The sequence below is a fragment of the Euleptes europaea genome, chromosome 1 (genome assembly GCF_029931775.1).
Source record: "Euleptes europaea isolate rEulEur1 chromosome 1, rEulEur1.hap1, whole genome shotgun sequence".
Lineage (NCBI taxonomy): Eukaryota > Metazoa > Chordata > Lepidosauria > Squamata > Sphaerodactylidae > Euleptes > Euleptes europaea.
Window position 1 is genome coordinate 174,067,155 of NC_079312.1, and position 409,182 is coordinate 174,476,336.

General features: G+C 48.8%; 8 protein-coding genes, 6 non-coding genes and 1 pseudogene across 17 annotated transcripts; 13 read left to right on the top strand and 2 right to left on the bottom strand.

Moving 5' to 3' along the window:
* Nucleotides 1-9,318: 9,318 nt before the first annotated feature.
* NDUFB11 (NADH:ubiquinone oxidoreductase subunit B11) lies at nt 9,319-62,568 on the top strand. Its single transcript, XM_056867347.1, has 3 exons — nt 9,319-9,517; nt 45,949-46,079; nt 62,439-62,568. The coding sequence occupies exons 1-3, from the start codon at nt 9,326-9,328 to the stop codon at nt 62,566-62,568; spliced, it is 453 nt and encodes a 150-aa protein (XP_056723325.1). The 5' UTR covers nt 9,319-9,325.
* Nucleotides 34,116-34,184, top strand: TRNAP-GGG (transfer RNA proline (anticodon GGG)). The gene has a single exon. It is a non-coding gene; the product is annotated as a tRNA-Pro (tRNA).
* A 10,621-nt stretch (nt 62,569-73,189) lies between the features above and the next one.
* LOC130477825 (caM kinase-like vesicle-associated protein) lies at nt 73,190-121,348 on the top strand (annotated as a pseudogene).
* TRNAT-CGU (transfer RNA threonine (anticodon CGU)) lies at nt 115,688-115,759 on the top strand. The gene has a single exon. It is a non-coding gene; the product is annotated as a tRNA-Thr (tRNA).
* A 4,036-nt stretch (nt 121,349-125,384) lies between the features above and the next one.
* Nucleotides 125,385-188,752, top strand: UBA1 (ubiquitin like modifier activating enzyme 1). 2 transcript variants are annotated; one of them, XM_056856359.1, is made up of 26 exons: nt 125,385-125,505; nt 163,435-163,551; nt 165,626-165,684; nt 165,878-166,046; nt 166,157-166,291; nt 167,794-167,900; nt 168,542-168,632; nt 169,082-169,214; nt 170,643-170,740; nt 171,270-171,416; nt 173,072-173,248; nt 174,183-174,293; nt 174,469-174,549; nt 174,659-174,814; nt 175,943-176,108; nt 177,322-177,518; nt 178,349-178,413; nt 179,330-179,525; nt 181,081-181,155; nt 182,672-182,861; nt 183,968-184,056; nt 184,612-184,704; nt 185,307-185,498; nt 187,331-187,432; nt 187,539-187,639; nt 188,472-188,752. In XM_056856359.1, exons 2-26 carry the CDS (start codon nt 163,435-163,437, stop codon nt 188,605-188,607), a joined length of 3,183 nt encoding a protein of 1,060 aa, XP_056712337.1. In that variant the 5' UTR covers nt 125,385-125,505; the 3' UTR covers nt 188,608-188,752. The 2 variants fall into 2 exon arrangements, with proteins under 2 accessions (XP_056712337.1, XP_056712328.1); XM_056856350.1 differs by lacking the exon at nt 125,385-125,505 and adding an exon at nt 144,070-144,206.
* On the top strand, nt 150,016-150,087 carry TRNAV-GAC (transfer RNA valine (anticodon GAC)). The gene has a single exon. It is a non-coding gene; the product is annotated as a tRNA-Val (tRNA).
* On the top strand, nt 188,211-188,282 carry TRNAA-GGC (transfer RNA alanine (anticodon GGC)). Its single transcript has one exon. It is a non-coding gene; the product is annotated as a tRNA-Ala (tRNA).
* A 3,599-nt stretch (nt 188,753-192,351) lies between the features above and the next one.
* Nucleotides 192,352-204,301, top strand: LOC130483586 (transforming protein RhoA-like). Of its 2 annotated transcripts, none has more exons than XM_056856384.1 (5): nt 192,352-192,435; nt 199,264-199,424; nt 202,868-202,988; nt 203,511-203,641; nt 204,111-204,301. In XM_056856384.1, the coding sequence occupies exons 2-5, from the start codon at nt 199,269-199,271 to the stop codon at nt 204,282-204,284; spliced, it is 582 nt and encodes a 193-aa protein (XP_056712362.1). In that variant the 5' UTR covers nt 192,352-192,435; nt 199,264-199,268; the 3' UTR covers nt 204,285-204,301. The 2 variants fall into 2 exon arrangements, with proteins under 2 accessions (XP_056712362.1, XP_056712370.1); XM_056856392.1 differs by having other exon boundaries at nt 192,377-192,435; nt 199,267-199,424.
* An 8,092-nt stretch (nt 204,302-212,393) lies between these two features.
* LOC130477835 (uncharacterized) lies at nt 212,394-260,295 on the bottom strand. Its single transcript, XM_056849914.1, has 22 exons — nt 260,068-260,295; nt 245,467-245,564; nt 240,515-240,573; nt 238,643-238,735; nt 237,488-237,615; nt 236,523-236,669; nt 235,353-235,436; nt 234,788-234,955; nt 233,809-233,905; nt 232,777-233,000; nt 232,249-232,402; nt 230,569-230,780; nt 229,151-229,268; nt 227,815-228,020; nt 226,239-226,356; nt 224,659-224,828; nt 221,710-221,783; nt 219,144-219,271; nt 217,685-217,874; nt 216,450-216,588; nt 215,771-215,867; nt 212,394-212,477 (listed from the first exon to the last, which is right to left on the bottom strand). Exons 1-22 carry the CDS (start codon nt 260,293-260,295, stop codon nt 212,395-212,397), a joined length of 3,015 nt encoding a protein of 1,004 aa, XP_056705892.1. The 3' UTR covers nt 212,394.
* On the top strand, nt 242,938-243,009 carry TRNAE-UUC (transfer RNA glutamic acid (anticodon UUC)). Its single transcript has one exon. It is a non-coding gene; the product is annotated as a tRNA-Glu (tRNA).
* On the top strand, nt 260,247-338,231 carry CDK16 (cyclin dependent kinase 16). 2 transcript variants are annotated; one of them, XM_056859168.1, is made up of 17 exons: nt 260,247-260,340; nt 308,210-308,349; nt 312,429-312,569; nt 314,561-314,694; nt 316,659-316,784; nt 316,921-316,977; nt 318,205-318,319; nt 320,164-320,258; nt 321,377-321,439; nt 322,824-322,947; nt 324,323-324,443; nt 325,820-325,917; nt 327,803-327,908; nt 329,612-329,654; nt 331,143-331,233; nt 335,200-335,277; nt 337,950-338,231. In XM_056859168.1, exons 2-17 carry the CDS (start codon nt 308,232-308,234, stop codon nt 337,985-337,987), a joined length of 1,548 nt encoding a protein of 515 aa, XP_056715146.1. In that variant the 5' UTR covers nt 260,247-260,340; nt 308,210-308,231; the 3' UTR covers nt 337,988-338,231. The 2 variants fall into 2 exon arrangements, with proteins under 2 accessions (XP_056715146.1, XP_056715154.1); XM_056859176.1 differs by lacking the exon at nt 312,429-312,569 and having other exon boundaries at nt 337,950-338,228.
* TRNAV-GAC (transfer RNA valine (anticodon GAC)) lies at nt 333,895-333,966 on the top strand. The gene has a single exon. It is a non-coding gene; the product is annotated as a tRNA-Val (tRNA).
* A 12,452-nt stretch (nt 338,232-350,683) lies between the features above and the next one.
* On the top strand, nt 350,684-382,238 carry USP11 (ubiquitin specific peptidase 11). The gene is made up of 21 exons (XM_056849923.1): nt 350,684-350,793; nt 359,364-359,473; nt 360,013-360,143; nt 362,328-362,445; nt 362,565-362,710; nt 365,015-365,076; nt 365,606-365,705; nt 366,653-366,826; nt 367,901-368,059; nt 369,203-369,427; nt 370,649-370,732; nt 370,830-370,924; nt 372,808-373,014; nt 374,028-374,128; nt 374,225-374,572; nt 376,248-376,318; nt 376,433-376,545; nt 377,901-378,050; nt 378,809-378,924; nt 381,201-381,289; nt 382,068-382,238. The coding sequence occupies exons 1-21, from the start codon at nt 350,684-350,686 to the stop codon at nt 382,236-382,238; spliced, it is 2,880 nt and encodes a 959-aa protein (XP_056705901.1).
* A 4,129-nt stretch (nt 382,239-386,367) lies between these two features.
* LOC130487838 (ER membrane protein complex subunit 3-like) lies at nt 386,368-397,148 on the bottom strand. Its single transcript, XM_056861385.1, has 8 exons — nt 396,991-397,148; nt 393,379-393,436; nt 391,816-391,909; nt 390,622-390,726; nt 389,474-389,555; nt 389,242-389,321; nt 388,291-388,376; nt 386,368-386,478 (listed from the first exon to the last, which is right to left on the bottom strand). The coding sequence occupies exons 1-8, from the start codon at nt 397,146-397,148 to the stop codon at nt 386,368-386,370; spliced, it is 774 nt and encodes a 257-aa protein (XP_056717363.1).
* Nucleotides 397,149-398,954: 1,806 nt separating this feature from the next.
* Nucleotides 398,955-408,196, top strand: UXT (ubiquitously expressed prefoldin like chaperone). The gene is made up of 6 exons (XM_056867288.1): nt 398,955-399,040; nt 400,005-400,086; nt 401,847-401,914; nt 406,942-407,049; nt 407,562-407,625; nt 408,131-408,196. The coding sequence occupies exons 1-6, from the start codon at nt 398,955-398,957 to the stop codon at nt 408,194-408,196; spliced, it is 474 nt and encodes a 157-aa protein (XP_056723266.1).
* Nucleotides 408,197-409,182: the final 986 nt, after the last annotated feature.

Sequence of the window (409,182 nt, forward strand, 5' to 3'; positions counted from 1 at the left end):
GGCATGTATGCCAACTGCCTAACACCAATTACTGCTTGAAGTGACTTAACCCAGTTTTTATTCAAACGAGAAGCTACATCACAATTTTCAGTTCAGCAACCTTCCCCCCACCCCCCGAAATGTTTTTTTGCTTCACTGCAAAGGCTTTGAGTTTAAAAAGTGGCGTCCTGAGAAAATGGAAGAATTCCTCCAATTTGTCTGGGCGTTTTAGCATCCAATTTGTGCCTCTTCATTTCTTATGCACAGCCTGACCCATTTGTCCCGTGTAAATTGATGAGCCTTGCTGGGAGCTGATATGCTGCGATCAAGACATACAGGTAAAGGAGCATTTGATGATCTGGCAGATTAAATTCTGCCCATAAATAAATACGGAGATAGGCTATTTAACCTTTCTGTCCATCAATACATACGGATATAGGCCATTTACCCTTTCTTAAAGTTATCAAAAAAAGGTTCATACTTATTGTTAATTATTTGATAATTATAATTGTTATAATTATTTATTGTGAATTCCTAGGTACATCTAAACTGATAAGGCACAGTCTGAGATCAACTGTCAAACTAAATTAGAAAGCATGACTTGAAGTGAGTTTGCAAATCATGGTCATGTTAACTGTGGTTTGGCAGTAATTATGACTGGACAAAGCATAATTGTGGCCATTGCCCCAACTCCAAAGGCATGTTCCAATGAAGACAAAGGAATATAATTTTAAAAGCCGGCTGGCAAAAAGCTTTACGAAGTAAACTGAACTTCAACCTTTCAGAAACCCCGCTTAGTGTGCAAATAATCCATTCTTTGCTTTTTTTGAATAATGGGTTTTCTCAGCTAAACCGTCAAGTTATTTCAAGCATTTTGCTACGATCTGAAGGCTGAATGCAACATATTGTATAACATGTTACCATGCACTGGATTATGAACAGATTTTTTTTTGTCCCCAACAGGTGTTCTGGGAATTTTCAACTAATGCAAAGCGATCTCTTCTTGGAAGAGAAAACCAGGCACAACCATGACATGGACGAGGTGAAGAAGAGACCAGCACCAAACCAAGGAAAGCTAGCAAAGGTTTGCAAATGGATTCCAGTAGGGCAGGGACACTCATACACCCTATCAAGCAAACAGCTAAGCTGCTTGAGTAGTCATTTTTCATGAGGCAAACCTCATGCACACATTAGAAGAAGAGTTGGTTTTTTATATGCCGACCTTCTCTAGCACTTAAGGAAGAATCGAACCAGCTGACAATCACCTTCCCTTTTCCACAGCAGACCCCCTGTGAGGTAGGTGGGGCTGAGAGAGCTGTGACAAGCCCAAGGTCACCCAGCTGGCTTCATGTGGAGGAGTGGGGAAACCAAACCGATTTCTCCAGATCAGAGCCCACCACTCCAAACCACCGCTCTTAATCAACTACACCACGCTGGTCAAGCCCAACAGCTTTTCCTGATGATCTCTTCCTTTTTAGTAGGATGGTTAGCCGCAGTGAGGGACTGGCACTGCTATCCTACGAAGAGCTCCTCCAGTCTAAGCCCATAGACTCCAATGGGCTTAGACTATAGTAGGTCTGTTCAGGATTGCATTGTTAGAGATTGGGCTTTTTCTACAGCTTCCGCCCCGCCCCCCCAACTAGGGAACAGCTTATAAAAACAATACAAATCCTAACCTCCTTGGCCTTCAGAAAACCTGTTAAATCCTAGTCATAGAATCATAGAGTTGGAAGGGACCACCAGGGTTATCTAGTCCAACTCCCTGCACAATGCAGGAAATTCACAAGTACCTTCCCCCACACACACACCCAGTGACCCCTACTCCATGCCCAGCCTATTAAGGCTATTCAAGAGAGCCCTATGCTTACTGCCATTGGATGGTGAATGGCCCATTACATGTACGAGTGGTAAAATGGGGACATTTTTGAGTTTCACACATAGTGACGGTTTTAAATGTACTTACTTAATTAATTTTCCTGCTGCCTTCAACTTTCCCTAGCATGATTATCTTTTCCAGTGACTCTTGTCTTCTCATAATGTGACCAAAGTACGATAGACTCAGTGTAGTCATTTTAGCTTCTAGGGTCAGTTCAGGCTCGATTTGATCTATAACCCACTGATTTGGGTTTTTTGGCGGTCCAGGGTATCCGTAACACTCTCCTCCAACACCACATTTCAAAGGAATCTACTTTCTTCCTATCAGCTTTTTTCATTGTCCAGCTTTCATACCCATACATAGTAATAGGGAATACGGCGGCATGAATTAACTTGATCTTGGTTGCCAGTTATAGGGGGTTTTTTAATATTGAATTGCAGTTTTAAAAATTTATGTTAGCTAGAGAACAGCTGCTGGCCAGAGCCCAAAAAACCAGACTTGGACAGACCAAGTATAAGGCAGCTTCATGTGTACGTCTGATAGAGAGCATTCCAGTCCACAAATCTGATTTTAAGCTACAAAGGACTCTGTGCTGTTTTATCTCCGACCAGTTCTGAGTTTTGTACACAAAAACATTTGAGACTTATTGGCCTTCCTGCACTTCCTAACCTTCTGACGCTACTGTTTTTCTGTGTACATAGATACATATCTATACTGAAAATAACTATACACAACAAGAGAGTCAGGGTGGTTTTTTCTGGCACCGTAAAGGCCCTATCGTGGCACCAAAAAATGGACTAACGCTCAAAGCATTGGCATTCCCACAACTGAAAATACATGGCCCCTGGTTACCACCCCATCATGTCATAAACTAATTGGGCCTAAGATATTAAACTCTGTTAGACGGCAGGTTGATACAGGGAAAGACAGTACTTCAACGCACCTAAACAGTCTAGACAGAAATGAAACTCTTTGTTATTCTGACCAATTGTTAGTAATTATTCTGTTTCGCTATTCTGTAGAAGGTCCAGCATAACATCTCATGGCTTTTTATTAGCCCTCCTGCTTATTTTCTTCTGTAATAGTGCATGTGTAAATTATCTGCCATTTTAAAAGAGCATTTCATTCAGGGGGTGGCTCAGCAATAGCACACCTGCTTTAGATGCAGAAGATCACAGATTCAATCCCAGCCATCTCCACTTAAAAGGGATGAGGTAGTAGCTGATGTGGCAGATTTTACTTGATACCTTGGAGAAGAGCTGTCAGTCAGAGCCGACAAAACAGACCTGGACAGATCAAGCATAAGGTAGCTCCATGTGCATAAGGTAGCTCCATGTGACAAAGATGTATGCCACCTCAACTAATTTTTAAACTGCAAAGAACTCTGTTTTGTTTTACCCCCTATCAGTTTGAATTTTGTATACAAACATTATAGACTTGCTGGCTGGCCCTGCTGCATTGCCTGACTTTTTGATGCAACTATCAACAGGTTGTTTTTCGCACTGTGCACATACATATTATCTGCCAGCTGAGGACAACATTGTGCATCAGTTCGTTTTGTTTGTTTTTGGTCCCTCAATAAAGCCTTTCAGATGCAAAAAAAACCCCCACCTCTGTCTGTCTTGTAATTGTTCTTTCCAGCACAGACAGGTCACAGCCCTACTACATAGCCTTAGGCCCTAATGTTGTTTGGACCACCCCACCCCTCTACAGTAGGGTTGTCGACCACCAGACGAGCCCTGGAGTCCTCCCAGAATTACAACTTCATCTCCAACTACAGAGATCTCCAACTACGGAGAAATGACACCTTTGGACAGCAGACACTATGCACCCATTGAGGTCACTGTCCCTCCCCACCCCCCAACTCTAAGAACATAAGAAAGGCCATGCTGGATCGGACCAAGGCCCATCAGCTCTGTTCACACAGTGGCCAACCAGGTACCTGTAGATACCACACAAGCAAGACGACTGCAGAAGCATTCTCCTAAAGCACCTAATATAATAGGCATGCTCCTCTGATCCTGGAGAGAATAGGTATGCATCATGGCTAGCATCCATTTGGACTAGTAGCCATGGATAGCCCTATCATAAGAACATAAGAAAAGCCATGCTGGGTCAGACCAAGGCCCATCAAGTCCAGCAGTCTGTTCATCCAGTGGCCAACCAGGTGCCTCTAGGAAGGCCACAAGCAAGACAACTTCAGCAGCATTATTCCTGCTTGTGTTCCACAGCACATAATAATAGGCACTCTCCTCTGATACTGGAGAATAGGTATGCGTCATGACTAGTAGCCACAGATAGCCCTCTCCTCCATGAACATGTATGTCCACTCCCCTCTGTGGTAATGTTTAGGCTTTCTTCCTGGGAACCGCTTATCTTCCTGGGAACCGCTTATCTCGGGGTTGCTTAGCAATGTTTACCTTTTCAGTCCGTAGTGTTTTAAGCATGTAACCTGCCTGTGTTCCCCATTACTGGCCTCACCTGCCTGTAGGCAGTCAGCACTTTAATCTGTCTTTTTGCTCCTAATAAAGTATTACTGCTTCAGAGCTACCTGCCTGGATGAGTTTGCTTATGGGATGCTAGGGACAGATGCCTGAATCTGACACCTTCCAAGTTAATTCACAGTGGGTAGCCGTGTTAGTCTGTCTGCAGTAGTAGAAAAGGGCAAGAGTCCAGTAGCACCTTAAAGACTAACAAAAATATTTTCTGGTAGGGTATGAGCTTCAGATGAGTAGGGTATCTGAAGAAGTGAGCTGTGGCTCACGAAAGCTCACACCCTACCAGAAAATTTTTGTGTTAGTCTTTAAGGTGTTACTGGACTCTTGCCCTTTTCTACTACCTTCCAAGTTGGCAGCCATCACCGCATCCTGGAGCAGGGAGTTCCACAATTTAACTGAACGGGGGATTGTCATGTAAAGCCCCTTAACACATTTCGCTGTGCAAGTGTCGTCGGGGGTGGGGGACGGACTATAAAAACACCCTGCAGCAGGGAGTTCCACACTTCAGCTGTGCCCTACTCGGGCTCCACCGACCAATCTCCAGGGATTTCCCAACCCTTCGTCTTCCTGAAAAAGTGGCTCTCTAGCAACTCTTCTCCCCGCCTTCAGAGCGCCACAAGGGACTCTGCTTTTTTTTTAATTTATTATTATTTTTCAAACTAGTTCACATTCTATTGTATCATTCCATTCACACAGTGTATAAACATTTTCTCACTTTTCACTAAACAAATATATATAATTCACAGTGGGTAGCCGTGTTAGTCTGTTTGCAGTAGTCAAAAAGGGCAAGAGTCCAGTAGCACCTTAAAGACTAACAAAAATATTTTCTGGTAGGGTATGAGCTTTCGTGAGCCACAGCTCACTTCTTCAGATACAGCTAGAATGTGAATCCATCGGTCTTTAAGTAGAGGAACAGTATGTAAATGTGAATAGCAGGCTTGATGGGATTAGGTGTGATATGCAGAAGAGTCTGTGATGTCCAGGGGAGAGATGGGTGTGGAGAAATCAGCATTGGTAATGGGCCATGAATGCAAGGTCTTTATTCAGCCCAGGTAAATGCATTGACTTTAGTTTGAATATCAACTGTAATTCACATTCTAGCTGTATCTGAAGAAGTGAGCTGTGGCTCACGAAAGCTCATACCCTACCAGAAAATATTTTTGTTAGTCTTTAAGGTGCTACTGGACTCTTGCCCTTTTTGACAAATATATATAGTTGACTTCCCCTCTCCCCTCCTCTGACCATTTGACATCCTTACTACTCTCTTTGTATTTAATGTCTAATTCATTATAATAAACCACTGCTAACATTTTCTTAAAACCTAATCTTTTAACTTTGGAATCTTAACGGCTCCAAAAAGTTTGAACGAGATCAAAACATACCCCTTAACGTTCCCTAAATGGAATTCATTTACGCAGCATGCCGCCCACGCCTCCCACTCCCCCACAACTTCGGGGTTTTGTTTTTGATTTATTACTGCGGTAAGTTTTGCCGCTTCAGCCAGTTCCGTCGTTTTACCTATCCAAGCGGTCTTATCTGGTATTTCAGATGTTTTCCATTTCATTGCATAGAGTCATAGACCAGCCTTGCAGCAACAGTGGCATGGAACCACAAGGGACTCTCCTGAGGCTTTCGCAGCCGTGCCGGGGAGCCCAGCGCGGCCCACCCTGCCCAGGCCCGGCCCAAGAAGGAGCCCCCGGCCCGGCCTTCACACCTTCCCTAGGCCGTCCCCCTCGGCCCTCGTCTCCCCAGGCCGCCGCCAATCCCCCGCCGCCTTCGCTCACCTGGCCGAGCGGGCGGCGGGACGACGAGGCGACTCGCCCGACGCTCCCCCGGGGCCGCCTTCAGCGGGACCCGCCTGGCAAGATGGCGGCGGCGGCTGCGCAGCGCCCTCCCGTCGTCCCCTCCGTCTTGAAGGCCGTCGGCGACAACCGGGCCGCCCGGCTTCCTCTGCGCCTGCGCCGGCCCGCCCGCCGCGAGACGCCATTGGCTCGGGCCGCCCCGCAGCGCCCGCCCCGCTCTGCGACGCCATTGGAGGGAAGCCCGTCCGCGCGCGCCCTCGGACCAATCCGCGTCGGCCGGCTCGCCGTGGCGAGAGGCTCGTGCGCGCGCCGGCGGTTTAAAGCGAGCCGGCTGAATGAAAACAAACAAAAAACACACAAACAAACACACAAACGGGGCGTGGAAGCAACGGGGAGAGTGCCGGCATGGCTCCAGCTGAAGCTGGAGGGTGAGAGATTCCAAACACATAAAAGGATCACACAACGCATCGTTCAGTGGTGGAACTCCCTGCCGCAGGATGGGGTGACGGCTGCCAACATGGAAGGCTTGAAGAGGGGAGTGGGCATGTTCATGGAGGATGGGGCCATCCATGGCTACTCGTCCAAATGGATATCATCATGATGCATACCTATTCTCCCCAGGATCAGAGGAGCATGCCTATTATATTGTCGAAGGCTTTCACGGAAAGAGTTCATTGGTTCTTGTAGGTTGTCCGGGCTGTGTGACTGTGGTCTTGGTATTTTCTTTCCTGGCGTTTCGCCAGCAGCTGTGGCTGGCATCTTCAGAGGAGTAACACTGAAGGACAGTGTCTCTCAGTGTCAAGCGTGTAGGAAGAGTAATATATAGTCAGAAAGGGTTGGGTTTGAGCTGAATCATTGTCCTGCAAAAAGTATCAAAGGTAATGTGCTAATCATTGTCCTGTAAGTATCAAGATAATGTGCTAATGAGGGTGTGGTATGTTAATATGGAACCATTGTATCCTGAACTGATCCGTTAATGTGTGAAATCCAAAGCTAATCTGCATGGCTATTGTGGACTGTAGCCTTTGTTAGTCTGGAGGTTTTCAGGACAGGAAGCCAAGCCTTATTCATTATTGTCCTGAAAACCTCCAGACTAACAAAGATTACAGTCCACAATAGCCATGCAGATTAGCTTTGGATTTCACACATTAACGGATCACTTCAGGATACAATGGTTCCATATTAACATACCATACCCTCATTAGCACATTATCTTGATACTTACAGGACAATGATTAGCACATTGATACTTTTTGCAGGACAATGATTCAGCTCAAACCCAACCCCTTTCTGACTATATATTACTCTTCCTACACGCTTGACATTGAGAGACACTGTCCTTCAGTGTTACTCCTCTGAAGATGCCTGCCACAGCTGCTGGCGAAACGTCAGGAAAGAAAATACCAAGACCACGGTCACACAGCCCGGATAACCTACAAGAACCATGCCTATTATGTTAGGGGCCGTAGAACAAAGGCAGGGTAATGCTGCTGCAGTCATCTTGCTTGTGGGCTTCCTAGAGGCACCTGGTTGGCCACTGTGTGAATACACTGCTGGACTTGATGGACCTTCGTCTGATCCAGCATGGCCGTTCTTATGATAGGGTTAACCCTAATTCCTATTGCATTGTCTATTGAATATCCCGTCCTGTTGATTGTATTGACTCACTCTGCAATCCATCTTGAGTCCCAGGGAGAAAGGTGGACTATATATAATGTAAATAAAGAATCTTTCCAATAATTTGTGTGTCTCTGACCTGCATCCCAAATCTTGAATTAATAATATGCTGAAGCTCAGGAGAACGTACTTTGACTCGCTTCGATGAAGGAACTCAGTTCTCCCCCTGCCTGCCAAGGATTATCTGCTTAATTGTGGAAGGCATTGTTTACTAGTCCAAGAATCCAATGGCTCATGTAAATCCAAGAATCCAATGGCTCATGTAAATTTATGCTGGAATGCACCCAGCATAACTTTACATGAACCAGAGCTCCTCTCATCAGATGCTTGCAAAGGCCTATGAATTTATATTAAAGTCTGCAAACAACAGAAGGAGTAGATCACAACGGGTAGCCTCTGCATTGGACAAACAGGCCAGTCCCTGCGACAAAGATTGAATGGACATACTGGTAAATCTGACATTAAAAACCACCACATTCAGAAACCAGTGGGGGGACATTTTAACCCAGAAAATTCAGTTGCTGATTTAAGAGTTGCAGTTCTCTTACAAAGGGAAATTTCAAAGGGAGATTAGAAAGAATTACAATCTGCTGAATTACAACTAATAATGAAGCTCAAGACTATGCATTCTCCAGGATTTAATAGCGATCTGAGATTCCTGTCTCATTACCAAAGCTGATTTCACCACACCTACCACCTCTCTGCATATTACACCTAATCCATTCATGTTTGCTAATGTCATTTACTTGCTTTTAACATTTATTTGCTTTTAACATCTAGGAAAAGTTGAGGGCAGCAGGAGAAGTGGAAGACCCAACAAGAGATGGATTGACTCAATAAAGGAAGCCACAGCCTTCAGTTTGCAAGATCTGAACAAGGCTGTCAAAGATAGGACATTTTTTGGAGGACTTTCATTCATAGGGTCGCCATGAGTCGGAAGTGACTTGACGGCACTTAACACACACACCATTTACATTGCCATTGTGTGTCTAATTCATTCGGCTCGATTTAAGGATAGATGGGATCACATTCTAGCTGTATCTGATCTGTGGCTCAAGAAAGCTCGTACCCTGCCAGAAAATGTTGTTAAGTCTTTAAGGTGCTACTGGACTCTGGCTCTTCTCTATTGCTAGTAACAGACGGAGGGGGGAACTTTACAAAGGGAGACCAGTTTTAAATAACAGCGAACCAGAATTATAATTCACTTTTCTGGCGCGTTACCGGCTTAAACAGCAATTAATGGCCTGTTAACCCGTGTTGCATCGTAACGCGCCGTCTCTCCATTCTTTCTAGCGGAGGAAGGAGAATGGAATTTTACCCTTTAAATTGTTTTTTTTTAAGTCGGAGGGCATTAATTTTCCTTTTTTTTTCCCCTTCCCTTTAAGGTCAGAGCCTTTCCTGGCGCCGTTACGAGTAGCGGAGTCTTTTTTCCCCCCGCCCTTTCCGGTGAAGGGGTTGATTTCCGCTTCCGGTGGGAGGGGGGTTTGTTGACCATGGCGGCCTGGAGGGGTATAGCGGGCGTGCAGAGGTTGCTGGGGTTACCGAGGCTGGCGGCCCGCGCGGCCTCCTCCGGCTCTGCCGCCGGCTCTGCCGCCCTCCAGGTGCCCCCGGGGGCCAGCCGGACGCGGGCGGCGCCGGCGCACGCTGATGACGACGACGAGGAGGAGGTCCCCGTTTACTTTAAGGTGAGAAGGGGCGGCGCTGGTGGGGCTCACCTGGGCGGAGGAAGGCCAGGTAAGTGGCAGCTAAGGGTAGGGCGTCTGCTCCTGTGGAGACACTAGTAATTTTTGAAAAGGGGGGAAAAAATTGTGCTGCTTTTATTCTTTTTAAAGAGAAGCCTGGAATCTGTGACTGACCAGCATCTCTTCTCACTCAACGTGCTAGGCTGGTGATCCCCAGCGTGGTGCCTGTGGGGTACCGTTGATAAGCCTGTATTATTGTATCTATTCCCAATGATAATAAACACAGTAGGAGGTTGAGAGTTCAAAGCAGTTTGTTTATTAGGCCCAATATACACACCCGGGTGAAAATTGCCCCAAATGCGCAGGACAATTCACACACACATCAAAGGAGTGCAAGCACGGATATAATCTTTGGTAGTGGGAGGTACAAAAGACGGAATACATGGCGTCAACACATAGAACCAATAATAGATATTTAAGGATTTGAATACCCTATTAGAGATTCAGAGGCGTTACATAGAAATGGTGATCTCATTCTCACTAATGAGCAGTGAAGACCCATATTCCCAAGTGCTTCTCTATTACTGCAGTTCTTCTTATCTTGGACCCTGGCAGCTGCCAAGGCTAACTAAGAGGGTTCCTAGCTGGTTCTTATCTCTGGAAAACCAGCTTATGTAAGCATACTAAGGCCATTTATGGATTCTTTAATTAGCTTCTAACTAAGGAGCAACAGTGGGCCTCTTATACTTGAGGCCTGTAACATATGCAAGTGCTTGGTGTAACTATACAAGCCACCTCTGATATGCTGAGTGTGGCATGTTCATGAGTGCAGATATACTTTATTGAGTACAAAGAATATATTTCAAATCAAAGAATACATTTCCAATACATTTCCCATAGCATATAATGATTTCAGGCATTACACCATGGGGCGTACTATTAGAAGAAGAGTTGGTTTTTATATGCCGATTTTCCTCTACCACTTAAGGAAGAATCAGACCGGCTTTCAATCACCTTCCCTTCTCCTCTCCGCAACAGCCATCCTGTGAGGGAGGTGAAGCTAAGAGAGCTGTGACTACCCAGTGGCGGACTGGCCAGGGTGTCAGCTTGCCCGATGGCAACACCCCCCCCCCCAATCATTAGACAATATGTTAAAAATGTTAATGAACTTTTAGTAGTTTGAAAATATAATAGGTTTATTTAAAAAATTAAAAATTCTGTTGTAACAATCTGTATTTACAATTAGTATCTACTTTATACTGTCAGTAATATGTACAATATGTGTGTGTGTAAAGTGCCTTCAAGTTGCAGCCGACTTACTGTAATTATTAAAAATATAATTTTTTTGCAAAAAAATTAATTGTACTTTTTTCCCACTTATATATTTTTTGAAAATTTTCATTCATTTGAAAATAGAGAGCCAGCATGGTGTAGTGCAGGGGTGTCTAACTCAATTGTTACAAGGGCCGGATATGACATAAATGTCAGTTAGTCGGACCTGGCCATGCCTCGCCAGCCCATATCGAGAGTGGGGAGGGTGGCTGCCCTAGCTGGCTCGCGGGCCAGATAAAAGCTCTTAAGGGGCCGGATCCGCCCCCTGGGCCTTATGTTTGACACCCCTGGTATAGTGGTTAAAGGCGGGGGTTTGGAGCAGTGGAGTCTGATCTGGAGAAGCGGGTTTTTTTCCCCACTCCTCCACATGAGCACCTGCTTGGCCACTGTGTGAACAGACAGCTGGACTTGATGGGCCTTGGTCTGATTCAGCATGGCTTTTCTTATGTTCTTGTGTATATCTCCCCTTAGAGCTTCATGTATTTACCACTGAAAGCACCAGTAGACTACTCGTATACCTCAGGTACAGAGTGCCTGAATTTTGATAGGGATGGGAAAATCCTAGGTTCTAGGGCACCTAAAATTTAACAGCTAGGCAATGGTTTTCTGTCTAGGTTCAGGACTGAACTAGTATTGGTTCTCATGTGTTTCAGTCCAAAGCTGATCTGAGGTGTGTGTGTCTTTAACTTGCTTTTGCACATCTTTAAAAGGGAAGTAGCCCTATCCTCCATGACTTGTTTCTGACAGCTATTAGGCATGGTGAAATGCAGAATGTTCAGAAGCAAGTACACCTTTAAGGAGGCTAAGGATAAATAAAGGGGTTGTAGATGGTTCTGCAGATTGTTCTTGGGAAGTCTCTATTTAACCAGAAAGGTAAGCAGGATGTCAAAAGGTTATGAGTAGGCTATGGGTTAGGAAATACCTGGAGATTTTTGGGGCGGAGCATGAATCGGGTGGGGTTTGGGGAGGGTCTTCAATGTATAATGCCATAGAATCCACCTTCCAAAGCTGCCATTTTTTCCAGTTGAATTGTTCTCTATTGGCTGGAGATCAGTTGTAATCCCAGGAAATCTCCAGCTACTACCTGGAAGTTGGCAACCCTAGTTATGAGATATGGTGGGCTGATCAGTACTAGTCTAGCGGATGCCCTGTAAGCTACCTTGAACCACAGGGACTGGAATGTTTGTATATGTAGAACCCTCAGTTTGGGGATTCTCTTATTTGTTCTCATACAGATATTGGTTATTTAGAAATTGCTATATAATTGGAATATAAATACAATTTTGTTTCAAAACGCTATAGATTTGGTCTATAACATGGTTCTTTAAGTGGATTTCTTTAGCCACAGTGTTATGGTTTGGTTGTCAACTACCTGGAGGTTGGCAATCCTAGTTATGAGGTATGGTGGGCTGATCAATACTAGTCTAGCGGTTGCCTCGTAAGCCACCTTGAATCACAAGGAACATCTCATAAATGTTTTGATGAATAAATTAAAACCGTGGCAGAGAATGAAGCAGGGCAATCCTAAATGCAATTACAGCCTTCTAAGACCATTGTGGGCTTAGAAGGGTGTGATTGTTTAGGATTGCACTGGAATTCTAGCCTAAGTGTAATGCAGGGGGGTCAGCTTGTTAAGTATGAGTGCGGATGCTTTGGCTTGTCCCATTCAGGGCCTCTGCCAGTAGGTTTTGTGCAGGAGAGCATAACATCAATGATGGCCATCTAGGTGGACGGGAAACCCCATAGATGTGGGGGAGGGGGCTAAATGCTAGAAACTGCAAGCTATGCCTATGGAGACTCCACAGCTGATTCAGGCTTCTTGTGTGGTTTTCGTGGTGGTCAGATTGTCTTATTGTACAAAGAACAGATAGGATAGGCAAGGCTAAAGCGCTGTGGTCTTTTTAGTTCAGAGAAAAAGGTGACTGAAGGTTAACATGACTGAGGTTGGCAACATCATGCATGGTGGGGAGAAAGTGGCTTTAAAGGGGGTCTAAATAGATTCATGGAGTTTGTGTGTGTGGTTAAGTATCATCAAATTGCTTCTTACTCATGGCGACCCTATGAATCAGTGTCCTCCAAAACATCCTACCTTTAACAGCCTTGCTCAGGTCTTGCAAACTGAGGGACGTGGCTTCTTTTATAGAGTAAATCCATCTCTTGTTGGGTCTTCCTCTTTTCCTGCTGCCTTCAACTTTTCCTAGCATGATTGTCTTTTCCAGTGACTCTTTTCCAGTGACTCGTGGAGTTTAGGTCCATCAATTGCTGGTAACAAAGAGAAATAAAAGGGCTGCACCAGTAACAGGAGATAAAAATAAGGCCAAGGGCAGTGGTGCAAAATAGGTTAAAGTAGTCCTTCAAATGAGCATAAATTCTCAATGCTCATTTGAAGGACTACTGTAATAACTACAGATCCCCCTGAAGAAGCTCTCGGGCGAAACGCGTAGGGAAATTCTATTGTGAGAAATCAAGAAATGTTTTTACCTATTTTGCCCCATTGGTCTCAGCCTTATGTTTATCGCCCATCAATTGCTGCTAGCCATGGTGAGTAAAAGGAACCTCCATATTCAGAGGCAGTAAACCTCTGAGACCCTGTGTTGGGAGGCAGCATTGGGGGGAAGGCCTTGGCTGCTTTGTCCTGTTGGCCCTCTGCTGTGTGCCACAGGATGCTGGACTAGATGGGGCAGTGCTCCGATCCAGCAGAGCTCTTCTTACGTTCTTAAGTGGACAGAGAGGTTTCTCTCCCATAATAGCAGAACTCAGGGGCACCCTATGTAACTGGTTGGCTGTAGATTCAAGATAAACCACCACACCATGCTGGCTGTCCCATAAGATAGGGGAGGGGGCATGGCTCAGTGGTAGAGCATCTTCTTGGCAGGCAGTGGCTCAGTAGTAGAGCATCTGCTTGGCAGGCAGAAGGTCCCAGGTTCAATCCCCGGGATCTCCAGTTAAAGGGACTAGGCAAGTAGGTGAAAGACCTCTGCCTGAGACCCTGGAGAGCTGCTGCCGGTCTGAGTAGACAATACTGACTTTGATGGACCAAGGGTCTGATTCAATAGAAGGCAGCTTCATGTTTTAATGTGTTCTACCAAAGGGAATACTACAGTGCGCAAGGAGTACTTGTGCGGTAGAACTTCCACTAGACTTAGTTTTTAAAGGGGGTTTTTTTTTTTTTTTTTGCCAAACTTCTGGAAAATAGGTCAGCCACTGGCTTTTAGTCATAGACACAGCATGGGACCTCTTGGGTCTGAGTCAGAATGCTTTTGAATGTCAGGTGCAGGAGGGGGGCAGCCGGCAGAGGAGAGCTTATTGGTAGAGGGCCTTGCTTATGGGCTTCCCTGGGGCATTCGACTGACCATGCTGGGAACAGAATGCTGGTTTAGATGGACCCACTGGCTGTTAAGAGAGCTCCTCCTCCTGAGCCTGTCTTTCTGTTCCCTGTACTTGCCCTGCCATGACCTGAATGGGCAAGGCTACTCAGATCTCGGAAGCTAAGCGGGGTTGGCCCAGGTTAATACTGGGATGGGAGACCACCAGGGAAGTTCAGGGTTGTTACTCAGAGGCAGGCAGTGGCAAACCACCTATTCCCTTGAAAACATGAGGGGTCGCCATAAGTCAACTGAGGTTTGACTGTGCTTTCCACCACCTACTTGCACTGTTCCCCCAGATGTAGTGTTCTCTGGTATATGTTTAGTTCTTCTTGTGCTGAACAAACTTATGGGAGAGCCAGCATGGTGTAGTGGTTAAGAGTGGTGGTTTGGAGCATTGGACTCTAATCTGGAGAACCAGGTTTGATTCCCCACTCCTCCACATGAGTGGCGGATGCTAATCTGGTGAACTGGATTGGTTTCCCCACTCCTACACATGAAGCCAGCTGGGTGACCTTGGGCTAGACACAGCTCTCTTAGAGCTCTCTCAGCCCCACCTACCTCACAAGGTGTCTGTTGTGGGAAGGTGAAGGTGATTGTAAGCTGGTTTGATTCTCAAGTGGTAGAGAAAGCCGGCATATAAAAACCAACTCTTCTTCTTCTACCATCAACTGTTTCTGATCCTCCACTATCTCTTCCCGTGGGAGGATTTCCAGATCTTTCAAAATTACCGCTTTTGTCAAAGCGCCCTCTCAGAAGGCTCACACGAGTCCTTAAGGTGGGTTTCGGCCTCTGCGTTGTGGCTGCTTGGATATCCCACGTGGCCGCTTGGTGGTGCTGTAGATCCATATTGGCAAAGAGACAGATGGGCTTTCTCCACAGCTGCAGCCTGCCTTTATTGCCGGTCCTGGCCCCTCCGTAGCTGTGGTGCCTCAGGGAAATGTTAAATATCAGGGCAACAGTGCTGGTGTTACTCACATTTACCACCGTGAGTTTCGTTGCAGTGCTCAGTTTGATGCCACTTCAATGACTTAAGTGAGGCCGAGGCTGTTGGATTCTCTTTATGCCTGTTGCGTCTTGGTAGGACAGCTGCTGTTTGCTGTGGAGAGAAATCAAAACATCCCACTTTTATTAGGAAGGCAGAGAATATTGCATTCATATTTCATAGATTTGGAAGGGGCCACCAGGGCCATCTAGTCCAACCCCCTGCACAATGCAGGAAATTCACAACTATCTCCCCACACACACACCCCAGTGACCCCCTACTCCACGCCCAGAAGATGGCCAGGATGCCCTCCCTCTCATGATCTGCCTAAGGTCATAGAATCAGCATTGCTGACAGATGGCCATCTAGACTCAGCTTAAAAACCTCCAGGGAAGGAGAGCTCCCCACCTCCCAAGGAAGCCTGTTCCACTGAGGAACCGCTCTAACTGTTAGGAAATTCTTCCTAATGTCTTCTCCCCTGCAGTAATTTCAACATTATCCGTGCACATAGGGCATTCATGCACAATATAGCATCCTCTCTCATAGAGTCCTGTTGGAATTTAACTATTCCTGGATTTTTTCCCCTGGTGATGCCTAGTGGAGTCTTACGGTTCTTCTTCCTTTGCAGGGGATTAGGGGTCACGTTGCCACACCTCAAAACTCAATTGACGTTTTTTATTTTCTTTCAAAGGCAAGGATGGTTCTACTCGCTCTCTGGCAAAATCACTTTAAAGAGGACCCGTATTTTTGTCTCGAGGGCGGGCTGGTAGCACACACCCTGCCCACTCACATGAACACATGAAGCTGTCTTATACTGAATCAGACCCTTGGTCCGTCAGTCAGTATTGTCTACTCAGACTGGCAGCGGCTCTCCAGGGTCTCAGGCAGGGGTCTTTCGCATCACCTACTTTCCTGGTCCCTTTAACTGGAGATGCCGGGGATTGAACCTGGGACCTTCTGCATGCCAAGCAGAGGCTCTATTGCTGAGCCGCAGCCCCTCCCCGGGCAACAGGGCTCCCTCGTCCCCTCCCTACATCATCCCAGTGGCCCTGCTGGAGTTTGGTTCCTAAACGTCTGAATCCTTTGTTCCTCTGCACAAGCCGAGATGTGAGCGAATGGCAGAGAATGGCTCAGGTGCCATCACTAGAGGCTTTGGGCAAGCTCTCCTCTTGGGTTATGGCACGGGTGTCAAACATAAGGCCCGCGGGCCGGATCCGGCCCCTTGGGAGCTCTTATCCGGCCTGTGAGCCAGCCGAGGCAGCCACCCCCCCCCCCCACACACACACACACTCTCGATCTGGGCTGGTGAGGCAGGGCCCAGCCTTACCAAGTGACATTTATGTCACATCCGCCCTCGTAACAATGGCGGGGTCTGGAGACCAAGTCCTATGACAAAAGGTTGAAGGAGCTGGGTATGTTTAGCTTGGAGAGGAGAGGACTGAGGAGTGATATAACCTTCAAGTACTTGAAAGGCTGTCATAGAGAGGAGGGTGCCGAGTTGCTTTCTGTTGCCCCAGAAGGTTGGACCAGAACCAAAGGGTTGAAATTAAATCAAAAGAGTTTCCATTTGGACATTAGGAAGAACTTTCTAACAGAGCAGTTCCTCAGTGGAACAGGCTTCCTCGGGAGGTCGCAGGCTCTCCTTCCCTGGAGGTTTTTAAGTAGAAGCTTGATGGCCATCTGTCAGCAATGCTGATTCTATGACCTTAGGCAGATGATGAGAGGGAGGGCACCTTGGCCATCTTTTGGGCATGGAGTAGGGGTCACTGTGTGTGTGTGTGGGGAGGGAGGTAGCTGTGAATTTCCTGCATTGTGCAGAGGGTTGGACTAGATGACCCTTGTGGTCCCTTCCAACTCTATGATTCTATGAGTTCGACACCCCTAGGTTATGGCATGAGGCGGGGGGCTTTGCTCGTCTCTTGTAGAGTGCAGCAGAGAGACGCAATAAGGCGGAAAGTTCTGCTGAAGTTTCTGCAGCTGTTCTCATTGGAAGCGGCAGGGCATAATGACCCTTTGGCCTCGGCAGGGCATAATGACCCTTTGGCCTCGTTCCCCGGCTCGAACAGAGGAGGGCAGCTTAAAGGGGCTGATTGGCTTTTGGGGCTATGCTTGGGGCCAGGTGGATAGTTTTCTGCTGCCAGTGGCCTGCCCCCGTACCAAATGCCAGAAGATATCCATGCTCGTCCCTTTAATGGGCGCTGGCATCTCTGAGGTGCACTGATTCCCGTGGCCATAGATTCCTCCATTGGTAGCGATCTCCTTCTAGCCACTGGCTTGAGCAAGAAGAGCGAGACACTTGAGTAGATTTTGGGGCTGGCCTTTCCCATACGTTGGCATGAAGCAGCGCGCTTCAGGCACACTATCATCCTGCCTCCAGCATTCATCTCTCCGTGTCATTAATAAAAACGAGGCCCAGAGCGGGGAGAAAGACTTATGTGTGTAGGAAGGATCGTTTTGATTTTACGCTTCAGCTGTGATAAATGCTCGAGGATGACAGTATGGATATTGCGGTCTGTGATGGAGTGCCTGGGCAAACGCAAGCAAAGCAGAGCACAGTTTTCTCCCCCAGAATCCGGCAAGGTAGCTTCTTGTTTATATCAAATGAGTCATTTACTTTTATTTCAGCAGAGGCAGCCCGGCTGTAAGACAAATCGAAGGGGCTGCCTGTAGGTTTTATGCCTCAGGTCCCTCGATGGCTCGGGCAGTTCAGCCCGAGACGTCTTGTTTGGGAAATCCAGCCAGTCATTTGTCTCAGTCCCATCTTTCCCCCCTTCTCCTGCAATTATTCTTGACCCGATTTTAGTTCCCTCTTTCTTTTCCTTTTTAAACGTCGTCGCTAGTTGACAGGAGTCTGCATCTAGAGCTGCAAATTTCATTAGAGTGTGAAGTATCTGAAGATGGAGCTGGGTAGATGCGGCGAAGAGGAGGAGTTCGGCCTGTGTGCAAGTCTTCCAGCTTGGTTTCATTACTGGGGTATATGTGAGAACATAAGAAAGGCCATGCTGGATCAGACCAAGGCCCATGAAGTCCAGCAGTCTCTCCACACAGTGGCCAACCAGGTGCCTCTAGGAAGCCCCCAAACAAGACGACTGCAGCAGCATTATCCTGCCTATATTTCACAGCACCTAATATATTAGGCATGTTCCTCTGATCCTGAATAGGTATGCATCATGACTAGTATCCATTTTAACTAATAGCCAGGGATAGCCCCATCCTCCATAAGAACATAAGGAAAGCCCTGCTGGATCAGACCCAGGCCCATCAAGTCCAGCAGTCTGTTCACACAGCGGCCAACCAGGTGCCTCTAGGAAGCCCACAAGTAAGATGACTGCAGCAGCAGCATCCTGCCTGTGTTCCACAGCATCTAATATGATAGGCACGCTCCTCTGATCCTGGAGAGAACAGGTATGCCTCATGGCTAGAAAATGGATAGAGAGAACATTAGAAGAGCCCAGTGGTCCACCCAGCCCAGGATCCTGCTTCAGAGAGTGGCCTTCCAGGTGCCCTCGAAAGCCCACACACAGGGCAAAGAGGCCCAAGGCCCAGACGTTCTCTCCCAGCAGCTGGGATTCAGAGGTTTACTGACTCCAAATATGTATGAGAGAGATGAAACACGGAGATCTGTTGATTTCAGCCCATCTTGTTTGTTTTTTAAAACCCTAATTACATCCAACCTTCAATTTCAAGGGGAGTGGTTGAACACACATGAAGCTGCCTTCTACTGAATCAGACCCTTGGTCCATCAAAGTCAGGGTTGTCTACTCAGACCAGCAGCAGCTCTCCAGGGTCTCAGGCAGAGGTCTTTCACATCACCTACTTGCCTGGTCCCTTTAACTGGAGATGCCGGGGATTGAACCTGGGACCTTCTGCATGCTAAGCAGATGCTCTGTTACTGAGCCACAGCCCCGCCCCTCCAGAAGAACCACAGGTTGCACATTAGAGAGTCACATGTGGCTCCTGAGCCACTGGGTATCACTGTTGCTCACAGCTGAAGGCCACCCCATAGATCAGGGGTGTCAAACGTAAGGGGTGTCAAACACACAGGCTCTTGCCCAGATTCTCTTGCCTTTCTAAGGAAGGGAAGGTAGTAAATTGGTAGGGGAGCAGCAGTAGACTCCTAACGGGTGGAGAGCCCAAAGCGGAATGTCCAGGTGTAGAGAGCCAGCATGGTGTAGGGGTTAAGAGCGGTAGTTTGGAGCAGTGGGTTCTGATCCGGAGAACCAGGTTTGATTCCCCACTTCTCCACATGAGCAGCAGATGCTAATCTAGTGAACCGGATTGGTTTCCCCACTCCTACACATGAAGCCAGCTGGGTGACCTGGGGAGGGGCTGTGGCTCAGTGGTAGAGCCTCTGCTTGGCATGCAGAAGGTCCCAGGTTCAATCCCCAGCATCTCCAGTTAAAGGAAGTAGACAAGTAGGTGATGGGAAAGACCCCTGCCTGAGACCCTGGAGAGCTGCTGCCAGTCTGAGTAGACAGTACTGACTTTGATGGACCAAGGGTCTGATTCGGTATAAGGCAGCTTTATGTGTATTATCCGGACCTTGGGCTAGTCACAGCTCTGTCAGAGCTCTCTCAGCCCCACCTACCTCACATGGTGTCTGTTGTGGGGAGGGGAAGGGAAGGTGGTTGTAAGCCGGTTTCATTCATCCTTAAGTGGTAGAGAAAGTCGGCATATAAAAACCAACTCTTCTTGTTTGTGGGCTTTCTAGAGGCACCTGGTTGGCCACTGTGTGAACAGACTGCTGGACTTGTTGGACCTTGGTCTGATCCAGCAGGGCCTTTCTTATGTTCTTCTGTCAGCAAGGGCTTCGAGGCGAATTGGACTGTGAGCGGTCCTGTCCTTGTTGCCTCTCTTGTCGCCTGTCAGCCCTCTTCCCTTCCCATTCATCATCCTATAAATCTGAGCAGAGCACCAGCTGCAACTGCTGACGCCCCTGGTCCAGTTTCCTTTTTTGGAACCTGTTTCCTAATCCCGGCACGGCGTTCTCGCGGGTCAGCGGGAATGTGGCGCGGTTGCAGACGCTTTTTTTTGCCTCGGCTAAATCAGGCAGTCCCTTTCCTCGCACTTGTTGGCAGATGGCTTCTCGAGGCATTATAGGGGTGCCACAGTGTGCCCGCTTGCTAATACTTCCCACCATCACCCGCACGAGAACAACTGGGGCCAGAGGCTGCGGACCAGATGAGCCAAATCCTGGCCTCTGGCGGTGTGGAGCAGCTGTGGTTGTGCAGGGCGTAAGGACTTCAATTTTGGCTTTGGCAGATCTGTGTGCGCTCCCTGGTGGGCTGGGCTCGCAGCCAGCAGATGGGGTGGATAGATGGCCGGGATATTAGTCCCAAAGAGAAACAAAAGGGCCGCACCAGTTCAGGCTTGATTTGATCTAGAACTCCCTTATTTTGGTTTTTTTTGGGGGGGGGTCAGATGCTGCCTCGTATTCAGAAATCCATGCATGAAGAGAAAGGAGCACATGGTGAAAAAAGGATCTAACCTAGTCCTCTCGTAGATGGCAGGGAATTGTATGTGGCTTAGGTGGTCACAAGAGAGCAAATGAAGCTGCCTTACACTGAATCGGAACATTGGTCCATCAAAGATAGTACTGCCTACTCAGACTGGCAGTGGCTCTCCGGGGTCTCAGGTAGAGGTCTTTCACATCACCTACTGCCTGGTCCTTTTAAAGTGGAGGTGCCGGGAACTGAACCTGGAACCTTCTGCGTGCAAAATTCAGGCTCTTCCACTGAACCGCAGCCCCTCCCCCAAAGAGAGACTGACTCCCCCCACCCCACCCCCGTTCAGATTTCGTCTCTGCTGTGAATTTCTCGGGCAGCCTTAGACAATCGCCTCTCCCTTGGCTTCACCCCCAGCCAATTTGGGGATAACAATATTGACTTTGTGGTATTGCTGTGAGGTCTGCAAGAAGAAATTTGATGTGAAGCATTCAGCACAATCTGAAGCACTATAGAAGTGCTGCATGGTGTAGTGGTTAAGAGCGGTGGTCTGGAGCGGTGGACTCTGATCTGGAGAACCGGGTTTCATTCCCCACTCCTCCACATGAGCGGCGGAGGCTAATCTGGTGAACTGGATTTGTTTCCCCACTCCTCCACGAGAAGCCAGCTGGGTGACCTTGGGCTAGTCACAGTTCTGTCAGAGCTCTCTCAGCCCCACCTACCTCACAGGGTGTCTGTTGTGGGGAGGGGAAGGTAAGGTGATTGTAAGTCGGTTTGAGTCTCCCTTAAGTGGTAGAGAAAGTCGGCATTTAGAAACCAACTCGTCTTCTAATTTGTGGTCTGAAGTAGTACAATCCCAGAAGGACTGCCCTGTGCCGGTTTCCCGCCCCCCCTTTTTTTGGGGGTGTTTTGTTTTTTTGCTGAATGTGCACCACAGCCTGTTTTATATTCTTTGATTCTAGTACACCTCAGGGCTGGAGTGCATGCTTGCCCATGGAGATTAATGGTAGGCTGCATATTTGGCATGGGGGGTCACAGATCAGACCTTTTGGGACGCAGATGGGCCATTAGTGGCTTGCTATTGCAGCTGCCAAGCTGTAGCTAGAGTGAAGAAGAGTTGGTTTTTATATGCTGACTTTCTCTAGCTTTTAAGGACAATCAAAGCAGCTTACAATCTTCCCTTCCTGTCCCCACAGCAGGCACCTTGTGAGGTAGGTGGGGCTGAGAGAGTTCGGAGAGACTGGTGACTAGTACAAGGTCACCCAGCAGGCTTCATGTGTAGGAGCAGGAAAACCAACCTGCTTCACCAGATTAGAGTCTGCCGCTCATGGGGAGGAGTAGGGAATTGAACCTGGTTCACCAGACTAGAGTCCACCGCTCCTAACCACTACACCACACTGGCTAATATGAACTAGTATTTGGAGGGGGAGGTGTCTTCCAGGAAATACCACAAATAGCTTACTCGGTTCTTCTTTGCACAGTCTCTCCCAATTAGCACTTGACTCCCAGGTTTCCTCAAGTGAAAGACAGGACCTTGTTAAATAGTTCCTGACAATGTCCTTGTTTTAGGTTTGGACATATGCAAACCAGTGACCCTCATCCCAGCTGTTGTCTTTTATGTTCTATTACTAACCTTCACCATTTAAAAAAGACCTATTTCCAGTGGACTTCATACATATCCAATCCACCTTTATTTATCCTTTAAGCAGCTCACCAACTCCTTCTGATTTCTTGGAGGGGGGGTTCTGTTTTTGCATAGTGCTGACTGCTTCATAGACCCACAGACAAACTCAAGATTCTTTCCCCCTTACTGCATATAAAACCTACTGGTTTGCAGCTCTATTTGCATATATTTAGCACATTTTTAAAGAAAAACGGAACACTATAACCCCAAAAGGAGTAAGTGTGTGTGCATGCTAGATATATAGAACAAGAGGGCATCACAGAGGCAACGAGAGATAGACCAGAACAGCTTAACCTCCTGTTAACAGAGGTACTCTGGCCTGAGCGTACCCTTTTCACCCAGCCTGTAGCAGTAAATGTGTGTATGTGGCAGGGAGCCAAGGCCATTTACTTGCATGATAGGGTATTAAGCACATTGCTTGCGCTTATCTGCCAAAAATTGCAATGCATGAGCCAACTTTAGAATTGCACATTTATATTGGGTGAGATTCTGGCCTTCAAATTGCTTTTTTCCCCTGTTGTTGTAAGAGAGACCTAGTGGTGCTGGAGAAAGATCTGTAGCAGTCAGGCTTGGGACTAACGTGGATACCCACTGATCAAATTAGCATTATAACCTCTTCAGGGCACGACCTGTTTAGAGGGGTTTTTTGTTTGAGTCATTGCAAAGTTCCATGCACAATAATGCACTCTATATCTAGGGATCCGGAACATACAAAGGAATAGTTTCATCAGTGGATCAGAACTTAGAAGGGCAAAAACCCATAACACCTTTGGGAAGAGGGCATCGTTTCAGTCCTTGAGACCCCGCAGTCTGAGTAGACAGCACAGAACTTGATGGACCAGTGGTCTGATTCCGTGGAAGGCAGCTTGATGTATCCAGAGTATCTGAAGATCTATGTGTGCCCCCGCCCCAGCAACATGCTTTGAGGTCAAGGCATGGAGCCGTTCTGAAGGAATAGACCTTTCCTGAAATTAAGTTAGTTGGGAGCTGCTGGAGAGCCTTCCAGCTGCAACCCCAAAACACTGGAATCTCCTCCTCTCCAGAGGCGAATGGCACGATCCCTGCAGGCCTTCTGGACTAAACTGAAGATATATGTGTAGCCTAGAAGGCCGTTAGAGTTGAACAGGTTGATTTGTGGAATGTGGCCTGCCGATTTCTGTTGTGCCGCATATTTTAGGTTGATGTTTTTCATGCAATTATTTTTTCTTGTTAGAGTTTTATGTTTGAACATAAGAACATAAGAAAGGCCTTGCTGGATCAGACGAAGGCCCATCAAGTCCAGCAGTCTGTTCACACAGTGGCCACCCAGGTGCCTCAAGGTAAAGGTCCCCTTTGCAAGCACTGGGTCATTCCTGACCCATGGGGTGACGTCACATCCCAATGTTTCCAAGGCAGACTTTGTTTACGGGGTGGTTTGCCCGTGCCTTCCCCAGTCATCTTCCCTTTACCCCCAGCAAGCTGGGTACTCATTTCACCTACCTTGGAAGGATGGAAGGCTGAGTCAACCTTGAGCCGGCTACCTGAAACCGACTTCTGTCGGGATCGAACTCAGGTCGTGAGCAGAGCTTTTGACTGCAGTACTGCAGCTTAACACTCTGCGCCACGGGTAGGAAGCCACAAACAAGACGACTGCAGCAGCACCATCCTGCCTGTGTTCTACAGCACCTAATATAATAGGCATGCTCCTCTGATACTAGAGTATAGGTATGCATCATGACTAGTATCCATTTTAACTAATAGTAGCCATGAATACCTCTTTCCTCCATGAATATGTCCACTCCCTTCTTAAAGCCTTCCAAATTGGCAGCCATCACCACATCCTGGGGCAGGGAGTTCCACAAGTTAATTATGTGTTGTGTGAAAAAATACTTCCTTTTATGTTTTGACTCTGTCACCCTCCAGCTTCAACAGATGACCTCGCTTTCTAGTATTATGGGAGAGGGAGAAAAACTCCCTGTCCATTCTCTCCAAACCATGCATAATTTTATAGACCTCTATCATGTCTCCCCTTAGTCGCCTTCTTTCCAAGCTAAACAGCCCTAAGCGTCTTAACCGCTCCCTATAGGACAGTTGCTCTAGTCTCCTAATCATTTTGGTTGCTCTTTTCTGTACCTTCTCAAGCTCTGTAATATCCTTTTTTAGGTGTGGTGACCAGAAATGTACACAGTATTCCAAGTGTGGTCTCACCAGAGATTTGTACAAGGACAGTATGATATCAGCAGTTTTATTCTCTATTCCTCGTCTAATTATGGCCAGCATGGAATTTGCCTTTTTTACAGCAGCCGCACACTGGGTTGACATCTTCATTGAGCTATCCACTACCACCCCAAGATCCCTTTCTTGGTCTGTTGCTGCCAGCACAGATCCCATTAGTGTATATGTGAAGTTTGGAACTGCCTTGGGGCCCTTTTCAGGCCAAAAGGTAGCGTACAGGTTGAGTATCCCTTATCCGGACATCCAATATCAAGACCGACTCGAAAACCAGACTTTTTGCACCGACACCCAGGCGTTACTCACAGGCCCTCAGCAGCACGCCGTGTGCTTTCTGATGGTTCGATGTACACAACTATTAAAAATATTGTTTAAAATCACATTCAGGCTGTATGGATAAAGTGTATATAAAACATAAACAAATTTCGTGTTTAGACTTGGGACCCATCCCCAAGGTATCTCATTATGTATATGCAAATGTTCCAGAATATGGAAAGATCTGAAATACGGACCTCTTCTGGTCCCATGCATTCCGGATGAGGGATACTCCTGTATAAACCTCCTAAAATAAACAAGCAGGGGACCTGCAAGGACTCAGGGGGAGGTATCGTCGCCCCACCCTGTTGGCCTCTGATCCCCCAGTCTTGTTCACGTTCTTCTTGGTCTTTCTTCCACCTTTTAAAAATTATTATGACCCCAGTTGCTGTGTACTTCTTCCCTGTGTCCTGGCCATTTACCCCACTGTCTTTTTTCTTTCCCTCATAAGAACATAACATAAGAAAGGCCCTGCTGGATCAGACCAAGGCCCATCAAGTCCAGCAGTCTGTTCACACAGTGGCCAACTCATAGCCCCAGCAGTTCTTATTTCTCCCCCTTCCCATCATCTCAGCGTTCCTATTTTTATTCTTACCCCTCAGTTACTGCCTTCCCCTTGTCCAGGCACAAAACAGTTTTTTCTGTCCTTGAAGACTGCACATAAGTAGACATGACTTTCTGCTTTGGGGCTTTTTAAACCCCTTCCCTCTCGTTAAAAAATCCCAGGTGTAGGTTTTTCCTGAGGTTTGCAGGAGCATCTACCTTAGCTCATGATGGTCCCATTGTGGGGAGTTTTTCATTCGCATGGTGAAGGAATTGAATGTGCTAGTAAATAAGCCATGGTTAGGAGATAAGAGCTGCGGACTCTAACCTGGAGAATCTGGTTTGATTCCCTGCTCCTCCACATGAGTGGCAGACTTTAATCTAGAGATTCAGGTTTGATTCCCCACTCCTCCACATGAGCAGCAGTCTCTAATCTGGAGAACTGGGTTTGATTCCCCATTCCGCATGAAGCACGCTGGGTGACCTTGGGCCAGTCACAGTTCTCTCTGAACTCTCTCATCCCCACCTACCTCACAAGGTGTCTGTTGTGGGGAGAGGAAGGGAAGGAGATTGTAAGCCAGGTAGAGTCTCCTTAAAAGTAGAGAAAATGGGGGTATAAAAACTAACTCTTCTTTTTCTTCTAAGTCTCCAGTGGGTAAGGGAATGCCTCCCTTCATGGAACTGGTGGGATGGGATCACGGCCTGCTTCCCCCAAAAAATGAACAGTTAAGAAGCTCTTTTTTTATATATAATATTTTTATTATTTTTTCAAGTATATAAACAGTTCAACAATTGATAAAAGTCGTCAAAAAGAAGTAAAAAGCAATGAGTTATTGTTGAAAATACAAATATATTAAAATAAAACAGTTAAGAAGCTCTTAAGGAGCCCCGTGGCGCAGAGTGGTAAACTGCAGGCCTACAGTCCAACGCTCTGCTCACAACCTGAGTTTGATCCTACAGAAGTCGGTTTCAGGTAGCCGGCTCAAGATTGACTCAGCCTTCCATCCTTTCCAAGGTCGGTAAAATGAGTACCCAGCTTGCTGGGGGTAAAGGGAAGATGACTGGGGAAGGCACGGGCAAACCACCCGTAAAACAAAGTCTGCCTTGGAAACGTCGGGATGTGACATCACCCCATGGGTGCTTGCACATGGTGCTTGCACATGGGACCTTTACCTTTTAAGAAGCTCTTGCTGTAGGGGGAAGAAATAAGATTCCCCGACTTGGCTGTACCGCTGCCATAAATCTCCTGCCAGGTTCGCTTTCACAACCGTTCTCTCATCATACCCCCTGAAGTGACGTTAACCAGGAGCCAGAACAGACTTGTACCCTTCGCGCTAGATGGAAATGTGACAAGACGCCCGAGCATCTTGGGAGCAATTTTGAACCTGGCTCCATAATTAGCGCTCAGCACTGCGCGGGCTGGGGGGGGGGAGGCGGGGGCGCCCGCGCCTGTCTGTTAAAAGAGGCACATCGATTGCCGCTGCGTCTTTTAGGCAGGAGTTGGTTTTCGTCGCTTCGGGCGATGTTTTACACAGGGCTCTGTGTGACAGCGTTGATGCCACGCGGGGAAGGCAGCCGGCTGTGGAGCCCTGGGGGTAGCCATCTATTAGGCCCAGGGGAAATTAACTGTAGCGACTGCCACGTTTCTGATGGCTCAGGAGGGGCCATGGGGGAAGGGGGGGGGAATAAATTTGTGCTTGAGAAATTTTCCACCGAGGAATAGGTAGTTTGTGAGGTGAGGAAAATGCCTCTGCTGGTGGGACAGTCGTCAGGGCGGATTACCTGTCCGTATCTCTGGAGGGTGATAACTCGTTTTAAATGGCGCCTCATCATGTCTGCGGTCATACTTTTCCTGTTCCAGCTGCTTTTATTTATCTATTTACTTAGTTTATATCCCTCTTTTCTCCCCAAATGGGGACCCAAAGTAGCTTACAACATTCTCTCCTTCTCCGTTTTACCTTCGCAAAACCCCTAAGTGGTAGGTTAGGCCGGGAGGAAGAAGAGTTGGTCTTTATATGCCAACTTTCTCTACCACTTAAGAAGAAGAGTTTGTTTTTATATGCCGCTTAAGGGAGACCCAAACCAGCTTACAATCACCTTCCCTTCCCCTCCTCACAATGGACACCCTGTGAGATAGGTGAGGCTGAGAGAGCCCGAAGAGAGCTGTGACTAGCCCAAGGTCACCCAGCTGGCTTCGTGTGGAGGAGCAGGGAAACCAATCCAGTTCACCAGGTTAGCCTCCGCCACTCATGTGGAGGAGTGGGGGAATCAAACCCGGTCCTCCAGATCAGAGTCCACCGCTCCAAAACACTGCTCTTGACCACTATACCATGCTGGCTGTCCCATCTGTCTCTCCCCCAAAGGGAGATTTATTTATTCTACAATTTCAGAAGATCCCCACAATTATGTGTGTGTGGGGGGAAGAGCCGAGGATAGAAGCCTTCAAAGAGAGGATGGTAAAAGCCATGGGGCAATTTCAGGAGGCAACGGCCAGATTTTTTCCCCTGGAAGACTTAGTGGTTGTTTGGACTGGCCTTGAAAGATATTCCACATGAGCTTAACGAAGGCTATTTAATCTGTGTTTGTATGAAAGCTCTGCCATGTCCACACACAAAGCTGCCTTATCCAGAGTCAGACCCCTGGTCCATCAAGCTCAGTCTTCCGCTCTGCCTGGCAGCAGCTCTCTATTGTCTCTGGTGGAGGTCTTTCATCCACCTGATCATTTTTAACTGGGGAAGCCAGGGATCGAACCTGGGACTTTTTGCGTGCAAAGCAGAGGCACTTCCACTGAGCCACCCCTCATTTCTTTCTTCAAGGTTTTTACTCTTCCCAAACCTAGCGTGCGGTAGGTTAGAAATGCAGACTCCGCTCTGCTTCTGAATGGCCTGTGGGTTGTAATACTGACTGAACCGAACTGAACGCTGCTCGACAGTATGAAGAGAACATCCCACAATACTTAGCCCTTTCTCTTCCTCCTGTATCATGGCAACTTTTTTTCCCATTCCCTGATGGGCTGGGAAAGAATATCCAGCCTTTCTCGCTTAGGCTGTATTACCTCCTAGCGTGAGATCTTGCCATGTGTCAGATTGAATCCACCCAGATTTCCCGCTGCCGAAAAAGGGGGTCCTTCTTACCACCCTGGAGGATCGCGGGACTTGTGTGTACAAAAGCCACACGGGTTGGGTGGGGGCTGTAGGAAGGAGTGGATCTGGGTGGGGATAAATGAAAAAAGTTGCCTGGGTCGATCCCAAAGTCTTCCCCCCACCCCGCAACCTCCAAGTCCTTTTTCTCTTTGCTGTCTTGTATCTTCCTGGATGGTCAATCCAGATTTCAGCTCCTGGAAACAGTTGGTCCTTTCTGTTTTTACACAGAAGCTTGGGGGGGGGGCATTTTTACTAGGCGGTGGAAGGGTCAGTAGTAGCTGCCTCATCTGGTTGTATTAGTGCCGCGCTAGTCTCAGTAGTCTGGGAGAGGCTGCTTATCCTGTTCTAGTACTGTTATTTGATGGATGTGCAACACAAAAGGATAAAGAAGAAAGCTGTTCTTTTTTTATTCCCCCCCAAGCCCTTGCTGTGTGGGAAAGAACATAGTGTGTCGGCAGCGGGGCTGCCAATAATTTAAAGAATTTCATTTGATTCATCAGCAGCGTTTTGAAACCCGCCATTGATCAGTTAAACACTGTAGATTTCCCAAACCTCTGTAACGGGTGCTGACTTGAAATCCCAAAGGGAAGGGTGAATTAAGGTAGAATTTACTAAAGAAGCACATTTCTGCTTAATATTTTGGAGGGAAGGGCTGCCTTCCAAGGTTTTCTCTCGTTCATTCCCTGTTGAAGTAACACACCGGGACCAAAGTAGTCTTAGGAACAATTAGTGGAACAAACAGTTCACAGCCTTGCTGATCTGAAATTGTTTTCCCGCCAATTAAGGTTGGAGGACAATTGGCAGTCTAAAGTTGGCACCCTGGGGTTATTCTTTCAGTCATGAACACACATGAAGCTGCCTTATACTTAATCAGACCCTTGGTCCATCAGGTCGGTATTGTCTACTCAGACCGGCAGCGGCTCTCCAGGGTCTCAGGCAGGGGTCTTTCACATCACCTACTTGCCTAGTCCATTTAACTGGAGATGCCGGGGATTGAACCTAGGACCTTCTGCATGCCAAACAGAGGCTCTACCACTGAGCACAGCACCTCCCCTAATATCCGGGGGTGGAGCCAGGGGAAGGGACCTCCTGTGCCCAAAGCGTCCCCGGCAGAAGCTTGTCCAACCTCTTGGTAACGTTCAAGAGAAAGGGGTTTCTTGATCACCTCTGGCGAATTAGAATGTCTTCAGTTCAAGCATCCTTGGAATTTTGCTTTATGTTCTATTTATATTGTAAGCACCCTTGAGTTCCGTAAGGTAGAAAGGTGGCCCGTGAACGTTTTAAATAAATAAATGTAAATGTGGTCGTGCTTATGGGGATGAAGCTCACTTTAATCTTTGGCCTCAGATCTCTTTGGTGGGCCTCCTTAAGCAGTAAATTGGTCCCCCAGTTTACTGTCTTGAACTGTTTGGGTGTGAAACAGTTTTCCAGGTTGCTGCAGAAAGCCTGAGTTCCAAGTGGATCTGTTCCTCCCACCCTCTAACAGCAAGGACCTGTTTTCCTCCATAAGCGAAAGCGGGCATACCGGCTCCTATATCTATATCCCTTTTGTGCCAGTTCTTCTATTTAACAGCATGAGAACCAGAAGGAGCTGCCCCCCCCAAGAGCTCCCCTGTTGACATCAGAGGAGCGAAACTGTGGACAAAGGAAAAGAGACACAGAGAAAGACTAGTTTAAAAGCACAGAGAGATACCCTTAGAATTGGATGGAGTGTTTCTGAGGTGTAGCAGCAGGGGTTAAGAACATTAGAAAAGCCCTGCTGGATCAGACCCAGGCCCATCAAGTCCAGCAGTCTGTTTACACAGTGGCCAACCAGGAGCCTCTAGGAAGCCCACCAGCAAGATTACTGCAGCATTGTCCTGCCTGTGTTCCACAGCACCTAATATAATAGATGTGCTCCTCTGATCTTGGAGAGAATAGGTATGCATCATGACTTGCAGTCATTTTGACTAGTAGGCATGGATACCCTTATCTTCCACAAGAATATAAGGAAAACCCAGCTGAATCAAATCAAGGCCCATCAAGTCCAGCAGTCTGTTCACACAGCAGCCAACCTGGTGCCTCTAGGAAGCCCACAAGCAAGACAAGCGCAGCAGCATTATCCTGCCTGTGTTCCAAAGCACCCAATATAATAAGCAAGCTCCTCTGATATTGTATAGAATAGGTATGCATCATGACTAGCATTCATTTTGACTAGTAGCCATGGATACCCCTCTTCTTTACGAACACGTCCACTCCCCTCTTGAAGTCTTCCAAGCTGGCAGCCATCACCATGTCTCTATGCTGTGCGTTAAAAAGAAAAATGCGTAAAGCTTGGCGCTAAGAAAATTCAAACTCCATATGCAAATTTTGAAGAACAGTCGAAGGAGACAGCCCCGGGCATCCTTGGCGAGGCGGGTACAGGTGGCAGCATCAGTTGTTGTTGCTGGGTGCCTCGGCCCTCTTCAGGGTAACAAATTCTACTGTAAGTGGCTGATTGGAAGTGATTTCTCTAGCCGTGCAAGTCTGAGTAAGGCTTGAGGCCGTGGGTCTGTTGTCTTGCAGAGGGGTGGGGGAGAAAGGCTTTCTACAGAGGTCTCGATTCCTCCAGGATGGGCGGCGGAGTTCATTAGCAGCTGGGCCCTGCAGTGCCATGGGAGGATTTATCGATCGAGCCCATAGGAAGAATCGCTCGTTCTATTTCTGACTCGACTGCAGCGGAGGCGCGTACATTTGCTATTGCTGCCCGAGAAGATGACAACTTGCAGATGGGGGTCACGACTCCGCGCACTCGAGCGTGAAAAATCTTGCGCGCACAGTTGGGGTTTTTCGGGTTTCCTGCCTTTTGAACCCCACCCCCTTCCAAAGGGCTGGGTCTTTTTAAACCCTTCGCTGTTGTAGCGAGAGTATTTCAGAGGGTAGCCATGATGGTCTACAGTGGAACAGCTATATTCAAGTCCAGTAACACCTTAGAGAGAGACAAGATTTTCAGCATATGAGCTTTCAAGAATGTTTTTAGTTCTGTCAGTCTATATTAATGTTGTATTAATTACTATTTTAATTGTCTGTCTATAATTCGGGCTGGGGGTTGGATTTTTACAGTTGCAGAACTTTTTCGGAGAGCCCAGGCTTGGGTTTGAGGAGATGCCTCCCCTAATGGTTGCCTGAAAAGAACAAGGGGGAGAGGCTGGCTCAGTTTGGCCCCCAGCCGCTGAGAAAATGCATCAATTTCTGGGGTAGCTTAGGAGAAGAGTTGGTTTTTATATGCCAACTTTCTCTACCTTTTAAGGAGAATCAAACCGGCTTACAATCTCATAAGAGCATAAGAAAAGCCATGCTGGATCAGACCAAGGCCCATCAGGTCCAGCAGTCTACCTCCCCCACATACACATGCACCCAGTGACCCCTACTCCATGCCCAGAAGGTGGCCAAGATGCCCTCCCTCTCATCATCTGCTTAAGGTCATAGAATCACCATTGCTGATAGATGGCCATCTAACCTCTTAAAAACCTCCAGGGAAGGAGAACTCACCACCTCCCCAGGAAGCCTGTTCCACTGAGGAACCGCTCTGTTAGAAAATTCTTCCTAATGTCTAGATGGAAGCTCTTTTGATTTAATTTCAACCCGTTGGTTCTGGCCCGAACCTCTGGGGGAACAGAAGACAACTCAGCACCCTCCTCTATATGACAGCCCTTCAAGAACTGGAAGATGGTTATCATATCACCTCTCAGTGGTCTCCTCTTCAGGCTAAACATACCTGTGTCACGGGCTGGAAGGAGAGAGCAGGTAGGGAAAGGGTCTGTTGTGTTGCAAGAAATTCGGGCTCATCTCCTGCCTGAAATAATTTTTTTAATTAATCTGCTTTAATGGCGTTGGTCTGAATAAATGCGCACTACGCCAAGAACCTCAGTACAGGCAATCTTTTTGAGATATGGAAGGAAGATTAGAGAAGTGAAAATTTAATAAATGAAAATGCGTTGTCAGAAGGGAAAGCTGACTTCTAGTGGTTTTTTTCCCTGCTCCCCATTACAGTAATGCCAGGCCCAGAATAGCTTCCAAAAAACAAGAATGCTCTTTATCTGAGCCTCACCAGTTTGAAATTGGCTTTCAGTGATTAATTGACTCGTTCTCTAGGTTTGCGAGCAAATTGGAGCTTAAACCTAAAGTGCTGGGAGCCAAGTTGGCTGGGTTTTATTTCTAGGGTGGACTGACAAAACACATCTTCACATTGTGAAGGGGCCTCAGGGATTGTATGTATTCTGCACCTGAGAAATCCGGATTCGGTACCAAGAAGACACAGGTTTGGACATCCTGATTCGTTGTGCAGATAAAGAACATTTTATAGATCTTGACCTCTTATAATTTACTTGCCTTCTAAAGGTTCATTCTAACAACTTTTTCTTTCTTCTTTTTTCTTTCTTTTTTGATGTGGCAAGAACATATTAAATCAAACCTTCAACCTGGTCTCTGAGCCAATATCTGACTGATGTAGTTGACTAGCTAAGAGTGACTAAGCTGAATCTGAACCCTGACAAGATAGAGCTCATGTTGATTGGGAAGGCTGAGGCTCTGAAGGACAGGGGGCTTCCCACTTTCAGTGGGGTCCAACTGTCACTCGATGAAGAAGAGTTGGTTTTTATACCCCGATTTTCTCTGCCTTCAAGGGGTCTCCAGCTGGCTTACAATCACCTTCCCTTCCCCTCCCCTCAGCCAGACACCTTGTGAGGTAGGTGGGGCTGAGAGGGTTCGGAGAGAGCTGTGACTAGCCCAAGATCTCCCAGCTGGCTTCATGTAGAGGAGCGGGGAATCGAACCTGGTTCTCCAGATTAGAGTCCGCCGCTCATGTGGAGGAGCAGGGAGTCAAACCCGATTCTCCAGATTAGAGTCCACCGGTCATGTGGAGGAGTGGGGAATCAAACCTGGTTCTCCAGATTAGCCTCTGCCGCTCATGTGTAGGGAATCAAATCCTGTTCTCCAGATTAGAGTCTACCGTTCTTAACCACTACGCCACGCTGGCTCCCAAGACATTGTATAGGACATTGGGAATACCCCCAGCCATCCTGACAATTTCCAAACGGGAACGGATCGAGATGAAGAAAAGCTTTTGAGCCCGGGACAGGGGGGTCTATTCTTTCTTCCTGAATTGTTCTAGTCTCCTGATCCATCCACAAGGAGACTCCTCCTAGCACAGCTTTTTCCCCCGCCAGCTCCTCGGCCTGAAGAGTTTGTGTGTCGAACAGCTTGGCGGCCCCCACTGGAATACCTTTAGACAGTTCAAAGAGCACCTCCTTCCCAAACAGTCTCCAGCAAGGGCGGGAGGGGAGGTTCTCGCTGTCAGCCTCGATCCAAGCACGAAGTAGGGATCGCTGCCACCGCAGTGGTAGCGCACTCGGCACTGGGCGGGGGGGAGGGAAGCACACCTCCTCTCAGCAAAGGGGGGTAGGTGGGTCAGGTGTCACAGGAGATTTCCCCATAATGGAATAATCAGCCCTTACTGACAGCTTGTCATGGCTGACACCCCCGCCTCCTAGCCTGCCAAGTTGATGCCTGCCTGACACAAAGTTGGGCTGGGGAGGGGGGCGAAGCGAGTCTGGGGAGGAGCCGTGGCTCAGTGGTAGAGCATCTGCTTGGGATGCAGAAAGTCCCAGGTTCAATCCCCGGCAGAGCCAGCGTGGTGTAGTGGTTTGGAGTGGTGGAGTCTGATCTGGAGAACCGGGTTTGATTCCCCACTCCTCCATGTGAGCTGCGGATGCTAATCTGGTGAACTGGATTTGTTTCACCACTCCTCCACATGAGGCCAGCTGGGTGACCTTGGGCTAGTCACAGTTCTCTCAGCCCCAACTACCTCATAGGGTGTATGTTGTGGGGAGGGGAAGGGAAGGTGATTGTAAGCTGGTTTGATTCTTCCTTAAGTGGTAAAGTTGGCATATAAAAACCAACTCTTCCTCTTCTTCGGCGAGGAACCCTTGGCAGCTGACTCCAGAGAAGGTGCTGTTGTTCGTTGCAGTAGTGTCTAAGGGTAAGGGCCCCACCGTACATCACCAGAGATCCCCCCCCCCATGGTACCTTTTAAGACCACGATCAAATTGTTTCCTTCTGTTTATTGGTCGTGGATACCCTGTGCAAACCTACCATGGTTATTGAAGTTGGCGCAGGCTGTTGCTATGGGAGAGGTCTGAATATCCAACATTTCCATGTTCCCGTAGCTACATCGGTGTTGGTTTGGTCGGGGGGGGGGGTGAGCCTCTCCCAGCCTTGTTTTTGCAGCAAAGCCCGCCCGCTCGACAGAGAGGAGGGAAGCTTTATTTGCTGCTTCCAATTCCTGTTCGATAATAAAAGTGTGCGTGGAGGTGCGGTCTTTAATACGTCTCTATCCCACCACGATGGGATGACATTTGCAGCTTCATTTCATAGGATTTTAAATCAGCTCAGCCCCAGAGCCCGGAGTGCGTTTTACAGTATTAAGAATGCGCATAAAAATATCCCATAAAACTGTGCGAGCGGCATCAGGAAAAACTCGCACCCACAAAAATCCTAAGCCTTGGTCTTACGGCACTTGTTGAAATGGTTGAGAATTCTGTTTATTGGGGGGGGGGGGAGAATTGTTGTCCAGTAAACATTCTACGTAGTTCTACGGCCTTGTACTATTTTATATCCTGCCTTTCCTACAAAAAAAACCTCAGACTGTCGTGAGGCTAAAATCCGGGAAAGAGGTTTACCCAGTATTGGCCTGCAGACTTTGGGGAAGGGCCGTAGCTCAGTGGTAGAGTCTCTGCTTGGCATGCAGAAGGCCCCAGGTTCAATGCCCGGCATCTCCAGTTAAAGGGACCAGGCAGGTAGGTAATGTGAAAGACCCCTGCCTGAGACCCTGGAGAGCCGCTGCTGGTCTGAGTAGACAATACTGACTTTGATGGTCCAAGGGTCTGATTCAGTATTCAGTATAAGGCAGCTTCATGTGTTCATGTGTTCCAGGATGAGCCAGGGGGTGTTGAAGCGGAAATTCCCCACCCCAAGTCTGGCTTTCTGTTGCCTACTTTAAATGGCTTTGAGTCATCAGAGGAAAGAAATTTTAGCGCTGTTTGGTTGCCATGTGCCCTTCCTGCCTAGACATGTTGGGCACGTCTGAATGCCACCAGAATAGTCAAGAGGGCACCCAACGAAGAGCCCGCTATGTAACTTAGGGCTGTTAAGGGGAGACATGATAGAGGTCTATAAAATTATGCATGGTGTCATCTGCTGAAGCTGGAGGGTGAGAGATTCCAAACCGATCAAAGGAAGTATTTCTTCACACAACACATAGTGTAATTGTGGAACACCCTGCCCCAAGATGTGGTGATGGTTGCCAGCTTGGAAGGCTTGAAGAGGGGAGTGGACATGTTCATGGAAGAGAGGAATTTCACGGCTACTAGTCAAAATGGCTACTAGTCATGATGCATACCTATTATCTCCAGGATCAGAGCAGCATGCCTATTCTATTAGGGGCTGTGGAACACAGGCAGGATGCTGCTGCAGTCTTTTTTGTGGGCTTCCTCGAGGCACCTTGAACAGACAGTTGGACTTGATATGCCTTGGACTGATCTAGCATGGCTTTTCTTATGTTCTTATATCTTTGTGTGTTCTGAACACACCAGCCCTATATTGCGGCTTGGCCGGTGTTTCTGAACCCGCCTCCCCATTCTTGCGCTTCTGGCAGCAAAAGCCAAAGGCCTTCCTGAGCCCCCTAGAGGACTGTCCTACATAGCTGGGGAGGCAGCCTTCAGCTTGGCAGGTCACAAAACTGTGCAGTTCTCGTGGGATCCAGACGTGAGTGATCTTGGCGATCCGGGCGGAGGCCGTGCACTGTTAGAAGCCAGGCTTGTGCACAACTGAGCCAAAAGGGCATCGACCTTTGAAGGCAGGAGATGGCAAGGGTGGCGGAGAGTTGGAGAAGAGTGGCAGAAGCAGCTGCTGGGAACAGTGTGGGGGGGTGATTGTCGATCCCTCCCTATCCGCCCCCTTATCGATCCCGGCTGTGGGGCTGGGCGAGCCATGCCTTTCGCAGCACCTGCTATTTCTCTCTCTGGGCGGGCACGTGCGTGCTTTCCCCACTCTCTCTGCACAAAGGCTCTTTAAATATTTAAGCAGCGGCAAAGCCGCTCAAGCTCTTTAATAAATCATAGTGACCTGAAATTGCTGCCTGGCCCGAGGGGGACGCCTGAGCAGGGCGCCGGGGTCAAGGCGGGGAGCTGGGTCCGGAAAGGGAGGGGAGGGAGACCAAACCCTGCGAGGAAAGGCTGAGGGAGTTGGGAACGTTGAGTCTGCAGAAGAGGAGGTTGAGGGAGGACGTGATGGCTCTCTTGAAGTATTTGAAGGGCTATCACTCAGAGGAAGGCAGGGAGCTGTTCCTGTTGGCAGCAGAGGGCAGGACTCCCAACAATGGGTATAAATTGCAGGCGGAAAGGTACCGGCTGGATATTAGGGCAATTATTTTTACAGTAACAGTTGTTCTACAGTGGCATGGACTACCTAGGGAGGTGGTGAGCTCCCCCTTCACTGGCAGTCTTTAAGCAGAGGCTGGACAAGCACTTCTCAGGGATGCCCTAGGCCGATCCTGCATTAAGCAGGGGGTTGGACTAGAGGGCCTGTGTGGCCCCTTCCAACTCTATGATTCTATGGTGCCAGCCTCCAGATGGGGCCTGGAGATTTCCTGGAATGACAACCGAGCTCCAGACGAGCCCCAAGAGAAAATGGCTGCTTTGGAGGGTGGACTCTATGGCATTATACCTCGCAGAGGACCCTGCTCTCCACCCACCCACCCAAATTGCCAGGGATTTCCCAACCTAGTGTTGGCAGCCTTAAGTGCAGGGGAAAGCATGTGTTGAGAGCAGTTGGAAGGAGTTCCCTGAAACAACGGGCACCCACTGGCTTGGTGCACCCTTTACTCCTTGCCCGGGCCCACAAGTCTCAGTCAACAGGTATGGCCGGCTCATCTTCTCCTTCCTAAAATGTATGGCTTCATGCCCTTTAGGAAGCCTGCGTGGTATAGTGGTTAAGAGCGGTGGTTTGGAGCAGTAGACTCTAATCTGGAGGACCGGGTTTGATTCCCCACTCCTCCACATGAGCGGTGGAGGCTAATCTGGTGAACCAGGTTGGTTTCCCCACTCCTACACATAAGGCCAGCTGAATGACCTTGGGCTAGTCACAGCTCTCTCAGCCCTACCTACCTCACAAGGGTATCTGTTGTGGGGAGGGGAAGGGAAGATGACTGTAAACCGGTTTGATTCTCCCTTAAGTGGAAGAGAAAGTCGGCAGATAAAAACCAACTCTTCATCTTCATGAACACATGAAGCTGCCTTATACTGAATCAGACCACTTGGTCCATCAAAGTCAGTATTGTCTACTCACACCGGCAGCGGCTGTCCAGGGTCTCAGGCAGAGGTCTTTCCCATCACCTACTTACCTAGTCCCTTTAACTGGAGATGCCGGGGATTGAACCTTGGACCTTCTGCATACCAAGCCGATGCTCTACAAACTGAGCCACAGCCCCTCCCCATCATCTTCATCATCATCGTCTTCAGCAGCAACAGCAGCAGCAGCCTAAAGTCTCCAGTCATTGTACGGTGCCCCCCTGCCGGTGACTCAGGAACCTATTCTGGCATAAAGGGCCTCTGAACCTGCGCTCCACCCCCCTCCTCTGCACTCAGCCCACACCTTCCCATGAACGAAGAAGCAGAGCTTGTAGGTCCAGGGGGCTAAGTTTGGGGCTAGCTTGCCTCCCAGTGTCCCAACGGAATGCCTACAAGGTATTGGCGATACCTGTCTACATTAGCAATGAGGGTTTGGAGTTGGACTTGCAGCCAGGCGGTCCCAGATTCAGAGAGGAGGGAAGCGTGCACAAGGCTCGCGATCCAGCTGCATGAAAAGTCGTTGCAAGCGCTCCTTAAGAGGAAGAAGAAGAAGAAGCTGGTTTTTATATGCCGACTTTCTCTACCGCTTAAGGGAGACTCAAACCGGCTTACAATCACCTTCCCTTCCTTTGCCCACAACAGACACCCTGTGAGGTGGGTGGGGCTGAGAGAGCTCTAAGAGAACTGTGACTTGCCCAAGGTCACCCAGCTGGCTTTGTGTGCAGGAGTGGGGAAAACAAATCCAGTTCACCAGATTAGCCTCCGCCGCTCATGTGGAGGAGTGGGGAATCAAACCCGGTTCTCCAGATCAGAGTCCACCGCTCCAAACCACCACTCGTAACCACTACACCACGCTGGCCGTGGTCTTGTTTCTCCCTCCCCCCCCCCAAATGCACTGTGTTGCTCCTGCAGGAGAATCAGTGCCTGCCGGCATACTTGTGAGCTAATTTACTGGCGCTCTCTCTCTCCCTTCTCTTTCCTTCTTTCCTCCACAGTTATGACACCTCCAAAGCACAGGGTCCGGTGGGTGTTTCTTTCCCCCTGCTTGTCAAACCACAGCGCCGGAAGAGGTGGCGAGAACCCGAGCGCATGCCGCTCCGCCACCGGAATAGGGAGGGACGGTGCTGGGCGCCGCTTGGAAAAGATGCCACAGTCCAAGCCTCGGCGACGCTGTCAGTGCGTCTCTCTTCCCGCTGCGAGACGAGGAAGCTGCCCTTGCGCATCTTACCTTGGAGCGGTGGACTCTGATCTGGAGAGCCGGGTTTGATTCCCCCACTCCTCCACATGAGCGGTGGAGGCTAATCTGGTGAACTGGTTTGGTTTCCCCACTCCTATACGCGAAGCCAGCTGGGTGACCTTGGGCTAGTCACAGCTCTCTTAGAGCTCTCTCAGCCCCACCTACCTCACAAGGTCTGTTGTGGGAAGGGGAAGGTGATTGTAAGCTGGTTTGATTCTCAAGTGGTAGAGAAAGCCAGCTGGGTGATCTTGGGCTAGTCACTGCTCTCTTAGCCCCACCTACCTCATAGGGTGTCTGTTGTGGGGAAGGGAAGGGGATTGTAAGCTGGTTTGATTCTTCCTTAAGTGGTAAAGAAAGTCAGCATATAAAAACCAGCTCCTCTTCTTCGTCCTCTTCTTCCTTTCTTCCTCTTCCTCCTTTTCCTTGCCCTATACCTCCCCTGTCAATAGCATACGTACATTTTAACCGAGTAGTCCCAGGTCTGCTAGGAGGGTGGGAGAGGCGCGCGCGTGTCCATTGCAGAATATAGCTCCCTGGATATGAAAAGGAGGAGGGGCGCGTGTACTCAGGAGCCGACTGTGACTCAGCCTCAACGAGTTAAGTAGGCGAAGGAATAATGAACCCTACTGTGCAAGGAAGGGGTGGGAGGAGAGGGTGGCAGTGTGGGTAGGCAGGCTCACTGCCTGCAGCCCTGACACAGCCAAACTGGTCTTCTGACCCCGCTCTCTTCTCCTCTCCCTCACCCCCCAAACACTAAACTCTGGACCGTTCTGTGGGTCACGAGGCCAGAAGGGGCTGTGGCTCAGTGGTAGAGCATCTGCTCAGCATGCAGAAGGTCCCAGGTTCAATCCCCGGGATCTCCCGGGACTAGGTGAGTAGGAGATGAGAGACCTCTGCCTGAGACCCTGGAGAGCCGCTGCCAGTCAGAGTAGGCAATACTGACTTTGATGGACCAAGGGTCTGATTCAGTATAAGGCAGCTTTGTGTGTTTGGGGAGGGGGCTGTGGCTCAGTTTGTAGAGCATCTGCTTGGCATGCAGAAGGTCCCAGGTTCAATCCCCGGCATCTCCAGCTAAAGGAGCCAGGCAAGTAGGTGATGTGAAAGACCTCAGCCTGAGACCCTGGAGAGCCGCTGCCAGTCTGAGTAGATAATACTGACTCTGATGGACCAAAGGTCTGATTCAGTATAAGGCAGCTTCCTGTGTTCAAAGGCTGCAGATCTGCGCACAAGGAGGCAATAAAAGGGATGTTTGCATGTGCGTGTGACCAGCTGGAGCTGCTGGAGAATCCACTCCTCGGAGACTGCTGTCTCTCACCCGAGCTAGCTGTCCTTCGCAACCCCAGCGCTGGGCACCAGGGGTATCCAAGCAACAGCCTAATGAGATCCCATCTCTGCTGTTTTGTTAACGCCCTGAAATTTCCTTACGCTGCAAGCTTTCCCTGTTTTGTCTCTTGGTTGTTCCAAGGGGGTGGGGGGCTGAACCCAGAACTTCAGTGCTTGGGTATTCCGTCAACATGGCAAGAGAAACTCTCTTTTTTCTGCCCGAGCAGAGTGAAAACGCTGGTGTGCCCGCGCAAGGGGGCCTCCGCCTTAACCCAGAAAGTCCCCTGGTCGTGTGTGTTGGGGAGGGGGGGTCTGTTTCTGATCACTCGGAAGGAGGGACATGCTGCTTACACACAGCCAAAAATGGGGAGCGTGAGCTTTTCCCTAAATTGGAAATTGTGCACAGTCTCTGGTTTGAAGCATCTTTCTCAAACTTTCCCGGTTTTACATTCCTCCTCTGCTCAGAACTCAAGTCAGTGGCCTTAGGCGAGCCGTTAATTTGGCATCCGTGCCCCCCACCCGTCATAACAGTGGGTAATATTGACCTATTTTACAAAGTTGCTGTGCAGATTACTGAGAGAGAGCTTTATTTAGATGTTAACTTATTACCATCTCCTATTTACTACTCCGTAGCAGGGCGTCAGAGTGGGCTAAGAGAATCTGTGGCAGCGGTAAATTCTCTGCTGTCCCTATTCTGACTCTCTAAAAAAAACAAATGCATAATGTGGAGGACTTAATTTCGGCCTGAGCTGACCCCAAGGCCTGCTTTCAGTGTCTAGGCTTAGCAATCTCTTGCATTAGTCTGTGCTGTGGCTGGAAAGTTCCAAGTGCCCCAAACTGGAATTGTGTGTGTGTGTGTGCATAGTGCCGTCAAGCCACTTCTGACTCACGGCATCCCTATTAGGAAGAACCTTCTAACAGTTCGAGCGGTTCCTCAGTGGAACAGGCTTCCTCGGGAGGTGGTGAGCTCTCCTTCCCTGGAGGTTTTTAAGCAGAGGCTAGATGGCCATCTGTCAGCAATGCTGATTCTATGACCTTAGGCAGATCATGAGAGGGAGGGCACTTTGGCCCTGTTCTGGGCAGGAAGTATGGGTCACTGGGGGTGTGGGGAGGAGGCAGTTTGGAATTTCCTGCATTGTGCAGGGGGTTGGACTAGATGACCCTGGTGATCCCTTCCAACTCTATGATTTTATGAATGAATGACCTCCAAAATGTCCTATCGTTAACAGCCTTGCCCAGGTCTTGCAAACTGAGGGCTGTGGCTTCCTTTACAGAGTTGACCTTCTGTCTATGTTGGATCTATCTTGTCTTTACCGAGAGAATTGATATGGGACTGGTTGTAAATTTTCAAAATGGTTTCAAAATCATAGTCGAATCTAAGGGGGGTCTTCTGCCTTACCTTGTTTAGGTGAGGGGGGGTGTAAGATCATCCAAAGGACAATTGCGCTTACGATTCGTAATAAAATTCTAACCTTTCATTTTAGTGGTAGCTAAAAAGGCAAATGCGATCTTGGGCTGTATCAACAGAAGTATAGCGTCCAGATAACGTGAAGTGATGGTATCACTTTACTCTGCTCTGGCTAGACCTCACCTAGAGTATTGTGTTCAGTTTTGGGCACCGCAAATTAAGAAAGAGGTAGACAAGCTGGAGCGTAGTCCAGAGGATGGCAACAAAGATGGTGAGGGGTCTGGAGACCAAGTCATATGAGGAAAGGTTGAAGGAGCTGGGTATATTTTGCCTGAAGAGGAGGACTGAGAGGTGATATGATAACCATCTTCAAGTACTTGAAGGGCTGTCATGAGGATGGCCCCTTCCAACTCTGATCTATGATTCTATGAATTTCAAGTCCCATAAACAATTGAATATTTTAAAATACATTAAAATTATCTACTTCCGAATCTATTCCCTAATGGTACAATGCTAGGGGCTTATAAAGGTTTATAACCCTAAAATCTTAATCCTTGGCAGGAGAGTTAAAGTCTGCCTACCGAGTGGTTAAAAACCCACTATCAATATGGAGGCAGGCAGATGAAACTGAATAAATGAAGTATCAAAATAACAAGATAAAACAGAAGAATGGTAAGACAGAAAGTGAAACTAAATAAAATACTGCTTTCTCAAATTGGATATGTGCAAAGCAGAGCAAAGTTAACAGCAGTTTTCTCAAGGCTTCCCTGCCACCGTCTTTGTCTAACTTGTCTTTGCACATGCACTTTGGTTGGGAAAGCTTTCATCTGAGCGTTAGCAGAATACTTCCCCCCCCCTTTCTGTGGAGGCGCCGCAGTAATCGTTCACACACTTGGGCTAAGAAGCTACAGGGATGAGAGGAGAACTTCTTTTTTTAAGCAGGAGCCCCTGCATCGCTTAATAGAAGTGAGCCCTGCCGTCCAGATCTGGGCGAGCTCCCCAACTGTTCTCTTTGCAGGGCCTCTTGAACGGTGCTTTGTTGCCTGGCTTTGGCACTATGCGCTTCTGCGGAGTGTCGGCTGCCTCTCACTCTGCAGCTGGAGAAACAGCTGGAGGCATGCCTGCTCCCAGAAGCATTGTCTTCACCTGTCTTTGGGCGAACAATACCAGGCTGATCTCCGGCGTTCGTCTTGGAGGATGAGGCTTGGACGCAGCCGGAGCCCGATTGTCAGGGAGAGATGGCCAAGTTCGTGTCTGGGGGGCCAGGGAGGACACCCCGTGGGCTGCCAAGTCGAGAAGCAGCCACAGTAAACAACTGGGAAGCCAGGCGTCCTGCTTTGGGATGAGCTTGTAAGAGAATGTGTCACGCTCCCGCCGGACAAAGGGAGCGGCTGAATTCCCTTCTTTACCCCCTGCCCTCTTCACAATCAGCCTCTATTATGTATATTTTACATAAAATCAGTGTAATTGTCCTGTCTTTCCCCTTGCACGGGTTAGGCTTTCTGGAAGAGTTGATTATCTCTCTCTCCCCAACACACCCTTAATTTTTCCCTGGCTCCGTCAAGCGGGCCGGGGACTTGTTGGGGCGATTGATTCCCCCGGTGCCTCTAGCCTGAAACCGTTCCGTGCGCAAGTTAATTGCACAGTGGACTTCTTCCTCGCCGTATTGCTTGCCTGCTTATTTTTTGAGATGGAACAGGCGCTGGGCTAAAAGAGTTCTTGTCATGCTGAGTATGTATCTTCATCCCTCTCCCCGTCCTTTTACAAAGGGGGTGGAAATAACCCGAGAGACAGAGAGATGGGGGGGGAGTGTCACTCCACAGCTGACCTCCGCGGCCTTCCCCTTAATCTCTCGGCCTGTTCTGCTACTCAGAGGCTTCACGTCTGACCCTCTCACCTGCTTGGTCTTTATTTCCTTCAGCTGCACCCCACCTTTCTCTCCAACGGGGACCCAAAGCAGCTTGCGTGATCCTCCTCTCCTTCATACAAATGGGTGTACCAAGGTAAGGGAAGGTTACCGCTGCGAACTGTATAATCCGCTCAGTGGGGACAAGAAAAGATGAGGGCAGAGGGGGATCATACGAACAAGCCTCCTTTATGGCCGGGAACGGCACAGTGCTCTGTCAGGAGCATCTGTCATCCCTCAAGATGATGAAGAAGAAGAGTTGGTTTTTATATGGCGACTTTCTTTACCACTTAAGGAAGAATCAAACTGCTTACAATACCCTTCCCCTCCCCACAACAGACCCACCCTGGGAGGTTGGTGGGGCTGAGAGAGCCCTAGGAAAGCTGTAACTGGCCCAAGGTCACCCAGCTGGCTTCATGTGGAGGAGTGGGTGAAACAAATCCAGTTCACCAGATACGCCTCCGCCACTCATTTGGAAGAGTGGGGAGTCAAACCCGGTTCTCCATATCAGAGTCCACCGCTCCAAACCACCGCTCTTAACCACTACACCACGCAGATGGACATTTTGTGCTTGCTATATAGTTCTGCATTTACAACAGGGAATGAGGGTGGTTCCCGAAGAGGAGGGTGTCCGTAATGCTTCAGCTGACCGAGTTCTCAAAGGATGCAAAGAGCCAGCAGGTTTGGGCTTTGGGAGACCTGTAAGTTCCAGGTTTGGGCTTTGGGAGACCTGTAAGACGGAGTTATTCCACCAGGCCTACAATTGAGGGCAGCCGCAGGTTGTCATCCGTGCTGGCCTCTCTACTCCCCCCACTCGCTACCCCCCACTCTTAGTTTTATCAATTATGTGGGGGCACTGAGTGCTTGGGGAGCCCCGTGGCACAGAGTGGTCAGCTGCAGTACTGCAGTCAAAAGCTGTGCTCACTACCTGGGTTCGATCCCGACGGACGTCGGTTTCAGGTAGCCGGCTCAAGGTTGACTCAGCCTTCCATCCTTCCGAGGTCGGTCAAATGAGTACCCAGCTTGCTGGGGGGTAAAGGGAAGTTGACTGGGGAAGGCACTGGCAAACCATCCCGTAAACAAGGTCTGCCTAGGAAAAGTTGGGATGTGACGTCAGGAATGCCCCATGGATCAGGAATGCCCCGGTGCTTGCACAGGGGACCTTTACCTTTTATTTACTGAGTGCTCTGCCGGACCCTCAGCCGTTTCTATGTTTGGCTAGGCGCCATCTTGTTCTCTTTATTAATATTGTTATGTGGTTTTAATCGTTTTAGCGGAAGGTGGTTTTTATGGTTTGATTGTACTTGCTGTTCTTGGTTTGTTGTTACCCGGCCTGAGCCCAGCCTTGGCCGTGGACTGAGGGCGGGATACAAGTCTAAATAAATAGTTTTAACTGCCTGCACTGCCAGAAAGCTCCCTGGATGACCTTGGTCCGGTCACAGTCTCCGTCTAATCTACCTGGTTGAAGTATCAAGACTGAGTCCCAGTCTTGTACTAGTAGAGTAACCAGGTCACTGGGTTAGGCCACTGACTCAACAACCTCAAAGGTCTAAGAAGCTTTATTAATAAGAGAAATTTCAAAAGCAAACTAAAATTCAAGTTACATAGTCAAATACGCAGAACTGGCAAAGAAAACAATAAATCTAGCTGGCTGCATTATACCTACTAAGATGTTACGTAATTGCTGGTCTTAATAGCTATGAGGAGGTTGTTTCAAGTGACAGAGTGACCTGCTGAAATTGAGATATAGAGGAAGAGTGACCATCATAAGGGGAGGGGCTGTGGCTCAGCTGTAGAGCCTCCACTTGGCTCGCAGAAGTACCCAGGTTCAATCCCCAGCATCTCCAGTTAAAGGGACTAGGCAAGTAGGTGATGGGAAAGACCTCCACCTGAGACCCTGGAGAGCTGCCAGTCAGAGTAGACAATATTGACTTTGTATAAGGCAGCTTCATGTGTTCATGTGCTAGAGGATGAAATGGGGAAGGAAGAGACGGTTGCTCTGAGCTCCAGGGAAGAAGGGTGGGATGAAAAAGGAATGGAAAATGGAATAAAACGGTGCGCAGAAGTTGAACTTGAATTGATGTCCGGGGCTTTTGACGGTGTGGTTAGTGTGTCCCGAAATAAAGGGTCTGGTCTTTGATGACTGTAGGCTAACTCCACCTTTTCCTTCCAGAATCCAGATTACCATGGCTTTCATGATGATCCTGTTGTCGATCTGTGGAACATGCGACTGGCTTTCTTTTTCGGCATATCCCTTACCATTGTTGTGGGCACCGCCTTTGTACACTACCTGCCGGACCGAGGGTAAGATCTGTTTGTGAGGCTCCTCTCCCTGTCGTACAGTTCTTTTCAGGCCTTCCGTCTCTCATGTAGTAACTCTCGGCCCGGCTGCCGTGGACTGAGCAATTTCTCCAGCTCAGCAGTTCTGTACTTCCCCACCCGAACATCTCCCAAAGCTAATTTCCCCCATTTCTCCCTTCTGTCTCGCATTCTGAATCCTGTTGTCTCATTTCCCACCTCCAAGCTATTTAGAATAATAGAATCATAGAGTTGGAAGGGACCACTAGGGCCATCTAGTCCAACCCCCTGCACAATGCTTGAAATTCACAACTACCTACACACACACACACACAGTGACCCTGACTCCATGTCCACAAGATGGCCAAGATGTCCTCCCTCTCATGATCTGCCTAAGGTCATAGAATCAGCATTGCTGACAGATGGACATCTAGCCTCTGCTTAAAAACCTCCAGGGAAGGAGAGCTCAGAAGCCTGCTCCACTGCGGAACAGCTCTAACTGCTAGAAAGTTCTTTCTACTATTTAGACGGAATTTTGAATTAATTTCAACCCGTTGGTTCTGGTCCGACCTTCTGGGGCAACAGAAAACAACTCAGCACCATCCCCTATATGGCAGCCCTTCAAGAACTTGAAGGTGGTTATCATATCATTTCTCAGTCTTCTCCTCTCCAGGCTAAACATACCCAGCTCCTTCAACCTTTCTTCATAGGACTTGGTCTCCAGACCCCTCACCATCTTTGTTGCCATCCTCTGGACATGCTCCAGCTTGTCTACATCCTTCTTAAATTGTGGTGCCCAAAACTGAACACAGTGAGGTCTAACCGGAACAGAGTAAAGCAATACCATCACTTTGCGTGATCTGGACACTATACTTCTGTTGATACAGCCCAAGATCACATTTTAGCTACCGCATCACACTGCTGCTTACTCCTGTCCTGCTGCCTCATGAAACTATAGTCTCTGTCTGTCTGTCTCTCTCCCCTGTGCTGAAACCTCTGTTGCTCTCTGTTCTTAAGGGTGACTAAACTCCCCCCCTTCCTAATAATCTGTTGTCTTGGGAGCAGCAAATGCCTTCTCTGGAGGCAAGAATCCTGCAAGAATCTTCATTTGCCCTTTGCATCCTCAAAGGCTAGGGCAAAAGCGCTTCTGAGCCTGAAACAGCCCCCTTGCCACCTCCCGCCCTTCGCCAGGACCATATTTCCTCTGAAAACTTCAGACGCTTTTGGTATTCCGGTTTGCCGACGAGTTTTCTCGATCGTGCTGAACTTCAAGCACAGTGCTCCCTTCTCTTCTGCCAGGGGGCAGGTGCACAGTGCAAAGGCGTATTGGATAACAAGGACCGTAATTATCTCCCACTCCATCTTGAATTATACGGACTCGCTCCTAGTAAGCTTAGGGTATGGGGTGGGGGGCCCTGACCTGGATGGCCCAGGCTAGCCTGATCTCGTCAGATCTCAGAAGCTAAGCAGGGTCAGCCATGGTTAGTATTTGGATGGGAGACCACCAAGGAATACCAGGGTTGCTGTGCAGAGGAAGGCACTGGCAAACCACCTCTGTTAGTCTCTTGCCATGAAAACCCTAACAGGGGTCGCCATAAGTCAGCTGCGACTTGGCGGCACTTCTCTCTCTCTCTCTCTCTCTCTCTCTCTCTCTCTCTCTCTCTCTCTCACACACACACACACACACACACACACACACACACACACACACACGGGGTGGGGGAGGAGCCCCGTGGCGCAGAGTGGTAAATTGCAGTACTGCAGTCTAAGCTCTGCTCACAACCTGAGTTCGATCCCAACGGAAGTTGGTTTCAGGTAGCGGGCTCAAGGTTGACTCAGCTTTCCATCCTCCGAGGTCGGTAAAATGAGGACCCAGCTTGCTGGGGGTAAAGGGAAAATGACTGGGGAAGGCACTGGCAAACCACCCCGTAAACAAAAAAAGTCTGCCTAGAAAACGTCGGGATGTGATGTCACCTCATGGGTCAGGAATGCCCCGGTACTTGCACAGGAGACCTTTTGCGGGGGGGGGGGGGGGGGGAAGCACGCACATGTGCATAGGCACATGCTTTTTATGGGAATGCAAATCAGAGCTTTAAAGGTTCACAGAAGATTTACCGTCAATGCTTGCCAGGCTTTGCAGCCTTTCTTCAAGGGAATATCTTGTAAGGAAAAAGATAAATATCCTCATTAGAACTATAATGGGAATGTTGCCACATAACACGCTTCTTGGAAAAGGAGGGGGGAGCATTTCAATATTCTTTGAGAGGTTGCTCTTTCTCTCTGTAGCGAGCTATGATTGCTGTTGTGTTTTTTTTCCCTTGTCTATATATTGTTACTCTTGTCAGACATTCAGATTTTTTAAAGTTGCCTTCTTAATGTTTTTTTAGCGTCCCCAGACGCGTCAGGAAACAGGGTTTTCATAAATGCGTGCAAGACGGAGCTTTATAACTACCGCCGCGCTTTCCAAAACGTGCATCCAGCCAGTCTCCCGTAACAACTTGAATGGAGGTTTTAATTTCCCCAAGACTTTCCCCCAAAGGAAGTCTAAATACCCCACAAGGCATTGGGGATTTTGAGCATTTGTGTGATTCACTGAGTCCCCGCTCCCCGTGCACATCCAAAGCCCGCTTTGTATCAGTGTGCGGTTGTCACACACACCCTTTGTTTTATGGTGCAGCACGCTTCCTGCTTCGAGGTGATCAGAGAGAAAGGCTTAGCAAAGGGAGAAAAGCGGTTGGGGGGAAATAATCAAAGGCCCCTGAATCCACTGCTTGCAGTAACTCTAAGATCCTTTGGAGGTAGGGGGTGGATTTGACCAGCCAGGTTGTCAACGCAGCCTCCCCTCTGACCCAGAGAGGTGCAGAAACCCTGGCTCCAGGTCAAAACCCCAATCTGCTGCATTCGATAGGCCTACAAGGAAAGGCGGAGGGAGTTGGGAATGTTCAGTCTGGAGAAGAGGAGGTTGAGGGGGGACAGGATTGCTCTCTTTAAGTATTTGAAGGGCTGTCACTTAGAGGAGGGCAGGCAGAAGAATCATAGAGTTGGAAGAGACCACCAGGGTCATCAAGTCCAACCCCCTGCACAATGCAGAAAATTAACTACCTCCCCCCCCACATCCCCAGTGACCCCAACCCTCCCCCCGCCATGCAGGATCCCACAATCAAAGCACTCCCGACAGATGGCCATCCAGCCTCTGCTTAAAGACCTCCAAAGACGGGGACTCCACCACCCTCCAAGAAGAAGAAGAGCTGGTTTTTATATGCCAACTTTCTCTACCACTTAAGGAAGAATCAAACCGGCTTACAATCGCCTTCCCTTCCCCTCCCCACAACAGACACCCTGCTAAGTAGGTGGGGCTGAGAGAGCTGTGACTAGCCCAAGGCCACCCAGCTGGCTTTGTGTGTAGGAGCAGGGAAACAAATCCAGTTCACCAGATTAGCCTCCACTGCTCTTAACCGCTGCACCACGCTGGCTCTTTTATGAGGAAAGAAGGCAAGGGGAATAGAATGGATGGCATTGTGTGTGTGTGTGTGTGTGTGTGCGTGCGGCACAAGCAGAAGAATCGCACCCTTCCCCCCTGACGCTCTGTTCAGCCTTTGCCAGGCAGCGTTCTACACTTCACACATTTTCCTCTGCGACCCGAGGGCTATAAAAATTCTTCCGCTCTCTCTCTCTCTTTCTTTCTGTCTCTCGCTCATTCCTTCTAAAGGAAGCCGAGTTTCTCCAGATTCCAAACGGGGATGAATAATGGACTCTAATTATTTGTGGTAGCTCTGAAGGTATAGACAGCCTTGCTTATTTGGGGGTGGGGGCAGGAAAACTGTACAGAGGCATCTCAGCAGTCTGGCCAGAATACCTGGCTGTACCGAAACAGGGACAGGTGGTCCAGCATCTGCCTCCGGCCTTCCCCACCTCCACCTTTTCTCCTGTGTTACAGAGCCAGCATGGTGTAGTGGTTAAGAGCAGTGGTTTGGAGCAGTGGACTCTGATCTGGAGAACTGGGTTTGATTCCCCTCTCCTCCATATGAGCAGCGGAGGCTAATCTGGTGAGCTGGATTTGTTTCCCCGCTCCTGCACACGAAGCCAGCTGGGTGACCTTGGGCCAGTCACAGCTCTCTCAGCCCCACCTACCTCACAGGGTGTCTGTTGTGGGGAGGGGAAGGGGAGGCGATTGTAAGCCGGTTTGAGTCTTCCTTAAGTGGTAGAGAAAGTCGGCATATAAAAACCAACTCTTCTTCCTATAGCAGTGCGCTGTACAAAAGCATCCCTCCCCCCAAATAAAAAACCCAAAAGGCTGTTTCGTCCTATGGAGCTAATGAAAGGACTCATTTTCAGAAAAGGTAGACTCATGGAGGGGGGAGAAGAGCGCGAATTGTGGAAATTCACTGCAGTTTAGAGCCGCTGCGAGTTATTTTTGGGGTGCGCCAGCTGGTGCTAGGTGTATGTGGTGTATATATATATAGCCAGTGGGATATAGATAGACCGAGGCCAGGAGCTGAGATCTGTGCTGTTTTGGCTGGCAGGGAGGGGGGCAGGTTACAGGCTTTTCCGCTGCTGACGCACACAGAACCTTCTGATCGGGAGCGGCTTGCGCAGCTCCTGTTCCCGTCCGTTCAGAGCCTGCGATAGACCCTGCTGAAGCGCATCACTAATGAATGAGCCTTTGCCCCCCCCTTTTTTGGGGAGGGAAAAGAACCCAGGAGTCCTAGCCCGTCCGTCTCTGATCCTCTCGTCTTGCGGGCCTTGGTTCCTTCCTAGAGCAAAGGCCAGAGCCTGTTTCTTGCCGCTGGGAAGAAGGAAGAAGAAGAGGAGTTGGTTTTTATATGCCAACTTTCGCTACCACTTAAGGGAGAATCAAACCGGCTTACAATCACCTTCCCCTCCCCACATCAGACACCCTGTGAGGTAGGTGGGGTTGAGAGAGCTCTAAGAGAGCTGTGACTAGCCCAAGGTCACCCAGCAGGTGGCATGTGGAGGAGTGGGGAAACCAACCCAGTTCACCAGATTAGCCTCCGCCGCTCACGCGGAGGAGTGGGGGATCAAACCCGGTTCTCCCGATCAGAGTCCACCGCTCCAAGCCACTGCTGTTAACCATGACACCATGCTGGCTTAGCTTTTCCTCCTGTACGTTGCAGAGGAACGGGGTCTTGTGAATGGGCCCAGGTGAGTTGAGAGGCAGAATGTGTCTGTGGAGGCAGCGGGTATGAGAGCAGTAGACAATCGCCAGAGACTTCCGGCCATCCTCAGACCAGGATGTACTCATTATACCTCCCAAGCGCAGAAATCTTGGGTGCGGAATTCTGCACTTGAGAATCTCTTGACTTTCCCTTTTTTAGAAAACCCAAGTTTCTAGGATGTTGACAATAGGCTTAAAGGTGTCTCTGCCCTCAGAAATCAAAGCGGGAGCTGACAACCTTCCTAGTAGGTGGAGGGATGGAATCTCAGTGCTCTGCGTAGCTCTAGACCCCTGCCTTTCAATGGATTCCAACAGCAAAACGTGTTATGTAGAAGAAGAGTTGGTTTTTATATGCTGACTTTCTCTACCACTTAAGGGAGACTCAAACCGGCTTACAGTCACCTTCCCTTCCCCTCCCCACAACAGAAACACGGTGAGGTAGGTGGGGCTGAGAGAGTGTGACTAGCCCAAGGTCACCCAGCTGGCTTCAGGTGTAGGAGTGAGGAAACCAACTTGGTTCACCAGATTAGCCTCCACCGCTCATGTGGAGGAGCGGGGAATCGAACCCGGTTCTCCAAAGTCCACCAAACCACCGCTCTTAACCACTACACCACGCTGGTACGTTGCCGAGCTGATCTTTCCTTGCTACAGGGTTTGGTCTACCTTGATCGAGAATTCAGATGCACATAGATCTTCTGCGAGTCCAGGTACACAGAAGAACTGCGGTACCGATCCTACGCAATTGAATTGACTCGGGGAGGGTCAAAGGCCCAGCGGTAGAACATCTGCTTGCTTCGTGAGCCAAAGGTCCCGGGTTCAAACTCCGGCATCTCCAATTCCAAGAATCAGGTAATCGCCAATGGGGAAGACCGCTGCCTGTGTCCCCAGAGAGCTGCTGCCAGTCAGAGTAAGCAATACCAACCTCACTAGAGCAAGGGTCTGACTCAGCATAAGGCAGCTTCATGTGTTCTTGTCCGGCTTGTCCCTTTTTTTCTCAGTTTGGATGACTTGCACCCTGCACAGGTTCACCCATAGCTTCCCATGAACACATGAAGCTGCCTTCTACTAAATCAGACTGTCGGTCCGTCAGAGTCAGTATTGTCTACTCAGACTGGCAGCGGCTCTCCAAGGTCTCAGGCAGGGGTCTTTCACATCACCTACTACCTGATCCTTTTAACAAGATGCCAGGGATTGAACCTGCATGCCAAGCAGAGGCTCTGCATCTGAGCCACAGCCCCTCAACTTCTCATACTCTCTCCCGCCACCTTGCCTCCTGATCGTGAGTATGCCCCCATCCTCACCACGCACCAGGTGTCCTTCCTTCCTTAGGACCCCCATCCTTTGAAAAGAGCCTTTCTTGAACCAAGCCGTTTTCACTTCTTCCCTGACTTTCCTGGTCCCTGATTCGCTCCCAATGTCTGTATGTGTAGAGCACCCGTGTCGCTTTTCTGCCTTTATCTACAGCAGCAGGCATGCAGGTAGTGAGGCGGACCATATTCCACGTCCACTGCGTCTCCTTTCAGTCATGTGCAATGACTACAGTCTCTGGGGGTTGTCGCCCACCACTGACAGCTTCCCAATGAACAGAGCCTGGAGAGGCGGGGCAGGGCGTTCCTTGGCACGCGGCCCTGGCTTTCCCACTCCATCTTTGTCACCAGCACGCGAAGTAGTGGTGTGAATTAGTAGCATCTGTAGGGAAAGAACAGTGGGAGGCCCTGCTGTTGCTTCCTCTGGGTGTCTGTTTTGTTTTGTTTTTTTCTTACCTTTGCTTTTGAACACACGAAGCTTCCTTCTACTGAATCAGCCCCTCGGTCCATCAAAGACAGTATTGTCTACACAGACCAGGCAGCCGCTCTCCAGGGTCTCAGGCAGGGGTCTTTCACATAGCCTACTTGCCCAGTCCCTTTTACTGGAGATGCTGAGGATTGAACCTGGGATCTTCTGCATGCCAAGCAGGTGCTCCACCACTGAGCCACAGCCCCTCCCCTAAGATACAGTTAGAATTGAACACATGAGGCTGCCTTATACTGAATCAGACCCTCAGTCCATCAAAGTCAGTATTGTCTTCTCAGACTGGCAGCGGCCCTTCAGGGTCTCAGGCTGAGGTCATCCACATCACCTACCTGCTTAGTCCCCTTTAACTGGAGATGCCGGGGATTGAACCTGGGACTGTGTGCATGCCAAGCAGATGCTCTACCACTGAGGCACAGCTTTGGCCAGACTGGCAAAGAGCTGATGGAGATGCAGAGCAAGCTTTGGTCCCCAGGGATGGACAGGAGCTCCTTTTCATTGCAGAGTCTTTCTCAGATGCCCGTTAATCCTGTATAGTTTTTAATGCAAATTCTGCCTTTGTTTTTGTTTAACAATGAGGATTAGAAACTTGTTGTTTTATAGATAGATTGCAGATGATGGATGGATTGATGGATGGATAGACTAGATATGAGAGCCGGTGTGGTGTTTTGGTTAACAGCCACGGACTGTAATCTGGAGAACCTGGGTTCGATTGAAGGAGCTGGGTATGTTTAGCCTGAAAAGGAGAAGACTGAGAGGGGATATGATAACCATCTTCAAGTACTTGAAGGGCTGTCATATAGAGGATGGCGCTGAGTTGTTTTCTGTTGCCTCGGAAGGTCGGACCAGAACCAGTGGGTTGAAATTAAATCAGAAGAGTTTCCATGTAGACATTAGGAAGAATTTTCTAACAGAGCAGTTCCTCAGTGGAACAGGCTTTCTCGGGAGGTGGTGGGCTCTCCTTCCCTGGAGGTTTTTAAGAAGAGGCTAGATGGCCATCTGTCAGCAATGCTGATTCTATGACCTTAGGCTGTTCATGAGAGGGAGGGCATCTTGGCCATCTTCTGGGCACTGGGGGTGTATGGGGGAGGTAGTTGTGAATTTCCTGCATTGTGCAGGGGATTGGACTAGATGACCCTGGTGGTCCCTTCCAACTCTATGATTCACTTCTCCACATGAAGCCTGCTGGGTGACCTTGGGCCAGTCACAGTTCTCTCCGAACTCTCTCAGCTCACACAGAGGCGGGCTGTGGCAAACCACCTCTGAACGTCTCTTGCCTTGAAAACAGGATTGCCATAAGTCAGCTTGGTGGGGCTGTAAGAGAGCTGTGACTAGCCCAAGGTCACCCAGTTGGCTTCATGTGGAGGAGCGGGGAATCAAACCCGGTTCTTCAGATTAAAGTCCACCGCTCGTAACCAGGACACCACGCTGGCTCTCAAACAGCAGGTCTCTACACTCACAGGGTCAGTGTACAAAATTACACAGTTGCTTTGCGTCCTCGTTGGGAAGCATCTTTTAACTGGTTTCTTGGAAACACTGGGACCGAGATATCAGACCAGTAGCCTGGTTCGCCGCCACTCTTCCCCCCCTGTGCGGGAGTGGTCCTTGGGGGAAAGTCTGGGGTCCGTCTCTCCTTCCTGAGGGCGCCGTCGGTGGTGCGAAGCCAGCTGCCTCAGTTCGGCGTTCCAGAGAGGCGCCCGATTGCAAGACATAACTCTTCTCTAATTGATGGGGGGTCTCATTAAGCAGGTCTTCGGGGAGCTGCTAATGAACTTTGCCGTTGCAGCAGGAGCCGCTGATTGCCGGAGTTACAGAGACAGGGGAGGGGGCCGGGCCCTTGGGGAGCTGGGCCGGCTACGTTTTAGTAGCCGGGGACGGGAGAGGATGAATGCATGCTGGAGCAAGCAGAGCTGGGGGTGGGGGGAGAGGATGAATGCACATTGGAACAAGGATACCTGCTGCTTGAATGAAAAAGATGAAGACAAAGAAGAAGAAGATGAAGAAGAGTTGGTTTTTATATGCGGGCTTTCTCTACCACTTAAGGAAGAATCAGGCTGGCTTACAATCACTTTCCCTTCCCCTCCCCACAGCAGACACCCTGTGAGGTAGGTGGGGGCTGAGAGAGCTCTAAGAGAGCTGTGACTAGCCCAAGGTCACCCAGCTGGCTTTGTGTGTAGAAGAGTTGGTTTTTATATGTCGACTTCCTCTACCACTTAAGGAAGAATCAAACCAGCTTACAATCATCTTCCCTTCCCCTCCCCACAACAGACACCCTGTGAGGTAGGTGGGACTGAGAGCTCTAAGAGAGCTGTGACAAGCCCAAGGTCACCCAGCTGGCTTCATGTGTAGGAGAGGGGACACCAACCCAGTTCACCAGATTAGCATCCGATGCTCATGTGGAGGAGTGGGGAATCAAACTCGGTTCTCCAGATTAGAGTCCACCACTCCAATCCACCACTTAACCACTACACCACGCTGGTTATCCAGATGAAAACAATCAAACACAACTTTTTTTAGAGAGCCGGTGTGGTATAGTGGTTAAGAGTGGCAGACTAGTATCTGGGAGACCCGGGTTTGAATCCCCACGTCCCATGGAAGCTCCCCACGTGCCTGGGCCAGTCACCCTCTCTAAGCCTAACCTACCTCACAGGGTTGTTATGGTGATAAAATGGAGGAGAGGAGAATTACGTAAGTCGCTTTTGGGTCTTCAATGGGAAGAAAGGAGAGGTACAAATGAAGTAAACAAATACACTTTTGTCTCTGTAGGATTGCTCAGTCACTTTTCCTGTTTTATAAATGTGGAAGGGGGGTAGGTAGAGGGTGAGCTGACCTGACCGAAGTTTCCTTGTGATCTGTAGCCAGGGTTGGGATACCGAGAAAAAAGCAGCGATCAGCCATACTGATCCACGCAAAATCCAAAAACAAAAATCCATGTTAATACCTTTTTATTCAGGCCTATCCAAGTAACACAAACCATTATGCAAGCTTACAAGCTTACCAGAACTCTTCCTCTGGCTTGATGTTACAAAATGCAAAGAGATGGCGGGGGAGCAGATTTTTTTTCCAGGTCATGGGTCGTAAGGCACTCTGAACAAAATCTGTTGTCCCCTCCTCTGTCTTTTTATATTGTCACATGTGGGTCTGAAGAAGAGTTCTGATGAGGATGAATTCTTGCACGTTTGGTGTTAAACTGGGTTTGTCTTAATCGAAGGCAGTACATGGATTTTGTTCTTTTGGGATAGGGTGACCCTTGGACAGTTCCTCGGTGGTATTAGATCTTGAGTCAGTGGGGCCTCATCCTCGTTTTGTTCTGCGTATTTTTTCGGGCTCCCTATCACCACCTGTTTCCCTGACTGTGGGGCAATACTGCCCATCTGTACTTGGTACCTTTTAAGGTGCATAACTTGGGATCTCTTTACCATACAGAGATCTAGTATCTGCAGGATTTTTTTTTCTAAGGAGCGCCAGCGTGGTGTCGTGGCTTGGAGCGGTGGGCTCTGATCTGGAGAACCGGGTTCGATTCCCCCACTCCTCCACATGAGCAACGGAGGCTAATCTGGTGAACCGGGTTGGTTTCCCCACTCCGCCACACGAAGCCAGCTGGGTGACCCTTGGGCCAGTCACAGTTCTCTTTGAACTCTCTCCGCCCCACCTACCTCACAAGGTGCCTGTTGTGGGGAGAGGAAGGGAAGGAGATTGTAAGCCGGTTTGATTTTCCTTAAAAGGTAGAGAAAGTGGCCCTATAAAAACCAACTCTTCTTCTTCTAAGGTGCACTGGACTGAGAAGAGTATTTCCCCCCCCCCCCATTGATCTCTGTTTTGAAAGAGTCTTATAACTAGATTTCTCACCCTCTGGAAGCCTAGGGCTATGTGCAATCAATCCCCCCCATTCTTTCCTTCTTTTACTGCCAGTGTGTATCCCATGTGGTGGTGGTGGGGTCACCTCTTTGGCTTCTCTTCTAAGCCTGCCCCCCCCCCACTTGAGGAATCGCCGCAATCCCATTTGTCAACCAGATGAAAGCCTGCTGCCAGCCCGTTTATATTCCACTTTATATTCCACTTAATGAGCTGGGGAGGCAGATCGCATCCTCTCCAGTGGGGGGGGGATGGGGGGAGAGAAGGGTGTGAAAAATTAAACTTCCCCTGGGGGCCGGCGTCTGTCTTGGTCGTGAGCTTAACGGTGCTGGAGAAATGAGTCGGGGAGAACTTTCTGACTTGCTCAGGTGGTTCTGTTGGGGAGGGGAGGATTATCTGCTAAGGGTGGTTCAGTACTGAAGGGGAGGGAAGAGGGACATGGTGATTAAAATTATGGATAATTGATAGGCTTTATCCTGCATTTGTAATTTGTGTAAGTCTCTACAGGAGAATTACACAACTTTAAGGTTGACAATGAGGAAATTGAAATTGTTGAAGACTTTCTATTCCTTGGCTCCATCGTCAACCAAAAGGGAGACGGCAGCCAAGAAATCAGAAGGAGATTGAGACTGGGAAGGGCAACCATGAAGGAGCTAGAAAAGATTCTGAAGTGTAAGGATCTGGCCACCAAGATTAAGGGCACTTTCACACAGCCCAAATAATGCACTTTCAATCCACTTACAGTGCACCTTAACGATTGTTTGCAAGTGGATTTTGCTAGTTCACACAGTGAAATCTACCATCAAAGTGCATTGAAAATGGATTAAAAGTGCATTATTTGGGCTGTGTGAAAGTGTCTTAAGTTAATTCATGCCATTGCATTCCCTATTACTATGTATGGGTGTGAGAGCTGGACAATGAAGAAAGCTGATAGGAAGAAAGTAGATTCCTTTGAAATGTGGTGTTGGAGGAGAGTGTTACGGATACCATGGACTGCCAAAAAACCAAATCAGTAGGTTATACATCAAATCAAGCCTGAACTGACCCTAGAAGCTAAAATGACTAAACTTCTCATATTTTGGTCATATGAGAAGGCAAGAGTCACTGGAAAAGACCATCATGCTAGGAAAAGTTGAAGGCAGCAGGAAAAGAGGAAGACCCAACAAGAGATGGATTGATTCAATAAAGGAAGCCACAGCCCTCAATTTGCAAGATCTGAGCAAGGCTGTTAAGGATAGGACACTTTGGAGGACATTGATTCATAGGGTCGCCATGAGTCGGAAGCAACTTGACGGCACTTAACACACACATCCTGCATTTGAGAGAGCCAGCATGGTGTAGTGGTTAAGAGCCCGGCCCTGGTACAAATTGAATGAAATAAATAAATATAAATAAATAAATAGTAAGCTGAAGTGAGCCTAATTGTTCCGCTGCTACCTCTCCGGCTGCCGAATTTAGGTTTTATCGGGCAGGATTCTCTCCCCTGCTCCCCAGTCCATCAGGCTGCATGCAAGCGGTCTGCCCTATGAGGAGCGGTTAAAACAGGTATGGCTGTTTAGCTTGGAAAGAAGGCTGTTCAAAGGAGACATGGTAGAGGTCTATAAAATTATGTGTGATATGGAGAGAGTGGACAGGGAGAAGCTTTTCTCTCGTAATACTAGAACGCGAGGTCATCTGCTGAAGCTGGAGGGTGAGAAATTCAAAACAGATAAAAGGAAGTATTTCTTCACATGACGCATAGTTAAATTGTGGAACTCCCTGCCCCAGGATGTGGTGATGGCTGCCAACTTGGAAGGCTTTAAGAGGGAGGTGGGCATGTTTATGGAGGAGAGGGGTATTCATAGCTACTAGTATAACTGGATACTAGTCATGATGCATACCTATTCTCTCCAGGATCAGAGAAGCTTGCCTATTCTATTAGGTGCTGTGGACCATAGGATAATGCTGCTGCAGTTGTCTTGTTTGTGGGCTTCCTAGAGGCCCCTTGTTGGCCACTGTGTGAACAGACTGTTGGACTTGCTGGGCCTTGGTCTGATCCAGCATGGCCTTTTGTATGTTCTCTCACCAGGAGCGCTGGGGATAATTCTAGCTGTACATCCGACTCCCCCAGTGCGCCATTGAACGTTCATTTGTTAACGTCATTCATACCCCACTTTTCTCCCCAACAGTGAAAACTGCAGTTGCAGCTAGGGCGCAAGCCAAACCAAGCCCTTCTGGCGAGCGCCCAGCAATCGGCTGGTGGGCCGCTTCTTTCCAGATGGCCGTGCCTCGGATGCCCTTTTCCCCAAAGCTTCTCCGTCCTGCCAAGACTGGGCTGTCGCAAAACGAGAGCTTTAATCAGTGGTTTCAAACTATGGCATGGACCACCAACACCCCTGGCTTCCTCCAGGGGGGGGGGCGGGCACGAGACAGCTGGAGGGGGACACGGAGTTCCAGGGAGAGAGAAGAGCCGGCGGCAACACCAAGGGCATTTTCCTCTCAGGAGCACAGGCTGTGATACCTCTGACTAATACGGCTCACGTCCACGATTTCTGTATTTTATTAATGAGTTTAATCTGTTTGTGCGGTCCTTCTTGATTTTTCATTCCAACAATTTGAACCTCTTCCCCCCCCCTTTTTTTTTTTTTTGCAATGGTCTTTGGCTCCAGCAATAAAGCGTGATCTATTGAACAACGGAAGCCGCCGAGAGGCAGGTAGCCCATGCCAGCTTCTGGCCACTGCGGGTTTTCTTCCTCCCCTTGCCTGTTTCCTCTGCTGGCTGGTTTTAAGAGGGGTGCCCTTAGCTAGACCTCAGAAGGGGCCCGATCCGGAATTACATGCCCCAGCAGGTGTGCTCATGGGAGGGTGCACGAGAATCACATGTGCTCCTTTGCCCGAGGAAGCAAATTTATAGAAGGGGGGCCCCGTCCCTGTCCCTGTTCGAAGTCCGAGAAACACCGGCTTAGACAGGGCTTACTCATACCAGCAGAAGAGGGCAGTGCGGTCTTCTCGTTCCTGAGCTCCATTCTGGGATCAGAGGAGCATTATATTAGGTGCTGTGAAACACAGGCAGGATGCTGCTGCTGCAGTCGTCTTGCTTGTGGGCTTCCTAGAGGCACCTTGTTGGCCACTGTGTGAACAAACCACTGGACCTGATGGGCCTTGGCCTGATCCAGCATCGCCTTTCTTACGTTCTTATGAGAGCCGGAAGAGTCTAAAGAGCCCTCTTTCTCCTTCCCTGTGTTGAGACTCGCCTGACTTCATGCTGCCCCTTTGATGGGGAGATGGAAATATCAGCCGGGGGGGGGGGGGGGCTGCAATCTAGGCCAGGCCCCGTGGCTGCTCTCTGAACCACCAAAGCAGCTGGCAGCCTGGCTCTTTGTAACTTTTAAAATCTCTCTCTATATAAAACCGTGTCTCAACCCAGCCGCTTCTGCCTTTTTGGCTCCCCCTTTGCCAGAAGCATTTGCGAAGCCCTCAAGCGGAGCTCACGTCTCATCGAGTGTCCGCAGGCCCAGCTGCGACTGGGTGTGGGTGACGCTTGGCAGGATTGGACCCTGGCCGCTTAGAGGTTGGGCTCGAAACCTAGGCGAGGGGCTGTGGCTCAATGGCAGCGCATCTGCTCGGCATGCAGAAGGGTCCCAGGTTCAATCCCCGGCATCTCCGGTTAAAGGGGCTAGGCGGGTAGGTGATGTGAAAGCCCTCTGCCTGAGACCCTGGAGAGCGGCTGCCGGTCTGAGTAGACAATACTGACTCTGATGGACCGAGGGTCTGATTCAGTATAAGGCAGCTTCATGTGTTCAACCTCTCCTTCAAAGCTGCTCCGCTGTCGTTATGACAAGCCCTGACGAGAGACACACACACACCCCGAACTGGAAGCAGAACGGAGCTGGGCGAAAAGGGGGAGTTGTGTGTCTCGCTGGCGGTGGGCTGGTGACTCCTTAACGAAGCACTAATTAAGGCAAGCGGCTTGGCACTTCATCTCGGCACGCTGTAATTAACGCCGCCGCTCTGATTGGGTTCGCACTCCGACTCCCTCCGCCAAGGGGACGTCAAGCCAGTGGCAGGCGAGCAGCTGGGAGTGCACTCGTTTGCCGGCACTGCCGCGACGTGCGGCTAGAGGGCGCTGTGCTGGGCAGTGCCGCGTAGGAAGGAAGTGGGGTTTCCACACGGCAGGGGTGTATGCTGTAGAGAGCCAGCGTGGCGTAGTGGTTAAGAGCGGTGGTTTGGAGCGGTGGACTCTGATCTGGAGAACTGGGTTTGATTCCCCCCACTCCTCCACATGAGCGGCGGAGGCTAATGGTGAACTGGATTTGTTTCCTCACTCCTCCACGTGAAGCCAGCTGGGTGACCTAGGGCTAGTCGCAGCTCTTTCAGCCCCACCTACCTCACAGGGGGTCTGCTGTGGGGAAGGGAAGGTGATTGTAAGCCGGTTTGATTCTTCCTTAAGAGGTAAAGAAAGTCGGCATATAAAAACCAGCTCTTCTTCCTCCTCCTCCTCCCCTTCTCCTTCTTCTCACTTTACACACACACACCTTTCCTTTCTCTAGGAAATCTGGACTCTGGGGGTCATAAACCCCTCCCCTAGAAGAAATTGAAATTGTTCAAGACTTTCTATTCCTTGGCTCCACCATCAACCAAAAGGGAGACTGCAGCCAAGAAATCAGAAGGAGATTGAGACTGGGAAGGGCAGCCATGAAGGAGCTAGCAAAGATTCTTAAATGTAAGGATGTGTCACTGGCCACCAAGACTAGATTAAATTATGCCATCGTATTCCCTATTACTGTGGATGGGTGTGAAAGCTGGACAGTGAAGAAAACTGATAGGAAGAAAATAGATTCCTTTGAAATGTGGTATTGGAGGAGAGTGTGACGGATTCCGCGGACTGCCAACAAAACAAATCAGTGGGTTATAGATCAAGCCTGAACTGACCCTAGAAGCTAAAATGACTAAACTGAGGCTGTCATATTTTGGTCATGTCATGAGACGACAAGAGTCACTGGAAAAGACAGTCATGCTAGGAAAAATTGAGGGCAGCAGGAAAAGAGGAAGACCCAACAAGAGATGGACTGACTCAATAAAGGAAGCCACAGCCTTCAATTTGCAAGATCTGAACAAGGCTGTCAAGGATAGGACATTTTGGAGGACTTTCATTCATAGGGTCGCCATGAGTCGGAAGCGACTTGACGGCACTTAACACACACACACACAGAAGAAATACCTTGTTCAGGGTCCATCATCAGAGCCAGTGGCTGAAAAATACCATGGCTAGAAAGGTTGCTTTCCTTGGGGTGAAATCTGGGTTTTCCGTTTGGAGCTCTGGCCTAGATTTCCAGTTGCTTGCTTCAAAAAAAGTAACAATAATTGCTGGGCTTTGGCTGGCCTCCTCACTCATCTCTCCGCAGCCTGCTCTTCACCTGTCCTTTCTGACCACTCCGTGGTAAGAGCCAGGCCCCCGTTTGAGTCTATGTCCTCGTTCTCCTCTGTATTTCTAGGGCAGCAGGGCTGATATTTTTCCAACCACTCTTTCCGTTTTCTTGTCTCTCTCTCTTCTCCCCCTACAGGCTGCAGGAGTGGTCCCAGCGGGAAGCCGAACGAAAGATAAAAGAGCGGGAGGCACGTGGACTGCCCCTCCTCGACCCCAACTACTACGACCCCAGCACGATCGTGCTACCCCCGGAGGACGAGGAATGAGCCTGTTTGTACGCTGAGAATAAACTTTCCAGATTATCTGTGCCTTGCTGCCGTCTTCTTTCTTTTTGGGTGCTAGGAGAAGAGTTGGTTTTTATATGCCGACTTTTTCTGCCTTTTAAGGAGAATCAAGCCGGCTGACAATCCTCCTTCCCTTCCTTTCCCCACAACGGGCACCTTGTGAAATAAGTGGGGCTGAGAGAGTTCAGAGAGAACTGTGACTAGCCCAAGGTCACCCGGCTGGCTTCATACATAGGAGTGGGGAAACCAACCCGGCTCACCAGATTAGAGTCCGCCACTCATGTGGAGGAGTAGGGAATCGAACCCGGTTCTCCAGATTAGAGTCTGCCACTCCTAAACACTACACCACTCTGACACAGCTATATCAAAATATACATACGCGATTCATCAGTCAGACGCTGCTGGAGGGATAAGAAACACAAGAAAACCGCAAGAAGAAGAGTTGGTTTTTTATATGCCGACTTTCTCTACCACATAAGGAAGAATCAGACCGGCTTTCAATCACCTTCCCCTCCCCGCAACAGACACCCTGTGAGGTAGGTGGGTCTGAGAGAGCTCCAAGAGAGCTGTGACTAGCCCAAGGTCACCCAGCAGGCTTCATGTGGAGGAGTGGGGAAACCAAACCCGGTTCACCAGATTAGAGTCCACTGCTCCTAACCACTACACCAAGCTGGCTAGGAGAAAACCAAAACACAAAGCTGCCTGGAAGGAATGTAATTTATGGTGCCCCCCCCGCCCCCCCACACCCAGGGCATTGCCTTTCCCACATTCCAGCTGCCACAGTAGAAGAAGAAGAGCTGGTTTTTATATGCCGACTTTCTCTACCACTTAAGGAAAAATCAAACCGGCTTACAATCCCCTTCCCTTCCCCTCCCCACAACAGTAGCAGCTAGTGCCCCAGTTGCTGCATTTAGTTGATAACTGTGCATGCGTGGTATCAAAAGGGGAGCGTAGTGGTGAGCGTTCAGCCATGGCCCACAGCCAGGAGAGAACCTGCAGACTCTCTTTGAGGACCGGTTCCTTTTCCTCTTGCATTCATAGCATTGAAACGGCTTCATTGGTGGAACTCGAGGCTTTTCCTATTGGGGGAGGAACTAGGAGGTATTAAGTACCCTAAGGTCAAGAGACAACATGCACAAGGGGCCAAAATGAAAACTAAGTATTAATGATCTTATGGAAATGAACACATGAAGCTGCCTCATACTGAATCAGAGCCTCGGTCCATCAAAGTCAGTATTGTCTACTCAGACCAGCAGCGGCTCTCCAGGGTCTCAGGCAAGGGTCTTTCACATCACCTACCTGCCTAGTCCCTTTAACTGGAGATGCCGGGGATTGAACCTGGGACCTTCTGCATGCCAAGCACATGCTCTACAAACTAAGCCACAGCCCCTCCCCATTTATATATTTATTTATTACAGTAAAAATCAACAACTTCTCTAAGGCCCTAACATAGCCTCTGTATTTCTGTTGTCCATATGAACATATAACACAAATAGACACAAAGTAACAACCAAACATTCAGATCAAAAGTGTGACCACATGCGTTTCGGCCATGTGGCCTTCTTCAGTGGTCTACATGCATACGATACAGAATGCAATTACATAAAAATATGTGTCAGTATAACCAATCTTTATGACTGAGTTTAAAATGGAGTTTATCAAATATACAGTAAAAGTGCAGGTTATGCTTGTTCAATTATAGGCTTCAATAAGTCAGAAAATTTAATTTCTTTTGCAAAAACCTCTTGAATTGGGAGGTATTGAATTCCTTGCCTTTAATTTTGCAATAATCAAAGTATCCCAGTCATAAAGATGTCCTCAAATCTGAATACATTCAACCGTATATTTATAGAGGCTATATTAGGGCCTTAGAGAAGTTGTTGATTTTTACTGTAATATATTAGATAACGTTTTCATAAGATCGTTTATACTTAGTTTTCATTTTGGCTCCTTGTGCATGTTGTCTCTTGACCTTAGGGTACTTAAGTCTTCTGTTTTTAGGGTTAAGTTGTTGTTTTTTTCCCCCTTTTTGTTGTGGGCAGAGAAACGGGGAGGTTTTGGAATTCTGCAACCGACTTACAGCGGCCCGGCAAGGGGCTTTTGAGGCGAGCGGGAGGCAGAGGGAGCTCGCCTTTGCCTTCCTCTGCAGAGTCTACCTTGGTGGTCTCCCATCCAAGTACCGACCCTACTTAGCTTCCGAGATCTGAACAAACAGGTCTACATACCCAGCCTTCCCTCCTGCAACGTTCTGTGCTCCCTGGATATTGTAGTATTTGGCGACACTACGCAGGGCTGGTCCAAACCAGGCCCTGAGCAGATGGCACTGCCCTGCGCTGTGCGGTGGAGCGCTATATTTAGCTCCGTGTTGCTGCCCATCCTGTGTCCCCTTCATGGAGCATCAAATTGGCGCCTGCGTAGCCTGGTATTGTCGCATGCCTGGTGTTGGCTCTGGGAGCCCAGTTCTCTGGATCCAGGGCTGGGTCCTTTACTAGGGTTCTTCTATAAAGAAGTTGGTTTTTATACTCTGGTTTTCCCTACCCTTAAGGAGTCTCAAACCGGCGAAGAAGAAGAAGAGTTGGGTTTTATACTCCGATTTTCTCTATCCTTAAGGAGTCTCAAACCGGCTAAGAAGAAAAAGAGTTGGTTTTTATATGCCAACTTTCTCTGCCACAAGGGATAATCCAGTCGGCTTACAATCATCTTCCCTTTCCCTCCCCACAACAGATACCCTGAGAGGTAGGTGGGGCTGAGAGAGTGTGACTAGCCCAAGGTCACCCAGCTGGCTTCGTGTGTAGGAACGGGGAAACAAATCCAGTTCCCCAGATTAGCCTCTGCCGCTCGTGTGGAGGAGTGGGAAATCAAACCCAGTTCTCCAGATCAGACTCCACCGCTCCAAACCACCGCTCTTATCCACTACACCATGCTGGCTCTCAAACACTTCACAATCTCCTTCTCTTCCTCTCCCCACAACAGACACCTTGTGAGGTTGGTGGGGCTGAGAGAGTTCAGAGAGTGACTGGCCCAAGGTCACCCAGCATGAGGTGGGTACGTAGCCCAGTTTTTTCAGATCTCGGAAGCTAAGTACGGTCTGTACTTGGATGGGAGACCACCAAGCAAGGCTCTGCAGAGGAAGGCAATGGCTGAGAGAGTTCAGAGAGTGACTGGCCCAAGGTCACCCAGCATGCTTCATGTGAAGGAGCGGGGAAACATGGGGATCAAACCCGGTTCTCCAGATTAGAGTCCGCCGCTCATGTGGCGGAGAAGGGAATCAAACCTGAATCTCCAAGTTAGAGTCCGCCGCTGATGTGGAAGAGTGGGGAAACCAACCCGGTTCACCAGATTAGAGTCCGCCCCTCGTGTGGAAGAGAGGAATCAAACCTGGTTCTCCAAGTTAGAGTCCGCCGCTCATTTGGAGGATTGGGGAATCAAACCCGATTCTTCAGATTAGAGTCCTCCGCTCTTAGCCACTACACCACGCTGTGCCACATGCGGGAAGGGGAGTGCAATAAGTGCCCCCCTTTCTCTTGAACATCTGTGCATTCGAAAGCAGCGATTGTTATACATGCATCCTCAGGGGGTCAAAAGAGACAAACGCTAAGCCAGAAGAATAGTTTCCAAGCAGGGCTCTCGGATCTTTAGCAGCCTTGTGAAATCTACCCAATGAAAGTTTTTTTCCCCCCGTCACTTATCCTTTGTGCCGAGGAACAAGAGCCTGACTTCTTCCGTTTCTATCCTGCAGCTTTCAGTAAGCGCAGCGGCCCTGATTTTTTTTGGGGGGGGGGAGCGGCTTTAGTAAAAGGCTTCTGAGCAGACAATCGAGAAAGGCCTCTTGGCCACAAATATAACAACTCACCCCGAGATCTTTTTTTAAATGGGGGAAGCTGCTAGATGAACACGGACCTTCTCCTGCCAGTAGGATTGTGCTCACTCATGGTTTTGGACATGGAGACGGCACTGGTAGGCTGGAATGGGTGGTTCAGAAGGTTTTTTTAAAAAAATAATAATAAAGAAGCAGAGGTTTTATACCCTGCTTTTTCTCTACCTTTAAGGAGTCTCAAACCGGCTTACAATCGCCTTCCCCTCCCCACAACAGACACTTTGTGAGATAGGTGGGGCTGAGAGAGTTCGGAGAGAACTGTGACTCGCCCAGCAGGCTTAATGTTTAAGAGAAACTTAAGAGTCCACTGCTCCTAACCACTATGCCACACGGTCTCTCAAACAAAAAAACAATCCTGTCAATAGAGGCAGGGTTGGTTTTTATATGCCGATTTTCTCTACCTTTTTAAAGGAGACTCAAACCGGCTCACAATCTCCTTCCCTTTCCCTCCCCACAACAGACACCCTGTGAGGTAGGTGGGTCTGAGAGAGCTCTAAGAGAGCTGTGACTAGCCCAGCATCACCCAGCTAGCTTCATGTGGAGGAGTGGGGAAACAAACCTGTTTCACCAAATTAGATTCCACCGCTCATGTGGCGGAGTGGGGAATCAAAGCCGGATAAGAGCCAGCTTGGTGCGCTGGTTTGGAGCTGTGGACTCTAATCTGGAGAACCGGGTTGGTTTCCCCACTCCTCCACATAAAGCCAGCTTGGTGACCTTGGGCTAGTCACAGCTCTCAGCCCCACCTACCTCTCAGGGTGTCTGTTGTGGGGAGGGGAAGGGAAGGTGATTGTCTCTTATTTTGGGCAGAGGCTGTTGAACACATGAAGCTGCCTAATACTGAATCAGATCCTTGGTCCATCCAAGTCAGTATTGTCTGCTCAGCCTGGCAGCGGCTCTCCAGGGTCTCAGGCAGGGGTCTTTCACATCACCTACTTGCCTAGTCCCTTTAACGGGAGATGCCAGGGATTGAACCTGGGACCTTCTGCAGGCCAAGCAGATGCTCTACCGCTGAGCCACAGCCCCTCTCCATAGCTCTCCAGGGTCTCAGGCAGAGGTCTTTCACATCACCTACTTGCCTAGTCCCTTTAACGGGAGATACCAGGGATTGAACCTGGGACCTTCTGCAGGCCAAGCAGATGCTCTACCGCTGAGCCACAGCCCCTCCCCTCGGTTTTGATTTTCCTCAGTTGGTTTTCTTCAGTTGCTGCAAAGAGCTTTGTTCGGCCTCCTTTTTACCCACTCCCAACAATGCCTCCATGCCTGTGGCTGGATCCTTCCCTGAGCTGCGCATCTCCTCTGGAGGGAGGGGGGGAGAGAACCGGAGTCTCGGAGTGCAAATGTGACTCACCCTCATGCGCGCATGCCAGGCAGGCGGGTGGGGTGGTCACTGGCAGAGCACTCTGGGGCACCCCACTACCCCCTTGTTTCCTTCCCTGAGCCAAGCCTGTAACTTAACGCTCCCAGCTCTTTCCCACCGTCTCCGAGCCAGCGTGGTGTCGTGGTTCAGAGCGGTGGTTTGGAGTGGTGGACTCTGATCTGGAGAACTGGGTTTGATTCCCCACTCCTCCACATGGACAGCGGAGGCTAATCTGGAGAACTGGATTTGTTTCCTCACTCCTACACAGGAAGCCAGCTGGGTGACCCTGGGCTAGGCACACTCTCTCAGCTCCACCTACCCCACAGGGTGCCCATTATGGGGAGGAGAAGGGAAGGAGATTGTGAACCGGTTTGATTCTCCCTTAAGTGGTAGAGAAAGTCAGCATATAAAAAACAACTCTTCTTCTTCTTGTCTTCCAGCCTTGGCTCCGATCTGCCTTTGCCTTCCTGAGCGGCTCCGCTGCCGTCTCTCCCTGGGAATCGCAGCTCCTAAATCGGGCACAGCTGTTCCCATTCAGCAAAGGGTGCTAATCTCCATTCACAGCCCTGCTGGAGCTGTGAAAGGCGTCTCTTTGCCAGCGCGACGAAGCCGGCCCCGTGGCTGCTGTTCTCTTCCCAGGCTGGCCCCAGAGGTGGCTGCATCCTGGGTTTGCATGCAGAGGTGCGAAAAAAGACACGGGCAGATGGAGGAGGAAAAGGAAGAAACGGGGGGGGGGGTTGTATAGGTTTTTGCATCCCCGGTTACGCATTGCTTGAGCACATGAAGCTGCCTTCTACTGAACCAGACCCTCGGTCCGTCAAAGTCTGCTCAAAACACAGAGATGCATCTTCAGCCGTAGGCCTCACTCCGCCCCCCCTGCCCCGTCCTCCCAAACAAAAATACATGATATCATTCAATTCCCCCTTTCCGTCTCACCTTTCTTCCAAGGCGACGAAGTAAAAACCTGAAATAAAAGAGAGGAAGGAAGGTACTTGAAAGAAAACAAACTTGTGTTTCTGTCGGTGGTTGGAATGGTGCCCACAGATACGACTTTTGGGACCCCAGAGTTAGATTGCCATGGCCCAGTTCTGGAGCTTGGTCCTTTATTTTTGGCAGAGGCTGTTGAACACATGAAGCTGCCTTATACTGAATCCAACCCTGGGTCCATCAAAGTCAGTATTGTCTACTCAGACTGGCAGCTGCTCTCCAGGGTCTCAGGCAGAGGACTTTCACATCACCCACTTGCCTCATCCCTTTAACTGGAGATGCCGGGGATTGAACCTGGGACCTTCTGCATGCCAAGCAGATGCTGTACCACTGAGCCACAGCCCCTGCTTGTTGGGAGGGGGCACATTCTGGAGAGGACAGAAGAAGAAGACTTGGGTTTTATACCCCACTTTTGTCTACCGTAAGAAGTCACAAAGTGGGTTACATTCGCCTTCCCTTCCACCCCCCGCAACAGAAACCTTGTGAGGTAGGTGGGGCCGAGAGAGTTTGGAGAGAACTGTGACTAGCCCAAGGTCACCCAGCAGGCTGCATATGGAGGAGCGGGGAAACCAACCTGATTCACCAGAGAAGAGTCCACCGCCCATGTGGAGGTGTCAGGAAAACAAAGCTCTTCAAGCCTTCCAAGTTGGCAGCCATCACCACATCCTGGGGCAGGGAGTCCCACAATTTAACAAAAGGGCCTTGCGTGAGTGGGGAATTTCGTCTGGATCCAACCCCTTCTGCCCCTGTTCCCCCCCCCATAACCAGAAGTGACACAGTTCAGCAAAAGAACAACTCGATTCGAGCCCAGTAGTGCCTTAGAGGTCAACAAGACCCTCACTGATAACCTTTAAGCAGAGGCTGGACAAACACTTGTCAGGAATCCTCTAGGCTGATCTAGGCATTAAGCAGGGAGTTGGACTAGGTGGCCTGTATGGCCCCTTCCAACTCTGTGGTTCTAAGATTTTGGGTGCGGGGTGAGCTTTCAAGAGTCAAAGCTCTCTTCATCAGACACAAGCAGGAATGGAGACCCCTCCGTCCTTCTATCCCAGTCTGAAGGAGGGAGGAATGCAGCAAAGATGGGAGTCAGGATGTAGAGGAGAAGAAGAAGAGTTGGTATTCCTGGTTTTATATCCCAGCACTCGCCGTCTCACATGAAGACATGAAGCTGCCTTCTACTGAATCAGACCCTTGGTCCATCAAAGTCAGTATTGTCTACTCAGACTGGCAGGGGCTCTCCAGGGTCTCTGGTAGAGAGGTCTTTCACAACACCTACTTGCCTAGTCCCTTTAACTGGAGAAGCCGGGGATTGAACCTGGGACCTTGTGCATGCCAAGCAGATGCTCTACCACTGAGCCACAGCCCCTCCCCTAAAAAAGCAACACCTTGAATTGGGCGTGGGAGTGGATTGATAGCCAGCGTAATTGTTGTGATATCGAAGTCACAAGCTCACATGAACACATGAAGCTGCCTTCTGCTGAATCAGACCCTCGGTCCATCAAAGTCAGTATTGTCTACTCAGGCCGGCAGCGGCTCTCCAGGGTCTGAGGTGGAGGTCTTTCGCATCACCTACCAGCCCAGTCCCTTTAACTCAGTCATGTCAAACTTATTTGTTACAAGGGCTGGATATAAATGTCACTTGGGTGGGCCGGGCCATGCCTTGCCAGCCAGGACTGAGAGCGCAGGGGGGGGGGAATAGCTGCCTCGACCGGCTCGCGGGCCGGATAAGAGCTCTCAGGGGGGTGGATCCGGCCCATGGGCCTTACGTTTGACACCCCTGTTTTAACTGGAGATGCCGGGCAGCCTTCTAGGAACGAGTCTCTCCCCCCCCCCCCACCGTCCTTCCTGTCTGACTTGAAGCCTAGAGAATCCGAGAGCCCTGCCTGCCTCCCCTCCACCTTGCGAGAGGGGCCCGGCGGTGTATCTCACACCCGCTGAGAAGCCTGCTGTACAAATAGATCTGCGGATGACACATTCGCAGAGACGGAGCCCCGCGCCAAGCCACTGTGCGCAGGGGGACACGCGGCGCTTCCGCAGAAAGGTCTGCACACCCCTTAGGAAATGTGTGGTAGATGCAAAGCCCCTTTCTCTGAGGAGCAACCTGACAGACAGGCTGAAATGTCTACTCAACCTGACTTGTTTATCAGTGTAGAGATGTATACATAAGGAGGGGCTGTGGCTCAATGTTAGAGCATCTGCTTGGCATGCGCAAGGTCCCAGGCATCTCCAGTTAAAGGGACTAGGCAAGGAGGTGATGTGAAAGACCCCTGCCTGAGACCCTGGAGAGCCGCTGCCGGTCTGAGTAGACAAGACTGACTTGGATAGACCAAGGGTCTGATTCAGTAGAAGGCAGCTTCATGCGTTCATGTATTCATGTGAGGCTCATATAAATGCACACACTGGGTGGGCATCAGCTAGGCATGCCCCCCAGAGGGCATGCATTCTGCTCTACAAGAACCCAGCATTGTGGTCTTCTCACAGGCCACCGGCGAAGTAAAAGGCCCAGCGGTTTATGGCAAGAATGGTATGCTAGCGAGGATGCTCGTAAGCACCCCAGAGTCTACACACACAAACAGGGAACCACACAGGATTCCTGTTACATGTGAGCGGCCTTGTGGGAAACCGCTGCTCTGCCTTTCCTGACTCCAGTTCTTGCCCCTGGTCCATCCATTCCTGCATCCCGACTCCCAGCATCTCATGCTCTCGCCGCTAATGCCTGATCCATCCATTTCGACAGCCAAACTTCCTCTCTCTGGTTGTTTTCCCTCCTGCCTTTACTTTATCCCTGCAGGGGATTGAGCAAAGGGGCTTTCTATTTTCTTCCCAGCATTAGGATTCTGTGAAAGCATCCGTCAGGTGTCATGTTGACATCCAGGGCCACTCGCACAGCAAGAGGGAATGAGGTGCATCCAAGCTGGTGTGCGTGTGTGTGTGTGCTCGCGCATGCGCCACTGTAGCTCGGTGGTAGAGCATCTGCTTGGCATGCAGAAGGTCCCAGGTTCAATCCCCGGCATCTCCAGTTAAAGGGACCAGGCAGGTAGGTGGTGTGAAAGACCTCTGCCTGAGACCCTGGAGAGCCGCTGCCGGTCTGAGTAGACAATGCTGACTTTGATGGACCGAGGGTCTGATTCAGTATAAGGCAGCTTCATGTGTTCGAGGGAAGCTATGGGTGAACCTGTACAGGATGCAGGTCATCCAAACTAAGAAGAAGAAGAAAAGGATAAAAACACACAAAGCTGCCTTATGCTGAATCAGATCCTTGCTCTAGTGAGGTTGGTATTGCCTACTCTGACTGGCAGCAGCTCTTGGGGGATGCAGGCAGAGGTCTTTTCCATCGCCCACTACCCGATCCTTTGAATTGGAGAGGCCGGGGTTTGAACCCGGGACCAGTGTGTGCCACTGTAGCTCAGCGGTAGAGCATCTTCTTGGCATGCAGAAGGTTCCAGGTACAATCCCTGGCATCTCCAGTTAAAGGGACCTGGCAAGTAGGTGATGCAAAAGACCCCTGCCTGAGACCCTGGACAGCCGAGGCTGGTCTGAGTAGACAGTACTGACTTTGATGGACCAAGGGTCTGATTCAGTATAAGGCAGCTTCATGTATTCATGTGTGTAGCCAACCCTACAGCCAGTTGCTAGTCTGATCTGCAAAGCGGGGCGGAGGGAATGCCTGATGCCAAAGTCAGAAAGCCACCCCTGAGCATGAAGAGAAGACTGAGAGGGGATATGATAACCATCTTCAAGTACTTGAAGGGCTGCCATATAGAGGAGGATGCCAAGTTGTTTTCTGTTGCCCCAAAAGGTAGGACCAGAACCAACTGGTTGAAATTACATCAAAAGCGTTTCCGACTAGACATTAGGAAGAACTTTCTCACAGTTAGAGCGGTTCTTCAGTGGAACAGGCTTCCTTGGGAGGTGGTGGGCTCTCCTTCCCAGGAGGTTTTTAAGCAGAGGCCAGATGGCCATCTGTCAGCAATGCTGATTCTATGACCTTAGGCAGATCATGAGAGGGAGGGCACCTTGGTAGGGTTGCCATCCTCCAGGTAATAGCTGGTAATCTCCTGCTATTACAACTTATCTCCAGCTGATAGAGATCAGTTCACCTGGAGAAAATGGCCACTTTGGCAATTGGTCTCTATGGCACTGAAGTCCCTCCCCTCTCCAAACCCTGCCCTCCACAGGCTCTGCCCCCAAAACCTCCCACTGGTTGCCAAGAGGTACCTGGCAACCCTCCACCTTGGCCATCTTCTGGGCATGGAGTAGGGGTCACTGGGGGTGGGGGGGGAAGGTAGTTGTGAATCTCCTGCATTGTGCAGGGGGTTGGACTAGATGACCCTGGTGGTCCCTTCCAACTCTATGAATCTGATCTATCCAGCCTCCCCGAAATGGACAGTTGGCAGAGGCGCAAGCACGCCCATGCCCAGAACTTGCCCATAATTTTGGCAGCCCTTTGCTGCTCCAAAGGAAGGCAAGCCTCCTTCCAGTTCCCAGCCAGGCTTCTCCAGGCTCCCAGCCCTTCCTTCGAGGGGCCGCCGCACGCCCCCCACTTCCAGGCAGGCGCGCCAGTGCGCGCCGATGCGCCCAACGCGCCTTGACTCACAAGCACGCCAGCCACGAGTCGTCTCCCACAGCTGCAGCGGGCGGGGGGGGGGGAGGAAGCTTCGCCCCAGCTGTGCAAAGACACAACACACACACGCATACTCCACGCCGAGCGCCAGATGTGCAGATGCCACAGAGACGCCTGCGGGCGCCCAGCCCCGGCGCGATGCTCCGGCGCGATGCTCCAGAGCATTGCCCAACCCCGGTGCAATGCTCCGGTGCAATGCTCCAGTACAATGCCCAACCCCGGTGCAATGCTCCGGTGCAATGCCCAACCCCGGTGCAATGCTCCGGTGCAATGGTCCAGTACAATGCCCAACCCCGGTGCAATGCTCCGGTGCAATGCCCAACCCCGGTGCAATGCTCCGGTGCAATGCTCCAGTACAATGCTCACTCCTGGTGCTTTGCAAAAAAAAACCACACATGCCCGTTTTCATGCCTTCTTCTTCTCTCCCCCCCCCCCGCCCCAGAATCACATGTCCTCCGCCCTGGGCTCTCCGTGTGTTTCTGGGTCCCTCCACCCTCTCTGCGCCCCCCCACCCACCCCACCAGCCGCTCCCGCCCCTGTCTTCCGCCACTTGGGCTCCCCGCCAGGGCAGGCAGCGCTCAGACGCTCTGCCGGGAAGCGCAGAGGCAGGCGGTTGCCGTGCCATGGCCGCGCCGTCCCGAGCTGCCCACCCCCTGCCCCGCCGCCAGCTGTAACGTGAAGACTCGGCCGGCCAGCCCCAGGCGGGGGAGGGACACCCAGCGCCCCCCCAGGTAGGATGCGGCTGGGGTGGGGAAGAGCGAGGGGTCGGAGGGATGGAGGAGTTCGCCTGCCCGGGAGGGATGGAGAGCGAACTGCAGGGATGGAGGGAGACGGGAGAACGGGATGCAGGAATGGATGGACCACGGGCTGGGATGGAGGGCTGGGCGGGTCGGGACGCTTGCCGCGAAAGGGGAGGGGACGCTCTGGCCAGGTGGACCACCGCTCAGAGGACTCTTCGCCCTGGGGGGGACTGGAAACTTTGGGGAGGATCTTTGGGAGAGAGGGCAGAAGTAGGACCATGTGGGGAAGGCTGAGCTGTTCTGTCTGAATTGGGGGGGGGGGATGGCATGGGGAGACGAAACCGAACAGGTGTGCTTCTGGTTTGTGCGAGAGGGAACAAAAGGAGCCACGGGCTAGGGGATGGCACCCAAATTCACTTTTGCACGTGCTTACAAACAGGGGGAAAGCAGTTTTATACCTCATCCAGTATGAGTAATGCAATTAAAAACCAGGGTTTTGTGCAAGCTAACTCCCCTATATGGGGGGGGGGGCGATTGTCAGACACACGAAGGCACGCAAAGCTAGAGATCGACTACAATACAGCTAGGCTTGTTGGCGTGGGCATGAGCGAGTGCATAATGTGTGCGTGTTTATAATATCCACCCATTAAATCCTCGAGTCTCTGTGTTGTGAAATGCCCAGGCCAGTGGGTGCATGCGAGCGCATTCCTGTGAGCTAATATAGACATATTTGTTTATTGTGCACCTTTGTTGTCTGTGGGTATGTGTATCTTTGGACAGGTGGGGTATGAATCCATGGGCACGCGTCTGGAGTGGCGCTCGTGTGTTTTACCTATGTGCTCATGCACACCCCGGGTTTAGGTGGCTCTTTGTGTCTTGCTCATGCCAGTTCTAGGAGCCTTTCCATCCCCTTTGCACAAACTCTCCAGGTTTACAAATGTGTGCTTGGTTGCAGGGTACAGTCTGTGTGCCTCTGACTGGATTGTGTGTCCACAGACCCACATGTGGACAGGTAATACTCTCCCAGGCTTCTTTCCTTACCCCCAAACCACACATTCTTTTATTGCAAATCATTGAATCGAGAATAACCATGGCTGACTGCAGAGACATGCTCACAAAAGCACGACTGGGGGATCAGCTGGGTTCCAAGATGGTATTCAGGTAATCCACTAGACTTCTGAGATGGGCTGGTCATTTTAATTGGGTGCCTCTAGAGCTGAGTGTGTGCGTTGAGAGCCAGTGTGGTGTCGTGGTTAAGAGCGGTGGTTTGGAGCGGTGGACTGAACCGGGTTTGATTCCCCCACTCCTCCACATGAGCAGCGGACTCTAATTTGGAGAACTGGGTTTGATTCCCCACTCCTCCACATGAAGCCAGCTGGGTGATCTTGGGCTAGTTGCAGCTCTCTCAGCCCCACCTACCTCACAGGGTGTCTGCTGTGGGGAGGGGGAGGGAAGGTGATTGTAAGCCAGTTTGATTCTTCCTTAAGTGGTCGAGAAAGTCGGCATATAAAAGCCAATTCTTCTTCTTCCCCTTCTTCTTCCCCTTCTTCCCCTTCTTCTCTGTGGAACGACACTTTAGAAGACCTGGGGAGGGGGGAAGCGACAGGTAGAGAGTCTTTCCCCATGTAACTCCCGTTCCCCTCCATCCAGTTCCGTTCTTATCTAACTGATTTTCTCTCTCGAGAAGCTATTACCATTTCCGCTCCATGAGACTAGCGCAGCGCAAGTCGATTTATTAGATGGAATGGCATCTACGTTATCTGGGAGAGGGAAACAGCATGGTGTATTCTGGTGCTTGGGATTTAACTTCCTTGGTTGCTGAATTGGGACATGCAGTCCTACGCAGGGCCATCTTAACAGCATTACAGGGGGGGGCGGCGGCAAAGCAGTGCGCTGGGGCCCCTACCCACACGACCACTCACAGGAATAAACATGTAAATGGTTGATAAAATTGAAGATATTACTTCAAAAAAGATGTGGACAGAATCGAGCGGGTGCAGAGGAGAGCGACGAGGATGATGGGGGGCCTGGAGACCAAGCCCTCAGGGAACGTTTAGTCTGGAGAAGAGGCGGTTGAGGTGGAGACAGGATTGCTCTCTTTAGGTATTTGAAGGGCTGTCACTTAGAGGAGGGCAGGGAGTTGTTCCCGTCAGCAGCAGAATACAGGACTCGCAATAATGGGTTTAAATTGTGGGCGGAAAGGTACAGGATGGATATTAGGATTTTTTTTTTTTTTGCAGTAAGAGTTGTTACAACAGGGGAATCAGCTACCTAGGGAGGTGGTGAGCTCCCCCTTTACTGGAAGTCTTTAAGCAGAGGCTGGACAAGCAATTGTCAGGGATACTCTAGCCTGATCCTGCTAAATTAAGCAGGGGGTTGGACTAGATGGCCTGTATGGCCCCTTCCAACTCTATGATTCTGTATATTTATTAGTGCTTCCATAATGAACAAGTCCTATCTTACATTATATTTCAGTATTTATTCTTAATCCAAACCCAAATTAACATTAATATTGTTCATTGTCTTTAGTAAAACACATGTTAAATATGCATTTTCCAATAACAAATATTTATAGTTTATGTGTTATGTGTGTGTGTGTGAGTTAAGTGCCGTCAAGTCGCTTCTGACTCATGGCGACCCTATGAATCAATGTCCTCCAAAACATCCTATCTAACAGTCTCAGATCTTGCAAATTGAGGGCTGTGGCTTCCTTTATTGAGTCAATCCATCTCTTGTTGGGTCTTCTTCTTTTCCTGCTGCCCTCAACTTTTCCTAGCATGACTGTCTTTTCCAGTGACTCTTATCTTCTCATCATGTGACCAAAATACCATAGCCTCAGTTTAGTCATTTTAGCTTCTAGGGTTTAGTATAGTATTTATTTATTCATTGACAGCAAGTCGCAACATACATAGATTAGCATGGGCCCCCTATGCTCATGTGGCCTCCGGGCAAGTGCCCAGCATGCCCATGGGTTAAGACGGCCCTGATCCTATGCAGGGTTGCTCCAGTCTATGTCCACTGAAGGCTAGGGTCTCAGAGCAGAGCAATTCTGCTCAGGCATGCACCGATCGAGCCACACCACAGGTAAATGTGCATCGAGAGCACCGGGGAGGAGGGGGAATCTCAACTGCTCATCCAGCGAGCACTCTCTTAAAGTGTCTGGAAGGGTGATAAGGGCAACCACAACTCCACACTAAGAGCTCTGGAAAGTGTGCGCGCCCCAGGTGACTCCAAATCGTGGGCGGATGCTGAAAGCTGGCGGATCATAACGGACTTGGCTCTGGAAGAGGATGAGATCACCGGACGTTTTAGCAGGAGCTGGCCTGACGCTCCAGGTCTAGCAACACAGCTTTTAGGAGGCGGCAGAATTGGGCTTCGCCCAGGCAGAGCAGCTTTTTAGACCCCCTTCCCTTGCGGACTCAGACAAAACCTTTCTGTTCTGCCCCCTGAAGGTTATTTCCTTTGGGATTCTTTCGTTCTTTACATGTCCATCACTATAGATGTAGTGAATGGAGGAAATTTCCTGCAGGTCGCATACCTTAAATCTAGGGTTGCAGAATATGAATGGACTCCTCCTGGAACTTGGGGGATCAGGGTCCACCCCTACCCAGCCATTCCATACATCCCTCTGTGTGTGTGTGTGTGTGTGTGTGCAAAGTGCCATCAAGTCGCAGCTGACTTTTGGCAACCCAGTAGGGATTTCAAGGCAAGAGACTAACAGAGGTGGTTTGCCATTGCCTGCCTCTGCGCAGTGACCCTGGACTTCCTTGGTGGTCTCCCATCCAAGTATTAACCAGGACTGGCCCTGCTCAGCTTCCAAGATCTGATGAGTTTGGGCCAGCCTGGGCCATCCAGGTCAAGGCAAGAGACTAACAGAGGTGGTGTGCCATTGCCTGCCTCTGTGTAGCGACCTTGGACTTCCTTGGTGGTCTCCCTTGGTGGTCTTCCTTGGTGGCATCCAGGGCTGCTGACAAGTTGCAGCTGACTTATGGCAACCCAGTAGGGATTTCAAGGCAAGAGATTAACAGCGGTGGCTTGTCATTGCCTGCCTCTGCATAGCGACCCTGGACTTCCTTGGTGGTCTTCCATCCAAGTACTAACCAGGGCTGACTTTGCTTATCTGATGAGATCAGGCTAGCCTGGGCCATCAAGGTCAGCATAAGATAGAATGACATGCCCTCTTATTGGGGTGCAAACGTTAGATTTATCCACGTTTAGTGAGCTATGAGCTTGTTCACACCTGGGGGACAGCCTGAATTATTTGTTCATAGAATAGAATCATAGAGTTGGAGGGGGCCATACAGGTTACCTAGTCCAACCCCCTGCTGAATGCAGAATCAGCCTTCAGCATCCCTGACAAGTGCTTGTCCAGCCTCTGCTTAAAGGCTGCCAGTGAGGTGGAGCTCTCCACTTCCCTAGGTAGCCGATTCCACTCTCGAACAACCCTTACTGTAAAAAAGTTTTTTCCTAATCTCCAGCTGGTACCTTTCTGCCTGCAATGTGAACCCGGGTCAGCCCGGGTTAGTAAGAAGAAGAAGAACTGTTTTTTATACGCTGATTTTCTCTACCTTTTAAGGAGAATCAAACCGGCTTACAATCTCCTTCCCTTCCTCTCCCCACAACGGACACCCTGTGAGGTAGGTGGGGCTGAGAGAGTTCGGAAAGAACTGTGACTGACCCAAGGTCACCCAGCTGGCTTCACGTGGAGGAGTGGGGAAACAAACCTAGTTCTCCAGATTCGAGTCCGCCGCTCTTAACCACCACACTACACTGGCTTTCTTGGATGGGAGACCAACAAGCAAGCCCCGGGTTGCTATGCAGAGGCAGGCAATGGCAAACCACCCTGGCTTGTCGCTCGCAAACCCTACAGGGTCACAATAACTGGATGAAACTTGACAGCAGTTTCCACCACTGTTGAACTTCCTGCTCCACACATATTGTGGACCCTGCTTTCTTTTACCTCCGTGACAAAGCGAACTCCGCTCTTGAAGAGCTCGAGATTAACCAGCAGTCGCCCTATGGCAACTGTGTAAACACTTCAGCTGGGAATGAGTGGAGCAGCGGGAGAACGCCGGGCGGTTCAACAAGCCGTCGCCGTGACTAGCAAAATGAACATGTCAAACTGAGTCAGACCGTTGGTCCGACCGGCTCGCCGCCGCTTGCTCGGGCTGGCAGCCGCTGTCCCAGAGGTCAGGCAGAGACGGGTGTTTTGCTGCACTTACTACTTGAGAGCCTTCTAAGTGGATATGCCGGGGATTGAACCGAGGACCTTTACATGTAATACATCAGATAGAGAGCGTGGGGAATTATCTTCCTTACGAGGAAAGGCTTAAGAATGTGGGGCTTTTTAGGACAGGGAAATCACAGCCATTTATAAACATTAGGAACAGTATTGAGTGAATCCATTATTCTGGCTCTTCCCCCCCCCCTTCCTCTCTCTCACTCACTCATTCACTCACCCAAAACACCAGCAGCCAATTAACATGGTCATGCCAGCGTGGTGTAGCCAGCATGGTGTAGTGGTTTGGAGCGGTGGACTATAATCTGGGAGAAAGTTGGCATATAAAAACAAACTCTTCTCCTCCTCCTCCTCCTCCCCCCCCATGGATGCAATATCAAGGGTTGACTGGTGCGTGTGTAAATGGGCTGTTCCAAATCTAAGACCATGAGGCCATGGCTCAGTGGTAGAGCATCCGCTTTGCAGGGAGGAAGTCCCCGATTCAATCCCCTTTAAGATCAGGAGGTAGGTGAGGCGGGAGACCTCCACCTGGGACCCCCAAAAGCCGCTGCCAGCCAGAGCAGGCCATACTGACCTTGACTGACCAAGGGTCTGATTCTGCGGAAGGCAGCATTGTGTGTTCACCCAGTCCTAGGATCAGCCAATGAAATTAATCAACCATAGGTTTAGGACCCACCAAAAGGAAGCCCTCTTTCCTGCAGTGTTTTGTTAACTTGAGGAATTCCTCGCCGCAAGATGTTGTGATGGCTTCTAGGTTAGATGACTTGATATTTGTTAAAGGCAAGGAAATGGAGGCTAGGTCTAGGGCTATTAGCCTTGAGAGCCAAGATTGGACTCTCCACGGGCTGAGTTATTATACTTCTGATTGCCAGATGGTGGAAAAGACCTGGGATGATCCGTCAGCCAGTCTGCACGATTGTTAGGGTTGCCAGCTCCAGGTTGGGAATCACCTGGAGATTTTGGGGGCGGAGCCTGAGGAGGGCGGGGTTTGGAGAGGGAAGGGACTTCGATGCCATGGAGTCCAGTGGGCAAAGGGGCCATTTTCTCCAAGGGGACTGATTTCTATCGCCTGGAGATCAGCTGTAATAGTGGGAGAGCTTCAGCCACCACCTGGAGGCTGGCCGCCCTGACGATTGTAAGTTTCTTAGGAGTATCTTGAGTTGGCTACTCTTTGCAGGCCTGTGTGGATCTTTGATCTGATCCAGTGAGGCCGTTTTTGTGCCATGACTAATCCGTATCGGTAACCAACCCGACAGTCTGGTAGCGGCAAGCCTGAGATCTGCCTACCAACCATTTTGTATATTGGTAGGGTGCCAGGTCCCTCTTCACTACCAGTGGGATGTTTTGGGGGCGGAGACTGAGGAGGGCGGGGTTTGGGGAGGGACTTCAATGCCATAGAGTCCAATGGCCAAAGCGGCAATTTTCTCCAGGGGAACTGATTTCTATCAGCTGGAGGTCAGCTGTAATAGCAGGAGATCTCCAGCTAGTACCTGGAGGTTGGCAACCCTATACTGGCATCCTGTGAAGTACTGGCTTTCATTCCAACCCTTTGGCCTCGGTCATCCCTCAACCCCACCCTCTAGATCTTCCACTCTCCCACAGCCCATCTCTTCTCCTTTCCATCCCATTACCAGATCTTGTCTTAATTTCCTCTCTACCTTCTAGGCCAGGGGTTGCCAGCTCCGGGTTGGGAAATACCTGGAGGTTTTTGGAGTGGAGCCTGAGGAGGGTGAGGTTTGGAGAGGGGAGGGACTTCAATGTCATAGAGTCCAGTTGCCAAAGAAGCCGTTTTCTCCAGGGGAACTGATCTTTATCTGCCGGAGATCAGCTATAATAGCAGGAGATCTCCAGCTAGTACCTGGAGGTTGGCAACCCTACCTGTGCCTGCTCTCTAGGGTTGCCAGCTCCAGGTTGGAAAATACCTGGAGATTTTGGGGGTGGAGCCTGAGGAGGGCGGGGTTTAGAGAGGGGAGGGACGTCACTGTCATAGAGTCCAATGGCCAAAGCGACCGTTTTCTCCAGGGGAACTGATCTCTGTTGCCTGGAGATCAGTTGTAATAGTGGGAGATCTCCAGCCACCACCTGGAGGTTGGTAACCCTATCCAGAGCCCTGGCCAGGGCATGCCCCCCCCCACACACCTGGAGCACCAGTTTGTCCTTCCTAAGATTTTTTTTGGGGGGAAACAGGCTATTAAGGCTATGACATCATAGTTTCATTTCAATAATGTATTTAGAACAGCAACATTTCTGCTGGCAACTGATGCCCAGTCCCTCAAATAGAAGAGCGCCAAAGTCTGCCCATCTGACCCACCCAGTTCTGCCCACCTAAGGGACTCCCTGCTCAGGGTGGCATTTTCTCGATCGTAGCTAGTAGGGTTGCCAACTGTCCTAGAGAAAAGCAGCCTGTCCTTTTAACAGAGGCTTCGCTTGTGGGAATGGGCAATTGAACCCTTTCACAGACGAAGGTTCAGTTCCCCTGAAGAAAATGGCCGCTTTGGCCATCGGACTCTACGGCATTGAAGTCCCTCCCCTCCCCAAACCCCACCCTCCTCAGGCTCCACCCCAAAAACCTCCCACCGGTGGCAAAAAGGGCCCTGGCAACTTCATTCTCCAGGACATATGGCAACCCTAGTTGTAATGCTAAAGCGGATCCTGAAAAAAAATCCTGCCTTAGCTACGAGCCTGACCAGGTTCTCAAAAAGGACAAGTGTTAAGGAAGGCATTATTTAAATGTATAAATAGTTGCACGTCTTTATCTTAGGCTAGAGGACGTTCTTACAGTCTGAGGAGACTTCATCCAAATTACGTGGCTCTTCTACTGGGAGAAGAGACACGATCTGGGGAGGGGTGGGGAGGCTTTAATTTTTGCTCAGCGGAGTAGTATGTCATTTCTTATTACGTTTATTCTAATAATTCATAGTCATTAAATTAAGGACACGGCGGCACTTGGCCCAGGCAAGAGCGTCAGAGCAGTTCCTTCGGAGGAAATCACCGTTCTCGCCTCTAAAGCCTCATTTGGAAATGGGTCAGCCCTACCGACACAAGACCGCTAGCCAGGCTAGGGATGCCAACCTCCAGGTGGGACCTGGAGCTTCCCCCTTGGAAATTCAGAGGGGAGGGGAGGGAGAATCTGGCCCAATCTCGGCGTGAATTGTCTTTCCCCCCACTTTAACAGATTTGCCTATCAGGACGGGTATGTAGAATCCGGGAAAGCTGAGACATCCAGTGCTCAGAGGTCTATTGTGCCTGTCCATGCTCCAAATTCCTCTTTGATTCCCCCTGCCATGGAATCTGTATGTGTGCTGCTGTCGATGTCAGAGAATCCAGGAACCTCAAGGGCTGTGACTTGACCTAGCGAACTATTCCTGACTTGATAAGCTGGTTCTGGTATTTAAGTGTGCAGGACTGAATGCACCTATCTTTTCAGGGAATCCTGTAAAGACGAGCAGGACCCTGATGGGAATTTTTCAGAGACTCAGCACAAAGGAGCACAAAGGGAGGGGCCGTGGCTCAGTGGTGGAGCATCTGCGTGGCATGCAGAAGGTCCCAGGTTCAATCCCCGGCATCTCCAGTTAAAGGGACCAGGCAGGTAGGTGATGTGAAAGACCCCTGCCTGAGACCCTGGAGAGCCAATGCCGGTCTGAGTAGACAATACTGACTTTGATATATTGGGGAGGGGCCTTGGCTCAGTGGTAGAGCATCTGCGTGGCATGCAGAAGGTCCCAGGTTCAATCCCCAGCATCTCCAGTGAAAGGGACCAGGCAAGTAGGTGATGTGAAAGACCCCTGTCTGAGTCTCTGGAGAGCCACTGCTGGTCTGAGTAGACAATACTGACTTTGATGGACCAAGGGTCTGATTCAGTAGAAGGCAGCTTCATGTGTTCATGTGTTCAGATGTGACTTGATTGCAATAATAATAATAATAATAATTTGGGTTGGAGGGCCAACAACAGGGCCCCGACCTGGATAGCCCAGGCTGGCTTGATCTCATCAGATCTCAAAAGCTAAGCAAGGTCAACCCTGGCAAGTATTTGGAGGGGAGACCACCAAGGAATACCAGGGGCATGATGCGGAGGCAGGCAATGGCAAAACACCTCTGAACGTCTCTTGCCTTAGATAGATAGTTTATTTGCGGCCCTTGGCCAGATAAAACAAGATACATGGACTAAAATGGTCTTACCGACAAAGGTTTACAGTCCGAGTCTTAAGTCACTTAAAAAAATTATTTAAAAATATCCAAGTTACATCTGCCATTTGGACTAAGTCTAAGAGACTACTCTGTGGCAACGAATTTTCATGGCAGCCGTACAAAATTTTGCTACCTGAGAGGTGATTGAGGGATTATCTCCTTGTAGGAGCTTTTCTATCTTTTCTCTTTCCCTGACGGGTCCCATTCTCAGTATGAGGGGCTCAATAAACTTAGAACGGGGTATAGTGTAAAATGTTACAGTTCAAGAGAACATGTTCAGTGGTTTCTAAATCCCCGGATTTGCAGGGGCATAGTCTCTCTGCCCTGGGTATCTTCTTGAATTTCCCCTCTAACATAGCAGAGGGTAAGGCTGCGCACCCAGCCAAGGTAAAAGCCCTCCTATATTTGTTTATCTCTAAGTAACAGAGATAGGCTGCCGGTGCAAGGATAAATTTGGAGTGGGGGGAGCCATAAATAGGGGCACTCTTGCTAGATCTACTTGTCGCTCGATATCTTTAACCCTTTGGTTTATAGTTGATTTAGCTTGATCCCACCCTAACTGAAGTAGAGCTATGGGGGTAAAACCCAGGTTATTCAATGGCTTCAATGGCTATTATCCGCTTTGACCTAAAGGTATCACAAAGAATCAGTGGAAGAAGACCCTTGGGGTTGAAATTAATTTTCAGCCAGAGATAAAGTGAGGACAAGACAACCCTTGCCTCCACCTTCATCATGCCAGTTTCTAAATGGATCATAGCATTAGATACACATCTTGGCAGTTGCAGGGCAGCTCTAAGAAACTTGGATTGCACTCGTTCCATGGGAATAAGACATGAGGGTGGAGAGTCAAGTTGTGTTCCCTATAACATTTGTGCTAGAGTTTTCGCCTGAAAAAGTTTAAGGGTGGCTGGAATATAGTGGGCCCCTTTGGTCCGGAGAAAATGTATTATTGAACGGGCTGATCTTTCCCCTAAATTGGCAAACATAGGTATAATGGGCCAGCTTGGAGCCAGATGCCTGGATTGTCGTTCCAAGATATTTGAATTGGGTTACTTGTTCCAACCTATGGCCATTTATGCTCCACCTCCTATAATTAGGGCGATTACCAAAAGCCATTACTTTTGTCATAATTAATAGTCAGGCGTTCCTTCTCACAGAACGTTCCCACTCTCACTAGCGCCCTCCTTAGGCCAACTGGGGTTCTTGAAAGAAGTACCGCATCATCGGCATAGAGCAGAATATGAATATGCCTGTCCGCTAGTTTAGGTGGATGTAAATCCGGTGCGTTCAAGGAACTATGTTATTTATATAATAGCCAATAGCGGGGGGGGGGGGGGGCGAGTAAACAGCCCTGCCTAACTCCTCTATAGGTGTTTATGGGGACGGTAAGATGTCCTCTTCTATTGCACCTGACTCTCAGCGCTGTCCCTTCATGTAGGGCTTGCAGCATCAACAGGAGCCTTTTATCTACATTTGAGGCTTCAAGCTTGTCCCAGAGTAAAGGTCCGGAAATCGAATCAAATGCTGCACTAAAATCAATGAATGCCGCATATAAAGAGGGTTGTCCCTTATTACAATATTTCTCTGCTAGATGTTGCAGGACAAGGCAGTGCTCTATCGTTGCTCTCCCTTCCCTAAAGCCTGCCTGCTCTATTGCCAAAATATCCTCTTGATTGAGCCAAAGGGTTAATTTATCTAGCAGGTGGCTTGCGTATAATTTGCTGATGACAGTCATGAGACTAATGTCCTATAGTTGGAAGGGTCCTTTCTACTTCCTTTTTTTTATATATAAAAGGGGACGACTATTGCCAGCCCCCAGTCTTTAGGGATTCTTCCAGTGGAGTCTATGTAGGTAAACAGTGCGGATAGAAAGGGAGCCCACCAATCTATGTTCTCCTTGATAAACTCTGGGGGGATACCATCATATCCAGGAGCTTTACCCCGTCTTAGCTGGTGAATATGGGATTTGACCTCATTTAACGAGACAGGTGGCCAGGAGGGAATATTTGACAGGTCAGGACTATAAGGAGCCAAAGGATGCACGTCATCATGAAGGCTCTGAAAGAATATGACCCACCTATCCACGGCCACATGTGAGTCTAAAGGTGAGTTCTCCTTGCAATTGCTACCAGTAACTAGCCTCCAGAATACAGATGAATTTTTAGCCTTGAAAACCCCATCAGGGGTCGCCATGAGTCAGATGTGACGTAGCGGCAAAATAAAATCTCTGGGACGTGAAAATAATGTCTTCCAGTGGGTCTAATTTGAAGGACTTTCTCTCTCCGCGTGCGTGCGTGTGTGTGTTCCCATGTGCCAGTTGCAACCTCTGACTGCCTCCTTCTGGTTGTTCCTGCACCGGCGGGAGGTTTTGGGGGTGGGGCCCGGGGAGGGCGGGGTTTGGGGAGGGGAGGGACTTCAATGCCATAGAGTCCAGTTGCCAAAGCGGCTATTTTCTCCTGGGGAACTGATCTCTATCGGCTGGAGATCAGTCGTAATAGCAGGAGATCTCCAGCTAGTACCTTGAGGCTGGCAACCCTACATCAACTAGAGACCGTGACTTGTCCAGAATGCGCCACACCTTGTGGAATGGGTTCCCTGGAAGTTTTAAGGCAGCACTGCAAGGTTGTTGTATTTGTTTGGGCTTTTACGGGGCTTTGAACCGCAGGCCTTTTCTTGCAGCGAAGGTAGTCCCGGGGTTTTCTTGGCTCGTGAATGGTTTTAATTGGGCATCGTCAGGAGAACTGGGTTTGTTAAACTATGTGTTTAATATCTTTGGAAAAATTTAACTTTTAAAGAACACTTTTTGATCTAATTCCATATTTACGTTTTTTATTAATTTTATATTAGGTATTGATCTAATAATGTTCGATAGGACAAGATTATATTAACTAAAATATACTTTGTACTAATTTTATATTAGGTATTGATTTAATAATGTTAGATAGGATAAGAACAGGTTAATTAAAATAATATTGGGATTAGTTCCATTAGCAAAAGTTTATACAATTTATTTTTAGATGGAAGAGGGAGAGGGGGAAGTCATTTTATTGTCAAATTAATGATGTTATTTGTTTTTTTTATTATTATTATTAGTATTGGATATTGTTTTTATGTTGATATGTTAGAAGAAAATAAAATATATATATTTTTTAAAAAAAGTAAGGAGAACTGGGTTTGATTCCCCACTCCTTTCCTGTTTTTTCCTAAGCCCACAAATCTCTACTTCCGAGTAATGGGATCCCCTAATGGCCTCTTATTGAGAGCCAGCGTGGTGTAGTGGTTAAGAGCGGCAGACTCTAATCTGGGGAACCGGGTTCAATTCCCCACTCCTCCACATGAAGCCTGTTGGGTGACCTTGGGCCGGTCACCGTTCTCTCTGAACTCTCTCAGCCCACGCGGAGGAAGGCAATGGCAAACCACCCCCAGACATCTCTTGCCTTGAAAAACCTACAAGGCCGCCATAATTCAGCTGTGACTTTGCCGGCACTTTCTACTGCCACCAAGCCGCCCTGAGCCATGAAGGACAAATGGGGTATAAATGGGAGGGGACGTGGTTCAGTGGTGGAGCATCTGCTTTGTGTGCAGAAGGTCCCATGCTCAATCCCCGAGATGGATCAGACCAGTGGTCCATCTAGTCCAGGGGTCGGCAAACTCATTAGTCAAAAGAGCCAAATATCAACAGTACAACGATTGAGATTTCTTTTGAGAGCCAAATTTCTTAAACTTAAACTATATAGGTAGGTACACTGTTTATTAACTTAATAAACTTTAATTAAAGTTTTAAGTCTTAATTAAACTATAGGTACACTGAATAAAACTTGATATCATACTGAATAGTGATCTTATTTATTGATAAAAATTACATTGTAAGTCCCTGCCATTTCCCCCTCCCCGTCCGGAGTCCTCGTCTGGAGGCCTGGTCTACCGCCATAAAAGCCTGTTGGTAGACCTGGCCTCCGGCTGAGTCCCATTGGGAGGCCAGGTCTACCCATTGGCTTTCTTGGCAGTAGACCTTGCCTCCGGAGGCCCATAGAAGCCAATTGGTAGACCTGGCCTCTGAAGGGGGACTTTTTCCCCTCCTCGGAGTCCAGGTGTACCGCCAAGAGAGCCAGTGGGTAGACATGGCCTCCCAATGGGACTCAGCTGGAGGCCAGGTCTACCAAAGGAAGCCCGCCCCGCCCAACAGCTGATAGGCGTGGGGGCCCAGGAACCGCCGAGCTGCCCGCCCAGCAATCGCGCGGCTAGAGGGGAGGGGAGGCTTTAGCCTCCCAACCATTGAGGGAAAGGGAAAGGGGGACCCGGCCATTCTCCACGGTGTGTGTGGGGGGGAGACAGTGCGCCCGCTCTCTCAGGCGTGCCGGCTCCGCAGCCCGGCTGCCGGCACGAGCGGGCGCAAGAGCAGGGGCTCTGAACCAAGTTCGGAGAGCCGCACTCAACGGGCCAAAGAGCCGCATGTGGCTCTGGAGCCGCAGTTTTGAGACCCCTGATCTAGTCCCACATCTTGTCTCACACAGTGACCGACAAGTTATTCTGGAGGGCCAACTACAGGGCATAGAGGCTGAGGCCTTCCCATGCTGCTGCTTCCTGGCACTAGTATTCAGAGGTTAACTGCCTCTGGATGTGGAGGTTCCCTTTAATCACCATTCTCTGATCTGGAGAACTGGGTTTGATTCCCCCACTCCTCCATATGAGCGGCGGAGGCTAATCTGGTGAACTGGATTTGTTTCCCCGTTCCTACACAAGAAGCCAGCTGGGTGACCTTGGGCTAGTCACAACTCTTAGAGCTCTTTCAGCCCCACCTACCTCACAGGGTGTCTGTTGTGGGGAGGGGGAGGGAAGGTGATTGTAAGCCGGTTTGAGTCTTCCTTAAGTGGTGGAGAAAGGTGGCATATAAAAATGAACTCTTCTTCTTCTCCTTCCCCTTCTTCTTCTTCTTCTTCTTCTTCTTCTCCTTCATTGCTAGTAGCCATGAGTACATCTCTGCTTTTAGGACTGTATAGAATTGGGGAGGGGCTGTGGTTCAGTGGTAGAGCATCTGCTTTGTGTGCAGAAGGCCCCATGCTCAGTCCCCAAGATGGATCAGGCCAGTGGTCCATCTAGTCCCGCATCTTGTCTCACACAACAACCAACGAGTTATTCTGGCGGTATTTCAGTTCAACAATTACTTTGATAAAATACATATTTTGTTATGTGCAAATGGCTTTAGATACCTATTAGGTCCATAAATTACCATATAGCATATATTCAACACAAAAAACAGTGACAATGTGTTGTTGACAAAGGACACCTGGACATATAAAGGGCCCCATTACCTTCAATAGCTTAGGGCCTCATCAAACCTAAATCCGGCCCTGGGTAGAGCATCTGCTTGCCATGCAGAAGGTCCCAGCTTCGATTTCCGGCACCTCCAGTTAAAAGGACCAGGCAGGAGGTGATGTGAAAGGCCTCCACCTGAGACCCCTGGAGAGCCACTGCCGGTCTGAATAGACCACGCTGACCCTTGATGGACCAAGGGTCTGATTCAGTGTAAGGCAAATTCATGTGTTCTCGTGTTCAAACGCACAAATAACATGCATCATAAGAACAGGTTGAAATTAAATCAGAAGAGTTTCCACCTAGACATTAGGAAGATTTTCTGACAGAGCAGTTCCTCAATGGAAAAGGCTTCCTCGGGAGGGTGGTGTGCTCTCCTTCCCTGGAGGTTTTTAAGCAGAGGCTAGATGGCCATCTGTCAGCAATGCTGATTCTGTGACCTTAGGCAGATGATGAGAGGGAGGGCATCTGGGCCATCTTCTGGGCATGGAGTAGGGGCCACTGGTGTGTGTGGGGGGGAGGTAGTTGTTAATTTCCTCCATTGTGCCGGGGGTTGGACTAGATGACCCTGGTGGTCCCTTCCAACTCTATGATTCTAAGAACGCTCACTCGGTGTGTTCACAGACGATATATGCTTTTTTGGTTCGGCATGTTTGTGGTTCATCCTCTGGTTCAGGTGGGGGTTATGTGCATCTCAGCCGGTGTGTCTGTTGACGTGTGGCCGCTGTGTTCCCGACTGACGACGCCTCTGTGCACGCGAGTGGCGCCGAAGCGCCTGGCCTCGTATGTTTGTGCAGCTGAGCATGTTTGTTTATGGCTGGGCCCGCATGCAAATGTCCGCATGCCAACGAGCTGCCGATGCAGCTGCGCACGACGGCCTCAGCGGTGCACATACACCCAAGCAAAAAAATTCATGTGGGTGTGGAGCCTTGCCACGGACACGTGCCCCGGGGGGGGGGGGCAGCTGCGCACGGCTATGCGCTCGGGAGCTTCCGTACCTTGACATTTGCATGATTTGCTGTTGCTACTCGGTTACCTTCTTGCGCATCTACCGTGCCACCGGGGAGTGTGCGTCTCCTGCAGCGTACAGTTACAGAGTGGTGTGCCGTGTGCACATCTCCTTCCTTACATGTGTCTGCCTCTGTTTGCATGTGTTTGTGCGTGTGCCACACACGCTCTCTCTTTGGCTGGGTGCGGGCTGGGCCTGCCATCCATCCTTGCCCGTTAAGGTATCCGACACTAACGTTGCTAATGTGTTGCTGCGTTGCTGTGGTAACGCCTGGCTTCTTGGCGGGGGGGCTTGTTGCGGCACCAATAACAGGGTTATAGGAACTTCCCACGGGCTCTTTTCTGCCAGCAACAGGTTCTAAGCATCCTGGGCTCTGCATAGAAGACTATGCGTTGAGGACAGCCATAATACGATAACAGAGAAGGGGGAAAGGCGGGGAGCTGTGTCCTAAAGGAGAGAGTGCGGTTGCACAATTTTGTGTTGCATCTAAAGAGAGTGCCCCACTCCCAGTAGCCTAAGCAGGCTTTGGGTGTCGGGGGGGATTGCCACATCAAAAAACCCCTCTGATCTCCTTGCTGTGATCTCTCTTTCCCCCCTCTTCTCCTCCCCCCTCCGGCAAATCCGCCCCAGCAGCATCGCCTTCATGGTTTTTTTTTGAAGCGCGGCAATAAATTTTTCACCTGCTCGCCTGCTTGCCAACTCCAGATGCTCACCTGCACACAAACACACACCATCCCTCAATCCCAAACCACAATGCTGAGATTCTACACATACATCCCCCCCCCCCATTAAAACCTTCAACTGGGATTAGACAGAGGTTTGGTTGTACATGGGCACCCCCTAGTGGTGCAAGAGGGGCTGAACACACAGGCCAAACCCCCCCCCCCAAACTTTGTAGAGAGGAGAGCTTGTATAATAATCTATGTGGCTGCAGAGAGATGAAAGCAGAGAAGCAGATTTCTGCTCCGGGGTCCCAAATTCGAGGAAGTGTGCGAAAAACATCTGGCACACGTGATCGCGGAGGTTGTGTAACGTCTCTCTAGAAAGCGGCGGAGGAGAAACTAGGCCAGGTTCTGGCGGAAAGCAGGGGGGTCCGCATCCTCGCAAGGGTCCCGAATCGTATCCGTACCAAAACTTTGAAACCATTGCTACTCGTTGTTCTCGATTTCCACCATTTGCTTCGCGAGCTTTGTCTGCATCACAGCGTCCGAAGGCACGCGCAGTCTCTTGGGCGCCCACCAAAGTAACAGTGGGATGTATTCCAAACACGTATTATTATTATTTTTAATTAAAGATTTAAAAAAAGAAAGAAAAGAAAAACACATATAACATACTCAATCATACACATGCATACAGTATAATCAATCTTCCAGGGCTTGCAGCTTATCTAGGTATTGCCGTAATAATAAAATCATTCATTCAATCTTCCAGGGAGTTCATTTTGAGTTAATCGTTCATATCATACTGGATATTTGTTTAATTTAATTAATAATCTAAGTCCTTTATAATATTTCCACTGCTCTTCAAGCTGTCTATCAATGCAGTACTTAATACAATTCATATTACCCCCATTCTATGCTTTATTTTTATTCTTCATCTGCTGCTCTAATCTAGATTATTTCATATACACTATCAATCTACTGCCTTTAATATTCCAAACACTGTTTGTTTGTTTCCTGAAACTGCTTTTTCCCATTGTTAAAAACCTGCCGTGCTTCAGAATACATTTCCCCAGAAATGATGCAAGACATTTGCAGCATAATCCAACAAGTTATTCTGCTGGGCCAATAACAGGGCATAGAAGATGAGGCCTTCCCATGATGCTGCTTCCTGGCACTGGTATTCAGAGGTTGACTGCCTTTGGATGTGGAGGTTCCCTTTAGTCACCATCTCTAGTAGCCATGGGTCCATCTCTGCTTTTAGGAGGGCCTAGGACTAGGGAGAGGCTGTGTTTCAGTGGTAGAGCATCTGCTTGGCATGCACAAGGTCCCAGATTCGATCCCCGGCATCTCCAGTTAAAGGGACTAGGCAAGTAGGGTATGTGGAAGACCTCTACCTGAGACCCTGGAGAGCCGCTGCCCGTCTGAGTAAACAATACTGACTTTGATGGACCAAGGGTCCGATTCAGTATAAGGCAGCTCCATGTGTTCATATGTCTTCCACTTAATCTGCTGCCTTATCCTTTAACTGGAGATGCCGGGGATTGAACCTGGGACCTTCTGCATGCCAAGCAGATGCTCCACCATTGAGCCACGGCCCTTCCCCATTCCTTCTGCAGGAAGAAGCCGACACGGTTTCCCCAAAGCTTGTTGGCCACTCTACCTGTTCTGTAGCCAGTGCAATTCAGTAGAAGGCAACTTCATGGGTATTTGGGGAAGCATGGCTCAGTGGTAGAGCATCTGCTTGGCATGCAGGAGGTCCCAGGTTCAATCCCCGGCATCACCAGTTAAAGGGACTAGGCAAGTAGGTGATGTGAAAGACCTCTGCCTAAGACTCTGGAGAGCCGCTGCCAGTCTGGGTAGACAATACTGTCCTCGATGGACCAAGGGTCTGGTTCAGTAGAAGGCAGCTTCATGTGCGTTCATGTGCGCACTGCTGGACAACACAGAAAGGTAATCCAAATGGCTTTTCCCTGCCTTCCTGCCTGCCACCTTGCAGTTAAAAAAAAAATCATAAAATCATAGAATTGGAAGGTACCTCCAGGGTCATCTAGTCCAACCCCCTGCACAATGCAGGAAATTCACAACTACCTCACCCCCAAACCCCCAGTGACCTACTCCATGCCCAGAAGATGGCCAAGGTGAAGCGGGTGAGAATTTGCTGCCTATCAAGATGCCCCAAATCTGCCACTTGCGGTCCCTGCCACACACTGCCTCATAGGGCAACCGGCCCGGATGGCTGGCATCACCTTTCCCCTCCCCTTCCTGGCAGACTGCCTGTCCCTTTAACAGATTGGACAGATGATGTTTCTTTCGCTGTTACCTGCTCAGGAGTTCTGCTTATCATACAGCTATTAAAGGCAAGCAGCCCTGCCAGAAAAGGGTGAAGGAAAGAGTCAAAAGCCCTATAAACTAGGGTTGCCAGGTCCCTCTTCGCCCTAAAAATCTCCCGCCAGTGGCGAAGAGGGACCTGGCAACCCTATGACCCACTGAGGGACTACCTACTGTCCATAGATTCCATTTCCCTTTGTGTCTTCCCGAGTTCAAGGCCATCAGACATGCGCTGCAAATTTATTAAGCCTTCACACACAAAGAGAGGGGGGGGGAAGAGAGAGAGAGAGTTTTCCCAATGAAACCATGTAGGGCTGCCAGGTCTAGATTGGGAAATTCCTGCAGATTTTAGGGGTGGAGCCTGGGGAGGGGAGAGACCTCAGTAGGGTATAATACCATAGAGACCACCTTCTAAAGCAGCCATTTTCTCCAGGGGAACTGATCTCTACAACCTGGAGACCAGTTGTCATTCCAGTAGCTCTCCAGCCACCACCTGGAGGTTGGCAACTGGCGTGTGTTTGTGTTCTATTGCTCCGGTTAAAGAAATAACGTGTGTGGATGGACTGTGCATATAAGCTTCCCAATGACCCCCCCCCCCCGATTCCATTTCAGGTTGGAAAAATGGGGGGGGACGCTTAAACCTGCTAATTGGTACAAATCAAATTTGAAACTGCATTGGAAAAAAACACATCGCTTTGATCTTCGCTTTGAAATATCAGTAACAGCTGCTCATCAAAGCCCTTCCCCTGTCCAATCCATAGCATCTGCACAGAGGAGGGGGAGGAAAGCAGGGAGCAGCCCTTTGCTTTGAGGAAAGAGATGCTCTTAGCAGGGTTGCCAATCTACAGGTGTGGCCTGGAGATCTCCCAGAATTCCACCTGATCCCCAGTCTACAGAGATCTGTCCCTAGGGTTGTCAGGTCCCTCTTCGCCACTGGCAGGAGTTTTTTTGGGCGGAGCCTGAGGAGGGTGGGGTTTGGGGAGGGGAGGGACTTCAATGCCATAGAGTCCAATTGCCAAAGCGGCCATTTTCTCCAGGGGAACTGATCTCTGTCACCTGGAGATCAGTTGTAATAGCGGGAGATCTCCAGCTAGTACCTGGAGGTTGAGCAAACCAAGTTAGCCTGCTGTAAAGTAGATTAGTAACCAAAGATACAGCAGTACATAAATTTACACAACAATGTCAAAAACATTAGCAATGTGCGTATCAAAATCTTGTATTGTGTGACCTAGATAACAATATGATCACCATATATACAGAAACCATAATAATTACAATCCAAAACCAACATGTGCAGAAAAATGTCCACAATGAAATAATTGTTAATTAGAGTCCAATCTGAGTCTTGTGGTGCTCCTTGAGATCAAATATATCCCATGTAGTATGATCTCCCCAGAGTCTAAGACAGAATATTGGTTCAGTGAACCGTGGATAAGAGTACCTGGAGGTTAGCAACCCTATCTGTCCCCCTGGAGAAAATAGCAGCTATGAAGGTTTCAGATAAGAAAAAATAAAAGCCTTTTGGAAGGAGGAGGGAAGGAGGGGTGAAAAATCCAGTTAGTATTACCTTAATTAACAATATAACCGGAAGTTTTTTTTTATTTTAAAAATATTGAAATTACATGTTTACCTCTTATTCTGTGTGGCTTTGTGTGAAATATAGTTAGTCCATGTGTCTTACAACACGGCTTTCTTCTTTCAAAAGGCGTTTATTTTTTCTTGAACAATGTTTGTGTATACGGCAGGATGTGTATTGTGAAATTGTGTATGATCACTGAGGAAGGCCTCTAAAAGGCCGAAACACGTCTTTGGGCCATCTTGCCTTTGGGTTCCCCATTCCCTATCACCTGCACCTAGGGTTGCCAGGTCCCTTTTCACCACCGGCGGAAGGTTTTTGGGGCAGAGCCGGAGGAGGGCGGGGTTTGGGGAGGGGAGGGACTTCAATGCCATAGAGTCCAATTGCCAAAGTGGCCATTTTCTCCAGGTGAACGAATCTCTGTTGCCTGGAGATCAGTTGTAATAGCAGGAGATCTCCAGCTACTACCTGGAGGTTGGCAACCTTAGGCCTGGCACCCGAGTTGCTACTTTTGATTATGGATCATGTGCCCCTGCATTTGATGATATGATATTACACATTGAGCTTTGCATTGGTGTGCATGTGCCAGCGCTGAACACAGCTTGTGATGTGTGCAAATTCAACAGCGACTGAAGAAACCTTGATGTGAAATAGGTCATTTACCGGCTGCCTGTTTCGCCTTGCCCTTTGCATTCTTTATGCTTAAGCGCTGTGCTGTGAATGCCTAATGTTTGATCCTTTGTATTGCTAATATGGTAATGTGTATTGATACAAGAAACCTATATTTTTGAAGTCTTCATTAAGAATTGCGATAATAGAAGTCTTCATTCAGAACTGACAGCCCATGGACTCTCTAATGTGTAATAGACAACAAAATTGGGACTAGTATTTGTATTGGGATAATTCTATGTAATATTATTTAGCCACAGTGCTACAGGTTTGCTCTAGTTAGTACCTGGAGGCTGGCAACCCTACCTGCACCATTCAGCTTCCTAACCTTCCATCTCCTCTACCTGTCGACGCAGTAGCACACAGCTCCTTCTTCCGAGCCTTATGCCATTTTTCACAGCTGAACTATCGTTCCCCACCAAAAACGGCAGTGTTTATAAACAGTTGCCATGTCAACTGTTTCCCCCGTCTAGTCAGAATGTTGTGGAACGTTCCGTAACACTACAATAGCAAGCTGAGAGCCGAGGGGATGAGAAACATGCAAATACTCAGGGAGTAGGCATTTTAAACTCTATTTGATAAACAGTCTTTGTACGAGAACTAATTCTGATTATTTAAGATGACTGTCTCACTCGTATCTCTTAAGAGGAAAAAGAACACCATCATGACCTCTCTTCAACTTTCTCACTCAAAAGAAACAAACCATGGTTAGGGTTGCCAACCTCCAGGTACTAGCTGGAGACCTCCTGCTATTACAACTGAGCTCCAGCCTATAGAGATCAGTTCACCTGGAGAAAACGGCCTCTTTGGCCATTGGACTCTAGGGCATTGAAGTCCCTCCCCTCCTCAAACCCCGCCCTCCTGAGGCTCCACCCCAAAAATTGGTTCCCAGTTAGTTCCCTATTCCCAGTAGGGTTGCCAACCTCCAGGTACTAGCTGGAGATCTCCTGCTATTACAACTGATCTCCAGCCGACAGAGATCAGTTCCCCTGGAGAAAATGGCTGCTTTGGCAATTGGACTCTATGGCATTGAAGTCCCTCCCCTCCCCAAACCCCACCCTCCTCAGGCTCCACCCCCAAAACCTCCAGCTGGTGGCGAAGAAGGACCCGGCCACCCTAACCATGGTCCAGGTATCTAGTATTTATTTATTTAATACATTTTTATTTTGTCCTTACTCCAAGGAGCTCAAAATGTCATAAATTGGTTTTAGGGTTGCCATCTCCAGGTTGGGAAATACCTGGAGATTTTGGGGGCGGAGCCTGAGGAGGGTGGGGTTTGGAGAAGGGTGGGGCTTCAATGCCATAGAGTCCAATTGCCAGATCAGCCATTTTCTCTGGGGGAACTGATCTGTCGCCTGGCGATCAGTTGTAATAGCAGGAGATCTCCAGCCGCCACCTGGAGGCTGGCAACCCTCCTGGGTCTCCCTTCCCCCAGTTTACTCACACAACACCCCTGTGAGGTCAATTAGGCTGAAAGTGACTGGTATAGTGGAGATTTGAACCTGGGTCACCAAAATCCTCATGCAACACTTTCACCACTACAGTAAGTAGCAACTGGCAGCTAAAAAATAATAATCTTGTCTGGATGATTAGCGGCAGCGATGCTGGGGAGATCTGGAAGCAAATCTCTTATCTGATTCCTAGAAAATCTCTCTTCCTTAAGGATGACAAACATTTTTGTACCTGCAGATATAACCCTGTGTCACTTCTTCCATGACGTTTAGCGCGGTAGTTATATATATATAAAAAAAGATCCATTGAAAAGAACGGGCAGCGGGTCAAGAAAACAAGCCTCAGGCACTGCTCAGTCGGTGTGTGTCAGGAGCGGAAAACACGCGAGCTCTATAAAGGCTGAGACGTTTTACTCTGGGGTAAAATACAACTGCCTCATTTGGGATGCTGAAGTGCCGTTTGGAGCCAAAACGGTATGGATCTGTTCCTGAGATGACTCACTCAGAGCTGGCAACGCTAACGCAGTCCCAGATTTCTATGTTGCTTCGAGCAAGGAGGGAAAGGAGGGGGAGAGAGAAAGATCACCTCGGCGCCTCTCTGCTGCTTGGATGGGAAGCAGCTTCTTTCTCCAGGTGATCTGATCTCTATTGGCTGGAGATCAGTTGTAATAGCGGGAGATCTCCTGCCACTACCTGGAGGTTCACCAAAATGGAAAAAAAGGCTAAGTGTTGTAGAGTTGAGGCAACAGGAAAAAACAGCACCAAAATGACAATATAGTATTGAATATAGACATAAATTGTAATAAATCACTTGGGCAAATATACAGATGCAGAGCAACAAGAACAAAACAAAAATGAACAAACCAACACCTACAAGAAAGAAATATACATGCCCAAAAAGCTAGGGGGGGAAAATCCCTTTGTTCCAAACCTGATGAGATAAACAATGAAACTACTCAATAAATAGTAAGTTAATACACAAAGTCCGTAATAGACGTCCATAAATAAATGGAAATACTGAATGTCGTTGCGCTATTTTGTTGCTGTGCTCTTGCACGGATTGCAGGAAAAAAAACCTTTTTTTCTTCAGGTTCAGAAACATACAGAAGATCGGTTCATGTTGCTCCTACTACCTGGAGGTTGGCAACCCTACCTTGAAGTCCCTCCCCTCCCCAAACCCTTCCCTCCTCAGGCTGCGCCCCAAAAATTTCCAGGTATTTCCCAACCCGGAGCTGGCAACCCTAGCCACAAAGAGGGGAGGGGGTCCACCCAGCTGTTCCGGGCCTGGGGACCCACCAGTATCATCCCTGTGTTCCCACGCAGTGTTACTTATCGTGGGATGCTCGGCTCTCCCTTTCGCCTCAGGTGAGACCTGGGGCTTAGGGGGTCAGAGCGGAAGGTGCAACTTGGGGGGCAGGAGGTGGGGGGGGCAGGCCTGGAGGGTTCTGCCCCTCCCCGGGCCCGAAAGGAGATTGCTCGCTCTTCCGCTCGAGCGCCTCTCTGCCTCTGAAGTGTGAAGGCCGCGCTAATGAGGCATGAAGGGAATTCTGACAGGCGGAGAGGGTCGTGCATGCGATGAATCCCCAGCACGATGGTCCCATCCTCTCCCTTCTGAAGGGTGTCAGTTCTGCTTAAGGACCACTTTGAGGGCTCAGTGTGGGGCATTGTATTGCTTCGCAAGGAGACAAGGCTAAAAAGATGGATGGCCAAGAGACAAAGAGGGGCCCACCCACAACTACGAGGCTATCATTTAAATTTTTTTTTTATAAGAAATGATTTCCCCCCCAAAAAGTACATAAGTGAAAAAAAGGTACAATTACAATTTTCGCTAAATAAATGCATATTTTTAGTAATTACAGTGTGCATGTATTTGTTCACATTACCGGCAGTATGCAGTAGAGACTAAATGTAGATACAGATTGTTATAACTGAGTTTTTAAAAATAAATAAATAAATAATTTTTAAATAAATCTATTATATTTTCACATTACTAAAAGGTCATTAACATTTTAAATATATTGTTTAATGTTTAAGGGGCCCCCACTTCATCAGGGGCCCGCTTGCTACCGGGCAAGCTGACATGTAGGGTTGCCAACCACCAGGTTGTAGCTGGAGATCTCCTGCTATTTCAACCGATCTCCAGCCGATAGAGATCACTTCCCTTGGAGAACATGGCGGCTTTGGCAGTTGGACTCTATGGCATTCAAGTCTCTCCCCTCCCCAAACCCCACCCTCCTCAGTCTCCACCCTAAAAAACCTCCTGCCGGTTGCAAAGAGGGACTTGGCAACCCTACTGACACGCTGGCCAGTCGTCACTGGCTGGTATAGGTGTTCTTGTAAGAATGTGAGGGGGAGCAAACCTAAAAGCTGACTCTCCTCCACTATTGCCCTCACCCCTCCAACTTGGATACCAGGAGGAGGGGTTCACAGTTTTCCCCAAGGACTGACCTCTTGTATACAAGGGGGGAGGCATCCACCTGGCTCTCATGGACTTGTGTGTGGGGAGGTGATTTCAAAAACCATGTGTTCTGCTAGAGAACCTCAATTGTTGAGATTCTCCCGTAGGGTGTCCAACTTCCAGGTACCAGCTGGAGATCTCCCGCTATTACAACTGCTCTCCAGCCGATAGAGATCAGTTCCCCTGGAGAAAATGGGCGCTTTGGCAATTGGACTCTATGGCATTGAAGTCCCTCCCCTCCCAAATCCCGCCCTCCTCAGGCTCTGCCCCAAAAATCACCTGCCGGTTGCAAAGAGGGACCTGGCAACCCTATTCTCCCACCTTCTACATTTTATATATATGTTGAAATCGCTGGATCCCCCCCTTGTTTTTTAGCCGTTGGTTTTCGCATTTTGTTTAAAACTCACTGTTTTAATTTGTGTACCATCATTTATTTCTTAGGTTGTTGTGATTAGATTTTTGTTGCTTGTTGTTGCATTAATTCCTGCTTTGCTTTGCAGTTAGATATTGCCATTAGACTTTTTTAGACACTTGGTTGTAATGAGATAGCTCGTTTCTTGCTGTATTTATTAGCATTTAGTCCTTTATTTGGATTACGCATTTACTTGCCCCAAATAGTTTCCCAGTTAACCATTTGTATTCCTTTTTTTGGTTTAACAAATAACGTTGTTGTTTTTAAAGAAAAGAAATATGGAATCTTTCATGAGAAGGAAGTATGTTAAAAGTAGGGTTGCCAACTCCCGGTTGGAAAATTCCTGGAGATTTGGGAGTGTAGTCTGGGGAGGGGGATTTGAGGAAGGAAGGGACCTCAGTAGGGTTCCCCACTGCCCAGTTGTGGCGGGCAGTTGCCTGCCAATCAACCGGGCTGCCCGCCGACCAGCTGATGCTTGGTGGGCGGAAGCAGGAAGGGTAGAGTGATCGCCGCACGTGTGCTCCCAGCGCAATACCGTCACTTCTGGGTTTTACCCCAGAAGTGCCAACATCGTGTGGGATGCTCTAGCTATTTCCTCCAAAAACTGTATGGAAACCATAGAATTTTTGGAGGAAATGGTTAGAGCGTCCCGCGCAATGCCGGCACTTCCGGGTAAACCCAGAAGTGATGGTATGGTGCACAAATCGCTCGCCCCAGCTCTGCCCAAAAGAAACTCCTGTTGTGGGGATGAAGGGACCTGGCAACCCTACACCACACTAGGACACAATGCCGTAGAATCTACCCACCAAAGCAGCCATTTTCTTCAGGGGAACTAGTCTGAAGATCAGTTGTCATTTGGAGCGATCTCAAAGACACCAACCGGGGGTTGACAACCGTAAATTGGAGCGATCTCAAAGACACCAACCGGGGGTTGACAACCGTAAATTGGTGCATTAAACACACATCTCCAAATTCTGTCCACAGGAAACCCTCGGCAAAATCTGCTAAGCACAGCAATTTGCGCAACGTTGCCTGCTTTGTTTTGGTTGTCCATTAATACCCACTGTGTGGAATCCATTATTTGGGGTTCCACATAGGACTGCCAACCTCCAGGTGGTGGTTGGAGATTTCCCCGCTATTACATCTGATCTCCAGCCAATACAGATCAGTTCCCCTGAAGAAAATGGCCGCTTTGACAATTGGACTCTATGGCATTAAAATCCCTCCCCTCTCCAACCCCCCTTCCTCAGGCTCCGCCCCCAAATCTCCAGATATTTCCCAACCCAGAGCTGGCAACCCTAGTTCCACATATAAACATGCACAGCCATGCGGCTGCTCTAAAAATTAACGATTATGAAGCGCGTAAGCTTAGATCTTGTAATGCATTAAGAGGCTTCATGCAGAAATGTACACATCCCTGACCCATAACCTCAGAAAGCGGAGAAAAGGAGCTCTGGAAAGTTAGGCGAGGAATAATTTCCGCCCGCTTTCCTTGTTCCCAGGATGCCGTTTGGCTGCATCGGACTGCGAGATGAAAAGAGCTACAACAGCCTTTCTGACATCACGGACAAGTATGAGATCGGGCAGCTGCTGCGGGCGTAAGTAGGCAGCATACTTTTAACTACCGTCCTAGTTCCCGGGGCCACTCCTAGGAGGCCATGCATATTTAAGCAGCCAAGGAACACAACCTCTTGAGAGGTGTGTGGTTACGGGTATGGGTCTTCCCTTCTCCTGCAGTTTGAAACACATGAAAAAAATTGCCCCCCACCACACTAAAAAAACAATTCCTGCGTTCCTCTCATACAACCCTCCCAACTGTCAGGATCAGGCGTCTGTCCCTAGCAGCCCATAAGCAAACTCATCCAGGCAGGTATTCCTGAAGCAGTAATACTTCATTAGGAGCAAAAGGACAGATTAAAGGACTGACTGCCTAGAGGCAGGTGAGGCTAGCAATGAGGAAACATAGGCAGGTTACACATGTTTAAAGGCAATACAGGCTGTGAAAGTAAACATGGCCAAGCAGCCCTGCGATAAGCGGTTCCCAGGATGGGAGACTAAACATCAGCACAGCTGTGGAGAATAGGACGAGCGAGACTGTACACAGATGCTAACAGGCATGAGAACCAGGACTTGACATGTAGCCTAACTCACGTCAAGAGCCTTTACTCCTGCAGGAGGGAGCAAGGCCTGACACCAACTCTCTTGTGGCAAAATTATACAGTTGTGGGGTCAGCGGGGTGTAGTAGAGTGGTAGACTCTAATCGGGGGGAACCAGGTTGGTTTCCCCACTCCTCCGCATGAAGCCTGCGGGGTGACTGTGATGACCTCGCCCCTTACTCACTGGTAACTGGGGGCTTCCTGAGGTCGTCGTCTCCATAAACACCTAGATGCCACTTCCTATTACTATAAAGTCTTGACTTCCAAGTATAAGCCTTTAATTAGCAAATCTAGAAAAAAGGTTTTACAAAATAAAAACTTACAAAACAACAATGTGCCGCCTCTGCAAGATATTGGCAAAACAAGTCTCCTCAGCCTTGAAGTAAAATTCCTTGCCTTGTTTAGTCCAGAAGGTAATTCTTCCAACTCCTCTGGTTCTCCAGGCCTCTTTCTGGATAATCACACCAAGTGTGGTCCCAGCCAGCATCCAAGCTAAGCCAAGACCAAGCTCTCTCTTTCTGTTGTGATCCTACTCTTTATATACACCTGGCCGTATTGTTAATTACCCACTAATTACTTAATTACTTTCTTAATAAGTTGACAAGCTTAGGCCAACCTTCAATCTAGATCACCAACGGTCAAACATTTATTACCACTGACACCATGTAGATCTTCTCCTGTCAAAGTCACATTCTGACAGTTCCCAGCTGAATTACATGAGGCTAGAACTAACCTCATACAGATACAGGTGCATAATTATGCTTCACAAGGACAGATCCTGAGACACTTACATACAGGATTTTAACTCAAAATCACAATATAATCTCTTGACAGTGACCTTGGGCCAGTCACAGTTCTCTCTGAACTCTCTCAGCCCCACCTACCTCTCAAGGTATCTGTTGTGGGGAGAGGAAGGGAAGGCGATTGTAAGCCAGTTTGATTCTCCTTCAAAGGTAGAGAAAGTCGGCATATAAAAACCAACTCTTCTTCTTCATCGTCGTCTTCTTGCATGGCTGTGCCACCAGAAGGATTGTGCCACCATCCTTCCCATGTCTGAACCTAAATAGCAGGGCTTTCTAAATGGGACAGAGCTCTGCTCTTTGTACGCTTCACCCATGACTGTGTTCACTCTCTGTCTGGGCATGGATCTCCATCCCCTTCCATTGCCAGCCTCTGCTCTGTCACCCGCTGTGGTTTTCAACACCTACCACACAGCACATTGTTGTAGTGGCTACTGTGCTGGTTGTTCTCATTTCGGCCGATGGCAGGTCAGCCACTTGGCCAGGAGCGAGAGAGGAAGGAAATAGCCTTGCATTTGCAAAGCAGGCAGGCTGGGAATGAGGCACTCCTGGCTGTTGCGAGAGATGACAGAAGGTTGGTGTCTATCCCCTTCCAGGCTGCACCCTTGACCAGTGTCTCGGTGGTCCATTCGATAGGGCAGCCCAGCCAACATTCTTCACCCAACACAATCGCTTCTCAAGCTTGTACCAGGAAGAAGAAGAGTTGGTTTTTATATGCCGACTTTCTCCACCTCTTAAGGAAGAATCAAACCAGCTTACAATGAACTTTCCCTTCCCCACACCCTGGGAGGTAGGTGGGGCTGAGAGAGTGTGACTTGCCCAAGGCCACCCAGCTGGCTTCATGTGGAGGAGCAGGGAAACAAATCCAGTTCGCCAGATTAGCCTCCGCCGCTCATGTGGAGGAGTGGGGAATCAAACCCGGTTCCACCGCTCCTAGCCACCGCTCTTAACCACCACACCACGCTGGCTCTTGCTGGCTTTGCTTCCTTAGACCACAAACCCAGGCATGGAGTATCCCGCTGTTAATGGCTATTTGCTGTGATAGCTTAATGGAACCTCCATGTTTAAGGGCAGTATACCCTCTGGGGACAAATAATAAGCAGTACTGTGATCTTCCCAAAAAAACACCTGGCTGGCCACTGTAGGCAATAGGATATTAGCCTAGATGGGTTTTTGGCCCGACTCAGCAGTGGATCATGTGGTTTTTTTTGTATCTTCCGCTCTCCCGCAGGAAGGAGTTCTGCGAGATCTGTGTGGCCCGCGAACGCCAGACGGAAAGACTGTACATCTGCAAGAAGTTTCTTAAGAAAGACGGGCGCAAGGTGCGACGGGCGGCCAAGAACGAAATCCTCATCTTGAAGATGTAGGTGCCTGCCGTAGGCGTGCGTGCCAGCGTGCGCCGGCCTGCCCACCTTCGCGGGGCGTGCGTCACGTCCGCGGGAGCTCCTTCGGCCCCAGTCAACGCAAGAACCTGGCGTGCGTTTCTCCGTTCTGCCGAGGCACCGGGCAGCGCTGCCGTAAATAATGGCCCTCTCTGCAGCTTGTTTTGAGCAGCTGCCAAGCAGATAAGATGCTTAATGAGCTAATGGTCACAGTTAAGCTCCTGGGTAAATGTTCAGCAACAGAAGACAGGAGGGGCCGGAGGAAAATGGGAGACATTCAGGGGAGCGAATCTGGCAAGGAGATAAAATCGCCACCTGCTTCCCACACATCCCCTCCCCAGAAAGTCTCTTGTGCCTTTACCAATTGCACAGTAGGCGGAAATGCCACTGGTAAAGCTTTCCCCAGCACTGCACCATAGGGTTGCCAAACTCCTGGTGAGAGCTGGAGCTCCCCCAGAATTATAACCGACTACATAGATAATTTATTTCTTTTGAACATATATTCCACTTCTCCTGGAGAAAATGGCTGCTTTGGAGGATGGGCATCATACACTGCTATGGTCCCTCCCCCCCTAAGGTTGCCAGGTCACTCTTCGCCACCGGCAGGAGGTTTTTGGGGCACAGCCTGAGGAGGGCAGGGTTTGGGGAGGGGAGGGACTTCAATGCCATAGAGTCCAATTACCAAAGCGCCAATTTTCTCCAGGGGAACTGTTCTCTATTGGCTTGAGGTCAGTTGTAATACCAGGAGATCTCCAGCTAGTACCTGGAGGTTGAGCAAACCAAAATCAACACCTCTGCACTAATATCAAGGATAAGGAAAGTAGTGCAGGAATCTTAGGCTATAGTTACTACAACACAAATGAGTGAGACATCAAAGTGTAATCAATGCATACAATAGTGGAAAGGGACAAACATACAACTATATACAATGGTATTTCAATAATCCACAAAGGTATGTATAAATGTGTTTTTTTCAATAGTCCATAAGGGTACATAGATCCAAGAAGATTCAAATAGTTGGTCACAAGACCTCAGCAGATGTGTAAAAGACTATTATGAAAGGAAGACGATCGTTTCATTCTTCATCAGTTCCATTCAATTCATGCAATTCAAAAGGTATACAAGGTTCAAAAATTCATTTCTTCCCCTTAGGGATAAATCTTATAACTATATCCATTGGCAAATGTAATAGTCCATATGGCTTAAAATCTATAGAGGATATAGTTGGAATAAACAGAAGTCATTGCAAATGTAACAGTTCCACAAGGGATACCTTGTGTATCCCTTGTGGAACTGTTACATTTGCAATGACTTCTGTTTATTCCAACTATATCCTCTATAGATTTTAAGCCATATGGACTATTACATTTGCCAATGGATATAGTTATAAGATTTATCCCTAAGGGGAAGAAATTAATTTTTGAACCTTGTATACCTTTTGAATTGCATGAATTGAATGGAACTGATGAAGAATGAAACGATCGTCTTCCTTTCATAATAGTCTTTTACACATCTGCTGAGGTCTTGTGACCAACAATTTGAATCTTCTTGGATCTATGTACCCTTATGGACTATTGAAAAAAACACATTTATACATACCTTTGTGGATTATTGAAATACCATTGTATATAGTTGTATGTTTGTCCCTTTCCACTATTGTATGCATTGATTACACTTTGATGTCTCACTCATTTGTGTTGTAGTAACTATAGCCTAAGATTCCTGCAGTACCTGGAGGTTGGCAACTCTAGGCCTGGCACCTGAGTTGCCACTTTTGATTATTCCATAGTGATAAAATTCATACTTCCTGAAGATGGAAGGTTAACAGGATAACAATAGCAAGGTCATCCAGTGTCATCAGTTATCTAAAGTAGTGTGTTTTTGCTAAATAAAGACCTTTTATGCATGACTTGTTCCTGTCACCGTCACTCTCCAACTACTTCGGGGCTTTGTTTTCATTATGTATGTATTTTCTGACCTTTGGAAGTCGCCTCGCTCTCCCCTCGCGTTTTCCCTGTGTTTTCAGGATGCTGTTTTACCCCGAGTTTAAAGTCTGCCTCGATCCCAAATCGAAAGTGGGTCGGGTGCATACTTGTCACTTTGGGGTTTTCTCCCAACGACCATTCTCGCTTCTCCCTCCCACTTGTCTGACCCCCTCATCCAACCTCTCCTCTCGAAGGCACTATCAAGTGCACTAGAGAGAGAATAATGCAGGAATACCATGAGGCTGCTTATTTGGTCAGTTTCACAGCGAGTGTGGGTCAGTTTCAGATCGAACAGTTGAGAGAACGCTGGCGGGGCGGGGGCTAGTGACATATTTCAAAAAGGATACACTACAGCCAATTACAAAGCAGCGTTTTCAAGGGGGAGGGAGTCACACGTGGTTCGGAAGCTCAGCATTTTCACTGGTGATGCATAATTGATCACAAGGTACTTCTGGAATTTCTTCAGGGGGGGAAGCCACTGCGCATAGTGTTTTGAGAATTCGGCTGCAAATACTGTGCCGTTAGAGAGCAGCAGATCCTGTGGAAACAGACTGTGCACAAATGGCCTAACTTTGTTCTTTTTAATTTTGTAAACCATCTTAGAATCATAGAGTGGAAGGGACCACCAGGGTCATCTAGTCCAATCCCCTGCACAATGCAGGAAATTCACAACTACCTCCCCCCCACACTCCCAGTGACCCCTACTCCATGCCCAGAAGATGGCCAAGATGCCCTCCCTCTCGTGATCTGCCTAAGGTCACAGAATCAGCACTGCTGACAGATGGCCTCTGCTTCAAAACCTCCAGAGAAGGAGAGCTTACCACCTCCTGAGGAAGCCTGTTCCACCGAGGAACCGCTCTAACTGTTAGAAAATTCTTCCTGGTGTCTAGACGGAAACTCTTTTGATTTAATTTCAACCCGTTGGTTCTGGTCCGACCTTCTTGGGCAACAGAAAACAACTTGGCACCCTCCTCTCTATGACAGCCCTTCAAGTACATGAAGATGGTTATCATATCCCCTCTCAGTCTTCTCCGCTTCAGGCTAAACATACCCAGCTCCTTCAACCTTTCCTCATAGGACTTGGTTTCCAGCCCCCTCACCATCTTTGTTGCCCTCCTCTGGGCATGTTCCAGCTTGTCTCCATCCTTCTTAAACTGCGGTGCCTACATTTTGTGCCGGTCAGTTTTACCTTAGTGATGGTTCCCGCTTGGGTGGATTTATACCCAGGCCTAGATCATGCTCTCTAGACCCCAGTTTATATTCTTTTAAATTTCCTGCTGGGAAAAACTGGTGCGGTGGGGTAGGCAGGACACTGAAATCGTGACGGGAGGGGGGGAAACCCTGTGTGGCCTGGTGGCTAGCCCCTCAGGAACTCCACCCCACTGGTTTTCTCTAAACAAATTGTCTGGCGCCGTCCTTATGCTGCTATAACTCACCCAGCCATCAGATCTGTATTTACAAAGGAACAATAGTTTGGCTTGAAAGGAAGGTTAGCCAACGTTTCGGTGAGTCAGGCGGCTATCGGGGGCAGTGAAGATGAAACAGGCGGGGGACCCTCGTCTTAAATTGCGGTCAGCCATCAAGGCCGGGCACCTTCTCCCCCCACACCAGCCCTACACCATAAGAGCCATTTTTATCTTCTTTAAAGGCTGAAAGGCCAGGTGTGAATTATTGATAAGACCTCAGGGGCAGGCTGGGATTTCTGCTGACTTTGGTCTTTGTCGGAGGCAAACAAAAGAACCGGACCAGCGGGGAACGGGCAACGCAGAAAGGTCTTGGCAAATGGGGGTTGCCTGTCTTGAGGACCGCACAGGTCTTGAGGACCGCACAGAACCTCAGAAAAAATGAGGTTTATAATTGTCTGGCGGAGGGGGGAGGGATGTAGCTGGGGGGGAACGGGACGCTAATGAATGCCTGTGCTCTGCTTCCAGGGTGAGTCACCCGAACATCTTGCAGTTGATTGACACCTTTGAGACACGGAAAGAGTTCTACATCATCCAAGAACTGTGAGTTTTCCCACAAGGTGCAGAGGAACAATCTCGGGCTCCAAGAAACAGCACCACGGGGGCCCCCAACCTTTTCTAGCCTTCTGGCACCTTTGGAATTTTAAGAGGTGGTGGTTGCCAACTCCGGGTTGGGAAGTACCTGGAGATTTTGGGGGGGGGGAGCCTGGGGAGGGCAGAGTTTGGGGAGGGGAGGGACCTCGGCAGGGTGTAATGCCGCACGGCCCATCTGCCGGAGGGGCCAGTTTCTCCAGCGGAACTGATCTCTGTCGTCTGGAGATCGGTTGCCATACCAGGAGAGCTCCAGGCCCCACCTGGAGGTTGGCAGCCCTACACTGGTGAACGCTAGTCCAAAGTTGTGGAACTCCCTGCCCCAGGATGTGGTGATGGCTGCCAACTTGGAAGGCTTGAAGAGGGGGATGGACGTGTTCATGGAGGAGAGGGCTATTCATGGCAACTAGTAAAAATGGATACTAGTCACGATGCATACCTATTCTCTCCAGGATCAGAGGAGCAGGCCTATTATATTAGGTGCTGTGGAACACAGGCAGGATGGTGCTGCTGCAGTCGTCTTGTTTGTGGGCTTCCTAGAGGCATCTGGTTGGCCCCTGAGGCCAAAGCAGCCATTTTCTCCAGGGGAACTGATCTCTATCGGCTGGAGATCAGTTGTAATAGCAGGAGATCTCCAGCCACCACCTGGAGGTTGGTAAGCCTACCTTGACCGGTGCCAGGGGAAGTTCTGGTGAGCACCATGTTGGGGAAACCTGCAGCTGCAGGAAGAGGGTGAATTGTGGGGCTGCCCAGGGAGAGAGCTGGACCGGGGCACCCATGAAGCTGACTTACACTGACTCCGACCCTTGTTCTCTCAAGGTTTAGCAAGGAGAAATGGACACTGAAAGAGCGTTTTCTCAATTTGTTCCTCATCTCAAGCCTGTTCTCTGTGTTCCTCGCAGCGCCACTGGCGGAGACGTGTTTGACTGGATCCTGGATCAGGGCTACTACACGGAAAAGGACGCTAGCAACGTCATCCGGCAGGTGCTGGAAGCGTTGGCCTATTTACATAACCTGCACATTGTTCACCGCAACCTTAAGGTAAGGAGAGAACCAGGGAGTCCTTCTCAGGGAACCCCTGAAATCTAGCGGTCTTGGGTGAGACAGCTCAGACGGAAAGTGTGTGTATGTGTTAAATGCCGTCAAGTCGCTTCCGACTCATGGTGACCCTGTGAATCAGTGTCCTCCGAAACGTCCTATCCTTAACAGCCATGCTCAGGTCTTGCAAACTGAGGGCCGTGGCTTCTTTTATAGAGCCGATCCCATCTCTTCTTGGGTCTTCCTCTTTTCCTGCTGCCTTCAACTTTTCCTAGCATGTTTGCCTTTTCCAGTGACTCTTGCCTTCTCATAATGTGACCCAAGTACGACAGCCTCAGTTGAGCCAGCGTGGTGTAGTGGTTAAGTGCGGCGGTTTGGAGTGGTGAACCCGGTTTGATTCCCCACTCCTCCACATGAGCGGTGGACGCTAATCTGGTAAACTGGATTCGTTTCCCCACTCCTACACATGAAGCCAGCTGGGTGACCTTGGGCAAGTTACAGCTCTGTTAGAGCTCTCTCAGCCCCACCTACCTCACAGGGTGTCTGTTGTGGGGAGGGGAAGGGAAGGTGATTGTAAGCCGGTTTGAGTCTCCCTTAAGTGGTAGAGAAAGTTGGCGTATAAAAACCAACTCTTCTTCTTCTTTCACTTCTAGGGTCAGTTCAGGCTTGATTTGATCTATAACCCCCACTGATTTGGGGTTTTTTGGCAGTCCATGGTATCTGTAACACTCTCCTCCAACACCACATTTCAAAGGAACCTGCTTTCTTCCTATCTGCTTTCTTCATTTTCCAGCTTTCACGCCCATACATAGTAATAGGGAACACGGTGGCATGAATTAACTTGATCTTGGCGGCCAGTGACACATCCTTACATTTAAGAATCTTTGCTAGCTCCTTCATGGCTGCCCTTCCCAGTCTCAGTCTCCTTCTGAGAAAGCTCACACCCTGCCAGATATCCTGTTAGTCTTTAAAGCGCTACTGGACTCTTGCTCTTTTCTACTGATGTTGACAGACTAACGCAGATACCCATTGTGAACATTTATTTCCATATGAGCTGTCGTGAGTCACCTCTCACTTCATCAGACAGATATCGCCACGACTATCTGACTAAGTGAGCTGTGACTCACAGGCGCTCGTATGGAAATAAACGCTGTTAGTCTTTAGGATTGGAAAGAGGAAACACAGATTTGTTGACGTCTGGTGGCAAAGTAAAATGTTACAGCCATCTAACGCAAGGTTATTAACTCTGGGTTTTCTCTCCCCCTCCACATGTCTTCGCTTCCTTCAGTTGGAGAATCTCATGTACTACAACCAAAATAACCGTTCCAAGGTGGTGTTGCGGGATTTTTATCTCTCACGCTTTGAGAATGGGGCCATCACAGAGCCATGCGGGACTCCCGAATACTTGGGTATGTACATTCCTTCGTCTTCCCAGGGTTTTTCCTCTTCCCTGTATCAGCTTCATGCCACGTCCACTAGGAGCTGTGTAGAGCTGCCATATTTTGTTCTTGGCATCCCCTAGGCTTTTACGAATTGCCTGGCAGGGGGATTCCAACAGGTGCAGCTTTTCTCCTGTCGTGGAGCTATGGCAGGGGAAAGTACCTGTTGGATTTCTGCCTCTCTCATGTAACTGAAAAGAGATTCAAAACAGATAAAAGGAAGTATTTCTTCACACGATGCATAGTTCAGTTGTGGAACTCCCTGCCCCAGGATGTGGGGATGGCTGCCAACTTGGAAGGTTTGAAGAGGGGAGTGGACATGCTCGTGGAGGAGAGGGCTATTCATGGCTACTAGTAAAAATGGACGCTAGTCATGACGCATACCGATTTGTACCAGGATCAGAGGAGCATGTCTATTAAATTAGGTGAATTGGCACACAGGCAGGACAATGCTGCTGCAGTCGTCTTGCTTGTGGGCTTCCTAGAGGTGCCTGGTTGGCCACTGCGTGAACAGACTGCTGGACTTGCTGGGCCTTGGTCTGATCCAGCAGGGCTTTCCTTATGTTCTTATGGAAGATGGGGCTATCCATGGCTTCTAGTCCAAATGGATACTGGTTATGATGCATATCTATTCTCTCAAGGATCAGAGGAGCATGCCTATTCTATTAGGTGCTGTGGAACGCAGGCAGAACAATGCTGCTGCAGTCGTCTTGTTTGTGGCTTCCTAGAGGCACCTGGTTGGCCACCGTATGAACAGACTGCAGGACTTGATGGTCCTTGGTCTGATCCAGCAGGGCTTTCCTTTTGTTCTTATGGAGGATGGAGCTATCCATGGCTACTAGTCCAAATGGCTACTAGTCATGATGCATACCTATTCTCTCCAGGACCAAAGGAGCATGCCTATTCTATTACATGTTGTGGAACACAGGCAGGAGGATCATGCTGCTGCAGTCGTCTTGCTTGTGGGCTTCCTAGAGGCACCTGGTTGACCACTATGTGAACAGACTGCTGGACTTGATGGACCTTGGTCTGATCCAGCATGGCCTTTCTTATGTTCTTATGCCGGGTCTCTGTCTTGGGGGGAAGAAAAATGTGACGCTGCCTCCCAGCTCTGCGGATTGTGTTTTGCCTGTAACTTTTCTCTTAACTTCCCTATGACCCCTGTGTCTTTCCCCACACAGCGCCCGAGGTGGTTGCCCGGCAGCGCTATGGACGTCCTGTGGACTGCTGGGCTGTGGGGGTTATTATGTTCATTCTGTAAGTTCCACCGTGGTCCGAATGTATGTGGCTGAGTTGGGGAGAGGGAAATTAAATTGGGAATAAAGCGAGGTGGAACGCGAAGGATTAGAATGAACTGACAGGAACCGTCACAGTCGTTCTTAGTTCCTCTGCATTCGTCAAAATCCTGTTTGCTGTTATCTCAGTGTTTGATATGAACATTCGAAGACTATCAGAGATTCTAGGGCAGGGGACCCTAACATGATGCCTGTGGGTACCATGGCTCCTGCCAAGCGTTTTTAGAAAGTGGGGCGGGGGATTCCTGCCCAGCAAGGCCATTGGACATCGGTGCAGGTTAAAATAGCATTTTGATGGCACCTCCCGCTTAGGGAGTTAGGGTTGCCAACCTCCAGGTGGTGGCTGGAGATCTCCCACTATTGCAACCCGCGACCATTTTCTCCAGGCGGACTGATCTCTGTCGCCTGGAGATCTCCTGCTACAACAGATCTCCAGGCGACAGAGATCAGTTCGCCTGGAGAAAATGGTCGCCGTGGAAGGTGGACTCTGTGGCATTGTACCCATTAGGGTTGCTAACCTCCAGATATTAGCTGGAGATCGCCTGCTATTACAATTGATCTCCAGCCGATAGAGATCAATTCACCTGGAGAAAATGGCTGCTTTGGCGATTGGACTCTATGGCATTGCCGTCCCTCCCCTCCCCAAACCTCACCCTCCTCAGGCTCCACCCCAAAAACATCCCACCGGTGATGAAGAGGGACCTGGCAACCCTAGTACCCATTGAAACCCCACCCTTCCCCAAACCCCACCCTCCTCAGGCTCCAGGTATTTCTCAGCCCAAAGCTGGCAACCCTAGATACAATGTTGGCTTTATTCTCTTCCTCTTTCCCAGGGTCCTTGGGCTTCTTTCTCTCTCTCTCTCTGTAGCTCCATCTTCCACCGTGGCCATTTTGGGGTTGCCGACAGGCTCAAAAAGGTTGGAGACCCCTGTTCTAGGGGATTGTGAGGTTATGGAGGGAAGACCTTAGTAATCCAGAGATTACACACGGTGCCGTGTAGAGTGAAAAATGTAGGGTTGGGAAAAAAGCAATTAAAGAAATATGTTGGCTGTAAAATATCCAGGAGGAGACAACTTATTTTGTTGCATTTGTGCAGTGTTGAGTTAGTGTATTATGATGGCCAAGGCAGCGGATTAAAAAACAAACAAAAAAACACCCATTCAAATCTCGCCTCTTTTACGAACTATCTAGGAGGCCTTCGACCACTTTCTCTCAGCCCTCTCTCCCAGTTGGTGATATGGGGGCAATATGTGTTTAGGCCATCGATGCCCTGCCACGCCAGATTTGTGCTTAAGGTAGCTAACAGAAGAAAATCTGACAATAAAAGATACACATTTAAAACAACGCACGAATACAGTTGTGTAAAGACAATCCAATAAAATCCATCTTCCAGTAGTAAAACTGTCCCGATCTATGTTTGAAATCAGTAGCCAGTCAATAAAACCAGCAGTGTAAAACAACCACAGATTAATAGCCGGCCATAAAAGCATTTTCAGGAATGGCATTCCTAAGGTCGCCAGCTCTGGGTTGGGAAATGCTTGGAGATTTTTGGGGTGAAGCCTGGGGAGGGCGGGGGTTTGGGGAGGAGAGGGACCTCAGCAGGGTACAAGGCCATAGAATCCAGCCTCCAAAGCAGCCTCTTTCTCCAGGGGAACGGATCGGGGCCATCTGGACATCAATTTGTAATAGCAGGAGATCTCCAGGTGCCACCTGGAGGTTGGCGAACATAGGCATTCCCCAATCAGGGTGCCACCACTGAGAAAGCCCCATCTATAGTTGTTCCCCCCCCCCCAGATCCACAGGTGGGGAGACAGAAAGAAGGCCTTAAGATGAAATGCTTATCTGCTGAGCTGGGCAGATTCCAAGCTTTAAGACTTCGTATTCGGCCCAGTAAAATCTATCTTTCAGCACAGGAGTGATTCAATCCCTATATCCCGCGTATATAGGGTTGCCAAATTCAGGTTGGGAAATACCTGGAGATTTTGGGGGTGGAGCCTGAGGAGGACGGGGTTTGGGGAGGGACTTCGATGCCATAGAATCCAATTGCCAAAGCGGCCATTTTCTCCAGGGGAACTGATCTCTGTCGGCTGGAGATCAGTTGTAATAGCGGGAGATCTCCAGCCACCACCTGGAGGTTATGCAAAAACAATCCACACAAGGCTCACTTCTAACATATATTCAAAAGGAGATAGTCAATACAAAACGAAGTGCAAGCAGTATCTATAGGTGAGCGACGGTCAAACAAGAGAACATTATACAAAAATATCAAAAGACAAGTCAAAGAACAATATATACAACAAATCTATGTCTAATGTTTCTCTTTGAGTCTTAGACTTTCCAGTACAATTTCAGTCTTTGTAAGAGCTGGTCCCGAAAGTAGAAAGAATTCCTACAGATTTTCCAAGAGTCCAAGTGGGAAATCAGACTTTTATATCCACTGGCTATGTGCAGCAGGTGTTTCAAAAGGAGACCAAGCTGGCACTTATAGTAGAATGGAAACGTCTTCCAGGTAATAGACGTTTCACCAATGATGGCTTCTTCAGCCTTGTTGTTTTCTTAATGCCACATAGTAGTCTGGTGGTTGAAGTTTGCCTGTGTAGTGGTAGCTTACGCTTTTCTGAGTAACACAACCACCAGGAGGTTGGCAACCCTACACATACAGACCTTATCCTCACCTGCCTTACAGGGTTGCGTCACGGTGTACAGCAAGATCATCCATGTGAAGTGCTTCTCTCTTAAGTCTTGTTTAAATAGGAAGGTCTGTTACGCCTGGCTGTTTCACTCGCCGTCACCCCTCCGACTGCTTCGGGTCTTTGCTTTGATTTTGCATTCCGTTTCCTACCGTGGGAGGTCATTTTGCTCTCCCCCTGCATATCCCCACATTTTGCCTGCGTTTTCAAATTCAAGATAAAACAGGTCCCTGAAAACCCAGGCAAAATGCGAGGAAATGCAGGTGGAGACCGAGGCGACCTCTGACAGTCGGAAACGGCATGCATAATCCAACCAAAGACTGGAAGTCATCGGTGGGGTGACGGCGAGGGAAACAGCCGTGCATAAAAGCCCCTAGTATTACAGTAGTATTATATTCTCCAGCCTTAGGCACCAGATTGCAACCCCTTAACTGTGGATCAGATCTTCTGGAATTGAGTGTTTGTCTGTAGTCCCATGCCACCTTAGAAACAAACCGGATGCTTGTGAGCTGGGTTTGCAAGGGGGAACGGCTAGCGTGATGTAGTGGTTAAGAAAGATGGTTTGGAGCGGTGGACTCTGATCTGGAGAACCGGGTTTGATTCCCCACTCGTCCATGTGAGCGGCAGAGGCTAATCTGGTGAACTGGATTTGTTTCCCCAGTCCTACACACGAAGCCAGCTGGGTTGTCTTGGGTTAGTCACACTCTCTCAGCCTCACCTACCTCACAGGGTGTCTGTTGTGGGGAGGGGAAGGGACGTTGATTGTAAGCCGGTTTGATTCTTCTTTAAGTGGTAGAGAAAGTCGGCATATAAAAACCAACTCTTCTTCTTCTTCTACTTTGCACATGCGTAAAGTGAGAATGTGGGGTCCAGGATGCTAGGTCTTGCTGGACTGGGAGTGCTTTTGGGGGAGGGGTATGGCCAAGTGTGTTCAGCTCCAAACAGCCATGTGCTGCCCCCAGTAATGACTTCTCCATCCCCAACAGCCTGTCCGGGAACCCCCCTTTCTACGACGACACAGACGACGAGAACACCGACAGCCACAACCGCCGCATCTTCCGCAAAATTCTGGCTGCGGAATATGACTTCGACTCCCCTTACTGGGATGACATCTCTCTCGCTGGTAAGTGAGAACGCTCCAGGCAGACTGCACAACCACTTGAGTTAACAGGTTCACCCATGGGTCAGAGCCTCCTCCGCCGTAGAAGACGTGGAGTCGAATCGTCTTCTGCTCTTGCGAAGCTACTACCTGGTCCACGAATGCAACTGAACGAGAGGCGGTAGAAGAATCCTTCAGGCGAGATGTGGAAAACACCCTTACAAATTATACCCCACGGGGCGGGGGGGATTGAAACCAGCTCCCTAGAGGGAGGGGCTGTGGCTCAGTGGTAGAGCATCTGCCTCGTTTGCAGAAGGTCCCAAGTTCAATCCCCGGCATCTCCAGTTAAAGGGACCAGGCAGCAGGTGACGTGGAAGACCTCTGCCTGAGACCCTGGAGAGCTATGGAGAGGAGCTGTGGCTCAGTGGTAGAGCATCTGCTCGGCATGCAGAAGGGCCCAGGTTCAATCCCTGGCATCTCCAGTTAAAGGGACCAGGCAAGTAGGTGATGTGAAAGACCCCTGCCTGAGACCCTGGAGAGCCGCTGCCGGTCTGAGTAGACAAGACTGACTTTGATGGACCAGTGGTCTGATCCAGTATAAGTAGGGTAGCCACCAACACCTTTCCTGGCACTTGTCAAGTGTTTTTAGAAAGTGGGCAGGGCCAGATGGGGCTTTTGCGCTTTGAACTGGAGAGCCAGTGTGATGTAGTGGTTAAGAGTGGTGGCCTTTAATCTGGAGAGCTGGGTTCGATTTCCCCACTCCTCCACATGAGCGGCGGACTCTGATCCGAATAACCGGGTTTGCTTTCCCCACTCCTCCACATGAGCGGCGGACTCTGATCCGAATAACCGGGTTTGCTTTCCCCACTCCTCCACATGAGCATCAGACTCTAATCTGGAGAGCCGGGTTCGATTTCCCCACGCCTCCATATGAAGCCAGCTGGGTGACCTTGGGCTAGTCACAGTTCTCTCCGAACTCTCTCAGCCCCGCCTACCTCACGTCTGTTGTGTGGAGAGGAAGAGAAGGGGATTGTAAGCGGGCTTGAATGTCCTTTTAAAAAAGGTGGAGAAAATCGGAATATAAAAACCAGCTCTTCTTCTCCTAATTGGCCACTGGAGATTAGATTGGCGGTGCAGATTTTAACAAAACGTTGCTTTATCAGCAGCTGCTGAAACAGCACAAGGATCTTCATTGTTTTTTTGGCCGTGTCCACCAAGCTGTGCCAGAATTTCAAAGGTGCTCACAGGCTCAAGAAGGTTGGGGACCCCTGTTCTGTCACACGTGTACCCCAGGCTAAAGTTTGGGCCGCAAAGCAGTCATTAATTTCCCCGAACATTTCTGGCATCCTAATATATATTTTTTCTTACTGCTAAACTTACTGCATTAGTAACTCAAAAGGAGAATACGGAATTTGTGGGAGAATGGGAGGCATGGACGACATACTGTGTAAATGAATTAAACATGGGAGACATCAAAGGATATGCATTGCTTTAATTCAGTTGTTTAAAGTAGTAACAGTAAAATTTATGTTTTAAGATAGCTGAATGTTTATTTAAATTTACAATTAAAATATTATAATGAATTAGAAATTAAATACAAAGGGGAGAATAGATATAATAAACAGAGGAGGGGAGAGGGGAAGTTTATATAGTTAGAATTATTTACTTTGATTGAAAAGATAAAGTTTATGTTACAAATCTATGATATTTGAATGATTGAAATGAAATGAAAATGATGTAACTAGAAAATAATAATATATATATATTTTTTAAAAACTAATACGTATTTTTTCTCGGCAGCCAAAAAGCTGGTGACACGGCTCATGGAGGTTGACCAGGACCAGCGAATCACAGCCCAAGAGGCATTGGGGCACATTTGGTGAGAAGGGGGTTCTAGGGTGGGGCAAACCGTACCACTTGCGGGACCCTCCGTATGCCCATGGGTAGCTGGCCAATTAGACTCTGCGACATCTTATCAGATACGCGAGACAAAACCATACCAATGATTGCATTTGGAAACGTGGCCCTAGTTGTTTGCATCATTCTCATCTTTTCTCCCCCTTGCCTGTCAGTCAGAAGCCCCTCCCAGCGTGTTGTAGTGGTTAAGAGCGGTGGTTTGGAGCGGTGGACTCTGATCTGGAGAACCGGGTTTGATTCCCCACTCCTCCACATGAGCGGCGGAGGCTAATCTGGTAAACTGGATTTGTTTCCCCACTCCTACACATGAAGCCAGCTGGGTGACCTTGGGCTAGTCACAGGGTGTCTGTCATGGGGAGGGAAGGTGATTGTAAGCCAGTTTGATTCTTCCTTAAGTGGTAGAGAAAGTCGGCATATAAAAACCAACTCTTCTTCTGCAGTCAATGTGGTATTAATGCAGCAATTCTCCATCTGGGGTCCACAAAGTTACTCCACGAATTCTTTGGGCAAGCCTGCCTCCCTTACCCATCTGGCTAACGTGAAAACTTGTTCACCTCTTCCTCTCTAGATCTATATCATTCCTCCTCCTTCCCTTCATACCGGCTCACCCCTGCCCCACAATTCTGTTTTGTCCTCTCTCTCCTGGCAGGATATCTGGCAACATCGCCTCCGAAAAGAACCTCAAGGAAGGAGTCTGCGCGCAGATCGAGAAGAACTTTGCCAAGGCCAAGTGGAGGGTGAGTCTGGGGGCGCCCAACAGCATTGTGGTGCAGGGTACGTGGGAGGCAACACGTTACTGGAGTTAAGCTGGTGGGAAGGATACTATGCCCTAGGACAGTGGTTTTCAAAGGAACCCTTTCCCCATCGACTTATCTGCTGCTGAAACCCTTGCCCGTCTGCCACAGAAACTTTGTTCCGTAGGGCTATGTGGATCAATGCATACTTTAAGGCTACACCAGCATGGTGTATCGGTTAAGAGCGGTGGACTCTATCTGGAGAACCTAGTTTGATTCCCCACTCCTCTGCATGAGCGGTGGACTCTAATCTGGTGAACCGGGTTGGTTTCCCCCACTCCTCCACACAAAGCCTCCTGGGTGACCTTGGGCCAGTCACAGGTCTCTTAGAGCTCTCTCAGCCCCACCTCCCTCACAGGGTGTCGGTTGTGGGGAGGGGAAGGGAAGGTGATTGTAAGCCGGTTTGATTCTTCCTTAAGTGGTAGAGAAAGTCGGCATATAAAAACCAACTCTTCTTAAAACCCATCAGCTGAATGGGCCAATTTTAGAGGAAAGTGCCCCAATTATTTTTAATGAGATGACCAAAAGGTCCTTTACATCAAAGTGATAACAGAAAACATCTGCTTAGGACAATATCATCTGAATGTGGGAACAGGCAAAGCTGAGTTTTGCATTCCTCCCCCTGGTATTCTCCCCCCCCCCATCTATTTTGTATATTGCTTCCAGCAAGTCAGCTTCTCTTAGATGAGTTCAATCCCACACTTAATTATACATGTTCATTCCCCCCTTCCCAAGACAATTCATGCGAGGAAGAGACCGCCATAGAGGCAGTGAAACCACCAGATAAACTTATCTTAACTCTTCATGATCGCATGAACACATGAAGCTGCCTTGTATTGAATCAGACCCTTGGTCCATCAAAGTCATATTGTCTACTCAGACTGGCAGCGGCTCTCCAGGGTCTCAGGCAGAGATCTTTCACATCATCTACTTGCCCAGTCCCTTTAACTGGAGATGTCGGGGATTGAACCTGGAACCTTCTGCATGCCACACAGATACTCTGCCACTGAGCCACAGCTCCTCCCGAGGTCACCCAGCTGGTTTCATGTGTAGGAGCGGGGAAACCAACCCGGTTCACCAGATTAGCATCCGCTGCTCATGTGGAAGAGTGGGGAATCAAACCTGCTTCTCCAGATTAGAGTCCACCACTCCAAACCACCGCTCTTAACCACTACACCAGTATGCCTCTTAACCACTACACCAGTATGCCTCTTTATATTAGTTGCTGGGAAGCCCAGGTGGGAAGATGCTATTGCAGTCATCTTGCTTGTGGGCTTCGTGGCGGAAGCAGGTGCAAACAGAATGCTGGACTAGATGGGCCTTTGGCCTGACCCAGCATGGATCTTCTTATGCTCTTATGTTAACATGCTCTTGTGTCAGTGTTGTGTGCGGGAAATTACCGCTAAGGCTAGCCCAAGAAAAACATGCGTTCTGCAGGCACAGACGATCCCGGGATGCTCAGGCAACTCTTCAGTCATTTCCCCCAAGCTTTGGAAAATGTTTAAGAAGAAGAAGAGTTGGTTTTTATATGCTGACTTTCTCTGCCACTTAAGGAAGAATCAAACCGGCTTACAATCACCTTCCCTTCCCCTCCCCACCGCAGACACCCTGTGAGGTAGGTGAGGCTGACAGAGTGTGACTAGCCCAAGGTCACCCAGCTGGCTTCTTGTGGAGGTGTTGGGAAACAAATCCAGTTCACCAGATTAGCGTCTGCCGCTCATGTGGAGGAGTGGTGAATCAAACCCTGTTCTCCAGATCAGAGTCCACAGCTCCAAACCATTACACCACGCTGGCTCTTACTATTTAATGTGTGATATCCCCACATGAATGTCGGGGCCTCTTCCTGATAAAGCTAAACCTATACAGTGCATTCCACTTCCAGCCATCTGAAAAAGGAACACACTCCAGTTAAAGGAACATCTGATAATGGAACACGCTTCACCAAAAGGAACGATTAATAAAGAAATGCACCGCATTTAAAGGAATGCTTTTTGCCAAAGAAAGAGTGTTTTTTTGAAATGGCTGCACATAAGAGAATGCTCAGTTTGATTAAAGACAACACAGTCTGGTTATTTTAGCTCTCTTCTCTATCTCAGCATGTCCACTATATACAATCTTAAGGACTTTCTAGACCAGAGGTTTTACCTGGTAGCTGGAGAGCTGGGTCCTGCGGCTTACTTTAAAAATGTATTTATGTAAAAATAACCCTCTTCCTTTTCCCCTAACAGGCAGCTTGCAAACGTTAGGTTACCTCCTTGCTTATAGCAGCGCAAACTGCAAATGTGTTTACCTAACATAGCCCTTTCAGTTGGCACCAGTGCCCGGAAACAAGTCAGATGGCTAGGGTTGCCAGGTCCCTCTTCGCCACCGGTGGGAGGTTTATGGGGTAGAGTCTGAGGAGGGTGGGGTTTGGGGAGGGACTTCAATGCCATAGAGTCCAATGGCCAAAGCGGCCATTTTCTATAGGTGAACTGATCTCTATCAGCAGGAGATCAGTTGTAATAGCAGGAGACCTCCAGCTAGCACCTGGAGTAGGTTTGCCAGGTCCCTCTTCACCCCTGGCAGGAGGTTTTTGGGGTGGAGCCTGAGGAGGGTGGGGTCTGGGGACGGGAAGGACTTCAATGCCATAGAGTCCAATGACCAAAGTGCCCATTTTTTCCAGGTGAACTGATATCTTATCGGCTAGAGATCAGTTGTAATAACAGGAGATCTGCAGCTAGTACCTGGAGGTTGGCAACCCTATAGATGGCTCAGCAGCATAGAATCAGCAGTTTGGAAACAAGGAGTTTGGTTTGCCAGCTCCAGGTTCAGAAATACCTGGAGATTTTGGGGGTGGAGCCTGAGGAGGGCGGGGTTTGGAGAGGGGAGGGACTTCAATGCCATAGAGTCCAATTGCCAGGGGAACTGATCTCTATCGCCTGGAGACCAGTTGTAATAGCGGGAGACCCCCAGCCACCACCTAGAGGACGGCCACTCTACCCGGGGCCCAGGTCTTGACGGCTGTACATCTCTTTGCAGAAAGCCATCCGGGTTACTACTTTCATGCAACGTCTCCGGGCTTCGGATGTCGGCGGCCGCCTCCCCGTCACCCCCCGGTCCTCCATGAGCGTCGCCCACGAAGTCACCATCGAGGCCCCTAGACTGGCGGAACATCTGGAGGCCCCGTGCCCACTGGAGGAGCCAAAGAACAAGACAGAAGGAGCTGCAGAGAAGAGGGAATAACAGCTCCCGCTTTCCCCACCCCATATTCCAGGGACTTCTTTGCTAAATCCACACATGCCCCCTCTCTCCTGCCCTCGGAGGGGGCTCCGAGGGACGGCGGCACCGAGGCGAGGAAATGGGAGGGGGGGTCCCCGAGCAGTGTTACCTCCTCCCCCAAACCCTGCTTTTGAGTCAGGTGCCGAAGCACTTTGGTTAGGACGGCCAGGCGGCCAACGGGAAGGCCTGATCGACCACACGGCGATAAGGGACTCGAGAGCTGGAGACGTGGTGGTGCTGGTGGTTGTTGACAGCTCCCCAAAGAAGGCCTCTGGCTCCGTGGCAGGAGCGCAGGACCCCTTCCTAGCCATTTCCCAGTAGCCGGACTAGGGTTGCCTGGTCCCTCTTCGCCACCGGAGGGAGGTTTTGGGGGCGGAGCCTGAGGAGGGCGTGGTTTGGGGAGGGGCTTCAATGCCGTAGAGTCCAATGGCCAAAGCGGCCATTTTCTCCAGGGGAACTGATCTCTATCGGCTGGAGAACAGTTGTAATAGCAGATCTCCAGCTAGTACCTGGAGGTTGGCAACCCTATTTAGGTAGGGAAATACCTGGAGATTTGGAGGCGGAGTTTGAGGAGGGAACTCAGCAAGCGTTATATAGCCATAGAGCCCGCCCTCCAAACCTGCCCTTTCTCCAGGGGAATGGATCTCTGTAATCTGGAGATCAGTTGCAATTCCAGGAGAACCCCAGCCCCCACCGGGAGGTTGGCAACCCTAGCCACATCTGGGGTTGCAAACTCTGCATTGGGAAATTCCTGGAGATTTTGGAGGTGCACCCTGGGGATGGTGGAGTTTAAGGAGGGGAGGGACCTCAGCCGGGTATTATGCTAGACTGCGCTCTCAAAAGCATTCATTTTCTCCAGGGGAACTGATCTCTGTGATCTGGAGATCAGCTGTAATTCCAGGAGAACTCCAGCGCCCGCCTGGAGGCCGGCAACCCTAGCCAACAACGTCTTCTCAAGCTCACTTGACCAACAGCCCAGCAGGCCCTCTCTGTCCCTCCTTCTGTGAATTCGCAGGGACGTTAAGAGGAGGGGTTGGCCCACCAAAATTACCTTCTCTTGCAAACAGGCTACGGGACAAGTTTGGAAAGCAAGAAGGGGGAAATGCTTCAACTCCTCTTGGAGTTGCTGGTAGCCATTCTTAGACTAGAGCCCATGGGTACCTTCAGGGGAGAAAGGAAGGAGCAATTCCAAGGCGATGAAACAAGAATCAGAGGAGAGTCCATTCTAGCGGCAAAGGGATCCACTTCTCAGCCTTTCCCTCTCCCCACACACACACACACACACACCCCACTTCATTTTGTAAAAATGGCAGGAGCCGTTCGGAAAGCGCGTCCTGGATTTTACTGCCTTGCTGGTTTGGTTCCGAACCCCAGCTGGACCATGGAGGGAGGGATGCATGTCCGAGCCAGCTGCATGTTTTATTGAAGATGCTATTTTAATACGGAAACCTCCCGGCTGCCCCTTTCCCTGGTGCTGTCTGCCCATTCCCCTGGGGCAGTTCTGGGAAATAAAATAAACAGAGTCTTTCTCTGGTGTCTGTCTATCTTGGTGTGTCTATGTCGGTGGTGATCTTATTCTGGTACTTTGTACAAGGGGGGGGGGGGAAGGGGGGGTGCACCAAAGCAAAACAAAGGCAAAGAAACCATTGTGCAAGGGATTTCACACGATGCATAGTTCAATTGGTTAAACTGAAACAATTGGTGCAAGGGAATTCACACAGTGCATAGTTAAATTGTGGCACTCCCTGCCCCAGGATGTGGTGATGGCTGCCAACTTGGAAGGCTTTAAGAGGGGAGTGGACATGTCCATGGAGGAGAGGGATATCCATGGCAACTAGTAAAAATGGGCCAGTCACACACACAAGTAGTTGATGCGAAAGACATCTGCCTGAGACCCTGAAGCACCGTTGCTGGTCTGAGTAGACAATACTGACTTTGATGGACTAAGGGACTGATTCAGTAGAAGGCAGCTTCATGTGTTCACGTGAACTTGTGGCCCTGATATTACAACAATGACATTGGCTATCAGTCCAATCCCAATTCAAGGTGCTGGTTTTTTAGGGGAGGGGCTATGGCTCAGTGGTAGAGCATCTGCTTGGCATGCAGAAGGTCCCAGGTTCAATCCTCAGCATCTCCAGTTAAAGGGACTAGGCAAGTAGTGATGTGAAAGACCTCCGCCTGAGACCCTGGAGAGTCGCTGCCGGTCTGAGTAGACAGTACTGACTTTGATGGACCAAGGGTCTGATTCAGTAGAAGGCAGCTTCATGTGTTAATGTGTTTGGATACATTCCTTTGTGTCTCTAAAATCAAACACTTTCCCACCCAGGATCATAATGCTGTGTGGCACCTTTCTCTACATGCATTTCCCCAGATCAAGCAAAGGAGATTCTGAAAAGTCCTTTCTGCTAAAATGAACGTAAAAGTAGCCTGTACTTGTTTTGTCCTGGATGTCTTTTCTTTCAGCCCTAAGTAGGCCAGGGCTGTCTAATAAATACTCCGCGTATAATCAGAGGTACCCTCTTCATTTGGTTCATGTTTTCAGGGAAGACACCTGTCACTTAAAATGGGTTACAGATAAATCCTGGTTGAGATGAAGCTCAGTCTTTTGCTTGAGCGCCGCAAGTCTCTCCCTGAAAATTTAATTTGTCTAAAGGGATGGTCAGGATGAGCCAGAGCTAAAGGCCTCTCAGTCCAGATGCATGGACAAGGAGGCTGGCCATGGTTGCTCAAACAAACAGCCTTCTGCACCTCTCTAGAGGTACTAGTTTAATTTCCCGAACCTTGATCTTGCAAACAAAGACAGCTTTGCTTTCAGGTGCTCCAGTTTAGCGCCAGCTGCACCCGCCTCTCTCTCTTGTCTTCCAACCTCATTGTTAACGCCACGGCATTTTGCACATGTTCAGAGATATTCTTCTAATTTTCCAAAGCTCTCCCTCCCGGACTCTGCCCCTTTCCCCTCCTAAACTGCATTTTTAATGCCCCCCCCCAATAGGGTTGGAGATCAGTTGTAATAGCAGGAGATTTCCAGCTACTACCTGGAGGTTGAAACAAATTATGACACAGGAGGGCTCACACAAACCACGATTATATAATCAAAAAGCTAATACAACCATAGGTTACAAGAATATACACATCAAAGAATGTACATAATGAAATACACAATAATCTATTAATAACCAATGCACTTCATCTGCGGAACATACAACCATGCAGCAGTAAGTAGTCCACTATTAGGTTCCACATGCGTGCAAAAAAGTGTCCCAATTGATGGTTTGAGTTTTTCTTATTCTTCGGGAACTGCATGCTTCAGGAAAGCATCTGTGCAACCTGGGAAAGAATAACTCAAACCATCAATACATGGTTGTATGTTCCCCAGATTAACTGCATTCCTGTGGTTATGAATAGATTCTTTATAGTGTATTTCATTGCGTGGATTCTTTGATGGGTATATTCTTGTACTGCTGTTTGTACATATTTTTGCTAAGCGTCTGGAGGGTGGCAACCCCATCCCCCAAGGGGTTTGTTTCTTCACGCGCACCCCCCTGCGTCCCTATTGCCATTGGGAATTAATACAGTAACACAGGCATTTCAGTCCCTTTCCCCGCATGCGCTTGTCTTCACGTCTGACCCCAATCGATCCCCCCAGCTATTAATCCCCGTCCGCCTTAACTCCCCACCCCCCACCCCTTTCTGCCTTTCTTCGCCCGTCCGCCTGTCCCTTCCTCCCTCTCCCCAAACCACGTGCTCCCTAACCCATCTCGCCGCTTCGGAACTACATTTCCCAGGCGGCGCCGCGCCCGCTCGAGCGGAACCATCCTCACCACCGGGGGGGGAGGCGAACTCACGATTTCGCTTATTTCGTCTCTGGGGACCCTTTCCTAAAAAGGGGCTGGGGGTCGAGGGTTTGGAAAAGAGGCACCACAATACGGGGAAGGTTTCTGCGCCCGGCGGGGCGGCCGGTCGCTTTCCTTTGGGGAGGGGTCAGGCGCCGGGCCCCCCTCTCCGCCGAGTGGTCCGGCCCGACCCTCTCCTCGCAGCAGGCGGTGGCTGGGGCCCGCAAGGCATCAGCAGCGGCGGGAGCAGAAGCCGGAGTCGTAACTCAGGCGGTGCACAGTGGGGGGGTGAGATCCGGATCGGGGGTAGGGGGCGAAAAGCAGACCCCCCTCCCCTTAATTGCATTTTTTTTTGGGGGGGAGGGGGTGGTGGAAGGAAGAATAATGATGATCAGCAGGGGGTGATGGGAGGGGTCTAATAGAAATGGGGGGGGAGTGCATCTTGTTAATGGGAGGGGGTGTCAGGGTCCCGGGAAGGGGGGGTGGAATTATGTGTGGGGAGGGTAAGGAAAGTTCACAACCTGCCTATTTAGCCTTAAAATGTACATGCATATAGGGCAGGGGGACATAAAGGACCCCCCTCCCCCAATATCTCAGCTGGTGTGCAAAGCTTGGCATATTGCCCAGGGTCAAAACAGGCTCCCTGCCTATTTAGCCTTAAAATGTACATGCATATAGGGGAGGGGGACATAAAGGACCCCCTCCCCCAATATCTCAGGTGGTGTGCAAAGCTTGGCATATTGCCCAGGGTCAAAACAGGCTCCCTGCCTATTTAGCCTTAAAATGTACATGCATATAGGGGAGGGGGACATAAAGGACCCCCTCCCCCAATATCTCAGGTGGTGTGCAAAGCTTGGCATATTGCCCAGGGTCAAAACAGGCTCCCTGCCTATTTAGCCTTAAAATGTACATGCATATAGGGGAGGGGGACATAAAGGACCCCCTCCCCCAATATCTCAGCTGGTGTGCAAAGCTTGGCATATTGCCCAGGGTCAAAACAGGCTCCTTGCCAATTTAGCCTTAAAATGTACATGCATATAGGGGAGGGGGGGCATAAAGGGGCCCCCTCCCCCCATATCTCAGGTGGTGTGCAAAGCTTGGCATATTGCCCAGGGTCAAAACAGGCTCCCTGCCTATTTAGCCTTAAAATGTACATGCATATAGGGGAGGGGGACATAAAGGACCCCCTCCCCCAATATCTCAGGTGGGGTGCAAAGCTTGACATATTGCCCAGGGTCAAAACAGGCTCCCTGCCTATTTAGCCTTAAAATGTACATGCATATAGGGGAGGGGGACATAAAGGACCCCCCTCCCCCAATGTCTCAGGTGGTGTGCAAAGCTTAGCATATTTCCCAGGGTCAAAACAGGCTCCTGACCTGTTCAGGGGCTCTTTCTGCCCCCTTCCCCCCCTGGTTTGGTTCCCCCCCCCCATGCATCGCCAGGGGTGAAATCCATGCTGTGCAAATGGACCCTATAGGCCACATGCACCAAACCGTGCGCTGCGCACCTAGGAAGCCGCCATCTGGTTCGGTGGTGGCCACTCTGGCTCGTGCTCTGAGTTAAGGCAGTCCAAAATAGCCGTGAAATCACGTATGCGGCCCCGAGGGTGCTCGCCGCACGCCCCCAGCGAAAAGAAAACGCGTGCCACTGCCCAGAAGGAGCTTATTGCTTAAGCAGTGCGCTGCTATGTGGAGTTCCTTCAGTCCAAGCCTCTGGCAATCGACGGAGTAAGTCTGCATAGGATTGCACTGTGACTCTGTAGTGGAAAAGGTAACTTGGGGACCACAGCAACTACCACATGCTATAACCTTTTAACGCGCATTAGAATCCACACTTCTCTACTTTTATCCCTTTTTAACTCCTCTACGGATGAGTACGACGGGTGTAAAAAGGGTTCACCGACTCATCTGCGTACATCCGTGCTCATTTTCAGATGCCCTTTCTCTCCCACTTTGAGTCTAAAAACTAGCTGTACAGAAGAAGTGGTGGCTGGCATTAAACTTGCTACAGAACATTTGGCAGCTCGCAGCCCCTGAACACCGGTCTCTTCTCGCAACTGCCCTACGAGGAATGGTTACAACGCTTAGGGCTTAGCTTAGAAAGAAGGCGGTTAAGGGGAGACGTGATAGAGGCCTATAAAATTATGGACAGGGAGAAGCTTTTCTCCCTCTCTCGTAATACCAGAACGCGGGGTCATCTGCTGAAGCTGGAGGGTGAGAGATTCAAAACAGATCAAAGGAAGCATTTCTTCACGCAACGCCTAGTTAAATTGTGGAACTCCCTGCCCCAGGATGTGGTGATGGCTGCCAACTTGGAAGGCTTGAAGAGGGGGGTGGACATGTTCATGGCGGAGAGGGGTATTCATGGCTACTAGTAAAAATGGATACTAGTCATGATGCATACCTATTCTCTTCAGTATCAGAGGAGCATGCCTAATATATTAGGTGCTGTGGGACACAGGCAGGATGGTGCTGCTGCAGTCGTCTTGTTTGTGGGCTTCCTAGAGCCACCTGGTTGGCCACTGTGTGAACAGACTGCTGGACTTGATGGACCTTGGTCTGATCCAGCATGGCCTTTCTTGTGTTCTGATGTACAGAGGTGGCACCAAACGGTCAGGAGCGGAAAGGTCCTGACTTAATCTGAGCTAGCATTTGTGTTGAATGCCAGAAACATATGCCATAATATTGGTGTCAGAGCATGTGCAGACTGCACTTGAAAATGCGTGAGGGAGCTGTGGTTCAGTGGTAGAGCATCTGCTTGGCATGAGGAAGGTCCTAGATTCGATCCCCAGTGTCTCCAGTTTAAAGCAACAGCTAGCAGGTAATGTTAAAGACCTCTTCTTGAGACCCTGGAGAGCTGCTGTCAGTCTCAGTTGACAATACTGAACCTGATGGACCAATTGTCTGATTCAGCATACGGCAGCTGCATGTGTTGTTTTCCTCACCCCTACTTTTTTTTGGATCAGTGAGTCAGAGAGTATGCCCAGTGAAGGAGACAGTGGCTTTTCCGTGGATGAGAAACCCATATGCTTGTGCTGGTTTTCTCTTTGGTCTGCTAAGTGGGAATGAGCGGAAAAGCCATGATGGAGGGTTGGTCCTCCAGGCGTGCCATAGATACCTGCCACGATGTACCATTTGTGGTCCATGTGCTGGAAGCGAGACACCCATGAGCTACAGTCACTCCCACATTTCTGGGATCAAGCAACATAAATGGTCTTCTCTGTCCAAAAGCATGCAGACTTGGTCTTCGCTATTTTCCATCGTAGGCATTAAGCTGTGTTCTATTCCCAAGTTTGGGAGGAAAATGGGACTTTGGTAGCTTGTGTGAGCCAAGTGTACGGACTGCGTGAGGTTCCCCCTTTCTTTGGTCCCTGTTTCTGTGAGGTAGACTGGGAGAAGGAGAAAGACCTAATCTCAAGGGACCGTTGAGGACTTCACCAAGGATGGATTGAAGGGATATGATATCTGTAAGCGGGCACGTGTTAATGCAAGCTCTGTATGTATTTGTTATCCAATGTCTTTCCTTCCAGGGTGACGGTGCTGGGGCTAAAGCTTGGGTTCATAGTTTATTTTAGTTGCTTTTTTACCCTCTCTGAGGATGATAAACTGGGGCTTGGAAGAACAAAGACCGCGTCTTGGCTCCCGCATTTTGAATCTTTTTCCTTTAAACCAATTAAGGTTGCCTGCTAATTAAATCTGCCCAGTACAATTGATTTGTTTAAAACAAGGTTCCCTAGCTTTGTGTAACCTGTAGGTACCTTTGAAATGATGAGAACGGGTAGTGGACGCTACAGCAAAATGGCTGCTGTGGGAACTGGGACCAGTCACAAAAGGTTTTTTTTGGGGTCGGGGGGCTTTCCACAGAATGTTAGGAGGTTCTAAGCCAGATATTATTCTACAATAAAGGTAGTGGTTTTCCCAAATGGGTATTCATTGCAGACCCAAAAGCATCTTGGTTCTTCTGAAGCCCCTACTGCTCTAGTGTGGTAGAAGAAAGCTAAGGTTGGCTCTTGGCTTTGGGAAAGAGATGCTTTGGGAGAGAAGCAAGCGGGAGCCAGGAAACATGTCGGCAGGTGCTATGGCGCCCACAGAGATGCCATACATTTTAATCCGGCCTGTCCTCCAAGGAATATACAGTGACGTACGTGGCCCTCTTTTCAGCGCTTTGTCCTCACAACAGCCCTGTGAGGGAGGTTAGGGTCAGAGGCGGTGATTGGCCCAAGGTCCCTCGGCAAGCTTTCCTGGCTGGGGGGAAATTTGAACCTGGATCTCCCCACTCTTATCTGACACTTGAATCACTACGCCACACTTTCTGCAATTAACGATCGGTAGAAAAGAGTCCAGTAGCACCTTAAAGGCTAACACAATTTCTGGCAGGGTAATAGCTTGATCTGAAGAAGTGAGCTGTGGCTCACAAAAGCTTATACCCTGCGAAATGTTGTTAGTCTTCAAGGTGCTACTGGACTCTTGCTCTTTTCTACTGCTAGCGACAGAGTAACACGGCTACCCGTCGTGCAGTTAGCGATGGTTTTAATCATTTAACGTTTGTGTTTTAGACATTAGAAGTGTTGTAGTTATCTGGTTAGCCGTGCTCCTGTACCGAGGTTTTGTATGTGCGTAAAAATGCCATCAAGTCGGTGCTGAAGTTTTAGTCATGTGAAAAATGAAGTTGCGGATTAACTTTTAATATCACTTAAAACATCAGTATAATGGCATTGCTAAGTAAACGCGAGAGCGTGCCGTTTTCTAAACGGAGATGTTGCTCCTTGTTAGATTGCCAGCCCATCCTTAAAATGTTTTCTTTTTTATTCTCTTACCGTAATAACAGTATTTCTCGAACACTTGCAATGCGTTTCAAGTATTATCTCGGTAATCCTCCAAAGAACTCTGCGGAGTAAGCCAGTATTAATCCCAAATTGTAGGGGCGGCGGGGGGGGGGAGGGGAAGGACCCGAGGCGGAGAGGAGGAGGGACTCGTCGGAGGCCATTTGGGGAGCTTGCGCTGCGATGAAATTTGAACCGGGGGGCTTCCCGAACAAAATCAAAATAGCTTCAGGAGAACAAGCGTGCCCTTCCGCGGCCAAATTTCCCATATCGATTTAGCAACTGAAACCGCAGTCCGCCGATTTCTCCTGGGAAATCAAATAAAAGTTTGCGTCTGGAATAAAAATGCGGTGGGGTAGGAAGTTCTCGTGGTTACCAAGGCCAGGCTTCTTCGGAAGCTCTTAGCCGGCGACAGGTTCTGCTGCAACGCATCTGTGAATCAGGAAAGTGTGGCCGTGCATGCATGCCCAGTTAAAGAGGGCTTTTCTTTGGCGGAGGGGCGTCGTAGCCGAATCTGGAACCGTCTCCTGCTGCTTTTGTTCCTCTGGATCTTTTTTGTGCTCTCCAAGGTTATCCTCCGCCGGCGAAGACGAAGGCCGCCCTCCGCGCGGACAGCTCCGCTGTCCTCATTGCGGCCTGTCACGCAACTGCCAAAATATGCTGAAATGCTTCAAAATGCCACTTGTTCTTTCAGTATGGTCAGGAACACCGTGTCCGAGGCCTGAAGCGTCAAGGTCGGCAACGTCCGGCAGGCTAAATCTGCCTTCTTGGGAGTTGCCATCTTAGACACAAAAGAAAGGAAGAGAAAATGGAGCAGCAGGAACTGACCGACAGGCTGTTTTAGGGGGCTGAGGGCTATAGTAATGGGCTGTCATCCCATCCTTCTCTTTTCCAACAGACCCGCTAGGAAAACTAGCTGCTAAGTAAGGCTTTAGAGCCAGCGTGGTGGAGTGGATAAGAGCGGTGGTTTGGAGCAATGGACTCTGATCTGGAGAGCCGGGTTTGATTCCCCACTCCTCCACGTGAGCGGCGGAGGCTAATCTGGGGAACTGGATTTGTTTCCCCACTCCTACACACGAAGCCAGGTGGGTGACCTTAGGCTAGTCACAGCTCTCTCGGCCCCACCTGCCTCACAGGGTGTCTATTGTAGGGAAGGGAAGGTGACTGTAAGCCGGTTTGATTCTCCCTTAAGTGGCAGAGAAAGCTGGCATATAAAAACCAACTCTTCTTCTTCCCCAACCCACCCATATGAATTCCCTGACTGAGGTAGGATTTGAACCCGCCCCAAACACAATCCAAGCTCGGTTAACCGCAAGACTTAAAAGGATCTTTCAGGGGTGAATAGCCAGGTCAATCCAGTTCTTTTTACATCCTACAAATCTGTGATTCTGTTATAAACTTTCTTTTAAAAATTTTTTTGAGTCAGAACTGTTCGCCCAAGCCTTAAGGATAAGCCTGTTATTTTCTTATGCCCGCCCCCCAGCAACATTTTGTCGGCTTCCTGGGAAATTTATCTCAAAATCACGTAAGCTCATAAGGGAAGAATCCTTAGCAAATTCCATCAACTCGGTCTTAATTGAGACACTGGAAATTGTTTGACAACGATTTTGCACGCACTGTCTCCTTTTCTAATGAGCAAACAGCTGAAAGAAATGCCAGGGATAAATCCCCCATCCCCAGTTGCAAATATGAATGATCCCGAGTTCTGTTAGAAATTTAAGTTTTTTAAAAAATTATATATATATATATATATATATATATATATATATATATATATATATATATATATATATATATATATATATATATATATATATATATATATATATATGCTTATTGGCTACTGCATAGTTACTCCACTAAACCCATTGGTTTCAATGAATGGAGACTGTAGTGACTCTGCCCAGGATTATAGTGCTGATTTCTTGCTTGTCATAAATACCTGACTGTTCCTTGTTGGGGGGAGAGCAAAACAAGTCCAGCTAAGTCCGTATTTGCTTGTTTATTTGCTAAAACGTTTTTCCCTGTCCTTTCTACTTGATCCAGGCCTCCATTCTTTGTTTGATTTTTAATATACCATGTAAATAACCTTGAAGGCATTACAGTAAAAGCAGAGTAATTTTTTTTTAAGCATCTGATAAAAAGAATGATAAAACGAACATCAGGAGGCCTGGGTGAATTAAAAACTGTCTCAGAAGCTTCTGAAAGGGAACAGAATAAGCCCTTGACTAACGGGGTTGAGGAGGACGGATGTTACATAGACCGGCCCCACCACAGAAAAATCCCTGTTGCTGATAACCACCACGTCCCCATTCGAGGGCGGGGGCACCTAGAGCTGGTTTGCAGTACCAGGTCTTAAAGCAGGTTTGTATGGAAGCAGGCAGTGGACTCTGATCTGGAGAGCCGGGTTTGATTCCCCACTCCTCCACACGAAGCCAGCTGGGTGACCTTGGGCTAGTCACACTCTCTCAGCCCCACCTACCTCACAGGGTGTCTGTTGTGGGGAGGGGAAGGGAAGGTAATTGTAAGCCGGTTTGATTCTTCCTTATGTAGTGGAGAAAGTCAGCATATGAAAACCAACTCTTCTTCTTCTTTTAGCGTTAGATTTTGAGTGGTGTCCCCAGAGGTGGCAGTACCAGGAGGTGGGAAGATAGCGGGTTCGAGGTGGCAGTTTCTGGGTACAGTATGCATGGCATAATGGGAGGCAGAACATTCCAGCCACTGAACAGAATCCACCCAAGAGATCTCCTGAGCAAGTCTCACTGAGATCAATGGGAACTGTTAAAGACTATTCCCGTGCTTCCGTTTTAATTAGTAGAAGGGAGGTCCTATTTGCATCCCCCCCCTTGGGTACCAAAGCATCTTGAGCAGTCCCTGGGTGTCCCTCTACCCTCCGGTGAATAGTTGCTTCCGTTCAGCAGTCCTCATTCTTTAAGATGACCCTGAGTTTTCCAGAATTGTCCAATTATTTCACCGGTGCTTGCAGTAGGAAGAAAGAGAAATATTGCTGTGTCGGGTTAGATCCTGCCAGCTTTTCTGCTGGTTGCAAGAGGAAGTGGGGGGGGGCAGGTTTTGAACCCTGACTAGGCAGGGGATCTGACTAGGCTATTTAGGATTAAGGCTGCAGTGAGGAGAGGAATTGGGTGAGGTTCCTCCTCTTGTGCCAGCCTGTGATGTTTACAGCATCAAAATACTTTAAAAAATGAGCACTAAAACAATACTTAGGTGTTTTTAAAAAACTTCCTGGATGCCATTATCAAGGATTGGGGAGGGGCCGTGGCTCAGTGGTAGAGCCTCTTCTTGGCATGCAGAAGGTCCCAGGTTCAATCCCCGGCATCTCCAGTTAAAGGGACTGGGCAAGTAGGTGATGTGAAAGACCTCTGCCTGAGACCCTGGAGAGCCGCTGCCGGCCTGAGTAGACAATACTGACTTTGATGGATCGGGGGTCTGATTCGGTATAAGGCAGCTTCATGTGTTCACTTCCAGAAAGGTTGCCATTGCCTGCCTCTGCTTAGCAACCCTGGACTTCCTTGGTGGTCTCCCATCCCAGAACTTCCTTGGTGGTCTCCCATCCCAGAACTAACCAGGGCTGACCATGCTTATCTTCCAAGATTTGACGGGATTGGGCTAGCCTGAACCACCCGGATCAGGGCAGGTACGTCACTAGTATCCCCACAGTGGAGATGGGGAAGGGAGAACTGAGAGAGAATAGTTTGCCTGAGGCCACCGAGCGAGTTCATGCCAGACATGAGAGTGGAACCAAAAGCTTCCGGATTCTTAGTTCAGTCTCTTAGCAACCCTTAGTGCAGAAGAGAAACTCTTACCCAATAGTAGTGGGGGGGAACCCTTGCCACGAAATGCTTGTCCAAATGTAAAGGGCTCGTGTTACTTCCAAGAAGTACCCGGGCAAACTCCAGGGGACCTTTAAAAAGTTGCCGAACTGGAAAGCACCTACCAAGAACATTTACTTGGGACCTGATTCACGTATTTATTTCTTGACTTACATCCTTTATACCCTGCCTTTCTCCCCAAGGGGGAACCAACGTAGCGTACACAATTCTCCTTGCCTCCATTTTTTCCCCTCACAACAACCCTGCGAGATTGGTTAGGCTGCAAGTGTGTGGCTGACCCTGTGAGCTTCTCATGGCAGGGTGGGGATTCGAACCTGGATCTCCTAGTCCAACACTCTACGCACTACGTGTGGAGGTTGATCCTTCCCACTTCTGGCAGTTTCAGTGATGCTGAGCTGACGCTGTGGTTATCATGTGAGAAGAAGAAGAGTTGGTTTTTATACGCCGACTTTCTCTACCACTTAAGGAAGAATCAAACCGGCTTACAATCTCCTTTCCTTTCCCTCCCCACAACAGACACCCTGTGAGGTAGGTGGGGCTGAGAGATCTGTGACTATCCCACTGTCACTCAGCTGGCTTCTTGTGGAGGAGTGGGGAAACAAATCCAGTTCACCAGGTTAGCCTCCGCCGCTCATGTGGAGTTGGGAATCAAACCCAGTTCTCTAGATCAGAGTCTACCGCTCCAAACCACTGCTCTTAACCACTACACCACACTGGTGCGACCAAGGTGGCTGATGCCACGGAGTACTCGCTTTGCCCAAATTCCTGTAAAGTCTTCATAGTTTAGTGGCACAACCAGGTGCCTCTAGGAAGCCCCCAAACAAGACGACTGCAGCAGCACCACCCTGCCTGTGTTCCACAGCACCTAAAATAATAGGCATGCTCCTCACATCCCGGAGATAATAGCCAGCTGGGTGACCTTGGGCTAGTCACAGCTCTCTCAGCCCCACCTCACAGGGTGTCGGTTGTGGGGAGGGGAAGGGAAGGTGACTGTAAGCCGGTTTGATTCTTCCTGAAGTGGCAGAGAAAGTCGGCATATAAAAACCAACTATTCTTATTCCTCCTCCTCCTTTTCAGGGTCTGAGGACCCCAAAATCCAGCTGTCTGCTCTTGTAAACAAAACGTTGGATCAAAGCAACCTTTGCTTTCATCCAGAGGGGCTCTTCTTATTTTCTTCAACCGTGTTCTTTACCAAGCTGCCTCACCTTGGTTGTGTTTCAAGCAGCCCCATGGGGGTGATTTTTCCTGAAAAATCAGAACTGGAAAACTTTCAGGAGAAATTATCCGATGCTCCAAAATGGAGCTCGATCTGATTTGCACATTTCTTTTTCACTTATATTTAATAACCAAAATTTCAAAGGTATTTCATGTTAATTTCATGTCCCAGTGTCACAGATACTGAGATATTTGATGAGGGGGGATCGTGATTTAAGTATCACGTTCCAACACATTCAAAGCGTTATGTTGAAATTGTTTTTAGTGGAAATATTACTTGTAAAATAGGTTAAGACAGTCTAGCATGTACTTCTACATAGTTTAAATTTGGGAGGGGGGAATGCACAATCTCTCCCCCCCCCCATTTGGATTATTATATTTGTTTCTAGTTTTGACTCTCCCCTCCAGTTCAAAAATCTACAAAAACTGTGGGTTCTTTCTCACTCAGTTCCTAGAGAAAATTAATATTTTCAGGTATGCCTGGGGCTTCCCTGAGAGGCATTCCCCCCAGTTAAGCATTGCTCTCCAATCCTATTGTCCTGAGTTTGTAATCCTCACCTGGGCCAGACTTGTACAGGATACAAGCTAGGAGTCTGTGAGGGATTGAGAGAGGGAGATTTTGGAAGACACCCCCCCCCCAAAGAAAGTTCCTTTCCAGAATTATCTAAGCTCTGAAGAAGGATGGATTCTCCTCCTCCCCTTTTTTCTTCTAAATGTCATTCTCAGCTGCTCTCAACATGCCCCTCCCTTCTTGACCACAATTTAAGAAGGATGTAGACAAGCTGGAGCGTGTCCAGAGGAGGGCAACGAAGCTGGCGAGGGGTCTGGAGACCAAGTCCTAGGAGGAAAGGTTGAAGGAGCTGGGTATGTTTAGCCTGAAGAGGAGAAGACTGAGAGGGGACATGATAACCATCTTCAAGTCCTTGAAGGGCTGTCATAGAGAGGAGGGTGCCGAGTTGTTTTCTGTTGCCCCACAAGGTTGGACCAGAACCAACAGGTTGAAATTAAATCAAAAGAGTTTCTGTCTAGACATTAGGAAGAAGTTTCTAACAGTTAGAGCAGTGGAACAGGCTTCCTGGGGAGGTGGTGAGCTCTCCTTCCCTGGAGGTTTTAAGCAGAGGCTAGACGGCCATCTGTCAGCAAGGCTGATTCTATGACCTTAAGCCGATGATGAGAGGGAGGGCATCTTGGCCATCTTCTGGGCATGGAGTAGGGGTCACTGGGGTGTGTGTGGGGAAGGTAGTTGTGAATTTCCTGCATTGTGCAGGGGGTTGGACTAGATGACCCTAGAGGTTCCTTCCAACTCTATGATTCTAGTGTATATCCAGTCCTCAACAGACTGTACTTAAAAGGTGTTTTTCCCTTTTGGTTAATTTGCAAAGTCGTATTTTTCTTCATATATGAGTATTTAGGAACTCCCGTATTCTCGTTATAACAAGGATGTATGCCTAAATGAGAGCCAGCGAGGTGTAGTAGTTGAGGTGTCGGACTAGGTTTCCGGGAAACCCAGGATCAAATCCCCACTCTGCCTTGGAAACTTGATCAACAAGAAAACAATAGATGAATTTGTGATGAAACGGCAATTGTTTTATGATTACTATTCACTTGATAGATGAATTACTTTATACATTAAGATACCAATGGCTTATAAGAACATGTTTAGTGAGATTCAGGAGGTTTTAAGTGTTTAGTTTAAACAATAGAAGTTAGGGTACCCGTTTCCTTCTAGATCAAATAATGTTGAGAGCCGAGGGAGATATTGTGTTTTAGTGAGTTTTAAGAAGCTTTAACGTTTTCGATGAAAGTTAGAGCTTTGATATTAGTTTTAATTTTTTTTCCTGTTAAGCCTGGATCAAGTCGGGGCCTGGACGATAAAATACACTTTACCCCTCTTCCCCGTCCCTCCTTTTTTCTTTCTGTATCCTTTAATACAAAAAATTATAAAATTAAAAATGAAAGAAACTTGGCCCACATACTCTCAGCCTCAACCCTGGCTAGTGTTTGGGCGGGAGACCTCCAAGGAATATTAAGGGCATGACGTGGTGGCAGGCCATGGCAAACCACCTCTGAACATCTCTTGCCTTGAAAACCTTATGGGGTCACATAAGTCAGCCATGACTTGACTACAAAAAATAAATTCTTATCCAATACTCAGTCTGGCACTAGGGGACATTGTGCTATATAGAGCTGACTATAACGTTTATAATGGGCAATCGGTATTCCAAGAGACTTGTTTTAATGTTTTTACCGTTTGCTGCCTGTGGTTACCCTAAGTTGGGTGGAAAGGAGGCTTATAAATGTGTTAAATAAATAAAAAGATGCACCCAGATAGTCTACCCTCCTGCTGCAACTTGGGTATCTGTTCCCCTTTCCCTTGTAGTTCGCATCTTCTTCCATAAATTTTCTGGGTCACCTCAGCGAGGCTGAATTCTCTTGAGAAACTGCATGCATTTTCTTTTGTGGAAATTTTTGTACTCTAGCCATAGGGAAGACCAAGGAGCTATACAAGGGACGCTTAAAGGTCTGCTCGGTTTTGTGCTGGCGCTTTTTAATCAAAAATTGAACATATATGGAGGGAAGGGACGTGCCTTACTAGCCGCGCACGGATGCTTTGCTTGTGGAAAGTCCCAGTTTGAATGCCTGGCATCTCTTTGAAATAACTTAAAAGGTTCGAGGTAGAAGAAGAAGAAGAGTTGGTGTTTATATGCTGACTTTCTCTTAAGGGAGACTCAAGGAAGACTTTCACTTAAGGGAGGCTCAAACTGGCTTGCAATCACCTTTCCCTCCCCACAACAGGTAGGTGGGGCTGAGAGTGTGTGACTAGCCCAAGGTCACCCAGCTGGCTTCATGTGTAGGAGTGGGGAAACAAATTCAGTTCACCAGATTAGTTTCCGCTGCTCAGGTGGAGGAGTGGGGAATCAAACCCGCTTCTCCAGATCAGAGTCCACCACTCCAAACCACCGCTGTTGACCCTGCACCATGCTGACTCCCTTTAAGGTAACATGTTTACCTGAAAGACAGCCCCGAACGCGAGCTTATCCCTTTAAAAAAGTGAGCTGTGGCTTATGAAAGCTCATACTCTGCCGGAAATTTTGTTAGTCTTTAAGGTGCTACTGGACTCTTGGTCTTTTCTACTGCTAGTGACGGACTAACACAGCTACCCATCATGATCTACCTTTAAAAAATTCCATACACCAACACTCAAAATGCATTACTCTACAGTGACTAACTTGTATGTGAATTTAAGATGGCCCTCTCTTTTTCTGAACAACACATCCAGATGGGGAAACTACAGGGGCCGTAGCTCACTGGTAGGTCCTCTGCTTGGCATGCAGAAGGTCCCAGGTTCAATCCCTGGCATCTCCAGTTAAAGGGACTTGGCAAGTAGGTGATGTGAAAGACCCCTGTTTGAGACCCTGGAGAGCCACTGCCGGTCTGAGTAGACAATACTGATGGACCAATGGTCTGATTCAGTATAAGGCAGCTTCATGTGTTCATTTTAGGGGAGGGGCTGTGGCTCAGTGGTAGAGCATCTGTTTGGCATGCAGAAGGTCCCAGGTTCAATCCCCTGCATCTCCAGTTAAAGGGACTAGGCAGGTAGGTGATGTGAAATACCTCTGCCTGAGACCCTGGAGCGCCGCTGCTGGTCAGAGTAGACAGTACTGACTTTGCTGGACCAAGGGTCTGATTCAGTAGAAGGCAGCTTCATATGTTCACTTCCAGAAAGGTTCTGGTAAATAGGGTTTTGGCTTCCGCACCTACTGTCAACTTTCATACTTCTGCAAGGCAGTTGCAGAATGTATACAGGCTTGGATGGTTGCACATGGGGGTTTAGGGCCTCTAGAATCAGATCTTGGTGGTGCTAGAGTTCTGTTCCAACTTGTCACAAGGGATTATGACAGAACCATTGAGAGGGTATATGGGACTGGAGGAACAGAATTCTGAGACCTCGGGTCACCTCGGTAGCCAGGACTGATGTTGCTATAAATTCAGTAGCCCCTTAATTGGGGGGGGAGGGTAAGTATAACCTTGCTCCGATCACTGTCCTAATCTAACCCACCTTACTGGGTTGTTGTGAGGATAAAAGAGTGTGGGGGACCATATGCACTGTCCTATGCTCCTTTGGAGGAAGGGTGAGAAACAAGTACAAGGAATTGGATGGATAAAAAACAAATTATTGTGTACACAGAGAAAGTAGAAGAATTGGTTTTTACATGCCGACTTTCTCAACCGCTTAAGGGAGACTCAAACCGGCTTACAATCACCTCCCCTTCCCCTCCCCACAACAGACACCCTGTGAGGTAGGTGGGGCTGAGAGAGCTCTAACAGAGGTGTAACTTGCCCAAGGTCACCCAGCTGGCTTCATGCGTGGGAGAGGGGAAACAAAACCAGTTCACCAGATTAGCCTCCGCCGCTCATTTGGAGGAGTGGGGAATCAAACCCGGTTCTCCAGATCAGAGTCCACTGCTCCAAACCACCACTTTTAACCACTACACCACAGTGGCTCTCATTATTGGCTTCTTCATGCGAACAGCAAGTTGTGTGACTTTTCATTCACTGTTTGGGTTGCGTCTGGGGGGGGGCTAGTTAATTATTATCGGGGGGGGGGGCCCACAGTGACCGTCCTGAGCACATACAAGTAGTTTTTGTGTATTTCAGACTAGATCTTTGCTAGTTTGGGGTCCTTTTACTAGACTGTTCCTTGCGATGTGTAGACATCTGCGGCATAAAACAGGTTCACTCACAACGTCCTCTCCTTCCGTTGCTGCATACTGAAATCTCGATGAGGTGAGATGAATGAAGGTTGGTGGCCCTGGAGTGTCGCGTTTTCAGGCACAGGTATAGATTGGATTCCTTCCAGAATTTTGCACGGGTTTCCGGGAGCGTATCAAGAAGGATATGCCTTTGGCCATGACGGGCACAAAGTCAAAGTCATGTGGTAGGAGCGGGCATAGTCGTACAGTCTAGGGTGGCCTGTTGTGATGTCGGGTTTGGCCGTCACTATCGATCGGCGTTGTGGACAGAGCTGGCTGTCTCAGTCCTAGGGAACAGTGATCCGTACCGGTGTGTTGCGTTTTCTTTTTGCTAGGCCTTGAATTCATATCTTGAGCATGGAGTTGAGATGAATCCTAAAGTTTCAAGTTGTGTTGCATATGTGTTATGAAATCTTGGAATGACATTGTTTGTGCTTACAAGGGGATGGTGGCTGCTGAATTGTGCTGGGCCGAATGGCTTAGCTTGACAAATATGTTTTACCTGATTGTAGCCAGATAACGGCTGCTCTAGGGAAAACTGATGGAGAAACTTAAGGCTCTTGCAGTGAACTGTTGGTGACTGGGCTCGGTGAATACCATGGGTGTGCCTGATGTCTGAGCCATGATTCACTTAGGTGGGTGGGGATTTGATCGGTCCCTTGAATGATCAAATGTGTCAGAATAGGTTCTGAAGGCCGTATAGATGACTCTATGGCATTGAAGTCCCTCCCCTCCCCAAACCCTTAATACACATAGGGTTGCCAACCTCCGGGTACTAGCTGGAGACCTCCTGCTATTACAACTGATCTCCAGCCGATAGAGAACCGGTTCACCTTGAGAAAATGTCCGCTTTGCCAATTGGACTCTGGCATTGAAGTCCCTCCCCAAACCCTGCCCTCCTTAGGCTCTGTCCCAAAACTCCTGCTGGTGGCAAAGAGGGACCTGGCAACTCTAACACACATAGGGTTGCCAACCTCCAGGTACTAGCTGGAGATCTGCTATTACAACTGATCTCCAACCAATAGAGATCAGTCCATCTGGAGAAAATGGCTACTTTGGCAATTGGACTCTATGGCATCGAAGTCCCTCCCCTCCCTAAACCCCGCCCTCCTCAGGCTCTGCCCCCAAAACCTCCTGCCGGTGGTGAAGAGGGACTTGGCAACCCTAGCAGGAGCAAACATAAGTTGCACACCAAACATTTATGGCATTTAAAGGGGACACTTTAAATGCCATAAATGTTTGGCGTGCAATTTATGTTTGAAGGTAAAGGAATTTACACGCACGGATACAAAATTTACATTTAAGCTGTTTAATTTCACAAATTGCAATACTAAGAATTCTGTTTATTGCCTTTTATGTCCATGCGGATTTTTGTACATTGGCTCAAGTATTAGACCTATAAAAAATAGGATATTAGAACATCGTGCACGCATATGCGCTAAGATTGTCAGTGCCCCGGTAGTTGATCATTTTCTGGAAGCGCTCCACTCCGAGAATGATCTTTGGTACTTTATAATTTGGAGTCTAAAAGGAAAACATTGGTTCTTGTAGGTTATTCGGGCTGTGTAACCGTGGTCTTGGAATTTTCTTTCCTGATGTTTCGCCAGCAACTGTGGCAGGCATCTTCAGAGTAGTAACACTGAAGGACAGTGTCTCTCAGTGTTACTACTCAGTGTTCAGTGTTACTACTCTGAAGATGCCTGCCACAGTTGTTGGCGAAACGTCAGGAAAGAAAATTCCAAGACCACGGATACACAGCCCGGATAACCTACAAGAACCAATGAACTCTGACCGTGAAAGCCTTTGACAATATTTTTAAAAGGAAAACAGTTTGACAAGAGAAATACAGGAAGGATTTTAAGACAAAAAGAGGCTTTTTTTATACATCTGTTTGATTCTGTAAAACCTAAAGGCTTAAATCTTGAAAATGATCTTTCCTGTTTTATATAATTTAAGATATACGGTAGCTAGCCTGTGAGAAGACACCATCTAGTGGCTTGACTTAATACGGTAGTTTGGAAGTGGGTAATTAAGTTAGACACCTGCTAACACCTGTTCATGATTATAAATGGAAGGTTTAGAATGTAACTAAAAATCACACTGAATTGTATCCCTTGAGGAACTATGAACCTGACTTGAGATGGTATTGGATCAACGATTAATGACAAACTACCAGATTTTAGATTTTATAATGGAATTTGTAAGTATGAAATTTTTAAGTAAATAGTATACTTTTGTGATAGGATTTATTAGCAATATTTACATTGTATATTTGAATATAGGATTGAACATGGGGCTGAAGAAAACATCTTGAAACGGCCGTCCCGTTTCTTTTTGGCTTATACCAATAATTGGATATCCTACTTGAATTGGACTTTTTCAACCATACTATAAAGATAAATTGCATATTTGCATCTATAACACAAAGAATAATTGTACACCTGAATGGTTGACATCAAGTGAATCTTATGTATCATAGTAGTAGGATAAGTATTTGTTGTATAGCACTTGTTGTAATTTGTCCTAATCACTAATAATAATTTGTGCTGAGTACCTGGAGGTTGGCAACCCTAACTCCTGCACCTTTAATAGTTGAGTAGAAGAGGGAATTTTAGGAGTTGCTGCTTTTTGCACCCATTTTATAGCATGCTTATGTGATATATATTTTTCCTCCATTGTTGTTTCACACTATTGTTATCACACTTGTTGTATTATACCACTATTACTGCATCTTTTTGTTGCTTCTTTTGTTGTCTTTTTGTATACCTGTTGCCCATTGATGCATAGGCCTTTTCTATTGCGATCAGTGGTTTACTAAATATTGCTTGCTCACATTCAGAGCCTATTACTGTTCTTTCATATAGCCCCTATCTACAGTATTGGTGAGTCCTTTGTATCTCAGTACGCGGAGGTTGGCAACGCTAACTCCTGCGCCTTTAATAGTTGAGTAGAAGAGGGAATTTTAGGAGTTGCTGCTTTTTGCACCCATTTTATAGCATGCTTGTGTGATATATATTTTTCCTCCATTGTTGTTTCACACTATTGTTATCACACTTGTTGTATTATACCACTATTACTGCATCTTTTTGTTGCTTCTTTTGTTGTCTTTTTGTATACCTGTTGCCCATTGATGCATAGGCCTTTTCTATTGCGATCAGTGGTTTACTAAATATTGCTTGCTCACATTCAGAGCCTATTACTGTTCTTTCATATAGCCCCTATCTACAGTATTAGTGAGTCCTTTGTATCTCAGTACCCGGAGGTTGGCAACGCTAACTCCTGCGCCTTTAATAGTTGAGTAGAAGAGGGAATTTTAGGATATTGTCGAAGGCTTTCACGGTCAGAGTTCATTGGTTCTTGTAGGTTATCCGGGCTGTGTAACCGTGGTCTTGGAATTTTCTTTCCTAACGTTTCGCCAGCAACTGTGGCAGGCATCTTCAGAGTAGTAACACATCTTCAGAGAGACACTGTCCTTCAGTGTTACTACTCTGAAGATGCCTGCCACAGTTGCTGGCGAAACGTCAGGAAAGAAAATTCCAAGACCACGGTTACACAGCCCGGATAACCTACAAGAACCAAGGAATTTTAGGAGTTGCTGCTTTTTTTGCACCCAGTGTGATAAAGCTGCTGTGGCCCAAATGTCTCTTTTCGGTTGCAAATATTAAAGATAAAAAGGAGCCCTGTGATTTTTATGCATGAAACGGCTCAGAAAGCTGGTGGGAAACGCGTTCGTCTTCTTTGACTCACACAGTTACTTCCTCAAGGTGTTGTAGGACACGTGTCATTCCGCCTCTGCCTGAAACTACAGGGGGCGGGGCCTCGAAACTACAGGCCCCGCCCCCTTGCAGAAACTTACGCCGGGGGCGTGGCTTCCCCGCATCTGCTCTTCCTCCTCATACAGGAGGGGGGACGGTCCTCGGGTCAGTGGGCGCGGCCTGATCACGCTCTCTTTAGTTTTTTTCTAACCGTCTCAGCCTATCAGGGCCCGCGTATCCGTGACTGACGTCGCTCGAGTCCAATGGGGGTTGTTAGGTCGGGTCAGTGGGCGGGGCCTGATCACGCTCGCGTTATTTTTTCCCCCAACCGCCTCAGCCTATCAGGGCCCGCGTATCCGTGACTGGCGTCGCTCGAGTCCAACGGGGGTTGTTAGGTCGGCGGAGGGCGGGCCTTGCGGCTGCCCCGTTGCGGGGGTTGGGGGAGCGCGGCGGCGTCGGGAAGGTTTTTGTTCCGGGCCTGGCCGCCGCCATCTTGCGTCAGTGCGGGACGGAGGAGGAAGCGGCAGCGGGCGAGCGGAGCGGTGACTCGGCAGCAGCAGCGGCCGCGGCGGGGCCTGACACAGCCTCATTGGTAACCTTTTTTGGGGGGGGGGGCGGCCTTCCCCAGTTCCCCGGTCTCCATAGCAACAGGGGTCCCTGCCCCAGGATGCCGGTCTCCATAGAAACGAGTCGGAACCCCCCCCCCCCCGCCTCTCAAGGCCTAGGCCTGGCCTCTCCCGCGGTCCCTCGGCCTTGTTGGTAACGACGACGACGCCCCTCCCTCGGCCTCTTTGTCTGCTTAACGGCCCGGGCTGCCCACGCTGTTCCGTGGAAGCGACCTTCCCCCGGGGTGGGGGGCTGGAAGACCCTTCTGCCCCCCCCCCCGTAGGAGCCATTTCCCCCCCCTCGCCGGTTTCATTTTGCATTTGGCTCCTAAGGTTTGCCCAACCCCCGTCTGTTTCTCTCACTCACCCCCACCCGACGTGCTACCTTTCCCTCTTTTCCCTGTCATTCCCATTCCCCGGGACTGTGGCGTCTGTTTCTCCATCCTTCAAAGCCTTTCCACATGAAGCTGCCTTATACCGAATCAGACCCTCGGCGGCGCTCCAGGGTCTCAGGCAGAGGTATTTCACATCACCTACCTGCCTAGTCCCTTTAACTGGAGATGCAGAGGATTGAACCTGGGACCTTCTGCATGCCAAACAGATGCTCTACCACTGAGCCACGGCCCCTCCCCTAAAATGAACACATGAAGCTGCCTTATACTGAATCAGACCATTGGTCCATCAGTATTGTCTACTCAGACCGGCATCGGCTCTCCAGGGACTCAGGCAGAGGTCTTTCCCATCACCCATCTGCCTGGTCCCTTTAACTGGAGACGCCGGGGATTGAACCTGGGACCTTCTGCATGCCAAGCAGTGGCTCTACCACTGAGCCAAGGCCCCTCCCCACTATATCAAAGTCAGTATTGTCTACTCGACCGGCAGCGGCTCTCCAGGGTCTCAGGCAGGGGTCTTTAAACATCACCTACTCGCCTAGTCCCTTTAACTGGAGACGCCGGGGATTGAACCTGGGACCTTCTGCATGCCAAGCAGATGCTCTACCACTGAGCCACGGCCCCTCCCCAACACATGAAGCTGCCGTATACTGAATCAGACCCTTGGTCCATCAAAGTATTGTCAACTAAGACCGGCAGCGGCTCTCCAGAGTCTCCGGCAGGGGTCTTTCACATCACCTACTTGGCTGGTCCCTTTAACTCAGTGGTTCCCAACCTTTTCAAGTTTGAGAACCCCTTCTTAACCTTTTGCAGACCCCCATACGATAGTGACTGTCCTGTTAGAATCTGCTGATGGAGAAAATACATAATGAGAAAAAAGATCAAAATGACACTGCTTTGTGCACATCTGGTTTCGTGGACCACTTGCAATAATTCTGCACACGCACACCCCAGCGGTCCCCAGATCCCAGGTTGGGAACCTCTGCTTTAACTAGACAAACACTGGGGATTGAACCTGGGACCTTCTGCGTGCCAAGCAGAGGCTCTAACCCTGAGCCATGGCCCCTCCCCACAATATCAAAGTCAGTATTGTCTACTCAGATCGGCAGCGGCTCTCCAGGGTCTCAGGCAGGGGTCTTTAAACATCACCCACCTCCCTGGTCCCTTTAACTGGAGACACTGGGGATTGAACCTGGGACCTTCTGCATGCCAAGCAGAGGCTGTACCCCTGAGCCATGGCCCCTCCCCACAATATCAAAGTCAGTATTGTCTACTCAGACCGGCAGCGGCTCTCCAGAGTCTCAGGCAGGGGTCTTTCACATCACCTATCTGCCTGGTCCCTTTAACTGGAGTCGCTGGGGATTGAACCTGCATGCTGAGCAGATGCTCTAGCCCTGAGCCACAGCCCCTCCCCAGGCCCTTCCCATCACCCCAGTCAGTTTCCTAGGGTGAAAACCTGCTGCCTTTAGTTTCTGTCTCTCCCCCCCCCCCAAAAAAAATAGAGAATATAAGAAAGGCCATGCTGGATCAGATCAAGTCCAGCAGTCTGTTCACACGGTGGCCAAACAAATTCTTATTTTTTCAGGGAAAAAGGGATTTCAAAAGCTAGAATAAAAAGGCCCCAGTTCCCAGGGGAGAGGGAGTCAGTGAACTGGAGTAGTTCCCCCAGCTAGGGCAGGTAGTACTGGGGGAGGGTGTGTGTGACAGTTCCAAGGGAGAAAGCCTGTTGCCTTTAGTTGCTGTCTCTCTCTCCCCCCCCCAAATAAGAATGTAAGAAAGGCCATGCTGGATCAGGCCAAGGTCCATCAAGTCCAGCAGTCTGATCACACTGTGACCAACCAAATTCTTATTTTTGCCTCTCTCCTCAAGACAAGAAGGACTTCAGTGAGAAGCTAGAATTAAAAAACCCTGTTCCCAGGGGAGAGGGAGTCAGTTAACTGGAGTGTTCCCCCCCCCCAACCAGCGCAGGTAGTACTGGGAGAGGGGGGGCAACAGGCAGTTTCCTGGGGTGAAAGCCTGTTGCCTTTAGTTGTTGTGCCCCCCCCCCCAATTCTTATTTTTGCTTCTTTCCTCAGGACGAGAAGGATTTCAGAGAGAAGCTAGAATAAAAAGCCCCCATTCCCAGGGGACGGGGAGTCAGTGAATTGGAGTGATTCCCCCAGCCAGGGCAGGTAGTACTGGGGGAGGGGTGACAGTTTCCTAGGGTGAAAGCCTGTTGCCTTTCATTGCTGTCCCTCCCCCCCAAATTAAGAACATAAGAAAGGCCATGCTGGATCAGACCAAGGTCCATCAAGTCCAGCAATCTGTTCACACAGTGGCCAACCAAATTCTTATTTCTGCCTCTTTCCTCAGGATAAGAAGGATATCAGAGAAGCTAAAATAAAAAGCCCCTATTCCCAGGGGAGAGGGAGTCAGTGAAATTGAGTAATTCCCCCCCCCCCAACCAGGGCAGATAATACTGAGAGAAGGTGGGGCAACAGGCACTTTCCTGGAGTGAAAGCCTGTTGCCATTAGTTGCTGTGCCCCCCCCCCAATTCTTATTTCTGCCTCTTTCCTCAGGACGAGGGGGATTTCAGAGATAAGCTAGAATAAAAAGCCCCCATTCCCAGGGGAGCTTGAGTCAGTGAGCTGGAGTGCTTCCACACACACAGCAGACAGGGCAGGTAGTACTAGGGGAGGGGGGTGACAGTCATGCAGTGGGGTGGTCATCTTGGGGGAAGGGTCTCTCACTGTGTTGGGCCCTGCAGAAAGGGCTCATTTCCCCATCCTATAAATAATGGGGGCTGGTTCTTGTGATAAACCCTATTGTGGAGTTGCCCTGACTGGGTACCCCAAGCTAGCCAGATCTCGGAAGCTAAGCAGGGCCGGCCCTGGCTAGTATTTGGATGGGAGACCACCAGAGAATATCAGTGTTACTATGCAGAGGCAGGCAATGGCAAACTACCTCTGAATGTCTCTCACCATGAAAAATTCTATGGGGTTGCCATAAGTCAGCTGCCACTTGATGACAAAAAAAAATGTGGAGATACCCAGCATAGTTTGTGAGGCAAAAAGAGATCAGCTGGTCCTTGTGTGGGTAGTTTGTATTTCCTAGAAGGGTGATTTGGGGTGGCAGTCTGGGAGCCACAGCTGTTAATACTGCCTTGATCCACACCCGGGGACCAATCTTGTTGGCTAAGGATGCATGGGGTTCATATTGCAGACTCCTGGGGTCCTTGGTTGAAGTAGGCGGTGAGGTTGCTGCAGCTCTTGCCTAAGCGTTTCCTGTATTCAAAGCATACAGGTTTCCGAAAACCTGACGAGCAACTTCTTTTGCTCAGGTGTCCCAATCTTGTATAAAACCTGGGACCTGTGTAAACTGTTTGTTTTTGTTTGTTTTTTTCCTTCAGATCAGAAACTCTGACAAAGTCTGTGATTCTGTCTAGACATTAGGAAGACCTTTCTAACTGAGCGGTTCCTCAGTGGAACAGGCTTCCTTGGGAGGTGGTGAGCTCTCCTTCCCTGGAGGTTTTTAAGCAGAGGCTAGATGGCCTTCTGTCAGCAATGCTGATTCGATGACCTTAGGCAGATGATGAGAGAGAGGGCATCTTGGTCATCTTCTGGGCATGGAGTAGGGGGGTCATTGGGGTGCGGGGGGGGAGGTAGTTGTGAATTTCCTGCATTGTGCAAGGGGTTGGACTAGATGACCCTGGTTGTCCCTTCCAACTCTATGATTCTATGACTGGTCATATACTAAAGTTTTGGAAACTCCTGTTCCCTCTTAAGTGTTTGTGGTAGTCTCCTTTGGTTGGAAAGTGTGGGGCAAGAAGAATCCAGGAGTTGCTAGTCCCTTGTGTGCTTCAGGAAAATAGATTAGATCTGTGTGTGTGTGTCAAGTCGCAGCCGACTTATGGCGACCCCTTTTGGGGTTTTCATGGCAAGAGACTAACAGAGGTGGTTTGCCAGTGCCTTCCTCTGCACAGCAACCCTGGACTTCCTTGGTGGTCTCCCATCCAAATACTAACCAGGGCTGAACCTGCTTAGCTTCTGAGATCTGACAAGATCAGGCTAGCCTGGGCCATCCAGGTCATGGTAGATTAGATCTGGTTCACCCTTTAAGCAGCAAATTAGTACGAGAAGTCTTTAGAATTTCTCCTGAAATGAAGTTAGGAGTCAATTTGGGGGTTTCATCCTCCGGGAAATAATGGAAGCATTTTTTGATAAAAGTCAGAAGAGCTGAACACATGGAGCTGCCTTATACTGAATGAGACCCTTCGTCCATTAAAGTCAGTATTGTCTACTCAGACCGGCAGCAGCTCTCCAGGGTCTCAGGCAGGGGTATTTCACATCACCTACTTTCCCGGTCCCTTTAGCTGGAGATGCTGGGGATTGAAGCTGGGACCTTCTGCTTGCCAAGCAGATGCTCTACCACTGAGCCACTGCCCCTCCCTTTGTGCTCCTTTGTGCTGAGTCTCTGAAAACTTCCCATCAGTGTCCTGCTCGTCTTTACAGGACTACCTGAAAAGATAGGTGCATTCAGTCCTGCACACTTAAATACAAGAACCAGCTTATCAAGCCACGTATATCTCTGAATCTTGGAGGAGATTGCATGCGAGCCGGGCAGTCTTCTGCCTGGAAGAAATTGTGATTAGCCATGGGCAAGAATCTACTAGAAGACTGCCTTAGTTAGTGTAAGCGTATTTGGGAGCCTCTTGGAATGCATGCAGGATGATAGCTGCTGGCCGGACGGGGTTTATGCATCCAATATTTAGAGATCATCAAAAGCCAAAGAGAAGTTGCGATACTGTCTTCCTTTATAGTTGAATTTGCGTGGTAACTGATCTGATTCTACAGCTTATCTTTTTGAATCAGTTCATCTGGCTAGCCTTAAGGTTGCCTCTGGGTGTACGGGGAGACTCGGAAGCCAAAGACCTTAGCTTCATTCTTGGCTCTTGAGCCAATTTAGAGCTGGAAAGCTGGAAAATGAGTAGAATTGAATCTGTGCTTATTAGTTTCATCTCGGGATTGCCCCATCCCTGTTGGGGTTAGAGACTGATTCTCATTTGCACTTTATCTTGGTGATCAGTGGTGTGATTCAGGTATGTCACAAGTGTTAGGAACCAGGTCTCCTAGCGCTGCTAGGCCTTGGAAGAGGAAATACACAGGACTCCTGGATCCTGTACTGACTTTTACATAAATCCCATAGCGCATGTGCTTCCCTGCTCTCATTTTCCTGCTTGTAAAGTTCAGCATAGGATTAATGAAAATATTAGTACAGGCACAAGTGCTACATCGTTTGTGGCTTTGATCCTGTTGCCTAAATTAAACTGCTAAACGTTATTTAAAGGAACTGTCTCCAAAAGTGACACTGTTGGGTTTGTCAAAGGAGAGCAATAGGATTGCAGAAATTGCTCCTGCTGGGGTAGGGGCTGTGGCTCAGTGGTAGAGCATCTGCTTGACATGTAGAAGGTCCCAGGTTCAATCCCTGGCATCTCCATTTAAGGGGACTAGGCAGGTAGGTGATGTGAAAGACCTCCGCCTGAGACCCTGGAGAGCCGCTGCTGGTCTGAGTAGACAATACTGACTTTGATGGGCCGAGGGTCTGATTCAGTATAAGGCAGCTTCATGTGTTCAATTCCTTTCTTTCCATGCCACATTCTGATGTATTTTATTTGTTTGTTTGATTTATATCCCACCCCTCCCCTGCAATGCCAGGGAGGGGTGGATTACAACATACTGCACAAATTAAAGCATGCACTTCCAGTTGAAAATTCTCCACATCTTAACATTTCTAATGGGCGCCCTTCGTCATTCCAGTGGCGGGTGCTGTAGGAGTAGGGATAAGAAAGGGGTCTCAGAGGGGAGGGATCAAGGTTAGGGTAGGCATGACTAATAAAATAACTAGGTAGGCAGGATAAAAAGAGCCCCGTGGTGCAGAGCGGTAAGCTGCAGTACTGCAGTCCAAGCTCTGCTCACGACCTGAGTTTAGTCCCAACGGAAGTTGGTTTCAGGTAGCCGGCTCAAGGTTGACTCAGCCTTCCATCCTTCCGAGGTCAGTAAAAGGAGTACTCAGCTTGCTGGGGGTAAAGGGAGCATGACTGGGGAAGGCACTGGCAAACAACCCCGTAAACAAAAGTCTGCCTTGGAAACGACGGGATGTGACGTTAGGAATGGGTTAGGAATGACCCGGTGCTTGCACAGGGGACCTTTAACTTTTTAGGAAGGCAGGATAGGAAAGGAAAGCCAGCTAAGATGGAAGCCGTCGCTGTCCTCAGCCATAGGCCTGGTGGAACACCTCAGTTTTGCAAGCCCTGCGGAATTGCATTAGATGCTGCAGGGCCCTGGTCTCATTAGAGAGGGAGTTCCACTGGGCCGGAGCCAAAAAGGCTCTGGCCGAGGACAGCTGGACACTCTTTGGGCCAGGGACCCACTTAATATTACATCACAAATACAAAACTTAATATCTGTATATATTGGGTGTCTTGTGTATGGTAAAGCTGTCTCTCTCTCTCTCTCCTGCTCCAGTGCAATAACAGAATGGTCTGAACGAAGCATCTATTTTGTATTAATGGGCTGCTTGAGAGAGTACAGCCAGACCATATTAAAATGTCTCTTGTTGCTTTGTTCTTCATCTAACCATCCTTCTTGAGCCGCTGAAGTTGTTAGGTGCCGGTGATGTGGAGCAGAAAAATTTTCCACAATGGGAAATTTCCCAATGCCATATTTTTCCATGGAAAAGGTTGTTTTTTTTACCCTGCATGTGTAAATGTAGGCTGTTTTATCTGTAGCTGTCAGGGCTGTTGTCCTGTAAATCAATCATCTTAGATGGTCCGAAGGTGGGATATGAAGCGTAGTCAAACCCCAGTGCTTGTGCATGGTGTATCTGCCACCTTTTGCGACCACGATTTAAGTTTTGCTAATACAATTTAAAACATTTTAAATCACTTCAATTTGAGTTGGAAAGTTGTCCTATTACAATTTTCCCGGAAAGCCCACATCACTGCCAGGCCTCGAACCCAACAATTCATGTTCCTCAGTCCCGTAATGTTGCAAGGCCAAGAGATATGGAATTCTCAGCCCGTCTCCTCTGCCATTCAAATTGCAGGACCTGGGTTATAACCTAATCCTAACAACAAAAGGTTAAGCTTGGTTTGTCCCTTTGTAAAAACCCAGTAATCCTGACTAACTTTATTCCAGAGTTTCAGGCAAGGCCATCTATCCAATAGAGTTCCCTCCATATTTTGTTCCTTGACTACTAGCCCTGGCTTCCAGCTCTTTCTCTCTCATTGGTTGGCATACTTATTCATTTTGACCAGTCTTGGTCTGACAGTGAGCTACGTGCCTCAACTTGCAAAGTCCTGGTTTGATTCACAGAAACGTTCAGCCTGGTGGGCCCCTAGGCATGGCCACTTCTGTGGGAGGGAATCTCTTGTCAGTGCAGCATGGGAATATCTGCCTGCACATGTAAGCTGGAGTTTGTCTTTTATTGACTGTCTTTCGGAAATGCTTGCCAGGGTGTGACTCAATTATAACAAGGAAAATGCCTGTTTGCAGCCTTCCTAAGGTAGCATCTGCCACCTGGTGTGCCTGGCCATTCTTCCCAGAATACGTTTATGGTTTATTATTATTTTTTTGGCCAGAGCCAAATTGAGTGTCTACACCAGGGGTGTCGAACTCATTGGTTACGAGGGCCGGATATGACATAAATGTCACTTGGTTAAGCCGGGCCATGCCTCACCATTCCAGATCAAGCTCAGGGAGGTGGCTACCTCAGCTGGCGAGTCCTCAGCAGGAAGGTGATTGTAAGCCAGCTTGATTCTGCCTTAAGTAGTAGAGAAAGTCGGCATATAAAAACCAACTCTTCTACGCATGAAGCTGCCTTCTACTGAATCAGACCCTAGGTCCATCGAAGTCAGTCTTGTCTACTCAGACTGGCAGCGACTTTCCAGGGTCTCGGGCAGAGGTCTTTCACATCACCTTGCCTAGTCCCTTTAACTGGAGATGACGGGGATTGAACCTGGGACCTTCTGCATGCCAAGCAGATGCTCTACCACTGAGCCACGGCCCCTCCCTGGGGGGAAGATCCCTTATGCATCCCTGTTTGTGCAGTTTGTTGTTCCTTTCCGGTTGCTTCTGCTGGCCTTTTGTTGCCGTGCTGGAAATGTCCTTACACTTCAGAGGGGGCCGCTGATCAAATGGATGCTCCTCTATGGACTCTCAGACAAAGGATCACATCGTTTAGTAGCCTTTTAATTCAATTGCATGTAGCCAGCCAAGCTAGCTTTTTCGTTGGAAATGCGCCTTCTTAAACAATGGCTGCACTAAAAATTGCTGAGCCCCTGCTTACCTGCTTTTATTAGCTGGAGAGCTGACAGCTGTAGTTTTCCTTAGCTGCCACCCACCCCGCACACACACAAAGGATGGATTAACTCTTGACGAGTTAACGGCCTCTGTCCTTGCCACAAACTCTTCCTCATTGTAACCCCAGATGAATGAAGGATTGGGGAACTGAGCAGAGAGAAACTTACTGCATCAAACAGACATTGTTCAGCATCTGTTGTAGAGCATAAAGGGGAGGGTGGTATTGTTTTAAGAAAGAACAACAAACCTCTTGAGTGGTTTTTTGTACTGAAAGCTATTTATTGCGCCTAATTATTGCGCTACACCTGCCAGTGAGGTGTAGCGGTTAAGAGCTTTGTGGATTCCCTACTCCCCCACCTGAGTGGCGGACTCTAATCTGGTGAACTGGGTTGGTTTCCCCACTCCTCCTCCATGAAGCCAACTGGGCGACCTTGGGATAGTCACAGTTCTTTCCAAACTCAGCCCCACCTACCTCACAAGGTGTCTGTTGTGGGGAGAGGAAGGAAAGGAGATTGTAGGCCGCTTTGATTCTACTTAAAATGTAGAGAAAGTTGGCATATAAAAACCAATTCTTTATGTGGCACATAAAGATTTGTGGCGCCACTGCTGGTGTTGGGGCCTGAGAGAGCCACTGTAGTGTAGTGGTTAAGAGTGGTGGTTTGGAGCGGTGGACTCTGATCTGGAGAACTGCCTTTGATTTCCCACTCATCCACATGAGCAGTGGAGGCTAATCTGGTGAACCTGGTTGGTTTCCCCACTCTTACACATAAAGCCAGCTGGGTGACCTTGGGCTAGTCACAGCTCTGTTAGAGCTCTCTCAGCCCCACCTACCTCACAGGGTGTCTGTTGTGAGAGTAGGGGAAGGGAAGGTGATTGTAAGCTGGTTTGATTCTCCCTTAAGCGGTAGAGAAAGTTGGCATACCAACTCTTCTTCTAATTCTCTTCTGTGCGTTGTCAAGGCATGTAGTTCAGTAGCACAAAATGGGGCCTGTTCTCTTTCCGTATGTTACCATTATCTTCAGGGGGAAGTACAAGGAGCCTTTTGCAAAAACATGGTGTGTGCGCGTGCACACGTGGCATCTACGCACACATTTCTTCTCACTGCTGTAGCTACATGTCCCAGATGTGTGAGCTGAGTTTCTCTACTTTATGTAAACAAGCCTGTGCCTTTCCGCTCTCTTTATATCTCAAATGTACTGCTAAAAGCTCATAATTTTAGCAGTAAAATGTCTGCTAGTGTTTGACTTAATCTGACCATACACCTCTTAAACTAGCCAGTAGATCAGGTCAAACTCCGTGTAGAAAGGCAGTCTCTGTAAAATCAGATACTTCCTTCTGAGAGCGAGCGAGCAATATTACTAGTATCAAGGTTCTTTTCCTTGCCAAAACTGGAGGGTTCCTCTTCATTTTGATTTCCTTTATTTATATCTCCTTTCTATAAAGTGCTTAGGTTAGCCTAAAAGCTTAAAATGATAAAATAGAAATAAAAAATACCCACAAAAACTAAAAGCAACAGACCCAAAACTAAAGGCCCTTCATAAAACTAGCAGTAATTAAAAGGCATAGGTATAAGCTACTTTAAATTTCAAATACCTTTATTGGCATAGGTACTACTTATGGGGAACTGCCACCCTTAAAATGGCAGTATTAAAATATGAGCAAAGGAACCTGGAAACAAAGTCGGATTCAATCCGGGGTTCAGTCTTAAAGGGAAAGAATGACTTACCAACTCTGGTAGGCCAATGGTGAAAGGACTAACTTGGCCTCTTGAGGCAGGGAGTTCCGAAGTTCACTATATCTACTGCTGAAAATTTTCACTCCCAAGTGCCCTCTCTTAAGGCAGGCACATGTAAAAGTACACCATCAGCAGATCTTAGGCTACAGGACATTTAGTACTTTAAAGGTTAAGAACAGCACGAAGAATTTTGACCCAGAAACAAATGTAAAAATTGGGGCAGTATGTTCCCCACAGCATGTCACTATTATCATCTTCTGCCCCTTTTGACAGCCCCGAAGTTCCCAGACCATCTTGCCGTCTCATGCAGTCAAACCTGAACGTTACCAAGTCATCTTTACTGAACCCAGGTCCACTATATCCAGGAATGGTCACAACTGGTAACCAGCTGAGGCTGGAAAAGGCATCCCAGGCAACCCCCACTATCTGGTTTTGAGGTGGTGGTTTTTTTACAGCAGCAGAGTAGTGTCTGCGATCATCCCCAAACTGCAGATGGGCTCCCTTGGTGGGGAGGGAATCCAGCCCATTTCAGAACAGACAGTTAACTATTCCCTCATATAGAGGAGGGTGCCGAGTTGTTTTCTGTTGCCCCAGAAGGTCGGACCAGAACCAGCGGGTCGAAATTAAATCAAAAGAGTTTCCGTCTAGACATTAGGAAGAATTTTCTAACAGAGTGATTCCTCAGTGGAACAGGCTTCCTCGGGAGGTGGTAAGCTCTCCTTCCCTGGAGGTTTTTAAGCAGAGGCTAGGTGGCCATCTGTCAGCAATGATGATTCTATGACCTTAGGCAGATTATGGGAGGGAGGGCATCTTGGCCATCTTCTGGGCATGGAATAGGGGTCCCTGGGGTGTGTGGCGGGGAGGTAGTTGTGAATTTCCTGCATTGTGCTGGGGTTTGGACTAGATGTTCCTGGTGGTCCCTTCCAACGCTATGATTCTGGTTTTTACGAGACGATACTTCTTTGTTGAGTTGCCGGCATCCAGCCATTCGCTTCAGAGACCGGTTCATGGTCTCCGCTGCCTCCCTGGGTTTAGGTGGAAAGAAGAGAATTGTTATCTCATCTGCATGAAAATAGCATTTTGTTTTTCTAAAGAAGAAACAGGCTTTGGAATCTAGCACTTGATGTGCTCGATATGTGTGCGCACAATGCAAACTCCCCCCCTCCCAAAGCCTTGGATTTGATATATACAATGGAATGTTGAATCTGAGCTTTTTACAATCCCTTGTCTTCTGATTGGTCTAATCTGGATGTCTGAAAAGAAAGGGATACCTTGGATTTCTGAGGTCAGCCCCTGTTCTTGGGGGCTGGTTTTCCTCACCAGGCAAAAAAGCTTGTGAACTTAAGAAAAAGCCATGCTGGATCAGACCAAGTTCCATCAAGTCCAGCAGTCTGTTCACACAGTGGCCAACTAGGCCTCTAGGAAGCCCACAAACAAGACAATTGCAGCAGCATTATCCTGCCTGTGTTCCAGAGCACCTAACGTAATAAGCATGCTCCTCTGATCCTGGAGAGAATAGGTATGCATCATGTCTAGTATCCATTTTTACTAGTAGCCATGAATAGCCCTCTCCTCCATGAACATGTCCACTCCCCTCTTAAAGCCTTCCAAGTTGGCAGCCGTCACCACATCCTGGGGCAGGGAGTTTCACAATTTAAACTATGTGTTGTGTGAAGAAATAATTTCTCTCATCTGTTTTGAATCTCTCACCATCCATCTTCAGCAGGTGACCCCATGTTCTAGCATTATATGAGAGGGAGAAAAGCTTCTCCCTGTCCACTCCATACCATGCATAATTTTATAGACCTCTATCATGTCTCTCCTTAACCGCCTTCTTTCCAGGCTAAACAGCCCTAAGCATTTGAACCGCTCCTCATAGGGCAGTTGATCTAGCCCACCACCCCCCCCGATCATTTTGGTTGCTCTTTTCTGCACCTTCTCATACCTCCTTGGTCAGGGAAGCTAAGGCAGGCACTCGCATGCTGATGCAAGCTGTCCTTAGCTGACACTCCATTTCCTTGCTGGATGACGAAGGCCTTCTGTTTCCAAGCCAGCAGGCAGCTGCACTTAGCAGAAAGCAGAGTGGTGTATAATAGGGATGGGAACATTTGCTTGAACATACGGTAGCTGCTGCTGCCTTCACGCTGTTCTTTGAATGAGCGAGGAACCTTTCCCCCCCCCCGTCTCTGAAGGCCGCTTCAGACTTTCTTCCTAATAGGCGCTCACAAAGTGAACGCACAATGCACCCTCTAGGCTGTAATGTGTGTGCAGCAGTCGCATTATTTGAGATAGGTATGCATTTTGGTTTCAGCTCCCTGACAGGTGGACATATGGTGGTAATAAACATGCATTGGTCTCCCAGTGACATGAGAAGCCACCCTGAATTTACAATCATTTATAAGCCTTTTTTTAACCAGTCGTTATGTATTGTGTTCATGATTTAATTCAGATTAGCTGAATCGAATCAGGTTTTCGGTCATGTAGAATGAACTTTTTGGGGTGCTTCGTACTCTTTTTAAAGTTGATTGTTCTGCATCTCTCGCTCTATACTGCTGAAATTGTTCTGATCCCCTGGCATTAATTGTGGTGCATTCCCGGAGGTACTGCTGCCTTAGGAAATCACAACAGATGGTGCTTTGGTAGAAGTACTTATAGAAGTCCACTCCTGCACATGAAGCCTGCTGGGTAACCTTGGGCTAGCCACAGTTCTCTCTGAACTCTCGGCCCCACCTACCTCACAGGGTGTCTGTTGTTGGGAGAGGAAGGGAAGGATATTGTAAGCCGGTTTGATTCTCCTTAAAAGGTAAGAGAAAGTCGGCATATAAAAACCAACTCTTCCTTCTCTGAACTTGTATGTTGTTGTTTTTGGTAACTATCTGATCTTGGTGCCCACCAAAATGTATGGGGTAGCTTCTGGGGGGCAAGAAGCCTTGGGCTAATAAAAAAAAAAGGTGTATAAATATTTGAAGGAAAGAAAAATAGAGAGAAATTGATCGTTGTACTTCTAAAGCTTCAAATCCTTAGTGTAAAAGCATGTGGTATGTATCTTACAACTTTCTTTTTTTGGGGGGGGGGAACTTTGGTTGGAAATAAGTAAAGGGGCAGTTTCTCAAAGTTCAGCTTTTCTAGATTTAGATACCTGAAATTAAGGTACTGCCCAACTTGTTGGCAGCTCCTGCTCTTTGAGCAGCTGCCAAAGACCTTTGCGGTTGGTCACTCCTAGAGCGGCTTAAATCTGCCACGTCTCCGTGAGCGAGCTGTTGAGATGTCTTCTTGCCTGTTATGCCATATCTTGCCCCGAAGGGGTTTCCAATGTCTTGAAAGTGGGCAACAACTGAGGGGAAATAAAATCTGTGATGAATTGAGGGAAATAAACCCGTGATGAATGCTGATTTGTAGGGGCAGTGGGTGGTGGTGTCTAAAGGAATCATACCATCTTGTAGTTTAGTATTGTAAAGACGGATGTATGGGATTGGAAAATAGTAGAAAGCTGTCCTTTAGTGGTCATGATTCTCAGTTGTTATTTAATGTACTTTTGAGAGATCCTCAGAACACTATCTTAGCAATCCTTAGGAAAGTTTCAGAATCAGATAACCTTTATTGGCATAATATTGATGGTCACAAGGTCAGAGATAAACAGATAATACATATCTAGATTAAAATTAAGTTTAAACTTAGGAAAGTTCTGTAAGGTGGTCAGTATTATGCCTGTAATACAGGTGCAGAGGCCCAAGGTGAGAGAATAGTGGTTTAATGCAATCCCGAAGAGGGGGACGGAAAGGGGTTTGGAGGCGATGTGACCCCTGCGGCAATGTAAGTGCCACTTGCACTGTCGAAATGGGCCCTGATGCCAGTGTTGGGGAACCGCGAGGCACAGCCGCAGCAGCAGCGTTTCTCCGGCGCAAGGGCTTGCGCTGGCATTGAAGGAGGCGTTCCCGGGGAGGGGGGCTGATAGCTCCCTGAGCCCTTTCGCCCTGGGAACACCCCCTTTTGCCGGCGCGAACTCCCTGAGCCCTTTCGCCCTGGGAACACCCCCTTTTGCCGGCGCGAACTTGCAGGCAGTTTCGCGGGGTTTGCAGTAAATTGCATTTTTGGCTTGCGGTGCCAGGCCAGCTAGCTGATCAGGAGGCAGCTCAGCTGTTCCGTTCCCGGGACCGCTGCAACTACCCCCTCCCCTTAGGATTGTGCTGTCCATTAGTTTTAAGACTAAGGTGAGGTTGTACTCTGGATATCCTCGCTTAGAGCTCACATTCCTGCTCGCTATGCTACACTCTTTCATGACTTTACCCTGGTCCCTGTGGGGCACAGAGCTTTCATTGTTGTGCCAAAGCCTATTTTAAGCTGCCTTGTTTTCCCTAAGCTTCCCCATATTGTGAGGGGTACACCCAGATCCTCTTCTTCTCACCACCCCTTCCAGCAGCCCTTCAGATACAGATATTCTTTCCTCCCACCCACCCCCTTTCCCATCATACACAGATTTAACAGATGGCCTTGCCTGCTAAAAGGCAGCCGGCGCCTGGGCCTCCAGCTTGCACCTTGCAGACACGCCTTTCGTTTCCTCCAAGTGGAGGAAAATGCAGTCACTTGTCACCAGCTTGCTGTGTCACCGTTGGCCGGCTGCGTCGGGAACAGAGATGCTAGTTACTTCTGAGCTTGGCATACGGCAAAGCAGCCAGGCACTGTTAGAAGGGGACGGATGCGCCCGGTGAGGGAAGGGGGTGTGCAATAGCCCTGCAGGAAAGCAGGTTCTGTGAGGGTGAAAGGAGAAGGGCAGGCTTGCTGCTGGGGGTGCAGGAAGCCAGGCTGTTCTCCCAGCTGTCTCAGTCCCCAAGAATAAACACATGAACAAATCTAGGAAGCCTGTGGGTAATTTTTAACTTGGCTTTAGGGTGGAGGTGGGGTTTTAATGTCTACAACAGGGTGTGGGGGTTGACCTCCGGGTGATGTTTCCCTCACTGTGCAGAGTCATTAAAAAACAGTGGGAAGAAAGGATTTTTCCCCATGGTAACTTTTTGGTGGTTAAATTAGGAGTGAGCAGGAGTTAGGCCACAGTGTTGAAACAGGCCCTACGGGCTTCTTGATTTGCGATGGGGGATTTGAATGTAATTCAGCTGGCCTAGGTTCCAAGCCAGAAGACCCTAATAAGGAGTGCATTCTCCAGCTTTATTCCACTACACTCCTACACAATAATTCCTTCTTGTCCCTGGCAGCTGTTTAAGACTTTGATATATGCTTGCCTAGTCATCTGTATCTATCTGGGTGCCAGCTCCCCGCCCGTGATGGGGTCCAGCGGGTGCCAACCTCCTCTGGCAGGAGTTTTGGGGTGACATGGGATGCTTTCCCTTTCATTGGAGGCCCAAGTTACGAATACGGCCTAGTCGGCATTTTTCCATCTCCACCGAGTCCGTCAGCTGATTCCCTATCTGTTCCGTTTTGAGCTGGCCATAGTGATCCATGCAACTCTAGATTAGACTTCTGCAATTCGCTCTGCGCAGGGCTACCCTTGAGACTGCTCCAGAAACTTCAACTGGTCCAGAATGTGGCAGTGCGAGCCCTTATGGGAACTCTCATTAAGGGCACGCATACAACCAGTGCTCTGCCAGCTGCCCCGGCTCCAGATTGAGTACCAGATCGGGTTCGGTACTAACCTTCAAAGCCCTAAACCATCTGGGACCATCGTATCTGCTGGACCGCTTTAGATTTGTAATTTTAACATAGTATGTCTTTTATCAATGTATTTAGAATTGTATATTATATTGGAAACTGCCCAGAGCCCAGCGTTGGCCGGGAAGGGTGGGGTAATAAACTTAATAAATAATAATAAAAAATATTTATCTTTAAAGAGCGCTGTCTTTAATTAAGAACCCGTTTTCTTGCTCCAAATTATCATGGAGTTAAGGGGAGCCCAGTAGTTTGTGACGGATCATTTAGCACCTGCTGGAATATTTTGGAAAGACTGCTGGGTGAAGCTGCTTTGATCTGGGCAGGAACTTCTTAAGCAAGAGCGCCTCCTTGGAACAGTTTAACACAGATTATGCGTTCACAGTTCAGGGGCCTTAATCATGCGCTGTTGTGTTGTGAATTTAACGTGCATTAGTATACCACAGGCATTCTAGTGTGCAGGACGTGTACATGTTTTTAACCAGAATATGCAAGGTTTTTAACCAGAATATGCAATCAGCCCACCCTGACATGAGGTAACTTGAATGAAATCTGCCCATTTTGGATGCATTCCACGCATTACCGAAGGCAGTGGGTTTTCTCGGTTTAGTTCTTTCAGTATACAAGTTGCAACTTCATAGAACTTCAGGAGAGTTTCTTTACCATTTAGGCTGGAGCCGTAATTGTGTTTAAGGAATCGAGTCCCACTGAATTCAGTAGGACGGACTTCTGAGTAGAAATACAGTCAACTTTCAACTCTCAGTTGTCAAAATAGTTACCTGAGTAACCCTAAAGACCATCACTTTGGTCTTGGCATAGTTGATACTCAAGGCCTCTTCTTCACAGTAGTCACCAAGTTTGCGCAACAACCTTCTTAGGCCTACACATGTAAGGGAGACCAGAGCCATGTCGTCACTGTATAAGAGGACGGATATTTTCTGAGAGCCTAAAGAGGGAGAAACAAACTCAGAGCCAGACAGCTTTGGGATGATATCATTTAGAAATTTATTACTAGCTTCTTGGGGGTCAGACTGTTTTAAAGTTATTTTAATCTTACATTAATGTTGTTTTAATGTTTTGTATGGTAGATTGTGATGGCCTTTGGCCACAAACAATAAACTTTATCAAGACTCAAGAACTGAGTAACCCAGTGGGAACCAGCCTTGACTTTGCACTTCAGTTTTCTTTGTGAGCTGCCGATGCTCTTCTTCCTTCAGAGATCCTCTAGAATCTCCTCCTTGAGAGCTGTTAGGAGAATCCCCTAAACTCCCCCCCTCCCAAGAGGAGATCCGATTACATCATGTTAATAGCCATTGCTGGGAAGTGCCTTCTGACCTAACCTCTGCCAGCTACAGACTGGTTGTTTCCCAGCTGACTCATTTCCAGCCCCTCCCTGGCCAGCCCTGTCTGCATAGCTTTCGGTTCTTTCTGGAGAATACTGCCAGGAGGGGGCAGCCAGCTTCAGTGACGGTCTTGCGGTGGCATGGGGGTGCAGTAGCTTCACAGAGCAGGTTAGCGTTCTGTGAAGAAGGGAATTCCTTTTCTGGAAACCATAGATCGGGTGGGGAACCTTTTTCCTGCCAAGGGCCATTTGTACATTTAGAACATCATTTGGGGGCCATACTAGGTGTAGATCTCCCGGTGTGTGGGGAGAGGCTAGATTTGCCAGGTCTCCGGCCACCACCTGGAGGTTGGCAACCCCAGGGGAGGCCACACAGAGAAGGCCTGGAGGGTGCCCCCGCTCCCCCGGTCCTCCCCCCCAGGCAGGAGGGCAGCCAGCAGTGGGCCCGAGCAAACGAGGCGCCAGGGGGGCGCAGCACGTGGTCGATCAGCAAGGGAGGAAGGAAGGAAAACAGAGAAAAAGGAAAAGGGAGAGAGGAAGAAAGAAATGGAAAGAGGGGGGAAAAGAAAATGACCGAGACAGACAAAGAAAGAGACAGAGAGGGAGAGAAAAGCCTTTCCCCACACACACACACATACACGCCGGCCCCACACAACCTGGCCCCGGGCTCCATGCCCTCCCCCCCAGAGTCCACAAAAGGCCCCCAAAGCCCGATTGGCTCCTGCACACATGCTCTGCCGCTGGGAGCCGTGGGCCTCTTCCCCCCTCTTGCTGCTCAACAGCCGACAGGCAGCGAAAGGGGCTTACAGAGTGCCCTGGCGTTCCTGCACGCTGCGGCTATAGGGGGCAGCCTTGGGGGAAGCGTCCTTCCTCCTCCTTTCGCCAACCAACAGCTGTCAGTTGGTGAGAGGAGGTCCAAAGGGTGCCGCAGTGCCTCTGCAAGTCGTGGCCCCAGGAACACCCTCAGGGAGGGCTGCCCTGCCTCGCCCCTCTGGGCAGGGCCCCGGAGCCCCCGAGGGCCACAAAAAAGGGCCTGAAGTTCCCCATCCCTGCCATAGATAGTGAAAGCAGTTGAGACAGCCTCCGTTTCATTCTTGCACTAAAATCCTTGATTGCCAAGAGGCTATCAGACCGTTGCATTTCTGCTGCTGTTACATGAGCACATGAAGCTGCCTTATACTGGATCAGATCCTCAGTCCATGGTCCATCAAAGTCAGTATTGTCTACTCAGACCGGCAGAGGCTCTCCAGGGTCTCAGGCAGAGGTATTTCATATCACCTACTCGCCTAGCCCGTCTAACTGGAGATGCCGGGGATTGAACCTGGGATCTTCTGCATGCCGAGCAGATGCTCTACCACTGAGCCACGGCCCTCCCCCCCTTCTGCTGCAGATTCCCACTTTGCCTCCTTTGCTGTTTCTGGCGTCCCGTGCGCCTGAAGGAACACAGTTTGGAGGGGTGGCATGCAAGGCCGCTGTGAGAAGGGGGAAAAGCGAAGAAATCGTTGTCCTCTAATGTCATTCTGCTCACTTTCTTTAGGATCCAGGCCACTTCTTACTGTGCTCCATCTCTTGCAGCATCTGTGTGTCTCCCCATTCCTGTTTTCCATACAGCACGGCAGCCCATGTATTGAGTCTTTCCCAGAGTCCTGCACAACGCAAGTCCGTCAGTCGGGGTGTGTCTTGTAGACTGTAGACCAAGCGTTGTTATTCTTGACAGCTGTTTCTTTTTGCTTGCTCATATTCAGATGTCCAGCTCGCCGTTGTCCAAGAAGCGTCGCTTGTCTGAATCTGAGACGAAGACAGGTTCAAACTGCTCCTCTGGCAAATCGGTACCGACTGATCTACGTGAAGCGCCTGCCAACGTAAGAAGATGGGGTGGGTTGGTTGGTTGGGGGGGTGTCCTACTGCGACCTGCTCTGCTTCTTATATGGGGGTGCAAGTCAGTTTTATGGGGAAGCTAACCAAGGCCTAGTAGCCTTTATTTTCTTTTTATTAAAAGATATGCTGACTAAACTGAGGTTTTCATACTTTGGTCACATTATGAGAAGGCAATAGTCACTGGAAAAGACAATCATGCTAGGAAAAGTTGAAGGCAGCAGGAAAAGAGGAAGACCCAACAAGAGATGGATTGACTCTATAAAGGAAGCCACGGCCCTCAGTTTGCAAGACCTGAGCAAGGCTGTTAAGGATAGGACACTTTGGAGGACATTGATTCATAGGGTCACCATGAATCAGAAGCGACTTGACGGCACTTAACACACACATGCTGTCATGATGGGTTAGATGGAGTGAGGTTCTGTACATGACAAGAATTCTGTATGTTTGAGCAGTATGTCCAGCTACTTTTCAGTAGCATCTGGACTGTACCCAAGTGCAGTACTTTTCCACACAGGCATGGTTGGCAACCGTTTGCACATGTGGAAAAGAGTGAAAGGGTGCATTTGGCGTTAACGTTCCCTTTGACTTTTGCTTCCAACCCCTTCACAGTCGCATTGGTTGCAGCCCTTTTTTACTTTCCTACATAGAACCCCAGCTAGCTTCCAACTGCAAACAAATGTTCAAAATAGCAGACATCAAATCAATGCAATAAATCATGCTCTCTTAAATATCTGCTGCAGCGGTTGGCTGGCAATTGGCAGTTTCTGTATATGTAGGAAAACCAGTATTAACCATCTGCTAAACTTCTCATGCAGAGCCTGCTAACTGTTTGGGCCTTCGTTTAGGCTCAAAGCAACAAGTCTGTGTAGGCCAGCATGGAAGAAGTGCTAGAAGTAGCAGGATAATCCTATTTCCTCACGAAGTCATTCATGTAGAAATTAAAAGTGCCATCTATGTGATGAGTTAGGGTTCCTTTTGTTTCTGACTTGGGTCTCCTTTTTGTATTAGCGACTGAAAAAGATGTGACAAAGGTAAATGGGATTTTACGCTGGAAAAGCCTCCAATTATACGGGCAGAAAGGGAACAAATCTTGTGTTTGGAACGCAGTTTAAAGGCTTAGACGTATTTCCTTTGGGGTGCCGATAGAACACTTTGACCTCATTTGCAGAATGGAAGATTCGTTGGGTGTTTGGAAGCAGTTGCTTGCATAGTAGCGGAGGCATCTAAAGGGTGTGAGGGTGGGCACGGTCAGGAATGGAGGGAAGCATCGTTACATCCTAACCTTGGCCCCTGCAAAAAATGGCTGTAGTGATTTGTGATCTCTCTTCCCCCCCCCCCCCCGCCATGATTCCTGATTTTTGACACGTGCTTTGATACATTTTAGAAATGAAAATGCATATGTCTATGTCAGATGTGGTCTGTATGTTGTGTGTTTTGTTACTGTTATGTAGAACCTTAAAGTAAAAATATTCAGACGGGGGGAAAAAGAAATGAAATTGCTGATATGCAAAACAGTAGACATTTTCGGGCCACTGCCCCCTTGGTTCTACAAACTCAACCCCAGCGCCCCCCTACCCTATCTTACAAAAAGCATTATTCAAAATAGGGGTTTGCATGACACACTAAAGAAGATAAGAACAATAAAATTTCAAAACAGTAACAATTAATTGCACATCTATTCAAAATCGTATTAAAACTTTTTAGTTGAAATTTATTCAACAAAACTGATGAACTTGATCCAGTGGTACCAGCTCTTCAATTTGTAGAAAAAAAATTCTGATAGTTTCCACCAAATTTGCCAGCATGGTGCCACAGCTTGATCTATTGTAAATTAGCGAACAACACAGTTGAAGGAGCCCACCTCTAGCACCCCCCTGTTGCCCCCTTGCCTCTTAGTGCCCCCCTAGGTAATCCTACCGCCCTCCAGGGGGTGGTACTGCCCACTTTGGGAACCACTGAGCTACAGCATCAGTAGCTCAGTTGCAGCCTTAAGAAATAGCTCTTCCTGGGTTGCTCTGGATTCTATCAGTGACGCCCTTCTCCTTTCCTCGTTTCCAGGGTATGGCCAAGAATGGAAGCGAAGCAGATATTGATGAGGGTCTGTACTCAAGGCAGCTGTAAGTATCAGAAGAGTGTCAACACAAAAGGCGGTCGGTCCAGGACCTGTATGGCGGTTGGGGGCAAAGACGAGCAGAGGGTCAGCAGTTTGTCAGGGGCTGAGACATGGTTGCCGCCAGTGTGAGAGATCCCAGCTTCTAACCCAAGGTTAATCCTTGTTGTTGTTTTCTTCCACCCACCTATCCTGGATAGGTACGTGCTGGGCCATGAGGCCATGAAACGGATGCAGAATGCCAACATCCTGGTCTCTGGGCTGCGGGGACTGGGTGTGGAGATTGCCAAGAACATCATCTTGGGTGGAGTTAAATCTGTCACTGTCCATGACCAGGGGGTGGCCGAGTGGTCCGACCTTTCCTCCCAGGTAGGATCCTTTTCCATCCGCTCAAAACGCCAAGGTGTACATGACTCCCCTGACACCCGTACTTCTTGGCATGCTCACCATCGCACCCCCACACCTCTCTCCTCTTTCAGTTCTATTTACGTGAGGGGGACCTGGGGAAGAATCGGGCTGAAGTGTCCCAACCGCGGCTGGCGGAGCTGAACTCGTACGTCCCGGTTACGGCTTACACTGGACCCCTGAGTGAAGACTTCCTGGGCACCTTTCAGGTATTGCTGAAGTCGCCTGGCGGCCGATTGAGAGCTGGGTGGGTGGCCGTGGCTCAGGGGTAGAGCGCCTTCTTGACACGCAGAAGATCACAGATTCAATCCCTGGCACCTCCAGTTGAAAAGATCGGGTGGGGAGATTTGAAAGAACTCCACCTGAGATCTTGGGAGAGCTGCTGCCGGTCAGAGTAGGCAATACTGACTTTGATGGACCAAGAGTGATTCAGTATAAGGCAGCTTGATATGATATGATATACAATATGATATATACATGTTCCTTTATATAGGGGAAGAAAAGTCTTGATGTTTAGAGGAAGGGTGGAAATCTGGGCATAGCATTTGATCCAGATGAAGGATCCCCCTAGTCTCCAAGTAGCCAGCAGCCGGCCGGCCAGATCCTTCTGGAAGCATAAAGAAAAACTTTGTGACAGTGGTCCTGCCTTGTTAGAATACAGGAGATCAAGCAATGCAGAATCCTAGAATCATAGAGTTGGAAGGCACCACCAGGGTTATCTAGTCCAGCCCCCTGCACAATGCAGGAAATTCACAACTACCCCCCCACACACACACCCAGTGACCCCTACTCCATGCCCAGAAGGTGGCCAAGATGCCCTCCCTCTCATGAACTGCCTCAGATCATAGAATCAGCATTGCTGACAGATGGCCATCTAGCCTCTGCTTAAAAACCTCCAGGGAAGGAGAGCTTACCACCTCCCGAGGAAGCCTGTTCCATTGCAGAATCATAGAGTTGGAAGGGACCACCAGGGTCATCTAGTCCAACCCCCTGCCCAATGCAGGAAACTAACAATTACCTCCCCCCCCCACATCCCCAGTGACCCCAACCCTCCCCCCACCATGCAGGATCCCACAATCAAAGCACTCCTGACAGATGGCCATCCAGCCTCTGCTTAAAGACCTCCAAAGACAGGGACTCCACCACCCTCCGAGGCAGTGCATTCCACCATCGAACCGCCCTCACCGTCAGGAAGTTCTTCCTAATGTTTAGGTGGAACCGTTCTAACTGTTAGAAAGTTCTTCCTAATGTCTAGACGGAAACTCTTTTGATTTAATTTTAACCCATTGGTTCTATTCCGACCTTCTGGGGCAACAGAAAACAACTCAGCGCCATCCTCTCTACGACAGCCCTTCAAGTACTCGAAGACTGTTATCATATCACCCCTCAGTCTTCTCCTCTTCAGGCTAAACATACCCAGCTCCTTCAGCCTTTCCTCATAGGACTTGGTCTTCATGACGATGGCCCTGTTAAAATATAGGAGTTCAAGCAAGGTGTATTGCCCCTGTACATTCTACTTGGCTATCGTGGCTTGCAGCTTAAATGGCTTTTGAGAAGGATTAGGCACGTTTACGGAAGGGTACCTGTCAGCGCCATTCTATCACCGTGACTTGTGAAGAATTTCCTAAGAGATGGAGATATTTGAGTGAGTGGCCCAGCAGAGATTGGATACCAGGCGATGGTGTGGTGCTTAGGAGTGCTTCTCTTTCAGGTGGTCGTGCTCACCAATTGCTCCCTGGAAGAGCAGCTGCGCATTAGTGATTTCTGTCACAGCCGAGACATTAAACTGGTAGTGGCGGATACCAAGGGACTGTTTTGGTAAGACACGGTCCCATCTTTGTTTCCTCATCTGCTGCAATAGCCCTTAACCCAGGGATGTCGCACTCAATTGTTACAAGGCCCGGATATGACACAAATGTCACTTGATCAGGCCGGGCCAGGCCTCGCCAGCTCAGATTGAGAGCTGGATAAGAGTTCTCAAGGGTCCGGATCCAGCCCTCAGGCCTTATGTTTTCCATCTCTGTCGTGACCCTTTCTCCTTGGCTGGGTACTTCCCTTGGTCCACCCTTGTACACACCCCAGTTTGACTCTCTAGTAGGGGCTGCTTTGGGGACCCCACCCTTTGTCCCATAAAGCTGTATACCCCCAAATCCCAGCAAATGTTGTAGAAGAAGAGTTGGCTTTTCTATGCCAACTTTCTCTACCACTTAAGGCAGAATCAAACCGGCTTACAATCACCTTCCCCTCCCCACAACAGACACCCTATGTGGTAGGTGGGGCTGAGAGAGCTCAAAAAGAGCTGTGACTAGCTCTTAACCACTATACCACGCTGGCTCTCGGCCTCTGAGCACATTACTGCATTGGCATTAGTGACATCTCTTCCTGGCCAGAAGTTGCAGCGGAGGCCGTCTCCTGTGTGAATGTACAGGTCCCTCACCATCTTCCTCTTGCCCCTACAGCCAGTTGTTCTGTGACTTTGGCGATGAGATGGTTGTGACAGACACCAACGGGGAGCAGCCGCTCAGCGCTATGGTCTCCATGGTCACCAAGGTAATTCCTTCCTGAAGATGGAAGCCAGGAGTCCCTGTGAGATCCCCTTGTTTCTTTTCCACAATACACCCTTACGCAGCGGCATTGAACTCAACTTGTTACGAGGGCCGGATATGACATAAATGTCACTTGGTCGGGCCGGGCCATTCCTCACCGGCCCTGATTGGGACTGGGGGGTCGGGGTGGGTGGCTGCCTTGGCTGGCTCCCTTGTTTCTTTTCCAAGATACACCCTAACTCAGGGATGTCAAACTCATTTGTTACGAGGGCCGGATATGACGTAAATGTCACTCCGTCGGGCTGGTCCATTCCTTACCAGACCAGATCGGGACTGGGGGGTTGGTGGTGGCTGGCTTGCAGGCCGAATCTGGCCCGTGGGCCATTTGTGTGACCCCCCCCCCCACGCCCTAACTCTTCCCTGGCTTGCACTTATCCCCTTCTTCCCGTACAGGGGTGCCCCGGAGAAGTAACCTGCCTGGATGAAGCTCGGCACGGCTTTGAGAGCGGGGACTTTGTTTCCTTCACTGAAGTGGAGGGCATGATGGAACTAAACAGCAGCGAACCCATGGAAATCAAAGTGCTCGGTGAGCCCTCCATTGGTGCCTTAGCTCAATAGGACAGGGCTTCGTTTTTGTCAAAATAGGGTGTTTGTTGGGGATGCAGCTTTTCACTGTGTCCGGCAGGGCTGCTCAGGTTGACAGTAATGCTTCTACGGGGTGTTCTGGGGATCTGCGTGGATCTGTCCTGTATGATGCTTGTGTTCCTTAATATGGATTGCCCAGTCCCAGAGTGTCTGAGTAGGTTACAGTGGATTTCATGGTGGAAAGTGCCGTCAAGTCGCAGCTGATTTATGGCGATCCCGTAGGGCTTTCAAGGCAAGAGACGTTCAGAGGTGGTTTGCCATTGCCTGCCTCTGCGTGGGCTGAGAGAGTTCTGAGAGAATTGTGACTGGCCCAAGGTCACCCAGCAGGCTTCATGTGGAGGAGGAGGAGGAAGAGTTGGTTTTTATATGTCGACTTTCTCCGCCACTTAAGGCAGAATCAAACCTGCTTACAATCACCTTCCCTTCCCACAACAGACACCCAGTGAGGTAGGTGGGGCCGAGATAGCTCTTAATAGAACTGTGACTAGGCCAAGGTCACCCAGCTGGCTTCATGTGGTGGAGTGGGGAAACAAATCCAGTTCACCAGATTAACCTCCGCCGCTCATGTGAAGGAGTGGGGGAATCGAACCCGGTTCTCCAGATCAGAGTCCACCACTCCAGACCACCGCTCTTAACCACTACACCATGCTGGCATGCACCACTCTTAATCACTACACCATGCTGGAGTGGGGAATCATACTCGATTCTCCAGATTAAATTCTGCTGCTCTTAACCACTACACCTGCTCTTAATCACCGCACCATGCTGGCTCTCACAGTAGATTGACACATGTCAGAGTCTAAAATTAGACAGGTGAGCCTTACTCTCATACCACCTCCTTTTTCCTCTTGCTTCCATGTCTCTTGGTTCAGAAGCCTCTTCCCTGATAACCGACTCGGGCTTTGCCTATCAATTCCTTTAACGAGTCTCTTCCCTTTCACCAACATTGCAACTGCAAAATGCCAGAGCCATTTAAATCCCCTTTCGTGCTTACTCTACACCCGAGGGAGCTCTGTTCTTGTTCCAATTAATTGCAGCTGTATTGAAAAAGAAATGTTTTGTTTTCCTCCTCCGTTATATTGCATTGGGATGGGGGCATGCCATCCCTGAGTCAACCCTGTTCAATTCTACTAATTGAATTCTACTACAGTTCAATTCTGCTAATGCCAAAGATGTATCAAAATACTCCCATTTGTTTGTGCCCTTTTACCTGTAACTAGAGCGCTGCCCCGGGTTGTGATGGATTGAGGTGATTGCTGGGCAACGAGGCCAGGACGGTGCTGTAGTTCTGACCCTACTCTGTGTGTTTTTTTCTAGTTCTAATCCTTACATATAACAAAGTTCATATGTGCACTCTTCTCTTTTCCAGGCCCCTACACATTCAGCATTGGGGATACCTCCAGCTTTTCAGACTATGTACGCGGTGGCATCGTCACCCAGGTTAAGATGCCAAAGAAGATTAGCTTTGTAAGTGCCTTTCCTCAGCAGGCTGTGCACACTTTAACGTCTCTGGACAGGGCACATCCTCAGGGTGATGCCCTTGCCTTGGAACGTCCTGGACCTCTTTCAAGGCTTCTGGGATGTAACACTTGGAGATTACATAAGAACATAAGAAAGGCCCTGCTGGATCAGACTAAGGTCCATCAAGTCCAGCAGTCTGTTCACACAGTGGCCAACCAGGTGCCTCCAGGAAGCCCACAAACAAGACAACTGCAGCAGCATTGTCCTGCCTGTGTTCCACAGCACCTAGTATAATAGGCATGCTCCTCGGATCCTGGAGAGAATAGGTATGCATCATGACTAGTATCCATTTTTACTAGTTGCCATGAATACCTCTCTCTTCCATGAACATTTCCACTCCCCTCTTAAAGCCTTCCAAGTTGGCAGCCATCGCCCCATCCTGGGGCAGGGAGTTCCACAATTTAACTATGCTCTGCATAGATTGAGAGATTGAAGAAAGTGAGGGGCTCATGATCCCATTTTCCTCTTTTTCCAGAAATCTCTGCGCTGTTCCCTGCAAGAACCGGAATTCATACTCACCGACTTCGGCAAGTTTGATCGGCCAGCCCAGCTGCACCTGGGATTCCAGGCTTTACACGAGTTCCACAAGAAGCGTGGCCATTACCCCAAGCCCCGCAACCAGGTAGGCAATGCTTGCCAAGTCTGCTGTTCCCAGGTTACTTTAAAATGCCTGCCGGCTACACCTACCTGTAGGGTTGCCAGGTCCTTCTTCGCCACCGGCGGGAGGTTTTTGGGGCCGGGCCTGAGGAGGGTGGGGTTTGGGGAGGGGAGGGGACTTCAATGCTATAGAGTCCAATGGCCAAAGTGGCCATTTTCTCCAGGGGAACTGATCTCTATCGGCTGGAGATCAGTTGTAATAGCAGGAGATCTACCACAAGCTGAAGAAGGCTCTTCTGAAACGCAACTGGATCAACCTTGCGTCCTTGTTGGGTCCACCCTTTGATTGGTCTACTCCGCTTTCCTTGTTTAATTCACCTTTATACTTGTACTCAAAACTTTGGCTTCTATAGTCCTGTATATACCGGCTGTGTCGTGTTTTCTGATTTGCACGTATGCTCTATTTCGTTTCTAGAACCAGCGTGGATGCTGGTGGTTCTTTATGGTACCAGAAACTTATTTTCCGGCTCATTTTTTCAACTTTTTCCAACTAATGTCTGTTTAGACGGTTAGTCTGCCTTTTTGTTTAGACGATTTGTCAGCTAAGGGTATTGTGTGCTAAGACATGAAGTTAATGCCTTCTTTGTTAATTTCCTTTTCCCGTTTAATTTATTCTTGACCATCAGTAAATTTAGAACGATTTTTCTGGTGTTTAATTTGAGCCTTCGTGCTCTATATTTTTTTATAACCACCTGGAGGTTGGCAGCTCAGCCTACCTGGCTGTTAGGCTTTTGTTCTGAAGAGTTGAAGCACTGTCCTATAGCTTTTATTGGGAAAGATTTTATTGGTATGCTGATTTATTTGTTTTGTTCTTGAGGTTACCTGAAGCCAGGGCTATTTATACTAGCCCCAGAATCCCGGGTTCTATAACAAGCCAAATTCGTTCTGGAAATAATGCTGCTATCTTCTATGTAAATTATGCCCGTCTTCCTGCTTTGCTTTATTTTGAATAATACTTCCATTTTTCAACAGTTGCCTTTCATTTGCTGTGGGGAAAACAGACAGATGTTAACAACTGGCCCTAGTCACATATGGGAAGGGAAAGCAAGAGCAGGCATATGCTACAGATGTTTCAAAGTTCTGCGTCCATGCAATCCAAATTCTGGTCCCAGCAGAGCAAAATTCTGCAACCTGTATAACTAAGCAGAGCAAAGTTCTGCAACCTGTATAACTAAGCAGAGCAAAACTCTGCAACCTGTATAACTAAACAAATTGAGCATATCCCAGTATGCTATTGTTTTTGCACAATTCTTAATTTTTAAAGCTTGTTTTCAAGATTCTGTTTTGCTAGTCATGAGGAGAGACACTAGAACAGTGATACCCAGTGGCCTGGGAGCTGAGAGAGCCCTAAGAGCTGTGACAAGCCCAAGGTCACCCAGCTGGCTTCAGGTGTAGGAGTGGGGAAACAAATCCAGTTCACCAGATCAGCCTCCGCCGCTCATGTGGCGGGGTGGGGAATCAAACCCGGTTCTCCAGACCAGAGTCCACTGCTCCAAACCACCACTCTTAACCACTATTTTTGGTTGTGTTTTTGGTTGTGAGCCCGACTTTGGTCTGGAAAGGGCGGTATATAGAAATGAAATGGAATGGAACGTCTGATTTCCCTCCCTTCCTCCTTAGGCAGACGCTGCCGAGGTGCTGGCATTGACCAAGGAGCTGAACGAGCAGGCGGCGCCCCCTCTTAAGCAAGAGCAGCTGAACGAGGACGTCATCAAGGAACTGGCCTTCCAGGCAACTGGGGATCTGGCTCCCGTCAACGCCTTCATTGGGGGACTGGCGGCGCAGGAAGTCATGAAGGTGACCCCAGACTCCCAGGAAATACCGTTAGAAAGCCCCATGGCTGTGGGGCTCGGGGCAGTCCCCTGGGTTCGGGGTAGTCCCCTGGGTTCTGCTTCAAGGCCTTCCGTCGCTCGGGGCCTTCCGTCCCTTCACAGAGTACAACTGTATTTAAAAACACAGGCTCTAAAATAAGGCTTCCTAAAAAGCACAGAAATGTTTACAGATATTACCAACACAGTCAAACAGAGAAGCCTGCCCATGTGGAAAGGCCAAGACAGAAACACTTACCCATTTTTTAATTGGCTGTGATCTATGTTCTTTTATTAGATCTGCTCTTAGCAGGCAGGGGAGGGGCCGTGGCTCAGTGGTAGAGCATCTGCTTGGCATGCAGAAGGTCCCAGGTTCAATCCCCGGCATCTCCAGTTAAAAGGGACTAGGCAAGTAGGTGATGTGAAAGATCCCTGCCTGAGACCCTGGAGAGCTGCTGCCAGTCTGAGTAGACAATACTGACTTTGATGAACCAAGGGTCTGATTCAGTATAAGGCAGTTTCATGTGTGCTCCACTGATTTCACACTTTCCATTTCGTTCTCATGACTGTCGTTTAATCTGTCTCCTGTCTGGTAAAGAGAAAGCCATTACTCTATCCGGAGTTTATTATTTAAAGGCCACTTTAACTGGAAGTTATAAGCAAGTTTCGCCTTAAATGCTTATTTGCATACAGGCGCTCTTTTCGTACTGGAACTGTTTGTCCCTTCAACCAGGAGCCCTGGATTTGGCAGCTGGCGGAAGTGGTGGGGAAGGGGTTAAGGGCTGGCCCGAGTGGGCTTAGCATGCATATCCCACCCCAGCTGTTTTAACAGGAGATTGGCCTGGTGTAGATCAAGCTGAATTATGGGGCACCTGCACACGTGTTGTGACTTTTTCCCCCCTTCCTTTTCGCTTCTGCTTCAGGCCTGCTCAGGCAAATTCATGCCCATCACTCAGTGGCTGTATTTCGATGCCCTGGAGTGCCTGCCAGAGGAAAACAAAGATGGCCTACTGACGGAGGAGAACTGCAGCCCTGTAAGTAATCGGGGTAGAGTTTGAGACAGTGGTTGGGAAAAGGAGCGTTGGTTGCTGCTCAGGGTTTATGGAAGCTAGGAGGCTTACAGAGGTTCTGGGCTTTAATTTAGGAATAGAAACAGGCCTGGGAGAATGGAGTTCTTGGGTAAAAGATGCCTGTGTTCTGTTTTGATAGAAACAATGTCGATACGACGGGCAGATTGCTGTCTTTGGCAGCGACTTGCAGGCTAAGCTGGGCCAGCAGAAGTACTTCCTGGTAAGTCCTCGCAGCGGTCTCTTCTGTAAGTCCTCGCAATGGTCTCTTCTGTTTCCTGGTATCTCCAGCCCAGCATCCTGCTAACACTCTTGCCTCTCGTGCTGTTTAGGTTGGTGCCGGTGCCATTGGCTGTGAGCTGCTGAAGAACTTCGCCATGATTGGTCTGGGCTGCAGTGAAGGCGGGGAAGTAGTTGTGACTGACATGGACACCATTGAGAAATCCAACCTTAACAGGCAGTTTCTGTTCCGGCCTTGGGATGTGACGGTTAGTTCTGTTCGCTGCTGCTTTAAAAAAAAAATACCCGTGCCTAAACGTAACAGTGCTGTTGAGTTGGCAACAGGAAAGAGAGCTCTAGATATATGCAAGTGATGGAGCCATAGTGGCAGGACAAGGCTGCTGGTTTTTCTCTTTTATTTGGGGCCAGGGTTTGAGATTTGTATGCGCACATGTAGTCTTTTGATTTGGAGAGCCAGCATGGCGTAGTGGTTTGGAACGGTGGACTCTGATCTGGAGAACCGGGTTTGATTCCCCGCTCCTCCACATGAGCGGCGGAGGCTAATCTGGTGAACTGGGTTTGTTTCCCTGCTTCTCCACACAAAGCCAGCTGGGTGACCTGGGGCCAGTCACACACTATCAGCCTCACCTACCTCACAGGGTGTCTGTTGTGGAGAGGGGAAGGTGATTGGAAGAAGAAGAGTTGGTTTTTATATGTTGACTTTCTCTACCACTTAAGGAAGAATCAAACTGGCTTACAATCACCTTCCCTTCCCCTCCCCACATCAGACACCCTATGAATTAGGTGGAGCTGAGAGAGCTCTAAGAGAGCTGTGACTAGCCCAAGGTCACCCAGCTGGCTTCATGTGGTTCTAGTAGTATTTGTTTATTTGTTTAGCCATAGGCCATTACAAAACTTCCTTACATAAACTTAAAATGATATCAAAAAAAGATAAAATTACAACGGTATGCAATTCCCTGGTAAAATCAGTTACATATGCAATCTCTGTTAAAACATTATTTGGATTCCTGTGCAGAATTTTTCTTAATAACTTCAAGAGCTCTAATCTTCCTGGTTGCAATAGCAAATTGTGATATTCTAAAGGTTACATGCGAATCAAGTTCACACAGCTGGCATCATGTCTAGGAGTGGGGAAATCTGGTGAAACCCGGTTCACCAGATTGGCATCCTCCGCTCGTGTGGGGGAGTGGGGAATCAAACCCGGTTCACCAGATCAGAGTCCACCGCTCCAAGCCACCACTCTTAACCACTACACCATGCTGGCTTCTTCCTTAAGTGGTAGAGAAAGTCAGCATTTAAAAACAGAGTCTTTTTCTTCTTCTGGCTCTTTTTTTTGCCCCCTATTGAGAGTGACTCCTGTTTCCCCATCTGCCCAGAAAATGAAATCCGATACAGCGGCTGCTGCCGTGAAGGAAATGAACCCCAACATCCACATCGTGAGCCACCAAGACCGTGTGGGCCCTGACACCGAGCGTGTTTACGACGACGACTTCTTTGAGAACCTTGACGGAGTGGCGAACGCGTTGGACAACGTGGATGCTCGTGCGTACCGGCCAGTAGCTGGTTTTTCTGTTCTGGGCCCCCAGGACTTTTGTTTGGGCGGCCGCTGCGAGCCCAGCCCTGTATAATCTAGCTTCACTTTCAGTTCTGCTTTTAATTTGGCACACAGCAGATTGCTCGTGTTGCCAGAAGCAGATGAGCTCGCTGGGGGACATGACTGATGAGTGAGGCAATCCCAAGGAAAGGAAAAATCCCTTGCTGTCTGGCCTCCTGTAACCCTGCTCGTTATCAGAGATGGATTCCATGATCTCTAAGGTTTAAAAAGAGCATCTTAAGAATTAGGGTAGCCAGGTTGCTGGAACCAGCGGGCAGTTGCCTGCCAATCCAGCAGGCTGCTCATAGAATCATAGAGTTGGAAGGGACCACCAGGATCATCTAGTCCAACTCCCTGAACAATGCAGGAAATTCACCACTATCTCCCCCCCACGCACCCCCAGTGACCCCCTACTCCATGCCCAGAAGATGGCCAAGATGCCCTCCCTCTCAAGATCCACCTAAGGTCATAGAACCAGCATCGCTGACAGATGGCCATCTAGCCTCTGCTTCAAAACCTCCAGGGAAGGAGAGCTCACCACCTCCCGAGGAAGCCTGTTCCACTGACTAACCATTCTAACTGTTAGAAATTTTTTCCTAATGTCTAGACAGAAACTCTTTTGATTTAATTTTAACCCGTTGGTTCTGGTCCGACCTTCTGGGCAATAGAAAACAACTCGGCACCATGCTCTATATGACAGCCCTTCAAATACTTGGAGATGGTTATCATATCACCTCTGTCTTCTCGTCTTCAGTGACGTGCTTCAGGCACTGCTGGGTTTACTCCTGGCAGCGCTGCATTGCTACGGGCTGCTTTACCACTCGAACCCCCCAAAACAGGTTTGAGTGGTAAAGCGCCCTGTCGTGATGCGATGCTTCCGGGAGTAAACCTGGTGGTGATGCAAGCACCTCGCGTGTGGCCACACAACCCTGCCCCCCAAAACACCCCCACTGGTGGAGAGAGAGGACCTGGCAACTGTCTGCTTATCCTAATAATGGTAATATTTTCTGTGAGATTATTTTTTAGAGGGGAAGAGTTGAGAACTCAGGAGCAGGATATGCCCAGAACCTGATCCCGATGGAAAACATTTGTTTCCTGCCCTGCCCGACAAACTTCAGCTAGTCTTTTGTGTGACTCCTCTTTTCCTATCCCTCGCACCAGGGATGTACATGGACCGTCGCTGCGTCTACTACCGCAAGCCCCTGCTGGAGTCGGGGACATTGGGGACCAAAGGGAACATCCAGGTGGTGATCCCCTTCCTAACAGAATCCTACAGCTCCAGCCAGGACCCGCCCGAAAAATCCATCCCCATCTGCACCCTGAAGAATTTTCCCAACGCCATTGAGCACACCCTGCAGGTCAGTGTTGGGTCGCTGCTCCAGTTTCAAGGTCACACGGGGTAAGGGCTGGTGGGCGTCTGCTGGATTCCTGGATGAAGGAACTTTCCTGTTGACAGCAAGAGAAGGATGGGTGTTTTTTTGAGGGGGGGATCTCGCCCATCTCTAATTACGGCTTCCCGCCTAATAAACAACAGGCCTGATCCTTCTCTGCTTTTTCAGGTAGTCGGTAAGAGTAGGAGTCCAGTACCACCTTAAGGACTAACAAAATTTCTGGCAGGGTACGAGCTTTCTGAAGAAGTGAGCGATGGCTCACAAAAGCTCATCCCATGTCAGAAATTTTGTTAGTCTTTAAGGTGCTACCGGACTGCTCTTTTCTGCTGCTAGTGGCAGACTTAACACAGCTACCCATTGTGATCTACCTTTTCAGGTGCCAATCCTATATCTTTCTTTTGAGTCTGTTTTTAGCTGCCTTAAACCCCTTCTTGGAGAAAAGTGGGATAGGTAAGGTAAAGGTCCCCTGTGCAAGCACCAGGTCATTCCTGACCCATGGGGTGATGTCACATCCCAACGTTTCCTAGGCAGACTTCGTTTACAGGGTGGTTTGCCAGTGCCTTCCCCAGTCGTCTTCCCTTTACGCCCAGCAAGCTGGGTACTCATTTCTTTTGAGTCTGTTTTTAGCTGCCTTAATCCCCTTCTCGGAGAGATAGCCATACTTAAATAAACGAACGCAATGCATTGGCCAAGCTGCTGGTGTGTAATATAAAAACTCTGGTCTGTCTGCCATCTTTGTTGATAACTGAAACTTGTCCTTTTTAAATGTATTTTTAATCTTTTTTATTTTAAACCAGTGGGCCCGTGATGAATTTGAAGGTCTTTTCAAGCAGCCTGCGGAAAACGTCAACCAGTACATCACGTGAGTAAAACCTTCTGCTGTGGATTTGGTCCCGGGGCACTGCTGGCCGGGGTCCCGGTTGAACTCCATGATACTCCGCTTTACTCTGCTCTGGTTAGACCTCACATAAAGTATTGTGCTCAGTTTTGGGTACCTCAATTTAAGAAGGATGTAGACAAGCTGGAACACGTCCAGAGGAGAGCAACAAAGGTGGTGAGGGGTCTGGAGGAGAAGGTCCTGTGAGGAAAGGTTGAAGGAGCTGGGTATGTTCAGCCTGAAGAGGAGAAGGCTGAGAGGGGATATGATAACCATCTTCAAGTACTTGAAGGGCTGTCATATAGAGGAGGGTGTGAGCTGTTTTCTGTTGCCCCAGAAGGTGGGACCAGAACCAACGGGTTGAATTTAAATCCAAAGGGTCTAAATAGTAGAAAGAACTTTCTAGCAGTTAGAGCGGTTCTTCAGTGGAACAGGCTTCCTTCAGGAGGTGGTGAGTTCTCCTTCCCTGGAGGTTTTTAAGCAGAGGCTGGATGGCCGTCTGTGAGCAATGCTGATTCTATGACCTTATGCAGATCATGAGAGGGAGGGCATCTTGTCCATCTTCTGGGCATGGAGTAGGGGTCACTGGGGGTGTGGCGGGGGGGAGGTAGTTGTGAATTTCCTGCATTGTTCAGGGGGTTGGACTAGATGTCCCTGGTGGTCACTTCCAACTCTTATGATAGAAGCCAAAGCCGTGTTCTGCACATCAGTAGAAGATTAAATGGATTTGGCACCGGTATAATGATGTCTCACGCCAGCCTGAAAGAGCACTCATAAAGCACAGGCTGCTGGGGGAGCAAACAGCTAGGGCAGGACTTCGCCGTTTCTGCCAGTTCCAAGATCATCCAGAAGGTCAAATGAACGGGAAGATTGCTGACTCAAAGCTCCCGTCTTCTTCCAGAGACGCCAAGTTCATGGAGCGGACCCAGAAGCTGCCTGGCACCCAGCCTCTGGAGGTGTTAGAAGCCGTCTACAAGAGCTTGGTGACTGATCGGCCCAAGACGTGGGCTGACTGTGTCACCTGGGCGTGCAATCACTGGCACACCCAATATTGCAACAATATCCGTCAGCTGCTGCACAATTTCCCCCCAAACCAGGTGAGTTAGTGAGGATTTCAGGGCCTCCACCATGACTATAGTCCCAGCCCCTCCTTTTATCAGTTTTTATTTATTGAGGTTATTTATAGACTGCCTTTCTCCCTGAGACTCTAAGTGGATTGCGTAGTGTACTTTAGTGGTCCTCACCTTGGTACCCACATGGAGCCCGCTGGCACCTTTCCTGGCCCTGTGGTGCAGAGTGGTAAGCTGCAATACTGCAGTCTAAGCTCTGCTCACAATCTGAGTTCGATCCCGACGGAAGTCGGTTTCAGGTAGCCAGCTCGAGGTCGACGCAGCCTTCCATCCTTCCCAGGTCGGTAAAAAGATTACCCATCTTGCTAGGGGTAAAGGGAAGACAACTGGGGAAGGCACTGGCGAACCGCCCCATAAACATAGTCTGCCTAGTAAACGTTGGGATGTGACGTCACCCCATAGGTCAGGAATGACCCAGTGCTTGCACAGGGGACTGCCTTTACCATGTGTTTTTAGAAAGTGGGCAGGGCTAGGTGGGTTTTTTTGCCCAGGAAGGCCTCTGATCGGCCACTGGAGATCTGCTTGGCTCTGCAGATTTTTTAAAATTGCTTTGTCAGCAGCTGCCACCACAGCACAAGGGATCTTCATTGTGTGACTGAGGGTAAGCCGCAGCAACCGTTTTAGGGCTGGCTCTGCCTCTTGTGGCAGTCATTTTGGGGCTGCACCTCCTGCGCTGTGTCAGAATTCCAGAGGTGCCCACAGGGTCAAAGATTGGGGACCTCTAGTGTAAGTTGAGCACAGTCAGAAGAAGGAGGGGGACATTCAATGAACAGTACAACAGGGTTTGGACTACAGAATTGGGAAAACAAACCGAAATCTAAAAACGTAAGAAAAGCCCTGCTGAATCAGACTGGCACCTTTCCTGGCCCATTAAGTCCAGCAGTCTGTTCACACAGTGGCCAACCAGGTGCCTCTAGGAAGCCCACAAACAAGATGACTGCAGCAGCATTATCCTGCCTGTGTTCCACAGCACCTAGTATAAAGGGCATGCTCCTCTGATCCTGGAGAGAATAGGTATGCATCATGACCAGTATCCATTTTTACTAGTAGCCATGAACAGCCCTCTCCTCCATGAACGTGTCCACTCTCCTCTTAAAGCCTTCCAAGTTGGCAGCCATCACCACATCCTGGGGCAAGGAGTTCCACAATTTAGCTGTGCATTGTGTGAAGAAGCACAACGCATAGTCTAAAACAGAGCAGAAACGAACCTGAAACAGCATATGCCAGGGGTGTCAAACATAAGGCCCACGGGCCGCATCCAACCCCTCGAGAGCTGTTACCCAGCCCGCCATCCAGCTGAGGCAGCCACCCCCTCCGGCCCAACCAAGTGACATTTATGTCATATCTGGCCCTCATAGCAAATGGGTTCGACACCCCTGGCATAAGCCTTTCAACGAGACGCGTTCAATGGTGTAGAAAGTACCTACATTGGAGCATCCTTGCAGCGACAGGCAGCAGCGTAGGCCGCAGTCCTGTTCTCGTTGCAGTCCTCACCAATGCCTCTTTTGCTGCTCTCTTTCAGAAAACCAACTCGGGAACCCTCTTCTGGTCAGGTCCCAAGCGATGCCCTCACTCGCTCACCTTCGATAACAGCAACGTAAGGGTTTCGTGGTGGGGCAAAAGAAAACAAGATGGGCGGGAGGGCTGGCAACGGCTGACCTAATGTTGCGATTGTGAGGAAGCAGTGGGAGGGGCTGATTCTTGGCCGCCGCCCCCCTTCCTAGTGTTGTGGGCAAACAGCTTTCTAACTGTGCTGTTGCCGCATTCAGTCTTGCCCATCCCTCCCTGCAGATATAGCAGTTATATGTCATAAGGCAAGCGTGTAGGATCCATGCGAGTTGACCAGAAGGGAGGGTAGCTTGACTTGCAGGGAGTCTTCAAAACCTCGGGTGGAAAGCAGAGAAAGCCGATTTTTCTTCTCTCGGAGGCTGGCTTGCTCGTTTCCTACTGAGTGTCGTAGTTTGCTTCGGCGGCCCAGAAAATGTGGGCAAAAATTGTATCTGAAGGGTAAAATGTTTTAACCAGATAAGCACTCTCAGAACCTTGGGGCTTTAGTTTGGAAGAAGGTGCTCAGCCTACTGCATGTATGCAAGGGGGAAACGGTAGGGAAGGCTCTTAAAGCTGGGCAAAGTGTAATAGAAACCATTACAAAACATTATTGATCATGACTTAGTCTGGAGAAGAGGAGGTTGAGGGGGGACAGGGTCCTGGAGACCAAGCCCTATGAGGAAAGGTTAAGGGACTTGGGAATGTTTAGTCTGGAGAAGAGGAAGTTGGGAAATGATTGTTCTTTTTAAGTATTTGAAGGGCTGTCGCTTAGAGGAGGGCAGGGAGCTGTTCCTGTTGGCAGCAGAGGATAGGACTTGCAATAATGGGTTTGAATTGTGGGCGGCAAGGTACCAGCTAGATATTAGGGGAAATTTTTTTTTACAGTAAGAGTTTGACAGTGGAATCAGCTACCTAGGGAGGTGGTGAGCTCCCCCTCACTGGCAGTCTTTAAGCAGTGGCTGGACAAGCATTTAAGCAGGGGGTTATGGCCTTTATGGCCCTTTCCAACTCTATGATTCTATGACTACTTATCTGAGAAGGAGCTGATTATCATGGACATTTGCTAAATGGCCAAGATGATTAATTGTGGGGAGAGGACTGATGAATGTCCTCTATTTCATGTTCAAGTTCTAGTGCCATATTGAGGATTGGGGAAAACATTATACCAGGACTAGTTTTTATGGGAAGGGGGGCTGCCCTCCAAACTGTAGGTTAGGCTACTTGCTTGTGAACTGTTAGGATCATTGAACTAAACTGGCTCTTGAATCAGGCCAAGGTTCCTTGACATTTGTAGCACCCTGTTGGGGAAACTCAGTGGTGTTAAACCTGAAGAGGAGAGGTGTGCAGGTGGGGCTAGGTGTGGGCAGGTGGGAGGAGAGAGCTGTCCGCATCCCTTCTACGTCTCCTCTTAAGCTGGGGGATTCCAAACCATGGAGAGAAGAGCGGTTGAGGGGCAGATCTTTGTCCAGTCGAGAGGGGGAGGGGAGCATCCTTTCAGACGGGATGTGTTCCCAGAGGAAACCGCCTGCCTTCCTCATCGCCCATGTCTCTCTCCCCTCCCACAGCCCTTGCACATGGATTACGTGTTGGCCGCTGCAAATTTGTTTGCACAGACCTACGGCATCGCGGGCACCAGGGACAGGGCGGCCGTCACGGAGCTCCTGCGCCAGGTCCGGGTCCCGGAATTCACTCCCAAGTCGGGCGTCCGCATCCACATCTCCGACCAAGAGCTGCAGAATGCAAACGCTTCCGTTGGTGAGACCTGCTGGAACGGGAACGAGAGCCGCAGCAGCTGGAGAGCCCTGCCTTCCTAGGGCAGCAGGGGGAGACGCTGTTATCTCCGCGGGGGGTGGTGGTCTCCTTGTGGCTTAGGTTTAAGGCTGAGGCGGATTCCTGCTGGAATTATTGCCTGTTTAAAGGAGCTCTCTCCAAGCCCTTTGCAAATGGTGGTACCGGAATTAGCTGCATACACTAGTACTTTTTCTCCCTTTGCATTTTCTGCCTTCTGTTCTTCCTCCTATCCCCCTTTATTTTCCCCTCCCCCCCTTTTCGTATGGCAGGAGGGGGTGATGCCTTTATATCTCCAGGCTCTTTGGAAAATCAAGGCATCAGAATTAGCTGCATACACAAGTATTTTTCTCACTTTCCCCCTTCCTTTCCTCCTCTTTTTCCCTCCTCCCTTTCCCCTTCCACCCCTTTCCCCCTCCCTTCCCTTTTTTTTTCATTTCCCCTTTTGTTTCCCTCTGTGTCCATCCCATCGGAGTAGTGAGATCGCGGCTGGCTGGTGATTGCCCGTTATCATCTGGGCCTGCCACCATGTGGGAATACATGAAGCTGCCTTATACTGAATCAGAGGTCCATCAAAGTCAGTATTGTCTACTCAGACTGGCAGTGACTCTCCAGGATCTCAGGCAGGGGTCTTTCACATCACCTACCTGCCTAGTTCCTTTTAACTGGAGATGCCGGGGATTGAACCTGGGACCTTCTGGCATATCAAGCAGATGCTCTACCACTGAGCCACAGCCCCTGCTAGTCCCCTCCTATTCCTTCCTTTAGTCAGTAAGGTAATAGAGCACATTTTAAGGCACCCTCGATATACTCGGTAGGTCTTGTATTTATTAGTTTAGATTAGGTTTTATGGTTTTAATTGTGTATTATATTAAATTTATCTATGTCTGTATTTATAATTTGCTAGCCGCCCTGAGCTTTGCCAGGAAAGGGCGGGGTACAAATAAAATCAAATAAATAGAGGTCTACAGCCTCTGCGCAGTGGGTCAGACAGTGGGTCCCATGGGCTGCCTGGGGGAATGTGGCGTAGGTTTATGTGTCCTTTCTGAGGTTCATCTGCTCTCCCTCCCCAGATGACAGCCGGTTGGAGGAACTGAAATCTTCACTCCCAAGTCCCCAGCAACTGCACGAGTTCCGGATGTTCCCTGTCGATTTTGAAAAGGTAATTTTATTTTATTTGTTTCATTTCGTTTCTACCCTGCCCTCCCCCAACCGGAGGCCAGGTTCAGGGCGGCTCACAAACCCAGAATTAATAAAAAAGATAAAAAAACGTTAAAACTACAGTTAAAACAGCCCGGTGCAATTTAAAAAAACAAGGACAAAAATGTCCAGTAGTGTAAAAAATCCAAATATCTGGCTGCAACCAGGCGAGCAGGTGGATAAGCCCCAACGGTGGTATCAGCAAGAGGGCAGAAGCAGCCGCGGGATGGTGAGAGGTCAGGGAGGCCGGTGTTTAGAGTTGAAACCGTAGCTGTAAGGATCCGGTTAATCTACCCAGCTCCCCAGCTGTTCTTTGGAAGCTCAGCCTGACCTCTAAACAGGCAGCCGAGTTCCTATTTTGTCTCCCTTGACAAACCTCTTCCAGGCCCCTTTGTAGCTTTCATTGTGCTGCTCCGGAGGTGTCTGTGCTCCAGAAGCGGTTCCCCGTGGGGGGGAATTCGGGTGTAGTGGCAATAGCACCAGGCACGGTTGTCGTTTGACTCACATTACATTTCAGGACGATGACACGAACTTCCACATGGATTTCATTGTGGCCGCGTCCAACCTGCGAGCAGAGAACTACGATATTCCTCCTGCTGACCGGCATAAGGTGGGTTTGCCTTGGGCGCTTCGAGGGGGAGAAAGATCATGAGTGGCGGGAAGGAGGTACATGCAGCGAATTCCATTCCATTTATTTACTGCTCAAAGACCAACAGGTCACAAGCAAAAAGGAGGATAAAATACATATAAAACAGCAAAATATCTAAAGTCATATAACATTAATTTCCGTGTTCACATTTCAAATAACTAAGACAAGAATTTTGCAACCGCCAAGGACACTTTTGGATCAGTATCTGCTAGTAGCTTAACTACAAGCTCTCGCTTGGTATCAGGGCTCCATTTTTGAATATATCTATGGATCCATTTCTCACTGGCCAAACTATGTTTGTTAAAATCGATGAAAATATGCCCAATGGGGTCTAGGTCTCCTGTGTTACGATCACAGAATCGACACGAGAAGGGGGGATCCCTTGACGTCTACCTGTTAGTTCCCCTAATGGCATAGCATTTAATCTCGCCCAGGAGACTAATATTCTGTATTTAGGAACAGTTAAGAACTTACCATATGCAGGTAGTGGCTTCGGGACTGGGAGTACTCGCAGGGAAGGTTTTCCACCTAGGCTGAGGGCCGATGTGCTTTTGCCTCTTCAGAGCAAGCTGATTGCTGGGAAGATTATACCAGCGATCGCCACGACAACAGCGGCGGTAGTAGGCTTGGTGTGCCTGGAACTCTACAAGGTGATACAGGGCCACCGGCAGCTTGAGTCCTACAAGAACGGCTTCCTCAACTTGGCTTTGCCCTTCTTTGCTTTCTCGGATCCCGTCTCTTGCCCCAAGAACAAGGTGAGTGCGGCGGCTTCCCAGGCGCGCTTCCTGCTTGTTTTAGGATCACGGGACAGGAGAGCCAGCGTGGCGTAGCGGTTAAGAGCGGTGGTTGGGAGCGGTGGACTCAGATCTGGAGAACCGGGTTTGATTCCCCACTCCTCCACATGAGCGACGGAGGCTAATCTGGTGAACCAGGTTGGCTTCCCCGCTCCTACACATGCCAGCTGTGTGATCTTGGGCTAGTCACAGTCCTTTTAAGAGCTCTCTCAGCCCCACCTACCTCACAGGGTGTCTGTTGTGGGGAGGGGAAGCTAAGGTGATTGCAAGCCGATTTGGTTCTGCCTTAAGTGGTAGAGAAAGTCAGCATATAAAAACCAGCTCTTCTTCTAAAGGGAGCCTACATCGTTGCAGATCACTGCTGGAGCAATGATGCTTGTATTAATGAAGGCTTGGGAAGGTTTCTTTTTCTGCTGCGGTAGATGTGACAGCACCCACTACCTGGCAGTAACCAGGGTGGGAGGGGGAAATGAATGACAGCAGCTGCCTCTCGCTCCCCGGGGGAATTTCCCACTCCTCTGAGAAACAATCGGGCGCTTGGCTACTTCCTAAAGTACAGGAGCTTTCTAGGTTTTTTTTTTTTTTGTACCTGGTCCTTTTCAGTTTTTGGCTTAGTTTTCATTTCTCTCGTACAAATGGCTGCGGTACTTGGGTTGGATCCAACGCAGCGGTTCGCAGAATTGAGGACTTCTGCCCACAGAGCATGACTTTTGCGACTCCCCCCTCCCCAAGCAGCCTGAAACGACTCCCCCCAAATCCACTCCCAGGAACAAGATTTGGAGCAGGGGGGACATCATGCTGCTGCAAGAGAGGAGGTTGTGCTCTCTGGTGGAAGTCCTTGCTTCCACAGAAATACTGCACCGGATCCAACCCTTTCTCTGTTCCATCTAGTGGGCAGGGAAACAATCCTATCCTAACCTCGTCTTGTACGTTAGGCCAAGGGTGACAAACATAAGGCCCACGGGCCGGATTTGGCCCCTTGAGAGCTCTTACCCAGCCCGCCAAGGCAGCCACCCCCCCTCCAGTCCCAATCTGTGCTGGCGAGGCCAGGCCTGACCAAGTGACATTTATGTCATATCCGGCCCTGGTAACAGTTGAATTCAACCGCCGTGCATTAGAGTCTTAGAGGAAGGGTTGAGAAGGGGGTGTGGGCACCTGGATCGGGCCCTCCCACTTGTTTGATCTGTTTTTCTCTCTGTGTGCAGAAGTAGTAATTCTAGAGGGGGGCCCTGTCACTGGGCTGTGAGTTGGGACTCCACTGAAGAAACTGGATCCCTAGCTCCGGGTTGGGAAATTCCTGCAGACTCAGAGGATGGAGCCTGGGGAGGGCAGACTTTACGGAGGGGAGGGACCTCAGCAGGGATGTAGTGCTTCAGAGTCCACCCTTCTGGGCGGCCATTTCCTCCAGGAGAGGTGGTCTGTTGTCGCCTGGAGATCCATTGTAATTCCAAGAGATCTCCAGGCCCCACCTTGGAAGGTTGGCAACCCTAAGTCATGACCATGGAAGGCAAGGTGCATATAATTTGGGGAGGGGCCGTGGCTCAGTGGTAGAGCATCTGCTTGGCATGCAGGTCCCAGGTTCAGTCCCTGGCATCTCCAGTTAAAGGAACCAGGCAAGTAGGTGATGTGAAAGACCCCTGCCTGAGACGCTGGAGAGTGGGCTGCCGGTCTGAGTAGACAATACTGACTTTGATAGACCAAGGGTCTGATTCAGTAGATGGCAGCTTCATGCGTTCATGTGGAGCCTGGTGGCTGCCAAACATGTCACCAGCATCTCCTTCTCCTCCCCACAGTATTATAACACTGAATGGACTTTGTGGGACCGCTTCGAAGTGCAGGGCATCCAGCCCGACGGGCAGGAGATGACGCTGCGTGAGTTCCTGGCCTACTTCAAGGTAAGGGCTGGGAAGATCTGCCCAGGAGGTTGGATGGGCGATTGATCGGGGAAGCGGGGACGGTGTTAACGGCACACGCACAACGCCGCCTTTTCTCCGTGCACAGAAAGAGCACAAGTTGGAGATCACGATGCTGTCTCAGGGCGTCTCCATGCTGTACTCGTTCTTCATGCAGCCGGCTAAGCTGAAGGAGCGCCACGACCAGCCGTATGTATTTCCTTTGGCCGCTTGGGGAAGAGATGGGGAGGTCTCTTAGCGAACGCGGTCCTTGGGGACAGGGCCGTAGCTCCGATGTAGAGCATCTGCTTGGCATGCAGAAGGTGCCAGGTTCAATCCCCGGCATCTCCAGTTAAAGCAATGGTTCCCAAACCTTTCTGGCCACCGCCCCCTTGGTTCCACAAACTCAACCCCAGCACCCCCTACCCTATCCAACAACACAGTTGAAGGGGCCCATCTCTAGCGCCCCCCTGCTGCCCCCTTGCCTCTTAGTACCCCCCTCGGTAATCCCACCATCCCACGAGGAGGTGGTACTGCCCACTTTGGGAACCACTGCGTTAAAGGGACCAGGCAAGTAGGTGATGTGAAAGACCTCTGCCTGAGACGCTGGAGAGCTGCTGCCAGTCTGAGTAGAGAATGCTGACCTTGATGGACCAAGGGTCTGATTCAGTAGAAGGCAGCTCCATGTGTTCATGTGAGCTTGTGACCCCAATATCACAACTATTACACTGGCTATCAACCCACCCCCAAGCCCAATTCCAGGTGTTGGTTTTTTAGGGGAGGGGATGTGGCTCAGTGGTAGAGCATCTGCTTGGCATGCAGAAGGTCCCAGGTTCAATCCCTGGCATCTCCAGTTAAAGGGACCAGGGAAGTAGGTGATGTGAAAGACCTCTCTGCCTCAGACCCTGGAGAGCCGGTACCAGTCTGAGTAGACAATACTGACTTTGATGGACCACGGGTCCGATTCAGTAGAAGGCAGCTCCGTGTGTTCATGTGTCCTGACTCCCCGTCCCTCTTTCCCCCCCCCCCCGCACACCCCCAGGATGACTGAGATTGTCACCCGAGTCTCCAAGAAGAAGATTGGCCGCCACGTGAAGGCCTTGGTCTTCGAGCTGTGCTGCAACGACGACAGCGGGGATGACACGGAGGTGCCCTACGTGCGCTACACCATCCGCTAGGGGGCGCCTCTCCCCCCCTCGCCAGCGCCGCCCGCCTGCCTGCCACAGACTGTTAGTGCGGGGGAGGGCCCGCCTCCCTCCCCCACCCTTCTTCACGGTTAAAGTGACTCAAAACATGAAATAACTTTTGTTTACCCGTCTAGGATTTTATCATTTTTCGAGGTTATTTTTTCGGTTCTTGTCTCATCGGGGCCCGGGAAACCCACCCCTCCCGTGCCCCCCCACTCGCCCATCACCCTTGCAGTTATGTCATGTTCTTGAGGCGCCTTAACCCCCCACCCTGTCCCTTCCCCGTTAATGTTAGTCGTGTTGTGTTTTTGGCTCCTGTACCACCGACCTCCCCACCCTTCTCTTTCTCTCCTCTCCCTTCCTCTCCAGCCGGGAGAGGGGTTCTCTCTCTTGCCCCCTGCTGGGGAAGGAGGGTCACAACAGGAAACGCCCCTGCAAAGCTCTGGGAGGCCTCTCCTTGTTGAGCTTTGGGGTGGCTTGGGGGGGAAGAGACGTGAGTGGGTTGGGAGAGAGCGTAGGTCAGAACTGGTAAGAGAAGTAAATGAGTCAATAAACGTTTGCAAAAGCCAGCGTTCCTTTATTGTACGACCGACGGGCCCAGCGGCACGGGGAGAGCACATGGGTGTCTAATCTGGAACTTTTGCTGGTGTCTTAAGGCTGTGAGTTCTCAGGTTGCTGCTGAGGGTTGCTCTTGATTAAGCATGACTTCTATGGGGAAAAGTTCCTTTCTGCTGGTTTCTGGGGTGCTGCAGTCGAGACTGAACAAGAAGAGGAGTTGGTTTTTAAATGCCGACTTTCTCTACCACTTAAGCGAGACTCAAACAAGCTTACAATCACTTTCCCTTCCCCTCCCCACAACAGACACCCTGTGAGGTAGGTGGGGCTGAGAGAGCTGTAAGACAGCTGTGACTAGCCCAGGGTCATCCAGCTGGCTTCACGTGTAGGAGCGAGGAAACAAATCCAGTTCACCAGATTAGAGTCCGCCGCTCATGTGGAGGAGTGGGGAATCAAACCCGGTTCTCCAGATCAGACTCCACCACTCCCAACCACCGCTCTTACCCACTACACCACACTGGCTCTCTGCTTGGAGACACTCCTTTTCCCGGGACACAGGCATGGTTACAGAGTCCTAAGGTTGTGCGTTCTCAGGTTGCGGCCGAGGGGGGCTCTTGATTAAGTATGGCTTCGATGGGAAAGTTCCTTTCCGCTGGTTTCTGGGCTTCTGCAGTCAAGACTGCTGGGAGACACACCTCCCAGGACACAGACATGGTCATGAGCTTTCAGTTTGGCCCTCTCCAGCATGCAGATGGGACGTTGCAAACCTGCTGTGCTTGACCCATCTGCACTCCTTCAAAGATTCTGGCATCACAGCCCTGTGCACCTAAACCCTGCTTGCATTTTCATGAGTCACACCTTGCCACTCCATGCCTCCGTAGTTTGTGGCAAGGAGGGTAGCATAGCTGTGTGGCAGAAGTACAGCTTAAAACTTTCTGTAAATCCTGAGTCTCATACTGCAATCCACAGGGTTGCATTGCTTACAATGAAAAGTTTCACTTTCTTCAACAGGGATCGTATTGCAGGTGAGAGTGTATAGGTGTACAGCCTCAGTGCCCCTTCTTTCTAGAGAGCAAACGGGAACTGTGATGTGGTAGAGCATCTGCTTGGCACGCAGAAGGTCCCAGGTTCAATCCCCGGCATCTGCAGTTAAAGGGACTAGGCAAGTAGGTGATGTGAAAGACCTCGTTCTGAGACCCCAGAGAGCTGCTGCCGGTCTGAGTAGACAATACTGACTTTGATGGACGAAGGGTCTGGTTCAGTATAAGGCAGCTTCATGGTTCTATGATATTTTTATTGCCATAAACAAGTGGCTGGGGTCCCAGAGGTAGCATCTTTGCTAATACTCTGAGTAAAAGCCTCACCTGTAGTCCAGCACTGCTGCCGGCCAACTCAACACTACGATTTTGCAACAAACAATTTGTTTGCTGCTAGTCTAAATAGTGTGGTTCTCCTGTGTCTCATGGGGAATGGTATTTTTGCTTCAACTTAGTATTTCTAGAAGGCACAAACTCAAAAGTATTGCAAAGGATAGGACCCAGGTGCATTAAGGAAAACAAAAAAGACAGTTGCTAAGTACTTACAATCCACCTTACATCTGATCTTGGTAGTTGCAACTCTTTTTCATATAATTCCTCCCCTGTCACCATGGTAAAATCCCGGCTCCAAAGAGTTTCCAAAACAAAGCCCCAAACAAAGAATCAGCTCCCTTATGCAAATCCCACCCTACGTGTGTGCCCCGGGGTCTCAGCCAATCTGGATGCCAAGTCTTGGGACTCCAGCCCACCAAACATGAAAGGGCTAGTTTGTTGCCCTCTCCCCGTTGGAAAGGGATGCTCAGTATCCGGCAAAATGCATGGCCTCCCCTTCGTCCTAGCCTCAGAGGGCCTGGACAGCTTTCATTCACTATAACTATGACGTCTCTTGTCCCCTGCCCCTCATCACACTGGGGTTGCCATAAATTGTTCATACATACCACCTTCTGTACTAGTATTCCTTTGCCATGTTTTTACTCTACTGGTTTAAAGATAAGTTTCTCTGATATCAACAGTTCATAGTTGACCTTAGTCAATTGCAGTATGTGAACTGGGTGGTATGGTAGTGGGATATGCTTAAGTGTTCAGGGCATACCTTGACAGCAGACAGGATATGCCCACTGCCACCTCTTCTAGAGCCTCTGTGGGACAAGCCAGGCCTAAATTGTGACTGGTAAAAGCGGAGATCATGATTTACTGGGGATGGACTACAGAAAACAGAGACAACTACCGTTTTTATGTATTTATTCACTTCATATATAGCCTGCCTTTCTCCCCAGACCCAAAGGGGCTTACATCATTCTTTTCGATTTTATCCTCACAACAACCCTGTGAGGTGGTTAGACTGAGAGAATGACTGGGCCAAAGTCATCCAATGAGCTTTGATAGCAGAGTGGGGATTTGAACCTGTGTCTTCCAGATACTAGTCTAACACTTCACCACCACACCACACTAGCACAGTTTCAGGGTTAAGTTTGCTAGGTCTGGGTTAGAAAATTTTGGGAGTGGAGCCTGGGGAGGGTGGTTTTGGGGAAGGAACAATCCTCTATAGGAGGATTGCCAGTGACTGAAATCCTGCCCCAGTCATAGTAGAAAACACCCAGTTTCTCCAAGGGAATGGCTCTCTGTAGTCTGAAGATCAATTGCAATTTTGGGAGATCTCCAGGCCCCACCTGGAGGTTGGCAACGGTTTCTCAAAGCTACCCCTTCCTCCACCTGTAGAACAATGTTTTGGTGTACAAGGAAAGATCAAGCTTAGGGGGCGGTCCGCCCTCTCCTATACCCCCCCAATGGGTACTACAGGTGCCAATCACAGGCAATCCCTATGACGGAGTACTCCCGCCTTCCATGTGGAATTGGACAGATGTTCGCAGACAGTGTGATTGGTCAGCTCTATCCACCAATCCGGTTGTTCTACGAGCGGCTGGTGATTGGTCTAGCGTCCCGGAATCAGGCAGCGCCCGATGACGCGAGACAATCTCAAGTCCGGGCAGAATGGCGCTTTCCGATTGGCTGCGGCTTCCCGTCAATCTGCCGGGAGGCCGTCCCAAATGTGCTAACGGCCCCCCGTTATACGACGGCGCCGTGCTGAGGCGTTTGCGTGAAATTGTACAATAGGGCGGCGGCTCCTGTCAATCATGAGGTGGGTGGGGTCTCTGAGGGGGCAGCGGTGGAGAGTCCGGGCGGTGGCGGCGGGCGAAGCGGCAGTGGAGGCTGCCAACTGAACCCGGTAAGATTATGGCGTTTGCGGTGCCGGGGTGTTTTGTTGGGCAAGAAGCAGGTACTTTGGTCGTGAGCGCGAGGGAGACTGAGGGACGAAGTCCTTGTCGCTGAGCCGACGGTTTACGGGCGTGTTTTTTTAAAAAGGCCGTTAGTGAAAAGTTGGCCGGGAAGGGGGGGGAGGGAGATGAGAGAGCGACGCGACTTGCTGTGCGCATGCGCGAAAGGGGCAGTTGGCGCCAGGGTGGGTCGCGCGCACTCTGGCGGTTGAAGGTAAAAAAGGAGGGTGAGACGGCGTTGATTGGATGGAATCTTCCGAGTTGGGGTTTAGGAACGGGCGGGGCGGGGGTTGTGTTAGCGCTGCTTTGCACATGCGCGGCGCAGTACGATAGTTTGAGCGCAGACCTGGGGAAACGGGCAGATTCCACATGAGAAGAGGAAGCGCCCTTCAGACGCGTAAGGGGGGAAGTGACTTAAGAACATCAGAAAGGCCCTGCTGGATCAGACCGAGACCCATCAAGTCCAGCAGTCTGTTCGCACAGGGGCCAACCAGGGTGCCTCTAAGAAGCCCCCCAAACAAGACGACTGCAGCATTATCCTCCTGCCTGTGTTCCACAGCACCTAATATAATAGGCATGCTCCTCTGATCCTGGAGAGAATAGGTTTGCATCATGACTGGTGTCAGTTTTGACTAGTAGCCATGGATAGCCCTATCCTCCATGAACATGTCCACTCTCTTAAACCCTTCCAAGTTTCAGACTGAAGCTGGTGGGATGTGTGTGTAAAGCGGCATCAAGTCACAGCTGATTTGTGGTGGCCCCGTAGGGTTTTCAAGGCAAGTAATGAAGCAGAGGTGGTTGACCGTTGCCTGCTTCTGCAGAGCCTTCCTTAGTGGCCTCCCAGCTGAGTTACTGACCCTGCTTAGCTTTCAAGACCTGATGAAATCAGGCTGTGCTGTACCACTCCAGGTCTCCGGTGTGTGTGTGTGTGGGGAAACAGAAGGTCATGAGAAAGCTGGCCTTAGCTCGTGGGTCATACTAAGGGGGTAAAATGCTGGATTTGCTGACATTAATAACAGGTGGTTCTCTATTATGACTGGATGCTGCTGCAGTTGTCCTGTTCATGGGCTTCCTAGAGGCACCTGGTTGGCCACTGGGTGAACAGACTGCTGGACTTGATGAGCCTTGGTCTGATCCAGCATGGTTTTTCTTATGTTCTTATGACTGGAACAGAGCTGAACTATTGGTGAGTTTTAGTAGCAGAGTAGCTGTTTGCCTGTGGCCAGTCTGCTAAACCCAAACTAGCCCAATCTTGTCAGAGCAAGGAAGCTAAGCAGGGTCAGTAGTTGGATGAGAGACCATCAAGGAAGACAGGGGCTGCAAGGAAGAGGAAGGTGGTGGTAAACTGCCTCTGGTCATCTCTTGCCTGGAAAACCCCATGGAGTGGAACTTCATGGAGTTGTCATGAGTGGCTTGCTTCCCCCTGTGGTGGTAAGCACCGTAAAGTTGCAGAGGTCAACTCTGTGGGGTTTTCAAGGCAAGAGATGTACAGAGGTGGTTTGCTGTCGCCGGCCTCTGCATGGCAACCTTCACTTCCTTAGTGGTCTCCCATCCAACTACTAACCAGGGCCGACCCTACCCAGAACTCCTTGGAGGCAGAGTGGGATTAAAAAATACCAGGTAGATCTACTGGCTTCCTTGAAGAAAGGATGTGATAGGAAAAAAACTGGTAGTAATAAACATCAGACTGATGAACTCCTGCTCATCAACGGAAGGTGATGGTATTTTTCCTGTTCTTTGGTCAGAGTTCCAATGATGTTGATTTTCCCATTGAAACTGGCAAAAAAAAAGAAACAATATTCTTAAGGCTTATATCTTTAGGACTAGCAACCATTTATTTCTTATTGGAGTGGGACTAAAGCTGAAGAACATGTAAGATCAGACATTCTTGTGTATGGGTGATTCAGTACGATACATGTCGATGGGTTCTTCGATTTATAATAGGTGCATTTAGTCCTTTTATTAATGAAAAAAGAAGAAGTAGCTGGAGACTATTTAGCCTTGAAGACCCCTATCCTCACAGAAGAGTTTTTTGTGCCAGCAGTGGTTATGCATAGCAGCATGAGTCTGTGGTGAGGGTGATGGAGATGGGAAAAGACACATGCCCGTTTGATTTGCGGGTCTGTTTTATACTGTTTGAATTGTAAAATTTTATTTATCTTTGGACTTGTAACCTGCCATCTGTTCAGGCCAAAGCCGGGCACAGAGCAGTTGGCATCAGGTAAAAACAATACATACAATAAAATATACAGGAAAAGTGCAGTCCTAGTTGAAATCACTAATTTCTAAAGTTAAAACAGTAGGCTCTCAACTGTCTGCACACAGGACCTAAAACCAGCCCCGGGGGAAGCAATCAGCAGAACTCATCTGCATTAAGTTGGGCGCTGGTTTAGCAAGGGGTGACGGGGTGGCAGTTTTAAATAGGTCAGCCTTTGCCGCAGTGTGTGTGGCGGCGCCTTGTGATTTCTACCTGTGGGCTGCTGTCCTTTGCGCTCCTGTCTGATTTCAGCATCATCACGTGACATAGTCAGGCGACTTTGATAAAGTTGGCTAAATCAGTTCATATGAAGGCGCTCTGTATCCTGTGCAATTCTATTTTGCGTGTGTGTGTGTGGTCCAGTGGAGAGCTGATTCTGATTATCTTGCTGATAAATATTGTGTAGAAGACTGTTCTACAGTCTTAATTAAGGAGTTGCTGTAACCTAACCATGTACCTACCAGTTTAAAACAGCAGGCCATGCTCATATATGTTGCACCAATTTCCACCAGCCCCCCTCTCCTTCCTCTGCAGATCCCCACTAGGCTGTTCCTAAGGATCCACTCTTTTTCTTGGCCTGAGTGGGGCAGCACAGCACACAAGGATCAAGAGTTGAGAGCCAGTGTGGTGTAGTGGTTAAGAGCGGTGAACTCTAAGCTAGAGAACTGGGTTTGATTCCCCACTCCTCCACATAAGTGGCGGAGTCTAATCTGGTGAACTGGATTTGTTTCCCCGTTCCTACACAGGAAGCCAGCTGGGTGACTTTGGGCCAGTCACAGCTCTCTCAGCCCCACCTACCTCACAGGGTGTCTGTTGTGGGGAGGGTGATTGTAAGCCAGTTTGGTTCTCCCTTAAGTGGTAGAGAAAGTCGGCATATAAAAACCAACTCTTCTTCTTGGGAGAGCCCCCCCCCAAAAAAGTGCCAGTTCTCAGTACCAGTTCGTGCCGTCACAAAGAAGCCGTGCTCTTCTCTTGAACATTACTGTCCCTGTACCAGTATGGGGCTCTTGATAGAGGACTCAACTACATCACAGGGCTGTCCTAACATTCACATCTTCCCCTGTAGATTATGGACTCTATGTGGCAGGGCGGCTTTAAACCACTTTACTACCCCCACTCTTCATGTGCATAACATGTCAGAGTTCTATCTCCAATATGGTAAAAGGTAAATGTAGTCCCCTGTGCAAGCACCGCATCATTCCTGACCCATGGGGTGACGTCACATCCCGACATTTACTAGGCAGACTGTGTTTACGGGGTGGTTTGCCATTGCCTTCCAAAGTTGTCTACACTTTACCCCCAGCAAGATGGGTACGCCAGTATGGAGGACACCAATATTCAATGCTTTCTTCCTCCTTAGTGCAGGAAGTGTTTGAAGGGCAATTCTTAAACTTTTTTTTAAAAAATCACATTTTTCTCTTACAAGGTGACACCTGTGTGAAAGAGCATGACCTTAGTCTTTTTGGAGTGCACAGGGAAGCAACAGTGGTGTTCTGGATTTCTACGTTGCCTCTCATGGTGAGCTGTCACTCTGGCTTTTCTAACAAGAGAAAGCAATGGAGAAAAAGTAACCAGGAAATCCGGTCTGCAGACAAAAAACCCCCGATAGTTTAGTATTTCCTTGGGCCTTTGAGGTGTGGTGGCCGCCTCCTTTCCTTTCAACTGAAAGGAAAAATGATCTGAATCCATACTGCACATTATGTAGAGAGCTTAACAAGGAGTGTGTTCTGATTAATGTTTTTCTCTTTTTAATGGTAGGGAGGGCCCAGTGTTTTGTGCTGGAACCTGAGCAGGGGGTGCGGAGGAGCCAAGTTCTGAGTTAGTACTAGAGCATGGGTTCTCAACAACAAGGGAATTCCCCCCCCCCCCGGGGGGGAATGTTAGGGTTCTTGGGGTGGAATTGGGACCTCTATTCAGCAAAGTGTGATGTCCTATAGATTATGCACAATCTGTAAAAGTGTAGTTTGTTTTTAATTTTATTTGCGACATTCCATAAAGTTCATGACTATTTGGGAAGGGAGGAATTATATTCTGAACAATGGTGAAAGGGGGGAATGGAGCCAAAAAGGTTGAGAGCCACTGTTAATTAGAGGGTTCTTTGTACCAGTATTTGAGGACTACTTTTGATAACCAGCAGATAAAGTTTCATTTAGATTTTTTGCTGTACATTTGTCTCTTCCCCCACTTATTAACAGGAAGACTAGTTTGCTGACTCACTGGAGGATGCTGACCCTTATCATGTGTTAGGTTAAAATTAATTGTTTCATAGATTGTAAGTGTCTGGCAGGGTTTTTATTATTATTATTGTAGTTAGGTCTTCTGTTTCACAAGTATGCGCTTAGGGGAGGTTACCCTGAAGCCAAGTGCGGTTTTTTGGGGGGAATTACAGAACCTGTCCCTAATGTTATAATTAGTGGCCCTTCCCCATCGGAAGTCTTCCCAGCTACAGAAGGTACAAAAGTGTCTTGATGTGAACACTGTAGAGCTGTACTAGAGGATACTGAAGCAATGAAAACAAAAATCTCTGCCAAGGATTGCTCTGGTGTTTAATTTGGAAACTTAATTCCTGGCCTTAAAACCCTGCTAAGAAAGCAGACAATATAAATCTTGGCCGAGCGGATTGAAACTTGGTTGCTTTTGAAGTGTGAGAGACAGTTGTTCAGAGCTCCAGATATGGGTGTAACTTTGACTAGCTTTAAATATATTTTGGGTGCACATCCAAGGCAGTTAGTCACCAGGCTGCTCCGCTCCTCCCATCCTAACTCCAAACCTTGGCAACAGGAGTCTTCTGGCCTTAAAAGCGCCATGCAGACTTTCAGCTAAGTTAGGCTTGGCCATGAATCCCCAGTACCAGGTTTCAAGACCGGGCAGTTTTGGTGTTTTTTTCCTAGAGAAAAACACTTCTGTTCTGCATGTGGTGAGTCAGACTGGAAGAAGTGCCAACTGTGGCTCATTTGGTCCCTTTTCATCAGTGGTCTCGGTGTGGTGTTTGCCAATATAGTGAGTGGGCTGAAAGTTATGGCTTAGAGCTGGTGGATCTTTGTAGGGCCTGATGTTGGATAGGATCGTATGCAGCCACCATTACTTAGATAAAAATGGACTGTAAAAAAAAAAAGAGGTAAAGAAATGACGTTTCAGCCTCTGTACCTTAGAACAGAAGGTGCAAGTTACCAAACTGAAATAGGCTATTTAACAAGAATGGTACAGGGTTTCCTACACACCCCAACCTAAAGCAATACCCTTGCTGTACTTTCGTGTCATGGGTTTATTGGATAGGTCTAAAGTTCAGGCCTCTGGACAGGCAGCGTGTAAATTCATTTAATGAATAAAGTTCATTTTTATTCTCGGCTTGACTCAACCAACAAATATTAATTAATATGTCGAAGTGAAAGCACATCTCCTGCTATGCCGGAAACCTTTGGATGAAAAGATTGCATTGGAAGGCCCTTCATCAGTACTTCTCCTGTGGGATCAATCGAAAACATAGGGTTGAAGGTGTGCTGGAACGTTTTGGCTGTGTAGTTCTGTCTGCCGCAGGCGGAAGTGCCGGCGTCCTCCCCTACTGGTTTGGCTTCCCACAGTAAAAGATGGCTTTTGAGGTTCAAGGCAGGGGCATGATTTGGATGAAGTGTAAGAATCAGCACAAAGGTGGAAATGCCAGCATAACTCATGCTTCCTGTCTCCTGCTCTGATGTGATTTCTTCCTGATCCTCCTGCTAGGTGGAGCTGGGCCCTGCTCCCTGTGGTATACAAAAGTAAAAGGTGGCACAATATAGTGGGTGGGCCAGCCACGATTGGTGGCGTGTACCATAAGCTTGGTAGCACAAGGTCAAGTTGCCCACTTTGTGACTAACATTGCTGACATGATTGCTACCCAGATTGCTTCCTTGTCCCTGATTTCTTGCAACCAAATTCTGCCTCCATGGTACAGTAGGGTCCAGCCACAAAGAAGCACTCACCACACTGATAATTCCTGAATCAGACTCGGTGATAACTAGCCTGCTTTACAGATTGGCTTCTCTCATATGCCTCTTTCCCTCCAGAACAGCTTATGTTCAGGAGCATTCTACTTTTCTAGAATAAGGAAATCTGTGCAGATATGGGAGGCTAGCAAATACTCAGTTCCTTCAGGGGAGGGAGGTGTTGTGAAGGGATTTTCATATTTAATAAGAGGCAGCTATATGTAGAGGTTTTCTGTGGGTAATGAGAAATGAGGCATGGGGAGGGAATAGTGTGAAGAGAGAAGCATGCCCGTGTGTGCACAAAAACATGCTGTGATGTTCTGCAGGACAGTGAAATGGATTTGGTTCCTTGCTCCTACACATGAAGCCAGCTGGGTGACCTTGGGCCGGTCACGCTCTCTCAGCCTCACCTACCTCCCAGGATGTCTGTTGTGGGGAGGGGAAGGTGATTTTAAGCCAGTTTGAGTCTCCCTTATGTGGTAAAGAAAGTCGGCATATAAAAACCAACTCTTCTTCTTCTTCTGTGTCAGTCTTGATAAAGAAAGCTCTTTTCCTTTCAGAAGAGATGGCTGCCATACGCAAGAAACTGGTCATCGTGGGAGACGGCGCGTGTGGGAAGACCTGCCTCCTTATTGTCTTCAGCAAGGACCAGTTCCCGGAGGTATATGTCCCCACCGTCTTCGAGAACTATGTGGCTGACATCGAGGTCGATGGAAAGCAGGTAATGCTGAACCTCGAAGCCGGATGGGTGCTCCTAGTCATGGGGGCAGAGTCAGCGTAGTCTAGAAGTGGAGTGTAATCTGGAGAACCGGGTTTGATTCCCCGCTCCTCCACATGAAGCTACTGGGGTGACCTTGGGCTGGTCACAGTTTTCTCCAAACTCTCTCAGCCCCACCTACCTCCCAAGGTGTCTGTTGTGGGGAGAGGAAGGGAAGGTGATTGTAAACTGGATTGAAACTCCTTCAAGGTAGAGAAAAGTGGGGTATAAAAACCAACTCTTCTTCTATGCAGAGGAGGAGTCTGCGACTTTTTACAGTTGTTTGGTTGCATGGCAAATATGCATGATGTTCGTGTGATTGCTCATTGATATGTAAACCTTAATTTCCACCATTCACTGATGACAGATAAATTCATTTCTTAACCAGTTGCTTTTGTACCAACTCACATATTCATTTAGTCCCTTTTCTTCCCCAAGCTAATGGATTTATTGCAAGTATTTAATAATATAACTGATTATAAAATTAATCTAACCAAGTTCTTGATGGAAATTAGCATCTCAAACTTGCAAAAGGCCAGCATCATGGCTCTGTCAGGCTCACGGTGAGAAGCCGTGAGTATAAATTAGAAATCCAAGTATCTATACACAGATAATGTGGTGGCAGTTAACCTCTGGGTTCTACTATCAAATGTAGAAAAAGGAGTAAAGGAGATGGGCAAAATTCAGAATCTCCTGATTTGAGGTTGATCACAGCCCTTAAAATGGCAATTCTTCCTAAGTTCCTTATTTTATTTTTGACTGCATCTTTTAATTGTCCGCAGGTACCTTCTCATACAGCAGCTCATATAGAGACATTATTTATGCGTCAAGACTTGTAGCCCTGTCATGCATGTCGGGAGGACATTTCAGATAGCTTGCGATATAGGGCCGTTGAGTAGGGTTGCCAGCCTCCAGGTGGCGGCTGGAGATCTCCCACTATTACGACTGATCTCCAGGCAATAGAAATCAGTTCCCCGGGACAAAATGGCCGCTCTGGCAATTGGACTCTATGGCATTGAAGTCCCTCCCCTCTCCAAACTGTGCCGTCTTCAGACTGCCCCCCCCAAATCTCCAGGTATTTCCCAACCCTGAGCTGGCAAACCTACCGGTGGAGCTTGAGACACCTTCGTCAGCTTGGATATGGTACCTTTATAATGGATCAGAAGAAGAAGAGTTGGTTTTTATATGCTGACTTTCTCTACCAATTAAGGAAGAATCAAACCAGCTAACAATCACCTTCACTTTCCCTTCCCACAACAGACACCGTATGAGGTAGGTGGGGCTGGGAGAGTGTGACTAGCCCATGGTCACCCAGCTGGCTTCATGCGGAGGAGTGGGAAAACCAACCCGGTTCACCAGATCAGAGTCCACTGCTCCAAACCACCATTCTTAACCACTACACCAAGCTGGCTTCCAACGTTTTTACTGCATTGTCTTCACTTTGTAATCCACTTTCTATATTTTTTACATTATACCTTATTCTTAGATAGTTTATTGACTTTATTCTCTAATTCTGTAGTTTTATTCCTGTCGCATTGCTTATTGGTTGCCTTGCGCTGTTTGATTGCCCTGTTTTATATCCTGTAGTCTGCCCTGGGTCTCAAGGAGAAAGGTTGATTACAAATAAATTAATTAATGAAAAAAGATAGGAAAGAAACCATCCTTAACATGGTATGCTTAGAGTTCATAAAGGTTTGGGTCAAGCAGAAATCTAAAACTGCACCTGATCCATCCCCACACAAGCGTCAGTTGTTTTCGACAGGCAGACTGGGAATTTCAACCATTAGTAAAGGCATGGATTTTTAAAAAATTATCAAAAAGCCAGCAATTGTTGCATATGCCATTGTAAAAGAGGGAATGGCACCAGATTATACTAATGCTGAAATTCTCAGCACAGGAAGGGCTGTTAGGGAAATCATATCAGGCAATAGGACAACAAGAAACTGTTTCTAGCATACACCGTCTGCAGTGAAAAACAATACTCTTTAAAAGCAATAATGGAATTATGGGAAGTCAGAGTTATAGGTTACTTTTTTGCTGTGATGACAACAGGGATAGTCACATTCTATGACACTTTGGTAACTGAATTAATAAAACTCTTAGATACTGTAAAAAGACACCAGGATACACTTTTGTGGTAGCGATAACTACAAAACAGTACAATAAAACATGATGTGCTGAAGGTTGAAATACAGGCACTCAAGATGGCCCAGGAAAATAGCTAGTTTCAATGTTGTGTCAACTGCGTGCTTGGCATGCAGAAGGTCCCAGGTTCAATCCCCGGCATCTCCAGTTAAAGGGACCAGGCGAGTAGGTGATGTGAGAGACCTCAGCCTGAGACCCCGGAGAGCCACTGCCGGTCTGAGTAGACAATACTGACTTTGAGGGACCAAGGGTCTGATTCAGTATAAGGCAGCTTCATGTGTCTGTGTATGTGAAAGCCTGAGAAGGTAGATTTGAAGAACATAAACACTCCCTTCCCCTTCCTGGCCTCCATCCGTACAAAGATGAAGCCCTACTGTGAAACTTCAGACGCAGCTGACAGAAAGGAACGATGCAGTGGCAAATATGGAGGAAAGAGGAGAAAAAAGGAAGAACTGTCCTTTATTGGCCTCTTGTGAATTATTCATTCTGAGGCGGAATGTAATTCTCAATATAAAAGCATATGTTTTGGCAGCGTTTGCAGTGCAGAACACGCTGCCTTTGATATACCACCCGTTGGCCTCCCAGTGCATGTGCCTGGGGAGAATGATACTTGTGCCTTCGCTTCTTAGGTCTGACCAGCATAATGTGTGAGGCAGCCTGAGAGCCGGCATGGTGTAGTGGATAAGAGCAGTGGTTTGGAGTGGTGGAGTCTGATCTAGAGAACCGGTTTGATTCCCCACTCCTCCACATGAGCGGTGTAGGCTAATCTGGTGAACTGGATTTGTTTCCCCACCCCTACACACAAAGCCAGCTGGGTGACCTTGGGCTAGTCACGCTCTCAGACTCACCTACCTCGCGGGGTGGCTGTTGGGAGGGGAAGGGAAGGTGATTGTAGGCCGGTTTGATGCTTCCTTAAGTGGTAGAGAAAGTCGGCATGTAAAAACCAACTTTTCTTCTACATTTTCCACGTCTCCAAAGCCCAGAAAAAGCCATCTATATGGAGGCAGGGGGGAATGAGCAGTGGGAAAAAAAAGATGGTTCCCTTGGGACTGCTTTTCTTTTGGAGCATGGAGAAAAAAGCATGGAAGCGCACCTCTGTGGCCGAATTCAAACTCTGCCAACATCCCGCTGCATCTGCTCCAATTGGCTTAATTGAAGCACGTTCAGGTTCTAGTGGGGTGTGCCGCTGGCATCCAGTAGATCTTGCAGTTGAACCAGTGAGGACACATTAGGAATAAATTGCTGCATTTCCACTTGTACAGGTCGAACTCGCCCTGTGGGATACTGCGGGCCAAGAGGATTACGACCGCCTGAGACCCCTCTCTTACCCTGACACGGATGTCATCCTCATGTGCTTCTCCATTGACAGCCCTGACAGTTTAGGTGAGTCTTTAACCCCTTCTTCTGCAGTTCGACAGCTGGGGAGGGGCTGTGGCTCAGTGGTAGAGCTTATGTTTGGCATGCAGAAGGACCCAGGTTCAATCCCCGGCATCTCCAGTTAAAGGGACCAGGCAACTAGGTGATGTGAAAGACCTCTGCCTGAGACCCTGGAGAGCCGCTGCTGGTCTGAGTAGACAATACTGACTTCGATGGACCAAGGGTCTGATTCAGTAGAAGGCAGCTTCATGTGTTCATGACATCTCAGCAATGATCTTTGAGCTATTCCCAAGCTATCTTTCATAATGGAGAGGTACAATATTCTGTGTCAGTATGCTTGGTGCAGAGGTTGGGCTCTGTAAATTCCTTCTGGCGACTATCTGGAGGTCACCGAACTAGCCTGTGAATATTTCCCAGTTGTCTGCCGAAAGACGCAGCACAGCATCTCCTGGTGATGTTGAGCTCTGATGGCAAAAGGGCCCCTTTTAGCCTTGTGCTTATGGGACTGAGTCTTTTGTGCCCTTGCAGAGAACATCCCCGAGAAGTGGACTCCAGAGGTGAAGCACTTCTGTCCCAACGTGCCTATCATCCTGGTGGGGAACAAGAAGGATCTACGTAATGATGAGCACACACGCCGGGAGCTGGCTAAGATGAAACAGGTGAGACTAAATACTTGACATCCATGGCTTCGGGCTCGATGATATTGTTGGGAGGGTTAGAAGAAGAAGAGGAGTTCGTTTTTATATGCCGACTTCTCTGATCTGGAGAACCGGGTTTGATTCCTCACTCCTCCACATGAGCGGTGGAGGCTAATCTAGTGAACTGGATTTGTTTCCCCACTCCTCCACATGAAGCCAGCTAGGTGACCTTGGGCTAGTCACAACTCTTAGAGTTCTCTCAGCCCCACCTACCTCACAGGGTGCCTGTTGTGGGGAGAGGAAGGTGATTGTAAGCTGGTTCGATTCTTCTTTAAGTGGTAGAGAAAGTCAGCATATAAAAACCAACTCCTCCTCTTCCTCCTCCTCCTCTTCTTCTTCCTCCTCCTCCTCTTCCTCCTCCTCCAGCTTCAGGGCAACTTTCCTCAACCAGGATCAGGCTGTCTGACCCGGTTGCCTCTTTCCCCTTCAGGAGCCGGTGAAGCCGGAGGAGGGCCGGGACATGGCCAACAGGATTAGCGCTTTCGGGTACCTGGAATGCTCTGCCAAGACGAAGGACGGCGTGCGGGAGGTGTTTGAGATGGCCACCCGGGCTGCCTTGCAAGCCAAGCGTGGGCGTAAGAAGAACTTGTGCCAGTTGCTGTAACCATCCCCCAGCCTGCCCTTCCCCTGCCTGCCAGCCAAGCCGGCGAGCTGTCAGCTTCCAGGCCTTTGCCTCCTACCTGATACTCCACAGGGGGGCAGGACTGGCACGGCCTTTCAGAGGGCAAGCCTGCCAGAGCTGGGCTTGGGGCGGGGGGGGGGACTTCTGAAGCATGGCAACTAACTATGGGGTGGGGTTCCCAGTCTGCCTCGGGCTTCTCCCGTCACTGTGCAGGGGTGGCGTTTTTCCCTTCGGCCCTCCCACCAAAGGTGAGAAGGGACTGGCCCCTGATGGGTCAAGGGGAGTTCCTGGGCCTTCTGCTGGCTCGCTCACTCGCTCGCGTTGGTCTCAATGCTCTCGTTGGCAGCACGTGGCTCTGCTCTGCCCGCGGCTGTTCTTTTGTCAAAGGCTCGCCTTGCCAAAGCGTGGAAGCCCTTTCACTTCACGGTCTGAGCCTTGGATCAGGGCCTCCTGCCCCAGGGTGTCCCCCTTGCCCCCCGGAAAGGGCTGCCGATTCATTAAAAAGTGTCACTCGTTCGGGGCAGGAGGAAAATCCAGTCCTCCGGCACGGTGGGCAAGCAAACCTCCTTGGCCTCTCATCCTGGGTCCCTTAGCTGGCTTTCTCTACTAATCGGCTCCCTGACCTCTGGGGTGCGGCAGAACCACTCAGGGTCGTCCGGGAGCACGCCGCCCAGCCCAAAGGCCACCTCATATCAGCTTTTCCCCGGGGGCTGCCTCAGTAAAACGGCATCAGGTTCTCTCCTCCCAAACAGAATTTTTCTCCACTTCAGTATTTATCTCCTGATAGCAGAGCGGGGAGTTGCCTTTCCATCAGACTGGCCCGGGAGACTGGCCCATGAAGCCTGGCCCCTTATCTAGCAAAATATCTATATTTGTAAGCAGAGGTGCTATCGGGCCAGTTTGTTGCTGTCGGGCGGCTCTCTGAACCTCCTGTGGCTGAAAGAACCACTCCGCAGCTCCGGGCATAAAGGACCGACTCAGCCTCTGTCTCTTTCTCTCTGCTTCCCTTCACTCCCTTGCTTATTCCCTGTTCCCCTGCCCTGTGTACTCACCGCATTGCCACCTGGGGTGTATGGTTTTTTTGTGTTTAATTTGTATTCACATGTTTAAAAAAAGAAAAAGTTGTTGTTACTTTTCAAAATGTACTTGAAAAAACAAATCTGTAATAAATTTGTAGCGATGTTTAGTACATGGCAGGTTTTGCTGCTTGCCTTTTCTAAAAAAATAAATAAATCTAGAACTGGGAGGGAACCTGTCGCTTCTGCCAGCGCTGAGAAAAGGTGACTGTTTGTAGACTGGCGTATCAGGTATGCTTTACGAGATAATTTAGCAGCTGAACCAAGGAATCAGTCATGTGCCTTGAAAGCACTACACATGTTCACATGCCTTGGGTTGCCTTCAGAAGGCAATGCAGATATTGTGCTGCCTCCAGCAAAGTAGAAGTCAAGGAGGGGTAGGAAAGAAGGATGGACCAATAAAGAGGAAGGCTGTTTATTAGTTCTGAGAGCCAGCGTGGTGTAGTGGTTAAGAGCGGTGGACTTTAATCTGGAGAACCGGGTTTGATCCCTCACATGAGCGGTGGACTCTGATCTGGTGAACTGGGTTGGTTTCCCCACTCCTCCACATGAAGCCAGCTGGGTGACCCTGGGCCAGTCGCAGTTCTCTCAGAACTCTCTCAGCCCCACCTACCTCACAAGGTGTCCGTTGTGGGGAGAGGAAGGGAAGGAGATTGTAAGCCACTTTGATTCTCCTTAAAAGGTAGAGAAAATGCAGGGCATAAAAGCCAACTCTTCCTCTTCTGCTTAAAAAACCCCTTGGGAGCCTGCTTAGAAGTCCCAATGCATTCTTCAGCTGTTGCTTTCTGTCACGGTTTGGTTGGTAATATGTTGGATTCTTTAAGAAGGCATGTACAGATCCCTGCAGAGCTGTAAAGCTTACTTTGTAGCTTTGGCCATCGCTCAAGATCTTGGCCTGACCTACTTAATGGGGTAATTTTGAGAATAAAATGGGCAACAAAAAACTGGGTGTGGCACCTTGAGTGTCTTGCATGGATAACGAAGAGATTTTTCAAACTTTGATCTATTAGACAGCAGGAAAAGTTCAGGAGGTCAGATTCTGTGCTCAATAATACCATCCTGAAAAGTATGGGATAATGCACAAACATAAGGGGAGAGTCACTGAATTTTGGTGAAAGGCCTTGATTGGTTGGTTTTTAGGATCTCCTGTTTCAAATGGCTAGGCTCTCCAGATCCTAACGACACCCTCTGTTATTGGGAGCAGGTAGTAAACAGCTTGGGGAGGGCTGGATTCTTGTATTGTTGAGAGGGGAGAATCACCTGTAGTATTCGTGATGCTGGTTATTCCCCACCGCAGTGCCAGGGCTGGGCATACTCTGCTGAGCCGAATTCCATCAACCAGGCCATTTGTGTGATTTTTCTCCTGATACAATTCTACAAAGGGTTTTATCCCTCAGTCTGTGGGAAACAGGATTACAGACCTTTTCTCCCATCCCCTGGACTAGTGTGGGGCCTGTGAGGTCTAACAGCCCCACAGCCTGGGAGGTTGCAAAATCACTCCCTTCCTCTTTGGTCAGTGGGGCTGTGCTCCTGCAAGAGACAGGGTGGTAAAGATCTGTGATCAGTGCGTCATGCTAATGGATTCTTGGGATCCAACCCTGTGTGCACAATTTTGCAGACAGTTGCAGTGGTCAAACTATTCTGCTCTGTTAATGATGGGGACTGATTGCAAAGAGCTATGCAAAACTCAGGAAGCCTTGGTAAGTAAGGTTTGACCACTGGAAATCTTAATCAGTGCCTTCTTTTTCTTCTGCAATATTGCTGGATTAAAAGCGTCTTTTCTTACATGAGGACAATCTCTTTTTTTTTAATGAGATACAGGAATCTTGTTTGTAAAACCACATGGTACTGATAAGGAAGGAGCCCCGTTGCGCAGAGTGGTAAGCTGAGGTACTGCAGTCCAAGCTCTGCTCACCTGAGTTCGATCCCGACGGAAGTCGGTTTCAGGTAGCCGGCTCAAGGTTGACTCAGCCTTCCATCCTTCCGAGGTCGGTCAAATGAGTACCCAGCTTGCTGGGGGTAAAGGGAAGACGACTGGGGAAGGCACTGGCAAACCACCCCATAAACATAGTCTGCCTAGGAAACGTCAGGATGTGACATCACCCCATGGGTCAGGAATGACCCAGCGCTCGCACAGGGGACCTTTACCTACTGATAAGGAATGGTAACGGGTGGTCCTTTCCTGTTTCTATTTTACAAAGATTTTATTTTTTATAAATATAAACAACAGAAAAGAAAAGTTAAAGACCATATCATGACAACAACGGCAATTACATCAAAGGACAAAGAAAGAAAAAAGTATAATAAATAATGATAAATGAACAATAGACAATGAAAGATTATGGCAATTGTGAACTCTAAATAGTGATATAATAATGGGCATTCAACGGTAATTATCCTAATAATCATAAGATGCTCTATACCATACTTGATAAATGTACTAATGTTAGACATTATATAGTGCATTATAAAATTGATAAGAAATAACTTAAAATATTAATTGCTATTATCTATTTCTAAAAATACTTCCAAAATATTAAAAGTTAAGTTCACCTACTATTATTATCCCTGATATATTTAAATGTCCCCACCCCTTTTGGCACATTTTCAGTACAATGTATCAAGAGGATTATTAATAATTCATATAATTTCAACAACCTCCTCTGCTCTCATTTTTTAAAGAGTAATATAAGTAGTATATTTTCCATTTATCTTGAAATTCTTTAATTGGTCTTTTATTCAGATAGTGTACTTTCCCAGTCCTCTTGGCATGGACATTCTCTTGCTTTCCATTTTGCAGCAAATGTAACCCTGACCGTTGTTACCATATATCTAAACAATTCTTCCAAAAATTTTGGAATATTTTTTGGCAAAACACCTAATAGCATATTCTGAGCTTCCATAGTAAATTTAATTATTAAAATTGTCTGGATTTTAGCAAGTATTTCTTTCCAATATTTTTTATCTTTTTACATATCCACCACCTATGATAAAAAGTACTGTCCACTTCTTTATGTTTTCAACATTTCCCTTTATAGTTCTTATCCATCTTCTCAATCCCCTTTGGAGTAATATACCACTGATAAAACATCTACCAGTTTTATCTTAATGTTGGACTGACTGTAAATTTTATATCTTTTGTCCATAAGGATTCCCACTGTTGGAAAGATATTTCTTCAACATTTCGCATTCATCTAACCATACATGGCTCAACCTGTTTTGTTTCTATGTCAAATTGAAACAATAGCTTATAAATTAATCCTAATAAATGTTCTTTTTGCTGCGTTATCACCTTTTCAGATTCAGTCAGCTCACTTATTACTTCCTGTGAATATCTTTTTAATCTTGAAACTAGTTGAAAATATAATAACCATTGTACGTTTTTGCCTTCATCTTTGGCAAGATTTCTTGAGTTTATCATATCTCCATATAAAGTTATTTTTTCTCACATTCTTATCATAATATGCCTCTGTAGGAGACATTAACGGGGATATTGGAGAATTAATTCTTCTTTGGGAAGATTCCCAAATTCTGAGTAGTTTGTCTCTTATAATATGGCTTCTATTTTGCATTGTATTTTTAAACTGGTTTTTTATTCCATTGATCATTTTGTAGGCCTTCTTCCACATCTGCCATTTATAATTTTATTACTCTTTGATTTGGATTTTTAATCCAATCCACAATCCAAACCGAGCCATATATAGTTTGATATTAGGTACTGCACAACCTCTCTTTTTCTCATCTTGTAAAACTTTAAATCTGACTTTTGGCTTTTTGCCGTTCCATATGAACTTATTTATCTGTTTCTGCCATTCTTTCAAGGGTTTCCCCCCCCCCCCCCTTGTATATAGATTGGTAACATCTGAAATAAAAAGTTTAATTTTGGCAGTACATTCTTTTTTTCATTGTAGAGATTCTTCCTAGCCGTGAAATTTCTGTTTCTATTTTGCTTAAAGTATATTTTCCCATATGTGCTGCACCCCCCAAATCTCCAGGAATTTACCAATCAGGAGTTAGCAACCATATCCCTGAGGCCCGTTCCTGAGGATTAAATCAGTGAACTGAGCCCCACACGTTCTTGCCCCAGCCTAACAGGGCTCAGACATACTTGCGACGAACATTCTGACTAGGGGGGTGTTTGGTCAATATAGCAGAGTTTTGCCCAGTCATGGAAGCATGATGTTGAGCGCAGTAAATCAGTCCTTCCAAGAAGTAAATTGCAAAAAAGTAAACCGTGCATTTGTTCAAGTAGATTCTTGTCAGGTTCTTCACTAAACGCAAGATCCAGATGGGCTCTTGACATGAGTTCTGGCCTCAAGTCAAGTCCTTGGTTCCCAGGGCTTGGAAGCTCCTGTGTATACTTCGTTAGTGCCTGTTATCACAGCTGTGGCGTGTTGTCTCTTCATTCATGGGAAATGCCTATCTCGCTGTTGCCTAGCAATGTTTATCTTACTCTCTTGTCCTAATGTTTTTAAGCAGGTAGCCTGTACTTGCTTTCCATTGCTATCCTCGCCTGCCTGTGTGTAGTTAGTTCTTTTAATTGGCTTTTTAGTTCCTAATAAAGTTTTACTGCTTCAGATCTACCTGGCTGGATGAGTATGCTTGAGGGATGCTAGAGGCAAACGCCTGAGACTGACAATTCTGCTCTGGGCTTGAATCTAGCTCCTCTGCTGGTGTTTCTCAGTCAGCATTTGTTGATCAGACATCTTTGAGTAGAAAGACGTCCAACTGCCTGATGTCAACTTTTTGAATGGTAAATTCTGGACAGCAAGGGTCAGCCTTGCAATCTGAACCCCCATACACACTGTGGTATAATGGTTTGAAGCGGTGGACTCTAATCTGGAGAACCAGGTTCGATTCCCCACTCCTCCGCATGAGCGGCGGAGGCTAATCCAGTGAACTGGATTTGTTTCCCCACTCCTCCACATGAAGCCAGCTGGGTGACCTTGGGCTAGTCACACTCTCTCAGCCCCACCTACCTCACAGGGTGTCTGTTGTGGGGAAGGGAAGGCGACTGTAAGCCGGTTTGATTCTTCCTGAATTGGTAGAGAAAGTCGGCATATAAAAACCAACTGTTTTCCTCCTCCTTATTTATTGCCATCAAGTCACAGCTGGTATCTCCATAGGGTTTTCAAGGCAAGAGACGTTCAGAGGTGGTTTGCTATGGCCTGCCTCCATGTTGCGCCTATGGTATTCCTTGGAGGTCTCCCATCCAAATATTTGCCAGGGTCGAGAGTGTTTGACTGGTCCAAGGTCATCCCAGCAAGTTCCCATGGCAGAATGGGGATACAAATGTGAGTTTCCTAAATCCTAGTCGGCCACCTTAACCACTGGCTCTCATACACAGTAATACCATTAAATAAAGAGTTTGCAAAAGTTAAATTTTCTTAAACACAGAGAGCACTTTGCTTGTGAATCCTCTATTGCCTCATTATCCCCTTCCCAGCTCTGGATATTTAGAGACCACTGGTTGGCACCATTTAAATGGCAGTGTAATCATTCATTCCAGAAGAAAACATCCTGGGATTTCGGCAGTTTATTACAGCAGTGGAGACAGCTCCATTCTAGTAGAACAAGCAGCTCTAACCGTGTGGGAAGCTCATCAGGGCCAAAGTATCCCTTGTTATTTTTCTAGGTCATTGATATTTCAAAATTCCCCAACGGGCTGTTTGGATGCAGGAACTGCAGTGACTACTTTTATAGTGTAAACAAAACTTTAAGTTTGAGCATAGATCAATGACACTTCCCACGGGCCTAGAGCTTTATCATTTACAGCTGCCTCCATCCTCTTCTAAACCCCCTCCCTTTCATCCATACAGCTTATTCCCTCACCTAATTAGGCATGACTCATTAGCTGAGCAAGCAGTAGACGAGGTCAAAAGCCAAGCCCAGGACACTAATGTGAGCGTTACTACTACTCTGGGACTTCTAACTAGGACGTTAGAGCTGCAATTTTAACAGCTGCGAGTTTATCATAAGAGCAGATTATTCAAAAGGACTCCCCTCTCACAAAGGTTCTGTCCCTGCAACAGTGCTGAACCAGAAATGCTGGTTTCTGAGGTGCAGTTACTTTGAGGATAGGGAGAAGATTTTTGGCCCTCTTGATAAAGAGTACTGGTTATCCTTTAATCTGTTAGAATTAACATCTTTAAGGATGAATTTTCTCAGGTAACAAAGTTGGTGGCCAGGTTTTGTAGAATAGTATTTAATTTTTGGAAATCTAAATAGACCTGAAAAGTTGTTGATGGGATTGTTTAAATTTATATTGTTGACCAGTTTTTAACCATTTTAAAGAGAGATATTTTTGTATAGTGTTTTAACCAAAATGTGTTTTTATACTGCCGGATGGGTAAGGCAATGCAACTGGAAAAATTTTATGCCGAACGACTAATAAATCTACATACATAAGAGCAGATTGGCAACAGTTCTGATCTATTAGAACATAAGGAAAGCCCTGCTGGATCAGACCAAGGCCCATCAAGTCCAGCAGTCTGTTCGCACAGTGGCCAACCAGGTGCCTCTAGGAAGCCCCCAAACAAGACGACTGCAGCAACATCCTGCCTGTGTTTCACAGCACCTAATATAAAAGACATACTCCTCTGATCCTGGAGAGAATATGCATGCATCATGCCTAGTATTCATTTTCTGATCTATACTTTTATGTCTTACCGTTTGCAATGTTCTCCTCTCTGAGATGAGAATTATGTTCTTACAGTAGACACTCAATCTTCCTAGTTCATATAAATTTATATTTTATTTACTTCATCTATAGCCCACTTTTCTCCCCAACGGGGCACTGTGCAATCCCTAACCATTAGGCAAATCCATCTGAAGTGGCTCTCCTAGTCTTCTGGCAAGAGTCGGCCTGCCACTTATCCTTCCCTATAGAAGATTTATACACTAATAAGCACAAGATCAGAGTTCTGAATATTGTGGTAGGTTTTTATTGCACAAGACGTCAACAGACGTTTTCCAGTTAGTACTTAAGTACCACTAGCAGTCAAATCTTAAGATGCTTAAGCATGGTTTCTCCTTCCAAGGACAATTGCTCCAGATGAGACATACCCATGTAGATCACTGGGGGAATCAACACTACGGCCTAGTGGAAGAAGAGCACAAGTGTTATATGGGTCACTGTAAGCCTAATGCCCAGCAGTCAGATTTGAGTCTCAGTATACATCAGCATTGACAAAAGACAAATTAGTGGGTTCTAGATCAAATCAAGGCCGCATTCTCCCTAGAAGCTAAAGTGACAGAACTGAAACTCTCATACTTTGGTCATACCATGAGAAGACAAGACTTGCTGGAAAAGACCACATTGCAAGGAGAAGCTGAAGGCAGTAAAAAACAGGAAGACCCAACATGAGATGGATTGACTCTATAAAGGAAGCCATGGCCTTCAGTTTGCAAGACCTGAGCAAGGCTGTTAAGGATAGGATGTTCTGGAGGTCATTAATTCACAGGGTTACCATAAGTTGGAAATGACTTGATGGCACATAACACACACAATCAGCATACATTGCTAGCGGAATCCCTCCTTTGTAATCAGGACAGTAAATATATTGAGGACCTGTTAGCACTTGCAAAGATTCGAGAATCTAATAAGGTGTAAGAAGACTAGAGATTAATCCCATTTTTGTGTTTTATTTGAGGGCCGGGGGGGGAGTGGTTTTCCTTTTTTTGCCCAAAGATTTTCTTTATTTGCCATTGGTGAAACTGGGAAATTTGGGAGAAACGCCTGAAAGCTCCTATGAAGTATTCTCTTTTGGAATGAGTGAAATGCATTATAATAAGTATGAAAATGTTTTTGAAAGATGGACAGAATTATAGTACTAATTCCTGCATATAATGCGAAGATAAGCAACATTTAAGGGTAACGAGGTTTATTCTTTAAATAGAAGCCATTATTACACTACATTGAGTAAGACTGGCCTTTTTAAGAGGTCAGTGTTTATGCTGGTAGTCCTATTTTTCCTGTATGAGACTGTTCAAATACTTTTGCTTACTACAAAATTTGTTTTCCAATTTTTTTTTTTTTTTTACCTCTCAAGTGGCAAGACTTGGGCACTTTTACACATGCCAAAGAATGCACTTGCAATCCAATTTCAATCCACTTTGAAGCTGGATTTTACTGTGTGAAATGGCAACATCCGCTTGCAAACGATCGTTAAAGGGCATTGAAAGTGCATTCTTCGGCATGTGGAAAAGTGCCCCCAAGGTGTGGTAAGATAGCAGCTGGATGGTTCAGGCTAGCCGAATCTCATCAGATTTTGGAAGCTAAGGAGGGTCGGCCCTGGTTAGCACTTGGATGGGAGACCACCAAGGTAGTCTAGGGCTGCTACGCTGAGACAGGCAATGGCAAACCACCTCTGTTCGTCTCTGGCCTTCAAAACCCTAAGTTAGCTGCAACATGATAGCACTTTCCACCACCAAGGTAGCATGAGGTACAGGATGCTCTTTCAAGAACTGGGTTTATTTGAAATTTTGCTTGCAAAAAATTAAGGCGCTTACAAATCCCATCCGTACACCAGACTGTATACTTTTTATACGCCAAGTTATGTGATGAGTTTCACATTGTTAAAACCTGTATTACAAAGTTTAAATGGGATCAGAAAATACTGAATGTACATCAGTATTTCTGGGCAACCTAATAAAGAGAAGCCATTTGGGAATAAGGTGGTAGAAAATTGCTGGAACCCAGCCCATGCCACATCGGACACACGCCAGCTTGCAAATCCAGTTCCTTTACTGCCCATCCTACTGGAGACAGCCCGATCCCTCAGGACGATCAGCCATCTATGGTTACTGTCAGCCTGCCATTTTCTCAAAATATGCATCTTGGGTAGTCCCCTGTAGATGCTTTCGTAAGTGGGGCCTTTTATCTTAAAAGGTTTGGGCTTTAATGTGGTTAATGCTTGCTATAGGGCAGGAGGCAGACCCATGTGCTGCAACTAGGCTCGCAGGAGTCGTTTCCATAGCGCTTAAAGAGCCAGCTGCCTCTCTCTGAGTCTCCTGATCATTGCCCTCTAGTGTAAGAGGCAATGCCTAAGTGCAAACCCTACAATATCCAGTAAATGTTGGTCATCTCAGTATCTGCACAGTCTGTGTAAAAACTATGTTGTGTTCTATACAAGATACTTCCATGCAATTCAGGAAGCTGTATTTAACATTTTGGTCATAGAATCAGAATTGGAAGGGACCACCAGGGTCATCTAATTCAGTCCCTTGCACAATGCAGGAAATTCACAACTACCTCCCCCCCCACACCCCAGTGACCCCTACTCCAGGCTCATAAAATGGCCAAGATGCCCTCCCTCTCATCATCTGCTTAAGGTCATAGAATCAGCATTGCTGACAGATGGCCATCTAAACACTTCTTCAAAACCTCCTGGGAAGGAGAGCTTACCACCTCCCGAGGAAGCCTGTTCCACTAAGGAACCGCTCCATTAGAAAATTCTTCCTGATGTCTAGATGGAAACTCTTTTGATTTGATTTCAACCTGTTGGTTCTGGTCCGACCTTCTGGGGCAACAGAGAACAACTCAGCACCCTCCTCTATATGACAGCCCTTCAAGTACTTGAAGATGGTTATCATATCACCTCTCAGTCTTCTCCTCTTCAGGCTAAACATACCCAGCTCCTTCAATCTTTCCTCGTAGGACTTGGTCTCCAGATCCCCCTCACCATCTTTGTTGCCCTCCTCTGGACACGTTCCAGCTTGTCTACATCTTTCTTAAATTGCGGTGCCCAAAACTGAACACAATACTCTAGGTGAGGTCTAACCAGAGTAAAGTGATACCATCACTTTGTGGGATCTGGACACTATACGTCTGTATACTTCTATTGATACAGAAGTATAGTCCTCCAGAGGCCTTTGGTTTCCCAAAACCTTTCTTTCCAGCTCCCTTGACCAAAGGTCTTGAGCAGTAAAAGGGGAGCCTTTATTTCTTTAAGGAAAATACGGTGGATAGATACTTGGTTACTGCCAATGTTGCTCTTGGGTTTCTATCTGCTGGGGAAAAAATGGACTTTTATCTTTTGTTACAGTGACAGGTAATTTGATTAAGATATCGTTAATCCATTGATTGCGATAGGAATTATTTTGGGGGCATTCCAACACATCATATGGGATAATGAATCCACTCTCTTCAGATCACATGGACAAAGCCTGTCTGAATAAGGTAAGCTGCCAAATCTTCCATTTAACATTTAAGGGGTGGCATTCAAGTGAGCAAGCATGAATGCTAAGGTAACGAGGAACTATTAAATTGCTAAAATAAGCTGGAGTTCACAAAGATGGAAGGATAAACCGATTTCCCAAAACCCAGAAACTTCAACCTTGCATGCTTTCCCCACTTGGGCAGAACGGCATTCCACCTCCAACGCCACTTACCTACTCTCTGCCTTCTGGGAATGCAGCGCCTAGCACACAGGGCATCCGATGAGGGCCAGGTGGAGTCGCAGATAACTGCGCTGCAGTGGAAATAGACCTGAAGACGGCGAGAGAACACAGATCATGAACAGCAAAGGAGGATGAGCAAGCAAGTTCAGGATAGCACAACGCTAATACTTCACTGCCCCTATGTTGACGGATACCATGGACTGCCAAAAAAACAAATCAGTGGGTTATAGATCAAATCAAGCCTGAGCTGACCCTAGAAGCTAAAATGACTAAACTGAGGCAATCGTATTTTGGTCACATGATGAGAAGACAAGAGTCACTGGAAAAGACAGGCATGCTAGGAAAAGTGGAGGGCAGCAGGAAAAGAGGAAGACCCAACAAGAGATGGATTGACTCAATCAAGGAAGCCACAGCCCTCAGTTTGCAAGATCTGAGCAAGGCTGTCAAAGATAGGACATTTTGGAGGACATGGATTCATAGGGTCACCATCAGTTGGAAGTGACTTGACAGCACTTAACACAAACACATGTCGACTTGAGGAGAAAAGGTCGGTGCTGGGATGAACGAAGCCAAACCGAGAGTTCGGCTTCAGGTCATGGTAAGGGAATCTCTTGCAGGAGAACCAAGCTCAGTGTGGCAAAGTACAGAGAGACACCTCCCCCCCACTTACCTGTCCCTGTAGAGCTTGGTCATCCGCCATGAACGTGAACATTTTAACTTCAAATCGCTTCATGTGTGTAGGGAGGGGGACGGAACCATGGGGGACTCTGTGGAAGATGGTCTGATGGGAGTCCTCTGTATTCTCACAACTTTAACACAAAAAAGCAAGCATGAGATTCAACCGACGTTAGAAGAACTGCACAAATCATGATAAAATCCCTCTGGGTTACCTCTAGTATCCTATGCCAATAGCTTTTCTTTGCCCCAGCTGTGCCTCCAAGAAAAAAAAAATTATATGGCCCATTTTGGTTCTGCATATGGACTCTTCTTTGGATCAGCCCTTAGCAGAACGAACTGCGGGTTTTTGTATTCTCAGAGCTAGAGCAACCATTGCCAAAAATGTCTCCAAAGATAATTAAAGAGTTTTTCACCAAGTACAGGTCTGCTTGACATCTTAAATTACAGACTGCAAAATTGGGATTATATCCAGCAATACATTAGTCTTTAAAAAAAACCTTAGCGTTCCACCTGATGAAGTGTCTGCCAAGACCAACTCAAGTCAAAAAAAGTGTACAAGCTTTCATGCTGAGAAACCTAGAACACAACTTCATGTACTAATCTGGTTACTACTGATTTTGTACTGTTTATTCTCTGCTAGACCTCCCAATCACAGAGAGTTCACAGAATCATAGAGTTGGAAGGGACCACCAGGGTCAACTAGTCCGACCCCCTGCACAACGCAGGAAATTCACAACTACCTCCCCCCCCACTCCATGCCCAGAAGATGGCCAAGATGCCCTCCCTCTCATCATCTGCTTAAGGTCATAGAATCAGCATTGCTGACAGATGGCCATCTAATCTCTTCTGAAAAACCTCCAGGGAAGGAGAGCTTACCACCTCCCAAGGAAGCCTGTTCCACTGAGGAACTGCTCTGTTAGAAACTTCTTCCTAATGTCTAGACAGAAACTCTTTTGATTTCTAGTTCTGCTAGAAATGCCCCTCTGTTTTCAGGGTCAAGCAATATTGGTTGCATGAAGAACAGACACACTGCCCCAGGTACCAAATACCATCTTCTCCATAGATCTTTGCAATGCCTTCAGCCCCAAACATGACCCTAACCCAGCTACCCAAAAGGAGAGCCATTTCATTCCGACATAAGCGTGGCTTCCTCACTTCTGGCACTGCTATTTCCAGTTCAGGGGACGAGCAGCCTTCCCCACTCCGCCTGTGGAACACCAGTTCTACCTGTCTGTCACAATGTTCCACTGTGGAGAACTCGTCCTGTCCGATGAGGCCGTGGCCCAGCAGTCTTCCAGAAACAGTTCCAGCTGGGGGTCCTGACTCTGCAGCAGCTCCACCTGGAAGTGGAGGGGCTCCCTGAGGTACCGAGTCACTGGGTACTCCGCATCCTGGTAGAAGTCCCGATAGGACTGGTCTGGAGATGGAAAGGCACGTTAGAATTGCCACCACAGTCTAGTTGAGGCCATGAGATGCATTTTACCGGAAACATTGGTTGCTTGCTATGCATCACCACAAAGTGGTGCCAAATCCAGCCCTAGGTTGAACACACAAAACCTCTTAGACCAATTCAGATCTTGGGTCTAGTGGACTCTAATCTGGAGAATGGGGTGTGATTCCCCACTCCTCCACATGAACGGCAGATGCTAACCTGGTGAACTGGGTTGGTTTCCCCACTCCTACACATGAAGCCAACTGGGTGACCTTGGGCTAGTCACAGTTCTCAGCCCCACCTACCTCACAGGGGAAGGGTGGGGTGATTGTAAGCTGGTTCAATTTTCCTTTTAAAAAGGTAGAGAAAGTCGGCATATAAAAACCAACTCTTCTATTAGGAAGAATTTTCTAACAGAGCGGTTCCTCAGTGGAACAGGCTTCCTTGGGAGATGGTAAGCTCTCCTTCCCTCTCTTTTTAAATAAGAGGTTAGATGGCCATCTGTCAGCAATGCTGATTCTATGACCTTAGGCAGATGATGAGAGGGAGGGCATCTTGGCCATCTTCTAGGCATGGAGTAGGGGTCACTGGGTATGTGGGGGGAGGTAGTTGTGAATTTCCTGCATTGTGCAGGGGGTTGGACTAGATGACCCTGGTGGTCCCTTCCAACTCTATGATTCTATTGTCTACTCTGACTGACAGTGGCTCTCGATAGCCTCAGGCAAAGGTCTTTCCAAATACCCCCCCTCTTTATCTGGAGCTGCCCAAGATTTAACCTGGGACGTTCAACATGATAAGCAGAAGTTCTATCACCACGTCAAGTCCCTCGCCCCCCAATTGACGTTTCATATCTTTCAACTAGGCTTCGCTTATCAGCACAAGATGGAGCCTTGGAGATCCCCTTCTTGCATTGCTAGGGTTGTCAGCCTTCGGTTGGAGCCAGGAGATCTCCTGGAATTACAAGTGATCTCCAGACAACAGAGATCAGCACCCCTGGAGAAAATGGCAGCTTTGGAGGATGGACTCTATGGCACTATACACTGCTGGGGTCCCTCCCTTCCCCAGGCTCCACCCCCAAATCTCCAGGAATTTCCCAACTCGGAGTTGGCAACCCTAGTAAACACAGGGTTAACGCAGGGTTGTAGTTCCCTCTTCAGCGTGCTTTTGGTCCATTCTTGGCTACAAGTCTCTCCGCTCCCCCGTTATAGAAAGGCGCACACATGACCAGCAGCTGCCCCACCCCCTGGGCCTTACCTCTGGCTAGCTTCAGGGCAAGAGACAGCGGACCGACTCCTGGCAGGATGCTCGGCGACGGAGCTTCAGCGGGGCTGTACCGAAGCAACAGGGCATCGCCGATCATGTACTGGCAAGCACATTTCAACCTGGAAGACCAGAAGGCGCCAGTGAGAGAAGTCTGTCCCTCCTGTGCCCAAGCTCACAATGGTTAGAGGGGCATGCCACATTTTTCTGGGACTCCGGGCCTTCGGGAGAAGTCACAGGAACCAGCGCTAGAGCTGGCCCACAGAGCAAGGTTTTTGGCACTAGGCAAGCTGTCTCTGACCTGGATGGCCCCAGGCTAGCCTGATCTCATCAGATTTCAGAAGCTAAGCAGGGTCAGCCCTGGTTAACATTTGGATGGGAGACCTCCAAGGGAGTCCAGGGTTGCTATGCAGAGGCAGGTAAATGGCAAACCACCTCTGTGTGTTTCTGCCCTGACCTGGATGTCCCAGGCTAGCCCGATCTCATCAGATCTCAGAAGCTAAGCAGGGCTGGCCCTGATTAGTAGTAGAAGAAGAAGAGTTGGTTTTTATATGATGACTTTCTCTACCTGTTCAGGAGAATCAAAGAGGCTTACAATCACCTTCCCTTCTTCTCCCTACAACAGACACCTTGTGAGGTAGGTGAGGCTGAGGGAGTTCAGAGAGAACTGCAACTAGCCCAAGGACACACAGCTGGCTTCATGTGGAGGAGTGGGAAAACCAACCCAGTTCACCAGATTAGAGTCCACCACTCTTTAGCACTACATTACGCTGTCTCTTAGTACTTCGATGGGAGACCACCAAGAAAATCGAGGATTGCCACCCAGAGGCAGGCAATGGCAAACCACCTCTGAAAGTCTCTGGCCTTGACCTGGGTAGCCCAGACTAGCCTGATTTCATCAGATCTCAGAAGCTAAGCAGGGCCAGCCCTGGTCAGTACTTTGATGGGATGCCACCAAGGAAGTCCAGGGTCGTTACACAAAGGCAGGCAATGGCAAACTACCTTTGTTCCTCTCTTACTGCAAAAACCGCATGGGGTCACCAAAAATGAGGTATGACATGATGGCACATTATATTCCACCAGGCAAACTGACTTGGGTGCCACCCCGTTCAATGGAGAGAAAAGCGAGAAGCCTAAAATGAACATTTTACTCACAGACCATTCAAAACGAACAATGTAAAAAATGTTTACAAAAGACAAGCTCTTCAAAAGCCCTCCATGTTCCATCACAACAGGTACAGAAGACCAGGGTCAGCAGGTAGGGAAATTCTAGAGGCCAGTTAACACCAAACTCCCCTTCATGCCAAGACAGGAGGTTCCTCTCACCTTTTTAAGCACCCTCGAGATCTGCTACCTTTGACATTGCCTCGATTTGCCTAGTGGTAGGGCTGGCTCTGCTGGTTCAGTTACTGCTACAAGTTGAGTATCCCTTATCTGGGCATCCAACATCTGGACTGATCTGAAAACCAGACCTTTTGAGCCAGCATATAGGCATTACTCACAGGCCCTCAGTAGTGCCACTGATGGTACACAAAATTATAAAAAATATTGTTTAAAATTACATTCCGGAGCCCCGTGTCGCAGAGTGGTAACCTGCAGTACTGCAGTCCAAGCTCTGCTCATGACCTGAGTTTGATCCCAACGGAAGTTGGTTTCAGGTAGCCAGCTCAAGGTTGACTCAGCCTTCCATCCTTCCGAGGTCGGTCAAATGAGTACCCAGCTTGCTGGGGGTAATGGGAAGACGACTGGGGAAGGCACTGGCAAACCACCCCGCAAACAAAGTCAGCATAGTAAAAGTCGGGATGTGACATCACCCCATGGGTCAGGAATGACCTGGTGCTTGCACAGGGGACCTTTACCTTTATGTGTATGAAGTACCGTATTTTTCGCTCCATAGCACGCACCTGACCATAACACACACACCCCACTGGCCATCGGGGCGGGGAAAGCCGGCTCGCGCTGGAACGACGCCAGCCGGCTCTGTGCGCCCCGCCCGCTTCCCAGCTGGGAGGCAGGCGGGGGAAGCCGACTGGCTGTTCCAGCGCACCCACCAGCTCTGTGCGTCCCGCCCGCCTCCCACCTGGGAGGCGGGTGGTGAAAGCCGGTTCGCGTCGTTCCAGCGTGCCCAGCCGGCTCTGTGCGCACATTTGCTCCATAACACGCACAGACATTTCCCCTCACTTTTGAGGAGGAAAAATGCGTGTTATGGAGCAAAAAATACGGTATATAAAACATAAATGAATTTCGTGTTTCGACTTGGGTCCCGTCCCCAAGATATCTTATTATATATATGCAAAAATTCCAAAATATGGAAAGACCACTTCTGGTCCCAAGCAGTACGGATAAGGGATACTCAACCTGTATTGGGGAAACCGATATGTCAGCAGGACACCCACCGCTTTACCTTCTCAGCCCCATTCCGGCTGGGCATGGCTTTCCCTGGTTTGGATATCAATATTTCAGGCCAGCTGCATCAACAATTCAAGCGCCAAGCACTGGCTAGTCCTCACCAAAGCACTATTCTAAGCTTCTCCTCTCCCACTGACTCGCAAGTACTTACTGATAGACTGGTGCCGCTTGACCTGGGGGGACATACAGGACTTCATTCTCATATGTCATGGTGGCATTCTCGAACTGCAAGCAGATTTTGAAGGGGGGAAAAAAGAATTGTTATGATTATACCCGCTTATGACAGGCAGGGCGCAGATATGCACTCCAACCAGAGCAGTAAAGCAGCCAATATGAGCAATACTCGGTAAGTTAAGATCTGACAGAAGAAGCTAGGTTTTGAGGGTTAGTCCAACTTCTTCCACCTTGTGTTAAAAACCTAGGAGGAGTGGGGATTAAAGATCTGGGGGAGTGTCAGATCTTTGGTCCCCTTGGCCGGGGACCTGAGAAATGCTACAGTAAGCCCTCAGGGTCTTGCTGGGCCTGGGGTACAATGTAGTAGCAGCAGACTGCTGTGCTTCCATTCACCCACCCAGGGTGGAGAAGTACTAGATCCCATTTCCCCTCCCTGAAGAACTGTAAAAAAAGAAGAACATGGCTTCCACAATGTTTTAGGAATTTCCCCCTAGTCTCTATGGTAAAAACCATAGAGACTAGGAAAAATTCCTGAAGCATTGTGGAATTTCTAAAGCATTATGGAATTCCTAAAGCATTGTGGTAGAAACCATAGACACTAGGGAGCAGCCTGGAGTGTCACCAGCTCCAAGTTGGGTAACACCTGGAGATTTTGGGGAGTCTGAGGAGGGTGGGGTTTGGAGAGGGGAGGGACTTCAATGCCATAGAGTCCAATTGCCAAAGTGGCCATTTTCTCCAGGTGAAGTGATCGCTATCGCCTGGAGATCAGTCGTAATGGCAGGAAATCTCCAGCCACCACCTGGAGGTTGGCAATCCTTAGCAGCACCCGTAAGTGACATCATATCTTCTCCTGACTCCACCCTCCTCAGACACCACCCCCAGATCTCCCAGCATTTGCCGAGGTAGCGTTGGGAACCCCAGCCAACATGTTATAAGCCTGATGGAGTGTTTTCCTGAGGCACATATAGGGTTGCCAGCTCTGGGCTGGGAAATACCTGGAGATTGTGGGGGTGGAAACTGAGGAAGGGGAGGTTTGGGGAGGGGGGAATCTCTGTGTAACAACCCAGCAGCGATTTTGCCGCCTGCTTCCCCCCCATAAAGCCATCCATGGAAGTTGTACTTGAATCTCCCCAGATACCCTCTATTGCAGGGGTCCCTGACACGGTGCCCGTGACTACTGGAGATGTGATTGGCTGTGCAGATTTTGCAAAATGTTGCTTTGGCAGCAGCTGCCACCACAGCACAAGGATCTGCACTGTTACCGAAGTTAAGCTGTGGCAATCGTTTTGTGGCTGGCTCCGCCTCCTCTGGCAATCATTTTGTTGCTGTGCCCCCCATGCCAAGTCAGAAATCCAAATGTGCCCGCAGGCTCAAAAAGGTTGGGGACCCCTGCTCGACTGCAAGCATGAACAGGCTTCCTGATGGCCAGATAACCTGGGAAACTCAGTAGCCTGCATTTTCATTGCACTGGGTTGAAAGACTAAAACCCAATTGTCTAGGGTTGAAAGTCTAAAACCCAATTGTCCTATTTAACACCGTCTACGACGACAGAGATTCTTCCAGGAGAGACTGCCATAAACCCCAAAGGGCAGGATTTTATGTGCCATGGAAAGGCACCATGGACAGATCATCTACCTGCCTCCGTGTAAACAAGTCTCTAGTCCTTAAGGCTGTTGGAGAACCTGGGCTAGCGTTCGCCCTAGAGTCAGCTCCCACCCAAAGCTGCAGAGATTTCCAGAATCCAATAAACTACTTCCGTGCTGCTGCCTCTTTACCCAAAGCAGTTTAGACGCAATTACAGTGCATCCCAAGAAATTCAGTAATCCTGCTTTAAAACCCCCAGCATAACCCCCTCAGCTGTCTTTAAAACAGCAGACAAAATAGAACCCAGCCATCTGGTTAGTTTAAATTAAGAGACTTCTTTATACAGAACCATTTTGCGTAGTCAGGGCAAGGGGGAGTGGCCTTGGGCCCCCTCCACGCGCCCGGAGCCCATTCCAGAGCAAGGCTGCCAACCTTCAGGTGGCACCTGAAGATCTCCGGCTATTACAATTGATCTCCAGGTGACAGAGATCAGTCCACCGGGAGAAAATGGCCGCTTTGGCAATTAGACTCTATGGTGTTGAAGTCCCTCCCCAAACTCTACCCTCCTCAGGCTCTACCTCCAAAATCTCCAGGTATTTCCCAACCCAGAGCTGGCAACCCTATTCCAGAGTCATCTTTATAACAGGCTGCCATGATCCATGCTCTCACAGGAGGGAAAACGTAGAGCACATACAGTGATCACACTGTCCTTCAGGCATGTGGGTCCCAAGCCATGCATGTCTTAGCCAACACTTTAAAGTGGGGCTGGGTACAAAGAAGGATTATGCATGGTATGGGGACAGTGGACAGGGAGGAGCTTTTTTCCCTCTCTCATAATACAAGGACACGGGTCATCTGCTGAAGCTGGAGGGGGATGCTCTACAAACTGAGCCACAGCCCCTCCCTCCCTCTCAAACTTTTCACAGAGTCCCCTAGTTATAAGGTTACCCCATCCAGCGCCAGCAGTGCAACTCCCTATAGAGTACCGGCCTTCCCAACCATCATCACTTTCCTCTATCTGGATTTGGTTTCTTGCTCCCTCTTAGCCAGCTGACCACAGCAACCAGGCCGTGGCCGAAGGAAAAGATAGCCGCTCGGTTAACAAGTCAAGAGCTGGTGGCTTCAACATGCTGACACCACCCAACCTTTAAGCTACAATTTCAATGGGTCCAGCACCTATTAGACAGCATCAGTTAGAAGACCAAGCCCTCAGGGGGCCTGTCGACTTAACAATGCTAAGTCAATCCAGTCGCTTGAGACATTAACTCAAATGCCCTTGTACCAAAGCAGGAAAATGAAGAGGTCTTCATAGCCTCCAGCAGAAAATTTGGGCCATTCTTACCTTACGGGTAGTCCCACATGCGTTCACATTAAAGATGAATGTTGCTCCTTCCTCTGTCACCAAAGCCGGCCTGCAGAGTCTGTCCCTCAGCACAAGATTGGCGGGCTTCATGTCCGGGATACCGACTAGCTTCAAGGCAGAGACCACCATTGTGCCATTGGGGAAGCAGTCTGCAAGAGATACCTACTGCTGCATAAAGTTACCCATGACCACAGGAGACCACTTCCTCTATAGGATTGTCAACCACAGCCTGAAATTAAGCCACACTAGTGGCACTGGGGTATCGATCAGAGACCTTATTTCCATTACGGAGGTAAATCGATCATTGCTTCTCCTAAAACAGCTTGAGAATTGGAAGTTTGACAAGGATGCTGAAAACTCTTAATGAGATAATTGGTGGTTTGCTGTGTATGGAACATACTACCAAGGATCTCTGCGAAGAATAATTGATAGATATCCTCCTCCGGTAAGAAGGCATAGAATAAGGACACAAATCCCCATGTGGCAGGCTTCGTTGAATAGGTTCCACCATCTGAAGTTGAGGAGGAAGAAGAAGAGTTGGTTTTTAATATGCCGATTTTCTCTATCTTTTAAGGAGAATCAAACCGCCTTACAATCTCCTTCCTTTCCTCTCCCCACAACAGACATCTTGTGAGGTAGGTGGGGCAGAGAGAGCTCTATGAGAACAATGACTAACTCAAGGTCACCCAGCTGGCTTCATGTGTAGGAGTGGGAAACCAACCCGGTTCACCAGATTAGAGTCCACCGCTCTTAACCACTACACCACGCTGGCTCTCAGGACTATTGCTCAACTGCAGTAGTTCCCATTCTTTTTGGTATGGTGACCCACAAGTACAAATTTACTTGGTAAGGGCATCCATCCAGGGCCAGCCCAGGGTTCTCTGGCACTCCAGGGAAACTATGACTTTGTCCCTCATCTAGTCCAGCGTTCTATTTTCCACAGTGGCCAACTGGATGTTGTTGGGAAGCCCAGAAACATTGTCACAAAGGGTGTGGCTGCCCCCAAGCAAGTGGCATTCCATTTCCCCCTCCTTCCAGCTGCTACCATAAAGTTACTAGTTGCTGGACACATTTTCCCTCCTCATTGTCACAGTTGGAAGGTGAGAATGTGAGATGTTAACATGGAGGACGAGAAGAGAAAGACCAATGCAAAGGGCAGGAGCGGCCATTAGTGAGGGCTGGCCCGCGATCCACTTTCCAAGCCTTCACAACCCAGCATGGTGTAGTGGGTAAGAGCAGCGGACTCTAATCTGGAGAACTTGGTTCGATTCCCTCCTCCTCCACATGAAGCCTGCTGGGTGACCTTGGGCTAGTCACAGTTCTCTCTGAACTCTCCCTCCTTGCGGGAGGGAGGGAAGGAAAGGTGATTGTAAGCCGCTTTGAGATTACTTTTGGTAGAGAAAAGGGGCGTATAAAAACCAACTCTTCTTCACTTTTGGATCCTAACCCACAGGCTGGAAAACAATGCTCTACTGGACTTTGAGTGTCCAGTATGTCATTTGGAAGGGTACTATTAGAACAAAGTGCCCTTTGTGGTTTGGGAAAGGAGGAGCGTGTACCAATGAGATGTTTAGGAGAGAAGCTGCAGGCAAGGGAGAAGTCCATCATCTCTGCTTGAGTGACAGGGTCCTTCAGCAGCAGCTGGAAGCTCACCACAATCCCATAAGAGTGGACTTCCTAGAGGCAGAAGGGACCAGATAAGGTGACATGCATTTCCCAAGGATAAAAACTATGCCGTGCTACCCAAACCTATGGCTAACAGAGACTCCTTAGCCCAAGGTGGATATTTCCAGGCGATATTCACTCTTGCCCAGAAGTGGTCAAAAGCTAAGCAGAAATATGAAGTACCTTTCATTGAAAGGAGTACCCAATGGTCAAGCACTAGTCACTGGCAGAATTACAAGCTTACCAAGAACAGGGCCTCTTTAGGGCCATCCGGATTGGAGAACCCCACTAATTTTGATATGGAGAAGAGTCTCCCCCTTGAGGCAGAGTGCCCAAGCTGCATTCTGTAAGTGCTTCCACACATGCCAAATAATGCACTTTCAATGTACTTTGCAGATGGATTTTTCTGTGTGAAGCGGCAGAATCCACTTGCAAACCATCATTGAAGTGCATTAAAAAGTGGATTGAAAGTGCATTATTTGGCATATGCGGAAGCGCCCTGTATGTTTGTGTAATCTCCTCCTCCATATATGTTCAGAAACACTTATCACACGAAGCTGCCTTATATCAAGCCTATCAATCAGTCTACCATTCTCCATCACATCTACTATATCGCCTGCTACCTGGTACTTTTAGCTGCAGATAGAACCTGGGACCATCTGTATGCAAGGCAACTGCTCTGCTACTGAATTAGGGTCCGTGGTTTATGGATGGCATAACTTACAGGCGGAAGGAATGGCCCTGATGGTAGCTAGGGCTCAGCCCCAAGTATCAAACACTGACAGCTTCTAGCAGTTGTGAGGAGACGAGGTGCATTTCCAGTTCTCACAACTGCAACACCTAGCGAGCTGTAAGGGCATGTTCTTGTATGTTTTGAAGGTTGAAAACTAGTCGTTTTGACCATTGCCTGACCTTTCCTTTAGCTTCCAAATGTAGCCACAAAGAATGAGATTTAGAGGGGTTTTCGATTTTTGAGATGCACAACCAATACCAAAGCATATTCGTTGCTAACCACAAGCTGGCCCGATATCTAGATTGTTCAGGGAGCAACCATGTGTTACCAGGATCATCGAATCATAGAGTTGGAAGAGACCACCAGGGTTATCTAGTCCAACCCACTGCACAATGCAGGAAATTCACAACTACCTCCCCCCACATCCCCAGTAACCATGCCCAGAAGATGGCCAAGATGCTCTTCCTCTCATGATCTGCCTAAGGTCATAGAATCAGCATTGCTGGCAGATGGCCATCTAGCCTCTCCTTAAAAACCTCCAGGGAAGGAGAGCTTACCACCTCCCGAGGAAGCCTGTTCCACTGAGGAACCGCTCGAACGGTTAGAAAATTCTTCCTATTGTCTAGACAGGAACTCATGAGGGGAGAGAGACTGAAGCTTCCTTCCCCTACAGGGCTCATTGTAGTATCTTCCAGTACTGCAACCAACTCTTCTTTGACAATTGGGGTTCCTCTTACCTCATAAGCCACATGGGCAGCATGATGGGGCACCCTCAGGGCTAGGTGGGTCCCATTGTCACGGAAGCTGTACCCAAGCTGTTGAGCTGTCTCCTGCGTCAAGAACGCGTCCCCCACGAAGGGCAGCCAGCCCTCGTCCATGTTGCCCCGTCTTATCGCCAAGTAGAGGGCTTCATCGTCACAGGAGCCGGTAGCCTGAGGTAACACTAGAGGACAGGAGGCAGTATCTCAAAAAAGGCAGGAACACTGCCTACACAACATCGGGGCGCCACTGCTTATATCCTTTCTCCCCATTGCTTCTGTTCCTTCATTTAATTGTAGCTGCTCCTTCCTTCAATTAGTAGGGGAGAGAGAGAGAGTCAGTGGTGCTTTAAATTTGACAGTGTCAGACACTTGAGGTCCCAGGCTTTGTTTGAGACCTCCTAATAATCACATGCAGTCAAGTTGAACCAACTCATGGAGACCCTTAGGGCAGGGGTGTCAAAGAAGGCCCAGGGGGTGAATTAGGCCCCTTGAGAGCGCTTCTCTGGCCTGCATAGGGTTGCCAGCCTCTAGGTGGTAAGTAATCAAAAAAGTGGCTACTAGTGCTTAAACAGGGAGGGTGAATTCAAAACCAAGCACAAGTAAAAACAAGCCAATAAGAAGGCAATTACATATCACAACTGGATTATGCTGATAGAAAATATATTATGAGGGGAAAACCTCAGAGAGACAACCGCAATTGATGAGAACAAAAGGACAAAAGTCCAAAATGTACAATAAAGAACGCAAAGCGTTACGTACAAAAGGCGTTGGAATGCTCACAAGCCATAAAAGTCCATACATGGAACAAAAAGCAACAGAGCAAGAATATCGTGCAATGGGCTTCCGATAAATTCCCATTTCATAGATATTTTTACAAGCTTTAAATTCTTCCGTGTGCTTGTAGCTTCATTCAGAAGTTAAAGGAGTGTACCTTCCTAATAAGTACGGGCGGCTGGATAAGACGTCTTATCCAGCCACCCACACATATTAGGAAGGTACACTTCTGAATGAAGCTACAAGCACACGGAAGAATTTAAAGCTTGAAAAAATATCTATGAAATGGGAATTTACCGGAAGCCTCTAGGTGGTGGCTGGAGACCCTGCTACAAAACTTTCCAGAGTCAAATAAGACAACATCTTCCTACCTCAGGATAAGAATAAGGTAGGGCTTAGAGCATTGCGATAGCAGCTTGGCATCCGTTCATCCCCCTGATATTAGAACCGCCACCTACCATCTCATGACTTCATTCTGTTGCAATATGCCGTCCGTTGCAAAGGCATCAAACCGAGTACCATTCCTAGCCGAACTCACCTGCATCCTCAACTAGGACCACAAGCGTGACTGGGACGTCAAAGGGGTCTGCGTGGGGGCTCACGCTGAATCCAAACGTGACATTTAAGGTGTAGTTTCTGATAGCTCCCGACACATACTGGAAAAAGAATGGGGGATTTCGGTTAGCCGACATGAAATTTCAGTTACTGGTTGGCCCCCACCAAAAGATTACAAGTACTCAAGGGAGATGCTCTAGATCAGAGGTTCCCAAACTGCAAAACATCTCCTAGTGCTCCGTGAAGAGACTGGAAAGAAAAATACTACTGTAATTCGGTTTAGTATCTAGGTGTTAGGCGAAAATTAGTGCTCCGTGACAAATTTCTCTCCTGAAAAGTGCTCCATGACTCAAAAAGTTTGGGAACTACTGCTCTACATGTACAACTCCATTCTGAACTGTAGCTCATGAGCTGGGTGGTTTGTCCAATTAGATACTCAAAAGCTCCTGCTTTTTATTTGAAGAAGTAGTAAGCAAGTCGTAAGGAAGGTGGAAGGAGTTTAGAGCACCAACAGGCATGAATGTCCATTGTCCCCTCCTACCAAGACCTTGCCGAACACATCTCAAGTCATTATCTTGAGCTCTAACGGACTCTAACCTCCTTTCCTGCCTTCCACATAGAGTTGCCCATTTAAGTCAGCCTGGGGAACGTTTGCGAAGAAGAGTTGGTTTTTATATGCCGACTTTCTCTATCTCTTAAGGGAGACTCAAACCGGCTTACAATCACTTTGCCTTCCCCTCCCCACAACAGGCACTCTGTGAGGTAGGTGGGGCTGAGAAAGCCCTAAGACAGCTGTGACTAGCCCAAGGTCACCCAGCTGGCTTCGTGTGGAGGAGTGGGGAGACTAACCCAGTTCACCAGATTAACCTCCACCGCTCATGTGGAGGAGTGGGGAATTAAACCCGGTTCTCCAGATCAGAGTCCGCCATTCCAAACCACCGCTTCAAACCACAGCTCTTAACCACCACACCACTACACCACGCTCTTAACCACTACACCATGCTGGTAGCGTGCCCAGGGGACATTTAAGTCGGCCTGGGGGACATTTAAGACCGGGTTGGTTCCTGGTTCAAATGAGCCAAGGCTGTATGGTTAAAATATCACAACGCTGGAACTGGCTGACTTCTGATTTCAATCAGGCAAGGGACGGGGTGCGCGCGTGCACTGAAGCACAGAGGTATCTAGGTCACGCAGCCTGAAGTAGTTGCTAAAAAGGGTCAGATCTCCCAAGTGGCACTCTATTTAAAGCCTTAAAGAGTGAAACTTCCATACCAGCCAGCTTGCACATCGGGAACTATTCAAAACAGAGACACCACCCAACAGCATTCAAGTTGACCAGTGGCCATCATGTGTCCAGGTACCCCATGCATCTTCTAGGTCTAAACTAGAGGCAGGACTCACCTGCTTCTTGACTCCAGGTGTGTCAAAAGGGATCTGCAGCAAGAAGTCCCGGCTGCTATTGGGATGCTTGTTTCCAACGACCTTACAGCCCTGCTTCTCAGCTTCCGGTAGGGACCAGGGTCCCAAACCGTCCACTTCCACATTGACCAACTCCACATCTGGCAGGAAGGTCCCAACAGACACGTTGAACAGCTGGAGGGGGATGTTGGTGCCTGCAGGATAAAAGGTAACTATCAGACAGGGCAACTTCCCTTGCAAGCTCGAAGGCCATTTCTCAAAGGGCAAAAACGCATGGTCTCTTTAGCCTCCTTTATTCCGTTTCAGCCAGGATTCAGCCAGGATCGAATGCACGCTTGGCGAAAACGCATGTGTTCGATCCTGGCTGAAACAGGGAATAAAGGAGGCTAAAGAGACCATGCGTTTTCACCCAAAGTCTCCCAGCTGCTCAGCCAGCAAAGATGGATCCTTTTTACTTCCTGAAGAAGAGCTGGTTTTTAATATGCCAACTTTATCCACCTTTTAAGGAGAATCAAACTGGCTTACAATCTCCTTCCCTTTCTCCCCACAACAGACACCTTGTGAGGAAGGTGAGGCTGAGAGAGTTCAGAGAGATCTGTGACTAGCCCAAGGCCACACAGCAGGCTTCATGTGGAGGAGTGGGGAAACCAACCCGGTTCACCAGATTAGAGTCTGCTGCCCACTTGGAGAAGTGGGGAATCAAACCCAGTACTCCAGATCAGAGTCCACCACCCATGTAAAGGAGTAGGGAATCAAACCCAATTCTCCAGATTAGAATCCACCACTCTTAACCACTGCACCATGCTGGAAAGGAACATCTCCTTCGCTCCTAAGCTCTGTCTCACAAGGGGGCACCTTCTTGCCAGCCTTTTCTGTTACCACAACAAGCCAAGCCATTATCCTCTTGAGGAAGGGTCTTTCCTTCCTGCAGATCTTCACCTCCTCTTGAGTCACGGGTCTATTCCTTCTGCTTCCAGTCCATCTGAAAGGCTGCTGACCTAGATGGTCAGTTCAAGGTAGGCTTATGCATATTGATAAACCTGAACTGAAAATAAACCTGAAAAAAGCAATTTCGGTAAATCTCGGGTTCAGGTTTACCAAATGCCAAAGCCTGGGGAGAAAGCAAAAGCCAAATTTACAAACGCAGAAAAGAAAATGGGAAATTATTCAGCATTTCCGGGTTCGGCTTTTCCCAGGCTTTGCAAAGCTCCTGGAGGGAGGTATTTTTTGAGGTAGAGCCCCCAAATTTGCAGCAATCATGCAAGGGACTCTCCTTGCATGAACCCCCCCCCCCCGTTTGGTGAAGATTGGGTCCGGGGGTCCAGAAGGGGGTCTGGAAGGGGTTGCCCCCATCCAGAGTAAAATAGTGAAGTGACAGCAGTCAGATTCTCTATTGCGAACTTCGCGATGTATCTCTAGGGAGGAGCCTAGCCAACTTCCCCACCATTGAAAGCAATGGGCCATTGAAAGCAACGCTACGGGGGTGGTATTTATCCATGCCATAATTAAGAGGGCTGAACTCACCTGGATTCATGCAGTCAAATCCAAGACTGTTCAAGTTGGCCTTTGCCCCATAGCAAGCATGTGGCCCCAGACCCCAACATCTAGACGGGCAGGGTTCATCCCAATTTTGCTGCCTTCATTCACAATGGATTTATTTACCTTCTGTAACTGTGATTGGGGAAGGCTGCAGAGGGGTGCTGATCTCTTTCAGGATGGTATGCTTCGTAATGCCCCTCCGGTCGTCTTCCCACAGATGCTCTACAAAGGGGTTGATTTTGTAGGAGGTTACCAGTTGCCCAGCAGCTACGTAGCTCTACAGGAAGAAAGCAACAACCGACCAGTGGTTAGGAGGCCCAGCGCTCTGACATACGGGCAGAAAGCTTTCACTTTTCCTAGCACATCCACCCAGTTGTAATTGAGAGTCAGTGCAGTGTAGTGGTTAGAGTGTCAGAGTAAGATCTGGGATACCCAGGTTTGAGTCCTCGCTCTGCCATGGAAGTAGGGTTGGGAATGGAGTCTGAAGAGGGTGGGGTTTGGAGAGGGGAGGGACTTCAATGCCATAGGGTCCAATGGCCAAAGCTGCCATTTTCTCCAGGGGAACCTATTTCCATCGGCTGGAGATCAGTTGCAATAGCGGGAGAATATCCAGCCACCACAGGGAGGTTGGCAACCCTATATCAGACTCACCTTGTAAGTACCGTCCGGGGCACCAATGGGTATCTGCACTGTGATAACATCCTTATCACTGGCCAGCAGGTATCCTCGACTGGCGATGTCTTGAGCGGGCAGCTTGGACAGGTTGATACCCATCTCCACCTGTAGCTCTTTGACATTGCTCACTCCCACCATGAGAGGAGACATGCTTTTTGGGATAGTCCAGACGATGGTCTCTTTTGTGTACTTCACTCCATCTATGGGGAAAAATAGGTCATTGCTTGTCCCCACGAGCCAGCCACACACACCCCCCACTCTCGATCGGGGCTGGCGAGGCATAGCCTGGCCCGACCCAACCAAGTGACGTTTGTGTCATATCTGTAGGGTTGCCAGCTCCGGGTTGGCAAAAACTGGAGATTTTGGGGGCGGAGCCTGAGGAAGGCAGGGTTTGGAGAGGGGAGGGACTTCAATGCCATGGTGAACTCCAAAGCGGCCCTTTTCTCCAGGAGAACTGATCTCTATCAGCTGGAGATCAGTTGTAATAGCGGGAGATCTCCAGCCACCACTTGGAGACTGGCAACACTATTAGTGCAGGGGTGTCAAACATAAGGCCCGCAGGCTGGATCCGGCTCGAGAGCTCTTATCTGGCCCAGCCAGCCAAGATAGCCACCACCACCCCATCTGGGCTGGCGAGGCATGGCCCGGCTCAACCAAGTGACATCTAATGTCATATCCGGCCCCCATAACAATTGGGTTCAACACCCCTGCTCTATGGGTTTAAAATGAAGCTTCTACCAAGGACACTGTGGGTTGTGGGAGGGGCTGTGGTAGAGCATCTGCTTGGCGTGCAGAAGGTCCCAGGTTCAATCCCCGGCCGGCATCTGCAGTTAAAGGGACTAGGCATGTAAGTGATGTGAAAGACCTCCACCTGAGACCCTGGAGAGCCGCTGCCGGTCTGAGTAGACAATACTGACTTTGATGGACCAAGGGTCTGATTGAGTAGAAGGCAGCTTCATGTGTTTAAGGGCCCCCAAAACTGGAGTAATCATCTCCTGTTCTTCCTACCTATGGGACAGGCCACAGCGGTATCCACCATCAGGAGCATCCAGCGCTGCTTGTAAAAAGTACTGGACCTCACTGCAGAGAAGGGGACACCATGGACCTAAAAAAAAACAAGTTAGCCAGCAACTTATTGCCATTAGAAAGTAGACCAAGAACATGACCACTGGCAGGTTCTGCTAAGGACCTGTGCATTTTGCAGGACATAAGAGGCTGCATCTAATTTGCAAGCTGCAGAATTCTGTACTTTTGAACATCTATACTTTTGAGAGCATCGTTAAATTGGGTAACTCCCTCCCCCGGGATGTTGTGATGATGGCTGCCAACTTGAAAGGCTTTAAGAAGGGAGTGGACATGTTCATGGAGGAGAGGGCTATCCGTGGCTTCTAGTCCAAATGGATACTGGTCATGATGCATACCTATTCTCTGCAGGATCCGAGGAGCAGGCCTATTATATTGGGTGCGGTGGAACACAGGCAGGATGGTGCTGCTGCAGTTGTCTTGTTTGTGGGCTTTCTAGAGGTACCTAGTTGGCAGCTGTGCGAACAGACTGCTGGACCTGATGGGCCTTGGTCTGATCCAGCAGGGCTTTCCTGATGTTATTATGGAGGACAGGGCTGTCCATGACTACTAATAAAGATGAATACTAGTCATGATGCATTCCCATTCTCTCAGGACCAGTGGAGCATGCCTATTATATTAGGGGCTGTGGAACACAGGCAGGACAATGCTGCTGCAGTTGTCTGGTTTGTGGGCTTCCTAGAGGTACCTGGTTGGCCACTGTGTGAATAGACTGCCAGACTTGGTGGCCCTTGATCTGATCCAGCAGAGCTTTTCTCATGCTCTCATCTGTCCCAAGGGTCTGGGGAAGGAGTTTGCCATCAGTTGATCATGGGCAAGATGGCGTATGCTGCAACTGCCCCGAGTTCCAGTTCACCTCCAGATTCCTACGTTTGACAGGTACACCCATCCATGGAAAACCCACCTCCATCTCCTGAGCTTCTGTTGCATTGTAGGGAGCCCTTAACACGATCCTCGAGTCTGTGGTGTTGACTCCATAGCCAACAGCATGAGCTCGCTCAACCATCATTGCCTTCCTCTGGGTGTCCGTGTGGAAGACGATTTGCCAGAGAGATGGTGGTCCTGCTTTGGCCTATACCGAGAGGAGGAAGAGTTGGTTTTTGTATGCCGACTTTCTCTACCGCTTAAGGGAGAATCAAATCGGCTTACAATCACCTTCCCCTCTTCACAACAGACACCCTTTGAGGTAGGTGGGGCTGAGAGAGTGTGACTCGCCCAAGGTCACCCAGCTGTCTTCATGTGGAGGAGTGGGGAAACAAATCCAGTTGACCAGATTAGCCTCCACCGCTCACGTGGAGGAGTGGGGAACCAAACCCGGCTCTCCAGATCAGAGTCCACCGCTCTTAACCACTACACCATGCTGGCTCTCAAGGAGACACGTAAGAATCTCTGTACACTCCGTCATGATAGTAACCGCCCCCCCAGGCCAGCTACCCAGCCTCCTGAGCTAGGGTATGGGAGGGAGTTACCTCTGGGAAGGCAGCTGCCCAGTCTTCCGGCTGATCTTGAAGATAGCCATCAGGGATGGGTGGTACGTTCCTTCTTACAGAAACCTGGAGGTGTGGAAGAACATAACTGAGAAGCTCTGGAGAGTCCGTCACCTCTGAATGCTGCCTACTACTTCCAGCAGAGGTTGCCAACTTACCTGAGAAGTCAACTGTAGGGCTCTACTTTGGACCTGTCCTGGTCCCAACCCCAACCAGGTACTAGTATTTTTATTTATGTCAAGAGCAAACAAGTTCACTCACAATGAATATGGATATGAGTAGTTTCTTGTGTCTGATGGGGAAAACAGCACAATTGCAAAACTTTGGTGAAGAGCTAGTCAGTTACTCTTTTCATATGTTGATGACCCCAAGGGGCTAGACCTGGCAACAATCAGCATAACAAAGGAGAATTGCCTGCCTTTCCAAATATGAGGATTTTTAAAAGGTTTGTGGAAGGAATCATGGTATTCCTATCCAGCGTTACTCATGCTCTTAAAAAAAGAAAACAGAATCCCCTATGGCTCAGCCTACCTTTTGGGGAGTGGATCATCAGAGGTTTCTGTAAATATGTGGAGGTTTTTAAAAGTATTGTGTTAATTGTATGCAGCACTGCATTACCCATATTCCTCAAAATATTTTTTTAAAAATAAAATAGGGTGAGTGGAGAATCCTGAGGGTCACGTGAGAACACAGCAACAGGGGAGGGTTGCCCTCACAAGTCTAGTAAGTTACAGCTTCATGGCTCCTGAGTTGGACTTGAAGAAGAAGAGTTGGTTTTTATATGCCAACTTTCCCTACCACTTAAGAATCAAACCGGCTTACAATCTCCTTCCCTTCCCCTCCCCACAACACCCAGTGAGGTAGGTGGGTCTGAGAGAGCTCCAAGAGAGCTGTGACTAGCCCAAGGTCACCCAGCTGGCTTCATGTGGAGGAGTGGGGAAACCAACCCGGTTCACCAGATCAGAGTCCGCCGCTCATGAGGAGGAGTGGAAAATCAAACCCTTAGAGCCCAGAGTAGAGTCCACTGCTCCAGACCACCGCTCTTAACCACTACTCCACACTGGCACAGGAACTCTGAGCCTCCCATTCCGCTTTCCTCGTGTACTTAAAAGCTGCTATTTAGCCTCCTTAAAAAAAAAAAACCAAACTCACTTCCATGTAGTTTGCCTCACAGACTATTTCCCGCGGCTGCCATGGGCCATAGGAACACGTCACGGGGACCACCAGCGCAGCGGCATCACGCATCTCTGGGCCTGCAGCTGCCAGGATTTGGAACGTCAGACTGAACTGCTCATCACCCTGAGGAAGAACGCGCTTCTTAATCAAATCATTCATGCTGTAACATGTTGCGGCAAAGCCTCCAACAGCGATCGGATCAGCAGGCACGGAATGTTTATGAACACTCCAACTGCTGGGGATCGAAGCTAAGGACTAGGATAAGGCCCCAGAAGGTTAGGGATGCAATGGGACAAGTCTAGAGGTTAGGGGGCTGCAGGACAGAGACAAGCAGGAACCTGGCAGAAGGGTAGGGGGAAGGAGATCTGAGACTGGGTGGGGCTTTGTTAGTAGGGAAACAGAATATCCGGGCAAGTGGGTGCTTGGGGTACTTCAGAATGCAGGATGGAGCTGGTGGGGTCTAGATCAGGGGTGTCAAACATAAGGCCTGCAGGCCAGATTCGGCCCCATGAGAGCTCTTATCCGGCCCGCCAGCCAGCTGAGGCAGCCACCCCCCCCCCCACTCTTGATTTAGGCTGGCGAGGCATGGCCCAGCCTGACTTAAGTGACATTTATGTTATACCCAGCCCCCGTCACAAATGAGTTCGACACCCCTGGTCTAGATGGTCACCACCAAACAGGGCTGTTGCACCTTTAAGCAATTCTCCGCGCAAAGCTGCCGCTTCTGTCACTGGAGTCCCAAAAACTCTTAAGGGGTCAGGGAGGGTTGGACTCATTGAGGGTGGGATGGGGATGAACTAGACATGTAGTTAGCTGATTAGGACTAATTCCTGGGCTGCAGATTTCTAGTTTCAAGTATAAGTTGGTTGGGGCTGCCTGAACTGAATCAGTGCGGGGCTCCTTCTTATATAATCTAGAAGTTTGGCTCATGTCTTACATACCACCATCTGAGCATAGCAGCTGACCAAGGAGGCATGGAATTCGAGGTTTCCCCAGACGTCCTGGAGGATGGTGTATCCACATTGTGCAGCCAGGGTCTGGTTTATTGGCCAAGACCTACCAAACTTGTCTAGAAAGACAGAGAATTAGACCATTTTAGAAATAGTGAATTGCTCCACAGCACGATCTGTCCTATCCTGGTAAAACACTCCGATGAAGAGGAGGTTTTTATATCCTGCTATTCTCTACTTTGACGAGTCTCAAAGCAGCTTACAATCACCTTCCCTGCCTCTCCCTATAACAGGCACCTTACGAGGTAGGTGAGGCTAAAAGAGTTCTGAGAGAACTGCGACTGGCCCAAGGTCACCCAGCAGGCTTCATGTGGAGGAGGGGGGAAACCAAACCAGTTCACCAGATGAGAGTCTGCCGCTCTTCACCACCACACCACGTTGGTTCTCTCAATGCAAGACTGAACCCCAACTAGAACTATGTACCAGCATGTATCCAAAATACTGTACTGCCCCAAAAGGAAGACAACCCTGCCGAAGAAAAGTTGCACACACTTTTTTAATTACTGTACAAAACCCCAGCTTGTCTGCAAATTAAGCAGTCCCTTTTTTATTGATGACACACGTGAGGAAAAACAACCTTCCTTCAAGGTAAAAAGTTTGTTCGGCAGAGCCTGTTCTGGGTTTCTGAGCCCTTATTTTGGGGTAATGTAGCCGTAAGGTTGTACTTCCATTGTTGGAGACATCCCCTCACTTTCCAAGGACCTGGCCAAATACAACACACAGTGTACAGCCAACCGCTATCCTGAGCCAGTTGGTCTCAGAAGCCATACATGCTGAAGATGGCCTCAAATCTCTGAGCAAGACGTGGGCCTCAGCAAGTTGTATTATGTCATGCAGAATTTTTGGCGGCAGCAAAAGGCATTGAGCACCAATAAAACTATTCTACACCCCTTGGGGAGGAAAGCTCATGGCCATTAAGAAAGTTATTTTAAGCAAAGAAGGCAAGACAGAGATCTGGCCGCTCTCTAGAACCTGGGAAGCGTGGTTCGTCACCCCTCAATTGAAAGAAGGAAAGTTGTACACAGTGTGGGTCTCATATTCCACCCTGATCAGCACCAGGAACGGGAGGAGGAGATAAAGACTCACCAACAGCAGCAAAAGTGACATATTTGTTCTGGAAATAGCGCGGATTCAGTTTGAGCCGGGCAAGGCTCCCCAGGCACTCCACAGCAACACGATCTGGAGGACAGAAAGAAAGTTCGGGAACGGACGCTCAATGCCCCAGCAGCTTCTTCAACCCAAGATGCAAACCGCAGCAACGCAGGTGATAGCTCACATGGTCAAGGCTCAGTAGCCGTTTATCTTGTGCGCGAGATAAGGAATTGCACCAGGGCTGGACAGTCTTCCCAGTTAAAATCACCACCTTCACCCCCAGCCCTGTGAATTTTAACAGTTTAAGGGCCATAATATTCCACATTACTATGTAGGGGTGTGAAAGCTGGACAATGAAGAAAGTTGACAGGAAGAAAATCGATTCCTTTGAAATGTGGTGCTGGAGGAGTGTTACGGATGCCGTGGACCCCCAAAAAGACAAACCAGTGGTTCTAGATCAAATCAAGCCTGAACTGTCCCTAGAAGCGCATAAGAACATTAGAAAGGGCATGCTGGATCACACAGTGATCCACACAGTGGCCAACCAGGCGCCTCTAGGAAGCCCCCAAACAAGACGACTGCCGCAGCATTATCCTGCCTGGGTTCCACAGCACCTAATATAATAGGCATGCTCCTCTGATCCTGGAGAGAATAGGGATGCATCATGACTAGCATTCATTTTGACTAGTAGCCATGAATACCCCTCTCCTTCATGAGTAGTATTCAATTGACTAAACTGAGACTATTGTGCTTTGGTTACATTATGAGAAGACAAGAGTCACTGGAAAAGACAATCATGCTAGGAGAAGTGGAAGGCAGCAGGAAAAGAGGAAGACCCAACAAGAGATGGATTGACTCCCTAAGGTCTTTGATGCATGGCTATTTCACTTGCTGTCACCCCTCCGAAGACTTCGGGTCTTCGTTCTGATTATGCGTGCCGTTTCCAACTGTCAGATGTCTGCCTCGCTCTCCCCCCGCGTTTCCCTGCGTTTCGCTCACGTTTTCAAATTCGAGATAAAACAGGTCTCTGAATACGTGGGCAAAAAGCGGAGAGAGGCAGGGGGAGAGCGAGGTGTGCTCTGGCAGTCGGAAACGGCCATGCATAACCAAAGACCTGGCGATGTCAGAGGGGTGACAGCGAGCAAAACAGCCATGTGTAAAAGACCAACAGGAACGCACGGCCCTCATTTTGCAAGACTTGAGCAAAGCTGTGAATGATAGGACGTTTCGGGGGTCATTAATTCATCAGGTCGCCATGAGTCAGAAGCGGTTTGACAGCACTTAGAAACAGCACAGGGAGATATTTTTTTTAATGAGGAAAGAGGGGCAGAGTCAACCCCAGGATTGCCAGGTCCCCCTTGGCCGTGGCAGGGGATAGAGGGTAATGGTGGCCAGATCCAGGTCGGGAAACTCCTGGAGATTTGGGGATGGAGCCTGGGGAGGACAGGGACCTCCGAAGGGTACAATGCCATGGAGTCCATTCTCCAAAGCATCCACTTTCTCCAGGGAAACTAATCTCGTGAAGCTGCCTTATACTGAATCAGACCCTTGGTCCATGAAAATCAGTATTGTCTACTCAGACCAACCAGCAGCGGCTCTCTCAGGCCAAGCAGATGCTCTACTGCTGAGCCACAGCCCCTCTCTCTTTAGTCTGGAGGCCGTCCAGGAGATTCCCAACCCGGATCCGGCATCCTGACACTCCCATTCCCTGCCAGTAGCCAGGGGGCACCTGGCAACCCTACTTTGCGAACAAGAAGGACGACGCTTTGTTCCTCTTTGAACAGACCCAGAGCTGGAATAGAAGGAAACCGCTATGCGCACTTCGGTTCCAGCGAACACATCCTGCAAGCGCGTAACCAGAGGTACCTGTAGCCGGAGCCAACTGAAGCAAGCCGCCGGGGGCCAGAAGGCCAGCAAGGAACAATCTGGAAAAGACAGGGGGAGATGACGACAGTGGGTTATGGCTGCCAACTCCGGGTTGGGGAATTCCTGGAGATTTGGAGGCACACCCTGGGGAGGGCCACGTCTGGGGAGAGACCTCAGCAGGGTATCATGCCACCTGCCAAAGCTGCCATTTTCTGTGCAGAAATTAATCTCTGAAACCTGGAGCACAACAGTAATTCAGGGAGAACTCCCGCTCCTGCCTGGAGATTGGCAACCCCAGTAATGGTGCCCCAAGAAACCAGGCCAGTCCTGGGAAAAAGTACTCAAAAGTCCCGATCGCCTAACCGATTCCTCTCTACTCCACGAGGAAGGCTTCTGCTAACCAATATAGCCAGGTAGGTCTCAGGTATCTCCTTAGTGATTAACTCAGCACACCTGCTAAATAAAGGTGGAGCAGATCAGCATATGAGCCATTGTTAGGGTTGCCAGCTCCGGGTTGGGAAATTCCTGGAGATTTGGGGGGCAGAGACTGAGGAGGGTGGGGTTTGTGGTTAAGAGCTGTGGAGTCGGATCTGGAGAACGGGGTTTGATTCCCCACTCCTTCACATGAGCAGCGGAAACTAATCTGGTGAGCTGGATTCGTTTCCCCACTCCTACACACGAAACCAGCTGGGTGACCTTGGACAAGTTACAGTTCTGTTCGTTCTCTCAGCCCCACCTACCTTACTGGGTGTCTGTTGTGGGGAGGGGAAGGTGATTGTAAGCCGGTTTGAGTCTCCCTTAAGTGGTAGAGAAAGTCGGCATATAAAAACCAACTCCTCTTCTTCTTCTTCAATGCCATAGAGTCCAATTGCCAAAATGCCCGTTTTCTCCAGGTGAACTGATCACTGTCGTCTGGAGATCAATCGTAATAGCAGGAGATCTCCAGTCACCCCCTGGAGGCTGGCAACCCTAGCCAGTGTGGTGTAGTGGTTGGAGTGTTGGCTAGGAATTGGGTAGGGTTGCCAACCTCCAGGGGGTGACCGGAGTTCTCCTGCTATTACAACTGAATGGAGATCAGTTCACCTAGAGAAAACAGCTGCTTTGGAAGGTGGACTCTATAACCTACACCCCATTGAAGTCCCTCCCCCAAACCCCACCCTCCTCAGGCTCCACCCCCAAAATCTCCTTCCCAACCTGGAGCAGGCAACCCTAGATTTGGGAGACCCAGATTCAAATCCCGTCTTTGCCCTGGAAGTTCTCTGGGTGACTCAACCTAACCTACCTCACAGGGCTGTTGTGAGGACAAAATGGAGAAGAGGAAAATGATGTATGCTGCTTTGGGTTCCCAATGGGGGGGGAAGGGAGTGTATAAATGAAGCAAATAAATCATAAATCAAATTAAGCTAAAAAATCAAATTAAGCTAATAACTCCATCCCTTGTGGGCGCAGCAAGGCTGATTTGGAGCCACTCCCAATTCACCTACCAGCCCCAAAGGGTCTGCCGCCTTCCCACCTTTGCTAATATTGAACTGACATTAATATTCATGAATACATTAGGAGCCTTGAATATAATTCTGTACCAGAGGCTGGGTACCAGTTGATATATTGTTCCTCTTGTACATTTAGTACCTGACTCCCCACCAGGCAGGCTTTCCCCTTCCACCCCCAGAAGCCATGAGATAAGACATGTTCTCTCCCCCCCTCCCAATTGCATTAGGCAAACACGTGCAAGGATGCACTATATTCCCACATGCAAGGATGCACCATCCTCGCAAGACTCCAGAAACTCTTCCACCACTTGGAACTCACCTAACTGCAAGCCGCCACCCCATTTTTACTAGCAGATCAACGGGACCGAGGAAGATCTTACAGGCTAAGGGGAGCCAGGCCGCCTTTAAAGCGGGCCAGCCATTAATCCCACCCAGGTGCAAACCATTAATCCCAGCCTGCATCCTCCCCCCACCATAAATGGGAGGATCCGGGTGGGAATCCCCGGTTGCAGTCCATTAAAGCTGCAATCCCAAGGCACGTTGAACGGGGAACGAGACTTTCCCCACGTTGGATTCCGAGCCGAGCTGCATAGGATCGGGCTGCGCGCAGATAATAAAAAAAGCTAAGTATTTCTCTTAGGATGAATCGGAATGCCCCCCTCCCCAACCCGAACGGATCTGAGCCCTATTTGCTCGAAAGCAAGCAAGCAACCCGGTGGTCAGTTGGATTTACTCCCGAGTAAACGTGGTTAATTCAGGACCGGAAAGGCAATGGTCCAAATGCACCTGGTTTGTTGCTTTCAGAACTTTCTCCATTGACCATAAAGTTCGGGTTGCACTTGCATTTCCCACCAGCAGGTGGCAGTCCCGCACTTTCCCGTCTTACCTTTTTTCGTCTTGACCCTAGTGGCGGAAACCTAACTTTCACCGCTTTCCCATATGGTCTAGCGGTTAGGATTCCTGGTTTTCACCCAGGCGGCCCGGGTTCGACTCCCGGTATGGGAAAGAATTGTTTTTGCAGAATAGGTTTAGCAGAAATGTGGGTGCCTTATAAAGCATACTGTGCCTAAAGGAGACCGAGAGGATGGTGTTTGGCTTAAAAATATGTTGCATTAAAAATGTCCGTTTATTAGCTGGGTCTTCTGTGCCCATCTTTTATCTTAACTAGCCATTTAAAAGCTCTGATCTGGATGGCCCAGGCTAGCTTGATCTCGGCTGCTACGGGTTAGTATTGGGATGGGAGTCCACCCAGGAATACCAGGGTTGCTATGCAGAGGCAGGCAATGGCCAACCACCTCTGTTAGTCTCTTGCCTTGGAAATCCTAGGTGGTTGCTATAAATCAGCTGTGAAAATAAATACAAAATTACCTTGAACTTAGTAGCCTTGGTTAGCCTGATCTCATCAGATCTCAGAAGCTAAGCAGGGTTGGCTTTGGTTAGTACTTGGATGGGAGACCACCAAGGAAGTCCAGGGTTGCTGTGCAGAGGAAGGCAATAGCAAACCACCTCTGTTAGTCTCTTGCCTTGAAAACCCTAGAAGTTCCCAAGCCCGGGCATTATACTCTGCAAACCCCCCGCCCTCAAAACCCTGCCCTCCCTCCAGAATCTCCAGGAATTTCCCAAGCAGGAGTTGGCAACCTTAGCTCTGCTAAACCATCCTCCATTGGTGCTGGGTTCCTTTTGGCTGGATATGGGGTGGAAGAAGAAGAAGAGTTGGTTTTTATATGCCAACTTTCTCTACCACTTAAGGGAGACTCAAACCGGCTTGCGATCACCTTCCCTTCCCCTCCCCACATAGGTGGGGCTGAGAGAGCTGTGACTGGCCCAAGGTCACCCAGCTGGCTTCATGTGGAGGAGTGGGGAATCAAACCCGGTTCACCAGCAGCAGAAAAGAAGTCTGATTAAAACCCACCATTCTTAACCGCTATACCACGTTGGTGGAGGACATACAAAAATGCCAGGCGGGGTATACACGAATCAATCTTTTTAAGGCCCAAAGGTGCCATGCGTTGTAAGGACAGGAGCGAGGGGGGCCAAGATGCTGGAATTGACCGAGATGGCGAAGCTTACAGCTTTGATAAATCAGAATGATAATGAACAATTTTTGGGGGAATGGGAGGCTTGGAGAATGTACTGTGAAAGTTATTTTTTAGCGGGACCATGTAAAGGATACTCATTGATCTAATCCCTTATTCATACTTTGTATTAATTTTTATATTAGGTATTGATTGGGACAGGGTAAAAGCCGTAACGGGCATTAAACAAATCATACCGCCACAAAAAGCAGTGGCATGCCTTGCAGGGGCTCCAGAACAATATTTTAGAAATCAAAACACGGAGAGACAGATCACGATGGGTAGCCGTGTTAGTCTGTCACCAGCAGTAGAAAAGAGCAAGAGTCCAGTAGCATCTTAAAGACTAACAACATTTCCAGAAGGGTATGATCTTTTGTGAGCCACGGCTCACTTCCTCAGATAAAGAAGAAGTGAGCTATGGCTCACGAAAGCTCACACCCTGCTAGAAATTTTGTTAGTCTTTAAGGTGCTACTAGACTCGTGCTCTTTTCTTCTTCGATGGGGCAGCTATTTCCAAATGGGCGCTCCCTGCAGACCCAAAGGTGATGCTTCCCAGAGAGCCAGATTAATTAAAATAATATTGGGATTAGTTCCGTTAGCAAAAGATTATACATTGGTTCTTGTAGGTTATCCGGGCTGTGTAACCGTGGTCTTGGTATTTTGTTTCCTGACGTTTCGCCAGCAGCTGTGGCAGGCATCTTCAGAGGAGTAACACTGAAGGACAGTGTCTCTCAGTGTCAAGTGTGTAGGAAGAGTAATATATAGTCAGAAAGGGGTTGGGTTTGAGCTGAGTACTGTCCTGCAAAAGTAATGTGCTAATCATTGTCCTGTAAGTATCAAGATAATGTGCTAATGAGGGTGTGGTATGTTAATATGGAAAAAGATTATACAATTTAATTTTAGACGGGAGAGGGAGAGGGGGAAGTCATTTGATTGTTAAATTAGAAATGCTATTTGTTTTTTCTCTTGTTATTATTACATTATTTTTATGGATATATTAAATGAACAAAAATAAACAAAAAATAAAAAAAGAGCGAGGGGGGCCACGGGCGGAAGAGGTCATCCATTCGGGCCGGGGCCTCGCCACTGCCCCCTAGTGGCTGAGCGGCGCCTTCTCGCCCCCTGCGGTCTGCGCGCGCCGCCTCTTCCAGGAACTCTTTGAAGTCGACCCCACGCGGCGATCAAAGGCCCCGGGGAGTTCTGGCGGGTTATTTTCGCCTCCTGTTAAATATTCAACGGGCGATGTAGGTCACAGCCAGCCGGGCCGGAAGCGCCAGTGCGGAGCCAGCGGAGCCGCCGGGGCTTAATTAGGGCTGGGAAACCAGCTTCCCCATCCATCCATCCATCCATCCATCCCTCCCTCCATCCATCCATCCATCCCTGCAACTTTGCAAAGGTCGCCGGGGCCCAGGAGAGGAGCACGGCTGCAGGCGCCAGGTTGCTACTCTTCCCGATGGCATTGCAGGGGCCTTCGGAGCCGGGCACCTGGGCAAGAGCAGAGCAGGAGAGCCCCGGTGTCTTTAGGTGGGGTTGCCAGCCTCCAGGTACTGGGGGAGAAACAAGCACCTCTATACTAATACCAAAGGTTAGGAAAATACTATAGGAGCGAAGAACATTTACAGACAAGGCGCTATTTATATCAGCTACTGAGATACCTATATACATACAATGTACAAACACAAGTAACCACACTATAACCAACACACAGTACATACAAAATATACAATCAAAGGGCAAAAAGTCTTTCAAAGGTCTCAGCAGAGTACCAAGTAAGTAATGAGTTCAAGTTCAATATTCAAGAGGAATGAGAAGCCACAATCTTCAATAGGATATGGCCGTTTCAAATTCACAATAATATAGAATCCTCCTTCAGTCCTTCAGAGAATTGCTTCTAAAGAGTGTATAGTCATACACAATCATTTTCATATCCCACACAGGGTAAGTATAAATCAGGTTACTATAAGACGTCCAAAAGGTACTTCACATCATGCAGCCTCCCAGGACTAGCTGGAGATCTTCTATTACAACTGATCTCCAGCTGGGTTGCCAGGTCCCTCTTTGCCACCGGCGGGAGGTTTTTGGGGCAGAGCCTGAGGGGGGAGGGGAGGGACTTCCATGCCATAGAGTCCAATTGTCAAAGGGGCCCTTTTCTCCTGGTGAACTGATCTCTATCGGCTGGAGATCAGTTGAAATAGCAGGAGATCTGCTACCACCTGGAGGTTGGCAACCCTATCTCCAGCTGATAGAGTTCCGTTCACCTGGAGAAAAAGGGGCCGCTTTTGCAATGGAACACATGAAGCTGCTTTCTACTCAATCAGACCCTCGGTCCATCAGAGTCAGTATTGTCTACTCAGACTGGCAGCTGCTCTCCAGGGTCTCAGGCAAAGGTCTTTCGCATCACCTACTTGCCCAGTCCCTTTAAGTGGAGATGCCGGGGATTGAATAATGTACTTTCTGCATGCCAAGCAGATGGTCTACCACTGAGCACGGCCCCTCTATGGCATTAAAGTCCCTCCCCAAACCCTGCCCTCCTCAGGCTCTACCCCCAAAACCTCCCGCCAGTGGTGAAGAGGGATCTGCCAACCCTATCTTTAGGAGACCCTGAACCTGCCCTTAAAGTAGGGTTACCAGGTCCCTCCTGGCCACCAGTGGGGAATGGGGTGAGAGGTTTGGGACACACCTGGAGATTTGGGGGTGTAGCCTGGGGAGGACAGTGGGGTATAATGGAGGATTGCCAACCTCCAGGTGGTGGCTGGTGATTGCTCGCAGCCGATCTCCAGGCGACAGAGATCAGTTCATGGCCGCTTTGGAAGGTGGACTCTCTAGCATTATATTCCATTGGTGTCCCTCCCCAAACCCTGTGCTCCTCAGTCGCCAACCCAAAAATCTCCAGGTATTTCCCAACCCGGAGTTGGCAACCCTAGTATAATGCCATAGAGTCCACCTTCCAAAGCATCCATTTGCTCCAGGGGGAACTGATCTCTGTAGTCTGGAGATGAGCTGTAATTCTGGGGGATCTTCAGGTCCCACCTGGAGGCTGGCATCCCTACCCTAAAGGCAGTATGGGAATTGCCAGCTGGCTGGGAGAAAAACGCCCTGCCCCTTTAATAGAGGCTTAAGGGGTGGGGATGGGCAGCTGAAACTTTGAATGGGCTGGATATAAAGGACATCGCCTGGTAAATAAGGTTCCATTAAGCCTCCGTTAAAGGGGCAAGGCATTTTTCTCCATTCTTGTTGGTAACCCTCTAAGAACATAAGAAAAGCCAATGCTGCTTCAGACCAAGGCCCATCAAGTCCAGCAGTTTGTTCACATAGTGGCCAACCAGGTGCCTCTAGGAAGCCCACAAACAAGATGACTGGAGCAGCATTGTCCTGCCTGCGCTCCACAGCACTTAATATAAAGAGGCATACTCCCTCTGGTACTGGAGAGAATAGGTATGCATCATGACTGGTATTCATTTGGACCAGAAGCCATGGATAGCCCTCTCCTCCATGAACATGCCCACTCCCCTCTTCAAGCCTTCCAAGTTGGCAGCCTTCACCACATCCTGGGGCAGGGAGTTCCACAATTGAACTCTGCGTTGTGTGAAGAATTACTTCCTTTTATCAGTTTTGAATCTCTCACCCTCCAGCTTCAGCTGATGACCCCACATTCTCTACTGTTGGTCCTGTTGTTAAGAGCAGAGAGATTTGTAGAGAGCTGGCAAACATATCTTCTCCCATTTGTCTCCAGATATGGAGGAGTGGGGAATCAAACCCGGTTCTCCAGATTAAAGTCCGCCGCTCTTAACCACTACCTCACGCTGGTGGGGGTATACATGAATACCAGGCGGGGTATACATGAATTATTTTTTTCAAGGCACAAGATCACACCAAATCAGTTTTTTGAGGGTCAGTTGGCCATCCTTTTCTGCTTCCATCCACCAATGGCCTGCCCAATTGCCTTCATTTAAATTCTGAAATGCAGGCATTTATCTCCCTGCGGTTTCTTGGCATGTGCGGGTGGTCGGATCTCCACCACTTCCCAATTTCATGGCAGCTCTAATGCTCATTAGGGTGACGGGCAGAACCCTGGCAGGCCCACGCTTGAGTTCGCCTAACCGGATCTGACAGAGGAATGTCCGAGCTGACAGCCGAGAGGGGAACGCAATCCTCCGGCCGCTCCGGGCAGGAAAAACAGAAAGAAAGTCAGATTGTTGTTTAATTGGACGGGGCGAGTGGGCGCGCGGATGCTTGTGAAGAGTGTCTTTTGCTCAGAAAGGCTGTTTTGGGGGCCTGGGAACAAGGCGTTCCGTAGAATGGGAGTTCAGGCCTTTTCAGCTCCATTCTCAGTCGCCTGTAAACAAGATGTGGGAACTAGGATTGCAAAATCCCCCACCCACCCCGGCCACTGGTGGAGGATGGGGGGCAGGGTTGCCAGATCCAGGTTGGGAAATTCCTGCAGATGTGGGGATGGAGCATGGAGAGGACAGGGACCTCAGTGGGGTACAACGCCATGGAGTTCACTTTCCAAAGCAGCCGTTTTCTCCAGGGAAACTAATCTCTTTAGTCTGGAGAGGAGCTGTAATTAGGGTTGCCAGCTCCGGGTTAGGAAATACCTGGAGGTTTTGGGGGTGGAGCCTGAGGAGGGCGGGGTTTGGAGAGGGGAGGGACTTCCATGCGTACAGTCCAATGGCCAAAGCGGCCATTTTCTCCAAGGGAGCTGATCTCTGGAGATTAGTTGTAATAGCCGCAGATCTCCAGCCACCACCTGGAGTTTGGCAACCCTGGCTTTCATTCCGGGGGATCTGCAGGTCCCACCTGGAGGCTGGCTTCTCTAGTGGGAAACTGCTTCTCCCAGACATGTTAGGTCTAGGCCAGACTGAATAATTTGTTTTGGGAAGGCGAGGAGGTACTCAACTGCGGTATGTTTGCCTGTTCAACCGCTGGGGGAAACTAAATGGAACTGGCTCCATTTCCTTGTTATATTCTTCCCCAAATCCCTGTTTTGTAGCTTCAGCTACCCTTTCTTATTAATCTGTAACATGCAGGACACATGAAGCTGCCTTATATTGAATCAGACCCTTGGTCCATCAGTCAGTATTGTTTACTCAGACTGGCAGCAGCTCTCCAGGTTCTCAGGTGGAGGTCTTTCACATCCCCTACTTGCCTAGTCCCATTAACTGGAGATTGAACCTGGGACCTTCTGCATGCCAAGCAGATGCTCTACAAACTGAGCCACAGTCCCTCCCCTAAACTGGCTGGCTATAAAGCTAGCTGTGCCATCCTGGGCAGAGCTGAACCCTCCTAGCGCCAGTGTAGTCAATGGGGTTGGATCTTGGGGAGTTGTAGGTTTGTTGATGTTTTCTTATAGTATTGGACAGTTATTTTAACAAGATCCCTTAAGGGACAAGCCTTTGCTTTAGGTTCTCTTTTTGCTTGCTATCTTGGTTGCTGGCTGTGGCCGGTTATGGCCCAGACAAGACCTTGCCTATGTTTTAAGAACATTCTGTTCTCTTTTGGTACCGGCTGCTGCCGAGCTGTTACAAATGGTGTAACTCGGCCATGGAAACTTTGCTAGATGACCTTGGTAGGGGGGGTGTAGGGTTGCCAGCTCCGGATTGGGAAATACCTGGAGACTTTTGGGGCGGAGCTTGAGGAAGGTGGGGTTTGGTGAGGAGAGGGACTGCAATGCCATAGAGTCCAATTGCCAAAGCGGCCTTTTTTCTCCATGTGAACTGATCTCAGTCGCTTGGAGATCAGTTGTAATAGCAGGAGATGTCCCGCTAGGAGATTGGCAACCTTAGCGGGATTTGGAGAGGGGAGGGACTTCAATGCCATAAAGTCCAATTGCCAAAGCGGCCATTTTCTCCAGGGGAACTGATTTCTGTCGCTTCGGGATCAGTTGTAATAGTGAGAGATCTCCAGCCACCACCTGGAGGCTAGCAACCCTATAGGGATGCCAGCCTCCAGGTGGGACCTGGGGATTTTCTGGAATAACAGCTCATCTCCAGACTATAGAGATCAGTTCCCCCTGGAGAAAATTGATGCTTTGGAGGGTGAACTCTATGGCACTGTGCCCCGCTGAGATCCCTGTCCTCCCCTGGCTCCACCCCCAATCTCCAGGAGCTGGTAACCCTACCCCCCATACCTTGCCAGTGGCTAGGGAGGAACCGAGCAACCCTAAGGGGGATCGAACCTGGGACCTTCTGCATGCAAAGCAGATGTCCTACCACTGAGCCTCAGTTCCTCAATTAAGCCTACTGAGGAGCACCTAGGGGGGAGGTGGCACAGGCATGCTCCTCGCCAGCTCTCCTGCAATGGCATGTGGAATGGTTTGCTGTGCCTGTACTCAACCTCCCCTTTCCTTATTGCACATGTGTGGGCTCCATAGTGTAAGCATGTGCACTAAGGAGGCACATGGGTGTGGGCAGATTGTTTTATTCAAAGCATTCTAGCAGTCAGCTCCAAATTCTAGCTTTTGCACATAAGAATTCTGGCAACTGCCCTAGACTCTAGCATGTCTCCTAGATTACAGGAGTGAGTTACTTGCACATGATGCTGCTTTATACTGAGCAGACCATCGGTCCGTCATGGTCAGTTTTGTCTACTCAGACTGGCAGCAGCACTCCAGGGTCTCCAGTTGAGGTCTTTCACATCACCTGCTACCTGATTTTTTTTGTATGTGGGGGAGATGCCAGGGATTGAATCTGAGACCTTCTGCATGCCAAGCAGATGCTCTACCACTAAGCCATGGCCCCACCCCTCTACTTAGAACATAAGAACATCAGAAAAGTCATGCTGGATCAGACCCAGGCCCATCAAGTCCAGCAGTCTGTTCCCACAGTGGCCAACCAGGGGCCTCTAGGAAGCCCACAAACAACTGCAGCAGCATTATCCTGCCTGCGTTCCACAGCATCTAATAAAACAGGCATACTCCTCTGATACTGGAGAGAATAGATATGCATCATGACTAATATCCAGTTTTACTTGTAGACACAAATAGCCCTCTCCTCCATTAACATGTCCACTCCCCTCTTAAAGCCTTCCAAGTTGGCAGCCGTCACCACATCCTGGGGCAGGGAGTTCCACAATTGAACTATGCGTTAAATGGTGAACTCCCTGCCCCGGGGAGTGGACATCTTGTAAACAACTTCTTGCCCTCTCGCCTACGGCGAGGAAGAATGGGTAACTGAACAAGATGTACCCAGTTGGTCAGTACGCAGTGTTATACCTCAGATGGAAATTACCCTGCCTTGTATCTGATGCCAGCCTGAGAATAGCAAGCTCTACTTCCCGTTCAACTCACAATTTGGCATAATTTTCCCGATGCACAGATAAAAAACAATGGGAGGGCTAGTTATGTTTAATTTAGTAGCATTTCTGATTAATATCTTAAGATGCAGATCTGGGATTGTGGATTTGGGTGATTCACAGTACTTAAAGACTTTGCAAGAGACTAGGTACTAGGGATGCCAGCTCTGGCTTGGGAAATACCTGAAGATTTTTGGGATGGAGCCTGAGGAGGGCGGAGTTTGGAGAGGGACTTCAATGTAGGGTTGCCAGGTCCCTCTTCACCGCCGGCAGGAGGTTTTTCGGGTGGAGCCTGAGGAGGGCAGGGTTTGGGGATTGCCATAGTGCTCAATTGCCAAAGCAGCCATTTTCTCCAGGTGATCTGATCTCTATTGGCTGGAGATCAGTTGTAACAGCAGGAGATCTCCAGCTAGTACCTGGAGGTTACCACAAAATAACAGCACAAAGGCTCATAGATGTAACACTACTATTGTACTATATTAATAGAAATAAACTCCAGTTACATTCACAACTGGTGTTGCAAAGGCTATTCGTGAAACTGTTACAGTAATTGTTAACATCACATTCCTTACAGTTTAAAATAATAACATCGCCCACCGGCAAGGACAAATAATGAACCAAAAAACACAAAACAAATATCGAATTCCAAGACATCTCTTCCTTGAAGTTCAGCAGGAAGCGTTGTGGTAGAGAAAGTCACAATTCTGCAAAAATAATAAAGGTAAAATATACTTTACAAAACTTATTGAACACCAACGAGCGTTCTTGACTGGGTCCCAATCCAACGGGAACGTAACAACGGAACTGAGAAGATCTCTAGGTAAGCGTAACAAGCAGGTTGGCAACCCTACTTCAATGCCTTAGAGTCCAATTGCCAAAGCGGCCATTTTCTCCAGGGGAACTGATCCCTATTGGCTGGAGATCAGTTGTCATAGCAGGAGATCTCCAGCTAGTACCTGGAGGTTGGGAACCCTACTAGGCACCTTCCTGGGGAGGGAAGGGAGCATGGTCTAGCCTTATCTCATCAGATCACAGTAGCTAAGCAGGATCAGGGCTTAGAAGAGAGACTTCCAAGGCAGACTTTGCAGAAGACGGCAATGGCAAACCCCTAGGGTTGCCAGGTCTCTCTTCACCACCGGCGGGAGGTTTTGGGGGCGGAGCCTAAGGATGGTGGGGTTTGGGGAGGGGAGGGACTTCAATGCCATAGAGTCCAATTGCCAAAGCGGCCATTTTCTCCAGGGGAACTGTTCTCTACCAGCTGGAGATCAGTTGTAATAGCAGGAGATCTCCAGCTAGTACCTGGAGGTTGGCACCCCTACAGACCCCCTCTGCTCCTCACTGGCCTTGGAAGCCCCTTGCTGGCAAATAGATTGCAGCGGCTGGGTTTTAACCCTAATGAGGCGTACGAGATGAATGAAATTAAATCTAGGGTGACATCTCGATCTTAGCAGTATGCGGGAAAGAGCTCAGCAAATCTGCTCTGTGGCCACTCCCGGTTTAATCCCCTCTAAATCCATTCTACAGTATGTCTTTAATTTAACGGTATATCAATACAGAAGAGCGTTTATGTTGGCTAGGCTGGACGCGTTTCCGTCTCTGGTTACCGAAGGACACTTTTCAGGCATTCCCTATTCAGATAGAAGTTGCGTATGTGGGGGTGGCCATATAGAGACCCTGGGACATATTTTGCTATACTGCTGTTGGGATGATTTGAGGCAGAAATATTTAGGACAACTTTACTTTTATAAATTTGATCTTTCCCCGCAAAGCTTAATTCAATGGTTCCTATTTGGCACAGATAAAAGAAATACATTGTTAGTGGCTAAATTTTTGCAGTCGGTAATTATATGTAGTATTGTGTGCAGTTCTGGATGTGGACTGAATCGAGCTGGTGCAGAGGAGAGCGACAAGGAGGATCAGGGGCCTGGACTGGAGACCAAGCCCTACGAGGAAAGGCTGAGCGGGTGTTGGGGATGTTTAGCCTGGAGAAGAGGAGGTTGAGGGGGGACATGATTGCTCTCTTTAAGTATTTGAAGGGCTGTCACTTAGAGGAGGGCAGGGAGCTGTTCCTGTTGGCAGCAGAGGAGAGGAATCGCAATAAGGGGTTTAAATTGGGGGCAGAAAGGTACCAGCTGGATATTATTGGGGGGGGGAGATTTACAGTAAGAGTTGAGTTGTTCGGCAGTGGAATGGGCTCCCTAGGGAGGTGGTGAGCTCCCCCTCACTGGCAGTCTTTAAGCAGAGGCTGGACAAGCACTTGTCAGGGATGCTCTGTTCCCAAAGTGGGCAGTACCACCCCCTGGGGGGGATTACCTAGGAGGGCACTAAGAGGCAATGGGGCAGCAGGAGGGTGCTAGAGGTGGGCCCCTTCAACTGTGTTGTTCACTGATTTACAATAGATCAAGCTATAGCACCATGCTGGCAAATTTGGTGGAAACTATCATCTTTTTCCAGACTTCGAAGAGCTGGTACCACTGGATCATCAGTTTTGTTGAATAAATTTCAACTGAAAAGTTTTAATTTGATTTTGAATAGAGGTGCAATTGATTGTCACTGTTTTGAAATTTTATTGTTATCTTCTTTAGTGAGTCATGCAAACCCCTGTTTTGAATAATGTTTTTTATAGGATAGGGTAGGTGGCATTGGGGTTGAGTTTGTGGAACCAAGGGGGCGGTGGCCCGAAAAGTTTGGGAACCTCTGCTGTAGTCTGATCCTGCATTGAGCAGGGGGTTGGACTAGATGGCCTGTATGGCCCCTTCCAAATCTATGATTCTGTGATTCTGTAAGAAGGGTTAATATTGGGGATTATATGTTATGCTGCTTGTGGCCTTTTGGCTGTTTAAGCAATATAATTTAAGTAAGGAGTTCCTTGCTGGGGTCACCATAACTCGGCTGCGACTTGATGGCACATAACACACATCTAGGCACCTTTCTATAAACTCTGTGTCGCACGAGGCTGGAGGATAGGAAGGACGGCAGCCCCAAGGCCTATCAAATTCCCAAATGCCCGCCCAGAGGCTCTGCGCTTGTAGCGACGGTGCCCCAGCCTGACCTCCAACGTGAGAACCCTTGATGCGATCGACACGTGCTAGCCACGGCATGGAGTCACGATGCCATAGGAAGCCTTTTTTTTAACACTCGACCAGCGCTGCACTATTTACAGCTGAGAAACTTGGCATGGGACTCATTCGAGGGTGGTTGTTACCGGGAAAAATACACACGCACTTCCATTCCTATTGCCATCTGTTCCCATATCCTTGCTTTGAGTATTCCGGGCGGTGCCGGTATCCAGGCGGAATTGGGTTATTTTGCCAGGGCTTAGAGCTGGCTGGCTGCGAGAAAGCATCCTTGGTCGATGGATTGTTAAACAGAGGTCCCAGATTGGGAATTCCTGGAGATATTCCAGGATTCCTGGCAGACACAGGTTGTCTATTGTGGGGAGGGGAAGGTGATTGTAAGATGGTTTGATTCTTCCTTAAGTGGTAGAGAAAGCTGGCATATAAAAACCTCCTCTTCCTCCTCCTCCACTGGATTTACTCAACACAACAACAACAACCCTGTGAGGTTGGTAAGACTGAGAGAGCGATTGGCCCAAGGTTATTCACCAAGCTTCCATGGCAGAGAGGGGATTCAAACCAGATGCTGGCCAGACACTCGAACTGCTACATCACGCTGGCTCTCGATCCCTAGTCTGTTTAGGATTGCACTCTATATTTGACGTCTCTCAACCAAATTGGTACTTCACTGCAGCGTTCCGTTCAACAGACTTAAATACAGCAAGCAGTTCATTCATTCCTTTATTCAAGGAAGTCTATATAGCACATAGGCTTTTAGACAAAAAAAGGAACATTCGTCACTTTGGGAAGGGGGAAATTAAATACATATTTAAGACAGAAAATTTAAATTACCGTTGAAATAGCCACAGCAAGCAGTTAAAACAATAGATACCTCAGAATATGCAAAATTTAAGGTGTAATACAGTAAAGTAGAAGTTAGTAAATATTAGTATTTAGATGCAAGTAACAGGTATATCCTAAATGGTATAAGCTGAGATGATTTGATAACTGATTTCATATGTAATAAAAAGTAGATATAAAAGGGTGCAGCAAAGCCAGAGGGGGAATAAGCTTAATTAAGAATAGCTATAATAAATATTGTATAATCTTTATTTGGAGAATGGGAAAGTAGTTGGATTAGTCATGAATGCAATTGTAACTAAAGGTTATAGAGCAGTATATTAAGATTAACTTCTTGTTAATGCGAATTTTTGAAATGGCAATTATTTGCCGGAACCCCCAGAAGGGTGAAAAAAGACTGTGTGAATGCTTATGTTTGTTATTGTCTTGTTTGTTTTATAAACTGTATAATAGAATATGTTTTAAAATACCCCAATAAAAAACCCTCTTTACCAAGCTGAATCATAGAGACATCCCTTTTCCACCAATGTGTTGGTCCGGACTGAGAGACAGGGTCTCTCCATCGCAGCTCTTATTGCCACTTCTGATATTGGGTTCCATTTTTGCCATTCTAGTGCAAAGCAGAGAGAGCTTTTGCCCACGACATGCCAGGGATAGAACTTAGCAGTCAGGTAGCTCTTGCATTACTACCACAGGCAGGTATCCCCGACTGCTTGAGCCCCACTGCTCTTTCGTATCACCTTTTTGGCAGAGAATGTCAGAAGCCAAGAGGTCACCCCTGTTTCCTGGTGACCTCTTGAGCTTTTCCTTTTCTTAAGCTTTCCTTCCACCACCACCCCTCCGGGTTTTCTTTCTTCTCTCTCAGCGTGTCTTCTTCAACTTGGGATTCTCGTTCTCCTGCTGCAGGCCGGCTTCCCATCTCTGGTGCCTGCAGCTTTCTAAACATTACTCTGCTTTACTCTTCTGAGACAAATGCTATGAGGAAATGCCTGATGAAGGTATGGAAATGCCTAAGAGGAAATGCCTGATGAAGGTATGGAAATGCCTAAGAAGGTATGGAGGCGGGGTGCTTGATAAGGCAACCGTTCCGACTGGTTAGGAGCTGGCAGCATCAGGTATCCAGAGTTTTGCCCCAGACTGGAAAACGACATTGTCTTTAGCCTTATGTACATGTGTGGGTAGGGTTGCCAACCTCTAGATAGTTATGTATTCAACTACTATTCTTTATATATACATTTAAACTTGTATCCAGATACAAATTAACTGAAGTGCATAACAGCAAAATAACCTCATGTCAATTGCTTGTCAGTTTCACCATTCAAACAAAAGAGTCCAACAGTTCTCAATAGATACTTGTAGAATAGTAGTTGAATACATAACAACTTTGATTGGAGCCTTGTTTAGTGTATTATATCAATAGGTTAGCATCTTTAGCCATAGCAGCTGCAATTTGTATAGTGGTTTCAGAAGGGCAGCTCAAGTTTTGGTTTTTCTTTGCAACCTCCAGGTGGTGGCTGGAGATCTCCCACTATTACAACAGATCTCCAGGCAACAGAGATCAGTTCACCTGGAGAAATTTGTCCGCTTTGGCAATTGGACTCTATGGCATTGAAGTCCCTCCCCTCTCCAAACCCTGCCCTCCTCAGTCTCCACCCCCCAAAATCTCCAGGTATTTCTCAACCTGGAGCTGGCAACCCTATGTGTGGGGCAGGTTGGTTCCAAATAGGGTTGCCCATTCTGGGTAGGGAAATTCCTGGAGGTATAGGGGCGGATCCTGCTGAGGGACCTCAGTGGGCTATAACGTTATAGAGTCCGACTCCACCCTCCAAAGCAGCCATTTTCTCAAGGAAAACTGATCTTGGTTGTCTGGAGATCAGTTGCAATTCTGGAAGATCTCCAGGTAGGGTTGCTAGGTCCCTCTTTGCCACCAGCGGGGGTTTTTGGGGTTTGGGGAGGGACTTCAATGTCATAGAGTCCAATTGCCAAAGTGGCCATTTTCTCCAGGGGAACTGATCTCTATCGGCTGGAGATCAGTTGTAATAGCGGGAGATCTCCAGCTACTACCTGGAGGTTAACAATTTATCAACTGAAAGGGGTCGCCATAAGTCGGCTGCGACTTGAAGGCACTTTATACACACACACACACACACACACACACACACACACACACCAAATTTATGGTATGAAATTATATATTGGGTAAAGGTAAACACACACACCAAATTTATGGTATGAAATTATATATTGGGTAAAGGTAAAGGTCCCCTGTGCAAGCACCGAGTCATTCCTGACCCATGGGGTGACGTCACATCCTGACGTTGATAAATTGTTTGTCTTGCACATTTCGTACCTGACTCCCCCCCATTATTATTATTCAGTACCTGGAGGTTGGCAACCCTGTCTCCAGGCCACGCCTGGAAGTTGGCAACCTTCCAAGTGAGATTTGAACTGCAGCCTTATTTCCAAGGAGTTGGCATAGGGACTAGCGCCTTAGAATTTAGAAAACTTTCCCTCCCCCACTCCAAAACAAAGAAGATCTCACAAAGAAGAGAGCAGGGGAAATCTACACTGGTGTCTTTGAATTTTTTAAATAATGATATCAGTGAAGGAGGAACGACAGGGGAATAGAGGCCACCACCGGCACGGGCAGTATTAGTTCCAAAGCTGGAAACAAAAACAGTTCGTTTCCCCATGTTTGTTTACTCATTTGGTTCCACAAAACGATTTACATATGATTTCTAGGAAGTTTGCTAAGCAGGAAGGCAGTTGACAGGACTGGACCTGCTTAGCTTAACAATGGATCTGTATCAGTACAAATTTGACTGAACCAGAAATTCACTTCTTCCTAATGATAGGGTTGACATTTTTTTTTAAACAAGTGATGCCTTCAATGGCACCTCTAATTGCTGCACAAGGACCTGTTATTAAAAGGTGATAAGTCATTGTTAAGTCTGCAGTCCTAAGAACACTTTCCTGGAAGTAATAGTGTATACAATGGGACTACGTAGTTCCAAGTAGGCCTGCTTCAGATCTCTCCCTAGATCACCTTAGGCAAATCACTTTCTCTTTCTCCAGTCCCTGCTCTTCAACAAGGGAATCAATAAAGCAGGCCTGCCTTGCAAGACTGTTGTATCGATTAGTGTGCTGATGAACGTGAAGCTCTTTGCCAAACCTGAAAGTGCTATGCAAAGAAATAATGGTTGTTGTATGTGAGTTTTTATCATGCACCAATACAAGATTTTAGTCCTCCCAAAGAATTCAAAAATTAGGGACAGGCCAGCAGATTTGTGAGATGCAGCTTCAAGTGTCCACATCAGGGCTCCTATTTCAATTATTTCACAAAGTATCCTGGGGGGGGGGGAAATATTTTTAAATCGATTGCAAAGTGCGCTTTGAAAACTAAAAAATGCAAAAGAAAGGTTCAATTTTGTACAAATCCTGATTGTTTAAAACTACAGGAATAACACGTGGCTCCAATTTGGTGGCAGAAGATGGAAATGAACAGGGGAAATCTACCTGAGTCAGGGACTCAGTCATTTATAAAGTACTGCAAACTGGAAGGGGGGGGGAATCTAACCCTCCCTCTATTCTTGAGATATGGTCGGAGCCAAAGATTGGCGTGTATGAGAGCCAAACCATTGTCAATTTATAGAGGGGGAACACACACACATTATTCTCATCCCTCAAAACTTCCTCTTTTTATTTACTGACGGCATTTCACAAAAGATCCTCGCATTAAAAAATAAAAGATCCGTAGTGCTGATCTTTTTTTTAATACATCTATTAAATATGTGAATATATAGATACAAAATATATCTTCCTCCCTTTTGCTCTGTGGTATCGTCCCACAGCCCTTGGCTGGGTGGATCAAACCATTACAACGCCTGTGGAGGAGACAAAACGTGGACCTTTCCCCTCGCCAGTTATTCTCCGCAAACTAATTGTTTTTAACGAATAGAGCGCGTTTTCTTGGACTCCTACTCGATTTTTGAAACGAGCACGTCAAACTTTTATGGTGCCACACTTTTCTATTTGTTTATTAATGGTATCGCCCGCCATGCTTCTCCTGATAAAGCCGCTCGGGCGAGCCCATTTGGGGTTTTCGGAAGGGAACGGCGACCGAGATCGCCGCGCTTTCCCAAAAGCCATTTTTGAGCCTTGTGAAAGACTCAAAGTTGCCACGTTGCCAGTTGCTTTATTGCCAGTTGTTTTATTGCCGCATTGTCTAACGTCTGGCTGACGAGACAAAACTGCTGACGCACCCCCCTAAAAATCAACATGGTATCGCCTAAGCCAGGCCTGGCGCGCGCGCGCGCCTGGCGGCAGTTACGAAGGACGATTAGTTGAGCTAAGGGGAGGGAGGGAGAGACGGAGTGGGATGTACCATTATAGAACTAGGGGAGGAGAATAGGCCACCTTTACAATATTTACTGAATATTTACTGAACGTCTCCGGTGATACCAGTCAACCCTTAGTTCAAAAAGATCCGTACATGGTCAACTTTTAGTTAAATACGGGGGAAGGCGTTAAGAAATCCCCATCGACGGATTGTCCCCGTCCCCCCCCCATTTCAGGAAAATAGTAACGCTGGGGTGCTACCAAGTGAAACGAAAGAGGGGAGGCCCTTTGCGGTCCTCTCACCGAGGAAGAAAGCTAAATCTTTGAGAAAGTGAGCGAAAGGTTTCCTCCCCCTCTTTACCGCCCCCGTTGTTTCCTCAGCCGCCTAATGGCGCCTTTAGAAAAGCTTTTAGAAAAGGTTCAGGCTTCGGCCCACGCACCCCCCCCCGTGCCGTGCGGGGAATGGTACGCCCCGAGGGGGAGGGCTGAGTGAAGCCCTGCCCGGAGGTGGGCTTTGGCCAGTCGCAGGGTGGGAGGCGGCCAGGCAAGGGGGAGGGGGCTCTGCGCAGCTGGGAGGGCGGAGCCGAGCGGACCCCGAGCTTGTGGGGCGGCCGACCATGGGCGGCTGAGGGGAGCCGCGTCCAGAGGCGGCCCGTGGGGGCGGCCATGGCCGAGGATTACTGGGACTCGCCATAGCAGAAGCCGCTGCCAAGGTAAGAAGAGACGCCCCCTTCGTTTAGCCATGGGGGGGGGGGAGACACACACATAGGATCCACTACGACCTTTGAACCCGGCCAGGAGCCACTTTTGCACTGGGCCGCCTGCCTTGATCCTGCAGGAGCTCCGCTTTGACCTCTCCTTAACCCTCCTCCTGGCTTTGGCTCTTTCCACTTAGGGCAGGATTCGCCTCCAGTCCCTGCTTCGCTCTCCTGGCTGCAATGGATCTCCCCCCTCCCCATTAACAATTAAAAAGGGGGTGCTTCAAACCCCCCTCTTTTTCCTTTCCCCTCTTCTTACCCTCTTTCCCCATGAAGAACCCATGAAGCTGCCTTATGCAGAATCAGACCCTGGGTCCATCAAAGTCAGTATCATCTACTCAGACCAGCAGCGGCTCTCCAGGGTCTCAGGTGGAGGTCTTTCACATCACCTACCTGCCTGGTCCCTTTACCTGGAGATGCCTGGGATTAAAATAAATTCTGCATCAGAACACACAAAGATGCTGAATCAGACCCTCGGTCCATCCAAGTCGGTATCGTCTACTCAAGCCGGCAGCGGCTCTCCAGGGTCTCAGGCAGGGGTCTTTCCCATCACCTACCTGCCTGGTCCCTTTACCTGGAGATTAAAATAAATTCTGCAGAAGAAAACATGAAGCTGTCTTACGGTGAATCAGAACCTTGGGTCCGTCAAAGTCAGTATTGTCTGCTCAGATTGGCAGCAGCTCTCTCAGGGGTCTTTCGCATCACCTACCTGCCTGGTCCCTTTACCTGGAGATGCCAGGGATTAAAATAAATTCTGCATCAGAACACACGAAGATGCTGAATCAGACCCTCGGTCCATCCAAGTCGGTATCGTCTACTCAAGCCGGCAGCGGCTCTCCAAGGTCTCAGGCAGGGGTCTTTCACATGACCTACTTGCCTAGGGTCTCAGGCAGGGGTCTTTCACATCACCTACCTGCCTGGTCCCTTTACTTGGAGATGCCGGGGATTAAAATAAATTCTGCATCAGAACACGAAGATGCAGAATCAGACCCTCGGTCCATCAAAGTCAGTATCGTCTACTCGGGCCGGCAGCGGCTCTCCAGGGTCTCAGGTAGGGGTCTTTCACATGACCTACTTGCCCAGTCCCTTTAACTGGAGATTAAAATAAATTCTGCAGAAGAACACATGAAGCTGTCTTACGGTGAATCAGAACCTTGGGTCCATCAAAGTCAGTATTGTCTACTCAGATTGGCAGCAGCTCTCCAGGGTCGCAGGCAGAGGTCTTTCACATCACCGACTTGCCCTAGTCCCTTTAACTGGAGATGCCGGGGATTGAACCTGGGACCTTCTGTATGCCAAGCAGATGCTCTACCGCTGAGCCACAGCCCCTCCCCATTCCCTCCTTTCTCTCCCCCCCCCTCGAAAGGAGAGGCATTAGCTTGGGGGGCAAACACTGGCGATCTCTTGTAGCTTCTTAATCCATTGGTGATCTAGGCTTCCTTGGTTTCCTCCTTGCAGCGACCCTCCCACTCTGCCGGTGTTTCAAAGCCGGGCTGCATCCTTGCAGCTGAAAAGGGGAGAGTGGTGTTGTACTTTCAGATCCTGGGATCCCCGTCGTTCTCCCCTCGGCCATAAATCCAGTTTGTAGAGCTGAGTTTATTAGGATTTAGCTGCTGCTGCACCCGAGAGGCTCCCCTCCCTGTCTGGCCTTTCTTCTTGCCCCAGGCGGTTCACGGGCTTTTGACCTGGGAAGGACCTTAAGGCCCAGTGGTTCTCCTTTTGCCACATGGCTGCCTGCCTGGCACAGCCCTCTCTGTGTTGTTTTTTTTTGGGGGGGGGGCTGCAAATATCCCTCTGGTTGGTTTAGGTGGGGTTGGCAACCTTTCCTTTCATGTGTGATCTTGGGCGCTGGGTTCCTTTGCTTTTGTGCTCAGCCTCTGACTGGCTCTCCACGGACCCCCGCAGATGGGGTGCTTCCTTTGGGGGGCGGATCTGTTGGCCTTTCCCCTCCCGATCTATTATCTACCCCAGGCCCAGGTAAGTGGGTCCGGAGCTAGGAGCGATCCTCTGGTGGGTGAACCTGAGCAATCGCTTGTTTAACATGGGGGTATTTTTTGAGAGAGAAAGGGTCTGATCCTCCTCCTCTCCCATTTCTTTGTAAAGGGGAGTGGGGTTAGGGGGTGGGCAGAGGGTACGACATGGGTCCAGTGTGCTCTGGGAGGGCACCTAGGATTAAGGGGAAGGAAAGAGGCTGAGCTGGACGAGAAACCGCAGTGAGCCTCCGTGGGGGATTCTTGGCATCTCTGTTCAGGAATTCCAGCTGCTGATCCCTTTTTTCCCCCCATCCCATGGGGGAAAAGGAGAGTTCATCAGCTCACTTTCTGCCCCAGACTCGGTGCCATCACCTGCCTCCTCGCCAACCTGATGATGTAATGGGGGGGGATCTTCCTCCCCCTCCCCCCCGTCACACATCGCTGCGTCTGTGTGCGACCAAGAATGCACCGGTAGGCAAATGGCTCCGGTGACGGAGCTGGGAGGTTGGCACAGGTTCAGGGCGGCCTCGCGCAGGATTGGTGTGGGGGGCAGCTGTGAGCAGGATTAGCCCCCCCCCGTGGGTTGGTGCAGAGCCCTGCCAGCGGGGATGGGGAAGGCAGGATCTTTTCTCGGTTCTCCCCTGTGTACCTAACCAAAAGTTCCTGGCTTTGCTTCTGAACCGGTAGAAGCTGACGGCTTGGCAGCCCCCATGCCCGAACGCCTGTCCTCGTTTGCCCGCCGAACCTTTGCTGATCCCTGGGGAGGGGGGAGTGAACATGTTCGTTTGAGGCCACAAAATACATGCTATGTAGATTTGAGCTCGGGTGGCATCTTTCCTGGTCGCCCTGGGTCCCTTTGGCCAGCTTTTGGCACTTTGTGAAGTTGGCACCGGTGCCCAGTCCCTGCAGAGAAAACGGCATTAACATCTTAGCGGAGAGCAGGCAGGACTTGGCTGCAGTTGACGTTAATTTTTCTTTCTCCCTCCCTCCCATGTCTCTGTGTTAAAATTATCTGACTTCTTCTTGGATCTCAAGTCAACGGAGAAGGTTTTATTATCGTCTTTTTTGTGACTCTTCTGGCCTTTGGGATCAGGTTGCTCTAGATATCGGACTGCTTGTAATTTGCCCCAGTGCTGAAACTGCTTTAAGAGGAGTCAGGCCAAAAACCATTTAGTGCCCCCCTAGACCTAGAGTCAGAACCATCCGTTCCTTCCTTCAACTCACAGTATCCAGAAAACCAAATGCAGCAGGCAGAAAGTAAATGAACTTGAACACATGGACACATGAAGCTGCCTGCTACTGAATCGGACCTTTGGTCCATCAAGGTCAGTATTGTCTACTCAGACCGGCAGCAGCTCTTCAGGTTCTCAGTCAGGGGTCTTTCACATCACCTACTTGCCTAGTCCCTTTAACTGGAGATGCCAGGGATTGAACCTGGGACCTTCTGCATGCCGAGAAGATGCTCTCCCACTTAGCCATGGCCCCTCCCCGTAAATACTAACAAACTTTTTTCAAGCATGACTATTTGCAAATCAGAGCTCACTTCTTCAGATGCAAGGGGAAGAAAGAAAATAATTTCATAGAAAATTACAGAAGGGGAGGCGGAAAGCAGTTGAACTTCAGAATCCGTGCTCATGCCTCACGACCAGAGGGCTACAGATAACTTGAGCAAGTGAGCCAAGTTGCATACTTTTAGAGGAATTCACAGAAAGGGAGGGGTATGGAGGGAAAGGTGATTTTTGTAGTACTTTTTGATCGACGGAGTGCTTTATGATACCTGGATTGCTTATCTGCCTTGTGATGTAAACTAGGTGACAGGATAGTTGATTGATTCTCTAAGGCGGCAGCTAAGTGAGGGTCTGAGCCCAAATTTTCCGTGTCTCATACCAAACAATTTATTGGCTGAAGATGTTCTCTTTCTTCAGTTCGGGGTGTCAAACGTAAGGCCCGAGGGGCAGATCTGTCCCCTTGAGAGTTCTTATCCGGACCCCGAGGCAGCCCCCCACCCCCATTCTCCATCTGGGCTGGCGAGGCATGGCCCGGCCCGACCAAGTGACATTTATGTCATATCTGGCTCTCATAACCATTGAGTTCTTCACTCCCTGCTTTAATTACTTTGATGCTCCAAGTGTGTTGTGATGTTTTCCATTGGCTTTTGCTGTAATCATGTGAGATTCCTTATTTCCTTTGGATACAGAGAGCTAATAGAACTAAAGTGTCGGACTAGGATCTGGGAGACCTGGGTTTGAATCCTCGCTCTGCTGCTGAAGCTTGCTTTGTGACCTTGAACTGGTCACACACTCTGAGCCTAACCTACTTCGCAGGGTTATTGTGGGGATAAAATGGAGAAGGGGAGAATGTTGTCAGCCACTTTGGATCCCCGCTGGGGACAAAGGCAGAATATAAACAAAGTAAATTCCAAAATAAATTTCAGAGGAATGGGGTTCAGAGAATCATGTACTCTGCTTTGAGATTCCCGGAGGAACGGTGGGGTGGAAACGTACTAGATCGGAGGTCTTCTAGCTTATTGAACCTGTGGGCAGTTTTGGCAGTTTGAGAAAGGGGGGGTGGGCCGAACACCACCACAAAGTGGTTGCCGTTGGAGGCGGGACCGATTACAGAATGGCTGCCATGGGGGGGGATTATAAAATGTTGGCAGGTTTTGGGCCAAATACTCTTTTGTAATGGAGACAGATCACGATGGGTAGCCGTGTTAGTATGTCACTGGCAGTAGAAAAGAGCAAGAGTCCAGTAGCATCTTAAAGACTAACAACATTTCAGCAGGGTATGATCTTTTGTGGACCATGGCTCACTTCCTCAGATAAAGAAGAAGTGAGCTATGGCTCACGAAAGCTCACACCCTGCTAGAAATTTTGTTAGTCTTTAAGGTGCTACTAGACTCTTGCTCTTTTCTTCTTTGATGGGGCAGCTATTTCCAAATGGGCGCTCCCTGCAGACCCAAAGGTGATGCTTCCCAGAGAGCCAGTGTGGTATAGTGGTTAAGAGCAGTAGTTTGGAGCGGTGGACTCTAATCTGGAGAACTGGGTTTGATTCCCCACTCTTCCACATCAGCGGCGGACACTAATCTGATGAACTGGATTTGTTTCCCCACTCCTACGCATGAAGCCTGCTGGGTGACCTTGGGCTGGTCACAGGTCTTTTAGAGCCCCACCTGCCTCACAGGGTGTCTGTTGTGGGGAGGGGAGGGGAAGGTGATTGTAAGCCGGTTTGATTCTTCCTTAAGTGGTAGAGAAAGTTGGCATATAAAAACCAACTCCTTCTTCTTCCCGCTGGCTTCTGAAGCACCTCTTACGGCCATGTCGTGGAGGAAATCTAGGATCAACAATTTGCTTTGGGGAGGAAGCCAGCGGGTGCCAGGAAACACTCTGGTGGGCACCATGATGCCCACAAGTACCGGGGTTAGGAATCACTGCACTGGATAATATCCCATTATTCTATTGCTTTGCCAGGCTTGTCCCCTTCATAGATTTTTGAATCCTGAATCAGACCTAGTATCACATTCTAACTGACCCTAGAAGCTAAAATGACTAAACTGAGGCTGTCATACTTTGGTCACATTTTGAGAAGACAAGAGTCACTGGAAAAGACAATCATGCTAGGAAAAGTTGAGGGCAGCAGGAAAAGAGGAAGACCCAACAAGAGATGGATGGACTCAATAAAGGAAGCCACAGCCCTCAGTTTGCAAGACCTGAGCAAGGCTGTCAAAGATAGGACATTTTGGAGGACATTGATTCATAGGGTCGCCGTGAGTCGGAAGCGACCTGACGGCACTTAACACACACATCACATACATGAGTTCTTTTGCTCCACGGTAACAACCGTAGAATAACAGTGTCTCCTTCCATGCACGTACACACTCCAAGTTCCATGTTCTCCTTTAGAATCTCCACCATTGATAAGGACTGGAGCCTATTCTTTGTTCATTGATTGTGGCTATCATGGAGAGGTAAGGCGCTGATGTTCTCTTTGCGCCTGTTTTGGAGAAAGTCCTATCAAACTCATTGGAATTCTAATTCAGACAGAGTTCGAACTGGGGTGTAATCCATTCTGTGTGGCTGTATTTACCCTTCTGCTCTGGGGAATGCTTGTTCTCGCCTTTCATGGTTTATGTTCTGGTTTATATTCTGCAGATTTTAGTATCCTGAGTATACCAACTTGTATTTTTTAAAGTTTTCAGAGTGAAGAATCAAGTTTCTAGTCCTTGTTACAGGAAAGATAGATTTGAAAGTGTGTAGGTAATGCCCTGACCTCCTGGAGGCAGGCAATGGCAAACCACCTCCGAACATCTCTTGCCTTGAAAAGTTTAGAAGAAGAACAAGAGTTGGTTTTGATATGCTGACTTGCTCTACCACTCAAGGAAGAATAAAACTGGCTTACAATCACCTTCCCTTCCCCTCCCCACAACAGACCCACCCTGGGAGGTAGGTGGGGCTGAGAGAGCACTAAGAGAGCTGTGACTAGCCCAAGGTCACCCAGCAGGCTTCGTGTGGAGGAGTGGGGAAACAAATCCAGTTCACCAGATTAGCCTCCGCCGCTCATGTGAAGGAGTGGGGAATCAAACCCGGTTCTCCAGATCAGAGTCCACCGCTCCAAACCACTGCTTTTAACCACTACATCACGCTGGCTCTTGTCGGCTGTGTCTTGACGGCCCTTTTTACCACCATTGCCTGGCAAAATCTTATAAAAGTGAATGGCCTCAGTAGGATTTTGCGAGGTCCGAAGGAGGGGATGTGAGATTCTGTATAGCTTCTTGGCGATCCCCTGGATTAGCGGAATCAGGATCCAGTTATGTTAAATAAGCAAAATACAGGCAGAATTGCTAAATTTCCACAACATATGGAGGCTTCGGTTTTTCTTGGCACAGATTCTGGGACACCTTGGTGTGCAAGATTGATATTATTTTTAGCACAAACAGCTCTGGTTATAATAGGATCTTTGTTTTATGGAATAGTGACTGTCTCTCTGTTGGCGGCTGGGACCCCACACGAGCCTCCTGCTGTTTAATATTTGCTTGGGGGGGGGCAGCAATGGGGCACGGATATGACTGAAAAAGGGTTTTTTGTGTTATCACCGGGGTTGCCAACTCCTGTATTCTCATGGAAGGGAATAAAATTTTAAAAGTCCATTGCCCCCTGAATGGCGAACATTTCTTTCAATATGAAATTTTGCAAGTCACAGATTCACTTCTTCAGTTATGCAAAAGGACGATCATGCTGGGAAGATTTATGGGGAAGATGACGAAGGGGTGTGTGAAGCTGAGGCAGAGAAGTTCTGGTGTGAATTCTGTCAGGAATTTTTCAAGTGTAAATTCTCTGTGTAAAGGAAAAAGGGAGGAGATGGGGTAGAAAGGAGCTGAGGTAGGATCCCGTCATAAATCAACAAGAGTTAGCAGTTAAGCATAATGGATGATGAGAGAGGTCAGAAATTCAGGCAGACAAGGGATGAAGGTGGCTAATTAGGATAAATAAAAACTAGTTGGAGAGGAGAAGTCTAGTTAAAGTGAAAATGAACAGATCCTGGTAAAGGGTTGTAGTCTCATAGAGGGGGACACCCAATTCTCTAGGCATTCAGAGTTCTCTGAGAAACTCTGTAATGTAAGGCCATCTTCCATTACCCGTTGGTAAAGACTTTACATAGAAACATAGAGCTGGAAGGGGCCTCAAGGGCCATCTAGTCCAACCCCCTGCACAGCACAGGAAATTGACAATCACCACCCCCACTCCCCCAGTGACCCCGGCCCAGAGGAAGGCAAAAAAACCCTCCAGAATCCCTGGCCAGCGTGGTGTAGTGGTTAAGAGAGGTGGAGTTTAATTTGGAGAACCGGGTTTGATTCCCCACTCCTCCACACGAGCAGCGGATGCTAATCTGGTGAACCAGGTTGGTTTCCCCACTCCTCCACATGAAGCCAACTGGGTGACCATGGGCTAGTCACAGCTCTCTTAGAGCTCTCTCAGCCCCACCTACCTCACAGGGTGTCTGTTGTGGGGAAGTGAAGGGAAGGTGATTGTAAGCCGGTTTGATCCTCCCTTAAGGGGTAGAGAAAGTCAGCATATAAAAACCAACATCGTTGTCTTCTTCAATCTGGCCTGGAGGAAAATTCTTTCCTGACCCTGAAGTGGCAACTGGCATTACCCTGGGCATGTAAGAAACGGCCACGAGAACCGAGCCCTGGCTCATCCCTCTGCTTACACTGAATCGGACCCTTGGTCCTTCAAAATCAGTATTGTCTATTCAGGCCGGCAGCGGCTCTCCTGGGTCTCAGGCAGAGGTCTTTTCACATCACCTACTTGCCCGGTCCCTTTAACTGGAGATGCCGGGGATTGAACCTGGGACCTTCTGCCTGCCAAGCAGGGGCTCTACCACTGAGCCACGGCCCCTCCCCTAATGTTGGCATCCCTAGTTGGAAGCAGCTGCCATTCTAGAAAAATAATATCCATTCGATATTATTTTTTTACAGGAGAAACTGAACGCACTTTTTAAAACCACGTATTGATTAAAACTTGGTAGAGTTGATGGAGGCCGAATCTGACCATTCGTTAACTGGCGAGAGTGGGCAGAACAGAGATGGAGGAAGAGGGCCTGAGAGACAACCCTGTCCATTTATTTTAGTTCCATTTCTATCCCTCCCTTTCCTAAGGACAGAGGGTGGGTGGTAGTTTAAAAAATGCATGAAAAAGTACTGTGTCCGATTTGAGTCGTTAACCTCTTAATCATGGCTATTGAACGCCACCCCCAGAGAGGAGGCTTTTCCTGCTTGTGTGAACTGCTCAGACTTTAACCGATTTCTAAGAAAAGGGCGAAGGGGGAGCCGTTGAGAATTATTCTTATTATTTTATTAATCTTCTACCCTGCCCTTCCCAGCCAATGCAGAGGCACGTGTTAGGCTGTTGCAGCAAAACTAAACAGAAGTCTGGTGGCGCCTTAATGGTTTTTTTTTTTTTTGCTGTCACGTTGCAGCCATTGTATGGTGACCCTGTAGGGTTCTCAAGGCAAGAGGTGTTCAGAGGTGGTTTGCTGTTGCTTGCCAGGCAGCAAACCTGGTGTTCTTCCTTGATGGTCTCCCATGTAAATGCTAACCAGAGCCGACCGTGCTTAGCTTCCGAGATCTGACAAGATCAGGCTAGCCTGGGCGATCCAGGTCAAGGCTTTAAAGACTTAACGTTTGTTCCATCCTGAGCTTTTGTGAGTCAGAGCTCACTTCTTCAGATGTGTGAAGAGGAAAGAAGTTGCTGTTAAGGTGCTGCAATTGGACTCCTGTTTTATTTTGCCATCAAGAGGGACTTTCTAGTTGTTGTCCCCCCCCCCCCCACACACACACAAACTCGGCATGTTTGACCTAAACGGTCTGAGACCTTCATACATATGGGACCGCCTCTTCCTCATATTTAACTAACGGGCTCATATTTAACTTACAGTCCACCCGTAAGTTAAATATTTAACTGTAAGTTAAATATGAGCAGCCAGTGTGATGCAGCGACAAAAAAAGCTAATGCAATCTTGGGATGCGTCAACAGAAGCATAACATCCAAAGCACAAGATGTCATAGCTCTGCTGTACACTGCATCGGTCAGGCCACACCTGGAGTATTGGTGCAGTTCTGGAGGCCTCACTTCAAAAAGGATGTGGACAGGATCGAGAGGGTGCAGAGGAGACAGGCAAGGATGATCAGGGAGGAGGAAAGTCTGAGGAAGTTGGGAATGTTTCGTCTGGAGAAGAGGAGGTTGAGGGGGGACAGGATTGCTCTTTTAAGTATTTGAAGGGCTGTCACTTAGAGGAGCTGTTCCTGTTGGCAGCAGAGGATAGGACTCGCAATAATGGGTTTAAATTGCGAGCAGAAAGATACCGGCTGGATATTAGGATTTATTTATTTTTACTGTAGGAGTTGTTCGATAGTGGAATCGGCTGCCTAGGGAGCTGGTGAGCTCCCCTTCACTGGCGGTCTTTAGGCAGAGGCTGGACAAACACTTGTCAGGGACACTCTAGGCCAGGGGTGTCAAACATAAGGCCCGGGGGCCGAATCCGGCCCCTTGAGGGCTCTTATCTGGCTGCAGCCCCCACCACTCTCAATCTGGGCTGGCGAGGCATGGCCCGGCCCCACCAAGTGACATTTATATCATATCCGGCCCTCGTAACAATTGAGTTCGACACCCCTGCTCTGGGCTGATCCTGCATTAAGCAGGGGGTTGGACTAGATGACCTGTATGGCCCCTTCCAACTCTATGATTCTGTGTAAAGATAAAGGTAAAGGTCCCCTGTGCAACCACTGGGTCATTCCTGACCCATGGGGTGACGTCACATCCCGACGTTTCCAAGGAAGACTTTGTTTACGGGGTGGTTTGCCAGTGCCTTCTGTGTATCCCCCCCATAAACCCTTTGTTCTTAATCATGTGGACAGCTGGCGGTGCCTGGCCCATGGGTGGCTTGACTGACCTCCATGAGGGCCAGAGCTTTTTTTGATAGTGGCCCCTACCTGGTGGAACTCGCTGTCAGACGACATGCGGGGCCCTGCGGGATCTTTCTAGTTTCTGTAGGGCCTGTCAAACGGAGTTATTCTGCCAGGCGTACCATTGAGGATGGCTGTGGCCGTCTTTCTGCCATCTATTAGCAGTGTCGCCTGTTTTTGACAGCTGTCTGGGATGTTGGTTGTCGGGTGCCAAATGATGATGTTTTATTCTGATATGCTAGGATATTATCTTACGGATTGTATTTTAAGGTTTTGTAGGTTTTATCTCTGTTGATAGATTGTTTATTGAAAGTTGTGAGCCGCCCTGGGTCAAGCCCTGTGATCTGGGGGAAGGGAAGGCTGTAAGTCTAAAATAAATACAATGGGGATAGGACAGTGAAGAAGAAGCTCCGTTGAGCCAGCGTGGTGTAGCGGTTAAGAGAGGTGGTTTGGTGTGGTGGGCTGTGATTTGGCGAACCGGGTTTGATTCCCTACTCCTACACATGAAGCCAGCTGGGTGACCTTGGGCTTGTCACAGCTATCTCAGCCCCACCTCCCTCACAGGGTGTCTGTTGTGGGGAGGGGAGGGGAAAGGTGATTGTAAGCTGGTTTGACTGTTCCTTAAGTGGTAGAGAAAGTTGGCATATAAAAACCAACTCTTCTTCTTGATGGTCGTGGTGCGTATAATGGAGAGAAGGTGTTCTCTGAGATGTTTAGAGGTTTTTTGAGTGCTGGAGAACTCAAAACCAACACCGTGGTTGACTGTAGATGAGATGGGTGGGTTATTGCTAGTTTAAAGGTGTAGCAAAGATGGGGTGAAGGTGACCCACGGAAGGCTTTGAGGAAGGAGTGGGTTAGGAGAAGAGAAGGCAAGGTCTAGGAACTGCCTTTCCAAGCTCAGAAGGTTTTAGAAGGCTGGCTTGTAGATCTGTAATTCACAAATTGGGTCTTTCTAAAGGAGGCCCATGGGGCAGTGGGTAAAGGCTACTGGAATTCCTTTCTGATCCTTATTGCAGTCCCCTTTAGGTATCCTGTCTGGGCCAGCCAGTAGGGATGCTGAGTCAGTTCCACACCAGAATCTGCACGCCTCCCGGTTTGTAGTAATGCAGCATTTGTATAGCACTACAGAGTATTCTGGGGGCTGCCCTTAACACAACCTTACGGCAATCCATACATCAACCCTGTAAAGTAGAATTATGAGCACATGAAGCTGCCTTCCACTGAAATGCCCTTGGTCCATCAAAGTCAGTATTGTCTACTCAGACCGGCAGCGGCCCTCCAGGGTCTCAGGGAGGGGTCTTTCACATCACCTTCTTGCCTAGTCCCTTTAACTGGAGATGTCGGGGATTGAACCTGAGACCTTCCGCATGCCAGTATGCTACCACGGGTGGCTTGGTGGTAGGGGGTGTATTGAGACGGAGAGAGAGACAAGTGAGCCAATCCAATGGGTTCAGGGCAGAGGGAAGATTTCAAAGAAGAAAGTTGTGGTTATGCACAGAGACAGACTGGGGCAGAGACGCGAGCCAACGTCTGTTTCATTGGCGGCTAACCTCTATACCAGTGGTTCCCAAAGTGGGCACTGCCACCCCCTGGGGGGTGTTGGGATTACCTAGGGGGGCACTAAGAGGCAAGAGGACAGCAGGGGGACGCTAGAGGCGGTCCCTTCAACTGTGTTGTTCACTAATTTACAATAGATCAGGCTATGGCCCCATGCTGGCAAATTTGGTGGAAAATATCAGACTTTGAAGAGCTGGTACCACTGGATCCAGTTCATCAGTTTTGTCGAATGAATTTCAACTAAAAAGTTTTAATTTGATTTTGAGCAGATGTGCAATTAATTTTTACTGTTTTGAAATGTTATTGTTATTATCTTCTTTAGTGTGTCTTTCAAACCCCTATTTTGACGGATGCTTTTTATAGGGTAGGGTAGGGGGCGCTGGGGTCGAGTTTGTGGAACCAAGAGGGCGGTGGGCCGAAAAGTGTGGAAACCACTGCTCTGTACCCTCGAGGGCCATTCTGCTCAGAGAGGGGGTCGGGGTAGCCTGCGTGGGCATCTGGCCGCTCGTCTGCCCGCTTAACGGGCGATCAGGCTCTGTAGGAGCCTCAGCCGCCTCGCAGAAGGAAAGGTTTTCCGCTCCTGCAGTGCATGCGCTCCGCGGCATAGCCGGGGCATTGCGTGCAGCCGAACGGGGGACGTCCGCTGCAAGCGTGGAATTTTAATCTCATTCTTTCAGGCTTCCACCTTCCCCTCCCCAGAAGAAATGTCTTCTCCTTGCAAGTAGCTCATGGGTGGTGGTGGGGGGAGCATTTCTTTTTTTTAAAAAACCAAGCGGGGCCGAGTAAGATTGCTTTGACCAGAAAGCTGCCCGGGCCTCAGGGTCAGCTGCCGGGCGCCTTTCAAGGACGCCGTAGCTCTAAGCGAGCTGCAGCCTGACAGTGTTCCTGCCTCCTCCTGTCTCTCCCTGTTCAGCCCCCCCCCCCTTAATGGTACCGGCTCTGTGCCATGTTCAGACAGCAAGGACACATGGAGAAGATGTCCCTGGCTGATGCCGCCTCCCCCCCTCCTGTTGCAGTTACGGAACTCTCTCCCACTGGAAACGTGCCAAAGACACTTTTTGGCAAATACCGGCGCAACGTATCTGTTCTGGCCGGCTCGGGAGGAATTAGGTTTAAGGCTCAGAGCGGTGCGGATTCTGCTTCTAAATTATGCATTCGTCCTGAGCTGGCGGGGTAGGCCGGTAATCTGCCTCGGGTTTTTATGGGCATCTCTTTCCAATATCTAGATTTTTGCAGTATGTTGGGTGGCGGGTGGTGGTGGGGGTTTGAATAGTGAAATTGAGGACAGGGAAAAGAAAGAGGGAGGAGCAGTGGAATTTGAAGGGAAAGAGGAGAACGTATTTATTTATTATTCATTTGTTTATTTTGCACATTTTATTAGCTGCCTTTCTGCCCTGTGTAACTCAAGGCTGCTTACAATGTAAACAAAGCAACAATGATTTAAAAAACACACATAAAAGACTGCAATTTTAGAAGAAGAAGAAGTGTTGGTTTTTATATGCCAACTTTCTCTACCACTTAAGGAAGAATCAAACTGGCTTACAATCACCTTCTCTTCCCCTCCCCATAACAGACACCCTGTGAGATAGCTGGGGCTGAGAGAGCTGTGACTAGCCCAAGGTCACCCAGCTGGTTTCATGTGTAGGAGAGGAGAAACCAATCCTGTTCACCAGATTAGGCTGTGGAAGGTGCCACACGCAAGGGATCGTGGGCAGCAGAACTCTTCTGGGTTTAGAAGAAGAGGAGGAAGAAGAAGAGTTGGTTTTTATATGCCGACTTTCTCCACTGGTTTACAATCCCCTTCCCTTCCCCACAATAGACACCCTGTGAGGTAGGTGGGGCTGAGAGTGTGTGACTGGTCCCAAGTCACCCAGCTGGTTTCATGTGTAGGAGAGGAGAAACCAATCAAGTTCACCAGATTAGCGTCCGCTGCTCATGTGGAGGAGTGGGGAATCAAACCTGGTTCTCCAGATTATAGTCCACCTCTCCAAAACCCCGTTCTTAACCACACTGATTTTAAAATCTCAATTAGGACTGCCAATAAGGTGGTCTGCCATTGCCTGCCTCTGCACAGCGACCTGGATCCGGCCCGTGGGCCTTATGTTTTACACCCCTGTTACAGATGGAAGGCACGCAGACAACTTAGCTAGTTGGAGGTGTCAAGAGCTTTGGGTCGGAGCAGGTGAAGAAGAAGAGTTATTTTTTATATGCCGAATTTTTCTACCACATAAGGAAGACTCAAACCGGCTTACAATCACCTTCCCCTCCCCACAAAAGACACCTTGTGAGGTAGGTGGGGCTGAGAGAGTTCAGAGAGAACTGTGACTAGCCCAAGATCACCCAGCTGGCTTCATCTGGAGGAGTGGGGAAACCAACCCAGTTCACCAGATTAGCCTCCGCCGCTCATGTGGAGCATAAGAACATAAGAAAGGCCCTGCTGGATCAGACCAAAGCCCATCAAGTCCAGCAGTCTGTTCACACAGGGGCCAACCAGGTGCCTCTAGGAAGCCACAAACAAGACGAGTGCAGCAGCACCATCCTGCCTGTGTTCCTCCGCACCCAAAATAATAGGCATGCTCCTCTGATACTAGAGAGAATAGTTATGCAGCATGACCAGTATCCATTCTAACTAATAACCATGAATACCCCTCTCCTCCATGAATCTGTCCACTCCCCTCTTAAAGCCCTCCAAGCTGGCAGCCATCACCACATCCTGGGGCAGGGAGTTCCACAATTTAACTATGCGTTGTGTGAAAAAATATTTCCTTTTATCTGTTTTAAATCTCTCGCTCTCCAGCTTTAGCAGATGACCCCGTGTTCTAGTATTATGGGAGAGGGAGAAAATTTTCTCCCTGTCCACTCTCTCCAAACCATGCATAATTTTATAGACCTCTATCATGTCTCCCCTTAGCCGCCTTTTTTCCAAGCTAAACAGCCCTAAGCGTCCTAACCGCTCCCCATAGGACAGTTGCTCTAGTCCCTTAATCATTTTGGTTGCTCTTTTCTGCACCTTCTCAAGCTCTGTAATATCCTTTTTTAGGTGTGGTGACCAGAACTGTACACAGTATTCCAAGTGTGGTCTCACCATAGATTTGTACAAGGGCAGTATGATATCAGCAGTTTTATTCTCTATTCCTCGTCTAATTATAGCCAGCATGGAATTTGCCTTGCTTACAGCAGCCGCACACTGGGTTGACATCTTCATTGAGCTATCCACTACCACCCCAAGATCCCTTTCTTGGTCTGTTGCTGCCAGCACAGATCCCATCAGTGTATATGTGAAGTTTGGATTTTTTGCCCCAATATGCATCACTTTACACTTGCTCACATGGAGGAGTGGGGGAATCAAACCTGGTTCTCCGGATGAGAGTCCACCGCTCCCAACAACCGCTCTTAACCACCACACCACGCTGGCTCCCAGAGGGGCATGGGGCTAGGACGCTGTGCAGAGGCAGGCAATGGCAAACCACCTCTGATCCTTTCTTGCCTTGGAAACCCTGCCAGGTTTGCCGTGGGGCGGCTGCGACTTGACAGCCCTTTCCACCGCCACATCTTGGGCGGAGGTTAAAAAAAAAATCAACTTGCAGACAGCGCATTCCAGGATCTACCCTATTAGGATTGCTTTGGAGGTAACTTTCAGCTAAGCGAATGGTGGGGCGTGTCGGAGGCGGGTATGAAATGTAGAGCAGCTACACATTCAGACTGTAGGTTATCCGGGCTGTGTGACCGTGGTCTTGGTATTTTGTTTCCTGACGTTTCGCCAGCAGCTGTGGCAGGCATCTTCAGAGGAGTAACACTGAAGGACAGTGTCTCTCAGTGTCAAGTGTGTAGGAAGAGTAATATATAGTCAGAAAGGGGTTGGGTTTGAGCTGAATCATTGTCCTGCAAAAAGTATCAAAGGTAAGATGCTAATCAGGACAATGATTTTGCAGGAAAATGATTCAGCTCAAACCCAACCCCCTTCTGACTATATATTACTCTTCCTACACACTTGACACTGAGAGACACTGTCCTTCAGTGTTACTCCTCTGAAGATGCCTGTCACAGCTGCTGGCGAAACGTCAGGAAAGAAAATACCAAGACCACGGTCACACAGCCCGGATAGCCTACAAGAACCAATGAACTCTGACCGTGAAAGCCTTCGACAATATTCAGACTGTTACCACGCTGTTTGCACGTGAGGAACAATAATACAATGGATCCTGTCTTTTTGGGGAAAGAAACAGCCAGAATGACCCACCTTCTTATTCAGCTATCTTTTCATTCATAAGCACATAAGAAAGGCCTTGCTGGATCAGACCAAGGCCCGTCAAGTCCAGCAGTCTGTTCACACAGGGGCCAACCAGGTGCCTCTAGGAAGCCCACAAACAAGATAACTTCAGCAGTGTTATCCTGCCTGTGTTCCACAGCACCTAATATAATAGGCATTCTCCTCTGATCTGAACAGAATAGGTATGCATCATGACTGGTATCCATTTTGACTAGTAGCCATGAGTAGCCCTCTCCTCCATGAACATGTCCACTCCTCTCTTCAAGCCTTCCAAGTTGGCAGCCATCACCACATCCTGGGGCAGGGAGTTCCACAATTTAACTATGCGTTAACTATTCACTCGGTCTCTCTGGGAGGGTTTGGTCACTGTTGGCCCTAGGGGACCTAATCTGCCGGGCTGGGGAGTGTCAGCAGGCCCCTTGGTTGCCCGTATGGGGGCAAGAAGGGTATATGGAAGGAGCGGAGGGTATGTGTATTGCAGTTGGATGTGGTTCATTTTAAGGAAGGGCTGGAACAGAGGGGAGAGGGCTGCATCTCTCCAGTAAAACCAGTTCAGTCTCTAGAGGAATGGACTCCACCCACCTGAGGGCATCCTGCTATTGTTGACATGATCACTTAATCCAGAGTGAAACCCAGGAATGTGAGCCAAAATCACGTAATGCTGGAGGGAACCCCAGCAGCTGATTTAACTTTATATTTACTCAGATGCGTGGCTAGTTTTATTTTTCTCCAGGTGTGCCTCAAGAGAAAGAGGTGGTCATCTTAACGTTTTCATACAAATTACAGTTATGTCCACTAATTACAAAAAAATACACATGAAACTGCCTTATACTGAATCAGACCCTCGGTCCATCGAAGTCAGTATTGTCTACTCAGACTGGGAGGAGCTCTCCAGGGTCTCTAGACAGAGATCTTTCACATCACCTACTTGCCTAGTCCCTTTAATTGGAGATGCCGGGGATTGAACCCAGGACCCTTCGGCATGCCAATCAGAGGCTCTACCTCTGAGCCATGCCCCCTACCCTGTTATATATAACGTAATATATAACGTTTTTTAGAGGGGTCGTCTTACATTCTGGTGGTTTTTTCTCCCTTTTAGAGTAAATACAGTGCCTACTGGATATACTCCCTTTATTATTAAAGCCCATCAGAGAGCAGTGCGGTGTAGTAGTTGGTGTTAGGCTAGTATCTAGGAGGCCTGAGTTCAAATCCCCACTCTGCCACTGAAGCTCATTGCATGACCTGGGGGTCAACCCCACACTCTCAGCCTAACCGTCCTCCGAGGATTGAGAATAAAATGGAGAACAATCTGAAGCTATTTTGGATCTCTACTGGAGAGAAAGGCATGGTGGTAGTTCTGTATTATTATTTTTTTGTGACAGTGGGGCTGGAAATGTGTTGTCTTTGAGAGTGGGGTGGGATGTAACCCTCCCCACAACATTGTCCTTGAGTTCTGCTTGGCATTTTCTCTATAGGGATGAATGGAAGCTAGGGTTGCCAGGTCCCCCCCTGGCCACCAGCAGGGGATGGGAGTGGGAGGGGTACCAGATCCAGGTTGGGAAACTCCTGGAGATTTGGGGGTGGAGCCTGGGGAGGACAGGGACCTCAGTGGGGTACAATGCCATAGAGTCCACCCTCCAAAGCATCCATTTTCTCCAGGGGAACTGATCTCTGTAGTTTGGAGATGAGCTGTAATTCCGGGGTATCCCCAGGTCCCATCTGGAGGCTGGCAACCCTAATGGAAGGCATTCATTTGTATGGGAGAAATTAAAGGCAGTGGCTTGCCACTGGGTGACGACTAAACTTGGCCATGGTGATCCTAGCGCTGGGCGCAAGACCTTGGTTTTCTCTGCTGTTTGCCATTTTGCACCCTTTTTACTTTCTCCCATGGAACTTCTATGGGATTGAGTGGAAGGACTGAGAACCAAGCCAGTCCTTGCATAGCTGTGCCCTGAGTTCTAGTTCCTAGATGTGCTGGAATGTTGCAGAATATTTTTTTTGGGGGGGGGAGAGAAGCCAGCATCTCATAGAAACAAAATAGAATTTCCTAGTCATCAGCTGTAAATCGGGGTAGCTATGCGTATAGAACCGCAGTCGGAACGTGGACAGATTTCTTTTGGACTGATACTATTAATGGATCGCACAGCACTCTTGCCTAGCAGAAAGTGCTAAAAGCGTGCTGCCCCTGCAGCCTAAATCTGGCGTAGCTTAGAGAGGAATGACCCTCCTTTCCATGGAGAGATGGGTTTGTGATCCCAAAAACTTTTAAATCGTCTGTATTCCGGGGAGAGAGCCTGAAAACCTTCTCTCTCCTATCTCTCTCTCCCCCCCCCCCCATTTAACCAGCTCTTGGCTGTTTGCTGTCGGACTCCACAGGGTTACTTCTCTCCCTATGCATGGGCCAAGTTATTCTCCCAAGTATTAATAGAATGATGAGTGCCGTCTCTTGCATACCGGATGGAAGCGAGGCGTCCTCCGGCCCCGAACCTCTTACTGGGGTAGGATCCTTTTCCTCCTTTTAATCTGTCCCTTTAAGACTTGCGGTGAGGGGAGACAACTGATAGTTATCGGGGAAGGGGGAGTTTTGCACAACCCCTGGGAGGATTCGCTGGTGTGTCCAGCTCCCCGTGCAAAATGCATGGCAGCAGCTTCTTCTCCCCTGCCCGGGTTTTTTTTCCGCTAGAACGCTTTCCTTTTTGAAGCATTACATGGGAAGGGGGCAAAGGCCTCCCCTCGTGTTTGAAGGCTCGAATGGAGAGACTTGACCAGAGCCGAGGCCTAGCTGGGGGAGGGCAGCCCGGACAGACCCACGTGAGCGGCTTTCCCACCTAGTGAATCACCATCTATGAATGGAAACCCGGGTCCAGAGACCGGGCCTTCGGCAACTGCTCGCTGTCACTAGCAAACAAACAAACTAGCATTTGCGACTCTAGGAACCAGATGGATTTAGACCTGGCCAGATCAGTGAATCCCAACCCCATTCTGTCTCTGAGAAAAGTCTGGGGTTTCATTAAGGGAATTAAGGAAAGAGGGTGCAGGAAGGGAAGGGTTGTCCCCACGGCCAGCGTGGTGTGGTGGTTAAGAGCGGTGGACTCTGATCTGGAGAACCGGGTTTGATTCCCCCACTCCAACACATGAGCGGCGGAGGCGAATCTGGTGAACCGGGTTGGTTTCCCCACTCCTACGCATGAAGCCAGCTGGGTGACCTTGGGCCAGTCACAGCTCTCTCAGCCCTACCTACCTCACAGGGTGTCTGTTGTGGGGAGGGGAAGGTGATTGTAAGCCGGTTTGATTCTCCCTTAAGTGGTAGAGAAAGACGGCATATAAAAACCAACTCTTCCTCCTCCTCAGGATTGGCGTTGAGGACTGAGCATGGGGTTTGAAGCTAGCCAGGTCTTGGCCCCAAAGATTTTGCAGGCTCTGTTCGTGTCTGGGATATTACTTAAAATGATAGTGCCTGTGAGCATGCACAAAGTGTTTTTCTCTTACTGCTGTCTAACCATAGTAAAAAACAAACAAAAAACCCGCCTGAACGCCTCTTAAGGAAACAGGGCTTGCTAGCCAGAGGAAGTGGTTTCCTTGCAGGTTTGACCCCCCTCCCGGCACCTACTTTTAGCAATTATCTGTGGGGGAAGGCCAACAGTCTCCTCCTCCCCCCCCTTGCAGAAGAGAATGCAGATGGGATAGATTTTCTCTCTCCATTCGGCTTTCTCTGAAAACCATTGTTTCAGCTTGGGTCAGGAACAAATCCTGTCCAAAGAAAGGTGACGTGGTTCTACTTGTCAGCAAGGGCCGGAGTTCAGCGGCTGAGCCATGAAATATATTGTTGCTGTCCTCTAGCACGTAAGCACGGTTTCCTTGTTCAGGCTTTTAACGGACAGCTAAACATAGGTCTTTAATTATGTCGGTATCTGTCTTTGTTAGATGGGCTGGCTCGTGTGGTTTGTTTTATTTTAAAAGGTTGGTTGGTTTGAAACGCAGATGGAGGTCTGCCGTTGAAGCTTGGACTGGCGCCTGTACATTTATTCATTTATTTTATTGAGGTTATTTATACGCCTCCTTTCTCATTTGGATTTAAGGCAGATTACGCAGAGTGTGCAGGGGACATTCAATAAACAGTGAAATTAGGAGGATTAAGGTTGTAGAAGGGGAGGGGCTGTGGCTCAGTGGCAGAGCCTCTGCTTGGCATGCAGAAGGTCCCAGGTTCAATCCCTGGCATCTCCAGTTAAAGGGACTAGGCAAGTAGGTGATGTGAAAGACCCCTGCCTGAGACCCTGGAGAGCCATGAAGAGGGGCTGTGGCTAAGTGGTAGAGCATCTGCTTGGCATGCAGAATGTCCCGGGTTCAATCCCTGGCATCTCCAGTTAAAGGGACTAGGCAAGTAGGTGATGTGAAAAACCTCTGCCGGAGACCCTGGAGAGCCGCTGCCGGTCTGAGTGGGCAATACTGACTTTGATGGACCGAGGGTCTGATTCGGTATAAGGCAGCTTAATGTCTGGAACCAACCAAAAACCAGAACTGAAGCCGGCGTCAGTATTAACACGACACGTGAAACAATGCCAAATTTCATAGTGGGATCCTACTTACAAGCGATACGCAGTAGAATAGACCAGAGCTTCTTAAACTTTTTCCACTCGCGACGCCTTTTGGCCCGAGAAGTTTTTATGCGACCCTGGTATATAGGTATATAAAATAGGTATACAAATCAAATGTTTACTGAAAATAAATAATAAATTTATTTTAAAACAATTTAAAACAGAAACCTTAAAACAGAAAATTTTTCACGACCCCCACATTCAGTTACGCGACCCCATATGGGGCAGGGAGTTCCACAATTTAACTATGCGTTGTGTGAAAAAATACTTCCTTTGATCTGTTTTGAATCTCTCACCCTCCAGCTATCTGACCCCACGTTCCAGTATTAGGAGAGAGGGAGAAAAGCATCTCCCTGTCCACTCTCTTCAAACCATGCATAATTTTATAGACCTCTATCATGTCTCCACTCAGCCGCCTTCTTTCCAAGGGGTTAAGGGGTTAGATTTTTGCTACAGCGACGAAAACCAGGGCTATTCCTGTGTTTGTTCATACACCATAATTTTTTTTAGAACTTTACTAAAATTACAAGAAACGGTGAAGGAGCAATTATTAGGTTTCATGGTAGCAGTAATCTGAAAATATGGAACTTAAGATATGAAACTTTGAATACTGAAAAACGAGTCTGGCTCCTAGTCCCAAAGCAAATTTGTTAAGGCCTGGCTTAGTGACCATAAGAAGAGCCCTGCTGGATCAGACTAGTGATCTAGTCCAGCATCCTGTTTCACACAGTGGCCAACCGGTTACTCTGAAGGGCTAACAGGGCGTAGAGGTCAGGGCCTTCTCCTGATGTTGCCTCCTGGCACTGACATTCTAAGGTATACTGCCTCTGAATGTGGAGGTTCCCTTTAGTCGCCGTGGCTAGTATCCACTGTTAGACCTCTCCTCCTTGAATCTGTCTAATCTTCTTTTCAAGCCGTAGGTGTCCGATTCTCTCCACGCGCGTGCAGAGGCCCTGAAGAAGAGTGCTTATCTCACAGGCTAATCTGTAGGCGTATGTACTGCCAGCGTCTCCCTAAGCGAGGGTCAAATGGCCACAAAATGCAGGAATTACAGAGTGAAATGTAATTAGGCAAAATCCAAATCAGATCAGGAACAATCAGAGACCTTTCTCTAGCTGTGCTGACTTAGTTAACACCTGTAGTGGGTGAGTAGCAGGTTTGTTAAGCCGGTCACGGTTATAAATCACACAGGAATGTGCTGTAACGCTTAACTTCAGATGACAGATTCTCCCACTCTTGTTCTTGTACGAAAGAGCATGCTTCGGTGCATTGTGTTTGATTGATGCTCATGAGTCAGTTTTGAGGTTTTAAGCATAGGCGTGAACGTATTCGTTGTTAAAGATGCATTCTATAAGGTAAAGCGTGAAGAGCCAGCGTGGTGGAGTGGTTAAGAGCCGTGGACTCTAATCTGGAGATCCGGGTTTGATTCCCCGCTCCTCCACACAAAGCTAGCTGGGTGAGCGTGGGCTAGTTACAGTTCTCTCTGAACTCTCGCAGCCCCACCTACCTCACAAGGTAAGCTGGAGACTTTTTAAAAATAGAAAATCTGGGTATGAAAACCAACTCTTCTTCTAAAATTTAAAAATTGAACACATGAAGCTGCCTTCTACTGAATATTACCTTTGGTCCATCAAAATAAGTATTGTCCACTCAGGCCGGCAACGACTCTCCAGGGTCTCAGGCAGAGGTCTTTCCCATACCCTATGACTCAGGTTAGCCTGATCTCGTCAGATCTCAGAAGCTAAGCAGGGTCAGCCATGGTTAGTATTTGGATGGGAGACCACCAAGGAATACCAGGGTTGCTGTGCAGAGGAAGGCACTGGCAAACCACCTCTGTTAGTCTCTTGCCATGAAAACCCCAAAAGGGGTCGCCATAAGTCGGCTGCGACTTGACGGCATTTTACACACACATTTGCCTAGTTCCTTTAACTGGAGATGCCGGGGATTGAACCTGGGGTCTTCTGCATGTCGAGCAGATGCTCTACAACTGAGCCACAGTTCCTCCCCGATTAAAATCTGATTTATTAATTTTTTTCGTATTCACTAATTGATCTTGCATAACATCGCATAACAATGTATCCCAAATTTCCCCCTCACCCTTCTTTCCCACCAGGTTTTTAGTCCCTTTAAAATGTGGACTGTGCCATTAAGTCACAGCCAACATATGGCAACCCTGTAGGGCAGGGGTTTCGAACTCAATTAAATTGCATAGTTAAACTTTGGAACTCTCTGCCCCAGGATGCAGTGATGGCTGCCAACTTGGAAGGCTTTAAGAGGGGAGCGGACATGTCCATGGAGGAGAGGGCTATTCCCCCCACGAACCCTGGGTTTCCGCAACATTCTGAACAGACTGCTGGACTTGATGGACCTTGGTCTGATCCAGCAGGGCTTTCCTTATGTTCTCATGGAGGATGGGGCTATCCATGGCTGCTAGTCAAAATGGATACTAGTCATGAAGCATACCTATTCCCTCCAGGATCAGAGGAGCATGCCTATTATCTTAGGTGCTGTGGAACGCAGGCAGGACAAGGCTCCTGCTGTAGTCTTGTTTGTGGGCTTCCCAGAGGCACCCGGTTGGCCACTGTGTGAACAGACTGCTGGACTTGATGGACCTTGGTCTGATCCAGCAGGGCCTTTCTTATGTTCTTTATTGTTACGAGGGCTGGGTATGACATAAATGTCACTTGGTCAGATCGGGCCATGCCTTGCCAGCCCAGATCAGGGGTGGGGGTGGCTGCCTCGGCTGGTTCACAGGCCAGATAAGAGCTCTCAGGGAGCCAGACAGGGCCCACGGGCCTTATGTTTGACACCCCTGTGGTAGGGTTTTCAAGGCAAGAGACATTCAGAGGTGGTTTGCCATTGCCTGCCTCAGCGTAGCAATCCTGGACTTCCTTGGAGTGTCTCCCATCCAAGTACTGACCAGGGCCGACCCTGCTTCTCTTCCGAGATCCGCCAAGATCAAGCTACTCTGGGCCATCCAGGTCAGGGCTAAATACAGGACTAGAATATAGTAACAGGGGAGTCCACACAATTTCTTCCAATTGCAAAATGATTTCCGATTGTAATTGTTCAAAAGTGCAAAATTTTCACCCTACGTTCTCCTCCAGCATGGTGTAGTGGTTAAGAGTGGTGGTTTGGAGTGGTGGACTCTGATCTGAAGAACCGGGTTTGGTCCCCCACTCCTCCACATGAGGGTGGACGCTAATCTGTTGAACTGGATTTGTTTCCCCATTTCTCTACATGAAGCCAGCTGGGTGACCTTGGGCTATTCACAGCTCTCTTCGAGCTCTCTCAGCCCCACCTACCCCGCAGGGTGATTGTTAGCCCGTTTGAGTCTTCCTTAAGTGGTAGCAGAAGTTGGCATATAAAAACCAACTCTTCTTCTGATGGTTCTCCTCTTCCCCCGAGGCCAGGGACTGGCTTGGTCTTCTGGCCCAGCTGATCAAAGGCAAGAGTTTTGTCTATTGAGCCAGCTAGCTGAGGGTTCCTCGGTTAGAGGAAAGCACACGGTTGACCAGTTAGTGCTCACTTTCTCCAGGAGGCAGCGGGTAGCGGATGGGGGCCTTTGTGTCCGGCTGCGGCTCTGAAGACTTGGCTTCCATTCAGGGCTTCTGCTACGGACGGAAATAGAAATTCATAGGACTGGGAGGGCCCGAAGCTGACCTCCTTTCTCTGTCAGATTGTCCTCTGCAGCTGGCTCACCTTCCTCCTGAACACCACCAAGAAAGAACCGTTCCAGACTCCTTGAAGGTGTTCACGGATAACCTCTTCAGCTAAATTAAGTTCTTTTTCCTGAAGAGCTTTGCCACCTTTCTGAAGCTTGGAGTTTAAAGCTTTTCTTGACCTCTCCTCAACGGACGGAGCAAACAGTCATTCCCTTTCGAACGTCAGGAATGCCATTTGGAGGGCCGACCTCGGTCTTTCAGCCCTCATGGGATTTGTATTTATTTATTTGCTGCTCTTCTCCGCAAGGGAACCAAAGCAGCTTATAATGAACACAACAGGAAAAAATACAATTTGAATAAAACAAACGGAAAGTAACCAACTATAACTTGGGGTGGTCTTGAGGTGGATGGTTGGCTAATTCAAGGGCATGAGCCAAGGGCTGAGAGCCCTTTTGCTGTTGCCCTTTGGCTCATGCTCAAGGGCTTGAACCTCTGGCCGTGCCAAAGCTTGTACCTGGGGACAGAAAGAGTGCCGGGGGGGAGGCGGGCGGGGGAGATAGCTCAGGTGTTTTAGCTGGCAGCACCAATGTTCCTCCAGCGTTGTGCTCCATGCTGGGGGAGAATTCATCAGGAGTGCCTGAATCTGGTCAGCTGTCTGGTGTGATACACCGAACGATTATTGTTCTCAATAAATGGGCAAGGCCATATTTGCCTGCAAGGAAGATGAGGCTGAATGTAAGACAGCCCACTCTAAAAAGAGATTATACGTACAAAGTTTAGTTCCATACATAACTGTAACTTGTGTGCAAATTTAACACCATCTCCTATATTTCTTTGACGGCATTCCTGGGGGGGGAAAACCCCTACTCTTGCTTTCAGGTAAATAGGGGTACATTGGGTTTGCATGCCTAAGAATCAAATTCCATTGTTCAGAAGGGTGCAGAAACGGGTGACGGGCCTATGTTGATACAGTTCTTACCCGAGACTAAAAAGAAGCTCTTAGAATACTTTCCCCTTTTTCTTGAGTACATCCAAAGCTTTTGAACTTTGCTGTAAGTTTTGCTTCTCTCCCCCACCGAAGTCCAAAACGGTGTCGTCTTCTCTCCTTTTAAAATAGCTGAGAATGGATTTTTAGAGAAAAGTTTATACCTGCCTTTCCGTCCGAATTGGGGTCTGCTGGTTGGCTCCCGGCAAGCTTGAAACCATACAAAAACGCAACCCAAGAACATCCTATAGTGTATACTCCCTTAACCCTGTTTTCTCTGTCTGTTTATTAAGGGATTTGTGTCCCGCCCTTCCTGCACTCAGGGTGTGGCTCACAAAAAAAATTAGAGACTCCATTTGGTGAACAATACTACTAATGAAAATGACATAAAAGCCGTGCTAGAACTTACAGTCATGTCATCGATTAATAATAAAATGCGCAGCTCAGATCGCAAATGCTGTGCTATAAATGCATCCCCGTCCCAGTTTCACGTTAAAAGCTGTTTTTTTTTTTAAAAAAAAAAGTTTTGCAGCCTCAGTTCAACCTGGCCAAAGACATTGCCTTTCTTGTACATAGAGGTAAGATCTGAATGGTAATATGTTTTTAAACATAGCTGGTTCTTTCAGCTTGACATCCTGGTATTTGCCATCAGCGCCCATGAACTCAGGACTCTCACAGAATCATAGGGTTGGAAGGGGCCATACAGGCCATCTAGTCCAACCCCCTTCTCAATGCAAGATCAGCCTAGAGCATCCCTGACAAGTATTTGTCCAGCCTCTGTTGAAGACTGCCAGTGAGGGGGAGCTCACCCCCTCCCTAGGTAGCTCATTCCACTGTCAATCTCTTACTGTAAAAAATTTCCCCCCAAATATCCAGCCGGTACCTTTCCTCCCGTGGCGCAGAGTGGTAAAGCTGCAGTACTGCAGTCCAAGCTCTGCTCACGACCTGAGTTCGATCCCAACGGAAGTTGGTTTCAGGTTGACTCAGCCTTCCATCCTTCCGAGGTCGGTAAAATGAGGACCCAGCTTGCTGGGGGTAAAGGGGAGATGACTGGGGAAGGCCCTGGCAAACCACCCCGTAAAACAAAGTTTGCCTAGTAAACGTCGGGATGTGACGTCACCCCATGGGTCAGGAATGACCCGGTGCTTGCACAGGGGACCTTTACCTTTACCTTTCATCCCGCAATTTAAACCCATTATTGCGAGTCCTCTGCTGCCAACAGGAATAGCTCCCTGCCCTCCTCTAAATGACAGCCCTTCAAATACTTCAAGAGAGCAATCCTGTCCCCCCTCAACCTCCTCTTCTCCAGACTGAACTTTCCCAGCTCCCTCAGCCTTTCCTTGTAGGGCTTGGTCCCTGACCACTACACCACGCTGGCTCTCAAATATTGAAGGGTCGAGTCTTCTGATGACATCAGGAGGAAGGGTATGGCTAGAAAGGCATGTCTGGGCAGCCATTTGTGACTTGGTCACCAAATCTCACATGCCCGCTAAGTTTGGGGCTCTCTGTTATGCTGAAATTTCCTTCGCTTTTTGGGTCTGGCCCATGTTGACCTTCTCTTTCTGAAAAGTTTGCAAAGCTTAGTCAGAGGAGGCAATACCTGGGTCCTGCTTCGCAACTCGGCCACCCCACCCGTTTCTTCTGAGCTCAGCTGTTTAGGAGAAGGAGGTGTATGGTTAGGCAGCCTGTTTTCTACACCACACCCTACAATGTTTGTTCTAGGGAACCTCCATGCGGAGCTTGCGAACTGCACAGATTGAAGGTTGTAGTAGAACGTATGGGGTCTTTGCATTCAGAGCGGCCTCCTGAGTATTGTGACCCCTTTGGCAAGGGGAGTCCCCTTGCCTGTCTTGGGGAGGTGGAGGCAGGGTTGCTGGGGGTGTGGGAAAGTGCTTGCTGCTGGCTTGGGTCCCAGCTGGTTTGGAGACCCCCCCCCCTCAACTACCTTTTGATCTAGCCGAGTTCAGTTCCAAGCACAACGATAGCCGCCCCACCGCCGGCTAACCCTGTGGACTACCTGTGCCGGCCCTGTTTGAATTAACCGCCTTCTGGATGCCTTTTTCACGCCTGCAGTTTTAGCAATAGTTTTGAGGCGCGTTTGGGAAAAAGCAATATGGGGGCAGGAGGGAGAGCCGACACTGGAAGTCCTGTGATTCTCCCGGGGAGCAGAAAAAGTAGAAAACCGAGAAAGCAGCTTCTTGAGAATCTCAGCTTTGGCTAGTGGAGAAGAATTTTCTAGTCTCTGCTTCAAAGCTATGCGTCAAAGAGTGTGGCCAGTGGTTTTTCACAGGTATGTACGTTAGCGCTGTCAAGTTGCAACCAACTTATGGCGACCCCAGCGAGGGGCTTTCAAGGCAGGTGAGAAGCAGAGGGAGTTTGCCATTGCCTTACCTATCAGCGACTTCCTTGCTCTCCCATCCAAGTACTGATCCTGCGTAGCTTCTGAGATCTGATGAGATTGGGCTGTACACGAGCCAGCGTGGTGTAGTGGTTAGGAGCGGTGGACTCTAATCTGGAGAACTGGGCTAGATTCCCCACTCCCCACATGAGTGGCGGCCTCTAATCTGGAGAACCGGGTTGGGTTCCCCACTCCTCCACAAGAGCGGCAGACTCTAATCTGGAGAACCGGGTTGGGTTCCCCACTCCTCCATGTGAGCGGCAGACTCTAATCTGATGAGCCGGGTTGGTTTCCCCATTTCTACACATGAAGACCTTGGGCTAGTCACAGTTCTCTCTGAACTCTCTCAGCCCCACCTATTGCACAAAGTGTCTGTTGTGGGGAGGGGAAGGGAAGGTGATTGTAAGCCGGTTTGAGACTACTTGAAAGATAGAGAAAATCAGGGTATAACTCCTTTCCTCCTCCTCTTCCTCCTCCCCCCCCCCCCGGTAAATCTAGTGCAAATTACTCTTCCTAGTAAGGGTTATTTATCTAGTACATTTTAATCTTGAGGTTTCTCCAGAGAGCTCAGGGAGGGAAACATGGTTCTCTCCTCCTCCATGTTATCCTCACAACAGCCCTATGAGGTAGGCTAGGCTGAGAGAGTATGGCAGGCCCAGGGTCACCAAGCAAATTTCCATGGCAATGTGGGGGTTTGAAGCCAGGGATTGGAGGCTGACGCTCTGGCCTCTACACTACCGTGGCTCACTGGGTTATGACAGGAACCCAGTAAACCCACAGCAGAAGCTGCATCGTGTTTACCTCTTGCAGATGGGGCTGCGCGTGGCGCTGGTATACTCAAAACTCAAGAGGGGATATGATAACCATCTTCAAGTACTTGAAGGGCTGTCATAGAGAGGATGGTGCCCAGTTGTTTTCTGTTGCCCCAGAAGGTCAGACCAGAACCAACGGGTTGAAATTAAATCAAAAGAGTTTCCGTCTAGACTTTAGAAAGAACTTTCTGACAGAGCGGTCCCTCAGTGGAACAGGCTTCCTCGGGAGGTGGTGAGCTCTCCTTCCCTGGAGGTTTTTAAATAGAGGCTGGATGGCCATCTGTCAGCAATGCTGAGTCTATAACCATAGGCAGTTCATGAGAGGGAGGGCATCTTGGCCATCTTCTGTGCATGGAGTAGGGGGTCACTGTGTGTGTGTGTGTGGGGGGGAGGTAGTTGTGAATGTCCTGCATTGTGCAGGGGGTTGGACTAGATGACCCTGGTGGTCCCTTCCAACTCTGTGATTCTATGATTCGCTGTGGCTGTATGCCCTGATGCGTTTCGCGGTGCCTTGTTTAGGCTGCAAGCTCTGTCCCTGCTGAATGTACCGTCATCAGCCACGTTACATGATTATACCCGTGGAGTAATACGGAGTTAGTTATAGACATCTCCCTCCCCAAATTGCTACTTTGCAGTAACTCAGAAGCGCCTTGCAGTTTAAGAATAGCCAGGTTCTTTAAAACCCTCTAGTTTTCGTAGCCGCCCGAGCAGCGCTATAAATTCTGGTCCTTGTTTACCAGGCTTCAGCTGCCGTGAAGAGTTTTAATGCAGGGAGGTGGCGTTGTCTTGTGTTCTGCCTGTTGGCAAAGAGTCTATTGGGTTGATATTTTTTTTAAATAATAATAATCAGAAACAAGTTGGAACCACTGCAGAAAATGCAAAGGAGGAAAATGGCACCTCAGATAAGGCTGCTTCTGATCTTCTGATCCAAAACTCTTTCGAGGGAAACCGTAAACCAGGTAGTTGGAGCTGCTCAACGCTCGGCAAAAAAAAAAAACAAGCAAAACACACCCTTCTTCATGTCTGATACAAAGCAATACCTCTGGCTCAAAATTGCTTCAAAAAATGGCATTGGCCATTTTATTTATCATTCTTACATCAAGACTTTCTATTCCTCGGCTCCGTCATCAACCAAAAGGGAGACTACAGCTGAGAAATCAGAAGGAGATTGAGACTGGGAAGGGCAGCCATGAAGGAGCTAGGAAAGATTCTTAAGTGTAAGGATGTGTTGCTGGCCACCAAGATCAAGTTAATTCATGCCATCGTATTCCCTGTTACTATGTATGGGTGTGGAAGCTGGACAATGAAGAAAGCTGATAGGAAGAAAGTAGATTCCTTTGAAATGTGGTGTTGGAGGAGAGTGTTACGGATACTGTGGACTGCCAAAAAGACAAATCAGTGGGTTATAGATCAAATCAAGCCTGAACTGTCCCTAGAAGCTAAAATGACTAAACTGAGGCTGTCGTACTTTGGTCACATTATGAAAAGACAAGAGTCATTGGAAAAGAGAATGATGCTAGGAAAAGTTGAAGGCAGCAGGAAAAGAGGAAGACCCGACAAGAGATGGATGGACTCTATAAAGGAAGCCACGGCCCTCGATTTGCAAGATCTGAGCAAGGCTGTAAAAGATAGGAGGTTTTGGAGGACATTGATTCACAGGGGCACCATGAGTCAGAAGCGACTTGACGGCACTTAACACACGCACTAAATGTCCTGCTTTCCCCAGCAGAATCATTTATGTTATGGGTTGACGTCCTCCGTGTTCAGCAGCACGGGAGGCCCTGTTTATCTCAGCCAAAAGAGTCTGGGCAGCCAATACCTGGCAGCAAACCATTCCTCACAGGCCTTCTTCTAGTGGTGATCTAGGCCTTCATTGCAGTGGTGATCTAGGCCTTCATTGCACCTTGGGTTGCCAACTTTCAGGTGTGAGCTGGATCTATCCCAGGACCATAACTAGGGTTGCCAACCTCTGGCAACCCAAAGTTGCCAAACTATGTTTGTACTTATTGTTGGTGTATTCATGTAGACACCTTGTTATTCTTGTGAATTTTTGTAGCATATAAAGTTTGTACTTTTGCACCTTGTTGTATGTTTCGCTCCTGTACTAATTTCCTTTGATATTGGTACAGTGGTGCCTTTTTTTCTCCAACCTCTGGGTGGTGGCTGGAGATCTCCCGCTATTACAACTGATCTCCAGGCGACAGAGATCAGTTCCCCTGGAGAAAATGTCCGCTTTGGCAACTGGACTCTATGGCATTGAAGTCCTTCCCCTCTCCAAACCCCGCCCTCCTCAGGCTCCACCCCCAAAATCTCCAGGTATTTCCCAACCCGGAGGCTGGCAACCCTAGTTATAACTGATCTCCTGATGACAGAGACCATATCCCCCTGGAGAAAATGGCTGCTTTGGAGGGTAGAAGGCATCATACGCTGCTGAGGTCCCCCCCTTCTCCAAACCCTGCCCTCCCCAGGCTCCACCCCCAAATCTTCAGGTATCTCCCAAGCTAGAGTTGGCAACCCTATTTGCATCCTACTCCCATATGTTTCCCAAACCTCTTACGTGTCGGCACTTGATGGGCGCGTGGCTGAACTCCCGTGCCCTGAACTGGTGAAGGTTTTATGATTAGGCCTCTCTCTCTGCCTGAAGCAATGGAGAGGGGCTGTGGCTCAGTGGTAGAGCATCTGCCCGGCATGCAGAAGGCCCCAGGTTCAATCCCCGGTATCTCCAGTTAAAGGGACTGGGCAAGAAGACGATGTGAAAGACCTCTCCTCCTGAGCACCTGGAGAGCCACTGCCAGTCAGAATAGACAGTACTGACTTTGATGGGCCCAAAGGTCTGATTCGGTATAAGGCAGCTTCATACGTTCGTATAGTGGTTAGAGTGTTGGTCTAGGACAACCGTGTTCGAATCCCTGTTCTGCCACGGAAGCTTGCCAGGTGATCTCGGGCCCGTCGCAACCTCTCAACCTAACCTACCTCGCAAGGTTGTCATTGCAAGTATGAGGTCGAGGAAGGGGTGAACAATGTGATAAGCCCCTGTGGGTCCCCATGAGGGAGAAAAGTGGGATGTACATAAGTAAAATGTTGGAGGGGGTTTACTTCCTTTAGGATCTGGGGAAGTTAATCCCAAGGTTGTCACCCAGTAAAACTGATTGGTAAGCCGTTCAGCGTGCATAAGATGAGGCATTTCATGCGACGCACACGAACTTCACTGTTAGAACTCACTACCGCAAATTGGGGTTTGTCATAGGGTTGCCAACCTCCATGTACTAGCTGGAGATCTCCCGCTATTATACCTGATCTCCAGCTGATAGAGATCAGTTCCCCTGGAGAAAATGGCCGCTTTGGCCATTGGACTCTATGGCATTGAAGTCCCTCCCCTCCCCAAACCCCACTCTCCTCAGGCCCCGCCCCACAAACCTCCCGCCGGTGGTGAAGAGGGACCTGGCAACCCTGGTTAGTCGTCAATTTAGGCCAGCTTTATGCCTATAGTCAGTTAAGGTGGCAGAGTCTGCTACAGGGAGCACATAAGAGATACTGTTTTTAAAGTTTCTCCCACCTCAAAATAAAACTAAAAAAACCCTCCAAAGCTGCCTGCAATAAGAAAACATCCTGGAGAATGTTCAAGGCCAACTTGCCTCTTGCTGGGCTAAAGTTTCCTCATTCCAGGGATTTTTTCCACATAGGGAAGTATATATATTTTTTAAAAAGGGGGTCTCTCAGCTGCAAGATAAAGTGAACACAAGAACGTAAGAAAAGCCGTGCTGGATCAGACCAAGGCCCATCAAGTCCAGCAGTCTGTTCACACGGTGGCCAACCAGGTGCCTCTAGGAAGCCCATAAGCAAGATGGCTGCAGCAGCACCATCCTGCCTGTGTTCCAAAGCAACTAATATAACAGGCATGCTCTTCTGATCCTGGAGAGAATAGGTATGCATCATGACTAGTCTTCATTTTGACTAACAGCCATGGATAGCCCCACCCTCCTTTAGAACATAAGAAAAACAGGCTTCCTCGGGAGGTGGTGAGCTCTCCTTCCCTGGAGGTTTTTAAGAAGAGGTTAGATGGCCATCTGTCAGCAATGCTGACTCTATGAGCTTAGGCAGATCACGAGAGGGAGGGCATCTTGGCCATCTTCTGGGCATGGAGTAGGGGTCACTGGAGGTGTTGGGAAGAGGTAGTTGTGAATGTCCTGCACTGTGCAGGGGGTTGGACTAGATGACCCTAGTGGTCCCTTCCAACTCTATGATTCTATGCTTCGCGGAGCACCAAGTGCTCCTTGGAGCACAGTTTGGGAACCTGTCCCATATCAGCTGGGCTAGCTCAATGGAATCTCTTGGGAGCAGCTTCTAGGACAGACAAAAGGAATGACCAATCCTCTTCATGCCTTAGCGTGCATCAGCTTGCCCACTGTTGGAGACAAAGGACTGGGCTTCAGGAATTTTGATTGGGCAAGGTGGTTTTTTCTTACATCTGTAGAAGACGGCGCAGTAAAAGCCATTTCTGCCTTTTGATTCTTTTAATCTCTGCAGTCTGCATTCATAAAGTCAGAGGTGGCATCGGGTAGTGCGATGCTCTCTGAATTTGGGAAACCCAGAATTCCTGGAGGGTGCAGCCACTGGGGGACCTGCATAGACTTCGCGGCGATTAGTATGTTTAGAGCTCAGTACCTTAATGAGTCAAGGCCTAGATTTAGTTCCGCAAACATTTGCGCCGATTGGACTTGTTCTGATAATAGCGAAGGTATGGAAGCGACAGGGATCTTTCACCTCTTTCTCGTATGGAAGCAAAAGTCCAGGGACGATTTCTCGGCGCCTTTCATTTAACAGGAGTCCGCACCAGTAGAACAGGAGGGGGAAGCAATCTTTGCAACTCTAGAGGAATATTGGGCCTTGTATATTGCTGTGGGATACCAATTTCCTGGGCCCAACTTAAGAAGGATCAGGTATAAGTAAGTTTACCGGAGCAAAAAAAACAAACCCTCACTGGCTGCATTTGCCCCATAGGATATCCTGGTTGCATCTGTTTGAATTATGTATTCTGCTTTTGTCGCCTTGGATGTTGGCAGGCGGGGGCTCTACAAAAATGTTGCCACCGGCTTCACAACGTTCGGTGTCTAAGCAATCGGCGCGTGTGCGGAAAAATCCCGAGGAGCCTTGGGCTACTGAAATATTTTTATCCAGTTCCGCTGGCTAAGTATTGGCCTGACCGGGCCGTTAATTCACTTGATGTTAAGCAGTGCGAAAGGAAGTTCGCCTTTGGAGTAAATTAGCCAGACGTTTGAGTCCGCCTTATCCGGGAGCAGAAGAACTCCAAGGTGTGACTCCATCAAAATCTTCAACTGAACCCTTATATCCCTAGGCTGTGTAGTGGTTAAGAGTGGTGGTTTGGAGCGGTGGACTCTAATCTGTGAAAAGACTGCTCGCCTTGATGGGCTTCGGTCTGATCCAGCAGGGCTTTCCTTGTATACCTGTCCTCTCCAAGATCAGAGGAGCATGCCTAATATATTAGGTGCTGTGGAATACAGGCAGGATAATGCTGCTGCAGTCAACTGGTTTGTGGGCTTCCTAGAGGCCCCTGGTTGGCCACTGTGTGAACAGACTGCTGGACTTGCTGGACCTTGGTCTGATCCAGCATGGCCTTTCTCATGTTCTTATGGGTTTCGTCTTCGGTCTTTTACCACAGTGGCTATATTTGGATGAGCATGGAATAGTATAGTCGTGTGCCAGAAGGGAAAAACCACACACAGGAAACAAGCAACGGAGGACATAAAATGCAGCTTCGCTAACGTTCTCACTGCCTCGAGTCTTGACCACCTAATGGGGGGTCGGGGATGCAGAAGGGGAGACTTATTGGTATCTCGACCGCGGGGTGACACGGCCTTACTTGTGACAAAACGCAGGCAGCATTATCTGCTGTAAATGGATATGGCTGTAGACGGAGATGAAAATCTATCAAGCACATTTTTATCCTGCCTTCTCCTCCAAAGGGCTCACAGCAACGTATAAGGGCTCTTCCTTCATTTTATCCTCACTGTGATACTGTGAGTTAAGGTAGGCTGAGAGAAAGAGAGAGAGAGATTTAGGGCTGTTTAGCCTGGAAAGAAGGCAGTTAAGGGAAGACATGATAGAGGTCTATAAAATTATGCATGGTATGGAGAGAGGGGACCGGGAGGAGCTTTTCTCCCTCTCTCATTATAGCAGAACACAGGGTCATCTGCTGAAGCTGGAGGGCGAGAGATTCGAAACAGCGCATAGTTAAATGGTGGAACTCCCTGCCCCAGGATGTGGTGATGGCTGCCAACGTGGAAGGCTTTAAGAGGGGCATGGACATGTTCATGGAGGAGAGGAGTATCCGTGGCTACTAGTAAAAGTGGGTACTAGTCAACATGCTAGCAGTCGCAACATGGCTGCTGCAGAGCCACACATGCCGTGGAAGCCCGAGAGCGGGGAGAAGAGGGGTAATTTCAAAAGCACGTTGGGGAAAAAGAGGAGAGGGAGAGAGAACAAAACCAACTTTGTGGTAGTAGCGGCCACTGAAACAACCTTCTGTTAATCTGGACCGCCAATCAGATCTTTGGTGGGCAATCAGAAGGCCTGATGGGCAGGAGCCCCACATGGCCCCACTCACTTTCTAAAAACATTTGGTGGGCAACAGGAAAAGTGTCGGCCCTGATCTAATAGAAGGGGGAGGAGGTTTACGCTGACTTTCTCTACCACTTAAGGAAGAATCAAACCGGCTTACAATCACCTTCCCTTCCCCTCCCTACAACAGACACCCTATGAGGTAGGTGGGACTGAGAGAGCTCAAAGAGAGCCGTGACTAGCCCAAGGTCACCCAGCTGGCTTCATGTGGAAGAGCAGGGAAACAAACCTAGTTCACCAGATTAGCCTGCGCCGCTCATGTGGAGGAGTCGGGAAATCAAACCCGGTTCTCCAGATCAGAGTCCACCGCTCCAAACCACCGTTCTTAACCACTACGCCACGCTGGCTCTCTGCACCGCATATTGCCTCTGTAAAATCTCCACCATGAAGAGCTGTAAGCACTGAAAAGTGTGGTTCACTGAGACATTGGTACTACATTTTTAGGTAGCTGGGATTTCTCTAGATGGAGCATGCCTCACTGCGTGTCAAACCCGGTTCTCGAGATTAGCGTCTTAGCCACCGCACCACTACAGAGTCTTAACCCCTGCACCGCTGGCTCTTGCCAAGGTTATCTGTACAAGTGTTCAAGCTATAAGCTTAACAGAAATAGAATATAGTATTTCAAAAATTCAATCGCCTTCCCATGTTGGACGAAAAATTAAATGTCTTTCCCCCCAATCCTTAGTGCTGTACTCATGCTAGATCGATTTAGAGCCAGAAGGTATCATATCTGGCCCCAATGCAATAGACAGCCTTCTTGCAAGGGGTATGCATTTCTCCCCCCACCCTTAAAAACAACAGCAAATACCCAGCAGCTGTATGAATAATACAGGCGCTGCTGCAGCATAATTTTTAAAAGATCAGGCTTCTGCCCAGGGTTTTTTGGTGTTTTTTTTTTGCCGTCTTCAGTTTTGACAGAGGGAGAAAGAAGACAGAGGCAAGGATAAACCAAGGATGAATGTAGATGAATGTATTTGGACCTCATTTTAGGTGGAGGGGAGGACTGAAGGATTATGTCTGCAGCTTCCTGGAAGATTTGGGTTCGGGGGGGGGGGGAGATTTGAAGGATGTAGATAAGTTGGAACGTATCCAGAGGAGGACAACAAAGACGGCGAGGGTCTGGAGCCCTATGAGGAAAGGTTGAAGGAGCTGGGTGTGTTTAGCCTGGAGAGGAGATGACTGAGAGGTGATATGATAACCATCTTCAAGCACTTGAAGGGCTGTCATAGAGAGAATTGTGCCAAGTTGTTTTCTGTTGCCCCAGAAGGTCGGACCAGAACCAACGGGTTGAAATTAAATCAAAAGAGTTTCCGTCTAGATATTAGGAAGGATTTTCTAACAGTTTGAGCAGTTCCTCAGAGAAACAGGCTTCCTCGGGAGGTGGTGAGCTCTCCTTCCCTGGAAGTTTTTAAGCAGAGGCTAGATGGCCATCTGTCAGCAGTGCTGATTCTGTGACCTTCGGCAGATCATGAGAGGGAGGGCAGGAAGGTTTGCATCAGCATTTGGCTCTCGTGGCCCTTTCTTGCATGACCAGGGTAGTGCCGATCGCCACTTTGGGGTCAGGAAGCAATTTTCCTCCAGGCCAGATTGGCCAGAGATCCTGGAGGGTTTGTTTGTTTTTGACCATCTTCTGGGTGTGGAGTAGGGGGGTCACTGGGCGTGTGTGGTGGGGAGGTAGTTGTGAATTTCCTGCATTGTGCAGGGGGTTGGACTGGATGAGCCTGGTGGTCCCTTCCAACTCTATGATTGTATGAAAAGGCGGCACCAGACAGGTGTTTGTTGAGAGAACTGCAAACATAAGGGAGGACAATTCAAGTCCGATAGCATCTTAAAGCCCAACAAGATTTCCGAGATATAATCTTTCAAAAATGGGGAGTCAAACCCTGTTCTCCAGATCAGAGTCCCCTGTTCCAAACCACCGCTCTTAACCACTACACCGCGCTGGCTCCCAGAGGGGCATGGGGCTAGGATGCCGCTTTCAGACTGATCTGAAGGAGAAAGGATACTACTCGGCCAGTGCCGTTGCTCCGACCGGGGCGGGGCGGCTTGTTCTGAATGCGTCATCCGGGGCTGCGCTTTCTGCGAATGTCCCGCGGGCATCGAGGTTTTCCTCTGCCCCTTTCAGATCCGAGAGGGAGTTCTGCGTAACGTGGAGTGACAGAGCGAGGTGAGGGATGTCATGTTTGCTCACAGCGTGCATCCGCCGCTCCCTGCCTGCCTCGCAGCCCTGGGCTAGCAACTTGTCACATCTTACTACCACTACTGAGCCGGGCCAGGCACAGAGGGAGGCGAGCAGCTGCAGGGGGTTGGGCAACGCTCCATAGAGGCCACCAGCCCGTGTCACCCTAAACCTGTCGGAGAGGGCGTGAGGATGCGATCTTTATTGCCTGGGCTCTGCCAGGTCAGCGGCGTTTATGCCAACCCGGAACCGCAGCCAGAAAAAAGTAGATTTCTAAATCCATCCTATATGTTACAGCAGCGGTTCCCAAGCTTTCCAAGCCACGGCCCCCTTGGTCCCACAAACTCAACCCCAGCGCCCCCCTACCCTAACCTACAAAAAACATTATTCAAAATAGGGGTTTGCATGACTCACTTAGAAGATAATAACAATAGAATTTCAAAACAGTAACAATTAATTGCACATCTATTCAAAATCAAATTAAAACCTTTTTAGTTGAAATTTATTCAACAAAACTGACAAACTTAATCCAGTGATACCAGCTCTTCAAAGTCTGGAAAAAAATTCCGATAGTTTCCATCAAATTTGCCAGCATGGTGCCATAGCTTGATCTATGGTAAATTAGTGAGCAACACAGATGAAGGGGCCCACCTCTAGCGCCCTCCTGCTTCTCCTCTTAGTGCCCCCCTAGGTAATCCCCCCCCAGGGGGTGGGTACTGCCCGCTTTGGGAACCACTGTGTTACAGCATCAAAGATTCAGTTGTCTTTGAGTCGTCTCACAATGCCCGTAGTTCGCACGTTAAAAGTTCAGTGAGTTTATTCAAATTATATTCAAAATATGACCATAAGAGCTGCAGTGTCGTGGTGGATAGAATGTCGAACTAGGATCCGGGGAGACCTGGGTTCGAATCCCAACTTCTACTAGGGAAGCTCGCCGGGTGACCGTGGGTCCGTTGCAAACTCTCAGCCTGACCTACCTTGCAAGATTGCTGTGGTGAGTGGAGGAGGGGAGAAGGAGTTTCTGAGCCCCTTTGAGTCCCAACTGGGGAGAAAAGCAGGATATAAATAAATAAATGCAAAATAAATAAATCTTCATGGGTATCTTTCTAGATAGGCTGTCTTTTGAAACCACGATATGCCTTTAATAGTCTAGAAGCAAATAGCTGTAATTATTTTGTGTTTTTTTTAATGGACCTTTACCGCTAGCATGACCACATGAAGCTGCCTTATACTGAATCAGACCATTGGTCCATCAAGGTCAGCATTGTCTACTCAGACTGACAGCGGCTCTCCAGGGTCTCAGGCTGAGGTCTTTCACACCACCTACTTGCCTGGTCCCTTTAACTGGAGTTGCCAGGGGCTGAACCTGGGACCTTCTGCATGTCAAGCAGATGCTCTACCACTGAGCCACAGCCCCTCCCCAAGAAAGCTTCTACCAAGAAAGCCCAGATTCCATCCTCCTTTACCCTTCCCCAAATTTTATAATTTTTCTAAACATTGTTAGCATTTTGGAGAAGAAGAAGAGTTGGTTTTTATATGGCGACCTTCTCTACCACTTAAGAGAGACTCAAACCGGCTTACAATCACCTTCCCTTTCCCTCCCCGCAACAGACACCCTGTGACGTGGGTGGGGCTGAGAGAGTGTGACTGGTCCAAGGGTCACCCAGCTGTGGAGGAGTGGGGAAACCAATCCAGTTCACCAGATCAGCCTCCGCCGCTCATGTGGAGGAGTGGGGAATCGAACCCGGTTCTCCAGATCAGACTCCACCGCTCCAAACCACCGTTCTTTACCACTACACCACGCTGGAGTAGAAAGTCAAGTTTGGAATGGTTTGAATGGTGCCTTGTGTATTCCCCTTTGTTGTGGGGAGGGGAAGGTGATTGTAAGCCAGTTTGATTCTCCCTTAAGCGGCAGAGAAAATCGGCGTATAAAAACCAACCCATCTTATTATTATTCATTGATAGATGGAAAGATATAATTAGACCCTTGGGACTGACTCACCGGGATATCGGGATGGTTAGGAGACTTCTCCAGGAGCCAGAGATTTGGTATAACAATGGTAACAAGGCGCTCTGAATAACACCGGAGTGTGAAAAATAGGATATTTTTACATCTAGCAATCAGAGTTCGGCCCATGACAGAAGCCGGTGTTGCAACAGAGGACGATTAAAGCCGTATGTCTGAAAGAATAGAATATGGGCTGGTGGGAGGTGCCAGCTTGAATCTGTCTTCCGAAGGGATTTCTAATATTGGACAGAACTGTGTATGCGTGCTTGGAGAATGCAAGTTGAATATATATATATATATAATATATATTAATATATATAAATATATTTAAATAAGCTGGTTCTTAAGGCCGCCACACGATCCTGCAGCAGCGACAGACTCGACGGGGGTTTTATGTTAAAATATATTTAGGAAAAGCGTGTGTATGTTGATCCGCACTGAAGACAGGGAGCAACGTGTTTCTAGCCAGAGCAAAGAGGGCTCCTCTGAGCAGTTTATCACTGCAGAAAGGTATTTAACAGCAGCTTGCAGACTGAACGGTGAAGCTTACGCAGCGGAGATTATGGCAGCAGCGTCTTATCCGTTCAGAGATGGATCCGAGGCGGAAGGAAGTTGCAAGGCCGGATTTGACAGTGACTTAGAGCCGCTGTTTACCCTGAAGGGGGCAGAGTCTGGGGTCGTTTATGTGTGGGCGCTTTTGCTCACGTTCACCCGCGGTCTGTCTCGGTAGCTCCGTGGAGTTATGCATGAGTTTCAATCTGTGCATCTCATCTAATCTAAGAGAGCCAGCGTGGTGGTGTGGTTAAGAGCGGTGGTTTGGAGCGGCTGACTCTGATCTGGAGACCTGGGTTCGATTCCCCACTCCTCCACATGAGCGGTGGAGGCTAATCTGGTGAACCGGGTTGGTTTCCCCGCTCCTACACATGAAGCCAGTTGGGTGACCTTGGGCTAGTCACACTCTCCTCAACCCCACCTACCCCACAGGGTTGTGGGGAGGGGAAGGGAACGTGCTTGTAAGCCGGTTTGATTCTTCCTTGTGTGTGTGTAAAGTGCCGTCAAGTCGCAGCCGACTTATTGCCATGAAAACCTTTTGGGGGTTTTCATGGCAAGAAAAGGTTTTCATGGCAAGAGACTAACAGAGAGAGGTGGTTTGCCAGTGCCTTCCTCTGCACAGAAACCCTGGACTTCCTTGGTGGTCTCCCATCCAAATACTAACCAGGGCTTAGCTTCTGAGATCTGACGAGATCAGGCTAGCCTGGGCCATCCAGGTCCTTAAATGGTAGAAAAAAACCAACTCTTCTCCTTTTCCTTCTCGTTCTCCTTCTTCTAAGAGTATATTTTGGCTTTGCCACTCAAAATCAACCCAGAGTGGATCTGTGGCATTGTGATGCAGCTGGGTGGGTTACTGCGGCACCGCACCCACCAAGAGTCTTTGGCCCCGCATCTCAGAACAGGGGCCTGTGTTACGTCGGGAAAGCCCTGGCCCCGAATGAACCCATCACCTACAGTTTTGGTGGCATTTGGATGCCAGCTGCATGCCCAGACGGGGCGGTTTCCTCGTACATGCCAGCCCTTTGGTGCTGACTTTAATCCCCGCCCGTCATTACAGGAAGGCTCAAGCGGAAGATGAAAGGGGTTAGGAATACCCGCAAGTACCGCTGCTGACCGAATGAAATAATCTTTCCTCTCTGCGCCGTGTCACGGACGGGTCTTTGTGTGTGGGTTGATGCGCATGTTCACGCACACCCTCCCAATTATGTGCTTAGAATGAATTATGCTAATTGCGTTGCCAGCCAGATTGACCTGGGGGGAAATTTCTGCTCTTCTCCAAATATGGTAATAAGTCTGAAACAAAACCCGTTGCTTGCTAAGAGGGGAAGTTTACGACAGGTTGAGCTTCCCTTATCCGGACTGCTTGGGACCAGGAGTGGTCCGTATTTTGGATCTTTCCATATATTGGAATATTTAGGAAATTTCTGCATACGCATAATGAGAATTCTTGGGGTTTGGACCCAAATTCATGTACTTTTTTATAAACACGTTTTATCATTGATCGATGGTATACACATCCATACGACATTGGAAATACATTGTAAGACCGCTGTGTGAGCCAGTTTTAATGGTGAGAATTCCATGTTTTACCAACAACAAGTGACAACAGGCCACACAATATAGAAAGTTATCACTTTACAGCATACCTTTATATGTATAAGTATTTCCGGATGTATTTCTAAAATGTGTAAATGTATATATGACCACTGAAGAAGGTCACATAGGCCGAAATGCGTTTGGGTTATTTATTGGTCATGTACATTGATTTTTTTTATCATCAACTATGTTGGAAAATTAGCAACTATTTTATATATTCTTTTAAAAAAACTCTTCATTTTAAGTTTATTTTATAACAGCAACAACATCATCAACAGGAGGTTAAACATCGTACAGTCAAGATATGTTTCAATACCCGGTTCCAATAGAAGTTCCAGTATTATTATATATTCTTTTAATTGATCAGCCTATACATTTAAGGCCAAGTGTTCTTAATTTAGTGTTCACTGCATTACAAATAATATCAGCATTTTGTTATAATTTTCAGCTCGACTTTGAGGTTTTTTTGTTTTATATACACTTCATGCACATAGCCTGAATGTAATTGTAAACAATATTTTTAATACTTTTGTGTACATTGAACTATCAGAAAGCAAAGGGGTAACCATCTCACCAAGATAACTCTATCAGCTGTTAAAGAAGAGCACCAACAACGGCAGGCTTTGCAGCGTACGCTGTATTGTATTTTTTTTTAGGCGAGAGGAAACATTGAAAGCAGGAAGCACGGATCCGCCTGCATGCCGACTCAAAGGGTCCGGTTTTCGGATCAGTCTGGATATGGGATGTCCGGATAAGGGATGCTCTACCTGTATTATTATTTTTGTCGTGCCCACCGACTGTAATATGTCCAGCTCTGGCAACCTTTGGCGCCTCAGATCAGTGGGTTTTGAGCTTTCTGCCCCAAGGAACTCTTTCCTCATCTGCTTGTCGAACCAGGAACTCTGCCATGCCTGCTGTTTGTGTTGCAGAGGATTCCGGGAAATGTCGATGCGCGCAGCTCTCCATCCCCGGGGGGTTCTGGCCAGGCCGTGGGCTTCGCGCTCACTCCACACAAACGGAGAGCGTGCCCAAGAACATGCCCAGCCCTGACTTGCCGAGGGAGGACAGAGGCACCCTCTCGGCAAAGTGTGCCTGCTATTCCCGACATTCGCATTAAGAAACCCCCGATAACACCTCCAAGGAATTCCAGGGCTCTCTAGAGCAGTGGTTCCCAAAGTGGGCAGTACCACCCCCTGGGGGGGGGGCGGTGGGATTACCTAGGGGGGCACTAAGAGGCAAGGGGGCAGCAGGGGTCCCCTAGAGGCGGGCCCCTTCAACTGTGCTGTTCACTAATTTACAATAGATCAAGCTATGGCACCATGCTGGCAAATTTGGTGGAAACTCTCAGAATTTTCTTCCGGACTTTGAAGAGCTGCTACCACTGGATCAAGTTCACCGGTTTTGTTGAATAAATTTCAACTAAAAAGTTTCAATTGGATTTTGAATAGATGTGCAATTAATTGTTACTGTTTTGAAATTTTATTGTTATTATCTTCACGCGAAACCCTATTTTGAATAATGCTTTTTGTAGGATAGGGTAGGGGGTGCTGGGGTTGAATTTGTGGAGCCAAGGGGGCTGTGGCCCGGAAAGTTTGGAAACCACTGCTCTAGAGCATAGCTGGAAAGCCACTGTCTCGGAGGAAGGCAAAGAAAAATCCCTAAGGATAGGTTCTGTGTATGTGTGCAGGGGGGGGGGGTAACACATGATTGACGTGGCAGATTGAAAAGACAAGGGCGCACATATCGTTGGTACTGCTTCCTTGATCCCAATCTGTTCGTGTTCCTCCACATACGCACACGCTGTTGTTGGCTCTGCCTCTACAACACACAGTATGTGCTGCGTTTCCTGGTTATTCCTATCACCCAGTTCCTGAGGAGGAGGCAGTTGCCTGTGTTTGTATTACTGGGCAGTGCCCAAGAAGCGAATTCGCACTTCATTGTGGGGGTGCCCGTGCGGGTATTAATTAGCTCACCCTGTAAACTCACTTACCTTCCCTGCCTCTCTGGGCCTGCCTGCAGATGCAGAAAGGCTGTACATCCATCGGAGGAATCCCGTTGTCAGATACCTTGTGGTTAGCGGCAGCCAAAACGCACATGGGCCTTCCTCCCTTCTTTGGCCCGAGGTTTGCCAGCTCCAAGTTGGGAAAAGCCTGAAGATTTTTTTTTGGGGGGGGGACGTGGGGAGGGCAGGATTTGGAGAGGGGAAGAATCTCAGTGGGGTAGAACACCATAGAGCCCCCCCCTCCGAAGCAGCCGTTTTTTCCAGGGAAACAGATCCCTCTGGTCTGGAGATCAGTGGTCATTGTGGGAGATCTCCCACTTGGAGATTGGCAACCGTATTAGGAGCCCAACAGTAGCATGAGGAGGAAGAGTTGGTTTTTATATGCCATCTTTCTCTACCACTTAAGGAAGAATCAAACAAGCTTACAATCACCTTCCTCCCAACAGACACCCTGTGAGGTAGGTGAGGTTGAAAGAGCTCTAAGAGAGCTGTGACTAGCCCACGGTCACCCAGCTGGCTTTATGTGTAGGAGGGGGGGGGAAACCAACCCGTCTCACGAGATTAGCGTCCTCCGCTCCTGTGGAGGAGTGGGGAATCAAACCCGGTTCTCCGGATTAGAGTCTACCGCTCCAAACCACCACTCTTAACCACTACACCATGCTGGCTTTCCTTGCAACCCTACTGCTGGCTTCCAAAATTGCATCTTCTCACAACCACTCTCAGGGAGTGGATTCAGACAGGAACGCTGGATGGATTCAGATAAGAGGAAACCAAGTGGCGGCCCCTTTGAAAGCTTTCTTATGTGACACCTGGGAAGGCAATCGTCTTTGGCTGTCCGCCACGGTGTTTGACCTCACCTTTCCGAATCTGCTCAGAAATCTGGAGCATCTGTTGTGCAAGGCTTAAGAAGGAGAAGAAGAAGAGTTGGCTTTTATATGCCAATTTTCTCTACCACTTAAGGCAGAATCAAACCAGCTTACATTCACCTTCCCTTCCCCTCCCCACAACAGACACCCTGGGAGGTAGGTGGGGCTGAGAGCGCGTGACTGGCCCAAGGCTTCATGTGGAGGAGAGGGGAAACGAATCCAGTTGACCAGATTAGCCTCCGCCGCTCATGTGGAGGAGTGGGGGAATCAAACCCTCTTCTCCAGATCAGAGTCCACCACTCCAAACCACCACTCTTAACCACTACACCACGCTGGCTCTCTGGGCAGTTGGAGGATTTGTGTGCCCCAGTCTCCGAACTCTGACGCAGCTACCACGTGGCTCCAGAGTCTTTCCTAAAATCTCCTCGTAGGTCACCCACCCCCCTTCCACATACTTGCTGCCCATTATCCTTTTCCAAACAGCCATCCCTCCTATTTATTTGTGTAGACGTTTTTTTGCTACTTCTCCAGGAACCTACCCAAGGTGCCTTACAAAATTAAAGCAACAAAAGCAAAGCATTAAAAGGTACTAATTAAAACCCAGCCTTGAAAGCCCAGCCCAGCATAAAAGCGAAGGCCATAAAAACAGGCCAGTGACAGCGTAAAACAGCAGTTTGCAGGCTAAAATAGGGTTGCCCGCTCTGGGTTGGGAAATACCTGGATATTTTAGGGGGTGGCGCCTGGGGAGAGGGGTTTGGGGAGCAGAGGGGAGGGACCTCAGCAGGGTATAATTACATATTGTCTGCCCTCCAAAGCAGCCCTTTTATCCAGGAGAACCGATCTTGGTCGCCCGGAGATCATTTGTAATAGCGGGAGATCTCCAGGTGCCGCTTGGAGGTTGGCAGTCCTCAAAACCGTGCTAAAAGATCAACCCCTTAATTAAAAGCCTGGGCGAGCAGAAACGTTTTGGTCTGGCGCCTAAACGAAAGCAACATGGGCGCCAGGCAAACCTCATGGGGAAAGGTGGTCCATAAGGGAGGTGCCGCAACTGAAAAAGCCCCGTCATTGCTTGCCACTCCCGTTACGTCTAAAGGTGGGGGCAGTGAGAATGGGGCTTGTGAAGCAGATCTTAACTGGCAGGCTAGATGATACCTTCTCCCTGTGCTGTTTCTTCCTCATCTGGGCCCTCGGACGCCCTTCTAGGCCTTTCAGATTGCACGGTACCTGGGAGAGCTGACGGACAGCTCAGAGGCCGCGTTTGGTCCCAGAGATTTTTTTAGGTGGTTCTGGGGGGTCTTCTCAGACGAATTCAGAATTAAAATGTTGTGCTCGCGGCTTCACTTGTCGAAAAGTAGCATTAGGTCTGTGGGTATTTCATTGCGAAGCTGGTATTTGAGAGTATATTTAAGATCGCCCATTAGAACTCCCTCCCCATGACTACAAGCTCGCCGGTTCCAGGCCTGCAAAGCCTTTAACTGCTAGGTGATGCTAACTTTATTATTGAACTGGAGAGACGAGAAATCCATCCTGAAAAAATCAGCCAGGAAGCTAATAACTATGATGACAAAAACCTGTCATGGTTGTCACATTATAGTTGGGAAAAATAAGAAGGTCGATTGCATAACCAGTTTCTTAATGATCTGAGTAACACTTCCCCCTGTGCTGAAACATGTTATCTATAGCCTATCCTTCTTCCACAGAGTTCAGGTGAGTTTATGTGGTTCTCCGCCATTTTGTCCTCACAACGACCCTGCGAGGTACAAAGTGACTGGCCGACGGTCACCCACGGAGCATCATGGGAGGTAAAGGATTGGGGTCCCAGTTTGACACTCCGACCGTAGACCCCACCGGCTTATTTCCGATGAATACAGTCACTCTGAAGCCAATTCGAGAGAGGTTTTCAGTCCGGATTCATTCAGAGCATCAAAGATATTTCACCTGTTGAGCTTAGTAGAGCTTCTACTATGCTCTACTATGCTCTACTGTGCAAATATCTATGTAACAAGCAAGCTTATTTTTCTTAATATCATTACTGAAGAGTATTAGACACAGTAGTTATCTAATAGGATAAGAGAGACACAGAATAAATATATGTAATCTATATCAAATAATAAATACTAGAGGACTAAAAAATAGACGCGATAGCTGGGAGAAGTAATATGGATAGTTTAACAGTTTTAATATAGATATTCAAGACCCTATAGAAGAAAGTTTATACGTGGAAGGTTTCTTATTATCACATAAAGTAGATTTTAACATAATGTTTAGTCTTAAACGATATATAATAGTACATAAGGAGAAATATAGATAATATTATAACACGATGTTTTGGACAGGAAGGTAGTAGTAGGAATTGTCGGAATAGTTGGTCAATTTAGGAGAAATGCTATGCTGTGTTACGTTGTATGTTATGTAGTTAGGTTGTATTTTAAGATGTATGTTTCGTTTTACGTGTATGTTGAATATAAGTTTAAAATAAAAATTATAAAACAATTTCCCCCCCACCTGTATTAATGTGGCGCAGAACCGTTCAGGATTGTAAGTTGTCATATCTCTGGGGCCGCTTCCCCACCAGGGTGTTCTTTCTTCTACCATCCTCACCAAGGGCTACCTGAGACCTGGAAACTTCTGAGATTTGGATTTGTTTTGCTTTGTATTAGATTAGGATAGAATATTCTTTTAACTGTCGGTTTTTAATTTATATTATATAACTATTTATTGACTGTCTTATGTTGTAAGCTGCCCTGACCCCGGCTCTGCTGGGAAAAGGCGGGGTATAAATCGAATAAAACAGGGGTGTCAAACATACGGCCCGCGGGCCGGATCCGACCCCTTGAGAGCTCTTATCTGTCCACGAGCCAGTTGAGGCAGCCACCCCCCCTGCCCTGATCTGGGCTGGAGAGTCATGGCCCGACCCAATCAAGTGACATTTATGTCATATCTGGGCCTCGTAACAAATGAGTTTGACACCCCTGGAATTAAATAAGACACAAAAACAAACTCTGGAGCCCGGCCACAATCTAGCCAGGAAATTGTTTTCTTTAGTGCGTTGGCATAAATCTCTGTGTGGGTCTGCGCTTCGATTACTGACACTGATTTTCAAATCATTTTACTGGGGATTTTTTTTGGTGCTCCATGGCGATTCCTTTTGTAGGCTGGAGGGTTCAAAAATCTAATGTTTGATTGCCTTAGCCTGTATCAAGAGACAATTACCTGTATGTCTAATGTGCAGTAACCGTCTTTTTCTTTTGCTCCCGCGGCAGTGACGCTAGCAATTTCCCCACCATGGATCGAATGAAGAAGATCAAGAGGCAGCTGTCCATGACGCTGCGGGGGAGCAGGACAGTGGAGAAAAACCTCAACGAACCCATCAACATAGAGGAAAATAACAGCAGCGATAATGGTGAGTTCCGACGTTCTTGCGAACGGCGCAGGAGAGTGGGTGCAGACAAGGAGTGACTCTGAAGCTCCAACACGAGCAGGATTTTACCCCAGAGCGCGGCATCCAGTGAAGAATTTAGAATCCTTAGAATCCTTTGACCTGAAAAAGTTTAAAAACAACAGCAGTAACATTCTTCTAGGCCAGGGGTGTCAAACATAACCCCCCACAGGTCGAATCCGGCCCATGAGGCAGGCCCCCCCATCTCGATCTGGGCTGGCGAAGCACAATTCGGCCCGACCAAGTGACATTTATGTCATGTCTGGCCCTCGTAATAATTGAGTTTGACACCCCTGTTCTAGGCCTTAAGGTTGTGAAGTAAAATCCACACACACATTGAAGATGTATTGGTGTTTTGGCTTTGGGAGTGAGTATTTTGGTGGTTCGGTGAGGGGACTTCTTTGCTTAGCTCGGCATCTCCTGGGGTTTGCAGGTTTATTCTATTCTAATGGTACTTTTCCACAAAGGTCATTTAACCAAAAAAAACCCATGAAGTTCCAACTTGTTTTCTTTTTTTCTTTTAAAGATTGTGCTGAGCAACAAGTTTTGTAAAGTATGAATATGTTAGGCAATGGCTTTCCATTGCTTACCAATGCTCAGGGAACCACGACCCTACAGGGTCGCCATATGTTGGCTGAGACTTGACGGCACTTTCCACCACCAAATTGGAATGACTTTGCATCAGATTGCTTTCTGATTTCAGCATTCCCAAAGAAATGTGCACAACATGCCAGTTGTGTTGTTGCCCACTCACCTGTTTCAACTGAATTTAACTCTTTTCCATGAAGGTCACTTGGGTACCTAAGTTTCACTGTCACTCCCTTGCGTGACTTGCTAGCTGCCCATTAGACTGGGGGTGACAGTATCCCTTCCACCATCTGAGAGGACACATACAAATCAGAATTTTAGCTTTGGCTGCTAAGTCAGGTGAATTCATAACTTGATTTTAAATTTTGGATTATATGCATTTTTTTTATTTTATAATATATTCAAGCCTGAACTGACCCTAGAAACTAAAATGACTAAACTGAGGCTATTGTATTGTCGAAGGCTTTCACGGTCAGAGTTCATTGGTTCTCGTAGGTTATCCGGGCTGTGTAACCGTGGTCTTGGTATTTTCTTTCCTGACGTTTCGCCAGCAGCTGTGGCCGGCATCTTCAGAGGAGTAACACTGAACGACAGTGTCTCTCAGTGTCAAGTGTGTAGGAAGAGTAATATATAGTCAGAAAGGGGTTGGGTTTGAGCTGAATCATTGTCCTGCAAATTGTACTTTGGTCACATTATGAGAAGACAAGAGTCACTGGAAAAGACAGTCATGCTAGGAAAAGTTGAAGGCAGCAGGAAAAGAGGAAGACCCAACAAGAGATGGATTGACACTATGAAGGAAGCCACGGCCCTCAATCTGCAACATCTGAGCAAGGCTGTCAAAGATAGGACATTTTGGAGGACTATGATTCATAGGGTCGCCATGCGTCGGAAGCGACTTGATGGCACTGAACACACAGACAATAAATAATTAATACAAAAATATACAGAAAACAGCATAAAGGGGGAAAAACATAGATACAAAAAGAATACAAAATAAAAAAAATAGAATAACAGCCGGATAAGATAAATAACGCTGAGATTACTACTACCCGTAAAATTGATCTCAAGTGCTTAAACCAAGATATTTGGCAGCTGCCATCAGGATTATTATATGCATTGATGGTATATCTCCCCCCTCCCAGATACAAATCAAATCAAACTTACACACAATTTCTTATGCAATTCCAAGGGATAATTGCCTGAAAAACATGAATTACAACTTTGGCCCTATCAGGCTTACCTGATACTGAATTGGCAACAGCTTCCATTCATTGTTGTTCATTTTATGAAACAACGGCTCTTTAGAAGTGGAAAACTTTCTGCAGAACAATAAAGGTCTGGAAAATTTTTTTCCTGCCCCGCATCTCTGGGCACAAATGCTGCAGGTTGGCTATCTACGCTCCAGGAGCGAGATGAAGGTGTATCGGGGGAAAGAGAGATTCTCACATCTGTTTCAAAGGGGGAATGCCTGTAGGGGAAAGCTCTGAATGTTGCCTCGGGGCCATGCGGTTTTTTCCACAACGGGGTCACCTTCCCTGCACTCACTGGGAGCATCCCTGATAAACATGGGAGTTTTCTGTGCTTTTCTCTGGATCTGTCACCTTCCTTCTCTTCCACCCGCTCCAGTTCAAACCTCCGTTTTGGCCTGTAGTTCTGGACCAGAGGATTGTCCTTGGTCAGCCCTTCTGTGTCCCAAGGTGCCGGCTTGCCATCTTTCCATCAGGTTTCTTTTCCCGGTCTTCAAGCTGCGCATTAGTTGCTCTTCTAGACAGAGGGCAAACTTGACAGATGCTGCGGAAACCAGAGCGGGAGAAGGAAAGGGGTTGACAGCAGACGAGCTGAAGTGGAACAGAGGAAACGAGATTGCTTTCTGGATTGTTAAACCGCAGCGGGGTAGCTCACAGCCCTTCGCTGCGGCTCACCTCCTGTTGAAACGTACGCTTTGTCCATCAAATCGAGGAGCTGTAGCGCAACACGAATCCAAACGAGAATTTCTCAACCAGGAAAAACAACAACCCAGATCCTTCCAGTTATCCTGCAACTTGTGCAAACGACATGAAAGATACTGAGCCAGCCATCTCTCATGGGTAGGGTTGCCAGGTCCTGCTTCGCCACCGGCGGGAGGTTTTTGGGGCGGAGCCCGAGGAGAGCGGGGTTTGGGGAGGGGAGGGACTTCAATGCTGTAGAGTCCAATTGCCATAGCGGCCATTTTTCTCCAGGTGAAGTGATCTCTATCGGCTGGAGATCAGTTGTAGTAGCGGGAGATCTCCAGCTAGTACCTGGAGGCTGGCAACCCTACTGGTGGGAGATTTTCAAAGGACAGGAGGTTGAGGGGACCGGGTGGTTGAGATGGTTGTCAGTGGGGAATGCAGCGGGAGACGCACCGAGTGGAAAAAGCGATCCTGACCGCCGAAAAGCCCCCTGTCCTTTGCTATGGTCTGAACAGGCACCAAACAAAATGCTGCCATGACTCTTTGAATGATGATCTCTGCATCTTGAGGGCTAGAAACATGTTCCAGAATGAAAGCACTTCTGGGGTGGGGCCATGCAATAAGTACCGCTCCTGTCCCCCGTTGTCTTCATCCGAGTTCTAATGGCGGTTTCCCGCCCTTTGCTGGGGAGAGCCCCACTGTTGGGCAGGTTTGCTCTATCGTTGTTAATGCCCCTCCCCTCAGACTCACCGGGGACTTTGGGCAGGAAAGAAAGCCGGCCCTCTCAGGTAAGTCCTCCCCTCTCCTTTACGCTCCCTTCATGCCTCTTTGCTGAGGGCTCCCCTCTTAAGTTTGACTTCCATTCTGTTTTGATTTTTCAGTTTGCTTTTTTTCCTCCCTTCCTTCATCTTTCTTTCTCTTTTTTTTCTCCTTCTTCCCTGTTCTTTTTTTGTTTCCTCCTTCCTTGCACCGTGGCGGTGGCGACCCTTGCCCCCGCTCATGTCATGGCCGATCCTTCCCCTTTTGTATATCTGACTTTGGTTTGTGTGCTTTTTCCACCCCCCCTTTCCTTTCCCTTGTGTGCTTTTTTCCCTATGGCCTGCGCATGTCCATGTGTTTTCCCCCCCTTCCTTTCGGTGTGCGCATGGGATTTCCATTCCTCTTCATGCATCCCTTTCCCTCCCTTCTCCTCCTTCGTTCCTGGATCCGTCTTTCCCCGATCTGCTGGATGGGTGGGTGTTTTCCTCTTGGTTCTCCACGTCTCCTCCCCTTGGCCTCTCCATCCCCGTTGCTTCTGTCTCTCACTGGTGTTTTTAATCCCTATCACAACCCTTCTGCCCTTGCTGATTTGCCGTTCTCCGCCTGCCCTCACACCATGTGCCCCACCTGCTTGTCTCGGTCAACGCCCCTTGGTCCCGGCACCCTTCATATCCCATCGTCTCTCACCATCCAACCCCCTGTGTGTCCGTCTACCCATTTGTCCACCCATGAGCTCCCCTCTTCCCCTCTCCCTTTCCCCCCCAGGCCCCACAGTGAAGAGCGTGCGCCCCGGCACCTCCCGCAGCGTTCACGCCTTCCTGCACCAATACGCAGGCACCTTCCGCAGGCCTCGCCTGGCCATCAGCCGCAGTCTGAGCACTCACCTGAACCGCACCGCCCGACTAGGTGATTATTGCACCTCCCACCTTGCCCGCAAAGGCTCCCTGTGGTGGGTAGGGGCTCTGCCAATCCCTGCTGGCCTAAAAGAAGACGTTTCAGAGTCCCGGCTGACTGGCACACAGTTAGGCCTCTAAGTCACCGAGCTGGGCTGCCTCAGAGCTGGCAGTCCCTTGACTGAGGAGACCGGGTAGGCCAGAGTGTTGAATTTCTGTTCCTGGCATCAGAAGGAGTGTGGTAAGGGTCCTGATGACATCTGGGTCTCAGTCCCAGTAAACCTGGGGTCGTTTATGCATGGGAGTTTTTCTTGAGGCTTGTCGCTTGCTGGACCCGCACTTTCCCATTGGGAATCTATGCACCAGCAATCTCCAAGCTCAAATCAGGAAGCATTGGAGTCCTTGCCCTTTGACACAATGCTTTGTAATTGGCTTAGTGCTTACTGTGAGAGAACTACCCCCCACACACGTGGAAACCCAATTGCTGTGCTAAAAACACATTTTGAAAAACGGGGCTCTCTAAAAGGAATGGGAGGGAAACCCAAGCCCCGTTTCTAAAATCCTTTCTTCTGCTCAAGAAGGACTCCGAGGAAGCAGGAAGCACTTGAATCCCCGTCCCTTGAAACACTGTTTTGTAATTGGCGGTAGTGTTTTCTGTGAGAGAAATGTCACTCCCCCAAGCTTCCATGTCTTGCACTTTGCCTTATGTATGGGGATTTCACCTGGGCTGAGCTCAGGGGAGAAAGAAGAATTGGGTGAATAGAGGAACGGGAAAGTCCCTGGATTTGTGAGGGCTGGGCACGAGGTTCTCTCTAATGGACAGAAAACTCATTCATAATTCCAAGGAACAACTGACCAGGGGTGAATGTGAGTGAAAGTACCCATGCATAAACGACCTTGGCTTCAGGTATTAACTTGGTGTCAACATGGGACTTAAGACCTGTGTCTTAATAGTGTGTCAGTCGTGGTTTGGGCTGATCAGATGTGCGTCAGTTTCATAAGTATCTCATGTACTTTTAGATGAAGCTTGTGTCTCAGGGGTGAGCTTGATATGAAATCGGCATGCTGACTCTTCAAAATAAGGTTGAAATAGATATCAAGGCTCATGGGTTATAACAGGGATCTCCAACATGGAGATAGAATGGACCGTACCACTTCATACTACAGCTAGCGTAGACTATACCACTTTTTAACACTCTCATGTTCTTTAAAAAAACCTCCCTGTAGAAAACTAGCTCCTCAAGGTAAAATGTTCAGCCCTCTGCGTGTTTATTTTTATTACTTTTTAAAATTTACATTCTACTTTTTAATTTTTTTAAAAATTTACTTTCTCTCTAACGGGGGACTTAAAGTGATTTATTGCCTTGTTCTCCCCTCTGCCATTGTATCATCACAACAACCACCCTGCGAGGAAGGCTAGGCTGTGAGATTGCGACGGAGTCAAGGTCACCTGGCCGGCTTCCATGGCAGAGCAGGGACTCGACCCCAGTTGTCCTAGTCTGACACTCCACCCACTATGCATGCTAGCATTGATGGTTTTTGATTTGTAGGGAACGTTTAACCTAGAACAGCAGTTCTCAAACTGTGCTCCGCGAAACATCTCCTAATGCTCCTCGAGGAGACTTGAAAGAAAAATACGACTGTCATTCAGTTTAGTCTATAGATGCTAGGTGAAAATTCGTGCTCCGTGACGAATTTTTCTCCTGAAAACTTTTCCATGACTCAAAAGGTTTGGGAATTTATGACCTAGAAGATCATTCAGAAGCACGATCCTGCTCGCTCGTAGAGTGAAGCGGTCCTGTCCATTTGTTCTGCCGGGGGGTAGATCAGCCCTTATTTCTGTCTGTGGGAGGGCAAGTTACACAACCGTTTCAAACCCAATCCAAAGGTTTGTTGCTTCCTAAAGTCCAGCTTTGTGGAATGTTAAAAGGACTCAGACGAGGGAGAAGAGGCTGCTAACTTGCCCTGCCCCTGGGGATCTGCCCCTCTCTCTCCTTGGCACAGAAATCGTCCACGAGGACCTCAAGATGGGCTCAGATGGCGAGAGCGACCAAGCGTCAGGGACGTCGTCAGACGAGGTGCAGTCTCCAGTCCGGGTGCGCATGAGGAACAACCCAGCGCGCAAGATTTCCACTGAGGTGCAAAGCATTAGAGGTGGTGGGGGAAAGCTTGGAGGGTGGTCTCCATTGAAAGGTCTCTCTACCGGGGCGTGGGATCATGAGGTACAGATAGCTGTGTTCCCAGTGTACCCCTTCTTCCTGCTCCTCCTCGTACAAAAAAAAAACAAAAAACAAAAAACTTCCATTGTGAGGCATTCTTATGATTCTTCAAACTCATGTTTTGCTTATTTGTTTATTCTAGTGATAATTTAATATGTAGGCTTCAGAACTGGGTGTGTACCATGGTTCTAAAACTACAAAACCTATGATGCATTACAACATCCGGTCACAGTATGGTTTAAAACATAATTGTGAGTTACTGGTTAAAGGCAAAGACATTTTAAAAAGATTGACGACACTACCCCCTTCCTTCCTTCAGATCTGGTTGAATTCATATTGGCAACTGTGGTCAGGAAAGGGCAATGGGAAAGGAATTTTTTAAAAGATGAAATCCTTTTGCTAGGTTTTGCACATCTCTCTAGTTTTAGCATTAGAGATAGCGTTCCACTTGCCCTTTCCCTACAGATGGCTTCTAACACACCAGAAGGCCCCACTCTTCAGGCTAGCCTCTTAAGATCAAACACAATCTGAAGAAATTCAGGCTCCTCTGGTGTGGCATTGACTGTCTTGGGTTGTTTGCAATGTCAGCTTTCCCCATAAAGCCACATGTTCAGCAAAGATTGTAGAAACATTGGCGCTCAAGCGGAAATCTGGCAGGGTGGCACGTTTGAGCGGCTGTGGGGGGGGGGAACGCACATGGAGATGGGGCTGGATGCCGAGAGCTTGAGAACATTGTGGGAGTAGACGGCTTATTTTGTTTAATTAGTCAGTAAATCAATATACCCACCTTTCCATCGGGTTGGTACTCTCAGGGTGGGTCCCAATACAAACTCGAGCGCCGTCTTGAAAACCAACCCTATATTAAAAGCAGGAAAGACAGTAACGTCACAGCAAACTGGTGTGGTGGAGTCTGAATCAGCACGATGAGGCCAACACATCTGAATATGTTTCAGATTCCCCGGGAATAAAAATATCTTTACTGCTGTTATTTTAAAAAACAAGAACAGAGGTTTATCTGGCAAAGTTCTTTCAGGTAAGAATAAGAATAGCACTTCTCCTTGCGACAGCCAACCTTGGCTTAGAATCATAGCGTTGGAAGAGTTCACCAGGGTCATCTAGTCCAACCCCCTGCACAATGCAGGAAATTCACAAGTACCACCCCCCCACACACACCCAGTGACCCCTACTCCATGCCCAGAAGATGGCCAAGATGCCGTCCCTCTCATCATCTGCCGAAGGTCACAGAATCAGCATTGCTGGCAGATGGTCATCTAGCCTCTGCTTAAAAACCTCCAAGGAAGGAGAGCTCACCACCTCCCAAGGAAGCCTGTTCCACTGAGGAACCGCTCTAACTGTCAGAAAGTTCTTCCTAATGTCTAGACGGAAACTCTTTTGATTTAATTTCAACCTGTTGGTTCTGGTCCGACCTTCTGAAGCAACAGAAAACAACTCCGCACCATCCTCTATATCAAAGCGTCTTAAACTGTGGGTCGCGACCCCATATGGGGCCAAGTAACTGAATGTGGGGGTTGCAAAAAATTTGGCAACGGTAAATGGTAAAACTATATGTATACCAAAGAATTGTTTTAAAATAAATTTCTTTCTGATTTATTATCAGTAAATGTTTGATTTGTATACCTATTTTACCTACCTATATACGAGTAAAAATTTCTCGGGCAAAAAGGGGTCACAAGTGGAAAAAGTTGAAGAAGCCCTGCTCTATTTGACAGCCCTTCAAGTACTTGCTTCAGAAGGCAGCAGGGCCATTTAGCAGTGCTGTGGGTGTCCTCTGAGATGCAGGCGGTGGGAATGCTTCCCTGAGGATATCCAGGCCCTGGTTCCTCCGCTGGCACCAAAACCCGGTTTCTTTCTCCTCCACCCAGGACATTAACAAGCGCCTGTCGCTCCCGGCCGACATCCGCCTGCCCGAAGGCTACTTGGAGAAGCTGACTCTCAACAGTCCCCTCTTCGACAAGCCCCTCAGCCGGCGGTTACGGAGAGTCTCACTGGTGAGTGCTGGCCCTGCTCTCCCTCATGACCTTCCATTGCTCCTGTCGCACCCCTCGCCGGAGCCAGAGCATCTGGCTTTCCACGGCACCCCCTAGCCTGTCACACCCCTGTGTTTCTCTCTGCTTTCTCATGCAGTCGGAGATCGGTTTCGGGAAACTGGAGACGTACGTCAAGTTGGATAAGCTGGGAGAGGTGAGTCTGTGACTGTCTTTGTGGAGACTGGCGGGGGGAGGGGCGTTCCTTTTCCAGGGCTGGACCGTTAATGCTCTGATCCGAGGCTCTATGTTCACCCAGGTCTCTTGTACCCTCAGAGCCAGTGTGGTGTAGTGGTTAAGAGCGGTGGTTTGGAGTGGCAGACTCTGATCTGGAGAACCGGGCTCGATTCCCCACTCCTCCACATGAACGGCGGACACTAATCTGGTGAACTGGATTTGTTTCCCCACTCCTACACATGCAGCCAATTGGATGACCTTGGACTAGTCACACTCTCAGCCTCACCTACCTCACAGGGTGTCTGTTGTGGGGATGGGAAGGTGATTGTAAGCCGGTTTGATTTTTCCTTAAGTGGTAGAGAAAGTCAGCATATGAAAGCCAACTCCTACTCCTCCTCTTCTTCTCCTTCTCCTCCTTCTCCTCCTCCTTCTTCTCCTTCTCCTTCTCCTTCTCCTCCTCCTCCTCAGTTCTGTGTCTGTAAAATGGACCTAATTACCTGCTGCAGCTACTGAGAGGGTGCATGAAGGCAGGGAGGGGTGTGGACAGCACTGAGGTTCTAAAGCCATAAATCATGCAGATCAGGGCAGCCTGAGGGCGAGAGATTCAGAACAGATAAAAGGAAGTATTTCTTCATACAACTCATTGTTCAATTGTGGAACTCCCTGCCCCAGGATGTGGTGATGGCTGCCAACTTGGAAGGCTTCAAGAGGGGAGAGGACATATTCATGGAAGAGAGGGCTATCCATGGCTATTTGTAAAAATGGATGCTAGTCATGATGCATCCCTATTCTCTCCAGGATCAGAGGAGCATGCCTATTATCTTAGGTGCTGTGGAACACAAGCAGGACAATGCTGCCACAGTTGTCTTGTTTGTGGGCTTCCTAGAGGCACCTGGTTGGCCGCTGTGTGAACAGATTGCTGGACTTAATGGGCCTTAGTCTGATCCAGCACAGCTTTTCTTATGTTCCTATGGAGGATGGCTACTAGTCCAAATGGATACTAGTCATGATGCATACCTAATCTCTCCAGGATCAGAAGAGCATGTCTATTATATTAGATGCTTTGAAACACAGGCAGGATAATGCTGCTGCAGTCGTCTTGCTTGTGGGCTTGCTAGGGGATGGATGCAAAAACTTGCAAGTCAGAGGGAGGCTAGGCGGCTGGGTGACCTGGGCCAGGCTCCTAACTGTGTCCTCCTCGCCACAGGGGACGTATGCTACCGTCTACAAGGGAAAGAGTAAACTCACGGACAACCTGGTGGCCCTGAAGGAGATCCGCCTTGAGCACGAGGAGGGGGCACCTTGCACAGCCATCCGGGAAGGTGAGTAGAGGTCTCTTGCCATCAAGAGCTTTTTTAAAGCCAAAGGGAAATGTTCCTCATCACATTGCGCATCATGGAAGACCTGTTGAACTTGTCGCCAGGGGATGTTGTGATAGCTTTTTAAAAAGGCTGCTTGAGATGGCTCGGGCTGCCAAATCATTCATTGCCGGAGACAACACTATGTATGCAAGTGTGTTGAAATTAGGAATATGCACACATCTTGGAAGTAGTAGCTAGTGACTGATTTATAATATATCATTCTCTGAGTTAGGAAGAATTTTCTAGCAGTTAGAGCAGTTCCTCAGTGGAACAGGCTTCCTCGGGAAGTGGTGAGCTCTCCTTCCCTGGAGGTTTTTTTAAGAGGAGGTTAGATGGCCATCTGTCAGCAATGCTGACTCTATGACCTTAAGCAGATAATGAGAGGGAGGGCATCTTGACCATTTTGTGGGCATGGAGTAGGGGTCACTGGGGTGTGTGGTGGGGAGGTAGTTGTGAATTCCCTGCATTGTGCAGGGGGTTGGACTAGATGACCCTGGTGGTCCCAACTCTATGATTCTATGAATAAAACTAACTTTAATGGGGAAGCCCACATGTGCCTAGATCACTGTGTGATTCCTCTAGAATAGATGACACATTCCCTTGCGCTGGCAACCGCATTCCCGGGAGCTGAGACGCAGATTTTTCCTGAACGAAAAGTGGAAGCACGCTTTCCTTTTATCCCTAGAAAGAAGTGAGTCATTGTTCAGAGCATACCCTGTGACCGGAAGGAGGCAAGCCCAGAGCAGTGACTCACACAGAGTCACAATGGGCGGTGTCTTCTGAAGTTGAACAATTCTTCCTCCCCGCCCCCAAAGATTTTTATAGTTTCCAAATAGGATAGTAAACATAACAAACAAACTCCATGTAACCCTTATTCCATATCCTCTTCCCCAACGTAGCCCACAAGCAAAAGAAGAAAGTACTCATAAGAGAAAAGGAAAGAGAAGAAAAAAAGAAAGAAAAAAACTCCATGCATAGGCAGCTAAGCGTAGAGAGGAATAATTTTTAAAAAGAGGGTGGGAATGATGGTGGGGGGAGGGGAGAGGCAGCAATATGAATTCAGCTAAAATGGGAATGGAGAAGCTGCGCTAAGGAGTTATGATCCCAATGCCAGGAGTCAACATCAGGGGGAAGTCCTTGGCCTCTATGCCCTGTTCTAGGCCCTTTAGAATAACTGGTTGGCCACTGTGCAAGACAAGATGCTGGACTAAATGGGCCATTGGTCTGATCCAGCAGGGCTGTTCCGGCATACAAGAAGTCTTGCAGGTGAAGGTCTCAGGAGCTTCTCCCATCCGCTGCAAGCAATTCTCTCCCTTCTACAAAGATCCAACAGCTCTGCGTTAAGAGCTGTCGCCCCCAAGACAGACGTGTGTCAGAATGGCCGGTTCCTAGCAGAGTTTGCAGCAGGCCAGGCTGGAACAGCAACTCATGCAGAGGGGCAGTGGGCACCCTTCTCTCAGAGTGGCTGCTTTGGACTCGCAAATAGGGTTGCCAACGGGCCTGGAGGAAAACATCCTCCCTGTTGTAATAGAGGTGTAATAGGATGACCTTTTTCTCCATGCTGGGAAAAGTTTCACTGGCCTGTTTCCACATACTAAACATGCATTAAAGGCACTGGACATATTTCTGCCGATGTGTTGGCTGCTCTGCTCATTGCAGCCATTAATGAATTAATTTATGCGTCAATGCATATCCTCCGTTTCTAGCAGACATTTTTGGAAATTACTACATTCCACTGCTGGATGTGATTCTCTGGCAAATCTCACCATGTCTCTCTCTCTCTCTCTCTCCCCCCCCTCTTTCAGTTTCACTTCTAAAAGATCTCAAACACGCCAACATAGTGACTCTGCATGACATCATCCATACAGAGAAATCCCTCACGCTTGTCTTCGAGTATTTAGTGAGTATACGGGTGGGGGAAACAGTGCATGTAAGGTGTGTATCGCTTAAGAGCCGAAACTCTTCCAATCAGGTTCCAGGAAAGTGCAGAAAATTGATCTCACACAAACCCCAAATGTGCATAGCTATTAAGTTTGTGCGAACAATGATTATATTTGCTGTACAAACTGACCTGGATGGGCCAGGCCAGCCTAACCTTATCAGATGTTGGAAGCTAAGCAGGGTCGGTCCTGGTTAATACTTGGATGGGAGACCACCAAGGAAGTCCAGGGTTGCAATGCCAAAGCAGGCAATGGCAAATCACCTCTGTTCATCTCATGCCATGAACAGAGGTGTTTTTTTCCATTTGTGCAAGATGTTGTGCAGGCAATTTCCGAGCACTATAACATACAGGAAGCAGAGCGCTAGGTGTTGTGGGAGATCTTGCTTGAGCAGAACCGTGCTAAAGCCGTTTACTTTTCTGCTTGTGTGGCACTGGATCCAAGCCTATGAATCCTAAAATTGCTGCCCGTGGAAGGAGGGGTTGCCAGAACTCTTTGGAGCCCCTTGTACCCGTCTGTGGACTCTAATTTAGAGAACCCGGTTTGATTCCCCTCTCCTCCATATGAGCGGCACACTCTAATCTGGAGAACCAGGTTTGATTCCCCACTCCTCCACATGAGTGGCGGACTCTAATCTGCAGAACTGGGTTTGATTCCCCACTCCTCTACATGAAGCCAGCCAGGTGACCTTGGGCCAGTCACAGTTCTCTCTGAACTATCTCAGCCCCACCTACCTCTCAGGGTGCCTGTTGTGGGGAGGGGAAGGGAAGGCGATTGTAAGCCGGTTTGAGACTCATTAAAAGGTAGAGAAAGTCAGCATATAAAAACCAACTTCTTCTCTCCCTCAACTGGGCCACTACAATGCAATTTCCCCCACCCAGGGATGAATGACGCCCACAGACGTTATCGAGAACACCAGTACACTTGTTTTAAAAGTCTTACCGAGTTCAGTAAGACTTCCTGTTGGGGAACTGTGTAACAGGATTGCAGGCTTAATTCGATAAATAAAAGCCATGTCTGATTTTTATAGCCTAGAGAGAAAAGCCCTCCATCTCTCATCTTCCTTCCTTCTCTGCAGGATAAAGACCTGAAACAGTACTTAGATGATTGTGGCAATGTCATAAATATGCACAATGTGAAGGTAAGCTTTGTCCCCTCTCTTTCTCCGTAGATAATCTGGCAGTGTTTGGGGGGTGGGGTGCGACTTGGTGGTGTAGTCATTAAGAGCGGTGGTTTGGAGCGGTGGGCTCTAATCTGCAGAACCAGGTTGGATTCCCCACTCCTCCACACGAGCGGTGGAAGCTAATCTGGCGAACCGGGTTAGTTTCCCCACTCCTCCACATGAAGCCAGCTGGGTGACCTTGGGCCAGTCACACTCTCTCAGCCCCACCTACCTCACAAGGGTATCTGTTGTGGGGAGGGGAAGGGAAGGTGATTTTAAGCCGGTTTGAGTCTCCCTTAAGTGGTAGAGAAAGTCGGCATATAAAAACCAACTCTTCTTCTTCTAAAAGGATGCTCAACCCAGGGCTAGCCCGTGGAGGTAGGCTGGCTTTGGAGAAACGCCCTCCACCCAAGAATTCTAACACAGTTCTGCAGGGCCAGTAAGGCTGAGATGTTCCGCGAGGCCTATGGTTGAAGGCAGCAATGGTTTTCCATCATGTCTGGCCTCCCCCCTCCCCTTCTTTCTTCTTTCCATTTGATTTTTAGGGGACTCGGATTGCTTCTCTGTGGCTGGCTCTCGGTTCTTGGGGGCAGACACTGAGCGCCTGCTGTTTTAGATTTTGAATTAGTATTTTAACAGGATTAAATTCTCGCAATTTTATTGTATGCATTATTGTTTTAATTGATGTAACCCGTTCTGGGCCCGGCCTTGGCTGGGGATGGAGGGCGGCTAGAAGTCCAAATATAAACCAATAAATAAAATTCACCCAAGTATTTCCATCACTGTCCAAGCTCCCTTCATCAGATCTGAGGAAGGCATAAATGGTACAAACCTAGATACATTTCTTCATTGGTGTTGGAGGAGAGTGTTACGGATACCGTGGACTGCCAAAAAACAACAACAACTCAGTGGGTAATAGATCAAATCAAGCCTGAACTGGCCCTAGAAGCCAAAATGACTAAACTGAGGCTGTCGTACTTTGGTCCCATCACGAGAAGACAAGAGTCACTGGAAAAGACAATCATGCTCGGAAAAGTTGAAGACAGAAGGAAAAGAGGAAGACCCGACAAGAGATGGATTGACTCTATAAAGGAAGCCATGGCCCTCAGTTTGCAAGACCTGAGCAAGGCTGTTAAGGATAGGACATTTCGGAGGACACTGATTCATAGGGTCGCCATCACACACACACACACACCAACAAATGCTTTGCTGTTTCCTAGTTTGTGGGCTGCGTCTCTTCCGAAAGAGGGCTCAGAACTGCATCATAAACCCAGCCGTGATTGTAGGGTTCTGGGAAGGGGGTCAACGTCAGTTGTTCCAAAGGAAAAAACGAATCAACAAGGCTTTGTTTTTTTCCTTCCAGCTATTCCTCTTCCAGCTGCTGCGTGGCCTTGCCTATTGCCACCATCAGAAGGTGCTGCATCGAGACCTCAAACCCCAGAACCTGCTTATCAATGAAAGAGGGGAGCTCAAACTAGCAGACTTTGGTGAGTTAAAAAACAAACCTTTCTTTCTGAAAGGGTTGAAATTAAATCAAAAGAGTTTCCGTCTAATCATCAGGAAGGACTTTCTAACAGTTCGAGCGGTTCCTCAGTGGAACAGGCTTCCTCGGGAGGTGGTGGGATCTCCTTTCCTGGAGGTTTTTAGGCAGAGGCTAGATGGCCATCTGTCAGCAGTGCTGATTCTGTGACCTTCGGCAGATGATGAGAGGGAGGGCAGGAAGGTTTGCATCAGCGTTTGGCTCTCGTGGCCCTTTCTTGCATGCCCAGGGTGGTGCCCATCGCCACTTTGGAGTCAGGAAGCAATTTTCCTCCAGGCCAGATTGGCCTGGGATCCTGGAAGGGTTTTTTGGTTGTGTTTTTTTTGGCCATCTTCTGAGCATGGAGTAGGGGGTCACTGGGTGTGTGTGTGGGGGGAGGTCATTGTGAATTTCCTGCATTGTGCGGGGGGTTGGACTAGATGACCCCGGAGGTCCCTTCCAACTCTATGATTCTGTGTTAGAGAGTATCCCCCATGCAGGGGTCTTTAACAGTTAGCTCATGGGCTACTGGTAGCTTTCCAGTGGCTTCAGAGTAGTCTATGCATCCTCTAGAAGACTCTACAAAAGTCGGCAAAAATATCTCCTCGAGACTTTTTCTTTTTTTAAAAACCTTTGATTTCATAGGAGTTTTCTCCATGCACCTTAACTGATTGCTTCCTTTCGGGCACTCTTCCTTGTCCATTGCCTATTTTGGAGGACTGAACAAAACTTGGAAATATGTCCAAGGAAGAAGGGTATCTTGGGATGCAGGTTGAGTATCCCGGTTGAGTATCCCGGACTGCTTGGGACCAGAAGTGGTCCGTATTTTGGATCTTTCCATATTTTTGAATAATTTGGAATTTTTGCTTATGCATAGTGAGATATCTTGGGGATAGGACCCAAATTTATTTATGTTTTATATACACACTATACACATAGCCTGAATGTAATTTTGAACACTGTTTTTAATACTTTTGTGTACATTGAACCATCAGAAAACAAAGGTGTAACTGTCTCACCAGAATATCTGTATCAGCTGTCAAACAAGAGCAATAACAAACAATAAACAAACTAACAATGGCAGGCTTTCAGTCTCCACCTACGATGCAGTGTACACTGTATTTTATTTTTTTAGGCAAGAGGAAACATTGAAAGCCGGCAAGCACGGATCTGCCAGCATGCCGGCTCAAAGGGTCCGGTTTTCTGATTAGTCTGGATATGGGATGTCTGGATAAGGGATCCTCTACCTGTATTTTCTGTTACTCAGAAGTAGCTCTCATTAAAGAAGAGGTCGGCAACCTCTGTCCTAATGTGTATAGATAAGTTTTTTAAAATTCTCCTAGGGCTGGCCCGGGCAAAATCCATTCCCACCAAGACCTACTCCAATGAAGTGGTGACGCTTTGGTACCGACCCCCTGACATTCTGTTGGGCTCGACGGAATATTCCACGCAGATCGACATGTGGTAAGCATTCTGCACAGCCCTCTGGAGGCTAGGCTCATAGCCACAAATTTTATGGTGGTGCGGCCTATTGTTACCATGGGGGGTGGCGCAGGATGGAACATCTTAAGAACATAAGAAAGGCCCTGCTGGATCAGACCCAGGCCCATCAATTCCAGCAGTCTGTTCACACAGGGGCCAACCAGGTGGCTCTAGGAAGCCCACAAACAAGATGACTGCAGCAGCATTATCCTGCCTGTGTTCCAATGCACCTAATATAATGGGCATGCTCCTCTGATACAGTAGAGAATAGGTATGCATCGTGACTAGTATTCATTTTGACTAGTGGTCATGGCAGCAGAGGATAGGGCTTGCAATAATGGGTTTAAATTGCTGGTGGAAAGATACTGGCTGGATATTGGGGGAAATTACACTAAGAGTTGTTCAACAGTGGAATCGGCTACCTAGGGAGGTGGCGAGCTCCCCCTCACTGGCGGTCTTTAAGCAGAGGCTGGACAAACACTTGTCAGAGATGCTCTAGGCTGATCCTGCATTAAGCAGGGGGTTGGACTAGATGACCTGTATGGCCCCTTCCAACTCTTATGATTCTATGATTGTATGCTTCCTAAAATGCGGCACATCTTCACAAATAATTGCTCACACTCTTCTATAGTAGGCAGGGTTGCAAACAGTTGGAATGAAAAAAGATGAACGCTTAGTGCCAAGGTGAATCCAAAGCTGAATTCTGTAACCCATACATGAATTAAGTTCATTTTCATCTCCTTTTGCGTAATACCGTTTTGCTCGTCACGAGTGCTACATCTAGCTACATGGAGTATTCACGTGCTACCCACTGACCACTGGGTTTGTGTGATAGATTCAAACTGGTGGACTCCTTGGTACACATCCTTTTGCACTGCCCTTACGTTTACCAACTTAGGCTAAAATGGATTATACCATGCTTTCCGAAACGGTCCATGTTTTCTCGAGCAACTTTGGAGCAAAAGGTTCAGTTCCTCTTAGGGGACTGACCCTCAGCGTACTTCTTTTGTCACTCGTTTTTGGGAGGCTGTGGAGAAGAATTGAAAGGAGGTGTTTTTAGAGATGGGTCTTGTTTATGTTTTATGGTTTTATTGTTCAAGACCTCTGTAAGAACGGGGAAAGGGAGAGAGAGAGAGAGAGAGAGAGAGAGAGAGAGAGAGAGAGAGAGAGAGAGAGAGAGAGAGAGAGAGAGAGAGAGAGAGAGAGAGATTTGAATCACAGAGGCTGGCTTTTCTCAGTGCAGGACTTTCAGTTCTCCGGGCCCAGAGTTAGGCTTCCATTTTGAAACAAGCGTTTACAGGGCAGGTCCTAACACATCCTCCTCATAGCCCCTGACGCCTGTCTTTCTCTCCCCGTAGGGGCGTGGGCTGCATATTCTACGAGATGTCCACAGGACGGCCGCTTTTCCCAGGTTCCACCGTTGAGGAGCAGCTGCACTTCATTTTTCGGATATTGGGTATGGGCCTCATGAGGTCTGACAGGGCCGCATTGCTGATTATGCATTGGGGAGGAGAATCAAACCGGTTTACAATCCCCTTCCCCTCCCCACAACAGACACCCTGTGAGGTAGGTGGGCTGAGAGTGTGTGACTGGCCCAAGGTCACCCAGCTGGCTTCATGTTTAAGAGCGCAGAAACAAATCCAGTTCGCCAGATTAGCCTCCGCCGCTCATGTGGAGGAGTGGGGAATCAAACCCGGCTCTCCAGATCAGACTCTGCCACTCCAAACCACTGCTCTTAACCACTACATCGCGCTGGCTCCTGTCAAAATAATGGGATTCCTGTCGAAATAATGTTTTTGAGGACCAAATGGTGACTTCATCACCTCAGCTAGCTCTTGAGTGCACACTCTTGAGTGCACACTCAAATGTTGGGGAGGGCATTTCGGGGGGGGGGAGAATGGGCAGGTGAGAGGGATGTGTTCGGGTGCCACACCCTTCAAAGACCCATTGAGCCTCCCCTGTAAACGCCCTTCAGGCAATTTTGAATCTCCTCTCCCAAGCTGCTCTCAAAAACCTGAAGAAAGCTATGACATCTGCTGCTACTGCAGGGGCATGTTTTACCACCTCCCCCCATCCACCTCCCCCATGTAGATGCAGCCCTGGCCATCTTGTAATTTCTTTTTGCAAAAGAGCAGTGGACTCTGATCTGGAGAACCGGGTTTGATTCCCCACTCCTCCACATGAGCGGCGGAAGCTAATCTGGTGAACTGGATTTGTTTCCCCACTCCTACGCACGAAGCCAGCTGGGTGACCTTGGCCAAGTCACAGCTCTCTCCGCCTCACCTACCTCACCTGGTGTCTGTTGTGGGGAGGGGAAGGGAAGGTGATTGCAAGCCGGTTTCATTCTTCCTCAAGTGGTAGAGAAAGTTGGCATATAAAACCAACTCTCCTTCTTGTAAACTTTGCTTATCACATCAAGCCTGAACTGTCCCTAGAAGCTACAATGACCAAACTGAGTCTATGTCAAGATCCTAAGTTCTGGTTGTTAGACTGTCTCTGTTCTGTCCCCCTGCTCTTATTTTATTTATAAACTGGCAGCCAAGTACACAAATTCAGCATTTGAATGGGTTGGGGAGGAACCTCAGATTCCGGAAGAAGAAAGCAAGTCTGTACAGGAAACACACGCAGTTCTGTCCTAGTTCAGCAAGCGTTATAAGGAAAGAAAATGAAAGAGGAGTGACGGTGGGAATGTCCCTTGAAAGCTGACTCTGAGGGATTATAACAATACTATGCCAGTGTGGTGTATCGGTGAAGAGTGGTGGACTCTAATCTGGAGAACCGGGTTTGATTCCCCACTCCTTCACATGGGAGTTGGACTCTAATCTGGTGAACCAGGCTTGTTTCCCCGCTCCTCACACGAAGCCTGCTGGGTGACCTTGGGCCAGTCACAGTTCTCTTTAAACTCTCTCCACCCCACCTGCCTCACAAGGTGTCTGTTGTGAGGAGAAAAGAGGAAGAGTCCAATAGCACCTTAAAGACTAACAAAATTTCTGGCAGGGTATGAGCTTTCGTGAGCCACTGGAGTATCTGAAGAAGTGAGCTGTGGCTCACGAAAACTCATACCCTGTTAGTATTTAAGGTTAGTCTTTAAGGTGCTACTGGACTCTTGCTCTTTTCTACTGATATTGACCGAATAACAGAGCTACCCATTGTGTTGTGAGGAGAGGAAGGCAAGGTGATTGTAAGCCCCTTTGAGACTCCTTAAAGGTAGAGTAAATCGGGACATCAAAACCAACTCTTCTTCTTCCTCTTCTTCTGAGGCATTGTTCTCCGGTTTAGGGTGTCCATGCTATTTGCTGATTTTACTCATCTCCGTTTCTCCTCCTCTTCTTCACTGTCAGGGACACCTAATGAAGAAACGTGGCCTGGAATCCTGTCCAATGAGGAATTCCGAACCTACAATTACCCCAAATATCGCTCTGAGGCCCTGATCAACCATGCTCCTAGGTGAGTGTCAGCATATGAGGAGGGGCTATGGCTCAGTGGCAGAGCATCTGCTTGGCATGCAGAAGGTCCCAGGTTCAGTCCCTAGCATCTCCAGCAAACGGGACCAGGCAAGTAGGTGATGTGAAAGACCCCTGCCTGAGACCCTGGACAGCCGCTGCTGGTCTGAGGAGACAATACTGATTTTGATGGACCGAGGGTCGGATTCAGTATAAGGCAGCTTCATGTGTTCATGTGTGTTCATATGAATCAGATATGAATCAAAGGAGACCCTCTGAATCTGGCATAGTTGCTAAGAAGCAAACACATTATGCACAACGGACGTGTTCGGTCTAGCAACTTCTAACATCATGCCAGGCATTGCCAACATAATACTAAGCATATTGTTGCAGTTATGGGGGTGGTTGCTTTTAATAAGAATAACAATAACAGCAACAACAATGTTATTATTATTAGTCTATGTGACTATTAATAATTCTCGCTGTGACCCAAGGTGGACTACAAGTATGATAAAAACTTCAGTCAATCAGTAAATGGTTTACAGGGTATAACAATTGAATCCAACAGTAAAGTTTCCTAGTAAGACAAAATAATTCGGTTGGGCAGGGATTGGGGTGAGGACCAGAACCCCGCATGCAAACTTGTTAAAGGCTATAAGACAATCACTGTAGGAAAGACTTGATTCCCAATAAGTTGCTTCCTGAGTTAAATTGTGGAACTCCCTGCCCCAGGATGTGGTGATGGCTGCCAACTTGGATGGCTTGAAGAGGGGAGTGGACATGTCCATAGAGAGAGCATGCCTATTCTCTCCAGGATCAGAGGAGCGTGCCTATTATATTAGGTGCTGTGTGACACAGGCAGGATGCTGCTGCAGTCATCTTGTTTGTGGGCTTCCTAGAGACCCCTGGTTGGCCACTGTGTGAACAGACTGCTGGACTTGATGGGCCTTGGTCTGATCCAGCAGGGCTTTTCTTATGTTTAACCATTACATCACAGCTAGGAACCTGCTTTTTCTTTTGAAGGGAACAAATGAAATCTGCAGTCCTCAGGGAGGTGTAGTCTCCGTTTGGCATAACGTTCAGCACTTTTTGTGCCCCCTTATAGAATCACAGCAGACACACAGCCTTAGGAACTAAGTGATAAGTGGCAGAGCCAAATATTATCCTCTTAATGTGGAGTTTGGGAATGCCCTTGTTGGTTTTTTACGTGTTTAATTGTTGCTGCAGGCTATGAAGAAAATTTCTGGTGGCCTGGTGGTCTTAAGTTCCCTTTTCCCCATTACACATGTTGCAAAGATGGTCAGCTAGGAGCCCCCCTTGGCACAGAGTGGTAAGCTGCAGTACTGCAGTCGAAAGCTCTGCTCGCAACCTGAGTTCGATCCCAACGGAAGTCGGTTTCAGGTAGCCAGTTTCAGCCTTCCATCCTTCCGAGGCTGGTAAAATGAGTATCCAGCTTGCTTGGGGGTAAAGGGAAGATGACTGGGGAAGGCACTGGCAAACCACCCCGTAAACATAGTCTGCCTAGTAAACGTCGGGATGTGATGTCACCCCATGGGTCAGGAATGACCCGGTGCTTGCACAGGGGACTACCTTTACCTTTTAAAGATGGTCAGCAGCCTCATGAAGCCCTGGGAAGTAGAGACTCGAGTTTCTCTGAAGGGATGGCTAGACTGATTTTTTTCCCCTTGTCTCTCTGGGACTTTACAGGCTGGATAATGATGGGGCCGACCTCCTGGGGAAGCTGCTGCAGGTGAGCACTGGGGTTTGGGGGGGCTTCTCGGGATCCATTCCCTAGGTTTCCTTCTCAGCCTGAGCGGCGGAAGGCCTTCCCTGTCATGCAATGGTCCCCATCACAGTGCCCTTGGGCGCCATGGTATTAGCCGACACCTTTCTTGGCACCCACCAAGTATTTTTAGAAGGTGGGAAGGGGCCAGGTGGTTAAGAGCAGTGGTTTGGAGTGGTGGACTCTGATCTGGAGAACCAGGTTTGATTCTCCGCTCCTCCACCCCATCAGAGTGGAATTACGCGGCTACCCCCACAGAAGATGGAAATTTGTAGCCCTGGTATTCTCCTTTTTTTGGAGACTGGTGTAGTTCCACACAAACATACTTGGTCCAGGGCTCTGACAGGACCCTTTTCGAGCGGAAGCCACATAGCTGTTCTGTTTCGGTGGCGTAGAAAAGAGCGAGAGTCCAGTAGCGCCTGAAAGACCCAACGAAATACCTGGCAGGGTATGAGCTTCCGTGAGCCGCAGCTCACTTCTTCAGATACAGCTAGGAAGACTTGAGCTGTGACCAAAGCTCATACCCTGCCAGAAATTTTGTTGGGTCTTTCAGGCGCTACTGGACTCTCGCTCTTTCCTACTGCTACAGACAGACTGACATGGCCACCCGTCGTGTGTTGGTGGAGGTAGACTTCCTGGTGCGAGTCGGGAAGGGTGGTCATGTGACCTTCTAGACTTGATCTAGCCCAGGGGTGGGGAACCTTTTTTTCTCCAGGGGCCATTTGGATATTTATAATATCATTCGCGGGCCATACAAAATTTTCAACTTAAAAATTAGCTGACCAAGCCCCAAGCGGGCAGCTGCCCCAAATGACCCCCCCTCGTGCGGGCAGGCAGGCAGGCATCCAACCGGTAGTGCACTTGCCCACCTGGTGGCACAGGATGGTCTGTTGCACCAGCCGGGCGTAGCTGTCCAGCCACACGCCGGAGTTGCTCCTGCTCCGCATGGTCAGGGCCGGATTATACAGCTGGCTCCTGCTACCTCCGCCTGCAGGGATGAAATGAGGACACACTGGCTAAGAACTCCCCCCCCCCGTGCATTCTGGCTCTGCCCCCTTTAACCCCTCCATTGTCGCCACTTCCGCCCCCAGCCCTCTTGTAGTACAGTGGGAATACGTTTCTCCACGGCCCGGGCGGTAAAGGGTTAACACAATTTCTTGGGCGGTCCTAGCAGCTCCATAGCTAACGACTCTTCTACAAGGGGGAAAAAGGTCCCTTTTCTCAGCAAAACAAACTCACATCTGCCTTGAATATTCCTGTCCGTGGGAGGGGGTGGATCGCCAGATCCTTCTGAGCTAGAGATCTGCCAGGACCCACGAAGGGCCAGACCAAACGATTTCGCGGGCCTCAAACGGCCCCCGGGCATGACGTTCCCCACCCCTGCTCTAGCCCTTGGGATTGAGCTCTCCTTTTTCTCTTTCCCTCTCTTCTCTCCCCCCCCCCTTTCCGATGCAGTTTGAGGGCAGAAAGCGGATCTCCGCGGACGATGCCATGCGGCACCAGCTCTTCCACAGTCTGGGGGAGAGAGTCCTCAAACTCCCGGACAGTAAGTGCAAGGGAGGGAAGCCAAAGGAGTGTTTGGGTGGAAACAAGGCTGATGGCCGATTAAACCGTGGAAGCCTGCAGTTAAATTAAAAAATAAATTTTATTTGCAGCTAGTATGCCAGATAAAACAGGTAAAGCAGAAACTGACCATACAGAGTAGATGTTTACAACCAAGGCCAACAAAATTAGTAATCAACCAATTTTACACTTGCATTAAGGCGATGTAGCTTCATTAGAACATAAGAAAGGCCCTGCTGGATCAGACAAAGGCCCATCAAGTCCACCAGTCTGTTCACACAGTGGCCAACCAGGTGCCTCTAGGAAGCCCACAAACAAGATGACTGCAGCAGCACCATCCTGCCTGTGTTCCACAGCACCTAATATAATAGGCATGCTCCTCTGATACTAGAGAGAATAGGTATGCAGCATGACTAGTATCCATTTTGACTAGTAGCCATGAATAGCCGTCTCCTCCATGAACATGTCCATTCTCCTCTTAAAGCCTTCCTTGTTGACAGCCATCACCACATCCTGGGGCAGGGAGTTCCACAATTTAACTATGCGTTGTGTGAAAAAATACTTCCTTTTATCTGTTTTGAATCTGTCACCCTCCAGCTTCAACAGATGACCTCGCATTCTAGTATTATGGGAGAGGGAGAAAAACTTCTCCCTGTTCCACTCTCTCCAAACCATGCATAATTTTATAGACCTCTATCATGTCTCCCCTTAGCCGCCTTCTACTGCACAATATTTTGCAACCTGGGTGGTGATTGGAGAGCTGTCTCCCAGCAGAAACCTTTTGGTCCATTCACCCTCATCACCAGAGCCCATTTCCCTAATCAAAGGGTCAATAATATTGAAGTGGGCTGACTTGTAGAGGGGACATCTAAAAAATACATGCTCGATGGTTTCCAGCTCCCCTGTGCTACACGGGCAAAGTCTCTCTACCCTGGGGATCTTCTTAAATCTCCCTTCTAATATGGCAGATTGTAGGACTGCCCATCCGGCCAGTGTATAGGCCCTCCTATGTGTGTTCCTTTCCAGGGAGTATAAATATGCAGCTGGTGCTAGAATATACCTGGAATGTTGAGGTGCTATATATGCAGGGGATCTCAAGAGATCTGTTTGACGCTTAGTATCTTTGACTCTTTCCTTTATAGTTAGTCTAGCTTGGTCCATACCCATTTGCAAAAGTGCTGACGGAGCAAGTCCCAAAATATTTAGTTTATCCCCTATAGCAAATTAGAGAATTGGTTCACTGTGTGGAAATCAAACACATCGCCCCTCTGATTTGTTTGCCCTTGCTGCACCCTTAGATTTATTATATATAAAACTATGCATGGTATGGCGAGAATGGACAGGGGAGAATCTTTTCTCCCTCTCCCCTAATACCAGAACGCGGGGTCATCTGCTGAAGCTGGAGGAGGAGCGATTCGGAACAGATAAAAGGAAGTCTTTCTTCACACAACGCATAGTTAAATTGTGGAACTCCCTGCCCCAGGATGTGGTGATGGCTGCCAACTTGGAAGGCTTGAAGAGGGGGGTGGACATGTTCATGGAGGAGAGGGCAATTCATGGCTACTAGTAAAAATGTATACTAGTCATGGTGCATACCTATTCTCTCCAGGATCAGATGAACATGCTTATTATATTAGGTGCTTTGGAACACAAGCAGGGCAATGCTGCTGTAGTTGTCTTGTTTGTGGGCTTCCTAGAGGCACCTGGTTGGCCACTGTGTGAACAGACTGCTGGACTTGATGGGCCTTGATCTGATCCAACATGGCCTTTCTTATGTTCTTGTTTGTGGGCTCACAATGCTGTAAAGACAATGGAATCAACAGCAAGCACCACTTCTCCCTACGGCTCTTAGAAAAGCCCCCTCAGTGGAGTTGCCAACCTCCAGGTGGTAGCTGGAGGTTTCCCGCTATTACAACTGATCTCCATGTGATAGAAATTAGTTCCCCTGGAGAAAATGGCCACTTTGGCAATTGGACCCTATAGCATTGAAGTCCCTCCCCTCTCCAAACCCTGCCCTCCTCAGGCTCCACCTCCCCAAATCTCCAGGTATTTCCCATCCCGGAGCTGGCAACCCTACCCCTCAGAGACAACCTGATAACCCTATATGCCTACATGATAACGTCTCTAGCCCACGTTCTGCAGCCATTTCCTTAGACCTCCATCTCCAGTAAATCCTCAAACTAACACAACATGCTCTGTTTCGAGTACAACAGTCCACGTCTTACTCTTTCATTCAGTCACCCCGTCTCTTGGATCGTTGCCTCTTACATTCCCACCATTCTTGGGACGCCTCCCAAGCAGACTTCCAGTCCATTGCCTTCCATAGATGGCTCCTCCTTCCATCAGGCCTGTGCGAATGTTCATTCTCAGCCGAACTGACATGTATTCCTTCCCGTAGAAGTTGGGACTGTTTTGGCTGCTGAGGGCTGTTCCCTGAGCTATTGGAATGTTCATAAGTGTTCTGTAGCATCACACCCACTGAGCCAATTGCTAGCTGAGGCTTCATCCCCACAAGCAAAGTGCAGTATAGATGGCACTTCTTTTTGCCAATCAGGGATATCTTACACCTCCCTTGCTCTCAAAAGGGGGCTGTATGTCGAGATGCTGTTAAAACATTGATGCTGTTAATACATTGATGATGGGAGGGGGCGTGGCTCAGTGGTAGAGCATCTGCTTGACATGCAGAAGGTCCCAGGTTCAATCCCTGGCATCTCCAGTTAAAGGGTCTAGGCAAGTAGGCGATGTGAAAGACCCCTGCCTGAGACCCCGGAGAGCCGCTGCTGGTCTGAGTAGACAATGCTGACTTTGATGGACCAAGGGTCTGATTCAGTATAAGGCAGCTTCATGTGTTCATGTTTATTTATAAACTTTTCACAGTTTGAATTTAAGCAGACAAAAAGTCTTTGAAGAGTTGGCCGTCCTGGCATTATGAGTATTATGTAATTGGTTAAAATTCTGCGCATTAAAACTTGATGAGAAATGTACAGATCAGACTCAAGTTGGAATACGTTTTTACACATTCATAATTGGCCTGAATTTGGAAAACCGGAGAGAGAACTTTTAACATTCAACTTCGAGGGGAACATTTAAAAAAACTTAAAATCCCACACCATGCATAGCTGGGAATGTGACTAAAAATGTGGATTAAGAACAGGGGTCCCCAATGTGATGCCTATGGTTACCGAGGTGCCCACTGACACCTTTCCTGGTGTCCAGGTGTTTTTAAAAAGTGGCAGAAGCCAGGTGGGGCTTTTGCCCAATAAGGCTTCTGATTGGCCATTGGAGGTTTGATTGGCTGTGTAGATTTTTTAAAACGCTGCTTTGGCAGCAGCTGCCACCACACCACAAGGATCTTCACGGCGTGACTGAAGGTAAACTGCAGCAGCCATTTTGTGGCTGGCTCCGCCTCCTTCAGCAGCCATTGTAAGGTAGCCATTTTTTTGGGCGGCACCCACCACCCTGTGCCAGAATTCCAAAGGTGCCCGCAGGCTCAGAAAGGTTGGGGAACCCCTGATTACAACTAGAAACGTATATCTTTGATTTAAGAATATGGTGGTCGTCCCCTGAATAGAGATAGAGGTAGAGATTGTTTTTAGTGGCTATTCAAATTCCCACTCAAGAACTGTTATAGACTAGTCCAGCGGTTCCCAGACTTTTTGACTCATGGAGCATTTTCCAGGAGAGAAATTTGTCACGGAGCACTAATTTTCACCTGGCATCTATATACTAAACCGAACGACGGCAGTATTTCTACTCAATACTTACCTACACATAGTTCACGGCTGCAAAAAATCACAATTTTGAGACCTTGTCACATTTATTTTATTTTTCTTTCCATTATCTTAATGGAGCCCTGGGAGATGTTTGGGAACCGCTGGATGAGTGTATCCAGTAAAAGGCGTTTGTCCCGCTTGCTGAGCGTTTCTCGTTTTCCGTCTTCTTTTTGCAGCCACATCAATATTTGCACTAAAAGAGATTCAGTTACAGAAAGAGACGGGGCTGAGATCGGCTTCCCTGCCTGAATCAGGTGAGCAACCTCTTGCCTCTCCTCAAGAGCCTCGCCCCGCTTTCCCATCTGCCCCACCCACTGGGAATCAAGCCCTGCCCACTTTTGCTCCTGCTCTTTCTCCCGACTTTTGCCCGCCATCTTTCACTTTTCCCAAAGCCAGAGGCCAGGGTGAGGCATCTGTAGGCAGCTGAACAGGAAGGGAAGTAATCTGCTGCTATCATAGTGCCCTCGTACAAATCTATGGTGAGACAACACTTGGGATACTGTGTACAGTTCTGGTCACCACACCTAAAAAAGGATATTGCAGAGCTTGGGAAGGTGCAGAAAAGAGAAACCAAAATGATCAGGGGGCTAGAGCAACTGCCCTATGAGGAGCAGTTAAAATGCTCAGGGCTTGGAAAGAAGGCGGTCTATAAAATTATGCATGGTACAACGAGTGTGGGCAGGGAGAAGCTTTTCTCCCTCTCTCATAATACTAGAACGCGGTGTCAGCTGCTGAAGCTGGTGGGTGAGAGATTCAAAACAGGTAAAAGGAAGTATTTCTTCACACAATGCATAGTTAAATTGTGGAACTCCTGCCCCAGGTTGTGGTGATGGCTGCCAACTTGGAAGGCTTTAAGAGGGGAGTGGACTTGTTCATGGAAGAGAGGGCTATTCATGGCTGTTAGTCAAAAGGGATACTAGTCATGCTGCATACCTATTCTCTTGAGGATCAGAGGAGCATGTCAAATATATTAGGTGCTGTGAAACACAGGCAGGATAATGCTGCTGCAGTCGTCTTGCTTGTGGGCTTCCTAGAGGCACCTGGTTGGCCACTGTGTGAACAGACTGCTAGACTTGATGGACCTTGGTCTGATCCAGCAGGGCCTTTCTTACGTTCTTATGTCGCGTGGGGCACAGTTCCCCATTTATCACAGTGAGGCACAGGGGGACGTTTGAGGGGATTGTGTCCCCATGTTAATTAACAGAGAGCCAGTGTGGTGGAGTGGTTAAGGTGTTGGACTAGGATCTGGGAAACCCAGGTTTGAATCCCCACTCTGCCATAGAAACTTGCTGGGTGATCTTGGGCCAGTCACACACTCTGGCAAGTATTTGAATAGGGAGACAATGGCAAACCACAACTGAACTGCTCTTGTCTTGAAAACCCTACGGGGTCGCCTTAAGTCAGCTGCGACTTGATGGCACTTCACACAGAGACATTAATTAACGGGAAGAGGATGGCATTCAGATCTTCTAATATGGCCCCCAAAATATCTCGGGCTTGCCCTGGCTAAAGCTCTCTCCTCTTCACAAATCACATATTCCTCACATAACAGCACAAAAGATATCTCAGGAGCAGCCTCTTTGCCTGTTGTTCCTTCTCCTCTCAAAATACCTTCTAGAAGAGGACACACACCTTGTCTCGAACCCTGCCCCCCCCCATTAACTGTCCAGTGTCCAGTCCTCGTAGTCATACTCTGCGGCCGAGTGGTGAACAGTCTCTCCTCTCCCACAGGCAGCGCCGCGTTCCAGGTAGTGGACACTGAATTTTAGCCGCCGAGTCAGGTATCTGTGCCCCTCCCCTTTCCATCAGCACCCTTCCTGTTCTCGGCATGACATGCGGCATTCCCCCCCCCCCACATCAGCACACGGTCGTAGCCCTTTCAACCTCCCCCTCCCCTCACTCCCATCTGAGCTCTTACCTTTTGCCCCGATACACATCCCTTTGGGGATGATGTATTGTTTGGGATTGGAAGCAGGGGAGGCGGTATAGGGTGTGGGGAAGTAGGGGGAGGGCTCAAGGTGGCAAAAGGAATGTAGACGGTGCAGTATGGTGGCTGAGAGCCAGCTTAGGGTAGCGGTTAAAGTGCTGGGCTAGGATCTGGGAGATCCAGGTTCGAATCCTCGCTTTGCCTTGGAAGCTCACTGGGCAAATTTGGGCCCACCTCGTCCTAAACCACCTCAGAGGGTGAAACGAAGGCGGGGAGACTACTCATGCCACCCTGAGTTCTTTGTTATTGACTTCATTTATAGTCCGTCTTTCTCCCCAAGACTCAAGGGGGATTACAGAATATAAAGCAATCGCGCAGCGGAGACATCCAATTCACATTGCCGTACTATTCGGGCTACAGAAAAGGACAACAGTGCAAACAAACAAACAAACCCTGTTTATTTGTGAATCAGGAAGTCCCCTTTGAAATGTCACCCATGTCATGAGTTCACTAGGGGTCCATAGGGAAGCCATGATCTCTCAGCCTCAGTCGGATTAATACCGACTACTTTTGTTGGGTACTAGTACTGCGGAGCACTTCCAATTGCTATGAGATCTAGGTCTGAGTCCACTGGCACCTTAAAGACCAACAAGATTTTCGGGGTGTCAACTTTTGAGAGTCAGAGCTCCCTGATCTGACCAAGGGAGCTTGGACTCTCTAAAGCTCATACCCCCAAAATCTGGTTGATCTCCAAGATGCCAGTGGACTCGAATTTCGCCGTTCTGCTGCAGACCAACATGGCTACCCTCTGAAACTGTCTTAAATGATACAAGGATGGTGACGAATGGGCAGAAGGACAGAATTTGCAGGTGAGAAAGGGAACTTTAAAAGATACGGCAGACAGTGCAGGCAAACTCGGAGGATCATTGGGGGCGACGTTTCCAGAGAGGGGAGCACAGGCGAAACGCACCTGAATCATTTTTTGTGCTTTTCTTTCAGTGAACGGGCAGAATGGACGACCGAGCCTGCTGCTTTGAACACCCCCTTGGATCTGGGTTGTTGGGGCAGAAAATAAACCAGCTCCCCCACCCTGGGCACACCCCAACTGCCGGCTTCTTTGTGTCGAACTGTGGAGCGAGGACTCGTGCTGGGAATTTCACAGGGGCGCGGTGGGGTGGGGGTCACAACGCCCTGGAGCCGAGGATAAGCGCCTCCGACCCCTGGCGTCAGATGGCCGGGAACTGATAACCCTCCGCTGCTGGGATAGACCCTCCCTCCCTTGCTCTCTCTCTCTCTCACACACACACACACACATACATACCCGCACGGTGTTTCGTTTCATTTTTTAAGTTTTTATTTTTTCAACGGAATATGATAAATATTATATTTACAAATATCTATGAAGAGAGGGTCCCCCGTGCTCTGCCCTCTCCAGTCGCGGGGAGCATACAGTATTGTCTGCAAGGGAGCCCAACCCTGCTTCAACCCGATTGGGCGGAGGGGTGGGGAGGAAAGGAGCATGAAGGAGAAAGGGGGAGGAACATATACGGGCCGCTGTCTGTCTAGCCGTCTTCTGCACTCTTGCATATCTGCAAGCGGGGTGGGAGAGAGCGACTTTGGTCGATTGAAAGATGGGCTTATTCTCACTTGGGTTTGAAATCTTCCCATATTGTCTGCCCCCTCCTCGAGTTACTACTGGCTTTGGCTGGGGGTGGAAGTCTTCCTGGCAGGGAGGTGTATTGAAAGCGCACCTGTTGAGCCAGGTGAACCGGTATCCATGAGTATTTTTGGGAGCAGTATCCTTTTCTTCCTTTCTGCCATCCTTCCCTGCTTGGTTATTCATCTTCCATGCTGCGTGCAGAGTCCCCGCTAACTTTTCCGGAGTCCTGCTGTGTTTTCCGAGCGGCTTCTGCTCAGAGGTGTGGCCAGCTACTCCCTGTTTTCTCTTCCCACCGTAGTAGAGCCCTTTTTTAAAACAACAACAACAACCCTTTCTCTTCCTTAGATCTGTGCCTCGCTTGGGCTCACCATGCTCACTTGGTCAGCCCCTGTCCATCCTGGCTGAGTTATTCCTGTCGATCGGTCATGCCTCTCGCATGACTTGCTTGCTTACTCAGGGTTTGCCCGTGCTCCTTCACGGGCCCGCTTCCACCAGGATCTTCTTCTGGGCAAAGCCTGTCGAAATGAATGGGAGCCGCTGTCAGTACGGCTTGCCCAGAAGAAATTCCCCCAGGATTGGATCTCATTCCCACCCTCCCCCGATACTTAAGTCTTTGGCAATCACTTCTTGTTGCTGTCCCCTTGCTTCTTAAAGCTGGGCTACTGTTTTTACAGTACTCGCAACCTTTTCCCGATGTTACAGCATTTACGGAGCCCTTGTTTATCTCTGCGCAGATACTTACCGTGCACTGGCCCCCGTCATTGCTCCCCCATTTTTTTCTTCCGTAGGCTTCACATTTACTGTGCAATCTGCAACCCTTCCGGACACTTAACTAAGTTGCTCCTCTTCCTTTCCTTAAACTGAGCCCCACCTCTGCCCTGTGTCAAAGGTAAGCCGACGGATATCCTGAGGGTCACTAGCCTCCATTTTGCTCTCAGGGCACCCTAAACCTTATCAAAAAGCTGAAAGTTTTGAGTAAGGGGTTCCTCAGCACCTGGCCTGTCAAAGAGGTTAACTGGCTCAGAGGTTAACTGGCCTCTTCCTTCTTTACTTAGTGAGCCTGTATTTTATGGTTTAACGGACAAGCTCTCGACTTCTGCTGCTTTATCAAGCACGGACTCCAAGGTTAATTTGACCCCCTTAGCCTTTACACAAAAAACACTTCATTCTCCACGGCTTCTGTTTTACTCTTTGTGCGATATATGTCATCCGTTCCTCAACCTGTTCTTACATGAGAACTTGCCCGCCTTTATTTATTGAGGTTCAGAAATTCCTGGAGAATCCTGCCGGTACATGGGATCCTCGAGGATTTTGACTCCCCGTCCTTCTGTCTTTCTACTGTGGAGAGATACCTCAGAGGAAAAGGGGACTGTCTACAGTCCCCACTCCAAAATCTAAGCTTTTGTGATACTGCAGTACGCTTGGTGCAAGAGTATCGCTGCTTCCCAAGCAGTCCAGATTGTTTCTGTAGCTCAGGGCCCAGAGTCCTGGGTGGACAGAAATCTAGGACGTCGATTCAGTCCCTCCTTTGGTTATCTTTGCACGCATAGACAAGATGGCACCCAACTTTCCTCCCCGCAATCATGGCCTATATATATGTAATTTGTGTGTCTGTGTGTATATATGTACATATGTAACCATTTTTATATGCAGCATGGAACGCTTGTAAGGTTCAAAAAAATACCCCCCCTCCCCCCATTAGAGCCATATTATTATTGCTACCACCCTCTGGCAGCTTGTAGGATTGCTGAAGATGCCGCCTCTGCAGGGGGGGCGTGCAGAAACTTAAGTCTGCTTTGTGCCGAGAAGCGAGGAATTAGCGGTGTGGGAAACCTCTTGGCCTGGCACGTGGGGTCTGTGCGGCGGAGAGATGCAGGGAGAATCTCGCCACGGTCTGGGGATAACCACCACGGTGATATGCTGAGGGTAACCTAACGCTCAGGGGATAAAAGTGGGTTGTGTTACAGAGGGGGTCCTAATAAGCAGGAAAGAAGAGCGTCTTCCTTTCAGTTTTGGAGAACAGCAACGCTAGCCCCATAATCTGCCTGCATGACCCTCCCTCTCCTCCTGCCAGCTCCACTCGAGGCCGCGGCCCCCTGGTTCCTCTCTTTTCATCTTTTCCCCGTGTTGCACCTTACGACCGAAGAGGCTGTTGTTAGGGGGAACGTTTCCTTGGTCCCCACCCAGTCTTCCTACTTAGATCTGTTTCTTTAAGAGCTCCGGGCCTACCGAGAGTAAAGTTCTCCTTGCCTTTGTCTTAAAGAAACACCAGCCATCTCTGGGTTCAAAAGAGTCACCCTTCCTTCCCGCGGGAGCTTGCAGTTCGGAGCGCGCGGGTGTGTTTCCTTGTCGCTCCTCCTTTTGCAGCCCAGGACCAACAGAAAGCCCCGGCTTATTTCTTTAACCCAGGTTAAAGTCATCGAGATACCAGGCAGCCCTGGTTTAGTTTCCCAGGCTGAACCCTGGCACCAGAGGGCATATGTAGGGAGACACCAGAAACAGCAGAGGTGGGACAAACTGCCTTAATTATAGTTTGCTCAGTGCAGATGTAATGCTCAACTATGGTTAATATAAACCATGGTCTTGGATCCCACAAAGTTTTTCTACGGACAGGACCTTTTCTTCCACCACAGGACTTTATTGCTTCCCTCCTCCACTGTGGCCCAGCGTGTCCCCCGAAATGCTGCTCTGGGGCCATCCATGGAAGTGCTCCGTTGGATCCAAGCGGTGGTTTGCAAACAACTTCGGCCTGTGGTTTCTCATCCTGGTTTGCAGCCAGTCCTTAACGATGGTTTTAGGTACGCAGACCCCTTATCTGTGGTTAAGGACATCAAACCTTGGTTACATTTACCTCTGCTCCGGGCCCGCAGGAGTTCCTGTTACGGTGTGGTCTGGGTGTGAGTAGTGGGGAGACGTTGACCAAGGGATTTGATGCTGCTTTTTTGAGGGGTACAGAATCTAACGTTAAGTTTTCTCTGTTACCGGAAGAGAAGAAATAGAGTACAGCGATACGTAGCCTAGTTGGATACAGCAAATGATATGACTAACCTGCAGCTGTAAGCTGGCTGTATGCTGTTTTAATTGTCATGACTTCCTCCCCGGAAACTGTGGGAATTGTAGTTTTTGGAGGGTGCCATGATAGTTAAACTGGTCGGCTTGCAATATATAGATGTATCCTTAGTATCTGAGAATGGGGATAATCCAGTGTGGATATTCTGAGACGGAAACCCAAAGTGGCCTGTTGAAGAGAGACTGTGCAGAGGATCTGGACGAATTACTTTGGAGGAAGGGGTGCTGGTTGGAAGAACTCCCCAGAATAAGCCAACCTTTTCTTGCTGTGAACAAGAAGCCCTGGAATTGGATAGTCGTTGGCATATGGAACGAACTGTCTCCATGTGCTTCCCTCCACCTTTTGCTGGGGTGGATATGGAGTTTAGTTCTCCTGTTATGGGGGGGGGGGAAGGAAACTCCTACCCTGTATGGAACCTGAACCGAAAAAGCAGCTTTTCTGCTTTAGCGGATCCGAAAGCAGTGATCGTTGCAGAAGAAGATCTGGCGGCGGAAAAAACAACAACCTGCAGAATTCTCTCCCAGCTGCTCCTCCATTCCCCTTATTCAGGGTTTTGCGCCATATCCAAATGTACGAAACTGATTAAAAGTCTTCAAGAATTCCAGGTGTCCAACATCTCTCCTTTGGATTCAGACGAAAGAAAGTAGAAGTAGGTGGTATGGGTTTGTGCAGAAGAAAGAATCCCTCTGCGGCCCTTATCGGGAGCCGTTCGCTCTATGATCGCACAAGTTTTTGATTGCCGATCAGGTCCCTGTTAGCACTTTCCTGGGCCCGCTCCCAAGCATGTAATTTCCCATCTCTATAGAAAAACTCAGCCCCCAATATTATATTCCACTCTCTTTAAGGTTCTGGTGAGAATAAACCGCAGCAGCCAGAGCAGCGCTATGCAAACAGGCCAGCAAGACTGATTCTCAGCTGTTCTCTGGGGGAAAGTATCGTGTCTCAGAGGTTGACCTCAATGAGAAGAGAAGAGAGAAAAGAAGAGTTGGGTTTTTTATATGCCGACTTTCTCTACCACTTAAGGGAGAATCAAACTGGCTTACAATAACTTCCCCGCCCCACAACAGACACCCTGTGCGGTAGGTGGGGTTGAGAGAGCTCTAAGGGGGCTGTGACTAGCCCAAGGTCACCCAACTGGCTTCATATAAAGGAGTGGGGAACCAAACTCGGTTCTCCAGATCAGAGTCCACTGCTCCAAACCACTGCTGTTAACCACTACACCACGCTAGCTGACAAATGGGGAATTTGGGGTGGGGGTGGAGGAGTGGAACATTGCAATTGCTAAGAAGCTCAGAGTGTTATTGAGCCTCATAGGTGAGTTGTCCTTATTCAAGGCTTGACTCTCGCTGACATTTCTTTCAGAATATTGCGTGCTAATATTCGATTTATTTAAGCCGCTGTATCTGTATTCCTTTGAAATGTTGGAGGAGAGCGTTACGGATACTGTGGGCTGCCAAAAAAAAACAAATCCGTGAGTTATAGATCAAATCAAGACTGAACTGACACTAGAAGCTAAAATGACTAAACTGAGGCTATCGTACATTGGCCACATTATGAGAAGGTAAGAGTCACTGGAAAAGACAATCATGCTGGGAAAAGGTGAGGGCAGCAGGAAAAGAGGGAAGACCCAAAGAGATGGATGGTCTCAATAAAGGAAGCCACAGCCCTCAGTTTGCAAGATCTGAGCAAGGTTGTCAAAGATAGGACATTTTGGAGGACATTGATTCATAGGGTCGCCATGAGTTGGAAGCGACTTGACGGCACTTTTTGGAAGGGGGGAAAACACCCCAAATCTTATAACACAGGGTGATTATAACAGCCCAAACAAGGTAACACCTCAAAAGAGTCCATAAAAACAATTCTGGATTAGCTTTTCTCTGAAAAACCTCTTGCACTCTGTATCGGAGATGGCAAGAGAACGGATTGTTTAGTTTCCTTCTACCCAAGAAAGAGTTCTCACTCTAGCCCACTTTGCTTGAGGGGTGGGGATGCAGCTGTTGGAAGCCCTTGAACCTGAGGGGGGGGTGACTGGGAGAGGGACATACCTTGGTGGAAGAGCAGCTGCTTGTCACGCAAAAGGTCCCAGGTTCAATCCCTAGCATCGCCAATGAAAACAAACAAACCAGATAGACAGGTGCCCCGTGGAGCAGAGTGGTAAGCTGCCGTATTGCAGTCCAAGCTCTGCTCACGACCTGAGTTCGATCCGGACGGAAGTTGGTTTCAGGTAGCCGGCTCAAGGTTGACTCAGCCTTCCATCCCTCCGAGGTCAGTAAAATGAGTACCCAGCTTGCTGGGGGTAAAGATGACTGGGGAAGGCATTGGCAAACCACCCCGTAAACAAAGTCTTTTTATTAAACATCAGGATGTGACGTCACTCCATGGGTCAGGATGATCCAGTGCTTGCACAGGGGACCTTTACCTTTAGACATTAGACGTCCATCTGAGACCCCGGAGAGCTGCTACCACTCAGGGTAGAAAAAACTGGCTTTGATCGACCCAGGGTCTGACCCAGCAGAAGGCAGCTTCACGTGTGTGCCCTATGCACTGAAAAGCATCTGCTGGCATGCAGAAAGTTCCAGGCTAAATCCTTAGCATCTCTAGTTAAAAAGAAGTCGGTTTTCATACCCTCATTTTCTCTACAATAAGGAGCCTCAAAGCAGTTTACAATCGCCTTCCCTTCTTCTCCCCACAACAGACTCCTTGTGAGGTAGGTGGGGCTGAGAGAGTTCTGAGAGAGCTGTGACTAGCCCAAGGTCACCCAGCTGGCTTTATGTGTAGCAGAGTTTGTTTTTATATGTCGACTTTCTCTACCACTTAAGGAAGAATCAAACTGGCTGACAATCGCCTTCCCTTCTCCTCCCCACAACAGACACCTTGTGAGGTAGGTGGGGCTGAGCGAGTTCTGAGAGAACTGGGACAAGCCCGAGACCACCCAGCTGGCTTCGTGTGGAGGAGAGGGGGAAACCAACCCAGTTCACCAGATTAGAGTCTGCCGCTCATGTGGAGGAGTGGGGAATCAAACCCCGTTCTCCAGATTAGAGTCCATCGCTCTTAACCACTACACCATGCTGGACCCACCTCTGAGAGCCTGGAGAGCCGCTGCCAACCAGAGTATACAAGACCCACCTTGATGGGCCAACAGATTCGGTACAAGGCAGCTTTGCGTATGAGAGAGGTAGGCCTTCAGATATCCAATGGCCTAGTCTTTGCTAACCCTGCTTGGCTAAAGCCTATTTAATCAGCAACATAAAACAGAGCAAAACTCTGCAACTTCAACATCTCGCATATGCTTTGCATGACAAAGGCGGGCAGGCAATGGTGTGTACTGCCCAGGGCTGTGTGGGGGCATTTGTGCGCTGGGGCCCTCGTTCAACGTGGCCCTTTGCCTCACATAGTTCGCTCCCGCCCAATATCACTAGAAGAGCTAGGGTTGCCAGCTCCGAGTTGGGAAACACCTGGAGATTTTGGGGGTGGAGCCTGGGGAAGGCGGGGATTGGGGAGGGGAGGGACTTCAATGGGGTATTAGGCCATGGAGTCCACCTCCCTTGGCCTTCAGTGGGGTATAGCTAGGGTTGCCAGGTCCCTCTTCACCACTGGCTGGAAGTTTAGGGGGTGGAGCCTGGGAAAGGCGGGGTTTGGGGAGGGGAGGGACTTCATTGGGGTATAAGGCCATGGAGTCCACCTCCCTTGGCCTTCAGTAGGGTATAGGTAGGGTTGCCAGGTCCCTCTTCACCACTGGCTGGAGGTTTTGGGGGTGGAGCCTGGGGAAGGCAGGGTTTGGGGAGGGGAGGGACTTCGATGGGGTATAAGGCCATGGAGTCCACCTCCCTTGGCCTTCAGTGGGGTATAGGTAGGGTTGCCAGGTCCCTCTTCACCACTGGCTGGAGATTTTGGGGGCGGAGCCTGAGGAGGGCGGGGTTTGGGGAGGGGAAGGACTTCGATGCCATAGAGTTCAATTGCCAAAGCGGCCATTTTTCTCCAGGTGATCTGATCTCTATTGGCTGGAGATCAGTTGAATTAGCAGGAAATCTCGTGCTACTACCTGGCAGTTGGCAACCCTAGGTATAAATGCAAGAAAAAAAAGGAGGGGAATAAAGCCCAACCTAAAAACAGAAGCTGGGTACCCAAGGTTGGGTGAAAAGAAAATATATATAAGTCTATGTATAAATACCGAAAGTATAATTTATTGGACCGCTATGTAAAAGTTAAAATTATTTAGAAGCATTAAAATAGCACAATGGCATTTCCTGAGGTTGATAACTGTAACCACATACCAAATGTGTTTCGGCCTATGGGGCCTTCCTCTGTGGTTAATTAAAACCCTTTTAAAGCCTGCACGCATTTACAGAAATACATTAATAAATACAAACAGTTCAAACCCATCCAGGCATGTGTATATGTTGTAAAATCTATTCCCAATTACTCAAACATCTAGTATAATAGGTTCTAGTTGTAATATTGGTTAGTATATATCTCTCATATACTATGTGTGCAGGTATAAAAGAGCAAGAGTCCAGTAGCACCTTAAAGACTAACAAAAATATGACTTCCTGTAGAGCGTTTGGTCCGAGCGCCATTGTTTCCTGGGGGCTCCCAGGAGACACCAAGAGTCGTTTAGATTTGGAGTGCAAAAAGCACTCCAACTCGGTCCTAAATAGTGGATCGGGAAGCAGGAAACTCCCCTGCAGCCTTCAAGAGCGGTTTGGACTCCCATATTCTCTGAGAGAGCTTTTATTAAGCCTCTCTTAGACTTGGAAGTTGTCCCCGCCGGCACATAGGGGCCACCATTGCCACGGACGACTCTTTGGATTATAGGCTTTGACCTCCTCTATACATTAACATCAAAAAATCTATGAAAAGAACAAGAAGCCTCACCTTTGGAAGTCAGAGTGAGTAAAAAGACACTTTTTGCCTTTATCTTGATTGAGAAGACCTGAATGACGATACAAACACCTACGAAAACCGGCGACTCCCTGCCCAGCATAACGAGACTTTTAAAATAAACAAATGCCATTAAATGAACTGACTAAGACCTTATCAACTTGATCAGTGAGTAGACGCAATAAAAGGGACTTTTGAATGACTTTACAACTACCAATTAAATGCTTTGAGGGGAGGGAGGGAGACAAAAACCTTCCCCCCCCACTTCCGGCTTTCTTTGATTCAATGTCCAGCCACATCGCCTCTTAAGACCGGAAGATAATAAGAAGGGCTTTGTTACCATCGAAAAGACAGGGCAGATTGGAAGACTTGAAGTGAATCTCCCCGGTGTAACCATCAAATCGTTCCTACCACTTAACCACCGAGAGGAGACGACACAGGGTCTATGATACTGCAGTTTCCTGTCTACTTTCTTTTCTTTATCTGTGCTGCTTTGAAGCGTAATTGAGGATATCTTGAAAATTACAAAGCCTGCTTCTATATAAGAATACAAGCAGATATGTCAAACAAGAGGATTGAAGAGATGTTACTCAAACAAATGGACATGTTTGCAGTGCAACAAGATTTAGTCTTCGAAAAACAACAAGCGCTCTCACATCAAGTATTTCAACTAGCTGAGGTGATGAATATCCTATTTAAATCAATTAATGGAAAACTGGACGCAATTATTGAGGAGATCCACGATATGAAGACCCAAGATATGACAACAATTATGTCAATGGAAAAAAATGACAATGAATTAGAACAATTTATTTTTAAAGAGGTAGCTGCAAGTGACCAGCTGGCAATGAGAGAGAGCAACATGAGAGAACTCAATACCTCTACAATCTACTTGTCTGAGTTACTGCTGACAGGAGGAACATTATTATCCCAAGAAAACACTTCCTGGCAGCCAGCGATGGAGGGAGACATGACGAAGGATTTTACCAAGAAGCTGCTGGAAATTTTAACAAGAAGCCAATGGATACAATCACTGGGATCTTTTTTTACATTTTCAGAGGCCAGAATTGCAGCTACTATATTGAAAAACGGGGGGTGGGGATTGGGAAATAAAGAAGGACTGGCAGATCCCCTCCCAAAACAAGATAATGGCTAAAATGATGCTTATTTTTGGGGTGTAAGGGAGCCACGGTGGATTTACTTTGATGAATTTCTAATGGGAAAATGTGTTTATGTATTGATCTAATCCCTTTATTATAGAATAATAGAATGTTATATAGAGACAATGATGATAATATTATAACTAGGTAGGACTTGAAATTGCTTATAGAAGTAGTATAGATGGCTTAAAGCAAGTCTGTATGAGAGAAAATAAGGATTAGAAGTTAATTTGAAATGCTAAAGTGTTAACCAGTAGAATTAGTGACTGAAGAAGATGCGGGGAAGTCACATATAGTAGATAGCATTGAATATTATAGATAACATATTCTCAGTAATAGCAATGAATTTTTTTTGTTACAAGCAGTTACAACTGAATATATTGTTGAGATATGTTTATTTTTGTTGAATTGTAGAAAATAATAAAAATAATTAAAAAAAAAAGACTAACAAAAATATTTTCTGGCAGGGTATGAGCTTTCGTGAGCCACAGCTCACTTCTTCAGATACAGCTAGAATGTGACTCCATCTGTCTTTAAGTAGAGGAGAGTGAATTCAGACAAGCATTAGTATGTAAATGTTAGCAGTATGCAAATGTGAATAGCAGGAGTGATGGGATTAGGTGTGGCTTGCAGAAGAGTCTGTGATGTCCAGGGGAGAGAGGAGTGTGGAGAAATCAGCATTGGTAATGAGCCATGAATGCAAGGTCTTTATTCAGCCCAGGTAAATGCAATGTCTTTAGTTTGAATATCAACTGTAATTCAGCAGTTTCTCTTTCCAATCTCCCTTTGAAATTCCTTTGTAAGAGAACTGCTACTCTTAAATCTGCAACAGAATGTCCTGGAAGGTTGAAATGTTCTCCCACTGGGTTTTGAATATTGTGGTTTCTGATGTCATGTCCATTTAATCTTTGTCTAAGAGACTGACCTCTTTCCCAGTAAGGTTTCTAAACCGTTCTGAGGTGGGGATGACTTCCAATGGAGTCAACGCAAGTCAACCGACACTCTCTTCTCCCATTCTCTTCAATGGGCTGTGCAGCCTCTCCCACTGCTTCCAATGGGCTGACTTGTCGTTCGTTTTAGTACATCCCGTCTTTAAGGTGCTACTGGACTCTTGCTCTTTTCTACTAGAAAATGTTTCTGTTAGTGTTTAAGGTGCTGCTGGACTCTTGCTCTTTCCTGCTAGAAAATATTTCTGTTAGTCTTTAAGGTGCTGCTGGACTCTTGCTCTTTTCCGCTAGAAAATATTTCTGTTAGTCTTTAAGGTGCTGCTGGACTCTTGCTCTTTTCCGCTAGAAAATATTTCTGTTAGTTTTTAAGGTGCTGCTGGACTCTTGCTCTTTTCCCCTAGAAAATATTTCTGTTAGTTTTTAAGGTGCTGCTGGACTCTTGCTCTTTTCCGCTAGAAAATATTTCTGTTAGTCTTTAAGGTGCTGCTGGACTCTTGCTCTTTTCCCCTAGAAAATATTTCTGTTAGTTTTTAAGGTGCTGCTGGACTCTTGCTCTTTTCCGCTAGAAAATATTTCTGTTAGTCTTTAAGGTGCTGCTGGACTCTTGCTCTTTTCTGCTAGTAAATATTTCTGTTAGTCTTTAAGGTGCTGCTGGACTCTTGCTCTTTTCCGCTAGAAAATATTTCTGTTAGTCTTTAAGGTGCTGCTGGACTCTTGCTCTTTTTTGCTAGAAAATATTTCTGTTAGTCTTTAAGGTGCTGCTGGACTCTTGCTCTTTTCTAGGCACTGCAGGATTTTCATCGCATCGCATTGATCGCATCTTGGCCCCCGCGCTGTGTCTCCTTTGTGCGGCTGACCCCACCTGGAGGTTGGCAACGGCCCCTTCCCTTCCCTCAGGCACTAACAAGATGGCAACAACAGCAACAAGGCTCCAAGTGTAAATAACAATTTACTGTGAAATATTGTGGGAAAAGGTCATAAAACATTGACCAAACGTCCAAGTATGATATATTTCAAGCAAGAAAATAATGAATGGCTGACCACCCAAAACATAACAGGTTACTGCACCATAAACCCAATAATTCACAGTGGGTAGCCGTGTTAGTCTGTTTGCAGTAGTCCAAAAGGGCAAGAGTCCAGTAGCACCTTAAAGACTAACAAAAATATTTTCTGGCAGGGGTCTGCGCTTTCGTGACCCACAGCTCATTGACTTTAGAAGCGAGCTGTGGCTCACGAAAGCTCATAGACACAATAATACAGGTAAATTCCCCAATGAACCACAACGTGTTCTGCCATGGTAAATATTCATCCACAATCAACCACAAAAAAAGTGTTCTTCCACAGCAACAAGAACATTTGGAAGAATATTCTTGTTGCTGCTGTTACAATTATAAACTAATCGTTTCAGCTTAGGGCAGGGGTGGGGAACGTCAGGCCCGGGGGCCGTATAAGGCCCGCAAAAGCATTTGGTCTGGCCCTTCGTGGGTCCTGGCAGATCTCTAGCCCAGAAGGATCTAAGGCTGGTGATCTGCCCCCTCCCGCAGACAGCAATACCCTTTATTCTAGGCGGATGTGAGTTTGTTTTGCCAAGAAAAGGAACCTTTTTTCTGCCTTGAAGAATCATTAGCTATGGAGCTGCTAGGACTGCCCAAGAATATAGCAGGCTAATTTTAAGTGGATAATTCTGTATGGCCCGCGAATGATATTATAAATATCTAAATGGCCCTTGGCAGAAAAAAGGTTCCCCACCCCTGGCTTAGGGTATTGTTTGGGTAGTACTAGCAAGAGGGCGGCCGGGGCGACGCTTCCGCCACACTCAACATGGCTGCCTTTCCCCCGCCCTCCCTCGCCTCCTCCCGACCCTCCCTCGCCACACCTATCATGGCCGGCCGGAAGCGGGTGGGCGGGACCGCTCGCGAGCCGGGAGTGGGAAACAAGGTGTCTCCGCTCCCCGTTTCCGGGCCGGCGGAGGAACGGAGCGGCGCGAGGAGGAGGAGGCGGCGGCGGGGAAGGCGATGGCGGCGGAGCGGCGGGTGCCGGGGCTGGAGGCCCAGAAGCGGCAGGTCGAGGGGGACGGGCCTGGCCAGCCTGGGCGGGAGCGGCAGCTGCTGGCGGGAGAGAAGTGGTAAGGGGGCGGGCGAGTGGGGGTGGGGGTGGCCTGGGGGGGTTTAAGCCGGGCAGAGGGGGGGCGGCGGGATATAGGCCTCTCCCGCTGGGCCCCTCGCTTGACCCCTTAGCCGTCACCCCCTTTCCCTGCAGCCTGTGCACACAAGCAGCCGCTAATTCGGATCAGGATCCCTCCCCTGCAAAGGGGAGGGATCCTGATCCGAATTAGCGGCTGCTTGTGTGCACCGGCTGCAGGGAAGGGGGCTGCAGGGAAAGGGGGTGGTCTCCAAAGCGCCTGTTTGATCCCCCACCCCATTCCTCCACATGGAGGAATTATTCCTCCACATGAGGAGGAATTATGTGACTCTTTTTTTTTTAATTATTTTTTTTAATTTTCTTATTAAGTCACACACAATTAAGTCACATGCAGTATTAAGCCACATACAATTTCAATATTGACATCTTCAGAGTCACATGAAATAAAATAAGTTCAAACGGATCAGCCTAATCAGTGTTGACTTTTTCTGACTTCCTCTCCTCTATCAAATTAATATCTACGTAATCCCCTCTGCATTTGCTTTCTAATTCATTATAGTTCATTAGATCGTTTCAATAAGCTACATATTATCATCTTATATACTTTAAATATTAAATACTTAGCGGCGGACTCTAATCTGGTTGAACTGGGTTTGTTTCCCCACTCCTGCACACGAAGCCAGCTGGGTGACCTTGGGCTAGTCACAGCTCCCTCAGCCCCACCTACCTCGCAGGGTGTCTGTTATGTGGAGGGGAAGGCGATTGTGAGCCGGTTGGATTCTCCCTTAAGTGGTAGAGAAATTCAGCATATAAAAACCAACTCTTCTTCTTCTTCTTACACGTTGAGGGCAACGCGGTTCAAAACCGCCAGCTGGAGCCCTGCTGAGCAAAAGCCCCGACTTCTGTCGCCCGGAGTAACTTTCCTCTTCTCATCCTGCGACGAAATAGGAGCTGCAATCCTGCTCTTGTCTTGTGTGTGTGTGTTTAGTTATTTATATATTGCCTGGGGGTGGGGTGGGGAGGCGCATTGGATCTGGCGCTGCAAAATTAAGCCCGGAGCCTAGTGGCTCCTGAAAGATGGCCTGGCAAGGTTTTTATTTCTGCATGCTCTTTCCGTGGGCCAGAAAGAGAACCTGCATTTTCAGATGCAGCGAGTGGCAGGTAAGATGGGTTTTCCGCTCCACTTGGCTATGTCCGAAGTCATGCTGCCAGGGGCTGGAGCCCCATTGCTTGCCTTGTAGCAAATGAGACAGGCGTTCAGCGATGAAGAAGAGTTGGTTTTTATATGCCAACTTCCTCTACCGCTTAAGGAAGAGTCAAACCAGCTCCTTTCCTTCCTCTCCCCACATCAGACGCATTGTGAGGCAGGGGGGGCTGAGAGCTCGAAGAGAAGTGTGACTAGCCCAACGTCACCCAGCTAGCTTCATGTGTAGGAGTAGGGAAACCTACCTGGTTCTTCAGATTAGAGTCCGCCGCTCATTTGGAGGAGTGGGCAATCGAACCCGGTTCTCCAGATTAGAAGAAGGATTTGGTTTTTATATGCCGGCTTTCTCTACCATTTAAGGAAGAATCAAACCTGCTTACAATTGCCTTCCCATCCTCTCCCCACAACAGACACTCTTGTGAGATAGGTGGGGCTGAGTTTGGAGAGAACTGTGACTAGCTCAAGGTCACCCAGCAGGCTTCGTATGGAGGAGGTGGGAAACCAACCCGGTTCACCAGATTAGAGTCCGCCGCTCATGTGGAGGAGTGGGGAATCAAACCAGGTTCTCCAGATTAGAGTCCACCACCCCAAACCACCCCTCTTAATCACTACACCATGCTGGCTCTCCATCAAGGCTAATGAAATTTCATGTTAGCCTAAGTTTCCGCAAGCGGGAACTTTCAAAAGCTAAAACCAGGATAAATTATGTGATGTCGTACAGGTGCTTCAAAGACCACTGTTTAATTTATCTATATATGGTTGTTAATATCAACAACACCTTTTAGTGGCCAGTATGGAGCTGGGGCCCTGCCCCTAGCAGCATACAATCTTGGGATGCAGGCCTATCTTGTGGGAGTAAGCCATCTGTGAACGCGGTAGGGTTTTCTGGGAAGGATTCACATCCTGAGCTTGTACTGCAGAGTTATCCCTTGTGCGCTGCTTTGTGTAGGGGTTAAGAGCTGTGGTTTGGAGCGGTGGAGTCTGATCTGGAGAACCGGGTTTGATTCCCCACTCCTCCACATGAGCGGCGGAGGCTAATCTGGTGAACTGGATTTGTTTCCCCACTCCTATACGCGAAGTCATCTGGGTGACCTTGGGCTAGTCACACTCTCTCAGCCTCACCTACCTCACAGGGTGTCTGTTGTGGGAAAGGGAAGGAGACTTTAAGCCGGTTTGATTCTCCCTTAAGTGGTAGAGAATGTTGGCATATAAAAACCTTCTCTGCTGTGTGTATGGCTCTGTTGCAGAGGACATGTTCAAGATCACATCACTATGATCGGTTTTCTTCTGGAACTCTTCTAGCCACCTGCTGAGGTTCCCTTATGGGTTGGGAGGCGGGTCGCCTCTTCTTTCAGTGCGTAGATTCGAATCCAGTAGCACCTTAGAGACTGACAAGGCACCTAGGGCGTAAGCTTTGGAGAGTCACAACTCCCTTTGTCAGATAGGGAGCTCTCTCCAAAGCTTATACCCCCCAGCATCTTGTTGGTCTCCAAAGAGCTACTGGACTCGGATCTAGCTTTTCTACTGAAGGCCAACGTGGCTTCCTAGTTAAATTGTGGAACTCCCTGCCCCAGGATGTGGTGGAGGCTGTCAACTTGGAAGGCTTGAAGAGGAGAGTGGACGTGTTCATGGAGGGGAGGGCTATCCATGGCTACTAGTCAAAATGAATACTAGTCATGATGCATACCTGTTCTCCCCAGGATCAGAGGAGCATGCCTATTGTGTTAGGTACTTTGGAACACAGGCAGGATAATGCTGCTGCAGTCGTCTTGTTTGTGGGCTTCCTAGAGGCACCTGGTTGGCCACTGTGGACTGCTGGACTTGATGGATTTTTGTCTGATGCAGCATGGCCTTTCTTATGTACCCTCTGAAGCTATCTTTCAATACACGCTCACTTGCGGTGTGAACATGTGAATCCCTCCAGTGGCCTTGGATCTGGTCGTTATCTGGCTCAGCCCATAAGCGTGTGCTCGTGTGTCTGTGGTATGTCTGGCTGATTTCCATGCTCCCTTCTTGAGTCCAGAGGTCCCGGTACCGACAACTTCGTCACATCAGAGCGCAACCCTTCCCACTTCCTGGTAGCTGCCATTCAAGACTTCTCCTTTTTGTAGAACTGAACGCACTAGGCTTTGCGTGGCTCAACACTCCCTTCATGTGCCTCTGAATGAAAATGGGATCGAGGATCAGCTCGTAGCTTCCTTAGCAATGGTTCGTCTTCTCAAGTGAAAAAAGACACCGCTTGATTCTTACACTAGTGCTTTTTAGGGGTATGTGGCAGGCAGAATTCCAACGGGTGTAACTTTCCCGGCGCGCTGGTGAGAACTGCATCTCCCGAGCGTTCCCCTCTTGCGCCGCGGAGCCCTGCCTCTCCAAAAAGTGACCACCTGACTTTTCCCTTGGGGCCGGGGCTACTCTGTAATGCTGTTTGCGTGTCCTGTGGCTCCCTTATGGCAGCAGTGGCGGCCGGCCACCCAAGTGTCGACGTTTCTGTTTCCTAGCTGCCCCACCCTCGTGGGTGCGGTATATTGGTGTGTCTGCTGAACGTTCAGCCCGCTCGCATATCCTTATGTGGCTTTACCCCCCCTCGTCTAAGGAATTACTTTTGGTTTTGCTCTGTTTGCTGACCAGTTTCCTGTGGGGTAATTCCAGCTGCTCGTTCTAAGTTTTTTCAGTCCCCCACCACCTTCACGTCTTTGGGTGGGGGACTGGAGCAGTTTGACACCCCGCACTTTTTGTCCTTCCTGGCCGGCTGGATGCGAACAGGCAGCTTTGCGCGTGCGGTTGACAGCCAGTCGGTAGCACCGGGATAGCCGAGGAGCCCTCTCCACTGCGGGCAATCTCCTTGGGAATCTGTAGTCGGGCAGCTAGGCTCCTGCGTGTGTTGACTTGGAAGCCGGTCCCGCATTTGTTCGATGGAGCTTTCTTTCGACAAAGTGCCGGCCGAGCTGCAGCCTAAAGGAGATAAGAACGGTTTTTAAAAATGCCAGTTGTAATGCTGCAGAAGTGATAATTCATGTGTTTCTTTCCTTGTCAACTTGAAGCTTCTAGTCTTTATGTAAACATAAAATGTCTTGCGATCTCCTGACAGCTGCATAGTTATGCGCTCTCCTTCGCCTCGCCACACCTGCCGTAGGTCCCCTCTCTTATCTGCTCACACCAAGCAAAATACCGGTTGTCTCTCTTCCTTACTTGCTCCTGTCCAACGTAGTCCTTGGTTTTGCTTTGTTCTTGTGACTCATCTTGCTGTTTTTCTAGCCGGTGGTGTGCTGGGAGGACTTGGGTTTGTCTCGTAGTAAACGAAAGAGATCAGCGGCTGCGTGGCTTCTTTCCAAGCTGGTACCGGTTTCCTGGAAAGACAGGGCGCCCACCTTGGTCTGAGTGAGCAGTGCCAGTTTTTGGGATGCCAACTCCGGGGGGAGGGGGCTTAACTCCTTCCACAGGGTTTCTTCTGGTTGAGGAACAATTAGGGCAATGGTTCCCAAAGTGGGCAGTACCACCCCCTGGGGGGTGGTGGGATTACCTAGGGGGACACTAAGAGGCGAGAGGGCAGCAGGGGGGTGCTAGAGGTGGGCCCCCTTCAACTGTGTTGTTCGCTAATTTACAATAGATCTAGCTATGGCCCCATGCTGGCAAATTTGGTGGAAGCTCTCAGAATTTTCTTCCAGACTTTGAAGAGCTGGTACCACTGGATCACATTCATAAGTTTTGTTGAATGAACGTTAACTAAAAAGTTTAAATTTGATTTTGAATAGATGTGTAATTAATTGTTACTGTTTTGAAATTTTTCTGTTATAATCTTGTTTAGTGAGTCGTGCAAACCCCTGTTTTGAATAGGGCTTTTTATAGGATAGGGTAGGGGGGCACTGGGGTTGAGTTTGTGGAACAAAGGAGGCAGTGGCCTGAAAGTTTGGGAACCACTGTTCTAACTGGTGGTGTGCAGGGAGGACTTGGGTTTTGTCTCGTAATAAACGAGAGAGACAAATGGGTGTGTAGCTTCTTTCCAAGCTGGTTCTGGTTTCCTGGAAAGACAGGGCGCCCACCTTGGTCTGAGCGAGCAGTGCCAGTTTTGGGGATGCCAACTCCAGGGGGGGGCATAACTCCTTCCAGTTATGCCCCCCCCCCGGGAAAATTTTAACTTCCTGGTGCCGTTAAAATTGCTTCCTGGCCAAGTTGTGCGGTTTTTGTTAGTTCTGGGGTAAAACGGATGAGTATGTCAGGCTTGCCCTGACCTGGATAGCTCAGGCTAGCCTGATCTCATCAGATCGTGGAAGCTAAGCAGGGTTGGCCCTGGTTAGTATTTGGACGGGAGACCACCCACGAATACCGGGGTTATTACCCAGAAGCGGGCAATGGCAACCCACCTCTGTTAGTTCGTTGCCTGGAAAACTTTCCAGAGTTGCCGTCAGGCTTAAGAACATAAGAAAAGCCCTGCTGGATCAGACCAAGGCCCATCAAGTCGAGCAGTCTGTTCACACCGTGGCCAACCAGGTGCCTCTAGGAAGCACACAAACAAGATAACTGCAGCAGCATTATCCTGCCTGGGTTCCACAGCACCTAAAATAATAGGCATGCTCATCTGAGACTGGAGAGATCGTAAGAACATAAGAAAGGCCATGCTGGATCAGACCAAGGTCCATCATGTCTGGCAGTCTATTCACACAGTGGCCAACCAGGGGTCTCTAGGAAGCCCCCAAACAAGACGACTGCAGCAGCATTATCCTGCCACAGCACCTAATATAATAGGCATGCTCTTCTGATCCTGGAGAGAATAGGTATGCATCATGACTAATATCCATTTTAACTAGTAGCCATGAATCTTAAATCTGTGGATGCTACAGAGAAGTTATTTGAGACTTAGCAAACTTCTGAGTCACACAGCATTTTTTGTTAGGTCAAAGAGCTCTGTGTAACTCAAAAGGCATGCATACTTGTATCTCTTTTCTGTGGATAAGGGAGTTGAAGCTTTTGACCGGTGTGAACGCTTCAACAGACTGCATAGGTGTAGTTCACAAGTCACCCAGTGCGAGGGCTGAGACCGAGAACTCTGCTGCCCCCGGAATATTTGTAGTTGGGTGGGAAGAGGCCATTTCCTCCCACGAGATCCTGGGAACTTGGCAAGCAGCAGCAGGTGGAGGGAGGAGCTCTAGCTCAGGGCTTCGGGGCTGAAAGCTGCCAAAAACCCAGTGAAAGCTGGAATAGGAGAATAGTGGTTGATAAGTCTTCTGCTCAGGTCTTGCCTCTGACACAAACTCAATAGGTAGCCTTAGACAAGACACACCCTTCAGCACATTTGTACCCGTCTGTAGTATGGGAATGATAAAACTGTCCTACCTTTCAAAGAGGTTGGCACTTTAACTTAAATTTGTTTATTGGCTTCCTTTTCACCAAGTACATTAGTTTTGACATCAAAGCAAAGTCAAATAATTTACTGATCCATTCAGTCATTTCTGGAGAACTCAGTGCTTCTCGTGACAACCTTGGCTCGTTTCACACCGCTGAAGAAGAGGCAGGAAGAGTAGCGGACATCATCAGTTTTGTCTACTCAGACCGGCAGCAGCTCTTCAGGGACTCAGAATGAGGTCTTTCACATCACCTTCTTGCCTAGTCCCTTTAACTGGAGATGCCAGGGACTGAACCTGGGGCCTTCTGCATGCCAAGCAGAGACTCTACCACTGACCCACAGCCCCTCCTATTGTATTAATAAAGCCCTCCCAGTAATAAGTTCCCCGATAGCAAAAGCTAGCGCCTAGCTCCTTTTCCTTCCCTGGGAACTTGTCTGTGGGCTAGGAAAGAAGGTTGGCTTATTGCGGGGCAAAAAAAGAATCCAGGGCTCACCTTTATAGACAACATTTTGCAAGTTGAACATTGGAATAAATTATAAGTAATACTTCAAGGCTCAGTGAGTTTAATTGGCAGGTAAACAGGCATTTATACAGCACGTGAGAATGTCCTGAGTGCATTAAACGCTTGGGGCTGTTTAGCTTGGAAAGAAGGCGGTTAAGGAGAGACAGGATAGAGGTCTATAAAATTATGCATGGTGTGGAGAGAGTGGACAGGGAGAAGGTTTTCTCTCTCTCTCATAATACTAGAACATGGGGTCATCTGCTGAAGCTGGTGAGAGATTCAAAACAGATAGAAGGAAGTATTTTTTCACACAACGCATAGTTAAATTGTGGAACTTCCTGCGCCAGGATATGGAGATGGCTGCCAACTTGGAAGGCTTTAAGAGGAGAGTGAACATGTTCATGGAGGAGAGGGCTATTCACGGCTACTAGTAAAAATGGATACTAGTCATGATGCATCCCTATTTTCTCTAGGATCAGAGGAGCATACCTATTATATTATGTGCTGTGGAACACAGGCAGGATAATGCTGCTGCAGTCGTCTTGCTTGTGGGCTTCCTAGAGGCAGCTGGTTGGCCACAGTGTGAACAGCCTGCTGGACTTGATGGGCCTTGATCTGATCCAGCATGGCCGTTCTTATGTTCTTAAGCCCACAAACAAGATGACTGCAGCAGCATCCTGCCTGTGTTCCACAGCACCTAATGTAACAGGCATGCTCCTAGATGCGTTTTGGGTTGCTTTACAAAGCACTGAGGATTACCCATCCTAATGGCCATTGCTAGGGGAAGGCGAAGTGCCTTCCAGGATACTGGGAAATACTGGAGTTTAGTTTCAAGTTGAAGGTGAGCAAAAGAATGGAAGGAATCTCTTGGCTTTGGCCGCGGGAAGCCTTTGTCTCCCTCTTGTCAGCCTTTAGCTGATGTCACTTTCATTTTGGAAAGCTTATCTCAACAGCCAAGGTACCGGGAAACTTCAAAAATGAAATCGTTGTCATTCTCAAGCGCCTGGATTTATGCGTTCTAAGCGGTGTCCTGTTGTTCTTAGTGCAACCCTGAACATGCAATAAGAGCCAGCGTGGTATATTGGTTAAGAGCGGTGGTTTGGAGCGGTGGACTCTGATCTGGAGAACCAGGAGTTCGATTCCCCACTCCTCCACATGAGCGACGGAGGCTAATCTGGTGAACTGGATTTGTTTCCCCACTCCTACACACGAAGCCAGCTGGGTGACCTTGGGCTAGTCACAGCTCTCTCAGCCCCACATGCCTCGCAGGGTGTCTGTTGTGGGGAGGGGAAGGGAAGGTGATTGTAAGCCGGTTTGAGTCTCCCTTAAGTGGTAGAGAAAGTCGGCATATAAAAACCAACTCTTCCGCTTCTTCTTTCTCTTCTTCATCTTCCTCCTCCTTCTCCCCAGTTCTGATTTGAAGTAGGGGTGGGAAGAGAAGTTGCCTAGCGTTCCTGTTTGCACGCTGCCGTCCTCTGGATTTCATCTCCTGCTTCCTTGCACAGGTATCTGCTGGAGAACCACTGGTACCAGCAGTGGAAGGAGTACGTGGAATCCGGAGACCAGAACTCCAGCTCTTACCCGGGTCGGATCAACAACGCCGAGCTGTTCGAAGGTACGGTTTTCGCTCTCCTACCAGTGCTTGGCCCTCGACTCTGTTGCTGTTGAAGGCGGTGTGTCTCGGCTCGTCGGGAAACATCATTCCCTTTTTTTTGTAGCAGTGAGTTCCGCCGATTAAGCACCCGCTACGGTTTGCGCTGGAGCTGGCCAAGCACTGCTTGCTGGAGAGTCACTGTTTATAGCCAGCGTGGTGTAGTGGTTAAGAGCGGTGGTTTGGAGCGGTGGACTCAGATCTGGAGAACCGGGTTCGGTTCCCCACTCCTCCACGTGAGCGGTGGAGGCTAAGCTGTGAACTGGATTTGTTTCCCCACTCCTACACATGAAGCCAGCTCGGTGACTTTGGGCTAGTCACACTCTCTCAGCCCCACCCACCTCACAGGGTGTCTGTTGTGGGGAGGGGAAGGGAAGGCAATTGTAAGCCGGTTTGAGTCTCAAGTGGTAGAGAAAGCCGGCATATAAAAACCAACTCTTCTTCTTCTCCGGAAAGGCGGGCCTACCTGTGTTTTCAAGCCCTCTTTCTTTCCTTCCTTTCAGATTTGGAGTCGTACCGGTTGAAGGACAGGCTGGTGGAGTACGAGGAGTACATTCTGGTGCCGGAGGAAGTGTGGGACAAGTTGGTGAGCTGGTATGGCATCGAGCATGAGCAGCCGCCCATTGAACGCAAGGTGAGGGGTTTATTTATCTTATATTTCAGGCTTATAGCCCTCCCTCCCCAGCAAGCCGGCTCAGGGCGGGTAACATCATTCAAAATTTGGAATAACATTTAAAACATGAAATAGCGTTCAGTAATACATAAAATCATTAATAAAAAACAAACAGTAAAGCTCTAAAAACCCCAACATGATGGCGCACTAATACCCAAGTATACTGTGTACAGGTGGGCCCCCCCTTCAAACTATGTGTGTGTGTGTGTGAAGTGCCGTCAAGTTGCTTCCGACTCAAGGTGACCCTATGAATCAGTGTCCTCCAAAATGTCCCATCTTTGACAGCCTTACTCAGATCTTGCAAATTGAGGGCTGTGGCTTCCTTTATCGAGTCAATCCATCTCTTGTTGGGTCTTCCTCTTTTCCTGCTGCCCTCAACTTTTCCTAGCATGACTGTCTTTTCCAGTGACTCTTGCCTTCTCATAATGTGACCAAAATACGACAGCCTCCGTTTAGTCATTTTAGCTTCTAGGGTCAGTTCAGGCTTGATTTGATCTATAACCCACTGATTTGTTTTTTTTGGGCAGTCCAGGGTATCCGTAACACTCTCCTCCAACACCACATTTCAAAGGAATCTACTTTCTTCCTATCAGCTTTCTTCAATGTCCAGCTTTCGCACCCATCTTCAAACTATATAATTCCCATATTCAAAGGGGAAAGAAAGCGGGGAGCCAGTAAAGATGATACTGGCGGCTTTCCTCACTTGTAGGCCTGGTGGGAAAAGCTCTGTCTCACAGGGCCTGTGGAACTCTTTTAGGTCCCGCAGGGCCCTGATGTTACCAGGCAGCGCATTCCACCAGACCGGAGCCAGGGCTGAAAAGGCCCTGGCTCTTGTCAAGGACAGCCACAGGTTCTTAGGGCCAGGGATCACCTGTAGGTTTTCATCCGCCGATCTTAGCGTCCTCCGGGGGTATACCAGGAGATTTGATCCACCAGGATGGAAGCAACAGTGATATGGCGCTGTCTGTGTGGGTATGAGTTTACAAGAATATCATTTTGGAGAATTGAAAAAGCCTAGCTCACTTTGAGCAATGCGAATTGGTTCTTGAATGAAGTTGAACGAGGCTGTCTTCTCTTCTTTGAAGATTTCTCCTTTGGAAAGATATTGTCTTCTGTATAAGTTACCTGCAAAGAAAAGGAAAGAAATACAAATTTCAAGTGTTATGATCAGCTGTATTTGTACTCATTTGTTTCTTACATAAATAAAGAAGAGATAAAGAAAATACTATGTATTAGTCTATAGACTTTCATGGAATATGTTGTATGGTTGTTCATTACTCTGTTTGAGAATACAGGTAATTATTGAATATTTTATGGTTGTGGTACTGTTTGATAGATATACATATATTGCACGTTCTTGGCTTATGCTGTCTATTTTTATTAAGTTTACAGTGTAGCGTAAGGGTATTCCAGTTTTGTACCGGTATACCAGGAGAGGCAGCTTAGCCCCTTGAACAGGAGGAGGGATGTGTTTTTCCACTGCAGGGAATGGGTGTGCTGGAAGCCGTACCACCTCCCAGTTTTGGTCTGTCGTTTTTGCGGAGGAGAACTTGGGGGGGTGGGGGATGTTAGGCTTTGCAGCACACGGGGAGAAGATAACCCCCAGATAAGACCTGTCGGTCCTTAACAACAGGGAGTTGGTTTGGTGTCATGCCAACGGGCTCCCTCCTCACCGTCTCTCCTATAAACGAATAGGTCTTCTTTTTTGCTGTTGTGGAGAGCGGGGATAGCAGACGCCGTTTAGGGCAAAACCATCTCCTTTGCCCTTGGGTGTGCCTTTGCTTGCTGGAGTCTGTGATCATAGGCAGATCATGAGAGGGAGGGCAGGAAGGATTGCGTCAGTGCTTGGCCCTCGTAGCCCTTTCTTGCATGCCTAGGGAAATACTGAGGCTGGGGCTTCTTCCCACTCCCCATTTCTTTTAGAGAGCTCTGTTTTTTAAAATGCGTTTTTATTCTTCAATTGGGTTTGGGGGTGGGACGGGGGACTTTTCTCTCACAGTCAGCACTACAGCCAATTACAAAGCAGTGTTTCAAGAAGGGACGCATGTCTCTGTACTGTTCCTACAGTGACTTCCTACGCTTGTCCTTTGGGGGAGATCTCGTATCCTTTGCCGCCTGATTTTTCTTCTCATCCTTCCTTATTAGGTGGTGGACTTACCGAGCATGTCAAAGGTGGAGGTTTACCTGGTGGAACTCTTCCTCTGCCAGCACAATGACATGGACAACCCCCTCATGGCCTCCTTCAGCCGTGTGGACATCATCGGTAAGAACCTGAGTCACTCGAGGCTCTCCGCAAGCGTGGGAGAAGAGGGCATGGGCCGCGATCCTCGCAGGCCAGGAATAATTTCCCCCTCACCCCCCCCCCCGTCCCCTTCCTCCTAGACAATGTCCTTAAGGAAGCCCGGCGCCTCTTTGCGGTCTCGGCCGAGGAGGAGACGAGGCTGTGGGTGAAGAATGCGGATGGGTCTTGCGAGAGGCTGCGGAACTTGCAGATGACGGTGCTGGACGCTTGCCTCAGTTCAGGGCAGGTAACGCCGTTGTTTCCAGATGAGCGGGTTCGGGGCAGGGCCGTTCTTTCGCAGAAGGTCTCTGGAGCGATCCTGGCATCTCCGTTGAATAACTCTTACTGCAAAAAGATTTTTCCCTAATATCCAGCCGGTACTTTTCTGCCCTCAATTTAAACCCATTATTGCGAGTCCTATCCTCTGCTGCCAACAGGGACAGCTCCCTGCCCTCCTCGAAGTGACAGCCCTTCAAATACTTAAAGAGAGCAATCGTGTCCCCCCTCAGCCTCATCTTTTCCAGACTAAACATTCCCAACTCCCTCACCCTTTCCTCACAGGGCTTGGTCTCCAGGCCCCTGATCCTCCTCATCGCTCTCCTCTGCACCCGCTCGATCCTGTCCACATCCTTTTTGAAGTGAGCCCTCCAGAGCTGCACACAGTATTCCAGGTGCGGCCTGACCAATGCAGTGTACAGCGGAACTACAACATCTTGCAATTTGGACGTTATGCCTCTGCTGATGCCCCCCAAGATCGCATTAGCCTTTTTTGTTGCTGCATCACACTGGCTGCTCATATTTAACATACGGTCCACCCGTACCCCAATATCTTGTTCACACAGTAATGCCTTGTGCACAGCCAATCAGATCTCCAATGTTCCTGCTTGGCAAAAGCCCCACCTGGCCCCACCCACTTTCTGAAAACCCTTCACAGGTGCCAGGAAAGGTGTTGGCAGGTGCCCTGGCCCCCTCAGGTACCATGTTGGGGACCCTCAATTTAGGGGATTTGTAGCTGTTTGCTGCTCTAAAAAAAATTCATGTGGATGTGGGAAGGAGGTGCAGCAGTCACAATACTGCCAGTTATAGTTTTAAGGGGGGGATATATGCAGTCGTTTTGGGAAACAGCTCAGCACTAGTGTGTTATTTTGCCCTGATTACGTCTGCTCACGCTGTGCCTTCACTTAGCCACCTGCTGAGCTGGTAACCTAATTGTATTCGCTAAGAGATTGCGGAGATCAATGAGCATAATGGAATGCGCTACTGTTGGGAACCATCTACATTTCCTGCGACGTTTTAAACATTTAATTTATAATTGAAAGAAATGTTATTAAGATCACAACGCGAGAGCGTTATCCTTAAGGGAAACAGTCACCCACTGCGTTGTATAGGGATCTATATGGGAAACGGGAAGAAAGAGAAAGTTAGAAAAAGGAGGTTGTAAGGGTGGGTTCAGAGAGGGGAGATCTTGCACTTGGGCAGAGACCTTATGAACACATGAAGCTGCCTTATACTGAATCAGACCCTTGGTCCATCAAAGTCAGTATTGTCTACTCAGACTGGCAGCCGCTCTCCAGGGTCTCGGATAGAGATTGTTCACATCTCCTACTTGCTTGGTCCCTTTAATTGGAGATGCCGGGGATTGAACCTGAGACCTGCATGCCAAGCAAATGCTCTACCAGTGAGCCACAGCCCCTCCCTGGGAATTGCCATTTTGCCCCTTTCTCTCCTTCCGCCCCTGTCACCCTATTCTTTACCCCCGGACTGTCTCCCTCGCTCTCATCCGAGATGCCCACCCTTTGAAAAATAATCTAGCGGGCAAGTCTGAGTTACATGAACTCCAGTTCTGTTGAGGCTTCCAGTGCCAAGGGAGGATGAGAAGAGTGACAGTACATAAGGGGGGCAGAGGCTGCGCATTTGCCTTTAAGAAAAAGGGGATGGGTTGCCTGCAAGTAGGAGCCCCTGCGTTGGCCCAGCACCCACTGGCTGGCTTTAAAACTCGTTTCATTCCGCATCACATACAAATCACCCTGTGATTGCCACCGTAAGGAAGTATGATTTTGTAACTTCCTTTAGAATCATAGAATAGAGTCTTAGAACCATAGAGTTGGAAGGGGCCATACAGGCCATCTAGTCCAACCCCCTGCTCAATGCAGGATCAGCCTAGAGCATCCCTGACAAGTGTTTGTCCAGCTGCTGCTTGATAACTGCCAGTGAGGGGGAGCTCGCCACCTCTCTAGGTAGCTGATTCCGCTGTCGAACAACTCTTTCTGTAAAAACATTTTTTCCTAATGTCTAGCTGGTACCTTTCCTCCCATAATTTATGCACCTTATGGTCCCTTAACAGACTTACTGAACCAGAGGTTTGCATAATCTAGAGTGCTTTATTGCTCCCTTCTTCACTGGCTTGAAGCGACGGCCACTTTGGGTATGGGTTACATATAGCTGTTCAGATACCCTCCAGTTAATTGGATTAACGTTTCCTTTTTTTTCTAAATCCCCTTTCTCTCCTCTCCCCCTCTTCCTTCCCCCTTCTTGCCTGTGCTTCTGCCAGATGGTGATCATGGAGACGAGGAGCAAAGATGGCACTTGGCCCAGCTCTAGGCCGCATATCATGTGAGTATCTCATTCTGGCACTTTGCACCGTCCCAAGGGAGTCTGCCTGTGTACACCATGCTGAGAGAGCCAGCATGGTGTAGTGGTTAAGAGCGGTGGTTTGGAGCGGTGGACTCTGACCTGGAGAACCGGGTTTGATTCCCCACTCCTCCACATGAGTGGCGGAGGCTAATCTGGTGAACTGGATTGGTTTCCCCGCTCCTCCAGACGAAGCCAGCTGGGTGACCTTGGGCTAGTCACAGCTCTCTCAGCCCCACCTACCTCACAGGGTGTCTGTTGTGGGGAGGGAGAGGGAAGGTGATGGTAAGCCGGTTTGATTCTTCCTTAAGTGGTAGAGAAAGTCGGCATATAAAAAACAACTTCTTCCATTTCTACTCATGTCTGACAAAGAGAGCTCTGACTCTTGAAAGCTGATACCCCAAAACTCTTGCTGGCTTCCAAGGTGGTACTGGACTCAAATCTACCTGTTCTACTGTGGACCAACACGGGTGCCCTCTGAAACTCTCTCTTTTTTTCCTGCCTCCCTTAGGAAGAACTCTATGGAGGACGAAGAACTGTACCAGGGCCAGCCGGGTGTCTGCGGCCTCACCAACCTGGGCAACACCTGCTTCATGAACTCTGCCTTGCAGGTACCAAACCAGGGGGCGGAGCGTGGGCAGGCGCGACCGATTTTGTGACACTCCCAAACCTCTGGGCCACCCAGGTCCGGGAGCATTAGCGTCTCTACAGGAAGTCCTGGCTGTCTGCGACGCTTCTGCTGCAGTTTTGCGTCTGTCCCACAAGTGGGCAGCAAAAGCTCAAATTTCACTCGCAAGGGCTTTCCCCACCCTCTGCAGATTTTTAAAGTTGCCCTCCGATATGGGAGGGGGGGATAACTAGTCAGGAGAGTCTTTGCTGTAGATGGGGAGTTAAAATATGGGTGGGGAGGGGGGAATTGAGCACATTGGCCCTGCTTGGAAAGAAGGCGGTTAAGGGAAAATATGATAGAGGTCTATAAAATTATGCATGGTATGGAGAGAGTGGACAGGGAGAAGCTTTTCTCCCTCTCTCATAATACCAGAACGCGGGGTCATCTGCTGAAGCAGGAGGGTGAGAGATTCAGAACAGGTAAAAGGAAGTATTTCTTCTCACAACACATAGTTGAATTGTGGAACTCCCTGCCCCAGGATGTGGTGACAGCTGCCACCTAGGAAGGCTTTAAGAAGGGAGTGGACGTGTTCATGGAAGATGGCTACTAGTCAAATTAAACACTGGTCATGATGCACACCTATTCTCTCCAGGATCAGAGGAGCATGCCGAATATATTAGGTGCTGTGAAACACAGTCAGGACAATACTGCTGCAGTCGTCTTGTTTGTGGGCTTCCTAGAGGCCCCTGGTTGGCCACTCTACGAACAGACTGCTGGACTTGATGGGCCTTGGTCTGATCCAGCAGGGCCTTTCTTATGTTCTTAACAAAAGAGCATTAAATGCCTTAATGCTCTTTTGTTAAGAACCAAACAGCCCTAAGCGTTTTAACCGCTCCTCACAAGCCCGGCTGAGCACCTCTCCTTCAGGGCTTCCCGTTCTCTTTGTAGTGTCTGAGCAACGTGCCCTCTCTCACGGAGTACTTCCTCAAGAACTGCTACCTGGAGGAGCTCAACTTCACCAACCCCCTGGGAATGAAGGGGGAGATCGCGGAAGCCTACGCCGACCTCATCAAGCAACAGTGGTCTGGCCACCACCGCTCCATCGTGCCTCGCATGTTCAAGGTGAGCCGCGCACACGAACCTGCCTTCGGTCTGTCAGGGTCTGTACCGTCAGCTGGCATGGGCTCTCTCGGTTCTCTTAAAACTGGAGATGCTGGAAATGGATGCTTGATTGGAGATGGAAACCTTGTTTCTTGATACTACTCCAGACTTTATGACTACTTCTTGACTATGAGATATTGATCATTGTATTTGTGGCTGCAATATTACATCCCCTCATTTAAGAGGGAGACACGCATGAGGATTAGTTTTCCATGTGGATGGAAGCCTAAAACAGTTTTGTGGTTATGTATTTTAATTGTTTTCCTGCAAAAACAAGGCACACAGAGTCATCAAGATTTTTTAATATATTTATGAATATCTTTGAGCCTGGAATGTTGATTGCTTAGAACACTGAAGAAGGCTGTATGGCCGAAACGTGTATGGTCAGAGTCTAATTGTGTGATTTTATGTCTTATTGTGTTATATGAGCATGGTGAGTGGTTAAGAGCAGTGGTTTGGAGCAGTAGACTCTGATCTGGAGAACTGGATTCAATTCTCCACTCTTCCGCATGAGCGGTGGAGGCTAATCTGGTGAACTGGATTTGTTTCCTTGCTCCTACACACGACGCCAGCTGGGTGACCTTGGGCTAGTCACACTTTCTCAGCCCCACCTACCTCTGGGGGGAGGGGAAGGGAAGGTGATTGTAAGCCAGTTTGATTCTGCCTTAAGTGGTAGAGAAAGTTGGCATATAAAAACCAACTCTTCTTCTTCAATTTGGTAGGCTTTTGCAGGGCCCTATATGTATTATATGTGGTATTTGATTTTATCCTGCAATGAATATATACTAATTTTGTACTTACTTTTTTTTTAGAGTGTATAACCTTTGGACTTGGATGTCTATTTTTTCTTGACCTTTTGGGTACTTAATTTTAATGATGCCAGGAGTTGAAGCGGGGACCTTCTGTGTGCTGTGCAGATTCTCTGCTGCTGAGTCGCAGCCCCTCCGCTGAGCTGCGCCTGCCTTTCCTTTCGCCCTTCCTTCCTGTTGGCAGAGCTTGAGGCCCCCTGTCTTGCCTTTTCTCTCTCCCCCGCAGACCAAAGTGGGCCACTTCGCCTCCCAGTTCCTCGGCTACCAGCAGCACGACTCCCAGGAGCTCCTCTCCTTTCTGCTCGACGGGCTGCACGAGGACCTGAACCGTGTCAAGAAGAAGGAGTACATAGAGCTGAAGGACGCGGCCGGGCGGCCGGACGAGGTGCGGGGGGGGGGTTGCCTGGGTGGGTGTCGGTGAGCCTAAATCAGGGTGACTGAATCCCGCTTTAGGGGGGGAAAACGCACACACGTTGTTGAGTTGTAGTTTCAGAGGACAGCCGTGTTGGTTGGCAGTAGGACAGCCAGATTTATATCTAGTAGCACCTTAGAGAGCCAGCGAGGTGTAGTGGTTAAGAGCGGGGATTTGGAGCAGTGGACTCTGATCTGGAGAACCAGGTTGGATTCCCCACTCCCACATGAGCAGCGGAGGCTAATCTGATCAACTGGATTTGTTTCCCCACTCTTCCACATGAAGCCAGCTGGGTGACCTTGGGCTAGTCACAGTTCTCTCAGCCTCACCTACCTCCCAGGATGTCTGTTGTGGGGAGGGGAAGATGGTTGTAAGCCAGTTTGATTCTTCCTTAAGTGGTAGAGAAAGTCGGCATATAAAAACCAACTTTTCTTCTCCTAGAGACCATTTTTTAGTTTGGGGGCACCTTTAACATTCTGACCCAGCGTGGTGGGCACAATATGGCTGCCTTCGGCCACACAGTGAAGGCCCTTGTGCTGGGGTGGCCGCCGCTGTCGAAGCAACGTTTTTAAAAGTCTGTACCGCCAATCAAATCTCCAGTGGCCAATCCAGAAGCCTGGCCCCGCCTACTTTCCAAAAGCACTTGGCAGGCCCCAGGAAAGTTGCTGGCAGGTGCCGTGGCGCCCACTGTTATAAAACAACTAGGTTTTTGGGGGCATGGGCTTTCGAGAGTCAAAGAGAGCTTTGATTCTCAGGAGCTTTGGAAAGGCAGACTCCATGGACCACACGAAGCTGCCTTCTACTGAATCAGACCCTCGGTCCATCAAAGTCAGTGTTGTCTACTCAGACCGGCAGCAGCTCTCCAGGGTCTCAGGCAGAGACTTTTCACATCACCTACTTGCCTAGGGCATTTAACTGGAGATGACCGGGATTGAACCTGGCACCTTCTGCATGCCAAGCAGATGCTCTATCACTTAGCCACCGTCACTACCCAGCTGAGCTCCCTTTCCAAGCACCGCCTCCAGATCTCCAGGAATGCCCCAACCCGAGTCGGCAACCCTAAGGCGCAGAGCACGGAGGGAGGCGCTCACGTCCACTCTTCCTCCCTCTCTCCAGGAAGTGGCGGAGGAGGCGTGGCGCAACCACAAGCGCCGCAACGACTCTGTCATCGTCGACACCTTCCACGGGCTCTTCAAGTCCACACTGGTGTGCCCCGAGTGCGGCAAGGTCTCTGTGACCTTCGACCCCTTCTGCTACCTCAGCGTCCCCCTGCCCGTCAGCAAGGAGCGCGTCATGGAAGTCTTCTTCGTCTACATGGACCCCAGCAAGAAGCCGGAGCAGGTGCCAGCCGCCCGGGCTCTTGGGGGCGGGTTAGGGGGAGTTGATTGGGTCAGACTCGTCGTAGGAAAGGAAGGCGGGGCTTCTTCTGATTCTAGGTGGAACTCTGAGCCCTGCAGTCTAGCTCCCAACTCAGGGGTGTTGAACCCATTTGTTACAAGGGCCGGATATGACATAAATGTCACTTGGTCGGGCCGTGCATACCATAAAATTTAATGCTGGATACCGGAGATACAAACTTTATAGAAGACACAGGCAAAGCCAATTAATGATATTATTTTTTACTTTATTTTTCACTTTAAAAAAGAGCCAGTGCAGTGTAGTGGTTAAGAGCGGTGGTTTGGAGCGGTGGACTCTGATCTGGAGAACGGGGTTTGATTCCCCCACTCCTCCACATGAGCAGCGGAAACTAATCTGGTGAACTGGATTCGTTTCCCCACTCCTACACACAAAACCAGCTGGGTTACCTTGGGCAAGTCACAGCTCTCTCAGCCCCACCCATCTCACGGGGTGTCTGTTGTGGGGAAGGGAAGGCGATTGTAAGCCAGTTTGATTCTTCTTTAAGTGGTAGAGAAAGTCGGCATATAAAAACCAACTCTTCTTCTTAGTAGTCTCCCATCCAAGTTCTAGCCAGGATCGACCCTGCTTGGCTTCTGAGAGCTGATGAGATCAGATTAGCCGGGGGCTATCCAGGTCGGGGCCTTGATGTCCTTACCAGAGAAGGCTGTAACTATCTGGAGTTTATTACTTAACAGGGGCCTTGAAGATACCACTGAAAGTTATAACAAAGTTATGCCTAAATGCTCATCTGCATACAGGCGCTCTTTTTGCAGCAGATCTCTGTATATCAGGGGTGGGGAACATCAGGCCCGGGGGCCATTTAAGGCCCGCAAAATCATTTGGTCTGGCCCTTCATGGGTTCTGGCAGATCTCTAGCTCAGAAGGATCTAAGACTGGCGATCCGCCCCCTCCTGCAGACAGGAATAGCCTCTATTCAAGGCGGATGTGAGTTTGTTTTGCTGAGAAAAGGAACCTTTAGCCCCCCTTGCAGAAGAGTCGTTAGCTATGGAGCTGCTAGGACCGCCCAAGAATACAGCAGGCTAATTTTTAAGTTGATAATATTGTATGGCCCGCGAATGATATTATAAAAATCCAAATGGCCCTTGGCAGAAAAAAGGTTCCCCACCCCTGCTGTATATCCTTACCCCCCCTTTTTTTTAACAGCACAGACTGATTGTCCCAAAGGCCGGGAAAGTATCAGACCTCTGCCGCACCTTATCCAAGCACACGGGCGTGCCAGCTGAGCGGGTAAGTTTGGAGGAGGCGGGAGGAGCGGGCCAGCTCTCCTGGGCTGGGGTCACCTGTCCCCTTCCCTCTGTGACCGTCGACCGCCCTCCCTTCCCAGATGATGGTGGCGGATGTGTTCAGTCACCGTTTCTACAAGATCTTTCAGATCGAAGAATCCCTGAGCTGCATCCTGGACCGGGACGATATTTTCATGTGAGTCTGGGGCTGCGGCGGGAGGGTGGATCACTGGGGAAGTCCAGTGGATGGGAACGACCTGGGTGCAAAGATATCCCATATGACTCCCATATGAATTGGCCTTTGCCTGAAAGAACCGTGTGGAGAATCTTGGAGTATTGTCACTACAAGATGAATAGAGAGCCAGCGTGGTGTAGTGGTTAAGAGCAGTGGTTTGGAGCAGTGGAGTCTGATCTGGAGAACCGGGTTCGATTCCCCACTCCTCCACATGAGCAGTGGATGCTAATCTGGTGAACCGGGTTGGTTTCCCCGCTCCTACACATGAAGCCAGCTGGATTACCTTGGGCTAGTCACAGCTCTCTCAGCTCAACCTACCTCACAGGGTGTCTGTTGTGGGGAGGGGAAGGGAAGGTGATTGTAAGCTAGTTTGATTCTCTCTTAAGTGGTAGAGAAAGTCGGCATATAAAAACCAACTCTTCTATTTATTTTAGTTAAAACATTTATTAGCCGTAATGCTACCTTATGGATCTCTAAGCTGCTCACAATGTGAAGAAGAAGAGTTGGTTTTTATACCCAGGTTTTCTCGACGTTAAGGAGTCTCAAACCAGCTTACAATCTCCTTCCCTTCCTCTCCCCACAACAGACAGCTTGTGAGGTAGATGGGGCTGAGAGAGTTCAGAGAGAACTGTTACTAGCCCAAGGTCACCCAGCAGGCTTCATATGGAAGGAGAAACCAACCCGGTTGTCCAGATTAGAGTTCATCACTACACCGTGCTGGCTCTAAACAGAATAGAATACATAAGATACACGAGGCCGTGAATTAAAATCACAATTTAAAGCTGCCAGTAGGCAGAAGAACTAAGCTAATCAAATAAAATCATATTCAGCTGCCCCCTAAAGATCAGAAGTGAAGGGGGCAGGCTTCCCATTTTGGGGAGGCTGTTCCATAATTGTGGGGCCACTACCGAGAAGGCAATCTCTTGTACTGCCCACCAGATGAGCTATTTTGATCTCTGGGACAGTCAGGAGGGCATCTGAGTTCCCAGGCAGGGATGTATGGGAGAAGACTGTCCCTTAGGACACCCTGGTCCCAAGCCATGTGTGGCTTGAAAGGACAAAAAAGGACAAAAGGCCTGGAGACCAAGTCCTATGAGGAAAGGTTGAAGAAGCTGGATATGTTTAGCCTGGAGAGGAGACGGCTGAGAGGTGATATGATAACCATCTTCAGGTACTTGAAGGGCTGTCACAGAGAGGATGGTGCCGAGTTGTTTTCTGTTGCCCAAGAAGGTCGGACCAGAACCAACAGGTTGAAATTAAATCAACAGAGTTTCTGGTTAAACATTCGGGGAGGGACTGTGGCTTAGTGGTAGAGCATCTGCTTGGCATGCAGAAGATCCCAGGTTCAATCCCCGGCATCTCCAGTTAAAGGGACTAGGCAAGTAGGTGATGTGAAAGACCTCCGCCTGAGACCCTGCCGGTCTGAGCAGACAATATTGACTTTGATGGACCAAGGGGTCTGATTCAGTAGAAGGCAGCTTCATGTGTTCATGTGTATTCGGAAGAACTTTCTGATAGAGCGGTTCCTCAGTGGAACAGGCTGCCTCCGGAGGTGGTGGGCTCTCCTTTACTTTAGCAGAGGCTAGATGGCCATCTGTCAGCAATGCTGATTCTATGACCTTCGGCAGATCATGAGAAGGAGGGCAGGAAGGGTTGCGTCAGCGTTTGGCTCGCGTGGCCCTTTCTTGCATGCCCAGGAAAATGCCGATGGCCACTTTGGGGGTCAGGAACTGATTTTCCTCCAGGCCAGATTGGCCAGGGATTCTGGGGGCTTCTTCTTCTTACCTGGTGGAGAATTTAATTCAGCTTCAACGTCAACGGCCTGTCTTGCTTCCTCCCTCCAGATACGAAGTGTCGGTGTCCACGCAGGAGGACCCGGCCACAGCAGATGCGGTGGTCTTGCCTGTGTACCTGCGAGAACGCACCCACGGCCGCGAGTACAGTGACACCTACTACGGGGTCATGCTCTTCGGCCACCCGCTCCTGGTCTCTGTGCCTCGGGATCAGCTCTCTTGGGATGCCCTTTACCAGCTCCTGCTGCATCGGCTCTCGTGAGTGGCTTGTGTTTCCTTCTCCCCGTCCAGCCGGAAACTTTCCCTGCCCCGGCACTCCTGCCTCTGTTTCCCATCCGCCTGCTACAAAGGGGGACCACGCTGGTCTGTCCCCCAAAGCGCTCGTCTTCAGCTGGTGAGTCGAGACCAGCAAGAGAAGAAGAGTTGGTTTTTATATGCCGATTTTCTCTACCTTCTAAGGCAGGGGTTGGGAACGTCAGGCCCGGGGGCCATTTAAGGCTCACGAAATCATTTGGTCTAGCTCAGAAGGATCTAAGACTGGCGATCCACCCCCTCCCACAGACAGGAATAGCCTCTATTCAAGGCAGATATAAGTTTGTTTTGCCAAGAAAAGGAACCTTCCTTCCCCTTACAGAAGAGTCGTTAACTATGGAGCTGCTAGGACCGCCCAAGAAACTGTGTTAACCCTTTCCCACCTGGGCCATGGAGAAACGTATTGGTCGGCTAATTTTTAATTTGATAATTTTGTATGGCCCGCGAATGATATAAATATCCAAATGGCCCTTGGCAGAAAAAAGGTTCCCCACCCCTGTTCTAAGGAGACTCAAACTGGCTTACAATCCCCTTCCTCTCCTCATAACAGACACCCTGTGAGGGCTGAGAGAGCTCTAAGAGAACTGACTAGCCCAAGGTTACCCAGTGGTTAAGAGCGGTGGTTTGGAGCGGTGGACTCTGATCTGGAGAACCGGGTTTGATTCCCCACTCCTCCACATGAGCGGCGGAGGCTAATCTGGTGAACTGGGTTGGTTTCCCCACTCCTACACATGAAGCCAGCTGGGTGACTTTAGGCTAGTCACAGCTCTCTCAGCCCCACCTACCTCACAGGGTGTCTCACAGGCTGTAGCTGTGGGGTTTCTCCTCTGACTTGTATGAAACCACAGCTGACTGCTGCAAGAAATTGGAGCCTGTGTTGCCCCCATAAATCTAGAGGGTGTAACAATGGGAGGGATCACTCTTGCCAGTTTGGGGGTACGACCTGCCTCTCTTTGCAGCCGCTACGTGACTCGACCAGACTCTGAGGAAGAAGAGGAGGAGGAGGATCAGAGTGAGGAAGAGGACCTCTACAGCAAGAGGCCCAACGGGCTCAGTGAAGGTGAGCATCTTCTTCGTCACTTACATGCGTGGGCATACAATGGTGGGTTATAAGCGTTCCGCTACAGCTGCTGTCTGGTCTTTCCCCGATGCGCAGGCGAGGAGGAGGAGGAAGAGGAGGAGGAGGAGGAGGAGACGACAGCGGAAGGCTCCACTAGCCAGGAACCCAGCTCGGAAGCAGAGGAAAACCCCTCCGACGCATCCATAGGGGAAGAAGGAGCCGGCGGGGAGGGGAGGCAGAGCCCCAGTCCGTCCCCGCACCAGCCAGCCAAGTCTCCCCGGGCCCCCTCTTCCAGCCCCAGTCCTCCGACGGCCAACCAGCCCAAGCGCAAGTGTTGCCTGCTGCAGCGGCGAAAGCTGCTCTTCACCCTCCAGCCGGTTAACTCAAACGGTACCAGTGACCGGATGGCCGGTCAGGACGAGGGCAGTGCCGTCTCCTTCAACTGTGAGTCCCATCCTTCTGGAGCACTGACCTCTGTTCTGCACAATGGGTGATAACGATGTAACGTTTATTAGCTGCCGCTCCACCTTGCAAAACTCAAGGTGATTTACTGTGCGAATAAAACCATAATGATATAAAAACACACATAAAATACCACAATTTAAGATCATAATTAGGACTGCCAAGAAATAAAAAACTAAATTAGTCAAATGCAGTCCTAAATGCAGACCCTCTTCAGCTGTCTCCTAAAGATCATAAGGGAGAGGGCTGGGTTCATCGCCCCAGGGAGGTTGTTCCATAATCGTGGGGCTGCCACCGAAAAGGCCCTCTGTCTCATGTACCCACCGCTGTAACTTCTTTCGTTGATGGCACAGTCAGGAGGGCCTCTTCCTGTGATTAATTCCCAGTCTTGGGCGTGTGGTAGTAATGGGAGGGCTGTACATCCACCTCCCACGCAAACCCTTAAAAGCTAAAGAGAGGGATTTTGGGGTGTTAGTGGATCACTCGATGAAGATGTCAACCCAGTGTGCGGCCGCTGTAAAAAAAGGCAAATCCCATGCTGGCCATAATTAGACGTGGAATAGCGAATAAAACTGCTTATATCATACTGCCCTTGTACAAATCTATGGTAAGACCACACTTGGAATACTGTTTACAGTTCTAGTCACCGCACCTAAAAAAGGATATTGCAGAGCTTGAAAAGGTGCAGAAAAGAGCAACCAAAATGATCAGGGGATTGGAGCAACGGCCCTATGAGGAGCGATTAAAATGCTTAGGGCTGTTTAACTTGGAAAGAAGGCAGCTAAGGGGAGACATGATAGAGGTCTATAAAATTATGCATGGTTTGGAGAGAGTGGACAGGGAGGAGCTTTTCTCCCTCATAATACTAGAATGCAGGGTCGTCTGTTGAAGCTGGAGGGTGAGAGATTCAAAACTGATAAAAGGAAGTATTTCTTCACACAACGCATAGTTAAATTGTGGAACTCCCTGCCCCAGGATGTAGTGATGGCTGTCAACTTGGAAGGCTTGAAGAGGGGAGTGGACATGTTCATGGAGGACGGGGCTATTCATGGCTACTAGTTAAAATGGATACTAGTCATACCTATTCTCTCCAGGATCAGAGGAGCATGCCTATTATATTAGGTGCTGTGGAACACAGGCAGGATGCTTCTGCTGCAGTTGTCTTGTTTGTGGGCGTCCTGGTTGTCCACTGTGTGAACAGACTGCTGGACTTGATGGGCCTTGGTCTGATCCAGCATGGCTTTTCTTATGTTCTTATGTTAAAAAGAGCAATTAAAACATTCCTCAGGAAGGAGGGATCACCGAGGGAGTGCCAAACGAAGCTAGGCGGGTCTTCCCCTGCTGGTAGAAGGTGGCAACAGAAGGGGACAGACGGATTTCCCTGGGGAGAGAGTCCCATGCCACAAAAAGCTTCCACTACCTTTTCCTACACATTACACCTCTATTAAAAGGGCAGGACATTTTTCTCTTGCAGCCCTAGGGGTACACGATTACTCGTAGCTCCTGAAAACACATGTTGGGGAAAGGGGATCCAGCAGGAAATATGTATCTTCTCGACAACCATCTGTCCCCAGTCAGCTGACTACACACACACACACACCCCACTGCCCACTCAGGTTTGCTTTCTCCCTCATTCCGACTTCTCTCCCTTGCTCAGCCCAACCGTACGTCGCTATGGACTGGGACTCGGACATGAAGAAGCGTTACTACAACGAGGCGGAGGCCGAGGTGAGTGCGTGCGATGCCCCTTCTCTCACCCCGTCCCCCCCGCCCCCCTTCTCTGTCCCGCCTTGGGGTGGGAGTCCTGCAGCCCACCCCTCCGGCCGTGCTCGTCTTCCACAGGGCTACGTCAAACACGACTGCATGGGCTACACGCTGAAAAAGAACCCCGTCAGACTGCAGGAGTGCATCGAGCTCTTCACCACCGTGGAGACGCTGGAGGAGGAGAACCCTTGGTGAGAGCAGTCGGGTTTGTGTGTGTGGGGGAGCTGGGTACGGTAGGGTACGTTGACCAGCAAATCAGTGTTTCCACTTTTAAAAAACCAATATGCATTGATGCAGAATTTCAGCACCCTCATTGGGAGACTGTTCTCCCCCCCCCCCCCAGTGTCTGGCTCAGAACTCCTCCTTGGAGAGTCTTAAGAGTGGCTCAGTTTCAGAAGGGCAGCCCTGTTGGTCGGCAATAGACAAGATAGATTCGAGCCCAGTAGCACCTTAGAGACCAAGAAGGTTTTCGAGTATAAGCTTTCGAGAGTCAAATCTCCCTTCGTCAGATACGAAGGTTGCTTAGACTCTCAAACATTTAGACCCTGAAAATTGTGTTAGTCTCTATGGTGCTACTACTAAGAGCCCCGTGGCGCAGGGGGGTAAGCTGCAGTACTGCAGTCAAAAGCTCTGCTCACGACCTGAGTTCGAACCTGACGGAAGTCGGTTCCGGATAGCCGGCTCAAGGTTGGCTCGGCCTTCCATCCGTCCAAGGTCGGTCAAATGAGCACCCAGCTTGCTGGGGGTAAAGGGAAGATGACTGGGGAAGGCAACGGCAAACCGCCCTGTAAACAAGAGATCCCCTGCATTTATAGCACCTCAACATTCCAGGTATATTCTAGCACCAGCTGCATATTTATACTCCCTGGAAAGGAACACACATAGGAGGGCCTATACACAGGCAGGATGTGCAGCCCTACCATCTACCATATTAGAAGGGAGATTTAAGAAGATCCCAGGGTGGAGAGACTTTGCCCGTGTAACACAGGGGAGCTGGAAACCATCGAGCATGTATTTTTTAGATGTCCCCTCTACAAGTCAGCCCACTTCAATACTATTGACCCTCTGATTAGGGAAATGGGCTCTGGTGATGAGCGTGAATGGGCCAAAAGGTTTCTGCTGGGAAACAGCTCACCAATCACCACCCAGGTTGCAAAATATTGTCCCATAGCAATGAAGCTACATCGCCTCAATGTTCCCTAATCTGTGGAAGTGTAAAGCTGGGTGATACCTAATTTTGTTGGCCTTGATTGTAAACATCTACTCTGTATGGTCAGTTTCTGTTTTATCTGGCATATTAGCCGCAAATAAAATTTATTTATTTACACCCTGTAAACCTAGTCTACCTGGTAAACATCACGATGTGATGTCACCCCATGGGTCAGGAATGACCCGGCGCTTGCACAGGGGACTACCTTTACCTTTCAGGTGCTACTGGACTCGAATCTAGCTCTCAGAGTGGCTCAGTGCTACCTTTCTTGGCAGGAGGGAGAGCCTGAGAGCCTGTGCCCCCTGTAACTTTGTTTTGGTTCTCCCCCCCCCCCAGGTACTGCCCCACCTGCAAAAAGCACCAGCTGGCCACCAAGAAGCTGGACTTGTGGTCACTGCCGGAGACCCTGATCATTCACCTCAAGCGCTTCTCCTACACCAAGTTCTCCCGGGAGAAGCTCGACACCCTTGTGGAATTCCCGATCCGGTGAGGGTTTGGAGCCAGGCCCCCCCTTGCGGCCCAGGAGTCGGGGGTTGGGGTTGGTGGGGAGATAACATGTGGCAAACATTGCTGGAGGCTCGTGTCCCTGATGCACAGTTGGGCAACGTTCAGCTGGGAATGGGGGAGCCAGCTTACAGTTGATCCCCAGATTACAGAGATTAGTCCCCGGCTGCTTTGGAGGGTGGGTTGTATAACTGGCTGAGGTCCCTGCCCTCCCCAGGCTCCGCCCCCCAATCTCCAGGAAGTTCCCAAGCAGGAGTTGGCATCCCTAGTAAATAACTGTGAGCTGCTAAGGGTAAGTAAGCTGGATAGGGGAATCTCATTGGAAAAGCTGCCTGGATGTCTGGCTTCACCTGCATCGGTGCCCCTCTGCTAGTCGGATGAATCTGGTTGCGATGTTATTTCTTTAAACCCAACACGGTTCATGCATTTAGGCAGATCGTGAGAAGGAGGGCAGGTAGGGATGAGTCAGGGCTAGGCTCTTGTGGCTCAGCATGATGTAGTGGTTAAGAGCGGTGGTTTGGAGTGGTGGACTCTGATCTGGAGAACCGGGTTGGTTTTCCCACTCCTCCACATGAAGCTTATAATCACTACACCACGCTGGCTCTCATAGGCACATAGTGATCTCCACCGCAAGAACCTTGGCCAACGTCTGTCTAGTATGTTTCCGGGAACACCCTGTCACTCCTAGGAAGGAAGTTTTCTAGAGGAAAGCTTCAGTATCAAAATCTTTTGTCTTGTAGGGACCTCGATTTCTCTGACTTCATCATAAAGCCACGGAAAGAAACGGACCACACGGTGTACAAGTATGACCTTATCGCTGTGTCCAACCACTACGGCGGCCTCCGAGACGGGCATTGTAAGTACTGGGGGGGGGGTTGTTGGGAGGGTGAGAGGGCCCAGACAGGTGGCAGGGAGGTGGAAGAGATACAATATCTGTCTTCAGCTTCAATAGTGAATCCTCCTGGGCAGTGCTGAAGTTCAGACAGCAGAACGAGGCAGTAGCAGAAAGAGGAAAAAGGGGTTATGGAATTGGTGTGTGTGTGTCTTATACTGGCAGTTTGCCACCGCTCAACACAGTTGCTGTAGGGTTTGCTCTTGACCGGCAGTAGCTTGGTTTTGAAGCTTTTTTTGGGGGGTGGGGAGACAATCCAGCAGCTGCTTCCAGCTTTGTCTCTCAAGAGACCATGCAGCGGCTCCAGAGTACTGCATAGCTATTTTTATATTTTATTATCTAGGGGGTTAAATTTCCTTTTGAAAGGCAGCACCTTTTGTGCTCTTTTTGTGGGATGATGGGCATTGCTTTTGCCCGGGGATTCGACACAGAACAACCGTGGTATTCTTCTCTGCACTGAAGTAGTCGTGACAGCATTTCAGACATAAAGCGATGGATTCGTGCTTGGGGGGCGGGAGAGATGGAGGCTGGAACTGGGGTCCCCGGAGAAAGAAAGGGCTCAGTGCTAGAGCATCTGCTTGGCATGCAGAAGGTCCCAGGTTCAATCCCCGGCATCTCCAATTAAAGGGACTAGGCAAGTAGATGATGTGAAAGACCTCTACCTGAGACCCCAGAGAGCTGCTGCTGGTCTGAGTAGACAATACTGACTTTGATGGACCGATGGTCTGATTCAGTAGAAGGCAGCTTCATGTGTTCAAAGAGATCAGAAAGTCCAGTTACTGGAAGACCTCCCCAAACTATCGGCAGTCTCATTCTCTGTCTCTTCTGTTGCCGTTAAGGGTGGGAACAGTGACCTGGTTGATACCTACTTGGGCTTCCTCGGGAGTTGGCAGGCTCTCCTCCTTTGGAGGTTTTTAAGCAGAGGCTAGATGGCCATCTGACAGCAAGGCTGATTCTAAGACTCACTGTGAATTTAGGCCGATTGTAAGAGGGGATGGCAGGAAAGGGCGAGCCGGCGCTCGGCTCTCGTGGCCCTTTCATATACTCCCAGGGTAATGCCGATCATGGCGCAGAGGGGTAAGCTGCAGTACTGCAGTCAGAAGCTCTGCACACGACCGGAGTTCGATCCCAGCGGAAGTCGTTTTCAGGTAGCCGGCTCAAGGTTGGCTCAGCCTTCCATCCTTCCAAGGTCGGTAAAATGAGTACCCAGCTTGCTGGGGGTAAAGGGTAGACGACTGGGGGAGGCATTGGCAAATCACCCCGTAAACATAGTCTGCCTAGTAAACCTTGGGATGTGACGTCACCCCATGGGTCGGTAATGTCCTGGTGCTTGCACAGGGGGCTACCTTTACCTTTCATGTCGATCGCCACTTTGGGGTCAGGAAGTAATTTTCCTTGAGGCCAGGTTGGCCCAGGGATCTTGGAGGTTTTTTTTTTGTCTCCCTCTGTGCATAGAGCAGGGGTCACTTATGGAGCGAGGGGGAAGGGAGGGAGCTGTGAATTTCCTGCATTGTGCAGAGGGCTGGGCTAGATGATCCTTGGAGGTCCCTTCCAGCTATGTGTTTCTATGGCATGTGTTGTAGCCGAGGAACTGCATATATATCTTCCCTCCTCCACCATGCAGGGTATCATAACTTATGACTGAGGCATTTGTCACTGCGATCCATTTGCACAGATACTTGCCTTGTGCAGTTCTTTCCTCTTCAAAATGAGGCAGGATCCCCCCCCCCCCAAAAGAGGGGTTGCCTATTTTTGGGGGGCGGGGGGTAGCAGCTTGAACAGTCTGACTCACAAGCACATTATTGGGTGGGGATTCTCTCATACCTCTTCTCGCCCATGGCACACCTGTTTTTGTGTTATGTGTGTTAAATGCCTTCAAGTCGCTACCGACTCATGGCGACCCTATGAATCAATGTCCTCCAAAATGTCCCATCTTTGACAACCTTGTGCAGGTCTTGCAAACTGAGGGCCGTGGCTTCCTTTATAGAGCCAATCCATCTCTTGTTGGGTCCTCCTCTTTTCCTGCTGCCCTCAACTTTTCCTAGCATGATTGTCTTTTCCAGCGACACCTGTTTCTAGTCCGCAAATAATTAGGCCTAGGAGTCTAAAGATGGCAGCATCGACACAGTGCTACGCAAATTATCTGGGTAGTAAGATGGGCGTCCTTTCCCTTGACGTATGTTGGAGGAGTGTCGAGGCGGTGCTGCGCCTGACCCCATCTGGCCTTTTCTGCCTTCCAGACACAACGTTCGCCCGGAACAAAGACAGCGGGACGTGGTTCTACTTCGATGACAGCAACGTCTCTGTGGTTTCCAAGGCTCAGATCGAGGTGAGCGAGACGTTGGCGTCTGAAGCGCCATGCCTTCTTGGCACTTGCTGACCCAATTCAAGGGTGTCATCACCACCCTACCCTCTTTTTACCCACTACAGTGCTAAACACTGTGGCCTGCCACTAACAAAAAGGCTCGAGTCTGCCTTTTGGGTCTGCGCATCTGAAGGGAAACCAGGCCTTATTCCTCCGTAGGTAGTAGCGCCACCTCCCACTCCTTTTCCCTTCTTTGAAGACCCCGTGAACAGATCTTATGGAACTTTGCAGGGAGACCCCCTGGTCTGTTTCTCTACAACTCCAGTTCTCAACCGAATTACTTGACAGGATGAGCTGAGGAACTAGTACAAGGGGTATATACATAATAAAAGGGCCGTTACCCTCGAATCCATAGAGAGAGTTTGCCAAGGATGGTCAGTGAGCAGAATGGGGGGGTCTGAACCCCCTACTCACTGTCCTTGTGTTTCCCCACTGCTACACATGAAGCCTGCTGAGTGGCCTTGGGCTAGTCACAGCTCTCTTCGAGCTCTCTCGGCCCACCTACCTCACGGGGTGTCTGTTGTGGGGAAGGGATTGTAAGCTGGTTTGATTCTTCCTTAAATGGTGGAGAAAGTCAGCATATAAAAACCAACCCTTCTTCTTATGACTGGGAACTACCCTCACCCTGCATCAATCCTCCCCGTTTCATCTGCTTGGGGTCCCTTTCTTAAGTTTCTCCAGTGTAGCCCTTAAGCTTTCGCCTGCCGACCCTCACCCCCCCTCTCCTTTTCTCCCGCCACAGTCCAAAGCTGCCTACGTCCTTTTCTACCAACGTCAGGACAAAATCCGCCACCCGTCTCCCCGTCCCGCGGCCACGAGCAGCCCCAGCGCCGGAGAGCAGGAGGAGTATGAGGCGTGCTGTGATCCCCTTCCCGGCCAGCCCCTGAGCCGAGACTTCATGGACGTGGACTGACCCTCGCCCAGGGCTCCCCGCTTCCTCTTTGTCGCAACCAGGAGACGCCGGGGGGAAAGCGTCCTTTCCTCAGACTCGACGCTGGCGGCTGGATTCTCTCCAGGGGCAGCAGCTAATCTTTCTCAGGCCTTGGAACAGGGTTGGGGCAGGGCCGGAGGAGAACTCGCACTCTGCTGTTCCCCTGTGCGTTGCACATAGTTTCCCTTGCTCTGAAGTGGGGGTGAGAGAGCTTTGTCCCTCCCAGTCCCTTTTTGGGCCAACGTGTTGCACCAGCATTTTGTAAGATAAAGGGCGGCAGGGTGGGGTTCCGGTTCCTCCGTCTCAAAAGCACGGAGCTGTTCTCAGGGCTAGAGCTTCCAGACTGAGGGGGGAACCGTCATGTGGATCATTCCCGCGAGCTCCTTGGGTGTGCTACCTGACCTCCCCCCAAAAAACCCCCAACAATACCGGCTCCTCACTTGCTCTTTTAGCATCGGAGTTGACTGCCCTCCTTCTGCTGCTTCGGGACCCAGGGCTGCTTTCCCTGTGGTCAGCCATACCAGGCTCTCGTTTTGCTTGGGAAGTTTTTTTTTATATATATATAAAAAGGTATTCTCTCTCCTTTCCTCTACTGTGCTCCGCAGCCAGTTTGACACACTGAGCCCCTAGCCCGGTTGCCGCAAGGGGCGGGATAGAGGCCATCTTGTGCCCTCCTCTCCCCGCCCCCTACTTACCAAGTGCCTCCTTCGGCTTCCCCCTCCCCCCAAAAAAAGTAGAGCAATAATTTCTGTAGCCCTCCTACCGCTGGACTTGCATGGGTTTTTCGGGCTGTCTTTCAGTCGCGGTATCCTGGTTTTCGAGCGAGGGCGACGCCGGTTAGCCGCTTGGTGGGAATCCCCCCCTGCAGAATTTTCATGCCCCTGCAGAATTTTTGTGCCGCTGCAGAATTTTCTTGTCAAAGCCTATTTGGAGGGGGAGGGGTGGAAGAGAACCGGGCCGCGTTCAGCATCTGCGGCCTCTGGGTTGTTCCTGCCCCCCACCTGTCTGAGGGAGAGAAGGTCATGACAGCGCCCCCCCCCCTCCTCCCACCTCGGTCGGGGGGAGTGTCGCAGCCTTTCTGCTTAGGCCTCCCCTGCCCCCGGAAGAGTTGGCGGGAGTTCGTCCCCTTTTTAGGGGGTCTGTGTCATGACTGCTGCTGCTTTCCGTGCTCAGGGATCACACTGGTTTTGTAAATAAATTTCGGCATGCAGAGCGGGGCAGGGCACGGACGGAGGCAGCCTCGGCCCCACACGCAGCCCTTGCCGACCGCGGGAGCGCAAAGTGTATTTTCTTAAGGATTTTGGAAAGGAGTTTCCGTCACTGGACTTGTGGGGCTCTTTCTTCTTAGTGAGTCCCCCCTCCCCCTTTTTTTTTGAAGAAAATATTTTTGGCATGTGGCAAAAAACCTGTACATAAAACCACTTCATTTAAAGGTTGTGTGTGCTCTTCTCCCTGCCCCCACTTCCCTTTTCATATGGCCCTCTTGTGGAAATGGAGCTGAACACCCTCTTTATTGGGAGGGGGGTAGGTTCATGTTACATATCGGTTCCTGTATGGTCTAGCAGGATTCCTGGTTTCCTGAGTTCGACTCTCGGTATGGGAATTTCAAAGATTTGGGGAGAGGACTGTAGCTCAGTGGTAGAGCATCTGCTTGGCATACAGAGGGTCCCAGGTTCAATCCCCACCATCTTCAGTTAAAGGGACTACGCAGGTAGGTGATGTGAAAGACTTTTCTCTGCCTGAGACTTTGGAGAGCCGCTGCCGGTCTGAGTAGACAATACTGACTTTGATGGACCAAGGGTCTGATTCAGTAGAAGGCAGCTTCATGTGTTCATCAGCTCTTACCCACTTATGGGAGAGGACAGGAGAGATGGACAAGGGGTCTTGCTCTAAAGAAACGCTTAGCCCTGTGGTTGGAAGCCCCCCGAGTTGAGCTTAGCTTTTTCGGGGGTCAGATTTGTTCGAGGGTCATCTGACAGCCAGGTCTGTGGTTAGGCTTCTCTTGCTACACCCCCCGCTGTATACTAGACTTCCCCAGTGTTCTCGTTCTTTAGCACCGTTCAAACTATCTCATGCTTCTTTTAAGGGCCTGAGCAGCCGAGCGTGTTCGATACCCTCTTTGGCATCTAGCTAGACTATAACACAGATCTTCCCTCGCTCGCAGCTCCAAACCAGCACAACGTGTTGGCCAAGGCGGCTCGCACTGGCAAGCTGTTGTTAGCCAATAGGTGGAGAAATTCTAGGGCACAGGATGAGATAGATATGTTATTGTCTGTCTCACGGGCCCCATTGGATTTAAAAGTGGTTTGTAAGTGTGAAAAGGATGGCGAGTAGGTGAGCAGCCAGTTCGGCTTTGATGGAATATTCGCCCACCCTCATTCGTTTCTCTTTGAAGAAACACTGGAAGGGGGCAAAATTGCCATTTTCTATCTGAACTGAAAAAAAGGGGAACAAATAAACTCAACTTAAAATTCAGGGGAAACCAAAGGGGTTGAGTTAAACACTATCTAATAAAACAACCAATACATCTATTTTTATTATATATTGTGGACATTTGTATTTAAAAACACAGGGCCTTTAGTACAGGCTTCCTGAAAAGCACAAACACAGTTACGAATATTTACAACACATAGTACATAAAATGACCAAATTGTTAGCACATAAAATGACCAAGATGTTAGTACATAAAATAACCAAGATCTGACCAGATGCGTTTCGGCCTTTTACAGGCTTTCCTCAGTGGTCGTACATACACAATTTTACAACACACATCCTGACATATACACAAACGTACAACTAAAAAATATAGATATATATAAAAGCCTTTTGGGAGGGGAAAAAAGATGGGTGAAAAATAAAAATTGTGCTTTTTAGGAAGCCTGTATTTAGGCCCTGTTTTTAAATACAAATGTTTTCTATCTCAGCCTCCCATTCCTGTTCCCTCCTTTTCCTCCACCCTTGCGGTCGGTCAGCTTCTGGCAATAGCAACTGGTCCCTAGTGCTTATGAACACATGAAGGTGCCTTATACAGAATCAGACCATTGGTTCATCAAAGTCAGTATCGTCTCCTCAGACCAGCAATGGCTTCCAGGGTCTCAGATGTCTTTCACATCACCTATTTGCCTTGTCCCTTTAACTTCCTTCCTTTATCCCTTAGAAGCTCCTTGATCCATTGATCTTGAGCAGCATATATCTAATGTTTGAGGGATATAAGGACTGAAACAAATCTTGCCACTGACAATGTAGCCTTGGGATCCCTGTCACTTAGGTAAAAAGGCATTATGTCAGAGACAGAGGCATTAGATTATTATGTTAAAAGGGGAGAGATATAATGTGATCGAAGTTCCTCGTAAAAGAGGCATTCCAAGAGGGCATGAGCTAATGAATTGATAGAGCCAGAAGAGCAAGGACAGGTCCTGTCTGGATATGGTATATTCAAAATCCTGCCCTGCATAACCACAGAGGGATTAGCATTCAGTCTAGTTAAACAGAAGGCTCTAGAAAGACGAGGAGTTGTCAAATAATAAGTATAAGCAGGCAAACGTCCCTTTAACTGGAGATGCTGGGGATTGAACCTGGGACCTTCTGCATGCCAAGCAGATGCTATAGCACTGAGCCATGGCCTCTCCCCATGAAGGAATAGCTGACTTCAAGAAGTATTCCATCAGGGCTGTTTTGGGGAATACCCCCCCTCCCGCCCCACGTGCAGAAAGCCTGGCTTTATCTGCCATCAGGTAAAGAGAAGACACAGTATCCACTGAAACAGGCAGAGTTAACAGCTACCTGTTTTAATACTCAAACCATTCCCCTATCTACATAAAACTTGACGCTTGGATAAGCTGAGGTAGCCCCCTCCACACGCCGTACTTCCTGTCAGCAGTAGCGCCATACACTGCTTTGTCTCGTCCCCCGGCACCGCATGCAGGAGGGACCGAGGGCTCGTTTCTCTGCTCCTGTCACCCTCTGCTCCAGCTCTCCTCCGCCTCTCAAGCCAGTAGCCATGCCACACTTTTAACACACCATGCAAGATCCGGTGGCCATTCGCCGCTCCCTCTTTGGGGACTCGTAGCTGCCCCGTCGGACTGTGACCCTCAGATGTCAAGGGGTGGGATCAGTCAGGCCCACACCTCCCTGCCGACTGGAGGTCCCGGCCCATCAGCTGTTCTTCGATGTCCTGGAGAGCCCAGTGGTGAGAAACGAGCTCTAAAGCTTCCCACTCAGCCTGATGGGGAGGGAAAGAAATATCGCTGCAACAACCGTAAAAAAAAAAGGGGGGGGGCTGGCACTGCAGCCCTGGGCCAATACCCTTGCTATAATGGCATCTGTGCGGGTAACTGGATCGGTGCCTGGAGGTTTTGTTTAAAGGGCCTAAACCAGGGGTCTCAAACTCATTTGTTACAAGGGCCAGATATGACATAAATGTCGCTTAGTCAGGCTGGGCCATGCCTCGCCAGCCCAGATTGAGAGTGGAGGGGGAGGCTGACTCATGAGCCGGATAAAGGTTCTCAAGGGATCGAATCTGTAAGTCTCTTTGAAAGCGACAAGGCTTCTCCTGGCGAATACATAACCCATTTTAAAAATCACGTTTGAGAGGGTTCAAAAGGCGTTGTGTAAATAGGCGGGGGGTCCCCAACCTTTTTGAGAGTTCGTGGTATAGTGGTGAGCATAGCTGCCTTCCAAGCAGTTGACCCGGGTTTGATTCCTGGCCAACGCAGGTACAATTTTGGGGAGGGGCTGTGGTTCAGTGAGAGCCTCTGCTTGGCATGCAGAAGCTCCCAGGTTCAATCCCCGGTGTGTCCAGTTAAAGGGACTAGACAAGAAAGTGATGTGAAAGACCTCTGCCTGAGACCCTGGAGAGCCACTGCCAGTCTGAGTAGACAATACTGACTTTGATGGACCAAGGGTCTGATTCAGTAGAAGGGCAGCTTCATGTGTTCATGTGGCCCTTATGTTTGACACCCCTGGACTAAACCAAACTTGGTGTTTGGACATCGCTTAAGAGGAAAAATACTTCATCTCCACTCTAAGAATTCCTCCACCAGCTCTGTAGAGTAGGTTCAAGGATTGCCTACCGCTTTGGGGTACAGGAGAGGAAGACTGCTGAAGACCCCCTTGTGAACTGATGCCAAAGATAAATTTTTTTAAAGGGGGTGTTTTTTGTGTGGAGGGGAGTCACATTCTAAGCAACTGTACTGTTCTTGAATGCGTCAGCCGGAGCTTCACTGTCCCCAGACACAAAGGCCCAGGGGTTATAGAGTTTGTAGGCCTACAAAATCTGCTGTTGTGTTACTTGGTGGTGGAGTCAAGTAGCAGCTGACCGAGGGCGACTCCGTAGGGTTTCGAAGGAAAGAAAAACAGGTGGGTTTGCTCCTGTGTAGCAACCCTAGACTTCCTTCTTGGTCTCCTTTCTGATGAAATTAGACTAGCCTGGGCTATCCAGGTCAGGGCAGAGACACAGGTGGCATGCCACTGCCTGCCTCTGCGTAGCAATACTGGGCTCCCTTGGTGGTCTCCCATCCAAGTGCTAACTAGGGCTGACCCTGCTTAGATTCTAAGATCTGATGATATCGGGCTAGCCTGGGCCATCGCTCTGTGTGTGTGTGAGTGTGTGTAAAATGCCGGCAAGTCACAGCCAACTTATGGTGACATAAGTTGGCTGTGACCTTGCCGGATTTTCACACTCACAGACAACAGAGCGTTGGCCCAGGCTAGCCCGATATCATCAGATCTTAGAACTAAGCCAGGGTCAAGCCCTGCTTAGCCTTGAGATCTGGACAAGACACCAAGCGGAGCCCAGTATTGCTACGCAGAGGCAGGCAGGTGGTTGCCACCTGTAGTCCTCTGCCCAGCAACCCTGGACTTCCTTGGTAGTCTCCCAAGTACTAACCAGGGTCGATGCTGCTTTGCTTCCGAGATCGGGCTCGCCTCAACCATCCAGGACAAACCTTCGCCATGTAACTTCTACACGAGCAGATTCTTCATCCACCCCCAACACTCAAGTACAACCACTGCTGAACTAAACTCCGGTTCTTACCTTGAAGGCCTTATTGGGGTCAGGTGGGGCGGGCACAGTGGGACCCAGGAACTGATCTTGCAGTAGCAGCTGGTCCTGTTCTGCAGCTGCCAAGAGAAATGTGATTGTGGGGGTGGGGGGAAGGAAACTGCTTTACTCCAAGGGACTTGGTTCCCATTGAAATGGTAAACCTGTATAGGGACTGTCATCACTTTAGCTTGCAAACGGGTTCACAGGGGAATGCTCCTCCCAGTCTCCCTTCCCAACCTAAACCACCTCTATTTAAAACCCTTTCCCAAGATTTAACAGCCGTTGGCTATTCATCTGCCATTTCACCCTTTTTAAAAAAAAGGGGGAAATTAAGATTATTATTTTTTCTTGACACTACAAAAAGTTGCCACATCTCTCACGCAATTCACAGATCTACTTGGTAGCAGACAGTGCAGTATCCACTTCTCAAAGTGTCGTCAGCTGTTTTATAACAGCGATGTGTGGGCCCCCATCTGCAGATACCTAAATCCGCAGATTGGGTCCACGTGGACACTAAACAGATTTTCCTGCAAACTTGGGGGAACCCCAGGTTTGCAGAAAAAAACATTGGTGGGTTTAAATCCCCCCAAATAAAAGTGTTATCTGTACACACACAGACAGTATACTTCCCAGACGCCGCTGCTGCAGCTGGGCTCAAAGGTGGGTGGTGGGGCCTGGAGCTGTGCTAAGCTTGGTCACCGGGGGGTGGGGGGAGGAGATGGGATTCCCGCCCTTGAGTCTTGTCCCCCCCCCCCAACCTCTGATAGTCAGAACAGCTTTCTCCTCCTTTCTGAGTGATGTGATGAATCCCCACGTGGTATAGCCTCATCCTAATCTCCCGTCTTGGCTTGCTCCTTGCAGCCCAGGGCTCCCCTCCCCCGCTGCGTCACTCGCTGTCAACCTTTAACCCCTCCTTCCTGATCCCCAAGCTGTCTCTCTTACCTGTCTCTTCCCCCAGGATGAGGGTGTACACCCGGCGCAGGCCAAAGACATTGAGGAAGTACCAGGAGGCAGAGCTCACCCTGTTAGGAGAAGAGCTATCGGTGACCATTGCAAGGAACCTTTCTGGGGGCCCAGTCCTAGGGGGAGGGACTCAGGGCTGCAGCCCCCTTTATTCCCTTGCAAAGGACTAGCTGGACCTTTGGGGGTGGGGGGAGGAGGGAGATATGCTTACCAAGAGGGATCCAGGGAAAGTAAGTTAATTCCGCGCTGCAGCATGGGCTTGAATCGCAGGGTCAAGGGAAAGGGAACCTTGGCTAGGAGGTGGGGAGGGAGAGGGTTAGAGCCCGCATCTCCCCCTTACCAAGCTCTACTGCTGACCCCCGGTAAGCAACCCGCCCACCGACCCCCAAGCGCCTCTCCATCCTGCTCTACATCTCCTCATCTCTCTGGCGAAAACACCCTCGGCCCGTCCCTTCTGCAATCGAAGGAAATCAGTCAGTGTGATGCGGTAGCTTAAAAGGCAAATGTGATCTTGGGCTGTATCAACAGAACTATAGTGTTCAGATCAGGTGAAGTGATGGTGCCGCTTTGCTCTGCTCTGGTTAGACCTCACCTAGAGTATTGTGTTCAGTTTTGGGCCCCACAATGTAAGAAGGATGTAGACAAGCTGGGACGTGTCCAGAGGAGGGCAACGAAGATGGTGAGGGGGCTGGAGACCAAGTCCTATGAGGAAAGGTTGAAGGAGTTGGGTATGTTTAGCCTGAAGAGATGACTGAGAGGGGATATGATAACCATCTTCAAGTACCTGAAGGGCTGCCATATAGAGGATGGTGCTGAGTTGTTTTCTGTTGCCCCACAAGGTCGGACCAGACCCAGTGAGTTGAAATTAAATCAAAAGAGTTTCTGTCTAGACATTAGGAAGAACTTCCTGACAGAGCGGTTCCTCAGTGGAACAGGCTTCCTCGGGAGGTGGTGAGCTCTCCTTCCCTGGAGGATTTTAAGCAGAGGCCAGATGGCCATCTGTCAGCAATGCTGATTCTATGACCTTGGGCAGATCATGAGAGGGAAGGTATCTTGGCCATCTTCTGGGCATGGAGGTCACTGGGGGTGTGTGGGGGAGGTAGTTGTGAATTTTCTGGAAGGAAGAGCAAAGATTCGAACCAGGGATTTCCTGACTTCCTGCTCTTAGCTGCTGCATTATACTAGCTTGCTGTGGGCCAAGCCACCCTCAAGACTCAGTTCTCCCCATCTGTAAAATGGGACTATAATGGCCACTGAAAGCCGCTAGACGCCTAACCACCAACTGGAATTTTGCCTTTTAAACTCCACTGGCCCACCTCTCTGTCACCCCCTCGCCTGGCTTCGTTCCTGCTCACTCACTCGCCACAAAGCCGGAGAAGGCCCAATTGATCCAGCCTCCAACGAGGATCATGGGGAGCACGTTGATGATGTTCCCTTTCATCATCTCCATAACCATGGTTGGATCTTGAAACGGGGGGGGGGGGGGAAGGAAGAATGAAAGCATGAGTCTGTGCAGGCTGTGATCCAACAGGTGAACAGTGAAACCTCTAAAGCTGTGGTGTGAGCCGCCGAACTCAGAACCTCAGTTTTCTTTCTAAAGTTTCCAGGCCTTCTCGGGGGTGGCCCATAGGGATGCCAACCTCCAGGTGGACGCTGGAGATCTCTCGCTATTACAACTGCTTCCAACTGATAGAGATCTGTTCCCCTGGAGAAAATGGCCACTCTGGCAATTGGACTCTATGGCATTGAAGTCCCTCCCCAAACCCCACCCTCCTCAGGCTCCCCCCCAAAAACCTCCCGCCGATGGTGAGGAAGAAGAAGAAAAGTTGGTTTTTATATGCTGACTTTCTTTGCCACTTAAGGAAGAATCAAACCAACTTACAATCACCTTCCCCTCCCCACAACAGACATCCTGTGAGGTAGGTGAGGCTGAGAGAGCTGTGACTAGCCCAAGGTCACCCAGCTGGCTTCATGTGGAAGAGTGGGGAAACAAATCCAGTTGACCAGATTAGCCTCCTCCGCTCATGTGGAGGAGCGGGGGAATCAAACCCGGTTCTCCAGATCAGAGTCCACCACTCCAAACCACCGCTCGTATCCACTACACCATGCTGGCTCTATTTTCATGTTACATATTGCACACAGCCCTAGTGGCCCACCAGGTAGGCAGCAGGGGCCAGGGACACTAAAGCCCCGCAGGGCCCCAGCACCACCACCTGGCTCACCTGACCACCTGGTAGCTTGAGATGTGCCTGGCCAGGCAGCTTGGAAACACCTGGGCCAGCCCGGGAGGAAGGGAACCAGGGCCAACTGGCCTAGGACCGTACGAGCCCTATGGCTGCAAAGATGCACTTCCAGCCATGTTTACAAGATGGGCTGAAATCCCAGATGCCAGAGGATTTCCGGTGGCAGCTTCCCCTCCCCAGGTCCTGTAGAATGATCTGTGCAGATAGCTGCCCCCAAATTTGCCTCGAGCCTTATAGGGACAGGCGAGTATAAATGGCGTGAAATAAATAAAAACCCTCCATCGGCCTCGCTTCCAGCCTCTCTCCTTACCTGTCAGTGGGTTCCGTAGCTGCATCTTACGCTTCGTTTTACGGAAGAAGCCGCTTTCCGGGTTGTTGAAGTAATGTTTGCGCATGAGGAAGCCCTGCGGAAACACCACGACGGGCCGTGAGAGGATACAAATGGCAAAAGAGGGGACTCGTGACTCTAGTAGGCCTTTTCAGAGCATTCAAAATGCTTCACCTGTATTTCCTCAGTCATTCTTCGCACAATCCTATGAATTGATAAATAGGCAACCTGGCGACCATCTGATTGTTGTAAGGCTCAAAAGAGGGAACTTCCTGGTTCAAAGATTATGTTTAGTCAGATTTGGAGCAGGGGAGGAAGAGTTCCAGTCAGATTTTTATCCCCCTTTCATCCCGGGAGCTCAGGGCAGCACTGGGACTTCTCCCTGCCTCCATTTTATCCTCGCGACAATCCTGCAAGGTAGACCAGGCCGAGAGTGACTGGCCCGAGGTTACCCGGTGAGTTTCACGACAGAGTGCCACTCAGCTCTTAAAACAACGTTCTCCCCACTACATCGTACTTCTCCCATGCTGCCCTTCAAGTTGAAATTGCCTCCATGCTCCTGGATTGGTTATTTTTAAGAGCGTTTGTGGTAGCCTCTTCTTTCATGTAAACCAAATAAAACCGCTTCTTCCATACCTTATAAACAGAAATGTAGGTGGCTCAGGGGAATAATCACATAGAATCTCATTCTAAAAGCCTACACTCTCAGATGTAAACTTTCCAACAACAAAAAAGTACGTAAACGAACAGGCAGTATTACCCATAAGGAAAAAATGTTCCCAACATGTAAGTAATAGATATTCTCTATTTTAATGTTACATGTTGTATCCAATGTGTTTATAATTTGTAAATATACATATTTATATGCAACGCAAATAACGTAATGTAACTGCTTGTCTCTGGACCTGTTTGGAGAATACAGCAGCCCCTCAGATCACACAAGGTGGCCAATTTGTTCTCCACGATCATTTTCTCCTACTGGAGATATTAATGCAATATTTGGACAAGCTTCTCTGGGGCTTTTTTTGGTGAGCTGTGTGAATGGAACTCTTTGGCGCCTGCACAGAGCCCCAAGAGGGGAAGAAGAAGAAGAGTTGGTTTTTACATGCCGACTTTCTCTACCACTTAACGAAGAATCAAACCAGCTTACAATCACCTTCCCCACAACAGACACCCTGTGAGGTAGGTGGGGCTGAGAGAGCTGTGACTAGCCCAAGGTCACCCAGCTGGCTTCTTGTGTAGGAGCGGGGAAACAAATCCAGTTCACCGGATTAACGTCCGCCACTCATGTGGAGGAGTGGGGAATCAAACCTGCTTCTCCAGATCAGACCCCACCGCTCCAAACCACCGCTCTTAACCACTACACCACGCTGACTCTCATGGGGACAGATCCCATGAGTCAGTGTCCTACATCGAACAAGGCCCACACGTGTGTGGGGACCCCTGCCTATATCTGTGCACTTGCTGAGAAGCACAGTCCTAGGGACTGCGTGAGAAGTGGAGGAAGAGGGCCTTCAGGAAGGGATTGGCCCCGTGGTCTCTTACCTGATGAGTCAGGAAGCGTCCATTTTCCCTCAGGAGGTGACTCCGGGCCAGCACCTGCCTGACAGACAAAGAACACTCCACTCAACAGTCATTCCCACATAATTTATCAGCCTATGTTACACATAAGGTGTAAATGCTGATTGTGACCCGCAGCTACCACCAAAGGACCAGACCGCTCACATTCCCCTCCTGTGAACTAGGGAAGCAACCAGAATGGCACTGGGAAATCCCTTGCAAGGTCGCAGAGGAAAAACTGGATTGCATCTAGGTAAAGGTAGTCCCCTGTGCAAGCACCAGGTCATTCCTGACCCATGGGGTGACCTCACACCCCGACGTTTACTAGGCAGACCATGTTTACGGGGTGGTTTGCCAGTGCTTCCCCCAGTCATCTACACTTTACCCCCAGCAAGCCGGGTACTCATTTTACCGACCTCGGAAGGATGGAAGGCTGAGTCAACCTTGAGCCGGCTACCTGAAACCGGCTTCCGTCGGGATCGAACTCAGGTCGTGAGCAGAGCTTTTGACTGCAGTACTGCAGCTTACCACTCTGCGCCACGGGGCTCTTCGGGATTGCATCTAGGCATACAGAAAGATGGGGTGCACTTATTGGAAATAATAATCAAAGAATGACGCAACTGTTTCCTCTGAGATCTTTGCAGGGGGTCTTGGAGGGGATTGCTGATCAGGACACAGTTATTGCAATGGAAAAATTCTCAGAATAGCCCTAAGAACTGGTGATAATTAGGAGGGCAAGATTATACTTTTGAGTGAAATAACTTAAGTTTGTTTGTGCCGTCGAGTCACAGCTAATTTATGGCGACCCGTAGGGTTTTCAAGGCAAGAGTCGTTCGGAGGCGATTTGCCATTGCCTGCCTCCGCGTCACGACCCTGGTTTGCTATTCCCTGCCTCCACATCATGACCCTGGTAGTCCTTGGAGGTCGCCCATCCACATACACACCAGGGCCATCCCTGCTTGGCTTCTGAGCTCTGACAAGATCAGGCTAGCCTGGAGCAATCCAGGTTAGGGCTGGTTTTTTATAGGCGGATGCAATGCAAGGCTCTCTTCTTACACGCACATACACATGAAGCTGCCGTATCCTAACCAGATCATTGGGCCATCAAGGTCAGTACTGTCTACTCTGACTGACAGTGGCTCTCCAGGGTCTCAGGCTGAGGTCTTTCACATCACCTACTGCCTGGTCTTTTTAACTGGAGATGCTGGGGACTGAACCTGGGACCTTCTGCATGCAAAGCACATGCACTACCACTGAGCCACAGGCCTGCCTCTATTTGACTTTGAAAGCCCTCAGTAGCCTGGGCCTGTACTGCCTGAAGGACGATTAGCTCCCATATCAACTTGTCAGATTGTTCGGGTCATTCTCTAGACCTGGCCTCAGCTTCTGTCTTTTTTCAAGGGCAGTTTGACCAACAGTGGGGACTGGGCTTTTTTGGCAGTGGCCCCTAGATTACAGAACTCAAAATCGATCCTAAACTAACTGAATTTATGGGCACGTTCATCTGGCACGTCTTCAGCAAGCTCCTTTTCCACAGTGTATTTGAGAATAATGGGGACTGAGCATCTGGTAGCAAAATGTTGTATGTTGTGCTTGCGGTTATTGCGCTGGCTTTGTTGGATGGGTTCATTTGACTATGCCTGTGACTATGTTATGATTGGTTAAGCCCTGTCATTCATTTTTAAAGACGTGGTGTATCAATGAGGCCCTTCCTGAAGCGTTCCTTGAATCAGAAAGACTTTATTAACTATGGGCCTGAGGCAAATGACTCGGGCAAGGGTTCTGAGCACGTAGGGGCTACGCAGTTTCAGACCTTCTTTGAGGAGACAAATTATCCAAATTATTTGCGAGGATGGATCACTGGCTTCAGATATTTATTTTAGTTTTATACCCCACCCTTACTCCCCAGCCAAACCCAGGCTCCGGGCGGCTCACAACATGCAATCTACACAATAAGATACAATAAAATCCTTGTAATAAAACTGTAAAATATCAACTCATCGAACATCAAAATGGATAAAATAGGGGCTTGCTTGATAGGCAGGATTTGGGCACCATTTAATCCAAACTGGATGAAAACAATGCCCTCTAACTCAGCGGTTCCCCAGTTTTTTGCGTCATGGAGAACTTTTCAGGAAAGAACTTCATCACAGAGCACTAATTTTCACCCAGCACCTATATGCTAAACCAAATGACAGTTGTATTTTCCTTTCCAATCTCTTCCCGGAGCAATAGATGTTCCGCAGAGCACCAACTGCTTCGTGGAGCACAGTTTGGGAACGGCTGCTCTAGCCTGTGAAAGGAATAACCACTGAACTACTGGATGAATTCTGATTCAGCACTTTCACACTGCAATCTCCCCGAGGTGCCCATGCATCAAATTCGGCTACACGTCATGCATCTGATAGGCTCAAAGTTTATGCAGCAATAAGTGTTGTGAAACTGTATTATTGTATTAATTCCCAATGACAATAACACAGCAGGAGGTTGAGAGTTCAAAGCAGTTTATTAGGCCTAATATACATACCGGGTGAGAACTGCCCCAAATGCGCAGGACAATTCACACACCCGAACAAAGGATTGCAACAACGTTTATAACTTCTGGTCAGGGGTGTTACAATTACGTAATATAGTGCGTAGAGACACAAAGACCCAATAATGGATACATTTGGATTAGCACGTTCTATCAGTGTGGTTTTGAGGCGTGGATTTAGGTGGCCATATGATGGAGAAATGAAACTTAACCTTTTTATCTGACACTCCTAAATCACTGCCTTGGGCCTCATTAGGGCAGCTAGCTGTACCAGGCCTGCAAGGACGATCTCACTGGCACCTGATCCGTAGTGGATGCCACTTTATGCTAACTCAGTGACCACACAGGAGTGGATAGGAACCAAAGAATAATACTTGACCCCTTATACATGGGGTCTTGCCATTATGTGTGCAGAATATGGTATTGTGCTAGATCACTGGTTCCCAACTGGGGGTCCGTGGACCCCCAGGGGTCCGCGAGAACTAAATTAAGGTCCGCGAAACAAAGTTATAACCCCATAATAAATTAATATTTTCAATTAAAAGTTCTCTATTATAAAAATATATATATTCAAATATTATTCAAATATATATATTCAAATATTATTATAAAAATATATATATTCAAATATTATTCTAAGTTTAATGTTTAACTAACAGCTATGATTAAAGTTTATTTTCAAATTCTCGGAATTTTTATTTTGAACCTTGGGGTCCCTGCACCGAACAAAAAAGTCCTAGTGGTCCCTGGTCAAAAAAAGGTTGGGAACCACTGTGCTAGATGCTAACCCTTATACCCCGGGCTTAGCATCTTTATAAGTGCGAGCTTGCGGCCTGAGTATAAAAGCCTACATTTCCAATAATAATGAAGATTATAGGCATTACAAAACTTTCCAGGGTTCTTATCTGAACTGCGGATAAGAGCTGCTTGACGCTTGCAAGCTTGCACACGCAACCCACTCCCGCCATTGCAACACAATAGGGAAGATCCACCCCAACCACCATGGAACGCTTCCCGGATTTGTGGGCGTGGCCCCCACTACGCCCCGCCCCCCCCGCGCTCACGCGTCCTGCCGTTGCTCGGGCCAGCCCGGCTCGCGCTCGCCGCGCAGCAGCGCCGCCACGCGCAGGCGCAGGATCCCGACGGCGAGCGCGATCCAAGCGACGGGCAACAAAACCCAGAAGCGGATCGAGCCGTGCAGGCGCAGCTCCGGCGCCGCCATGGCGACGAACTCAGAACCGGTTTATTTTTAAAAAAAAAAAACTTGTCACGGAAACCGGAAGTGACCTAACGGGAGAAGGCGGCCACTTCCGGTGCTTCCCCCGGGTTCCGAAACCCAGACGCGAAACTTTTTAAAAATTTATTTATTGTATACTTTTTATTTTTTTCATTAATAAGTAGATATACAAAGGGAAAAAAACAGGGAAAGCGAAGATAATATTATTTACATATCATTTCGTTGGTATCTGAACAATCTCTACCCCTCTTTATAATACCGTCTTCCATATTTTCCTAACATAATAGTAATTTGGCGAAACCTAATTGGAAACAACGGCTAGTACGTTTACTTGAAAAAAAAAATCCCTCAATTTCATTCTAAATAACCCGTTTTGTGGTAGAAAAGCCTCGGCGCGTTCGGGACGGGACGCTCGGGACCCGGATGTTCAACCCGGAAGTAGATCCCCCCGCCTCCCTGTTCGCCCCCCTGAGCGACGGGCTGAGAGACGCCATAGAGATGGGCGGCCAGAGCGAGAGCCTTCGCCCCGCAAATGGCGGCCTTCTGGCAGTACAGAGGCCAAGGGACAGCGGCAGTCGGTAGCCAAGCGAGAGGAAGCCGTGTGAAAGTGCTATAAAGGAGGACTCTTTTTTTGTTCTTCCTGTAGTCCTGGGTCGTCTCCGTGGGGCCTTGTCCTCTTGGGTGGGGTGTGTGTGTGTGTGTGGGGGGGGGTGTTTCCGCTTGAATGCCGGAAGTGATGGGTTGCGAGGCGCTCGAATTCCTTCTCCGTCTCTATGACCGCTTCCAAACCTTGTGTTTATATATATATATATATATGTATTTGAGACCTATTTGGCGCCTGGGTCGTATTCTCTGATCACTCTCCTCGTGCCATTCGGAGAGCTAAGAAAAAAACGTGGGTGTTTAATTCTAAAAAAAGCAGGGAAGCTCGCAGAAGGGATCTTCTAACGGTCAGAGCGGTTCCTCGGTGGAACAGGCTTCCTCGGGAGGTGGGTGAGCTCTCCTTCCTTCCCTGGAGGTTTCGAAGCAGAGGCTACATGGCCACCTGTCAGCAAGGCTGATTCTGTCACCTTAGGCCAGAGGTTCCCAAACTGTGCTCCAAGGAGCACTTGGTGCTCCGGGAAACATCTCTTGGTGCTCCTTGAAGAGACTGGAAAGAAGAAAAAAAATACTGTCATTCGGCTTAGTATATAGGTGCTAGGTGAAAATTAGTGCTCCATGAAGGATTTATCTCCTGAAAAGTGCTCCATGACTCAAAAAGTTTGGGAAACTCTGCCTTAGGCAGATGATGAGAGGGTTGGCGTCTTGGCTATCTTCTGGGCATGGAGTAGGGGTCACTGGGAGTGGGGGGAGAGGTAGTTATGAATTTCCTGCATTGTGCAGGGGGTTGGACTAGATGATCCTTGTGGTCCCTTCCAGCTCTATGATTCTTAGGGGAAAGGGGTGGGTAGAGAAAGCCATCCCCCCCCTTTAATTTCCTGCTTGATTATCACTTGTTTGCACACGCTGCAGACCAGCAAGGTCAATGTTTACAGCATCAGAGTGACGTGATGAATGCAGAGGGAGGAAGAAGGTAGCAGAAGACTGGGGATGCCTTTGCCTTCCTAGAAATCTCAACAGCTGGAGCCAAACTGTATAACTCGCAAATGATTTTCGATTTGTGCCCAGGACTGCTGGGTTGAGATCTGCTTTTTCTTTTCCCCAGTCGCAGTGGTTTAACTTCTCCCCAGTTCCAGTGGTTTAACTTCTCCTTTCCACAGTCCCGTTCGCCACCGCTTTTCGGGGACTCCTATGGCAATGTTAGGAGAACAGCAAGTACAAGGGAAAGTCCTGCAGTATGAAGCTTTCATCAGTGATGTTCTGCAGAGAGACCTCCAGTGAGTGATCCCCCCGCCCCACCCCTGTGTTCTGCCTTGGACAAGCTCCTGCCCTCTGATGCCCCCCGGTTCTTGCTTTGGGTCCAATTTCTCTTGCACTGTTAGACAGTGGGGCCCGATTCTTCAGCCAAGCGACTGCTTGGAATGGTGCAGCTGAGGACGGTGTTGAACACATGAAGCTGCCTTATACTGAATCAGACCCTTGGTCGATCAAAGTCAGTATTGTCTACTCAGACCGGCAGCGGCTCTCCAGAGTTTCAGGCAGAGGTCTTTCACATGATCTACCTGCCTACTCCCTTTACCTGGAGATGCCGGGGATTGAACCTGGGACCTGCATGCCAAGTAGATGCTGTACATCTGAGCCCCAGCCCCAGTGTTGATGCCCTGCAGGGGCTCAGCTCACTGTAAGTCATCATACTGCCATTACTGCCTGGGCTTGCACTACCAAGGTCTCAACCATTGGTGGCATAGGCCGGGCAGCGATGAGTGGGCATTGTTTGGTGGTGGAAAGTGATGTCAACTCGCAGCTGATTTATGGCAACCCCATAGAGGAGGAAGAAGAAGAAGGCATCTCAAAGCGGCTTACAATCACTTTCTCTTCCTCTCCCCACAACAGACACCTTGTGAGGTAGGTGGGGCTGAGGGAGTTCAGAGGGAACTGTGACTAGTCTAAGGTCACCCAGCTGGCTTCATGTGGAGGAGTAGGGAATCAAACCTGGTTCTCCAGAGTTTCCAAGGCGAGAGATTAACAGAGGTGGTTTGCTGTTGCTTGCCTCTGCATAGCAGCCCTGGACTTCCTTGATGGTCTCCCATCCAAATTCTAACCAGGGCCGACCCTGCTTGGCTTGCAAGAGCTGACGAGATCGGGCTAGCCTGGGCCATACGGGACAGGGCATACATTCTTTGGGGTGGCGAAATAACTTGTACGGACCCTGCTGGACAGTCACTGATGGTTTCCCCCTAGAAAAGTGTTGGAGCAGCGGGACGAGGTCTACGAGAAGATCGCCCAGTACTTGCAGCTGAAGAGCGTGATCGAGCGGTTGCAGGTAATTCAGAAGTCTTTCATTTGTAGTTCTAAACAGTCATTGGATCTTGTCAAATCTGAAGTAGCATGATGTGAGGGTTTGCTTTTAAGCAGATCATGGGCTGGAGGGGCCATTGTAAAGCCAGCTCTGCCCTGGGGAGCAGAAGGGGATTGGTACCCTTGCTATAGGTTCCATACTTCCCTCAGCAGCTCTGGAGGGAAAATTCAGGAATCTTCCAAGAGCTCAGTGGGAGTGCCCCTGCGGGGCCAGAGAAATGGAAGATTCTTGCCATATTATTCTAAGGTGTAACTTTTATAAGGATATTAGGCAGAAGCTGACTCATCCTCATATGAACTTAAGAGATTTTGTCTCAGAAGAAGAGGAAATGAAATTTTTGCTGTGGGAAGGGGACACTTTTTGACTTTCCCAAGTCACTAAATTTTGCTCAGAGGCAATCGAGATGCATTCGAGAGAGATCTCTAATGATAATGTCAATACTGGTTACAATTAACTCTTATGCAAAGTTTAGGACAATGTATTGTCGAAGGCTTTCACGGTCAGAGTTCATTGGTTCTTGTAGGTTATCCGGGCTGTGTAACCGTGGTCTTGGAATTTTCTTTCCTGATGTTTCGCCAGCAACTGTGGCAGGCATCTTCAGAGTAGTAACACTGAAGGACAGTGTCTCTCAGTGTCAAGGGTGTAGGAAGAGTAATATATAGTCAGAAAGGGGTTGGGTTTGAGCTGAGTATTGTCCTGCAAAAGTATTGTCCTGTAAGTATCAAGATAATGTGCTAATGAGGGTATGGTATGTTAATATGGAACCATTGTATCCTGAAGTGATCTGTTAATGTGTGTAATCCAAAACTAATCTGTATGGCTATTGTTGAATGTTGTCTTTGTCTGGAGGTTTTTCAGGGCAGGAAGCCAAGCCTTATTCATTCTTAAACTCTCCTCTTTTCTGTTAAAGTTGTGCTGATGTTTATGAATTTCAATGGCTTCTCTGTGCAATCTGACAAAATAGTTGGTAGAATTGTCCAGTCTTTCAGTGTCTTGGAATAAGACCCTGACACAAACAGGACACAGGGTCTTATTCCAAGACACTGAAAGACTGGACAATTCTACCAACTATTTTGTCAGATTGCACAGAGAAGCCATTGAAATTCATAAACATCAGCACAACTTTAACAGAAAAGAGGAGAGTTTAAGAATGAATAAGGCTTGGCTTCCTGCCCTGAAAAACCTCCAGACAAAGACAACATTCAACAATAGCCATACAGATTAGTTTTGGATTACACACATTAACAGATCACTTCAGGATACAATGGTTCCATATTAACATACCATACCCTCATTAGCACATTATCTTGATACTTACAGGACAATACTTTTGCAGGACAATACTCAGCTCAAACCCAACCCCTTTCTGACTATATATTACTCTTCCTACACCCTTGACACCGAGAGACACTGTCCTTCAGTGTTACTACTCTGAAGATGCCTGCCACAGTTGCTGGCGAAACATCAGGAAAGAAAATTCCAAGACCACGGTTACACAGCCCGGATAACCTACAAGAACCAATTTAGGACAATGTTTTAAAAGGGAATTATTTTGTCTTTTTAACATACTTCTGTTAAGTTATGGAGATATTTTTAGATTTGTTACCTACCCTTTTAAAATCCTGTTTAAGATGGTCATTGTTTACTTTTTGTTCTGGCAAAAGCTGTAAATAAATTATTCGAATTGGAAGCGGATTGGTCAGCTGTTGTCCTTTTCCTGTCAGGAGACCGGAAGTCGGGAGCTGGTGACCCAAGTAGACCTTGGCTGCAATTTCTACGTCAATGCCGAAGTGTAAGTAGCGCAAAGAACCTGCTTCTGTGTGGCGCTTTTCCCTTGCCGGTTCCAGCCCTTTGTTTCCTGACTGCTCTATGGCAATGTCTTTTGATTCTCTCACTTGAACACATGAAGCTGCCTTCTACTGAATCAGACCCTTGGTCCATCAAAGTCAGTATTGTCTACCCAGACCGGCAGCGGCTCTCCAGGGTCTCAGGCTGAGGTCTTTCACATCATCTACTTGCCTGGTCCCTTTAACTGGAGATGCCAGGGATTGAACCTGGGACCTTCTGCATGACTTCTAGCACTGAGCCACAGCCCCTCCCCTAAAAAACTAGCACTTTGAATTGGGCTAGGGAGTGAATTGATAGCCAGTGTAATTGTTGTAATATCGGGGTCTCAAGCTCGCACGAACACATGAAGCTGTTGGGGTATTTTAATTGTAGGGGCACTCAGTTCAAATGGTGAAATGGGACAGAACGTTCTTTGATTGTAGCTAAGCTGGCCATGTCAGGCCTTACTTACTTACTGGCCATGTCAGGCCAGCGTGGTGTAGTGGTTTGGAGCGGTGAACTCTGGTCGGGAGAATGGGTTTGATTTCCCCACTCCCCTACATGAGCGGCGGAGGCTAATCTGGTGAACTGGATTTGTTTCCCCACTCCTACACTTGAAGCCAGCTGGGTGACCTTAGGCTAGTCACAGCTCTCTCAGCCCCACCTCCCTCACAGGGTGTCTGTTGTGGGGAGGGGAAGGTGATTGTCAGCCAGTTTTATTCTTCCTTAAATGGCAAAGAAAGTCGGCATATAAAAAAACCCCTCTTCTTCTTTTTAGGAGAAGACAAACTTCTCTGTAGCCTCTGGGAGGTTTTCTGGGAGCAGAGAAGTTTTCCCATTCCCAGAGAGAGAGCAAAACACGGCCTCAGTGGCTGAGCGGTGGCATTGTGATCCTTCCCTGAAGCAGGGAAGATTTTCTGGTGCGTGGGGGAGGCTTTGGGGTGATACGCAGGCACCTTCTGTGATGCAGATGTGTAGAGAAGGACACAAGGACCACCTTCTCCCATGTGAACCTACCCATACACTCCAGTCATCTTTGGAGGCCCTGCTTCAGTTGCCCCCCCCCCCCAATCTGAGGCTGGGGGGGGCAGGGTCAGCCTAAAGCATCCCTGACAAGTTTTCATCCAGTCACTGCTTGAAGACTGCCAGTGAAGAGAACGATGTGAGCTCTAACCCCCCCCCCCTGCTTTCCCAAGCTGAGACCCAAGGGATCCCTAGACACAACCCCACCACACTAGCAGCAGGGTTAAGTGGCATTCTCAGCTGGATCCAAACCTAACAAAGGTGTCTGTTGGCTTGGCTTGCAGAAATTTGCGGTGATGTTTGAGAGCACCCCCCCCATAGCCAGAGTGATGTAGTGCTTAGAATCAGTGGTTTCCAAAGTGGGCAGTATCACCCCCTGGGGAGCGGTGGGATTACCTAGGGGGGCAGTAAGAGGCAAGGGGCAGCAGGGGGGTGCTACAGGTGGGCCCCTTCAACTGTGTTGTTGGATAGGGTAGGGGGTGCTGGGGTTGAGTTTGTGGAACCATGGGGGTGGTTGCCCAAAAACTTTGGGAACCACTGGGTTAGAGTGTCGGACTAGTTTCGGAGGACCCAGTTTCGAATCCCCACTCTGCCACGGAAGCTTGCTGGGTGACCTTGGCCCAGTCACGCACTCCCGGCCCAGCCTACCTCACAGGGTTGTTAATAAGGATAAAATGGAGGAGAGGAGAATGATTTAAGCCGCCTTGGGTCCCCATCGGGGAGAAGGATGAAGTATAAATGAAATAAATAAAATAAACTTCTTTGCGTGACGAAACTTATGGGATTTGGATAGGGGGAAAAGCTAGCTTGAGTGAGAACGCTGAGCGCTTATCCCCAAATGAACTCTTTCCGGATAAAAATAACTGATGCGTACCAGAAAGGTACTTAGCATAACAAATGCAATTTAGGCTGTTTTCTCACTCTCCTCCCAAGCCAGAATGGGTGGTTTGAGTGTGAAGCGACACTTCTTTCTCTCTGCTTCCTGCTGGCAGTGGGCCAACAGAAGCATGAACGTACACTGGCTGTGGGCAACTGAAAGGGAGGGGGGAGGAGGGGACGTTCGTCTGAGAAGGACAGATGGTAAGGGGAAGGAAGAGGAGGGATTTGCACTCAGTGCAGACATGTAGTTGAGGTTCTTTGTTGTGCAGCATAGTGTGTAAAGTTCCCCCTCCCCCATGTGATTCTTGACTGAGGATAGTTTCAGGTGGGTAAGGACATAAGAAAGGCCATGCTGGATCAGTCCAAGGCCCATAAAGTCCATCAGTCTGTTCACACAGTGGCCAACCAGGTGCCTCGAGGAAGCCCACAAACAAGACGACTGCAGCAGCATTATCCTGCCTGTGTTCCACTGTACCTAATATAATAGGCATGCTCCTCTGATCCTGGAGAGAATAGGTATGCATCATGACTAGCATCCATTTTGACTAGCAGCCATGAATACCCCTCTCCTCCATGAACATGTCCACTCCCCTCTTCAAGCCTTCCGAGTTGGCAGCCATCACCACATCCTGGAGCAGGGAGTTCCACAGTTTAACTATGCGTTGTGTGAAGAAATACTTCCTGTTATCTGTTTTGAATCTCTCACCCTCCGTGCCGGCGTAGGCCAAGGGCCGGGCGGTGCCCGCAGTCCTCAGACGTGCCCGCAGTCCTCAGACGTATCTAGCCCCTTTTGGAGCAGGTGACGAAGGTTATGCTGTCTACCGAGGTCAGTAGTCGGAGGCGTCGTCAAAGCAGGCAGGAGTCAACGGCCGGAGAGATTAATCATGAGCGGTAGCTGGAACACAGAGAAACTGCACTGTTGCTTCCGCAAAGTGAAAGCACGCCTGCACTGCCTTTATCAGTCAGTGCACTTCCAGGCTAGGCTTCATCCTGAAACGACTCAGCACCAGTTCTCTGTCTGCTTAGCCTCTCCAAGCGAGCACTTCTCCTTCTACCTTGCAGAACCACATGCTGCCGAGTCCTGATATGCCTATCAGGTTCAGGTGAGCTTGGAGGGCTGCCATTCTCAGCTTCCACTGCAGGGGTTGGGGGAAGAGTAGCTTCTGTCTGCCCTTGTTCCAACTTCCTGCCTAGCTGTGGTTCCTGCTGAGTTGTTTCAGGCTCCTGTTCTACTGGGTGCAATGGAGGTACTGAGGGCCCAGAGGCAACCTGTTCCTCCACTTCAGCTTCAGAGTCCTCCGAGTCCTCAGCTCCCAAGGCAGGGCCCATGACACCCTCCAGCATCAGCAGATGACCCCACGTTCTGGTATTATGAGAGAGGGAGAAAAGCTTCTCCTTTTCCACTCTCTCCATACTGTGCATAATTTTATAGACCTCTATCACGTCTCCCCTTAACAGCCTTCTTTCCAAGCTAAACAGCCCTAAGCGTTTTAACTGTATTGGTAGGTGTATTGGTCTGCAGTAGGAGAGCAAGATTCGAGTCCAGTAATACCTTAGAGACCAACAAGATTTTCAGGGCGTAAGCTTTCAAGAGTGAACGCTCCTTTTGTCAGGTGCCAATCTGAGCAAGGGAGCTTTGACTCTCGAAAGCTCATGCCCTGAAAATCTTGTGGGTCTTTAAGGCGCTACTGGGATCGAATCTTGACCCCGATTGAGGAACTCTCTTCTTCTCATAAGGCTCCTCGACGTTTTCTGGAGCCAAACACCAGTAAGCACGGAAATCGAGTTTTTCCTAGCTAATGCTATTAACACAGCCACACTAGTTCTCACCATGGTCAATGCAGAGTGGCCGTTCTTCAATCCTCTTGGCGTTAAATGAAATTGGGGGTGGGCAAGGAAAGGGAGAGACTTCAGCTAATAACGCTTAGCCTTTTTATATCCTGTATTGCAAATATCGTGACCCTGTCTGTGCAACCATAAGAAATGGATATCCTATTGGAATTATTGATGTAAAAATATATGTGGTTACTATTTTGATCCCTCAAAGGGAAAAGATTTTTATAATAAGAGTATTGAAGCTACAAAAAGCTCATATTGAAAAAAGCTCAAGTACTTATTTTGACATGGATAACTGTAAGTAAATATATAATCTTTCATCAATGGGCTGATAAAACCTCCAGGTAGTGGCTGGAGATCTCCCGCTATTACAACTGATCTCCTGGTGATAGAAATCAGTTCCCCTGGAGAAAATGGCTGCTTTGGCAGTTGGACTCTATGGCATTGAAGTCCCTCCCCTCTCCAAACCCCTCCTTCCTCTGACCACCCCCAAAAGAGCGAAAGTGAAGGGGTTAGGCGCACCTCCCTGGTTTATGCTCCACAATCATGGGGCCGCCACCAAAAAGGCCTTCTCTTGTGTACCAACAAGACAAGTTTCTTTAGTTAATGCGACTGTGAAGAGGGCCTGTCCCTGTGATCTTAATTCACTAGAAGAAGAGGAGGAGGAGGAGGTTTTTATATGCTGACTTTCTCTACCTTTTAAGCAGAATCAAACCAATTTACAATCTCCTTCCCTTCCTCTCCCCACAGCATACACCTTGTGAGGTAGGTGGGGCTTAGAGAGTTCATGGAGAACTGTGACTAGCCCAAGGTCTCCCAGCTGGCTTCATGTGTAGGAGTGGGGAATCAAACCTTTCACCAGATTAGAGTCTGCTGCTCTTGTGTAGGAGTGGGGAAACCAACCCGGTTCACCAGATTAGAGTCCATCACTCATGTGGAGGTGTGGGAAATCAAACCCGGTTCTCCAGATCAGAGTCCACTGCTCTTAACCACTACACCACGCTGGCTCTCATCCAACAAAACTTCCATGGAACAAGGTTCCTCAGCTTTCCTCAGAACATTATTCCATTGCTTGTCTTGCAGTTAGAAAATTCTTCATAACGGATCATAAAAGTTCATTGGCTTCCCTGTACCTTTTGAGCAGTAGCTACTTCTGATACGTTTCAACAGGAAGTTGCCTTTCTGCCCTTCCTCTTGACTGGGTCAAGTTGCGCACCTTTTATTTCCCCCCCCCTTTCCCCTGTCCTCCTGCAGGCCGGATGCCTCCACCATCTTTGTGGCGCTGGGGTACGGGTTCTACGCAGAGCTGACGCTGGCCGAGGCACTGGCCTTCATCGAGAAGAAGAACAAGCTGCTGACCGAGTAAGTTTGGGGGCAAATCACCTTTCCCGCCTATCCTGAAATGACCCCAAAGAAGTTGGCTCCTCAGAGGGCCTCTGGGTCGGTCTTGGCCAGATGTTTTCTCCACTTGATGTGGTCTTTTCTTGCTTGCCCACAGACAGGCCACGCTGCTGGGGTACACTCAGAGTAGTGAGTTGTAGGATTTTGGTTTAGGACCAAAATGTAGGCTGCTGGCTAAATAAACCTCATAATGTTTGATTCCACAGGGTGGGAATTATTTCAACACTACAAATTTATACCAGTCAAGGCTTCCCCAAAGAATGATGGTAATTTCATTCTGGCGAGGAGGCTGAGAATTCCTCATTTGAGATGATTAGCCTGCCCTCATAGAACTGTAAGATCCAGAGAACCCTCTGCGGAAAGAATGACGATTATACAAATGCTGACCTGTTGCCTAGATCTGTTCAGAAGTGAGGATGGATAAATCCATCCTTCTCCCCTTACCTACTTGGGGATTCTGTCTCGCTCAACAGGATCGCCGAGACCCTCACCACAGACTCCGCCAAGATCAAAGCCAATATCCGGATGGTTTTAGAGGTAATGGGGTGTGCTGAGTGATGCTTTTGCTACTGGGGTGGGGGTGGGGGCGGCATTGTATCTTGGGAGTGTCAAGTTGCTTGAGAAAAGGGGGCCCTTAGCTGGGGTGGAAGAAGAAGAGTTGGTTTTTATATGCCAACTTTCTCTGCCACTTAAGGAAGAATCAAACTGCCTTATAATAACTTTCCCTTCCCCTCCCCACAACAGACACCCTGTGAGGTACGTGGGGCTGAGAGAGTGTGACTAGCCCAAGGTCACCCAGTTGGCTTCATGTGGAGGAGGGGGGAAACAAATCCAGTTCACCAGACCAGAGTCCACCGCTCTTAACCACTACATGCTGGAAGGGGCTGCCTTTCTCTCAAGGGTTGTTCTGAGGTCTGGGGGTGGGTGAGAACAAGGGTTTGTCTCCTGTGTGGAGGTGAGACAGAAGCTGTGGACACACCAAATCAGTCTGGTTGCTTAGATTCAGGTTGGTTTTCTTTTCTCCCCCTGCATCCTGCCACAGGGCTTGCGTGAACTCCAAGGCCTCCAGGACCTTCCTGAGGAGAACCAAAGGGAAATCATCCTTTAGGCCCCTGCTTTTTTGCCCCTCCAGCAGGGGGGAGGAACTCCAACGTCTGATAATGCTGGAAGAAGAGCCAGGCTCTCGTGCGTTTTGGCAGCAGCGGGAACTGCACTTTTGGCTGGAGAATCACCTCTCAGTGAGGCCTGGTGACTGGGAGGTGGTGATTGGAAATCGGGGAGGGGGAGATGAGAGGTATTTCTTATGGGCAGGTTTGGGCCAATTCGGCTCCTAGGCCTGGTCTCGCCTCTGCTTCCCGAGGGGCTTCCTTGGAGCGAGCTCCTCTCTATTGTTCAACGCAATAAAAGATTCTGCATTCTGATCTGTCTTGGCTTTCTGACCCATTGCTTCGGCCAGCTTCCTTCTGGGTCAGCAAGTCCCGCCAACTCTGGTGTAAATGCAATGAAAACATTGGCCCTTGCTGGATATTACACCAACTCAGGATATCAGGGGTGGCTATAAAGCAGGGGTGGGGAACCTTTTTCCTGCCAAGGGCCATTTGCGCATTTGTAACATCATTCGGGGGCCATACCAGGTGTAGATCTTCCAGTGGGGGGGAGAGGCTAGGGTTGCCAGGTCTCCATCCACCACCTGGAGGTTGGCAACCCCAGGGCACACCACGCAGAGAAGGCCTGGAGGGCGCCCCCGCTCCCCCCTCCCCGGCGGGAGGGCAGCCAGCGGTGTACCTGAGCAAACGAGGCCCCAGGGAGGGCTGCCCTGGACCGTGCCTCCACGGCAGGGCCCCAGAGCTCCCGAGGGCCACAAAAATGTCCTCGGGGGCCGCATATGGCCCCTGGGCCTGAGGTTCCCCATCCCTGCTATAAAGTGAGGGTGGCTGTAAGTCTTCCGTACATGTTTCAGTTCAGCAACGTACCGACAAGGATTTTTTCCACAAAGATGTTTTGCTCCATCTTTCTTGCGGCAGCTGTTTTCAGGAACATCTGCATGACATCGTACATTGTTTGTCCTGCTTCCTGACAGAGCGGTTCCTCAGT

Bases quoted from the DNA above. Each gene is read 5' to 3' on its own strand.
- NDUFB11 (XM_056867347.1), top strand. From the start codon at position 9,326: ATGGCGGCCTGGAGGGGTATAGCGGGCGTGCAGAGGTTGCTGGGGTTA. The intron at 9,518-45,948 runs GTGAGAAGGGGC...TTTTCCTTCCAG, and splicing joins AGGTCCCCGTTTACTTTAAG to AATCCAGATTACCATGGCTT. The intron at 46,080-62,438 runs GTAAGATCTGTT...CTCCCCCTACAG, and splicing joins CACTACCTGCCGGACCGAGG to GCTGCAGGAGTGGTCCCAGC.
- UBA1 (XM_056856359.1), top strand. From the start codon at position 163,435: ATGTCCAGCTCGCCGTTGTCCAAGAAGCGTCGCTTGTCTGAATCTGAG. The intron at 165,685-165,877 runs GTAAGTATCAGA...TATCCTGGATAG, and splicing joins GGTCTGTACTCAAGGCAGCT to GTACGTGCTGGGCCATGAGG. The intron at 185,499-187,330 runs GTGAGTGCGGCG...TCCTCCCCACAG, and splicing joins TCTCTTGCCCCAAGAACAAG to TATTATAACACTGAATGGAC.
- LOC130483586 (XM_056856384.1), top strand. From the start codon at position 199,269: ATGGCTGCCATACGCAAGAAACTGGTCATCGTGGGAGACGGCGCGTGT. The intron at 199,425-202,867 runs GTAATGCTGAAC...CCACTTGTACAG, and splicing joins TCGAGGTCGATGGAAAGCAG to GTCGAACTCGCCCTGTGGGA. The intron at 203,642-204,110 runs GTGAGACTAAAT...TTTCCCCTTCAG, and splicing joins AGCTGGCTAAGATGAAACAG to GAGCCGGTGAAGCCGGAGGA.
- LOC130477835 (XM_056849914.1), bottom strand. From the start codon at position 260,295: ATGGCCGCCCCCACGGGCCGCCTCTGGACGCGGCTCCCCTCAGCCGCC. The intron at 234,956-235,352 runs GTAACTCCCTCC...CTCTCGGTATAG, and splicing joins GGGCAGCTGCCTTCCCAGAG to GCCAAAGCAGGACCACCATC. The intron at 224,829-226,238 runs GTACACGCTCCT...TATCTCTTGCAG, and splicing joins CTCTCCTAAACATCTCATTG to ACTGCTTCCCCAATGGCACA.
- CDK16 (XM_056859168.1), top strand. From the start codon at position 308,232: ATGGATCGAATGAAGAAGATCAAGAGGCAGCTGTCCATGACGCTGCGG. The intron at 321,440-322,823 runs GTAAGCTTTGTC...TTTTCCTTCCAG, and splicing joins TAAATATGCACAATGTGAAG to CTATTCCTCTTCCAGCTGCT. The intron at 324,444-325,819 runs GTAAGCATTCTG...CTCTCCCCGTAG, and splicing joins TCCACGCAGATCGACATGTG to GGGCGTGGGCTGCATATTCT.
- USP11 (XM_056849923.1), top strand. From the start codon at position 350,684: ATGGCGGCGGAGCGGCGGGTGCCGGGGCTGGAGGCCCAGAAGCGGCAG. The intron at 362,711-365,014 runs GTAACGCCGTTG...TGCTTCTGCCAG, and splicing joins CTTGCCTCAGTTCAGGGCAG to ATGGTGATCATGGAGACGAG. The intron at 381,290-382,067 runs GTGAGCGAGACG...CTCCCGCCACAG, and splicing joins TTTCCAAGGCTCAGATCGAG to TCCAAAGCTGCCTACGTCCT.
- LOC130487838 (XM_056861385.1), bottom strand. From the start codon at position 397,148: ATGGCGGCGCCGGAGCTGCGCCTGCACGGCTCGATCCGCTTCTGGGTT. The intron at 390,727-391,815 runs GTAAGGAGAGAG...CCCCGTTTCAAG, and splicing joins GCTACGGAACCCACTGACAG to ATCCAACCATGGTTATGGAG. The intron at 386,479-388,290 runs GTAAGAACCGGA...CCTCCCCATCAG, and splicing joins ACCCCAATAAGGCCTTCAAG to GCTGAGTGGGAAGCTTTAGA.
- UXT (XM_056867288.1), top strand. From the start codon at position 398,955: ATGGCAATGTTAGGAGAACAGCAAGTACAAGGGAAAGTCCTGCAGTAT. The intron at 399,041-400,004 runs GTGAGTGATCCC...GTTTCCCCCTAG, and splicing joins GTTCTGCAGAGAGACCTCCA to AAAAGTGTTGGAGCAGCGGG. The intron at 407,050-407,561 runs GTAAGTTTGGGG...CTCGCTCAACAG, and splicing joins AAGAACAAGCTGCTGACCGA to GATCGCCGAGACCCTCACCA.